We start from the raw sequence: 568270 nt of genomic DNA, 5'->3' as shown, positions 1-568270 counted from the left end.
ATGACTGCACAAAAGAGTGATAACTGATTTAATAAAAATTTACACACAAAATAGCAATGGTCAGCAACAAGTCAGCATGGTGTCCTGGTGGCCTCGGCAGGATTCTTCCTCTGTTGTTGTCTTAGTGTCTGTGAGCCTTGGCATTTTCCAGCTTTCCAGAGAGGAAACGAGCTCTGCTACACGCAGGGGCTTATCCAGGTTCAGCAGGTGAAGCCCGTCTGCATCCTGAGCTCTGTGGGGCCCCCGCAGTGTGCCCTGGGAGCTTTCCATTGCACCACAATCCCTTCTCCCGGGACACAGAGCAGGCCTCGGATGCCAGGAACCCGCTGGAACGGACGTTGATCAATAGCAACCTTGGAGGCCGCTGACCGCTGCTGACACTCAGCAGGTGGCCTCTTGGAAACAAAACTGGGGTTGGCAGCAGGTCAGATCCCGCAGGAAATGTCGAACCCAAACAGGAATAACTCTCTGTACTCCCTGGAGTTTGGAAGGACAGATGGGGCGTCCTTGCTCAGACCAGACAACTGTACTATTTCAAAATCCTGGCCAAGCGGCTGATCCAAGGGGACAGGACTGGGAGGATCCAGGGGGACAGAAGGTCTTCGCTTTCTCCAGGTCAAGGGCTGCTTGTGGAAGGTCATGTCTGGTGACTAAAGTGCTGGTGCTGGTATAAATCCAGGAGAGAAGCAGGGACAAAGGATACCACCAGGCAATGCACAAAAGGAAATATACAAAAGAGCAATTCACACCCGAAGAAATATTCAGCTTTGGCAGAAATAAAATAAATGAAAACAACAACAGGACACATTTGGGCCTTTTAAATTGTCAAACGTATTAAAACTTTATAATGCTCCAGATGAAAAGGGACTAAAAAGATGTAACACCTAAATGCAATGTGGGATCCTGCATTCGGATTGGGATGGGGGGAAGTAGAGAGGGCATAATTTGAAAATTTGGTAAAATTTGAATATGGATTGTGGATTAGAAAATAGTAGTAACTCCCAACCTCAAGTGATCCACCCGTCTCGGCCTCCCAAAGTGCTGGGATTAACATGGCGAAACCCCGTCTCTACTAAAAATACAAAATTAGCTGGGCATGGTGGTGGGCGCCTGTAATCCCATTTACTCAGGAGGCTGAGGCAGGGGAATTACTTGAACCTGGGAGGCGGAGGCTGCAGTGAGCCGAGATTGCGCCACTGCACTCCAGCCTGGGAGACAGAGTGAGACTGCCTCAAAAAAAAAAAAAGTAGTAATCGCATCAAGGTTGAATTTACTGATTTTTATAATTGTACAGTGTTTATGTAAGAGATTGTTAGGAAATGCACACTGAAATAATTAGGGATAAAGCATTGTGATGTTTGCAATGGTCTCTTAAGTGGTCCAGAAAGGAAAAGAAAGAGGATGGATGGGGTTGGGAGGGAGGCAGAAGGAGGAGGAGAGCAAATGGGGCAAATGTTGGCACTTGGTGAATCTAGGTAACAGGGGAGGTCTTTGTTCTCCTCTTGCAATCTTTCTGTAAATTTGAAATCATATCCAAAAGGTTTTTAAAAAGCTTATAGTGCTCAGTGCTGGCAGAAGTGCAGGGAAATGAAAACTTGTCCCTGGAGTGGAAGAAGAGGAAACTGGCACCTGTGTGCTAGAAGAGAATTAGGTAATGAATAGCAAAGCTTTTGACCCAGTCATTCCACTTCTAGGTATTTAGTCTGGAGAAATAAGTATACAGTGGATAAAGAAAATATGATCTATACATACAGTGGAATATTGTTCAGTCTTAGAGGAAGGAAGTTCTGACACGGGGTACAACATGGATGAAGCTTGAGGACATGATGCAGAGTGAAATAAGCCTGCCGCAAAAGGCCAAATGCAGTGCGATTCATTCCACTTACATGAGACATCCACAGTGGCCAAATTCATAGCGACGGAAAGTAGAATGGTGGCTGCCAGGTCCTGAGGGAGAGGGGAATGGGAGCTGCTGTTTGATGGGTGTACAGTTTCAGTTTTACAAGACGAAGAGTTCTGGTGATGGTTGTACAACATTATAAATATATTTAATACCCAGTGAAATGTCCAGTTAAAATGGTTAAGATGGTATATTTTATGTTATGTATATTTTACCACAATAACAAAATTGGAAAAAAAAAAAAAGAGAGAGAACGAACCATAGATGTGCACAAAGATCGAGCCACAAAGGTTTTCACCAAAGTACTAACTGTTCCACAATAGACTGGTGAAATAAATGATGATAGGTTCACAGAATGAAACACGGTGTAACCATTGAAATGATATTGTGACACAATATTTAATCACAGGGGAAAGTGTTCATAATATATTCAGTGGGGGGAAAAAAAGGTTCCAAGACATTATGTTCAGTACCAGTCAAAACTCAAAGCCAACTCCGTAAGTGAGTGTGTGTGTGTGTGTGTATGTGTGTGCATGTGTGTGGGTTGTTGCGGTGGGTCCATTTTAAGCTCCTTGAGGTCAGGAACCAAATCTTATTCATTATCATATTCTCAGTGCCTAGGACAGTGCCTAACACCCAGGGAGTGCTAATAAGTGTTGTTTAATCAACGAGCAAAGAGCCATAGAAAATAGGACCAGAGAACATACTTCAAAAAATCCACAGGCTGTATTTCTGAATGGTGTAATGCAGGTTATCTTAATTTTCCCCTTTGTGTTTATATGTAAGCTCTGACTGTCCTACATAGAACACTGATCAGTTTCACAGTGAATTATTTAAAACAATAAATGAAATTATTTAAGGCAGTCAGGAATTATTTAAAGCAATAAATGCAATTACTTAAAACAATAGTAAATTATTTAAAACAATAAATACAGAGCAGGAAAGTAGCCTTAATCTCAGTGCCCTTGGGTACAGGATCTCTCTGGCATAGGGTTCAAGGTCACCATAGATAGACCACTGGAAATTACTCCAGCCAATTGTCCAAGGGCATCAGTATTCCCAAAGCCCAGTCACCCTGGGTGGAAGGGGACAGTGACCTGAAGCAAGTCATTGGCTCTCTCCTCGGCCTCTGCTTTCTCCCCTGGAGCACCCAGGACAGGGCCTGTGCCATCAGCCCTTCCCTCCAAGTAGCCATGGGTCCAGGGAGATGTGGCAGGGGTGGGGAGAAAGAGTATTGTCTCCATTGGATAGATGCGGTGGCTGATGTCTTTAGGCTGAAAGCCCAGTGGAGCTGTGGGGTTGCAGGGTGCTGTGGCAGGTTTTCCTTCTATCTATGCCCCCATTCCCATGCCCGATATCCAAGAACCCCTCCCCATCCCTGCTGTCACACTGCCTGAACACAACCGCCTGAGAACTGACCTGCCCAGGAGGTGAGACTCACAAGTGTTCGCTGTCCTGTGAGCACTCCTGGAGAGCGCAGTTTCCTGCCAGGATGATAAACGGCTGCTCTCCAGTCCTGGCCCAGACCTGTCACTTCTCTGACCCAGGGAATGATCCATAGCTGACCCCACTCTCCCAGTGCAAGAGCGGGGCCAGATCCGCCGGGAAGACACACGGCCTGCGGAACGCTCATCACAGGACAGCTGTTGACACTACCCAGGGCTTGTTTTTAATGAAAAGCAAAATGAGGATTGAAACAAAAGTAATAGACTTTATATTTGGGGCAATTTTAGGTTTACATAAAAATTGAGCAGAAAATACTGAGTTCCCAGACACCCACTAACCATCCCCCACTTCCCTTGTTAACAGCTCCCATTGGTGTTATACATTTGCTACAGTTGATGAGCCAATATTGTTACATAATTATTACTTAAAGCCCATAGATTACCGATTTCTTGCTCTTCTTTTAATCATGGTAAAATATACGTAGCATAAATTTTTGCCATTATAACCATTTTTAATTGTACCATTCAGTGACATTAACTCACTGAATGGAGTGAGGGAAAAAACCAATCCTCTGTTATTCTACCTCTTAAAAAATAAAAGAAATTGCGATATTCCCTTGAGTGGGGATATCACAATTTCTTTTGTTTTTTAAGAGGTAGAAAAGACATAACTCAATTACGTCTTTATTAGCAGCATGAGAACGGACTAACACAATTTCTTTTTAGCGGTCAATAATATTTCATTGTCTGGATACACCACAGTTTGTTTATTTAAAAATGAGAAATTTTTCATGATAAAGAATTATGTTAAATTTTAGAAAATGAGAAAATCTGAGAAAGAAGGGAAAAAACATTCGCACTGTTGTGCAACCATCACCAGGATCCATCTTGCAGACTGAACTCTGTATCCATTAAACAAAAGTTCCCACAGGCTTCACTCTAGGTGTACATTCTGCGGGTTTGGACACATGCATAATGACTTGTAGCCACCATTACAGTATCATACAGAGTAGTTTCACTGCCTTAAAAATCCTCCTATTCATTCCTCCTTCCTCCTGCCCAAACCTCTAGCAACCTGATCTTTTTTTTTTTTTTTTTTTTTTTTTGAGACAGAGTCTTGCTCTGTCACCCGGGCTGGAGTGTAGTGAGGGGATCTCGGCTCACTGCAACTTCTGCCTCCTGGGTTTAAGCTATTCTCTTGTCTCAGCCTCCCAAGTAGCTGGGATTACAGGTGCCCGCCACTTATGCCTGGCTAATTTTTTGTATTTTTAGTAGAGATGGGGTTTGGCCATGTTGGCCAGGCTGGTCTCAAACTCCTGACTTCAGGTGATCCACCCGCCTCGGCCTCCCAAGCAACCTGATCTTTTCACTCTCTCTATAGTTTTGCCCTTTCCAGAATGTCATATAGTTGGAATCATACAATAGGCAGCCTGCTCAGGTTGGCTTCTTTCACTTAGCAATATGCACTTAAGTCTCCTTCATGTTGTTTCGTGGCTTGATAGGTACATTTCTGATATGGTTTGGCTGTGTCTCTGCACAGTTCTCACCCTGAATTGTAATAATCCCCACCTGTCAAGGGCAGGGCCAGGTGGAGATAATTGAATCGTGGGGCTGGGTTTTTCCCATGCTGTTCTCGGGGTAGTGAGTAAGTCTCACGAGATCCGATGGCTTTACAAACGGGAGTTCCCTTGCACAAGCTCTTTTTCCCGCCACCACGTAAGACATCTTTTGCTCTTCCTTCATCTTCTGCCATGATTGTGAGGCCTCCCCAGCCATGTGGAACAGTGAGTTCATTAAACCTCTTTCCTTTATAAATTACCCAGTCTCAGTTACGTCTTTATTAGCAGCATGAGAACGGACTAATACAATTTCTTTTTAGCGGTCAATAATATTTTATCGTCTGGATACACCACAGTTTGTTTATTCAAAAATGAGAAATTTTTCATGATAAAGAATTATGTTAATTTTTAGAAAATGAGAAAATCTAAGAAAGAAGGCAAAAAACATTCGCACTGCTGTGCAACCATCACCAGGATCCATCTCACAGACTGAACTCTGTATCCATGAAACAAAAGTTCCCACAGGCTTCACTTTAGATGTACATTCTGTGGGTTTGGACACATGCATAATGACTTGTAGCCACCACTACAGTATCATACAGAGTAGTTTCACTGTCTTAAAAATCCTCCTATTCATTCCTCCTTCCTCCTGCCCAAACCTCTGGCAACCTGATCTTTTTTTTTTTTTTTTTTTTTTGAGACAGAGTCTTGCTCCGTCACCCGGGCTGGAGTGTAGTGAGGGGATCTCGGCTCACTGCAACTTCTGCCTCCTGGGTTTAAGCTATTCTCTTGTCTCAGCCTCCCAAGTAGCTGGGATTACAGGTGCCCGCCACTTATGCCTGGCTAATTTTTTGTATTTTTAGTAGTGATGGGGTTTGGCCATGTTGGCCAGGCTGGTCTCAAACTCCTGACTTCAGGTGATCCACCCGCCTCGGCCTCCCAAGCAACCTGATCTTTTCACTCTCTCTATAGCTTTGCCCTTTCCAGAATGTCATATAGTTGGAATCATACAATAGGCAGCCTGCTCAGGTTGGCTTCTTTCACTTAGCAATATGCACTTAAGTCTCCTTCATGTTGTTTCGTGGCTTGATAGGTACATTTCTGATATGGTTTGGCTGTGTCTCCGCACAGTTCTCACCCTGAATTGTAATAATCCCCACCTGTCAAGGGCAGGGCCAGGTGGAGATAATTGAATCGTGGGGATGGGTTTTTCCCATGCTGTTCTCGGGGTAGTGGGTAAGTCTCACGAGATCCGATGGCTTTACAAACGGGAGTTCCCTTGCACAAGCTCTTTTTCCCGCCACCACGTAAGACATCTTTTGCTCTTCCTTCATCTTCTGCCGTGATTGTGAGGCCTCCCCAGCCATGTGGAACTGTGAGTTCATTAAACCTCTTTCCTTTATAAATTACCCAGTCTCAGTTACGTCTTTATTAGCAGCATGAGAACGGACTAATACAATTTCTTTTTAGCGTTCAATAATATTTTATCGTCTGGATACACCACAGTTTATTTATTCAAAAATGAGAAATTTTTCATGATAAAGAATTATGTTAATCTTTAGAAAATGAGGAAACCTAAGAAAGAAGGGAAAAAACCAATCCTCTGTCGTTCTACCTGTTAAAGACCATACTGTTAATACTCTGCTGTATTTCCTTCTAGTGTGTGTATGTGCATGCACACATGTGTATGCATGAATGTGTGGACATCATTTTGGCTTGACTTGTAGCTACAGTCACATGGTGCAGAAAATTTTTGATTCCTCTTTTTTCATTAATTATCACTTGAACTCCCTTTATATTGTAAATTCTTCATAAGCATTTTTTCTTGTGGTGTTTTTTTTTTGAGACATGCTCTTGTTGCCCAGGCTGGAGTACAATGGCATGATCTCGGCTCACCACAACCTGGGTTCAAGCGATTCTCCTGCCTCAGCCTCCCAAGTAGATGGGATTACAGGCATGTGCTACCATGCCCAGCTAAATTTTTTGTATTTTTAGTAGAAACAGGGGTTCTCCATGTTGGTCAGGCTGGTCTCGAACTCCTGACCTCAGGTGATCCGCCCACCTCGGCCTCCCAAAGTGCTGGGATTACAGGCGTGAGCCACTGCGCCTGGCGGATAGCACAATTTCTTAACCATGCCTCTGTTTCTGGACTTTGGGGCTGTTTTCAATTTTGTGCTAATATAAATAAGTTTATCCTGAGCTCTTGGTCCTTAACTAGTTGTATAGATCCCCTCCCTCCACGCTTCCACTTGCTAGGAAGTGGAGTAGCTGAGACAGAGAGCATGAACGTTTTTAAGACATCCCCAAGATTTCTTTCTTTTATAATACTTTTTTTTATTGTGGTGGAAAACACAAAACACAAAAGTTCCCATTGTAAACCATTTTTAAGGGTGCAGTTCAGTAGTGTTAAGTATATTTACATTGTCATGAAACAGATCTCCAGAACTTTTTCTTTTTTTTTTTTTTTTTTTTTTTTTTGAGACAGAGTCTTGCTCCGTCACCCAGGCTGGAGTGTAGTGAGGGGATCTCGGCTCACTGCAACTTCTGCCTCCTGGGTTTAAGCTATTCTCTTGTCTCAGCCTCCCGAGTAGCTGGGATTACAGGTGCCCGCCACTTATGCCTGGCTAATTTTTTGTATTTTTAGTAGTGATGGGGTTTGGCCATGTTGGCCAGGCTGGTCTCAAACTCCTGACTTCAGGTGATCCACCCGCCTCGGCCTCCCAAGCAACCTGATCTTTTCACTCTCTCTATAGCTTTGCCCTTTCCAGAATGTCATATAGTTAGAATCATACAATAGGCAGCCTGCTCAGGTTGGCTTCTTTCACTTAGCAATATGCACTTAAGTCTCCTTCATGTTGTTTCGTGGCTTGATAGGTACATTTCTGATATGGTTTGGCTGTGTCTCCGCACAGTTCTCACCCTGAATTGTAATAATCCCCACCTGTCAAGGGCAGGGCCAGGTGGAGATAATTGAATCATGGGGATGGGTTTTTCCCATGCTGTTCTCGGGGTAGTGAGTAAGTCTCACGAGATCCGATGGCTTTACAAACGGGAGTTCCCTTGCACAAGCTCTTTTTCCCGCCACCATGTAAGACATCTTTTGCTCTTCCTTCATCTTCTGCCGTGATTGTGAGGCCTCCCCAGCCATGTGGAACTGTGAGTTCATTAAACCTCTTTCCTTTATAAATTACCCAGTCTCCGTTACGTCTTTATTAGCAGCATGAGAACGGACTAATACAATTTCTTTTTAGCGTTCAATAATATTTTATCGTCTGGATACACCACAGTTTGTTTATTCAAAAATGAGAAATTTTTCATGTTAAAGAATTATGTTAATCTTTAGAAAATGAGGAAACCTAAGAAAGAAGGGAAAAAACCAATCCTGTCATTCTACCTGTTAAAGACCATACTGTTAATACTCTGCTGTATTTCCTTCTAGTGTGTGTATGTGCATGCACACATGTGTATGCATGAATGTGTGGACATCATTTTGGCTTGACTTGTAGCTACAGTCACATGGTGCAGAAAATTTTTGATTCCTCTTTTTTCATTAATTATCACTTGAACTCCCTTTATATTGTAAATTCTTCATAAGCATTTTTTCTTGTGTTTTTTTTTTTGTTGTTGTTGTTGTTTTGAGACATGCTCTTGTTGCCCAGGCTGGAGTACAATGGCACGATCTCGGCTCACCGCAACCTGGGTTCAAGCGATTCTCCTGCCTCAGCCTCCCAAGTAGATGGGATTACAGGCATGTGCTACCATGCCCAGCTAAATTTTTTGTATTTTTAGTAGAAACAGGGTTTCTCCATGTTGGTCAGGCTGGTCTCGAACTCCTGACCTCAGGTGATCCGCCCACCTCGGCCTCCCAAAGTGCTGGGATTACAGGCGTGAGCCACTATGCCCGGCCTTGTGCATTGTTTTAAATGTCTGCAGTGATTTCCCTTGAGTGGGGATATCACAATTTCTTTTTTTTTTTTTTGAGACAGAGTCTCGCTCTGTCGCCCAGGCTGGAGTGCAGTGGCGCGATCTCGGCTCACTGCAAGCTCCGCCTCCCGGGTTCACGCCATTCTCCTGCCTCAGCCTCCAGAGTAGCTGGGACTACAGGCGCCTGCCACCACGCCTGGCTGATTTTTTGTATTTTTAGTAGAGACGAGGTTTCACCGTGTTAGCCAGGATGATCTGGATCTCCTGACCTCGTGATCCACCCACCTCGGCCTCCCAAAGTGCTGGGATTACAGGCGTGAGCCACTGCGCCTGGCGGATAGCACAAGTTCTTAACCATGCCTCTGTTTCTGGACTTTGGGGCTGTTTTCAATTTTGTGCTAATATAAATAAGTTTATCCTGAGCTCTTGGTCCTTAACTAGTTGTATAGATCCCCTCCCTCCACGCTTCCACTTGCTAGGAAGTGGAGTAGCTGAGACAGAGAGCATGAACGTTTTTAAGACATCCCCAAGATTTCTTTCTTTTATAATACTTTTTTTTATTGTGGTGGAAAACACAAAACACAAAAGTTACCATCGTAAACCATTTTTAAGGGTGCAGTTCAGTAGTGTTAAGTATATTTACATTGTCATGAAACAGATCTCCAGAACTTTTTCTTTTTTTTTTTTTTTTGAGATGGAGTCTCACTCTGTTGCCCAGGCTTGAGTGCAGTGGTGCAATCTCGGCTCACTGCAACCTCTGCCTCCCGGGTTCATGCCTTTGTCCTGCCTCAGCCTCCCGAGTAGCTGGGACTACAGGCACCCACCACCACGCTCGGCTAATTTTTTGTATTTTCAGTAGAAACGGGGTTTTGCTGTGTTAGCCAGGATGGTCTCGATCTCCTGACCTCATGATCTGCCCACCTCAGCCTCCCAAAGTGTTGGGATTACAGGCGTGAGCCACCGCACCCGGCCTCCAGAACTTTTTCATCTCGCAAAACTGAAATTCCATATCCATTAAAACAGCAACTCCTCGGCTGGGTGCAGTGGCTCATGCCTGTAATCACAGCACTTTGGGAAGCTGAGGCAGGCGATCACGAGGTCAAGAGATTGAGACCATCCTGGCCAACATGGTGAAACCTCGTCTCTACTAAAAATAGAAAAATTATCTGGGCATGGTGGTGTGTGCCTGTAGTCCCAGCTACTCAGGAGGCTGAGGCAGGAGAATGGCGTAAATCTGGAAGGCGGAGATTGCAGTGAGCCAAGATCTTGCCACTGCACTCCAGCCTGGCAACAGAGCAAGACTCCATCTCAAAACAAGCAAGCAAACAAACAAAAAACAAAAATAAAGGAACCAAACCAGCAACTCCTCTTTTCCCCCAGCCCCTGGAAATCACCATTCTACTTTCTGTTTCTATGCATTTGACTATTCTAGGTACCTCATATAAGTGGAATCAGATTGCCTTCCACTTAGTGTTTGTTATTTTGTGACCGGCTTATTCCATTTAGCATAGTATCCTCAAAGTTCATCCATGTTGAAGTATGTGACAGGATTTCTTTGCTTTTAAAGGCTGAATAATATTTTTGCTGTGGTCTGAATATTTTGGTACATCCCACCTCTGCCAAACAAAAATTCATATGTTGACACCTGATCATGAATGTGATGGTATCAGGAAATGGAGCCCTGGGGAGGTGATTAGGACACGGGGGCAGAGCCCTCATGAATGGGAGAGTGTCCTTTATTAAAGAACCCCAGAGAGACTCCTCACGCCTTCCAACATGTGAGGATACAGCAGGAAGATGCCATCTATGAACCAGGAAGTGGACCATCATCAGACAGCTCTTTTGCCCACCACCATGCCGGCCCCTTGATCTTAGACTTCCCAGCCCCCAGAACTGTGATAAATAAACTTTTGTTGTTTAAAAGGCACAGAGAGCAGTTGGGCTACACCCCCCGCCCCGGGACTCCTGCCCCTGTACTGCCCGCGTGCAGCCTGCTGTGCCCAGGGGAGACCCAGCCCTCCATCTGCCGCCCCAGACAGGCAAGCTGCTCGCCCTCTTCCTGCCAACTGAGCATCCTAATTACACAATAAATACTAATTGTCTGTGACTAGGCTCTTCCACAGTTGCAGACATTAACCAAAGTCACACCTAACAAGGCTCACCATTAATTATCTGTGCTCACTACTCCAGAATTTAATTATACTTTGGCAGAAATAGCAATCCACGTAGGATGACTGAGGAAATAGAGCTTGCAAAAATGTCCTCTTCTCATCAGGTGGCCTGGCAAAGCTGCTCCAAGCCCCTGGGATTTTCCCAGTGCATAGAAGGAGATACTGGGGAAGGAAACAGACGCCAGTGCCTGCTGTACGCTGAGAAAAACGAGGCATTGTCAAATATATCATTTCATCAAATCCTTGCAACCACTGTGGGAGAAGGGTCCCCGCTTTACCGATGAGGAAAACTCAGAGAGACCCAGTGACTTGCTAAGCAATTGGCAGAGCCAGGCCTGTCTGAGTTGCAGGCCCCTCCATTTCCACTGCTTGTTGCTGGAGGGACAGTCTTCATGATGTTTTTTTCTGTAATCTTGAGCTTATGTAGTGCTTTTCTTTCTCTACAGCACTAACAAGAATTATTGCATCTTGGCCACATGTGTGTTTATTAAGAAAACAAAACACTGAAGTATCTGAAGCCTAGAAAGATTGTGACGTACACAGAGCCACACACCCAAGTTCACACTCTCAGTGTCATCGTCAGGAAGGCAGTGGAGTAGGTGGGTAAGAGACTGGCCCTGATGTTAGACTACCTGGTTCAAGTCCTGTCTTTATCATTGACCTGGCTTTATCAAGGCAGCTTCAGTCAGGTTACTTGCTCTCCTCACCAATGGCACCTAACTGTTTGGGTAGTTACAAAGATCAAATGATATATTTATAGGGTATGGCACCTGGGACTTTTCATAATTTCCCCAAGATTTCTTCCTCTGGAGCCATACCACACTGGCTTGTGGCCTTTATTTCAAAGTCACTTTGATAAATGTGGGGGAAAATGGCCCCAATGATTCATGATTCCCCTCCCTGCCTTTTTGTAAGATGGCTTTTCGGCTTCTTCCATTAAGAGGCAGAATCTGTTTCCTGACCTCTTGAAGCTGGGCTGGCCTTACACTTTGACCAACAGAATGAGACGGAAGTGACAATGTGCCAGTTCCAAGCCTGGTCTTGCAGTTTTCCTCACTCCCTTGGAGCCCTGCCACCCATGTGAACAAGCTCAAGCTAGCCTGCTGGATGGTGGGAGACACATAGCCCAGTTACCCCCATCAACTCCAGCCAATGGCCAGCCAACTCAGATGTATGAGTAAGGCCACTTAGACCAGTCAGTATCCAGCAGACCTGCCAGCTAACTGTAGACCATGAGTAAGCCCAGCTAAGATCAGCTGAGCCTGGTCCAGATGAACAGATTGTCCTACTGACTCATGAGCAATACCATTGTTTTACATCACTGAGTTTGGAGGGATTTTGTTACACAGCAGTAGCTAACCGATATTGCCATTTATGTAACTTATTCTCAGGCAAGAATGGTGGTGGGGCACAGTATGGTTCACATTTCACATTCCCTGCTGCTCAGGCTGGGGCAAAAGTAGATAGCCCAGAGCAATCTGAAGGTAGATCATGGGATTCATCCTTCTAATTCTCCCAGAATCTGGTATAACTCACTTCAAACAGCCATTTCTTTTTTAGGTCTGAAAAATGTCTTTATTTCATCCTTATTCTTAAAAGGTACTTTTGCTGAATATAGAATTCTAGACCGACAGTTTATGCTTTCTCAGACATGGAAGGTAATCATGCCCTGTCCTCTGACTTCCATTATTGCTCATGAGAAGTCAGCTGTTAGTCTCACTGAAAGCAGTCTCTCTTTCCTCCTTGGCTGCTTTAAAGATCTTCTCTTCCTGGTGCAGTGGCTCACACCTGTAATCTCAGAGCTTTGGGAGGCCAGGAGTTTAATAGCAGCCTGGGCAGCAAAGCAAGACTCCATATCCACAAAAATAACATTTAAAAAATTAGCCAACATGGTGGCACAGACCTGTGGTCCCAGCTACTTGGGAGGCTGGGGTGGGAGGATTGCTTGAGCCCAGGAGTATGAGGCTGCAGCGAGCTATGATCGTACCACCACACTCCAGCCTGAGTGACAGAGAAAGACCCTCTCACAAAAAAAAAGAAAGGAAGGAAGGAACGAAGGAGAAAGAGAGAGAGGAAGAAAGAAAGAAAAGACAAGAAAAAGAAAGGAAAGGAAGAAAGAAAGAAAGGGAAAGAAAGAAAGGGGAAAAAACTCGTTCTCTGTTTTTGTGCAATTTCATTATGATTTGTCTATGCGTGAATTGCTTTTTATTTATTGGACTTCTTAAATCTAAAGTTTGATTTCTGTGTTAGTTAAAATAAGTAATACTAGTTGCTGTAACAAACAACTTCCAAATCTCAATGACGTGGTAGAATAAGCTCATTGGGTGATCATTAGGTGGCCAACTATGCAACTGTCTTCTGAACAGGGGGCCTAGGGACCTAGGTGCCTTCCATCTAATGCAGGGGTTTTCAACCTAGAGTCTGCTGTTGGATCTGTGAGAAGCCCATAAATAGAATTTAGGGAGTCAGTTAACTTAAATGGAAAAATTACATTGTTACTTTCTTTACTCTCTAAAATTTAGCATTTGGCCTGGTGCAGTGGCTCACACCTGTAATCCCAGCACTTTGGGGTGCCAAGGCAGGTGGATCACCTGAGGTCAGGAGTTTGAGACCAGCCTAGCCAACATGGTGAAACCCCGTCTCTACTAGAAATACAAAAATTAGCCGGGTGTGGTGCAGGCGCCTGTAATCCCAGCTATTCGGGAGGCTGAGGCAGGAGAATCGCTTCAACTTGGGGGGCAGAGGTTGCAGTGAGCCGAGATCATGCCACTTCACTCCAGCCTGGGCGACAGAGCGAGACTCCGTCTCAAAAAAAAAAAAAAAAAAAAAAATTAAGTTAAATGAAATTAAATTTAGCATTTTATATAACTATGAATGTAGACAACAAACCACAATTTTATGCCTGTGAATTTGTTACCAGTGGAAATTGCAAATATCTTAAATTATTGTTTACATTTATTTACAACTTTGAAACGTAGTATTAAACCTACCGGGGAATTGCATGTAATCAAAGTCTTTCTGTCCATGGACGCCTAGTTCAAAGTAGCTAGCCCATTACTGAGCAACTCAATACTCAATAATCATTCATCCAAAAATGGTGGCATTGTGTCTTTCACATTGTTGAGTTAGTCCTCCACTGTGTCCAGTATCTTCTATCAATGATTGCTTATTGATCAGCACATGGAAAGGAAGAGAGTCAAGACCACTGTTTAATGTTATAAAAGCAAATTAAGAGCAGCCTTCGCCCTGAAATGTCTTTGAAAAATACTATTTAACTTTAACTTTACTACATTTAAATGAATGGTCTTGTTTTTTAATGTGTTAATAGAGATGTGTATATGGTTTTGTTTTTTGTTTTTTGTTTTTTTTTGGTCCTTTTATTCTCTTGGATGTCTGCTTCTTTTTCCACTGAATATCTCATTGCAGTTGTTATACCTTTTATCTCCAGAAGTTCCATTTGATTCTTTCCCTTTTTTTTGACCATTTCTTTAATAGACTTTAAAATTTCCTAAACATTGTTTCAAGCTCATATCCTGCTATAAACTAAATATTTGTGTCCTCCCCAAATTCATATGTCGAAGTCCTAGTCCCCGAAGTAATGGCATTTGGAGGTGGGGCCTTTGGGAGGTAATTAGGTTTAGATGAAACCTAATTAGGTGGATCCCCATGATGTTATTAGTGTCCTTATAAGAAGAGGAAGAGACAACAGAGCTCTTGCTCTGTCTTTGCCATGTGAGGACACCACAAGAAGGCAGTTAGCTATCTACAAGTCAGGAAGAAGAGCTTCACCAGACACCAAATCTGCCAGCATCTTGATCTTGGACTTCCTAGCCCCCCAAAATGTAAGAAATAAATGGTTAAGCCACCCAATGTATGATATTTTGTTACAGCAGCCTGAGCTAAGACATATCCCTAACACCAAGAATAATGCCTGGCAAATAACAGGTGCTCAATAAACAGGCGCTGGATGAAAGAACACCTGTTACATGGCATCACGTGTGCATGAAGGCGGGGGGGCCAATGGAGGGGAAAGTGCAGGCCCTCCCGTTGAGGACTCCACAGGACTGAGGCAGGTGCAGCCACACTCACTGCTTACCATCTGTGGTTTCCTCATGTATAAACAAGGGATAATAATTATGTTTCCTTCCAGACAGTAGTGGGGAAATTGATTATGAATCACAGCAAACATAACATTGCCTGGCAGAACTTACTAAGTGTATACTCATTAGTATACTATATATTGCTATAATACCAGTAACCATTTTATTTTTGTTGCAGTAATTGTTGTTATACACCAGGCCCTGCACTACACACACATCATCTTATTGAAACCCTTATAACTACCCAAAGCAATGGACATCATTAGCCACATTTAACATGAGGAAATGGAGGCTGTGAGAGGGTAGGTAACTTGCATTTGTTCAAAAAACAGTAGCTATAGTGATTATTATGTTCCTAAGTACTGTAAGAGTGAGACCAAGTTCTGTGAGGGGTGAGGATAAAAGGGTGGTTTTCCACAGGGGACCACATGTGATGCTGCCCCTCACACAGAGTTGCTTCATTATCCTCCCCTCTTAGCCTCCATTACCCTGTGGCCTGGGCAGCTTTGTCCTGCACAGATGGGGTCAGCACTGTTGAGTGACATGTCCAGGCCCCCAGGACAGTCAGAGCCCAGGTCTGTATGACAAGATGAGGCTCCCTCCCTGCCCAGGTGCCTTGGCATACTCAGCAGCAGAGACACCAGTGGCCTTTCAGAAACCAAACATGGCCTGGAGTGAGCCAAGGCAGGGTGTGGAGTGGGGTGGGGGTGAGAGAGATGAAGGCATGGGCAACCTTAGCAAAGCAAGCAGCAGGAGAGCTGGGGACAGTTCTGGGTAGGAGGGGCCCTGCCCAGGTGCTCTTGGGGAAGGAGACTGATATGGTTTGGCTGTGCCCCCATGCAAATCTCATCTTGAATTGTTACTCCCACAATTCCCACGCATTGTGGGAGGGACCTGGTGGGAGGTAATTGAATCATGGGGGAAAGTCTTTCCTGTGCTATTCTCACAATAGTGAATAAGCCTCATGAGATCTGATGGTTTTATAAAGAGGAGTTCCCTGGCACAAGTTCTTCCTCTTTGGCTGCCACCATCCATGCAAGACATGACTTGCTCCTCCTTGCTTTCCACCATGATCGTGAGGCCACCTCAGCTATGTGGAACTGTATGTCTATTAAACCTATTCTTCCCAGTCTTGGGTATGTCTTTATCAGAAGCATGAAAAAGGACTAATACAGAGACTCTGCCCTGGAGGTGCAGGCTGTGTAGAGGAAGTCAGGGAGAGGGATCTGAACCTTGCACCCAGCTCCCAGGCTGCAGAGCTCAGTGACCTTCTGGGCTGGAGCAGGCTTCTCCCATTTCTTTCAGGGTCTGTTGGGCCCCAGCTGAGTTTCCATGACCTCCAGCAACTCCAGTCTTGGTGTTTTTTGTTTTGTTTTAAGCAACTACAAAATGCTTCCCATATGTTGTTTCCAGTTTCCCCAGGAATGAATCTCAATTGGGCTTGGAAGCCACGGAAAAGGCGATCTTTACCTAATATGGCTGCGATTTCAAACTTCTTGTGGAGCATGAGACCAAAGTGCATCAGAGCAGGATTCTGCACACTTACAGATCATCCTTTGTCAGGCCGCAGAACCTCTGTGGTATACAGGGACAAAGGGTGAACGTTCCCAGAAATGTTCATGTCCCAGCATTCTGAAAGGTGCCTCCCTAAGCTTCTACTTCTCACCAATGCAGAGGTTGAAGCTCTTGGGTATTGAGAGGGTTCGTCCCCTGGTACCCAGCTGGTGGTGCTCGTGGGGGTGGGGGACAGTGTTGCTGCCTCTGAAAACTGAGTTTATTGAGCTCCATCCATCACTATGCCCTGGATGTGTGTCCCTGCTGGCCTTTGTCACCATTCATGTGATGGAAGGACCAGAAGCCAGGCACCCTGCAAGGTGCTGGGGACACAAAGATGATCACAATGCAGTTCCTGCCCTCAAAGAGCGCCCAAGTGGTGAGGGCTACAGCCAAGGAGATGCCTCCAACGTGGGTGATGGGAGTGGGGTGGAGGGTTATCTGCCTGGGTTAGTGGAGCCCACCGTGGTTTCTTGTTGCAGTCTTTACTTTTCCTTTCCAGCAGGCATCGCAACCCATGGCATTGAAAATTGCACATTTATCTGTTATTTAATTTGCCTCCTCCCCTTAGCTATGAGATCCCTGGAGGGAGCGACAGATTCTGTTTTGTGTGTGACTGTAGTCCTTGTGTCTAGCACATGCTTGGCACACGGCTAGTACGTGGTTGGCTTCCAGGACACTTTTGGATAATGAATGAATGAACAAAGCCGGGGGGATGGTGGGCATGGAACGAGTGTGTAGCCAGGAAGGGTTTGGGGGTGGCGATGGTGGTGACTGAGCTAGGATAAGACTGAGCCAGTGAGGAGGATGCTTTGCAGGTGCATGTGACATGTGGATGGGTGGGTATGGCATGAGAAGCTGGGGTGCTTGGGTGAGGCCGGCATGAGAACACTGGGGTGTTGCTTTCTCTTCGTAGAATGCTCTCATTTGCATTTCGACCCATCTATTTGAAATCTTTCTCCCTTTCAAAACCCAGGTTGAATGCTGTTCCTCCCGACAGCCATGTTAACCCTCAGAATGAAGTACTTGGGCTGAGGTGGGGGGATGGGGTCCCACCACCTGTGGCTTATGCAGCTATGGAATGGGAACCGGAGGCTTAAGTCTTGCCTTGGTCCCGTTCTCCCCTGTAGCTGTTTTGCCATGGGTAGGGGGACTACATGTTCCCCTGGGAGTCCTTGGGTCCTGAGAGAAGAGGCTGCAGCTGGTGCTGACTGGTGGTGGGGCTTTGGACCTTTGAGCCTTATTTGTTGGTGATGACTCCAGCAATGTGTCTGCCACAGAGCGGTCCATGCCTAGGAGTGACCATGTTGTCTTAATTTAGTCTTCCCACTCCTGGATCATGCTGTGCATATTATCCATACATTAGGAGAACATCAATAGTATTTGCTTAGTTCCTCTTTTGCTGAGTCTTCCCATTATGAAATAACCTGATTATATAAAACATGCTCAAATTATCAACAGGAAACATGATATTCAACCTGATTCATTAATCAAAGACATGAATATTCTCTAAGGAGAACCAAGCTCTCTATGGATATGGATTTGCAGAGCTGCCCCTTCCCCTCTCCTTTTCCGCCGCCCCCCCGCCACCAATTTTTAAATTATAATGCTACTGCCGGTAAGAGAGCACTAAGAATCTGATTCACTTCTGGTGGGTGGGCAGATTACAACAATCTTTCTGGAGGGCAACTAGGTGATTTGCAAAGAGAGTCTCAAAAGTGTCTCCACCCTTTAACCCAGTTATTCTCGAATGTATCCTAAGGCACTCATTCTTGATTCAAAACAAAATTTTATGCACACAGCCTTTTATCACAGTATTATTTTGAATAGTGAAAGATTCTTACTCTTCAGAATACCCATTATCACTAAAATAGTGAAGTTGTAGTCCAACCACTTCATGGAAATATTATGAAGCAATTTAAAATGGTGGTTAGCAACCTTAAAAATTGTATGGAAGTTTCTAAAGTGAGGTCCTTGGATTCTAAATACCATTCTTGGCTGGGTGCGGTGGCTCACGCCTGTAATCCCAGCACTTTGGGAGGCTGAAGTGGGCGGATCACTTGAGGTCAGGAGTTCAAGACCAGCCTGGGCAACATGGTGAAACCCCATGTCTACTAAAAATACAAAAATTAGCTGGGCGTGGTGGTACATGCCTGTAGTCCCAGCTACTTGGGAGGCTGAGGCACAAGAATCATTTGAACCCAGGAGGTGGAGGTTGCAGTGAGCCGAGATCACACCATGCCCTCCAGCCAAGGTGATAGAAGGAGACTCTGTCCCAAAAAATTATTAATAAATAAGTAAAATGGTGGTTAGCGACCTAAAAAATTGTATGGGAGATCCTAAAGTGAGGCCCTTGGGTTCTAAATAGCATTCTCTGCTAAAAGGAATCACAAGGCTTTCTGCAGAAATGGCTGATTCCAGGTCCAGATAAGGGAAGAACTAGATTAGACTGGAATATCTTGGCATGCAAAGAAGCAAAGTAAAGAAAGCAAAGAAGTGCTTGAAAACTAACGGGGAGAGGTCAGGCCACAGGTTGAAGGGGCTCCCACTGGCCAAATCTGGGACAATTTAAATATCAACAATGGCTGGTGCAGGGCTCACATCTGTAACCCCAATACTTTGGGAGGCAGAGGTGGGAGGATTACTTGAGCCCAGGAGTTCAAGACCAGCCTGGGAAACATAGTGAGACCCCATCTCTACCAAAAAAAAAAAATAGTTTGGTATGGGGGTGCATGCCTGTGATCCCAGCTCAGCTGGGGTGGGAGGATTGCGTGGGCCTGGGAGGTTAAGGCTGCAGTGAGCCGTTATCACACCACTGCACTCCAGCCTGGGCAACAGAGCAAGACCCTGTCTCAAAATAAATATATATATATAAGAATAATGAGGATAATGATTTTAACATATTTAATTTTTAAAAAAACAATCTGTAAGTACATAGTGATAGTATTTTTACTTTTTTATTTTTTTTATTATTATACTTTAAGTTTTAGGGTACATGTGCACAACGTGCAGGTTTGTCACATATGTATACATGTGCCATGTTGGTGTGCTGCACCCATTAACTCATCATTTAACATTAGGTGTATCTCCTAATGCTATCCCTCCCCCCTCCCCCCACCCTGCAACAGGCCCCAGTGTGTGATGTTCCCTTTCCTGTGTCCATGTGTTCTCATTGTTCAATTCCCACCTATGAGTGAGAACATGCGGTGTTTGGTTTTTTGTCCTTGCGATAGTTTGCTGAGAATGATGGTTTCCAGCTTCATCCATGTCCCTACAAAGGACATGAACTCATCATTTTTTATGGCTGCATAGTATTCCATGGTGTATATGTGCCACATTTTCTTAATCTAGTCTATCATTGTTGGACATTTGGCTTGGTTCCAAGTCTTTGCTATTGTGAATAGTGCCACAATAAGCATATGTGTGCATGTGTCTTTATAGCGGCATGATTTATAATCCTTTGGGTATATACCCAGTAATGGGATTGCTGGGTCAAATGGTATTTCTAGTTCAAGATCCCTGAGGAATCGCCACACTGACTTCCACAATGGTTGAACTAGTTTACAGTCCCACCAACAGTGTAAAATTGTTCCTATTTCTCCACATCCTCTCCAGCAGCTGTTGTTTCCTGACTTCTTAATGATCGCCATTCTAACTGGTGTGAGATGGTATCTCATTGTGGCTTTGATTTGCATTTCTCTGATGGCCAGTGACGATGAGCATTTTTTCATATGTCTTTCGGCTGCATAAATGTCTTCTTTTGAGAAGTGTCTGTTCATATCCTTTGTCCACTTTTTGATGGGGTTGTTTGTTTTTTTCTTGCAAATTTGTTTGAGTTCATTGTAGATTCTGGATATTAGCCCTTTGTCAGATGAGTAGATTGCAAAAATTTTCTCCGATTCTGTAGGTTGCCTGTTCACTCTGATGGTAATTTCTTTTGCTGTGCAGAAGCTCTTTAGTTTAATTAGATCCCATTTGTCAATTTTGGCTTTTGTTGCCATTGCTTTTGGTGTTTTAGACATGAAGTCCTTGCCCATGCCTATGTCCTGAATGGTATTGTCTAGGTTTTCTTCTAGGGTTTTTATGGTTTTCGGTCTAACATTTAAGTCTTTAATCCATCTTGAATTAATTTTTGTATGAGGTGTAAGGAAGGGATCCAGTTTCAGCTTTCTACATATGGCTAGCCAGTTTTCCCAGCACCATTTATTAATAGGGAATCCTTTCCCCATTGCTTGTTTTTGTCAGGTTTGTCAAAGATCAGATGGTTGTAGATATGTGGCATTATTTCTGAGGGCTCTGTTCTGTTCCGTTGGTCTATATCTCTGTTTTGGTACCAGTACCATGCTGTTTTGGTTACTGTAGCCTTGTAGCATAGTTTGAAGTCAAGTAGCGTGATGCCTCCATCTTTGTTCTTTTGGCTTAGGATTGACTTGGCAATGCAGGCTCTTTTTTGGTTCCATATGAACTTTAAAGTAGTTTTTTCCAATTCTGTGAAGAAAGTCATTGGTAGCTTGATGGGGATGGCATTGAATCTATAAATTACCTTGGGCAGTATGGCCATTTTCACGATATTGATTATTCCTACCCATGAGCATGGAATATTCTTCCATTTGTTTGTATCCTCTTTTATTTCATTGAGCAGTGGTTTGTAGTTCTCCTTGAAGAGGTCCTTCACGTCCCTTGTAAGTTGGATTCCTAGGTATTTTATTCTCTTTGAAGCAATTGTGAATGGGAGTTCACTCATGATTTGGCTCTCTGTTTGTCTGTTATTGGTGTATAAGAATGCTTGTGATTTTTGTACATTGATTTTGTATCCTGAGACTTTGCTGAAGTTGCTTATCAGCTTAAGGAGATTTTGGGCTGAGACGTTGGGGTTTTCTAGATACACAATCATGTCATCTGCAAACAGGGACAATTTAACTTCCTCTTTTCCTAATTGAATACCCTTTATTTCCTTCTCCTGCCTGATTGCCCTGACCAGAACTTCCAACACTATGTTGAATAGGAGTGGTGAGAGAGGGCATCCCTGTCTTGTGCCAGTTTTCAAAGGGAATGCTTCCAGTTTTTGCCCATTCAGTATGATATTGACTGTGGGTTTGTCATAGATAGCTCTTATTATTTTGAGATACGTCCCATCAATACCTAATTTATTGAGAGTTTTTAGCATGAAGGTTGTTGAATTTTATCAAAGGCCTTTTCTGCATCTATTGAGATAATCATCTGGTTTTTGTCATTGATTCCATTTATATGCTGGATTACGTTTATTGATTTGCGTATGTTGAACCAGCCTTGCATCCCAGGGATGAAGCCCACTTGATCATGGTGCATAAGCTTATTGATGTGCTGCTGGATTTGGTTTGCCAGTATTTTATTGAGGATTTTTGCATCGATGTTCATCAGGGATATTGGTCTAAAATTCTCTTTTTTTGTTGTGTCTCTGCCAGGCTTTGGTATCAGGATGATGCTGGCCTCATAAAATGAGTTAGGGAGGATTCCCTCTTTTTCTATTGATTAGAATAGTTTCAGAAGGAATGGTACCAGGTCCTCCTTGTACCTCTGGTAGAATTCGGCCTTGAATCCATCTGATCTTGGACTTTTTTTGGTTGGTAAGCTATTAATTATTGCCTCAATTTCAGAGCCTGTTATTGGTCTATTCAGAGATTCAACTTCTTCCTGGGTTAGTCTTGGGAGGGTGTATGTGTTGAGGAATTTATCCATTTCTTCTAGATTTTCTAGTTTATTTGCATAGAGGTGTTTATAGTATTCTCTGATGGTAGTTTGTATTTCTGTGGGATTGGTGATGATATCCCTTTTATCATTTTTTATTGCGTCCTTTTATCATTTTTTATTGCGTCTATTTGATTCTTCTCTCTTTTATTCTTTATTACTCTTGCTAGTGGTCTATCAATTTTGTTGATCTTTTCAAAAAACCAGCTCCTGGATTAATTGATTTTTTGGAGGGTTTTTTGTGTCTCTGTTTCCTTCAGTTCTGCTCTGATCTTAGTTATTTCTTGCCTTCTGCTAGCTTTTGAATGTGTTTGGTCTTGCTTCTCTAGTTCTTTTAATTGTGATGTTAGGGTGTCAATTTTAGATCTTTCCTGCTTTCTCTTGTGGTCATTTAGTGCTGTAAATTTCCCTCTACACACTGCTTTGAATGTGTCCCAGAGATTCTGGTATGTTGTGTCTTTGTTCTCTTTGGTTTCAAAGAACATCTTTATTTCCGCCTTCATTTCGTTATGTACCCAGTAGTCATTCAGGTGCAGGTTGTTCAGGTTCCATGTAGTTGAGCGGTTTTGAGTGAGTTTCTTAATCCTGAGTTCTAGTTTGATTGCACTGTGGTCTGAGAGACAGTTTGTTATAATTTCTGTTCTTTTACATTTGCTGAGGAGTGCTTTACTTCCAACTATGTGGTCAATTTTGGAATAAGTGTGGTGTGGTGCTGAGAAGAATGTATATTCTGTTGATTTGGGGTGGAGAGTTCTGTAGATGTCTATTAGGTCCGCTTGGTGCAGAGCTGAGTTCAATTCCTGGATATCTGTGTTAACTTTCTGTCTCGTTGATCTGTCTAATGTTGACAGTGGGGTGTTAAAGTCTCCCATTATTATTGTGTGGGAGTCTAAGTCTCTTTGTAGGTCTCTAAGGACTTGCTTTATGAATCTGGGTGCTCCTGTATTGGGTGCATATATATTTAGGATAGTTAGCTCTTCTTGTTGAATTGATCCCTTTACCATTATGTAATGGCCTTCTTTGTCCCTTTTGATCTTTGTTGGTTTAAAGTCTGTTTTATCAGCGACTAGGATTGCAACCCCTGCCTTTTTCTGTTTTCCATTTGCTTGGTAGATCTTCCTCCATCCCTTTATTTTGAGCCTATGTGTGTCTCTGCACGTGAGATGGGTTTCCTGAGTACAGCACACTGATGGGTCCTGATTCTTTATCCAATTTGCCAGTCTGTGTCTTTTAATTGGAGCATTTAGCCCATTTACATTTAAGGTTAATATTGTTATGTGTGAATTTGATCCTGTCATTATGATGTTAGCTGGTTATTTTGCTCGTTAGTTGATGCAGTTTCTTCCTAGCCTCGATGGTCTTTACAATTTGGCATGTTTTTGCAGTGGCTGGTACCGGTTGTTGCTTTCCATATTTAGTGCTTCCTTCAGGAGCTCTTTTAGGGCAGGCCTGGTGGTAACAAAATCTCTCAGCATTTGCTTGTCTGTAAAGTATTTTATTTCTCCTTCACTTATGAAGCTTAGTTTGGCTGGATATGAAATTCTGGGTTGAAAATTCTTTTCTTTAAGAATTTTGAATATTGACCCCCACTCTCTTCTGGCTTGTAGAGTTTCTGCCGAGAGATCAGCTGTTAGTCTGATGGGCTTCCCTTTGCAGGTAACCCGACCTTTGTCTCTGGCTGCCCTTAACATTTTTTCCTTCATTTCAACTTTGTGAATCTGACAACTATGTGTCTTGGAGTTGCTCTTCTCGAGGAGTATCTTTGTGGCGTTCTCTGTGTTTCCTGAATTTGAATGTTGGCCTGCCTTGCTAGATTGGGGAAGTTCTCCTGGATAATATCCTGCAGAGTGTTTTCCAACTTGGTTCCATTCTCCTGTCACTTTCAGGTACACCAATCAGACGTAGATTTGGTCTTTTCATGTAGTCCCATATTCTTGGAGGCTTTGTTCGTTTCTTTTTATTCTTTTTTCTCTAAACTTCTCTTCTCGCTTCATTTCATTCATTTCATCTTCCATCACTGATACCCTTTCTTCCAGTTGATTGAATCGGCTACTGAGGCTTGTGCATTCGTCAGGTAGTTCTCGTGCCTTGGTTTTCAGCTCCATCAGGTCCTTTAAGGATTTCTCTGCGTTCGTTATTCTAGTTAGCAGTTCGTCTAATTTTTTTTTCACAGTTTTTAACTTCTTTGCCATGGGTTCGAACTTCCTCCTTTAGCTCGGAGTAGTTTGATCATCTGAAGCCTTCTTCTCTCAACTCGTCAAAGTCATTCTCTGTCCAGCTTTGTTCCATTGCTGGTGAGGAGCTGTGGTCCTTTGGAGGAGGAGAGGTGCTCTGATTTTTAGCGTTTCCAGTTTTTTTGCTCTGTTTTTTCCCCATCTTTGTGGTTTTATCTGCCTTTGGTGTTTGATGATGGTGACGTACAGATGGGGTTTTGGTGTGGATGTCCTTTCTAACAGTCAGGACCCTCAGCTGCAGGTCTGTTGGAGTTTGCTGGAGGTCCACTCCAGACCCTGTTTGCCTGGGTATCAGCAGCTGAGGCTGCAGAACAGTGGATATTGATGAATAGCAAATGTTGCTGCCTGATTGTTCCTCTGGAAGTTTTGTCTCAGAGGAGTACCCGGTCGTGTGAGGTATCTGTCTGCCCCTACTGGGGGGTGCCTCCCAGTTAGGCTACTTGGGGGTCAGGGACCCACTTGAGGAGGCAGTCTGTCCGTTCTCAGATGTCCAGCTGCGTGCTGGGGGAGCCACTACTGTCTTCAAGGCTGTCAGACAGGGACATTTAAGTCTGCAGAGGATTCTGCTGCCTTTTGTTTGGCTGTGCCCTGCCCCCAGAGGTGGAGTCTACAGAGGTAGGCAGGCCTTCTTGAGCTGCGGTGGGCTCCACCCAGTTCCAGCTTCCTGGCTGCTTTGTTTACTTACTCAAGCCTCGGCAATGGCGGGCCCCCCTCCCCCAGCCTTGCTGCCACCTTGCAGTTTGATCTCAGACTGCTGTGCTAGCAATGAGCAGGGCTCCGTGGGTGTAGGACCCTTCGAGCCAGGCATGGGATATAATCTCCTGGTGTGCCATTTGCGAAGACCATTGGAAAAGCGCAGTATTAGGGTGGGAGTGACCCGATTTTCCAGGTGCAGTCTGTCACCCCTTTCTTTGACTAGGAAAGGGAATTCCCTGACCCCTTGCGCTTCCCGGGTGAGGTGATGCCTCACCCTGCTTCGACTCACGCTTGGTGTGCTGCACCCACTGTCTTGCACCCACTTTCCGACACTCCCCAGTGAGATGAACCCGGTCCTCAGTTGGAAATGCAGAAATCACCCGTCTTCCATGTCGCTCACGCTGGGAGCTGTAGACTGGAGCTGTTCCTATTCACCCATCTTGGCTCCGCCTATTTTTATTTTTTTTTGAGATAGAGTTTCACTCTTGTTGCCCAGGCTAGAGTGCAATGGTGCGATCTCGGTTCACTGCAACCTCTGCCTCCCGGGTTCAAGCGATTCTCCTGCCTCAGCCTCCTGAGTAGCTGGGATTACAGGCATGCACCACCATGCTGGCTAATTTTGTAGTTTTAGTAGAGATGGGGTTTCTCCATGTTGGTCAGGCTGGTTGCAAACTCCCGACCTCAGGTGATCTGCCCGCCTTGGCCTCCCAAAGTGCTGGGATTACAGGCATGAGCCACTGCGCCCGGCCGTGATAGTATTTTTAAAAAGGGGGAGTAGAGAGAGAGAGAAAATAGCCAACTAACAATAGAAGGAATGATGATAGAATTAGAAAATCACCATTTTGCATCTAAAATAATTCAGACAGGGATCACCAATGCATTCTAAAATTGCTGAAAGTTTGTTAGGGAATAGGAAATTTGCAAGGTCTCAAGGTGTCACACATTTATTGACAAAAAAGGGGAAAATACAACTTTATAATGGAGAGAACTAGAAGAAACCATTTTAACCAAATGATCAAAGTTAGCATCCCTGACATTGCCTGCCTCTTGAAGTGACATAGTGATTCAACATCACCTATATAGTATTCTTTCCAAAGTGTTGAACTTGAACCTAATCACAAAGAAATAAACAAATTCTTATGTTATAAGTGGCTCATACTCTTCAAAATATCAACACATAAAGGACCAAAAAAGGAAAGAAAGAGAGCTGTTCTAGATAAAGGAGACAGAAGAGAATGATAATCCAATGCAATCTTGGGTTGGATCTTGGATCAGAAAAAAAATTAAAAATAGCTCACAAAAACATTTTTTGGATTGTTAGAAAAATTTAAATATGGACCATATATAATATCATTGCACAATGTTAGATTTGTTGGATGTGTTAAAGATTTTGTTGTTATACAGGAGGCTACTTTTATTCTTAGGTCCAAGCTGGAATATCCTGAGATAAAGTGTCATGAGGTCTATAATTCATCTTAAGTTATTCAGAAAAAAAAAGAACAGCTGGGGCAAAATGTTAACAATGAAGTCTAAGTGAAGGGCATATAGATATTCATTATGTTATTTTTTCAACTTGTCTGTAATTTTTTTTTCTTTTGAGACAGAGTTTTGCTGTCACCCAAGCTGGAGTACAGTGATACAATCTCAGCTCATTGCAATGTCTGCCTCCCAGGCTCAAAGAATACTCCCACCTCAGCCTCCTGAGTAGCTGGTACTACAGATGTGTGCCACCATGCTCAGTTAATTTTTTAACTTTTTTTTTTTGTAGAGACAAGGTTTCAACATTTTGCCCAGGTTGGTCTTGAACTCCTGGGCTCAAGCGATCCACCTGCCTTGGTCTCCCAACGTGTTGGGATTGCAGGCCTGAGCCACTCCACCTGGGCTTCATGTTTACTTTCATAAACATGTTAGAAAGTTTATGGGAGGTGTTTACTGTAATACTGTTATATTGTTACATCAACAATGGATACATGGATATGTATCCAAATGAATATGCAATTCCATATTCCATTGTATGCAATATGAAGATACATATCCATGATCTGGATGGCTGCTGTTTTAATTCAGCTTCTGTTCCACCTTCTCCACCCGGCAGCACCCTTATTTTGTTTCTTCTTTTTTTTTTTGAGATGGAGTTTCGCTCTTGTTGCCCAGGCTGGAGAGCAGTGGCATGATCGCAGCTCACCGCAACCTCCACCTCCTGGGTTCAAGTGATTCTCCTGCCTCAGCCTCCTGAGTAACTGGGATTACAGGAATGCCCCACCACGCCTGGCTAATTTTTTTTTTTTGTATTTTTAGTAGAGACGGGGTTTCTCCATGTTGGTCAGGCTGGTCTCGAACTCCCAACCTCAGATGATCTGCCTGCCTCCACCTCCCAGAGTGCTTGGATAACAGGTGTGAGCCACTGCTCCCGGCCCCCTTATTTTCTTTTAGTGCTCAGCTCTCCCCTTTTTGGCTCATGAGGTCTAGATAGGGCATATGAACCACATCCACCTGTCCCCAGGGACTGGTAGGCACATGTCTTAAGTTAGTCCAACCAGAGCCAACAGACACCAAGCCCGGGGCTTTTTGCTGGACATACTGGGAAAAGGCAGCATACTTTTCCCCTGAGGCCACCAAGCTGACTGGATGTGAACTAAATGATGTGGTCATCTTTGGGAAGTAGCTGCCTGTGAATTAAGCTGACACAACAAAGAGCTAAAAGGAGAAAGTCTGCAGTGTTTGAGCCACTGAATGTAAACATACCTGAAGTTAGGTGAAACTGGGTTTCCTGCCAGTGTCAGTTGTGTATTTCCTACTTAAAACCTGAGGAGTCCTGACCACTGCAGGATGGAAATGCATAGAAAACGTAGTTTCCTCCCACCATGTAACAAATTACCTCAAGTTCAGCAGCTTTGCTTAAAACACCACACACTTATTATCTCACAATTGCTGTGGGTGAAGAATCTGGGCGTAGTTTAACTAGGTCCCTATTTTTGGTTTCACAAGGCCACAACTAAGATGTCAGCCAGGCCTGTGGTCTCATCTAGAGACTCAACTGGGGAAGAATCTGCTTCCAAGTTCATTCAGGTTGCTGGCAGAATTCCTTTCCTTGCACTTGTATTATTGAGGGCCCGGCTTTCTGCTGGCTGTCTGCTGGAGGCTGCCTAAGGTCCTACATGCTGCCCATAGTCTTTTGCCACATGGGCTCCCCGACACGACTGCTTACTTCATCAAGCCAACAGGAAGGGTCCAGCCAGGGAAGATGTAATCCTCTACAACATAATATAGCCATGAGCCTGACAGCTTATCACCTTTGCCGTAGAATGTAACCCAGTCTTAGGAGTGACATCCCCTCACATTTGCCATATTCTGTTGGTTAGAAGCAAGTCACAGGTCCCATGTGTACTCATAAGGAGGGAATTACATGAAGGCATGACCAGGAGGCAGGAGACTACTGGAGTTCAAGTAGGGGTCTGTTCACCACTGATGGGATGGGAAGAATCCACTTACCAACTGCCACACTTGCCCTTACCCACTGCTAAGCACTTACTTACTGAGTACTTGTGAGTACTAAGTAATGTACCCTGGTATTTATCCCCGTTTTTCCTAATTTAACGGTAGTTATCACTGGAAAATGGGAAGAAGGTGCAGTGCTGAAGAGCACTAGAACTTTCTGCTCTGCATATGGTATTGTTTGGGATCTTTGCAGTAAGCATGTATTCATGTGTTATGTAATTTAAAAATGCAATTGAAAATGAAAATCATATATTCAGTATGGCTTCAACTAAAAGCTGCTCTCCCTCCACTTCCAGACCTTCCTACATACATACACATTCACAATTGGAAAAAAAAAAAAAAAAAAAAAAAAAGACTGGAAGGAAACAGGCCAAATGGGACAACTTATTAGTCTGGAGTGTTGGGTCTATGGGTGAATATTTTCTTCTTTTCTGTATTTCCCACAATTAAGGAATATAATTCAAATAATCAGAAGAAAAAAAAACTCCAAGTGATTTGAAATGCTTTTTGGGTCCAATTTTATGGCCAAAAATAAAGAAAACCCTCTTGTTTACCTTCTGCAGAAAAGCAATTTCCTGCTTGGGTGGCTGATTAAGTGTCTGTTCCAAGATCTCAAAGAAATAAATCAGATGTCAGCGGGGAACACACACCTGCTTCCTCTCACGCTGATAAAGAACAATTAACTCTCATTAGAACGTATCTGGCTTTGTCCCAGAACTAAGCATTATTTGAAAAAATATGGCAGGTTTTCTCCCTGCCTAAAAGCTACTGGAGGGTCCTAGTCAAGATGAGAAATAGAAGATTCTGTGCCAGACAGATTTGATACACTGACATGTTTAGTAACCAAATAGGCCAAACCCGTGGCTATGTGAAAACAAACAAAACATATGCTTGATCTCATTTCTACTGCTAATTGGAGGACCTTGATGGGTCTTTGGATCTGTCTGCTTGTCTGTAAAATTATAGAACTGAATATGAGGAGCTTCTATCAGAGCTGACTGAAGACCACACTTGTAGTCAAATAAACAAAACAAAACTACCAAAATTAGGAATTAGGTTTATTAGACTTGCTGCAGCAAGGGAGACTGTGTACCCAAGAATATCTCAGTAACGGGAGATGATAGGGGTCTTTTTTTTTTTTTTCTTAAGAGATAGGGTCTCCCTCTGTTGCCCAGGTTGGAGTGCAGTGGCCATAGGTCACTGTAATCTCGAACTCCTGAGCTCAAGTGATCCTCCCACCTCAGCCTCCCAAGTAGCTAAGACTATAGGTGTGCACCACCACACTAGGCTAATTTTTAAATTTTTTGTAGAGACATGGTCTCACTGTATTGCCTAGGCTGGTCTGGAACTCCAGGACTCAAGTGATCCTCCTATCTCTGCCTCCCAAAGAGCTGGGATTATAGGCGTGAGCTGCTGAGCCCAGCTGACAGGGGTTTCTTAAAGGGTTTTGGCTTGTTTTGGAACATTGTGAGGGAGAATAAGTAATGGGGGCCAGTTCTGGGATGCATGTTGTCGAGAAGCAGGAGCAATTTCGTGACTGAGTATCTCAATCATTGCTATCTAGGAGGGTTAACATGGGGGCTTGAGTTGTTATTGGCAAAGCAGCAGCAGTTGTTCAGAAAGGGGCAATGCTTATTAGTAGAAGGGAATGTTTAGTAATTTTTGTGCTCCCAAGACTGGCCTTGTCAATGTCTTGTTCTGAGTATTGTTTATATTCTGCTGGACACATGGTTGATTGTCTAGCAGGGCCGTTTTTCACTATCTCAGCTTCATTTGACTTTATAAACATGCCATCCAATAAAACTCAAATTGGAATGCACTTTACAGCTTAGAAAATGCTCTTTTTCCCTGTGGGGGACTTCTTTGTGATGGTGGCATTTTCTCCATTTTTAACAACAAGGAAATTGAGGGTCAGAGACGGTAAGTGGCTTCTAAGGACCACAGCTACTTAAGCCATCAAGTCAGAAAATAGTAGCATTCAGCTCTAATTTAGTCCTGGTTTTGAAAATTGTTCATTTGACAAATCTGCACTGAGTACTTACTAAGTTCCTTGCACTATTCTGGGCTCTGAGGAGACAACTGTGATAGAGTTGAAATGTCAAGCTTGGAGTCCTGCTGGCAGGGTGGAAAGTGAAGAGGCAGCCCTGTGAAGCACAAGGACTGTGATGAGGGTGCTGTGGGAGCTCCTCACCAGGGAGGGATGCCACGCCCATATTGTACAGCTGCTGTAACAAATTACCACAAACTTAGTGGCTTAAAACAACACGAATTTATTATCTTGCAGTTCTAGAGAGCGTAAGTCTGGAGTGGGTCTCACTGGGCTAAAGTCAAGGTGTCGCAGGGCTGCATTTCGTGTGAAGGCTTTAGGGGAGAATCTGTTTCCTCATCTTTTTCAGCTTCTAGAGGCCTCCTGCAGTCTGCAGCTCAGAGCCCCTTCCTTCCTCCACCTTCAAAGCCAACAATGGCATTGCTGCAACCTCTGCTTCCCTTGTCACATCGTCTCTGATTCTTCTGCTTCCTTTTCCATCTTTTAAGGATCCCTGTGGGGTAATTCAGGATAATCTCCATATTTTGTGATCGTTAGCCGTATGGACAACACCCCCTTTGCCTTGTAAGATGACATATTTACAGGTTTCAGTGACGAGGGCAAAGAAGGGCACTCACATCTTTGTGGGGGAGCATCATTCTGCCTACGAACACCTAGGCTACTATTTTTTTTTCTTTTTGCAGGGAAAGATGGAGTTCTGATTTCACCAAGTGGCATCTATGCTGACATTAGGAGGGGACAAAAGCCAAGAAGGGAAGGTCTGGAGGCAGGGAGAAAACTTGGTTAGTGCACTGTTGGACACACTAGTCAGCTATTGTTAGCTATTCCTCCTAATTTCAGGAATCCACAAAAGCAAAGATTTACTTTTCATTCCAGCCACATGTCCACTGTGGACATGCTTCATTCCAGGGCCTAGGCTGAAGGACAGCCCCTATCTGGGACACGCTAAACTCATGGAGGAGGAACAAGTTAGGTGTCAAAGCCACAGATGACTCTTAAAGCTTCTGCTGAGGAAGGGAACTGTTCCACTAATATTTCACCACTAACATTTGGCTGGTGAGTCAAAGCAAGTCAGGTCATGTGGCCAAGGCTGATATCAGTGGGACAGGAAGTAAAATCCTCCCACAGTAAGAGGCAGTGAATAATCAGAACAGTAATAGACTAGCATAGTGGTCAGAGAGATGAGGGTAGAATGAGATGTGGGGAGTGGCTGGAAAGTCATGGGGTAGTGAGGGCCAGGTCATGCATGACTTTAAAAACCAGTTTCCTCTTCACAATGGCCAAAATATAGAATCAACTTAAGTGCCTATTTATGGATGAATGGATAAAGAAAATGTGGCATATACACACAATGGAATATTACTCAGCCATAAAAAGAATGAAATCCTGTCATTTGTAGCAACATGGATGGAACTGGAGGTCATTATGTTCAGTAAACTAAGCCAGGCACAGAAAGACAAATATTGCATGTACTGACTCGTATGTGGGAGGTAAAAAATTGGATCTCAGAAGATAGTGGACTGGCAGTTACCAGAGACCAGGAAAGGTAGTTTGGAGGAGGGAATGAAGAGAGGCGAATTAATGGATACAAACACACAGTTGATGGAGTAAGACTCACTGTTTGATAAATCCATAGGGTGACTATAGTTCACAATAATCTATTTTACATTTTAAAATGGCTAGAATATTTAGAATATTTCTAGCATAAAGACAAATAAGGTGATGAATATCCCAATGACACTAATTTAATCTTTACAAATTGTATGAATGTGTTAAATTGTCACTGTACCCCAAAAATATGTATGTTCTGATTTAAAAATTTAAAAAACAGTTCCATTTGTTAGAATGTAGGCTCCATGAGGGCAGGAAATAGGTCTCTGCCTTATCATTCTAGCCCAGTGTTTCTCAATACTTTTTTTCATTATTACTATCCCAATACAGTCTTTTTTATTTTTTTGAGACAGGATTTTGCTCTGCTGTCCAGGCTGGAGTGCAGTGGCATGATCACAGCTCACTACAGCCTCAACTTCCCAGGCTCAAGTAAACCTCCCACCTCAGCCTACTGAGTAGCTGGGACTACAGATGCATGCCACCACAACCGGCTTTAAATTTTTTTTTTTTTTTTTTGTAGAGATGGGGTTTCACCATGCTTCCCAGGCTGGTTGTGAACTCCTGAACTCAAGCAATCTGCTTATCCTGGCTTCCCAAAGTACTGGGATTATAGGCATGAGCCACTGTGCCCGGCCCACACATACAATCCTAATACCACAGATATACTGTTACATACCACATGCATATCTGGGCTCTTTATAGATAAAAACAGTAAGATATCTTTACCCTCCTAGGAAATTTAACCCCCTTGGGAGTGACATCACCTATGTTGAGAATGTGTGTTCTAGTCCTAATTAAGTTTTAATTCTTTGATTCAAGTGACTTGTGCCATGTTTATGAATTAAAGCAAATTGCTAGTAGTTAAGTTTATTTGAAGGTGGTGTCTTTGGAAGTGATTAGGTCCTGAGGATGGATTACGAATGGGATAAGTGCCCATAAAAGAGGCCCCAGACAGGAGAATGGTGTGAACCTGGGAGGCGGAGGTTGCAGTGAGCCGAGATTGCGCCACTGCACTCCAGCCTGGGTGACAGAGCGAGACTGTCTCAAAACAAAAACAAAAACAAACAACAAAAAAGAGAGGCCCCAGAGAGATCCTTCACCCCTTCTGCCATGTAAGGTTACAGTAAGAAGACTGTCTAAGAGGAAAAGGACCCTTGCTAGACACCAAATCTGCTGATGCCTTCATCTTGGACTTCCCAGTCTCCAGAACTGTGAGAAGTAAACCTGTGTTGTTGATAAGCCAGTCTATGTTCTTTTATTATAGCAGTCAAAACAGACTAACACAACTATGAACATCTATGGCCAGCAATATCTTCAGGCCATCTTCTGCTTTCAAATTCTTATGGCTTTTCCCGTTTTGGAGGAAGCCCTGCCAAGCTGCCCGATCTAAATCCACACTATTGTCAACGTACCTGGCCAGTTACAATTTCTCTTCTTTGCTATGGTTTTAGAAACCAGATGAGCTGTATAAATAGGATAGATGCTGAGTGAAGGTCTAGGAAGCTTAAAGACTCGTGCATGAGCTTAGTGCTTTGCTCGATTCAATGAGGTTCAATGAACATCAAGTGCAGGCCAGTTACGTGCCAGATACTGTTCTAGGCACTGGGGAATACAATAGTGGCTAAAAAAGTAATGTCATTCCTCTCAGGGGATCAGAAAGGTCTGAAGCCATTTCAGCTTATGAGTTCTGGCAGCACAAGAGCGGTGATGCCAGGCAGTGAGTCACACTAGGGTTGGTCAAAGGATGGAAGATGTTTGCCTTCAGACACGAAGGGCTCTACTCTTGATTTCATCTTTTGGTTTGTCCCTGATTTGAATAAAGATGAGTTGACTGTGAATGTGGAGACCAAAAGTTTTTGGGGAATCTACAAATTCACTGATTTGGTGTTCTTAGTACATAGCAAAGTACCTCCTCAGGTATAGCCTGTTCTCCACAAAATGAATTCTTACTATTCAGCATTGGCATGTGGAACAACTGTAGTCTGTAGATGCCCAAATGTAGATTTTTAAAGGTTTTCTCTGTTTAAAGAAGGTAGTGGTTCAGGGGCAGAGGGGGTTACCAAGCAGAAACAAAAAAGCGATTTTTAATACAAAGTCCTAACGCTGGCATACAGGTCCCTACAGGGTTGGCTCCACCCTCCTCTTCTCCTCCACTTGTCCCCTTCCAGCTACTCTGGCCTCCCTGCCAGTCTAGTTCTCGAACACACTAAGCACGCGCCCACTCAGAAGCTTTGGGCTTCTTGCTGAACCTACTGCACAGAAATCCCGCCCTGTATTTCCCATGGCCCACCACTTCATTCAGGCCCTGCCACTTCTGCAGAGACAACTTTGCTGGTCACCCTCCAACCTACTCTATACCTTCACCCCATTCTATTTTTCTTCATACACTTAACGCTGAGTGACGTGATGTGTATGTTTGTAGTCTTGTCTTTCCCACTTCAGTGAAAGCTCCGCAGAGGCAGGGACTTTGTTGTTGACCACTCTATCCCCAGTTCCAGTGGCCAGCACAAAGGGTCCTCATAATTCAAATTACTTTGCAGTCTTATAGTGGTTTAAAACAAAATTATTTCACTACCCACTTTTTTCCTTGAGACATCTTCTCTAAATAAGCCTTCCATATGTAGCATGTTTGTTGCTCAAGTGAGCTTATGAAAGAGTTTCACTTATTTTGAGTGTTTGTGTGTTTTTATTGTGTCTGGAAAGCAGATCACCGACTAGAAGTATGGAAGTTTGGGGCCGGGCGCGGTGGCTCATGCCTGTAATCCCAGGACTTTGGGAAGCCGAGGAGAGCAGATCACTTGAGGTCAGGAGTTTGAGACCAGCCTGGACAATATGGCAAAACCCCATCTCTACTAAAAATATACAAAAATTAGCCGGGCATGGTGGCAGACACCTGTAATCCCAGCTACTTAGGAGGCTGAGGCAGGGAGAATTGCTTGAACCCGGGAGGCAGAGGTTGTGGTGAGCTGAGATCGCGCCCCTGCACTCCAGACTGGGCGACAGAACAGGACTCTGTCCCTGGCCCACCAAAAAAAGAAGTATGTAAGTTCAGAATCATTTAATTCATGTTCTTCTCATTCAGGAAAGAATAGGAATACGGTAGCAGTCTCAATGTGTGCAGAACAGCCACTAAGACACCCTTCTCAGGTATTTCTTTTTTCTGGCCAATTAGAGCCTGAAGTCCCTTAGGTCTTTAGTCCTTAACTACCCCTTAGGCTTTACTAGTCCTTTCCTTCTACTTCCTACCAGACCAAGACACACATACCAGCCTTTTCCAACACTCAGCTGGCCTCTTGCACCAGGGAGCTGGAGTCCAGCAAGACATATTTAAGTAGCTTCCACCTCCCTGCCCCACAGGGTGAGATGGGTCTTAGTTTTAAGGTAAAGCTGAACTGCCCTGACCAGATATTCTATTACCTCATTTACAGAGCTAACAAGGAAAGCCTATTTCCACCATATTTTAATAAAATCCATGCTTTTTCTTTGAAGTTTTTGTTCCACAGCAATAAATATGGCATTTTCTTTTTATTTTTTTTTAAATATGTTACCCAGGCTGGTTTCAAATTCCTGAGCTCAAGCAATCCTCCCACCTCGGCCTCCCAAAGTGCTAGGATTACAAGTGTGAGCCAGCACACCTGGCCCAAAATGGTATTTTTCAGTAAGCACAAAGTCTAGAGAAAGGGAAATTTTAGAATAATCTTATTTTCCAATTGACACCTATAAATAAAAAGCAGTATAAGAGCTCTGATAACATGTACGTGTAAATATATGCATACAATTTACAATGTCTTTAAATAAATATATTGATTTGAGAAGGAAAAAAACTCCGCTCTCATGCAACCCCTTTAATTAGGTCAAGAAAGTTTTGTGTCATCTGAGGATAAGGAATGGTAGCGCTTTAAAAAACTGCCTAGTTTGTTAGTAGTCAAGGTTCCTGAAACTGAAACCCAATTAAATATTTAAGTAACTGCAGAAAAACAATCCCGGAAGCACACTGTCAAACTATTTTCAAAGCCAAGAATGTGTAAAGACTGAACAAAGGACTTAGAGACATCTCAACAAAAGCCAGGAGGACGTCCATGGAGATGGAAAGTCTGGCAACACCTGATGATGAAGCATGGGCTGTTCTCTGTTTGAAGTTTGTAACCTGGTTTTAATCATTTTCCAGAAATATTTCCAAATTAGAAGAGGGGGGGGGAAAAATCAAACCTTTAAAATATAATAACAAGGCCAGGCGTGGTGGCTCACTCCTGTAATCCCAGCACTTTTGGAGGCCGAGGTGGGCAGATGACCTGAGGCTAGGAGTTGGAGACCAGCCTGGACAACATGGTGAAACCCCATCTCTACTAAAAATACAAAAATTAGCTGAGCGTGGTAGCGCATGCCTGTAATCCCAGCTACTCAGGAGGCTGAGGCAGGAGAATTGCTTGAACCCAGGAGGTGGAAGGTGCAGTGAGCCAAGATCGTACCACTGCACTCCAGCCTGGATAGTGTGGGACTCTGTCTCAAAAATAAAATAAAATATATTCACAAGACTAAACTGTTACTTTATTCTGTTTGAGAGCAGCCCTGACTTAACAGCTTAGACAGTGATGGGCTATCACACCAGAGTAAGACTGTGCCATAAGTCCTAGACAAACTTAAGTCATGTGCCTCTACCTCCAATCCCAACATCTGCTCTCATACGATGGGGAACTTTCTGCATTTTTCACCCATGCCAAGTTGGGAAAAAAAGGCCCAAACACACCTAAGATGACCTTTAAAACTTCATTTTCCAATGAAAAATAAGAAACATACACATCTAATAGTGTACCAGAACTTCTGAAGAATTTATAGGGCTTCTATGTCAATTAAAGTCATGATGGAGACACATTTAAAGAGTAGAAACTTCAGTCAGACGTTCAGTGAGGCACCAAGCAGACTGCTTCCAAGATGTTCCCCTTGACAGGAAGGACTGTACCCTTGCACAGCCCAAGATCCACATATATTAATTACCTATGAAGAGAGTAGCCGGGTGACAGAACAACTTAATAATTCAGACATGCAGGGCCAGGTGCAGTGGCTTATGCCTGTAATTCCCACACCTTAGGCGGCTGAGGTGGGAGGACTGCTTGAGGCCAGGAGTTTGAGACCAATCTGGGTAACATAGTGAGACCCTGTCTCTACAAAAAAAAAAAAGAAAGAAAAAAAAATTAGCCAGGTGTGGTGGTGCATGCCTGTAGTCACAGTTCCTTGTGAGCCTGAGGTGGGAGGACTGCCTAAGCCCAGGAGTTTGGGGCTGCAGTGGGCTATGATGGTGCCCTTGCACTCTAGCCTGGGTGTCAGAGCAAGACCCCATTTCTAAAAATTAAAAAAAAAAGTTTAAATCAAGTTGGAGGGTTTATTGATATAAAAATTAACTCAACATGGATCGTAAACTTAAATGGAAAGCCTAAAAGTATAAAATTTCTAGATGAAATGATAGGAGAAAATCTTTGTAACCTTGGGTTAGGCAAAGGTTTCTTTGATAGGAACACAAAGTATGAACAAGAAAATTTAAAAACTGACAAATTGGACACCTCAAAATTTAAAACTGCTCTTCGCTGGGTGTGGTAGCTCAAGTCTGTAATCCCAGCTACTCGGAAGGCTAAGGCAGGAGGATCACTTGAGTCCAAGGGTTCGAGGCTGCAGCTAGCTACGACTGTGCCACTGAACTCCAGCCTTGGTGACAAGAGTAAGACCCTGTTTCTTTAAAAAACAAAAAAAAATGAAGATGAAAATGAAAGTCAAAACAGATAATACATTGGGCCCAATGTAAAAGAGACAATACAACGGACATTTTCAAAGAAAATGTCTCATTTCGAATAATATCTCTGCACTAGAGTACCTTAAAAAAGCATAGGTTGCTAAGGCAGGTTTGATTCCTAAACACTACAAGCAGGGGTTATGCATATCACGAGCTAACTCAACATATAGGCTGGAGAAAAGGAAGGCAATGAGTGAGTAAGAATCCAAGGAAGACAGCACAGGGAGCTGGAAAGGGGAAGACAGGAGCATCCATTGGGAAGAAGTGGCAAACACTAAGAATTACTTACAAGTGACTTCAGCTGCTTTCTGTCTGGCTCTACTCACTAAAGTCCGTCTGGAAAGGTCTTGTTTAATGGGGATGAAAAACCATTATTTTAGAAAAGAAAAATGCATATTTTTCTTTTATTTATGTATTTATAAAAAGATTTACACCAATCAAGCCTGTAACATGTACAAAGTAAATCTTTTTGCAAAGTTAAATATATGAAAATCCAAAAGCAGACTGAATTATAAAAAAAAACTTTTTATTTTTGTCACTAAATACAATTAGTTTCCCTGATTATAACCCATAATCAATGTCACCTAACATACAGATGGTCTGTACAGAGGTGAACAACCCCACCATCTTTCTCTACATATATATTAGGACCACTAAACTCAGATAAAGCAGAGCTGAGCTTGTTAAATTATTGTCTGTTTTAGAAACTCTTACCATTTAAAGGAAATTGGAAGATTTAGGTAGAATACTTGTACAATAACTTAAAAAGTTAAAAGCTTGTAGTGATAAAATAATCTTGTGCACTGTTCTCAGAAATTTTAGGCAATTGGCCTTCTTGCAGATCCCAAGTCTAGAAAAAGACAACCAATCACTGCAACAACTGGGCTTGGTTCATTTGCCATATGGTTGGTCGTGGTGCATTTCTGGTGTGTAAGTCAACAGAACAATCATGACCCAGAGGTGAAGCAAAGCCTAGAGAAAGAAAAAGCAATTTGTGGATTAGCCAATAAACCAATTTTTACCAAAGGCCCACTGTACACTGAGGGCAGGCACTGTGTCTTACCTGCCTCTGTATCCCCTATGGGACACATGAAGGAATGAATGAAACAACTAAATGAGCTCAGTGCAATGGAAGGTAATAAAGACTTGCTACTCCTACAGAATTCAGTTGAGAGGAGTCAGCTCTGAACTTCAACACATTCACAATATGCACGTGTATGCAAAATAATCAGTTGATTATAATGCAGAGTGATTAAAACTGCTAGATACACATGAAGTTGGTTAGAAAACACTTTTAGAACAGTTATAGTTGGTATTCTGAAAGAGAGTTTAACCAATGTTCGGTGAAGAAGAGATGGGAAAATATTCTAGACAGAAATAATGTGTCGTTTCAGAGGCTGATGTAGGGCCCAGAACACGATTCATAGTGACAAATTTAATTCCCTCATGGTAGTACCGAAATGATACGAGATTCCATCACTAAGTGCCTCACCACTTTGTCGTGTGCCAGAAATCACATCTCATGGGCACCATCTCATGACAGTGCCCGTGTTACTCATCATCACTAACACCTGGGAAATCAACCCCTCTGGGGCATATTCTGAATGCTTTCTGATGCCATTCAATTTTTTTTTGTACTCCCCACGCTTTCCTTCTTAAAAACTTGTTATTATGCCAGGTGCAGTGGCTCACACCTGTAATCCCAGCACTTTGGGAGGCCGAAGAGGGCGGATTACTCAAGGTCAGGAGTTTGAGACCAGCTTGGCCAACATAGTGAAAACCCATCTCCCAAACACAGAAAAATTCGCTAGGTGCAGTGGCGTGCGCCTGTAGCCCCAGGTACTCGGCAGGCTGAGGCAGGAGAATCGCTTGAACCTGGGAGGTGGAGAATGCAGTGAGCCAAGATCATGCCACTGCACTCCAGCCTGGGTGACAGAGCGAGACTCAGTCTCAGAAAAAAAAAACAACACAAAACCTGTATTTAAAGGAATAACTCTTCCCTCTAGTGGATCACAGAGAAATTTCTTTTTAAAGAAATTTCTTTTCAAGAAAACAGCCCATTTTCATTCAACCCAACTACTTTTAGACATACCCACTCCAAATAGTTAGCAGCCTTTTTAGGCACACGGTACATGCGAAATGGCATCCCAAACTACCGTAACCATTTTACTAGAGGTAAGAAATCTGGGAGAAAGTAAATCAATCTTGAGGCTCTTTTAGAAAATAAAGCAAAACACATGAAAACAATTAAAGCAACTTTACAACGTCAAGATAAAAAATTGTTTTGTATTCAAATTGTTTTTATCATTAGAAGGGCTTTAAAATGGAGGTAACTATTAGACTGCGTTTAATTTTATTTGTAGGAAAAGCCTTTGAGGAATTTATATTCTAGACATAATGAATTGTCAATTTATACTCTACCAAAAGAAATCTTAATTACTAAAACTGAGTTCTCTCTTTCCAAACTGTCTGCTGGCTGGGTGCGTTGGCGCATTCCTGAAATCCCAGCACTCTGAGAGGCCAAGGTGGGAGGATCACTCGAGCCCAGAAGTTTGAGACTATCCTGGGCAACATGGTGAAACCCTGTCTCTACAAAAAATACAAATATTAGCTGGGCATGGTGGTGCACGCCTGTAGTCCCAGCTACTTGGGAGGCAAAGGTGGGAGGATGGCTTGAGCCTGGGAGGTAGAGGCTGCAGTGAGCCAAGACTGCACCACTGAACTCCAGCCTCAGCAAAAGAGCCAGACCCTGTTTCAAAAAAAACAAAAAAAAATTGATTGATTGCTAAAATATCAATAAGATCTGTAGCCAAAACAAACAAACAAACAAAAAAAAAAACTAGTTAAAAATCAAGTGCATCATTGTTTTTTCAAATAAATTTACTTACCATATATATAATTACAAAAACTCGCGCTATGGGGTATCTTCGGAGAAAAATTCCCAGGCGAATACTGTGCAGACACAGGTGTGAGGGGGAGAGGAGAGAGAAGAGTCACAGTCAAAACAAATCTTCCTGTGGTAATATCTAATGATGCTGATAAATTTAACTCATTTAAACTATTTATGTGGCTACCACAGAAGAACAATTTTTATAGCAGACTGTTAAATGATTACTTGAAATAATAATATAAAAATGTCATAGAGGTAAATAAATGCTTTTATCATTATTTGGGGCTTGGCTGTTAAACTTCAGCACAGGTATTTCTCTTAATTCTACAGCCACAACTGTAGGAGGCAAACTTGATCCCTAATTTTTTTTTTTTTTGAGACGGAGTTTCTCTCCTGTCGCCCAGGCTGGAGTGCAATGGCGCGATCTCTGCCCACGGCAACCTCTGCTTCCTGGGTTCAAGCAATTCTCCAGCTTCAGCCTCCCGAGTAGCTGGGATTACAGGTGCGCCACTACCACCACGCCTGGCTAATTTTTTTGTATTTTTAGTAGAGACGGGGTTTCGCCATGTTGGCCAGGCTGATTTCAAACTCCTGACCTCAGGTGATCCGCCTGCCTCAGCCTCCCCAAAGTGCTGGGATTACAGGTGTGAGCCACCGTGCCCGGCCTAAATCTTTTTTTAGTGGAATTACAGAAGTTACGAAAGATTAGGTGGGTGTCAACTATGTGACTGGGGAAAAAAAGAGTCTGGTTGGCATTAACCTGCAAATAGCTAATCTAGAAGCTTTTGTATAGATACATGCTTCTAAAAGGTACAAAGCTATAAACTCATGCATTTGAATAAATAGTGTGGAAGCAATATGATGTCCAGATCTATTATGCCTCTGCAACATTTTTTTCCCTATCAAGACAGATACATGCAGAAGCAATACCCCTTTCTGCTTCTTTCATTGCCACTAGCACAATGTCTTGCACTTAGGTTCTCTAACAACTACGTATGTTGAATAAATGAATAGTTGAACTAGATGTGCTTAATTTGGACATAATGGCTATGGCATCCTAGTTCTGAGGCTTCAGTCATCTTGGTATATCATTCTTATTTTTAATACAATAGCTCAATTCTGACACAAAAAGGTACAAAAAGATTATTATGCCACAATTCATTAAAACTTTTCATTATAAACACTACAAAGAAAAAGGGTACAGTAGGTTATTTAGACAAGAACCTTATCAATGCTATATGTAAACTATTAAAATATTTTTTTGATAAGGCAGATGTCTGCTAATATAAAAAATTTACATATACATAAACATAAATTTTGTTATTTATATAAAATATATAATACAATGAGTGCTGTTCAGCTATATATAGTAGCATCTTTTATTCTAATAGCATGATAAAATTCTGGGATAAAACATTCAAATGGATACTTTTACATGAAGTAGAGGCTTTCTCAATAAAATTTAATGAAGTTTTTAAAAATAGAATTTATTATAGAAAAAAGAGATACAGTCAGGGTTAATCATCTTCAATAAAATGTAGGCATTGGCAGACCTCTTGACATAATTTCTGACATGATATTTCAAATATCATGAAAGAAGTCACTTCATGAAAGTGTAATATAACTGTGAAATAAATAAAAGTGTATATAAGTATAAAATATCTTGAAAGGAGTAAGTCACTTTAAATATAGACTCTGCCTGATGGGAGTCACTGTGATTGAAACCCTGAAAAACGTAAAAACAGCTGATGGTCCATCACTCATCCCTACTGGCATTGCTTACCTAAACTGATCAATTGAACTAGCAGCTTTGCGAACTTTTCCGTACATTCCTGCCAGATTAGTTTCTGTGTCATTAAAAAGAACAGGAACATTTCGCAGACGAGTGCCTGTTTAAATAAGAAAATAAATTAGTGTACTGACATAAAAATTAACTAAGACAATTATAATTGGAAATACACTGTATTACATGTGGAAGGAATTTTCAAGGGCAACTTTCTAAGCATCACCCCAAAGTAGATGAAACTATAAAGAAAGGACAGGTAAATTTGATGACATAAATATTTAAACATCCATATCCACAACAAGAAAAAAGTTTTAAATAAGAAAATGATTTTAGCAAAAATTAAGAAATTTACAAATACTAAGCGTTGACAAGAGTCAATATTAATGGGCCCTTTGTTCCTATGTGAGGAGGAGTGAGGCCGGGTGGTCTTTCTATGAAGCAGAGGACTCCCAAATGTGTACTCCAGCCCAGAGGCTTCATCCCCTGCCAGACTCATCCAACTGCCTATTCGCTTCCATCCAGATATCTAACGGGCACCCCAAAGCCTGCCTAACACTACAATTCAGAGTTCTTGTCCTCGCTGTCAACCTGCCTCAGCTGCCATTTCCCTGTCTCAGGACATCACAATTCCAATCCTTCCATCTGCTCAGGCCAAAACTCTTGACTTCTTTCTCTCAAACTCCGTATCTCATCTGCCAACATATTCTGTCAGCTTACCTTTAAAATAAATTCTCAGTCCACCTTCACAATCCCACTCAGTTCTAGACTACCATCTCTCACATGGATTAATGCAATGGCTACCCACCCACCTCCGGCCTCCTCTTGCCCTGTCTCCCTGCTTCCACTTTTAGCCCTGTGCAGTCTATTCTTGACATGGCAGTCAGAGGCAGCCTATTAAGGTGCAAGTCAGATCAGTCCCCCCTCTCAAGATCCTTCAATGGCTTCCTACCTCATTCAGAGTAAAAGTCCCCATACAGGCCTCAACGGCCTATTCTAAGCTCTCTGGATTCATCTTACACAAGTGTCTTCTTCACTCAGTCTACTCCAGAGGCCTTGGCCTCCTTGCTGTTCCTGAAATATGCCAGGAACATGCCTGCCTCAAGGCCTTTGTGCCTGCTCTTCTTTCTGCCTGGAACACTTTTTTTCTATGCCTCCTCATTGTTCACTATCTTACCTCCTTTGGGACTTTAAAGAAGTGACACTTTTCACCGTATGTTCTCACTCATAGGTGGGAATTGAACAATGAGAACACATGGACACAGGAAGGGGAACATCACACTCTGGGGACTGTTGTGGGGCTGGGGGAGGGGGGAGGAGGGATAGTATTAGGAGATAGACCTAATGCTAAATGACGAGTTAATGGGTGCAGCACACCAGCATGGCACATGTATACATATGTAACTAACCTGCACATTGTGCACATGTACCCTAAAACTTAAAGTATAATAATAATAAAAAAATAAAATAAAAAAAAAAAGGTGAAACCTAAAAGAAACTGAAAACCCTTAAAAAAATCACAGAAGTTATGGTCAGGAAAATTTTATTAATTTAAGCGAGGCACTTTTTATTTATGCCATTAAGGAGTATGATTTACTTATTTATAATTTCATTTTTACTTGTAATTAACAATTACAAATAAAATGATAATTATACATTAAAAAAAAAAAAGAAGTGACACTTTTCAACGAGGTCTTCCTGATCACCCTTTTTAAATTACAGTGCCATCCCCATACCTGGCACCCAGCGTCTCTTAAACAATTTTTTTTATTAAAAGAAATAATTTAAAGCCAAAGAACTGAGAAATTTGCTGAATGACAATTTGTAGACTTTACGAAGTTCCAAGATTAAAAATCTGATCTGTTGATGCTTATACTATCTTACACATTATTTTTTAATTACATATGTTGGGAATCTATAGATTTCTTTAGATATGGTTATGTGAACTATGTATTAGCTCTAATACCCGTAACTATTTACTGGAAGATTATTAAAGCAAATCTTGTTTCAAGTGTCCTGAAAGCTCCTCTCTACTGAATTCCTCGCCTTGTCAGCATCATCTTGTTAAGTGTCTCAGACATTACAATATAATTATCAATCCTCAGACTACTTTCCCCAAGTCTAATACTGGTGAGGAATATTAATTAGTCCATTATCCGGTTCACTAACAATACTAAACAGTACGTGGCCCAGGTCTCATATCAGAAAATTGAGTCCTTCACTGGATGAAGTTTCTTTCAAATAAAAATAGTCCTTCTATAACTTTTCAAAAGCATGTTTGAATGAAATGTTCTTTTGAGATTCCTTTTTTGATTACCTTCACCATTGTCAATTCCAGACATATTAATCGAAGACCCATTACTACTACTTCCAGAGGCGGAGTTCATCTGCTGTTCGAGGCGCTCCAGTTGAAAGACCAGGGAGTTCTTTTCTGTGCTGAGACTCTCCAGCATGGTCTGTTTCTGGATGAGAGTCTCTGTTAGCTGATGGAGTCGATTTTCTAACTCAGACTGACTGCTATTGCTTAAAGTTTTATTGGTAAGCTGAAAGAGAAAGTGTTCACAAAATTCTTACATAAAATGAAAGTCATACAATACAGAAATCACACTACTACATTTTCATAGGTAAATTGTGGCATTCATTGATTTCTCAAAACTCTATACTGACTCAATGTCTACAAAAGTGATTTTCAAAAACTGGGGTCATGAAATCAATTTGGTGGGTCAAAATCAGCATTTTAGAAAATGTAATAGAATGGGACATATTCTGATATTTATGTAACATATAGTATATATAAAAGTATAATTTTGTGAAACTCCTGTTTCAGTTTGGTACATGTAAGTGCATGTCAGTACTGAGACACGATGTAAACTGTTTTTCTCACTGAGGCGTCATGGTCAAAGTATTTCAAAGCATGGGTTTAGAGGACACAATCCACACTTTTCAACAGGGATTCAAAAGCCTCCGTCATTCAACAGTTACGGTGCAGTGCAAAGATCACACTCTGAGGTTTTCATCTCTGCTCTGCAATTTTCAAGCTATTTGACTTCAGGTTAATTGCTATACTTCTCTGAATCTGTTTCCTCATCTGTTAGTGAAGATGACAGCACCCGTTGCACATGGTATTTAGGGACAGTAAATGATAGTTGTCCTAGGAGACTCTGGCTGAAAGTTGATACTTAACGACTTCCTTCATTCCATCTTCCATCTGGTCTTATCTGTCTCCATCTCCCTCTACTCTCCTCCAGCCTCCGCTATGCCGGCCACGTTTCCTCTGTTTGGAAACTCAATCCCCTTCTCTTATCTAGGCTCCACCTGCCTTTCTTTCTTATAAATCCCTTACAGCACTCCCCACAAATTAAGTACACCACAACAAATAACTACCAGATGGAATTATATTGAACATAAACTAAGGTTTACTACTTAAAAAAGAATGCTCCATTTTAAGATTGCACTGTGATCCCCTAATCAACATACTTCATACTCTTTGTTGAAGTCTTCTCTAATCACTCTAGCCCAGGTTAATCTTAGCTTTCTTGGTAAATGTCTTGGTATTTATCAGTCACTCCGATAACGCTGTTTTATGGGAGTCAATTTTGCCTCCTCAATGACACTGTAAGTCAGCTTCATGAGGGCAAGAATCATTGTCTACATCAATACAGTATTGAAAAAAGTTTGATCTAAGTTTAAAACCCCAGCTCTGACATTTCCTAGCTACAGTATCTTGGGAAAGCTATTAAATCTGAGCCTGTTTCCTTGTTCATAGGATATGATGCTTACTTAAATTAACATATAAAACACCTAATATGGTACCTGTCATATGGTAGGCACTTAAAAAATTAGCTTCCTTTCTTATGAATCCTTTACAGCACTCCCCACAAATTAAGCACACCACAACAAATAACTACCAGATGGAATTTTATTGAGTATAAACTAAGGTTTACTATTTTTAAAAGAATGCTCAATTTTAAGATGGTACTATGATCCCCTAATCAACATACTTCAAGATTTTTTAATCAAGGTAAAATCTATATAGTGAAATACCCAGGTATTAAGCAAAAAACGAACTGTGACAAATGTTTGACGGTATAGTCAGCATCAAGATCAAAACAAACAATGTTTCCATCACCCTAGACAATCACTATTCTGATTTCTATTAGCAGAATTTAGTTTTGCCTATTCTTGAATTTCCTGAGTGGAATCACACAGTATGAATCCTTTTGCACATGGCTTTTAAAAAAAAAAATTCATCTGAGTTGTGTTAGTTTGACGAATGGTTTGCAATTTGTTTATCCATTACCTGCTGATGGACATTTGGGTTGTTTCCAATTTGGGCTATTTATGAACAAGCATGTTACAAATATTCATGTACAAGTCTTCTAGTGGTCATACATCTTCATTTACACTGGGTAAATATCTAAAGTCACAGGTTAGATGTACGTTAGCCTTATCAGAAACAGCCAGTTTTCCAAAGTGGTTGTGCTGCTGTGCACTTCCACCAGCAGTGGGTGAGAGTTCCAGCTGCACCACATCCTCACCAACACATGCTACTGCCAATCTTTTCCATTTCAGCCATTCTAGTGGGTGTGTGGTAGTATACCTTAGTGATGACTCTGAGCACCTATTCACATGCTTATTTAATCATTCATATACAGGCACACCTCAGAGATAATATGGGTTTGGTCCACTGGAATAAAGTGAATATTGCAATAAAGTCAGTCACACGAATTTTTTGGTTCCTCAGTGCATATAAAAGTTATATTTAGGCCAGGTGTGGTGACTCACGTGTGTAACTCCAGCACTTTGGGAGGTCAAGGTAGGAGGATTGCTGGAGCCCAGGAGTTCAAAACCAGCTTGGGCAACATAATAAGACCCCACCTCTACAAAAAATTTACAAATTAGCCGAGTGTGGTGGTGCATGCCTGTAGTCCCAGCCACTTGGGGGGCTGAGGTGGGAGGACCACTAGAGCCTGGGAGGTCAAGGCTGCAGTGAGCTGTGATCGCACCACTGCACTCCAGCCCGGGTGACAGAGCAAATATCCTGTCTCCCAAAAACAACAACAACAAAAAGCTGTATTTACAATATACTGTAGTCTATTAACAGTGCAGTAGCATGATGTCTAAAATAACAACGTGCATACTTTAAATCAGGGATGTCTAATCTTTTGGCTTTTCTGGGCCACACTAGAAGAATTATCTTGGGCCACACACAAAATACACTAACACTAATGATATCTGATAAGCTAAAAAAAAAAAATACCAGTCACAAAAAAAATCTCATAATGATTTAAGTTTACGAATTCTGTGTTGGGTTGACTATGGGTCGGACAAGCTTGCTTTTGTTTTTGAGACGGAGTTTTGCTCTGCCGCCCAGACTGGAGTGCAATGGTGTGATCTCACCTCACTGCAACCTCCGCCTCCCAGGTTCAAGCAATTCTCCTGCCTCAGCCTCCTGAATAGCTGGGATCACAGGTACCTGCAACCATGCTCGGCTAATTTTGTATTTTTAGTAGAGACGGGGTTTCACCATGTTGGTCAGGCTAGTCTCGAACTCCTGACCTCAGATGATCCACCTGCCTCGGCCTCCCAAAGTGGTGGGCTTACAGGCGTGAACCACCATGCCCGGCCCAAGCTTGCTTTAAATAAACATGCTAACCATCATTTGAGCCTTCAGTGAGTCCTAATCTTTTTGTTGGTGGAGAGTCTTGCCTTGATGTTGATGGCTGCTGACTGATCAGAATGGTGGCTGCTGAGGGCTGGGGTGGATGTGGCAATTTCTTAAAATAAGATAACAACAAAGTTTGTCACATCGATGGGTTCTTCCCTTCACGAAAGATTTCCCAGTAGCATGTAATGATGTTTGATAGCATTTTACTCACATCAGAACATCTTTCAAAACTGGAGTCAATCCTTTAACACCCTGCCAGTGCTTCATCAACTAAGTTAATGTAGTATTCTAAATTCTTTGTTGTCATTTCAACAATGTTCACAGCATCTTCACCAAAAGTGGATTCCATCTTAAGAAATCACTTTCTTAGCTCATCGGTAAGAAGCAACTCCTCATCTGTTTAAGTTTTATTATGAGATTGCAGCAATTTAGCCACATCTTCAGGCTCCATTTCTAATTCTAGTTCTCTCGCTATTTCTACCACATGTGCAATTACTTCTTTCAATGAAGTCTTGAACTCCTCAAAGCCATCCTTGAGGGCTGGAATCAGCTTCTTCCACACTCCTGTTAATGTTGATATTCTGGCCTCCTCCCATGAATCACAAATGTTCTTAATGGCATCTAGTATAGTGAATCTTTTCCAGAAGGTTCTCAATTGACTGTGCCTCAAGATCCAACTAAGGAATCTATGGCAGCAATAGCCTTATAAAAAGTATGTCTTAAGTGATAAGACTCGCCAGGCACAGTGGCTCACTCCTGTAATCTCAGCACTCTGGAAGGCTGAGAGGGGAGGATTACTTGAGCCTAGGAGTTTGAGACCAGCCTGGGGAACATAGTGAGACCTCATTTCTACAAAAAAACAAAAGTAGCCAGGCGTGGTAGCTTGCACTTGTAATCCCAGCCACTTGGGAAGCTGAAGTGGGAGGATCACTTGAGCCCAGGAGGTGGAGGTTGCAGTGAGCCAAAATCACACCACTGCACTCCAGCCTGGGTGACAGAGTGGGACCTTGTCTCAAAAATAAATTAACTGGCTAGGCGCAGTGGCTCATGCCTGTAATCTCAGCACTTGGGACGCTGACGCAGGTGGATTGGTTGAGGCCAGGAGTTAGAGACCAACCTGCCCAACATGGCAAAACCCCATCTCTACCAAAAATACAAAAATTAGCCCAGTGTGCTGGCATGCACCTGTAATCCCAGTTACTTGGGAGACCAAGGCACAAGAATTGCTTGAACCCAAGAGGCAGAGGTTGCAGTGAGCTGCGATCAGGCCACTGCACTCCAGTCTGGGCAACAGAATCAGGCTCTGTCTCAAAAAATAAAAATAAATAAATTAATTAATTTAATTAAATAATGAGACTTGAAGGTCAAAATTATACCTTGGGCTGCCAAATGGATATTGTATTGGCAGGTATGATTTCATAAACAATGGATGAAACAAAAATGTTTTCATAAACAACATTAATCTCCTTGTACAGCTCTATTAGAGTTCTTGGGTGACCAGGAATGTTGTCAATAAGCAGTAATATTTTAAAAGGAATCTTTTATTCTGAGCAATAGGTCTCAACAGTGAGCTTAAAATACTCAGTAAACCATGCTGTGAACAGATGTGCTGTCATCTAGGCTTTGTTGTTCCCTTTACAGAGCACAAGCAGCACAGATTTACCATCATTCTTAAGGGTCTTAGGATTTCCACAATTGTAAATGAGCACTGGCTTTAACTTAAAGTCACCAGCAGCATTAGCCCCTAACAAGAGAGTCAGCCCGTCCTTTGAAGCTTTGAATCCAGGCAGTGACTTCTCCTCTCCTGGAGAAGGAGCTATGAAAGTCCTAGATAGCATTTTCTTCCAATAGAAGGCTGTTTCATCTACATTGAAAATCTGTTGTTTAGTGCAGCCATTTTCATCAATGATCTTAGCTAGATCTCCCAGATAACTTGCAGCAGTTTCTCCATTAGCACTTGCTGCTTCACTTTGCATTTTTACATTTGGGAGATGGCTTCTTTCCTTACACCTCAAAACCAAACCTCTGCTAGCTTCAAACTTCTCTTCTGCAGCTTCCTCACCTCTCTTAGCCTTCACAGAATTGAAGAGAGTTAGGGCCTTGCTCTGGATTAGGCTTCGGCTTAAGGGAATGTTGTGGCTGGTTTGATCTATCCAGACCACTCAAACTTTCTCCTTGTCAGCAATAAGGCTGTTTGGCTTTCTTATCATTCGTATGTTCACTAGAGTAGCACTTTTAATTTCCTTCAAGAACTTTTCCTTTGCATTTAAAACTTGGCTGACTGGTGCCAATAGGCCTAGTTTTGGGCCTATCTTGCCTTTTGACATGCCTTCTTCACTAAGCTTAATCATCTCTAGCTTTTCACTTAATGTGAGAGACATCTGACTCTTCCTTTCACTTGAACACCTAGAGGCCATTGTAGGTTTATTAATTGGCCTAATTTCAATATTGCTGTGTCTTAAAGACTAGAAAGGCCTGAGGAGAGGTAAAGAGATGTGGGAATGGCCAGTTGATGGAGCTGTCAGAACACACACATTTATGGATTAAGTTCACTGTCTTATGTGGATGCAGTTTGTGTGCCCCCAAAACAATTACAATAGTTATATAAAAGGTCACTGATCACAGATCACCACAGATATAATTAAAAAATCAGAAATATTGTGAGAATTACCAAAATGTGACACAGACATGAAGTGAGCATATGCTGTTGGAAAAATGGTGTGGACAGACTTGCTTGATGCAGGGTTGCCATAAACTTTCAATTTGGTAAAAATGCAGTATCTGCAAACTGCAATAAAGAGAAATGCAATAAAACAAGGTGTGCTTTTTTCTTCTTTTTGGAAGGGTCTATTCAAGTCTTTTACCTATTTAAAAGAAATGGCTGTGCACCTTATTATTAAGAGTTCTTATCCTGGTTATAAATCCTTTATCAGATATATATATACAGAGAGAGAAAGTAAATATTATTTCCCAATCTGTGGCTTACCTGTTTTTATTTTTATAATCTCTTTTGATGAGAAGAAAATTTTAATTTTTATGAATAGCAATGTATCATTTTCTTCTACAGTTAGCGCTTTTTGTATCTTCTCTAAGAAATCTGTCAGCCTCAAAATTGCAAAAAGATTCTCCTACACGTTCTCCTAGAAGCTTTATAGCTTAGGCTTAGCGTCATCTCAAATTAATTTTTGGTAACTTTGCAAGTCTAATTAGGGGATAAAAATAAAGGTTCATTTTTTTTCTCTGTATGTTTTCATCTACTCCCATGCAATAATTTTCTTTTTTTTCTTTTTTTTTTTTTTGAGATAGAGTCTGGCTCTGTCTCCCAGACTGGAGTGCAGTGGCACAATCTTGGCTCACTGCAACCTCTGCCTTCTGGGTTCAAGTGATTCTCCTGTCTCAGCCTCTCAAGTAGCTGGTATTACAGGTCTGCACCACCATGCCCAGCTAATTTTTTTGTATTTTCAATAGAGACAGGGTTTTGCTATGTTGGCCTGGCTGGTCTTGAACTCCTGGCCTCAAGTGATCTGCCCACCTTGGCCTCCCAAAGTGCTGGGATTACAGGTGTGAAAAATGAAAAAACATTCAAACTGGCAACCTATTTTTTTAACCTACATGCAGAAAGCCCAAAAATAATAAGCATAATTCTTTATTGTTCATTCAGAATAAATCTTAACTCACTCCAATTGTGTGATTTTTTTTTTTTTTTGGCAATGTATTAAGATGCTGATCTCTTTTCAGATTGTACAAGTCAACTTAATTCTACGGGACAAAGGTTTTGCTCTCTTCTAATTTGATGAAAAACCTTTCAGAGAAATCCTCCTATGGTTAATTCTTTCTTTTTAAGAAACAAAGTCTCTCTCTGTTGCCCAACTAGAGTACAGCGGGGTGATCATAGCTCACTGCAGCCTTGAACTCCTAGGCTCATGTGATCCTTATGTCTTAGCCTCCCAAGTAGCTGGGACTTACAGGTACGTGCCACCATGCACCTAATTAAAAATATTTTTTTAGAGATGATGGTCTCGCTATGTTGCCCAGGCTGATCTTGAACTCCTGACCTCAAGTGATCTCCCTGCCTCAGCCTCCCAAGTAGTTAGGACTATAGGCATAAGCCACCCTATGGTTGTTTTTTCTTTTTTTTTTTGAGACAGGGTCTCACTCTGTCACTCAAGGTGGAGTGTAGAGGTGCACTGAGAGCTCACTGCAGCCTTGACCTCCCAGGCGCAAGTGATCCTCCCATATCAGCCTCTGAGTAGCTAGAACTACAGGTGTGTGCCACCACGCCTAATTTTTTGATTTTTTGTAGAGACAAGGTCTCACTATGTTGCCCAGGCTGGTCTCAAACTGCTGAGCTGAAGCGGTCCTCCTGCCTCGGTCTCCCAAAGTGTTGGGATTTCAAGCATGAACTACCTCACCTGGCCTAATTCTTGATTAACAAAAATGGTGCAATACTTCAGATACAGTAGGTACTCAATAAATATTTAGTAAATATAGAAAAAGGATTAAACCAATTGGTGGTTTTTGCTCCTTCTTTTGACTTTCTGCTAGCACATCACGTGACCATCTGTAAGTATTTCACAAAATAGGCAAGGGAAGAAGGGAATGCTCAAATCAGTGAGCTGTTCTCAACTCTTATAAAAATTAAGACAAAGTATTTCAAAACATTTAAAATTATGGACTACTATCAAGTCTGGAAACTTAAAAGACCAAAATTATTTGACTTTTCATAGTTCAAACTAAGCCATTAACTAAAAAATAAAGACTCAATCTTTATGTAAATTATTTAAATGATTATTAAGTCCATTAAATCAATTGTCTAAACCTAAGGAAGGAAAGGACAACTATGATTACAGGGAATGTGAACGTGTGACTCTATCAGCTAATGATAAAGGCTTTGGTAAGTCTGGGTGGTAGGCACATGAGTGTCATTATTTTCTGTACATTTTACATTTTCACGGTTAAAAAAATATCTTGGTGACTTTATGGAAGACTGATCAATCATTAATAGGAAGATGTATCATTAGATTTTTCTTAGGAAAATGAAATCACAATTATGAACCTGGCAATCAGCACAACCACACTGATGTCAAAGGTCTGAAATTTCGGGGTAATTCTCATCTACTTCGTGACTTTGGCTACAAGATACTTCTATAAGAAGCAAATCATAGAACAGAGCAAATGTAGACTCAAATGGCATTAGATGAATTTTCTATACCAGGTTGAAAAGAACTTTTGTCACCACTGTTACAAAAGAACTCAGGTGAAAACACGGGGAAAGTTCTTACTGTGTCCTTTTTAAAAAAATGTAGCTTTATCAGTGGCATCTTTTCACAAGTTGTGAATAGTGATTCATACCTGATTCCTGAGTTTTTGAATTTCTTCGTCTCGATCTTTAATTCTGCTTTGCAATGTGTTCTTTGTTCGATAAAGATCTTCTTCTATATAGTGGAACTCCTGCAAAGTGAGGCACAAACAAAACAGAAGCGAAATAAGTGTCCCCTATTCCATCCTCAGTACCTAAATCAGTGCCTGGCACATGGTAGACAATCAGTATGTGCTGAACATGTAACTCCGTATATAACTGAGTTTATAACAGAGTGTATTATATAATGAGTATATAATTAAGTGAATAACAGATGGGTCTGATGAAAAGCTGGCACTTCAGTATGTATTGTAAACAAAGATCCATAATAAATAATTATTAACAGTGTAAATAATCAGAAACAAAAAATGTTTATCTTGTAATGAGGAAGAATGGATAATCTCTTCAAGAATCTCAGTTATATAGCATTAATATGACAACTGGAAAAAATATTCATAAAATATATGATAAAGATCAATATAATGTTCATAAAATAGATTAAAAACACAAACCAGGAACATTTTAAAAATAGGCAAAGTACATGAGACAAAGAAAAACAATAATTCAGTAAGGTGGCAGAATATAAAACAATATATAAAAATCAATAGTTTTATATAAAGCAGTTAGAAGATATGAGAAAAAGGCCCCAAGAAATAATAGTAGCAAAAACAAATTTAACAACAGATGTGTGGAGTACATATAAAGAATACTTTAAAACATTTCTAAAGGGTACAAAAAATACTGGAACATATAAAAAGTCATATCATATTCTTAGGAATACAACATCATAAAGATGTCAGTTCTCCTCTAATTAATTCATAAGTCTGACATGATCTCAACAAAAACAAAAGCTGCTTTTTTTAAAAAAAACTATGTAAAGTTATTCTAGTATTCATATGGAAAACTGTAAGAAAGAAAAGCCAGGTTGGGCACGGTAGCTCACAACTGTAATTCTAGCACTTGGGGAGGCTGAAGTGGGTGAATTGCTTGAGTCCAGGAGTTCAAGACCAGCCTGAGCAACAGAGTGAGACCTCATCTCTACAAAATATAAAAAAATTAGCCAGGCTCGGTGGTGCGTGCCTGTAATCCCAGCTACTCAGGAGGTTGACGTGGGAGAATTACCTGAGCCTGAGGAGGTCGAGGCTGCAGTGAGCTGTGACCGCATCACTGCATTCTGGCCTGGGTGACAGAGTGAAACCATGGCTCAAAAAAAAAAGAAAAGAAAAAGAAAAGCCAGAAGCTCTGAAAAGGAGAACGGGTCATAAAGACATTAAAACATATAAAATCTCAGAAATTAAAAGCAATGTGGTACTGATGCATAAACAGACAAAGTGACTAATGGAAGAGAACAAAAGTCCAGAAGCAGATCTAGATACCTTGAGAATTTAGGACATGATAAAGGTGACATCTCAAATCAATAAACTATTTAAAAAAATGATACTAGGAAAAAAGTAGCCATATGGAAGAAAATTAGGTTGGATCTGTAGCTCACCTCACACATCAGAGTAAATTCCTAATAAATCAAAGATTTATATGCAAGAATCAAACCAAAAAAGTACTAGAAGAAAACTACAGAGGCAAATTTCTTTATAATTTCACAAAGAGGAACACGGTGACTGAAAATCCAGAAGCCTTGGTAGAAAAGAATGATAAAGTTGACTACATAAAAATCAACTTCTGGCCGGGTGCAGTGGCTCACAACTGTAATCCCAGCACTTTGGGAGGCTGAGGCAGGTGGATCACTTGAGGTCAGGAGTTTGAGACCAGCCCTTGGCCAACATGGTAAAACCCTGTCTCTACTAAAAATACAAAAATTAGCCAGCCATAGTGGTGAACGTCTGTAATCCCAGCTACTCGGGAGGCTGAGGCAGGAGAATTGCTTGAACTCAGGAGGCGGAGGTTGCAGTGAGCCGAGATCGCGCCACTGCACTCCAGCCTGGGCAACAGAGCGACACTCCGTCTCAAAAATCAACTTCTGCATGGCAACAAAACAAAATAAAAACCCTATGCAAACTAAAAGACAGATGACAAGCTGGGAAAAATTATTTGCAATTCATATTATAGACAAAAGGCTAATCTCCCCAAAAAGGCTAATACCTCTAAACTCATTAACAACTGCACTAATGCACTGCTCGTTTGTACAATGGATCACTCAGAGACAGCTCAGAATCTAAGAGTAAAGCACATGCCAATCCAAAAATGTGTCCAAATCACTGAAATACAACGTAGAACAGAGAAGGAGTAACTGGAGTTACTAAGTACTTTCAAAAGCTTTTCACTTAACAGTGAAGACAGTGAAGAGTACAGCAGCAGTTCGGGAGCTGTCTGAAAAAGTAAAGGTGATATGGCAGCACACTGCTAGAGACTCTGTTAAACATTTAGCTCAAGTTGTTCATCACACAAATGGAAAAAAATCAAGAGAGGTGAGAAAAGAGATTATGAGAAAGGTAATTAGGGTAGGAGAATCACACTTTACAAGGTTTGTCTGATTTCTTTTAAGCTCTAGGCAAGTACAAAACTTAAGGTTGGTGTTACTTAAATTAATAAGAAGCACTAAAGGACTCTTCAATTGCAAGATTAAACACTTTCCATTTGGAACATATACTAAATAAATAGCCCACAGCTACATTAAGCTCCATTTTCTTCTATTTAACTCCCTCATTTTAAAAAGGCACTGGGAAGAGGTACGGTAAAACCATCTGCCATAACAAAATGAAAATTATCTCATTAAGCATCAAGAACATTAAATTGTTGCCTTTTAATATATAATAGTGCCTTGAATAAATTAAAATGCAATTTCTGAAAGGACGCTAATCTCATAACTAAATTATCTAAAACTGCCTATGACATACCCTGCACGTTGTTACTTGGTGAGTTTTTCACTGAGTACTCAGGAAATAGAGTTGAATTACAACTTTTATAATAAAAAACATTTCTCTGAGAAAAGAACAAGTTTCAGAAGTAATAAATCCTAATGAAAAACGTCTTTAAAGAATTTAAATACACAAAGATGGAAATACTAACAGTAAAGCACTGAGAATTATAAGAATAGTTTTCTCTTCTGTAAAATAAAGAGAATAGTAGTGATTTACTTGTGAGTAGGAAATAAGATAATATGTACTAAATGCCTATAACAATGTTGTCACTTAGTAAATTAGTGATGTTATTAACATTAGATATAGAATCTTATTCTGAAAATGTGGCTATGTTTAACTCTGTTAATACTGAAACTATTATATGAGTACATTAAAGTAAAATAATTTGGCTTGGGAACATGCAACTGCTAATTGAACAATGAAATATAATTTTAAACATGATTTGTTAGAAGAGTCTGTATAAGACTTTTTTCTCAAGCAGAAAGAACAGTTAATATGGCACTAATATTGTATCTGTATTTTTATTAAATAATATTTACTGCTGTTCCTAGAAAGCACAAATGCAATAAACTATGAAAACCAACTGATGAATATAATATGTTTTGAAGTTTTCTATACTAGGAGATATAACAAAATACAGACAGGGTAATAGAAAGCATTCTGGGCTCAGAAACAGGAAACCTTGGTTCTATTCCATCTTTAATTAGTTGTACCAGGCAAGTGCCATCACCATTCTGTGCCTCCATTTCTCATCTGTTAAAAAACAAAAATCAAGGAGGATGGTGTAGGGAAAAGAAAGAGAGATCAGACTGTCACTGTGTCTATGTAGAAAAGGAAGACATAAGAAATTCCATTTTGACCTGTACCCTGAACAATTGCTTTGCCCTGAGATGCTGTTAATCTGTAACTTTGCCCCAACCTTGAGCTCACAAAAACATGTGTTGTATGGAATCAAGGTTTAAGGGATCTAGGGCTGTGCAGGATGTGCCTTGTTAACAAAATGTTTACAGGCAGTGTGCTTGGTAAAAGTCATCGCCATTCTCCAGTCTCGATAAACCAGGGGCACAATGCACTGCGGAAAGCTGCAGGGACCTCTGCCCTGGAAAGCCGGGTATTGTCCAAGGTTTCTCCCCATGTGATAGCCTGAGATATGGCCTCGTGGGATGGGAAAGACCTGACCGTCCCCCAGCCCGACACCTGTCAAGGGTCTGTACTGAGGAGGGTTAGTAAAAGAGGAAGGCCTCTTGCAGTTGAGATAAGAGGAAGGCCTCTTTCTCCTGCCTGCCCATGGGAACTGAATGTCTCAGGATAAAACCCGATTGTACATTTGTTCTATTCTGAGATAGGAGAAAAACCGCCCTGTGACTGGAGGCGAGACATGTTGGCAGCAATGCTGCTCTGTTAGTCTTTACTCCACTGAGATGTTTGGGTGGAGAGAAGCATAAATCTGGCCTACGTGCACATCCAGGCATAGTACCTTCCCTTGAACTTATTTGTGACACAGATTCCTTTGCTCACATGTTTTCTTGCTGACCTTCTCCCCACTATCGCCCTGCTCTCCTACTGCATTCCTCTTGCTGAGATAATGAAAACAGTGATCAATAAATACTGAGGGAACGCAGAGACCGGTGCCGGTGAAGGTCCTCCGTATGCTGAGCGCCGGTCTCCTGGGCCCACTGTTCTTTCTCTATACTTTGTCTCTGTGTCTTATTTCTTTTCTCAGTCTCTCATCCCACCTGATGAGATATACCCACAGGTGTGGAGGGGCAGGCCACCCCTTCAGATGAGATGGGAAGGCAGGAGGAACTTGTGGGGTAACCCTAAGCCCATACTCTAAAAATTTCAGTAAGCTGCTTTCCTGGGAGGTCTGCTCATATGACCGCTAGAGGACAGAGTCTCAGAAGTCATCAATCTCAAATCCTGACCTGCTTCAGTCGCTCCAGTTCTGTCTCTAGTTCTTGTTTGGATGCTTTCTGCCCAGCTATTTGGTCATGCAGATCCTGTAACTGTTCTCTTGCTGATTCTGCTTCATTAACTTGCTGTGCCTCCATATCCTAAAGAGAAAAAGCTTACATGTAAAAGCAATAATTAACATTCAGTTCAACATTTATTGAGCAATTTTTCTTTTTTAAGAATCAGAGTCTCACGTCACCCAGGCTGGAGTGCAGTGGCACAATCACAGTTCATGGCAGCCTCAAACTCCTGGGCTCAAGGGGATCCTCCCACATCAGCCTCCCGAGTAGCGGGACTACAGGCACATGCCACGAGGCCTGGCTTAAGTTTTTTTTTTTTTTTTTAAGAGATGGGATATGGCTTTATTGCACAGGCTGGTTGCAAAGTCCTGGCCTCAAACAATCCTCCCACAGCACTGGGATTACAGGTGTTGAGCCACACAACCTGTCTACCATGCAATTACTATGTGCTGGGCTCAGGAGGCACTGAGGAATAAAGGTGAATGAGACATGGTTTCAGCCTATAGGGAGCATATAACCTGACACCTTCATTGTCTACTATGGCTAACAGCAGAATGAATGGGGCGCTACAGCTGCTGCAGCACATAAGCCATGTGGTTTCACGAGTATCGGCAGAGGCTCACTGGGAGACTTATATCTTTACTCAAAAGCTAACAGTTTCAAAAAAAATCAGAAACATAATAGCACAAAGGACTTCACTGCATTAGTCCCCTGAAATTGCAGGTTATAATTAGTTTTGGTGTGCATCTGTTCCCCAGTAATCAACATATGATAAGAATATAACTTGTCTTGCATATCACCAGAAGTTGGCATATAATTTTCTTCTTTTAGCTTTATTACTTTATTACTATTATTGGTTTTTACATGTTCTTATGTTTCTTACTCTCATTTCTTTGAACTCACCTTCTGGATTTCCTGTCAAATCTCCTAGTAGCAAAAACATGGCTCTAGGTTTCTATATTTTCCCCAAATGGATTAAGCATGAGTCCATTCATATGGCACAACAGAAGATTAAAATCAGCATCTTATTTTTGCTTTTTTATCTGTTGGTACATTCTGTTTCATACTCATCACCACAAACCTTGGAACTTCACATGCTGTTTGAAAGAACTAAGACTAACAAGATGCCCAGATAATCACAGTGCAATCCTCTGAACTCACACAACTTTGTAGATTTAGAGGAAAAAGCAATAATGACAACTATTTTTCCCTACCTTTGAGTTTTCAGGTTAGCAGAAGGTAGATTAATCTTTGTCATCAATTTGACTACATCGGGCAAATTCTTGAGAGGCAGGCAGTATGCACAGTGGTCAAAAACATGTCCTGGAGTTAGACTAGGTTCTAATCCTGGCTCTGCCACTTTACTAGTCTTGCAGCAAGTTACTTTCCTTCTCCATGCCTAAATTTCTTCAACTATAAAATGAGAATATCATCATCTCCCTCACAGAGTTATGGTAAGGAATAAATGTAAGGATATATGTTAAGTGCTCTGTGCAGTATCTGGAACATACGTGCTCAGTAAACAATAGCTATTGTAATTATTTACAATTCTTTCATTTTGTTAGACCTAACACTTATTATACATTGCATAAATTTTGAGAAGGGTAAGAAAATGGGTCAATGTCATTAATGATGCTGATATATTAAATAAAACAAGTATTTTTCATAATCTCACCAAAAAGACATGAACAGATATGAGTAAGTTTAGCATCTACCCAATTTCTAAGTTTGCAGGACTGAATTCTTTGGAATTCAAATTCACAGATTAAAAAAAAAATCCTACTTTAATGAATAACAATAAACCCAGAAATAATAGCAGCTATTATTTAACTGAGGGTCTATTACATGTCAGAAACAATGCTAGGCTCTTCATATATTATCCTTTATTGTCAAGAGAACCTTTGTTTACCTGCATTCTATAGATGAGAAAATTAAAGCTCCGCAAGATGAAGTGCCTTGTGGAAGCAGCATCTGTTAAGTACCAAAGACAGAATCTATCCACGTCTGTCTGCTATTCAAGTCTATGCTCTAGACAAGGTATCCTATTCTCACAACTTTCACGCTTTCTTTTGTAGTTCACAAGTCTCACAATGTGCAGAGTTAATGCATGGATGAACATTCTCTACAAAAAGTTTCTTCCTTTTAAGAAAAGGAAGCTCGTTATGCTGCACTTTATCTTCTCTCACCTTCAGAGACTCCTTCCTACGATATTTATGTCAAAGACCCCGAAGTTTAAGCAAAATAAATGGCCCAACTTTACTTTTAAATATAGTAATTATACATAAACTATAAATTATAAGAATAAGGATAAAACTGTAATTAGAAGATCATCCCTGAGCCCATACTAATATTAGAAAACATCTCAGCTTCACATAGGAGCTCAAATCTGATTTGCTTTTAACCACTAGAATGTAAGATCTATAATTATGAAGACCCTGTTCTAATTCCAAACCTAGGCACATGGCAGGCACTTGGTAACTATTTGTTGAATGAATTGATCTGTTTTTTATCACCATAACTTTATGGTCAACTTATGGATTAGAAACCTGGTCGGGCATGGTGGCTCACGTCTCTAATCTCAGCACTTTGGGAGGCCGAGGTGGGCGGATCACTTGAGGTCAGGAGTTCAAGACCAGCCTGGGCAACATGGTGAAACCCCATCTCTACTAAGAATACAAAAATTAGCCAGGTGTGGTGGCGCACGTCTGTAATCCCAGCTACTCAAGAGGCTGAGGCAGGAGAATCCCTGGAACCTGGCAGGTGGAGTGGAGGTTGCAGTGAGCCGAGATCACGCCACTGCACTCCAGCCTGGGCAACAGACCGAGACTCCATCTCAAAAAAAAGAAGGAAAGAAAGGAAAGAAAGGAAGGAAAGAAAGGAGAGAAAGGAAAGAAAGGAAAGAAAGAAAGAAAGAAACCTACTGCTTTAGCCCAGCACGGGCTGCAACAGCCCTGCAATCCCAGCACTCTGGGAGGCTGAGGAGGGACAATCACTTGAGGCCAGGAGTTTGGGACCAGCTTGGACAACACAGGGATACCCTGTCTCTACAAAATATAAAAATTAGCTGGGCGTGATGGCATGTGCCTGTAGTTCCACCTACTTGGGAGCCTGAGGCGGGAAGACTGCTTGAGCCCAGGAGTTCGAGGCTGCAGTGAGCTATGATCACACCACTCCAGGCTGGGAGACAGAGCAAGATCCTGACTCCAAAAGAAGAGAAGAGGAAGAGGAGGAGGAAGAGAAGAGAAGCGAAGCGAAGCGAAGAGAAGCGAGAAACCTATCGCTTTAGTAATGCTGTTTCCCCACCTCTCAAACTGTTAACACCTGAGGGTAAATGGTGTCTACTAAGCTGAACCACCATGAATCTTACCTGTAATTCGGATCTGAGCTGATGTATCTGGCCCATCAGCTTCTGTATTTCCTCCCTCTGCATCTCTTTCTCATGCCGAAGTTCTTCCAGCTCCATGCTACTGGCAGTGCTGCTATCTAGGCCTTCAAAACCAGAGCCTTCTTTCAAGCTGTTAATCAATTTTTCCTTAGACTATTATAAAAGAAGAAATATGTTTAAGCAAAGCAGAGATTAGTTTGTATATTGAATATCATCTACTATACAGAAAATAACCCACTAAAAAAAATTCCATTATCTCCATCAAAGAAAGTCCACAGATTTTCTTAAATCCCTAAGGATAAAAAACACAACAGAGCCTTGCTGTATAATGTCCTTGGACTTTAGCCCCACAATCATGGTAAAGTTGAAAGCTTGTTATGAATAAGATTTTTTTTTTCCAGCTGGGTGCGGTGGCTCACGCCTGTAATCCCAGCACTTTGGGAGGCTGAGGCGGGCGGATCACGAGGTCAGGAGGTCGAGACCATCCTGGCTAATATGGTGAAACCCCGTCTCTACTAAAAATACAAAAAAAATTAGCCAGGCATGGTGGCAGGTGCCTGTAGTCCCAGCTACTAGGGAGGCTGAGGCAGAAGAATGGCGTGAACCCGGGAGGCGGAGCTTGCAGTGAGCCGAGATCGCGCCACCGCACTCCAGCCTGGGTGACAGAGCCAGACTCCGTCTAAAAAAAAAAAAAAAAAAAAAAAGATTAAAAAAAATTTGTGTTTATTTATTTGAGATACGGTCTTGCTATGTTGCCCAGGCCGGTCTTGAACTCCTGGCCTCCAGGAATTCTCCTGCCTCAGCCTCCCAAAGTGCTGGGATTGCAGGAGTGAGCCATCACACCTGGCCAAACAAGACTTTTCTCACATTTTCTTCTCATAGTTTTTATTTTCCAACACATTCTACCCAACAAGTAAATGGTGCTAAGTGTTCTGCGCAATAAAGATAATGTCTCTCTCTATAGATAGTACCCTCTGCCTTACAAACTAAAAGAGAAGTTACAAGTATCCAGCAGAAGGCAATCAACACAAGTAGAGAAAAGGATATGGTCAGATTACTTGCAGAGTTCTGAGAGGAAAAACCACTTCTGGGTAAGAGGAGACTTTAAGAGAGCATAAATGTTGGCCTTGAAATATGGGTAGACTTTTTTAAAGTGCAGAGAAAAACAGAGAGCAAAGCATAAAAATGCAAAAGCACACAAAGTCTGTAAGAAAATAATGTGAGATGCAGCTCAGATAGTATTTTAGCACCAATTTGGAGGGGCTCCTGATCTCAGGCTAAAATGTTTTAATATTATATGGCAGGCTAAAACAAATTACCAAAAAGTAGAGAGAGGAGTGACATGACTAGAGATGCATTTTAGGAGGCTAACCTGGCAGTGCTATGAAGAAGGTGCTCACAAATGATGGTCCGTGGGCCTGTTTTTGTACAGCCTGCAAGCTAAATTTTTTTTTTACATTTTAAAAGGATCATAAATAATAAAGACAAAGAATATGTGATGGAGACTACAGGTAGCCAACATAGCCTACAATATTTACTATTTGACCCTCTCAATGTTTTCTGACCCCTGAGATAAAAGATGAGTTTGAAGAAGAGATTTGACATGCAAAGACCAGTTTATAAAGTCCTAATTCTAGACTAGGAACAACAAGGACCAGCAGCTTTCACGTTAAATTAAAATATTTTAAAGTCATTCTCCTCCATCAAAAATAATTTTTCCTTTTCTGGGTGGTAGGATTATGGGTTATTTCCATTTCCTTCTTCAAACTTCTTTTGTATTCTTCAAATTTTCTATAATAAACATGATCATTTATAACATTTTAAGATTTTTTTTAATAAAAAACCAGAAACCTCCCAACCTCATTCCCCCATCTAGCTACTGTCCTCATGTCCATGGTCAAGTACCCTGCCTCCATGTCTTCAGCTCCCAGCGCACCCCGGAACTCTCTGTTGAGAGGTCCCCAGGGACCTCCTAGTTGCCAAGTCCAGGAATTTAGCTCGGGACTTGTCACATCAGAGCCGCGTGCTGTGGTTGGTGATCATGCACCACTTGAAACTCTCCCTCTGCTTGGCTTCATTGGATGGCATCAGTCTCCTCCTGGTTCTCTCCAATCTCTGACCACTCACCTTCTCAGTATTTTTCTTTTGCAGGCTATCCTTTTGCCCAATTTGTAAATGCTGATGTTTAAGACTGTGTTTTTAGACCTCAGCCTTTCTCCCCGTTAGGTTACACATCGCTCTTGCCTAAACTTACCTACTCTCCCAACTTACTTCTAATTACCTTTCTAACATTGTCACCTCAATGTTGCATCAATTTTGCATACTTACCATAATTCGTCATACTCTCCTTTAACCCTAACCTGTTCTCTTTCCTGTTTCCCCTTTTATTAACACAAGGAAACATCATTCATACACTTAAACCAAAAACCTGGAGTCATCCTGGATTCCATTTGCCTTTTTCCCCCATCCTTCCAGTTAAATCTCCACATGTCATATATTCTATCTCCCACATATCTCTTAGCTGTCCCCTGCCTGCCATCCTCACTGCCAAAAACTTTGATCAGGTCCTCATTATTTCTTATGATCACCTCTTCACCATCTACATGCCATTGATGCCACCCCTTATCACTTCCATGTTTTCAACAATGTACCGAATACCAGGCACTGTGCTGGGGATACAACGATGAACAAGACAGAGGCCCAAATCTCCCCTAACCTTTTCATCAGGCTGCCACAGTTCTCACACTCAAACCTGACCATGGCTTCTGCCTGCCGTTGAACTTTATGAGTCTTTTGCCTCCCATCTCTGAAGACGTTATGTTCCAGCAGTATGGAACTAGCTGCAGTCCCTTAAATATGCCATGTTCTCTCTGGCCCCCTTGCTCTGGCACAGGTTGTTCTCTCGGAAATCTCTTCCCTATCATGAGTCTTCCTATTCATCTTTCAAGTTTCTCTTTATACCACATCTCCTCAGTCCAGTGATCTTTGACAGCCTCAGGCAAGTTTTAAGGGATTCTTCTCTCAAGCTCCCATTGTACTGCATTAATAACCTTATTACGTCAATTATCTGTTTCTTTCCACTAAGATGAATGTTTTCTTAAAGGAAGAGGACACATCTTTTGAGCTTTGTATCCTCTGTGCCTAGTGAGTAGTTAGGTGCTCAATAAGTAACTTTTCAATGAATTAACAAATTAGGGTGATACAAAAAAGTACTTAGAAAGAAGAGTTTGAGGAGGAGATCAATATGATACTTCATGGAAGTAGCATTAAAAAAAGGTATTCATAGCCATTAGAAGTTTGAGACTAAAGAAAAAAGGTAAAGTCAAAAATGACCCTGAGGTTTCAAGCTTTACTGCCACATGGCAGTAACGTTGACCAGAACAGAAGAATGAGGGAGAAGTTGGTCTGGGAGCTGAACACTCCATGCCTGCACAGTAGGCAGCTGGGCACTGAGGTCAGGAGGTCAGGCTTGGAAACATGCTTGAAGTCATATGCAGGCGGCTATTAGAAGCAGAGGCAGCATACAGCAGTGCAAGGTAAGAAAGGACAATGAAAGAGGGTTCAGGACAGAGCTTAGGAGGACTCTGACTCTTTGGAGATTGGGAAGAGCGCCCAAGAGAGACAGAAACAGCAGTAGAAGAGGACAAAAAGAGAGCCAAGGAGATGTGAATAGCATAGAAGGCAGGAGTTCCAAGGAAGTGGGAGGGTTAACAGAGCCAAATGTTCTACCAAAATACAAGGTATGGAGACTAAGAAAAGGACAGAGAATATTTATTTAGGTCATCAAATATTTTTGAGAAGAAATTTCAGACATGTAGTAGGAAAAGAAGGAGATAAGAGTTAACAAGTTCTACAGAAATGAAGACAGCACGTACACAATTCTGGTAAGCATGACACTGAAAGAAAGGAAGATAGGGAAATAGTGCAAAGTGGTCACAAAGCTAAAAGAGACTGTTTTTCTCTTAGGCAGGAGTCCGAGATCTAGTCTTCATTTTTCCACTAAATAACCATGTGCTCTTGAGTAAGCTGAGCCAGAAGGCAGCAGCAGCAGAGAGGCACACACAGGAAGGAAGGGCATAGATCTATGGAGAAAGGGCTTACACATGAGATGGGAGATGGAATCAATGCACAGGCAGGAAAATGATCCTAGAAAAAAATGAAAGGACATGTTTTCCCTCTGAGGGACAAAGGAAAGAGAATTCAAAAACGACATTAGATGACTGTAGTCTTTCTTAGTAAAGTAGAGGGTAAGATCACCTTAGATCTGAAGGAGGGGAAAAAAAGCTGGGTGAGACAATTCTGAGAACTGGATGAGTCCTAAAGCAGTTGCTGCAAAAATTCAATAGGAGATCAACAAGGAAGAATAAACAGCTGCTCAACAACAAGCATTAATATCATCACAGTGAGTAAGGTGACAGGTTGAAGACCTGAACTAGGCAGTGGCAGAATGAATTTTTTTTTTAAAAGAAGTGGTAGGAACAAGAAACACTGCATCCTTTAATAAAATTTCTAAAGTAGAGTAAGGCACCTAAAGCTAGCCAATCAGACGAACATGAACAAAGCACCTCACACAGTATCTACACAGTCTCAAATTGCCTTTCAGTTAACTTGCACATCTTAACATCCAAAAGTGTACATTTCATGCTTACTTGCAGTATTCTAGTAGCTTTTTGCTTGTAGTCAATTAATTCCTGCTTAGAGGACTCCAAGTTCAACTTATACAGCTTGACTTGCTGCTGCAGTTCATCAACCCTCTTCTTCTCATCTGAGTATTTTCTTTCGGCCAGTGTAATTGCTTCTGCTAAATTCTGACGTTCCATTTCCACTTTATTAAGGCGTGCAGCAAACTCGCTCTGTGACAAATTTTTATATCATAATTAATGATATCATTTAGCTTTGAAACATATTTTACAACCATCCATTCGGATATCTTATGGGATTTATTAGCTCAGCCAAACAACATAGTAGGGATGGGAAAAAATTCTTAATTTGTTAGGAGCTAAAGTATAGGAAATGTAAAGTTGTAACTCCCAAACATGGCAATGCATTAAAATCAACCAGGAAGTTTGTTAAAAATATAGCCATCCAAGGCCTTTCCCAAGCTTACTAAACTGGAATTTTCAAGATGGGTCTGGGAATCTGTTTTTTAAGAAATTTCCCAGGTGAACCTGGTCACTTGGATACTAGGTCTGGTCTGATACTAGCTGATCAACTGTTTCCAATTTAATAAGTAAATAAATAGGTGTAAATTACACCATATTTTAAAGAACCAGTATTCAAAAAATAATGTAAAATATCTCATTAATAACTTTTAATATTGACTACATATTGAAATAATTAATACTTTGGATATATTGTGTTAAAATTAAGAGACACACACTACCTGATATTTACTTTCAGGACTGAATTACTTTCACCTGTTGAAAAGCTAGCCCAGACCAGTGGTTTGCAACCCTGACTGCTCATTAGATACACCTGTGAACCTTCTAAAACCAAAGTGTCAATACCTAGTCCCTACCTCATACAATGGAATGTGACTGCATATGGAGCTCAGACAGCACAAGGTATCACACAAGTGATTCCCACGTGTAGACAGGGCTGGGACTGAACTAAATGCAAATATTCATCTAAGAGTAAAACTCTTTACATATTACATACAATTTTCTCCTGAAATAAATGAGCCAGATTAATCTGGAATCAGAAAAACTTAAATTAATAAAAAACAAATACGATCCCCCAACCATTAGCATTTAATCAAATAATGACAATGATTGTTGCAAAAATTAAGTAAAAGATGTATATCTCTAATGCACATTAACTATTTTAATTGTCTCTCAACACATAAAATTAAATACATTTAGCAAGGATCAAGCTAAATTTTCAAATATCTGATTTTTGTCACAGAAACAGAATTTTCTGAAATGCATTGCAGAATTATATTAGACAGTTAATGTGCTATGAAACAGCATAAAGTCATTTTTTCCGTGTCCAAGTAACAATAGGAATCTGCTGTCTCTCATTCTAACCTGCATCTGTTTATAGCTCTCCTGCTCTCTCTTCAGAGTGGCATCCGCTTCATGCAGTCTCTCCTGAAAAGTCTGCAGAGCTTGATTCTGCAGGCTGTTACCTTCACTTTGATCCTGCATTATTCTAAAGGAAAATGCATCATGTGAAATAACTCATGTCTACAGTGTACAAGTGATAAGGCAGAATAATTTTTAGAGCGTCAGCTTTAGTCAAGCACAAAAAAGATAATTTGACTGAAATATTCTTAGATAAATCTTTCCTTTCTAATGGAACATAATCTACATTTTTAGGCATCCAAATATTAAGTACATACCGTATAATGAAAGATTAATGACACAACAAATGCTTTTAAATTCAGAATTTGCTAACAATGCATCTCAAGGTTCAAACAATGAATCCATTTTATGTTGTTGTTGTTGAGATGGAGTTTCGCTCTTTTTGCCCAGGCTGGAGTGCAATGGCACAATCTCAGCTCACTGCAACCTCCACCTCCTGGGTTCAAGTGATTCTGCTGCCTCGCCTCCTGAGTAGCTGGGATTACAGGCATGTGCCACCACCCCCGGCTAATTTTTTTTCTGTATTTTTAGTAGAGACGGGGTTTCTCCATGTTGGTCAGGCTGGTCTCGAACTCCCAACCTCAGGTGATCCACCTGCCTCGGCTTCCCAAAGTGCTAGGATTACAGGCTTGAGCCACCACGCCCAGCCAATGAATCCATTTTAATCATACACATTTCTAACACTACCAAAAGAAATATTCCCTCTTGTAAATTTCCAAGAAAGCTAAGTTTCATAAGTGGATACACTACAATGTTTACCATTACTTGCTCATTTTTTTCATTATTCATAGAATCACCTACCGTGATTTTTCACTCTGTAAGGCTTCTAATGCTTCTGTGCGAGTACTCAGTAGCTGGTCAGCTTCCTGGAGTCTCACTTTCAGTACAGCCAGCTGGGAATCCTTTGCAGCCACAGCTTCAGTCAGGTCATCTACTTGGGCTCGGAGTCCTCGAGTCATTCGATCACTCTTTGAATGGTCAGCATTCCACTTTTCAACTCTTGCTCTTGCTTTGTTTAATTCTATTAAAAAATTTAAATTTCTCTATACAAGCAAAACCAAACACATTTTTCTCAGAGCACGTACAGTTTCTACTTTGAGTGCCTTTAGTACTTTCCTTATTGACAAAATTGGGAACTTACACGTCTTCAATTTTCTTTGCCCCAAAGGGTCATCCACTTTTCAAGGGCAATATTCACAGCTAGATTATAGTTAATTGATTAGAAAGGGGCGTGAAGCTAGCTGCTCTTCTACAATGCTGTTTCTATATGATAAAGCATCTGGGAGCCGAAACTAGTATTAATAGATAGCAGAGTATATTTTGTAAAGTTCTGCTAGTGACAGGGAAAGGAATGCAAATCCAAATCAAAGGTACATCCTAGTAAGAACAAAACAAAACCTAAACACAGAAAAGAATCTATTGCTTTCAATTACTGTTGCAAAAAGATGTTATTCTTTTGACCTAGGAAATCAATGCAAAAAGAGCAAAGTAGTGCTCTATTTCAGAATACAATGGCATTTCCATACCCTCACATACCATATGTAATTGCAGTTAGCCACCACAACATTTTAAAAATACTGAATCAAACTTTATAGGGTCTCAAAGCTTTTTTTTTTTTTCCAGTGAGACACACCTTTCTTAAAGAAAAAAAAAAAAACCCAAAAACATGAGACAGAGCCTCACTCTGTTGCCCCGGCTGGAGTGCAGTGGCATGATCATGGCCCATGACTCACTGCAACCTCCAACTCCTGGGCTCAAGCAATCCTCCCACCTCAGTCTCCAAAGTAGCTCAGCCTACAGGTGTACACCACCATATTCAGCTAATTTAAAACAAAAAAAAATTGATTTTTGTAGCCCAGGGGTCTCACTCTGTTGCCCATGCTGTTATTGAACTCCTGGCTTCAGCAATTTTCCCATCTCAGCCTTCCAAAGCGCTGGGATTACAGGCGTGACTCACTGTGCCTGGCCAAACAGCTCTATTTCTATGTCTAAATTAGTGTGGGTAAAGTAAAGCTTTTTCTAAAGTCAGCCTGACTAGTGAGTACTTTGTTTTTGTTGTTGTTGTTGTTGTTGTTGAGACGAGTCTCGCTCTGTAGCTCAGGCTGGAATGCAGTGGCACGATCTCGGCTCACTGCAACCTCCACCTCCTGGGTCCTGGGTCTGGGTTCAGGCAATTCTCCTCCCTCAGCCTCCTGAGTAGCTGGAATAACAGGCACGCGCCACCATGCCCAGCTAATTTTTTTGTATTTTTAGTAGAGACGGGTTTCACCATGTTGGCCAGACTGGTCTTGAACTCCTGACCTTGTGATCCGCCCGCCTCGGCCTCCCAAAGTGTTGGGATTACAGGCGTGAGCCACCACGCCTAGCTTAGTGAGTCTTCAACTATCTTCCCTTTCCTCTCTTCTAGGCTCTATCCATGGCTTGGCAAAACTTTTCCCACCATCCCCTCACTCCTTTCTAATTAGCCCCAGGAACCAAGGCAGCAATTTTGTCACTCGTTTTCTTCTCAGCCACACTTACAATAACATTCACATCTTCCTCAGTCACTACCTCCATAATGAGATTATTTCCTTCTTAATTACCTATTTCTGAGGAACTTGAGGTTTTCTACTCCAGGGCCACCTCACTGCACAATTCCCAAGGGCACTGAACTGAATTCCATGTACCTTTTATATGCCCTAGAGCAGCAACACTGCAACTCTATTAGTGCCTACTACTTTGTTTAATGGAACAGCTTCCCTTGAAAGTTCAGAATAAATGAATGAACTAGACTACTACTAGTTTGTTCCTCTCAGTTCTTCAATTTCATGGTTCTTAAAGGATGACCAAAGAAGCGAATACTCTTATGTTTTGGGTTGGTGGGAGGATGACTGGTCCCATTTCCAAATCTGGGCAGTTTTTCTATGAAAATATCATTTTACAAGTCGCATCTAATTTCTCACAGTTTAAATGTAAATATTTCTAACAGTTTAAAGTTTTTAAGTTTATTATTTTATTTTATTTTTATTTATTTATTTTTGAGATAGAGTCTTGCTCTGCTGCCCAGACTAGAGTGCAGTAGTGCAATCTCGGTTCACTGCAACCTCCACCTCCCTGGTTCAAGCAACTCCCCTGCCTCAGCCTCCTGAGTGGCTGGGATTACAGGTGCCTGCAACCACATCTGACTAATTTTTTTGTATTTTTAGTAGACACAGGGTTTCACCATGTTGGCCAGACTGGTCTTGAACTCCTGACCTCAGGCAATCCGCCCGCCTCGGCCTCCCAAAGTGCTGGGATTACAGGCACGAGCCACTGCGTCCAGCCTTAAGTTTATTTTTAAAAGTTAAATTCCTAATCCTGAACAATTTAAGCCTCTACCTTCTTGAGTCTCTTTGGATCTTTGGAGTAACGAGGCCATTTCTTGATTTAAAGACTGAACTTCATTCCTCAGCAGCTGATTCTCCAGTCGAAGGTTAGACAGTTCATGTGATTTGCCATCATCATTAGGTGTTGGGGTGTGGTCAGGGCAGGCAGCATTTGATGACACATTTTCCTTTGAAGATTCCTCTTGACCTTCATGGCTAGAATCTGAGTTACTGGCAGCTTCTGTAAAAAAAAGAATACGTTTTTGTTACATTGGCGTGTTCATCACATATGCATTAACAACTTGCTTTGGTAGGATGCTCAAGTTGACTGCTACAGCTAAAACACCATAAAAAGTAAATTCTCAGCTAGGCGCGGTGGCTCATGCCTGTAATCCCAGCATTTTGGGAGGCCGAGGCAGGGAGATCACTTGAGGTCAGGAGTTTGAGACCAGCCTGACCAACACGGTGAAACCCCATCTCTACCAAAAATACAAAAATTAGCCAGGTGTGGTGGCACACACCTGTAGTGCCAGCTACTCAGGAGGCTGAGGCAGGAGAATCACTTGAGCCTGGGAGGCCAAAGGTGTTGCAGTGAGCCAAGATTGCACCACTGCACTCCAGCCTGGGCAACAGAGCGAGACTCCATCTCAAAAAAAATACATAAATAAACAAATTTTCAATAGTCTTCCCTCTGATTAAATTTCATTCTCATAAATGGGGCATATGGACCTCTAAGGATACTCAAGTCTGGATACACTGAATGAATGACAACAGACAGTACAACACCATTCTGGGGAGAACATCAGAGATCATGTGAGTGGTTGGGTTCAGGTAAAATGGGTTTGGATTTCCTTTTGTCTCCAAAATGCTTTTGGGAAAAAAAACCAGGAGAAGTCTCAAATACTGAAAAATTGGGAAGGCACAATAGAGTAGCTGCAGGTTTCAAGGCAAGAAGAGTAATAACAGGTCACTACAAGGTTTTTTGTTTTTTTTTTTTAATCAAACTGGAATCTAACATGTCTTACCCAAAGAGATAGAGACACATGAATTCAGATTAATCTTGTTTTTGTTACTAAATATAATGCAAGTATACTTTTAAATTACTCTAAAAATTATGTGATGAAAATGAACTATATATCTAAATAATAAAACTGACTAAAACAATCAGTATATGGGTAAAAGACTTGATACTTTATAAGGTTATATAAACAAATATCAATAATCAAATGAAAAAGTTCTGAACATGTTTAGTCATCAAGGAAATGCAAATTAAAATCACAATGAGAACCAACAGACACCCCCTAGAATGGCTAAAATTAAAAACACCAAATGTTGGTGACACTGCAGAGCAACTAGACCTCTCACTGCTGGTGGGACTATAAAATGGTACAATCACTGGGGGAAAAGGTTTTACAATTTCTTATGAAATTAAACATGCAGCTACCGTTTCACCCAGCAATTCCACTCCTAGGTATTTATACAAGAGAAATGAAAACATTTGCCCACAAAAAAGCAAGTACAAAAATGTTTATAGCAGTTTTATTCACAATAATCCAAAACTGGAAACAAACCCAATGTCCATAAAAGAGAATAGATAAACTGTGGTACAGCCGTATAATAGAGTACTACATAATAAAACAGAATAAAAAAAGAACAGTAACATGGATGAATCTCACTAACAGTTCAGTAAAAGAAGCCAGATTAGAAAGTATATATACTATATGATTCAATTTATATGAAGTTTTAGAACAAGCAAAACTAAGGAGAGAAAAATCAGAGCACTGGGTGCTTTCAGGGACGGGGTGAGGAGATTAAGTGGAAAGGAACATGAGGAACTTTCTGGGGCAAAGGAAATCTATAACACGGTAAAGGTGTGGGTTACACAGGTATTGCCATTCGTCATATAGCTAAGATTTGTGTGCATCTTAATATATGTACATTTTACCTAAAAGAAAAAATAACCACAAAAAGCTAATAATCAAGTGGGGTAGGGAATGGGCACCTAAGACGTGACTTAAAAATGGGAGTGTTGGCAGGGCGTGGTGGCTCACGCCTGTAATCCCAGCACTTTGGGAGGCTGAGGCAGGCGGATCACAAGGTCAGGAGTTTGAGACCAGCCTGGCCAACATAGTGAAACCCTGTTTCTACTAAAAATTAGCTGGGCATGGTGGCGGGTGCCTGTAATCTCAGCTACTTCGGAGGCTGAGGCAGGAGAATCGCTTGAACCTGGGAGGCAGAGGTTGCAATGAGCTGAGACTGCACCACTGCACTCCAGCCTGGGCAAAAGGTGAGACCCTGTCTCAAAAAAAAAAAAAAAAAAAGAAAGAAATTATTACATTTTTAAGGTGATAATGGTGTGAACATTTGCTTTTAGAGTATTTTTAGAGTAAGAAAATGAAATGTTTATAGAAAAAATGATATAAGATCTGTGATTTGCTTCAAATTAATTGTGCGGAGGGTGCAGGTGAAGAAAGTGATGGGAAATGGGAGGGTATAAATGAAACATGAATGGCCATGAGTGATTACTGTAGTTGGATAATAGGAGGTCATTACGTTCTATTTTGGTATGTTTGAAATTTCTAAAATAAAGATTTTAAAAAGAAATGAAGTAGGCCAGGCGTGGTGGCTCACGCCTGTAATCCCAGCACTTTGGGAGGCCGAGGAGAAAGGACTGCCTGAGTCCAGGAGTTGGAGACCAGCCCGGGCAATACAGTGAGAACTCGTCTCTACAAAAAATTTTTAAATAATATAAAAAATAAAATATTAAAATTCAAAAAATAAATTAAGTATATATCCAAATGTGGGATGATATCTAAGGCAGTATTCTGAAGGAAATTTATAGCCTTGGTTACATTAAAGATGAAAGGCAGGAAGGAAGAAAACTAATGAGTTGTATATCCATCTTAAAAACTATAAAAACAGCAGAACAAACCCAAAGAAAGCAAAAATTAACAAAAGAGGAAATAAACATACTAGAGAGGATCAGCATAACCAAAAGTGGTTCCCTGGGACAGATATAAACAACATTAGGCCATCAAATTTTAAAATGTACAAGATACTGAAATCTATCAATTGCACAATACTTATCGTGCAGTTTATTGCATGTGAATTATACTTCATTAAAGCTGTTTTAAAAAGCAGGCATTTAGTGCAGTGCCAGAAACAGGGTAAGGATTCAATATATGCCAGATACTGATATTCTTCACACAGTATGCATGATCAAGCATTGGTTTTTGCAGGGTTGGTATGAATAACTAATGTTTGGTTGCGTTGAAAGTTTCAGCTGTGACCCCTACATTATTTTCCTGAAATTAAATAAGTATAACCCCTCAAAATGTGTATGACATTGACAAATTCTTGGGGAAAAAAACGTAACTTACCAAAAACAGATTCAAGAAGAAATGAAAAGCCAACTGAATCAATAGTTAAAACCTTTCAGTAAGAATACCCCAGGTCCTGATGGTTTTAGCACAGAGTTCTAGCAAACGTTCAGGAAATAAATAATCTCAGTCTTACACCAATTAATTAACACAACAGAAAAAGAAGGAATACTTTCCAATTCATTTGATAAGGCTAATATAACTGTAATACTAAAACCTAACAATATCGCAGGCCGATTTCGCTTATAAAATAAATGCAAAAGGTTAGGTGTGGTGGCTCATGCCTGTAATCCTAGCACTTGGGAGGCCAACACAGGAGGATCCCTTCAGCTCAGGAGTTCAAGACTAGCCTGGCAATATAGTGAGACCTTGTCTCTACAAAAAATGAACAAAATTACCTACGCATGGCGGTGTGTGCCTGCAGTCTCAGTTACTATTGAGGCTGAGGTGGGAGGATTGCTTGAGCCTGGGAGATTGAGGCTGCAGTGAGCTGAGATCCCACCACTGCACTCCAACCTGGGCGACAGAGTGAGATCCTGTCTCAAAATAATAAAAATAATAATAAATAAAAATTAAATTAACTAAATAAATGCAAAAATCCTAAAGGGAATATTAGCAAACTGAAAGTTAAGTTTGGTTTTATATTTAAAAGTATCAACTGGAGCTGGAGCTAGGTGCAGTGGTGTGCACCTGCATCCCAGTGAGTTGGGAGGAGGAAGTGGGAGGATTACTTGAGCCAGGAGTTTGGGGCTGCAGTGCACTATGATCATACATGTGAATAGCCGCTACATTCCAGCCTGGGTAACACAGCAAGATCCCATCTCTATTAAAAATAAATAAATAAATTGATTTATTAAAAATAAATAAATTGATTTGTATACTATATTAATATTAAAGAAGAAAAACTATATTATCTCCAAGGGTAGAGGAAAAAACATTGCTAAAATTCAACATGATAAAACCTCAAACTAGACATTTATGGGAACTTCCTTAAACAAATAAAAAAACTATAAAAAACCTAATGTAAAATCATACTTAGTGAAACAAAGTATTCCCTCTAAGACAAAGAACAAGATACAAAACTGGTCGTTGAGTCCTAGCCAATGAAGAAAAGGATTTTTTAAAAGATAAAAGGGCTAAGAAGAAACAAACTGTCATTATACACAGATAATTGTGTTGTTGAAAATCTAAATTTATGTCCAGAAAAACATGAAGATTAAGAGCCATCTAGATTGCTATGTATGTACACACAAAAAAACAACAAAAAATACACCAGCAATAACAAAGCAAAACATTTTAAGGAATACCACATATAATTGTTTCAAAAAATATAAACTACTTAGGAATAAATCTAACATAAAGTATATAAGATCTTTATGGAGAAAACAATAAAATTTTAATGAAAGACACTACAAAATATGTTGAAATTATATCCCATTGGTGGATAAGAAAACTCAGTATAGCAAAAGTGCTGACTCTCACCAAACTGTCTATATAGAAGCAATTAATTCCCAATAAAAAGACCAACAGAGTTTCTGTGAAACTTGATGAGCAAATCCTAAAATGCATACAGGAGTGGAAAGGTCCATGAACAGCCAAAACATTTCTGAAGAAAGACCACAAGGTGGAAGAAGCTACCCTATCAGTTATCAAGACACATAAAACTACATTAATTAAAACAGGGTGGCACTGGCACAAGGATACACAAATAAACCAATAAAACAGAATTAAGTGGCCAGAAACACACTAATGAATACTTGATATATAAGACAGGTGGTACTGCAAATTGGTAGGGACAAGAGACTCTGTTCAATAAATGATGCTAGAATAGCTGATTTCCCTATGGCAAAAAAAAAAAAAAGAAAAAGGGAATTGAATGCCTATCGCACACTATAGAAGACAATACAGAAAAATATCTTTATGATCTCAGTGTAAGGAAAGATTTTCCAAGACACAAAAAACACAAGCCACATGCCATCTACATTAAGAACTTCTATTCATTGAGATGCCATAGACAGAGGGGAGGGGAAAAACCAAGGTAAAACTGGAGGAGGAAAAGAATTTAGAATTTAGAATATATAAAGAATGTCTATGAATCAAGAAGAAAAAAGACAAATAATCTAACAGAAAAAAGTTGATAAAAAAGACTTGACACTTCCAGAAAATGAAAGTTCAATAGTCAAATATCTGAAAAGATCTTCAACCACACTAGTAATGAAGGAAATAATATCAACGACAAATCTGATCAGCAAAAAGTAAAAAGTCAAATTGAAAATAAAAAATGTTGGTGAAAATGTGGAGCAAAAGAAGTTCTTAACCATAGCTGGTTAGAGTATAAATTGGCACAACCTCTGCAGAAAGCCACTTTGGCATTACTAGTGTAGCTGAACATTGTTAAACCCTACAGCTCAGCAATCCCATTTCTACACATTTCTAGGCATCTCAGGACATTGGTTCTCAACTGGGATGATTTTGCCCTGCAAGGGACATTTGGCAATTTGTGGAGACATTGTTGGTTGTCACAATTGGGGGTGCTACTACCACCTAATGGGCTAAGAGGCCAGAGATGCTGCTAAACATCCTACAAAGAACAGGAGGGCTTCCCACACTATTGAATTAATTTGGCCCAAAACACCAAGTCTCAAGGTTGAGAGGTCCTACCCAAGAGAAACAATTTTTATAACTCCTGTGTATTATAACCAGTTCTAATTCATTTCCCTGACAACGAGGTTCCCTTTAGGTCCATTCTTTCTAATTAAATGCAAGCTGCTTTCTTTAAAAGTACAAAAATAAGCTATGTCAACTCTTGACTTAAAGATCTCTACTAGCATCACACTGGCTATGGCAGCCACTTTCAACTTTTATTGGCTAAGAACCACCCACAGAACAACAACAACAAAATCAGATGCCCTGGCTCCATCCCCAGAAAATAACGATTCAGGAAGCCTGGGAAGGCACTCAATAATTCATTTTTAAATTAACAACACACAAGCGATTCTAAAGCCTGTTGTTCAGGAATCAATCTTTAACAATGATTATAGAAGTAATGGGTTTAATTGCATAAACAGTATGACACAAGGGCCTTCACAAACAGGTCCCAACTTTGTTTGCTAGCTACATTTTCTTCATCACCCTCCAACTCACTCAGTGTTTCCAACTTTGTTACAATGTTTTCTACTCTACTAGCCTCTTAGAGTCTGTTCTCTCTGCATGGAATGCTGTCTCTAACTTTTTACCTGGCAAACTCCTGTTCATTCTTTAAGACCCAGCTAAAAATACAGACCCTCTGTGAATCCTTTCTGAATACCCTAGGCAATTAGTTACTTCCTCCTTCATACTTCCACAACACTCTGACCATACTTAATTGCTACATTTACTAGACCACAAGTAAATTATCTGTTTACATGTCTAGCTCACCCACTGGACACTTCCATATCCTTGCACCTAGTAGGTTCTTTGTGTAATTAATTGAAAGATAGCTGAGAAGAAATTTTGGAATATGTGAACATATTAATCAACTGCTACTGCCTGATCCTATTTTCACAACCCAAAACGTCTTCTTCTATACAAGTTTTTGTCTTGAAAATACAAGAAAGATTTTATTCACTAACAGCCAAGACAATGAAAGAAGCTATAACATCCAAGAACATGACAATCTCCCATCAATAATCAACTCTATAAAGAATCCCTGGCCAGGTGTGGTGGCTCACGCCTGTAATCTCAGCACTTTGGGAGGCCAAGGTGGGCAGATGACTTGAGGTCCGGAGTTCAAGACCAGCCTGGCCAACGTGATGAAACCCTATCTCTACCAAAAAATACAAAAATTAGCCAAGGGTGGTGGTGCACACCTATAGTCCCAGCTACTCGGGAGGCTGAAATGGAGAATCGCTTGAACCCAGGAGGTGGAGGTTGCAGTGAGCTAAGATCGCGTCACTGCACTCCAGCCTGGGCGACAAAGCGAGACTCCGTCTCACAAAAAAATAAATAAATAAATAAATAAAAACATTAAAAAAGGCCAGGCACAGTGGCTCACGCCTGTAATCCCAGCACTTTGGGAGGCCGAGGCGGGCGGATCACAAGGTCAGGAGATCAAGAGCCTCCTGGCTAACAGTGAAACCCTGTCTCTACTAAAAATACAAAAAAAAAAAAAAAATTAGCCAGGCGTGATGGCAGGCGCCTGTAGTCCCAGCTACTTGGGAGGCTGAGGCAGGAGAATGGCATGAACCCAGGAGGTGGAGCTTGCAGTGAGCCAAGATCAGGCCACTGCACTCCAGCCTGGGTGACAGAGTGAGACTCCGTCTCAAAAAAGAAAAAAAAAAAAAAATCCCTATGGCCAGGCCACGGTAGATCATGCCCATAATCCCAATGCTGTGGGAGGTCAAAGTAGGAGGATCACTTGAGCTCAAGACCAGCCAGAGCAACACAGTGAGACACTGTTTCTATTAAAAATAATTTTTTAAAATTAGCTGGGCACAGTGGTGTGCACCTATAGTTCCAGCTACTCAGGAGGCTGAGGCAGGAGGATCGCTTGAGCCTGGGGAGGTCAAAGGTAGTGCGAGCTGTGATAGCATCACGGCACTTAAGCCTCGGCGATAGAGCAAGACCCTGTCTCAAAACAACAAAAGAATCCCTGCAAGAACCTACTATCAAGTTTTTTGCCTTTTTTCTATTTTTATCTTTGGAGACAGCGTCTCATTCTACGGCCCAGGCTGGAGTGTAGTGGTACAATCTCGGCTCACTGCAACCTCGACCTCCTGAGCTCAATCAATTCTCCCGCCTCAGCCTCCCAAGTAGCTGAGACTACAGGCATGCACCACTGTGCCTGGCTAATTTTTGTATTTTTTGTAGAGACAAAGTTTTGCTATGTTGTTTAGGCTGGTCTCAAACTCCTGGGCACGAGTGCTCTGCCTGCCTCAGCGTTCCAAAGTGCTCGGATTACAGGTGTAAGCCACCACGCCCAGCCTATAGCTATTTTAAAACAGTTAGTAGGTACTTGAATTAGCCACATTTACCACGTTAATCTCATTTCACAAGAAAGAAGGTGTACTTGTAGAGGTAATCTCAGAGGGAATTAAACAATTGAAAACAAGAGTTCTAAGCTCTTGCTTCACTACTAGGTCAATGCCTTCAACTCTTCAACTTGGATCAAAGTTCAGTCTCTCAGCTTTATTTGTGGAGGATGTGGGGGGAAAAACACACAAAAAACACAACCCAGAAAATACGTGAAGTACAGCCTCCTGTCATTTTTATAATCCTAGTAACAAAAAGATATCAACTGGGATAGTCCCCGATCCAAACTGACATGTTTTCTTTCAGATTTCAAAATTTTCTTTTTTTAATCTTAAAATGTCTTAGAGAAACAAATTTGAAATACTTTGTTAGATGCTGAGTGGGTGAAGTTGCCCTCCAGACAACATGAAGTCCCTGCTACAACTGTCTATTGACTAATAGTAGTCAATGATGTCTCCCTTGTTTACACCACACATTTGCAGAGAGTCTGCCCTTACACCAGTGGAGACAGATTCCATAACAGTAGATGAGAAACACCATCGGATCATATGATGACACATTCAATTTGCTTAACTCTAAAAGAAATAAGAGGACTGATTAACTACCGTGGGTTTGGCTCCCAAAAGAATTTTCTTCAATGGTTTTGATGGTGGTTACACTGGGGTTCACAGAACTGACACTTGATGTCTGAGAGCTCTGAAAGACAGGTGTCTTGCCTTTTTCCTTTCTGATTTCCACCCTCCCGGTAGGCTCCTTCTGTGAACTATTAAGAAAATCAAACAGCAGCTCATCATCAGGTTCTGACTTTTTTCTTCGCACAAAATGGGATGAAGGCCTAGGAACAGATGCATTTTCAACAGGATGAGAGGCCTCTACTGGTGTCCGAGATCCTACTTTCACATTTGCAGTGCCAGCTAAGATGGTGGCTTTTTGATTTCGAATGTTATCAGCTGCTGATGAAATATACGTAGATTTAGGTCCAGTCTGATATATCAAATCTGTATTTTGCTGGTGAAGTTCAGTATAGTCAGTATTTTTGCTATATATGTTGCTGGCATTGTCTTTCCTACTGAGAGCTGTTGCAGCCCCTTGATCAACTCGGTTTAAAAGATCTTCTGCCTTTCCAGCAAGATCAACAAACCAAGACATGATGGCAGCAGGATAATCCTATTGGCAAACCTGTAAAAAGGACATAAAATGATCAGTGTGGCATAGTGGCAGAGTATGATAAATGGTTAAGACCAGACTCTGGAGTCAGGCAATCCTGGGTTGAAATCCTAACCCTACCTTTTACTAGCTAGGTAACCTTGAGAAAACTACTTAAATGAGGCTGAGAAATCTTATCTAGAAAATGGGGGGGAAAGTGTACTTACCTTATAGGATGGTTTTATGATGAAATAATATATAAAAAACACTTTGCAAAATGCTTGGCACATAATAAGCACTCATTTTAGTGGCTGCTATTACCATTATTACAACTACCACTACTGTTTTTATTATTATTTCTATTTTTATTATTTATTATTACTATTTCAAAGTAATAATAAATTACTGTTTTTATTATTACTATTTCAAAGAAGGGCAAATCTTTTTTTTTTTTTTTTTTTTTTGAGACGGAGTCTCGCTCTGTCGCCCAGGCCGGACTGCGGACTGCAGTGGCGCAATCTCGGCTCACTGCAAGCTCCGCTTCCCGGGTTCACGCCACTCTCCTGCCTCAGCCTCCCGAGTAGCTGGGACTACAGGCACCCGCCACCGCGCCCGGCTAATTTTTTGTATTTCTAGTAGAGACGGGGTTTCACCTTGTTAGCCGGGATGGTCTCGATCTCCTGACCTCATGATCCACCCGCCTCGGCCTCCCAAAGTGCGGGGATTACAGGCGTGAGCCACCGCGCCCGGCCGGGCAAATCTTAATGTAGCAAAAGCATCTGTTATGGGCTGAACTGCATCCCTCCAAATTCCTTTATTTAAGTCCTAACCCCCAGACCTCAGAATGTGACTGTTTTTGGAGATAGGATCTCTAAAAGGATAATTAAAATGAGTCGTCAGGGTGGCCCCTAATCAAATATAATTGGCATGTCCTTCTAAGAGGAGGAAATTTCAACACAAACAGGCATACAGAAAGGACAGAGGGAGAAGGCAGACATCTGCAAGCAAAAGAAGTACGCCTCAGAAGAAACCAACTCTGCCAATACCTTGATCTTGGACTTCAAGTCTTCAGAACTGAGAGAAAATAAATTTCTGTTGGCCCAGCCAATCAATCTGTGGTACTTTGCTACAGCAGCAAATTAAAACAACATCCAAACAGCAAATAACCAATATGGCAAAACTCCAGTACAACCAAATAAAAATAAAATTCACTGAAGTTTGTTTTAAAGTGCTAAAACTTGAAAAAACGTTTCCGTTAAATACAAAAGCTATCTTAATGTTAAACTGCAGCACTATTACATATAATTTAGGTGTGCACATAATTTATCTAAAGTACATGTTCAATAATTCACATACTCAATACCTACCATGTGCACATTAAGCTAAGTCCAGAATAAAAACCAAAATTGCATAACCACTCATTCCATACATATATTTGAGTACTTATTGTGTGCCACAATACATCAAAGTAATGATGAAGATATAGATACAGAAGGGCTCTATAATAAAGTCCACAACCATTTCTAGAATGTGCACGTTGTTCCTTTTGCCAAGAACTCTTTCATGGTTAACTTTCTTGTTCTTGGTCTTCACTCAAATGTCATTTGCTTCAGAGTTCTCCTTTCCAGCTAAGTTAGGTCAATCATTATCTGTACATACCCTATTCTTTTGCTTCACAGTCCTTCATGTTTTATAATTACGTATTTTTTTAACATGCTTCTTGTTCTTGGGGAAAGTGGGGCAGTGGCTGGATAAAGATTATGTCTGTTTTGCTCACCAATGAATTCCCAGAGTCTAGCACACAGTAGGCACTCACAAATACTGCTGAGTGGAATTTTTATATGACTGATGCTGTACACAGGTACACATGTATCTTTTATCACATGTAATTTTCACAGCCACGTTATGTGGTAAACAGCAATATCCTTTTTTTAAAGCAAATGTGGAAAGGGTTTAGAAAGATCCCAGAGTTTAGACAGCAGCTCAGATACTCAAGTCTAAGTTACCCTAGTGCCAAACCTACTTTTAACCCTTGCCTCCCTATACCATACAGCTCAAAATCTAAAAAACCTCAAGAAGAAACTCATCCTTTAAATCTGTTCTTTACACATGTGACTATTAAATGCCTATGTATTTCGGAGTTTATAAAAAATCAAATGAAAATGGAGATGAAATGCTCTGTAACATACAGAACACCATACAGGCCAGGCACTGTGGCTCACGCCTGTAATCCCAACACACTGGGAGGCCGAGCGGGGAGGACCACTTGAGGCCAGGAGTTTGAGACCAGCCTGGGCAACATGGCAAGACCCTGTCTCTACAAAAAAAGTAATAAAAAATCAAAACACGCTCATTAATTCTTTATATCTTGCCTCCCATTTCAAAATTAATTGGGCTTTAAAACATACCATGCAACTGCTACTAATGTTGCAATTAATGTCGATTACCTAATTAAATACTTAGATGGGCCCTGGGCAAACATCTCAAAGACACGAAGGACTTCAGAGGCACCCGTCAATTCCCCAGACACTGCCCAGGGGCAGAGAGTGCGTGGGATGGGGATGGGTCTGCAAAGGGCTGCGGCAGGGCCTGCTTCGAAGGCCAGGCGTCAGCACAGAGGGAGGGAGGCTGGAGGTCAGTCGGTCAGGCCCAGTCCGTAGAGCCCTGGGGTCTGTCAGTTTGGGGAATCTCAGGTAAGCGAGCAGAGACCCCCACTCTGCTCCCCACCCATCTCGTTCCGTGCGGGAAGAACGGCCAGGCCAGGCAGGGGTCAGGAGAAAGGAAGACAGAGGAGGGCAGTAAACGACGTCGGCTGAAGCCCAAGGAGTCTCTCCAGTTACCCTCCTCAGCCCCTAACAGGGCGAAGATGAGCGCGACCCGAAAGAAAACGGAGAGACCAGGGTCTCCACTGAAGGGACTGCGCCCCCGCTCCTAGGACCGTTAACACCCCCGTCTCGTCCAGTGGGCCCTCGCCTCCGCCTCACCTGAGGACTCCGGAGAGGCTGCACTACGGCCTAGCCGCCGTCCTGGGCCGCGCCCCCTCGGCGGCTGGCCCGGAGGGGGCCCAAGCTGAGTAAACCTCCTCCCCGACCCGCCGGGGCCCTGCTACCGCTTCCGGGAGACGTGGAAGGGAAGCGAGGACCCCACAACAGAGTGGCTTTCGAGCTGCCTGCACGGCAGGGAGACGCGAACAGCCACCTGCAGGCGACTCAGGCGGTGGCGCTGGCGGCTACGGGGTCCTCGCGCATGGCCACGCCCCTTTTCCGCCCGCGGCGAGAACAGGCGCGGCGCATGGCCTGCGTGCGTGTGACGTGGCTCGCCGCCGGTGGACGGCCCGCACGCCGTGAAAGGCCACACCCACAAAGGGCGGGGCCTTACTGCGGGCCACGTGGGTGACCAAAGGCGGTGCCCAGCCTGGAAGGAACGCGAGGCCTGAGTTGGGCGGGGCTTGAGACCCGGGTGGACCGGCTAGACCTCGTGTTTCTCCCTTTCCTCACCATCTCCCCTAAGTTTTACAGACGAGAATGCCAGAGGTCCACGGCAGAAGGTGGAAATAAGAAAACATGATCCGGATTGCATGGCGCTTACTTTCTAGTGGCAGAGACAGATATTACGTAACAGTGAATGGACAAGACAATTTCAGGGCGTTACCAGAGTTGTAACGACAAGAAAACGGGGAAAAGTGACTGGAGGCACGGGAGGTACTTTAAATCAGGTGGTCAGGGAAGGTCTCTCTGAGAAGATGATATTTGAGCTGAGACCCAAAGGATGGAAAAGGCAGTATTGTGGTTATGTTATGCATACAGTTCATTGACTATCTGAAATAAGTCTAAAATCCACATTCACTAATTCAAATACTCAGCACCCACTATGTGTACAGGATTGGGCTAACTTGGCCCTAATGACAAGCCTACAACACAGTTCCAAGTCTCAAATCTTTGAATTGAGGAAAGTAAGGTTCAAACAGTTTAAATAACTTGTCTAAGATCATCTGTCCTAATAAGGAGTCCACATTACTCCAAAGCCTATTCCTCGTAGACTCAAAGCTTTATTGTCTCCAAATTAAATATTGGAAGTAATTACAGCTCCTGCTTTTATTGCTCTCAGGTGAGGTTTAGCCCAGTACGGTGAAGAGAAAAATTTTCAGCAGCACCAGGAGGTGGTAATCATAATAATGGCATCTAACATTTATCAAACCTTTTATTAAGTGTAGAATACTGTGTTAAGCATTGCATGTGCCTCACTTCATTTTAATCTCACATGCATAAGGAAGGTACTATTATTCTCTGGTAGGTGGTATTGTTGTTCCTAACTATTAAGTTGCTTTTCCAGTTAAGGATTACACATCATCGCCCGTTGCCATGCGACTGCAGTGCATCCTGTAGGAGGAGCATTCTTTCCAGCCTCACTGATGTCAGGCTTGATTGTATGATCTTCTTTTGGCAGGGGGTCTTTCTGAGCAGTAGTATTAACAGTTATTACGTATTTCAACCAGAGAAATTTTTCCTTTCATGAGAATAGTCTGTGTCAGATGGGGCTGCTCTTTCAGCCTTGGTCCTGGAAGAAAAAGGGGATGTGAAGCAGCTCACATTTGAGATGTCACATGAGTGACATATAAACTTTTGCTGTTATAAGTCACTGAGATTTAGGATTGTTTTTTACACAGCCCTACCTAATAAAATCATACTACTATTAATATATTAAACCATTTTACAGATGAAGACACTGAGATTCAGTGAGGTTTAGTTACTTGCCCATGGCCACATAGAAGCAAAAGTAGAACAACTGGGATTCAAACTTGGGACAGTGTGACTCTAGAAACAGTGTTTTAATTGTCGAAGGGATGAGAATGAAATAAGTTGAGGAGGAACCAGTCTTCCACTGTATTGGACGAAACCTGACCTGAGAGGAAGAAAAGCAGGAGCTGTAATTACTCCCAATATTTAATCTGGAGACAAAACTTTGAGTCTAAGGGCACAGGCTTCGGAGTAATGTGGACTCCTTGTTAGGACTGATGATCTTAGACAAATTACTTAACCTATTTTTTTGGGTTTTTTTTGTTTGTTTGTTTGGTTGGTTTTTTGAAATGGAGTCTTGCTCTGTCGCCCATCCTAGAGTGCAGTGGCGCGATCTCGGCTCACTGCAACCTCTGCCTTCCAGGTTCAAGTGTTTCTCCTGCCTCATCCCCCTGAGTAGCTGGGACTAGAGGCGTGTGCCATGATGCCTGGCTAATTTTTTGTATTTTTACTAGAGACGGGGTTTCACCATGTTGGCCAGGCTAGTCTCAAACTCCTGACCTCAAGTAATCTGCCTGATCAGCCACCCAAAGTGCTGAGGTTACAGGCATGAGCCACTGTGCCCAGCCCTTAACCTGTTTGAGTCTTACTTTCCTCAACTTGAAGATGAAGACTAGGGGCCATGTTGTAGGCTTGTCATTAGGGCCAAATTGGCCTGATCCTGTGCACATAGTGGGTCCTGAGTATTTGAATTATTGAATGTGGATTTTAGACTTAATTCAGATATTCCAAAAAATGGCAATGGGCAGGCCCCAAAAAAGAGTATTTCAAGAATTCCCACATATACCCCCTAAGAGGTCAGCATATAGATGCCTGCCATGCATACATTATTGGGGCCAGGGTGGATTAGCCAGAGAAACAGCACAACAGAGAGAGGCTACAACCTTGCCCAATGGGTCAGAAAATTTGCTCTTTTCTTCCCACCTCCTCCCTGCCCTAATGCCACCAGTGGAGCTAAAGCCTAGAAAAGAAAGGGGAAGAAGGAAGTCTCTAGAGCTGTAGGGCAACCAAGCTAGTCTGCTCCAGAGATCAGGGGAAAGAACTTTGAATAGAGCTTAAGGATGAAGTTTTAAACAAATGGGGCTATATTGTGACTTCTGGAATGGCAGAGTAAGGAATTCAGCAAATTCTCTTCCCCAAAAAACAATGATGAAATTGGACACAATTGTAAAAAACAACCATTTCAAATTCCTGGAAATCCACCACAGGTATAACATAAATTAAAATGCATTTATTCAAGAAAAACTATTAAACCTTGGGTAACAACAGTGAGAGTCTGTGACACGTTACCATGGGGAAATTCCCAATCCCTCTCCTCCAGTTCCATGGGAATAGTTCTGTCAGGGCTGCGTAAATGTGAAAACCAGCAGCTTTGCTGCCAGAGGGGGCTGACTTGGTAAGGAGTGGTGCCAGCAAAACCCCATGGCCAAGGAGAAAGGTTGATTGGGAATGCCAACATCACAATTACCTGGGCTGCAAGACTGGTTGAGCAAACAGCTGATTAGAAAGCCTGCTGGAAGTTTAGCAGTGAGATCCAGGGAATCAGATAGCCATAGTGGGCTTTGGCGATGCGCTTATGGTCTGGAAGGCTGTGTCAGTTCAGGAGAGTCTGGCAAAAGCCCCAGTCATCTACTCAACCCTGGCGGAACATGAAGCCTTGCACAGAGGCAGAGGAGACACAGGAAAACAAAAGCCAGAGAAGCCTTGCAGAGATGCAGAGGAGACACAAGAAAACCCAGCAAAACAAAAGTCAGAGCAGTCTTGTAAATTGCCTGAATTTTGAATGTTCTTCAACCCATTTAGATGACACAGGTCCATCAAGAAAGGGTAGAAGTCTTACTGGCTTGAGGTGTCTAATTACCACATCTGATCAATCATTGACTAAATTCTAAGCTATATTGACCTTGGTGAAAACCTTAGAAAACCAACCTTAGAAATAAACGTAAAAGAGAAAAAAATAAAACTGAGCAGAAACATCAATGTCAACACACTATGGAAGAGAAACTCTGCAGAATTAGTCCAGGCAAGTCACACAACAAATGTATAAACTAAGAAAAACAACAAAAAACACCCTCTGAGGGGCACACCAAAACACAGGAGTTGCTACACTATATTATCTAAATTGTCCAGTTTTCAATTAAAAAAAAGCAGACATGCAAATGAACAGAAAAATTGACCATACACAGAGGTGAAAATCAGTATAAATGTTGTGAGATGTTGGACTTAGCATATAAGGACTTCAAGGAAGTTACTCAACCATGAGATCAAGTCTCACACAGCACATCTACTCTATTTAAAAAAAAAAAGAAAAAAAATATGTCCAAAGAACTAAGTGAAAATATGGCAGCCAGCTGTGGCAGCTCACACCTGTAATCCCAGCACTTTGGGAGGCCAAGGCAGAAGGATTGCTTGAGCTCAGGAGTTTGAGACCAGCTTAGGGAACATAGTGAGACCCAGGCTCAAACAAACCAAAAACAAAAACAAAAAAATTACAACAATGCTTCATAAAATAGGGAATATCAGTAAAGAGATAGGGATTATTTTAAAAAGCAATGGAATTCTAGAATAAAAGTACAATAAGTAAAAAATAAAAAATTTCACTAGAGGAGTTCAATGCAAATTTGAGTGGGCTGAAGAGACAATTAGAAAACTTGAAGACAGATCAATAGAATTTGTCCAATCAGTATAAAGAAAAAAGAATAAAAAATGAGGTGATTCTCAAAGATCTGTGTGACATCATCAGATATACCAACATGTATGTAATGGGAATTTCAGAAGGAGAGAAGGATTGGGAGGAGGGGGGATATTTGAGGAAAAAAAATAGCCAAAAACTTTCCAAGTTTGATGAAAACATTAATCTGTACATCTAGGAAGCTCAATGATCTTCAAATAGGACAAACACAAGGACATTCAACCTGGCACATAACAGTCAAGCTGTTGAAAGACAAAGAAAATCTTAAAAGCTGTAAGAGGAAAATGACTCATCAAAGATAGAGGAACAAGAATAACAGCTGACTTCATATCATAAACAATGAAGGAAGAGGGCAGTAGGATAACATGTAAAATCCTAAAGGGGAAAAAAACTGTCAACCAAGAATTCTATTTCCAGCAAAACTATTCTTCAAAAATGAAGGCTAGATAGAGACATTCCCAGATAAACAGAGACTGAGAGAAGTTGTGGCTAGTCCTATAAGACTTGCCCTATAAGAAATAATAAAGAAAATCATTCAACCTGAAAGGAAGTGACACCAGGTGGTAATTCAAATCGAGCATAAAGAAATTAAATAGAGCAGAGTGTTAAATACTGAAACAAGTCTGTTCTAATTACTAAAAGTGGCTGAAAATTATGGAAGCAGGCAAGATGTCATCAAGGAAACTATGGCTCAGAGGAAAAAATGGGAATTGATATAAATATCTTTGAGAATTATTGGAAGAAATTAAACCATTTCCTGTCAGTGTCCCCAGTGAGTTGAGGCTACCTAATAAGCAATTAAACTAATATCTCAGAGTGTTTCCCTCCTCCAGCGGTGGAAACATAAGCTCCTTTTTGGGAGTAACTCCCCTTCTGAGTCTCCCATTTAACTGGCATCACAACCAATATACTCTTTCTTCTACTCTATACTTCTTCATAACATTTACACAATTGTAATTATATGAGGGAGGGCAGGGACAGTGTCTGTCCTGTCTATGGCTGTTTCAACAGAACCCAGCAAAGGACATGGCACAAGAAGATACTCCTACATACTGAATAATGAATGAATGATAATGTTCAGTAAATTGAGATAGCATGGAAAAGAGGCAGAAATCAGATGAACTGGTTTTTAAAAATGGCTGTTAATTATCCTCAAGTAACTTAATCTTTCTGACCCTCAATTTTATTATCAGGAAAAAAGACTGTACTCAACTAGAATATATCTAGGCTAGAAAGTAGGAAAACCTTGGTTCTAATTGTGATTCTCTAGTTTCTAGCTGTGGGAACTTGAGCAAACCCCTTCTCTTCCCAGGCATCATTTATTAAATGGAGATATTGAACTAGAATTAGGGATCACAAGTCTGCAGCCTCAATTAATTGCTTTCGTTTTGTTTGTTTTGTTTTAAATTAAATTTTGTTTTAATTTAAATTTTAAGTTAAAACAGCACAGTGTTTAATTTCATTCTGTTGCTCAGGCTGGAGTGCAGTAGTGCAGTCTTGGCTCACTGCAGCCTCAACCTCCTGGGCTCAAGTGATCCTCCCACCTCAGCCTCCCAAGTAGCTAGGACTACAGGCACATGCTGCCATGCCTGGCTAATTTTAATATTTTTTTGTAGAGACAGGGTTTCACCATATTAACCAGGCTGGTCTTGAACTACTGAGCTCAAGCAATCCACCCACCTTGGCCTCCCAAAATGCTGGGACTACAGTTGTGTGCCACAGTGCCTGGCCAAAATTAAGAATTTCTGTTCATAAAAATTGAATGAAAGGAAAGCCACAGATTGGGAGAAGGCATTTACAACACATGTATCTGACAAAGGACTCATATCTAGAATATAATGCACTCTTACAAATCAAAATTTTAAAAAAAATCCACCTAATAAGAATGAGCTAATAAACACTTTGCAAGAGAAAATATCCAAAAGCACATGAAAAGGTGTTAACATTATTAGTCATCAGAGAAATGCAAATTAAAATTATAATGAAATACATTTGCATACCCACCAGAATGGCTAAAATGTAAAAAGATGGAAAATTCCAGGTACTGATGAGGACATAAGGCCACTGGAACAGGCATACATTTCTGAGAGGAGTGTAAGTGATAGGACCACTTTGGAAAACATTGGGTATATCTGCTAAAATTAAACAGAGGCCTACTCTATGACCTAGCATAGATTTACCCTATGAGTCAGTAATTCTGCTCGGGAGAAATGAATACAAGTACCTACCCAAAGACATTTATTTACAAGGATGTTCAAAGCAGCTTTATTCATAATAACGCAAACTGGAAACAACTCAAATGGTAATAAACTGGTGAATGGATTACAAAATTGTGGTATAGCTCTACAACATGATACTTCACACCAGTGAAAAACAAGACACTGCAACACCATAGATGAAACTCATAGGTATAATTTTGCCTTAAAAAAGCCAGTCCAAAAAGACTATAATTCTATTTCTCTACAGGTCAAGAACAGGCAAAGCAAATTTGTGATTACAAAAGTTATAATAAGGCCAGGCATAGTAGCTCACGCCTGTGATCCCAACACTTTAGGAGGCTGAGGCAGGAGGATCACTTGAGCCTGGGAGTTCAAGACCAGCCTGGGCAATGCAGGAAGACCCCATCTCTACAAAAAAATTTTTTAATTAACCAGGCATGGTGGTATGTGCCTGTAGTCCCAGCTACTCAGGAGGTTGAGGTAGGAGGATTGCTCGAGCCCAGGAGTTTGAGGTTGCAGTCAGCCGTGATTGCGACACTGCACTCCAGCCTGGGTGATGGAGTGAGACTCTCTCTCAAAAAAATAAAATTAAAAAAAAGAAAAGAAAAGAAGAAGTTACAGCATCAGTTATCTCTTGGGAGGGCAGATATTGACTGGGAGTGGTCAAGGTGGAGGTGCTCATAGTGTTCTACATCTTAACATTGGTATTCATTATAGGTGTAGATACATATGTAAAAATCCATCCAACACTTTATTCAACAACAGTTGTTTACATATATCATGTTATACTTAAAACAATTTCAAAAAATACATACCTTTAAGAAGGCAGTTCCACTTTTAAGAAATTACCCTACAGATACACTCACATTATGCAAAATGACATATATGAAGTTATTAATTACAGTGTTGCTTATAACAGCAAATAAGAAGTTACATGTTCATTGCTTTAAAACTCTTGGTACATTCTTCCAGTGGAATATTATGTGGCTGTTTTTAAAAAGAAAAAGGATGTCTTATGCAAGGATACGAAAAAAGCTCTAAGATCTTAAGAATATATGTTAAATTAGAAAAAAACACAAAAGGAAAATAATGGTGTATATAGTGTGATTTTGTAATTGCCTGACAGGTTCTTCTTGCCCACTGCACAGATTTACTGAGACAGCAGTATTGCAGTAGAGAAAGAGTTTAATTAACACAAGGCTAGCCAAGTGGAAGATGGGAGCTTATTACTTGAAATCAGTCTCCCTGAAAATTTGGAGGTGAGGGTTTCTTAAAGATAGCTTGGTGGCCTGGGGTCTAGGGAATGAAGGATGTTGACTGGTTGGGTTGGGGATGAAATCATAGAGGGTCAAAGCTATCTTCTTGTGCTGAGTCATTTCCTGGTGGATCGCAAGACCAGATGAGCCAGTTTCTTGGTATGGGTTACAGGTCCAGGTGGCACTGAGAGGAGTTAGCCAGCTTGCCTTATGTAGACAGCAAGGGAAGGGTCCCCAGAGAGCCCCCAACCCACAGGGGATGACCTGTCTCATCCCCACATAACAGAAAAAGCAGCCTGGGAAAAAAATCAAGCTGCAAGCAACAACAAGGGAACTAGCACAGAGGGCTGTGCCTGGAGACATGCCCGAGGCTTCACAGATAGGAGAACCTCCAGCCCGTTCAGATAAAAACTTGCACAAACCTCCAGCTCACTCAGATAAGGGAACAAGGCCTGACATAGAAATGACTTTTTCTTTTCATAATCAGTGGGCTCCTGGGAAAAAGTTTCTTCTCCTTTTTAGGACATGAACACAGTGGGCTCTGGTGGGTTCTGGTGGGCACTTTTCCTTTCCTTTTTGGATTGTGAGACTAGCCTCTATGAATCATCACTTCAGCCCCTGATTGGTCCCAGGCTAAGGTCCTTGGGCCAAGCTGAGTCACTTTCTCCAAGACAGCCCACAGACTAAGCACATTCCTTCCCCTTCCCAGTTTATAAAATCCCTGAACCCCAGCCTCCTAGTGGGCAACCCATTCAGGCTTCCCTCTCTGCTGGAGGAGAGTTTTCGTCTTTCGCTTATTAAACTTTCGCTCCCACCTCACCCTTGTGTCTGTGCTCCTTAATCATCTTGGACATGAGATAAAGAACTCCGAGTGATACCTCACAAGAGAGATCACTACACTGTGGTGCGTTGGTGAGACTACAACAACACCAGCTGGTCCATCAGAATACGGGGTCTGAAAAATGCCATCAACACCAATCTCAGATTTTAACAATAGTGGTGGTGTCTACAGGAGCAAACGGGGAGGTTACAAATATTGTGACCTCCAGAACAATGGCTAGTTATAGTTTAACTACACTTATATCTTAGCAGGTGTAGGCCCCTCCCATAATACTAATCTTACGGCCTTTCATTCGCTTTTTTTTTTTTTTTTTTTTACTTTTTTTCAATTATTGTTGTTTTGTTTTGCTTTTTTGAGACAGGGTCTCGCTCTGTTGCTCAGGTGAATGCAGTGGTGCAATCTCCGCTCACTGCAACCTCTGCCTCCTGGGTTCAAACAATTCTCCTGCATCAGCCTCCTGAGTACCTGGGACTATAGGCACCCACTGCCACACCTGGCTAATTTTTGTATTTTTAGTAGAGATGGGTTTTTGCCAGGTTGCCCAGGCTAGTCTCCAACTCAGGCTTCAAGTGATATGCCCACTTCGGCCTCCCAGAGTGCTGGGATTACAGGTGTGAGCCACTGCGCCTAGCCAGCCTTTCGTTAGTTTTTAAAAGGTGGTTTTAGTCTCCAGAAAAGGAGGGGGTAGTTTGCGGAAGGGATACTATCATCCTTGCTTTAAGGTTAAATTATAAACTAAATTTCTCCAAGAGCCAGCTTGGCCTATGCTCAAGAATAAACAAGGATAGCTTGGAAGTTAGAAGCAAGATGGAATCAGCTATGTCAGATTTTTCTTACTGTCATAATCTTGCAAATGTGCTTTCACTGTCATTTGTGTAAAAATACTTTTTATAGGTAGAGTCTATGTCTTGAAGGACACCTTGTTTGCATCCAGAGAGGAGGGCTTAGCTAGGTAACAGGAGTGAGAGGAAGGTTTATCTATTTATTTATTTATTTTTGAGAGGGAGTCTCGCTCTGTCACCCAGGATGGAGTGCAGTGGTGTGATCTCGGCTCACTGCAGCCTCCACCTTCCAGGTTCAAGCGATTCTCCTGCCTCAGCCTCCCAAATAGCTGGGACTATAGGAGTGAGCCACCACGCCTGGCTAATTTTTGTATTTTTAATAGAGACGAGGTTTCGCCATGTTGGCCAGGCTGATCTTGAACTCCTGACCTCAGATGATCCACCCGCCTTGGCCTCCCAAAGTTCTGGGATTACAGGCATGAGCCACCATGCCCAATGGGTTTATTTTTTAATGTATCCTTTTTTGTAAGTACCCTTTGAACTCTGTACCATGAGAATCTTATTTTTGAAAGTAAATAACATTAAAAAATTATTTTAAACTTTGAATACCCCAGGAGATAGAATGTATTCTCTATGTCTTCACAGCCCTGCCTCTGTGAATCCTTATACCCCACATTTAAAGTATCTGTTCAGCCCCTGCAGGCTTCCTCCAGGGACTTTGTGACCCTCACTAGAAGATTCCTGTGTCTTTCAGCTCCTTAGCGCTGTGATTCTACTTTGCACAGATGTAGAGAATGAAATTGTGAGCCTTTTTGTGCATTTTTATCTTCCAGCAGCAGAGGGCACTTAGTACTTAAAAATATGTACCTTATGTTTGTATGTATGTTGTATATCTAGACTGACAAGTAACATAAGTATTGCTGTATCCTTTCTTTTATAGAGCACAGAGTGTAGTATTTTTATGAATTGACCTTGGATGACTCAAGGGGATTTTATATTCCTACACCTTTTTGGAAGTTCCCCAGATGTGACAGGCCAGTTCTCGTGTTTTCCATATTATCTGGGCTGCTAAACTGCTCCCAGGGATAAATCTCTTCACCCCTGAGCCCCTGATGAACCTCTTAGATCCCCCTCTCTCCCTATCCTCAGCTGTCCATGCCTTTGAAGAGCCCTCCAACCCCGATATGTCCCCATGTTGGTAGTGGGGCTGGGCGGAGAAAGTGCTTTACGTTGTCCTGGAAATAGCACAAGCCTGGGAGTAAACAAACTATGTTGTGCCTTGCTATGGCGTCATGGACAACTCTCTCAGGGCCTCAGTTGGTGGTTTATAAGGTGTATGTGGGTGATTGCTTCTTATGCCATAAAATTATTTCTTTTTCTTTTTCTTTTTTTTTGAGACGGAGTCCAGCTCTGTCGCCCAGGCTGGAGTGCAGTGGCGGGATCTTGGCTCGCCGCAACCTCCGCCTTCCGGGTTTAAGCGATTCTCCTGCCTCAGCCTCCCGAGGAGCTAAGATTACAGGCTCCTGCCACCACGCCCGGCTAATTTTTGTATTTTTAGTAGAGACTGGGTTTCACTATATTGGCCATGCTGGTCTCGAACTCCTGACCTTGTGATCCGCCTGCCTTGGCCTCCCAAAGTGCTGGGATTACAGGCGTGAGCTACTGCGCCCAGCCAAAATTATTTCTTTAAAGTGCTAAATTGAACTAAATTTGGCCTGAGGATGCCTCTATACTTGAGTTCTTACATAAGGAACTGCAACCTAACTTGGCACATAAACTGAAAGCCTAACTTAGGAGTATACTTTTGTAACAAAAGTCTCAGCCAATCATAGCAGCAGAGCTTCAGTCAGTTACAGGTGGGCAACTGATCAGACCTTGTCCAAATAAGGCCTTTCTCTCCAGCTCCATCTTAAACTGCTCTCCTCCTTACCCACATGCTCCAGCCATCCAGCCCTCAGGAACATTGGCCTTGCTATTCTCACTGCCTGGAAATTTACTCTCTGCACCCCTTATCTCCTACAGGGAGCAATCTAAGGGACCAATGAGGAAACCACAATGCCTTTTATAATCCAGCCTTGGAAGTCAGAAACCAACGTTTCCATCATATTGTACTAGTTTCACAGACCATCCCCAATTCACTGTGGGAGGAGAATACAGGAGGGCATGTGTACCAGGAGGTGAGGATCTGTAGGGGCCATCTTGGGGCCAACAATTACAGATTGTTGACAAGTAATGTCTGCGATTTGCTAGAAGATTATCTGGACTGGGGTTGGCGAGGGTACAAATCAGACAAGACTGCTCATCATTGATCAACACTGAGTTTGGCTGATCATTACATATGGTCCTTTACACTGTGCTGCCTACGCTACTACATATTTGAGATTTTTTGTAATAAAAAGTTAAAAACAAAAAAGACAATGTATATAGTGTGGGAGTTCACCTGTTCAGCCAGAGTGGAGCAACTGCTATTCCCAAACCCAAGTTCACCTTTTCACCAGGCCTTATAGAGTATCTGATACACACTTGCCTAGTTGGTCAGAATTAGCTAGAAGTGAACACAATTATTAAGAAAATAAGTTGCAGAAATACATGTATGATATAATAGCATTTATTTAAAACTTTTAAACCTATAAAATAATACTATATAATTTGTATAGATATTGAAATGCATATTAAGGGTAAAAAATTTACAGGAATAATAAACATTAATTTATTATAGTAGTTACTTCTGGATGGAGAAAGCAGGGACAGATGCCTTTAGAAATATGTTTATGATTTTTTAAGGGTAAGAAACAAAATATGGCATAATGTCATCACTTGATAAAGTTGGTGGTAGGTAAATGGGTGCTAGATATTCTATAGCTTTGTCTTTTTTTTTTTTTTTTTTTTTTGAGAGGGGGGTCTCACTGTCTCCCAGGCTGAAGTGCAGTGGCATGATCTCTGCTCACTGCAACCTCTGCCTCCCAGGTTCAAGTGATTCTCATGCCTCAGCCTCCTGAGTGGCTGGGACTACAGGTGCACACCACCACACCTGGCTAATTTTTTGTATTTTTAGTAGAGACAGGGTTTCTCCACGTTGGCCAGGCTGGTCTGGAACTCCTGACCTCAGGTGATCTGCCAACCTCAGCCTCCCAAAGTCCTGGGATTCCAGACATGAGCCACCGTCCCTGGCCTATCTTTCTATTACTGATGGAGATTTGGGTTGTTTCCAGATTTGGAGTAATACTGATGGGAATATGATTATTCATGTATCCTGATGCACATATGCATGAGTTTTCTTGGGTAAATGCCTGGGAATACAATTTCTGCATCTCAAGAAGAGTGCATTTTCAACTTGTCTTTGTAACGCAAAACCAGTTTCCAAATGGGTTGTCCCTCTTTATGTCCCCACCAACGTGTCTGCAAGTATCACTTGCTCCATAACCTCACCAACATCTGCTATTGTCAGACTTTTTACTTTTTGCCAATCTGGTAGGTTTATAATAGGCATCTTGTTTGGGGTCTTTAATCCACCTGAAATGGATTTTTTTGTATGTTGAATGAGGTATTTCTTCCCTTCCTTCGGTCTCTGCTCAAATGTCATTTTCTCAGAAAGGCTTCCCTGAATATTCTATATGATAAATTCCCCAGGGCTCCCATCTCTCATTCTCTATTCCCTTACCTGGTTTTATTTTTCATTAACTTCTGACATCATATTCTACATTTATTTCTCTTATGTCATATTTATGTGGTTGAGTTATTTTTATTCTCTTAACAGATAGCAGCTGTGGTCTAAAGGCTTTGCGCATATTCATTCTTTCAATTCACATTATAACCCTGTGAGGAACAGGCCTATGCGGTGAGTCCTATTATTAGCTCGATATTATAGATGAAGAAACCAAAGCCGGAGAGATTAACATGCTCAAAGTCACACAGCTGATAAGTGGCAGAGCCAGGCAATGGCACAGGGGCCGCTACTTATTTATTACCTTGTTCTCCATTAGAATATGAGCTCCAGAAGGATGAAAGCTTTGTCTGTTTTGCTTACCTCGTGCCCAGAACAGTGCCTGGCACACAGGAGGTGTTCAGTACATACTTGTTGAATAACCTTGGCAAGCCCCAGTCTTAGTTCTCTCTTAGAGCTGAATGCCACATCTGACACTGATCTGCAGAGATGTAACAGGAGATTATTAAACCTAGCTCTTTCTCCTTCCCTTGCAAATCATATTGCCTTACGATGCTTCCTCAGTAAAGGTTAAGTCTGGGTCACCCAACCTCAGCATGATTCACATTTTAGGCTGCATAATTCTTGGCTGTGGGACACTGTCCTGTTAGTGCATTGGAGGATGTTTAGCAGCATCCATGACCACTACCCACCAGACACTAGTAAGAAACCCCCTTCTCCCAGGTGTGACACTTAAAAATGTCTCCAGACATTGCCAGGTGACCCCTAGGGGACAAAATTATCCCCAGTTGAGAACCACTGAGCTAAACTTTGAAGTTTGTCTTTGAACATGGAGTGTGGGTGGGGGGAGTATCAAAATGTCACAGAGAGGCCGGGTGTGGTGGCTCACACCTGTAATCCTAGCACTTTGGGAGGCCAAGGCGGGCGGATCACCTGAGGTCAGGAGTCCAAGACCAGCCTGGCCAACATGGCGAAACCCCATCTCTACTAAAAATACAAAAATTAGCCGGGGTGGTGGCGTGCGCCTGTAATCCCAGCTACTCTGGAGACTGAGGCAGGAGAATCGCCTGAATCCAGAGGGCCGAGGTTGCAGTGAGTTGAGATCACGCCAAGGCACTCCAGCCAGGGTGATAGAGCTAGACTACGTCTCAAAAAGAAAAACCCACAGAGGAGGGAAAGAGGGACAATATGATCTGGAGATGCTTGCATCCAGCAAGAGAAATCTTCTTCGTCTCTCTGTGTTGGGATGGTGGGTGGGAAAGGGAGGTCAAAGTGCAAGGCCCTTCTTTCCTCCTCCCCACCCCCAAGTTCAACTGTGAAAGGGGGGGTTCCTAGGCTGCACATAGGTGCTTAGAGAAGTCCTAGTACATAGGATTTTCTCTCCACTTCTCAGCACACAGGCCAGGAATCTGCAAGCCCCCCATAACACAGGCCCACATTCAGGGGGTCGTTAAGAAATGGCAGAGGAACATGCCTAGGCAGGCGTGCAGGTGTGCTGGAGGGCAGCCGAGAGAGACCTACACACTCCAGAGTAGTTTGGAGAAGGTGGCTGAGGGTTTCTGGATCCTTGCAAAGCACAAAAGTTCAGAACAACTCTGTAGTGCAGCAGCATGGTGCCAGCAGCAAGTCCCAGTTCAGCACCTTGAAAACCCAAGTGGGACCAGCCAAGCAAGCACCAGGGCCCAGGAACTAGACCGGGCAAGTCTCAAGACATCAGAGACCAGTAAACCTAGAAGAACAGCATGTGACAAAGGGTCCTCTTCCCACTGCCACAAGGATACAGAAGCCCACCCTGTCTCCAGATGCCATCTTGGAAAAGAGAAGTGGGAACAGGAAGTGTATTAGTCAGAATGCAGAGTCAGCTACCATGACAGAGATCAAAGTGACAATGACATAAACAAGATAGAAGGTTTCTCTCTTGTGAAGCATCCAAGTATTAGCAGTCCAGAGCTAATGGAGAAGCTCTTTGGTGTTGGAGACTCAGGTTCGTTCTCCCTTGAGCTCTTCCATTCCTAGACTGTTGGCTTCATCTGGTCTAAGATGGCTCCACACCATGGCACTTTCCAGGCAGCAACATAGAGACTGTATGGATATTATCCTATTGGCCAGAACTGAGTCACATGGCTGTACCTGGCTTCAAGTGAGGCTGGGAAATGTAGTCTTTAATTGGGAAGCCATGGGCCTGGCTAAAGCTCAGGAGTTCTACCACTAAAGGAAGTAAGGGGGCTGCCAGGAAGACAGTCTGAAAGACGAATCCACTTTTCCAAAGGAATCTGAAGGAAAGTGATTTAAACCAGTGGAATCTGAGCTGTCTCTAAGTGGCAGCTTCAAGTCATCTCGTCCCTATGCCCTGCTCTTTCTCCCTACAATGGGGGCTCCAGATCCAGAGAGCAGTTAAAGGAAATAGTGAAACACAATATCTTTTGCAGAGCTGAGGGTTACTTCACATATTTTCAACCTTTTGGAGAAAAAAACAACAGAGAACTGGGTGAAGTTTGAATTGCAGCTCCTCTGTTTCAGAGCACTCAGGCAGGCTGGCAGCTCACTCTTGGGAGAAAGGGACTGGACAGGCCTCTGTCACCAGCATTAATGGTCATCCCACAGTAAGTCTAAGGAGAGGCACATCAGACTTCTAAGGAAGTCTCATGAGTATTCAACAAGTATCAGATGATGACAGAATAGGAGGAGGTTTAGGGTAGGTAGGAGACAAGCCTGAAGTCAAAGACCCCATGAGCCCAATATTATAATGATTATCCCTCTTTGGTATTAGAGGAATAATAAGTGCTCTTGTTTCATTCTTAATACTAGCTCAGAACCTACTAGCAGAGTACTATTTTATCAGCCAATCTTCATGAAAAATCTGTGAAGCAGGGACTATTGTTATTCCCATTTTACAGATGAGAAAACGGAACCTCAGAGAAATTAAACAAGAATGACCCAACATCTCTAAGAGAGGTGAGCCTGGAGAGCAGAGGAATTGAGCTGGGCTGGGGCTTTTCTTCCCTAAGGATCCTACGGAACATGTTGCATCACCATCAAACATGGTGGAGTATGTTTCTTAGAAAGATGGAGGAAGACATTCCTGGCAGGTCATGGTGGCTGATGCCTGTAATCCTAGCAGTTTTGGAAGCCAAGGCAAGAGAATTACTTGAGCCAGTACTTCCAGACCAGCCTGAGCAACACAGTGAGACCCTGCCTCTATAAAAACACAAAAAAATTAGCAGTGTGTGGTGGCACATGCCTGTGGTCCCAGCTACTCGGGAGGCTGAGGCCAGAGGATCACTGCACTGTAGCCTGGGCAGCAGAGCAAGACCCTGTCTCAAGAAAAAAGAGAAAGAAAAGAGGAAGAAATTCCTGACTGCTCTTAATACAGTTATTTTCCAAAAGGGAGACACTGAATTTATATGTGATACGTATAATGATCGTGTGTGTGTGTGTTGATAAATAGAAAGCTTATTGCAAAATCTGTGACCCACCCGAGGGAAGCCCACAGTTTTCAAACTCACTTCTAGCCACATTGTATGTCACCACCTCTGTTCTGTCTCCTTATACTTCACTTTTCTCCCCTAAATCATTCTTAATGCAGAAACTTGTTCTTAGGAGGAAAAGACTTGACTCTGTGGAGTCAGCGTCAAGTGCAGTGAGGTGTGTGCAGCTTTTAGCTGCACAAATGGAGAAAAACATTAACGATTTTTTGTGTCAAGCAACACTGAGGACAATGAATTCCATATCTTTGCTATGATGAACTTCCATATAATATCTTGCAAGACAAATCAGGATATATTAATACTAGGAAGACAGGGACAGGCCATAGGAACTGTCAGAGGCCACTTCTCTATGTGCAAAGCCTGCGATGTGTTGCAAGTGAGTTATGGAGGGCATGCTCTCAGGAGAAACCTAGAGGGGAGGGAGAGAAATGGAAGAGGGCAAAGGAAGATGCTCTGTAAAGACGAAGCTTCAGGAGGAGGTGGGCCCCAGCCTGATCCCACAGGGAGTTCTGGAGCATGGCTGGTACCATAGAGATAGATCCTTCTGCCCAGAGGCAAGAAGGCTGAGCTGTTACAACCTCCGCATCCATCAGTCGTTGGCCAATAAAGCAGGTATAACCTCCCAACCATCTGCTGTGGAGGACTGGGGGACAGCTTCCCACAACCAAGAGCAGAATGGAAACCAACCTGAGAGGGGTGCGGAGTGAGCTCATAGCAGCCAACACCACAGCAGGGAAGAGGCAGTGCACGGGCCCAGGACAGAGGACCTGGGCAGGCCACCAAGAGCATTTTCTACACTTGGAGTTATCACAACAGATGCATGATACTAAAGGCACAGATCTATGATAGGTTTTTCATTGCATTAACTATTCTATTTATTCATTTTTTAATGGACTTTATTTTCTAGAGCTGTTTGAGGTTCACAGCAAAATTGAGTGGAAAGTTCCATTTTTCTTAAACTCTGTGTTTAACACAGAGTTCCCATATTCCTTCCCCCACCCCAGCTTGTTTACAATCAACATCTCACATCTGAGTGGCACATTTACTGCAATCAATGCACCCGCACTGATACTTCATTATCATCCAAAGTCAGTAGTATATATGAAGGTTCACTCTTGGTGATGTATGTTTTACGGGTTTTGACAACCGTCCAATGACATGTGCCCACCATTGCAGTATCATAAAGAACAGTTTCACTGCCCAAAAATCCTCTGTGGTCTGCCTATTCATCTCTCCCAACCCCTGGCAACTGCTGATTTTTTTTGACTGTCTCTATCGTTTTGCCTTTTCCAGAATGTCATATAGTTGGAGTCATGTAGTATTAGCCTTTTCAGATTGGCTTCTTTCATTTAGTAATATGCATGGAAGCTTTCTCCATGACTCTTCCTGGCTTGACAGCTCATGTGTTTTTAGCACTGAACAATATAATATTTCATTTTCTGGATGTACTACATCTAATAAAGAACAATTTTTTTTTTTTTTTTGTGGTGCCAGAATGTTGCTCTGTTATCCAGGCTGGAGTGTAGTGGCACAATCTCAGCTCACTGCAACCTCTGCTTCCCTGGTCCAAGCAACTCTCCTGCCTCAGCCTCCCAAGTAGCTGGGATTACAGGCGCCTGACACCAGGCCCGGCTAATTTTTGTATTTTTAGTAGAGATGGAGTTTCACCATGTTGGTCAGGCTGGTCTTGAACTCCTGGCTTCAATTAATCTGCCCACCTTGGCCTCCCAAAGTGCTGGGATTACAGGCATGATCCACCGTGACTGGCCTCAATAAGGTTGTTATAAAAAAAAAAAAAAGAAAGAAAACTTTGGACTATAGAGCTAACAGGTATAAAAATTTAGTTGAATATTCTCTATGGACATTTTTAATAAAAACTTGGGCTTCAAGTCAGGAACATGTCTTCCATTTGTACATAACTTTAGTATCACTCTCTCTTTTAATTTATGCTTTTTTATTTTATGTATCCTTGAAAGCTGCCTTCAATCCATTCTGGAATAAATTGGGGGTAAATAAGTAAAGACACAAACACCTGTTTCATCTTTGTATTTCCCAAGTGCCTTTAGCCTTGAGAGTCTGGGCAGTTTTACAAGTGCCTTTGTGATATATTTTCAGTAGCAAGAGTGAAACTGAGATTGTGGTGACACGGTCCAATCCCAGAGGTAACAAGTTATGTGTTCCACTCTGCTGAGCCTTGGGGAAGTACCCTTAGATACCAAGATAAACAGTCAACATCTTTTCCTTTGGGCCAGTAAGCACTTTTTAGTCACGTGGTAAGTGCAATTCACAGACTTTGGCTGCCATATGATGGTGTAGGCTGGTCTAGGTCAGGTGATTTATCCAGATTAGTTCAGCTCAGTTGAGCTAAGCATTTCCCTGAGATCTGTGTCTTGGCAAAGGGCTTCTTAATGTTTTGAGCTGCCCAGAATGTCATTCCCTATAGTGTGCCGATAGGCAGGTTAATAAAGAGTTCTTAGATTCCTGGACTCAGAAGACACCTTGAGGTGAACAGTGACAGTGGAAACAACATGAACGCCCCAGAGACTGGCTGGGTGACCTTAGGCAGGTAGCAACACTATGGTGGGCCTGGGCCTCTTTCTCATCTTGAAGGTGAAAATGTTGAACTTGAGGATTTGTACGATCTCATCCAGCTCTTGCAGATCAGCTGGTCTAGCGCTTCGCAAACTCTTGGATTTTACAGATCAGTATAGTTTCATCAATTTTTAAGAACTGACACAAGGTGTTTACTTTTTACTTTCCTAGGAAGGACAATAAAAATCAACTACTACTGCCATTTTTTAATCACATCGTTTCCAGAAGGAAAGAGCGTATTAACATAACAAAAACCAAAAAAAAGTGGAAGGAAATAACCTCAGCACAAAAGATAGTGCTCGTTAGGGCAAGTGGGATGGAACTTTACTTCAACATACATGCTTGCTGTGCACCGGCTCTTTCTTCCTCCTTTTTTTTTTTTTTTGAGATGGGAGTCTCACCCTGTCGCCCAGGCTGGAATAGAGTGGTACCATCTCGACAGAGTTTCGCTTTTGTTGCCCAGGCTGGAGTCAATTGCCAATCTCTGCTCACTGTAACCTCCGCCTCCCAGAGTCAAGCCATTCTTCTGCCTCAGCCTCCCCAGTAGCTGGGATTACAGGCATGGGCCATCACACCAGGCTAATTTTGTATTTTTAGTAGAGATGGGTTTCTCCATGTTGGTCAGGCTGGTCTCGAACTCCCGACCTCAGGTGATCTGCCCACCTTGGCCTCCCAAAGTGCTGGGATTATAGGCATGAACCACCGCACCCGGCCCCATTCTTCCTTTTTAAAAAGTGCATTATTGAGGTGTTATCTACGTACCATACAATTCACTCACGTTAAGTGTGCAATTCAATAATTTGTAGTAAATTCATGGAGTGTGCAAGTACACTACAATCTAATTTTAGAACATTTCCACCATCCCCAAAAGATCCCTGCGGTCACTCCTTTTCCCATCCACCAGATCCAGGCAACCACGAATCTACTTTCTGTCTCTATAAATTCCGCCTTTTCTGGACATTTCATATAATGGTATTATGCATTATGTGGCATTTGTGTCTGGCTTCTTTCATTTAGCATAATGTTTTCAAGGTTCTTCCATGTTGTAGCATGCACCAGTGAGTGCTTCATTCCTTTTTTTTTTAAATGGGGTCTTGCTCTGTTACCCATGCTGGAGTGCAGTGGCACGATCATGGTTCACTGCAGTATCCTTGACCTCCAGGCTCAAGCAATCCTCCTCCTTCAGCCTTAGGAGTATCTGGAACAGGCGTGCACCACGATGCCTAATTTCTTTTTTTTTTCTTGTAGAGACAGAGTCTCACTATGTTGTCCAGGCTGATCTCAAACTCAAGTGATCCTCTAGTCTCAGCCTCCTAAAGTGCTGGGACTAAAGGGATGAGCCACTGCACCTGGTGCTTCATTTCTTTTTATGGCTCAAAAACATTTCATTGTAAGGATAGGCCACATTTTGTTTATCCACTCATCTATTGATGGACACTTGGTTGTGTATGGGCATTTGGGTTGTTTCCGCTTTTTGGCAATTATAAATATTGCTGCTGTGAACATTTGCATACAAGTTTTTGTGTGGACCATGTTTTCAATTCTCCTGGGTGCATACCTACGAGTGGAACTGATGGGTGTGGTAGGCAGAATAATGGCTCCCAACGATGTCTACATCCTCAAATCCTCAAAATCGGTGAGCATGTTACCTTATATGCAAAAGGGATTTTGCAGATGTGATTAAGGATCTTGATATGTGGAAATTATTTTGGATTATTGGGGTGGGCCCAATGTAATCACAAGGGTCATGATAAAGGAAAGAAGGGACAAAACAGGGAATGTGTGAGAGTGATGCAGCTTGAGAATGGCTCATGTGGCCATTGCTGGATCTGACGATGGAGGGAGGCCATGAGCTGAAGAATGGGGGGGCCTCTAGAAGCTGAAAAAGGCAAGGAAACAGGTGTCCCTGTAGCACTTCCAGGAGGAATGCAGCCCAGCCAACACCTTGAATTTAGACCTTGGGTGAGCCCCATTTTGGGTTTCCAAACTTTAGAATGGAAGATAATGAATTTGTGTTGTATGGAGACACCAAATTAGTGGTAATTTGTTTCCGCAGTCACAGGGTCATGTAGTAACCTCAACTTTACTTTTACATCACTAACAGACCCATTTAGGAAGGCATCATTGGTTGGGATGAAGGGCACGGTCTGCCAGTGTATAGATTCAAATTCCAGCTCCAATACCTACTGTATGGAGGTACTTGAGTAAGTTACTTAACTTTTCTGTGCCTCAGCTTCCCCAGCTAATAATAATAATACTCCCCTCACACCCTTGTGAGGATTCATGAGTTGGTATATGCTGAGTGGGGCTTAGAATAATATCTGGCATATGGGCAGCCCTATACAGAATCATGTGTGTGATCATTATTCACAGTCTTCCAAGAGCGAAGGAACAGCAATAGCATCCCCACAGATGAAACCAAAGCTCTGCTTCATCCTTTCAAAAGATGTTTTCTTCCATCATCTCCATTCATATCTCAAAGTTCTTAAAACCAGATTTCCCCTAGCGCTTAAGCTAAAGGTTTCAAGAAATTCCCCTCCCTGGAAAATTATCTGTGACAGCCCTTTGCCCAAGCTCCTAGCTGAGGAAGACTCAGCTCTGTCAAAATCTTTTTTCTTTCTTTTTTTTCTTTTTCTTTCTTTCTTTCTTTTTTATTTTTAATAGACTGTTGCCTATGCTGGTCTTGAACTTCTGGCTTCAAGAGATCCTTCTGCCTCCTGAGTAGCTGGGATCACAGGCACACACCACCATACCCCCAGCTAATTTTTTTCTTTTCTTTTCTTTTCTTTTTTTTTTAAAGAGACTGTTGCCTATACTGGTCTTGAACTCCTGGCTTCAAGAGATCCTCCTGCCTCCTGAGTAGCTGGGATTACAGGCACACACCACCATACCTGGCTAATTATTTTTTCTTTTCTTTTTCTCTTTTTTTTTTTTTTGGAGAGACGACAGTGTCTCACTATGCTGCCCAGGCTGGTCTACCACTCAAGTGATTCTCCTGCCTCGGCCTTTCGAAGTGCTGGGATTACAGGCGTGAGCTACCTCACCTGGCCAAAATCCTCTTGACAGATTTTTTTTTTGGTTCCCTCAACCACAACTTGCCCAGAAATCACTGCTTAGCCCATGGGCAAGAATCTGGCCTGTGTTTTTATCCCGTGTAAGCCAGCAGTCCCCAAACTTTTTGGCACCAGGGACAGGTTTCATGGAAGACAATTTTTCCACAGACCCACGGCAGGGAGGGGGATGGTTTGGGGATGATTCAAGCACATTACATTTATTGTGCACTTTGTTTCTATTATTATTACATTGTAATATATAATGAAATAATTATACAACTCACCATAATGTAGACTCAATGGGAGCCCTCAGCTTGTTTCCTTGCAACTAGACGGTCCCATCTGGGGGTGATGGGAGACAGTGACAGATCATCAGGCATTAGATTCTCATAAGCTCCCTTGCATGTGCAGTTCACAATAGGGTTTGTGCTCCTGTGAGACTGTCATGCCCCTGGTGATCTGACAGGAGGTGGAGCTCAGGTAGTAATGCCAATGATGGAGAGCGGCTGTAAATACAGATGAAGCTTTGCTTGCTCGCTCACTGATCACCTCCAGCTATATGGCTGGGTTCCTAACAGGCCACAGAACTGGTCCATATAGGTACTTGTACCAGTCTGTGGCCTGGCGGCTGGGGATCCCTGCTGTAAGCACTTAGCACATATTGACCAAATATTCAATGAATAAATGAGAGTTCACCAGAAGAGCCATTTTGCTCCAACTTTGCTCTTTGCTCCAACTTCTGGTGACTTTCTAGAAGAAATGAAGTCCCATTCTGACTTTTGGCTATAGAATTTGGAACTGAAATAACTTTGGAGATGGTATACCCAGGGACTCTGGTTTTGCAAATGAGGAAATTGAGGTACCGAAGGAGGTATGATACCTAAGATCACACAGCAAATTAGCCACAAAGCAGTGGCTCTGGTTTCCAGCCCAGCTACCTCTCTAGATGTTGCTATGGGTAAATGAGTCTAAGACTCTGGGCTGAATCCGGGCTGACCTTCAGACATCTCCTGAAAGTTACTGCTTATTTGTTGAGATAAGTTCCTTGTCTCATTTTCTTGTATTTCCTCTCCCAAATAAAACTTCTTTTTTGAATTTAGGGTTCAGTAAATCAAAGAAATACTATCGATATTATCTATTGTCTTATCTTCTACCTTCAGGCCCTAATAAGCATAAAAAGACATTGGTAAAAGTCACTATTATTTGTGTCTGGTATCTGGAACCCATGACTTCCCAAACCAGGGCTGACTTGCAACAAGAGTGAGACTGATTTGTCATGTTCAGCAAAAACACATACGCAAGAATTCACATTAGTTCAAAAATAAAAATAGTTAACATGAGAAAAACAGGATTCCTCTTTTTTCTTTTCTCTGTATGATAAGGCATTTGATTAAGAGTGAGATTGCTGACTGGAAATTTAAAAAGTCAAAACAGGAAGCAGTAAATGACTAGCAAAGCATTGTATTCAATAAAACTCTCCTAAACATCACGCTCTCATAAATGAGTGGCAGAACCTGAATCAACCAAAAAACTCTGTAGGGTGGATGAATAGATTCAAGAGCCATCCTCTTAGGGATGCTTTATGCTAACAAACTCCCAGAGTCCCTTATCGTCCCTTATATCCTTTAGGGAAGGAGCTCCTGTCTTCATACTATTCTTACTCTTGAACAAATGATCTCATGTTACCAAAAAAAAAAAAAAAAAAAGAAAATTCTCTTTACTCAAGTCCTCTAAAAGGTCTCTTATTTCAGGTACTGCAGCAGTATGCAGACCATTTGCCCACATTTAAAATACTTTAATTCTTTTTTTTTGTTTGTTTCATTACATTGGCTGGGATTTCTAGTACAGTATTGCGTGGCAATGGGTGTAGTGGCGTTTTTAGAAATAATTTACCTTGTTATCATAAAATATTTCAAACACACAACAAATGTATGAGTCTGGGCGCGGTGGCTCATGCCTGTAATCTCAGCACTTTGGGAGGCGAGGTGGGTGGGTCACTTGAGGTCAGGAGTTCAAGACCAGCCTGGCCAACATGGTGAAACTCCGTCTCTACTAAAAATACAAAAGCTAGCCTGGTGTGGTGGCACGCGCCTGTAATCCCAGCTACTCAGAAAGCTGAAGCAAGAGAATCACCTAAACCCTGGAGGTGGAGATTGCAGTGAGCTGAGATCACGCCATTGCACTCCAGCCTGGGCAACAAGAGCAAAACTCTGTCTTAAAAAAAAAAAAAAAAAAAAGGAGGAATGGTCCAGGTGCAGTGGCTCACGCCTGTAATCCCAGCACTTTGGGAGGCCGAGGTGGGCGGATCACCTGAGGTCAGGAGTTCAAGACCAGCCTGGCAAACATGGTGAAATCTCGTCGTGGTGGCACATGCCTGTAATCCCAGCTACTTGGGAGGCTGAGGCACAAGAATCGCTTGAACTCTGAAGGCAGAGGTTGCAGTGAGCTGAGATGGTGCCACTGTACTCCAGCCTGGGCGACAGGGCGAGACTCCTATCTCAAAAAAAAAAAAAAAATTGAAGAAGAAAGAGCCAGTGCACAGCAAGCATGTATGCTGAAGTAAAGTTGCCATCCCACTTGTCCTAGCAAGCACCGTCTTTTGTGCTGAAGTTATTTCCTTCCATTTTTTTTTTTTTTTTGGTTGTTGTCATTGTTAATATGATCTTTCCTTCTGGAAATGATGTGATACAAAATGGCAGTAGTAGTTGATTTTTATTGTCCTTCCTAGGAAAATAAAAAGTAAATACCTTGTGGCCGGGCATGGTGGCTCATGCCTGTAATCCCAGCACTTTGGGAGGCTGAGGCAGGTGGATCACCTGAAGTCAGGAGTTTGAGATCAGCCTGACCAACATGGTGAAACCCTGTCTCTAGTAAAATACAAAAAAATTAGCCCGGTGTGGTGGTGGGCGCCTATAATCCCAGCTACTGGGGAGGCTGAGGCAAAAGAATTGCTTGAACCTAGTGGGGTGGAGGTTGCAGTGAGCCAAGATCACGACACTACACTCCAGCCTGGGTGACAGAGTGAAACTCCCTCAGTGCACTCCAGCCTGGGGGACAGAATGAAACTCCCTCTCAAAAAAAAAAAAAAAGTGAACACCTTGCGTCAGTTCTTAAAAAAAACTATACTGATCTGTAAAATCCAAGAGTTTGCAAAGCGCTAGACCAGCTGATCTGCAAGAGCTGGATGAGATCCTATGAATCCTCAAGTTCAACCTTTTCACCTTCAAGATGAGAAAGAGGCCCAGGCCCACCATAGTGTTGCTACCTGTCCAGGGTTACCTAGCCAGTCTCTGGGGCGTTCATGTTGTTTCCACTGTCACTGTTCACCTCAAGGTGTCTTCTGAGTCCAGGAATCTAAGAACTCTTTGTTAACCTGCCTATCGGCACACTATAGGGAATGACATTCTGGGCAGCTCAAAACATTAAGAAGCCCTTTGCCAAGACACAGATCTCAGGGAAATGCTTAGCTCAACTGAGCTGAACTAATCTGGATAAATCACCTGACCTAGACCAGCCTACGCCATCATATGGCAGCCAAAGTCTGTGAATTGCACTTACCATGTGACTAAAAAGTGCTTACTGGCCCAAAGGAAAAGATGTTGACTATTGATCTTGGTATCTAAGGGTACTTCCCCAAGGCTCAGCAGAGTGGAACACATAACTTGTTACCTCTGGGGTTGGACCTTGTCACCACAATCTCAGTTTCACTCTTGCTACTGGATATATACCACAAATGCACTTGTAAAACTGCCCAGACTCTTAAAGCTGAAGGCACTTGGGGAATACAAAGATGAAACAGGTGTTGGTGTCTTTATCTATTTTTTTCCACCCAATCCTATTCCAGAATGGATTGAAGGCAGCTTTCAAGGATGCATAAAATAAAAAGCATAAATTAAAAGAGAAAGTGATACTAAAGTTATGTAGAAATGGAAGAAATGTTCCTGACTTGAAGCCCAAGTTTTTATTAAAAATATCTATAGAGAATATTCAACTAAAATTTTTATACCTGTTAGCTCTATAGTCCAAGGTTTTCTTTTCCTTTTTTTTTTAATCAACCTTATTAAGGTCAGGCATGGTGGCTCATGCCTGTAATCGCAGCACTTTGGGAGGCCAAGGTGAATGAATTACTTGAAGTCAGGAGTTCGAGATCAGCCTGGCCAACATGGTGAAATCCCATCTCTACTAAAAATAAAAAAATTAGCCAGGCCTGGTGGTGGGCGCCTGTAATCCCAGCTACTTGGGAGGCTGAGGGAGGAGAATCGTTTGGACCTGGGAGGCAGAGGCTGCAGTGAGCAGAGATTGTGCCACTGCACTCCAGCCTGGGCAACAGAGCAACACTCCAACTCAAAAAAAAAAAAAAAAAAAAAAGCTGGGGGCGGTGGCTCATGCCTGTAATCTCAGCACTTTGGGAGTCTGAGGTGGGCAGATCATGAGGTCAGGAGATCGAGACCATCCTGGCTAACATGGTGAAACCCCGTCTGTACTAAAAAAAAATACAAAAAAATTAGCCGGGCATGGTGGCTGGCACCTGTAGTCCCAGCTACTCGAGAAGCTGAGGCAGGAGAATGGCATGAACTCGGGAGGCTGAGCTTGCAGTGAGCTGAGATCCCATCACTGCACTCCAGCCTGGGAGACAGAGTGAGACTCCATCTCAAAAAAAAAAAAAAAAAAAAAAAGATGTTCTTTATTAGATGTAGTATATCCAGACAATGGAATATTATATTATTCAGTGCTAAAAACACATGAGCTAGGAAGCCAGGAAGAGTCATGGAGAAAGCTTCCATGCATATTACTAAATGAAAGAAGCCAATCTGAAAAGGCTGCATACTACATGACTCCAACTATATGACATTCTGGAAAAGGCAAAACGATAGAGACAGTCAAAAAAATCAGCAGTTGCCAGGGGTTGGGAGAGATGAATAGGCAGACCACAGAGGATTTTTGGGCAGTGAAACTGTTCTTTATGATACTGCAATGGTGGGCACATGTCATTGGACGGTTGTCAAAACCCGTAAAACATACATCACCAAGAGTGAACCTTCATATATACTACTGACTTTGGATGATAATGAAGTATCAGTGTGGGTGCATTGATTGAAGTAAATGTGCCACTCAGATGTGAGATGTTGATTGTAAACAAGCTGGGGGTGGGGGGAGGAATATGGGAACTCTGTGTTAAACACAGAGTTTAAGAAAAATGGAACTTTCCACTCAATTTTGCTGTGAACCTCAAACAGCTCTGGAAAATAAAGTCCTTTAAAAATGAATAAAAAGAATAGTTAATGCAACGAAAAATCTATCATAGATCTGTGCTTTTAGTATCATGCATCTGTTGTGATAACTCCAAGTGTAGAAAATGCTCTTGGTGGCCTGCCCAGGTCCCCTGTCCTGGGCCCGTGCACTGCCTCTTCCCTGCTGTGGTGTTGGCTGCTATAAGCACACTCTGCACCCCTCTCAGGCTGGTTCTCATTCTGCTCTTGGTTGTGGAAGCTGTCCCCCAGATCTCCACACAAGATGGTTGGGAGGCTACACCCGCCTTATTGGCCAACGACTGATGGATGCGGGGGTTGTAACAGCTCAAACTTCTTGCCTCTGGGCAGAAGGATCTATCTCTATGGTACCAGCAGCCATGCTCCAGAGCTCCCTGTGGGATCAGGCTGAGGCCCACCTCCTCTGGAAGCTTCGTCTTTACAGAGCATCTTCCTTTGCCCTCTTCCATTTCCCTCCCTTCCCTCTAGGTTTCTCCTGAGAGCATGCCCTCCATAACTCACTTGCAACACATCTCAGGCTTTGCATCTACGGAAGTGGCCTCTGACAGTTCCTATGGCCTGTCCCTGTCTTCCTAGTATTAATATATCCTGATTTGTCTTGCAAGATATTATATGGAAGTTCATCATAGCAAAGATAGGGAATTCATTGTCCTCAGTGTTGCTTGACACAAACAAAAAATCATTAATGTTTTTCTCCATTTGTGCAGCTAAAAGCTGCACACACCTCACTGCACTTGACGCTGACTCCACAGAGTCAAGTCTTTTCCTCCTAAGAACAAGTTTCTGCATTAAGAATGATTTAGGGGAGAAAAGTGGAAGTATAAGGAGACAGAACAGAGGTGGCGACATACAATGTGTCTAGAAGTGAGTCCCAAAACTGTGGGCTTCCCTTGGGTGGGTCACAGATTTTGCAATAAGCCGTCTATTTATCAACACACACACACACACACACACACACACACACACACACACACACACACATGATCATTATACATATCACCTATAAATTCAGTGTCTCCCTTTTGGAAAATAACTATATTAAGAGCAGTCAGGAATTTCTTCCTCTTTTCTTTTTCTTTTTTCTTTCTTCTTGAGACATGGTCTTGCTCTGCTTCCTAGGCTGGAGTGCAGTGGCTTGATCATGGCTCACTGCAGCTTTAACCTTCTGGGCTCAAGTGATCCTCTGGCCTCAGCCTCCCGAGTAGCTGGGACCACAGGCATGTGCCACCACATACTGCTAATTTTTTTGTGTTTTTATAGAGGCAGGGTCTCACCGTGTTGCTCAGGCTGGTCTGGAAGTACTGGCTCAAGTAATTCTCTTGCCTTGGCTTCCAAAACTGCTGGGATTGCAGGCATCAGCCACCATGACCTGCCAGGAATTTCTTCCTCCATCTTTCTAAGAAACATACTCCACCATGTTTGATGGTGATGCAACATGTTCCGTAGGATCCTTAGGGAAGAAAAGCCCCAGCCCAGCTCAATTCCTCTGCTCTCCAGGCTCACCTCCCTTAGAGATGTTGGGTCATTCTTGTTTAATTTCTCTGAGGTTCCATTTTCTCATCTGTAAAATGGGAATAGTAATAGTCCCTGCTTCACAGATTTTTCATGAAGATAGGCTGATAAAATAATACTCTGCTAGTAGGTTCTGAGCTGGTATTAAGAACAAAACAAGAGCACTTATTATTCCTCTAATACCAAAGGGGGAAAATCATTTTAATATTGGGCTCATGGGGTCTTTGACTTCAGGCCTGTCTCCTACCTACCCTAAACCTCCTCCTATTCTGTCATCATCTGATACTTGTTGAATACTCATGAGACTTCCTTAGAAGACTGATGTGCCTCTCCGTAGACCTACTGTGGGATGACCATTAATGCTGGTGACAGAGGCCTGTCCCCTCCTATTCTCCCAAGAGTGAGCTGCCAGCCTGCCTGAGTGCTCTGAAACAGAGGAGCTGCAATTCAAACTTCACCCAGTTCTCTGTTTTTTTCTCTCAAAAGGGTTGAAAATATGTGAAGTAACCCTCAGCTCTGCAAAAGATATTGTGTTTCACTATTTCCTTTAACTGCTCTCTGGATCTGGAACCCCATTGTAGGGAGAAAGAGCAGGGCATGGGGAAGAGGTGCCTTGAAGCTGCCACTTAGAGACAGCTCAGATTCCACTGGTTTAAATCACTTTCCTTCAGATTCCTTTGGAAAAGTGGATTCGTCTTTCAGGCTGTCTTCCTGGCAGCCCCCTTACTTCCTTTAGTGGTAGAACTCCTGAGCTTTAGCCAGGCCCATGGCTTCCCAATTAAAGGCTACATTTCCCAGCCTCACTTGAAGCCAGGTACAGCCATGTGACTCAGCTCTGGCCAATAGGATAATATCCATACAGTCTCTATGTTGCTGCCTGGAAAGTGCCATGGTGTGGAGCCATCTTAGACCAGATGAAGCCAACAGTCTAGGAATGGAAGAGCTCAAGGGAGAACGAACCTGAGTCTCCAACACCAAAGAGCTTCTCCATTAGCTCTGGACTGCTAATACTTGGATGCTTCACAAGAGAGAAACCTTCTATCTTGTTTATGTCACTGTCACTTTGGTCTCTGTCATGGTAGCTGACTCTGCATTCTGACTAATACACTTCCTGTTCCCACTTCTCTTTTCCAAGATGGCATCTGGAGACAGGGTGGGCTTCTGTAGCCTCGTGGCAGTGGGAAGAGGACCCTTTGTCACATGCTGTTCTTCTAGGTTTACTGGTCTCTGATGTCTTGAGACTTGCCCGGTCTAGTTCCTGGGCCCTGGTGCTTGCTTGGCTGGTCCCACTTGGGTTTTCAAGGTGCTGAACTGAGACTTGCTGCTGGCACCATGCTGCACACCACAGAGTTGTTCTGAGCTTTTGTGCTTTGCAAGGATCCAGAAACCCTTAGCCAGCTTCTCCAAACTACTCTGGAGTGTGTAGGTCTCTCTTGGCTTCCCTCCAGCACACCTGCATGCCTGCCTAGGCACATTCCTAAATTCTCTAAAAATAGCAATTAAGCATAATAGCTTTAAGGTAGGTGGCAGTGAATTTTTTGGCCAAGGTAGGAATAATGTTTTATTCCTACCTTTTGTTGCCATTTTCCCTCATACGAATGGACCCCCTGGCATTTAGCCAAGAGTCTATTATATTCACTTTTTCCAAAAGGTGTGAGTGGCATTTTGAATGGAGGAGTTGAATAGTCCTGTTTGCAGACCCTATATAGGAAAGATAATATGTACAGTAGTCCCTGTCTCCTGGAATAAGTTGGTGTTTGAGAGATCAGCTGGACACGATCGGCAGGGAGAGCACGCATGTTTTTATGAAGAATTATGCTGAGGTAGGTAACGAATGGGGAAGAAATTTGAGCTTTGGAGAGGGATGCCCGATATCCCTCAGAGAATAAATGTTGAAAAGTATCTTGCTGAGAAGATTCAAAGGAGGGGCTACAAAGTAGAAGGTATCAATATATTGAATAAGGTGAGAAGCAGAGGGGTGGAAAGAAAGTAAATCATGAGAAAGAGCTTGGCTGAAGTAATGAGGGCTGTCCCTGAAGGCTTGCAGTAGTATAGCCCAGGTAAGCTGCTGGGACTGATGGGTGTCAGGGTCAGTCCAGGTAAAAGCAAAGAGAGGCTGGGATGAGGGGTGCAGGGGAATAGTGAAAAAGGCATCTGTAAGATCAAGAACGGAATAGTGAGTTGTGGAGGAAGGTATTGAGGACAAAAGAGTGTATGGGTTGGGCACCACAGGGTGGATAGGCAAAACAATTTCCTTGATAAGTCACAGATCCTGAACTAACCTGTAAGACTTGTCCGGTTTTGGGGACAGGCAAAATGGGGGAATTGTAAAGAGAGTTTGTAGGCTATAGAAGCCCATGCTGTAGCAGGCGAGTGATAACAGGCTTCAGTCTTTTTAAAGTCTGCTGTCAGATGGATACTGGCACTGAGCTGGGTAAGGGTGATTAGGTTTTAATGGAATAGTAATGAGCGTGTGATTGGTTTCCAGGGAGGGAGTAGAAGGGTCCCATACTTGTGGGTTAAGGTCGGGGGATACAAGGGGAAGACGCGAAGGAGGCTTGGGTTGGGAAGAAGGACAGCAATGAGGTGTGGCTGTAGCCCAGGAATAGTCAGGGAAGCAGATAATTTGGTTAAAATGTCTCTGCCTAATAAGGGAACTGGGAAGGGGGATAACTAAAAAGGAGTGCATAAAAGAATGTTGTCCAAGTTGACACCAAAGTTGGGGAGTTTTAAGAGGTTTAGAAGCCTGGCCATCAATACCCACAACAGTTATGGGGGCAAGGGGAACAGGCCCTTGAAAAGAAGGTAATGTGGAATGGGTAGCCCCTGTATTGATTAAAAAGGGGACAGACTTACCCTCCACTGTGAGAGTTACCCAAAGCTCAGGGTCCATGATGGTCCAGGGGGCTTCCGAGGCGATCGGGCAGCGTCAGTCTTCAGCCACTAAGCCAAGCAGATCTGGGAAGGAGTCAGTCAGAGAGCCTTGGGCCAGAGCTTTAGGGGCTCTAGGACTGGCTGCTGGGTGAGCTGGGCAGTCTGATTTCCAGTGGGTCCCTGCACAGATGGGACACAGCTTGGGAGGAATCCTAGGCTGTGGGCATTCCTTGGGCCAGTGGCCAGATTTCTGGCACTTGAAGCAAGATCCTGAGGGAGGAGGTCCTGTAGGAATGCCTGACTGCTGTGGCTTCGGCGTTTTGAAGTTTTTTTTGGGCTGGAGGTGAGGCTGGGTTTTGTCTCACCGCAGAGGCAAGTAATTGTAACTCAGAACTATGTGTTGCCACTTGGCTGCCTCTTCCTTATTAGTGTACACCTTGAAGGCAAGATTGATTAATTCCTGTTGTGGCGTTTGAGGGCCAGATTCTAATTTTTGAAGCTTTTTTCTAACGTCAGGAGCTGACTGGGTGATAAAATGCATATTGAGAATAAGACAGCCTTCTGGCCCCTCTGGGTCTAGGGCTGTAAAGCGTCCCAGGGTTGCTGCCAAACGAGCCATGACCTGGGCTGGGTTTTCATCTTTACCTTGGGTAGTTTCCTTAAGTTTGTCATAATTAACAGCTTTGTAAGCTGCCTTTTAAAGCCCTTCAACTAGGCAGGAAATCATGTAATCTCACCTAGCTATACCTGGGGAATCTGCCTGATATTCCCGTCGGGGATCTTCTCAGGAAACTGCCCTGATGCCTTCTTGAAGGTCTGGCTCATGACGCTGGCAGGTGTCTGCATGGGACTGGACCAGAGAAAATACTCTTTCCCATTCATTTTGGGAGAGGGTAGAAGTTAGGATGATATTTAAGTCACTCCAGGTTAAATTGTAGGACTGAGTTAAATATTGGAATTCTTGTATATATTTGGTGGGGTCTGAGGGGGAAGGAGCCTAAGCATTGATTAACTTGGGAAAGGTCTGATAGAGAAAATGGCACATGCGCTCTGACAATGCCCTCAGCTCCAGCCACCTCTTGAAGAGGAAATCGCTGGGCAGGTGGAGGATTATTTGCCACAGAACGAAATTGTAACCCGGGCCGGGTGTGGGGAGGGGAGGTGACAGAAGGGTTATAAGGTGGAGGAGCGAAGGCTGAGGAAGAATTGGGACTTGATTCAGCCTGCCGAGGAGTGGCCTGGGGAGGGGGAGAGAGGTCAGAGGGGTCTGCAGAAAAGGAGGATTCAGAGGACTCTGAGGTTGGGGTAGAGACTGAAGAAACGGACGGGAGAGAAAGAAGAAAGATTTAGGATGAATCGCATCGGAAGCAAAGGCTAGGAAGGGACCAATGTGTAAAGAATGCCTGGATGTAAGGCACCTCAGACGATTTGCCCATTTTATGACAAAATTACCTAGATCTTGTAGGATGGACAAATTGAAAGTGCCATTTTCTGGCCATTTAGAGCCATTATCAAGTTTGTATTGGGGCCAAGTGGTGTTGCAAAAGAAAATAAGACACTTAGGTTTTAGGTCAGGTGAGAGTTGAAGAGGTTTTAAGTTTTTAAGAACACAGGCTAAGGGGGAAAAAGAAGGAATGGAGGGTGGAAGGTTGCCCAAAGTAAAAAGGTAAGTTCAGAGAAAAGAGGGGGTAGAGACAAGAAGAAAAGGGGGAGGGGTGGTACTTGCCACCCAGGAGTGGTAGTACTTGCCACCGAGGTGGAGGATCAAGGCAGGCGTCCCCGCAGTGATCGAACACCTCTGGAATGCTGGTGAATAATCAGGCAGGCGTCCCCACAGTGATTAGACACCAAGGGAAGACTGTCTTTCCGAGTCCGTGACCAGCGCTGGCGTTTTGGGTCCACGGATAAAACATGTCTCCGCTGTCTCTACCAGAAAGGGAAAGGAAATGAAGGGAGGGGAGAGAGAGAGTGAAGGGTGATGCCGAAATTGAAAGGAGAAAGAGGTTGAGAGAGAGCGAGAGAGGTTGGAGAAGAGAATAAAAAGAGGCCGCTCACCCGATTTAAAATTGGTGAGGTGTTTCTTGGGCTGGTCTGAGGACCCGAGGTCATAGGTGGATTCTCTCACAGAGCAAAGAGCAGGAGGACAGGGGATTGATCTCCCAAGGGAGGTCCCCTAATCTGAGTCACAGCACCAAATGTCAAGCACGTCGGTGTGAAGAAACCACCAAACAGGCTTTGTGTGAGCAATAAAGCTTTTAATTCACCTGGGTGCAGGTGGGCTGAGTCCAAAAAGACAGTCAGCAAAGGGAGATGGGGAAGGGGTTGCTTTATAGGAGTTGGGTAGGTAATGGATAATTACAGTAAAAGGTGGTTATCTATTGTTAGTGGAGGAGGGGGTCACAAGGTACATGGTGGGGAGATCATAAGACTTACTATCCAGAAGAAGAATGCCACAAAGTTGATTGATAGCTAAGGTAGGGCAGGGACAAGTCACAATGGTAAACTGTTGTAATTTTGGTTAATCAGTTAAGGCAGGATCTGGGTGTTTTACTTCTTTGTGGTTTTTTGGCTGCTTCAGACTTCTCGGCTCCTGCAGGCCACCTGGATGTGTATGTGCAGGTCACAGAGGTTATAATGGCTGAGCTTGGCTCAGAGACCTGACAGTCCTATCATTGATACAGGAGTTAAGAAGAAATTACATAGGCAGATAGTGAGGGTATGAAAGTCCTCAGTAAGGTTTTCCTTTTAATGAAAAGCAGCCCCAAATTATTTTCCTTTCTAACAAAGTGGGGCCTATAAAATCGAGCTGCAAACATAGATGCCAGCAGTTGTGCCAATCATGTTCAAAATAGTGGCTCCATCTTCCCTTTTTTGCCAGCCACGTGTACAGTAAGGAGCAGACAAGATGGCACTGGCCAAGGGGAAAGTTCTTGTGCATAATAAGACTGGGTGGGGGCGTGGCCAGCCTTCTCCACCCACTATGTAAATGTCATGCCTGATTGAAGCAATCTGTGAGCTCTATGTAAATCAGACACCGCCTCCTCAAGCCTGACTATAAAATCCAGTGCATTCACCACCTGCTAACCTTTTCCTCTGGGAAGTCTCCTCTCTCTCACTAAAGAGAGAGAGAGCTGTTCTCTGTGTCTCTTTCTTTCCCTTTCTCTTGCCTATTAAACCTCCTCTCCTAAACTCCTCGTGTGTGTCCATGTCCTAAATTTTCCTGGCATGAGATGATGAACCCCAGGTATTGATTTACCCCAGACAATGTAGCCACTTCATCATCGCATCTCCTTCTCTTAATCTGATCTTCCTCCTTTCTTTATAAGGGTCCTTGTGATTTCACTGGGCCTACACTAGGTAATCCAAGATAATCTCCCATCTCAAAGTCTTCATCACATTGGAAAATGCCTTTTGCCATGGAGGGTAATATATTCACAGATTCTGGGGATTAGGAAGTAGACAATTTTGGGAGGAGGCAATATATGGACTGAGTCCCAGGAACTCGCATTTCTAACAAGCCCCCAGGTGATGCTGGCTCAAGGACCACACTCTGAGAACCACTGGGGTAGACTAACTACTGTAACAAGTAGCCCCAAAATATATAATGGCTTAAACACAATATTGGTTTATTTCTTGTTCACATAACAGTCCTAGGTAGGTGAACATGTATTCCAAATAATCACACAGGAACTCAAGCTGAAGGAAGTTCTGCTAACTTAACACATGGCTTCCAGGGCCATTTCAGAAGAAGGAGTGTGGAAGAACACAGTGAGAAGAGTTTATGGGCCGGGCCTAAAAGTGGTTCCTGGTCTCATAGGAATTGAGATTCTTACATTTTATTGGCTGAAACTCAGTCACACGCCCACAGCCAACTGTGCCAATAGCCAAATGTGATCTAGCAATGTGCCCAGGAGGAAGAAGAGAACATAGATTATAATAAGAGATGGCAGTCTCTGTTCCAATGTCAAATACTGTACAAAATATAGAGGGCTCATTATCAACCTCAAGATTGCTCTTAAAAGATCACAATGCCAATCCAAATCTGAGTTTGTATTAGCCTGTTCTCACGCTGCTAATAAAGACATACTTGAGACTGGGTAATTTATAAAGGAAAGAGGTTTAATTGACTCACAGTTCAGTGTGGCTGGCGAGGCCTCAGGAAACTTACAATTATGGTGGAAGGGGAGGCAAACATGTCCTTCTCCATATGGCAGCATGGAGGAGAAGTATGAGTACCCAGGGAAGGGGGAAGCCCCTTATAAAACCATCAGATCAATAATAGAATTTAAAAAAAATCAGATCTCGTGAGAACTAACTCACTATCATGAGAACAGGATGGAGGAAACTGCCCCCATGATTCAGTTATCTCCACCTGCTCCCTCCCATGACACGTGGGGATTATGGGAACTACAATTCAAGATGAGATGGTGGGAACACAGCCATACTATATCAGAGTTTTACTTTTCAAATGGTTGAGGCACTTGTCTAAGAGTGGGAGGACATGTGGGCAGTGTCTGGGGAGGGGAACTGGTGGGGCCCATGGATCAGGGTGGTCCAGAGCTGCCTGGGGCTTCGAGAGGTGGGACACATGATGGGGAAATGCAGCTCCAAGGGTTCTTCCAGTGACAACAGAATACAGGAGCCAAATCTCATCCCCTTTGTATTTATTCAACCCCACTACAAGCTCTTTGAAATTCCCCATCGTGTGTGCATAGTGCTGACTGCACAGTAGGAGTTTGTATTAGTTTCCTATTGCGGTATAAGAAATAGCACAAGTTATTTGTCATTAAAACAACACCTATCTATTATCTCAGTTCTGTGGGTGAGAAGTTCAGAGGAATGCACCTGGGCTTTCTGATTAGGATCTCACAGGCCAAAATCAACAGATTGGGCAGGGACAAAGATTCTCTACTTGATCAAATTTTGGTCAGGCTCCTGAACCTTCTCCTAGGCCTGTCTATGCCCTTCCTTGTAAAATCCAGTTTTAGTAAGAACCCTGCTAAGTCAGTTTGGCAAGAACCCCTCATCCTCCATATCTGATCACCCTCGATAGCAGATCTATCTGATCGTGTTCCTCATCCTCCCTCATCTTCCAGGTGATGTCCAATAACTTAGTCTGTCTTCAGCAAAATTCCTGTTAGGTAGGTTTAGCCAGAATCCCCCTTAATCCTGATATTTCATCTTAGTAATTTTTTATCCACTGTCCCCCACCCTGCTTTTTGGTTATTGCTATGGTTTGAATGTCCCCTCCAAAATTCATGTTGAAATTTAATTGCTATTTTGATGATATTAAGAGATTGGGGCCCGGCGCTGTGGCTCAACGCCTGTAATCCCAGCACTCTGGGAGGCTGAGGCATGCAGATCATGAGGTCAGGAGATCAAGACCATCCTGGCCAACATGGTGAAACCCCGTCTCTACTAAAATACAAAAAATTAGCCAGGCCTGGTGGCATGCGCCTGTAGTCCCAGGTACTCAGGAGGCCGAGGCAGGGGAATTGCTTGAACCCGGGAGGCGGAGGTTGTGGTGAGCCGAGATCGCACCATTGCACTCCAGCCTGGGTGACAGCGCAAGACTCCATCTCAAAAAAAAAAAAAAAAGAGATTGGAAACTTTAAGAAGTGATTAGTCATGAGGGCTCTGCCTTCGTGAATGAATTAATGCCATTATTGCAGGAGTGAGTGAGTTCTTGTGGGAATGAGCTCCTGATAAAAGAAGGAAGTTTGGTCCACTTCTTTCTGTCTTTCATGCCCACTCACCACCATGTGATGCCTTCTACCATGTTATGTTGCAGCAAGAGAGCCCTCACCAGATGTGCCCTCAGTCTTGGACTTCCCAGCCTCCAGTATCATGAGCTAAATAAATCTCTTTTCTTTATGAATCACCCAGCATGTGGTATTCCGTTTTTTGTTTTTTGTTTGTTTGTTTGTTTGTTTTTTGTTTTTTTCCCGAGATGGAGTCTTGCTCTGTTGCCCAGGCTGGAGTGCAGTGGTGCAATCTCGGCTCACTGCAACCTCTGCCTCCCAGGTTCAAGTAATTCTCCTGCCTCAGCCTCCTGAGTAGCTGGGACTACAGGCATGCGCTACTATGCTTGGCTAACTTTTGTATTTTTAGTAGAGACAGGGTTTCACCATGTTGGCCAGGCTGGTCTCAAACTCCTGACCTTGTGATCCACCTGCCTTGGCCTCCCAAAGTGCTGGGATTACAGGCATGAGCCACCGTACCTGGCCAGGTATTCTGTCATAGCAACAGAAAACAGACTAAGGACAGCTGTAGAGTCCTACTTGCTGTATTTGGAGTTGAGTCCAATCTCTTTCTTTCCTACTGCAAAATCCCATTGCAGCAGTCCCTGTATCTCGAGGGTCCTGAATAAAGTCTTCTTTACTTTGTTTTAACAAGTATCATTGAAAAATGATTTCTTTGACACCATTCTGGGCTCTTCTCTGGAGGCTCTGGGGAAGAATCCACTTCCAGGCTCCTTCAGGTTGTTGGCTGAATTCCATTCCCTGCCATTGTAAAGCTGAGGGCCCCATTTCCTTGCTGGCTGTCAGTCAGGGGCTCTCTTAGCTCCTTAGGGCGGCCAATATGCCCGTGACCCCTGTAACTTCAAACCACCAGTGAACCTCTCTACTACCAGCAAGAGAAAACTCTCAGCTTTAAGGAGCTCATGTGATTAGAGTAGGCCTGCCTGCCCCGATAATCTCTCTTTTGCCAAAACATGACATAATCACCAGAGTGAGATGTCATCATATTCTGAGGTTTCACCCATTCTCAAAGGGGAGGAGATTATGCATAGATGAGTGTTATTGGGGCCACACTTAGAATACTGCCTACCACAGAGTTAATTAATGTGTATTGATTGACTGGAAATCCTTAAAAAACAATGAGGAAGAAATGGTGTCTCTTCTGTGCAGAGGAGCACAGCATACTTCCCTTCCATTCATCATAGCATGGAATTGAGTTGACATATATTCACTGGGCACTGACTATATGACAGGTATTATTTTGAGCATTGGGGGTATAAAAATAAATAAGATAGGCTGGGCCCCTGTTTTTAAACAGTTTAAATTTTAGTGGTGAGCCAGGAAATAAACAAGCAAGTGTACATAGTCAGGTAGTAAAGCAAGGTTGAAGGCTGAAGCGTGATGGAGGTTTGTAGCTGTTTTAGGTCCATGGCTCAGGACAGCCTAAGAGGGATGTGCCATTTGGATAGAAGCCAGCTGTGCAACTGGAAGGGGAAAGGCATTCTAGGAACTGGAAACTGCAAATACAAAGACAAGAAGGCCATTGTGGCTGGAGTGGAGCAGGTGAGGTAGCAGTAAATGAGGTCATGGGGCTAAGCAGAAATCAGGTGATATTAACTGGGCAGGATCTTATTTTAGGAAGGATGGAACAAATAAGCTGGAATTATGATGAAAACTTTTAGAAACAGTGGTGATGGCTGCACAACAATGTGGATTTAATTAATGCCACTGAACTACACACTTAAAAATTATTAAAATTACATATTTTATGTTATATATGCATTTACTACAATTAAAAAACTTAAAAAGAAAATTTTTAATAAAGAATAAATAGTGCTTGGTCAGAATTTTTTAAAAAAGGGAGCCGGGGACCAGAGGAAACAGCATAATTAAATACACAGGAGAAGTTAAAAAAAAAAATCCCCTGAAGGAGGCCCAAGGGAAACTTCTGGAGTGCTCCTAGGCTCAATTTTCTGAGTGTTGATTATCTGGGTGTTTCATTTTCTGAAATTTTATTTATTGAGCCATGCATTTATAGTTTGAGCATTTTCCCCTATATTTTATACTTCAATTGAAATATTCACATTTGACTCCATCTATGGTGGGGAGAATTGACTGTGGCAACCCTGAGAGAGGAGGCGAGTGGCTGATACTTATGCACTTGGTAAGCAGCTGACACATGGTTAGACCCTGTTCTTAGGTTTTTTTTTTTTTTTACATATACTAACTCATTTCATATTTGCAACAACCCAATGAAATAGAGCACTGTAACTATGATTTCCTATTTTATAAATGAAGAACCTGAAGCATAGACAGGTATAATAATTGTCCAAGGTAACACAGTCAGTAATTGCCAGAGCTGGAATATAAACCCACGCAATCTGGATCCAGAGCCCACACCTTTATTTTTTAAATTTTATTTTACTTTTTGGAGGCAAAGACTTGCTCTGTTGCCCAGGCTGGAGTGCAGTGGCGTGATCTCAGCTCATTGCAACCTCCGCCTCCTGGGCTCAAGCAATTCTCCTGCCTCAGCCTCTTGAGTAGCTGGGACTACAGGTGCACACCACCACACCCAGCTAGATTTTTGTATTTTTAGTAAAGATGGGGTTTCACCATGTTGCCCAGGCTGGTCTTGATCCTGAGCTCAAGTGATCTGCCCACCTCAGCCTTCCAAAGTGCTGGGATTACAGGCGTGAGCCACCGCGCCCAGCCCAGAGCCCTCACCTCTAATCATTACATCAAGTGAAATGAATGAATGAATATGTTAACTCCCTCTAGAAACCAGTGGTTCTCAACATGGGGGGTGTGGCGCACATTTTGCCCACCTCCAGGGTATTTTTGGGACTGTCTGAAGGCATTTTTGGTTCTAACAACTCGGAGGAGGGATGCTAGTATCGTCAGGTGGGCAGAGGCCAGGGATGCTACTAAACACTCTGCAATACACAGTACAGCTCCCCCGACAACCAAGAATCAACACCCCCCAAAACCAAACCAAACAGAAACCCACAAAAACAAAAGCAAAGAATTACCCACTCCCAAATGTCCATAGTGCTGAGGTAGTGTATTAGTTCTCACACTGCCATAAAGAAATACCCGAGACTGGGTAATTTATAAATAAAAGAGGTTTAATTGGCTCACGGTTCTGCAAGCTGTACAGGAAACACATTGACTTCTGCTTCTGGGGATTCCTCAGGAAGCTCCCAATCATGGCGGAAGGCAAAGGGGGAACCAGCACTTCACATGGCTGACGCAGGAGGAAGAGAGAGAGCAGGGAGGTGCCATGCACTTTTAAATGATCTGACCTCGGGAGAACTTACTATCTCCAGAACAGTACCAAGGAAGATGGTGCTAAACCATTCATGAGAAACCATCCCTATGATTCAGTCACCTCCCACCAGGCCCTACCTCCAACCTTGGGGATTACAATTCAACATGAGATTTGGTGGGGACACAGATCCAAACCATATCAGGTAGAGAAACTCTTCTCTAAACCTAACCAATACATTTCACACTCTCCAATTGTTGTTGCTTTATAATCTTAACCTCTCAATCTCCCATTATTAGATTTTTCTTTTTTGAGACAGGCTAGAGTGCAGTGGTGTGATTCAGCTCATTGCAACTTCTGCCTCCTGGGTTCAAGCAATTCTCCTGCCTCAGCCTCCCTAGTAGCTGGGATTACAGGCACGCGCCACCACGCGTGGCTAATTTTTTGTATTTTTAGTAGAGACGGGATTTCACCATGTTGGTCAGGCTGGTCTTGAACTCCTGACCTCAGGTGATCTGCCACCTCAGCCTCCCAAAGTGCTGAGATTACAGGTGTGAGCCACCGAGCCCAGCCTCATTATTAGATTTTTTTAAAAGATTCTTATTCTGAAATTACTCCTTGGTGCTATTGTCTCTGCTGATCAGTTATCTGCCACATTCTCATGATGTCACTTATTCATACCTGGCACCAGTCTCACTAACCTCTGGTTGCATGATATGGTAGCAAAAGTCCCAGACATGACTTTTCTTGTGAGAATTCTGCTGGGGGCATTTGATGGAGAGGTCCTCATGCCTATCTAAACACAGGGAACCTGCCACCTTCCTGCCACCTCCCCCTTCCTGCCACCCAGGGCTATTTCAGTGCCCACCTCTGCTCCTGGTGTTTCCTGTGAGCTCAGCACTTTCTACACTGTACTGTCATCCCATGAGCAGAAACAGGAGCACGGGCACTTCCCAAGGCCACAGATTCCTGCCTTGTTTTCCTCAGTGGAATTCTCAAGTTACAACCCAGCAGCCAAAGGGATCCTCTGAACCCAGGGAGTAGCTAATGAGTATGGGGCACTGACTTGGTCTAAGCACTGCGTGAACAAATTTAATCCACAGAGAGACCTTATGAAGTAGGTATTGTTTTTTCCATTTTACACTTGGGAAAAACCAGGCGCTGAGAAACTAAGTAACTTGCTCAGCTCACACAGCTTGTAAGTGGTAGAGTTGGGATTTGAATCCAGGTACCTTGATTGCAGAGCTCAACATATGCACCCGACCCCTACTCCAGGCCTCTCTCATCTCAGCCTCCTCCCTGCTGCTGGCCTAAGCCTCTTTTGGGGCTAGCCTGCACCATCACCGTGGCAACCTCCAGTAACCCCTCCCATTAGCCCACAACTTGCAGCCACCCTGTCTTGTTCACACTTTGAGCTCTCAGCCCACACTGTTGCTGAGGGGGACCAAGAGGGTTATCTCTTGTCCTGTGTTTGCTTAAACATGCCAGGCATCAGGCTACTGTTTTTATTTAGAGACATGGTCTCACCGTTGCCCAGGCTGGAGTGCAGTAGTACGATCATAGCTCACTGTAGCCTCTAGCTCCCAGGCTCAAGTAATGTTCCTGCCTCAGCCTCCTAATTAGTTGGGACTACAGGCGTGCACCATCACATGCGGCTGATTTTTTAAATTTTTGATAGAGACAAGGTCTCACTATATTGCCCAGACTGGTCTTGAATTCCTGGCCTCAAGCAATCCTCCTGTCTTAGCCTCCCAAAGTGATGGGATTACGGGAATTAGCCACTGCACCCAGCTGCAGGCTACTATTTTTATCCCAACTTCAACCGTTAAAGCCTTAATCAGGCAAAAGCCAGGATTTATTCTCAATTAGGGATTGGTTAAGGACACACTCTGCCTCACTTCCTAGACAGTGAATTCCTGAGGGGAAGGAACAAACTCCTTTTCATCTCAATGCTCAGCTGCACCTGGCATAAAACGTGCACCTACTAAATGTGCTGTGGAATAAACAGATGAATGAACTCCTGATGCTCCCCATTGCAGAAGACTGCGAAAGCATAGCACTCATGAGAGTTGGCAAAGGACTTGGGCAGACCTGGGCTTGAAGCCCAAGGTCACTTTGAAGCTATGATGCTGGACCATGTACTTAACCCAGGGCTTGGCAACTTCCCTTGTGTGAAGAGTCAGACAGCAGACATTTTCAGCTTTGTGGGCCATAAGGCTTCTCACATAGCTATTAATACTCAACTCTGTGTTATTTGTAAAAATAGCCAGAGATAATGTGTCCGGAATTGGTTCCTTCTGTGGGTTCTTGGTCTCGCTGTCTTCAAGAAAGAAGCTGCAGACCCTCACGGTGAGTGTTCCTCTAAAAACGAAACCAAACCAAGAAACTGAGTCTTGCTCTGTCGCCCAGACTGGAGTGCAGTGGCGCCATCTCGGCTCACTGCAAGCTCCACCTCCCAGGTTCACACCATTCTCCTGCCTCACCCTCCCCAGTAGCTGGGACTACAGGCGCCCGCCACCACGCCCAGCTATTTTTTTTTGTATTTTTAGTAGAGATGGGATTTCACCATGTTAGCCAGGATGGTCTCCTGACCTCATGATCCGCCCGTCTCAGCCTCCCAAAGTGCTGGGATCATAGGCATGAGCCACCGTGCCCGTGAGTTACAGTTCTTAAAGACGGTGTGTCTGGAGTTCGTTCCTTCAGATGTTCAGCTGTTTCCTGAGTTTCTTCCTTCTGGTGGGTTCGTGGTCTCACTGACTTCAGGAGTGAAGCCGCAGACCTTGGCAGTGAGTGTTACAGCTGTTAAAGGTGGCAGGTCCGGAGTTGTTTGTTCCTCCCGGTGGGCTTGTGGTCTCCCTGGCTTCAGGAGTGAAGCTGCAGACCTTCACAGTGAGTATTGCAGCTCATAAAGGTAGTGCAGACCCGAAGAGTGAGCAGCAGCAAGATTCACTGCAAAAACCAAAAGAACAAACATTCCACAGCACAGAACAGGACCCCAACAGGTTGCCGCTGCTGTCTCGGGTGGCCAGCTCTTATACTCTTATTTGGCCCCACCCACATCCTGCTGATTGGCCCATTTTACAGAGTACTGATTGGTCCGTTTTTACAGAGTGCTGATTGGTGCATTTATAAATCTTTAGCTAGACACAGCACTGATTGGTGTGTTTTTACAGAGTGCTGATTGGTGCATTTACAAACCTTTAGCTAGACACAGAGCACTGATTGGTGTGTTTACAATCCTTTAGCTAGACAGAAAAGTTCTCCAAGTCCCCACCTGACCCAGAAGCCCAGCTGGCTTCACCTCTCAATAATACCTAAGTCAATGGGTGTGGCTGTGTTCTTATAAGCTTTTATTTACAAAAATAGGTGACAGCAGTGTGCTGATCTATAACTTACTGTAAAAAAAAGATTGTAGAAGAAGACCACATGAGACAACCCATGAAGGTAGCCCGAACTCTTGTGCTGGAATGTCCTTGAGCAGGAGTGCACATACTACATCACATTAATTCCATTTAACTCAATTGACTGAGCCTCACTACATGGCACTCGAATGGATCGTAGTTTGTTTTTCTCTCAAGTTTCTTGGGAGGCAATGCCACCAAACATTTGAGAAGTAGCATTGTGAAGGAAGTAAGAGGTTGGGATTCTGGAACCATACTGCTTAGGTCATAGTTCTGGCTCTGACACTTAAGACATATGTGACCTTTGCAAAATTAACTTAACCTCCCTGACTTAACCTCCCTCAGTTGCCCTATCTGTAAAGCTTGGGTGACAATAACTGTCTTTCTCTCTCAAAGGGTTGTTATGGGGACTAAACGGGTCCAAATCACCTGAGGCTTTCTAAAGATTCCAAAACCCAGACCACATACAAACCAACAAAATCACAATTCCTGGGGGTAAGGCGGAGGTGTCAACCTAAAAGAAGAGTTTATTTAGGCGTAAAGTGTGAGGATGGACCACCCAGAAACACCAACTCCAAAGGAATGGATTTGGCATTCTAAAATAGGGAAGTTAAGGTTTCATTTATATAGGTAGAGATAGGAATTTTGAGCAGGATAACAGTATTCCTACAAGGTTGGCACACAGGTACAGCAATTTGATTGGTTATTGGTTTCTTTTTGGGAAGGGAACATTGAACATTTTTTACATAGGGTGTAATAATCATAGGTTTTATGTCTCTGGTCTAAGCAAAACAGGATAACAGAGGGAAGAAGTTATAATCTATAACAAGGTTCATTACTTAACAAGGCAGGAGCTTTTGTCCCTGAAGCCGTTTAATTCTTCCTAGACATCGTTCAATAAAAGAAAGCGAGAATATAATGTGGGAATAGAAGTTGTAAGCATACGTGACTGACATTACAGTCAGTTCAAGGCTTAAAATATTTTTTCGGTGGGGGGGTTCCAACAGCTTTTCAATTTTATTTTCACAGGGGCATCAGTATTTTTGAGGCTTTCCTAAGTGGCTCCAATGTGCGGACAGGTTTGCTCCAAGAGCTGGTATGATCTTTCGGTAGATGCTTCTGGAATCACCGCGCCCCCAGACCTCAAGTACCTCGGATTCCCCACCTCACTTCAGTGCGCAACTACTGCCCCTCCACCCCCGCGCCCAGCCCAGAAGCCCCTGCCCATGCACACTGGGATTTGTAGTCCCTTTGGCTCGCCGGCCTCGTCCTCTCCTCCCATTGGTTTTGGCAGATGCCACGCCCCATAGCTCCACCAGTCACCGCGGCACAGTGGCCCTTAAGCGAGGAGCGGCGGCGCCCGCAGCAATCACAGCAGTGCCGACGTCGTGGGTGTTTGGTGTGAGGCTGCGAGCCGCCGCGAGTTCTCACGGTCCCGCCGGCGCCACCACCGCGGTCACTCACCGCCGCCGCCGCCACCACTGCCACCACGGTCGCCTGCCACAGGTAACCGCGAGCCCCAGCACAGAACCGGGTTCAGTCCCCACGCCCGAGGCCAGGGCCTCCCGTCTGCTCTCTCAGGCTCTCGACCTCAGGGCTGGGATTTTCATTTTTCCCGTCCCTTTCTGAGTAATCAGTTTCTCACCGTGCGAGGGGGAATTTCAGGAAACAGTGAATCCCGAGGGAAGGGAAACCCTGTGGCCTCTGCTTGGTGGGGCTGGGGGTGGAGGTTTCTCGTTTCTCACGCGTGTTGTGGCTGGAAGGGCTCAGTGCTCTGGAGGGGGAAACTGAGGCGCGGGAGGAGACGGGATTTGCTGAGATCCCGCAGCCAAGGGCCCCTACTGGGACTGGGGCTTGGTTCCAGCCTTTACGACCTAGGAACAGTTCAGACTTTTGATGTTCTTAATGTGGAGGATTGCACCCGTGGGAAAGGGCTATTAACGACGACAACAGAAATACCCAAGCTTATAAAGACATCTATTTAGAGAAGTCAGGGAAGCTCTGGTTCTGGGAGGTTTGAGCTGGTGAGAGTTTCAGGACCACCCGCTTCAATCTTGGAAGTGAAAGTTAACTGGTTTCCTTTCCCGTCCCTATTTGATTTGAGGTTATACCTACGTGGAGTGTTCTATGCCAAGCATTATAGTATCTGGGGGCTGGAAGAAGAAACTTTGTGTCGCGTGCTTTGTTTTATAGATGAAAAGGAGTGCCCAGGGTAGTTGACTAGCCCTGTGGTATGTGGTGAATGGAGTAGCCCAGCTTTCTTTACTCTGGGACTTGCATAGCAAACATTTTCGAGCCTTACTAAGCTTTTTGAGCAGAGATTGTTTCATAAAGGGGAGAGACAATCTCTAGTGAACAGTTCCAGTGTTAAAGGGCTGGAGTATACACGTGTGTACAGGGGCAGCATCTAACCCTAACTTGTGGGAGAGGTTGAGACTTCGCAGAGGTGGGGAGGCTTGAGTGGAGTTTATGTGTTTTTCTGTTTGTTTGTTTTGTTTTGTTTTTGAGACGGAGTCTCGCTCCGTCGCCCAGGCTGGAGTGCAGTGGTGCGATCTCGGCTCACTGCAACCTCCACCTTTCCGGTTCAAGTGATTCTTCTGTCTCAGCCTCCCGAGTTCTGGGATTACAGGCACCTGCCACCATGCCCGGCTAATTTTTGTGTTTTTAGTAGAGACGAGGTTTCACCATGTTGGCCAGACTGGTCTCGAACTCCTGACAAGTGATCCGCCCGCCTCAGCCTCCCAAAGTGCTGGGATTACAGGCATGAGTCACCACGTCTCGCCTTGGAGTTTGAGGGCTGGGCAGAACCTAGTGAGATGAAGGAAGAGAAAAGTGTTTCATCTGGAAAACAGCATGATGAAGGCAGAGAAAGAGCAATGCTTTTTGCACTGGAGTCGTGGAGTCTGGTGCAGTAAAGGGATTTCATGTGGGTGGTAGATTTTTTTTTTTTTTTTTTTTTGAGACGGAGTCTCGCTCTGTCGCCCAGGCTGGAGTGCAGTGGCGCTATCTCGGCTCACTGCAAGCTCCGCCTCCCAGGTCCACGCCATTCTCCTGCCTCGGCCTCCCGAGTAGCTAGGACTACAGGCGCCCGCCACCACGCCCGGCTAATTTTTTGTATTTTTAGCAGAGACGGGGTTTCACCGTGTTAGCCAGGATGGTCTCGATCTGCTGACCTCATGATCCACCCCCCTCGGCCTCCCAAAGTGCTGAGATTACAGGCGTGAGCCACCGCGCCCGGCTGGTGGTGGGATTTTATGAGTGTGAGAATAGAGGGGTACATCTTCCAGGGCTTCCTGTGCTGCTGTGAGAGATTTGGAGTTTATCCTGAATGTCCAGGAAGCCACATTTACTGTAGATCTGTATCTCAGATACTCTGTAGTGTGGAAAAGTGTTGGAGAAAGGCCACACTAAGGATACGGAGGTCATTGCAGTAATCCCCAGGAGAATTACAAGGGTTTTAAAGACAGTTGCAGTGGGACGGGAGGAGAAAAGATTTGATAGCTCTAAGGAGGTAGAATACACCATACCACAGCATTAATCAGTAAGAAATATGTAGAAGTAAACTCTGTCTCTTGAGGTTTCCAGCCGATGACTATCTTTTGAAGAAATGTCCAGCATATTCTTTTTTTTTAACTGCACAAGTTGCTTTGCAGACCATAATTGGAATCCCAGTTTATCAGGGGGAAGTTGTCACATGTACTGAGGGTATCGAAATCTGAATGGTTAAATAATCATATGATAAGACTCAAATTTTCTTGTAATCCAGGAAATGCACATTGAAACTATAATTAGATCATTGTATGTTCATCAGATTAGGAATTGCAAAGTTTGACACTATCAAGAGATGATAAGCGTTTGAAGAAAATGAGATTCTCGCTGGGCGCGGTGGCTCGTGCCTGTAATCGCAGCACTTTGGGAGGCCGAGGCGGGCGGATCATGACGTCAGGAGATCAAGACCATCCTGGCCAACATGGTGAAACCCCGTATCTACTAAAAAATACAGAAATTAGCTAGGTGTGGTGGCACGTGCCTGTAATCCCAGCTACTCGGGAGGCTGAGGCAGGAGAATTGCTTGAACCAGGGAGCCGGAGGTTGCAGTGAGCCGAGATGGCGCCACTGCACTCCAGCCTGGCCAGAGAGGGACATGCCATCTCAAAAAAAAAAAGAAAATGAGATTCTCCTTCACTATGGGTTGCAAGTGTATCTTTGAGCAGTGTAGCCACTAGCAGATTGGATATATCTTAAGATCAGTGGTTCCACTTCTAGAAAATACTAAGAAGCCAGAGACATTTGTATACAAGGGGCAGGATATTAGGGTTGTTTGTGGCAACACTGTTTATAATGGTTTAAAAAATTGGAAACAGCCTAAATGTCCATTACTAGGGGAATGCTTGTAGAGTGGGTATGTATCTTTTTATAATAAATCGATTGGAAAGAAATGCTAATTTAGGATAGTGATAACTTTGCAGTGTGGGGAGGATGGGATGGGACAGAAGGAACAATTTCGTCTGTAATGTGGAAAAAAGATGAGTGGGTTTATAAAATAACAGAGAATGGTCTGGATGATAGGTAAGTGGTGTTTTATGTTATTCTTTGTACATTTCTATAGGTTAATGTCCACCCTTCAATTTCTTGAAGTAAAAGTTAAAGTAAAAATTTAACTTGAGTTAACATGTAGCTATAAAAAGTTAGGCTCAGTCATTTTGGGAAAAGGCTGCAAACTGCACTGGTCCCAGGTTTCAAAAATAGTAAGTTGGGTGAAAGAAAACTCAAATGCCAAATAAGCATTAAAAATTAAAATGTGGAGAAGTTATTAAGCATTGAGCGACATTTTTGGATTTTTAAATTTTTTTGTTTTTTGTAGAGACTGGGTCTCACTATCTTGCCCAGGCCAGTCTCAAACTCCTGGGCCCAAGTGACCCTCTGGCTTCGGCCTCCCAGAGTACTGGGATTACAGGCAGGAGACACTGTGCCCACCGTTGACCCAAATTTCCTTTCCTAGAAACCTAAGTTCTAACCATTAATAGATTAAAAACATTTTTTGACTGCTTCTTTTGAAATACGTGTTACTTGCTTATACTTTCCATAATACTAAAAGATAGGCCAGGCGCGGTGGCTCACACCTGTAATGCCAGCACTTTGGGAGGCTGAGCCGGGCGGATCACCTGAGGTCAGGAGTTCAAGACCAGCCTCAACATGGAGAAACCCCGTCTCTACTAAAAATACAAAAAATTAGCCGGGCGTGGTGGTGCATGCCTGTAATCCCAGCTACTTGGGAGGCTGAGGCAGGAGAATTGCTTGAACCTGGGAGGTGGAGGTTGTGGTGAGCCAAGATCGTGCCGTTGCACTCCAGCCTGGGCAACAAGAGCGAAACTCCGTCTCAAAAAAAAAAAAAAAAAACTAAAGGATAATTTCCTTAAAAAAAAGATAAAGTCATTACTCTGTAAAATGTAAAACTGAACATGTGTTAAGGATTTTATTTAACTCATTAATGAGGTATTGGAGACTGCAAAGTACAGCCAATTTGTAGATTAGAAATACTGAATTGAATTTGCAAATGAAAGACAAAACTGGCCTCTCTACAGAGGGGGAAGGAAGTCAAATGAACCTACATTTGGTAACATGCATTTGCCTGTCTAGACTAGAATTATTTGCATTGCTGTTACCCATAGTATGCAGAATTATAAAATAACTCCTATAAATTAGAATTAGATAACCGTGAAGAGTATGCTCTAATCTAGAAGCTAGTTTGCCAATGAATCATATTTTCTCTGTAGGAAAAAACAACAATAAACGAAGCTGAGTAAAATAGATTTTTCTTTTTCTTTTTTTTTTTCTTTTTGGAGACAGAGCTTACCCTGTCACCAGGCTGGAGTGCAGTGGCGCGATCTCGGCTCACTGCAACCTCTTCCTCCCGGGTTCAAGCGATTCTCCTTCCTCAGCCTCCCGAGTAGCTGGGATTACAGGCACATGCCACCACACCCAGCTGATTTTTGTATTTTTAGTAGAGACGGGGTTTCACCATGTTCGCCAGGATGGTATTGATCTCTTGACCTTGTAATCCGCCCACCTCAACCTTTCCAAGTGCTGGGATTACAGGCATGAGCCACTGCTCCTGGCCTAGATTTTTCATCTGAGTTAAGATCTAGTTGGATGATGATGATGATAACGATAATTTTTTTTTTTTTTTTTTGAGACAGAGTCTCCCTCTGCTGCCCAGCTTAGGAGTGCTGTGGTTTGATCTCGGCTCACTGCAACCTCTGCCTCCAGGACTCAAGCAGTTCTCATGTCTCAGCCTCCCGAGTAGCTGGGATTACAGGTGCATGCTACCATGCCTGGCTAATTTTTGTATTTTTAGTAGAGATGGGGTTTCGCATGTTGGCCAGGCTGGTCTTGAACTCCTGGCTTCAAGTGATCCACCCACCTTGGCCTCTCAAAGTGTTCGAATTACAGGCGCAAGCCACCACACCAGGCCTGGATTTTTTTTTTTTTGAGACGGAGTCTCGCTTTGTTGCCCAGGCTGGAGTGCAGTGGGGCAATCCTGGCTCACTGCAAGCTCCGCCTCCCGGGTGCACGCCATTCTCCTGCCTCAGCCTCCCGAGTAGGTGGGACTATCGGTGCCCGCCACCACGCCTGGCTAATTTTTTTTGTATTTTTAGTAGAGATGGAGTTTCACTGTGTTAGTCAGGATGGTCTCGATCTCCTGACCTCGTGATCCACCCGCCTTGGCCTCCCAAAGTGCTGGGATTACAGGCGTGAGCCACTGCCCGGCCCTGGATTTTGTTTTAATCCCATTCTTTAGCCAGAAAATCAAAGGATTTAAAGGACTGAATGACCCTTTAATAAGCTCTACCATCTCATTTCACAGATGGACTGTGAAGGCCCAGAGAGAGGAAGGGTCTCCCCTGAGTTAGTAGCTATATCTTTTGTTAAAGAAAAATTGCATCAGATGTTTTTTTTTTTTTTTTTTGAGACAGAGGACAGAGGTCTCGCTCTCTCACCCAGGCCGGATGGTTCACTATAGCCTTGACTTCCCGGGCTCAAGTGATCCTCCCCGCTCAGCCCCTTGAGTAGCTGGGACCACAGGTATGCACCATCATGCTGGCTGTATTTGCAGAGACAGAGTCTCCCTATGTTGCCCAGGCTGGTCTGGAACTACTGGGTTTGAGTGATCCTCCTTCCTTGGCCTCCCAAAGTGTTGAGATTACAGGCACGAGCCACCACGCCCAGCCTGTATCCAATGCTTCTTAAATTTTTTTCTGTTTGACACAGGATCTCATTGTGTTGCCCACGTTGGTCCCAAACTTCCAGGCTCTAGCAATCCTTCTACCTCAGCCTCCTAAGTAGCTGGGACTGCAGGCATATGCCAGTGTGCCACGCATGGGTATTTTTTAAAAACAGCAAGACAGGCTGGGTGCAGTGGCTCACATCTGTAATCCCAGCACTTTGGGAGGCTAAGGCAGGTGCATCACTTGAGGCCAGGAACTCGAGACCAGCCTGGCCAACATGGCAAAACCTAAAAATACAAAAATTAGCTGGCATGGTGGTGTATGCCTGTAATCTCAGCTACTCTGGAGGCTGACGCATGAGAATCGCTTGAGCCTGGGAGGTGGAGGTTGCAGTGAGCTGAGATCACTCCATTGCACTCCATTCTGGACGACAGAGTGAGACTCTGTCTCAAAAAAAAAGAAAAAAAAAAAAAGCAAAACAAAAAACAGCAAGACATTTTCTTTTAGCTACTGCAATAGGAGAGAGAGACTTCAGTATGGAATGGAGCTCAGCTCTAGGATGGCAAGGTCAGCTGGGGATTTATAGCCCATGGGCAAGGTGAGGGGGGGTTAGTGGAATTCCTTAAAATATTCAGTATACTAAGGTGCCATTTTTTGAGGTAGTGGGTCCTGAACCCCATCAATAGAATATTACTAAGAGGAACTTCATTAGATATCGAGGGTGAGAGATTCTCTTCTGGATTCTTGCTAAAACTGGACCTGGCAGACCAAGGCCTTGTGGAGAAGAGGGCTCAGTGGAGCCTGACTAAGGTTTGGTCAAGGAGACAGTTCTTGTCACCTGTCCTTATTTCTTCTGCACATTGTCAGCCGAAAAACCTTGCAGGATGATTTTATTCTTTTTATTAGGTGGAGTCTCACTCTGTTGCCCAGGCTGGAGTGCAGTGGCACAATCTCAGCTCACTGCAACCGCTGCTTCCCAGGTTCAAGCCATTCTCCTGCCTCAGCCTCCCGAGTAGCTGGGATTACAGGTGCCCACCACCACGCACAGGTAGCATGCCCAGGTAATTTTTGTATTTTTAGTAGAGACGGGGTTTCACCATGTTGGCCAGGCTGGTTTCAAACTCCTGACCTAAATGATCTGCCCGCCTCGGCCTCCTGAAGTGCTAAGATTACAGGTGTGAGCCCCCGTGCCTGGCCTTCAGGATGATTTTATTTTAAACCCCTAGAAAGCAGAGAGTAGGATCAAAACCTTTAGGTTTGGAAGGCTCTTTACAGATTTCATTGTCTAACTAGCTGCTTTGCTTGGCTTTGATGGTCTTCTGTGTCTAACCCAGAGCCAGTAGCTGGCACTGAGGGGTCACTCCTGATGGTGGTTAAGGTGTAGGCTTTGGTATCAGACCTGGATGTGAACTTGACTCTGCTACTTAGATGGCCCTGTGAACTTGACCTTATTACTTGCATTGTTGGTGATAATTTATCTGGAATGGGCACTGCATCCCAAACTTCTCAAATGGATTAAACCTGACTTGATGGTACATTTCTTGGATCCAAGTGAAGTCTTTTTTTTTTTTTTCTTTTCTTGACAGGGTCTTACTCTGTTGCCCAGGCTGGAGTGCAGTGGCACAATCTTGGCTCACTGCAACCTCTGCCTCCCGGGTTCAAGCAATTCTCCTGCCTCAGCCTCCCGAGTAGCTGGGATTACAGGTGTGTGCCACCATACTTGGCTAATTTTTGTATTTTTAGTAGAGATGGGGTTTCACCATGTTGGCCAGGCTGGTCTCGAACTCCTGGCGTCAAGTGATCAACCCGTCTCGGCCTCCCAAAATGCTGGGATTACAGGCATGAGCCACTGCACCCGGCCCCAAGTGAAGTCTTTTAAGTGAATTACTGACCTGGTATAGCCCTGTAACCTGAGCAGGGATGAAGTCCGAGTGGGAACAGCAGAGGACTTGTCATTGGAGGCTGGTGAAGTCTGTAAAGGCTTGTTCATTGACTTTGACTTTGTGTAGCTCAGATACTCCATTGATAGGCTCTTCTAAGACAAGAGCTGTTTATGCAGCAAGCCCACCAGTGCCTTAAAATAGTAGGGCACGAAAGAGCACCGTGGGTGTCCTACTGCCGGAGGAAACTGTGAGGGCCTGCTCTGTGCTCGGGCCCTGGGGTGCAGGGTGCAGTGCCTGTGGTTCCGGGGCCTCCCAGACTTTCACATAAGCAACTCTTTCTTTGTGTGACAAGCAGGTGATGTAGTGGAACAAACACAGTCTTTGCCGTCAGATCTGCGTGGTCCCAGCAGTGCCACTGACCACCAAGTTTCTCTACCTTTCTGAGCCTCAGTTTTCTCACCTGTCTGAAGGGAGTGGGGATCCTTGCTTACAGAGAACTGTTGTGAGGATGGTGTGAATAAAGTGTCTTGCACGTTGTGTGGTCCATAGTAGATAACCCACAAATGTGCCACTCTGTGCCACTCCGCAACACATCCCAGTCTCTGGGAGTCTTTCTTTCTTTCTTTCTTTTTTTGAGACGGAGTTTTGCTCTTGTTGCCCAGGCTGGAGTGCAATGGCGCGATCTCGCCTCACTGCAACCTCTGCCTCCCGGGTTCAAGTGATTCTCATGCTTCAGCCTCCCGAGTAGCTGGGATTACAGGCATGTACAACCACGCCCAGCTAATTTTGTATTTTTAGTAGAGACGGGGGTTTCTCCTTGGTCAGGCTGGTCTTGAACTCCCGACCTCAGGTGATCCTCCGAACTCGGCCTTCCAAAGTGCTGGGATTACAGGCGTGAGCCACCGTGCCCAGCTGGGAGTCTTTCTCTCTGATCTCCCCTGGCTGGGGCAACGACTGTCTGTGTTGTCTTCTCCCTGCACGTGGTTAGCAGACGATGCATGTGTCCCAACAGCGCCCCTGGGGGAGATCTTTCCAGTCTTGGCACGTTACGATCTGCCTTAGGTTCTTTTTAAAGCCTTCACAGTATCCCACCATAAGGCTGTACTGTAATTGATCCAGCTAGACATTTATGTTGCTTCCAGTGGTTTGCCCTAATATATGGTCTGGTGCCCTCACCTCCATAGTTTCTTCCCCTTTTACAAATGACACCTCCCACTCCTAGTGGGACTCCCTCCCTCTCCTGCCTTATTTTTGTCCATCACTGTCATCACTATCTGACAACCTATGTTTTTAAATGGTCTGTCTCTTCTCTCTGGAATGCCACCTCCACGAAGAGTTTTGTCTGTTTGGTTCACTGTTCAGTGCCTGTGAGCAGCTAGCAGGTGCTCAGTCCGTGTTTGTTGGATGGATTCGGGGTGGGGGTGAATGTAGGAGAGAGTAGATAGGAGGAGAGGAAGTTAAAGGAGAGGAGGTAGATGATGATGATGCCTCTGTGAGATGAGGCCTGTGTAATGGGGACCCTGGAGAGCCACAGCCAAAAACAGCAGAGTCACAAAGAATGAGTAGTTTAGCCGGCGTCGTTCACTTTTTTGTCAGTTTTTCACTTTGATAAACCAGGAATCATAGGGATGCTGCCAGATTATTGGTGACTTTGTTTTGATACCTTGACTTTGTCAAAAATCATACAATAAATGCCCATAGGAAATTAGCATGTAAGGTAGCTACTTTGAGGCATGTTCATTGCCAAGGGTAATGGAATGATTATTTTACTTTTGTGTCTCTCTTCACCCCAGGCCTTTCTATTTTTATGTGTTTCCCAAAATAGTGTTAGTGTATGTGGGGTTTTTTTTGTTTTTTTTTTTTTTGAGACAGAGTCTTGCTCTGTCACCAGGCTGGAGTGCAGTGGTGCGATCTTGGCTCACTGCAACCTCTGCCTCCCAGGTCCAAGCGATTCCCCTGCCTCAGCCTCCAGAGTAGCTGGGACTACAGGTACATACCACCACGCCCAGCTAATTTTTGTATTATTAGTAGAGACAGGGTTTCACCCTGTTGGCCAGGATGGTCTCAATCTCTTGACCTCACGATCTGCCCACCTCGGCCTCCCAAAGTGCTGGGATTACAGGCATGAGCCACTGTGCCCGGCCATGTATGTGGTTTTTAAAGTAGCATTTTCTATTCGGCAACGTAATGTGAGGCTTTTAATATAGCGTTGTAGTCAGGGAATCACGACTCTGTGTTTATAAGAAAAAAGAACGATGGAGCAGGACCATCACCAAGTAGAGACTATGAAAATGTCATTTTTTTTGGCTGGGCGCGGTGGCTCACGCCTGTAATCCCAGCACTTTGGGAGGCTGAGACAGGCAGATCATGAGGTCAGGAGATCGAGACCATCCTGGCTAACACGGTGAAACCCCATCTCTACTAAAAATACAAAAAAATTAGCCAGGCATGGTGGTGGCGCCTGTAGTCCCAGCTGCTCGGGAGGCTGAGGCAGGAGAATGGTGTGAACCTGCGAGGCAGAGCTTGCAGTGAGCCGAGATAGCGCCACTGCACTCCAGCCTGGGCAACCGAGCAAGACTCTGTCTCAAAAAAAAAAAAAAGAAAAAGAAAATGTCATTTTCTGTATCAGTAGGGCACTTTTCTCACAGAGGATTAGAAGAATGAAGGATTAACTCGATTTTGTAAAAATAACCAAGTGGTGCTTTTTTGGTGCCTGCTGTGTGTTTGCTAATTTAGGTGGATAAGTAGGTGGTGTCCGTTCTGTTGTTCACAGTCAGGTCAACCGTTTGTTTCTGGTATTTTATTTATTCATTTTTCTCCTAAATATGAGGGGGTAAAAGTCACACACCATTGCCCCCAGAGGAATGACGCTCTTTGAGACTATGTCATATGAACGAAACTCAGAATAAACAGGTGTGCAAACTAGGGAACCCATTTATTGCTGATAAAAGATGACAGTAACAGCCAGGCTGTGCCTGCCATGTGGTCTGGGGGCATCTTCTCACTCCCTCAGACAGGGTCAGCAACCTATGACCTATGGGCCAAACAAACCACCTATTTTATAGATAAAGTTTTATTGGAACATAACCTATTCTTTTGTTTATATATTGTCTCTGGCTGTAACTGGCTCATGGGTTAGTAATTCATCACTTCCAGAGTCCAATTAACAAGAGCAAGATCTGGTACAAAGAAAGTGATTTATTTCCAAGTTGCTTAGGGGAAGAAACACAGGCATCCCACCTTTAGATGTACTGCTTTGCTTTTGGAGCAGAAAGTGGGCACTTTTAAAAGGCAGGGGAGGAAGCAAGCAAGGTGGGGTGTCCACGTGTTAGCTTGGTGTCTTATCTACTGTGCTGTCTGTCGGTTGAGCTGGTGACTGCTGGCATCTTTGTGGGCAGGACTAGGCCAAAAACTCCCCAGGTGGGAGGGAGTAGCAGGCATGCTTTTTGACTAGTATCTCTCAAGGCAACCTCCTGGCAGGTGAGAGTTCTGTATTGGGCATGCTTTGGTCTGTAAATCAACTCTTAACTCTTGAGGAGTTAGGTGAACTTGCCCTGTAGGGAGTGTCTGGTGAAGGAGGGGCGGGTAAAAGGCTATATTTGTGTTTCTCAAGGGCTAAGCAGGAAGCGGGGAACCAGAGGAATGATAAAAGGAGAGACAAAAATAATTCAACCATCTCTTAGAAAAATGCAAGTACTTGGTGACTGGCTGCTTTCAAGATACAGTGGCAGAGTTGAATAGTTGTGAGAGAGATGGCCTGGCCTGCAAAGCCAAAAATATTTACTTTCTGGTCCTTTGCAGAGAAAGTTAGCCTACCCCTACCCTAGGGGAAGGCTTTCCAGGGAGGCTGCTGGGTGAGCTCCGAGTAGGTGAGAGCCGTTGGTTGGAACACCTTGGTAGTGACTGTCACACCTCTCTTGTGGGGTCACTGAAGAGCTTGGGGGACATGGATATTTTTGCTCCTTGACTCTCTCTCGCCTGTCCTCACTGTTGCTTCTTCACAAGTTTGTATAATTGCATCTTGTATTGGTTCCTTACCTTCGAGCTGCCAGGGGTGCTTGAACCAGAGTGACTCCATGATGAACAAGGGCTGGGTAAAATTTGGCTGAGACCTGCTGGGCTGCAGTCCCAGGAGGTTAGGTATTCCTAGTCACAGGATGTTTATGGTTAAGGGAACAGGTTAATGTTTACCAAACAGACCCAGGAAAGGTCCTGATGTCCCTATATCTTAAGAACAAAAGCATTTTTAGTTTAATAATAAGTTCACTTTATTTTATTTATTTATTTAAGACAGGGTCTCGCTCTGTCACCCACGCTGGAGTGCAGTGGCACAATCTTGGCTAACTGCAGCTTCTGCCTCCCGGGTTCAAGTGATTCTCGTGCCTCAGCCTCCTGAGTAGCTGGGATTACAGGTGTGCGCCACCACGCCCAGCTAAATTTTGTATTTTTAGTAGAGACAGGGTTTCACCTTGTTGCCCAGGCCGGTCTTGAAGTCCAGACCTCAAGTGATCCGCCTGCCTCAGCCTCCCAAAGTACTGGGATTACAGGTGTGAGCCACCGCACCTGGCCATAAGTTTCACCTTAAAGATAATAACATAGATTCTTGTGAAAGACAGCAGTTCTACAAAGATTAACGGTCCTCTGTCCGTTAATCTTGCCTTGTAGCAGGCACATCTCCCTGTGACTTTGTTTTGCTTTGTTGTCTTATGTCTAAACAAGCATTGCACCTAAGGTAGACATGGTCCTCCTCTTGCTTTTGGGAACACCCTGTTCTGTCTGTAGAGTAATGTGTTCTTTCACTGTTTCACTTGCTGAATAAGCTTGCTTGCACATTATTCTGTGGACTTGCCCCAAATTCTTTCTTGCATGAGGTCCAAGAACCCTCTGTTGAGGTCTGGATCAGGACCCCTTTCTGGAAACACAGCCCCACAGCGAGCCCTTGTCAGGTCGAGTGGACTTGTGGGGAGCCTCCTCAGGTGCACATGAACAGACCCGTGGTTCTAGCACTGGGGGTCCCCAGCACTCCACTGACCTATCTGTTATGTGCCATACTAGCCGCTACTCCAAGAAAAAAAAAAACCTGAAAAAAACAAATCTGGGAGCATCTTACTGTAGTTACCAGTTGCCCGTCCATTGACCTTGCAGTGGAGCTAAAGAAACCTACATTTAGCACGATTTCAGGCTTTCGGATTAAGAATTAAGTTCCTGTTAGGAGGCAGTGCTTGAGGGTGGAGCAGTGTAGTCTGTTGACCAGGATGCTGGGTTGAGGACAAGTGGACCAGAGGCTGGGGGATTTAATGCAGTTCTGCCACATCAAAGGTAATCTGAGGCTAGCAGCATAGTGTCACCTGACACTTGTTAGAAATGCAGTCTCATGGCCAGGTGCGGTGACTCACACCTGTAATCCCACCACTTTGGGAGGCCGAGATGGGCAGATCACCTAAAGTCAGGCGTTTGAGACCAGCCTGGGCAACATGGCGAAACCCTGTCTCCACTAAAAATACAAAAATTAGCTGGGCATGGTGGTGGGCACCTGTAATCTCAGCTACTCAGGAGGCTGAGGCAGGAGAATCGCTTGAACCTGGGAGGCGGAGGTTGCAGTGAGCTGAGATTGCCCCAGTGCACTCCAGCCTGAGCCACAGAGCAAGACACCGTCTCAAAAAAAGAAATGCAGTCTCAGGCCCTGCCCCAGGCCTACTGAATCAGAATCTGCCTCCTAGATCCCCAGGTGACCTAGGTGCATATTCAAGTGGGAGAATTACTTGTCTAAGACACTTTTCAAGACTCAGCACTTCCTATTTAGTTACTGGAGGAAATCCATCGCTTTGAGGGCTAGACTCAGAACATTGAAGATGGTTTCTTCAGCTTAGAGGTGGATCAGCCTTCATCTGGGTGCGTCCTCCATGAAGACACAGGCTTTGTTCTGTCCCTGTTGAGTTCCCAGCACCCAGCACCTTGTCTGGCAAAGTAGGTGTTGCAGAGACTCTGGCTGAGTGGCGAGTCAAGGAATGAATGAGCACCACCAGCCCTGCTTGTGGCATTGGGACAGAAGTCAGCCTCACACATCTGCCGCCCTGAGTCCCCACATCTCAGTGACTATATATTTTTCTTCTTATCGCGGAGGCACAGGCTTGGTGCTGTTTTCCGTTTATACTTTAACAATGTATTTAAGGGTTTGGAATTGAAGTATAAAAGAGAGCATGTACTTCCATAATAATAAAGTTTTTTTTTTTTTTCTTTTTTGAGACGGAGTCTTGCTCTGTTGCCCAGACTGGAGTGTAGTGCTATGATGCAGGCTCACTGTATCCTTCACCTCCCGGATTCAAGTGATTCTCCTGCTTCAGCCTCCTGAGTAGCTGGGATTACAGGCTCCTGCCACCACGCCTGGCTAATTTTTGTATTTTTAGTAGAGACAGGGTTTTGCCATGTTGGCCAGGGTTTTGCCATGTTGGACAGGGTGATCTTGGACTCCTGACCTCATGTGGTCCATCCGCCTCCGCTTTCCTAAGTGCTGGGATTGCAGGCGTGAGCCACCACGCCCGGCCTCAGTAATAATAAAGTCTTGCGATGGAGAGCCATATAGCAGAAAGAGTGCCGGACCAGCCGTTCAGAAGGCATGGTCCCAGCTCTGGCCAACGCTGACAGTCCATGGCTATTAGGCAGGTCATTGCTCTCAGACCCTAACCTCTCCTTTCTGTAAAACAAGGATGAAAATGTTTGCCCTGCATGTTGTACAGATGGTATGTCCATGCTCTGTAAGTGTGATGCAAAGACAACATGAATTAATGTTTGACTATAGCTCATCCAGATAGTTCACCTTATAAACTTAAATTGCCCATCAATGTTTTTATTAAACCTATACTGAATTTTTAGAAACTTTATTAAGTAATACACATTAACTGTATTAAAAGGAGACAAAAATGAGGAAGAAAATCACCCTTGATCCTGCCAACCACCTACCAATAACTACTGTTAACATTTTGTCTGTCTTCCATATTTTTCTGTGTAGTTTATTTTATTTATTTTTAAAATTTATTTTTTCTTATGTAGCTTTTTTTATTCTTATTTTTAGTTTTGAGCCAGAGTCTCACTCTGCCACCTAGGCTGGAGTGCAGTGGCCTGATCTTGGCTCACTGCAACCTCCACCTCCCGGTTTCAGGCAATTCTCCTGCCTCAGCCTCCCAAGTAGCTGAGACTACAGGTATGTGCCACCATGCCCAGCTAATTTTGTATTAGCAGAGCCAGGGTTTTACCTTGTTGGCCAGTCTGGTCTTGAACTCCTGACCTCAGGTAATACACCTGCTTCGGCCTCCCAAAGTGCTAGGATTACAGGCGTGAGCCACTGCACCCAGCCTGCACAGTTTATTTTACATGTATATTCTTTTCTTACAAATACTTCATAGTATGTGGTAGATATGTTTCCAATAGTGAATTTTGTTGATGAATTTTATCTGCTGTATTTTGAGTTACGTCAAAAACTTTAAAAAGTGCCCAGAGCCCTTTCTGGATATTCTTTTATTTTATATGCATGACTTGGACTTGTAGTGAAGATTGGGAGGTATGGACAGCCCCTTCTCCACGCACAGGCTGGAGCAATAGAGCTAAAAATAGAAACCCTCTCTGTTATCTTCAACATACTCTGGTGGTTAAATGACCTTATCTTTTTGACCCATTTACTATGATATTTTCTTAGGGGCTGACAATGTTTATCTGTTCTTTTTTTTTTTTTTTTTTGGAGACAGAGTCTGACTCTGTCACCCAGACTGGAGTATGGTTGCACAGTCTAGCTCACTGCAGTCTCTGTCTTCTGGGTTCAAGTGATTCTCCTTCCTCAGCCTCCCGAGTAGCTGGGATTATAGGTACGTGCTACCACGCCTAGCTAAGTTTTGTATTTTTAGTAGAGATGAGGTCTCTCCATGTTGGCCAAGCTGATCTCAAACTCCTGACCTCTTGATCCACCCTCCTCGGCCTCCCAAAGTGCTGGAATTACAGGTGTGAGCCACCGCGCCCAGCCAATGTTTATCAGTTCTTGTTGCTTTGTACTTGACTCTGTGTTTCCCTTCTCAGGTGTCTGCAATTGAACTCCAAGGTGCAGAATGGTTTGGAAAGTAGCTGTATTCCTCAGTGTGGCCCTGGGCATTGGTGCCGTTCCTATAGATGATCCTGAAGATGGAGGCAAGCACTGGGTGGTGATCGTGGCAGGTTCAAATGGCTGGTATAATTATAGGCACCAGGTAAGAAAATGACTAATCTTTTTTTTGTTAAGGACACTGGCATTCTGAAAACAATTCCAGACACTGTTAATATTAAATAGAAAAGACTTGAAAAGCCATTGACGGACCTGTTAGGCTGGCTGTAACATAGGTGTGTTAGCGAGGATGTGGGGAAATCAGAACCCTCATATGTTGCCAGGAGGATTATAAGATGGTGTAGCCATTTTGGAAAACAGTTTGGTCATTCCTCAGAAGTTTTGATAGGGCCATCTTAATCTGATGCAAGGTTTCTGAACCTTGGCACTGTTGATAGTTGGGGACCAGGTCATTCTTGGTTGTTGGGGGCCGTCTTGTGCATTTGAGGTTTAGCAGCGTCCATGACACCTACCCGTTAGATGATGGCAGCATCTCCTGCTCCACTGTAATAACGCAGAATTCTCCAGACGTCGCCCAGTGTCCCCAGGGAGCCAGATCACCCAGGCTGAGACCCACTTAGTTCAACATCTTCATTTTAGAGATAAGGAAACTGAGGCCTAGAGAGTGGAGGTGACTTGCTCAAGGTCACATGGCAAGTGGGGACCAGACAGGACTGAGGCCAGGACTCTGGTGACAGGACCCCCAGGCCTCTCTGCCCTACTGCTCTCTCTTCACACCCTCCTCCCCCATCTTTCCTGGATTTCCCCACATCAGCCTACCAGAAGGTAGAGAGAAGAAGAAAAGAAGCCACATCGGAGTGTCCATGAAAAGTCCAGCCTCCCTGTGGGATGTAAAATGGTGCAACCACCTTGGGAAAGAGTCTGGCAGTTCCTCAAAATTTAAACATCAAATTGAACATATGACCCAGCAATTCCGCTCCTAAGTATGTCCTTAAGAGAGGTGAAAACATGTGTCTACACATGAACATGTACATGACTGTTCATAGCAGTATTGTTCATAAGAGCCAAAAGGTGGAAACAAGCCAGATGTCCATCAAAGGTTGAATGGAGAAACACAATGTGATTTATTCATGTAAGAAGATATTATTTGACCGTAAGAAAGGAAGAAGTACTCACACATGCTTCAACATGGGTGAACCTTACAAACATGCTAAGGAGCTAGTCACAAAGACCACATATGTTATGATTCCATTTAAATGAAAGCCCAAATTTGGAAAATCTATAGAGATAGAAAGTAGGTTAGTAGTTGCCAAGGGCTGGGTGAAGGAGAGACTGGGGAGTAATTGCCGATGGACATGGGGTCTCTCTTTGCAGGAATGAGAATGCTCTAGAAGTAGTGGTGATGAGTACACAACTTGGTGAACATACTAGAAACCACTGAATCGTCTGTTTTAGAAGACTGACTTCTATGGTGCATGAACTCTATCTCAATACAGCTGTTATTTTTTTAAAAAGTCATTTAATCTTGTCAGTCTCAGAAACAAATGCTTAGACTTGCAGTATCTATATATTGGGCTCTCTTCTAAGAGCGCTTTACACAGAGTCCTTTAACTCCTGCAGTGGGGTTATGTGCCATTGGTCCAGTTCTTACTCCCTCTTTACGAATGATTGGACTGAGGCATAGGCAAGGTCAGTAGTTTGCCCAAAGCGGTACAGCTCACAAGTGGTGGGGCCAGTTTTCAAACCCAGGCCAACTGGCTCTGGAGCAGCCCTGTCTGGTAAAAGAGCCATGGTAAATGTTCTAGTAGCCACATTTAGAAGGTGAAATTAATTTTAATAACTTCTTTTTTTTTTTTTTTTGGTTGAGACAGAGTCTTGCTCTGTGTCCCAGGCTAGAGTGCAGTGGCGCGATCTCGGCTCACTGCAGCTTCCACCTCCCAAGTTCAAGCTATTCTCCTGCCTCAGCCTCCCGAGTAGCTGATATTACAGGTCCAGCTAATTTTTGTATTTTTAGCAGAGGCCGGGTTTCACCATGTTGGCCAGGCTGGTCTTAACTCCTGACCTCAGGTGATCTGCCTGCCTCAGCCTCCCAAAGTGCTGGGATTACAGGCGTGAGCCACCATGCCCGGCCTTAATATCTTCTTTAAACCAGTATTTCCAAACCATTATCATTTCAACATGTAATCAATATAAAAAATTAATAATAAGATACCAGCCAGCATGCTTGTAGTCCCAGCTACTCTGGAGGCTGAAGTGGGAGGATTGCTTGAGCCCAGGAATTTAAGGCTGCCGTGAGCTATTATCGCACCTGTGCATAGCCACTGCGCTCCAGCTTGGGTAGCAGAGCGAGACCTTGTTTAAAAAAAATGATAATAATGAGATATCATACATTCTTTGATTTTGTACTAAGTCATTGAAATCCAGTCTGTATTTACATTCACGGAATGAATGAATAACTCATTTCTCGAATCGTTTTTGTATGTTAGCCGAATAGGAAATTTGGCTTGATTAAAAAGTTGTTATCATGGCAAAATGATCCCTTCTCCCTTTAATACTTAACCACAGACCTGACCCATGTAAAGAGGAGCAGCCCGCGCACACAGCTGTTCAGCTCTCAGTTTTCTTCTCCCCCTCTAACCTCAAGTTGGAAAGATTAGTTGTGAAATACAGACCACAGAGAGTTAACACGATTACTCATCAACCACCGTGATTTTTATACAACCAGCTTTTAAGAAAATGTATTTATTAAACATTATTGAGTAGAGGTTATCCAATTACCTTTGCTCCCAGAAACCTTTTTGTTTTTTTAGTGTTGCTAATTTCCCTGAGTAAAATACTAACTATCAAAATAGAACAAAGGGAAACAAGGCCAAAGAAGTGGCCCAGACTGAAATATTCGTCCCCGAGTAAGAGAGGATGATGGCCTTAAGGCCGGTGGAGGTGAGATTTGTGCCGATTCACCCCTGCCTCAGCCCTCCCTGCCAAGGGGCTGCTTCTGTCCTCAGCCGGCTGCCATTTGCCTTCTTGACTTTGGAGGCTTATCATTAAAAGAGTGTTCAAAAGAACGGTCTCCACAGAACCTAGGCAGATTTTAAACTTACATTTTCATAGAGGTTTATATTTTCCTTGGATTAACACAACATTCATTTACCACAAATCTCTTGTTTAGGGAAGAGTGGCACACCAGGCACAAATAAATCATTGCTAAGTGCTTTCCTATGTGTTATACTTGTTAATTAAACCTTGTTTTGTCTTGACCAAATTGGATTTCTCACTTTTCCATTTTGGGCTGGGATTAAGTGTTTAACGGGGGCGGGGGGGGGGGGCGTGATCTGAGGTGATGTGGGCAGGACATTCTGCATTGTGTCCTGAGCATGGGGTGAGTAAGGAGGGCCCCTTTGGAAGTCGTGGAATCAGAGTAGAGTCTGGGGTGATCAGAGAGAGCTGGAAGAGTGAGGTGGGGGGTTGCATGGATAATGGGGAGAAGGGAGCAGCCAAGCATGAGTGCCAGAGAGGTGTGAGGGTGTGGCCAGCCTGGGAGGGAGTGGGGACAGAGGCAGACCTGGGAGAGGGGCCAGCAAGATGGGCCAGGATGGGCAGAGGTGCGCAGGCACCTGGGAAGTGTGGCGCAATCCCAGAACGAACAAAAAAAAAAAAAAAAAAAAAGAAAAGCTGAGCAGGTGGAAGTGGCCCAGGAGCAGAACTGACTGAAAATGGTACCTAGCTCATTCCTGCTGAGCACGTGTGAGTCAGATGCCGTTCAGGGTGCTGGCGATGCATGTCACCCCACCTGCTCTGCAGTGCTGACATACTGGTGGAAGAAGGCTGCCCTTGACTAAGCGCTTCCTGTGTGCAGGGCTCAGTTCCAAGCACTTGGCACGTGTTATCTCAATCCTCAGACAACCCAAGAGGATAGGTCCTATTAGATCTCCATTGTAAGATGTGGGGGTGGGGCTAAGGCACAGAAAGGCTGGGTAACTTATCTAAGGTCACACAGCCAGTAAGGGGTGGAGCTGAGATTTAACCCAGGCAGTCCATGCTCCACAGCCCATGCTTATAATCACTACTCTAGTCATGTGGCATGGGTATCTTGGCATTACTTTATCTTTTATTTTAAAATAGTTTCCTTTTTTTGTATTAAAAATTTAACATGTTAAGGTTTATTATAGAAAACTTACACAGCCAAAGGAAGCAGGTCATTTGTAATTAGTCATGCGCCGTATAACAAGTTTGTTCAGTGATGGACCGCATACACGACAAGTGGTCCTGTAAAGTATAGTAGCATATTTTTACTGTACTTTTCCTATGTTTAGATACACAAATACTTGCCATTGTGTTCCATTTGTCTGCAGTATTCATGACAGTAACGTGCAGTACAGGTGGATGGCCTAGGATTACCATCTGAGCGTTATAACAAACATTATCACCTTAGCTCCACCTCCTGTCAGGTCACCGATGCCAATTCTAATAGGAGCGTGAACCCTATCGTGATCTGCGTATATGAGGAATCCAGGCTGCGCACTCCTTGTGAGAATCTAACTAATGCCTAGTGATCTAAGCTGGAACAGTTTCATCCCGAAACCATTGCCCCTCACCCCTGTGTGTGGAAAAATTGTCTTCCACAAAACCAGTCCCTGGTGCCAAAAAGGTCGTGGACCGCTGGGCTAGACCATCTAGGGTTGTGTAAATACATTCTATGATACTCACAAAACGACAAAATCACCTCGTGAAGCATCTCTCAGAATGCATCCTTGTCTTTAAGCAATCACAACTGCTACATAGACTCAGTGTTGCTGGCATTGCATTCTGAAAGTGGCAAACACGGCAGAATTTTTCTGAGCATTAAAACAGACTTGATGTATTGGTCTGTTTAGTTTAATGTTTTTCACTTGAGGCCCATGGTTTGCAAGGGGTGTAGGGGAGGATTGTGGAGAATGGGGAGTCAGGGCCCTCTGATCAGGAGCCCCCAGCCTTTTAGGGTAGGTGTACAAATACCTGAACTCGAGGCTGAGAAAGAGCAGTCTCTACAGCAGCTCCAGTTGCCGGGTTTGGGTCCAGAAGTAGATGAGGTCCATCAGGAGAGGGATGGGAATGCAGCTTCTTGGAGGAGAGGCTTGACGTGGGTTTGAAGGATGACGGGATTTCCACAGAAGCTCTTTCCGCGTGGAGGGAAGAGCATCAGCTGGCAGTGGGAATATAAAATCACAGTGAGGGGCGTGGCCAGCACATCGGGTGCCTTCAAGTGCATGTACCAGAGCCCTCCCTGGTGGTTTGAAAGAGTGTGGAGACTCCAGGGTTGGCTAATTAAGCAGTTTAGCCTCTTTATCTCAAACCCAGGTCCTTTTTTTTTTTTTTTTTTTTTTTGTGAGGCAGTCTTGCTCTGCCACCCAGGCTGGAGTGTAGTGGTGCAATCTCGGCTCATTGCAACATCCACCTCCCGGGTTCAATCAATTCTCGTGCCTCAGCCTCTCGAGTAGCTGGGACTACAGGCGCCTGCCACCACGCCTGGCTAATTTTTATATTTTTAGTAGAGACGGGGTTTTGCCGTGTTGCCTAGGCTGGTCTTGAACTCCTGGCTTCAAGTGATCTGCCCGCCTCAGCTCCCAAAGTGCTGCGATTACAGGCGTGAGCCACTGTGCCCAGCCTCTTTTCATCTTGCTACTCTGTCATCATAGTTGTGACGAACTGTCCTCAAATACACTCTCCTCATAGTCACGAAATGGCTGCAGCAGCTCCAGGTGTCACATCCAAACAAAATCTCAAAGAAGAAAAAGAGGGCATCTATGTGTCTTGTCTGTTTGGCTTGCTCTTTATCAGATGCACATCTTTTCTTGGAGCCATGGGTGGACTTTGTCCCGAGTCTTCCTGGCCAGAATTGCATCACGTGCTCATGTTCAAGTCAGTCAGTTCCTGGTGAGGGGAAATGGATTTCCAGTTCACACTCAGGGAAGCTCCTGACCACTTGTGACCACTTGGAGCTGGGTAGGTCATCTGAGCAAAGCCAGGGCCCTGGTGGAAAGGAAGGTGGCCACAGGGCATGCAAGGACAGTGCATGGCCCAGGTAGATGGGGAGGAGGAAGCGAGGGAGAAGGAGACCGGCAAGGTAGGGTGAGGGCATGGTGAGGCGTGTTAGGAGGAGAAGGCCCAGTCAGCAACTCTCCCTTTCTTTCCCTTTGACAGAACCTCTCCACTCAGAAGTAGATAAAGGGTTGGACAGGCGCCATGTCACCAATGACAAGAACAGGGAGCTCCTCACTCTGTGTGCTCCTGGCAAGCCCCTTCCCCACCCCCACACACTCAGAGCCTCACCATTGCTGTCTGGCTCAAGACTGGGGCCTGCAGAGTTTTTTTCTATAAAGGGCCAGATAGTAGATATTTGAGGTTTTGTGGGCCAAGGGGCAAAAATCGAGGCTGGCGGGGCCAAAGACAGGCTGGGCAGACTGCAGTGACGGAGGCGAGAGGGAGTGGCCAGGGAGTGCAGGAAGGAGGTGGTGGTGACTCACAGTCTGTTTCTCACAAGCTATTTGTTTACTTATTTAATTTTTTTTTTTTTTTTGAGACAGAGCCTCAATCTTGTTGCCCAGCCTGGAGTGCAATGGCGTGATCTCAGCTCACTGCAGTCTCCGCCTCCTGGGTTTAAGCGATTCTCCTGTCTCAGCCTCCCGAATAGCTGGGATTACAGGCACCTGCCACCACGCCCGGCTAATTTTTGTATTTTTAGTAGAGACAGGGTTTTACCATGTTAGCCAGACTGGTCTCGATCTCCTGACCTCTGATGATCCACCTGCCTCAGCCTCCCAAAGTGCTGGGATTACAGGTATGAGCCACTGTGCCCGGTCAGATGAGCTCATAACTTATGGTGTTTTGAGATTAATCCATGTTGTTGCACAATATCACTTTTATATTTAAAAAAATCCGTGGCCAGGTGTGGTGGCTCACACCTGTAATTTCATCACTTTGGGAGACCAAGGTAGGTGGATCACCTGAGGTCAGGAGTTTGAGACCAGCCTGGCCAACATGGTGAAACCCCATCTCTACTAAAATACAAAAATTAGCCGGGCATGGTGGCATGCACCTGTAATCCCAGCTACTCAGGAGGCTGAGGCAGGAAAATAGCTTGAACCTGGGAGGCAGAGGTTGTGGTGAGCCAAGTTCGTGCCACTGCACTCCAGCCTGGGTGACAGAGTGAGACTCTGTCTCCAAAAAAAAAAGAAAAAGAAAAAAGAAATCCGCTTTTATTTTTATTTTCAGCAACAGGGTCTTATTCTGTCACTTAGGCTGGAGCTCGGTGGTGTGATCATAGCTCACTGCAACCTCAAACTCCTGGGCTCGAGGGATCCTCTTGAGTAGCTGGAACCGTGGGACCATAGGTGTGCCACCATGCCCAGCTAGTTAAAAATTTTTTTTTATAGAGATGAAGTCTTGCTATGTTTCCCAGGCTGGTCTCAAACTCCTGGGCTCAAGTGATCCTCTTTCCTCAGCCTCCCAAAGTGCTCAGATTACAGGCCACTGTGTCTGGCCTGAAATCTGCTTTTAAAGAGGGCATGGTGGGAAGAGATTAGGAGGGAGGACAGAGGGGACTGTGCAAGGGAATGCCAAGCATGTGGGATATGGGCTTGGGCCCATTCTTGCAGCAGGGCCGTCCTTGTAAATGCCAGAGGCAGCACAGGACCTTGGAAAGACCATGGCTCTGGATTTGCTCAGACCTCAGGTGTCATTCCTTCTCTCCAGTTATGTGCTGTGTAAGTTTGAACAAACTACATTGTCAGATTCTTTCTCTGGGGTTGGCAGTGGGCTCAGCGAGGCACACTGCAAAACCCCAGCCTGATGCCTCACCTCAGCACTGCTCAGCTGTGTGTCGGGAAGTGATCATATATGTATACTTGGCAGGTGAGCAGGGCTGGCTGGAGAGCGGACCCTTTACAGCAACTGTGACATGGGGCACGCCAATGTATTTAGACCTTGTTCGACTTGTCTTTGTTTAGCTGACAGCTGGCCAAGCTGGAGGCAGTACAAGCAGACAGAGTAGGGACAGTTGCCCTATCGGCAAATCACGGGAGGCATTAGGAAGACCAGCGGAACTCCCAGCACAAGCTATCAAACCAGCCAAGTCACAATCTCTGTTTGTCATTCCGGAGGGCTCTGCGCCTCTTAGAAGTCTTGCTCAATACCCTCCTCTCGAATATGACCTCATATGACTTTTCTGGGCTTATGCGGGGAAAATACAGTATAGGTCACACGGATTTAGGGGAAGTAATACAAGTAGTCAGTAACACCATTTTCACATTGTTTGAGTTGAACCCCACTTGTATCTCTTTTGAGTGCTAGTAAATATTTGACTTAATGGAAGAACCCCGCTGAGTTAACAAAGGTAGAGGCAACCAAGTGCCTCCAAGGCCCAGAAGAGAGTCACAGCCTGATGAGGAGGCAGTGAGTGTGGAAGATGGGGCATAAGGCACAGTTGGGGTCAGCCATGGCCCTTCCTGAGCTAGTCCCTGTCTGTAAGATGGGGATGAAAGCATTTACCTCTCAAGGGTGCTGGGGGTCCCAAACAGTGCAGGAGTAACAACACAAGGCACTCTGAACCTGCCCCTGCAGAAAATATATAACTTTATTGAGGCCTAGTTTAAGACATATCATCTTAATTCACACATTGAGTTTAATTAATCTAATTCAATGATTTTTTAGTAAATTTACCAAGTTGTGCAAACATCACTATAAATCAGTTTGATATTTCCATCATCCCAGTATGATCCTTTGGGCAGGCCGGGTGGTGGCTCACACCTATAATCCCAGCACTTTGGGAAGCCAAGGCGGATGGATCACTTGAGGCCACGAGTTTGAGACCAGCCTGGCCAACATGGTAAAACCCAATTTCTACTAAAAATACAAAAATTAGCTGGGCGTGGTGGCACATGCCTGTAATCCCAGCTACTTGGGAGGCTGAGTTTCAAGAATCGCTTGGACCCTGGAGGCAGAGGCTGCAGTGAGCCATGATCACACTGCTGCACTCCAGCCTGGGCAACAGAGCAAGACTGACTCAAAAAAAAAAAAGTTGTTTGGGCATATTTGCAGTTCCCACCTCTAGCCTCAGGCAACTGCTAATCATCTACTTTCTATCTCTATAGATTTGTTTATTCTGAACATTTCCTATCAGTGGAGCTAAACAGCGTGTGGTCTTTTGTGTCTGGCTTCCCCTAGTGTCATGTTTTTGAAGTTTGTTCACGTTGTAGCATGCATCAGTGCTTCACTCCTGTTTATTCCCAAATAGCATTCCATTGTATGGATAGACCACGTTTTGCCTGCCCATTTACCAGTTGATGGACATTTGGGTTGTTTCCAATTTTTAGTTATTATGAACAATGCTGCTGAGAACATTTGCATGCAAATCTTTGTGTGAATACATTTTTTTGTTTCTCTTGGGTAGGTACTTAAGAGTTGGAATTGCAGGACAGATGTGGTGGCTCACACCTGTAATCCCAGCACTTTGGGAGGCCAAGGCAGGTGTATCACGAGGTCAGGAGTTTGAGACCAGCCTGACCAACATGGTGAAACCCCATCTCTACTAAAAATATAAAAATTAGCCAGGTGTGGTGGTGCTCACCTGTAATCCCAGCTACTCAGGAGGCTGAGGCAGTAGCATCGCTTGCACCCGGGAGGCGGAGGTTGCAGTGAGCCGAGATCGCACCACTGCACTCCAGTCTGGGCGACAGAACAAGACTCTGTCTCAAAAAAAAAAAAAAATTTAGACTTGTTGGGTCACATGGTAAATTTATGTTTGACTCTTTGAGAAACTATAACGCTCGTTTCCAAAATCGCGGCTCCACTTTACATTACCATAGCAGTGTATGTATGGAGGCTCTTGGTTCCCCAGTTATTGTCCGTCTGTCTGTGAAGTGGCAGCTCAGTGTGGTTTTAATTTGCATTTCTTAATGATGGGTGATGTTGAACATCTTTTCATGTGCTGACTAACAATTTGTATATCTTCTTAGGTGAAATGTTTATTGAAATCTTTTGCCTATTTTTGGCTCAGTGATACAGGAGTGCTTTAGATGTTTCAGTACAAGCCCTTTATCCGATATATGTTTTGCAAATATTTTCTCATAGTCTGTTGCTTGTCTTTTCATTTTTTTAATAATGTCTTTGGAAGCACTAAAGGTTTTAATTTTGCTAAGCCAATTTATCAAAGTTTTGTTTTTGTTTTTGTTTTGAGACAGAGTCTTGCTCTGTCGCCCAGGCTGGAGTGCAGTGGTGTAATCTCGGCTCACTGCAACCTCTGCCTCCCGGGTTCAAGTGATTTCTCCTGCCTCAGCCTCCCGAGTAGCTGGGATTACAGGCATGCACCACCATGCCTGGCTAATTTCTTTGTATTTTTAGTAGAGATGGGGTTTTACCATATTGGCCAGCCTGGTCTCGAACTCCTGACCTCAAGTGATCCCAAAGTGCTGGGATCCCTGGCCTCCCAAAGTGCTAGAATTACAGGTGTGAGCCACTGCGCCTGGCCTGACTTCATTTTTAAATTAAATGGCAGACAAATAATGTCTGTATAACATGTGTACACCTTAAAGAATAATAAAATGAATACCTGTGTACCTTGCACCTTGCTAAAAAAAAAAAAATTATACTAGTACCTTGTCCCCTGTCTGATGGACTCTCCTTCCCTTCCCTTCAGAGACCAAGCTCCTGAATTTTTTGTCATTCATTCCTTTGCTTTATAGTTTTGCTGTATGTCTATTTAACTGTGAACAGCATAATGTTTACATTTGCCTGTTTTGACCTTTATGCAAATGTAATCATAGTGAAGGTATTTTTCTATGACTTGTTCTTTTTTTCACTATGTTCCCAAGAGTCATCTATTTTGAAACCCGGGTTGTACTTGTTTGCGTATTTTTAAAAGTTTTTATAGATTCAGGGGGTACATAGATACATTGCATAGTGGTGGGGTTTGCACTTCTTGGGTACCCATCACCTGAGTAGTGGGTTGTAGTTCGTTCATTTTCAGGTATTCCATTTATGTGAACTTATGACAATTTATTTTTCCAGCTGTTGACTATGATTGGAGTTATTTCTTGGCTTTTGCTGTTAAAGTGATGCTGTGAACACTTTCTGGTTATCTGTGGGAGATAGAGTTTTGCTAGGCTATATGGCTAGGAGTAGAATTGCTTGGTTGGAGGGTGTGTGGTTCAACCTCATTGATAATGTCAAGATGTTTTCCAGAGTGGAGTGCCAATTACACTATACTTCCATCATAGCTGTATTAGTTTACTATCACTGCTTAAACAGATTGCCACAGACTTCATGGCTTGAAACAATACAAATTTATTATCTTACAGTTCTGGAGGTAAGAAATGTGAAATGGCTGTCACTGGGTTAAATCACGGTGTTGCCTGGGCTGTGTTCCTTGGTGGCTGTAGTGGAGGCTCCACTTTCTCGTCTTTTCCAGCTTTTAGACACTGCCTGCAGCTGTTGGCTCATGGCCCCTTCTTCCATCCTCAATGCCAACAAGGGTCAGTTGAATCTTTCTTACACTGCATCACTTGGACACTGACTCCTGCCTCTGTCTCCACATACAAAAGCCTTTGTGATTACATTAGGCCCACTGAAGGCCAGGCGCCGTGGCTTGCATCTGTAATCCAAGCACTCTCTATCCAAGGTGGGAGGATCGCTTGAGCCCAGGAGTTCGAGACCAGCCAAAGCAACATAGCGAGACCCTGACTCTACAGAACATTTTAGAAATTAGCCAGGTGCAGTGTTGTGTGCCTGTAGTCCCAGCTACCTGGGAGGCTGAGGTGGGAGGATCACTTGAGCCCAGGAAGTCGAGGCTGCAGTGAGCTGAGATTGCACCTGTGCACTCCCGCCTGGGAGACAGCAAGACCCTGTCTCAAAAAAAAACAAAAACAAAAACAAAAAAATAAACAAAAATGACATTGGGCCACTGGAATAATCCAGGAAAACCTCCCTATTTTAAGACCAGCTGATTGGCAACCTTAAGTCCATCCGCTATCTTAATAACCCTTTGCTCTGTAATGTAATGTAATGTAGTGCAGGCTTCAGGGATTAGGATGTGGACATCCTTTGGGGGGCTGTTATTTTGCCTACCACAATTAGTGTTTGAGCATCTAACAATCGACAGAGTTTTGCTCTTGTTGCCCAGGCTGGCGTGCAATGGTGCTATCTCGGCTCACTGCAACCGCCGCCTCCCGCATTCAGGAGATTCTCCCACCTCAGCCTCCCAAGTAGCTAGGATTACACGCATGCACCACCATGCCTGGCTAATTTTGTATTTTTAGTAGAGACAGGGTTTCACCATGTTGGTCAGGCTGGTCTCGAACTCCAGACCTCAGGTGATCCGCCCGCCTCAGCCTCCCAAAGTGCTGGGATTACAGGCATGAGCCATTGTGCCTGGCCAGAATGCCTGGGATCTTTCACTTGAACTCTGTGTGACTTGGGCAGGTCACCTCACCTCCAAAGGCTGCGTTTTCCTTATCCATAATAAAATGGGGATCATTACCTTTATCATCAAGGGTTGCTGTGAGAATTAAACGAGATAAGGCCTACAAAGTCTTAGCACAGTGCTGGACAAATAGAAGCAAGTCAATAAAAATGTTTTCCTATTTATTGAGTCATCCATTCATCTAATCGCTCTTGAGTGCCAGGCCCTGGACCTCACCCATTCAGCCTTCAAAAGCTGTATACCAAGCACCCATCTTTGTCATAAAATAAGTCCATTTGTTTGGGACATCCACAGGCAAAGTGCCAGTCTGCATGTTTTATGAGCTTTAGTTTTATTGCTGTGCTCAGTGTTGTTTAGAGTGCACTGTGTGTACACCCAGTTGCTCAGGCTGTCTTCCTTGGGGAGACAAATCGCTGGGCACACGCCTCTCCTTATGCTTACTTATGTCTTTGTTCTAGGAATGACAAAATTAAATGTAAGCAGACAGGCAACATTTTTCCTTTCTGTCTTCAGATGATTTGCAAGGCATGAAGTGGTAGTATGTTTCACCTGAGATAAGGACGCAAGCCTGTCTTCACCCTTGCGTGGACAGGGAGTTGCATTAGGAACATTTTTCTCTTATTTATAATGTTGTCTTCCTTTGTATTCTTGTTATTTTTTAAAACTTAAGAGCAATTTCTCAATTCCTGAGTTGGACTTTTGAGTGTTCAGTCAGTTCTCTAAACAGTGTCTTTGGCAGACAAAGTACTTGGATCAGAAGAATCCTGTGGGAAATAGAACTAGCTCTGTTGATCATTCTGAGTCATTCTGTTTTTGAGACTAAAATCTATGCTTTCCAGAGACTATTATATAGTCTGAAAAATAAAAACAAGTTACTTAGGACTTTCAGAGGTCCTTCTTACCTATATATGTGGTGGCAGTGGTGGTAGTGGTGGCGGTGTTGGTGGCGGTGTTGGTGGCGGTGTTGGTGGTGGTGGTGGTGTTGGTGGTGGTGGCGGTGATGGCGGTGGCGGTGGCGGCGGCGGCGGTGGCGGCGGTGGCGGCGGCGGCGGCGGCGGCGGTGGCGGCGGCGGCGGTGGCGGTGGTGGTGGTGGCGGTGGTGGCGGTGGCGGTGGTGGTGTTGGTGGCGGTGGTGGTGTTGGTGGCGGTGGTGGTGATGGTGGTGGTGGTGGTGGTGGTGGCAGTGGCGGTGGTGGTGGCGGTGGCGGTGGTTGTGGTGGTGGGGTGTGTATGTGCACGTGTGCTCACATGTGCAATGTGTACGTAGCCCACGTGTGCACTAGTTTCCTGCTGAATAATACTTTGGATGGATGGGAGATCTTTTTAAATTGAGATAAAAAATATCAATGTATGTGTTTTAAAATAATAATTTAAATGCCTGACCGACGGGATGATTCACAGTAAGTCTTCCAGGAGACAGAACACATCACTCCTTAGAACTCCAAAATTGGCCTCCCAGGCAAGATCTAAAACTTCACCAAATCATTTCTCCCAGGCAGACGCGTGCCATGCCTACCAGATCATTCACCGCAATGGGATTCCTGACGAACAGATCGTTGTGATGATGTACGATGACATTGCTTACTCTGAAGAGTAAGTGGGGAACACTTGGAACTTGGTGGGGAAGGACTTCAGGGTATTTAAAAAAAGGTCACATAGACTCACAGGAATCCTAGTGGCCTAATGTTAAAATATATAAGAGACTCCCAGACAGAAGATCACAGGGATACCTCATGTTGAGCTTTTTTTTTTTTATTATTATTTATTTGAGACAGTCTTGCTCTGTTGCCCAGGCTGGAGTGCAGTGGTGCGATCTCGGCTCACTGCAACCTCCACTTCCTGGGTTCAAGTGATCCTCCCACCTCAGCCTCCCAAGAAGCTGGGACTGCAGGTGTGCACTGCCATGCCCAGCTAATTTTTGTATTTTTAGTAGAGACAGGATTTCACCATGTTGGCCAGGCTGGTCTTGAACTCCTGACCTCAAGTGATCCGGCTGCCTTGGCCTCCCAAAATGCTGGGATTACAGATGTGAGCCACCATGTCTGGCCCTCATGTTGAGCTTCGACCATAACTTGGGTGTGCCCTGGGAATGGCAAAGACATAGGAAGTGGGTGCTGGTCGCTGCTTTGAAAGGGTCTAAAGCCGAGTTCCTCCTCACCTTCGAGGACTTGTTGGATTCTATGGTGCTTGCTCCTAAGCTCCGAGCAGGCTGCAGCACAGGGGACCTGCACGTAGAATGTTTTTGTTTGTAGGTTAGATACTCCTACTACCTTCTTTCTATACTTATTTTATTACTTGCTGAGTTTAACTTCACAAATAGTTCCCTTGTGCCTGCTTATCTGATTTCTTGCAGAGATCAGAGGCAGCAAGTATGGGCATAAACTCAGCGAGTTCTAACCTCCTAGCTCCGTGGTCACCCTGCTGCGGTGAAGGACGCTACCCTTACTGTGGTCACATTCTCAGCTCATACATCACCCACTCTGACGCTTTAACGCCTAAGCTCTTGTATTAAAGTCTTGTTCTCTGTCCTGTCTCTTTCTGAAAGTAGTTTCACTCTGAGAGAGCTTTTGATGAGACCTTGCCCTCACGATGCTCTCTGGTTTCCAGCAGGCAGCCAGGCGCACCTATGCTTTGGTCCCTGCCCGAGGCTTTTCGGGCTCAGCTCCTCACTGCCTCTGCCAAGAGCTCTTGGGCTGTGGGACTGCTGAGATCCCCAAGCTGCTCAAACCACTCACACGTTGGCCACCCTGCAGGCCATAAGTTGTTTCTTTGACCAACATAGACGTTTACTATTTTTTCGCATAACATACATGTGTTTGAAGAGAGAGATTTCGGAGGCATGCCACATCTCGTTTAAATTGTGTCCTTTAATTTTCAGCAATCCCACTCCAGGAATTGTGATCAACAGGCCCAATGGCACAGATGTCTATCAGGGAGTCCCGAAGGACTACACTGGAGAGGTGAGTGGCTTCTACGGTTGGAGCCAGCTGGTTTAGTTTTCATTTTAGTGATGATTTTTCCCTCTTTCTTCTGTTTCTAGAATCAGAATCTCCCTAGACTGGCTTCTGGTCGGTGTTTCACATTCGTATTAGGATTTTTGCCTGAGGAGTAAATTATGAGAGTTTTGAAAGAAAGCAGAGGAAAAGAGAATGTTTAGAATAAGTTGCAATCCACTGATAGTTCCCAGTCTTCTCATACTTTAGGCCTGACCATGTAGTTTCATCCATATTAACCTTTCTTGAGATATCACCATTAATCTGATCATAGATTACCTGTGCTCTTTTATAAAAATCAGTTTTCTCAGTACCAGGCTTGGTGCAAAGTATCTCAGGATTTTTGCTGAGATAGTTTTTCATTTATTATTGTTATATAGTTTATTATATAGTGTATTATAGCTATAATAGTATATTACTTCCAAAAACTTTTCTGTTCCTCCTAGTTGATTGAGACTGTCTCAATTGACACATTTTTAAAATCGACCGTGATGCCTTCATTCACCTGGTTTTCATAGTCTGTTTTAAATATCGGATCTTTTAGGAATTAATTATCCTTTTGATAAGAAACTTTTATCTGATGTTTAACAATTCTTTGTTTCATTTTATTTTATTTTTCTTTTAAAGTCAAATACAATTAAATTTAACATATCATACAGGTAAAAAAGATGACCGTATTTAATGAAATTGTTTCTGTATAGTGTTTGTTTGTTTGAGATGGAGTCTTGCACTGTTACCCAGGCTGGAGTGCAGTGGCACAATCTTGGCTCACTGCAACCTCCGCTTCCCGGGTTCAAGTGATTCTCCTGCCTCAGCCTCCATAGTAGCTGGGATTACAGGCAGGTGCCATGATGCCTGGCTAATTTTTCTACTTTCAGTAGAGATGGGGTTTCACTGTGTTGGCCAGGCTAGCCTTGAACTCCTGACCTCAAGTGTTCCGCCCGCTTCGGCCTCCCAAAGTGCTAGGATTACAGGCGTGAGCCACGGCACCCGACCAAAAGTGTTTGCTGTTAAGCCATGAGCCTTGGAATGTGCAGGCTGGTGGCATGGGTCGGTTGCAGACTCAGCCAACTCTCTGGGTTGGAGCGACAGCTGCATCTGATTGTGGCTCCTAATTCTTTGTAGGATGTTACCCCACAAAATTTCCTTGCTGTGTTGAGAGGCGATGCAGAAGCAGTGAAGGGCATAGGATCCGGCAAAGTCCTGAAGAGGTAATGTCTGTTTACGGATACTACACTTCTCTCAATGGCTTGGGACCCCCGTATAGAGAATTGAAACAGGTGTTGTTCTGTGCCCCTAGCCTGTTTACCTGTGAGAAATTACAGAGTGGAGAGTTTTGTTCTGACTTAGGACAGGTGCTTAGGGCTGTTGTTTCAGTGGCTTCTCTTGGTGGCCCATTTCTGCACTGAATTCACCTTATGATCCAGGGCCCCTCATTATTAATAAAATGTTCCTATCACTTAAACTCCTCGTTCCTTGTCTGGGGATCATAGCACAGGGATGTCCCACTGCCAGCGGAGCCCCTGAGGCAGGTGTGAATCTGAATCCCTGTGCCCAGATTGCAGGGCCACCAGCCCTGTGCTCTGATCACAGATCAGCCCAGCGGGGAGAGGCACATTCGTAAGTCCCTTCATATTGGAGGAAGTGGACTTTCATATTGGGGAACACGAACCCCAGTGCTTACCCCCACTGGCTGTGGGCTAGAGATGTCTTGTTGTTTAGTAATTGCTCATGTGGCATTTTTATGTGATGCCAGAGATTCTAGTAGCATATTTCTTTTAAGCTGGAAGGGAGGCCTGGGCACAAGTAAGCTCGTGTGGATTAGTGCAGAGGCTGGGTACAGTGGCTCACGCCTGTAATCCCAGCACTTTGGGAGGCCAAGGTGGGCGGATCACTTGAGATCAGGAGTTGAAGACCAGCCTGGCCAACATGATGAAACCCCATCTCTACTAAAAATACAAAAATTAGCCAGGCGTGGTGGCATGCACCTGTAATCCCAGCTACTCTGGTGGCTGAAGGAGAATTGCTTGAATCCAGGAGGTGGAGGTTGCAGTGAGGCAAGATTGTGCCACTGTACTCCAGCCTGAGTGACAGAGTGAGACTCTGTCTCAAACACACACACACACACACACCCACCCTGACCAACAGTGTGAATCCCCGTCTCTACTAAAAATACAAAAATTAACCAGGCGTGGTGGCGTGTGCCTATAATCCCAGCTACTCGGGAGGCTGAGGCAGGAGAACTGCTTTAACCTGGGAGGCGGAAGTTACAGTGAGCTGAGATCATGCCATTGCACTCCAGCCTGGGCGACAGGGCAAGACTCCATCTCAAAAAAAAAAAAAAAAAAAAAATTAGTATGGAGATGGACATCTGTGAGGGTGAACCAAATTGGCTTCATGTAAGTTACTACATCTCTGCCACTTTGAAGCAGCGCCATCTGGTGGAAGCCCTGGTGAGGCAGGTAGGTGGGCATCCAGACTGTGGGCCACAGGAGGCCTGGAGGGGGGGAGGCTGCAGGCCTGTGTTGAGGTCATTTTGGGGAGATCTGGTTGGAGAGTGTGGCTGCCTGGGATGAGGCCCAATTGCCAAAGGACCCCACTATCCACCTCACACCAGGTCTGTCTGATGGGTTGCCCAGGAAAGGCCCCTCCTCCTTTCCAGCCGTAGTTCAGAATTTGGAGGCTCTAGGATCTATACTGTGGTTCAGAATCACACCAAGGGGAGTGGAGGGGACAGGCCAGACACCGGGCACCGGGCCCTTGTGTTCATCTTCAAACCTGGTTGGGCAACTCTACTCCCCAAACTTCTTAATTTTTTGATTAGGGCAGCTTTTCAGAGAAATAGAAGTAAAAACAGAAAAAGGAAATGATTGACCCCCGATTCCTTCTTGGCAGTGGCCCCCAGGATCACGTGTTCATTTACTTCACTGACCATGGATCTACTGGAATACTGGTTTTTCCCAATGAAGATGTGAGTTTTCTTAACGTTTTAAGGACAAACTAGCAGAACAGAAAAGCAAGCCTAGGTGTCGAGATTAAACCCATAGCGTGTATTTTCTAGTGTCCTGCCAGGGTTGGTTTGTACGTGTGGTGGGTGGGAGTGGGGGACAGGTTTAGCAGCTTGAAATCTATCCAAGGACATCTCTTCCAGACAGTTTTCCCTGCTTTTCTGTTCATGTCGCAGCGTCGGTAGCTGTCTCAGGATGTGGGTGTATCACACTAGACCTGAGAATAGACCAAAAGCTCCGGACAAAGTAATGGGTGAAGAGGTACATCCTCTTGCCCTTTTTAAATGCGTGCATAAAACATGTGACGACATTCTGGGGTTATGTTCTTCACCATGATTACTTCTAGGGATTGGTAGAAAAGAGTTTATGAAGGATCATCAGAACTTTACTAGTGGCTTATCCAGCAAATAGTTTCTCTTGATGTGTTGGTCTGACAATATTCTCACCTTTCAGCTTCATGTAAAGGACCTGAATGAGACCATCCATTACATGTACAAACACAAAATGTACCGAAAGGTAATTCAGCCCTTGGGGCAGCCTTGTGGGGGCGGGGGGTGTGAGGAAAGCCGTGAGTGCAGAGCCCACAGTCCCGTGACCGTCCTCCAACTGTGGGTGCTGTGTTTTCTAGAAAGGGGATCCTTCCAATCCCTGGTTTCCCAGGATGAGGCTTTCGGCTTTAGCTATTAGACTGGAATCATGGAGAGCTTGTTAAAACAGTGTGGGCCTCGCCCCCAGAGTTTGACCCAGTAGGTCTGCGGAGGGGGCCTGAGAATTTGCCTTGGGTTTCCATGTGATCCTGCTGCTGCTGGTCTTCGGCCCACACTTTGCAGACTCCTATTCCTAGGACTGTCCTCAATTTCGGGCAGCTGGGGAGGAAAATACCACTATCTTATTCTCACTTTGAGCCTTTCTCACCCCTATAGCACCCTTTATGGAAACTGTGCAGGGCCAGAGTTTTTGGCTGGGTGTGGTGGCTCACTCCTGTAGTCCCAGCACTTTAGGAGGCTGAGGCGGGAAGATCACTTGAGGCCAGGAGTTTAAGACCAGCCTGGGCAACATAGTGAGACCGTGTCTCTACTAAAAAAACAAAAAAACAAAACAAAAAAAAACCTGCATGGGTTGGGTGATACGTGACAGTAACGCAGAAAGATGGCCTGCTGCACTGTATGGTCTTTGAAACTCCTCCCTGCACTGGATGGTGGAACCGTTTTCCTTAGCATCCCATGGCTCCGTTTTCTCTGCATTATTTCAGCTACTAGACGATTTTATTCCATTAGCAATGAATAAATTTGTGTGGCAGCAGCTTCCATAGCTTCTGGCAGCAGCCTCTTTACAGCAGTAATGTCTCCAGAAGCAAGCCTGGAGGACTTGTTAGGAATGGGTAGAGAGAGTGGGCAGAGCTCCAGTAGCATGGCTGGAGGCCCGTACCTGGATGGGGTGAGCTCACCTGCCCCGTCTGCCTCACAGATGGTGTTCTACATTGAAGCCTGTGAGTCTGGGTCCATGATGAACCACCTGCCGGATAACATCAATGGTAGGTGGTTGGGGCGCCGGCCTCGACCTGGGCTGGCAAGCAGGTTGCTCAGACACCGCTGACATGGAACTGAGCATTCTCCGTAAGCAGGGGCTGCTGAGGGCAGCCTGGGCCATAGAAGTGGGGAGATACTTGCAGGTAGCTCTGGGCTTCCTCTGCTTCTGAAGCACTGGTAGTCAGGGAATAAAGAATCTGTATGTGAGCCTCACAGTGCTCTTCCAGGTTCTCGTAAAACTACTGAAGCTAAAACTACATGGGCTTTGGACTAGCCTCCATCCTTTGCAATGTGTTGGTTGCACTCTGACCTCAAAGCAGGTGACTGACTCTCTTTGACCCTCAGTTATCCCCATCTGTAAAATGGGGATAAAGATAGTGTGTGTCTGTTGGGAGACTTGTATTTTAAACACTAGCATTTGTCCAGCACAATTCTAAGCCCATGGTAGAGAGATAGTAAGTGGTAGCTTTTGTATAGGTTCAGTTAATCTAGATGTTTCTTCAATAAATGTCAGATCTCTCTGGAAACCAAAGTAAGCCCATATTGTTCAAGTTTCCTGTGCTGTGGAAATGTCAGCATTCTTCCAGAATAGCATGATGTCCTAAGCATGCCAATTTGCCAATTGCTGCAAAAAACATCCACCAGCTGGCTCCTCTTTCTTCCGCATTTAATTTTAGATGAGTTATTGTAATCGAATACACAAGTCTGGGTATAGTTACGTGTCCCTGCCCTCCTGTGTGGATCATAAGTAGCATGCTTCGATTTCACCGGGGGAGAAAGAAGGACTCAAGCTTCAAGCGTAATCCAAGGCAGGAATAAAATGCAACTAAAAGATCATCTTTAATTCCTCGTAGTTTATGCAACTACTGCTGCCAACCCCAGAGAGTCGTCCTACGCCTGTTACTATGATGAGAAGAGGTCCACGTACCTGGGGGACTGGTACAGCGTCAACTGGATGGAAGATTCGGACGTGGTGAGCCCTTTGGGGGCTGGCTGTTCAGCTGGGGTTTAACCGTCAGACTCTGATTGTCAAAGGTCTCTAATGGTCTCACTTTTTGCAGGAAGATCTGACTAAAGAGACCCTGCACAAGCAGTACCACCTGGTAAAATCGCACACCAACACCAGCCACGTCATGCAGTATGGAAACAAAGTGAGTCGGGAGCCTCGCGTGCTGGCCCTCTGTTCCTTGTGTCCTAGGTGGACTTGCCTGGAATATTGATCTCTTGCTAAAGAGACATGGGATCTGAGTGAGGAATGCTTGAGGCAGGGATGCCTCTGCCTCTCATGCCACTCCATCCTGGGGACCTGTGGGCTTTGGAATCAGACCTTTCTAGGTTCAAACTTGCAGAGTTGTGAGACTTTGGGCAAGTGATTTCACTTCTGTGAATTTGTTTTCTCATTGGTTGAAACCCAAGCGTACAAGGTAGCTAGGAGCATGCAAGAGGGCTATGCGTTACTTATGCTAAACACAGGCCTAGTGTGCAGCAAGGGATCACTGACTCAAAAGCTGCTGCTTTACGGTTTGTAGATTGTCCCACAGCCACTCTGCACCTTGGATTTTCTGGGGTCCTGCCCCTTTGCAAATGGCAGGTTGTTACCTTTACCCTTTGGCTATAAATTGGAGACATTTTATCCTCCTCCAAATATGTCCAGAAGGGACCTGTGTGGTTAAATGGTGTTGCAGTAAGTGGCTGCTAAAAGCTTGGGCCCTAAGTGAAGCTGCTGGGGCTAGCGTTTGGGATGTGCAAACACCGTAACAAATGTGCAGGGCCTCCCAATTGTTCACCATCCCCCAAGAAGCCCACCCCCAGCGGAGAGCTCGCCAGCTGAGATCTGTTCCTTGGGCACAAACGTTGGCCTTCTAGAAGAAACTGGAGTCAGTAAATCCAGCCATGGTTAGCCCTTCAGCAGGGCATGGGATGGGGGACATGAGACCTGCACCCAGGGCACAATGACCTGGTCAGGCTTTTGAGCAGGTGTAGGAGAGAGTTGGAGCAGAGGGACGGCCAGGGAAAGGTGACACGGAGAAGGCAGGGTCAGTGGTGGCATAGCCCTGGCCATGTGGGGGCCCCGCCTTGGGCTTTCCGTTCTCTTCACAGTGTCCTCATCATTGGCCATTTCTGATCTTGGTTGAGGAGTTGTGGTGGATCTTCTCCAAACTCTGTGTTTTTATATAGATTGGTGTGTGTGGTATTGCTGATTTTAGAACTGTTGTTAGATTATTGTTGCTTGCTTTAGGAAGAGAACGCTTGCAGCATTTTCCCTTCTGATTGGGAGCCAGTCTGTAGTGACCGCTACAGCCAAATCGAGCCTGGCCGCTGTGCCCATTTGGTAGCTCTTGATGCCAAGCATCAGCCTGGCCTCTCTGTGGCCTTAGCTCTGCCCTTCCCAGTGGACCCAGACTTCAGCTCTAACCTGGGCAGATGCTTTGTACCTTCCCACTACTGGTCCTTAGGGACTTGCAGGTGAGTGCGGGGGAGTGAGCACATACAGGTCACCCGCCTGGATAGGCGGCATCCTTTGCAGGTGACATTCTTTGCCTGGCATCCTTTGCAGCAGAACTGCTATTCTTTTACATATGAAGGGCACTGCTGATGCAGTCAGGCAGAGCTTGGACCAGAGCTGTCTGGTGAAAGAATAGCAGTTCTGCAAAGGATGCCAGGCATTTTGAGTCACTCACTGGTAGATTTCAGGGGCTCCCGTGCATTGCCTGCGTACTGCTGGGGTGACCATGCCTTTCAGACTGTGACTGTGGCCCTGTGGTCCTGAAAGCATGAGGAGTAAATGTGAGCCTCTGAGGGAGAGGCTGGACTTGGGGTATGTTGGGCACCTCTGCTCCTCCCACTCAAACCAGCTCTCTCTCTCCCTCTCTCTCTGGCCTTCTCTCACTCTCTCTCGCTTTCTCTCTCGCTCTCTCTTGCTGTCTGTCTCCCCAGACAATCTCCACCATGAAAGTGATGCAGTTTCAGGGTATGAAACGCAAAGCCAGTTCTCCCGTCCCCCTACCTCCAGTCACACACCTTGACCTCACCCCCAGCCCTGATGTGCCTCTCACCATCATGAAAAGGAAACTGATGAACACCAATGATCTGGAGGAGTCCAGGCAGCTCACGGAGGAGATCCAGCGGCATCTGGATGTGAGTAGTGGTGAAAGGAGCTGTGCCCAGGTGCTGTCCCCAGCCCAGGTGGGCAGCATGCATGAGCACGGCCCTGCCTCCTATGCTCCCTGCCACACAGGAGTATGGGGGGACAGAAGCCAGCCTTTGTCCTCCATGTAACGGAAGCGGGTGGGCGGAGCCGTGGTTGCCTCCCATCTTCATGAGTAAACTAACCTTGACCTCTTCGGTAGTAGGGAGCAGTGGAATGGGGGCCTATCTCCCCTGTATCGTACCAAGAAGCCATGTACATGGGTGTTTCCCTCTTTTATACCTTGTTGCTTAGAGGATATTTTTATTTTGTTGCTTATTAAGTTATTAGCTAATCATATTCATTTTAAAAATCCAGAGACAGGTACGGTGGCGTGCGCCTCTAGTCCCAGCTACTTAGGGGGCTGAGGCAGGAGGATTCCTTGAGTCTGGGACTTTGAGGTCAGCTTGGGCAACCTAGCAAAACCCCTTCTCTTAAAAAAAAAAAAAATCCAATCCACAAAAATTTCTGCTGTTCTCAGAAAAACATAGTCATGCCTAAAATTCTTTCTAAAATGCTTATGCCGTCCTTTCCAATCAGTGAGTCTGTTTTCAGTAGCTCATCAGTGTGTTTGGAGCTGGCAGAATTGCTATGTAAATTACAGCTGTGTGCTCACCGGAATGCTGGGCAGAGGGCTGCCTGTCCCTTCCCACAAAGCCAACTCTGTTAGCCCTTATCCCCATTGTCAGCACAGCACAGTGATGGATGTGCTGAAATATGGCCTGAGTTTTCTAGGCAAGATTTTTTTTTTTTTTTTTTTTTTTTTGAGACAAGAGTCTTGCTCTGTCGCCAGGCTGGAATGCAGTGGTGTGATCTCGGCTCACTGCAACCTCCGCCTCCTGGGTTTAAGAGATTCCCCTGCCTCAGCCTCCCAAGTAGCTGGGATTACAGGCATGTGCCACCATGCCCCAGTTAATTTTTGTATTTTTAGTAGAGATGGGGTTTCACCATGTTGGTCAGGCTGGTCTCGAACTCCTGACCTCAGGTGATCCACCCGTCTAGGCAAGATTCTTTTTTTAAATCAATGTGGTTTGTTTTAAATGCACATATCTAGTTATCTCCAAAATTGGTGCCCTGTGTGTGAAAAACGTATTAACCAGGACATATTTTTAGTTGGTGTCAAACGCAGTATAGCACAGTAGTGCTCAGACATTTTAGTCTTGGGCCTCTTTATTTATTAATTTTTTTGTAGAGCTGGGGTGTCACTATGTTGCCCAGGCTGGTCTCAAACTCCTGAGCTCAAGTGATCTTCCCACCTGGGCCCTGAAAGTGCTGGGATTACAGGAGTGGGCCACTGCACCCGGCCAAACCTCTTTATACTCTTTAAATTATTGATCCCAAAGAGCTTTTGTTCATGGTGGGTTATGTCTATTGATATTTATTGCATTAAATTAAGATGAGATGAAAGGACATTTTTGATAGTTCACAGAAAGTGAACCAGAGGTTTTTTGGTGATTTTTTTTTTTTTTTTGAGATGGAGTTCTGCTCTTGCTGCCCAGGCTGGAGTACAATGGCATGATCTCAGCTCACTGCAACCTCTGCCTCCCGGGTTCAAGCGATTCTCCTGCCTCAGCCTCCCGAGTAGCTGGGATTACAGGCACCCGTCACCACGCCTGGCTAATTTTGTATTTTTAGTAGAGACGGGGTTTCACCACGTTGGCCAGACTGGTCTCAAACTCCTGGCCTCAAGTGATCCACCTGCATCAGCCTCCCAAAGTTCTGGGATTACAGGCGTGAGGCACCGCACCTGGCTCAGAGTTTTCTTGTGTTTGCTTAAACAGCTGTGTAAATCATATAGGACTTCTTTGGTATCTGCTGCAAATTTGAAAACTATTTCCAAGACTGTTTAACTATTGCATAATTATACTTTTATGTAAAGTAAAAGATTATGAAAAAATTAAAACTAAGATTTAAAAATATTTAACTCATTTACAAATAACAATATTCTTAACAAATAACATTTTACACTAATATATTTTCTATGAGAAATAACCATTTTCCAAAACAAAAAGCATTGGGTGAGAAGAGTGGCATTGCTTTACATGTGGGAGTATCTCTTTTGTGTCCGGCATTGCTAGACGACAGCTGGATCCTTGAACTGGCTTCTGCTTTCGCCGTCGGGCGCTGTTCTTTCGGCTGAAGTGTAAGAAGAAAATCCAGCCTTGTAAAGATACAGAGTTGAGGAAGGGAAGACCTTCTGGAGCCTGAGAGCTCTTGGGGAGTCTGTGGTTCTGGACCACGCCTGGAGAACTGCTGGTCTAACACACAGTGGGTGGAGGGTCTTTGTGGAATTCAGATATGAAGCAAGCAAACCCTGGCTGGAGAGCGGGTAGGACAGAGCTTGCTTGTAGAGTGAAGGTTTTTTTTTTTTTTAGTTTTTTGATTTTTATTTTAATAGAGGCAGGGTCTTCCTGTGTTGCCCAGGCCGGTCTGGAACTGCTGGCCTCAAGTGATCCTCCTGCCTCGGCCTCCTAAAAGTACTGGGAGTACAGGCCTGAGCCACTGTGCCTGGCCAGAGTGAGGGTAGTGTAGAAGCATTTTCTTCTTTATGATGCTGTTTTTCATTGTCTGGAAAGAAAATAAAAGTCCCTCTGTGCCCTGCTGTGTAACCATTCAATAGTTTCCTGAATGGGCAGAGGTGCCCGTGGACACAGCACCCTCACGGCACAGTCGTCTGCTTTGGGGCACAGGTTCTGCCACCTCCTTTCTCCACAGCAAAGGTTGTTTTTTGATACAAATGTTTGCATCATGCCAGAAGATCCCCAAAAGGCAGGTCTTTCTGACCGTCGCACAAGTGGGCACAGACATCTCTCGCCTTTCTCGGAGCACATTGATTGTTATTTCCTCTAACCTGCGGGAGGCTGAGGGCTGTGTGGAGAGTAGCCTTTGAATGCACTTCTCACCGCACCTGGGTCCCTGAGAGACCGCATTCAGGGAGGCACATTCTGACAGGCCGCGTTTCTCCCCAGGCCAGGCACCTCATTGAGAAGTCAGTGCGTAAGATCGTCTCCTTGCTGGCAGCGTCCGAGGCTGAGGTGGAGCAGCTCCTGTCCGAGAGAGCCCCGCTCACGGGGCACAGCTGCTACCCAGAGGCCCTGCTGCACTTCCGGACCCACTGCTTCAACTGGCACTCCCCCACGGTGAGCCAGCAGGCTCTCCCCATGACCAGAATCCAGAAGCTGAATTCATATTGTCCCCTGGCAGTCACATTGGTTGTACGACCTTATAGAAGGTTCCATCCAGGCTGAGAAACAGTGGGCTCATTTCAGAGAGGAAGAAGGTTGTCCAAATTCACTAATTTTAAATCTTGGCCCCAGAACACTCTTCTTGTCCCAGTGGGTAGGAGAGTTTACCAGAGCCATAGATGACAGCTCTCACTTCTAGTTTGAAGAACAGTTACTTGTGTTCACACTTCTGCTGTCCCTGCCAAACCCCACCCTCGTCTCTACCCCTCACACGAGCCACACACATCTTCTCCCTTCTGAGTCTGTTCTGACCTCTTCCCAAGACAGTTGAAGTCAGGTGTGGCCCATGGAGAAGTACTGAGTTTCTGCAGATGTAGAATTGGAAGGCACCTGAAAAGCCTCCTGGTCAGTAGCATGTGGTGCTTCAATCCTTCTAGAGAAAGGTTGGCAAACTGGCCTACAGGTCTGTTTCTCCCCCATAACCTGTTTTTGTAAATAAAGTTTTATTGGGGCCGGGCATGGTGGCTCATGTCTGCAATCCCAGCACGTTGGGAGGCCAAGGTGGGTGGCTCACCTGAAGTCAGGAGTTCCAGACCAGCCTGGCCAACATGGTAAGACCTCATCTCTACTAAATATACCAAAATTAGCCAGACTTGGTGGTGCACGCCCGTAATCCCAACTACTCGGGAGGCTGAGGCAGGAGAATCGCTTGAACCAGGGAGGTGGAGGTTGCAATGAGCCGAGATTGTGCCACTATACTCCAGCCTGGGCGACAGAGTGAAACTCTGTCTCCAAAAAAAAGTTTTATTGGAACATAGCCACATCCTGCTCAGTTCCCTGTTGTCCCTGTCCCTGGCTTCTTTCACACTGGGGCAGAGTTAAGGTAGCTCGACTTTACCCCTCCAGTCTTGTTTTTTTTGTTTGTTTGTTTGTTTTAGACACAGTTTTGCTCTTGTTGCCCAGGCTAGAGTGCAGTGGTGTGATCTCAGCTCACTGCAACCTCTGCCTCCTGGGTTCAAGCAATTCTCCTGCCTCAGCCTCCCGAGTAGCTGGGATTACAGGCACGCGCCACCACACCTGGCTAATTTTCGTATTTTTAGTAGAGACAGGGTTTCACCATGTTGTCCAGGCTGGTCCTGAACTTCTGGCCTCAGGTGACCCACCTGCCTCGGCCTCCCACAGTGCTGGGATTACAAGCATGAGCCACCGCACCCGGCCCAGTCTTGGTCTTTTGACCTTTGGAGTCATGCACAGTGAACCTCTTCCTTTGTTCTCAGAGAGTTCTTGGGTTCCCCTGAAGTTTGTTTCAAGATAAACATCCCCGCTGCTTCACCCTTCCCTGGTGTGATCCAGCGTGGCTTTCACACGCCGTCCATCTCCCTCGCTGGCGTGTCCCTCCCAGAATCAAAAGGCAGACTTCCCGGGGAGATCCCAGGCCATGGCGGGGAGCAGAGCCATCGGGAGTTCCCTGTCAGGAGTCCTGCCCTCAGATTTGAGAGTGCAGAACCCCGCCAGCCCCCCAACTTGCATGCAAACCCTGGCATGTGTGCCTCTTTCCTGAGGGATCGTCCATAAATATCACCAGATTATCTAAAGGTTGGGAAAGGATCCATGAACCAAAATAGGGCAAGAGCCACTGGTCAAGATGCTTCCCCTCTGCAATTGCAAAAGTGGAGTGGATTGTGTGGTGAGATGAGGAAGTTTCATTCTTCTCGTTTGTTTTCTCCCAGTACGAGTATGCGTTGAGACATTTGTACGTGCTGGTCAACCTTTGTGAGAAGCCGTATCCGCTTCACAGGTAACTAATGCAGCGGTGACGCTTGAAAGGTCGATGTCATTCTGAAAGCAGAAGGGGCTGCCATCCTCTTCTGCAAGTGGGCATTTTCACTTCTGCCAGGAGCTCCCTCCAGCTTTCCTCTACAGCCATTTGTCAGCAGGGTCCAGAAGCCACGTTCTCAGTGACAGCTGCTGGGCGGGCCTGTCATAACTGCCTGCCTGCCGCATGTGGGTTTGCGTTTGTCTGCCTTTCTTCAGAGTTGACACGGTTCACCAAGTTCTCCTTCCTGTCTCTCGCAGGATAAAATTGTCCATGGACCACGTGTGCCTTGGTCACTACTGAAGAGCTGCCTCCTGGAAGCTTTTCCAAGTGTGAGCGCCCCACCGACTGTGTGCTGATCAGAGACTGGAGAGGTGGAGTGAGAAGTCTCCGCTGCTCGGGCCCTCCTGGGGAGCCCCCGCTCCAGGGCTCGCTCCAGGACCTTCTTCACAAGATGACTTGCTCGCTGTTACCTGCTTCCCCAGTCTTTTCTGAAAAACTACAAATTAGGGTGGGAAAAGCTCTGTATTGAGAAGGGTCATATTTGCTTTCTAGGAGGTTTGTTGTTTTGCCTGTTAGTTTTGAGGAGCAGGAAGCTCATGGGGGCTTCTGTAGCCCCTCTCAAAAGGAGTCTTTATTCTGAGAATTTGAAGCTGAAACCTCTTTAAATCTTCAGAATGATTTTATTGAAGAGGGCCGCAAGCCCCAAATGGAAAACTGTTTTTAGAAAATATGATGATTTTTGATTGCTTTTGTATTTAATTCTGCAGGTGTTCAAGTCTTAAAAAATAAAGATTTATAACAGAACCCAAATATTCACGTCCGACACTGACTTTGTGGTTGATGCTCCTGCACCTCCTAGCGGGGGCCTCCTCCGTCATCGTCTTTTCCAGCGTTATCGTCCCGAGTCTCCCCTCCCGCTGCTCTGCTGTTTTCTGCTCCTCTGCACTCCTTGGGCTCTGCAGCCTCCTGTGCCTTTGCTACTTGCTGTTCCTCCTGCCCTGGAACGCCTTTCCCATCTCCTCCACACACCCTCCAGGTGCAGTTTAAAGTAGCTTCTTTCCTCCAGCCTTCCTCACCTTCTCCCCACTCATCAAAAGTTGTTTTTGGCTGGGTGCGGTGGCTCATGCCTGTAATCCCAGCACTTTGGGAGGCCGAGGTGGGCAGATCACCTGAGGTCAGGAGTTCGAGACCAGCCTGGGCAACATGGTGAAACCCCGTCTCTACTAAACATACAAAAATTAGCTGGGCGTGGTGGCGCATGCCTGTAGTCCCATCTACTTGGGAGGCTGAGGCAGGAGAATCGCTTGAGCCCGGGAGGCAGAGGTTGCAGTGAGCCAAGATCACACCACTGCACTCCAGCCTGGGCGACAGAGTGAGACTCCGTCTCAAAAAAAAAGTTGTTTTCATTTAGAATCTTTAAAGTGAAGACCACCCCTTCCATGATTAGGGGATACACAAAATAGAAATAAAGATTTTATTACTTATAGGATCTGGGGTGTACGCAGCACATCTGGAGGCCACACACACACACACACACACACACACACACACACACACACACAGGTCAGGGAGTGCATGGAGAGAAAGAGGGACTCATGGACCACCACCTTTTTGGGTCCAGGGTGTTATTCAAACAGGTTTCCTGAGGGGAGCTCTAATTGGTGGTTTAGAGCTGGCTGGCATGAGTTCCAGGAGGTTGCACTGTAGCTAAGAGGTCACTGTGGCATATCTCCACAGTCCACGCAGGGTGCGAGGGTCAGGGGCCAGTCCTGCAGGCTGTATGTGGCTGGCCCATAGAGAGGTGGCCACCAGGAGGAAGTTGTATGTGGCAGAGATACTTGGATCAACCACATGGAGGAACTGGGAGGAGGTGGAGAACCGGAAACTGTCAAGGGTGGCTGAGCCCTGCTTGTGGCATGAGAAAGTCCAGCTAACTGTATGTTCAAAGTGGCTGCCAAAGCAACAAAGTTCTAAGAATCCACTGCAGAAGTACTGTCTCCTGTCCAGCTGCACTTTTGTCGCGTCTCTAATAGCACATGTCAGGTCTGCCCTACACCAGGCACTGGGGCAGGAAAGGGCGTCTCACTGCAGACCATGGGCCGCTCCAGAGGGGCTGCCTGACTTCTCTGTGTTCCCCTTGGTCCAGCGCCGCACACAGGGAGGTGTTCATGATGGATTTGTCAAAAACGTGTAAAAGTAACCCTGGCTACAGTAGTCTCCCCTTACCCCACAGGGGATACCTTAGACCCCCAGTGAATGCCCAAAACCGTGGAACCCTATACATAACGTGCACACATTTCTTTTTCCTTCACGATTTCACAGATGGGAGATTTGTTCTTAGCATAGATCTTAGCAACCTCAGCATACGATTTTTTTTCTAAGTCAAGAATGTTCACCTTTTCACTTTAAGAAAGCACTTCATGGCTTCTCTTTGGCATATCCCAATGGCATATTAATCATCACTACTCTTAAGCTTTGGGGCCATCACTAAGTAAAACAAGGGTGCCTTGAACACAAGCACTGAGATACCTTGACCACTGAGACTGCCTAAGTGACTAACGGGCGAGTAGCGTGGGCAGCCTGCAGCCCCCGGACAAAGGGAGGATTCATGTCCCAGGCAGCACAGAGTGGGATGGGTGCGCGATTCCGTCATGCTACTCAGAGCCACGTGCAACTGAAAACTTAAGAATTGTGTATTTCTGGAATTTTTCCATTTAATATTTTCAGGCCGCAGTTGACTTCAGGTAACTGAAGCCTCAGAAAGTAAAACTGGATCGATATAGGGGACTAGTGGATATCCATGCAATGGAGTATTGTGTAGCAATAAAGAGGACTGAAGTGCATGGGCATGACACATTAAGCCAACTGAAAGAGGCCAGCCACAAAAGACCACATAGGATTCCATTTTTACGAAATGTCCAGAATAGGCAAATCCTTAGAAATAGAAAATCCCTGGAATCCTTAGTTCCAGGAATGAGGGATAAGGGGAATGAGGAGTAGCTGCTAATGGGTATGAAGTTTCTTTGGGAAGTGATGAAAATGTTATAAAACTGATGGTGAGGGGCAGGTGCGGTGGCTCATGCCTGTAATCCTAGCACTTTGGGAGACCGAGGCGGGTGGATCACTTGAGGTCAGGAGTTCAAGACCAGCCTGGCCAACATGGTGAAATCCTGTCTGTACTAAAAATACAAAAATTAGCCGGAAATTGCTTGAACCCGGGAGGTGGAGTTTGCAGTGAACTGAGATCATGCCACTGCACTCCAGGCTGGGTAACAGAGCATCTCCAAAAAAAAAAAAAGAAAACCCAAAAAACAAAAAAACCTGATGGTGGTGATGGTTAGGTAACTCTGATCACACTAAAAGTTATCAAATTGTACACTTCTTTTGTTTTTTTGAAACAGAGTCTTGCTCTGTGGCCCAGGCTGTAGTGGCACGATCGTGGCTCACTGCAGCCTTGAGCTCCTGGCCTCAAGCGAGCCTCCCACCTTGGCCTTCCAAAGCGCTGGGATTACAGGAGTGATTGTACACTTTGAATGGAGGAATTATGTGGTATGAAGCTGTTTTTAAAAAAGCCATGTTAGCTAGATGGCTGTTTAGGTAGATAGGGAGAAAGCAAAGAAAAAAATAACCCTCACACACCCTGCCACTCCTGACCACCTGTCTTTAGGTGTACCTATCTTGTTTAGCAACGATTGACTCCTCTAACCTTTGGAGTTATGGCCTGGAAGGTGAGATACTGGCAGAGAGGGTTATGTCTGTGACAAATTCAAGGGTGAAATTCTTGTTTCTAACGGGCCCATTTCTTTTCAGTACAGATTATCCTTTCTCAATGAGGGCCTCATATGGCTAATCAAATGACTTTGGGATAAAGAACTTTTAATGTCCTACACATCTGGGGGAGCTCTGAGGTTTTAGGTAACAAGTACAAGAAACACACTGAATTTGCTGTTGCCAATGCTCAACAGTGGGCAAACCAGAGAGCAAATACTGAAAAGTAGAGTTTTTAAAGGGAGAATCTTTTTAAAAAAAAATAAGATAATTTTGTTTCATTTTAAAATTGACAAAAATTCTATGTATTTATTATGCACAGCATTTTATTTTTTCATTTCAATAAGTTTTTGGGGAACAGGTGGTGTTGGGTTACCACCTTCAGTGGTGCTTTCTGAGATGTTGGTACACCCATCACCCAAGCAGTGTACACTCTACCCAATCAATGTGTAGGCTTTTATCCCTCACCACCCCCTACACTTTCCCTCGAGTCCCCAAAGTCCAGTGTATCATTCTTATGCCTCTGCGTCCTCATAGCTTAGCTCCCACTTATAAGCAAGAACATACATTGTTTGGGTTTCCGTTCCTGAGTTACTTCACTTAGAATAATGGTCTCCAATTCCATCCTGTTGCTGCGAATGCAGCAATGGCTAAGTAGTATTCCACAATATATATACATTTTCTTTACCCACTCAATAATTGATGGGCATTTGGGCTAGTTTGATTTTTTTTTTTTTTTTTTTTTTTTGAGACAGAGTCTCACTCTGTCACCCAGGCTGGAGTGCAATGGGTTCAAGTGATTCTCTTGCCTCAGCCTTCCAAGTAGCTGGGATTACAGGCATGTGCCACCACGCCCAGCTAATTTTTGTATTTTTAGTAGAGACGGGGTTTCGCCATATTGGCCAGGCTGGTCTTGAACTCCTGACCTCAAGTGATCCACCTACCTCAGCCTCCCAAAGTGCTGGGATTACAGGCATGAGCCATCGCACCCGGCCCCATAGTTTTTCAATTGTGAATTGTGCTGCTATAAACATGCGTGTGCAAGTACCTTTTTTGTATAATGACTTTTTTTCCTCTGGATAGATACCCAGAAGTGGGGTTGCTGGATCAAATGGTAGATCTGCTTTTGGTTCTTTAGGCAATCTTCACACTGTTCTCCATAGTGGTTGTATTAGTTTACATCCCACCAGCAGTGTAAAAGTTTTCCCTTTTTAGTACATCCACACCAACATCCATTTTTTAAAATTTTTTTATTATGGCCATTCTTGCAGGAGTAAGGTGGTATCACATTGTGGTTTTGATTTGCATTTCCTAAAGGGAGAATCTTAAAAGGCCTTAAGATACAGGTAGTAAAAAATTTGTTCCTCTATCTTCTAGAACTGTTAACTACCATAATGACCCTGCTTCTCTCTGTTTGTGCCCCAAGTAGAATGAGAGTATACTTATTTAATAAATACAGAAGCTTGAATGTTCATGGTTCTAAAAGTTGAAAGCAGCTATGTTGCATTTCTCAAATAAATGACAGTTTCATAAGTCACAATGCCTTGGCCTTTTCCCTCCTCATATAGTTCATAGGCCCCCAGTAGAAACGGGCTCTCCATCCCTTGTATTAAGCCATTTTCTATAAGATTTCTGGCTGGGCGTGGTGGCTTATGCCTTTAATCCCAGCACTTTGGGAGGCCAAGGTGGGTAGATCACCTAAGGTCAGGAGTTCAGACCAGCCTGGCCAACACAGTGAAACCCCATCTCTACTAAAAATACAAAAATTAGCCGGGTGTGGTGGCACGCAACAATGATCCCAGCTACTTGGGAGGCAGAGGTACAAGAATTGCTTGAACCTGGGAGGCAGAGGTTGCAGTGAGCTGAGATCGCTCCATTGCCCTCCAGCCTGGGCGACAGAGCAAAACTCCTTCTCAAAAAAAAAAAAAAGAAAGAAAGAAAGAAAAAAGAAAACAATTTCTGTATTGGTCTGCTCAGGCTGTTATAATAAAATTCCTTTAAGCCAGGCAGCCTGTAAACAACAGAAATCTACTTTTCACAGTTCTGGAAGCTGAGAAGTCCAAAATCAAGCCACCATTCTGTATGGAGTCATGGATATTTATTTTACACTTTGAGTTGTAATCCAATACTTTATTGCTCAAATTATTCCATCTTTGGCTAATGGGAGCTCTTTCAATTGGCTGCTGTGTCCATTTGACATTTTCCCTGCACCCCACTTCAAGACAGCTATTCTTGTTTTTGTTTGAGGATGTCCTTAATTGTGTGCAGTACAGAATGCTTCAGGCTTATCTTGTATATTTCCTGCCACAGTCCTAGCATCAGCCATTTCTCCAAGAAGCCCTAGTTCCTTTTGTTGGAAGATTTATGTTATAAAGCAAGATCTGGGTACTAGATGTGTTTGTTGGTCCTGGGGTATTGTTGTTTCTAGTCCCTGTCAGCTGACAGAGCAAGAAAATATATATGTGTTTACTAACCCATGTGTATACGTACACATACCTATAAATATTTCTATTTAAAACCATATGTGAGTTCATACTAATGTCTCCAACTCTAATTCATTACTACATGGATCATTCTAGCCTCCTGCCCTTTCGTATCTGTAAACTCCCACTCCATCAGAGATAAATGTGACACCAACCATCCACCATCTATTTAATTAGTTGTTTGATTCTAGTATACATGCATGGCAACATCAGAATTGTTCCCCACTGGGGAACAACTTTGTCAGTTAGAGTACAATGCTTATATGCAGTTCTGTTTGCCTTTACGCTAACAGCCTCATTCCCAAAATTACTTGGGCAGTTTCTTTCCCCTATTCCCTTCAGTGGGGATGTTTCACACACTTATAATATAGTTAGATTGTATTGTAGTAGTCTGCGTTCCACCTTGGGATCCGCTAACTTCCTAAGTGATATTTTAAAATCTGCATACATCAAGGTTCACTCTTCGAACTATAAAGTTCTATCTATTTTGGCAAATGCATAATGTCCAATATTCCTTATGTTTTCATAGTTTCACTACCCTAAAAATCCTCTGTGTTTGATTCAACCATTGTGTGGACTTAGGTTTTCAATTTAGTTGTATGGATCGTATGGTAAGACTGTTCAGCGCTGTGAGAAATTGCCAAAGTGCCTTCCAAAGTGGATGCACTGTTCTGTATTCCTAGCAGCAACGAATGTGAGTTCCTCATGCCCTGCCTCCTCACCAGCATTTGTCAGTGTTTTGGATTTTGGCCATTCTAATAAGTGTGTAGTAATATCTCATTAATTCCTTAATGACAAGTCACATTGAGCATCTTTTCATATACTTATCTGCTCTCTGCATTTTCTTGGGTGATCTTATGCCAATTTTTTTTCTGGTGCCTAATTCCAGATTAATTTGCCCACTTTTTAGTTGGGTTGTTTTCTGGTGCCTAATTCCAGATTCATTTACCAATTTTTTAGTTGGGTTGTCTGTTTTCTGGTGTCTAATTCCAGATTCATTTGCCCATTTTTTAGTTGGGTGTTTGTTTTCTTACTGTTGAGGTTGAAGAGTTCTTTGTATTCTTTGGATGCAAGTCCTTTATCAGACATGTGTTTTGCAAATGTGTTCTTTCAGTTTGTGGCTTGTCTCTTCGTTTCCTTAACTGTGTCTTTTGCAGATCAGAAGTTTTTAATTTTAATAAAGCCCAATTTACCTTTTCCTTCATGGATCATGTTTTTGGTATCTTTGATTTCTTTTCTTTTCTTTTCCTTCCCTTTCTCCCTCCCTCCCTTCCTTTTTTTTTTTTTTTTTTTTTTTTTGAGACAGGATCTCACTCTGTCACCAGGCTGGAGTGCAGTGGCATGATCTCGGCTCACTGCAGCCTCCGCCTCCAGGGTTCAAGCGATTCTCCTGCCTCAGCCTCCCGAATAGCTAGGATTACAGGCACGTGCCACCACACCCGGCTAATTTTTGTATTTTAGTAGAGATGGGGTTTCACCATGTTGGCCAGGCTGGACTTGAACTCCTGACCTCAGCTGATCTGCTCACCTCTGCCTCCCAAAGTGCTGGGATTAAAGGCATGAGCCACCACGTCCAGCCCCTTCTTTCCTTCCTTCCTTCCTTCCCTCCTTCCCTCTTTCTCTTTCTTTCTTCTCCTCTCCTCTCCTCTTCTTTCTTTTCTTTTCTTCTTTTTTTATTAAAGAGACAGGCTCTCACTCTGTCACCCAGGCCTGGAGTGCAGTGGCACCATCACAGCTCACCGCAACCTCGAACTCCTGGGCTCAAGGGATCCTCCCCCCTCAGCCTTTCTAGTAGTTAGGATTACAAGCAAATGCCATCACACTTGGCTTCCATTTCCTCTTCTTCTTCTTCTTCTTTTTTTTTTTTTTGAGACAGAGTCTCACTCTGCAGCCCAGGCTGGAGTGCAGTGGTGCGATCTCAGCTCACTGTAACCTCCACCACCCAGGCTCAAGTGATTCTACTGCCTCAGCCTCCTGAGTAGACGGGATTACAGGCATGTGCCACCATGCCCGGCTAATTTTTGTATTTTTAGTAGAGATGGGGTTTTGTCATGTTGGCCAGGCTGGTCTCAAACTCCTGACCTCAGGTGATTTGTCTGCCTCAGCCTCCCAAAGTGCAAGGATTACAGGTGTGAGCCATGGTGCCTGGCCCTATTTCTTTTGTATTGAAAAATATTTTATCAGCCATCCTGGTGACTCACGTCTATGATCCCAGCTACTCACCTCCTATTAGGTGTATTACTTGAGGCCAGGAGTTCGAGACCTGTCTGGGCAACATAGTGAGACCTGCCAAAGAAAGAAAAAAAGAAAAGAAAAGAAAAAGAGAGAGAGAGAAGAAAGAAGAAAGAAGAAAGAAAGAAGAAAGAGAACGAGAAAGAGAAAGAAAGGAAGAGAGGGAAGGAAGGGAGGGAGGGAGGGAGGGAGAGAGGCAGGGAGCTTTGAAGGAAGGAAAGAAGGAAGGAAGGAAGGAAAAGAAAGAAAGAGAGAAAGAAAGAAAGAGAAACAGGGAGAGAGAGGGAGGGAGGCAGAGACAGAGAAAAAAAGAAGAAAGAAAGAAGAAAGACAGAGAAAGAAAGAGAAAGAAAAGAAAAAGAAAGGGAAAAAGAGAAAGAGAGAGGGAGGGAGGGAGAGACAAAGAGAAGAAAGAAAAAGAAGAAAGAAAGGAAAGAAGGAAGGAAGGAAGGAAGCAAAGAAAGGAATTCGCTTGGCATGGTGGTGCACACCTGTAGTCTGAGCTACTTGGGAGGCTAAGGCAGGAAGATCACTTGAGCCCAGGAGTTGGAGGCTGCAGTGGGCAACAGAGCAAGATCCTGTCTCTAAAAATATAAATAAACAAAAATAAGAAACTAAGAAAAAAAATCATCTTTTCCAAATAATGCGTTTTTAGTTGTGTTTTTATAATATTGTGTTCCTTCTCAGTTTTTATTTCTGAAATGATTCTTTTCTTTCTAATTTTTTCCTCAGTTCTATTATCTAAGTTCTAAGTTTTCCTAATTCCAATTTAGGTTATTTGTTCATGTCTTTAACGTTATTTATTTATTAGTTATTGAGATAGGGTCTTGTTATGTGGCCCAGGCTGGTCTTGAACTGGGCTCAGGCGATCCTCCTGCCTCAGACTCCCAAGTAGCTAGGATTACAGACACGCACCACTGCACCACACATCTTGTATCAATTTTTTTCATGTTTCTTAGCTCTTTTGGACATAGCAGATTGCATTTTTTTTTAGCTGTTTAGGGGCATCTTTGTAGTATGTTTTCATTGTCCCCAGGAGAACTGGTCACTGCATTTCACCCAGGACAAGTCATGAAGTCAGCTGCGGTGGCTGCAGCCTTTCATGGGAGACAGTCACCAGGCCAGCTAGGAGGACTGGAAGTGGGGCCCGGGTGCTTGCTATGAGACAGGAAAGGACTTCCTGGAGGCAGGAGCGCCCTCCCCTCTGCAGAATATTTGACCCTTAACAGGGACAGAGGCCCCTGTTGACCCCACATGGTGGTGTCCTGCGTGCCCCTCACACTCCACACACCCAAAGCTGATGCATTTTGTTTGCCCTCCAGCCTGCGTTCCCCGCTCGCTGAGCTGATAGCACCGCCCCTCATCACAGCATCCAAGCCAGAAATCTGGAAGTTTTCTCTAGGATCCTTTCTCTCCTTTCACACATTCCAGTCGGCCACCACATTCTGCTGATTTTCCATGTTCAGCATTTCCCAAACTTAACTCTGCCTCCCATCCCACACCCCTTTCCCTGTTCAGACCTCCCCTCCTGGCCAGAGTGCCAGGGCAGGATTCAGCAGAGCCTCTCCTGCCTCAACCCGCCCCTCCAATCCGGTTCCATGCGGGTGGAGGATTTCCAGACTCCGTCTGCTGCCAATCAAGACCATTCAGGGCCCGGTCCAGCCTGCTCACTCAGGCCCATCTCCCACTTCTCGTCTCAGGCTTTATGTTTAAGCCATCTTGAAGCGGCTGGTTCCCCTGCATACTGCATAGTCTTATTAATTTTTCCATGATTTTTCACTGTCTTCCTTCTTCATTGTCAAGAACTGTCAGGAGTCTGGGGTTTTACCCACTTGCAGGCTAGCAAGGCAGCCTGTGCAGTCTCATAGGTGCTGGCAGATATGAGACTCCAGTGTCAAAGGCAAAGGACTCTATGACTCACGGCGCAGCAGGGTGCATGAGCCTCATGTTTGCTTTGATGACTCCTACCTGTCAGGTCCGCTGAATGTTACACAGAGGTGGACCCGGGTGGATGCTGAGCACCCGTCACGGCTCAGAAATCTCAAGCTTGGGAAACAATCGTTTAGAGAAGGCTGCTAGCACTCCTGCCCGCGTTTTGCCCTGGAGGGAGACACTATTCTCCAAAGTGAGAGGTATGATTTTATTATCCTGGTCAGGAGGAAAAATCTGCTCTCTTTCCAGGAGGGAGAAACTATCTGGATCATCTGAGATACTCAAGTACTCTTAAAAAGACAGTCTGGAATAAAAGCTGTCAAAGACTTTTCACTATACATGCAGAAATGCAAGCGACCCATGGAGAATTGTCTTCAAATAGTCTAGAAGGGGTTCTTCTGTTCCTGTCTGCTCTGGCCAACCTGTTATCCTTCAAAACCTAGCGCAGGCACCCCTGTCTGCAGGACGCCCTCTTTCCTTGCTCCAGGCTGGTTACACGCCCTCCATTCTGCAGGACCTGTAAAGTACTGTGCCTTCTGCTGGTCACATTGAACTGGAAGTAGCCCCACGGCTCAGCAACCCCCAGGTTTGAGTCTTGTTCTCACTCTAGACCATAAAAATTCCTTCCTACAGATTTGGAAAAGATGTCCCTTCCTCTGAGTGGACGTGGGCCCAAGACAGGGTGTAGGCTCTGACAAGTGGCACATAGACTGAATTTCAGCTCCACTTGTCCCCTCAGCCATGCAACTTTGGCAGTGAACACCCTCTGTGCCCATATGGGCTAGCCTTGAATTGATTTACCTTTTCAAGAAGATCCGAGACTTCCCGTACCTGCCCCCACCCAGGAACTTGGAGGATCCCTGCAACAAACCTGGAAGGTTAGGATAGAATATGCATTCTCATTTTAAGAATGGGGAAACAGAGGCATGAAGCTATTAAGGACGTGCACAGGGTTTGCAGCTGGGCTGGAGCCCAGGTCTTCTGGCTCTAGTTCAGTTCTTCCCACTGTACTGCTGAGTAGGTTTTCTGACCCTGAAGACAAACATTTCAGTTTCCTGCTGGCTTAGGGCTGTGTGGGCTGCAAAGAGGAGGTTCTGGTACAGCTTTCCTGGAAGCCAGCATTTCCCAGCAAACTGGGGAGGAGAAAAGCTACCACTGGGAGGTGGCACTTTTCTCTCCAAAGCCCTTCTCCATGTGACCTTCCTGTGAAGGTAAGGCCTGCTGCCAGCCACAGCTGCTTCCTCTCCTCCACCAATGAGCCCTCTGAGCCCTGGATCCCAGCCAGCTGAGCGGGTACCTGGCAACCAGACTCGCAAATGTGTGCCCAGCTTTGCCCTGATGAGTGGGGAGGGCAGGCTCATCTGTGAGTGTATGTGGGGTGGGGGAAGGGGTGTCTATGCAGCACCCAGGGGACCCCCCCCACTGCTTCTCTGGCTGCCCCCTGCCCCTGGGTCTCTGTTCCTCTCTACCCACCTCACCTGTGGGTCTGACCCTGACAGAAGAAACTTGCTCATTCCTGGGGCGAAGGCAATACACCCCATTAAAGGATTGTGGGGCCATCCCAGGCCAGGCCTCTTCAGTGTCAGTTTGGGACATTTCATGGCAGGCAGGACATTGTGCCCAGCCACCTGGGAGGGCCAAGGGGATGGGGAGGCACAGGGCCAGGCACGCCTGGTCTCTCTCTGAAAACCCTGGGTGGCTTCTCCCAGCACCGCTGGCCCAGTCTCACCCAGAGGCTGTGCACTCTAAAAGTGCAGGAAGGAGGGAGCCAGCCGGCCATGGGGAGAGGGACAAATGCCAGGGAGGAGCCACAGACAGACCCCGCCATGCATGATGGCCTGTGGCCAGGTCACCCTTGGACACACACACGCCCAGCTGTGGACTCCTCAGCACTTGTTTGGGGCTGTGGGGATGCCCGGGCTCATTAGTTGCATCCTGGGCCCATCAGTCAGGTCACAATGGCCACTGCCTCAGGCAGGGTCCCCAAGAACTGGGATTTGACAGCCAAGGCTTGTCCGACTTTGGCTTTCTACAGATATATCACTTGGGATGCGGCATGGGGGCAGGCTAGAGAGCCGCAGGTTTAGGGTCAGACTCATTTTGTTCGCATGAAATGGGTAGGACAAGTCCCCCCTGCTATGGACTAAATAGTGTCCCTCCAAAAATGTGTATGTCGCAGCCCTAACCCCCAGCACCCCAGGGCGTGCATGTGTGTGTGCGCGTACGTGTGTGTGTGTGTGTGTGTGTGTGTGTGTGTGTGCCAGGCCCTCTGCCCTGAGGCTAATGCTGGGGTCCACCTGCCAGGAGAGGCCAGGGAGCCCTCGTGAGCCCCCAGAGAGCAAGAGAGGGGTTACCTGGAGCACTTTTCATCTGGATGCCTCTGCCCCCAGGGAGCTGTGACTGAGAAAATGGGAAGATGACTGCGTTTGGAGATAGAGCTTTTGAAGAGATGATTAAAGTTAGGCTGGGCGCGGTGGCTCATGCCCATAATCCCAGCACTTTGGGAGGCCGAGGCAATGGATCACTTGAGGTCAGGAGTCCGAGACCAGCCTGGCCAACATGGTGAAACTCTGTCTCTACTAAAAACACAAAAATTAGCTGGGCATGGTGGTGGGCACCTATAATCCCAGCTACTCGGGAGGCTGAGGCAGGAGAATAGCTTGAACCCGGGAGGCAAAGGTTACAGTGAGCCGAGATCGTGCCACTGCACTCCAGCCTGGCAACAGAGCGAGACTCTGTCTTAAAATAAAATAAAATAAAAATAAATAAATAAAGTTAAATAAGGCCATTCGGGTGGGCCCTAATCCAATACAACTGATGTCCTTATAAGAAGAGACACCAGGGATGTGTGAACAGGGAGGAGGCTGAGTGAGGGCCCTGAGAGAAGGTGGCCTCTGCCAGCCCAGGAGAGAGGTCTCCGGAAAAACCAACCCTGCGACACCTTGGTCTTGAAATTCCAGCCTTCAGAACTGTGAGAAAATGAGTGTCTGTTAAGCTCCCCATTCTGTGGCACTTTGCTATGGCAGCCCTAACAGACCAATACATCTTTCTTTGGGCCTTTATGACTTCATCCATAAATACCTCCCTCCAAGAGGCTGTTTTGTGGATTAAATAAAATGATGCAGAGTAATCGCTAACCAGGGCCAGGTACTCCTGAAGCTCACATTATGTTGTCTCCTGGCCTTGGGTCAGGCCCCCCAATTTTCCCAGTCGCAGCTCCCTGGGGGCAGAGGCATCCAGATGACAAGTGCTCCAGATAACCCCTCTCCTGCTCTCTGGGGGCTCACGAGGGCTCGCCGGCCTCTCCTGACAGGTGAATTCCAGCATTGGCCTCAGGATGGAGGGCCTGGCACACACGCGCAAACACACATTCACACATGCATGCACACATATAAACGTTCTTACAGCGGCTCCCTCAGTCCGGCCCACTGGCAAGCTCTGTCCCCTTCCTGGGAAGCAGGCATCAGAACCCAGAGCAGGGCAGGTGCCTCATTTACCCTCTGAACCCCAGCTCCACCCCAAGCCTGGGCCATACCTGGCCCACAGGGTGGTTGGGGAAACAAAATCCCCTAACCTTTCCCACCAGGCTTATGAGCCTGAAGATGGGTTTTGAAGAATGTATGGACATCTGCCAGCACCTGTGAGACTGCATAGGCCCAGCAGGTGGCAGGGTGCTGCTGGCCTGAGAGCTGGGGAATGAGGCTGTGTTGCCCAGGCCAGCCCAGGACCGACGGGAGCTTGGAAGCAGAGGAAGAGTGCTGTCTGCATTGGCAGGGATTGGGGTGAGGGTGGTGGGGGGCAATCTGGGATCATGGCTGGGTGTCCTCACCATCTGGGTATTTGCCTTTTATTCAACATTGGTGACGCCAACCTCCAGGACCAGGATGCATCTGGCACCACACCTTGCAGCTCCCATCGTGCTGGCCCAGGTCCAGAGTCTAACAGGTGTTTGTTGACTGGCTGAGTGAGCTGGTTGGTGCCCAGGAATTTAACTCAGCCCATTCCAGCTGCCATTACCTGGATGCCCAGCTCAGGGCCACTCATGCTGGTGCTCCACATGAGCTCTGCGCTGGTTCTCAGGGCCTCGCAAAGCGCTGACCTGTGGGAAGCACTCATGAGTACCTACTTCCAATCAATGCTGAGGACACAGACACAAATGGTGCAACTCTGGTGGAGAAAACAGAGGCCTCAGCTGGGTGCAGTGGCTCACACCTGTAATCCCAGCACTTTGGGAGGCCAAGGCAGCTGGATTACTTGAGGTCAGGAGTTTGAGACCAGCCTGGCCAATATGGCAAAACCCCGTCTCTACTGAAAATACAAAAATTAGCCAGGCGTGGTGGCGGGCGCCTGTAATCCCAGCTACTCGAGAAGCAGAGGCAGGAGAATTGCTTGAACCCGGGAGGCAGAGGTTGCACAGTGAGCTGAGATTGAGCCACTGCACTCCAGCCTGGGTGATAGAGCAAGACTCTGTCTCAAAAAAAAAAAAAAAAAAAAAAAAAAAAAAAAAAAAAAGGAAAGCAGAGGCATCGGTAGATAGTTACAATTTGATGGTCTCTCTCTTGTGAGACAGACAAGTCCAGGGGGCTGTGGGAGCATGGTTGGGCCAGACAGACCATGGGAGGACTGTCTGGCCCAACCTGGGGAATTAGGAAAGGCTTCCTACCAGCCTGGGCAACATGGTGAAACCCCATCTCTACAGAAAATACCAAAAATTAGCCAGGTGTGGTGGCACCAGCCTGTAGTCCCAGCTACTTGGGGGGCTGAGGTGGGAGGACTTCCTGAGCCCAGGAGATGGAGGCTGCAGTGAGCCCTGATCACACAACTGTACTCCCTCCAGGGCAGCAGAACAAGATGAGACCCCGTCTTAAAAAAAAAAAAAAAAAAAAAAAAAAAAGCTTCCTGGAGGAGGTTGGATAGGAGTTGACCAGGCAAATACTACAGGCAATGGTATCCCTGGGAGAGGTGACAGATGGTTCTGATCCTAAGCTGGGGATGACGGGAGCCAAGGATGGTGGGAGGCTGACGGGCCGACAGGGGCCAGGGTCCCAAGGGCTGAGGGTGCTGAGGGTGGCTGAGAGTATGCCACAGGTTCTGGCAGAGGACAGGATCCCCATGGCAAAGAGGGGGTCTTCTGAAGCCACCCGGGAAGGAGGTGAGGCTGTGAATGCGGGGCTGGCTGTGCAGAGCTCCAGCCCCTTCAGAAAAGATGTCATTTTCAAAAGGGCTTTTATTAAATTCTCCCCACACGATGGCTCCTGCAATCTGCCACAGCTCTGGGGCGTGTCCTGTAGGGAAAGGCCCTGTTTTCCCTGAGGCGGGGCTGGGCTTGTCCATGGGTCCGCGGAGCTGGCCGTGCTTGGCGCCCTGGCGTGTGTCTAGCTGCTTCTTGCCGGGCACAGAGCTGCGGGGTCTGGGGGCACCGGGAGCTAAGAGCAGGCTCTGGTGCAGGGGTGGAGGCCTGTCTCTTAACCGACACCCTGAGGTGCTCCTGAGATGCTGGGTCCACCCTGAGTGGCACGGGGAGCAGCTGTGGCCGGTGCTCCTTCCTAGGCCAGTCCTGGGGAAACTAAGCTCGGGCCCTTCTTTGCAAAGACCGAGGATGGGGTGGGTGTGGGGGACTCATGGGGAATGGCCTGAGGAGCTACGTGTGAAGAGGGCGCCGGTTTGTTGGCTGCAGCGGCCTGGAGCGCCTCTCTCCTGAGCCTCAGTTTCCCTTTCCGTCTAATGAAGAACATGCCGTCTCGGTGTCTCAGGGCTATTAGGACTTGCCCTCAGGAAGTGGCCTTGGACGAGCGTCATGTTATTTTCACAACTGTCCTGCGACGTTGGCCTGGGCACGTCATGGAATGGCCCATGTCCCTCTGCTGCGTGGACGTCGCGGTCGGGAGTGCGCAGCCAGAGGCGGGGCCAGACGTGCGCCTGGGGGTGAGGGGAGGCGCCCCGGGAGGGCCTCACAGGAAGTTGGGCTCCCGCACCACCAGGCAGGGCGGGCTCCCGCCGCCGCCGCCGCCACCACCGTCCAGGGGCCGGTAGACAAAGTGGAAGTCGCGCTTGGGCTCGCTGCGCAGCAGGTAGCCCTTGATGCAGTGCGGCAGCGCGTCGTCCGCCAGCTGGAAGCAGCGCCCGTCCACCAGCACGAACAGCCGGTGCGCCTGCGGCCGCTCCACCGCGAACTTCTCCGCGCACTGCGCGCACAGCGCCTGGGCCTGGGTGTCCGCCCGCGACGCCAGCGTCCGCGCCTGCTGCTCGGGCTCCAGGTACGACACGCAGATGAAGTCCTGCGGAGACGCGAGGGGCCTGTGGTCACGGCGGGGCCCTGTCTCCTCAGGCGCCCTCTCCCGGCCCAGGCCCCTCCCTGGATGGATAGCGGGTGGCGGGCGCCAAGCTGTCTGCGAGTCCGGCACCTGCGCCTTTCCCGTCTCTGCCGCGAGCCTGCGGGGGGCCCGTCCCCCTCCCTGCCTGGCTTCCCAGCTGGGCCGACAGTTCTGGGAGATGAATTAAGGCGCGTCTCGGAGTCCCTGCAAAGAGGAGCCGGCGCGTCCCCTGGCTGCTGGTCCACAGGCTCCCCATCATTCATTCATTCATTCATTCCCTCCCTCCCTCCCTCCAGGTGAGTTCCCTGCACCCCAGGCGCAATGCTGGGCACGGAGGGCAGCACAGATAAGAAGGGAGGTGCGAGCCCGCCCGGGCATCCCATAGTGCGGGCGGGCAACACAGTCCAGCCCCTTAGGGCTGCAAGAGCCCTGGGGCTCTGAGGAGCTGCGTGGGGCAGGGATTGGTAAAGCGGGAGGGGACCGGGTGAAGGAGGCTGGGCGCAGTCGGGTGGGGAAGGCCCGGCATGAGCAGGGCGGGCAAGGCGAGGCGACGCCTGCGGGCTGGGGCTGGGCACTCGCAGCACGAGCAGGGCGCCCGCCCGCCGTCCTCCACCCCTAGGGACCCAGCCCCACACCTGCCGGGCTTTGCCTTTGCTCCCACTGCCTGTGTGGCCTTGATTCGTCGAGCCCCGGCTGTAAAGTGGGGATAGCGCCCGCCTCCCATAAATGGGCGAGCAGGCGCTGGAAGCTCCGGCCCGGAGCGGCCTCGCCTTCCCCGGGGCTCAGGGCTGCAGGCAGAGAGGCTGCGCGCGGGGCTGCCCCCTTGTGGCCGGATTGGGAACAGCAGGCCTGCGCGGGAAGCGGCTGAGGATCCCGGCTCGGCGGAGACCGTGATGGCAACTGGTGGCTAGGGCTTAGGCGAGGCCGGGCTCCTGTCAAGAGCTTCACGGGGACCGCCCATTTCTTCCAGGAGGGGAAAAGCCCGGCCCACTCCCTCCGTCTTAGTGGCTGCCTCAGGGCTCCTTGTCCTCCATTAGGCCTCCCAGGGCACTATCCACCTGCTAGTGACTGTCCAGCTCTGGGCTTCCCCTCCCCAGGGAAGGGTGCCCACCCCCCAAGGCATGGTGTGCGGAGGAGGCACTGGGAGGGGGCAGAGGGTGGTGCCCTCCCCAGATCCCAGATGTGGTGCTGAGGGGACCCCCCTCCGAAGCTTCCGTCTCCCAAACAGTGGGTGGTCCGTTTCATCCATACTCTGCCTGGCTCAGCATCAGGAACCCCTAAGGTAGAAGCAGGAAGTACGGGATGCCTGGGCCAGGCTTGGACCAAGAGTGTCCATGTCCCTACAGTCTGTGGGAGTCCGGGGTGTTGGGAGGGGATGGGAACAGAGGTGTGCTGGAGCTGGCTCACACCCGCCAGGGAGAGCCGACTGCATACACTTCTTTCCAACTCCACATTCAGTGATGCCAAGTTGAAGTTGGCCATGGAGGACTCACACCATGGAAATGGACAGAAGCTAAAATCAGAGCTTTTGTTTTCTCCCCAGAGAGTCAGTTATTAAATTGATTAGCCATAGTCAGCCTGTGTGGGCAGGAAAACTGAGTCCCAGAGTGGGGCAGGGATTGCTGAGGGTCACACAGCAAGCTAGTACAGGGCTGGGGCCAGAACTCAAGCCTCCTGTCTCCCAGGCCTGGGCTCTGCTTATTATAGATGCACCATCTTGAAAGCCAGGAGTGTGGCTCAGGACTGGTCTGCTCTGGGTGTCAGAGGAGTGAGTCTGCATAGCTGCTCACAGCTCTGGATGTGCCTGGCTCACTAGTCCAACTCTCACCCTTTTTTACACACCCAGTCCTGCTCTGTCCCAGGCCCTGGGCTTGGCGCCCCTGAGGCATGTGAACCATGGGCTGTGCCCTCCCAGAGGTGACAGCTTCATATGCAGAGGATGATAGGATGTGATATGCACTGTAAAAGGGGAGGCCGCAGGAAGCCCAGAGGAGGGCACCCCACCCAGCCTGTGTGAAACGGTGTGTGTGTGTATCAGGGAAGGCTTCTCAGAGGAGGGGCTGTTGGAGAAACTGAGTCGTCTTAAAGGATGGGCAGTGACAGCCAGTGAAGAAGGGGAGATTGACCAGTGAGGGCAGCGGTTGAGCAGCCAGTGAACTGGGCTGGGCATGTTTGGGGAACTGGGGGCAGCTGGATTTGATGCAGCCTGGGGGTGGGTGGGGTGATGGAGTTGGGGAGGGGCGGGACTGGTTTGAATACTGAGTCTGTATAGAGAGAGGTATGGGGAGGGGTGGGCCACTGGGTTGGTGGGGGTTACGCAGACCCTTGGCAGCTGCTGCATTTGTCCAGGGACTAAGGAGCAAGGCTGTAGATGAGCCTGTGGGCTCCTTAAAGCAGGGACTGGGATGACAAGTCCCCATCTCCAGCCCCTGCAGGGTGCTGGGTCCTAGGAGGGGCTAAGGAATGATGGGTGTGTCTCATTCCTCCTGCACCCTTCCTGCTTGCCCAGGGAGAACACCAATGCCTGCTGATATGTTTCTAGACGCACCCAAGTCCTGGACACACACTGGCAGCAGGGGCTGGGGGCCCTTCCTCTGGTGTGGGGAGTCTCACTGCTCCCCTAAGGCAGGGCTGGGCGGCTGGAGCAGCCAGGTGATGTCACGGCTCCTTAGCCAGCAGGCAGCAGGGATGGTGTCTGGGACATGGCCCCACCGGGCCCCTCCCGCTCTCAGGCCTCACCTGTACGGAGGAGCGGGAGGCCCGGGCCTTGTTGAGAGTACGCCGGCGCTCCCAGCGGTGGATGGAGTCCTGCACCTCCACACTCAGCTGCCGGGTCACCGTGATCTTGTCGTAGCTCTTGATGTGCTCCAGGGCCCCGTAGGTGGTGGTCAGATAGTAGGAACCTGCGTGGACAAGGGTGTGGAATCTGAGCCAGGACCGCCTCCGCCCACCAGAGGCAAGGAGCTTGGCCTGCCCCACCCACCTCCTCCAAGCCCCGCCCACCACCTCTGCTTGAGGCACATCTGCAAACACCTGCTTCAACAGCTGAGCTCAACCCCACGCCCACCCTCCAGCCTCAGAAAGTTTCCTAGAGTCCAGCCCTGAGCTGTCTGGGCCCTGCTCAAAACTTTTCACTGGCTCCCCTTGGGGACGAAACTCTTGCTTATTTAAAAAATGATTTTTAAAACAATAAAAAATTTAAAGGATACACAAGAAACAGAAACCTCAGTGTGGGGAAAGGGGTGGCCAGGAGACAGGGTGGGCAGGAGACTTCTCACTGTGTGTGTATCACATATACACGGTCTCTGAGTTACTATGGTTCCATTTATGATTTTTTGACTTCATGATGGTGTGAAAGTGATACACATTCAGTAGAAACCATGCTTCCAGGACCCATATAACCAACCTGTTTTTTACTTTCAGTAAAGTATTCGATACATTACATGAGATATTCAACACTTTATTATAAAACATGCTTTGTGTGAGGTTTTTTTTTTTTTTTTTGTCTAAGTCTGGCTCTGTTGCTGTGTTGCCCAGGCTGGAGTGCAGTGGCGTGATCTCGGCTCACTGCAACCTGCACCTCCCACGTTCAAGCGATTCTCCTACCTCAGCCTCCTGAGTAGCTGGGATTAGAGGCGCATGCCACCACGCCTGGCTAATTTTTGTATTTTCAGTAGAGATGGGGTGTCGCCATGCTGGCCATGCTGGTCTTGAATGCCTGACCTCAGGTGATCCGCCCGCCTCAGCCTCCCAAAGTGCTGGGATTACTGACATGAACCACCATGGCTGGACTGTGTGATTGATTTTTGACACACACACAATAGGCTTTTTGATGCCTTTGCCCAACTGTAGGCTAATGTAAGTGTTCTGAGAACATTTAAGGTAGACTAGGCTATGATGTTCAGTAGGTTAGGTGGATTAAATGCATTTCAACTTAAGATATTTTCAATTTATGATGGGTTTATTAGGACACACCCTCATAAATTAAGGAACTTTGATATGCTTTAGAATTTTGAGCCATGTGAATGCATTATCTATTCTAAAAATAATTTTTAAGAAGAGAGGAAATTTTAATTATGGTTATACTATTACATGCAATTTTTAAAGATTTTAAATAAGTATAAAATTTGAATCATTTATGTATCCATTTCTTAAGTTAATTCACACATAGCTCACTGGAGCCTCCAACTCCTGGGCTCAAGCGATTGTAGGCTGATTTTTACATTTTCTATAGAGAAGGGGTCTAGCTATGTTGCCCATGTTGGTTTGAACTTCTGGCCTCAGGTGATCCTCCTGCCTTGGCCTCACACATATTCTTAATACACAATGTTTCCTAAAGTAATTTAAGCTTTGAGATACTTCAGACTGCAAAATTTTCATGAACTTTTAAGATAAAAGGCAATATTTTACACGATGCTTACAAATTCATTCTCCTGAGCTTGTTTGGGACTTTGGTTAAAAGGTTTGAGAAATACTAACTTTGGTAAGCTCCTCATTTTAGAGAGAGAAAACCGAGTCCCAGAGAGGGAAGGTGGCTTGGCCAAGGTCATAGAGAGATCAAGGGCCCAGAGGAGGGCAAGGAGACCCTGGAAACCCTGGTCTCTCGGGTCCCCAGCGCCGCCCACCTCCATGGTGCTTCCTTGGGCTTTCCCACCACTGCAAAGGCCTTTCTGCCCAGCCCTTCCAGTGCCAGGATGACGATTTTTTTCTTCTTTTTTTTTTTAGATGGAGTTTCGCTCTTGTTGCCCAGGCTGCAGTGCAATGGCGTGATCTAGGCACATTGCAACCTCCGCCTCCCAGGTTCAAGCTATTCTCCTGCCTCAGCCTCCTGAGTAGCTGGGATTATAGGCACGCACCACCACGCCTGGCTAACTTTTTGTATTTTTAGTAGAAACGCGGTTTCACCATGTTGGCCAGGCTGGTCTCGAACTCCTGAGCTCAAGTGATCCACCCGCCTTGGCCTCCCAAAGAGCTGGGATTACGGGTGTGAGCCACCATGCCTGGCCAGGATGATGATTTTTGACATGAGGCAGATTCTGCTAGTGCCCCACTCAAATCGCGTCTGCCCCTTCTACCTAATTGAACTGTGCTTTTATTTGGGGAAGTAACATCAACTGAAATGCTCACTTCCCTGACTCCCTTGCAGCTTGGGTAGAGGCAGGAGACTCTGCTGTGGCCCCTTAGATATAAGTGGAAGGCTGGGTGGGGCTTCCAGGAAAGCCTTTGAAAGAGACAGACTCAGTGGATGTATCCCTTTGGGTTTCTGCCTGTCACCCTTCCTTCTGCCTGGAACCCAGACGCATTACTGGGGGCACTGCAGCTGTCTTCTGATCACAGGTGACAGACACAAAGCCAAAGGCCCCACATGCTAAGAAAAGATGGAAAGAGCTGGGCCCATAGTTCCCTGGATGCAAAATGCCATCCTTACTAGGTGCTTCGCCTGGACTTCTTGATGCAAGAGACAAACCAATTCCTTGCTCTGACTTAAACCACTATTAGTTACTTTTGTGAGTTACGTGCAGCCCAAAGCATTCCTAGCTGTTACATTGGGTGAAGCTGGCCCACACATCTCCACCAGTTCTACAACCAATATGGGACAAGTTCACACCCTGGTCCAGTAGGTGGTGAGGCGGGGGTGGGTAAGATAAAAGGGTTTATGGCCACAGGATCACCCACCCTTTCATAGCAGTATAGAAAAGAGATGGCTGGGTGTGGTGGCTCACGCCTGTAATCTCAGCACTTTGGGAGGCTGAGACGGGTGGATCACTTGAGGTCAGGAGTTCAAGACCAGCCTGGCCAACATGACGAAATCCTGTCTCTACCAAAAATACAAACATTAGCTGGGCATGGTGGCACGTGCCTGTAATCCCAGCTACTCTGGAGGCTGAGACAGGAGAATCGCTTGAACCTGAGAGGCAGAGGTTGCAGTGAGCTGAGATCAGGCCACTGCACTGCAGCCTGGGTGACAGAGTGAGACTTCATCTCAAATTAAAAAAAAATAAAAATAAATAAGAGACATTTTTTGAAAAAACTAAATTAAAGCTACCACAGAGGTTGCCTTGGTGTCCCTAATAAGAGAAGAACCACTAAACCACTTACGTATCTCCATTTTAAGTTAGGTTTAAAGCCCCAGGCCAGGAAGTCGGCTCTGGTGCCCCCAGCCCTTGCTGCCCCAAGTCCACGTCCTCTACCTGGCATCCCTCAGTCGTCCTGTTTCCTGTCTGGCTTATGTCTTCCTGGCTGGGAATGGAAGAGGTGAGTGCAGTGTGCTGACTGCAAACCTTCAGTTTTGGAGTCAGAGAACAGGATCTAGGTCTTTGCTCCATAGCAGCCAGCCCTGTAATTCAGGTGAGCTAATGGCCTCTCTATGCCTCAGTTTCCTTATCTGCAAACATCATAAAGTTGTGAAAAGGAAATGAGTATGTGTAAAGTACAGGGCTTCGGAATGTGTGAATAACGCATGGTGGCTATGAGGCCTCAGGGAGGTGCTCTGGGGGTGTCTCACCCTCGCAGGTGAAAGGGGAGCAGCCACGCCCTACTGCTGCACTCTTGGTGCTGGAGTCTGACTTCTTCGTGAGGCCTCTCTCTCTGCCAGCCTTCCTCTTTGACTTGGGGCCATGAAATGCCTGCCAGGGCCACTAGGTGGCAGGCGGCCCTACCGTGAGTTCTGGAGCAGGCTTTTCTCTCTGGGGCGAATGCGTTGATTGGAAAAACCCACTGCCCCTGGAAAGACACCAGCCCGGCATGGCCAGCTGTCAGGCAGACTAGGGAAGGGACATGGGCAAAGGGGTCCAAGAGGGCACTTTTGGGACCAGCCTAGCCAGGATTTTAGCAGAGGTTAAGATTCTGGGCTGGCTCCAGCAAGGTGCCCAGCAGCTGCCTGGGTCACCTGTCTGTCCCATGACTTCACAGGGGCAGGGGGTGGGGGGAGTGGGAACACAAGAGAGAGGCTAGAAAGGGGGCGGGGGTCCCAGCAAGCTGGCACTCAGGCCCTTCCTTGCACAAGTCCCTGATGTCTCCTGCCCCACACGCCTGCTGCAAGGAAAGTAAGACCCCATGGCCCATCCTTTGCTAAACTGCAGCACGTGGAACAGGCTGAGAGAATTTGAAGGTCCCAAGGTGCACAGAATCCAACTTGCAGGCTTTCTGTCGAACACAGAATGGCTTGCTCACCTGAACTACGAAACACTGGAAGGCAGGGCCCAGCTCCATCTCTCATCCTGCCCCATGTGCTAAGGTCTGAATGTTCGGGTCCCCCTACCCCCAGATCCTATGTTGAAATCCTAACCTCCAATGTGATGGTGTTAGGAGGTGGGGCCTTTGGGAGGTCATTAGGTCATGAGGGTGGAGCCCTCATAAATGGGATTAGTGCCCTTACAGAAGAAGTGCCAGCTGGACATGGTGGCTCACACCTGTAATCCTAGCACTTTGGGAGGCTGAGGCAGGCAGATCACTTGAGATCAGGAGTTCGAGACCAGCCTGGCCAACATGTTGGAACCCTGTCTGTACTAAAAATACAAAAATTAGCCAGGTGTGATGGCGCAGGCCTGTAATCCCAGCTACTTGGGAGCCTGAGGCAGGTGAATTGCTTGAACCTGGGAGGCGGAGGTTGCAGTGGGCCAAGATCATAGCACTGCACTCCAGTCCGGGTGACAGACAGAGACTCTGTCTCAAAAAAAAAAAAAAAAAGTGCCAGAGAGCTGTCCTGTCCCTTCTGCCATGTGAAGATACAACAAGAACCCACCATCTATGAACCAGAAAGTGGGGTTCTCACCAGACACTGAGTCTGCTGGTGCCTTGATCTTGGACTTCCCAGCCTCCAGAACTGAGAGACATACATTTCCATGGTTCCAAAGTTATCCAGTTTATGGTATTTTATTAAGCATCCCAAACAAACTAACACCAAGCCACCACTGCAGAATACGAGAGCATCCAGACAGTTTGAAAACTGCCAATCTAACTTGATGTCTTCACTTCTGCAAGCCAGAGAGGTTAGGTGACTTGCCCAGGGTTTCCAGCCAGTCAGAGGCAGAACTGGGCCCCAAATCCAGCCTCCAAACTGCTCTTTTTACTCCACTTTGTGTTAGTTTTCTTAGATTCTAGCAACTTAAGTTCCCAAGAGTCTGGGGATTCTGGGAACCCCCACCTCCCACCCTAAGCATCTCTGAGCTCTGTCAGGGCTCAGTCTCCCTCCCCACCTGCACCACAGAGGTTGAGGTGATCAGGTACCTCTGCACCACCACCCCACTAAGCCAGGAGGGCTAAGCCAGAGAAACTCAGAAACACCACCTCACCCTTGCCCCTCTGCCCTGGGACCCAGATCCATTGAGATGAAGTGTCCAGGCTGTTGAAAGGTGGAAACCCCTGCCCTCGCTGGAGAGCCCCAAGGTCATCTAGATGCCAGAGGCAAACACCTGCAAGGCTGGCTGTCCTAGGTGCTGTGACCTCCCACACCCTGACTATTGAAGTAGGGCAGGGAGAGGTGCAGGGATGTGCCCGTGCCACCCACCCCCCTTGCTGGTGTGCACAGCGTGGTGTGGGTTTGTCCTCTGGCCCCTGGAGCTGCCATGGGCAAGGTGTGACACTGCCGTGGTCAGACAGGGCTGCCAGGAGGGACAGTGTGCCCTCTGCCCTCTCTATGGGGCCAGAGGTGGGCTGGGGGGCTCTGCCTACTCAAGTCTGACAAAAGGGCTGGATGCAGGCAGCCTTGGTCAGAATCTAGGAACTGTTTAGCGCCGTTATGAACTTTTTTTGTACTTTGGCTTGTCCTCCAAATACTTGAAGTAGCCCAGAATTGACATGCTCTCTGGCCTCGAGAACTTCTCTGTTTCTCACCCAAATCCCCTAGGCTTCTGGGAACAGGAAGAAGGATCCCAGGAGGCCATGGCAGGATTGGGGTGGGGGACGCAAGTCCATAGGAGAGGGCTGCTGGCCCAAGGATGTCCCTGCCCTTTTCCTGCTCAGCCACCGTGCCTGTGGTTCTTCTGTGTGCATGCTGAGAGCTTCCCTTCCTTGGGGAAACCAAGGAAGAAGGCCCACAAAGTCCTGATGAGGTAGAAGTCCCAAAATGTGGGATGCAGAATGAGGCATTCATTCATTCACACAAGGCTATCAGCCTTACTTGTCTTGTCCTACACCACAGCCCATGTGTTTGGCATGGATAAATGGGTGGGTGGATGAGTGGAAGGGTAGATGGGCGAGTGGATGAGTGGATGGGTGGACGGGTGGATGGATGGATGGTAGATGAATGGGTGTGTGATTGCGTAGGTGGGTGGATGGGTAGATGGATATGTGGATGGGTAGATGAATATGTGGAGGGTGGGCAAATATGTGGATGGGTGCATGAGTGAATATGTGGGTGGGTGGATGGGCGAATATGTGGATGGGTGGGTGGTGAATATGTGGGTGGGTGGGTGGGTGGATGGGTAGGTGGGTGGGTATATGGATATGTGGATGGGTGAATGAATATGTGGAGGGTGGGCGAATATGTGGATTGGTGGGTGAGTGAATAAGTGGATGGGTAGGGGGATGGGTAGATGGATATGTGGATGGGTGGATGAATATGTGGGTGTGTGGGTGAATATGTGGATGGGCAGGTGGGTGGACAGATGAGTGGACGGATGGATGGGTGGGTGGTTAGGTGGATGAGTGGATGCATGGATGGATGGGTGGGTGAATGGGTGGGTGGATGGATGGATGGATGGGTGAATGGGTGGGTGGATGGATGGATGGGTAGATGGTTATGTGGATGGCTGGGTGAATATGTGGATGGGTGGATGAGTGCATAGATGGATGGGTGAATGGATGGGTGGATGGGTTAATGGATGGATGAATGATGGATTGGTGGGTAGATGGATGGATAGGTGGATAGGTAGATGGAAATGTGGATGGGTAGCTGAATATGTGGATGGGTGGGTGGGTGAATACGTGGGTGGGTAGGTGGTTGGATGAGTAGATGGATGCATGGATGGATGACGGATGGGTGGGTGGACGTATAGATGGATAGATGGATAGGTGGGTGGATGGGTAGATGGGTGGGTGGATGGGTAGATGGGTGGGTAGGTGGATGAGTGGATGCATGGATGGATGGGTAGGTGAATGGGTGGATGGATGGCTATATGGATGGACAGATGAATAGATGGATGGATATATGGCTACACTGGGCAGCAGATAACCATTGCTGAAGAAACCTTGGCTTCTCTTGAATTCCTGGACTTCCTAGAAGACAACTTGTTCCCATTACAGGACATTTTTAACTACAGAGAAAAAAAAAAGGTAGATACAGAGGTCCCAGTGCCACTAGCCAAAGTTATATATGACAGCAAACGTCATGGCTTTAACACGCTCCCCTGAGCTGTCAACAACTCATGGAACTATCTCATCAAACTATCACCCCAGAGACTGGAACATGCAAAAAAAATGCGAACAGATACAAAGAGGGTCTGCTCATCTCAAGAACCACAAAGCCCAAGGGGAACCCTCAGGGCCTGGGAGGATGGTTCCCTCCTTTGAAGCTGATGTCTCAGAGGGGAAGTCAGGGCTCCCTCAGAGCTGATATCTGGACTGGCTGCCCCTCAGGAAATTCTTGGTGGATGGGTGGCTGAGGCTAAGTGGGTGGGAGGATGTGGTGGGAAGGAGGAAAGGGGAAGGGAAACTGAGCATGGGGTGGACCAAACCACACCTCTGCCTTCATCCTATTGGGGAGCACAGGGCTTCTTACTCATATCATTAACTTCCCACTGATGGAGGTCCTGACCCAGGGCTTATGAGCAAGGGGCCGAGAGTCCCTGGGGGTCACCCCTGTCTAAGAACTGATTGTCACTGTCTCTCAGACTCTTACTGTGAGCACTGCCTGCCACTTCAGCCCCTTCTTTTATACTACTACCTCCTGCTGTTCCCGCTACAAAGACTGCCTTTTCCCTTTTTTTTTTAATCAGCTGGCTCCTATTTATCCTTCATTGCTCAGCTCAGATGTCACCTCCTCCAGGAAGCCTTCCCTGACTGCACAGTCTGGGTAACATGCTCCTATGCCTTCTGGGATTCCAACTATTCCAGCACTTGTTACGTGGAGGTGGCACAGTCTCTTGACTGGCTCATCTCTCCCCCTAATCTGTGAGCTCCTGCAGGACAGGACCTGTGTAGGATTCACATTTGCATCCATGGGTCCAGAGCTCAGCCAGAGTCTGGCATCCAGGAGGTGCTTGTTGGGCCACCTAGAGTGCCCGTGGCGTGGCTGAGTTGGGGGTGTGCAATGCACCTGATGGGCAGGGGGTGGTGACTCACCCTCCCCCAGCTGCAGGGCGGGGTCCATGAGCTCCATCATGTACTCCACATTGAGAAGCATCTCCGTGAGGTTGCTGCGGGCCAGCACATACATGAGCACAGGCAGGAAGTCATCCGCCCCATAGGGCTTCCCTGGGAAGAAGAAGGAGGCAGAGGGAGATGAGTTCCAGGCTCTCCTTGTGAGATGCTCTCTGCCCAGGGTAGGGGACAGTGGTTTGCTGAGTGTGGATGGCGATCCCTGGAAGAGGAATGTTCCTGCTCTCTCATGACTCTCAGGACAGAGAGGACCCAGGGAGCAGCCTCCTCAGGAGGCCCGAGAAACAGTCCAAGTTTAGGAAGAAGGAACTGAGAAAGTGCCCTCGGCTGGGTGGAGCAAGACCCTGACCCCTTCCCCTTTCCTAGTCCTCCCTCTCCATGACCGCCCCCTGCTGCTTGCTTGACAGACAAATTCACATCATATTTATTCGTGGACCCACCCAGAAGCATTCATGGCTCCTGGCAAGGTTCCCTATCCCCACGAATCATACATCTCCCTCCCACCTGCGAAACAGAAACCTCTTCCTCACCCAGACACTACGAGACCTGAAATGTCACCATTCAGCCTTCTTCCTTTTTTTGGCGTAAACAGTGCCCTTTCCTAAGGCCTTCTTTTAAAACGTAAAGACCCCTCGAAGTATCATCTCATCACTACTGCCTTTGAGGGAGATGTTCACAGGGCTCAGAGCATCCTGACAGCAACAGACACTTTGCGTGGCAGATGGAGGGCGCTCTATAAAGGAACAGTGGCAGGAAGGAGGGTGGAAGGTGGGTCCGAAAGATACCTCCCCAGTGTGGCTCTTGGCTGGCCCTGAAGATTGCCCATTTGGCAACGCAAAGCCCAAGGCTGGAACTGTGGGTGGAGAATTCTGACCAGAATAGAATCTTCCTGCAGGCCCTTGGCTGGTCTTCTAGCCAGACTCTGCAAGTGCACTGGAGAAATGAAGCTTCGGTGAGCAGCTGTGCATGGTGGGAATGGCCACGCCTGGTCCCCAGCCCACCTTCTCACTTCCTCTAACCAAAGGGAGTCCAAGGCTCAGGCAAAGGTCTCCAGACTCAGCCGGGGGTTACCAGGTCTGGATGTGGACCGCAGAATAACCCATGCCAGTGCTGCTACCTTTGTGTTTTGGGTGAGATTAATAATCCATCCAAGCACATGCCAAGCAATGTATAGCTCTTGCAAAAAGTGTGTTTCTACTTGACATGTTTACAAAGGATTTAGGGACCATCAGGAAATACACCTGATAAAACAGTAACATCTAAATAAAAATTTGAAAACCATCAGTACCAATATAAATTACTAGAGGGATGATACTATAGGAAACATAAAAATGCAAATAAGCAGGAACCTACACAACTACTCTTTTACAGCAGCAAATTTGGCTTTGAGTTTCCTGCTGGCCAAAGCAAAAAGGAAAACAGTTACATTCTCACTGTCCATGAAGAAAAAATATACCTATTTCTTGGGGGAATCAAATTATTTTTCTAACTCTTAGCTCTAAAAGAAAATTTTCACATGTGGCTTCATTTGGGGACATAGAGAGACATGCCTGGCAAGTTCCTATCACACACATGGATGTTTGACTCATGATGGTCCTACCATTGTGTCAGGTGCAGCTCATGGCAAGCACTTCCAGGGGAGGGAGGAGGCAACTTTCTTTTCCCTTTTTTTTTTTTTTTTGAGACAGAGTTTTGCTCTTGTTGCCAAGGCTGGAGTGCAGTGGTGCCATCTCGGCTCACTGCAACCTCCGCCTCACGGGTTCAAGTGATTCTCCTGCCTCAGCCTCCTGAGTAGCTGGGATTACAGGCGTGCGCTGCCATACCCAGCTGATTTTTGTATTTTTAGTAGAGATGGGGTTTCACCATGTTGGCCAGGCTGGTCTTGAACTCCTGACCTCAAGTGATCCGCCCGTCTCAGCCTCCTAAAGTGCTGGGATTACAGGTGTGAGCCACAGCGCCCGGCCTTTGAGACAGGGTTTCACTCTGTCGCCCAGGCTGGAGTATGGTGGTTTAATCTCAGCTCACTTGCAACCTTGACTTCCTGGGCTCAAGCAATCTTTCCACCTCAGCCTCCTGAGTAGCTGGGACTACAGGCACATACCACCACACTCAGCTAATTTTTGTATGTGTATATTATTTGGTAGAGATGGGGTTTCGCCATGTTGCCCAGGTTGTCAAATTTCATAGTGAGCTCTGCACATTCACATCTGTCCTTGTAACAATGAGGCTGCTTCCTGCCTGAATAAAAGACTTCAGAGAGCTAAAGTGACCCTCCTGGGCAACTGCACGCTACACTGCTGAGAGGCGCGGTGTGAAGGCTGAGTCTCCAACCCCAGACCTGGGTTCAAATCCCAGCTCTACTACTCACCAGCTGTGGACCGTAGCAAGCTCCTTCCCTCCTCTCACCTCGGCAGGGAGGTTGGAGAACGAGGTGCCCGAGGATGTTTGAGGATTAATTGAAACGGCACAGGTGGTCAGAGCCATAGCAAAGCCTGAGGCAAAAGGAAAACTGCGTGCCCCATATGTGTTTATCAAAATAGCCTCTCATATTTTGAACCAGGTGGAAAAAGTTAACAAACGCACTACACTCAAGAAACAACGACTGTATCTAAAATCTGGTTGCCAATCTGTTTGCTTTCTACTGTCAGCCGTCACAAACGTATGTGGGCCTGGAAACTGCAGGCTGATTGGAAATGACTGCTCCTGTTGCACAGTAGTGCAGGATCATAAAACAGACAACAGCCTGACTTCACTGAAGATGTGGCGGCCGGGCGCGGTGGCTCATGTCTGTAATCCCAGCACTCTGGGAGGCCGACGCATGCGGATCACCTGAGGTCAGGAGTTCGAGATCGACCTGGCCAATGTGGGGAAGCCCCATCTCTGCTAAAAATACAAAAATTAGCCAGGAGTGGTGGCGTAAGCCTGTAATCCCAGCTACTTGGGAGGCTTAGGCACGAGAATCACTTGAACCTGGGAGGCAGAGGTTGCAGTGAGCCAAGATTGTGCCACTGCACTCCAGCCTGGGCGACAAAGTGAAACTCTGTCTCAAAAAAAAAAAAAAGTGGATATTTTGTTCATCATGGCTTTTCTTTGCATTAATTTTTATTTTTTAAAAAATACTGCATTAAAATAGTACTTATCTTGTCACATGAGCCCAAAGTTCCACTCTTAGTTATATATACACCTGAGAGAAACAACAATATATTTCCACACAGAGACCTGCACACAAATGTTCATGGCAGTATTGGTCATAATAGCTAAGAAGTGGAGATGGCTCCACTTGTCCATCACTTGTGGATACACAGGCAAAATGTGGTGCATGCACACCATGGAAAAGTCTTTGGGAATAAAAAGGAACAAGCTACTCATACATGCTGTGATATTGATATTTGTTCATTTTTTTGAGACCGGGTTATGAGACTGGCTATTTTTTTTTTCCTTTTTGTATTTTTGGTAGAGACAGGGTTTTGCCGTGTTGCCCAGGCTGGTCTCGAAGTCCTAGGCTCAATGATCCACCTGCCTCAGCCTCCCAAAGCGCTGGATTAAAGACGTGAGCCACCATGCCTGGCTGCTGTGATATTGATAGACCGTGATGATATTATGCTAAGTGAAAGAAGCCAGCCATGGAAGACCACATATTGTACGTATGATAGGACATAGGATTCCATCTATATGCAACGTCCAGAATAAGCAAACCCACAAACAGAAAGCAGATGAGTGGTTGCCTGGAGCTGGGCAGAAAAGAGAATGGGGAGTGATTGCTAATGGGTACCGAGTTTCTTTTTGGGGTGATAAAAATGATTTGGAATTGGAGTAGTTTTAGTTGTATGACCTTGCAAATATACTGAAAACCACTGAATCATTTTAAAAATTATGTGTATACACACACACACACACACACACACACACATGCACACACATATATATATAATTTATCTTTGTGGTTGAGTTTCTTGGGCATCCCCCTACATTTTGCCCCTAAGGCAAGTGTCTCCCCTCCCTGCCAGGGCTTGTGATTTCAGGGTCACATTCAGCCGACCAGGAGGTCTTGTGTTCCTTGCCTGCGCAGTCTGTTCTAGCCTGGTGTGAGTAACAGAGACTAGTGGTTGCTTTCCTTCCTCTTGCATTCTCCAGTCTCTATTTTCTTTTTCTTTTTTGTAGAAGGAGTCTTGCTCTTGTCGCCCAGGCTGGAGTGCAGTGGCACGATCTCGGCTCACCGCAACCTTCACCTCCCAGGTTCAGGCGATTCTCCTGTCTCAGCCTCCTGAGTAGCTGGCATTATAGGTGCTTGCCACCACGCCTGGCTAATTTTTGTATTTTTTTTTTTAGTAGAGATGGGATTTTGCCATGTCGGACAGGCTAGTCTCAAACTCCTGACCTCAAGTGATCCGCTCGCCTCAGCCTCCTAAAGTGCTGGATTTACAAGCGTAAGCCGCCGCACGCCCGGCCCCAGTCTCTATTTTCAAAGTAACAGCACTCCTGACTTTTAGCCAGGATAGGGCCACCCCAAATAAAGACTCCATTTCCCATCTTGCCTCATAGCCTGGGCGGCCTTGTCTCTAAGTCCTGGCTCCTGCAGTATAACACTGGCACCATGGATGCCTCCAGTCACTTTTGTCCAGTGAATGTGGATTCTGCTTATGGCCCGTCCTTGTTTAATTTTTTAGACAATGCGGCCCCTTGTGACCTGCCTTTCTGGCCACACTCAGTTTCTACATCTGCAAAATGGGCCAGCAACACTGGTGCTGATGACATCCTGGGATGCAGAGGACACCCCAAATGTCCACAGGGCCACGGGTGAGAAACCCTGCTTGAGGGAGTAATGACTTTTGGCCAAAGGATGGCCCAGATGGGGCCCTAGGTCTGAGGACTTCGGGGCCGGCCATGTGGGTATGAGGGGGCAGGAAGGGAGGGGGCCCAGGACTGTGGCTTTGTATCCCCTGGCTATGGAAGGTCCTTCACCTGCTCTTCTCCCCATGTTTTCCTTGAGGAATCTTGACCGACAATCCCACGTTCCTACTAATTTCACTCATCCTTCAAGATCTGCCTCCTCCAACTCCAAGAAGCCCTCCTGGGCTGCCCCAGGGTTACTGGTGCTTACTCTACTTTCCATCTTCCAACTTGAGATGACATTCTGCCTCCATCACCCTCCCACATAACATCCCACTGGGCTGCACCACGGCCCATTCCCTGAACTCTGAGTGCACTCTCCCCTCTCCAGGCCTTTGCACACGCAGTTCCCCCCCTCCTGGGACCCCCTCCCTACCTTCCCGTTATCAACTTCTTGTGCTCTCCCACATCCTCCAGCACAGCTGGACAGTTCCTGCTCTGGCTCCCATATGCCTTGACTGATTCAGAGCCTGCCCCCTTCTTCACATCGTGAGTGTGCTGAGGGCATGGATGGAGGCTGTGTGAGCCAGAGTGAGTCACTAACCCTCTCTGAGCCTCTCTCGCATCACTGCCTTTCCAGCCCCCAGCACAGGCTTGGGACGTAGGCTGCTGACAATGGACTGAACTATGTCCCATGTGTGTTCTTACTGGGTGCCACTCTGTCCTGCCAGGGGTAGGGTCATGGTCATAGACACTGGGATGTCCTGTGGGCCTTAGAAAGTGATGTGCTGGGAAATGCTTAACAACTGGCTCTCTGAAGGAAAAAAATCAACCTTGATTTGTAGCATTTGCCAATTTCCATGATCTAAATATTTCCACAATTTCCAACGTCAAGCTACCAACAAGAACACAGAGCTGGGAAGAGATAGATGCCCACAGCCAGCTCCCACGAGCTGGTGCGAGCTGACTCCAGCACACCATTGGCTTTAGTTTATCACGCCCAACCACACTGTGAGGAAATTGAGGCTCAGAGATGGGAGAAATTTGCTCAAAGCCCTGCAGCTGGTCAATAGCAGAGCTGGGACTAGAATCTGGGTCTCTGGCTGTTGACGTTGGTGAGAAAGTATCCACACAGGCATGATAGCTCCTCATGGACCAACACAAGCTTCAAGCATTGTTTAAACGCACTGGGTCCCAGCCCAACATTTTGGCAGTTAGGGCTGCCCTCTCCTTCCTGAGCAGCCTGGAACCCCAGGCTCAGGGCTAAGCCCTGAGCACATCGGAGCCTCAGGAAGTGCCACTGGGATGTTAGCTGCAAAATACTTCTCCTGTGAGCTGAACATCTGTCTTGGGTGGACCAGAGATCACGCCCATTTGGCTGTGCATTCAAATGCCCTGCTGGCGGCAGCCTCCACTTCCTGGTGATTTCTGCTTTCTTTTTTGCCAAGTCACATCTGTTTGCCATCTGTAGGTAGCTGATCACATTTCAAAAAGCTGGCTGGGGTTTTATGCATATTTCATCCACTGGGAGATTTTGGAGAAGGAAAGCTCTCTTTAAGATCAAAATGAGCTGAAGAGGTGCTCAGCTGGGTCACCCAGACAGTGAAGATTAGAAAGGCCCTAATTCCAGCCTGGGCAACATAGTGAGACTTTGTCTCTACTTAAAAAAAAAAAAAAATCAGCTGGGTCTGGTGGCATGCATCTGTAGTCCCTGCTACTCTGGAGGCTGAGGTAGGAGGACTGCTTGAGCTCAGGAGGTTGAGGCTGCAGTGAGCTATGATTGTGCCACTGCACTCCAGCCTGAGTGACAGGGTGAGGAAGCATTGTCTAAAAGAGGGGCTAGCAAATTTTTTTCTGTAAAAGGCCAGAAAGTAAATATTTTTAGTTTCAGGGGCCACAGGGTCTCTGGCCTAACTATTCAACTCAGCCCTTAGAACATAAGCAGCCCTAGATGCTGAGTATGGATATGGGTTGTGTTCCAATAAAACTATTTGCAAAATCAGGTGGTAGGCCAGAGTTGGCTGGGAGGGCCACAGTTTGCAGACGCTGATGGAGAGGAAAGGACTGAGCATCTTATCAAAACTACCCCCCACCTCACCCCCACCCAGGGCACCCATTTGTTGACTGGGCTCTTACTGAAAGCCAGTGGCTGATGCTGCAACACTGGGGCAGCAGGAGGCTCATGACTGTGCCCTGCCCTGGCCCTCGCTTTCCACCATGATTCCCATTTAGAGCCACTTTTTTCCTCCCAGAAGTCTTCCTTGAAGACCTCCTCAGCTAAGGCCAATGCCCTTGTAATGGCTCTCCCCAGTCCTGGCATTGCAGAATGGGAAAGTCAATATCACACGTTAACTCAGAGAGGCCTTCCCTGACCACCCAGTCCCAGGACAGCAAACTCCTCCAACACTCCTCAGACCCCCTACCCTGCTTTATCGACCCCAGTTGCACGTTTCACCTTGGAGGATATATTTTGCATTTCTGTTTACTTGTTATTGCCTATCTCCCCTCCTTGAATGAAAGTTTTACTCGGGCAGGTACCTTATCTTCTTCACTGTTTATATCTGACATCTCAGCGGTACCTGGTCTATAGTAGGTGTTTAATAAAAATATTTGCTAAAAGCATGAATGAATATCAGTTATCACACTGCAAGATGCTTGCTTATTTAATGCTTGTTTTTAGCTTGAATTGTGAACATCCTAAAAACATGGGCTGGGTCTTCTGGGTTTTGTTCTTAACATCTGCATTGTCAAAAAAAGTTTGTTGAACGGTTGAATGAATGAATTTATTTGATAAAAACGTATGACAGCAGGAAGTAGAGGCCATTTAGAACAGTAGACTTCAAATCTGTGTTTGCAATGGAAACCTTTAGTAATGGGTACCTTATGCACAGTTCAGCTTCTCTGGTTGACTCAGGGTGGGGCAGCAGAGCTGGCCTGCTCATCTCCTTTCAACTATGTCCCTCCACTGTTCCCATGGCGGCCCCCAGCTATGTCTGTGGCCCCTAGAGAGTTTCCTGGAAATAGTTTGAAAACTACTGATCTAGTCTGAACTGTCCGCTGCACAGATGAAAGAACTGAAGCCTCGGCAGAGAAATGCTTGGCTGGAGGTCACTTGTCAAGTCTGTGGCTGTCATGAGATTAGAACCCAGCCCCCTCTCTCCCACTGAGCTCCTTGAAGCTACCCTGTTTGGTTGCTTGCACTTTGCACAGATGCTGGTTAAGTCTCAGTTCTGCTCTGAGCTACACTGTGTCCCTGAGGAAAACACTCCAGCTCCCTGGGTTTCTCTTCAGAGAGCTCAGCCCACAAGCCAGTCAGCTACACAGGCTGTGGGCTCTGAGGTCTGAAGCCATGAAGTCCCACTCTGGCTTGAAAAGGCATGAGGTTGGAGGCACTGCAAAACTCAGCCATGACTTGTGTCTGTCTTTTCTGAGGTCATCTCTGACCTCAGGATGCCCTGGGGAGGCAGGCTGGAGAGGCCAGAGGGCCCTGGGTTTCAGCAAAGGACCCGGGTTCAAGTCTCAGGTCAACCACTCACCTGCTCATCAGGTGTGACCCTAAGCGTGCTACTTAACTTCACTGAGCCTTAGTTTCCTCAGCTGTAAAATGGGGATAATCACAGTGTCCACATCCCCTGGAGTGGTTGTGAGGATGACATGACAAGACAGATGGAAGGTGATTAGCATGGACTAGTAAATGCTAGACACAATTATTATGAAAGACAGGAGGGGATTTTGTCCTATAAGCCTCAGAACATGACATCTTAGGGGGCCTGCACTCCATTTGTGTTGTGGGGTAAAAAAGCGAGGTTGTGAGTTACAACCTTTTGGAGAAGGAAAGCTCTCTTTAGCTCTCTTTCAGATGCCCCCCCATTCCTGTCACCTGGATGTCAATCCCTAGGGAGACCTAGGAAGTCTTCCTATGCATGGATCCCTGAATGACCATATGGAGCATGGCCCTCCACCTCCAAACCTCCTCTATGCAATTGGACTTACATGAGTGAGAAGTACACTTCTATTGAGTTAGAGATGAGAGGGCTTATCCAGCATCAAATAGCAGCAAATGTTTATAGCAGCAAATGTTTCCTTAACCAATTATCTATTTACCTATCTGTAGTTATTTCAAAAAGACTAGAAAGAAATTCACCAACAGACTATTGATCAATTTGCAACAATAAACATGAGCGACTTTGATCATCAAAAATCAGTTTAATTTTTTTTTTTTTTGAGACGGAGTCTTGCTCTGTCACCCAGGCTGGAGTGCAATGGTGTGATCTTGGCTCACTGCAACCTCCGCCTCCTGGGTTCAAGCGATTCTCCTGCCTCAGCCTCCTGAGTAGCTGGGATTACAGGTGTGCGCCACCATGCCCAGATAATTTTTGTATTTTTGGTAGAGACGGAGTTTCACCATGTTGGTCAGGCTGGTCTTGGTCTTGAACTCCTGACCTCATGATCCGCCCGCCTTGGCCTCCCAAAATGCTGGGATTACAGGCGTGAGCCACCGTGCCTAGCCCAGTTTAATTTTTTTAAACACAGATTTAAAAAAATCAACAGCCTGACCTCCCTCCCTGTCCTCTCTACCCCGTCAATGTCACAAGGCCCATTATTCCATACCCCTGGGGTCCCCATCAAGAGCCCCCCTCCCATCCAATTCCTCTGCGGCTGCCCCTGCCTGAACCAGCTGTGGACTCTTGACTCTGTGGTCTCTGCCAGGGAAGTGGATGGCAGGGGACCTGGGAATCTATCACCACCCGGTTGGCCCCCACGTCCCACCACCTGGTCATTAGTGTGCTCCATCCCCCTGGGGTTAGGAGCCAGGCCCTGTTTCCAGAAGCTCACGTGGGTGGTATCAGGGTGTTTACATAGACTACTCAAGGAGCTGAAAAGGCAGCCTCTGGCCATCAGTACCCTCTGGGATGCCTCCTGCTCGGCATTCACATTAGAAGGTTCCCAAACTGCACCCCTACCGTCTTTCTCCCCCTCCCATCTTGAAGAGGTTTCTTGGGCTTGAGTCTGTTTCTCCCCAGCAGAGGACCAGCTCCGAATGACTAGTCTTAGACATCAAGGAGGTGGGAATGACTTCTTTGTCAAAGTAATAGAAGAGATGAATCTAGAAGTTCTGGCTGCTCTCACCAAGCCTCATGAAGTCCATGAAGAATCCCGGTCTGCTCCTGATTCCAGGATGGAGGGCCAGTTTATCCAAAGCCATTTGCTTCCGTGAACTCCCCAATTTGCCGAACCCAGGGCCCTAAACTTGTGACAGGAGAAGACACACTCGACCAGGATTCTGAAGCTTGGGGTCCATTCCCAGGCCGGCCACTGGCACCGTGATAGAAGCACAGGCTTTAGAGTGAGCTGATACTAGGTTTAATCCTGGCCCTATCTTTCTGGAGAAGATAGCATGGCCAGTTAACCCAGATCTTGTGTCTCCATGTTTACCCCTTTCCTCGCTGTTCCAACAGGTCTTGCTAGCGGCCCGCCCTATTTTATTCCCCTTTCAAGCGGGCCATGAAGGTACCACATCAAGCTACTGTTGCCTGCATCATAGCAATGAGGCAGGTGGGTGAGGCATCTTCCCTGGAGGTGAGGGGGCTGGGAAGACTAGAGGCAGGGCTAGGCAGGATGGAAGTCAGGAGTGGTGGACAGGGAGGGCTGTTTTCTGTTTAAAGCAGTCAGTGGTGGAGGAAGTAGGTCAGTGGTGGAGGTAGGCGGGACTCGGGCTGGAGTCTGCCTCTCTGTGGGGTCACTCACAGCTCCCAGGGCTCAACAAAGAGCTGCTGGGCTGCATACCACACCTCGGGTAGCAAGGCCATAGACTACACAGCTGCCCGGATCACCTGCCAGGGGAAGGTATGATTGAATGCTGGGACCTCGTTCTAAAATTGCTGAACGTCAAAGTCAGAATTGAAGTCAGTTGGGATCTGGCTAAGACTGCATAACCTCAATCTAATCATCAGGAAACATCTGACAAACACAAAATGAGGAACTTTCATTAAGAAAAGGTGGGGCTGGGGGAAAAAAAACAGTATCCTTCAGAAACATCAATATCATTAAAGACAAAGAGTCCAGGCGCGGTGGCTCACGCTTGTAATCCCAGCACTTTGAGAGGCCGAGGTGGGTGGATCATGAGGTCAGGAGATCAAGACCATCCTGGCTAACATGGTGAAACCCCATCTCTACTAAAAATACGAAAAAAAATTAGCCGGGCATGGTGGTGGGCACCTGTAGTCCCAGCTAATCAGGAGGCTGAGGCAAGAGAATAACGTGACCCCGGGAGGAGGAGCTTGCAGTGAGCCGAGATTGCGCCACTGCACTCCAGCCTGGGCGATAGAGCGAGACTCTGTCTCAAAAAAAAAAAAAAAAAAAAAAAAAAGAGACAAAGGCTGTGGAAATACAGTCACGCAACGCATAATGAACTTTTGGTCAATGATGGACCACGTATATGACGGTGGTTCCATGAGATCATAATGCCAGACTTTTACTGCACCTTTTCTACATTTAGATATGTTCAGATACACAAATAGTTGCCACTGAGCTACAACTGCCTACAGTTTTCAGTATAGTCACATGCTGTACAGGGTGGTAGCCTGGGGGCAATGGACCATACCATACAGCTCAGGTGTATAGTAGGCTGTGCCATCTAGGTTTGTGTGAGTACACTCTAAAATGTTTGCACAACAATGAAATTGTCTAATGACGCACTCCTCAGATTCTATTTCCATCATTCAGCCACAGATATGAGATATTCCAAATTAAAGGAGGTTAAAAACATATGACAAGCACACGGAATATCTAACCCTTCATCAGATCCTGAACATGAGGGGGAAATTCTAAAAAGGACCTTATTAGGTCAAGTGACAACCTGAAAGTTTAGACAAAAATGCTGTATTAACATAAATTTATGCAACGGACAACTCCACCGTGGCTATGTAAGAGTTATGTAATGTTACATACATACATGCCACAAAATACCTAGGAAAGCGTTTGGGGTAAAGGACACAGGTGTATGTAAGTTACCCTTACGCTATTCAGACAAAACATTATGTATGCAGAGAGAGAAAGAAAATGATGAATGGCCGGGCTCAGTGGCTCACTGCTGTAATCCCAGCACTTTGGGAGGCCGAGGCGGGCAGAACACGAGGTCAGGAGATCGAGACCATCCTGGGCAACACGGTGAAACCCCGTTTCTACTAAAAATACAAAAAAAAAATAGCTGGGCATGGTGGCAGCCACCTGTAGTCCCAGCTACTTGGGAGGCTGGGGCAGGAGAATGGCGTGAACCCGGGAGGCGGAGTTTGCAGTGAGCCGAGATCGCGCCACTGCACTCCAGCCTGGGCGACAGAGTGAGACTCCATCTCAAAAAAAAAAAAAAAAAAAAAGAAAGAAAGAAAGAAAATGATGAAGCGGAGGGGGTTGAATGTTAACAATTCACAAAGGGTCTGCAGGTGTCCTGTTTCCATTCTTAGAGTTTTTGAAGTTTGAAATTATTTCCAAATGAAATGTTAAAAAAATAGAACTCTTTATTTGAAACAAAATCCCATGCAGAACCCCATGTGTAAAACAGGTACAAGCAGCGTTGTCTGGGGTGGAGCTGGCTTGGGGACCAGCTTGTCTTTTGACCCTTTGGTGGCCCCTGGGGTGCCTTGGGGAATCCATCTTGAAAACCACTGAGTTCAGCTTCTGTATTGTTGGGAACGTGGCTGGGAGGCAGCTGTTCCTGTATCCTAACATCTAGACGCTCATTCATAAACTTTGACCCTCACAATAGCCCAGAGAGAGGCGTTCCTAGCCCCATTTAAAGAGTGGGAAAACCGAGGCTCAGGAAGTAACTCCTTGAGCACTTAGGCTGTCCCATGTGCTGTCCCAGCCCCTGCATCGCAACATGACAAGTGTATCACCCTCATTTTGTACACAAACAAAGGTCCAGGGAGATTAATGTCCAAGGCTATAGCACCGAAGCTGGGATTCAAAACCAGGACCGTGGATGAACCCCAAATCCTCTGCTCTTTGGATTTGGGGTTGACAAATCCCAAACCGATTTGAGCAGAACCTAATTCCGCCCAGGTGAAGATGCTGAGGCTCTGACTGGAGCAGCCCTGGCCTGCCCGGTTCAGAGATGAAATTGGGAGTCACGGTGCTCCCAGTCCAGTGCTCAACCAGTGGTGGGAGGGAAACATTCTTTCTGTTCCTTGATAAGAAACCCACTGGTTTCTGGGGGAGACCCTGGCCTGACCTTCACGTCTCAGAGTCTCCCCGACTGGGTCTGGCTTCTGGATCTGCAGAGATTCCGGCCTCCCTCCCTCTTGCCTGCTGAGGATAGAAAGCAGCAAGCACCTGGTTCTGTTCCATTCAACCACATGCGGCACCAGCCATGCCCTTTCCAGCAGCTGCCTTTCTTGCTCCTCCTCCCTACTCAAAATGAGCCATTCCTTCCTCGAATCCCTGCTCTCTGGTAAGTTTTTAGGAAGCGAATTCATTGTTAGCAAAAATCACGGTGTTTGACTTTCACCACAAGGACGATAACTATGTGAGATGACGCTAGCTTTAGTCATTCCACAATGTAGATATACTTGAAAGCATCATGTTGTACACAATAAATACATACAATTTTATCTGTCAATTTACAAAAGTCAGGCTGGGTGTGGTGGCTCACACCTGTAATCTCAGCACTTTGGGAGGCCAAGGCGGGCAAATTGCTTGAGCTCAGGAGTTCGAGACCAGCCTGGGCAACATGGTGAAACCCCGTCTTTACAAAAAATACAAAAATTAGCTGGGTGTGGTGGCACATACCTGTAGTCCCAGCTACTCAGGAGGCTGAGGTGGGAGAATTGCCTGAGCCTGGGGGGTGGTGCCACTGTACTTAAGCCTGAGTGACAGAAAGAGACCCCGTGTTAAAAAAAAAAAAAATCATGCTGTTTGAATGTTGCTGCTCAGTCATGGGGTTTTAAAAAGAATTCCAGGAAGCTAGGGGTTTCTGGATAAACTGGGACTCATTGAGAATGGAATTGCCCCTTCCAGCGCAAAGCTGTCTCCCTCATCATGTCTCAGCGTCTGTAAAACCCTTGGCTCTGACTTTGCCACCAAGCCTAGCAAACCCAGGGGAAACGATTTCCCTAATTAGAAATTCAGCACTGAAACCAATCAACAGCTATTGTGACTAAGTGCCAACTGCTGGGCCACATGCAAACTTCAGACTCCTCGAAGCTTCAAGACAGGCCTGCAAGGTGGTTGTGGCTGTGCCTATTGAACACAAGAGGAAACTGAGGCTGAGCACCTAAGTCATCTGAACACAGCCACAAGCCGAGAAGCGGCAGAGCCGGCAAGGAAGCCTGGACCTTGCTCTTCCATGATCCCCCCCAGGGTCCCAGGGCCAGCCTGCCTGCTCTCCCCGAGGCTGTTCCCAGCAAAGGGTCCCCCGGGGCTCTGTCTCCTTTCTGCCTTGATCCAGTCTGACTGCTGCTTCCCTGTAGGACACCTCTGAGCTTGCCTCCCTCCCCGACCCCTGCTGCTGCAGAGACAGCCAGGACTGCCTCTCTCTGAGAAGGCTTGAGAAGGCCCCGCTCATTCTCGGACACCCTTTGCCAGGCCATGAGGGGGTCTTAACCCTCCGCCTCATGTCGCCTGGCAGGGCATACTCGACTCTTTCCCTGGGTCCCAGCCCTCTGGGGCTGACCAGGTCAAACTCGCCAAGAGCTCTGGGCTCTGCAGGCTGTCCGCTGTCCCCCATGTACTTCTTTGGGGATTTTTCCTGGAGGTTACTCAGTTGCAGAGTTTACATCCTGGGCCTGTTCTCTGGGTTCTAGGCTGCACAAGACACCCGACCTCCGAGCCTAATGTCCACTCTGTGAAAACAAACCCTTCACTACATCCTGCTTCTACTACAACCCTCTCTCTTCCCATCATATCTCCAACATCAGGATAAAGTGTTAATATGGAGTTCGCCTTGGCGTGGTGTCTCCTTTTGGGGAGCACAATTCTATTTTTTGTGTGTGTGTGTGTGTGTGTGTGTGTGTGTGTGTGACAGAGTCTCACTCTGTCACCACCCAGGCTGGAATGCTGTGGCATGATCTTGGCTCACTGCAACGTCTGCCTCCCGGGTTCAAGTGATTCTCCTGCTCCAGCCTCCTGAGTAGCTGGGATCACAGGCGCCCGCCAACACACTCGGCTAATTTTTGTATTTTTAGTAGAGATGGGGTTTCACCATGTTGGCCAGGCTGGTCTCAAACTCCTGACCTCGTGATCCGCCCACCTCAGCCTCCCAAAGTGCTGGGATTGCAGGCATGAGCCACCGCACCTGGCCTGGGGAGCACAATTCTAACACATGGTCGCAGGACACAAATCAGTTTACCACAAAAATGTGACTCCAACCTGGAATTGTGTCCTGTACCAGATCTGAGAGGAAAGGTTTCTTGGGTGAGGGGATCTGGCACCATACCCCAATCATACCCACAATTGCTTTCTGTTGGTCTATGGCCAAACTGGCCTGCCCTTCTCCAGGGGAGATGAAGAGAATCCCTCTTTTAACACAGCCACATTTGTTGAGCCTGCCAGGTGCTGTGCATGGAGGCCACCATTTTACATACATTGTTTCTAATACTCACAAGTGACTGAGTATGGCTTCTGAACCATTAGCGGTCTTAGGGTCTTTTATCCTCTCTGTAAAGCAGCTTCCTCAGGCGAGGAAATTGGGCTCTAAGGAGTTAAGTAAATCATTCAAGGTTAAATAGGTAGTAAGTGACAGACCAGGAGTTCGAACCCACGTCTGTGAGTCTACAGAGGTGGCTATCCATCCACTCTCTGTTGCCATGGCAGCCGTGTCCAGGTACACAGTCTGCTCACTGCACAAGGGCACCAGCTGAAGGGATGAATCCTGCCAGCATTCTCTTCATTGAGCTGTGCTCCATCGTGCAGTGATGCCTGTTCTTGTCTGCCTGGAGGACTGCAGTCAAATGATTACAAATAGTCCCACTGATTCCCCTCCCACATCCACACCCTTTACAATGTGCCTTTGTACTCTTTCCATCAAGAGGGGAAATGTTCCTCACTCCTTGAGTCTGGGATGGTCTCTTGTGCCTAAACAAGTCAATGAAAGGCATCAGAGTGACATCATGCCAGTTCAGGGCCAGGCCTCGATGGGCCTTGCAGGCTTTGCTTCTTCTCTTGGGCCCCAGCTACTGCCATGGACACATGCCTGTGCTAACCTGCTGGAGGATGAGAAACTCGTGGCTCAGTCATCCCCATCCCAGACCAGCCAACGGCTCATCAACCACTCAGCACGTGAGCAAGGCCATCCTAGACCAGCCAACAGCCAACCAACCACTCAGCAAGTGGGCAAGGCCATCCCAGAGCAGCCAACAGCCAACCAACCACCCAGCATGTGGGCAAGGCCGTCCCAGAGCAGCCAACAGCCAACCACCCACCCAGCATGTGAGCAACGCCATCCCAGACTATCTGGCCTCCAACTGGCCCACCTCTGACCACAGATCCATGAATAAGCCCACGCAAGCTCAGGCACGCCTGATCCAGATCAGATACTTGTCCATGCCCCATGGACTTACACGTCAAATCAATGCTAATTGTTTAAGGCACCTGTTAGGGGTTGAATTTTGTCCCCTCAAAATTTGTATGTTGAAGTCTTAACCCTTAACCTTATTTGGAAATAGGGTTGTTGCAGTTGTGATTAGCTGAGATGAAGTCACACTGGAGTGGGGTGGGCCCCTAATCCAGTCTGACTGGCGTTCTTACAAAAAGAGGAAATTGGGACACAGACATGCACACAGGAAGCACACCATGTGAAGATCAGAGTTCTGTGGCCACAAGCCAAGGAGCTACCAGAAGCTCGGAAGGAACAGAACCTTCCCTGGTGTCTTTAGAGGGAGCACAGCCATGCCCACACCTTCATCTTGAACCTTCCAGCCTCCAAAACTGTGAGACAATATGTTTCTGCTGGCTAAGCCACTCAGCTTGTGGTATCGTTTCAGCAGCCCTAGCAAACTAACACAGTGCTTTTCCTCATTCACACAAAGTTAAGGTGTGGGCTGGCTTCCTTGCTTGCCTCCAGGGCAACAGCCGATCATGGCTCTCCTCCCAGTCCCCAGGTAACTCCAAGAGGGCCCAGGAATTACACCCCACCCACACTCAGTTCCTCCCCAAGGGGGCTCTGAATCTGGAAAGTCTGGGGCCTTCCAAGGGCTCTGGAGTCCTGGTCAGGGTGGGGTCATGGACCCATACAAAGAGAGCTCCTCACCCAGACCCCTCCCGGCTGCCCACTGACCTGGGTTGCCGAGGGCCATGGAGTCGTAGATGAGTTTGCAGGTCTTGAGCAGGATGGAGATCTTCTTCTCAGGTGAGTAGGCCTTGTGCATGCTGGTGAACTTCTGCAGGATCTTCTCCATCATGGGCACCTCCGGCACGCTGGTGGTCACACCTAGGTCAGTGGTGGTGGTGGCCAGGATCACTAACTGGTTCTCCTTGAGCTGCTGCAGCGAACCATCCTTGCTGTGGATCTGATGCAGGCATGAGTTGATGGCTTCCTTCAGGGGCTTCAGGACACATTTGTACAAGGCAGACTCTACAATTGCTTCTGCAGGTAAACAAGAGAGCGAGGGTGAGGAAACCAGATGCAGGGATCCTGCCACCTGGTTCTGTTGCCCAACAGCACAGCCATCCCCATCCCCTGGCCCCTGGAAGGACACTCACAGCCCCAGCAGTTATACCCTGTGGTTCTGACACATGAGAGAGCACAGTTTATTCAAGAGAAAGCCACACTGGAAAGGCACTGGCACAGGAGCCCCTGGGAACTAATGCTAACTGGTCATTGTATCCTGATGCTTTTCACAGGGCCTGGCAGAGAGCAAACTTTCACAAGGCTGCCTATGAGTACATAACTTCAGAGGGTGTTACTCACACTGGAGTTGTACAGTGTACAACCTGGGCAGCTGTATGCTGATGGCCTGAATGCCCAGTAAATGACTGGTGGAATTATTCTTGATATCTCCCTTCCAATTCCCACACCCACTTGACTCTAGTCTCAAAAATACAGTACATCCAGAACCTTACTTTTTTATCACTTCTGTGGCTACTACCTTGACCTGGGTTGGTCAGGCTACCACCATCATCTCTTGCCCAGGTTATGTCAGTCAGCTTTTGCCCTGGCCCTTATAGTCTCTTGTCAACACAGCAGCTGGTGTTGTCCTGTTATGACATCTTTGATCGTAACATGCTTCTGTTTGGAAACCTCCAACGGCCCCCATCTCCCATGCAATCAAATCAAAGCCAAAGACTCCTCATGGCCTAAGAGGCCCCGCTGTGATCGGGCCCTGTGACCTCTCACTCATTGCTTTGCTTGCTCCCCATGCTCAGGCTGCTCTGCCAACTGCCAGGCCTGCTCCTGCCCCGGGGCCTTTGCTCCTGCGGTTCCCTTTGTGTGGTGCAGTCGCCTCGCAGTCGTCCACATGGCTGGTTCCTTCACTGTTCGAATGTCGTCCTATCTGAGAGGCATTCCCGATCAGCTCTTGGAGCAGGAGTTGGCGCTCTGATCTTGTAACTGCTCTGAGGCATATGTGCTCTGATGCCCACTCTGAGGATGGACCAGCTTAGGCTCTCATGGAGTGGGTTGGGGGTTGAACAAGGACTTGAACTCATGTCTACTTGATACCAAGGGGATGTCCAGTTGCTTTGGGTGACTGTAGAAACATATTCTTAGGAAGTTGTTTTGGCCCTCCTCTGTCTCCAGGGGATGGGTCTTGGTTACGGGCTGAGTAAGGGGAGGTCCCAAGCCCTGTTCCTGTAAGGAGACACCTGTGCTGCCCTAGCCCTGAGAGAGGAGGGAGGGACTCATGCTCCCACGGGGCTGGGTCTCAACAGAGGCCCGGACAGCCCTTCCCTGCCACTCAGGCCTGGAGCTGGCCCATGGCCATCCTGGGTCCCTTGCTGCTGCCTCCCTCTTCCCCTTCAGCAGAACACAGGGCTGCCCTCACTTCCCTCACCCCGTTCCTGACCCTCCTTCCACGCCCACCTCCCGACCTCACTGGAGCCTCCGCAGGCAGAGATGGGCGCAGATGGGGGTTGACCTGGGAGCAGGGACTTGAACTTCCCCACTGTCCTGGGCTTCTGCATGACCTCGGCCATGTCTCTTCCCCTCCCAGGGCCTGTTTCCTGAACTGCAAAATGAGAGGGCTGTGCCCACGCCCTCCCGGCCCCTTCACATCTAAGAGCCGCAGGATCTCTTCCTGGCACCTCCTCTCTGGTCTGGGGCCCTCAGCAGCCTCACGTCAGGACTGTTTTGTATCCAGTTGCTCCTTGTGACTTGTCTCCCTAATCAAACCAGAAGCACCCTAAGCATGGAGTTCTGTTGGCCTTTTTTTTTTCTTTTTTGTTTTTTGAGACAGAATCTTGTTCTGTTGCCCAGGCTGGAGTGCAGTAGTGTGATCTTGGCTCACTGCAACCTCCACTTCCCGGGTTTCAAGCAATTCTCCTGCCTCAGCCTCCTGAGTAGCTGGGATTACAGGTACCCACCACCATGCCTGGCTAATTTTTGCATTGTTTGTAGAGAGGGGGGTTTCACCATGTTGGCCAGGCTGGTCTTGAACTCCTGATCTCAAGTGATCTGCCCTCCTCGGCCTCCCAAAGTGCTGGGATTACAGGTGTGAGCCACCACACCCCGCCCTGTCTGGCCTTTTTATGTGGTTTAAGTTCCTTCACCATCTGACTGGCCACACACATGGGCAGAGCTTGGAAGGGAGAGGCAGAGGCAGAGACTCAGCTCATGGAAAGGGCTGGGCTGCCTGGGTCTGAAGCCCAGCTCTACTACCAGCTCTGTCCTCATGGCCAGGTCACCAAACCTCTCTGAGCTGTGGCTTCTTGGGCATGACAATAGCCAAGCCCATCTGGTCTGGTTTGTAGTCATGAGGCTGACACATGCAGTGTCTGGAATGGCACCATTGCTGTGGATGCTGACCCTGTTCCCAAAGGCTGAAGGGCCCTTCTCTCCATCTCTGTAGCTCCAGCCCTTCCCATCCTTGGTGGCTCAGCTCAGCTGCCACCTCTCACTGCCTGGAAACCTCTCTGCCCCACACATTCGTGCCCACGGCAGGCTCTGGTGACACTTTGCCATATCACCTGCCAGGACAAACTCCAAGTCTAGCACCTCTTGACATCTTGGTGCCCGAAGCAGATTTGGCCTTAACAGGACCCATGGTGTGTCTGCATCCTGCCAGCCAGCTGCCCCAAGGCTGAAGTCATTCCTGCTGTTTCCAGCAGAGGTCCAGCTTGTGCTCCACCTCCTTTGCTCTGCTGAAGGCCACCGGGTACTGGCCTTGCCCCGCCGCAGCCTCCTGAGCCGTCCCCCTGTCTTGTCCCCTCTCCTCTGCCCTCCACACACACCCTTCAGGGGCTCCATCACCTCTGGGCTAAATCCTCAGGCTGACTTTCACTGCCTGTGTGAATGGCCCGTGATCCTCCAGCCTCGTTCCCCACCTCTCGGCCTTTGTCCACGCTGTCATCCCTTTCCGGAAGGAAAGTCCTTCCACTACCCTTTCCACGGCTTAGCATCCCTGACTCCTCCTTTGGGCCTCAGCTCTTACACTCCCCCAACTCTGGAAGGCAGGGCTGACCACAGTTTCCTCTGGGCCACTTGGAGTTTTCCATGTCCTTCCACGTCCTCCCATGCCCTTCTGTGTCCTCCTGGTCTGCACGGTGCCTGTGGCTCAGTCCTCAGACCCGGATGATCTCATCCAGTCTCATGGCTCCTTTTGTGCTGACAGTTCCCAGACATCTCTCTTTAGCCCCAGAACTGCAGACTCAGCCCTCCATGGCCCGCTCGACCTCCCCACCTGGTATCTAATAAGCATCTCCAGTGTCATGTCCCAAACTGAACTCCTCAACTCCTCCCCAGTGCCTGCCCCAGGATGGACGCTGTGTCCTCCCAGGGACGCCAATGCTCGTCCACATCCTACCTCCCCTCTACCACTCCTGCATCTGGCCTCCAGCCAGTCCTGTGGCTCCAGCTTCACAACAGGCAGAATCCAATCATGTCTCCCCATCTGTGCTGCCTCCGTCCTGGTCTCAGCCACCTTCACTGCTCACCTTGGCTCTGACAGTAGCCTCACACTGAGTCTGAGTCTCTCTGCTCCCACTAGGTGTGACGGCCAGAGTGACGTTGTTCACATGTGAGTGAGGTCACTCACCCTTGGACGTGAACCCTGCACGACCCCATCTCACATACAGGAAAAGTCAGGTTGATAGAGAGGCTCACAAGGTCCTTGGGGTCCTGCCCCCCAACAGCCTCCTGACCTCACTTCCATCCACATGCACTCACTAATGTGTCTCCTTACACTATACTTTACTCTCTCTCTCTCTCCCTTTGTCTCTCTGTCTCTCTGTCTCTTTCCTTCTTGAGACAGAGTCTCGCTCTGTTGCCCAGGCTGGAGTGCAGTGGCACAATCTCGGCTCACTGCAATCTCCGCCTCCTGGATTCAAGCAATTCTTGTGCCTCAGCCACCTGAGTAACTGGGACTACAGGCACATGCCACCATGCCCAGTTAATTTTTCTATTTTTTTTTTTAACTTTTATTTTTTTGAGACAAAGTCTCACTCTGTTGCCCAGGCTGGAGTGCAGTGGCACAATCTGGGCTCACTGCAACCTCTGCCTCCCTGGTTCAAGCAATTCTCCTGCCTCAGCCTCCCGAGTAGCTGGGATTACAGGTGCGCGCCACCACACCTGGCTAATTTTTGTATTTTTAGTAGAGATGGGGTTTCACCATGTTGGCCAGGCTGGTCTCAAACTCCTGACCTTAGGTGATCCACCTGCCCCCCAACGTGCTGGGATTACAGGCATGAGCCACTGCACCCGGCCCTACTCATCCTTCTTGCTGATTGCCTGTCACCTCTGATAGACCGTAAGCTCCCCGCAGGCAGAAACTTTTGAGTGCTTTGCTCACCTCTGTCTCTATATCTGAGCCAGCACCTGATGCGGAGTTGGGTGCCCAATAACTCTTTGTCGACTCTCTGCTTACAGGGCCCTGTGCAGACGCACACACAGCACTGGCCTCAGATCTCAATCCCATCACCCCTCACCACACCTGAAACGCCATCATGAATCCTGTGGCCTGGCAAACCTATTCGTTTTCAGGAGTCTGCTAGCAAAATCCAGTAGCCCTGGGAAAGGAACACCTGAAGCTCCTTTTCTAAGAAACATTCGCTACGAAGCTACTGTGTTCAGAGGCCCACGTGTCCTTTACCGTACCCAGCACTGACTCTTTCATTATTGGGTGGGGAAGGAGAGGCTTAGGGACGCCAGGGGACGGCTGGGGCAGTAACTATTTACAAACTAGCTCAGAAGCAGCTCAATGTTTAGCAACCACTTTTTGGCTACGGCAGTGCGAACTGACAGAATGTATTTTTTTTCTTTTCTTTTCTTTTTTTTTTTTTAGACAGAGTTTTGCTCTTGTCGCCCAGGCTGGAGTGCAGTGGCACAATCTCGGCTCACTGCAACCTCTGCCTCCCAGGTTCAAGCAATTCTTCTGCCTCAGCCTCCCGAGTAGCTGGGATTATAGGCATGCGCCACCACACCTGGCTAATTTTTGTATTTTTAGTAGAGATGGGGTTTCACCATGTTGGCCAGGCTGGTCTCGAACTCTTGACCTCAAGTGATCCCCCCACCTCAGCCTCCCAAAGTGCTGAGATTACAGGCATGAGCCACCACGCCCAGCTATTTTTTTCTTTTTGAGACAGGGTTTCGCTCTGTCACCCAGACTGGAGTACAGTGGCAGGATGTTGGTTCTTTGCAGCCTTGGCCTTCAGGGCTCAAGCAATCCTCCTGCCTCAGCCTCCCAAATAGATGAGACTACAGGTGCGTGCCTCCATGCCTGGCTAATTTTTGTATTTTTTGTAGAGACGGGGTTTTGCCATGTTGCCCAGGCTGGTCTTGAACTCCTGGGCTCAAGCGATCCTCCTGCCTTGGCCTCCCAGAGTGCTGGGATTATAGGCTTGAGCCAGTGCGCCTGGCCTGAATATTTTTAATATACGTAGGCGTGTGGTTGTTCACAAGTACTTTTCACCGTGAACCACAATCGGAAAAGCTTTGATAATTATTGGATTCGAGGCTGGTGAGGGTGGGGAAGGCTAGGGGCTACTTTAGAAGGGGTGGTCAGAGGAGTGAGCTGTTTGGGGCTGGTTCCCTGAAAGCAGAGCGTGAAAGAGGGATCTGGGTGCATATGATTTCACTGCGGAGACTCTCAGAAGACAGAGAGTGAGCGCAGTGGGAAGCCGCAGAGCGAGCTTGAGCAAGGATGAACTCAGCCTCAGCCAGATCTCGCCGGGCCCTGGAGCATAAACTGCACCACACAGTGGTCCTGCTTGAGGCGAAGGGGCCAGTCTTTGTCCCCCATGGCAGGGAGTAATTGGCAGTGGGCCCCTGATGGTGGAAGAGAGGGTGCAGATAATACAGATCCTATACAGTCAAGGTCAATTCTCTAGGGAAGGGGGGGAGCCGGGCACCATTAGCAGCCTACCTTGCAGCAGCCAGAGAAAGTTCCTGGTGCCCAGGAAGGGATAGGGGGTGGGCACCAACAGCGTCCACTGCATAGGCCTCTTTTGTCCTAAGGGGTTCCTGAGTCTGTGAGCCCCACCGCCCTCTCCTCCCTGCCACCTCCTCCCAGGGCACTGACCGAGCTCCTCCTCGGAGTGCAGGGCGGGGTCCACCAGGGCCTTGAGCTCGGTGCTCTGCAGCAGGTAGCTCTTGAGCTGGGTCATCATGGTGCGAATCTCCTGCAGCATCTCCGTGCTGGAGGTCTGGCGCGCCATCATCTCCAGGCTGTACACCTTGTAGTCCTGCACCAGGCTGCCAAAGTACGAGCCCTTGTCCTGCGCCAGCTCCACCACCTTCTTGTACAGCTTGCGGTTGTTGGAGAGGAAAGCGTGGAACATGCTGCTGAAACTGGCAAAGCTCAGCCGGTGCCGAGCCTTGCCCAGGATCATGGAGGGCTTCTTCTTCACGCTGGGGCTGCTGAACTGCTCCAGCTCCTCCTCCGTGCTGCTGGTGGAGTAGGAGTCCTGGTCGGTGGCCATGACAGACACCCCCAAGCTGTCTGAGAGGGAGGCCAGGGAGCCCTTGAACTCTGGAGAGCTCTGGGAATGGGCAGTGGCCTGGGCAGGAGGGTGCTGAGTCCCAGCCTGAGAAGCAGGGCTTTGGCCCTCTCTGGGTGGACCCGGCGTGGGTGTCTCCAAGGCCATCGCCTGTGTGCAGAGCTCAGCGTTCTCTAAGGGAGCTGGGAGGGTCGAGGCCAGTTGTCGAGAGATCCGTTTTTTCCTGGGGGGCGGGACTGGGGGTTGTTTGGCTGTCCTGGGCAGCTCTGGCATGCTGTGAGGATCGCTGGCTTTCACCTCTGTGTCCTGGCCTTGCTCCGTGCTCTCCCGGGGCGTGTCCTCAGGGCCGTCTGAGGTCCCTTGGGGAGGCAGGCTGAGCTGGTCCCCCTCTGCCGCCATCCCCGGACTTTGGTCTTCTAAGGACACCCTCTCGGAAACGCGGCGTCTGGGAGGGGCAGTGGGAAGGTTCTTCTTCGCAGGCAGTGGCGGGGCGGGGACCTGCTGCAAGGGACTGGAGGCTGCCCCTGGCTTCATCGCTTCCTCCCTGAGGGGGCCCAGGCCTGCAGTGGGGCATGGGAGTCTCTCGCAGGTCATCATGGGCGGCTGGTTCGGATGGTCTGGGGGACCTGGGGCATGGGGTGTGACGTGGGGGGCAGGCACTGGGGGAGAGGTGGGCAAAGGACAGGCAGGGGCGGGGGCAAGAGCAGGGAGCACAGGGGGCTGGGCTGGGCTGCAGGGCTGCAGGGGCAGCACTGGGGGAGGGGGTGGTGGGCGGCGTGGGGCCCACCTGGAGGTGGGTGAGGTGGCATCAGAGGTGGGCGGCAAAGGGCGTGCAGGGCAATTTCCAAGAGGTGGCTGGTCGGTGGGCAGGGCGCTGCTGCAGTCCTCGATGAAAATAGGATTCACAAACCACAGGCGGTCATTTCCTACCGACAGCTCGATTTCACAGGCACAGTTTGCGTCATGGGCTGTGGGCCTGAGGCTGGAGACTAGGGGGAATCCGGGGGCCCGGTCTCTTGGGGGCTCTGCTGGCTTCCCTCTTTCTTGTGGAGGATTCAGCGAGGAGTCCCAGAAACCTGTGGAAGCAAGAGAGGGGCAGGGGGTCAGTCTGTGCCAGGGACTAGGTGTTGCTGTGCTGGGCGGGGTCTGTGGGCGGGGTCCACGGGTGGGAGGGCTGTTCAAGGCATTTGCTTCACTACTCCGAGGTTGAGGTTGTTTTCCCCTCTTGGACGCTTTCAAACCTCTCCCACCACTTCCTGCCTCGAGAGGGGAAGCCCCACTCAGTCCTCCCCAGCAGTGTAGGGTGAGGCCGGGGGTGATGTGATAAGCTCAGCTTCAGTTCTCTTCCTTGGTGTGAGAGCCCACATTGGAGGGCATTGATGACACAGGGTGGGGGGTGACAACACTGTGCTCTGGAGCCGTGGGGAAGGCATGGTGAGAGCACAGGGGACGGAAGGCCTGGAATTCCTGCGGCCAACCAGCTGGGTGCTCTGGGGCAGGTGGTTTGACCTTCCTAGGCCTCAGTCTAGTCATCCCTAAAATGGGGTCACAACAGTACACACATCACAGGCACACGAGGAGGAAGGAACATTGGGCCTGTTTTGGCCTCCATGGTTATTATATGTGGGAAGGACGAACCTATGGATTGTGGCCAGCGAGATCAGACCCGGCTGTCCAAGCGGGGAGCAGCCACCCACCACAAAGTGATTCTGACTCCAGTCAACCTCGAGCTTAAAATAAGAAGCTGGTCGTCTGCCCCAGTCAGGGGAAGCCAAGGCTCCTGCACCGTGGAGCTGAGTTCCAGTGCGTGCCTCTCTACCGACCCAGTCCCCAGGGGCTCAGTCATGGCTGTGGCCACCAAAGCAGGCTAGGGACAGGCAATCTTGATCTGTGGGGACCACACTCTGCCAAGCATCTGACGGAGGCTCAGGACCCTCCAAAGAGCACACAGGGATGCTACATCTTGGGAACAATTGCAGTCAGTGCATAGGCCACCCTGCGTTCACTCAAGCTTCCTCCTGGAGAGAAACAAGGGTCCCAGGTCTTGTTCAGCCTGCTAGGTTTGGAGCTGGACAGAGGATGACCCAGGCAGATGCAGAGTTCCTTGTGAATTGGTGCAGCCAGCCTTTCACCCAGGGCTCTTCACTCCTGGGAGGAATTCACCCTTAAGAAAACTATGGAAAATAACATCAAGGATAATCAGAGGAGCAAACATCCATGGCGTTCTTGCTGCGCGTGAGCCCACGGGCTCCTTGCTTTACCTGGGTTATCTTGCCGACCCCTGATCATAGGCCTTGCCCCCAGTTCACAGATGAGGGTAAGAGGCTCAGAAACATGAAAGCACTCGCCCTGTGTCACCGGATTGGGGAGTGAGACGCTGGGATTTGACCAGGTCGGGCTGGTTCTACAGCCTGTGTGTTTAGCCTCCGTGTTAGGCGGCCTTCCTTCATAGGAACTTGCGACACTTCCCATATTTTGGTTGCTCTCCCGGCATCGGTGAGTAGCAGGGTGGCTTGCAGCCCAGAACTCAGGATGTGGCAACAACACAACAGGCTCTTGATGTTGAAAGGAGACCTCACAAGATGGCCTGGAGCAGCCAAGCGTGTGCTCGCTCTAAGAGGTGGGCACTATCAGGGATGTAGGCATTTGCCATCTTGCTGGCTGGGGTCACCAACGCAATCAGGGTAAGCAGGTGCCTTTCCAGGACAAAGGGACTGAAGAAACAGACCGGAAGTGAACTGCGACCCACCAGCTGTGTGCACCCCTCTGAGGTGCACCCCCCAGCCCTGTCCTGGGCAGATACCCTGTGTCTGGCTGCCTGAATATCACAGCCAGTGGAGAGAGACCAGGTCTCATCACACTAACAAGCATGACAACCTTTCCTGTGACTCTTTCCAATGTGCAAAGCTCTGTGCCCATCACAGTCACCGAGGACATGGTATCCAGAGCGGCCTCTCCCAGGGCCTGGACGAGCTGCTCTTTGTGACTGCCAGGGCCCTTTGCTTTCTTGGGCAGCGCATGGCTCCTCCATGTATGCCTCACTCTCCCAGGCACCTTGCCTCGAGTACATACATGTTCTGGCCCCTGCAGTGAGTGTTTGAAGCACTGTGCCCATGTCTACACAGGCCCCTGGAGTGAGTGAGTGAAGCACTGTGCCCATGTCTACACAGGACCCTGGAGTGAGTGTTTGAAGCACTGTGCCCATGTCTACACAGGCCCCTGGAGTGAGTGTTTGAAGCACTGTGCCCATGTCTACACAGGCCCAACAAAGTTGCCTCCTTGGGAGTTTTCCTAGCAAGGAGAAGCAGGCAGCCAGACTGATCCCAGGGTAACTGGGCAGCAGCCCCACATGTGAGCTGAGACCCCCGGTGCCCACCTCCAGACTCTTCCTGTGGGTGAAGGTGGTGTCATGGGGGTAGATAACATATAGAACTGCCCACTGGTGCCGGGACACCCCATGACTGCTCACCCAGATCACGGCTGTAGCCGCCCCCTCTACTCCATTCTCCTCCTGGGGTCCTCGGCTGGGCATACGGCAGGCCCTTGGTGGTTCTCTGTAGAGAATCGCTTTCAACCCTTTAGCCTGGCATTCCAGTCTGCAGGAACTGGCCCCTGCACATCTTCTCTGGCATCATCTACCGAGTCTTCACTCCACTCTATCTGCCGTTCACTCCTTCCTCCACGTGCCATGCGCTGCCCCACCAGCAGGTCTTGGCTAATGCTATTCCCTCAGTGTGGAATCCTTTTCCCACCCTCTCCACCTGGCAAATGCTTACTCATCCTTCAGGGCTCAGGTCAAATGCGACCTGTCTGGTAGCGCCTCCCTGATGTGCTCAGGCCTTGCCCACCCCGCCTGTGTTCCTGCAGCTCTGATATGCCTGTGACAGCAGTGACCATCACTGGGACTGTAATTCTCTGTTTTTTGCCTGACTTTCCCACCAGACTCAGAGTTTCCAGAAGGCAGTCAAATCTTTCAGCTGTCTGAGTATTCCCAGCACCTGAGACAGTGCTTGGCCCAGAGCAGGGGCCCAGTGTCAGCCCCTTGGCACCCATGAGTGGATTAGCTTAGCCGGAGTGGAGAGTCAGGCCTCTGAGGAAGGGGACACAGGCAAGGTTAGTTTCAAGGGCAAGATGGGGACAACCTGAACCATGGGAGGATGTGTAAATACAAGACAGTGAGAGGAGGCAGGAAGGAGGGCACAGGAGCCCCGTAAACGGATGGGCCACCAGCCGGGCAGCCTGCCACGGGACAGGATGGCTCCATTAGGCACAGAACAGAAGACAACATTTCCCATTGCTCAGGTGTGGATTTTGGCAGGAACAGAGCAGACACGGGTTCAGGCAAATAGGCTCTCGGCCTGGGTACCTGGGACACAGCTTCCCTGCCCCAAGACAGGCCTGGGGTTTGCACCCTGGCAAACCCTGGCAGGGCAAAGTTCTCAAAGCCAATGTGACTCCAAGGAGTGGGGGAAGCCAGGAGCTAATGGGCTGCATCCTGGGGTCTTGGGACCTGTTAGGGAACCACAGTGGCATTGCAGGGCTTTATGCTCCAAAAAAAAAAAAAAAAGGGAAATGAGTAACTTTCTCTGCAGCCTGAGAACGCCAAGGCCAGGGGAGAAACAGAACCCTGTGTCATGCAATCCTAGTGGTTTGGTTGGCAAAGCTGTGGGGTCCAGTCCCCAAAGGCACCATACTGAGCCTTGGCTCTGCTGCGAGAGTTCCCCTAAAGAAGGGCCCATCCTTGCCCTGGCCTCAGACTGAGGCCACGATTTTGCTGGCCCCAAGGCCTGTTGAGCGTTGGCTGGGGACACCTCTTGCCAGATGCCCACTCTTTCTACCCTCAGAGAACCTGGGCCACATCACAGGCTGGGCTGTAGGTCCTGAGGGCAAACTCAGACTCTACCCCTGGGGAGCTTGGGGCTGGTGGCAGGACAGGAAGGGGATGAGTAAAGGCAAAGTGTTCCAGATGCCACGGAAACACTAAAAAATCCAACAAGGCCAGTGAATAAATATTCATGTGGCATCCCAAAGACAGAGGCTGTTACACAGTCAGTCAAAGTCAAGTTTTCAATGAATTATTAATAACTAGGAAAATGCTCATCATCTGATGTAAAGGAAAAAGCAAGTTACAAGCAAACTTGGAAGAGCCACAGAACAGATGCCTTTCCTAAACATATTTTTGAAGTATTAAACACATACACACTGTAACATGTTTGAAAACCACTGCGAGTAATCCCTATTCTCTAAATTCCTTGGACGCTTGTAATCAACTGCTGAATATAGTTGAGGGCTGAATTGCTCCTCCTTATGTTAGTTTTCTGGCCTTGACTAACTGGTAAGCTCTTAAAGTCCAAGATTACACCTTATATAGCCTGCACTTTCGAACGCTGGCTTTTCCAAGTCCGAATTTGGACTTTCTTACGTCGGCTCATGAAGGCACACTGTGAGCCATCACATGGCACTCAGCCTGCAAGTCAATAGCTGAGTTTCAGCAACATCATCCCTATCTCAAAAGCAGGCCTGGTGCAACTCTTTGGACATTTGTTGCATTCTTCTCATAGGAAAATGAGTGGCATGCCAAACAAATAAAACTGATGACACTAATGATAAGAAACATATATGCCTCATGAACTTCCTGTAACTACAAGATCATCCAGCGGACTGGAAACCCAGTAAATCTTTAGCCTTAACTAGACATTCCTTGGCTCTGGGCTCTAGGGAAAAAACTGAAAGTCACAAATATATTCGCACAAAATCAGAAGGCAAGAAACCAAAACTGTATTTTCAGTTGCGTCTAGGTGTATTAAGGAAAAGAAACTGGAAGGAAACACACCCTGAACTTGCAGCAGGGGTGAGATTATATGTGGTTTTCATCCTCAGCCTTTTCTGGTCTTGTCAGTTAAAAACAAACACACATGGCCGGGAGCTGTGGCTCACGCCTGTAATCCCAGCACTTTGGGAGGCCGAGGCGGGCCGGATCACCTGAGGTCAGGAGTTCAAGACCAGCCTGGTCAACATGGTGAAACTCCATCTCTACTAAAAATACAAAAATTAGTCAGGCGTGGTGGCAGGTGCCTGCAATCCCAGCTACTCTACTCCAGAGGCTGAGGCAGGAGAATCGCTTAAACCTGGGAGGCAGAGGTAGCAGTGAGCTGAGATCGTGCCACTGCACTCCAGCCTGGGCAAAAAGAGTGAGACTCCATCTCAAACAACAAACAAACAAACACAACATGCTTGACTTTTATTATAAGATGAAAAAGTGTCATAAGAAAAAGCAGCACATGGCGGGCATGTGGAGGGCATGGTGCAGAGGGTGGGGCCCACTACCCTGCCTATCCCAATGCCAAATCCAGGCTTCCTTGGCAAAAGGGCGCCATGCTGTTTTCCACTGCAGGCACGGCAAGCGGAGGAAAGGGCCGAGGGGCGGGAAGTGGTGAGCAAGGCTGAGAATCAGGGCATAGCGCAGGCAGAGCACGGGGTTCAAACTCAGCAAGCCCTGAGTATGAATTCAGCTTTTGTTTACATCCCAAAATGAGGAAAGCCCTTTAGTCGATCTCTCTTTCTCTCTCTGGATAATAGCTTTATTGAGATACCACTCCCATACCACAGAGTTCACTCATTTAAAAAACATGCTCATGTTTTTCAGTGTATTCACTGAGTTGTGCAACTCTCACCGCAATCAATTTTAGAGCTTTTTTTTTTTTTTGAGAGAGAGTCTCGTTCTGTCACCCAGGCTGGAGTGCAATGGCACGATCTTGGCTCACTGCAATCTCCACTTCCCGAGTTCAAGTGATTCTCCTGCCTCAACCTCCTGAGGTTGGGATTATAGGCATGTGACATCACGCCTGGCTAATTTTTGAATTTTCAGTAAAGATGGGGTTTCACCATGTTGTCCAGGCCAATCTTGAACTCCTGACCTCATGATCCGCCCGCCTTGGCCTCCCACAGTTCTGGGATTACAGGCGTGAGCCACTGCGCCCGGCCTTTAGGGCATTTTTTATCACCCCAAAAGAAAGCCCGTGCCTATTTAGCAGTCACTCTCCATCCCCCTTTCTATGCAGCCCCTGGCAATCGCCAATCTGCTTTCTGTCTCTATGGATTTGCCTATTCTAGACATTTTATTCAAATGGAACTGTAGCATATGTGGTCTTTTGTATCAGCTCCCTTCACTTAGCATGTTTTCCAGGTTATTCCATGCTGCACCACGTGTCAGTCCCTGCACTTCATTCCTTTTTATAGCTGAATAAACCCTTTAGACTCTTTAACTTTCCATTTCCTTATCTGTAAAACGGGCTTTTACATAAATAAATGAGATAATGTATGTGTGGGCATGTGGCAATGAATTTGCCTCCCATTGTCCTTTTGGTCTTCCCTGAAATGCTGACTATACAAGGTAACCCCTGGCTCACAGGGCCTCATCACTAGGCTGGCCAGGGATCATCTGGTTCTCCTTGGACAATCTGAATGAAGAACAGTGGTCAGGTGGGGCTGCGAGCTGAGTCAGAGCCCCGCTAGTCGGGGGAGCAGGGGAGTAGGAACCTGAGTCAGCAAGGAGGCCATGTGCAGGGAGCAAGGGGCTGGCACGTGTGACCGAGCAGCTGCAATGGCCCACAAAGCCCAGCTAACCCTCCGTCTCCATTTCTCAGAGGGTCCCTGGCGTCCTTTCTCTAAGTCTCTTTTTGATGCTAGTTTGAGTGAGTTTCACTTCTTTGCCACCAAAGTCCCTTCCTAGAACAATGTGTGACATGCCAGGCACAATGCCTGGTGTGTCAGGGCCCTTGACAAACGCTGCTCTTTCCATATTTATTATCACTATTTCACATGAAGGTTGGCAGGGCCCAAGCCTGCCCATGCCAGGGCCAAGGTCTCTGGCCTTTGATAGGATGTGCTCCTTGCGCCCTGGGTCTCCAGCCATTCAGATGACTGTAAAGTGAACCTTTCCTTGGCTCCAGGGGAAAATGATTGTGGTGAGCCTGGCTTTATGTCTTTCAGCACTCGGGGACACCAGGTCTGCACGGATCCCTTCAGCTCCTAAGCTGCAACACACTCAGCTTCCATTTAAATCCTGTTCTCTAGGAAGTAAGTGCTGATAGATGAATCTGAACTGCTGTTGGCTTCCCAAATGGAAACCTCCCTTCTCCACTTCCTCCTCGTGCCTGAGATCAAACTCTCCCAGGAGAGAAGGTCTTGTCTGTGCCAGAAAGGAATGCAGTTCTTCCAGGAGGAACATCGCCTTTAAAAAAAAAAAAAAAGCATGTTCCTAGGTCTTAGGAGAAGCTGTGCTCTTGCAGGTGAGAGGAATCTGTAGGGAGTCTCCCGGCAGTTAGTCCTAGGGATGACTAAACCCCATAGCGGGGTCAAGAGGTGCAGCAATGTGTCATAGACTGAGGCCATGCATCTCACTTACTCTACCAACATGGCCTGCAAACTGGCCATTGACTGCTCGTTGCAAAAACAACAGAGAAGGTGGGGAGGTGCAGCTGAGGAGCAGTAGAAAGGCTGTCCTCAGAGGCAGAAAGCCCTCAGTGCAAATCTTGTCTGGGGCACTTTACAGGTGTGAGCCACCAGGCCCAGCCCTGAGGATTTCTTCAGGGAAAAGGAGAGCATGTTTCACATAGCTGCTCAAGAACCGCTGAGGACAGAAAGCCTTTGGTGCAAATCTTGTCTGGGGCACTTTACACAAGGTTCCCAGCGGAGCTAAAACTTGATCTTCTAATTTTTTTTTTTTTTGAGGCAGAGTCTCAGTCTGTTGCCCACGCTGGAGTGCAGTGGGGCAATCTCAGCTCACTGCAATCTCCGCCTCCCAGGTTCAAGCAATTCTCCTGCCTCAGCCTCCGGAGTAGCTGGGATTACAGGCACATGCCATTATGCCCACTTAATTTTTATATTTTTAGTAGAGACGAGATTTCACCATATTGGCCAGGCTGGTCTTGAACTCCTGACTTCAGGTTATCTGCCCGCCTCGGCCTCCCAAAGTGCTGAGATTATAGGCATGAGCCACTGTGTCCAGCCAGTGTTCTATCTTTAAAATGCACAAAAATGACATAAGACAATGCCAAGTGCTCTGCAATGGTCGGTGTCATCGAACCCCTAGGGGGAGGTCATCTGCACCTTACAAAAGTGCAAATTACAAAACTGTCACCTGTCCCACATCCAAGATCCTGGGAGGGTTGGAGCCCAACAACTAACATTCTGGGAAGCAAAGTTTAATAGCAAGTTGATTCCCAAAAGCAACTGAAAACTTGCCCTTAGGGTTATAACTGGGTAAATTAGACCTAGAAGAATTTGGATAAAGAGCTAAGAGGCGGCCGGGTGTGGTGGCTCACGCCTGTAATCCCAGCACTTTGGGAGGCCGAGGTGGGTGGATCATGAGGTCAGGAGTTCAAGACCAGCCTGACCAATATGGTGAAACCCTGTCTCTACTAAAAATACAAAAATTAGCCAGGTGTGGTGGCATGCGCCTGTAGTCCCAGCTACTCGGGAGGCTGAGGCAGAAGAATCGCTTGAACCTGGGAGGTGGAGGTTGCAGTGAGCCAAGATCGCACCACTGCACTCCAGCCTGGGTGACAGAGTGAGACTCCATCTCAAAAAAAAAAGAGTTAAGAGGCACCATGAGACGATGGCAGGTGTGGGAGCTAAACGGCCTGGGTTCATCCAAGCTCTGCCATGTGCTGTGTGAAACTGGACATGACTTAACCTCTTGTGCCTCAGTTTCCTCTGCCATAGAAGGGGAATTATAATAATAGTACTTGCTTTATAGGATTGTTTGAAGCTGCGACGAGCCAATGGCAGCTAAAGAGGTTAGAACGCAGTCAGTGCTCATGGAGCGCTAACACCCAAGGACCAGAACTCCTCCTACTTCCTGGCCCCTGACCATGGCTGCCTGGTGGTGTCTCTTGCATTGCTGCCCCTGATGGGCCCCTCTGAGTGGTGAACAGTGGCCTGGCTTGGGAACCAAGGGGTGTCTTCTTTGATCCCAGGTCTGCCCCTCACTTCCTCTGTGATCTGGTTCTGCCCTCTGGGTCACTGTTTCTTCCATTCCATCAACACTGGTGAACAAGGCACCAATGTTCTGGGCACTGTGCTCAGCCCCATGGAGCACAGTGTCCTATGTATGGCTGAGTTTTACTAAAGACTTGTTGATGAACTGCTTTGTTCATAAATGTGACCTGGCGGCCCCAGGTTATGAGGCTCTGGGGCCTACAACGGCTCCTGAGCAGCTGCGTGAAACACTCTCCCTTTCCCTGTAAGAAATTCTCAGGGCCGGGCGCAGTGGCTCACACCTGTAATTCCAGCACTTTGGGAAGCCAAGGTGGGAGGATCGCTTGAGGCCAGGAGTTTGAGACCAGCCTGGGCAACATGGAGAGACCATGTTAAAATATACGAAATTAACCAGGCATGGTGGTGTGCGCCTATAGTCCCAGCTACTCAGGAGGTGGAGGTGGGAGGATCACCTGAGCCTGGGAAGTTGGGGCTGGGGTAAGCCATGATCATGCCCTGCACTCCAACCTGGGCAACAGAGTGAGACCCTGTTTCAAAAAAAAAAGAAAGAAAGAAAAGAAAAAGAAAAAAAAAATTCTCTGCTCCCAACACACACTGAAAGAGGCAGGTGGCCTGGCCTCTCAGCAGCTACAGACTTGGCATGCTTGGGCTTCCTGAGGGCCAGCAAGGTGAGGCCCTAATTCTAGGTAGGCACCTGCTGATTGCCTCCTTGTAGGGCACTTGGCATCGCCCATACATGGGAAGAGCCCACTAAACGTGAGTTCTTTCTATAATTATGTGAAAGTGCTGGGGTCAGACACACCCTGCCCTCCCTCCCCTTCTTCTTTTCCTCTCCCCTCTTTACCCCTCAGGAACTCGGAAGGGTGGGGTAGGGTGTGCTTAGGGTCAGTTGTTTGGGCACAGGACAGGACCCGCAAGGGCCACACTCAAGTTCATGGTCACATTCATGCTGCTTTTCCATCCGATGAGGGGCCAGGGCTGTGGTGGCTGCCAGGCCCAGCTCTCTGGCTCCCACTCAGAAGGGCCCTGGGGTAAAGCTCGGCTTCTCCCAGGACCACACCAGCCTCTCTGGTCCTGACCAGGCCCTGCTCCCTTAGACCAAACGTGGCTGGGCCTCAGGGCGTCCTGGGCAGCTGATAGAGGCGACTCTTTAGAAACTGGACAATCTCTCTATCACGTGGCTCAGCAGCCTGAGGCAGGGGTGTGGGTGGTCCCATGGGAGCTGGGACTCAGGCTGTCCCTCTGCACAGGCGGCCCCTGGGGCAGTCCTAGGGCCCCAGTTCCTAACGCCCCACCAGCTCCCCTAACCCCTCGGAGAAGACTCACCCAGACCCAGGTTGGCGATGGTCTCAAGGTCCGTGAAGCTGCTGGCCTCAAGGATGGCCTGGGGTAGCCGCAGTGTGAAGGGCAGTAAGTCTCTGTGAAGACACGAGGGGCAGAAGTCATGTCTGGGTCCACCGTGTCCATTCCCAGCCTCCACAAAGGAAGAGCCCTGGCAATCTCTGCTGGCTGCCAGGGTCTCCATACAGCCTGGAAGCTTCCCTGGAGCTGAGGGGCAGACTCTGAGGCAGAAGGAGCATCAAGTCAACTCTAGGTCCTGAGCCAGCACCAGGGACCCAGAGAGGTGGAGATCCTACTCAGGAGTGGCGGGGCGGGGTCACTGCTTCTCCTTGGTTTTCCTGGACTGCTGAGCCCAGGCCAGCTCCTCTAAAGGCATTCTTTAGGGTAAAGTGAGTGGCCCACCCCTCCCTGCCCTCTGACCCTTGCTGGTGCACACTGAGATGTGCAGTGAGCACACAGTCAGGCATCTCCCAGCAAATGCAGTCAGGCAGCCCCCGACGAACACACAGTCAGGCATCTCCCAGCAAATGCAGTCAGGCAGCCCCCGATGAACACACAGTCAGGCATCTCCCAGCAAACGCACAGTCAGGCAGCCTCTGACGAGCACACAGTCAGGCATCTCCCAGCAAACGCACAGTCAGGCAGCCCCCGATGAACACACAGTCAGGCATCTCCCAGCAAACGCACAGTCAGGCAGCCCCCGATGAACACACAGTCAGGCATCTCCCAGCAAACGCACAGTCAGGCAGCCCCCGATGAACACACAGTCAGGCATCTCCCAGCAAACGCACAGTCAGGCAGCCCCCGATGAACACACAGTCAGGCATCTCCCAGCAAACGCACAGTCAGGCAGCCCCCGATGAACACACAGTCAGGCATCTCCCAGCAAATGCACAGTCAGGCAGCCCCCGATGAACACACAGTCAGGCATCTCCCAGCAAACGCACAGTCAGGCAGCCCCCGATGAACACACAGTCAGGCATCTCCCAGCAAACACACAGGCAGCCCCCGATGAACACACAGTCAGGCATCTCCCAGCAAACACACAGTCAGGCAGCCCCCGACGAACACACAGTCAGGCATCTCCCAGCAAACGCACAGTCAGGCAGCCCCCGATGAACACACAGTCAGGCATCTCCCAGCAAACACACAGGCAGCCCCCGATGAACACACAGTCAGGCATCTCCCAGCAAACGCAGTCAGGCAGCCCTCGACGAACACACAGTCAGGCATCTCCCAGCAAACGCAGTCAGGCAGCCCCCGACGAACACACAGTCAGGCAGCCCTCGACGAACACACAGTCAGGCATCTCCCAGCAAACGCACAGTCAGGCAGCCCCCGACGAACACACAGTCAGGCATCTCCCAGCAAACGCACAGTCAGGCAGCCCCCGACGAACGCACAGTCAGGCAGCCTCTGACGAGCACACAGTCAGGCATCTCCCAGCAAACGCACAGTCAGGCAGCCTCTGACGAGCACACAGTCAGGCATCTCCCAGCAAACGCACAGTCAGGCAGGTCCATCTGATGACTTTGGTCACAACAGGCAACTGTTCAGGGTTCCCTCCAGAGATCTCCCAGAAGGAGTTCGGACTAATGGGGAAACAGGGGCCCGGAAAGGAAAAGGGGTGGCCAGCCCACATGGTAGTTGAAGACACTGTGTGCTGAGGCCAGGGCTCCTGACTTTTGGCCTAGGGCTGTTTCACACGCTCAGGAAGGGGAATGTGGCACTGCCAGGGCCCCAGGATGGGTGGTCCCGATTCTGTGTTTCTTCCTAGTGTTTAAGGCCTGGGGACCCCCTTTCCAGCCATGTCTCCCGCTCCTTCCTCATTATCCCACCTGCCCTGTTCTCTGAAGCCATTTCCTCCTCTGTGAAGACAGGAATGGATGAGAGGGTGCCCAGCAGTGGTTATCAAGACCTGGCAGCCACCACTATTTTCTTCACAACCTGTTCTACCCTCCCTTGCTCACACTTCGTCCACCTTCTCCCCAAATCCTGATGCCAGTCACTGAAATCCCATCATCCATCATCTGCTGAGCCTCTCACCATGGCCTCGGCCAGAGCTACCTCCTCCCTGGGGTCTTCATGGCTTTGCTGTCTGCACCTCATCTTCCTGGTGACATGAGGCTGGGAGCCCTGGGTGCTCCTGGAACGGGTCTGGGCTGCCTTCCAGGTCTCCAAAGCCCCGCAGTGCTTAGCACTCACCACGAGGCTCCAAGGCTATTTGCTGAATGGACCCTGCCAAACTCAGGAGCTGAACTGGAGGCATAGCAGAGCAGAGACCGCCTGGGATGGGGCTGGCCCCTGCCAGGGAACCTCTGCTCAGCGATGTTGGCTTCTGTGGCCTCCCAGGTGCCCCCATGGCCCCTTGGGAAGTGCTTCGATGGAGCTGGGACACTTGTGTTTATGGAAGAGTTGGACAGGGCAGGCTGTGGCACAGGTTCTGGGCCCTTTCTCAGGTCTCGGGAGTGGCCTTGGGCTTCTCCACTGTCAAATGGTCTGGGGACCGGCCAGCTGACGTTGGCATCTTCTGTCATTGTTGTGTGATTCTGCTGCATCCTGAGGTCTTCTGATGGCCGGACTGGATGGGCCCTCAGTGCTGCACTCCCATCTCAGGCCCTGCCCCACCACCACTAACCCCAGCTCTAATTTTGAAGGGTGGCAACATTCATCCCAAGTTGCCTCAGTTTACTTCAGTTACGTGGTGGCCTGTCAGTGGGGTTTCCAATGGTTCCTCCGTCGCCGTGTGTATCACAATAGCCAGCAGAGGCTGCTCAGCTCATCTGTGCCCACCCCCTGACTGCCAGGACAGCCTCCTGCCACCTTGTCACTTTACTCAGTCTGCTGCAGTTGCAGCTGCAGTCACACCCCAGACTCGAACCCCAGCATCCAGGGCCTCCCCTGGTCTGGCCTTGCTCTGCCTTTCCGGCTTGCCCCCCCAACATCCGCCCTCCACAGTCCCTTCCCCACACTCGGGGGACTCCTGCTGGCTCCCAAATGATCACGCTTATCTTCCTCTAGTGGGTGTGCCCCACTCATTTCCCACCTCTGAGTTTACGCATAGAGGGAATAGCCCCTCATCCCCAGCACCTACATCTACTTAGATTCTATACATCCTTCGAGGCCACACCATGGACTCTTCTTCCTCCATGACCTGGGGTGCAAGGGTCTCATGCGTCTCTGCTTCTCCACATCCCATCCAATTCACCACTGCACCTCTTCCGTCCAGAGGAAAGCACACACAGGACGTGGGTGTTTGCTGAGCATCTACTATGTGTCAGGTGTGGGGCTAGGTGTTTTGGAGGCTTTAAGTGATATTCTTACTAAATCACAGGCACCTTGAGGGCAGGCATCAGTACCTCTGTTTTACAGAGGACACAGAGGCTCAGGGAGGTTAAGGGACTCACCCAAGACCCCCAGCCAGTAGTAAGTTTCTGACAGAAACACTGAAACATTTAAAAATCTATACCAATATAAAATTTGATTCTCTACAAGGCAAAACTTTCAATCAGTATCACAAACCACTTACTACATTTTTTTTAAGGAAAAGGAGCTATCACTTGTTAAGCCTTATCAGTCACTCACCAAGAGCTTTCCCTGTTATCCCACTTAACCCTTGAAGCAATCCTGTGATCTAAGTGCTATTGTCAACATTTGTTAAAATGTTGGATTTTTTTTAATTAGAAAAGAAACAGATTTACTGTAGCCAAAGTCATACAATACAAAAGTGCTTAAAATGTGCAGGTCCTCCCTTCTCCAGAGGGTCCTGCTGTCTACCCCAGGGGTCCCCAACCCCTGGGCTACAAACTGGTATTAGGCCATGGCCTGTCAGGAACCGAGCTGCACAGCAGGAGGTGAGCAGCGGGCGAGTGAGCAAAGCTTCATCTGTCTTGACAGCTGCTCCCCATCGCTCGCATACAGCCTGAGCTCCGCCTCCTGTCAGATCAGCAGCAGCGTTCCATTCTCATAGAAGCATGAACCCTGCTGTGAACTATGTGAGTGAGGGGTCTAGGTTTTGTGCTTCTTCTGAGACTCTAATGCCTGATGATCTGTCACTGTCTCCCATCACCCCCAGATGGGACCATCTAGTTGCAGGAAAACAAGCTCAGGGCTCCCATTGGTACTACATGATGGTGAGTTGCATAATTATTTCATTATATATTTCAATGTAATAGTGAAAGAAATAAGGTGCACAATAAACGTAATGCGCTTGAATCATCCCGAAACCATCCCCACCCCACCCCTGGCCCGTGGAAAAATTGTCTTCCACGAAAGTGGTCCCTGGTGCCAAAAAGGTTGGGGACTGCTGGTCTACACTCTGGAGAGTAAACTTGCTGGCCCTTCTTTAATGTACACATACGCGTGCCCAAGCACACACGCACACACACCATTTATTTTACTATTTTTTTATATATTTTTAATTTTTTTGAAGAGACAGGGTCACATTAAATTGTCCAGGCCTGTCTTGAACTCCCAGCCTCAAGTGATCCTCCTGCCTCCTTCTCCCAAAGTGCTGGGATTACAGGCATGAGCCACCATGCCTGGCCCACATCATGTATTTTAAAAGTGAAAATGGCATTATGTTCCATCAATTGCTCTGCAGCTTGCTTTCTCTACTGAACAGTAAAGTGATCTATATAGTGAGCAAGTCCATACATGTATACTGGCTTCCTTTTCTGTGCTGCAGAGTATTCCATGGGATAACTGTCATTTATTTTATTTTATTTTTTTGAGATGGAGTCTTGCTCTGTCACCCAGGCTGGAGTACAATGACATGATCTGGGCTCACTGCAACCTCCACCTCCCAGGTCCAAGCAGTTCTCCTGCCTCAGCCACCCAAGTAGCTGGGATTACAGGCGTGTGCCACCACGCCTGGCTAATTTTTGTATTTTTAGTAGAGATGGGTTTTCACCATGTTGACCAGGCTGGTCTTAAACTCCTGACTTCAGGTGATCCACACAGTGGCCTCCCAAAGTGTTGGGATTACAGGCGTGAGCCGCTGTGCCCAGCTACTATTTTTCTTCTTTTGATGGTCATCCAAGCTTTCTTTCTTTCTCTCTCTCTTTCCCTCCCTCTCTCTTTCTTTCTGTCTTCCTCTCTCTCCTCTTTCATCAATGCTAACCATTACAGAGCTTACTAAGTGTCCAGGAGCAGTTTTAAGCACTTTACGTATATTAGCTCTTTAAATCCTCTTACCAGCTCCACAAAGCAGGTACTTTCCTTACACTCATCTCGCAGCTCCGAAGACTGGGGCACAGAGGGACTAAATGGCTTGCCCCATCCCACAGCTTGTAAGTGACAATGCCTGCATCTGAATGGAGGGTTCAGGCTTGTAACTCCTAGACTACTTGTTTTTAGCAAAAAATTATTTCCTAATTGCCACTGGATCCAATTGTGCTGCAAAGAACGAATTGAGCACATCATCTTTCTGCCCTCAAACTAGTATTCCTTTTTTCTTTTTTGAGACAGACTCGCCCTCTATTGCCCAGGCTGGAGTGCAGTGGTGTGATCTCAGCTCACTGCAACCTCCGCCTCCTGGGTTCAAGCGATTCTCCTGCCTCAGTCTCCCGAGTAGCTGGGACTACAGGTGTGCACCACCATGCCCAGCTGATTTTTGTATTTTTTAGTAGAGATGGGCTTTCTCTATGTTGGCCAGGCTGGTCTCAAACTCCTAACCTCAAGTGATCTGCCTGCCTCAGCCTCCCGAAGTGCTGGGATTACAGGTGTGAGCCGCCACGCCCAGCCTCAAGCTAGTATTTCTATTGAATACATTCCTAGATGTGAGTCTGCCGGGCCACAAGGTAGATATATTTGGAGAAATGACAGAATTTACCAAACTGATCCCCTTTTCCGCAGCTTGCTCCTATTTACACTCCATCAATGCCTATGATGGGCTGAGAAGTAAATGGTCCCAAGCTAATGGAGCAGCCTGTACTGGTTCCTCCCAATTCCGTAATAAAAGACAGTAAACACCCCAGTCCTCCAACCTCAGCTTCATTATGTCCTCATGGTGCCCTCCTGCTCTGTGACAAAGGTGGAGCCTGGGCAAATTGCCCAGTTTGGGGTCTGGAGGGCAAATCAGTTTCATGCCTCAGTAAACATTAGCAGGGTGTGAAGATGGGGAAGGCAGGTGTCTGAAACTGGTGCTGCCATGCACGGCTTATTCATCTCCAAATGCCGAGTCCTTAGTTCTTGGAAAATGCCAAGAAAAACCTCCAGATAGGGTGCTGGAGTGGTGGGGCCTCCGCCTGAACACTCACTGACAACAAAAAACCAAAGGGAACTAGACACTTGTGAGGGACTCCACTGGGGCCACCATACCCATTTATACTCTGCAGACTGCCTGGATCAGAATCCTCTAGGGAGCTGCTAGAAATGCAGACTGCTAGGTTTCCAACCAAGAGTCCCTAGCATCAGGTCTGGGGTAGGCTGAGAATCCACCTTTTTTTTTTTTTTTTAGATAGAGTCTCGTTCTGGCACCCAGGCTGGAGTGCAGTGGTGTGATCTCGGCTCACTGCAACCTCTGCCTCCTGGGTTCAAGCAATTCTCCTGCTTCAACCTCCCAAGCAGCTGGAATTACAGGTGACTGCAACCACCCCCAGCTAAAGTTTGTATTTTTAGTAGAGACTGGGGTTTCACCATGTTGTCCAGGCTGGTCTTGAACTCCTGACCTTCAGTGATTCGGCCTCCCAAAGTGCTGGGATTACAGGCGTGAGCCACCACGCCCAGCTGAGAATCCACATTTTTAAACAGCTCCTGAGGGGATCCTGGTGCATGCAGCCTTCGGTGAGAATCACAGGCCCCCAAGGTCAGGGCTATTAAAAAAATATTAAGATTAAGCAACCTTCCTGATGTGTGTGTGTTTCCTTATAAACTATGAAATCCACTAAAAAGCATTCACAAAAATGGGAATTTTTAAAATTGGATTTTTAGCTGGCTGGGTGCAGTGGCTCATGCCTGTAATCTCAGCACTTTGGGAGGCTGAGGTGGGTGGATCACCTGAAGGTCAGGAGTTTGAGACCAGCCTGGCCAACATGGTGAAACCTCAGTCTTTACTAAAAATATAAAAAAAATTAGCAGGGCATGGTGGCAGGTGCCTGTAATCCCAGCTATGTGGGAGGCTGAGGCAGGAGAATTGCTTGAACCCAGGAGGCGGAGGTTGCAGTGAGCCAAGATCATACCATTGCACTCCAGCCTGGGCAACAATAGTGAAACTTCATCTCAAAAAAAAAAAAAAAAAAAAAAAGGGATTTTTAGAATAAATATTCTGACATTTCCCCCACACTCTGGAGGGTCAGCTTGTGAACTTCCCAGGGAGCCAGCACCTCTCTCTGGAGGTCTCTGTTTTAGCTGGTGCTTTCCAAACCTCTGTAACCAGAGAGAAATACTTTTGACATCATGACACAGCATATGTGCATGCACACACACATACAAACACACACACACACACACACACACCACTAAAACAAAAGTTTAGCAAAATGAGACTTATTCCAGCTACATGAGATTCTGATAGTTTCTAGTCCAGTTTACTTTTTCATTAAAAAGAAAAAAGTCATGACCCACTAAACTGATTTGATAACCCCCTCTGAAGTGTTTTCCAACACTAGCAATCAATTCTCCAATTCTCCAGACACCAACTGGGTATACAACAATTCAGCTCAATTCTGACACTAATTACCTGGATGTAGAGTTAGACTCTGCAGACTTAAGGCTTCAGTCCCCCAAGACTGCCCCCACTTCAGATGCAGTTGTCTCAGGCCACCAGCCGGCTTCTGACTGGCCGGCTATATATCAGAGCTTTCCAGGCACAGTGACGAGATTTCTCCTAGGGCAAGGATGCCCAGCCAGCCGTCCCCTCCTCTTGCCATCTCCTCCTCTGGGACAGGAGGGTGGCGGCTTAGTCACAACACTGGGCACATCCTAGGGTGGGGCAGGCCTGAGAGGCTCTTCTCTTCCTTCCTCATTTTGGGTAATGGTGCCCACTTCTTGAGGCTAATGACTGCAGTGCCCAGGGCTGTGCCAGGGATCAGGCCCCATGATCCTTGCAAGGTGCTGAGCACAGCACCTTGGCACCAAGTAAATACTCAGGAAACCATCATGCATGTTCGTCTTCCTGTCGTCAAGGATGGAAACCCCGGCATCTCCACAGTCTCCCCCTGCTCCCTCCCTCAGGGGCTGCCCTCACCCCTCTGGTTCCCCTAGCCATTGCCTGGGGCAGTCACCTCCGCATAGGGCCAGGATGGCTGCAGCAGCCCCTTGCTGGTCTCTGCTCTCCCCTTCCTCCAATCCCACCACCTGCTATGGCCAGGTTGCTCGCTGAAGAGCAGTCTGATATCAGCAACAGGCTCACAGCACCTGCGGAAGGAAGTCCCTGCAATCCCTAGGCACGGCGTTCAAGGCTTTCCAAGCATTTTTACCTCCCACCCATTATGCGGTTCTGCCCATGAAGCCACTCCTGAGGCTGCCCATAGCTTTCCCACTGCCAGGCGTTTGCCCATGCTGTCTCCTCTGCCTTAAGTTCCCTTCCCGCCCTTCCTTGCCTGGCTCGCAACATCACTCTTCCACAAAGAGAGCCACAAGTCTCCCATATGTGGAGGGAGCGGCTGGAGTGGGGGCAGCACAGGGCATCCTCCCAGCCACGGGCCTGGTAGTCAGTCTCCTGGGCAGAAGCAGCTGGGGCTTGCGGGTCACACACACTTGGGTTCCAATTGGCTCAGAACTTGGCTGTGACACCAAGGCAGGTCACACCCCCAGCCTCAGTTTCTTTATCTATAACAGCAATAAGAACATGCTTGATCGTTTTTTGAGCCCTTACTTCATGCCAGGCGCTCTGCTAAACCCCTTCCAAGGATCAGGGAGTCTGATCCTCAGCACAGCCCTGGGGGCTGGCATCACTGAAGCGGTAATACCTTCCCTAAAGCTGTTATTGCTGTAGCGGTTAGAGGGAGCTCTGTGGGCAGTCGCAGCCCAAAGGCTCACTCCACACAGATGCCCCATCAGCAGGAGCCAGTCACGAAATCACTGCTGACACCCCACCCACCCTGATGGCTTTACCAGCTCTACACACCCGTCCCCTAGCCTCAGTGGGGTTTGCCTTAAGTGCTGGCCCTTGGGACCATCAGGGATTGTCCTGGTGCTGGAGCCTCACACATGCCTAGGAGTGGCCCCAGGTTTACTTTATGCTCCAGAGCTGCCGACAGGACCAGACTGAGGTTGGGGTCACCCTGCAGTCGCACCCTCACTGGGCTTCTCCCACTCCCAGTCCTGCTTCCCTACTCCCTCCTGCTTTCTCCTCGAGGGCAAGTCCTGAATCACCCCTTGTATATGAATCTTGTCCCAAAGTCTGCCCCTAGGAGACCCCCAGGTAAGCAACTGGTATCATTCACCTGGAAGAAGTTCTCAAACCCCGGTCTGAGACAGGCTTATTATAAACGCAGATTCCTACTTTGGGAGGCTGAGGTGGGCAGAACATTTGAGGTCAGGAGTTCAAGACCAGCCTGACCAACATGGTGAAACCCTGACTCTACTAAAAATACAAAAAAAATTAGCTGGGGGTAGTGGTGTGTGCCTGTAGTCTCAGCTACTCGGGAGGCTGAGGCGGGAGAATCGCTTGAACTCGGGAGGTGGAGGATGCAGTGAGCCCAGATCACACCACTGCACTCCAGCCTGGTGACAGAGTGAGACTCCAACCCCCACTCCCGCCGCCGCCAAAAAAAAATGCAGATTCCTGTGTCCCACCCCAGACCCACTGAGTCAGGATCTCCTGGGAGGAGTCTGTAGTTTTAACCAGCTATTCGGTGACTGTGGGACCCAGCCAGGTCTGGAAACCCTCTCTAGAGCCCTTACGCCAGTCCACCTAGGCTTTGCATTAGTTTGGAGTGAGCATCTTGAAGCAGAACCTGTCTTTTTTTTATTTCTGGGGGCAGAGGCTGCAGACAGAGCACAGAATGTGCTTCCTGAGTGCTGGATTGAGAGGGATGGGGGCGTCCTGCTCTGGGGAATCTTCACTGTGCAGCTTGGCCCTCTGGGGGCTGCCATGCTGTCATGGGGAATAAGCTCCAGGAACAGGCTCCCAGCCCAGCCCCCCGGGCCCCAAGTGCTCACTGACAAGAGGCTCTGGGAAGGGGAAGGGGCCTGGGTAGGCTTGCTCAGGACCAGGCCTGTGGTTCAGCATGGTGCTGGGGACACATGTCTAACTAAACGCCAGGGCTGACAAGCATCCACTGTAACACCCCTCTGTGCCATGTCCTGGAGGTGACACAAGGCACATGATATGCCTCTGGGACATCACCTGCTGCCTCCAGGACTTAGGCTCTGGAGGAGTCTGTAGGGCAGGATCTTAGAATTGCACAACCACAGAGCTCTAGATCTTTGATGTTCCATCTTGGCTAACATCCCCTTGATGGGGGAGGCAACTGGGGGCCAGGAGAGGTCAGGTGACTTGCCCAGGGTCACAAGCTTCTAAGTGATGGGTCTCCAACTCCCAGCCTGGGACTATCCCTCCCACAGCATCTCACTTCTGAGCTACTCACAAACTCAGGCCTGGGAGCTGACATCCCTCAAAATACAGTGATGCCAGGCTCTGTGCCCTGTGGCCTCCTTAAGGGTACCCTGGGAGTTTGAGGGTAGGCCCAGGGGCACCTGCTTTTCTGGAACATGGAGGAAAGGTTGAACAGTGACAGCAGTGAGCTTGGTGACCATGGCTCCAGAGCTCCCTGGACATAGAGGAAGTCGCTGCTCCAGCAAACCCCTATGGCCCAATTCATGGAAGTAGAACAAGGGCACTGACTGGGTGTGGGGGCAGGGTGCTGTTTCTTTTTTAGACAGGGTCCTGCTTTGTTGCTCAGGCTGGAGTGCAGTGGCACAGTCTCAATTCACTGCAACCTCTGCCTCCTGGGTTCAAGCCGTTCTCCTGCCTCAGCCTCCTGAGTAGCTGGGATTACAGGCATGTGCCACGACACCCGGCTAATTTTTCCATTTTTAGTAGAGTGCGGTTTTACCAAGTTGCCCAGGCTGGTCTTGAGAACTCCTGACGTCAAGTGATCCACCCGCCTCGGCCTCCTAAAGTGCTGGGATTACAGGTGTGAGCCACTGCGCTGGGTCGGTGCTGTCTCTTTACATGTGTTTCTTATTCCCTCCTTCAGCACCAATATAACGATATTATCATTCCCATTTAACAGAAGAGGAAGTTGAGGCTCAGAGAGATTAAATAACAAGCTCAAGTTCTGGGCTTTGCAACTATGCCATCATTTGTTCATTCACAGCACCTAACATGTGCCAAACACTGTTAGGCTTCTTCCACTATGGTTAGGAGCTTGGAACCTGCCTCTCTGAGAGCCTAACGTGTCATAACATACCAAGGGCCAGGAGGCCTCTGATGTTTTGCCTTGTGGGCCTACAGGCATCAGAATTACTGCAGGATGCACACAGTGAGGCCTCTGGAGCAGACAGTGTGGACTTTGGAGATGCGTCTGGTTTGAAACCCTGCCCTGCCATTTATCAGCTGGGCAAGTGACTTCTCTCAGTCTCCGTTTCCTCATCTGTAGAATGGGGATAACAAGAGCATTTACCTCCTGAAATTGTTCGCAAAATTTAAAAAGAGAATGGCTATAAAAGCCCTTAGCACAGTGCCAGGTACCTGGTGTGTCCTTAAGAGGCAGCAGCTGTTAGCATCAACTATTACTGGGGCAGGAAAATAGGGTCTGGAGGCAGGGAACGTAAGGCCAGTTCGCACTTCAGCTATGACAGGAAATATCCTCTCCATAGGGCGCAGGCCAAGTAAATGACTTTGTATCTTTACTTCATACTCTTCATTTACATAGGGTGTACCCCAAGTAACCAATGGAATCCTCTAGAGGGTATTTAAACTCCCCCAGATTCTGTAACGGTGCCCTTGAGGCCCTATGCTTGGGCCTGCTCCCACACTGTGGAGTGTACTTTCATTTTCAGTAAACCCCTTCATTCCTTCCTTGTTTTGCTCGTGCGTTTTGTCTAATTCTTTGTTCAAGATGCCAAGAACCTGGACACCCTCCACTGGTGACATATTTTGGCGAGCCAGCGGGGAGGAAGAGGTAAGTCCAAAGTTTGGGATTCCTTTTTCTCCTTTCTCTTTTTCCTTTCTGCTCCATACAGGGGAATCAATCAATCAATCAATCAATCTCTCTCTCTCTCTCTCTCTCTCTCTCTCTCTCTCTTTTCCTTTCCGACTCAGGACCCTTGGTGGGCAGCGCCTAAATACGAAAGCAACTGCAGGTTTCTGGCCGTGGCCAGTGAAACTAAGGCGTTTCCATGTGGAGAAGCCTAAATGCCACTGCCTGGTTCACTTAAGGGACCAGGGTCTTTTTCATTTTTTTTTCTCTCTCTTTCTTTTTCTGTCTTTCAGTGGCTGTTTCCCAGTAGCTCCTTGGAAGTTGAGGATAATTGGCTGGGGTCACTCCCCAGTGTTGCCTGAAGGCCTAGGAATGAATGGGAATAATTGCCCTGTCCAGAATGGGAAGGGATTCTTTTTTTTAAAAAAAATATTTTCTGAGTGTGGTCCCTGATCCCTACATGTGGCACAGCTCAGAGCAAACTCGCATGTTTCAGGACTTAAACCTTCTTTTCTTATGCTAAATTCTTCCCTTCTCCTATTCAACTGGCTAAGGGCAAAAGAAACCCACCCAGCCTCCAGTTCCTATCATTAAAGTTCACGGAACAGGAAGCATGGGAAAGCGTGGCCTTATCAAATTACAAGGATGCTAAAAGTCAGGGATTACACCCAGGTACCAAAGGAAAGCTCATAGCAGGCTCTGGAGGGAACACATGGAAAGTGGCGCCAGTGCCCACCTAAGGTCAGAGACATCTGACACTCTAAGATTGGAGCCCACAGGAGGATGCTCTGGGGGATCCTGCAGACCTCAACCTCCCCAAAGGGGATGCTCTTGGCAGAGGTTATGAGGTCTAGTACTAAGCCCTCCTTAGAATTTTCTCTTGCAGTTGCAATGCTGCTTGACCCCCAAATTGTTTAGAATCTGGAGTTTACTCTCTACTGGGAAAGTGGGATGGCATTGCATGGATCCCACTTGTGCTGCCGTTGTTAAGAACAAATAGTTCCTCTTCAAAGGGTTTTGGTTCCTGGTTCTTTGTTCTATTCTAAAAGGTAATCTTACCCATTCATCTATTAGCCCTCCCTATCTCCACTGTGCCTAAACACACCCAAGATATACTGTACCTGTTCTCCCTGTCAAACGCCCACCCTCGCCTCCTTTGATGATGTCAACAGTAGCCAATCGGAATTAGCCTAGATTGTGTGGTCCGACCCCAGCCCACAGGGGGAGGACACAGGAACAGGGTCTGCTTCAGGGATAAAAACTCCTGGTCTCCTTTGTTTTGCAAGCTCTCCCTTGCCTCTGCTTTGCATGCAGGAAGCGCCCTTCTATAGAAGTAAATTGCCTTGCTGAGAAAACTTTTGCCTGAATGCTGGGTTTCACTTCACAGCACTGACAATTTGTTTCTAACAATCTGGGGCCTTGCCCAGGATTCCCATTCTCCTCTGGGGAAGGGGTCTCTGGTCATCTCCCAGGGGGAGACGTGACCCACTGCCTTGCTGACGTGGCCTCAAGGGCTAGAGATTGGGACCCCACCCACTGTGACGAATAAACCTGGACTCTCGGCAACGTTGGAAGGAAAGACTTGCCTACAAATACCGTGGCGACCAGGTAACTTTGCGCACAAGACCAAAGTAAGAAAAGCTGTGGGGGCGGTGAAGTATTTCATTGGTGGTCGGGATATCCTGGAGGTTGAAAGTGTGTGTGAATGATCATAGGCACCACTGCTTGCGGTGCTGCTTGTGTGAATGGTGATAGGCATTACTGCTGTCCGGGGTGAGTGGGTCCTGTCTGTGGTTCTGTGGTTCTGTGGTCACCTCATCTTCATATGGCTTAGGGCAGATCCTGCCATGGGGCTTATACCTGCATGCCAATGCTAAGAGGGACCTAATTTCCTGTGAAGGAAGTGGCCAGATAGGATGAAGTGAATGGAAAGGAGTGCAAGAAACCTCCATTAATGGGGGTTGAGCCTCTAGAGAAAAGGGAAGGCAAGAGAACTCTAGTAAGAGAGATTGGGCCACACACACAGTCAAGGGGGCATCCAAAACTTCCAAGATGGGAAACACTCCTAGTACAACAGGGAAAGGTAAGGACGGGGATAGTCAGATCCCCTCTGATAGTCCTCTAGGTCTCATGCTGAAATATTAGAAGGAGAATGAGAGGAATAGGCACAAGAAAAAGCAACAGATGATAAAATATTGTTGTTTCATTTGGGCCAAGGAACCCATCCGCAAACCTGCCATCTTCTTGCCAAAATATGGATCAGATGAGGATTGGGTCTGTTAACTTTTAACTCAGTATGTGAATGACAAAAGTCTGGTCTTGCGGGAAGAGACTATGCCCTCTTCTGGAGAAAACAACCTGTTCTCCTCTTTCCCCTAAAGAATACAGGGGAAGGCGTAGTAAAACCAACCCCTAGGCAGAGGGATCCCAACTCCTGGAACCCTCTAAACCACCTTTCCCCATTTAATTCCCCCCAACTTGACCTGTCCCCTCCACAGGCAGCTGCTGCTACCCTGGACTCGGTCCCAGATCCTTCTGCTACTCCTATTATTCCTCCCCCTTATACTCTGACTCTTGGGAATTACCACCACCCCATGAGTCTGTTCCTTGTCAGCCTAAGTATCCTTCCCTAAAGGGACTACCATGTAAGAAGGATATTCAAAATCTTCCTTTCCCCTCTGCCTCTAAGGAATCAGCTCCAACTCTCTTCCCTTTGAGAGAGGTGTCCCAGGCAGGAGGAGCTACTGGCTTTGTAAATGCTCCCTTGACTAGTTCAGAGGTTCAAGGTTTAAAGAAAGAACTTAAGCCACTGCTAGATGACCCATATGGGGTAGCAGATCAATTCCTAGGCCCCCAGTTATATACCTGGGTCGAATTAATGTCCATCCTGGGTATCCTCTTCTCAGGGGAAGAAAGGGGGATGATTCACAGGGCTGCTATGACAATTTGGGAATGTGAACATTCTCCTGGCCAAAATGTTCCTGCAGCAGACCAGAAATTCCCAGCCCAAGATCCTCAATGGGATAATAACAATGCAGTCTGCTGGGAAAATATGAAAGATCTTAGGGAAATGATAATTAAAGGAATTCGGGAGTCAGTGCCCCATGCTCAGAATCTTTCCCGAACATTTGACATACAACAGGAAAAAGATGAAGGGCCCATGAAATTTCTAGAAAGACTAAGGGAACAAATAAGGAAATATGCAGATTTGGATCCAGAAGACCCTCTTGGGCAAGGAATATTAAAGCTACATTTTGTCACAAATAGCTGGCCAGATATAGCAAAGAAGTTGCAGAAACTAGAAAAACAAAAAACCGGTCCAGAGAGGAACCCCTAGGAGAAGCCCAAAAAGTATATGTGAGGAGAGATTAAGAAAAGCAAAAACAAAAAATGAAACTTATGCTATCCACCTTCCAACAGACGGCTTCAAGCCATATGCTTCTAAACAGAGACTCCAGGGGACCAGGAATTATAAAGGGTCCAAACCCAAGCCTCCAACTAGCGGACCCAGACCCTCAGCTACCAGGCCCTCTAAAGAGTATGGGGGAGCAAGGTCAAATAATCCTGGAAATGAGAGAGTGGGAGGACAGGATAGGTGCTTCAAATATGGAAGAGCAGGCCACTTCAAAAGAGAATGCCCTGAGTTGGGGAAGGAAAAAGAAACTGTCCTGCTCATGGCATAATAGTAGACCACCTCACCCATTGAGTTGAAGCCATTCCCCTCCCCGCAACAGCTAATAATGTGGTTAAAGTATTACTAGAGAAGATAATACCTCAGTTCGGGCCAGTAGAAAACACTGACTCAGACAACAGGAATCACTTTACCGCAAATATCATTAAAGGGCTTACTCAAACTTTAGGAATCAAATGGGAGTATCATGACCCCTGGCATCCATCCTCATCAGGAAGAATAGAAAGGATGAATCAGACTTTAAAAAATCATCTAAGTTAATTTCAGAAAGTCCATTACCCTGGACTAAGTGTCTCCCCATCGCTCTACTCAGGATCCGAACTGCCCCTCAAACAGATGTTGGCCTATCCCCTTATGAAATGCTCTATAGGTTACCATACTTAAGTTCCACTAGTGACAGTCCCACTTTTGAGACCAAAGATCAGTTCCTTAGGAATTATATACTTGGTCTGTCTTCTACCTTATCTTCCCTTAGGACTAAAGGTCTCTTAGCGCAAACGCTGCCTCTTGAGTTTCCAGTCCATCAGCACCGGCCCGGAGACTACGGCCTCAATAAGAGCTGGAAAGAAGAGAAACTTGAACCGTCCTGGGAGGGACCATATCTAGTGCTCCTAACAACTGAAACTGCAGTCTGAACTGCCGAGAAAGGATGGACCCATCACACCCGAGTCAAGAAAGCACCGCCCCCTCCAGCGTCATGGGCCATAGTCCCAGGGGAAAATCCTACCAAACTAAAGCTAAGGAAAGTTTAATTCTCTTTCATCTATTCTGTTACTCCTTCTTCTTTCCTTGTGCTCTTGCTAGCCACCTCATTATTAACGTAACTAGATCAGACTCACCCCAGACCATTACCTTCGATGCTTGTTTAGTTATACCTTGTGGGGATCTCCAAAGCCAGAGACAGCTTGCAGCAGCAGAGAAATATCTCTGCCCCTCCGAAGCAGATGCTTCTACCTTGTTTAGCTTTCCGTTTTGTCATACTTGGGAATATGTCGTTTGGACCACTCAACGTCAAGATTGGGTCCCCTCACAGGATTTCCCGCTAGCGGTTCTAAAGCCCTATATCCATTTTACTAAAGGAATTGCCCCTCCCAATTGTCGATATAACCAATGTAACCCGGTGCAAATTTCCATCACCATCCCAACTCTCCAAGATTCCTCCCCCACCCTAAACCGTTTCTATGGTATGGGAGCAGATGTAAGAGGGAAAGACCCCATAGGATTCTTCGAGTTGCACCTCAGTACATCTCCATCCCTCATATCTCCACGTCTATCCTCTTCTACACCTGCTAACCAGACCATTGTCTCTTCATCTAATGACAAAAGCAAAGTAGCTATTGTAGAGGTTAAAAATTTAAAACAAACACTGACAATTGAAACAGGATACAAAGAAACAAATGCCTGGATGGAATGGATTGAATATTCCGTTCGCAGTCTAAACAAAAGCGACTGTTACGCTTGTGCGCAAGGTAGGCCAGAGGCCCAAGTCGTCCCCTTTCCACTTGGATGGTCTTCTGACCAACCGGGCATGGGCTGCATGGTGGCTCTTTTCCAACACCCTACAGCCTGGGATAGTGAATTCTGTCGAACTCTCTCTGTGCTATTCCCTGAAACTCAACACCTTGAGGGTGAGCCCCCGAGGGCCATCCAGCCTCCATCTCCAGATGCCAAGTTTACTTCCTGTCTCTCACGACAGGGAAAAAATTTGGAGTTTCTTGGGGACCTAAAGGGATGCAGTGAGCTTAAGTCTTTCCAAGAGCTTACCAATCAGTCTGCACTTGTTCATGCCCGAGCTGATGTATGGTGGTATTGTGGTGGTCACCTGCTAGACACTCTGCCAAGTAACTGGAGTGGTACTTGTGCTCTAATTCAATTGGCCATCCCTTTCACCCTGGCATTTCAACAACCAGAAAAAAAGAAACCACAACGCCGTAAAACAAGAGAGGCCCCTCAAGGATCTTTCGACTCTCATGTCTATGTAGATGAAATTGGAGTCCCACAGGGGGTACCTGATAGATTCAAAGCCCGAGACCCAGTAGCTGCAGGATTTGAATCATTATTTCCAATGGTAGCTATTAATAAAAATGTAGCTTGGATAAATTACATCTATTATAACCAGCAGCGATTTATTAATTACACTAGGGATGCTATCCAAGGAATAGCTGAACAATTAGGGCCTACTAGCCAAATGGCTTGGGAAAACAGAATGGCCTTAGATATGATATTAGCAGAAAAAGGTGGAGTTTGTGTTATGATAGGAACCCAATGCTGCACCTACATTCCCAACAATACAGCTCCTGATGGAACAATTACAAAAGCTTTACAAGGTCTTACCTCCTTATCAGATGAATTAGCCACAAATTCTGGGATAACTGACCCTTTCACAGGATGGTTAGGGCAATGGTTTGGTAAATGGAAAGGACTCATGGCCTCTATTGTTACCTCTCTCGCAATCGCAATAGCTGTGCTTATTCTTGTTGGATGCTGCATCATGCCCTGCATTCGTGGACTAGTCCAAAGACTTATAGAGACAGCTAGTAACAAAACCTTCCCTAGTTCTTCCCAATCCTATAGTAACAAATTCTTCCCCGTGAACGAACACGAAATCCGAATCATATTAGATAGGTTTAAAGCAGAACATGTATAAATTCAAGAGGAGGAAATTGTTGTTGACCACAAATAGTTCCTCTTCAAAGAGTTTCTGTGCCTGGTTCTTTGTTCTATTCTAAAAGGTAATCATACCCATTCATCTATCAGCCCTCCCTCTCTCTGCTGTGCCCAAACACCCCAAAATGTACTATACCTGTGCTTCCTGTCAAAGGCCCACCCTTGCCTCCTTTGATGATGTCAACTGTAGACAATCGGAATTAGCCTAGATTGTGCGGTCTGACCCCAGCCCACAGGGGGAAGACACAGGAACAGGGTCTGCGTTAGGGATAAGAAAATCCTGTTCTCCTTTGTTTTGCATGCTCCCCCTTGCCTCTGCCTTGCATGCAGGAAGCGCCCTTCTACAGAAGTAAATTGCCTTGCTGAGAAAACTTTTGCCTGAGTGCTGGGTTCACTTTGTGGCACTGAAAATTTGTTTCTAACAGAACAGGAAGGATGGGAAGGCATGGCCTTATCAAATTATAAGGATGCTAAAAGTCAGGGATTACACCCAGGTACCAAAGGAAAGCTCATAGCAGGCTCTGGAGGGAACACATGCAAAGTGGTGCCAGTGCCCACCTAAGGTCAGAGACATCTGACACTCTAAGATTGGAGCCCACAGGAGGATGCTCTGGGGGATCCTGTAGACCTCAACCTCCCCAAAGTGGATGCTCTTGGCAGAGGTTATGAGGTCTAGTACTAAGCCCTCCTTAGAATTTTCTCTTGCAGTTGCAATGGCTGCTTGGCCCCCATATTGTTTAGAATCTGGAGTTTACTGTCTACTGGGAAAGTGGGATGGTGTTGCATGGATCCCACTTGTGCTGCTGTTCTGAGCAAGGAGCCTGGTTAATGTGTGATGCCCTCCTTTGGTACTGTTTGGCTCCAGCACTCTTTGGAGTCTGGGGAGGTCTGGCCTTTAACAACCAAACTGCTTTACCCGAAATTTTGGTTCATAGCCTTCATTGGCTTATCTATTGGGGTAAAGTAAAACCAGTAAGCTTGTATTGCTATCTCATGGCTAAGGTTCCGAGCTACTGGATTTTCATTTATGTGTGTGTATACACGTCTAGATGTGTTTATTTGTATGTACACTTACTGTTATATGTTGTCTACCAAAACTGGCAGAAAGTCTAGCACCTTTTAAAGGGTCTCAATAGGAAACATTTGTTTTCGATTGTTTCTAAGGGCAGCCACTATGAGACTTCAAAAGAACCTTGGTTTTTCACAATCTTTTATGAACATTTCCTTTCTATTGATCCCAGGTCCTTAGACAAAAACTCAATCAATTGTCAACCATAAAATGTTTAAATTTACCTATAGCCTGGAACACTGCTCCCCACCCCCAACAGTTTTCAAGTTGTCCCACCTTTCTGAAACAAACCAATGTATTCATGTATTCCTTAATTGTATTTGACTGATGTCTCATGCCTCCCTAAAATCTATAAAACCAAGCTGCACCCCAACCACCTTGGGCACATGTTCTCAGGACCTCCTGAGGGCTGGGTCATGGGCCATGGTCACTCATATTTGGTTCAGAATAAATCTCTTAAAATATTTTACAGAGTTTGACTCTTCATCGACAGTAAAACAAGAAGTATTGTAAAAAAATGCATCAGAAGTTTGGTAATTCTTTTTTTTTTTTTTTTTTTTGAGACGGAGTCTCGCTCTGTCACCCAGGCTGGAGTGCAGTGGCGTAATCTTGGCTCACTGCAAGCTCCGCCTTCCGGGTTCACGCCATTCTCCTGCCTCAGCCTCCTGAGTAGCTGGGACGGGGTTTCACCATGTTAACCAGGATGGTCTCCATCTCCTGACCTGGTGATCCACCTGCCTTGGTCTCCCAAAGTGCTGGGATTACAGGCATGAGCAACCGTGCCCGGCCCAGCAATTCTTTTTTAAATATAGTTAAGCATGAAGCTGGATTTAGTGCAAAGCCAAATCTCACATACATGCTTGCATTGCTTCACACTATGTTTACTCTTTTGCATGGATAGTGCTGGAGTACTTATTGGCCATGTGCCTAAAGTCAATTTCTTAATTGCACAGGCTGTATGAAAATATTGGCGAACTTAAGGATACTGAATTACGTGTCAGGATTAAAATATTCATTATGTGGGTTTTTGGGGGCCCTAGGTAACACTGTAGCCTCCAGGGTAAATTGAGTAGGAAAACTTAGGGTTGGTTTCCTGTTTATTTGTTTTTGACTTCTAGTTTTCATTCACTTGCTGTTTATTCTCCTCTGGCTTTGCTTGTGTATCCATATGTATAAAACTATGATTTTTTTTAGTTCCTAGTGGAAGGCTTTCATTTGGTTCTGTGAATAGTTATTTTGTTTCCCATGTATTTCTAGCAAATCATCATTCATTCCATTTATCTGGAATTCCAAAGCTACCTTTGTCGGGCCCAGAGGAATTAATGGAGCACACCAACTTTCTACCTTTAAACAAACTTTTTGGATTTTAGGCTTCCTGATAATTTAAGTGTTCTGCGTATACTCTTGTAAATAGAATTTGAGTCATATTTCTCTCTCTCTGCCTAACGTCTCCACAATTTGTAAACTGTTTGTGAATATTCTTAATTCATGGCAATGTGTTTGTTTGCATATGGTCAGGCAGGGTCGCTAGGGCCACTCAGAGAGAGAACCCAGAAACCTGGCATGCCAGCAAAAGGGTAAGAGTTTCTTACTAGTCAGTCTCTGGCTTCTTTCTCTCTGTGCAAACTGGTTAAATATAAAGGAAAAGTCACTGTTTGTCTCCTCTGTAAAGTTTTACATTAATTGGTTTAATAATAATAAAAGCTTAAGTCAAATATTTTGTCGGAAAAGTGAAAAATGTAATGCCTTTTATTTAGTTCATGTGACTTGAGTAATCTTTGGGAAATAAAGACAGTTTTATTGGTAAAACACAAATGTCTTCAAAATGTAAACATGTGGTCCAAATTATGTTCAAATATTGGGCTTGCTAAATGCTTGAAGGTCATAAGTTGCTTCTTTGCCTTTCGAAAATTGTTTAACTTGCCTGCTTTCCAGCTAGGTAAGGCCTGGGGACATGCGGAGTTGGCCACGCTTCTAGCTATGCTGGAAACAGTCAAACTTTATCAGAACATAACTTACCAGGTTTTACTTTAAAATTCGCCATTATAACATGCAGTTAAGACTACTAGAGGCCGGGCGTGGTGGCTCAGGCCTGTAATCCAGCACTTTGGCAGGCCGAGGTGGGCAGATCACGAGGTCAGGAGATTGAGACCATCCTGGCTAACATGATGAAACCCCGTCTCTACTAAAAATACAAAAAATTAGCCAGGCGCTTGTAGTCCCAGCTGCTCGGGAGGCTGAGGCAGGAGAATGGTGTGAACCTGGGAGGCAGAGATTGCAGTGAGCTGAGATTGCGCCACTGCACTCCAGCCTGGGCAACAGAGTGAGACTCCATCCCAAAAAAAAAAAAAAAAAAAAAAGACTACTAGAAACAGTTTTACATGCAAGGTATATAAGAACAGTAGAATGTGTGTGTGTTTTTTTTTGTAAAAGGTTATAAAAGGTTTCTACTTCTTTAAAATTTCTGAGTCATTTTGGCAAAATAAATAATTTATGGTACTCTGGAATTCCAAAATCAAACTTCAGTTTCAAAATTGTCTTTCCTGATGCCTGATTTTTTGGATGGATCAGAGGGCCCCTGAAAACATCCAGAAAGGAGGTAAACAGGATTATTTGACATGTTTAGGTACATGAGATTGCCAAAATGATGTTCGATCTTCCTTAGGTTATATTTTTGTGAATAATACTAATATGTGTTACAAAATTGTATGGGATTTCTAAAATGTTAATGTCTAAGTATATGCTATCAATTATAATTATGATTATTATGCTAAGTGATTATAAACCACACACAAAAAACAAATTTTCTTCTCAGTGCTATGTACCTAATTTGGAAAAACAACTAGTATCCAAGATAATATAAGTCTAATGTTAATTAAGCATGGCCTCATGGAGAACCAGGATGGCCACCTTGTCCTTCCTGAGTCCTTAAAGCTTTTATTATTAAGAGTTCTGCATTCCATGACTCAACATGGAAAAAATAAAATGATCCAAATTGAATACATTGATGTAGTGGCTTACAAATTACTGAAATTGTTTATAACCAATGTTTGATCCCATATTCCTGGGAAAACAATTAAAGCTTCAGGTACAATTGGTCACCTGGAGGCCACTTAAACATTTTACAAAGGGATTTCATTCAATTGGTATTTTCAGTGCATGTGTTCTGGTTGTATAAAAGCTTTCCCATGCAAGAGGGCTGATGTTATAACAGTAGATTATTATGCTATAGTGTATTTTCACCAGGTAAAAAAGCTTTTATAGTTTAGATCTTCTGAGAACATCAGAGAAAGACTGTCCTTGCCATCCACATTGCAACAAAACTTCGGGACCTGGAACTTTGGGTTCATAATCTCAAAACTGTGAAGGGTCCCTCCATACTCTTGGAACTGTATACCCATTGGAACCCTTGGGGTAAGGCTAACCAGGGGTGTTTCTCCCCAGAAGACGATGGCATCCTTGATGTGAACAGCTTTTCCCAAGTTCACAGATTAAGGCCTCCACTATCATGAAACTCTTATCTTTGAATATTTTCCCTTGCTTATGCCTCTGTGAACAATAGAAGTGGAAAAGGGGTCTGTTTTGTGCACTTATGGGGTGTACTTTTATTCGTGCAGGAGTTTGCAGCCAGCCTTATACATGAAGAACCTTATACTTTGATGGATAAAGGATAAAGGCCCAATGCAGGTTAAAAAAAACTTTAATGGTACCTCATTATGGCTGCCTCACAATCAGTCAGAAACGAAACATTGGTTCATTTCTCTTAACCCACATCACAGGTTAAAGATATCATTGCCAGGAGGCCTTCACTCTTCTAGAAGGGCATAATTTATTAGGTCCTTTTTCCATGGTTTAAAGTAAAAGAAGCAATGATTAGCAATATATCCCTTATGACAGGCTCTACAGCAAATTCTACTGTAAAGGCTACAGTTACACAACAGACTTTAAATTTTCTTGTGAAAGTTATGATAGAATTGGCTGAACAAAGACATATCTGTGCAGCTGCTGGCACATGTGGCCTATGGAGAAATACAGCAAATGAAGATTATAGAAATTCAGTGCTAGGGGATTAACAAAGAAACTGCTTAGTTAAGTCATTCTTTGGTCTCTTTGATTTTAGGAGGTTTGGCTTGTGGGGACCTTGGGTAAGGAGCATACTCCAATTTCTTACTATTATCCTCCCAATAGTCATAGTGATAGTTTCCCTGTTGGGCTGTATTCTCTCAAAGGTTTTAAATGCTTGCATGCAGCCATCTCTAGAATGTCATATGGTCTCTCTCCAACTGGAATAACAGGAGCTGAAAGAAATATGTGACCATGAGGACACCGTAACCTATGAATGATGGGCTAAGTAAGACCAGAAACCCAAAATGATGGTAACAGAGAGTGGCACTAAGGCCCTAAGTTTTGGTCACGTTCTCACCTAAGTGACCAAAGTGAGAACGTGACCAAAAAGGGGGGAATTTTTAAATTTATTTATTTTGGTTTTTTTTTTGAGATGGAGTTTTGCTCTTGTTGCCCATGCTGGGGTGCAATGGTACGATCTTGGTTCACTGCAACCTCTGCCTCCCAGGTTCAAGCAATTCTCCTGTTTCAGCCTCCTGAGTAGCTAGGATTACAGGCGCCCGCCACTACGCCCAGCTAATTTTTGGTATTTTTAGTAGAGACGGGGTTTCACCATGTTGGCCAGGCTGGTCTCGAACTCCTGACCTCAAGTGATCCACCGGCCTCGGCCTCCCAAAGTGCTGGGATCACAGGTGTGGGCCACCGTGCCTGGCCAGGAATTTGTTAAACAAAATTCTGGCAGGCTGTTGTTTTGGACTAAGCTCATGCACTAGGCCCCAACAAACCAAACCAAAATGGTATCATTTGTGCTAAGACTTTAAGGAAACACATAGGTTTTAGAACAGACCAGGTTTTCTTCTTTTCTCCTGCAAATCTCTGTAACAAACATTCTTGACAGCATAGGTATCCACCCCCTGAAGTTCCCATTAAATCTTTTAACCAATTTCATTTCCTCTCGCATAGAGACCATCAAGCTTCAGATGAACAGCAACAAAGGTTCCAGCCATTTGCAGGTGAATACACCAACCCTGCCCATCAAGAAGCTATCCTGCCTCCACTATACAGAGCAGGGTGAGAGTTCCTTGATCCCCAATAGGTAGGGACTACACCCCAAGCCAGCATGAAGCAGTTACAGAAAAAAAAAGATCATTGGTCCCTCTGCCTCCTATAAAGATTTATGGGGATCACCTCTCTCAGGGAAGATATGAGGCAGGAAAAATAGGGTCTGGAGGCAGGGAACATAAGGCTGATTCACACTTCAGTTATAACAGGAAATATCCTCTCCATACAGTGTAGGCCAAGTAAAAGACTTTGTAACTTTACGTCATCCTCTTCATTTACATAGGGTGTACCCCAAGTAACCAGTGGACTCCTCTAGAGGGTATTTAATATTCCCAAAATTCTGTAACGGTGCCCTTGAGGCCCTATGCTTGGGCCCGCTCCCACCGTGTGGAGTGTACTTTCATTTTCAATAAACCCCTTCATTCCTTCCTTGCTTTGTGCATTTTGTCCAATTCTCTGTTCAAGACACCAAGAACCCGGACACCCTCCACCGGTGACATTATCAGCCTCATTTTTCCTGCCCATCTGGACTCAGGAGGGTCCTGGTAGGTGGGGAGGGGGTGCTCTAGGTTGAGCATGGTTTTCTTCAGAGGCAGCAGGGGTTGTGGGCCTGGAGCCCACTGCTGGACCCCAACACATACCACCCCATTTTAAACCAGCCCTTGTCAAGGTCCCGTAGCTTAAGTCATTGACTTATGGCACCAAAGTGTATTTTTAAATTCTTACTGACCCAAAACCAGTTCTGAATAAACAGGCAGTTCTCAGGGTGGTTAGCAGACACCCGCTCCACCCAGCAGCTGCTTAGTAATCACAAGCTACCTCCCATGAAGGGGGATCAGCCCCTGTTGCTGCCCCTACAGGAAGTTTCTTCTAGAACCCCTGCAATGGGAGGCCTGGTCCACGCAGGACTCCAGGCTGTCCTTGAAGCTGATGATACAGGAAGCTGAGAGACAGGCCGTGAGCCAGAGGGGCAGGTGTGGAAGGGAGGGGCTCTTATCAGATAGTGTGAGAAAGCCTCAGAGCCAACACATCCTCTGTGGTTCCCAGAGGGGCCTGTGCCCTCTCTCTGCATCCTCTGGGCCACACCCCTCCCTCTGGGGCTTCCCTGTGAAGTCCCCTGCACCCACCCAGGGTTGCATGTGATGTTTGCTACAACCAGATAACCTCCTGCAGGGCCGGGTCTACTCACCTACTGACACAGTAGAACGCAATCAATCTGAAGATGTCCTCAAACACAAGAGCCGAGCCTTCCAGGTACAATACTGGGGAGACACAAGAAGGGCCCTGGGTGAGGTGAGTATCCTGCCAAGGAAAATGGGGGAAGGAGGTGGCAAGGATGGGGTCGGGGGGCGTGTCTGCTGCACACATTCTGGGTCCCATGCTGGGCTGCATGCGGCCCCCATACACATCAGCTGCCAGCTGGACCTTAGGTAAGTGAGAAATGGAATTCCTTGTCAATCCATTGAGATTTCAGGAGATTACCTGTTTGTATTAGTCCATTTTCGAGCTGCTGATAAAGACATACCCGGGCCGGGTACAGTGGCTCATGCTTGTAATCCCAGCACTTTGGGAGGCTGAGATGGGCGAATCACAAGGTCAGGAGTTCAAGACCAGCCTGGCCAACATGGTGAAACCTGTCTCTACTAAAAATACAAAAAATTAGCCGGTGTGGTGGCAGGCACCTGTAATCCCAGCTACTTGGGAGGCTGAGGCAGGAGAATCACTTGAACCCGGGAGGCGGAGGTTGCAGAGAGCCGAGACTGCACCACAGCATTTCGCCTGGGCAACAGAGTGAGACTCTGTCTCAAAAAAAAAAAAAAAAAAGACATACCAGAGACTGGATAATTTATATATATATATATATATATAAAGAGGTTTAATGGACTCACAGTTCTATGTGGCTGGTGAGGCCTCATAATTACGGTGGAAGGCGAAAGGCACGTCTTAATGATGGCAGACAGAGAATGACAGACAAGCGAAAGGGGTTTCCCCTTATAAAGCCATCAGATCTCGTGAGCCTTATTCACTACCAGGAGAACAGTATGGGGGAAACCGCCCCCATGATTCAATTATCTCCCACCAGGTCCCTCCCACAACTCGTGGGAATTATGGGAGCTATAATTCAAGGTGAGATTTGGGTGAGGACACAGCCAAACCATATCACTATTAGGATAGCTGGTGTTAATATACACTCATCATTTTTGACAAAATAACACAGAAGTTTCTAGACTGTAAATGCAGAATTAAACATTTAATAGATCACAGTCATCCCAAGCAACAGTCTTAGAACTTGGCAATTCTGAGGCCCAGTAGAGGCCAGGAGGAAGGGTGTTGCCCAGTTCTGCCTCAGCCTCCAGGAGGAACATGGGTCTGGGGCACTGAAGTGGGGCCACTGGCCTGTCACCCAGATCTCCAGGGCCTCTCAGAACCTGAATGGCTGCACAGCTCACCCAAGGGCGAGGGCTACCCTGATGTTTTACAGCTCTGGCAAGGAAGAGGGATCAAAGCATTTGTTCAAAATCCATGCCAAGGTGGATGGGGCTCCTCGGAGGGGCAGGGTGCCAGGATGCCACCGTCAGTGCCTGCAGCTGGGGCCAGACTGACCAGTGGAGAACACGGCACCATGCTCTGCCCTGCTTGGGAAAGCCAGGGCGAAGGGCCCAGAGAGGCTCAGCAGGTTGTTGGAGGTCCCACTGTTCATCAGTGCCCCACAGGCACCTGCCCCACAACTCCTGACTCATCCTCACACTCAAATGGTCATGCTCCCTGCACGTGAGAGCCCCACATGAGCGCTCTCTGGCTCCAGAGGGGCCAGGAAACATGTGCATGTCCCACTGTGGTCCTGGTCTCCCGAGGTTCTAGTTTCCATGTGATGGAGAGGGAAGGCAGGACCCGGCTTCCAGGTCTGGCTCTGAGCCTGGAACAGACAATGAGGCTTAGAGCGTGCCCTTTCCCCCCTCAGTGCCTCTGTCCTTCCACCTGTAAAGGGAAAGGAGCTCTTCCCTAAAGCCACACGCACATAGGTGACATCAGTTTGCGGACCTGTTTTCAAAGCCCAGGACTGCACTCCACAGCATTAGAGGTCTGTGAGATGCTTATAGTGATACGCGAACCAACATGTTGTGTTCAATTAGCTTCATTTTTATATTTGCCTTCTTTCTGCATATCAAACACTGTTCTTAACAGTTCACATAATTAAAAAAATTATATTTGTCTATGGCAAGGAGATAGAGACAAAATTTTAAAAGAGAATTTAAATAAAATATTAACTAGATGGTGGTACAGGAGGTATTTGGAGGATGCCTACAAATGACTTAAGTCTGAAAGACCCTAGCTGGTGGTGTTGGAATTCACAGGATGCCCCGAGCGTCCCAGTGCCACCTAGTGCCCGCATCTGGTGCATTGCCGACTCCTTCCACAAGGGGCAGCACAGGTGTGGCCAAGGGAGGCTGGGGTCAAAAGACTTCCGGCAGCAGAGAGGGGAGACAGAGGTTCCATCTGTAAGATGGGAAGGGAAGGAAGGACCTTCCTCAGGAATGCCTGGAGTGGGTTAGTGGCAATGCACACAAAAAGCCCAGCCTACATACCAGGCATACTCAACAATCAGCGGCTTTCCTTCCCATTGAGGCACGGCCTGATCTTTGCAGAACACAGATAAACTTTGAAGACGAAGTCAGTCACACCCCCTTCTGTGCCCCCTGGCACTTTACACAAAGCCCTGGACTCCCTTCCTGAAACAGCATCCTTACAAGGCTTTGGTATCTAGTCCCCTTGCTGGGTTAGCTGCTACTGCAGGAACTAGGGCTTATTCGCTTTGGCAGCCAGGGCCCAACACGACGCTAGACGCAGAGGCCCAAATACTGTTTTACTGTTAAAACCCCAGATTTGTAAAATCATAAGTAATGCTTAAGGCTCATGCTTGTTTCTTTGCAATTAAACCTCTCCCCTGGCCCCAGCCCCTGCCCTTTCTGCCACCTTTCCATTCCTGACTATGCAAACAGCATCTCTTCACACGAAGGCAACACACGGGGAGACCCTGCATGCTGGGGCAGGGTTTGGTCCATCTTTGAGTCTCCCTTAGCATCCAGCACAGTGCATGGGAGACTGATGAATGTTTACTAAAAGTCTGTCTGGGAAAGACACCCTAGAGGGGTAAAGGCCACAGGGGCATCACGGACAGGGTCTTGGACCTCTTACCACGTGGCTGATGGCCCTTCCCTCTAGGGCCCCAAAGGGACACCTTGGACTTGAGGAAGTCCCAACAAACAGCCTCGCACCTTTCTAGAACAAAGGTGAGTGCAGATTGGTACAAGACAAACAATCCTTTGTTCTGATGGGTGGTGGGCTTAGCTTCTAGACTGCCCCCTGTCCTGTACTGCACCGGCCGGGTGTCTTGCCTGTGGGTTCCTAGGCCACACCACCTGCCCGTGAGCATGTGCCGAGGTTGTTGCTTCTCTCTGTGCCTCAGTTTCTTCACCTATAAAACAGGTGATATGGTTTGGATCTGTGTCCCCACCCAAATCTCATGTGCAATTGTAATCCCCAGTGTTGGAGGTGGGGCCTGGTGGGAGGTGATGGGATCATGGGGGTGGGTCCTTCATGAATGGGTTAGCACCATCCCCTCGGTGCTGTTCTCTGATAGAGTTCTCACGAGATTTGCTTGTTTAAAAGTGTCTGGCCCCTGCCCCCCACCTTGCTCTGCTCCCACCACGTGAGACACCTTGTTCCCCCTTTCCTTTAAACCGTGATTGTAAGTTTCCTGAGGCCTCCTCAGAAGCTGAGCAGATACCAGCATCATGCTTCCTGTACAGCCTGCAGAACTACAGTCAATTAAACTTCTTTTCTTACAAATTACCCAGTCTCTTTCTTTATAGCAATGCAACAACAGACGAACACAACAGGGGTAGTAAAGTACCCACCTGTTGAGGATTGACTTGTGTTCCTGCAAAAGATATGTGAATGTGATACATGTGAATACGTGTGAATCTCTAACACACGTGAATATGACCTTATTTGGAAATAGATTCTTTGTAGATGTAACCAAGCTGACCTCATACTGCATTAGAGTGGGCCCTAAATCCAACGGTTGGTGTCCTCATAAGAAGGCCATGTGATGGGCTGGCTGCGATGGCTCACACGTGTAATCCAAGCACTTTGGGAGGCCGAGGCGGGTGGATCACCTGAGTCTGAGACCAGACTGGCCAACATGGTCAAACCTGTCTCTACTAGAAATAAAAAAAATTAGCCAGGAGTGGTAGCAGGTGCCTCGGGGGGCTGAGGCATGAGAATCGCTTGAACCTGGGAGGCAGAGGTGAGATCGTGCCACTGCACTCCAGCCTGGGGGATAGAGCGAGACTCTGTCTCCAAAAAAAAAGAAGGTCATGTGAGGGCATGGGACACAGACCCAGCGAAGGGAATGCCATGGGAAGCTGGAGATGGAGATTGCAGTGATGCAAGGAATGCCAGCCAAGGAATGCCAAAGATTGGCAGCAACCACCGGAATACAGGAGGGAGGCATGGAACAGATGCTTCCGCAGTCTCCAGAAGGAACCAAGCCTGTCCACGCCTTGATTTCCGATTTCTGGCCTCCAGAACTGTGAGAGAATGAGTTTATGTTGCTCTAAGGCTCCTAGTTTGTGTAATTTGCAGTGGCAGCCATAAGAAGCGACTACACCACCTCATAAACATCACTGTGAGCATGAAATAAATTATGCCATGGGAGTGGCTTGGAACAGTGCCCGTGTGTTCAGTCAATGGGGATATTACTAAACTGTCATTTTACACATGCAAGGCAATGTGGTGTGAGGCAGGGGTGCAGGGAAAGGGTTTTGTGGACCCACTGGGTCTCATTTCCTATTGCTCCTCAACAGAAATCCTGTCTGTTGGCTGGGCATTTTCTTCCCTATCTCCTGTTCCTACAGTCCTCACTCCCACCTCCTTGCCTCTGCTCATGCTGTTTGTCCTGCACAGAGAATCCCTGCAGCTCCAGAGTCCAGCTCTAGATCCACCTTCTACACCAAAGTCTTTGTTTCCCAGGGATTCCACCCTCTCCCATCAGAAAGCCACACACAGGGTGCACTGCCCAAAATGCCCATCAGGGAAATGCCGCCCATGTGTTTTACTGTGAGAGGCAGGGGCTGTTGGACTACAGCCGGGGCAGGAGCAGGTCTCACTTTTCCCTGTCCCCTGCCCTGAGCCCAACACCATGCCTGCCACACAGTGAGGACCCGTAAAGAACAGTTGGGCGAAAGGGGCCTTCAGGTGTTAAGATCCAGAATGGGCCAAATAAACAGAGACAGAAAGGATATCAGCGGTTGCTTAGGGCTGGGGGTAGGGGGAGATAGGGGGATGCTAGCTAAATGGTATGGGCTTCATTCATTCTCTTTTTTTCTTTCTTTTTATAATGGTAAACTATAAATAATACACAATTTAGCATTTTAACCATTTTTAAGTGTACAGTTCAGTGGCATTGAGTACATTCACGCTGCTACACAACACAAGGTGTCTTTTCTGAGGTGATGAAATGTTCTTAACTGACTGTGATGATGGTTGCACAACTCTGTGATACACTAAAAGCCATCGAATTGTATACTTTAAATTGCTGAATTGTATGATATTTAATACTTAAAATTTTTTTTTCTGCCAGCGCCTTGATCTTGGAAGATATTGAATACATTAAATAAACACGTCTGAATAAAGCTGTTATCTAGTAGAAAGATATTGATACATTAAATAAACACATCTGAATAAAGCTGTTATTAAAACCAGAAACACACATACATACACACACACACACACACACACACACACACACACACACACACAGACTGAATTTCACTTCCTGCATTCTGTTTTCCTGCGATTTTTTATAATGAGCATATACAACTTCTGTAAGCGGAGACAGTCAAGATTTTTCTCTAAAGCCCATTGGTTTCCAGTGTCCTCTCAGTTCACTCTGCTTTCAGTAGCAGATCAAAACCCTACTAGTACAGCTGAAAAGCCCCCGTGCCACCTACTGCCCAGGAGACCACATCACCCATGAACCTGCCAAGACAGCTCTGATAGAGCCTCAGGCCGTCCAGCACCCGCTTCTGCCCTGGGCAGGGAGCCGGCCAGCCTACTCCTCCCAACAAAATTGCCAGCTCCAGCAGTTCCTGAGACTTGTCACGCTGAGTACATTCTCCCATATCCCTCAGCAAAAGCCTCAGGGGAAACATACCAGACCCTGTCCAAACCGTCTCAAGAGGTGAGGTGTGAGAACAGGCACCAGGCAGCCGAACCCAATGCACTCCAAGGTGACAGCAGGTGACAACAGACTCTGCCCTGGCTCAGAAGAAAGGAAGCCTTTCACCAGTGACTCACCCTCAAGGCTGTGTCAGGGGCAGGTAGAGATGCTGGGTACACACATGCCAGCCCAGCCCCTGGCACTCACAATCTCAACATCAAAATGGAACATCCATGAAGAACTGAAAGCGATTAGGTGTTTTTGTTTTTAAAGAGGTTCAGTTTTTCAGGAATGGAAAAACTATATATCATATGTTCTTACTTATAAGTGGGAGTTAAGCTATGAGATCGCAAAGGCATAAGAGTGATAGAACGGACTTTGGGGAGTTGGGTGGGAAAGCTGCATGTGGGGTGAGGGATAAAAGACTACATGTTGAGTAGAGTGTACACTGCTCAGGTGATAGGTGCACCAAAATCTCAGAAATCATCACTAAAGAGCTTATCCATGTAAACAAAACCCACTTGTACCCCCAAATTAAAATAAATAAATTTTTTAAATGCAAGTTTTTTGTATAATTTAATAAACAACTTAAAAATGCTAAGAGAGAGAGGCTGGGCACGGTGGCTCACACCTGTAATCCCAGCACTTTGGGAGGCTGAGGCAAGCAGATCAGTTGAGGTCAGGAGTTCGAGACCAGCCTGGCCAGCATGGTGAAACCCTGTCTCTATCAAAAATACAAAAATTAGCTGGGCATTGTGGCAGGTGCCTGTAATCCCAGCTACTCAAGAGGCTGATGCAGGAGGATCATTTGAACCCAGGAGACAGAGGTTGTAGTGAGCCAAGATCGTGCCACTGCACTCCAGCCTGGGCAACAGAGTGAGACTCTGTCTCAAAAAAAAAAATGCTAAAAAAGAGAGAGAGAAATTCAGTTTTATCATTCAGCAATGCAAACGAACTGTCAAGAGCAGAGACTGTGTGTGCATCTTCTGTTTTGCACAGAACCCCCAGCATATACCATGGTGGTTGGTACATTGCCAGTTCTCAAATATTTATTTAATTGCATTAATAAAATAAATAACTGTATTCATAAAATGGTTTATTTTGGAATGCTTATAGATTCACGAGAAGTTGCAAATAAATGAATAGGGAAGTCCTGTGTACCCTTCACCCAGTTCCCCCCAGTGGTAACATCGGTCATAATTAGAGCACAATGTCAAAACCCGGAAATTGACCTCAATGCAATCCCCAGATGCCATTCAGATGTCAGCAGTTTTATATGCACTCATTTGTGTGTGTGTGTGTTTGTATAGTATTAGGCAATTTTATCACATAGGTAGCTTCGCACAGTCACCACAATCAAGATATTTAGCTCATCCAACACCACAGAGCTCCCTTGTGCTATCCCTTCATAGCCACATCTACCCCCTCCCCATCACTAGCCCTGACAACTAATCTGTTCCAGTCTCTATGATCACATTATTTCACAAACATCATATAAGTTGAATCACAAAGTATATATCTTTTGAAGACTGGCTTTTTTCAGTGTAACTTCCTTGAGGTTCATCCAAGTTGTTCCGTGAATCAACAGTTCATTGCCTTTTACTGCTGAGTAATATTCTGTAGTAAGGATGTACCATGGGTTTGTTTAGGCATTCATCCACTGAAGGACATTTGGATGGTTTCCAGTTTTTAGTTACTATGCATGAAACTGCTGTAAACATTGGCATGTAAGTTTCTGTGTGAAAAATGTGTTTTCATTTCTCTGGGATATATGCCCAAGAGTGAAATTGCTGGGTCATGTGGTAAGGCCATCTGTAGTTTCCCATCCTTTTTTGGGGAAGGGGTCTCACTCTGTTGCCCAGGCTGGAGTGCAGTAGTGCCATCACGGCTCACTGCAACCTCAACCTCCCAGGCTCAAGTGATCCTCAGCCTCCTGAGTACCTGGAACCACAGGCATGCACCACCACACCCAGCTAATTTTTAAATTTTTTGTAGAGATGGGTAACTCCTAGCCTTAAGCAATCCTCCCACCTTGGTCTCCCAAAACGCTGGAATTACCGGCATGAGCTGCCATGTCCAGCCTCTACTTTTCAAAGGAACTGCCAAACTCCTTTCCAGAGAGGCCACACCATTTGACATTCCCACCAATGCAGGGGTGATTCAGTTTCTTCCCATCCTCACCAGCCTTTAATGTTATCCCTACTTTTTATTTTAACCATTCCAATAGGTGAAGAGTGATATCTCATTGTGGTTTTAATTTGCATTTCTCAAATAATTAATGATGTTGAACATCCTTTCATGTGATTGTTTGCCATCTGTATATCCTGTTTGGTGAAATGTCTGTTCATGTGTTTTGCCCATTTTCTAATTGAATATTTTTCTTTATGGCTGAATAATATTTTACTGTATGGATATATCACATTGTATTTTTCCACTCATCAGTTGATGGACATTTGGATAGTTTCCACATTTTGGCTACTACAAGTAATGCTGCTGTGAACATTTGTGTACACGTTTTTGTGTGGATGTTTTTACTTCTCTTGGGTATATAGCTAGAAGTGGAATTGCTCAGTCATATGGCAATTCTGTATGTTTAAGAAACTGTCAAACTGTTTTCCAAAGTGACAGCACCATTTTATATTCCCACCGTGAGGATTCTAATTTCTCCATGCCCTTGTCAACACTTGTTATTGTCCATCTTTTTTATGATAGTCACCCTAGTGGGTGTGAAGTGTATCTCATGGTGGTTTTTTGATTTGCATGTCTGATGATTAGTGCTGTTGAGAGTCTTTTCATGTGTTTATTGGTTATTTCCATATATTCTTGGCAAAAATGTCTTCTCAGATCCTTTGCCCATTTTTGATTGGGTTACTTGTCTTTATTTATTTATTTATTTTTTGAGACAGGGTCCTGCTCCGTTACCCAGACTAGAATGCAGTGGTGTGATCATGGCTCACTGTAGCCTGAACATCCTGGGTTTAAGCAATCCTCTCAGCTAAGCCTCCCAAGTAGCTGGAACTACAGGCATGCACCACCATGCCCAGCTAATTTTTGTTGTTATTGTTGTTGTAGATATGGGGTCTCAATATGTTGCCCAGGCTGGTCTTGAACTCCTGGGCTCAAGCAATCCTTCCACCTTGTCTTCCCAAAGTGTTGGGATTACAGGTATAAGCCACTGCACCTGGCAGAGAGTTCTTTATATATTCTAGATGCACATTTTTTGTCAGATATGTGATTTGCAAATGTTTTCTCCCATTCTGTAGTTTGTCTTTTTGTCCTCTTTTTTTTTTTTTTTTTTGAGACTGGCTCTGGGGTTCCCTCTGCTTCCCAGGCTGGTGCTGAACTCTAGGGCTCAAGGGATGCTCTCACTGCAGCCTCCCAAGTAGCTTATATTACAGGTGCATGCCACTGCATCTGACCTTGTCTTTTCATCCTCTTAATAGGGTCTTTCCAATATTTAAGAATAAAATAGTGCTATCCAAGCTTGTCTGGAAAATAGTAGGCACATAATGGGTGTTACATAAATGATTCAATAGGGCCATTCCCAATCTGCTTTAATTAACGGTCAATTCTTCTCTCTATTGATATCATTAATGAATTGTGGGCCTTTAACCAGTTATTATCCTTATCTAGGCCAAAGTCCTCTCTGTAATTTTATTGACACTATTATTTCCCTTCCTAGATGCTTTCTTCACAGATGGTGCAAAGGTAAATTTCAGATATGCCCAGTTTTAATTACTGCAAGTTCCCAGTGATTGAGGCTAATGTATTCAACAAATGAAAACTTAAACTTATCCTTCATCACACTGACTCTAGGGAAAGAATGTCTATTGACACATGCCTTCATTACAGTCTCATTTATCTTTGCTAACATATGAAGTGTGAGCGTTTGTTAATCCAAGCCTGATCCTTGCTTTGAGAAGGAACAGATCATGATATGAAAGCATGGAACGAGGATGTACCTTGCCAAGGATCATTATTTTTGAAGCATACACATACTTGTGAAACACAAACCCAATCTTTCATTTTAGCAGACAGCTTTGTTAACCCCAGAGATCCCACTTCTAACACATTTTGATCGACAATAGTCGTTGTTAATAAAATTTCCAGTTCTGACCCCCATTTGAAGGGCTTGGTCAGAGTTTCTCTTTGACTAGGGCATTTTTCATTATGTATTTACTCATCAACAAGGACTTATTGTGCTCATAGTATGTAGAAATAAAGAGTAAATGGGGCGGGGAGTGGTGGCTCGCGCCTGTAATCCTAGCACTTTGGGAGGCCAAGGTGGGTGGATCCCTTGAACTCAGGTATTTGAGACCAGCCTAGGCAACATGGTGAAACACCATCTCTACCAAAAATACAAAAATTAGCCAGCCATGGTGGCCCACATCTGCAGTCCCAGCTACCTTGGGAGGCTAAGGCAGGAGGATCATTTGAGCCTAGGAGGTGGAAGTTGCAATGAGGTCCAGCCTGCGTGACAGAGGGAGACTCCCTCCATCTCAAAAAAAAAAAAAAAAAAAAAAAAAAAAAAAAAGAGGAAAATGGATAAGGAAATTGACAGGAAGCCTCAACAGAAGGGTAACAGGGAATCTGCCGGTATATGGGCCCTGGGACCTACCTGTAATTCTTTCTTGGTGGGGAGGGGTGGGTAGAGATTCAAAAATAATCAGCTCATTCTCTTTTGATGATTGAACATTTGGTTGGTAGGGCGAGAGAGATGTTGATTGATTTTACCTAAGGAAAATCTTGCATGCAGAAGGCCTCAATATGCATGCTTATGGAATGAGCACTGGATGGATTACAATGGAGAGATTAGGATTGCCCCAGGAGGAAATTGTTATCGGGGACACAAGGAAGGCTTGGACACCACCCCTACAGGAGACAGGAGTTTCTGACCTTTCGGAGGGCTCAATGCTTGGAGAAAAAAATGCCCTTACACCTGGCTAGGAGGGGACCTTTGGGTGGACCCTGGAAGTAGCTTTCACCCCAGGTCCTTATGTAACACTACTGAGCCAACCTATTCCAAATCCACCTATTACCCAGATGGGTGAGAGAATTCAATCCTAATGGATTCTGATCCTCTTTCCTAAAAGGGGCACTACATCTTTGAGCTGGGTCCCTGACAGGAAAGGCCAGGGGCGCAGACCCTGAGGATAAAAAGTCAAAGTGACAAGGGGCTGGGGACTGGTTCCCAGCTGGGGAGTGGGAGGGGGGGCGCCTGCAGGGCCCCATGGGCTGGGGATGGGGAAGTGAGGCCCTTCAGGGCCATGCCCACTCTTCCATGGACCCCCACCCACCTTGGCCAGCCTGTGGGCCATCCTACAGGCCCCTGAAAGGGGCAGGCGCCTTCCCCATTTTGAAGGACATAGTTACATTTTGGCCAGGGTCCACGGCTGCCCAGCAACACCGCAGTTGCCATGGGAACCACCACTTGGCCAGTTTGTGGCTGAGGTGGAGAAAGGAATGTTTGCTACCGTCACAGGGCTTACTATCCAAAGGCACGATTTTCTGAAACAGATGGAAATTGCTTTGTGTTCCTGGGGTAGAAGTGGGGAAGATAGCGATTTCTTTGGAGTCCCAGGGACCCGCTGGTTCCAGGCCCAGCCCTGGCACCCACTGGCTTTGAGGTGATGTTGGAGAACCACCCTTTCCTGCCTGAGGAAAAGGTGCTGCCAGACCAGGGCTGCCAGCACTGCTGGTACCAGCAGAGGGTAGCAGCTGCCAAAAGTGAGAAGAGCAGACAACCCCATGCCAGCCTGAGTGGCTCCTGTGTTCTCTGAGATTCGCTACCATGTAAGGACCGCAACACGGCACAGGCAAGCTCTTGTTTTTGCTCCAGGCAGAGCCCAAAGCTGGACAGCACAGACCGGGCACAGGCCCCTGGGTCCACCAACCACATACCATGAGACTCTTGAGACTTGCTTTCTCTAAGTGCCAGGTGAGGAGAAGAGTAACTGAGCCCCTCCCACACCCTCTGGGTCGTTGCACAAAAGCTGAAGGCCTCCCCGACAGAGGATCTGACTGCAAGATAGCAGCTGCTCCACAAAAGACAGCACAGAGATCTCCAAGACCTGGGCAGGGGGCTGAAGGGTGGGGAGGGCAAAGGGTGAGTTAGGGTTCAGGGAGCTGGAAGAGGATGCCGATTGGGAAAATGTGCTGAAAAAAAGCATCCTTTCTCTTTTGCTGGCTGTTACTGATGATCTGGGGTGGCACCTTTGCCTCTGGAGCTGGCCCTGGAGTTTGTATGTTTCCAGCCTGCCTGAGTCTCCCTCTGTAAGGCTCCAACACCTGTCCAGTCCGCAGCTCTCAGTGTAAGATCATCCCTCCTTAGCCCTGGTCTCCACCCACCAGGGCCCTGGGCCGAGTGCGATGCAGGCTTGCAGTGCAGAGTAGGGCATAGTGAGTTTGCCTGAGTTGGCCTTTTGCTGGAGGCCAACGGGAAAGTGATGGGGAGCACTCAGCAGCCATGGTCAAGCAAGGCTGCTTCCAAATGCCCCAGGTTGCAGCCCTGGACAGGGAACCACTGAAAGCCAGAATGGAAGGGTTCTAAGGGATAGCTCTGCACCCTCCCCATGGCACAGATGGGGAAACTGAGGTCCAGAGGTGGCACATCATCAGCTTGAGAGAGGGGATCAGCCCGAGTGCTTTCCAGAGTTACATTCTAGAGCTCTCTGGAATCCAGATTCTGATTCAATGGCAACTGTCATTGTTTGCCTCCTTCTCCCAAATTCCCAGCACTGGGCTTTGCGTAAATTCGAGCCTCCTGAGGAGTCATGGAGGGTTACAGTTTTCAAAGTTTTAATAATAATAATAATAATGTCATCTTCCATTTAATAAGTGCTCACTGTGCCAGGCTCTGTACTTCTAATCAAAATGACAACTCCATTATCTACCTTTAATAGGTGAGGAAACTGAGGCTCAGGAAGGCTAAGTGACTGGCCCAAGGCTGTGGCCAAGTTGTGACCATGGCCCGCCAGCCAGTATAGCAGGTGCCTTTTGTTGAGAGAGGAGGTGCAGGCTGGAGGAAGGGTGTCCCAGTGCCTCCTACAGGAATGCAATCGGCGTGTCCCTGCCTCACTGTCGGCAGTGATGCCTTTCCTGTGGGCCACCATCTCCCCTGTCATCGGGCAGTCCCCAGGTGATCCCTTGGTGAGGCCTTCTTGGGCAGAACTTCTGGCCCCTCCCACTGGCCTGGGCACTGGGCACACAGCTGACTTTACAGCTGATTACAGCACATCATGATTTATTTACAGGCCCAGCTCTGGCCCTGGACGAAGCTTCCAGAGAGCAGGGCCCAGACCTCATTTCTTTTCACCATCCTGGGTCCAGGACCTTGCCTGGACCATCTCGCATGCTTCACAGGGCTCGTCGTTGCTGCAAGCAGCATGTTACCCTGAGGTGACTCCCCACTACACTGTTCATGCTGTAATAAAAGATTCCTTTTCTTGGAAGCTGCTCTTCGTATTGAGCAAGTGCGTAGATGAGGCTTTCTAAAAGTCTGAGAAAAGGAATACAGTGCAAGCATACAAACTGTCACAATGCAGCCAGGACTTTGTCTGGGAGCTATTTATAGGTTCAGATGCCAAAACAGAAGGGGAGACATTGGACAGATTTGCAAATTGCCAAGTGTCAGGGAAGGCTAAAGAGAAACCAGGCTGGGGAGATTTTTAGGGGAAGGGGAGGTGGAAGGAGTCAGGGGAGATGCTGGGTAAAGGTGCCACCCTGGAAAGAGGTGCATGTTGGGGAAAGCAATCCCACCTGCTTCCTGCTCACGCCGCAGGGCCGGGGAGATGTCTTTGACTGGACCCATTGAGAAAAAACACTTTGTTCTCTCTGGGAGCAGAGGGGACGGGGAGAAGGGAGGTGGGTAACACCTTGGTAGTGACAACAGCCCTGAGTGCCACAGAAGGATCTCCAAGACTGTCCAGAAAATACCACCTTCAACATCAGAATCTTACAAAGTTCACCATTTCCCCTGCAAGCTTGGGAACTTTGATCTGAGGTCTTGGAGAAAGTGACCGCCACTGTGAGACCCAGAGAAGCTCAGTAGCTCACTGAAGGTCACAGAGCTAGGAAGCGGTGAGGCTAGGACGTGGCCTTGGGCGGTTCTGACACTGCAGTCCGTGCCCTCACCTACCACATGGGGCTGGTGAGGCTCTAGACCCAAGAGAAAGAGAATGTGAGCCATGTGTGCAACATCAATTTTCTCATAGCCACATTAGAAATAGTAAACAGAAATGGGTAAAATTAATCCCAATACTGTATTTTATTTAACCCAATATATCCAAAATATTGTCATTTTAAGATACCATAAATATATTAAAAATTACTAATAGGACATTTCATATTTTTTTCCTATTAAGTGCTCAAAGTCCAGTGTGTATATTACACTCACAGCTCATCTCAAGATACTTGAGCCACATCTCAGGTGCTCACTAGCCACATGTGGCCCCTGGCTACCATACTGGGTGGCACAGCCCTAGAGCCGTGGTTCTCAACCAGGAGCAAACTGATCCCCCAGGGGGACATTTGGTGATATGTAAAGATACTTTTGATTGTTACAACTCAGAGGGTGATGCTACTGGCATCTAGTGGACAGAGCCCGGGGATACTGCTAACATTCTCCAATGCCCAAGACAGTCCACACGACAAGGAATGACCCGGCTCCAAATGCCAACAATGCCGTGTTTCAGACACCCTGCTCGAGAGAGAGAACCAGTTTGTGCTCCTTGAGTGAACCGGCAGGAGCCCAGGAGTGCCATGGACGCCAACACCTAGTGTGCTGCCTGGCACACAGTGGGTACCCGAAATCAGTGCTCAGAACTGAATTCAATGGAAGACGGCCCATGACTCAGTCTCAGAGGAATCACGCTCCATCCTCTTCACCAGCAGTGCAGAGACACCAAGAGCCAGGAAATGAGTTGTGAAATCAAGAACAAGGGATCAGTCTCAGTGCAACTGACAGTTCACTTGCTTCGAGATGCTACTGATTCATGCTTGTAAATAGCCAGCCTGCTGGGGTCAGGGTGCAGCTTTCTTCCCACCCCCCTTAGGCATCCTGGGGCAGCCCCAGCTCTTGGGACGGGGAAGCCTGCAGCTCCGGGGAGCAGAGTCAAAGAGGGTGCGTGTTAGGGCACTGGATTGTGCCCTAACTGCATCCCACAACTACATCCCCTTCTAACTGTGAGGCTTCCTCTCAATTTCCTTATTCATTTTCCTTTTTATCATGTGCCTGCACTGCATCCTTCAGCTCAGCCCATTGCTAAGAAAGCTGACACTGATCTGCATCTTCCTCATCTTTGTCTATTTCCTCACTGGTTCTGAGCGCAGGTGGTGAAGCAAGGGGTGTTATTTAGAGCACTGCTCCTATCCCTAAATCCACCACAGGCATAGAACTGGAGGGTCTCTGAATCACTATAAATGCCCCAGGTCAGGGATGGTGACATCACTGTGGCTGCAAAGAGAAGTCTCTCAGTTGGCATGCGGATGTTCCTTGTGACTGCCTGGGGTCAGGGCTCAAAGCTCCCAGGCAATTATATCCACAGAGTCATAGATTTCTCTAGCTGGTCATCTAACTCAAATCCCATTTTAGCGACAAGATGGGAGTTGTATAGCCCTATAGGAACAGAGTAGCCTTGTCTCTAAGAACAGAGGTGGAAACAGGTCTCTTCAGTCCAAAGGTCAAGAACACAATGGAAGGATGTGGTGTAGTTTAGCATCTCACCGCTCCAGCTGCCCTTGTGCTGGTGACGCTCAAATCTCTACCTTGCACTCTTCCTTCCCTCCAGAGAACCAGACCCAGGGGTCCATTTGATCTTTCTTGTCAAGTATTTGCTGAGCTCCCACTCCATCACAGGCACCAGGGGGTTGCTCTCTTTCTCCCAGGCACCGACGCTCACTGCGTCCCTTGCTGTTACCCTCTAACTGCTCTTCCCTGGGCCTGGGGTGATGCTGTCCCACAGTCCCTGACACCAGGTACCCCTGAGGCACCACTGGCTCCTCTTCCTTCATCATGCCATTTCTGCCAACCAGGCCCAAGAGTCCTCCTCCTAAATATGTCTGGGGCATGTCCCCTCCCCTCCATGTCTGCCATAACTGCCTGGTCTGGCCCCACCATGCTGTCACCAGACTGCTGCCATGGAGCTTCCTCTGGTCTTCATCCTCGGCAACCTCCCCTGAACTCCAGTCTTCACACCCCCAAGGGCGGGGGGCTTCTGTTTAGCAGGCACATCGGATCGTGCCCCCACACTTAATGTCCTTCGCTGGGGTTCCCCAGGGCCATTTAGACAGAGGCTGAGCTTCAAGGCCTGGATGCACATTGCCCTGCGAGTGGCTCCAGCTGATGCTCCTGTTCTCGGCTTTCCCTCCCTTTCACACCAGCCACACTGGACTCTCCCTGGATGCACCCCACCATTCTGCCATTCTGTGCACTTGCGTGGACTATCTTGCCACCTCGTGTGCTCTTCCAAACAGGACACTTCTATTCATCCTTCAGGACACAACTCAAATGTCCTCACCCCTCAGAGTTGTTACCCTGGGGTCTCACTCACCAGTCAGTGTTGTGGGGTGGTGGGGGTCCTTCCTCTGACTGCAGTAAAATCCTAACATCATTTTAATATAAATCTGTCCTTAAAGTGAATAAATGAATGTCTTCTATAATTCTCTATTTCTGCCTTAACTGCTATTTCTGTAGCATGAGTGATTCTTGCATCCCAAAGTAAACAGAAGTCTCCTTGCAAGCAGAGACATGTTTTCAACTCAAGAGCAGTACAACACAGTGTTAACAACTCATGTTGGGAACCGGGTTTCTGGGGTTTAAATCCTGTTCCCACCACTTGCTAATTAATGTGTGATCTTAATTAAGCCACTTCAACTCTCTGTGCCTCCGTTTCTTCATCTGTAAAAGGAGGGTGAGCATGGTTCCAGTTATCTATTGCTTTGTAACAAATCATTTGCAAAATTTAGTGGCTTAGAATAATAGCTATCTTATTGTAGCTCACAATTTGTGGGTCAGGAATTTGGCAAGGCTCAGCTGGGTGATTCTCCTGCTCTTTTTGGCACTGACTAGGGCACTTAGTGGTATTCAGCTGCAGGCTGGTCTGATCTGGAGGGTCCAAGGCACTTTTGCTTATGCCTGGTGCCTTAGCAGGAATAGCTGGAAGGCTGGATTCACCCAGGCCTGTCTTCCTCTTGGGCCTCTCTCCCTCCTTATATAGTGTCCAGGCCTCTCCACATGGTCTCTCCAGTATGGTGGTGTCAGTCGTCAGATTTCTTACATGACAACTCAGAGCTCCCAGAGTCCAGGCAGAAGCTGTCAGTTCTCTTAAAAGCTACATCTGCGACTGGCATAGTGTCACTTCTGCTTTATTGTATTGATTGGTCAAAGAAGTAACAGGCTAGCCCAGATCCAAGGAGAGAGGCAATAGAATCTTGATGGGAGAATTGTCAAAGAGTGCATGACCATCTTTATTCTGCCACACTGTACTGTTTATATCCCAGGGATGATATGCAGATTAAATTAATTCATATAGAATGCTTAACAAGTGACTGCTATTATGATTCTACTTCCTTAAGGCCTGAGCACCCAGCAAAGTCTCAGTAAATATTTTGCGTCATAACTCAGTAGGAGAAGAGGCACATAGAGAACATTCTAGGTCGGGCTACACAGAGCGGGCTTCTTGTACCAATCGGGAGCCACATTCTGCAAACTAGGGATCCAGCTGGAGTCCTAAGACCATGATATAAGAACGGAATTCTGAGGAAGCCCAGGAGAGAGAACAGAACTAACAGAAATCCAGTAGAATCTACCCCACTCCAAGGGTCTCCCAAAACTCTATTTGGGAGGTACCATATTTTACAGATGAGGAAACTGAGATTGAAGAGGCTCAGGAATTTGCCCAAGTTCAACCAGCTAGTAAGTGAAAAAGCAGGTTTCAAATCTAGGTCTGCCTGTCTGTTGGCTTCTTTCACCACAGCCACTGCCACTGGCGTTCCTCAAAGAAAACCATGGAAAACACTTGACCGATCCTCTCAATGAATGACAGGGTTTTGGTCCTCAGGACCCTGGAGCCAATGAGAAGAAGCCCCTCAGGCTTGATGATTTCAAAGGTCATCCCATGATCAGCTAATAGTCTCACATTATGCATCTGATTTCTCTGGGAATCTATGCTACACGTGTCCTATCATGCCCTGATTGAAATTTATTTCCTGTTTCTACAAAGATACAGCCAAAAAAAGACACAGCTTTTCATGTAAGAATTATAAAAAATAATATATATAAACACACATCATCCTATTGACCCACACACACATCATGCTTTTCGCAAAATGCTCACATACGTGACACCTCCCCATGGTTCTGTGAGATGGGTATTACCATCCGCATTTTCTAGATGAGGAAATTGAGCAGTAGTGTGCTGGTAATTGCTTAAATCCAGCTCTCCAGGAGGGAAAAAAAACAAACAAACCCTGATTTATAGCATTTGCCAGTTTCCATAAGGTACTTACCACCAAGTTGGGAAGAGATTCACACAATCAGCTGTCACCAGCTGACATGAGTCGGCTCCAGCATGCCACCAAAAACACAGCTCAGGCACAAACCCACCTCCACTCAGTTGTTACGAGGGAGAGTCAGACCTGGAAGTTGAGTGACCCTTCCTCACCATGGCTGTCCTTGCTGAAGCCATCTAGTCCCAGCCTGCCCCCTTTCTGCACAACTCTGGTACTTCGCAATGAACATAAAGCACGTTAATATACTCTTAGCTTAGGCTTCAGACTCCAAGGGTAATTCCAATGTTCTTTGTTAAATAAATCCCCTGCTAAAAGAGGAACGGATAAGATACAACCACACAAAGAGTATAAAGGATTGATTATTAACTCCTCTACTTCCTCTCTGGAGTCCTCCACTTCCCTTGTCTTGGAGAGTCATTTGGATAAGGAATATGGGAGATAAGACAGGAAACAACCTGGCTCAGGTGAAAGAGCTTGCACGTGGCATCTACAGACCCAGGTTTAATCCCAGTTACATCCGGGGGCACACTTCAGCTGCAGACTAGAGATCCTACCACCTGTTTCATAGCGTTATGAAGACAGACGGGCCAATGTCTATGAATACCCACATGGTACCTGGTAGACAGCAACTCCCCAATAACTGGGGCTGAAGGCTGAAGAAAAGTAAGATTTCATGACCTAGTTATTGGGGAATTGGTCTCACCTGGGGGATCCTACTTTTGTAGGTATAAAGGGCAGCCTTGCACTGGGAACTACATTAAAGGAACATTCCAGCAGGGGAAATTCCTCTGGGGCAAGTTCCCTAAAAGTTTCCAATGTGAAAACTAAGACTGAGACAACAATAAGCACAATAAAACATGTAACAGGATCAGGACTGATGACAAAAGCAGTGCAAACTACTCATTGATCCTGGGCAGATAAGGGGAGATGGACACAAAGAGACACAGAAAACATCAGTTTATTTCTATAGAACTTTCCAGAAGGTCTCATGTCTGACTGCTTCCTTAAATAGTTTAGGCAGAAAGAAGCTGGTGAGACAGGCATCAGAATGTGGCTTCCTCTGGACCAGGTGGGCTGCCTGGACACTGAGCAACATGTATTTTCCTTTACCATCCAGGTGCTTGGGACATCTGGGGTTAGGCAAAAGAAGAACGGCGCCTTCTGTCTGTGTGGGGCTTTATCTTTCCAAGGCATTTTGTATCTGTCTCTTGCCAGGTGAGGTCAGCCTCAGAGATGTTGAGTGACTTGCTTAAGGCCACATAGCAAGTTACTGGGGAAGCCTGATTAGAACCCAGGTTACTGACACACTCCCATGGCTTTGCACAAGCTCACCTTGGCTCTAACACTGCTCACACTTCCTAGAGATGAGGCCGCCTAGGAACTCCCAGAGCAAAGCAAATCTGGGAGGTGGGTTCAGAGGCGCTCAGAGGTAATAATCAACTTTCTCTTTTGGGAAAACCCCCTCAAAGCCAAGTTCCCCTAGAAACATCTCTTTAGAAGTCCTCTATATGATGTGATCTGCCCAGGGCAAGCTGAGCGTCCACACAGAATGCTGTGAGAACAATAAAGCACTTGCAAAGGCTCTTTGTCTTGTTTCTTCCACTCTTGCCCCAATCCACTCAGCTACCCAAGTGATCCTTTTGAGAGCAGAAGCTGGTCCACCTTCATCCCATTGCCTGCAATGCCATTCCTGCAACCCTCTCTTTTTTCCTTCTCCCTTGGCTCATTTTGATCACAAGAGCCCTGATTACACTGTGTTGCAATTGACAACTCTGCCTCCTTGACTAGATTTGAGCTCCTTGAGGACACAGACACCGCCTTAACATGATCCAGGGTTCAGTAGATGCTAGTTACCTATATGCATGAATATGTTATCAATGAATGCAGCAGTATGCAGCTCATTCTTGGATTTCTGTCAGATTTTAGGTATGTTCACATATATTTTCTTGTCTGTTCCTCATAACAACAATATAATCCCAAGCACCTGGATTATAAAGGAAAACACATGTTGCTCAGTGTCCAGGCAGCCCACCTGCCCCAGAGGAAGCCACATTCTTATGCCTGTCTCACCAACTTCTTTCTGCCTAAACTATTTATGGAAGCAGTCAGACATGAGACCCCATCATGTGGTTGGTGAAAATGAGGATCAGAAGTCAAATAACTTGCTTTAGTTCACAGAGCTAGTTAAGTGAGAGAAGTAAATATAAAACCAGGTTTTCTTCTTTTGTAATATATGCATTCAATGCTATGAATTTTCCTCTAAGCACTGTTTTCACTGCATCCTACAAAGCTCGGTAAGTTGTGTTTTCATTTTCATTTACGTCAAAGTATTTTTAAATTTCTTTTGAGATTCCTTCTTTGTATGTTGGTTAGAAGTGTGTTGTTAAATCTCCAAGTACTTTTGGATTTTCCAGCTATCTTTATGTTATTGATTTCTAGTTTAATTCCCTTGTGGTTTGAGAGAAGACATTGTATGATTACAATTTTTTTTTTTTTTTTTTGAGACAGAGTTTCGCTCTTGTTGCCCAGGCTGGAGTGCAATGGCATGATCTTGGCTCACTGCAACCTCTGCCTCCCAGGTTCAGGTGATTCTCCTGCCTCAGCCTCCTGAGTAGCTGGGATTACAGGCATGCGCCACCATGCCCAGCTAATTTTGTATTTTTAGTAGAGATGGGGTTTCTCCATATTAGTCAGGGTGGTCTCAAACTCCCGACCTCAGGTGATCTGCCCGCCTTGGCCTCCCAAAGTGCTGGGATTACAGGTGTGAGCCACCATGCCTGGCCTGATTGCAAGCCTTTTAAATTTTTTTTAAGGTGTGTATTACGGCCCAGGATGTGGTCTATCTTGGTGAATGTTCCAGGTGGGCTTCAAAAGAATGTGCATTCTGTTATTGTTGGATAAAATAGTCTATAGATGTCCACCATATCCAGTTGATTATGGTGCTGCTGAATTCAACTATGTTCTTACTGATTTTCCACCCGCTATATCTGCCTATGTCTGATGGAGGGGTGCTGAAGTCTCCAACTATGATAGTAGATTAATCTATTTCTCCTTGTAGTTCCATCAGCTTTTGCCTTAAGTATTTTGATGTTCTGTTGTTAGGCACACACACATAAAGGACTGTTAGATCTTCTTGGAGTACTGCTCCATTTTAATGCCTCTCTTTATCCCTTACTTTACTCAGTCTGAAGTCTACCCTGACTGAAATTAATAAAGTTACCTCAGCTTTTTATTATTATTATTATTATACTTTAAGTTCTAGGGTACATGTGCACAACGTGCAGGTTTGTTACATATGTATAAATGTGCCATGTTGGTGTGCTGCACCCATTAACTCATCATTTACATTACGTACATCTCCTAATGCAACCCCTCCCCCTTCCCCCCACCCCACAATAGGCCCTGGTGTGTGATGTTCCCCTTCCTGTGTCCAATTTAGTGTTAGCATGGTATACCTTTCTCCATCCATTTACTGTTAATCTATATGTGTCTTTATATTTAAAGTGGGTTTCTTGTAGACAGCATATAGTGGGTCTTGTTTCTTGATCTACTCTGACAACCTCTCTCTTTTAATTAGTGCATTTGGACCATTAAAATTCAAAGTGATATTGATATTGCTGGATTGACATCTACCATATTTGTTACTGTTTTCTATTTGTTGTCCTTGTTCTTTGGTCCCACTTTTGTCTTCCACTCTTTTTCTGCCTTTTGTAGTTTTAATTGGCATTTTATATGATTCTATTTTCTCTCCTTTATTATACTTCTTTTTAAATTATTTTTTTTAGTGGTTGTCCTAGAGTTTGCAACATACATTTACAACCAATCCAAGTCCATTTTCAAATAACGCTATACTGCTTCACACGTTGTGAGGACAGTTGGCCCTCCATATCTGCAGCTTTCACACATGTAGATTCAACCAACCATGGATTGAAAATATTCAGGAAAAAAAAAACAAATTTTGGCTGGGTATGGTGGCTCATGCCTGTAATCCCAGCACTTTGGGAGGCCGAGGCAGGTGGATCATCTGAGGTCAGGAGTTCGAGACCAGCCTGGCCAACATGGCGAAACCCCATCTCTAAAAACACAAAAAATTAGCTGGGCATGGTGGTGCAGCCTTGTCATCTCAGCTACTCAGGAAGCTGAGGTAGGAGAATCTCTTCAACCCAGGAGGCAGAGGTTGCAGTGAGCCAAGATCACACCACTGCACTCCAGCCTGGGCGACAGAGTAAGACTCTGTCTCACAATAATAATAATAATAATAATAATAATAATAATAATAATAATAATAATACAAAATTTAAAAGCAATACAGTATAACAACTATTTACATAGTACTTACATTGTATTGGGTATTACAAGCAGTCTGGAGGTGATTTAAAGTATACAGGAGGGTGTGCATAGGTTATATGCTAACACTACACCATTTTTTATCAGAGACTCAAGTACCTACTGATTTTGGAATTGTGAAGGTGGTCCTGGAATCAATCCCCCACAGACACCAAGGAACAACTGTACCTTTTTTTTTTTTTTTTTGAGACAGAGTCTCACTCTGTCGCCCAGGCTGGAGTGCAATGGCCTGATCTCGGCTCACTGCAACCTCTGCTTCCTGGGTTCAAGCAATTCTCTTGTCTCAGCCTCTCGAGTAGCTGGGATTACAGGCAAACCACCAGGCCCAGCTAATTTTTTGTATTTTTAGTAGAAACGTGGTTTCACCATGTTGGCCAGGCTGGTCTCAAACTCCTGACCTCAGGTGATCCACCTGCCTCGGCCTCCCAAAGTGTTGGGATTACAGGTGTGAGCCACTGCACCTGATCAACTGTACCTTCTAATAACAAAACAATCTTAATTTCTTCCTCCCATTCCTTGTATTATTGTTGGGCCATCATTTTGCTTATATATAGATACACATACACACATAAGCATAAGTAATAGAATATACTATTGCCATTATTTCCAACAAACTGTTATCTGTTAGGTCAATTAAGAATAAGAAAAGTAAACATTTTTCTTTTGCCTTCACTTATTCCTTCTCTGATGCTCTTCCTTTCTTTATGTGGAACTGAGTTTCTGACCTTTATCATTTTCTTTCTCTCTAAAGAAATTTTAACATTTGCAAGGCAGGTCTAATAGCAACAAATCCCCTGACTGTTTGTTTGTTCGAGAAAGTCTTTATTTTTCCTTCACTTTTGAAGGAACAATTTCACAAGGTACAGAAATCTTGGTTGGTGTTTTTTTTCTCTCAATACTAAATATTTCACTCCACTATCTTCTTGCTTGCATGATTTCTGAGAAGTCAGATGTAATTCTTATCTTTGTTCCTCTATAGGCAAGGTGTTTTTCTCCCCCCTCTGGCTTTTTTTCAAGACTTTTTCTTTGAATTTCTGTAGTTTGAAAATGGTATGCCTAGGTTAGTTGTTTTGGCATTGATCTTGCTCAGTGTTTTCTGACCTTCCTAGCCTGTGGTTAGGTGTCTGATATTAATTTGAGGAAGTTCTCAGTCATTATTGTTTCAAATATTTTTTCTGTGCCTTTCTTTTTTCTCCTTCTGGAATTCCCATTATATGTCTGTTACACCTTTTGTAGTTGTCCCACAGTTCTTAGATACTCCGTTCTGTGTTTTTGTTCAGTCTTTTTTCTCTTTGCTTTTTCAGTTTTGGTGGTTTCTATCAAGATATTATCATGCTCAGAGATTCCTTTCTCAGCCATGTACAGTCTATTAAGAAGCCTATCTAAGGCATTCTGCATTTCTGTTACAGTGTTTTTGGTCTCTAGCATTTTTTTGGTTCTTTCTTGGAACTTCCATCTCTCCGCTTACATTCCCCATTTGTCCTTGCATGCTGTCATCTACTTTAGCCATTAGAGTCCTTAGCACCTTAATCATAGTTGCTTTAAATTATTGGTCTGACCATTCCAACCTCTCTACCATATGTGAGTCTGTTCTCATGCTTGCCATACCTCTTCAAACAGTGTTTAATGCCTTTTAATATGTCTTGTAAGTTTCTCTTGATGGCCAAATGTAATGTACTAGATAAAAGGAACTGCTATAAACAGGCCTTTAGTGATATGATGAGAAGGTATTGGGGAGGGGGAGAGTTCTAAATCCTATGGGTAAGTCTCAGTCTTTCACTGAGCCTGTGCCTCTGGACTGTTAACTTCAAAAGTATGTCTCAGTTTTTTCCTCCTTTAAGTTGGGCAGGATGGCTAAAATGGGCTGGAGTTGGGTATTTCCCTTTCCCAGGCAGGTTAGGCTCTGGTATTAGGCCATTCTTGCATTGCTATAAAGAAATATCTGAGACTGGGTAATTTATAATGAAAAGAGGTTTAACTGGCTCATGGTTCTGCAGGCTTTACAGGAAGCACGGTGCTCGTATCAGCTCAGCTTCTGGTGAAACCTTGGGGAGCTTTCAATTATGGTGGAAGGTGAAGTGGGAGCAGGCACTTCACATGTAAAGCAGGAGCAAGTTAGGTTGAGCAGGAGGGTGCCATACACTTTTAAACAGCCAGATCTCACCAGAACTCATTACTGGGAAGATAGCATCAAGCCATGAGGGATCCACCCCTGTGACCCAAACACCTCCCACCAGGCCCCACCTCCAGCATTGGGGATTGCAATTCAACATGCAATTTGAGCAGAGACAGATCCAAACTGTATCAGCTCTGAAAGCATACCTTATTGAGAAGAACAGACTGCTCTGGCATATTTCCAAAATGTTCCTTTTGCCTTCTTCCTGCAGGATGCATGAGATCTTTGATATTCACTGCAGGAACCTGGTCAAGCTACTGGTGGTAAAACTCACAAAAGTGTGGAGGCCCCTAGATGACTGGCTTCCCTGGAGTTTTAACTCAGGCCTGTCCACAGTGAACATCCACTAGTTCATCAGTTACACATTGGGTTTCCCTAGCTCAGCACTGGTTCCCATGGGAGTTTTGCCTGTGGGTTTCTGCTCTGGCAAGCTGCAGTTCTCTGCATTTGCCTATTAGTCTCTCCAATTTTGGGGGCAGTGACTTGACCTGTGACCCCACCTTTATGACAGATCCAAGAAGAGTTGTTGACTTTTCAGTTTGGTCAGGGTTTTACTTATTAGGACCAAGTGATGACTTCAACTTTCTAACATGCCAGACCGGACAGAAGCCAGGTTTTCTAATCCTGAACACCCACGTCACATGGGAAGGGGGGCAATCAGGAATGGAGGAGAGACAACTAACTTTTTATGAGCACCTACTGTGTGCCAGGCACTATTATTGCACAAAGTTTCAGTTAATCACCACTATGATTATGAGCCCATTTCACAGTTGAGAAAGCCAAGGCTTAGTGAGATAGAGGTTTGAGTGGCATTGTTAAGATCTCACAACTGATGAAAGCAAAGGGGTGGGATTTTAATTTGGATCCACTGGGTTCCAAAGCCCACCCTCTCAGTCCATCCAGATCAGGCTGTCTCCCTGCACAGGTGTGAGCTGTTATTAGCCAGTCGACCAGTATTTGCTGAACACTTGCAACAGGCTCTGCCCTCTGCTGGACAATGGAACACAGATGTTGTATGCGACATAAAGCTTCCAGCCCAGCTGGGGAAAGAAGATGCGACAATATGAAACAGACAATGAAGGATAGGGAACATCTGATGAGCTGAGAGGAGTGGGGAGACCAACCCAAGCAGAGGAAATGGCACAAGCAAAGGCTCAGAGGTGGGAGTGAACACAATACATGCAAAAGAGAGGAGAGAAATGAAGTAGGGTGGTCCTGGAGGAGGCTGTAGGGACTGCTACTCTTCCAGGGGGCTTTGCACTGTGACAACCTGGAGAAATCACTCTGAACAGGCAAGAACAGGCAAGAAACCAAGAAACTTCACTGTGCACCTAAGTAGCCTTGCAGGGAAGTCAGAGGGTCTGGGTGAATGTGGGCATGGGGAGGATGCTGTCAGTCAGAAAGAGCCTTACATAGAACAGGTTCCCGCTCCTCTGCTATTTCAGGATGGCCAGGACAAACTAACTCCTACACTTCATGGGCTAATGACTGACATTCCGTGATAACACCAATACGAGAGCTTTTATTCCTGCTAAGATGCACACTGCCCTGGCAGAGAGTGCTGCTTTATGGTGGTGTTAGTCTTGCACGTGCTAGTACTAGTATGGTTACTGAGTAGAGAATTTCCAGAGAGGTTTTCAGGGAGGGTGGGAGAGGGAGGCAGACACAACCTGAAAGAAAGGTGATTGCCCAGATGTTGCCTCCTTTCATGCTGCTATGATCTGAATACTGGTGTCCCCCCAAATTCCTATGATGAAACCTAACTCCTGATGCAAGAGTATTAAGGGGTAGGGTCTTTAGGATACTGATTAAGTCATGAGGGTGGAATCATGAGGGATCCACCCTCATGAATGGGATTAGTGCCCTTATAAAAGAGTGCTATGGCAGCTGGGCATGGTGGCTCACACCTGTAATCCCAGCACTTTGGGAGGCCGAGGCAGGCGGATCACCTGAGGTTGGGAATTCAAGACCAGCCTGATCAACATGGAGAAACACTGTCCCTACTAAAAATGCAAAATTGCCAGGGGCGGCGGCACATGCCTGTAATCCCAGCTACTTGGGAGACTGAGACAGGAGAATTGCTTGAACCCAGGAGGCGGAAGTTGCAGTGAGCAGAGATCGCGCCACTGCACTCCCGCCTGGGCAACAAGAGCGAAACTCCATCTCAAAAAAAAAAAAAAAAAAAAAAAAAAAAAAGAGTGCTATGGCTTGAATGGGTCCCCTCCGAAATTCACGTGTTGAAACTTAATGGCCAACATGATGGTATGAGGAGTTGGGGCCTTTAAAATGTGATTAGGCCATGAGAGCTCCTCCCTCGTGGATGGGATTAAGACTCTGATAAAAGAGACTTCACACAGTATTCAGCTCTCTTGCCCTTCTGCCTTTGGCCAAGTGAGGACATAGCATCCCTCGTCTCCAGAGAACACAGCTTCAAGGAGCCATCTTGGATCAGACAGCAGCCCTCACTAGACAAGAGAACCTGCTGGTGTCCTGATCTTGGACTTCCCAGTCTTGCAAATTGTGAGAAATAAATTTCCATTCTTTATAAATTACCCAGTCTTGGTATTTTGTTAAAGCAGCACAAATAGACTAAGACATGCTGAGCCAAGATTATCCAAACCCGGTGCTCTCCTGTGACAGGAAGCCCAGGAAGCACTGTGGCCTGGGCTCTGACCCCTGACCCCACTTGCAGTCACTTCCAAAAGAGGGGTGTCTGTGCAGTGGTTTCTGGACCCCCGAGACAGTTGAGGTGGGCTGCTTTCCCAACTTAGATGTACTTTCTAAAGCTGCAAGGCCCCTGAAGGTGGCAGCCCATGTACACTCAGGCTTGGCCACCCACAATACTAACCCATTTCCCTCATCTCTCCCTTTTCTCTTGCCTCTGAGGCCATGTGTTCTAGATCTTTCTCCATCTCTGTCAAAACTTCTTCCTGTGTCCAGTTCTCTCCTTGCAAAACAAACTCCTCCACTGTCCCTATGTTCCCGTTTCCTAGAGGGGCATTACTGTACTGCAGCCCCTCACAGGCCCCAACCCACTGAAAGGGCTTCCCTTCTTGTGGGTAATGGCTGCCCCAGGGCCTGCCCCTTATCTTAGCTCCCCAGTCCCAGTTCCTAGGCAGCCAGGAAGGCCATTACCTGAGACAGGTGTCTCAAGCACCTTCCTCCTCTTCCTCTGTCCTGGCAGAGTAACTGTCTTGTTCAGCTCCCACACAGTCAAGCTCTACTCTGAAGCACCAATCTCATAGGGCTACTTCCTGCTCAAAACCTTTGCGTGGCTTCCGATAACACTACAAACCAAATCTCTAACACCCTCGGGTGGTTGTCAAGGTCTTTCGTGACCTGGCCGAATCCCACCTTCTAGCCTCAACTTTGATTCTACTTCCAATCTACCTCTCCCCCAACAGAGTTCTACCCTTTCCTGATTTTCTTTTTCCTGCCTCTGAGCCCTGATGCAGGCTGTGGACTCAGCTTAACACATCTGTTCCTCAATTTCTCTTTTTCACAAATATTTTCCATCGTCCAAGGCCCAAAGTAGGCCTGGGTGGATTTCCCTGAGTGTCATTGGTTTTGATGACCCAGAGTACATGCTTACATTCTAACATTTAGGACAGTTCGAACGACTTGTATTTCTGGTTATGTATGCATGAGCCTGTCTCTCCCACTGGTTCAATGCCAAGAACCCTGTCTTCAAGCCTGTCATACTGTCTTCCTTCAGAAGCCATCCAACACATATTTAATTGGTTGCAAAGTCTTTGAAATGTTCAATAACACAGAGAAAGCTCATAATAAAATGTCTAAGTGAAAAAAAAAGGAGGCTAAGAATACACCACTATGATTCAAGATCTATTTTTTTTAAAAGAAATTCACCACTGAAGTTTTACAATAAAGTTCTTGGAGTTAAATTATCTCATGATGTATTTTTTTCCTGGCCCAACTCCAGTGTTGGAGGCTGAAAAGGGGAATGCTGAAAACAGAAAGAAATAAACTGTGGTTATTTTAGCCAAAACCTCTATGAGTAATAACCAATGTGAGATAAGAAGAACGAATCAACATCTTACAGGAGTTCTCCAAGAGCAAAGTGTTGCAGGAAACGATGGGTTTTGTGGTATGAACTGCATGCTGCTCAAACTCCATAGCTAATTATAGCTGCTAGTATTTATGGTGTGCTTACTACACACAGGCTTTTTCCCATAAATGTCCCCATTTCATCCAGGAGACAAAGTTGTGGAGCGCGTCCCATGTGCCAGGCAACACGGTCCCAAGCCCCTATGAGTAGTCACCGATTGATGTGCTCATCATTCCTCCCAGTAGCTGTGTTGCAGAGTTCCCATGTTGCAGATGAGGAAAGTGAAGCAGAGAAATTAAGTAACATGTCTGATGTCACAAGGTGACAGAGAATTAAAACCCAGAACTGCCAGCCTTTCTAAAGCTTAAGCTCTCAAAAGAAGTTTGCATTAACAAGAGTGCAAGATTACCACGATGCCATCAGTACTTCCTCACTGCTGAAATATCAAGAGGCTGCCTTCTCGACACCAATCCCTCTTTTAATAATAATCACTCCTTACTTTTTATGGACTGAAACTGCACAACATGATGAAACCCTGTCTCTACAGAAAATACAAAAATTAGCCAGGCACAGCGGCGTGTACCTGTAGTCCCAGCAACTTGGGGAGGATCGCTTGAGCCCAGGAGGTTGAGGCTGCAGTGAGCTGTGATCACACTACTGCACTCCAGAGCCTGATAGAGTGAGACCGTGAAAACAAACAACAAACAAACAAACAAAAAAACCTGCTGGACTAGCTCAGGTAGGATTGCTTCTTGCACCAAACAAGTCTCCCACTCTAAGGCATGTGCTTTTAGGTTAAGTAGTTGAAGCTGACACATCTGTCCCTGGGAAGGGAGCCCATGTCATGGGCAAATGTAGTGAACCCTTGTGCTAACTGGCATTGGTGGTTATCACCACTGGACTATGGGGACGTTTTAAATTCAGGAAAGGAGAAATGCTAGATGAGTCCTCCTGGGCAGTGGAGATCCATGTGCACGGGTGTCAGCGTCACCCACAATGCCTTTGAGTTCTGCTCTTAAGTTTGACCCTTTCACCAGCTGACCCATTATCCTAGAAAGAGATTTGACCTGGATTTAAATCAAAATGTAAATCCAGCACTTTGGGAGGCCAGTTTGAGACCAGCCCGGACAACACAGAGACCCCATCTCTACAAAAAATAAAAAAATTACCCAGGCACAGTGGCACACACCTGTCATCCCAGCTACTTGGGCGGCTAAGGCAGGAGGATCGCTTGAGCCCAGGGAGTTGCAGCTGCGGTTGCAGTGAGCTATGATTGCGCCACCGCACTGTAGCCTGGGCAACAGAACAAGACTCTGTCTCTATAAATAAATAAATAAATAAAGCAAGCCAGGGGAATAGGCAGGAAATGAAGAGGGGCTACCTGGGAAACATGGGGTAAATGGCTCAGATGGTGAGTGCTGGGCAGCTCACTTCCTGTATGGGCATTTGTCACTGTCTCATGGTTCCTATTCTGGAGATGGGGCCAAGTGGCCTTCTTTTTAGAGCAGCCAGCAGAAAGACGCCATCACCTGAATCTGTCACTGTCACCATCTTCAAAGCCCATCAATGAAAAAGTAGCTAGTGTCCTCCTGGCCAGGTGGCTCACTTCAGCCATAAACGGGCAGGCTGCAGCTCAGCAGCTGTGCTAGCCTCCCTTCCATCTTGAGTCTCGGCCCTTCATCCCATACATCCCCTGCCCCCATGCCTCTTCTGCTGGTCCCCTCTCTCTCCACACACATCGGGCCTCTGAGGGTCCCCAGTGAGGCCAAGTGGTGACCAAGACATCTCTTGTTCCCTTTGTGCAGCAGAGAGGAGGACTGGGGATGCAGGAGATGGTTGTTCACATAATGCTTGTTCAAAATGGTGGCTACCCTGCCCTGTGGGTCACATGCTTGCCGGAGGATTAGACTTCCCATCCTACTGGAGGCTGGCCTGGCCATGTGACCTGTTTCAGCCAATGAGATGTGAAGGGAAGTGACACCTGCCTTCTCTGAGTGGAACCTTTGGGAAACAGTCATGGATTCTGCTTTCTCTTCCCGCCTGAATGCCCCAGATGGGTGCTGCTCCTTCAGCCTGCATTGCAATATACACAAGTTGTTGCAAAGAGCCTCAGATGGCATGTCACCTGAGTGAGAAATACAATTGTCCCTTGGTATCTGTGGGGGGTTGGTTTCAAGACCCCCCCACCCCCTCAGAAACCGAAATCTGAGGATGCTCAAGTCCTTGATATGAAATGGCATAGTATCTGCCTATAACGTATGCACGTCCTCCTGTATACTTTAAATGAGGGGTCCCCAACTCCTGGGCCAGGGAACTGGTAGGAACCGGGGCGCACAGCAGGGGGTAAGCATTGGGAGGGCGAGCTTCACCACTGGAGCTCTGCCTCCTGCCAGATCAGTGGCAGCATTAGATTCTCATAGGAGCAAGAACCCTATTGTGAACTGTGCATGGAAGGGATCCCGGTTGCAGGCTCCTTATGAGAATCTAATGCCTGATGATCTGAAGTGGAACAGTTTCACCCAGAAACCATCCCCCATCCCATCTGTGGAAAAATACAGTGCATATACACCATGGAATACTATGCAGCCATTAAAATGAATGAGATCATGTTCTTTGCAGGGACATGGATGAAGCTGGTGCCAAAAACGTTGGGGAGCTCTGCTTTAAATCATTTCTAGGTTACTTCTAATACCTAATACAATGTAAATGCTATATACACAGTTGTTATACTATATTTTAATTTACATTATTTTTTATTGTTGTGTTGTTATTTTTCATCTTTTTTTCTTTGAATATTTTTGATCCATGTTTGATTAAATCCGTGGATGTGGAAACCACAGGTTGGAGGGCCAGCTGCACACTCATTTTACTTTGTGTACACACCCATGTGTGTGCAAGCAACTGGGGTTAGGGTTGTTTGTTACCACAGCAAGACTAGCCCAAGCTGACTGCTTCAGAGAGTTTCAAGGAAACACTTAACAAGAAACTAGAGGACAATCCAGGCACATGGAAACGGAAGTGGTCAGAGCGAGTGTTTCTTCTTCAAACAGAGCAGAGTCACAGATCAAGCTGGCTACCCCTTTTGGGGTATCCCCACGTCTCTTTCCCTTGCCTCAGCTCTGTGTGGGGAACCCCAACAAAAGGCCCCAGTTCCAGGCCTGGGCCTTTCCCTTGACCACTTCCCCCTCAGATCACCCCCTACTGCAGTCACCGTGGCCACAGTGTCTAAAGTCCTAAGCAGTGTAGACACACGAACCCTTTCCAGTGCCCTGTGATGGCGGCACCATCATTATCCCCATCTTACAGGCAAGGCAACTGAGGCCTGGAGAGGTAAAGTAACTTGCACAAGGTCACACAGGCAGGAGAAAACAGCGGGATTCAAAAAGCTGTGTGGCTTCCATGGTCTGTCTCAACTGCTGTGTCAAGGAGGAGGGCATCAAACAGGAAGAGAGCAAAGAGGCAGGAGCGGCACATTAACTCGGCAAAGAAACAAGTTACCTGCTGCTTTCTTAATGTTGTCTGGGTGCATGCTAGTGGCTGACCTCAGGGGAGTGAGGTTTGGAGAGCAATGGAGTAATACAAGGACACGGCAGGCCAGGCGGGGTGGCTCACGCCTGTAATCCCAACACTTTGGGAGGCTCAGGCAGGCAGATTACCTGAGGTCAGGAGTTCGAGACCAGCCTGGCCAACATGGTGAAACCTGGTTTCCACTAAATACACAAAAATTAGCCGGACGTGATGGCGCATGCCTGTAGTCCCAGCTACTCAGGAGGCTGAGGCTGGAGACTTGCTTGAACTCGGGAGGCAGAGGTTGCAGTAAGCCAAGATCATACCACACCACTGCACTCCGGCCTGGGCGATAGAGCAAGACTCCATCTCAGGGAAAAAAAAAAAAAAAAAAAGTAAAAAAGGAAACAGCAAAACCACACACACACAAACTTACGGATGACACCTGTGTATTTATAGTGAATGCACATGAACGATGATGGAAGTGTTAGGTTACAAGAAAGATTTTTGGTTTTCATCATATTTTCAGCAAATTGAGCACTGAATTTTTAAAAGTTTAAAAATGGAAAGTGAGATTCGGCCACACGGCCCTGGGAGGAAGAAAGAACCCATAGAAGTAGGCTGGCCGTCTCTGTCTCTGAGTGACCCAATTTGTCCCTCAGGCTTGAAAAAATTCTTCGCTTGACCAAACTTTAGTCAGGCTCCTGAACCTTCTCCTAGGCCCATCTGTGCCTCCTAAAATCCAGTTTTAGCAAGAATCCTGCTTCACTGGTTTAGAAAAACACCTCCCCCTTGATATCTGATCACTGTCAATATCTGATCAGTTTCCTCGTCCTCCACCATCCCCCGGGTGCTGTCTGATCACCCTGCCTGCCTTCAGCAAGAATCCTGTTGGGTCAGTTTCGCCAGAATCCTCCCTGCCCCTGATGTTTCCCCTTAGTGATTTTCCATCCACTGCCTCCCACCCTGCTCCTTGGCTATAACCCCCACTTGCCCATGCTGTATTTGGAGTTGAGCCCAGTTCTATACCGAGGTCTCTGTCTTTATTGCAATAGTTTTGAGCAAATCCTGTTTTTACTGCTTTAACGACCATCCAGCTCTGGTTTTTCATTGGTGCCTAATGGAAAATGAGACATGAAACCAGATACAATGTCCTGGTTTCCAGGGGTGTGGGGTGTCACTGGGTTGGAGAGACAGCAGAGTGGTGACCCTGGAGGCTGGGCGGGGAGGTGGGGAAGGAGTATGGCGCAAAGGACGTGGGCAGAACGTTCAGACAGTCTGCTGGTCCAGCCTGATGTGCCTTTCCTCCAAGAAGCCTTCCTGTCCACCCTGGCCGTGAACAGCACTCCCAACTCAGGCTCCTAGAGCACTGGCTGATAAGCTCAGCTCATCATAACCTCCAACCTCAGCTACTTTCCCAATGTTGCTGTGGAAATTCAAGAGCACAGCTGGCTCTTGGGTTTCCGAAAGTTGTAGGTAACTGGCAGGTGGCAGCCGAGTCTCTGAAAGCCTGGTTGCTCTTAGTAAGAGACAGGTCTGTACCCTCCTGGTCTCTATTATCTACTAATAGATAGGTGATGGTCCTCTCTATCTCCCAGGAGACCATAAGCACAGCCGGGGGCTGTGTGACCCCAGGAGCACCCGCTAAGAAGGCCTGGCCCTGGCCAAATGAGAAGAGACTCTGGTTCTTGGAGAACAGTGGATGCCCCAAACAGCCCTACCTCTTCTGCTGTCATCAGAGGGTGCTGCATACTTGGTCTGGGAAAACCATAACACTCTCTTCCTTCTTTGAGAACCTCACACTTTCTTCCCCGCTGGACTTCACAAGACGGAGAGGTCAATCAAGTTTTCTATATAAATGATTTGCCCCAACCCTACACTCGCTATCCTTACTACCCATGGATCAGGCTTCTAGCAGTTCAAAACCCAGATGCTGTTCTTTTTCCAGGGCACATGGCTAGACCCAGTTTCCCTTGCAGTTAGGTGTGATCTTGTGACCAAGTTCTAGCCAATGGAATGCGGCACAGGTGACACACCCACTCCTAGGCCTTGGCAGGAAGACGGGACCACAAGCCTTCTCCATGCTCTTTCCCCCTTCCAGCCTACTGGCTTGGAGTCAGTCCTAGGAAACTGGAGGCTGCACGCTGAAGGTGGCAGAGCCTCTTCTTCCATTGGGGTCCCTGTTCCTTCCCCACTGGGCAGGAATCTTGCCTGTGAGTGGGAAACCAGCTTCTGGCTTTAAGCCATCATGCTGGTTCTTGCAGTAGCTAGCTAATTATCCATGTTCACACATTCCTCATAGCACACCTCTCCATCTGCCAGTCATCCTGGATGGTTACTTGCTTATCATCCCCTCCCTCCATCTGAAGTGAGCTCTGAGAGGCAGTGAACAGTGCCTGGCACAGAGTGGGCACTCCATAACTCTCTGCTGAACACATGAATGTGTGGGTTGTGTTTTGTTTTTGTTGTTGTTGAGACGGAGTCTCACTCTGTTGCCAGGCTGGAGTGCAGTGGTGCAATCTCAGCTCACTGCAACCTCTGCCTCCCAGGTTCAAGTAATTCTGCCTCAGCCTCCCAAGTAGCTGGAACTACAGGTGCATGCCACCACACCCAGCTAATTTTTGTATTTTTAGTGGAGACAGGGTTTCACCATGTTGGCCAGGTCAATCTCTTGACTTCGTGATCCGCCTGCCTCGGCCTCCCGAAGTGCTGGGATTACAGGCTTGAGCCACTGTGCCCAGCGAGTTGTGTTTTATCCATTCTGTGGGGCTCTGGGTCTCTGCGGAAAGACCTCCTTATAGCAGGAAAGGTAACCTGCTTCTGCATTCCCTTCCTAGTCTACTTCTAGGGCTAGAAGATTAACCTTCAATTGAACTAATATACTCACCTTCAGGACCCAGCCTGAGGCTTCTTCCTCTTTGACACCCTCCTGAATCCTTCCCACAGTGACCTGTATCCTCCATGTCCCCAGCCAGAGGTCCCTTTGCAGTAATGCAAATGCAGTAATGCTATACTGCACAGCAAGTGATGTCTGTTTCCCATACCAGTGTGTCCCCACCCTCCAACCAGACTTGGAGGCCCCTGAGGCCAGGAACTCTGTTTTCTTCATCTTTGCATCTTCCCAGTGCCAGGCACACATGTTTCTTGAGAAACAAACACTTGAGAATATTTAATGAATCTTAACTGTTGTCACTCTGCTGCTAGCTGAGGGTGAAAGGCTTCCATTTACAAGAGATGGATCCATTTACAAGAGATGTAAACCAGTGCTTGGAATATTCTATAGATTCTTCTAACAGGCTGTTTGGATCTGAATGCCTGGCATGTATACACATAGCCATTGAAACTGCTTTTGCAAAAATTATGACGAGGAAATGATGACAGTGAAAGAGATCTGACTCAACCAATTCCATCTTGCCATTAACCTCCAAACTGCCCTTGTTCATTCCTGGGCATAGGCTGAACTAACTCTGGGAGGAATTTAGTTTATTGTTTAACTTTGAAACAAAGATGGTAACAGCCTCTCCCTGAAACAAACCTCCTCCTTGCCTGGAGACCAGGCCGCCTTTGTAAAACTAACAAATTAGCCACAAGATTAGAAATTATGGCTCAGGGCCGGGCACGGTGGCTCACGCCTGTAATCCCAGCACTTAGGGAGGCTGAGGCAGGCGGATCACCTGAGGTGGGGGGTTCGAGACCAGCCTGACCAACATGGAGAAACTCCGTCTCTACTAAAAATACAAAAATTAGCCGGGTGTGGTGGCACATGCCTGTAATCCCAGCTACTCGGGAGGCTGAGGCAGGAGAATCGCTTGAACCCGGGAGGCGGAGGTTGCAGTGAGCCAAGATCACGCCATTGTACTCCAACCTGGGCAACAAGAGCGAAACTCCATCTCAAAAAAAAAAAGAAAAGAAAAGAATAAAAGAAATTATGGCTCAGGAGTCACGTAGCCAGAGGCCACAAGATCACTAATGTCCCCAATTGCTCCTGTAGATAATGTTACTATTATAAAACCTAAGATTGGTGTTTGAGGTCTGCATTCTTTCTTATGGATCAGCTGATGCCAGCCACCCAGACCAGTAAACTGGCTCATTTGGTCTTGTGGCCCTCGCCCAGGAACTGACTCAGTGCAAGAAGACAGATTCAACTCCCTGTGATTCCATCCCTGACCCAACCAATCAGCATTCCCCCTCCATACCCCTCCTACCCGCCAAACTGTCTTTAAAAAACCCTAGCCTCCAAATTTTCAGGGAGGCTGATTTGAGTAATAATAAAACTCCATCTCCTGTTTAGTTGGCTTTATGTACATCAAACTCTTTCTCTGTTGCAATTCCCGTCTTGATAAATTGGGTCTATCTGGGCAGAGGGGGAGAAGTACCCACTGAGCGGTTATACCATGCGAGGAGGAGAAAGCTGGCACAGATGGGTGCCCAGCAGTCCACAAGGGCCCCAAACCCGGTGACATTGTACTACCAGAACAAACCCGCCCTAGAGAGGGGGTCCCCAAACATTTTCCCACTGAAGCCCATGCCCACTTCCAGTAGCACTATGCACACACAGGATTTTTGTCCTTCTTTTTTCTTTTTTTTCTTTTTTTTTTTTTTTAGGCCAGATCTCCCTCTGTCACCCAGGATGGAATGCAGTAGCACAATCATAGCTCACTGCAGCCTCACTCTCCCTGGCTCAAGCCAATCTTCCACCTCAGCCTCCCAAGTAGCTGGGACCACAGGTGCATGCCACCACACCTGGCTTATTTATTTTTTGTAGAGAGGGGGTCTTTCTATGTTGCCCAGGCTAGTCTCCAGATCCTGGGCTCAAGAAATCCTCTGCCCTCTGCCTTCTGAAGTGTTGGAATTATAGGCGTGAGCCATCAAGCCTGGCCCAGATTTTTGTCTTTCAAAGTGTTTGTCCCTTTGACCCTCACAAAAGCTCTGTGACTATTATGTCCACTTGACAGAAGAGAAAACTGAGGCTCAGAAAGATTAAGTGACTTGTCTGCAATCATGGATTGAGTGTGTGCTGAGCTGACACTAGGACTCAAGGGTGCAGACATGTCTTCTCCTTTTCTTCCCTTTCTCCAGCGTCCCTGCATTGAGCTAACAAGAAGAAACTTCAATGTGGCCATGAGAATGCAAAGCCACCCAGCTGCGACGAGGGTGAGTGGAAATTCACACTGACTTTGGATGATGAACTGAGTTCAAAACAAGTCTGGCTAAGTAACTTCAGTGACTGAAAGCTTTTCCTCCTTCTAATTTTAAACACCATCAGTGCATACAGGGGAGTCTGTGGTTAGAAGGTGCAGCCTCTCTGCTGCTGCTGCTGCCGCGTGGTCAAAGTGAAAACAGAGAAGATGGGTACTTACTCGACTTTTCTTCCTTAATGGTGTATTCGAGCACCTCGGCCGAGCTTTCGTTCAGAGAAGGAAAGTGGACACAGAGCACCAGCTGCTTCGAGCTGCTGTCCCGGCGAACCAGGAACATCTGAAACCAAAGAAGGGGATGCAGCTCCGTGAATTAAAGATTTGGGTGAAGGTGAGGAGGACAACCACGAGATGGAAGTCATCTGGAAGGTTCCTGAAATGATGAGGCAGGCTAGGGAGATCAAGGATGCCTCAGGGACACTGGGGGTTCTGCCCCAAGAGCCTTGCGCCACCTGGCCCACATCCACATTGAGGATCCTGCATGCTCAGTTTCTCATTTGCCCACTGACGGGTTCAATGAAGTCAATGTTTCTATAAGGGTATTGGAGGCACAGAGTCCATGGTGGGGGGAGGTCTTAAAATTCCTATGCCCCCACCCACTGAGACACTGATTCTGTAAGTGGGGCTGGAATTGGCTGGCTCTTATGTGAGCAGTGCTGAGTCTACACTCAGAAAAGCTCTAATGTACAGGAGTCAGGTTGAATTTCAACTCTCACCCCAGCACGTACACTCTGGGGGAGGCTGCTGGAAACAATCACAGATATTAGTCAATTCACACCATTTTTTCCCCTGAAAAAATAAAAATAGCTAATACTTAATATAGAGCTCTCGCTGAGACAGGAGCTGTGATGACACTCCACATAGAGTAACTTGCTCTATCCTCTCCATCACCCCATGAGTTTTATTATTATCCCCATCTTACAGATGAAGGAACTGAGGTACTCTCTGATTATAACAGGACGTCCCCTCCTCCAGCTGGTGTGATGACTGACTGAGTTAATACCTGTTAGGGCTTGGCCCACAGGACACGCTCTGGAAGGTGATCCTGGCCAAGATCTCACAGCTATAAGGGAAGAACTGGATTCGGCCCCCGGACACTGGTGTCAACGCTTGGGACCTCCATGCCATGAGGCCTCTGCATGCAGATCCCAAGTCCTGAGCAGGAAGACTTGCTTCTGCTGTAGGTTTACTCTCTTCTGATAAAACCATGGCTCTAGGCTGTGAGGACGCAGCTGTGCTCTAGAAACCAAATACTAACCGAGGTCTCACCCAGAGCCAGCATGTTGACGGACACTCGCTTCTCCTTCTCACGCTCTAAGCAATGGTTCTGCTCCAGTGAGGGTCCCGAAGGCAAGCATGGGGAGCGGGATTCTGCTGCCTTTCACAAACTCTGCTGTTTTAAAATGTCCTTTGAGTCTTGGCAGGTCTCAGCAAGCTCATCCCTCCTTGGCAGGTGACACCTTCTGGAATCTCCCCAGCCTCCTGTGGCACAGCTTCCCCAGGAAGGGGGAGGGGGCATCCCTCCATAGGGGAAGGACTTGGTCCATGTCTTCCCCTCCCTGCTCCTGTCTTGACCCCACCCCTGGAGCTTAAGCCTCTCCCACTCCAGCCCCAAGCTTCTGGGTTAGCGTTTGGAAAACTAGGTGTCTGGCCAAGGTTGCTGAAGAAAGGCTGTGGAGCAGGGACACTGGGATATCTGAGTGTCCGTCTGAACCAGAGTGACCCCCATCTTGAATAGGGGTTGGGTAAAATAAGGCTGAGACCCCGCTGGGCTGCATTCCCAGGAGGTTAGGGCATTCTAAGTCACAGGATAAGATAGGAGGTGGGCACAAGATACAGGTTACAAAGACCCTGCTGACAAAACAGGACGTGGTAAAGAAGCCGGCCCAAACCCACCAAAACCAAGATGGTGACCAAAGTGACCTCTGGTCGTCCTCACTGCTCATTATGTGCTAATTATAATGCATCTGCTTGCTAAAAGACACTCCCACCAGCGCCATGACAGTTTACAGATGTCATGGCAACGTCAGGAAATTAGCCTATGTCTAAAAAGGGGAGGGACCCTTAGTTCTGGGAATTGCCCACCCCTTTCCTGGAACACTCATGAATAATCTACCCCTTGTTCAGTAAATAATCAAGAAATAACCATAAGCATAATCAGTCGAGCATGAGTATGAGACAGTGTACCAGGATAGAGCACCCATTCTTTTGCTTCTTTACTTCTCTAATAAACTTGCTTTCACCTTATTCTTTGGACTCACCCCAAATTCTTTCTTGTGTCAGATCCAAGAACCTTCTCTTGGGGTCTGGATCGGGAGCCCTTTCTGGTAACGTGAGGATACGGCCCCAAGCACAGGAGGCTCCTGAGGAGCCCTCTGTCCTGACCTTGCTCTGGTGATATCCCAATTCTGCTGCCATTGTATTGATTACTAATATTACTATATTGCTGTATCATCATAATCATTGTTATTCTATAGTTGTTATATATAATTGTTAATAAAATACTATAACCATATTAATATTATTAATTAATGGCCTCCCTAGTCTGGCCCAAACCCAAATACTAGTGCATTAGATTCTATGATCTCACTTAATTCTCCTCTTAAACCTATGGGGGAAACACTATAGTTATCCCCATTTTATAGATGAGGACACTGAGGCAGAGAGAGGCAAGTAATGCTCAGGATCACAGGGTTGTAGGTGGTGGAGCTGAGACCTGAAACTCAGGACCTTCAACTCTAGATCCTGAGTGCTCAATTTTGCCTCCACTTGGCTTACAGAGGGTGGCCCTGAGGCTTAAGATCCTGGTCTCCGTGAGTGTATGGCCCTTCCAGAGCAGCAGCACAATGAATCATTAGTCACCAAACCAAGGCTGGAAATGAGTTTTTAGCAGCCCCTCTCCTCCAGCAGAGCAGGATGAAGAGAGAATTAGAAGCAGGAGCAATAGGGGGCGATGGAAGGGGTACTCCTGGTGATACAGGAGCTAAAAAGAAATTATTTAGGCAGATAGTGAGGGTAACAGAGTCCTCTGCTGAGCTTCCCTTTTAACAAAAAGCAGCCCCCAAATCATTTCTTTTTTAACAAAGAACAGCCTGAAAACTCAAGCGGCAAACATAGACAAGCAAGCTGGAAGCTTGCATGGGTGAATGCCGGCAGCTGTGCCAACAGAAAAGGGCTACCTGGAAGCCAGGTATGTTTAACATGGAGGCTTCATCTTCCCTTTTCTTTGTCACCATGTGTACAGTAGAAAAGCAGGCAACATAGCCAGGTAGAGAATCCATCTACGTAATAAAAGATTAGGGTGGGGCTGCCAGCTTCTTTGCATGCAATGCAAATGGCACACCTGTCCAGCCAATCTCTGGTACTCTATGTAAATCAGATACTGCCTCCTCAAGCTCATCTATAAAACCTCCTGCACTTCACCATGGACCGAAGACCTGTTCAGGACCCCCTCTCTCTGCAGGAGAGTGCTTTTCTTGTTCTTACACCTTTTAAACCTCCACTCTTAACCTCATTTCTTGTGTGTCCGTGTCCTTTATTTCCTTGGTGTGAGGAAACAAACCTCAGGTATTACCCCAAACGACACTGCTTCATGGCAGGGGTGGGGGTGGTGCCTGCCTGGAAGGTGTTCCTGCTTGACATTGGCTTACATCTAGATGCCTCCGCCAGGCCTGGCTCTCCGCTCAGAGGCTCAGAGACAAGCCTCGGCTCCTGCCAAATTGTCACCCTACTTGGAGCTGCAGCATCCATGAACTAGTGCATTCACCTGAAATTGAACTAACACCAGGACATGGTGTATTTCAAAGAAATGAGGTTGCTTTGCCTCTATGGAGGTTCAAGGTGGAGCTGCCTCCTTGGCCACCAGGCCCATGGGAACCAGCAGTGTGTGAGGGAATGTGAGTGTGTGGTATATAGTAAGACAGAAACACATAGCCAGTCTTTGTACCCAATCCTGGCACAGAGCTTCAAAAACCCATGGAATTTCCTGAGAGATGAGAGTGTCTTTTATTATTCATAATGAGCCCCTTTTGATCTTACCTGAGTTTCTGCTACTAAACAGGGACTCCTGGTGGGACCTTAGATTCAAGGGAGGTGCTGGCCACAGAAAGACTAAGCACCTGCTTAGAGGGTTGGAACTTCGGCCCCCCGTGTGACCAACAGAAGGGGACTGGAGACTTGAGTTCAATCACATGGCCAATGATTTAATCAATCATGCCTCTGAAATAAAACCTCTGGACTTTCTGGCTGGTGAACACACTGATGTGCTGGGAGGAAGATGCACCCAGCTTCTAGGAGTGTTAGCTACCTGGGTGTGTCACCAACCTTGGGATTTTTTGGAGCTGTCCTCACCCCCTTATTTTGTTTTGACAGTCTTCTAAATCTAATAACCTGATTTGTCTCCAGCTGATCCTCAGTGAGAGATGTCATCCCCTCAATATTCAAAAAAGTCACCCTTTTGGCCGGGCACGGTGGCTCATGCCTGTAATCCCAGCACTTTGGGAGGCTGAGGCAGGGGGATCACTTGAGGTCAGGAGTTCGAGACCAGCCTGACCAACATGGTGAAACCCCATTTCTACTAACAATACAAAAATTAGTCAGGTATAGTGGTGCATGCCTGTAATCCCAACTACCCAGGAGGCTGAGGCAGAAGAATAGCTTCAATCTGGGAGGCAGAGGTTGCAGTGAGCCAAGATTGCACTACTGTACTCCAGCCTGGGCAACAAAGCAAGACTGCATCTCAAAAAAAAAAAAAAAAAAAAAAGCAAAAAAAAGAGTCACCCTTCTACAGGAGACCACCAGACTTCCCATCAGTGGGTCATGGCAGAGGCAAAGTTCTGCCTATCTCCCTTGGACCTGGCTGGATACTGCTTTCACCAACCCACGGAGCCACACTGCCCGGACAGCTAGCAGAGGCCAAGACCCACAGAACAACCACCACCGCCCCTCTCTATAACTGCAGGAAGCAGTTACGAAAGACTGACCATCCATTTTCCCCAAGGAATTGGGGTCTTAGACTCTTGAGGGGAAAATGTTACAGTAGGTAGTCAGGTATCAGCAGGGCAGGAGAGTCCCCTCCCTGACCAGGAATGTCAGGCGACCATCAGATGATGGGCAGGCGGTTATTAACTGTCTCTCTAATAATTGGTTGCAGCTGTCACCCCAGGGAAACACAGTCTCCCAAGAGATAGAAAAAAACCTGAAAACTGGTGATCAGCATCTTCTCGATTACATCTCACAAACTGTGCCCGTGGGCTCAAGCATGAGCACTAAGAGGCAAAATGGCGGAGTGTAACTTGTATAGGACCTTCTTCTAGAAACACCGGACTGGTAAGGGAAGAAGGCCTCAAATGAGTATGCGCACAACTCCAGTAAACACACTGCGCATGCGGCCCCTCCCAAGTGCTGGCGGACCACTGCGCATGCAGACAGCCCACCCCAGGGGAAGAAGCCCACTCTGAGACTCAGGGGAGAAGGGACGGACACAAGACCCTGGAAGCATGCTAACACAGAAAACCCTAAGTCAAAGGTCAAACCATGCACTTGATCTCTCAAGTCACCCACCTGACCCTCTTCCAAGTGTACTTTCCTTCCTTTTGTTCCTGCTGTAAAGCTTTATTAATAAACTTTCACTCCTGCTCTAAAACTTGCCTCGGTCTCTCACTCTGCCTTATGCCCCCTTGGTCAAATTCTTTCTTCTGAGGAGGCAAGAACTGAGGATGCTGCAGACCCATCTGGACTCCCCCTGCGAATAGGAGGAGAGGTGATGGGGACTCTGTGGCTGCCCCGCCCCAGACCTCGCCCTATGTGCCTTTTCCATTTGGTGGTTCCTGTGCTGTATCTTTTATACAAAACTGTAATTGGAAGTATAACACTTTGTGAGTCTTTGAGTTGTCCTATCGGATTATCAAACCTGAATGGAGATCATGGGAACTCCTGAATTTGAAGCCAAATTGGACAGAAGTGCAGTTGCCTGGGAAGCCCACTTGTGGCTGGCATCTGAAGGAGGAGCAGCCCGTGGAGTCTGCACTAACTCTGGGTAGTGTCCAAATTATTGGACACCCAGCCGGTGTCAGAAAATTGTGAGTGAGTGTGTGTGTGTGAGTATGGGTGAGTGTTGTGAAATTAAATTCAAACTTAAAATAATTGGGACTTAAAGCTATTGGAACTTCAAATTATCTAGAGCCTTGAGAGGAATGTGGCTTTGTAGCCTGAGCAACACTGCCTGCAACTGCAACTTCTGCAGCTGATTTCCTGTAAATATTGAAGACCAAACAGCAGCAGAGATAAGACCCCCTCAGAACACTCCCCTTCTTCTGGAGTATTAAAAGAAAAACCTTAGACCAATTAATTTCACAGAATTTAATTGAGCAAAGAATGATTCACAAATCGGGCAACTCCTGAACCAGAATAGGTTCAGAGAGACTCCAATATAGCCATGTAGTGGAAGATTTATGGACAGTAAAAGGAAAGTAATGGACAAAAACTGGAAGTGAGGTACAGAAACAGCTGGATTGGTTACAGCTCGGCATTTGCCTTATTTGAACACCGTTGGACCAGTTGGCCACCTTTGACCGGCCAAGACTCAGTGATTGCCACAAGAGTATTTTACAGTCTGTTTACACCTCCAGTTAGGTTACAGTTCACTATGTCCAGAAAAACCTTTAGACAGAACTTCAAATATGTAAAGAGGCAGCGTTAGGCTAAACTTAATTTAACAGGAGTAATAAAGTAATCTTCCTAGGTTGTAGCAATCTGTAACCAATCAAATCACTGGGGCATGCAGTGGTCTCATATGGAAAATGTCATCCTGCTAAAACTTCTCTGTCTCTGCCTGTATAAGTAAAACCTTAACTTCACCTTCAATGCTGGCCTTGTTCATTTGGAGTCGGTGTCTCCCAGGTGGCTACCCTCAAGCTTTGTGGTAGAATAAACTCCATAATTAATCACATTTTCTGAATGTCACTTCTTTTTTTTTTTTTGAGACAGTCTCACTTTGTCGCTGAGGCTGGAGTGCAATGGCGTGATCTCAGCTCACTGCAACCTTTGCCTCCAGAGTTCAAGTGATTCTCCTGCCTCAGCCTTCCAAGTAGCTGGGATTACAGGCACGCACTACCATGCCTGGCTAATTTTTATATTTTTGTGGAGATGGGGCTTCATCATATTGGCCAGGCTGGTCTCCAGCTCCTGATCTCAAGTGATCAGCCCACCTTGGCCTCCCAAAGTGCTGGGATTACAGGCGTGAGCCACCGCGCCTGGCCTGAATGTCATTAGTTAAAGTGGACAGTGTGTGTGAGTGTGTGTGTGTGTGTGTGTGTGTATCTGCCACGAGGGAACTCTGGGGTGCCCCCAGGGCCTTCCTGCTGAGCAGGACGTGGAAAGAAAGGCAGAGCAGGAGCCAGTGGTGCCCCTGGGAAGGCAAACTTTGACCCCTGGCCCTGAGCCAGGGTGGGAGCTGAGGCTGGAGCCCTCCTAAATTGCAACCAAACTGCAGATTTCTGTCCACACTGGGAAAGTGCTCTCTTTGTGTTGCACGTGCAGGGGACACACACCCAGGTCACTGGTTAGAAGCACAGCCACATGGCAGGGCTGCCCCATCTTTAGGTATCAGGGATGGCACAGGAAGGAAGGGCAGTGTTTTTCAGACTGCACGTCATGACCCATTACTGCGAATGCCACCCAAAATTTCTTTTTCCAGAATGAAACAGAAGAAAATAAAATAGAAGACCCTTGCCTATAGTAAGGGTAGACTTCTTGTTGGAGGGTGCAGGTCTACGCGGGTCAGGGCCACAGTACAACATATATATTTTTACTCTACTGATAGTTACTTTCTCCCCTTACTATTTTGATGCCCCTAGCCCCCACTGATCTCTGCCTAGGGTGACTGGCATGAAACATCCTGGTTGCTGGCTTCAACTAGGCTGTCCTTCGATGCTTCTCTGCATTGAATCAGCTCTTTCACACCTAGCCCATAGCTATTTCTAGGTTTTCTCACTTTGTTCGGACATGGACCCTGTTCTCCATCCTCACATTCCAAGAGAGAAAGAAAAAAAAAAAAGGCAGGAGCTCTCAGAGGGAGATCCTCCAGCTGGGGACAGGCTCACAAACTGTATTTCTTTCTGGGCCCTCAGACGGCCCTGAGCAGCCAGTTACTAGCCCTGGGACCCTGGGTGATTGTATGGTTTCTCTGAGCCTCCGTGTTCTTGTCCATAAATGGGGGTGGCAACACCTGCCACCACCCAGCAGAAACAAAAAATGAAACCAAGGCCCTGCCTCTCTGGTTGTAAGATGTATGGAGAAGCTGCAGAGGAAAGCACCCAACAGGACGCTCACTGAGGACCACGCTCCACTCACCCCACCCGCAGCTGGTTTTGTGCTTCTGTCTCCTGGTCTCAGGCTCCACCTAGACCTGGGAGTCTGTCCACCATGTGTGTTTACTGTGAAAGAGAATCAGAAGGGATTGCCTGACCCCAGAAGAGATGAAACTTACAGATCCAGGGCAAGAGGAGGCGAATGCAAGATTATAAACTAAAGAGAGAGTGGTTCAAGTCCACAGTACGGAGGCAGAAGTTAAAACGGCAGCTGGCGTGTGCACACTGGGCCAGGTGCCTTACAGGCACCAGGACTGGTATCACTCAGTCCTCCCCAGAGCCACACAGCTGGCAACTGCCAGAGCAGGACTAGGGCCAGGCATCCCCACCACATGGTGAAGCATCTCGCTCCCCTCTCGCTGTTGGGCTGTGTTATCTACACAGCTTGTCGACAGGGCTGGAAAGTCCCCAAGGTTGGACTCTGCCAGCTCCCCAGCTCCGAACCCATCACCCACCCTTTCAGCATGGCCACAGGGCTCTCATGTGGCTCTTGTCTTCTGACTAAAAACCATGATAAGGCGCTGGCCTGGGGCAGAGGAGGCTGGAGGCTGTGAGTTCACGATGGAGAGTGGGGCAGGGACGGACTCTGAGTTTGGCATGGCTCCAGGAGTCCTCTGACGTTTCCTGCCCAGGTGGCCATGGGTGAGGGTGACACTGACAGGTACGTGCTGTGGGCAGAGCCCAGGTCTGTGGTCTGCCTTGGCCAACTGGAATCAGAGGGTCTGTTCTGTTCCTCTCTGGGGAGGTTTAGCTGCTGAGCTAGTCATGGAGACTCTTCTAGAAGGTATTCACAGACAGCACCTCAAAAACAGCATCACTGTGCCGCAGTGATGCCTGAAGAACATTTTAGATTATGGTGAATTATCTCAGCTTAAATCTGGCAGATTTTGGCCCAAGTCAGTGTCAGGCAGCAGCCATCTTCATGAGTTGTTTATATCTACATTGCCTCCCTGCCCACTCGCTGATCGAGTGTCCCCAGGTCATACTCCAAGGGGATGTTGCCCATGATGGCTGTTACAAGTGAGTACATGGTGGGATGGGGAGCCGAAGGACCACCCAGAGCCCTTTCTCCAACACCTTTGGGGTTTCCATGTGAAAAGTCTCAAAGCCCACCTTACTTCTCCCTTTCTGCCCCCCTGCAGCCAGCTATTTAGAGACACAGTGAAACACAAATACTACCTCTGCCCCTCACCAGCCGTGGGCAAGTTACTTTTACTTCTTGGGGTCTCAATGTCCTCATCTAAACATGAGGACAATAATATCCATCATTCAGGGTTGCTGTGAGAATTGCTGATCATGTATATAAAATGCCTGGCACAGAAAATGTACTTAATAACTTATAATCCTAATTATTAATTATTATTATAGATTGCTCTCATTTACTGATCCAAATCACATGCTATGATTTTAAGTGCCTAATATCATTAGACAAATAAATGACAACTATTAATAGGATTATTACTATGCTTGCAGCTGAACCAAAGAGACAGGACAAAGGACTCAAAGAGCATTCACCTCCACAGTAGATTAAAAAGAGCCACAAAGTCTTTGCTGCTCCCCCTATCAAGAGATGGAGTCTATTTTCACCTCCTGGTGAAAACAGCATGGCCTTGGCACTGGCATTGACCAAAAAAAAAAAAAAAAAATGCAGCAGAAGAGACACTGTGGAGTTCAGAGCTTGGGCTTCAAGAGGCATGCAGCTTCCATGTCACCCTTTGGACTATGCTGTCATGTAAAGAAGCCTGAGCTAGCCAGCTGGAGTTGTGTGGCCCAGCCAACAGCCAGCACCCAACACAAGACACATGAGTGAGGCCATCATAGACCATCCCCCTCTAGTCAAGTTGCTAGATGATTGCAGCTGCATGACTGACCCCAGAAAAGACCAACAGAAGAACCACTCAGCTGAACCCAGCCCAAATTGCTGAGCCATAGAATTGTGAGCAAATATAAAATAGTGACTGTTGAAAGCCACTGAATGTTGGTTTGTTATGTAAAGTAGGTAATGGTATAGCCATGAGGTATACGGACATGTGGCCTCCACCTTTGGGTATCCCCCTACTCTCTTCCATCAGGCATTGCTGACGAATACACATAGCTCAGTGGGAAAGTTTCAAAGCTAGTGATGTGGTCCAGCCCCTCACTCTACAGCCAAAGAAACCCAGAGAAGTAAAATGACCTCCTGAGGTCACATCACTTATTAGTGTCAGAGCCAGAACAAGAATGCAAGACACGTGACCTCCAGGCCACGTTTGTGACCACTACAATACATAACCTCTAGCCCAACCAACCCACTGGTGTTAAATAAGCATATACTCCATGGCAGGCACCAGGCTAGGGATTTTAGATACCTGCAACAGCTCCTTCCCTGAGGCTCTGAATATCACACCCTCCATGCAGATGAGAAAATAGTGTGAGGTGCAGGTTGGTAAGGAGACGGGAAAGGGGATGGGCATTCAAGCGGCAGGTCCAGAGTGTTGGGCCTTGAACCCTTTCATGTAAGACCTTCTGCCCGCATGCTCTGGAGCCAAACCTTCCAAGTTTAGTCCTTAGTTAGCCACTTGGAGCTATCTGAGCTTTCTGGGCGGCTTCTTTTTCTGTGAAATGGGGTCATAATAGTCCCTGCCTATGATACTTACTGAGTTAGCTCCCCAGGAACCAGTCCCCTCTCCCCCTCCTTGCTAACAGACCCTGATTCTGGCTCTGGCGGCAATGTGCCCTGACTCAGGAGATGTATCACATTTGGTCAGAGCCGATCTTGACCATCCTGCTCTCCTTGGCCATTCACCCCCTTTCCTAGCCTTCATCACATCACGGGTGGTCAATAAAGCATTTGGAACAATATGTGTTCCCTAACAATAATGCAGAGCCTAGGAGGAGAAAGCCATTTGCCTGTGACCTCTTGCCTTCGAATGGGTGAGGTGTCTGGAGCTGCAGCTGCCATTTTGCAACCATGAGGTGAGAAACCTGAGGACAAAAAGCCAACCACTTGAAGATGGAGGAATAGAAGGGTAGAGAGAAGCCCAGGTGGAGTAGTGAGGGAACACAGTGGGAACTGAAGGCATCAAAGAGCTGCTAAACTAGCCCTGGACCCCAACTTCCAGACTTCCCACTAGACGAACAATAGCATCCTTATGGCTGAAGCTACCATAGCCGGGCTTGCTGTTACTTGAAGTTTAAAGCATTCACCACCAACCCAGTGCCTCAAAGGATCATTGAAAAGGCTGCACAGGTGGTATTAGCAGAGTGCCTGCTACATAGTAAGCAGTCAATATGTCATACTTCTGTCAGAGGTGATCCATCTTGACTTTCTTACAGCTCCAGAGCAACTTTCTTACAGCTCAAGAGCAGCTCCATCTTAAATAGGGGCTGGGGCAGCTGAGACCGGCTGGGCTGCATTCCCAGGAGGTTAGGCATTCTTAGTCACAGGATAAGACAGGAGGTCAGCACAAGATACAGGTCACAAAGACCCTGCTGATAAAACAAGATGTGGTAAAGAAGCCGGCCCAAACCCACCAAAACCAAGATGGCAATGAAAGTGGCCTCTGGTCATCCTCACTGCTCATTATGTGCTAATTATAATGCATTAGTAAGCTAAAAGACACTCCCACCAGCGCCAAGACAGTTTACAAATGCCATGGCAGTAAAGAAGTTACCCTATATAGTCTAAAAAGCGGGGAAACCCTTAGCTCCAGGAAATGCCTACCCCTTTCCCAGAAAACTCATGAATAATCCACCCCTTGTTTGATCAAGAAATAACTCTAAGTATATTCATTCGAGCAGCCCATGCTGCTGCTCTGCCCATGGAGTAGCTATTCTTTATCCCCTTACTTTCCTAATAAACTTGCTTTCACTTTACTTTGTGGACTTGCCCCTGTTTCTTTCTTGCCTGAGGTCCAAGAACCCTTCCCTAGGGTCTGGCTTGGGACCCCTTTCTGGTAACACTTCCTTCCCCAGACCCCCTCTACCTGCCTCCTGGCCCTGAGAACGAATGTCACAAAGCTCCTAGCATTCCTGATGTCAGTGTTCATGGATGGCTCCATGAATCAAAAGGGCAATAGGGCAGGACATGGGGCACCCTGGACAGGGAAAGGCATCCTGATGGGCAGCTCCAGACTTCAGAGCTCAACCTCGATGGGAAGATAAGCCAGGCAGAGCAGATGAGCCAGGTGGAGCAGTGAGGGAACACAGGGAGACAAGTGCCAGTGCCGGGGCCACCTTTGTCCACCTCCAGGACACTCACAGGGGGCTGCCTGGGTTTCCTACAAACAGAACAGTTCACATTCATGCCCACGGTAGGGCCCTCCATCTGCCACTGCTCCTGAAAGCCTTCCCTGATTAGCCACTAACAAAGCTTCCTAGGCCCAGTGTCCTTACTCAACCTCTCTCCTCTCTGGGAACAAGCCTGGTCTGGGGCCTTGCTGAGTCAGCTGTTCCTGCGCGCGCGCGTGTGTGTGCGCGTTTCCTCCATTTTTCATCCCTCACTGCATTGCATTAGGGACCCTCAGAAAGCAGAAAAATCCTCTTCCATCAATTGTACAAACTGCTGGGCTCTTGCCACTGTGAGAGTTCGATTTTCTTTGATGATTTAGGATTCCCCCATGCAAGCCCCCACCAAAAAAACAGCGGGCAATGGTAAGAGCAACGGGCTGAGGGTCAGACACTTGTGTCCTTCCTAGTTCTGACATTGGTTTGCTCTGTGTCCTTAAGCAAGTCACTTCCCCTTTCTGAGCTGGCTTTTTCCAGTCTATAGCAAGGGAGGTAGGCTGAACAATTCCAAGACTCCTTTCTTCTAGAAGATACTCTTGTAGCATCAGTGCCCTGGGGGTCTTTCCCAGTCCCTAAGAGGCTTGCAAGAGGGTGAGTTTCATGGTAAATTAACGCAATCCAGGAAATGGTACCGCCAGTCTGCAGACCCTCTTCCTGTCTATCTTCAGCCAAGGTGAGTTTTGGAAAGACCAACTTATTTCACTAACAGCTGGGACAGAATATGCTTAGGGAGAGAATTATGCAGCCACCACGCTCCCCTCTTCCTCTCCAAATAAATACATTTGGATTTTTATCCAAAGCTAAATGCACCATAAGGGGTTTTGTTTTTACTATTCATTTTTGGCCTGGACAATTCAGAGCTATCTGCTTTTCCACTTCTGTTATTTTAGGATTATTTTCCAGCTGCTTGGGGAAAATTTCCAATCATGCCCATTAGGGCAGAAATAGAAGTGTCTGGCTCTTCTGAGAGGCTATGTCCACAGGGGTTGTGCCTGCAGAGGTTGACAGTCCAGTGGCTGGGGCCCATCCTGGACAAAGGTCCTCATATCCTCAGTCCTGACTCTGACAGAGCTTAGGGGTATGTGTGTGTGTGTTTGTGTGTGTACAGAGATGTAAGAAAGTCAAGCCACAAATCCTCAGAACCACTGAGGACTGGAAATGGAATAAAGGGACATATTGCCCAATATCTTTATTTTACATATGGGGAAACTGAGGCCCACCTTTCCCATTAGCATAGCACAGAGCAGCAATTCTCAACTCTGGCTACATAGCAGAATTACCCAGGAAGCTTTTAAAACATGCTGATGGCTGAGGCCCACTCCAAAAGAAAAAGAGAAGCACTTCTGAGGGTGAGGCCAAGACACTGTTTTTTTTAAAGCTTTTGGAGACAGTCAGTTGTGGGTTTAAATCAAGTTCCACAACTTGGTAGCCATATGACTCAGGCTGGTTTCTTACCGTCTCAGAGCTGAGTTTCCTCCCTTATAGAATAGAGATCACACCCCTGTTTTGCAGGGTTGTTGGAAAAATGAGAGATGGTGCTTAGTCCAAAGTAATCCTGCAATAATTGATGATTGTGCCTTTTTCCCTGGTCTCACAACAGAGGGGCTTCACTGAAGTTTGTTGTTTGTTTGTTTGTTTGTTTTGAGACAGAGTTTTGCTCTTGTTGCCCAGGCTGGAGTGCAGTGGTGCGATCTTTTCTCACTGCAACTTCTGCCTCCCGGGTTCAAGCGATTCTCCTGCCTCAGCCTCCCAAGTAGCTGGGATTACAGGCGCCTGCCACTACTCCTGGCTATTTTTTTCTATTTTTAGCAGATATGAGGTTTTACCATGTTGGCCAGGCTAGTCTTGAACTCCTGACCTCAGGTGATCCACCCACCTCGGCCTCCCAAAGTGCTGGGATTCCAGGCAGGAGTCACTGCACCTGGCCCACTGAAGGTTTTTACCAAACTAATACTCAACAGAATCGGTACTCCTTGGGCTCACACCTAGGGAGGGTGCCTTGAACCATCTAGATGGCTGGTCTATATCACAACTCAGGTTACTACAACTTTTGACCCAACCTTTCACCTCCTTCATCACCAAAAGCAACCTTAAAAGAGGTTTCTTTTATTAAAAACCACCTTGGCCTAGAAGCAACTGACACTCCAGTAGCAACAAACACCTGTGGTCCCCAGATCTTGGTTTCTAATATCATTCCCTATAAAAGGAACGACGGCTTCTTGGAGAAATGGCTGATTCTAGGACTGGGGCAGAAAATATATAAGATGAGCATGGAGTATCTTATATTGCCAGGAAATAACGACATGTTCCAAAAAACAAAACACACACCCACATGCACAGTGAGGGCAGTGTGTCAAAGGCATACAGGAGCCAACTGAAGGACTCGAGGGGCCAAAGTTGGAAAACTTTGAGCAACAAAATAATTAAAGTAGTATTGGATTATAGTCCAAAGTATAAAAGTGCCCCTGATTCCACAATGATATAAGTAAATGGCTTAACAAATAGATGGGAGAGAAGAGGCAAATCTCTTGTACAGACAAATTCCAAATAATTTATTAGATACCAAATCAAGGAGGTGGAGCATAATTCCCCATTCCTTAAAGGTGGGCTGAGCACACCGACTGCCTTCCAAAAAGTACAGTCTAGAGAGGCAGTGGGGGAAAGAGTGACTTTGAAGTACAGAAACCCTAAGAACACAACCCCAGCAATTGATCAAGGTCAACATCACCAGTGGTTAAGTCATTCCGAGAGTCTGTTGCCTTCATATGATGTGATTAGATTATTTTACCAGTGTGGTCTTCCTCCCCAAACCCCTAACCCCAGTCTAACCATCAGACAAGTCCTAGTGGAGGAACATTCTACAAAATACCTGATCACTGTTCCTCAAAACTGCCAAGGTCATCAAAAACAAAGGAAGTCTGAGCAAATGTCACAGCCAAGAAAAGCCTAAGGAGACAAGATGACTAAATGTAACATGGGATGGGATCCCGGAGCAGAGAAAAGACGCTAGGTAAAAGCTGACCAGGCATGGTGGCTCACGCCTGTAATCCCAGTGGTATGGGAGGCCGAGGTGGGAGGATTGCTTGAGCCCAGGAGCTCAAGACCAGCCTGGGCAACATAGGGAGACCTCGTCTCTACAAAAAGTAAAAAATTAATTAGCTGGGCATGGTAGTGTGTGCCTGTAATCCCAGCTACTCAGGAAGCTGAGGCAGGAGAATCACTTGAGCCTAGGAGGTAGGCTGCAGTGAGCCATGATCGCGCCACTGCACTCCAGATTGGGTGACAGAGCAAGACCTGTCTCAAAACCAAACAAAACTCAGGAAATCTGAATAAAGTACGGGCTTTAGTTAATACTAATGTATCAAGATCAGTTTCTTAATTGTGGCGAATGTACCACACTAATGCTAGATGTTAACAATGGGGGAAACTGGTGTGGAGTATATGGGAACTCCCTGTACCGTCTTTGAAACTTTTCTGTAAATCTAAAACTATTCTAAAATAAAAAAAAAAATCAGCCTGAATGCAGAATAAATAAAGGTGGCTATTTGGTTGCCTTGCTTCTGGATACACACAAATGAACAAATGGGCCAATATGTTCCCAAAACCTTATCAGAGAAGCAGGCTGCAGGGAGGGAGGTGGATAGTGGGGAAGGGGTGAGATGTGGTCAAGGTCATACAGATATTTGGAACAAAGGGCCTGAATCCCTAGCCTGAGCACCAGCGCTAGACACAATGAAGCACTGTCTTTCATCGGTGCCAGCAGGGGTAGACCCAGGTGGTCTCTGAAGACCTTTTGAGTTCCCACAGCCTGGGGACCACCCATGGTGTCGGTATATATATATATAAATATATATATAAAAATATATATAAATATAAATATATATAAATATATATAAATATGGCATATATATGGCAGATATATATATATTTATGGCATATATATGGCAGATATATATATATTTTTTTTTTTTTTTTTTTTTTTTTAGACAGAGTTTCGCTCTTGTTGCCCAGGCTGGAGTGCAGTGGTGCGATCTCGGCTCACTGCAACCTCTGCCTTCCCAGGTTCAAGTGATTCTCCTGCCTCAGCCTCCTGAGTAGCTGGGATTACAGGCGCCCACCACCAAGCCTGGCTAATTTTTTGTATTTTTAGTAGAGACGTGGTTTCATCATGTTGACCAGGCTGGTCTTGAACTCCTGACCTCAGGTGATCCACCCGCCTTGGCCTCCCAAAGGGCTGGGATTATAGACATGAGCCACCGCATCCGGCCCGGTGTCTGTATCTTTAGAAACAATGACATCATCGCCTGGATGCCAGCTCTGTGGGACCGCTGTTGTGAAGCAAAGCGCCTTGCCAGCTGAAGATCACACCACACAGACTCTGCTTTCACCAGCTGTGTGACTTCAGGCAAGTGAGTTGACTTCTCTGTGCCTCTGTTTCCTCATCTGAAAATGGGAACACACTAATGCCTACCTGACAGAAATCGCTGAGGATCAAGTAAGATCATGCATATAGCAACTCTGGGTAAAAGCTGCCAATCTTCGTAACAGCACATGCACTCAGGCCCTTCCTTATGCTTGAAAATATAGAGGTGCACGGGGAGGAGTGGGGCGTAAAGGCAGAGAGCAGGGAAGGCAACAGATGACACAGCTCCTCCACTCTGTTGTTCTCAGGGCTGGCCCAGCTGCTACGCCCTCAGAAGGGGGTGGTGAGTGGGTGGCAGTGGGAAGGGAATGGTTGACTCCTTTAATGCAGTCACCTGTGGTCTCAACATCTTCTATACTCAGCACCTGGATTGTAGCAGAGTTCTCTGGGCCTCGGCAGCCTGGGTGCCTCCCCTGCTGGGGCTGAAGGAGTGTCCAGCCTTCTCGCACCACTGAAGCTGGGATTAAGGCCTAAGGCCTTGCTTTAACTTGTGCTCACCTTGAAAATGAACTAAGCCCCGTGGCCTTTGCCTCTTGCCACAGGCCCCGAGCAACCTAGCCTGGCTTTGTCAGTTTGGAAGAAGCAGACCTGCACACCTGCTGTCCTCATTCATTTGTCCCAGTGAACAATCAGAGCCAGGCTCACTCTGTGCTCCCAGACCCGAATCAGTCAATGGTGTCACTGGTAGATGAATGCAACATGGTCCTGCTCTCCAGGGTTCCGGTAGGCTCTATTCCCTCCACTCTCTTTCATCCCCAAGGGCCCCAGCAAGGCTCACATCCACCTCTGGGCCTTGGCCCTTGCTGTTATGTCACCTGCTACTCTCCAGCAGACTCTGTCAGCTCCCCCATCCCAACCTGCCCATCCATTCTTCATGGCCCAGCTTGGTGTCTGCCTCCTCCAGGAAGTCTGCCCAGATCACCCCACCTGGATGTGCTCTCTTCCTGCTCCAGGTAACTCGCTGCCCTGCCTTTCACAGAGCACTTAGCTAACCCCACCTGGTGCCTTTACGGTTCATATTGGTGCATGGAGTCCCCACCAGACCCTCGGAGAGGACAGTGGTAAGATTGTATCTCACCCATCTTTATAAACATGGCTCATATCCAAACCCATCCAGCACTGGTTGATCTCAGAAAATTACTTTTATGTCTCTCCTGCTACTCACTTCTGGAGGGATGGGCTTGAGCCTAGCCAGGCCTGGGTTCAAACCTCAGCCCTGTACCTCACTAGCTGTGTGATCTTTGGGAAAGTTAGCCCACTCTAGTGGTAGGTGTGGCTGGTGTCCCACCCATCCCTGTGGAGACTTATCTTTTTAGTGGACTCCAGCCCTCCTTCCACTAGCCATCTCTGCATCTCTTCACCCAAGGACTGTTTCTGGCAAGAGTCAGATCTTACAGTCAAGGAAGAGAGAAGGGGGCCGGGCACGGTGGCTCACACCTGTAATGCCAGCACTTTGGAAGGCCGAGGTGGGAGGATCACCTGAGGTCAGGAGTCTGAGACCAGCCTGGCCAACATGGTGAAACCCTGTCTCTGCTAAAAATACAAAAATTAGCCAGGCGTGGTGGCACACGCCTGTAGTCCCAGCTACTTGGGAGGCTGAGGCAGGAGAATCGCTTGAACCCAGGAGGTGGAGGTTGCAGTGAGCTGAGATTGCGCCACTGCAAGACTCTGTCTCACCAAAAAAAAAAAAAAAAGAAAAGAAAAGAAAAAACAAAAGGAAGAGAGAAGGTGCTGGAAGATGCATCCTCCTCACACCCCACAGCCTTTGACCCACGACTATCAGGAGTTGGTGAATAATACACAGCTCCCTCACCCTTCCGGTGGGATAACCACGAGATGTGTGTTCCACGCTGGCTCCCAGAGTTCCCCAGGAGGATTCAGCTCCAGCTGCCCCCAAGAGTAACTCTCATGACAATGTACCTTTTATTGGCATCAGTCCCTTCCCCTGGCTTGGTTCCCCTACTGGTGCTTCCTGGGGTTACTACCCAAATAATCCACTTGCACTCAAATCCTTGTCTCAGGGTCTGCTTCTGGGGAAACCCAAACTAAAGCACTCCTCTTAGCCTCGGTTTCATTATCTGTGAAATGGGTATAATGGCAGAGTTGACCTCACAGGATGATTGCAAGATGATATCTGCAAAGCACAGAGCCTGGAATTACTAAGCATTCTCCAAAAGGAACCACTACAGTTATTTTTAGTTGTGCTTATTTTAAACTTTTTAATCATTTTTTTTGGACAGAGTCTCACTCCATCACCTGGGCTGGAGTACAGTGGCGTGATCTAGGCACACTGCAACTTCCACCTCCCCGGTTCAAGTAATTCTCCCACCTCAGCCTCCCGAATAGCTGGGATTACAAGTGCACACTTCCGTGCCTGGCTAATTTTTGTATTTTTTGTAGAGACGGGGTCTCGCCATGTTGCCCAGGCTGGTCTTGAACTCCTGGGCTCAAGGAATCCCCCTGCCGTGGCCTCCCAAAGTGCTGGGATTATAGGCATGAGCCACCGCGCCCAGGCTAATTTTCTGAAGAGAGAACTGAATCTTTTGACAGAGCAGTCATGACTATGTCCCATCCAGCTTGCTCTGGAGAGCCAGCACCTTCTCCTGGGACCATCCCCCACTGTCTGGTAATTCCCATCCACACACCTGCCCTGCACATGTCCTTCTTGATGACCAAGAAAAATCCAGAACATGGCCATCCCCTGGCATCAAAAATTTTCCCCTTGGGCTGGTTTCGAGCTGCATCCTCCCAGCAAGGGTGGGAAGCTCATTCCTGAGAACCTACCAGGGGAACTGGGGACCACAGAGGGTGCTGGCTGAACACCCACTGGCAGGAGACCCTGGTTTTATTTTCTACCCAGGCCTTGCCAGGCCAGCGGTCCCCCTGGTCTTGGCAGGACACTGCTGTGCTTCCAGGCCACCACAGTGCCCACTCCCTGTGACAGGGGCCTCTGTAGCAAGAGGAGGTCAGGACTTTGCAGAAGGCCCCATAAGTTCTAGTAATTCCGATTTTCAGGTACAACTGGCGACTTGATGCATTTTACCTCGTCCGAGGTGAACGAGTCCATTCGCCATCTGAGCCCTGTACTTATACGTCTGGACTCTTCCTGGGAGGCAGACAAGCGCTGCAACCACAGCAGGGGAGAGACCATCAAAAGTGCACGGTGGCTGGGGGACAAAAGTCCAGCTAAGCCAAATAAAACGTGTGTGCTCAACATAGCACAGGGCACCCAGACTGCCTGGGTCCAGATTCCCACTCTGCTATTTACTCACTGTGTCCCCTGGGGGAGGGCACTCAATGCCTTTGCATCGCAGTTGCCTCATCTATACAATGGGCAAGGTGGCAACACCTACCTCCTAGGGCTGCTGTGAGGTTAAATGGGCAGATTCACATGAAGAACTTGCAAGACTGCCTGGAGCAAAGCAAGTACTCAGGGAATGCTTGCCGCTACGTGAATATGCATGAATATGCATGGAAAATGTGCAGACAGACGTACCGCATGCAACGTGACTTCGGAGGCAGATTGGTGGTTACGGGGCTGCAGGAGGGGAGAAGGGGGAGGGAGTGTAGGGCTTTGTTTTGAATGATGAGATGTTTTGGAACTAGATAGATAGAGGTGGTGGTTGTACCACATTGTGTCTGTACTAAATGCCACTGAACTGTATACTTTTAAATGGCTAATTTTATATTATGTGAATTTCATCTCAATTAAAAAAAGAAAACACTTCTGGGGAGTGAGTTTGGTTACAGTAGGTGGAAAAGATCTTTACTTTTTACATGTCTGTCCAGCTTGGGTTTCTGTTAAATAATGAACACATATGTGTATCACTTTGGTAATTAAACAAATTCAAGTTGTTTTTAAAAGGAAGCAGCGTATAGGAGAAAATGTGTGTGGGAGGTGAAAGGAACATATGATGAGCTCTGACTCATATTTCATCATCTATCACCCACTTATCTGTTGTCTGTCTGTATGTCCATACGTCCATCCATCTATCTATCCATCTGTCTGTCTGTCCATCCATCTGTCCATTCATCCATCCATCATCTATCTTCCCATGCAATAGGAATAAGAGCCTCGGGGGTGGTGTGAATGCCCCTATTTCAAAGCAACAAAAGTGAGGCTTAGAAAATTTAAGCCGTGTGCCCAGCTCACAGAGCCTGACCTCCAAAACATCTTTTGACTCCATCACACAGCCCCTTATTTGCATATGTAAAACAGGGAGCATAAAGCCATTTTTTTTTTACCCTGGCTCTGATTGACACTCTCTGGACCCTGGATGCCTGGCTGAGCCCCCAAAGTCAGAGCAGGCCAGCATGGTCCTCCTGACTGCATCAGTCCTGCCTCTCAGGTGCCCAAATGCCCTGAGAGCCTGCAAGCCACCCACTACCTGCTCTCCAGTCACAAACACCTGCTCCCCAAAGAAGAAACCAGGCCTCTCACCAGCCCCCCATGCCTGTGTTCTGGGAGAAAATTGTGGTCAAAAGCTGACAAATGTAGGAAAGGGAAATAAACATGCAGTCATCTGCATGGTAGCTGCTTCCCTGTGGGAGCCAGGGCAGGTGTGGAGCACGCCTGAGTTCCTCACAGGTGTGTGTGCCTACCAAGTGGGAGACGCCCCCACTCACCCCAGCCACCACCCGGTGCAGGATCCTGGCCACCTCTGCCTGGCCCAGACTCAGCTGCAGCCACACCGGGCATGTTTTGATGAGCTTCTCCAGGATGCTGATGCCCCGGCGGTGAGGAAGGCAGTTTTTCGGGTTGGCTGGCAGACAAAGCCGCATGCCATCTTCCTCTTCCTCTTCCTCTCCTTTGCCAACAACTGGAACCGGACTGAAAAACAGAATTCAATGATCAGCTATCCTGCAGCCAGCCCAGAGAAGGTTTATAACACCTGGGGATTCCATTCAGCCACGCTTACTTATTCAGCATGAGGTAGTCAGTGGCCCTTTGGGGAATTAAAAAAAAATCAACAAACCATGGTCTTCATCTTAGGGTGCTTGTAGGAAACACACGTCAGCCCACCCGACCCAGGATGTGAGGCTCCGAGATGTTGTTCCTCCTTTTCTGGAATCAAAACCAGCCTGTGTGTGTTGGGATGGGGTAGGCAAATGTGAGGGTCTTGGGGAGGGTCTGGGATCTCTTAAACCGGACAGAACTGTCAACAGTAGGCAGTGCCCATTTCCCAGTGGAGCCCTCAGTTTGATCTCACTGTTTCTTGGGTCTGTGAGACCCAAGACTTGAGTCTGTGAGGAAATGGCGAGACACAGCTATGGTACAAGTATAAATGTAACAGAAGCACAGTTCAACAGAAGCAGCTCACTGCAACCCGGGATGGGTTCAGGAAAACGAGTGGCATTTGAGCAGAGCCTTGAAGAGGCTTTTTAAAAACTTTTAAAGAGTAACACACACAGTGAAATGCACACATCTTGAGTGTACAGCTAGCCACATTTTTACATATGTCTACACCTGTGTAACTACCACCCAAATCAAGATAGAGAGATCTGTGCTGCCGTAGCCACTAGCCAGAAGTGGCTTGTCTGAACTGACAAGTGCTGTAAGCACAAAATATACACAGGATTTCAAACTTACTGTGATAAAAAGAATATAAAATAGCTTATTAATATTTTTATTGTTTACAAGTTAGTATAATTTTTTTTTGAGACAGATTCTTGCTCTGTCGCCCAGGCTGGAATGCAGTGGCGTGATCTCAGCTTACTGCAGCCTCCGCCTCCTGGGTTCAAGCAATTCTCCTGCTTCAGCCTCCCGAGTAGCTGGGATTACAGGCGTGCACCACCATGCCCGGCTAATTTTTGTATTTTTTTAGTAGAGACAGGGTTTCACCATGTTAGCCAGACTGGTCTCAAACTCCTGACCTCAAGTGACCCACCCACCTCGGCCTCCCGAAGTACTGGGATTACAGGTGTGAACCATCGTGCCCAGCAAGATAATATTTTAAATGTGTCAGGTTAAATAAAATATTATTAAAATTACTTTGCCTGTTTTAATATGGCTGCCAGAATATATAAAATGACATATGTGGCTTGCATTAGATTTCCATTGGATGGTGCTGATATAGGACAGTTCTAGAAAGTTCCTTCTTACCCCTTCCCAGTCAACAGTGCCTGAGCCCCCAGAATGAGGATGAGTCAACACAGCACGGTGGGGGAAGGAGGATCACAGACCCAAGAAACAGCAAAGTCAAACTGAGGGCTTCGCTGGGAAATGAGCACTGCCTACTGTTCACAGTTCTGTCCGGTTTAAGGGATCCCAGACCCTCCCCAAGACCCTCATGTTTGCCTTCCCCATCCCAACACACACAGGCTGGTTTTGATTCCAGAAAAGGAGGAACAACATCTCGGAGCCTCGCATCCTGAGTTGGGTGGGCCAGAAGGTCTGTGTGCATTCTACCTAAGGCACCAAGTCTCTCAAGGTACCTGCAGGGGTGAAAACCTTAATCACACAGACAAGGGTACCCAGAAAGCCATGAAGCTGTGGATGGTGCCTTCCATCTTGCCCTGTGTCTCTGTGATGTTGCCCAGGGGTACCAGGGATCAAGGTTGGCATTGGTTCCAGAAGCATCCAGGGCATGTGCTGTAAGGAGCCCCTTGGGGAAGGCAGGGGACGAGGCCAGGGTAAGCCCTGTAAAAGGGCACAGGAAAGTGGAACCACCCCTGAAGGCAGGGCTGTAGGGGTCCTGGGGGTTCTCAGGGTGGTGGAGGGGTCAGGCAGCGCTGTATTAAACAGGGGCAGCAGTGTTGTGAATTTTGAGCAGTGGTTTTCGAGAGAACTGACTGGGACTGCCTGTCATGAGGAGGGGTGTGTCAAGGTCAGTGTGAAGTCTGTACCCGGGGAGAAAATTCCCTCCCACATCCTCCGGGGGGCCCTGACTCTCACGAATGTTGTGTGTGCTCCCGGCTGCCTGTGGATTTCCCCTTTCGGTCCACAGCCTTCAGCCTACCTAGAAGAAGGAGCCAGGTCACCAGGAAAATATGAGTGTCCCGGGGAATGGCAGGAATCCTGGGGCTGGTGGGGGCGGGGTAGGATGGCTCTGTGGAAGTCCACAGGCTGTGGAATTGAGGCCGAACAATCTCATTTGGAGCTCAAGGCCAGGGCGGCCTGGCTGATACTGATGCAACCACTTCCCAGGCCCTGAGTGTGGTCCCAGCATCTCGTCTGGGAAAAGTTAAAATGATGGAGGTCTGAATTTCCCAGAAAAGAAAAGAAACCCCTGGGCTGCAGGCTCCTCTAACCCCACTTGGAAACACAAAGATATGTTCTGGCACCAAAAGACGCTATAATCATCCTTAAACATCCCTGCTTGGGCCCCAGCCTCCCCCGGGCCAGTTAGGACTTTCAATAGCAGGGATTGAGGGCAATCAGCTTCATTTCTTCTTTGCCACGAACTATGGCTTAGCACTTGGCCAAGTCCTTTCCCCCTCAAGGTCTGTTTCCTCATCTGTGCAATGGGGACTGGGAGAAGGAAGCTTCTCCATTTGCTGGGTGGCCCTAGGTGTGACCTGGGCTCATCCCCATTTTTTTTTTTTTTTTTTTTTTACCTGCAGAACCAAAGCTGCGATCAAACAGAGAGGTTCTGGGAGTAATGAGGGAGTGGGCCTCTCATTCACTCGGGCTGTGCTTAGTTTCTGTGGACCTGCCAATGTCAAATGCTGTTCCAGGCACAGGTTAGAGCAGTGAACAAAACAGTTAAAAAAAACCCAAAACCTTCACGGTATTTACATTCTAGGGGAAGAGGCGGGCAATAAACAAGGCAAATAGGTGACTAGAGGATGTTAGATGGTAATACTGCCAAAGAGGAAGAGGAAAGGGTCCCAGGGATGGGGGACAGTTCCAAACTGGGTGGCCAGGGAAGACACCCGGAAAAGGTGACTGTGGAATAAGTGCCTGGCTGCAGGTATCTGGGGAAGAGATGTCCAGGCAGAAGGAAGAGCAAACTCCCAAGCCTGCAATTCCTGCTCCTGGAGCAAGTGCAAGGAGGGACAATGAGAGAAGGGTGAGAGTGGCAGGAGGTGAGAGCAGAGGGGGTAGGGGGAGGGCCCCATGAGCATCTGGAGCCACAGGGAGCATTGGCCCTAAATCCACATGTACAAGCACTCCCCAGGGCTGGGCTTCCAGCTAGCTACATGCCTAGCCCTGTGCTCAGGCTTCCTTGGCAAGAATAAATGGGCCCATGAAGATCTGGGGGGACCTGGGTGGTCTCAGGGCCCAGGAGGGTCTGCAGGAATCCACAGAGATAAACCTGCTTCCCAGCCCGGCAGCCCCACCTGCATCCTGAAGCACGAGGCTGCTGCTCTCAGGGTGACTGACTGAGTGGAAACTCTGCCCCAGGCTCCAACATCACGAGGACTGTACATCTCACTGTCTTGTGATCACATCCCTTCCTGCTCTAAAACTTGCAATGGATTCCACTGCCTAAAGAATCCGGTCCAGTCCCTTCATGTTTAAGGCATTCCCTTTCTGGGCCTCTGCCCCTCAACCCCAGACACCCCCTACAAAGGGCTCCACTCCATCACCCAACAGAACATGCACTTCTCCACCTGGAGCCCACGCTCATGCTGCTCTGTCCACCTGCACCTCCTTCAGGGTCTATTTCTTCCTCCCAAGATTATTTCCAACTGGCAGGCAAAAGCATTAGACCAGACACAGAAAGCAATGATCATAAAAGAAAAAATAGATAAAGTTAGACTGCATCACAATTTAAAACTTCTGCCCATCAGGCTGGGGGAAAAATATCTGCAAAACATATATCCAACAGAGACCAAGCAAATCAATTTTTAAAATGGGCAAGAGATTTGAACAGATACTTCAAAGAAGAAGACATACAAATGGACAATAAGCAGGTGAAAAAATGCTCAAAGTCATTAGTCATTAGGGAAATGCAAATTAAAACCACAATGCGATACCACGGCACAACCACTAGAATGGCTAAAATTAAAATGACTGACAACATCACATAGTGGTGAGAATGGGAAGTAATCAGAATGCTAGTGTACTCTTGGGGAGAACGAACATTGGAACGAGCACTTTAGACAAAGATATGGCACTTTTTAATAAACCTAAACATATACCTACCCTATGGCCCAGCGATTCCACTCCTAGGTATACACCCGAGGGAAATGACAGTATACGTCCAGAAAGACCTGCATACGAATGTCAAAGCAGCTCTCCTCCTAATAGCTCAATACCACCTGGTTCCAGTGTCCATCAGCGGCAGAATGGATAAACAAACGGTGGCATGTCCACACAACGGGTCAGTAGTCAGCAATAAAAAGGAATTAACCACACGCACAACCACATGAACGAATCTCAGAAGCATTATGCTGAGTCAAGGAAGCCAAATGCAAAAAAGTACATATGGCATGAATCCATCTATATGAAGTTCAAACAGGACACTTAGATGTGTGCATTCACTTTTACCACATGCAAATTTTATACCAAAACTATAAAAGATAATCCTAACTAAACACTGAACTCTAGTTAACTCTAGTCATGATAACATTCAGGGGGTGGTCTGCAAATTCCTATGAAATACATTAAAAAGTAAGGTGCATTCATGGATATGTAAAGATATGTAACAAAACAGATAGAGAAAAACATTGAGGGTTACTTGTGGGTGTATGGGTGTTTACTGCAAAGTTCTTTCAAGTCTTCTGTATCTTTTAAATTTTTAATAGTGAACTACTGGCATAACAGTTCTCCCCATCCCTTAAGGCCCCTTCAGATGAAGCCTGCCTGCTGTATTAGAAGTCTTGGGTTTGGATGCAGGCTGTATGACCTCTGGCCAGTTATTAATACTTTACCTCTCTGGGCTTCAGTTTAATCACCTGTGAAAACATAATAAGCTGGGCGCTGTGGCTCACGCCTGTAATCCAAACATTTTGGGATTAAGGCTAAGGCAGGAAGGTTGTTTGAGCCCAGGAGTTTGAGACCAGCCTGGGAAATATAGTGAGACCACATCTCTACAAAAAACTTTCGAAAAATTAGCCAGGCATGATGGCGTGTGCCCCATGTAGTCCCAGATACTCAGGAGGCTAAGGTAGGAGGATTGCTTGAGCCTGGAGGTGGAGGCTGCAGTGAGCTGAGATCGCCTCATTGCATTCCAGCCTGGGTAACAGAACAAGACCCTGTCTCAAAATGAATGAATAAATAAATAAAACTAAACAAAAATAAAAATAAGTAAAAACAACGTAATTGTCTTTATTTAAGAGGGTTACTGGGAAAATTTCATGAGCTGTCAACTACTTAGCACAGTGCCTGACACACTATTCAGTAAATGTTACAGTTTTTCCAACCCTCCAACCCCCGAGTTATAACGCTTCTCTTCCTCTTCCTGCTACAGTTCTCTCACTTTAAAACCTTGATTTTGGGACTAGGCACATTTGATTGAAGTGACTTGTGGCAAGATGGCAAAGATGGAAGTGCCCAGAGTGGGTGACACGCAGGCTTTGTTTTACAGCTGTGATGACACTTATCAACTGGCCTGGCCACAGCAGCTCCAACTGCCAGGAACCGTCGCTAAGCCCAACCAGCATCAGATCAGCCATCTGTTGGCAGAGCCGGCCACTCTGACACCCACGCCCTCCCTCTCACCAGCTGAACTCCCACTCCGCTAAGGACCCTGCAAAGGCAGAACCGGGGACCTTGGATAATGAAAGGTGTTGTTAGAGCCTTGGAAGCTTTGGAGCAGCTCCACCAGAAAGAGAAATTGCTCCACAACGGGTTGTTCTCCCACTCATGGGGAATAGAGCAATGAGCTCAGAGCAGCAGGCCCACAGGCTTCTGATCCTATGGCTGCCGCCGGACACCCACCCAGAACGCCCTGCCAGACGCAGTGCCAGCAGACACTCAGGAAAACCCAGTCCCTGGGCTGCAGGACTCAACCTCTCAGCTTCTATGGGGATTTTCTCACCAGTTCCCTAAAGGAGGGCGGGAATTGGCCTTGAGTGTGCCCAGCTCCTGGGCATGGTGCCTGTTGTCTACATTCAGGCCTATTCAGCCTGGGGAGTAGAAGAGGGAAGCTCCACTCCAGCGTGGATAGCTAGCCCAAGGAGCTGACCAAATGTGGGGACAGAGTGGTGAGCATGGCAGCTTGGGGTGTGTGGCCCTGGCTAGATGCTGCCTATTAGGGGTAGGGGGAAGGCGCAGAAGTTTCCCAGCTTCACAGGGTTCCGGCTTTGGGCTGCCTATGTCAGCCCCAGGAAGCAGCTCAGAGAGTTCCAATGCAGCCTCACGGTGGGAACCGAGGCCTTCCTGTATAGACTTGGCCAGAACACGCCAGGGGGCGGGAGGTGGGAGTGTGTGACGGAAAGGGAGAACCGGAAAAGGCCGTCACTACCCCACCTACCAACCTGACCCAAGGCAGCGTGGCCTCCCAGCTTCAACAAGACAAAGGGGGTCTACAGGAATGGAGAGGCCTGGTCCCTGGCCTTAGAGGGCTTTTGGGCCAGTAGAAGCCAGTGTGGCTCTGGTGATAAATGTTACAGGATGGCACAGTCCCTCCAGACAAAGCACCATGAGTACACAGAGGGAGTGCAGGGGCCGGCGTGGGAGGGAGGGAGCCCTGGTGATGCCAGCCAGGGCAGCAACTTGCCTGTTTCATGTATTCATAGTCCACACCATACGGTGCCCACTGTGGGCCCCCAAATCCTGTTAATTCAGTCATCCTCATACCTGCCTGATTCAACCTCAGAGGTTGAATTGTGTCCCCCGAGAAGATATGTGCAAATCCTAACCCCAGTACTTGTACATGTGACCTTATTTGGAAAAAGGATCTTTTTCTTTGCAGATATAATTTAGGGCTACTGAGATGAGATCATCCTAAGTTTAGAGTGGGCCCTAACTCCAATGAGAGGTGTCCCTATAAGAAGGAAAGGCACAGAGAGACACAGATGAGGTCCGTGTGAAGGCAGAGGTAGAGAATGGAGTTATGATGCCCCAAGCCAAGGAGTGCCAGAGGTAGACAGCCACTACCAGGAGCTCGGGGAGAGGCATGGGACGGATCCTCCCTTAGAGCCTCCAGATGGAACCTGCCCAGCTGAAACCTTGGTTTTGGATTTCTGGCCTTGAGAACCACAAGAAAATAAATTTCTGCTGCTTTAAGCTGCAAAGTTAGTGGTAACCTGCTACTGCAGCCCTAGGAACCGAATATACCTACCCTACCCCTAGTGGTCTCATGTAAAGGTGAAGACACAGAGGCACAGAGAGGTTAAATAATTCACCAAAGGTCACATGCCAATAAGTGGCAGAACTGGGATTCAAACCCTGGCAATCTGGCTCCAGAGTCTACGCTTCTAACCACTCTACTCTTCCAGCTCTTGAAAGTTTAAAAAAAAAATTTCATGTTTACGTATCCTGGCAAAGAAAGGGTATTCAATAATGTTCATTATTCCACTTGGGAATACACACAAACACACACAGTGACATAGAAATATACATAGAAATAATTTCCAGAAGGCTATGTAAGATGTCATTAGAGTTATTTCAGAGACGTTAAGGGGGTTTGTTTCAAATTTTTATAATAATTATGCATTGCTAACATGATTTAAAATCATCTTAAATAGGCCAGGTGCGGTGACTCATGCCTGTAATCCCAGCACTTTGGTAGGCCAAGGCGGGCAGATCACCTGAGGTCAGGAGTTTGAGACCAGCCTGGCCAACATGGTGAAACCCCATCTCTACTAAAAATAAAAAAATTAGCTGGGTATGGCTGCACATGCCTGTAATCCCAGCTACTTGGAAGGCTGAGGCAGGAGAAACGCTTGAACCAGGGATGCAGAGGTTGCAGTGAGCTGAGATGGTGCCACTGCACTCCAGCCTGGGTGACACAGCGAGACTCTGTCTCAAAAAAGAAAACAATCATCTTAAATAGGCCAGGCACAGTGATTCACACCTGCAATCTCAGCACTTTGAGAGGCTAAGGTGGGAGGACTGCTACAGTTGAGGAGTTTGAGACCAGCTTGGGCAACGTGGTGAGACACTATCTCTACAAAAAATTAAAAGAATCAGCTGGGCACAGTGGTGTGCACCTATGGTCCCAGCTACTCAGAAGGCTGAGGCAGGAGGATCGCTTGAGCCTAGGAGGTTAAGGCTGCAGTGAGCTGTGTTCACACCACTGCACTCCAGCCTGGGTGACAGAGCAAGACCCTGTCTCAATAATAATAAAATAATAAAATAAAATAATAATAAAATAAAGATAATTTATTTTATAATAATAAAGATAATTTATTTTATAATAATAAAATAAAGATAATTTATTTTATAATAATAAAATAAAGATAATTTATTTTATAATAATAAAATAAAGATAATTTATTTTATAATAATAAAATAAAGATAATTTATTTTATAATAATAAAATAAAGATAATTTATTTTATAATAATAAAATAAAGATAATTTATTTTATAATAATAAAATAAAGATAATTTACTTTATAATAATAATAAAATAAAGATAATTTATTTAATTATAATATAATATAATATAATATAAAATAAAATATAATTTATTTTATTATAATAAAATAAAATAAAATAATAATTATATTAATAATAAAATAAAATAATAATAATAAAATAAAAATAATTTTAAATAAACAGTTTCTTATTTGTACAATGGAGCTGGTAATACCTGGCCCATGTTAACACTTTTAGTAGGTCACATTTTTCTGGATGTAGCAACCACACATGTGGTCATGCCCTATCTCTCCCAGGGACACCTGTTGCTTTGGGGACACTGGCCAACCTAGTCCACCAGGGACATCTCATTCCCCCAAACAGGCCCTACTCACCCCAACTGCTTCTCACTTGTTACAGCAGGAGGAATGGTCTGAGGCTGGGGGCGGGGGGCAAAGCTCCCCAGAGAATGAAAACAGTTACGCCCACTATCATAACAATCTATCAAAATTTAAAAGAGAAGAAATGCTGGAGCCCAGATTCCAGCAGCCCCATTCCCTGAACACCCGCGTTTACATGTTTACAGATGGCCACTGCTGCTGCAGCATTTACTACATGGAGAAAATGGGGAAAGCCAATGGCGCCACAGGCGAATGGATAAATAAAGCTGTGACTCAGTCCACCCTGGACAATGACACAGCTGTTAAAAGGCAGGAAATGCAGTAAATCAGTGGAGTGGCTATAGTAAACATTAATCTATTATATACTTCAAAACAGCAAGTAGAGAATAGTTCGAATGTTCCCAGCAAAAAGATAAATATTTAAGGTGATGGATATCCCAATCCCCCGATTTGATTCTGATACATTACATGAATGTGTCAGAAGATCACATGCACCCCCAAAATATGTACACCTATTATTTATCAATAAAAGAAAAGGGCCAGGGGCCAGGCACAGTGGCTCAAGCCTGTAATCCCAGCCCTTTGGGAAGCCGAGGTAGGTGGATCATTTGAGGTCACGAGTTCAAGACCAGCCTGGCCAACACGGTGAAACCCTGTCTCTACTAAAAATACAAAAATTACCAGATGTGGTGGCGGGTGCCTGTAATCCCAGCTACTAGGGAGGCTGAGGCAGGAGAATCGCTTAAACCCGGGAAGCAGAGGTTGCAGTGAGCCGAGATCATGCCACTGCACTCCGGCCTGGGGGACAAAGCAAGACTACGTCTCAAAAAAAAACAAAGAAAAGAAAAGAAAAGGGCCAGAATCAATGCTACACAGATGGTTAAATCTCAAAATTCTGTTTATTGCATGAATGTTAATTTCCTGATTTTGATCCTTGTCCTTGAGAAATACCCACTGAAGTATGTGGGGTAAAGAGATAAAATGTCTGCAACTTACTCTCAAATCATTTAGAAAAAATTAGAAGCTAGGTGTGGTGCTGCATGCCTGTAGTCCCAGCTACTCAGGAGGCTGAGGTGGGAGGATCACCTGAGCCCGGGGAGATTGAGGCTGCAGTGAGCACTGATCGCACCACTGCACTCCAGCCTCAGTGACAGAGTAAGACCCCATCTCAAAAAAAAAAAAAAAAGAAAAAGAAAAAAGAAAAAAAATAGAGAGGGAGAAAGAAAGAGTGCAAACGAGCAAATGTGACAAAATGTTAATAATTGATGAATCTGGCGAAAGGAGTGTACCAACAAGAATTCACTGTACTATTCCTGTAACTCTTCTGCCAGTCTGAAATCACGTCAAAACAGAAAGTTAGGCCGGGCGCGGTGGCTCCTGCCTGTAATCCCAGCACTTTGGGAGGCCGAGGCAGGTGGATCACGAGGTCAGGAGATCAAGACCATCCTGGCTCACACGGTGAAACCCCGTCTCTATTAAAAATACAAAAAAATTAGCCAGGCGTGGTGGCAGGTGCCTGTAGTCCCACCTACTTTGGAGGCTGAGGCAGGAGAATGGCATGAACCCGGGAGGCGGAGCTTGCAGTGAGTGGAGACTGTGCCACTGCACTCCAGCCTGGGGGACAGAGCAAGACTCCGTCTCAAAAAAAAAAAAAAAAAAAAACACCAGAAAGTTAAAAGAAAACGTTTTAAAAAGCAATCAAACAAACAAAAAAATCAACCCTAATGAGTGAAATAAGCAAATTACGGAAGGAATGAAAACATTTATGTAAAGTATAAAAAAACACGCACCACAGTTCTATACCTGTTTGTGGATACATGCACACACCAAACTCAGGAAGATGGCTGCCCTTGAACTGAGGAGAAAAATAGGATCAGGGAGGGGTGCGAAGGAGGTTTCAACCAGTTCTGCAATGATTTATTTATTAAACCAAACAAAAAGATCTGAAGCAAACATGGCAAAGTGATAGGAATTAACAAAGCTGAATTATGGGTGCATAGGGCATTGCAATGTTGTTCTCTAGACTTCTCTAAACTTGATATTTAATTTAAAAAAAAAAGCTCTCATGTATAAACACACATACCCCCGGGTCCCAGAGCATGCCACAAGTCGAGGAAATGTGGAGTGGAGCAGAGCCCAGGCACCCTGGCCTGTTCCTTCTGCCAGTGCCCTGTCCCCATGACCACTCCAGCTGTTTTTTCTTGGCATTTTAAAGTCAGTTCAGAAGTCAGAGAGTCCCATGTTGGAAGGTCATCAAGATGAGTCTAGCCCCGGGAATAGATTCAACTGGCCATCCAAAGAATCAGCCCCAGGGGACTTTTTGGGACCCCCGCCCCCACCCCCCCCCCCCCCCCACAGCTGTCACAAGCCACCAGAGCAGAAGCCAGAGAAGGTCATTGGAGACAAAGAACAGCTGATGCCAGAGGACATCTAACTCTGAATTTCCTGGTTCCAGGTGTAGATGTAGGCGGGAAGAGTGCGGTGTGGCCTGCAGGCATTTGGGGCTGGGAGAACTCCCCACTCCTCATTCCATAGTGTGGTGAACAGGTACAGGCTTCAGGCTAGATAGGGCCTGTGATCCTCCTGAGCTCCTCTACCTCTTTGAGCCTCAGAGTCCTCTTGTGTAAAGCAGGGAGACTCTGCCACTCAGCTCAAGGACTGCATGAGGGTTGAATGGGACAGTGTAACTAAAGAACCCAGCCCACAGCTGACTTTTAGCAAATGGTAACTACTAAATGAGATGGGGGGGTGGGGAGGCTTCACGAACAGTTCATGGAGGAAGCTAGGGCTGAATTAGACATGGGACAGAGTGGAGAAGGAATTCCCACAGGGCAGGGAGGTGGATCTGAGACTGTTAGGAGGCAGGTGAGCATGCAGAGATACCTGTTGGAGTATCTGGTTTGGATCAGAGATGTGCCAATAAAACACCCGTCTAGGACAATGAATAAGTAAATGAAGAGCAAAAGCCTTCCAGCCTGGCCAACATAGTGAAATCCCGTCTCTACTAAAAATTAAAAAATTAGCCGGGTGTGGTGGCGGGCACCTGTAATCCCAGCTACTTGAGAGGCTGAGGGAGAAAAATCTCTTGAACCCCAGAAGCGGAGGTTGCAGTGAGCCAAGATTTAAAAAAAAAAAAAAAAAAAAAAAAAAGCAAAAGCCTTGATGTGTAGCAATTGCCAGTTTCCAGGGTGTGGGGTGTAAATGCTCCCACCATTGCTGAGGTCAAGCTCTCTAAAGGTTTGCACCTGGCTAGCAAAATTTCTGGATAGTTAACAATAGGCTTTTGAGAGCCTAACCCTAACACTTCAGTTCCCTCTCTACCATCCCTAGCAAGCAGCAGTTGTATCTGTTTGAAGACCTTTAATCACATGAGCTAGCTACCTCACCAGGCAACCCATTCCGAGAAGCAATTCTCAATTTCTATTGAGATGAAATCCGTTCCCCTGAAGTGTTTCCTCTTGTTGCTTTTTCTACATTTTATAGGGCCATGAGGACTACTCCCCCCACCCCCCATAAAGCCTCTAAACTATGTGAACATGGCTTGTGCATCTACCGCCCTAGAGTCTTCTGTTTTCCGGCTGGAACAGCCCCAGGCTTCCACACAGCAACCCAGAGGGAAGGTTTGTCAACTGCGGTTGACGCTGAGCTGGGTGTCTCCAAGAATTTCCAGATAGGGTGGTTCGTTTTTTAACAGCATTTAAATAATCCAATTCAGTGGTTTTTAACATGGTCACAGAGCTGTGCAACCACCACCACAATCAATTTTAGTACATATTCATCACCCCACAAAGAAACCCCTTACTCATGAGCAGTCACTCCTCCCCAGCCCTGCCCCCTTCCCTCTAGCCCGAGGCAACCACTCATCTTTCTGTCTTTATAGATTTGCCTATTCTGGACATTTCCTACAAACAGAGGCATACACTATGTGGTCCTTTGTGTCTGGCTTTCACTTGGCATCATGTTTTCAAGGTTCATCCATGTAGTAGCAGCTAGTGGAATTTATCAGTACTTCTATATCAATGTTTCACTTCTTTTTATTGCCAAGCAATATCCCATTGTATGGAGATGCCACATTTGACTTGTCCATTCATCAGCTAACATTTGAGTAGTTTCCAATTTGGGGATATTACAAATAATGCTGCTAATATTCATGTGCAAGTTTTTGTATGGAACCTATGTTTTCAGTTCTCTTGGGTGTATATCTAGGTGTGGAATTGCTGGATTATATGGTAATTCTGTGTTTAGTATTTTGAGGAGCTACCAGACTGTGTTCCAAAGTGGCTACACCATTTTACATTCCCACCAGCAGCATATGAGGGTTCTAATTTCTCCAGCACCTTTCCAACACTTGTTATATTGTCTGTCTTTTTTATTACAGCCACCCTATTGGTTGTGAAGTAGTTTCTCATTGCGGTTTTGATTTGCAGTTCTACGGTGGCTATTGATATTGAGCATCTGTTCATTTTTGGCCTTTTTTTTTTGAGACAGGGTCTCGCTCTGTCAACTAGGCTGGAATGCAGTGGTGTGATCATGGCTCACTACAGCCTCAACCTCCCAGGCTCAAGTGATCCTCCCACCTTAGCCTCCCAAGTAGCTGGGATCACAGGCATGTGCCACCACACCTGGCTAATTTTTTATTTTTTGTACAGACAGGGTCTATGTTGCCCAGGCTGGTCTCAAACTCCTCGACTCAAGCAATCCTCCTGCCTCAGCTTTCCAAAATGTTGGGATTACAGGCATGGGCCACCACGCCTGACCCATTATTGGCCATTTGTATATCTTCCCCAGAGAAATGTTTATTCAGATCCTTTACCTATTTTTGAATTGGGTCTTCTATTACTGAGTTGTAAATTTTTAATATATTCTGGATATAAGCCCCTTATCAGATATATGATTTGCAAATATTTTCTCCCATTCTATGGACTGCACTTCTACTTTCTTGAGGGTGTCCTTTGAAACATAAAAGTTATAATCTAAGAAGTCCAATTTGTCCAGGTTTTCTTTTGTTGCTTGTGGTTTTGGTGTCATACCTAAGAAACCATTACCTAGTCTTAGATCATGAAAATTTGCCCATCATTTCAGTTCTTACATTTAGGTCTTTGTCCTATTTTGAGTTAGTTTTTATGTATGGCATGAGGTAGGGGTCTGACTTTATTCTTTTGCATGTGGATATCCCACATTGTTCCAGCACCATTTGTTGAAAGATGATTCTTTCTCCATTGAATTGTTTTGGCAGCCTTGTCAAAAATCAATTGACCATAAAATATGGAGTGGTTCTGAGCCTCCTCATCATACTGCTTTTATCCGAGTATAATGAGTATCCTTCTTTCTTTGCACTTCTGAAATGTGGAGTCCCAAATGGAAACAATACCCAGGTGTGCCCTGAGCAGCACAGAAAGAAGTGTGACCATCACCTCTCTACAGCTAGATACTCTACTTGTATTAACATGACCTAACCAGTTTTTCTGTAGCTCCACAATGCTTTTGGGAAATTAATTTGGATCTGGAGGGTGGAATCACATTGTGGAGATGAATGGAGATAACAAGGGTTTATGAGATGGGTAGTAACATGGCAAATGCTGTAACCATTACAAGAATGGATATGATATAAAGGAAATGACACTGTCTGGTTCTGTTGTTTACTACGTGACTTTGGGCAACTCACTTTCCTTCTCCAGGTTCAGCAGCCTCTTAATACAAATAGTAGGTTGGATCAGATCTGGGATGGCAAGTAGGTTGAACTTCCCATGTGAACCCCAGTTGACTGACAGCAGCTGCCTAGACTGTTATGTTGAAGGCTCGACTGAAAGAATGCAGGAATCTGCTAGTGATGTCTGCCAGGGGCTCTGCCTGGGAGAGCAGCAGCAGCTGTGCTAGGTATTTCCTGAGCATGGATCGGACCAAGGACTAAGGTTCCTTCCAGCATTATGAATTCTGCAATTCTGTGACTCAACCGACCCTTGGCTAGCTGCCACCTGAAGGCTTCTCTTCCAAGCCAGGCTGGCCCTGCCCCAGTGAACAGCCTGGGAGAAGGCAGGCGGCCAGGCTGGCTTCTCCATGGCTTTGTGTCTGCCAGATCCTTCTTCCTAGACGTGTGTGAAGCTGAGCCACAGCTGCTTCCTAGTTCTACCTCTGGCCCAGGCTTTGGTGCATACAGAAACAAAAACACAGTTCCAGGCTGACCATGGAGGTCCCGTGGGGATGGAAGAGAAGTAGCAGTTTCAGAACTAGGATCTCTCACACATGCACAAAGCACAAACACTCAACAAATGCCTCCAGCCTATTTCCAGGGGCTAAATAACTGTACAAGGCCCTGGCAGTTTCTCACAGATGCTTGTGGCTCCAAGAAGTGTCTGGAAAATCTTGTGAGAAAGTTCCCTGGGTTTCTCCTCCCTTGGGAAACCAAAAGACCTTCCATTAGGAGGTGGGGAATAGAGTGCAGCCTAAGACCCCCGACCCTCGGTGGGTCAGTCCCAGGAACAGGGGACAGGCTCTATGGGCCCCTGCCCACAGCCTCTAGCAGGGGAAGTCAGTTTAGGCAGGTCTTCCGGACCTCGGAAGCGCTGACAGCAGGCCAGACTGCCTCAGCTCACACGTCACAGCCCACATCAAGGGGTCTGGCAGGTCAAAGGCCTTCAAACTTTCCACATCTGTGTGCGCTGCAGGCCTTCTGTCACTTAGTGTGCGTCCAGCACTCTCCAGCTACCAGTCTTGCCTTCCTGACTCCAGCTAGGTGCCCCGCTGTCCCTACTGGGCTCCACCTGCCCACACTGACCCCAACGTGTGGAGGCCTGGTGGTGCCGGCAGAGGCAGCCAGCTTCAGCCGCAGGCCCTTCTGGTGGTGGCTCCCACCACGCCAGACCCACCCCAGGCCCCCGCTCAGCCACTGTGGTTGAAGGCTCATGGCTTTGCTCTGTTGGGCCTCTAGTCCCAGCTGCTCTGCCTTCTCCTTGGGCTCTGCTCTTGCAAACCCTGTACACCCCCAGCATCCTAGGAACCTGGACTGAGTTCCTCCACCCTCCCTCCCTCTGGAATCTTCTCTGGTTCAAAGGTCCTAGCCACTTTGCCTATCTGGGTCATCCAGGACTAAACTGACTCAGCCTGCCTGTCCTGCTGACCCCACCACCTGTCCTGGGCAGGTCTGTCCACTCCCACCAGGCCCAAGCTTACAGGTGACGGTACCAATCCTGTCCCCGGTACTGCATGCAATTTGGCCTTCAGTCATCAACCAGAGCTATGCAGCCTCATGGTTTAAGCATGGGCTTGAGAACCAGGCAGCCTGGGTTAGAATCCCAGGTCCGTGGCTTCACAAGTGACTCAGGCTCTCTTTGCCTCAATTTGCCTATATTTAAAATGGGAAAGATAAGCATGACTACCTGATGAGTTTGCTATGAAGAGTTCAGGATAGTGCCCAGAGTCCAGCAAGCATTCAGTGATGTTAGTATCCACCATTTATTCACCCAGTAAGTATTTATTCGCCCAGTAAGTATTTATTCAGCACTTAGTATGGGCCCAGACCCCACTCTGGGCTTAACGTAATAATAATTACAACAGTCATATGAAAGAGCAGCTGACATCCCCCCCACCCCAAGATCCCCAGAAACTTCACTGAACATGGAGATAGTTACTGGAGAAGACAGGATTTAGGGGCCAAGCTGGAGGGACTGAAGCTGGAGGCAGCAAGGACAAAAGACCCAGGTCACCAAGAGCAACGGGCAGGCCCTGAGCACACCTGTCACATATATTGGGATGAGCTGAGGCCATCTCTGCAAGGACAGACCCCTGGGAGGGGGCCTGGGAGGCTGGGGGACAGGGTGGGAAGGGGGTCCTCCCCTGTACAGGGGAGCATTGTCTGTAATGGAGAAAAGAAGAAACCGAGACATAGTCACTAGGGCTACAGAATTAGCAAGTGGCAGAGCTGGGATATGAACCCTTTTGTACCTTTGGAATTTGAACCGTGTGACTATATCGCCTACTCAGAAAACAATTAAAACAACTTGAAACTTTGAAAAATAAAGTTTCCCTTAAGAGCATTCATATGTGGCATTGAGCTGGGCTGTGTGCAGGTGTATTTAGAGAACTCTGCACTCTTGTTCTGGCTAAGACCGCACAGTGTAGGCCATTTCCCTTCTAGAATAGATCTCAAAGAGATACTTTTAAAATGCAAATGAAGCTTAACAGACAAAGATGTTCACTGCCACGTGACTTGCAGTTGTGGAAAACTAGAAACAATCAAACAATACTGCCTGTAACATGCTGGTCTCCCCCAAACTCAAGCTTTGTGTTCCAGTGTCTGGCCCATCTACCACAGTGTGCCCAAGCCCGGCATAGAATAAGGGTTCAAGAAAAAGTGTTCAACAATGGAGTGGTTAAGGAAATATTAGTACCATATGAAACTGGCAACATCCAACCATTTTTTACCTATAAAGAAAGCAATTTGGGATGTTCAGCCTCATACAAACAATGGAATAATATATAGCCATTAAAAATCGTCCCTAAGGGCCAGGCATGGTGGCTCACGCCTGTAATCCCAGCACTTTGGGAGGTCAAGGCAGGCAGATCACCTAGGTCAGGAGTTTGAGACCAGCCTGGCCAAACTGGCAAAACCCTGTCTCTACTAAAAATACAAAAATTAGCCAGGTGTGGCCGGGTGTGGTGGCTCAAGCCTGTAATCCCAGCACTTTGGGAGGCCGAGGCAGGTGGATCACAAGGTCAAGAGATTGAGACCATCCTGGCCAACATGGTGAAACCCCGTCTCTACTAAAAATACAAAAAAGCCAGGCGGGCGCCTGTAGTCCCAGCTACTTGGGGGGCTGAGGCAGAGGAATCACTTGAACCCAGGAGTCAGAGGCTGCAGTGGTCCAAGGTCGCACCACTGTGCTCCAGCCTGGGTGACAGAGCAAGACTCCGTCTCAAAAAAAAAAAAATAAATAAAATAAAATAAATAAAATTAGCCAGGCGTGGTGGCGTGCACCTGTAATCCCAGCTACCCAGGAGGCTGAGGCAGGAGAATCGCTGGAACCTGGTGGCGGGGGGGCAGAGGCTGCAGTGAGCCAAGATTGTGCCACTGCACTACAGCCTGGGCGACAGAGCAAGACTCTGTCTCCAAAAAAAAAAAAAAAAAAAAAAAAAAAGTCCCTAAGGCACTCACTTATAGCTGGTGGAAGCATAAGTTAGTACAGCCTTCATGGAGGGCAATTCAGTAACTTCTATCACAATTGCAAACACATAAACACATAGGCCCCTTGACCCAGCAATCGTGGGAACTTATACGTACAGTTGCATGTATGCAAAATGACGCACAGACAAAAGTGCTCACTGGATTCAGGGGAGCATTGTCTGTAATGGAGAAAAGACTGGAAACAACCTAAATGTCCATCAATAAGGGACCAGGGAAATGAATGGAATACTATACAACTGTAAGAAGAATCATGAGAATACCTTCTGTGTACTGACATGGAAAGATTCCTAGGGTGGGTGGGTGGCTGAAGGACAAAAGCAATGTAGGAAATATTAGTACCATATGAAACAACCCAGTCACTAAGTGGTTAAGGAGATATTAACCACTTACATACATATAAACCAGTATGTATACTGTACTCCCTTGTTGGAAAGAAAAAGAATAATTATTTGTATTTGCATAAAGAAACTCTGGAAGAAGATGCAGGAAGCTAGTGTCAGGAAGGGGTATAAACAGGGACATGAAGGGACCAGGTGGGAAAACTTCTTCACTGTACATCTTTTTCATTATATATATATATATTTTTAAATCCTATGAGCATATTACCTACTCGGAAATAAATTATGTTTCCAGAGTTTACCATTTACTGTGTGCCATGCATTGCTGTTGCTGGTTAACATACATGAACCAATTTAATCCTTTAAAAGAATGCTATAAGGTTACTCGGTTATCATTCCCATTTTAGAGAGGAAGAAACCAAGACATAGTCAGTAGGGCTACAGAATTAGCAACTGGCAGAGCTGGGATATGAACCCCGGCAGTTTCTTTTTTTTTTTTTTTTTTTTCTGAGACGGAGTCTTGCTCTGTCACCAGGCTGGAGTGCAGTGGCGCGATCTCAGCTCACAGCAACCTCCACCTCCCGGGTTCAAGTGATTCTCCTGCTTCAGCCTCCTGAGTAGCTGGGACTACAGGCGCCCACCACCATGCCTAGCTAATTTTTATAGTTTTAGTAGAGACAGGGTTTCACCATGTTGGCCAGGATGATCTCGATCTCCTGACCTCGTGATCTGCCCAACTCGGCCTCCCAAAGTGCTGGGATTACAGATGTGAGTCACTGCTCCCGGCTGAACCCTGGCAGTTTTTTGAGTCAATAGTCTATGTTTCTAATCACTGCCAAATTCCTACTGATGAGTGCTTATGATATAAACATTACACATCACAGACACACAATAGGCGAATGGAGAGATAGAAGGACAGATCTTGTCCATGGCGTGGAAGACAATACTGTCAAGCTATCAATTCTACACAAACGGTCTACAGCATCAGTGCAATCCCAGTTAGAATCCCAAAGGTGTTGTGTGAAAAGGCAGAGGGAGATGAAAGGGGCTGAGAAGATCCAGGCTGCACTTGAAGAGGGGGTATTAGTTGTTCTGCAGGATATCAAGGCTTATGATAAAGCCGAAGTGATTAAGATGGTGTGACATTACTGCAGGGACAGACACACAGGTCAGTGGAACAGAAAAGTCCAGAAATAGAGCCGCACATTTACAGTCACCTGATTTCTGCACAGCCGCAATAGTAGCACATGAGGAAAGGACAGTCTTGTCAATAAAGGGTGTTGAACAACTGGGTATCCAACTGAGGGAAAAATGAAGCCTGGTCCCTTCTTCACAACTTAAAAAATCAGTTCCAGCCTGACCAACATGGTGAAACCCAGTCTCTACTAAAAAATACAAAAAAAAAAAAGTAGCCAGGCGTGGTGGCACATGCCTATAATCCCAGCTACTCAGGAGGCTGAGGCAGGAGAATCGCTTGAACCCGGGAGACGGAGGTTGCAGTGAGCCAAGGTCACGCCACTGAAATCCAGCCTAGGCGACAGAGCAAGACTCTGTCTAAAAAAAAAAAAAAAAAAAAAAAAGTCTGTTCCAGGTAGACTGTGTCCTAATTTAAAAGGTGGAAGGTAAAACAAAAAAGCTTCTAGAAGAAAGTAAAGAATGTCTTCGTAATCTGATGGTCGAGAGACTTCTTAAACAGTATGCACGTGCGTGCACGCACACACCCACACCCGCCAATCTTAAAAGAAAGGACTGATAAAATTGAATGCAGTAAAACAAAGACTTCCTGTTCATCAAGACATCATTAGGAGAATGAAAGCTCGCCCGGGAGGTGGAGGCTGCAGTGAGCCAAGATCACACCACTGCACTCCAGTCTGGGCGACAGAGCGAGAACCTGCCTCAAAAAAAAAAAAAAAAAGAAAGAAAGAAAAGAAAAAAAAGAATGAAAGCACAAGCCCTGAGTGGGAGAAGATATTTTTACACACACACCCAACAAAGGGCTCATAAGCACAGTGTACACACCGATAAGGAAAAGACCAGACAATGAATAGGGAAATAAGCAAGAAGCTTGACCTGGCGCTTCTTACTGTGGATCTCCACATGGCTGTGAGCATGTGAAAAGATTCTCAACAGCGTGAGGATCGGGGAATCGTAAATTGAACAGTGAGAGCCCATCCCCATGGGTGTCACGATGGAGGCTGACACTACCAAGGCCTGGGGAGGATGAGGAAGAACCGGAGCTCTCCTATTCTGCAGGTGTGAGTGGAAACTGAAACAACTGTGGCAATTCATCCTGAGATGAAGTGATTTCTTTCTCCTTCTTTGCACTTTTCTGTACACTCCAAATTTTACAATAAATGTGTATTATAATGACAATAAAAAAAGTAACAGGTGAACACTTCAGGGGGAACAATAAAAATGGGAGAATAGACACCCAGGCATGAATCTTCCCAGATCAATGTGCTTGTCAGAGCCTCTCACATACAAGATAGTGGAAGGTGTAGGGATTTGAGAAGACCAGCAGAGACCCCCTGCCTGGCTGCCCCTCAGCTGCCCTGGACAAACTCAGGGGAAGGACCTCTGTCCCTAAGGAACAAACTCATTCCAACCTCTCCACACTTGTCCATATACTTTCTTTCTTTCTTTCTTTTTGTTTTTTTTTTTTGAGATGGAGTCTCACTCTGTCACCCAGGCTGGAGTGCAGTGGCACGATCTTGGCTCACTGCAACACTGCAACCTCTGCCTCCCAGGTTCAAGCGATTCTCCTGCCTCAGCCTCCTGAGTAGCCGGGATTACAGGTGCCTGACACCATGCCCAGCTAATTTTTGTATTTTTAGTAGAGACGGGGTTTCACCGTGATGGCCAGGCTGGTTTCGAACTCCTGACCTCAAGTGATCCGCCCACCTCAGCCTCCCAAAGTTTTAGGATTATAGGCGTGAGCCACCACGCCCAGCCCCATTTACTTTCTATGAGCCTAAGTTTCCCCATCTGTAAAAAAAAAAAAAAAAAAAAATGACATGACTCAAAGGATATTTTTTTTTAATGGGGAACATCAGTCTCATACCCATAGGGCTGAGATGCTGGGCAGATCAGATATAATCATTTTGTGGAGGGGTTTTATAAACTCAAGAAGGCTATCTCTATGGATGGCCACACATATATAAATATATATAAAAGAAGTCCAAAGAACCAAACTGATTCCAAACAGTATTTTTGGCTGGTGGGGTTTTCCTAGCTTCTGGTCTAGCCAGTGCTATCCAATAGAATTTTGTCATTGCTGGAAATTCTCTTTACCTGTATCATCCAGTATGGTCACCACAAGCCATATGTGGTTATTAAACACTTGAAATGAGGCTACTGCCACATTTTAAAACAAAATTTTTATTTCCGTAAGTTTTTGGGGAACAAGTGGTATTTGGTTACCTGAGTAAGTTATTTAGTGGTGATTTCTGAGATTTTGGTACACCCATCACCTGAGCAGTATACGCTGTACCCAATTTGTAGCCTTTTATTCCTCACTCCCCTCCCACCCTTTCCCCTAAGTCCCCAGAGTCCATTGTATTATTCTTATGCCTTTGCATCCTCATAGCTTAGTTCCCACTTAGGAGTGAGAACATATGATGTTTGGTTTTCCATCCCTGAGTTACTTCACTTAGAATAATGGTCTCCAGTTCCATCCAGGTTGCTGCGAATGCCATTAATTCACTCCTTTTTATTGCTGAGTAGTATTTCATCATATATATAGAGAGAGACCACAATTTCTTTATCTACTTATTGACTGATGGGCATTTGGGCTGGTTCCATATTTTTGCAATTGTGAATTTTGCTGCCATAAACATGCGTGTGCAAGTATCTTTTTTGTATAATGACTTCTCTTCCTCTGGGTAGATACTCAGTAGTGGAACTGCTGGATCAAATGGTAGTTCTACTTTTAGTTCTTTAAGGAATCTGCACACTGTTTTCCATAATGGTTGTGCTACTGACACATTTTAATTAATTTAACTTGTAAAATAGCTACATGTGACTAGTGGCTATCACACTGGACAATGCTGATCTAGACTTTTCTAAAGTTTACATCTTTTCAGTGTATATGTGAATTCGTGTGTTATTTGTGGGATTTGTTTTCAAATAGAAGGAAAAAAGAAATAAAGAGGAAAACTATATGCATGTTGAGTGTTGTTAGTACCTTTGGCCACCACCCTGTTTGGAAAGTTCTTCTGGAAAGCAAATCCAGTCCTGTGCCATCTGTTGCAGTGTTTGCCGGCCCCTCCTCCTGGGAGCTTCCACGGGAGGCTGGTACATGTCAAGGCCACTTCCTGGACCAGGTCTTTGCCTGAGATGAGCCTCCTGAGTCTCGTCCCCTCCAAGCTCCCCGGCTTTCAAGAGCCTCCCAACTCCCATGCCCACTTCCCTTTGGCTGCCTTCTCCTACCCAGGGATGGACCAGGCTGGGAAAATGAGCAAGAGGGCAGGAATCTCAGACGGCTCTGAGGAGACCACCCTTCCTCTAAGAGTACCTGCAACCTGTGGCAGCCCATACATTCCACCGTGGCCCCGTGACCCCCGCCTCTGTCCTGCCTGCTGCTTACTCAGCAGTTCCTCATCATCTGGGGTTGAGTGGGGGACGTTAGGGAGGAGATGGCAGCCTCCCCCTCCCCTGCTGAGGCTGAGAAGGGAGAGGGAGAGGGGAGGAGTTGCACCATGGTAAATAACTTCCCCCAGAAGGGGAGACAAGGAGCCTGGGTGCCCTGCCTTCCACTCTGAGGCTGGCCTTTCAGTGTCTAAAATGAGATGACCCCATGGGATTAGTTGTGAGGACCAGAAGGACTAAGGCATCTAGAGCTTAACAATGGCTCAATAAAGAGTGGCTGTGGACATTACTCATCCTGGGCAGCTCTGGGTGGTGCAGAAAACCCTGTATCCTGGAAAGTTATCTGGGGTCTATTCTAGCCTGTTGCTGTTAGCTTGCTGTGTGACCTTAAGCAAGTCTCCCTCCCTCTTTAAGCCTAGGTTCTCCTAGCAGTAAGATAAGAGAAGGGAGTCACGCCTGTAATCCCAGCACTTTGGGAGGCCAAAGCAGGTGGACCACTTGAGGTCAAGAGTTCAAGAATAGCCCGGCCAACATGGTGAAACCTCATCTCTACTAAAAATACAAAAATGAGCCTGGCATGCTGGCATGCGCCTGTAGTCCCAGCTACTCAGGAGGCCGAGGCAGGAGAATCGCTTGAACCCAGGAGGCGGAGGTTGCAGCGAGCCGAGATCACACCACTGCACTCCAGCCTGGGCTACAGAGTGAGACTCAGTCTCAAAAAAAAAAAAAAGATAAGAGATGGGAGACTTGCCTCCACTTACTTCATGGGCTTACTGGGGGGAGGGGTTTAAAATAACTAGGGGGGCGAGAGTTGTGCTTTGGCAGAGTGAACCACTGTTTCTACGCTAGGGAGGAGGTCAGAACGCACTGCAGGTTCTCCATAGCTGCCCTTCCACGGGCACTGCCAGTGTCGTGAGGGTGCAGGCCAAGGATAGCAGCCCTGACACGCCCATTGCAGGAAACTACACAGCGTCACATTGCTCCCACCCCCTGGTGACACTGAGTCACCCTGCAACCCACCTAACAGTTGCTGTGACCACATTTCCTCTGCTGGGGAATAAGCGTATCATGTGCCCACCCCAGGCCGACTACAGTCCTGACGCTTCTTGACAGGGGCCGCCTGCCAGGCCCAGGTGCCCTTGCAAAGCCAAGTGGATTCCGCACCCCCAGCTAGAAATTCTACCACCAGGTTTTTGTTCCCTGTTAACATTTATGTCCACCTGCCCCCATCAGATTTTAAAGCATGCAAAGTCCCTTGTGCTAAGGCATGAAGTCGCTGTGGGTGAGTTTTCAAGAGTGAGAGGTTAGAGGAAGCTGAGGACACTGGCTGTCATAGACTGAATGTTTGTGTGCCCTGAGAGGATTGGATTTCAACACATACATTTTGTGGGGACACAGACATTCCATCTATGACAGGGTTTGGTGTCTAGTGACTGGACCCCGCCAGACACAGAATCTGCTGCTGCCTTCATCTTGGACTTCCCAGCCTCCAGAGCCACTGTTTGTAAGCCACCCCATCGGTGCTATTTTGTTACAGTAGCCCAAGCTGACGAAGACACTGGTGAATTTACTTTGGGGACAATAGGGAGAAAATGAGGAGGTAAGATGCTGTAAGGAGGAGTCCTGAGGCATGACAGGCACACCCATCCCACCCAGGTTACAATGACCCCCAAAGACTCCGAAGACAGTGACTGTAGGGTGGGACTTTGCCAGCAGATGACAAGACAGAGATTGGTGGGTGGGGCTGGATGCACCTTTCTGTGCCTCCCAGGTTCTTCACCTGGGTTGTCCACATAGAACCAACTTGGGGAGAAGATAGGGAGGTCATCCCCTCAGTGGGGCTTGGAAGGTTGCAGAGGTTCCAGCAGCATCCCTTCCAGGATCCAGGCACACGTGGATGTAGAAAAGGCAGTAGGGCCCCAGAACCTTGGGATAAAGCACGGAGATGCAGGGAGTTCAGGGGCTAGGGCAGAGGCTCTGGACTCAGAGAAACCTGGGTTCAGGTGGCTGAATCCACCGAGAAGTGGCCACAGCTCTGCTATTGCTAAGAGCTTTGATCAAGTGATTTGCTGTGCCTCAGTTTCCTCGCCTGTAAACTGGGCAATGCAGTCTCAGCCTCAGGGGGCTATGACTATTAACTGATAAACAAAACAAAACAACAAAAACTCGACCCTGAGTAAATGCTCCAGACATAATCGCTGCAATTAGTAGTGTCAAATCTGTGAAAGTGAAAAATCCCTGCTTTTTATTTGCCTTGATTGATACACTACTCCCTACAAGAGTCTTTCTGTTAGAAGCACAGAAAATAAAATATTAGCATTGACCACTACCTTTCTTGGAAACTGTCCTTTCGAACACTTCAATGTCACTGAAGGTGAGAGGGGACCAAGGCCCCAAGACTGGAGGGATAGTGCATATCCCAAGGATTTGTGCATTTTCAGGAAACACCATAGCTAAGACTGGGCACTTCTTAACCCAGAGGCATGAGCTGCTGATGGTAGAAGTGTGCACAGTGCAGGGGAGAGGTTAGGGGAAGATTTATCTACACGAGGAAGATATAGTTGATTCTCATCATTCATTGTGGTTTTGTTTTGTAAAGTCACCATGAACACTGAGCGAATACTGAATCATTGCTCCTAGGGGAAATACAAAGATAGGTTCCTGCAAGCGTCTGGTCACAACATTTTTATCAACCAATCAATACATAACCTTGTTTTATGTGTGTCTCTGTTGAAGGGCACCGAATTAAATATATAATCTTGATTCATTGACACTGAACTCACAGCAACAGAACTAACTCATGCCTGAATAAGGCTTATCTAACACACATATTTTCTCTGTAAGGCACATCACAGCCTTCTTGCACTTAGGAACACGAGGCAGCCCTCGAACACTACGCTTCGGATCCTAAAAAGTGAAACCACCAAAAAAAGCATGAAAATGAGAAAACATGACACAAAATCGACCTCGACAAGGACACTTGTTTGCAGCACAGGAGCTGAAGGGAAACAGAGTGTCGCCCTGTTCAACCTCAGCTGGGAATGTGCCCGCCGGACAACTGGAATATTTCATCACTCTGCCTATGTCCTTGAATGACTTCAAAAGTGTTGATCTGGGCTGGGTGCGGTGGCTCACGCCTGTAATCCCAGCACTTTGGGAGGCCGAGGTGGGCGGATCACGAGGTCAGGAGTTCAAGACCAGTCTGGCCAACATAGTGAAACCCCGTCTCTACTAAAAATACAAAAAATTAGCCGGGCGTGGTGGCACGCGCCTGTAATCCCAGCTACTTGGGAGGCTGAGGCAGGAGAATCGTGTGAAATGGGGAGGTGGAGGTTGCAGTGAGCCGAGATCACACCACTGCACTCCAGCCCAGGTGACAGTGCGAGACTCCATCTCAAAAAAAAAAAAAGAAAAAAAAAGGTTGATCTGGGGCTTACAAATGCATTTTAGCAAGTAAGCTGATTTGCAAACACAGAATCTGTGAACAATGAGAATTGACTGTAAGTATCCCTTTGTTAGGCTGGTATCAATCATAGCCAACCTGGATATGAACCCTATCTCAGAGCAGGGGGGTCTCCACCAGCCGGCCTGGATTCTGGGGGCTGCTGTAGCATTTGAACCAGGACCCACTAAACCTCCCTCCTTGGAGCCCAGGCCAGGCACCAGCTTACCATGGGCCGTGTAGCTCAGAGGCTGCTGGGCCATCACCTCTGTCAGCTTCCATCAGAGGCAGAGGACAAATTTTGGAGGAAAAGGGGCTACTTGTGGCAGCTGCATGGGGAGCCTCTGCCAGCCCCAGAACTGGAGTGTGTCCCGCGAACCGCTCACTGAGGCCTCTCCCCATCATGTCATGCACACATCATGAAGCCGCACATTTTCATGCCTGCTGCGAAGTGCCTACTGTGCGGGGCTGCTGTGCTACACACTGCTCACACTCCACCCGGGACACAGTGCAGCCCTGTATCTCCACACTGCATGAATGGAAGAAGCAATGATCGGAGAGGTCTCACAGTAAGCAAGGGCAGACCTGGCGCTGGGGACCTGCCCCCCATTTCCCAGATGATCATGCCGTCCACACCCCCACGGGGTCACAAGAGGCAGTGCAAACTGTGAGTGGAGTGGACAAGGGGGTGTGGAACCAGGGCCCTTCAGAAGACCATGGAAACAACGCCTACTACGTTCTTGACTCTGTTCTAGGTCCTTACATACGTCCACTCATGTAATACACAGCAACTCTGAATTAGAGGCTGTCATTTTACAGATAAGGAAACTGAGGCAGAGAGTGGAACGTCAACCCCAGCAGTTTACTCCAGGGCTCACAGCCCTGACCACCACACCGTACTGTTCTACCACTCAATGTCCACATGTCCAGACAGCTACACTCAGCCACGATGGCCATCTCCCTAGGAGGGAGGCGGTGGGAGGGAATAAAGGCGGCCTCCCCGCCCCCACGGGGCACACCCATCTCCTGCCAGGCTCCATTCACTCAGCCTCCTCAATACACTCCAGTGAGCCCTCCTGTCCCTGAGCCCACCTTTCCCCTCCTTGATGCCGAGGCCTTAGTCCAGGCACCAGCCCTTGCCAGGACCCCCCAGCAGCCCCCTTCCACGCCCCCCTCCCTGAGCTGCCCCCACATCCTTCTTCACATAGCAGCCCAAATGCAAGCCTGCCCGCGTGGCTCCACTATGAAACAATCTACATGCAAACGTTTGTTAGTGCCTGTATTTGTCATCGCCCCAAACTGGAAACCACCCAAACAGGCCTGAGCGGGGAAGGGATAAACACACTGGTAGATCCACACAACGAAATATTCTCAGCGACAAAGAGGAATGGACTCTCGAGTCACACGACAACCCAGGCAGACCTCAAATGCATGTGGCTGAGAAAAAGCCAGGCACATGGTGACACACTGTGATTCCATTCACAGGACGTTCTCGAAACGGCAGAACGTAGGGACGAAGCAGAAACGCGGGGGTCTGCGGAGGAAGAGGTCCTGACTACAAAAGGGCCCAGGGGGCTTTTGGAGGGTGATGGAATTTTCTGTCTTGACTGCAGTGGCAGTTGCATGGCTGTCTGTTTGTCAAAACGTGCAGAAACGTACACTAAAGAGAGTGACTTTTACTCCGTGTAAATTACAGTTTGTTACAGGTCCCATCACATCCCCCCAAAAGATGTAGTCCTATAGCGCCCCAGAAAGTGACCTTATTTGGAAATAGGTTTGTTGCAGATGTAATGCTAAGATGAGGTCCTACTGGAGTAAGCTGGGCCCTAAATCCAAAGCGACTGATGTCCTTATAAGAAAGGGAGAAATGGCCAGGTGCAGTGGCTCACGCCTGTAATCCCAGCACTTTGGGAGGCTGAGACGGGTGGATCATGAGGTCAGGAGATCGAGACCATTGTGGCTAACACGGTGAAACCCCGTCTCTACTAAAAATACAAAAAAAATTAGCCGGGCGTGGTGGCGGGCGCCTGTAGTCCCAGCTACTCAGAAGGCTAAGGCAGGAGAATGGCGTGAACCCAGGAGGCGGAGCTTGCAGTGAGCTGAGATCGTGCCACTGCACTCCAGCCTGGGGGACAGAGCGAGACTCTGTCTCAAAAAAAAAAAAAAAAAAAAAAGATGGGGAGAAACACAGACAGACACAGAGAGAACACAGCCAAGTGACAATGGAGTCCGAGAATGGAGAGGTACAGCCACGAGCCAAGGGACCCCAGGCATTGCCTGGGCCACCAGAAGCTTGAAGGATCCTCCCAGAAGGCCTTTGGAGGGAGAATGGCTGTAACTTGATTTCAGACTTCTGGCCTCCAAGGCTTTGAGAGAATACATTTATATTGTTTTAAGCCACCCAGTTTGTGGCACTTTGTTATGGTAGTCCCAGGACACTGAGACACAGCTCAGTTTTTATTTATTTATGAGACAGAGTCTTGCTCTGTCACCAGCCTGGAGTGCAGTGGCACGATCTTGGCTCACTGCAACCTCTGCCTCCCAGGTTCAAGCGATTTTCCTGCCTCAGCCTCCTGAGTAGCTGGAACTACAGGCACACGCCACCACGCCCAGCTAATTTTTGTATTTTTAGTAGAGACAGGGTTTCACCATGTTGGCCAGGATGGTCTCCATCTCTTGACCTCAAGATCCATCCGTCTTGGCCTCCCAAAGTGCTAGAATTATAGGCTTGAGCCACTGCGCCCGGCCCATTTATTTTTTTTAAGACAGGGTCTCACTCTGTCACTCAGGCTGGAGTGCAGTGGTGTGATCTCAGCTCACTGCAACCTCTGCCTCCCGAGCTCAACTGATCCTGCCGCATCAGCCTCCCAAGTAGCTGGGACTACAGGCATGCACCACCACGCCCAGCTAATTTTAAAAAATTTTTTAGTAGAGACGGGGTTTCGCCATGTTGCCCAGGCTGGTCTCGAACTCCTGAGCTCAAGTGATCCACCTGCCTCGGCCTCCCAAAGTGCTGGGATTACAGGCGTGAACCACCTCGCCCGGGCAATAGCTCAGTTTTTTAAATGGGGTAAAAATTCCTGCCTATAGTCTCCATTGCCTTCAGGATACAGCCCAAGAGCCTCTGCTATCTGGTCACCTCTCCTGTCCGTCCAGAAGATTGTCAATGACAGGCACACGGAGCCTGCAGCAGCCCCTCCACCCCCACCACGAGTTTACCTGGGAAACTCCCAGGCATGGCTTTGTGTGGCTCTCATGCCGCAGGAAAAGTTTCCCCAGATGCCACCCCAGTCTGAGCAGGATGCCCTTCAGCCAGCCAGGGACCCCCGGCACTCCATAGGACCATCCTGCACCCTGTGGCCACAGCACTGCCTATCACTCCTGCGTCCCCACAAGACTGAGGGTCCCTGGGACAAGGATGGGTGATCACATTCTGGCTGGTGCAGTGCCATGCAGGCCACAGCGGGGCTCCAGGGCCTGACGCTGCCTGAGAGTCTATGGCTGAGGGGAATTGGGGGCTTTGGCACCTCCCCAACACTGTGGCCGACCCTGCACTGTTCCTGTGGCTGGACCCTCTCCCTTGGCGGCCCACCCTGTTTCTCAGATGTTCACAGCTCACAGTCCCCTCCACCCTGGCAGGCCTCCTAGTGGGCCCCATTCCCTCTCCCAGAGGCCCTCTGTCCTGGGCACTTCCCTTTCACCCCCCTCTTTGGCATCAACACACCATATATTAACTCAGCAAACACTTACCGAGCCCTGCACTAGATCCTCCTTCCCTCCCCTCAATCTCTCGCTCAGCACCAGTGTTCTTGGTGGAGCATTCTGTGCCCTTTATGGTGCTGACCTGGCAATACCATCCCCCCACACCCTGCCAGGAAGAGCCACTGTCCCTGCTGGTGGGAGCTTACAGTCTAGTGGGGCTACACACAGAATGAGCTGCCACAGGCATCAGGGGCGAGCGCCCATTGTGCTGCCGGCTCTTCTGTGGCTGGGGTCCTTGGTAGCCTGTAGGGTGCCTCTGCATAAATTAGAAGAGGGTGCTCCTTGCTGCCCATGGGTGCAGGCCAACCCCCACCCCACCCCCATACACACCTACCATGACACAAGGCTTGGCAAGAGAATGAAAGTTCAGCCCCTACCCAGCTTTGCCTCAGCCAGGAACACGTGAGCAGTAAACAACCTGCGCAACGGTGTACAGCGGCCCTGCAGGCCTCACACAGCCTGGGAGGCTTCTTGCAAGAGGTAGAGGTGGGACACTTGCACTTAGGCCCAGAGGCAGGAAAGAGCTCAGCCCCTTCCAGAGGCTAGAGAGGGAGGCAGCTAGTGAAGGCAGATGTGCCCACATTCCATCTCTGGGGCCTCGTGCCATGGAGCGGCCTGGGTGCTGCACAAGCCTTGGAGACAGCCTTGGTTGGAGACAGCCCACAGGTCCGGAGACCCTGGGGAAACCACTTCCCCTCTCTGAGCCACCAATTCATCTGCAAGCAGGGGCTGGATGAAGAGTTTCCAGAGTGGCACGAAGCTCTGACGCCTGAGGACTGCAGAGCTAGGGCTGGGGAAGCCTTGCCCAGTGGAAACAAGACCCTCACTGTCCTTCAGGCCACTTCAACGGGCTCTGGCCCAGCTCCTCCAGACAGCCCACCCAGCTAAATCCCAGGCCATTCTTGGGGCCTCTTATGCCCCAGGAGTGGTCTTAGGCTGTTGTTGAGCAGCTCCAGGCAGGCTCTTACAGGCTCAGAACAGGCCTGTGCTGTCCCTGGAAAGGGGAATTCAAGTCCAGCAGTTTCAGGACAAACCTTTCCCAAGGCTAGGCAAAGAGGTGAAGTGGCCACTGAAGACTCCCAGTGGCCAGTGGTCAGCATAAAACAAGCTTGACACTCAGCAAGTGCCAAGATACGGCCCAAGAGACCCCAAGACTGTTTCAACGAAGAGACAGTGAATGAATGAGTGACGGCAGCATCCGGCAAGAACACAGGCATTGTTGAAACTGGGCCCCGGGTCTTTATTTTCGTTTAGTTTTTTGGATACAGACAGGATCTCACTCTGTCACCCAGGCCGAAGTGCAGTGGTGTGATCACAGCTCACTGTAACCTTGAACTCCAGGGCTCGAGAGATCCCCCTGCCTCAGCCTCCCGAGTAGCTGTGACTACAAGTGCACACCACCATGCCCAGCTCATTTATAAAATTTTTTGTAGAGACGGGGTCTTGCTGTGTTGCCCAGTCTGGTCTTGAATTCCTGGCCTCAAGAGATCCTCCCACCTCAGCCTCCCAAAGCACTGGGATTACAGGCATGAGCCACTGCACCCGGTCTCCAGGCCTTTCTTGTGCTGGTGTGGCGGGGACACCAACTCTCAGGAGGAGCTGGAGAACACTGGCATGGGGAGGGTTAACCTAGGCGAGTTCTCAGCCTAAAGCACAGAACTGAGGCTGGGGGAAGAGGCATGGCTGCCTTGAGCAGCAAACCTAGCCCTGTCAAAGCACAAGGATTTGAGAGTCAGAATAAACAGTTCAAAGCTTCTGGCAAAATCTAAAACTCATAAACACTTAATATGAAAAAAAAATGTTTGCAATCTAGTCCTTGAAACAAGAGCCTTAGTGGATGCAAAGCTGCCTCTTCTCTCTCCCCTCTCTTCCTCCTTCTTGCCTCCACTAGGAAATGGGGACTTGCAGGTCGCCCTGCAAAGCAGCTGAGTACTTCGGGCATATAATCTGGTGCTATGTGACAGAGATAGAAAGCTCTCTGTGTTCATTAGAACTAAGCTTGTAAGTGATAGAAAATCTAAAATAAGAAATTAAAACAAGATAGTATGGCTAGGCACGGTGGCTCACGCCTGTAATCCCAGCACTTTGGGAGGCCAGGATGGGTGGATCACCTGAGGACAGGAGTTCAAGACCAGCCTGGCCAACATGGTGAAACCCCCGTCTCTACTAAAAATACAAAAACTAGCCAAGAGTGGTGGCAGGCACCTGTAATCCCAGCTACTCGGAAGGCTGAGGCAGGAGAATTGCTTGAACCCAGGAGGCAGAGGTTGCAGTGAGCCAAGATCGCCACTGCACTCCAGCCTGGGTGACAAGAGCAAAACTACATCTCAAAAATAAAATAAAATAAAACAAACAAACAAGATAGTATGTATTCCTCTCATAAAAAACTGGTAAGCAGTCTGTAGCTGGGATGATGGTCTGACATGTTTGGGACCCTTACTATAATATATTGTTGTTCTATCCTGCATAGCTTCTATGCTTAAGTTTGTCTCAGAGTCCAAGATGGCCACTTCAACTCCAGCCATCACATCTGTATTTCAGGCAACAGGAGAGAGGAAAGGAGAGAAGGACACCCCCATTAAGGGGTTCTCCAAGCAAATTATACTCCCCACTTATATCTCACTGTCCTGAACTTAGTCATATGGCCACACCTAGCTGCAAGAAAATTGGGAAATGTTCAGCTAAAACTTACACCCAGCAAAAATTCAGGGGCCAATCAGCAGGCTCTGCTTCACTCTTGGACTCAAAGGCTCCAGGATGGTGACAGATCTCAAGGAAATGGTCCCTAAACCCTAGATCCACAGAAGTTTTCAGGAGTTTCATTTAAAACAGAGGGGACTTGGAAAGAAGTCAAGATAGACACATGAAATAACTCTGACCATTAAAATGATCATAATATGATGACACCATCGAAGATGGCAGGTAGGCAACATAGGTCCACAACACAGCACACAGGAATGTGTACCAGAGGTAACACTCAGTGAAAAAAGAATACAAGGTAACACGTACTTGCACCGGGTGATAAAAATGTTTGATGCTTTAAATTTCCCTGTTTTGGGTGTGTCTGTGTATGAACTTTTAAAGTCTATAATACATTTTTTGGAAAATCAATAGCACATGCACACACACACACACACACCACATACATACAGGTGAGAGCCCCCCACCGGTCTCACAACCCAAAGAGACAAGAACATCATCATCTCAGGTAACCCTGGCAACAACAGTGGGCTATAGAGATTGACTTTTACCTAACAGAGGAGGGGGAAGAAGGTGCTCTGGCAGGTTCTGTTTCAGTGTCTTGCCCGGAAGAACAGAACTGTGGTCTTCACCACCATGGTAAAAGTCAAACTTGCCCACCCATAGCCAAGGGGGCCCCAACCACCTTTCCAGGCCCATCACACATGGAATCTTCTCTCTGCCCCCACCCCAGATTCTTAGGGCTCCCACACACAACTTGTCCTTTCCCACTCGGTGCGTTTCTCCTATCTGCAATACGCTTCTCTGCATATGCTTGATTTCAGTGGTTAAAATCCTACGTATCTTTCAAGATCCAATTCACATGCCAGCTCTGTCAAGGAGTCCTCCCTACTCACTCTGCACAGCCAACTGTAACAGAAGTTCGGCAGCTTTTTATACAGTACCCTGTGCTTTAAATACGCACATATTTCTCTTATTTTCTGTGTTGGTCCATTTTGCCTCACTATAAAGGAATACCTGAGGCTGGGTAATTTACAAAGAAAAGAGGTTTATTTTGGCTCATGGTTCTGCAGGCTGTATGAGAAGTATGGTGCCAGCATCTACTCCTGGTGAGGCTCAGGAAGCCTCCAATCATGGTGGAAGGGGAAGGGGGAGCAGGTATGTCACATGGCGAGAAAGGCAGCAAGAGGGAGAGAGCAGGGAGGTGCCAGGCTCTTGTAAACAACCAGATCTCATGTGAACTGAGAACTCACTCATTACTGTGAGGATGGCACCAAGTCATTCATGATGGATCTGCCCCCATGACCCTAACACCTCCCACCAGGCCCTACCTCCAACACTGGGGATCACATTTCAACATGAGATTTGGAGGGGACAAACATCCAAATCAAATCATTTTCCTTAGTAGATAAACTGGAAACTCCTAGGTGTTCAGGTGCTCAGTAAATAGATGGATTGATAGATGGAAGGATGGAAGGGTAGGTGAGTGGATGGATGGATGGATGCATGGATGGATAGATAAATGGATGGATAGAAGCGTGGGAGGGTGGATAGGTCGATGGGTGGATAGGTGGATGGATGGATGAAGGGTGGGTTGATGGGTGGATGTATGGATGGATGGGTGGATAAGTAGATGGCTAGATGGATGGATGGTGAATAGAATGGACAGGTGGATGTCTGGATGATGATTAGGAGGATGGGTGAAGATAAATGAGAAGATATCCATTGCGAGAAGAGTCCTTGAGTATAGTTTAGATGGATGCTCCGTCAAAAATGTCAAGAACAGAAAGAAGCAACGATAATAAATGCTGTCACCAGATGCCATCGGTAGAGAGATAAGTCCTTGCTTTGAACTGCAACATCCCTAGAGAAATTTACATTATCAATCTCTGACATTGACTGAGATTAAGGAAGCTGGGAACATGGAGGTTAGGGGAAAAGGTCCCCGGTGACTCTTTCTTGACAGCTTGTTCCCTGTAGCCAGAGATCATCAGATTGTGAATTTCAGATGCAAAGCCCTTTATTTCTTCAGTCCGTGAAGATGGGTGAAGAAGCACACTTACTGACTCACAGAACAATTTAGCTCTGGGAAACTTTGGAGGAGGGGAAGGCTTCTCTGCTACTGTTGGGGTGCCCTCTGTCCACCCCTCTCTCCAGCTTATCTTTCAGAGAACAGGCTTTCGCATCAGTGCCTGACACCCCGTGTTAAATGTCAGTCGGGAGGTAGGGTGGCGCATCTCTTAACTAGGGAATAAAAAGTTCTCAGCTTTGCTAAACGTCCCAGAGTCAGTAGCAAAATGGAGGCCACCTTCACAGGGGAGTATCCTCTAGGAGAGCCCCCCTAGGGCAGCCCCTCGAGGATGGGCTCAAAGGCCCCACTCCCACCCCCCTCTACTGGAATCCTTGCTTCCCCATGGCTCCAGGCCTGTGTGTAGAGCCAGGCTCTGGGGCTCTCTCAGTTCCAGAAGGTGGGGATGCAAGCACCATTACCCCATAGGATGTGGCCTGAGTGTGTGCCGTCACGTCACTTACAGACAACAGGCCTTGACCACAACCACGGCCTAGGCCATTTCTGCTAAAAAGAGAACCGACATTTCATTGCAGGCTCGTTCATTCCATTAAACATGTACTGGTTGAGGTGGGGGCACCCCTGGGTATTACTGAGGTCAAATTGGGGCAGGGGGTTCTGCAGCCATGTTCAAAGCTTCTGACTATCAGCACTGTTTCTGCTTTGGGGGCAGTCCCTCCAACCCCTACCCCTGTGGAGAGGAAACATGCCAAGGCTGCACAGAGGCCCTACTGGCAGGAGAGTAGAGGAGAGGACACAGTGGTGGCTTCCAGACTCTTGTATAAACGCTGACACCACACAGATAGTAATGCCTTCCCACTGCCCTGTGGACGCCAGGCTGAGGGAAGGCCTCCCATGTACCCGTCACTCCTCTCTTCTCCATCAAGGCCACGCTGGCAGGAGGGACGGACTGGCTTCGCTGTACTACACTGTGCGTGGGGAGGGAGGCACACAGCGTCACTGCCGCCCCCACCTGCACAGGGACGCGTTGGCTATCTCTGGGCAGCCCTGGGCAGGGAGACCGAGGCCTGGCAGAGAGCGCCATCCCTCAGCCTGGACACCTGTCTCATCCTCTGTTGGTAGGGCCGCCCCTCAGACTCCAACCCTGACAGGGGCAGGCTTCACAGACGGTCTCTAAACAGCCAGGCCCCGTATCCCCGGCTGTCTGCGATCTCCTCAGCACCTCCACAGCTCCCACAGCTGATGGCCAGGCAGGCTCCACCTTACCAGCCCAGCCACCCTCGAGAGGCTACTCCAGCCACACCAGGGCTCCCCGCCTGAGAAACCTTCCCAGCTCACTGTCCACTTGGCAAGGAGCCATGGGTCCTGCCCCAAAGTGGGCTCCCAAAACCAAATGTACTTTTTTCAAGACTAGGTTTTTCAAAATAAAACCACAGCAATAACAAAAAGAAAAAGAAAAACCATTTCCTTCCAGGTAGCTTGGTCAGGGTAATGAGCCAAAAGTCTCCTGGATGGGTCTTTGTTTCTTGTGAAAGTGCCTGCATGTTCTAGACTGTTCCATGGGCCACTTCAGCTCCAATGGGCACTTTGATCCCCTGAATGCTATTACTCTAGGACACCAGCTTCCGTTGCCTGCTAGCTGGTAACTCAGGGAGCCGACTGTCAGAGCGAGCAGGGACCTTGAGAACATGGAGCTCTTTTCTCAGATGGGAAAATGAGGTCCAGAGGGAAGGGAGCAGCTTCCTAGAATAAAATCCTAAAATACTAGAGGAGACAGGACCCCAGATTCTCTAGCCCTACTGATGACCTACAACATGCAAACACCCACGCCTCTTCCAAACCAGCAAAGGACAGTTCTGCCTAAGAAAAGACACGTTGGCAGCCATGGCTGACACTGATGCTGACACACACACACACACACACACACACACACACACACAGGCCACCCTTATTTTCCCAGTTTCTCAGTGGTCCAGAGACCCGCATTTGGGACCCACTGATGCCCCAGGGCTCCCCCAAGTCTGTACACCAAGCTATTCTCCATTCTTCCGGCTGAGACACAGTATCCAGGGCTGGCCTCTCCTTCCCCCATCCTTTCTCCCTGACAAGTATCAGGAGCACAGCTGGGGAGGATAAAATTAGGGGAGTTGGGGCCAAGCAGGGTCCCTACTCAATTGCCTGGGTGGCCTCTGCTTTCCAGACTTGGAGAGGAGTGTGGTAGCCTTGTGGTGGGGGTCACCAGCTGCTGCGGAATGGAGTTGGGCTCCTAGCCCCCCAAGCCCTGGGTCTCCCCCTACTTAGCCCCGCCCTGTGATCTAGGCCACCTTGTAAACACCTCCAGAAATTCAGGGGCTCCAGGGACACAAAAGAAAAGGCTGTGCAGCCTTCAATCAGCGTATCATTGGCCTCAAGCATTTATGGAGTGCCAAGTGCATGTAGGACACAAGGATATGGAACTAAAAGACCTGACCCCTTTCTTTGGAAGTTTGTAACTGAAGTAGGAAGTCATGATATTAAAGAGGTTTTGGCTTCTTTCAAATTGCTAGGCAAACAAGCGGTTCATGTGAAAAAGGCTATGAATATTCAAAAAGGAGGAATCTCTGTGAGCTGGCATGGATAGAAGGCTACATGGAAGAGGTGAGCCCTGTAAAAAGGGCAGAAAGAACCTCATGGGCAAAGGTACAAGACCACAGACAAGCTCTGCACGTTGGAGAGGACAGAAGATGTGAAGCTGTACACTGGCTTCCAGCAGGGCTGGGCTGGGGTACAGAGGGCAGGACTTTCTTGAGGGACCTTTTAAATAGGACAGCATGTCACCTGAGGGCAATTAGGGAGCTGTTGGGGGACACACCACTTTCCCTGCCTGGCCTGAGAGTCCCTCTAGCTTGATTGGCAACAACCAAACCACCAGAAGGGCCCACTGTGGGGTAGGACGGAGGGGAGATCCAGTTTGGAAGTCATTAAAGTTGTGATTTTCATCTTTGGCTCCAATCTTGGGGGAAAACATCCATGTTTCAGACACTCCTGGTGGGCAGGAGAAATTCGACTTCCTGGTTCTCAGAATAAATGCTGGTTCGGGGCAATAGTTGTATCAACAGGACATTCTGGAGTTGGCCATCAGAGCAGCACCAATCAATTACCCAATAACAAGATGATAACGCATGGCCCCCCACTCTCTTCTAAAGGTTACTCCCTAATAGGATCAGATAGCTGGGGGCCAACAGGAAGTTAAGGGGCCTTGGGTGTCATTTACCCCATGTTAAGGCTCTTTCTGAACACACAGATGCCCCCAATCCCCTAGGTGACCCAGGCCCCAAGGATGGGGTTCTGTGGGCAGCCCCCTTTATACTTTTGCCCCTCTTCTGTAATTCTCTCCCCAGACAAAATTTGTCTTCCGTTTCCTCAACCCCTGTTATCTGATAACAGTCGCTTTGTAAAGCAATGTGTGTCATGTACCTCTGGGTTTTGAAGGGTGCACTCCCTGCCCCACAAGCCCCTCCACCACACTTTCCCACCTCCCGAACCTTTGCTCAGGCACTCCCCTCCTCCGAGCTGCCCACCCAATGGTGCTCACTCATCACTGCCTAGATGACACAGCTTGCCATGTCTTGCCATGACAGGTGGAATCTTCCAGGGGGTTACAGAGACAGAGTTTGTGGCCATCTGTCACCCATTCTTTCCGTCTCTGCTCTGGCAAGGGACTGGGAGGCACCACAGACCACCTCAGACTCCTGTCTCCAAAATGGAGCTCCAGGGAGGCCTAAGGGGATGGTGAAGGGTCTGGGTGTCCTCCTTCAAATATCATGCCTCTCTCTGCTTCCAGCTGAGATCAATTCCTGGTAGGTTTCCAGTTTTGATTTCTGTATCTCCTGGGTTAAAATGCGGGTGCCCTGTGGCATTTCAAGCTTTTCACACTTGCAGCTTCAGTGAAGATCACAGATCAGGGACCCAGGGCCAGGATAGAGGGGCACCAAGGGGGTAGGGGAGATGAGGAGGGCCTCAGGGATAAATGTGCTGCGACTCCTTCAACCCAAGGGGACCCTGCACCCCCAGCCCCTTGCACTCCCAGCTGCTTCTCAGAGGATGTACTGGGGCTTCTCGGGGTGGGGGGGCAGGAGAGCAGACTTGAGATGGTGAGGTGACCCTTTGCTCCTGTGCATCAGAGCCTCTGTTAGGATCTGGAAAGGGCTAGGTCTCCTAGCTAAGTGCCAGTCAGGACCTCCAGGGAACATTAGCTCCTTGAATCCAGGAAGCCAAGGTCAAGGGACAGAGCTGGAGCTACGAGCTCACACCCTGAATCCATCACTGGCCCTGCTGTAGGTGGGCCCCACCCAGAAGAGCCCCCTGTCTCAGCCTGGAGTGGTTAAGGGGCTCCTCTTCAGGGCTCCAGCAGGACCCCTGTATTAGATCAGGCCAAGGCTCAGGAGACATGAGTTCCACCACCACCTCCCCCAATACCAGGGAACCCATTTCCCCTTTCTGGGTTTCTGGTTCCTCATTGTTAAATTAGGGGATTGATTAGGTCAATGACAGCCACATTTTTTCCAGCAGTGGAATCCTTTTCCAAATGAAATCTTAAGCAGACCTTTAATATAGCAAAAATGTGAAAAGGTGACTGGTCTAGTTGCTATGGTGGGGCTGCATGGGGGTGCCTGCTAGGTCTCTCCCTACCCCCTGAAAGCTACTGGCCTGAGTGGACTCTGAGAACCCACTCTCAGCAGACTCCGCACAGTTCGGCATCTGTCCCTGATGCACTGGACCCTGGGCAGACAGAGCCCAACCAGAGTCATCCTCCACTCCTCTCTCCCTCCAATCCATCAGCAAATCCTCTACCCTTCAAAGTCCTTCCAACCCAAAAGGTCCTCCAAAACAAAGCCATGTTTTAGCAACAAACCAATATTCATACAGTGCTAGAATGTACCAAGCACAGTTCTAAGCAGGCCTGAACGGATGTTTCCCCTAAGCTGCCTGGGGGCAGCTACTTAGCTATGAACTCAGCCAATCCACGAAACAATTCTATGTGGTGTGTGTTGCTAGCACCCCCAGTTTACAGGTGAGGCAGGGGCCGGGTCATTTGTCTAAGGTTACACATTTGGCAAATGGAGGGATCATACCCAACAAATGATAATAATGGTGATAATTATGATTAAGGGTTTACCATATAGTCTAATGTATTCAACTCTGTGTATTTAGTCCTCAAAACAACTCTAAGGGGTAGTTACTATTATTTATCATTTTATTGATAAGTGAACTGAGATACAGAGAGTTTAAATAACCGACCCAGTAATGAACAAAAAAAGACAAGAGGAAGTGGATCACACTAGGTCATCTCTGGGGAAAATGAGAAGCCGGTGAGGCCAGCGCCCTGGCCCCTCACCTCCCCTTCCTCCCTGAGAAACTCCTCTCCGGCTTCACCCTGCCATCTTGGGTGTGGCAGATACTTGCAAGTGGGTGTGAGGGTTGGGGGGCTCTTCCCCAACGGATTCCCAGTTCTTCCCACCGGATGGTATTTGTCTTTGCAGAGGTCGCTTTCGAGAGAAAGAAACCAGCATCCAGAATTTCCGGGCTGGCAGGATGGAGGGAGAAGAAGGGAAGGGAGACGTTCAGATCTAGATGAGCTTAAGGCCCCCTCCCAGTCCCTCCCAGCTGAGTGAGAGCCAGTCACCTCCAGCTGTCCCCCAGTTCAGGACTGCACAAGATGGGCCCAACTCTCCTGTTTCACAGAGCAGAGAACTGAGGGCCTGGGAGATGAGGTCCCACTGCCAAGCCAGGGAGCGGCAGGGTGTCCATCAGAGAAGTAGGCCCGGGACTTTTAAACCAAAAAGCTGGGAATGGCCTCCCCAGACGCGCTCCTGGGTACCCAGAAATAGGCTTTCCCCGGGAATCCGCCTCCGACCGGGCGTCTCTACAACACCTGAAGCTTCTCAGGACGCCCTCTGAGCTGGGCAAGGCGAGAGGACTTTCTCCCAGAGCCCAGCCCCGAGCAATGCCCGAGCTCGCGAGGTGGGGCTGGGGGCGACAAGGAGGCGGAGCGGGGACTTAGCCACCGGGGACTCCTCTCCAAGTCAGTTCCCAAACCATTCGGCGTCATGCATCCACAGCCCGCGCGCAGCCCGTGCGCCCTGGACCCTACCCAAGCACTAGGCTCGACCAGGGCCGGTCCGAAGGTCACCGTCTACGGCCAGGGCAGAGGGGCGGCGGGAAAAGGGCCCAGTGGACCCTCGGTCCAGGAGGGCCGGTCAGCTGTTGGGCCGCGGGCACCCAAAGTTGCGGGGGTCCGGGTCTCCGACCCCACGCCCAGCGGGGCTCTAGTACCCGAGGGCGCGCGCTGCGACTCGCAGAGCAGCGGGTGCAGCAGGCTGGCGGGGCTGGGACCGCGAGTTTTGTTTGCAAAGTTCAGGCGGGGCAGACGCCAGGGAGGGGGCCGCGTCCACGCGGGCAGCCCCGGCGCTGACAGGTAGCGACGCACTCCCTCGTAATCCGTCCACCAGCAGCCTAAAGTGTGCACTGGGTTCCCAGTGAAATGCCTGGCCTTGAAAGTTTAGCCAACATCGGGTCCAGCGGAGTCACCAGGGCCGCCCCCTGCCCCGCAGAACCAGGTTCTGGCCTCGGCCACGGTGGGGGTCCCGTATCAGCCCGACAACCCCGAGGTCACGCGCCCGAAGGACTCTCTGGGACAAGAAGTGGAGTGGGGCGGCCAGGACGCGGGCCGTGGGGATCGCGAGGGAGGAGGGGGCGGCCGCCCGGACTTACCCCGTGGGGTCCCCGCGCGCGGGCGCCCCGGCGTGTCGGATCATGCCGCCGGCAGCTCCGGGACGGGGAACGGAGGCGCTCAGGCGCCGGGCCGCGCGGAACGCGGAGTCCCGGGCGCCCGCATGTCCCTGGCTCTGGCCCTCTGGAAGGGCCAGGCCGCCGCTGCCGCCGCGCTCTGGGGCTCTCGCTCCCTTCTACTTCCTGTATCGGAGCGAGCGGGGCTTTCAGGAAGAGGCTGGCCTTGGTGGTCAAGGGTTTTTTTGTCAAAAGCCATTCGGCAGCGGCTCGCGGCCCGGAGCCCCCTGGGGCACACGGAGGCCCGGGCGGCCGCGCCCCCGGGGCCGGGCCTCGGGGCGGGGGGTGCTGGGGCCAAGGCGCCGCACGGGCGCCCAACCTCGGGGTGCCGCCTCCACAGGCTGTGGCTGGGGCTGGGGCGCGGGAGGCCCGCGGGGCTTCGGAGAGGGAAACTTAGAGAAAAGTCTTCCACTTGGCTTGGGGCCGCAGGGGAAGGAAGACGCCCTCCGCCTGTGCCGGCGCCGACCGCGGGCCGGCAGGTGGGGAGGCCCAGAGCTGGCGGGGAGTTCGTCCCACTCGGAGCCACAGCCTTGCCCGAGGGAGCCTCGAAATCGTTCAAGGGCAACCTCAGACCAGAGCCAGGGCGCCTCCTCCACATTCCTGACAGATGTGCACGCCGCCTCCTCTTGGATGCTTCCCGTGACAAGGAGCTCACTCCTCAACAAGGCGGACTGCTCGTCCATCAAGCCTGGCATCTAATTCACCTGTGCCGGGTACCGCAGATGGAGAACGCCAGACAGCTGACACAAATGCAAGACCCACAGCAACCCCAGGTGGGACCGTGAGGCCTCTTCTAAGTGCCTGGGTGTTCAAAAATGCCTCCCGAGCCCAGTGTTTTCCCAGAGCATTTCCCAGAGTGACTGAGCAGGACTGGACCCTATTAGGTCACCTCAGTCTCATGCAGGATTTCTTTACCTGGCCGCTACTGCCATTTGGGGCCGGCTAATGCTTTGTTATTGGGGCTAATGCTTTGTTATTGGGGCCAGCTAATGCTTTGTTATTAAACCTCCTTCAAAACTGCAGGAGGTTTAACGGTATCCATGGCCTCTCCATGATTCATAAAATACCCATAGCATCAGCCTCTCTCTGTAACGACCAGAAATGTCTCTAGATATCACAAGTGTCCTCCGGGGGCAAAATCGTCGAGGTCTAATACCATCATTTTAGAGATAAGGAAACTGAGGCCTAGAGAGTGGAGGTGACTTGCTCAAGGCCATATGGCAAGTGAGGACCAGACAGGACTGAGCCCAGGGCTCTGGTGAAAGGATCCCCAGGCCTCTCTGCCCTGCTGCTCTCTCCTCACACCCTCCTCCTCCATCTTCCCTGGATTTCCACCAAATCAGCCTGCCTTCTAGAAGTTAGAAAGAAAAGAATTCACATCTGAGCATACACGAAAAGTCCAGCCTTCCCCCTGGGATGTAAAATGGTGCAGCCACTTTGGAAAAGAGTCTAGCAGTTCCTCAAAAAGTTAAACGTCAAGTTAAGCATATGGCCCAGTAATTGCATTCCTAGTTATGTAGCCAAGAAAAATGAAAACATGTTCATGCAAAAACTTATACATGAGTGTTCATGTATAAGTTTATAATAGTATATACTATATATATAGTATATAATACTACTATAAAGAGTAGTATTGTTCATACTAGCCAAAAGGTGGAAACAATCTAATGTCATCAGTTGACAAATGGATAAACACAATGTGATACATCCATACAGTGGAATATTATTAGGCCATGAAAAGGAATGAAGTACTGGCACATGCTACACCATGCATAAACCTCAAAAGCATTATGCTCAGTGAAAGAAGCTAGTCACGAAGGACCACATTCCATTTATATGAAGTGTCCAGTATAGGCAAGTCCAGAGAGACAGAAAATACTCTAGTGATTGTCAGAATCCTGGGGAAGAGAAGAAAATGAGGAATGACTGCTAAGAGTTATGGGGTGATGAAAATGTTCTAAAATTCATTGTAGTGATGGTTGCACAACTCTGGCTACAGTAAAAACCATTGAATTGTATGCTGTAAGTGGGTGAATTGTACAGTATACAAATTATACCTCAATAAAGCTGTTATTTTTTTTTAAGGGGGGGAAAAAGTACAGCCTCCAGGAGGCCACCCTGACTACTCCAGCTCACACCCCTTCCCCCTCTGCCCAGATTCCTACAGGTTCCCTTCGTTAGGTCATAACCACCCCCCACTGACTTTTCCTCTCCTCCAGAGGCTGAATTATTTCCTCCTGGATGGGAATGAGTCATCTCCTCCGCCGTCTCCCTCAACAGGGCTGTAACATGTTTCCAAGGGTTTCAAAGCCCTGTTTGAAAACATGGGCTTTGCGGACAGACCCATGTTCAACTTCAACCCCAGCGGCTTCTGGGTGGGTGGCCTTGAGCAAGTCTCTTCCCAAAGGCTCATCTTGCTCATCTATAAACACAGTGAGTACAAATGAGATGGACAAGAAGACCCCTGCCTCCAGGGCCCCATTATTATTCCTTAGTTGTTTCTAAAACAAGTCTGCAGGCCACTCTCAGGCCTCCCTGGACCCCAGGGAAGCGGTCTATATAACTACTGCACCTAGAACAGTCCTTCAGCCCCCTCCCAGGCTGATCTGAAAGGTTTCCTTCAGCTCCCTGGATCACTGCTGAGAAACACAGGACAAGTCTCTTAAAGCCTGGCTTCCATGGGCCTAGCCCCAATGCTCACCTGCTCTGAGAAGCCAGAATTCCTCAGGTGGACACCAGATGGAGCCCCGCCATGACCCTGTTGCTGATAAATGACCATAGAGGAGACAGTCACAATTCCAAGAATCTGAGCAGCCCCTTTTGGTTGTGGCCCATGGTGCACCTTGGCCAAGCTTGCCCTCTGCTCTCTTCCTGGGTCCTCTTTTCATTCCCAAGTCCTCATGCTCTGAATTCCTGACCAATAAAATGGTTGCTGTTTGGGATATTTTGTTTGGCAAAAGTAGATCATCAGAAAACAGCTCATCTTGCGAGGGTTCCATCTTCTTCTGACCCCCAACAAGGTTTTACATGTCCATTTCCTCCATTTTAAAGATTTGGAGAAATCTTTAAAAGAGAGGCGGACAGAGACAAGCTCTGTTTTTGCAAAATCAATCAGTGTCCTCAGGACAGATGGAAATAAAACTGCACCGACGGGGTAGGGTTGGGGTCAACTGGGAACCAGGCAAAAGGGACAGCCTCTTCTCCGTTCTCACCAACAGCTGTCCAACAGGAATGAGGGCCTGAGCACCCTAGCCCTTACAGTTTAAAAAATGCTGAAAATCTGGCATTTTTAATGGAAAGTTTCCGATTTCTAAACTTTTTTTTTTTTTTTGAGACGGAGTTTCACTCTGTTGCCCAGGCTGGAGTACAGTGGCACCATCTCGGCTCACTGAACCTCTGCCTCCCAGGTTCAAGTGATTCTCCTGCCTCAGCCTCCCCAGTAGCCAGGATTACAGGCACCTGCCACCAGGCCCAGCTAATTTTTGTATTTTTAGTAGAGACGGGGTTTCACTATCTTGGCTAGGATGGTCTCAAACTCCTGACCTCAGGTGATCGACCTGCCTCTGCCTCCCAAAGTGCTGGGATTACAGATGTGAGCCACTGCGCCACTGTGCCTGGCCCTAATTTCTAAACATTGTACTGGCTAAAGAAGCACCTCTGAGAGCCGAGTTGCCCCACAGGGGCTGGCCTGGCATCTGCCTGGATCTCTTACCTCTGCCTGTTCTGAGATTCTGTGTGGCAGGAAGGTGAATCTGACACAGGTATAGGTGTGCCTTGTGGTCCCCATGGGTGGTCAGGGATTCCCCCAGTTCTGGAAGGGAGGGGGCCCAGATAGACATGCTGGGGATCTCTCCCATGGGACAATAGAGACCTTCTTCAGCGTGGCTCTCTGGGATTCTGCCTCATTGTCCCCCCTCTGCAGGTCCTAGACCTCTTTCCCTCCTCTACTGAGAGATCATCCTGCAACTCCCAAGAGTACATGTCTCTATTGCAGCTATACTGAAACTGATCAGCACCTCACAGTCCCAGTTCCCGCTTCTCAGGAGGAGTAATCTCATGGACCCATCTTGGCTGTGAGGGGTGGGCAAACTCAGAGAGAGGGTACTAAGTTGCTGAGAAGACAAACAGCTTTCCAAGCAGCCCCCAAACTGTATTATTGGGGAAGCTTCTTATCTGGTGGAAGCTACTTCAGGGAACACACAAATGATAAGAAAGAAAAACAGTCTTATTGCTAAGTTGGAAAAAGTTTGAGTGGTCTGGATAGAAGAACAAACCAGCCATAACAGTCCCTTCAGCCAAAGCCTAGTCAGAGCAAGGTCTTAACTCTCTTCTATTCTCTGAAGCCTGAGAGAGGTGAGGAAGCTGCAGAAGAGAAGTTTGATGCTAGCAGAGGTTAGTTCATGAGGTTTAAGAAAAGAAGTCATCCTATAACATAAAAGTACAAGGTGTGCAGATCACCAAGGGGTATTTAAAAAAATAAAAATAAAAAATAAAGTACAAGGTGAAGGAGCACGTGCTGATACAGAAGTTGCAGCAAGTTATCCAGAAGATCTAGCTAAGATCACTGAGGAAGGCGGCTACACTAAACAACAGATTTTCAGTGGAGACACAACAGCTTTCTAGTGGAAGAAAATGCTACCTACGGCTTTCACAGCTGGAGAGGAGGAGTCAATACCTGGTTTCTAAGCTTCAGAGGACAGGCTGAACTCTCTTGTTAAGGGCTAATGCAACTGGTGACTTTAAGTTGAAGCCAATGCTCATTTACCATTTTGAAAATCCTCAGGCTCTTAAGAATCATGCTAAATCAACTCTTCCTATAAATGAAATAACATTTCACTATTTCTATAAATGAAATAACATTTCACTATTTCTATAAATGAAATAACATTTCATTATTTCTATAAATGAAATAACAAGGCTTGAATGACAGCACATCTGTTTACTGGTTTACAGTAAAGAGCACATCTGGTTTACTGAAAATTTAAACCCACTGTTGAGACCTACTGCAGAGAAAAAATGATTCTTCTCAAAATATGACTGCTCAATGACAATGCACCTGATCACCTATGAGCTCTGATGAAGATGTACAAGGAGATTAACATTGTTTTCATGCCTGCTAACACCAACATTCATTCTGCAGCCCATGGGCCAAGGAATAATTTAGACTTTCAAGTCTTATAATTTAAGAAATACATTTTCTAAGGCTATTGCTGCCACATATAGTGATTCCTCTGATGGATCTGGGCAAAGTAAATTGAAAACCTTCTGGAAAGGACTCACCATTCTAGATGCCATTAAGAACATTTGTGATTCATGGGAGAAGGTCAAAATATCAGTACTAACAGGAGTATGAAAGAAGTTGATACCAACCCTAGTAGATGACTTTGAGGGGTTCAGGACTTCAGTGGAGGAAGTCATTGCAGATGTGGGAATAGCAAGAGAACTAGAATTCCATGGGCATCCTGAGGATGTGACCGAATTGCTGCAATCTCATAAAATGAATGGATGAGGAGTTGCTTCTTATGGATGAGCAAAGAAAGTGGTTTCTTGAGATAGAATCTACTCCCGGTGAAGACACTGTAAACATTGTTGAAATGACAACAAAAGATTTGTAATATTCCGTAAACTTAGTTGATAAAGCAGCAGCTGGGTTTGAGAGAATGGACTCTAATTTTGACACAAGTTCTACAGTGGGTAAAATGCTATCAAGCAGCATTGCACGCTACAGAGAAATCTTTTACGAAAGGAAGAGTCCTTCGATGCAGCAAACGTTATTCTTGTCTCATTTTAGGAAATTGCCATAGCCGTTCTGACCTTTAGCAACCACCACCCTGATCTATTAGCAGCCATCAACATCAAGGCAAGACCCTCTACCAGCAAAAAGGCTCAGAGGATTTTCAGCATTTTTTGGCAATAAAGCATATTTTAATTTAGGTATGCACATTGGTTTCTCATAATAGATATACTGCTATTGCACACTTAGTAGACTACAGTATAAATATAACTTTTATATGTACTGGGAAACCAAAAAAATACATATGACTTGCACAATAAAGTGATATTCGCTGTATTGAATTGGTCTGGAACTGAACCACCAACGAACCTGCAATGTCTCCGAGGTATGCCTGCACCGCCTAGGAAAACTTAAGTGCCCACTATTGAGAGGTGCTGCAATTGCTAATCATTGCTAATCCTGCTCGCCTGTCTTTTGCTTGGAGGACCAGGACTGCCTCTGACACTTCCTTGTATAGTGTGCTTAGCAAAAAAGATGTTCCATAACTACTTGGGGGTAAGGATGTGATTTGTTTTTGTTTCGCTTCTCCTTTTTGGGGATATTTACTTCCTCTGAAAATCAAATGTGTTCTCAAGTGTGTTTCAGTGTAATAAACCAGGGTGGTTCATTTGAAATTATGGTGTGGCAACAAGCCAGTCAGTTTGAGGGGAAATCTGATCCCACACTGGTCTTCTCAGCCACAGTCCCAGCCTGGGCTTCTGCTGTCATCCCAGGTGGCAGTCTGCAGACAGGTGTGCACTCAGCAGGAGGCTTCTGGGACTTCAGGTAAGAACACTCCCAAATGGGGACTCGCTTCCTTAAAGAGCTGTTGAGGTTGGCTGGGTGCCGGGGTGGGGCAGGGAGGGGCAGAAGCTCTGGCTGCTTTGGAACCACAAGCCCAGGTTCCTGTCTCAGCCCCACTTGCTGGCTGTGTGACCTTAGGCAAGTTTCTTCTTACCCTCTCTGGGCCCAAGTGTTCTCTTCTGGAAGATGGGTAGAGGTATACCTACTCCATGGCTGCTTGTGAGGAGTATATGGAAAGTGGCTAACAGTGTCTGTCACATTGTAAGTTCATGACACATGTCAGTTTCCCTTTACTGATTTATTTTTAATTTTTTTCCTTTATTGATTTTTATAAGAGTAGAACAGATGTCTAGTTGGGTGGGCTCTTCAGTGACTTCTGCCTGGTGCCCTACCCCTGACAGGGGTGCCAAGAGGCATGGTTGGAGAAGTTTGGGTTCAATTCAGCTGCCGCTAATTAGTGAAGCCTTGGACAAGGACCAGATAGGGAGACTCAATGTCCCCACTGCCCAAGGGTCTCGTTGACAGAAGCTGCAGATTCTGACATGCAGGGTGTGGTCCTCATGGGTGACCTTGGCCTATGGGAAGATGTGCTACGAAATGTTTGGGACCCGGTGCAAAATAAAAACACTCACCCCCTCCTGAAAAAAAAGGTACAGATTTCAAGAATTACAGACTGCAACAGCAGAGCATTAAGCCTAGTGCAGGACACTTCTAAGTGTGGGCCCCCTCTAAGCACAAGCTCTGTGCAACTGCATGGGTAACATCCCCAAGAAGACGGCCCTGGCCTGGGATGACTGACTATTTTAGTTTGCTCCAGCCTGAGGGGTTGCACAAGAAGTCCAGTCCCAGCTTGGTCACAGCCCAGTGGCTGCACTGTGTCAGCTCAGCCTCCAGCAACTCACTGGACCCGAAGACCCCTCTGCCACATCCAGCTCTCTGGCCCAGAAGGCCCAAGTCAGCCCCTGCTTGCAGGTCAGCAGCACCACACATGGGAAGCTGGCTCCCTGCATGCCCGGCCATGCTGCCCTCCCTTGGACTCTGTGGGCCAGCCCAGCTGGCTTTGACCACCATGCCCAGTGCTTCTTCCAGAGGCCCAAGGGGGAGCATGGCAAGAGCTCTAGGCCCCCTTTGCTTCCCACAGCTTTTCTCTCACACACTCTTCCTTCCACAGCTGAAATCCCGGAGAAGGCAGTTTGAGAGGCTCCCATCCCATCTCCTCTTCCATCCCCAAGCCCCAGGGCCAAGCCTCAAGGTGGGCAGCTGTCTCCCACATTGTAGGAGAAACCTTCATCCCAGGCGCCCAGGCTTGAGGCACTCACGAGGCTCCAGAATCCCCTTCACGCCCAAGCCCAGTGTTCAAATTTTAAGAGGTCCAGATCATGCCCTCCTTCACCCTGGGGAGACCAGCCTTCTGGAGAGAAGGCAGCAAGGGAACAAGAGTGGAAGCTTTGAGGGGAGCAGTTCCTCTTTGTTGCACGGTGTCTGTGTTCTGCCTGCCATCGTGGCGGCCATGCATAGGTGTTGGCTAAGTTGGAGGCACCAGGCCAGGTGACAGGGACGCATTATCTCATATAATGGGCTCAACAACCCTTTGCAGGAGGTTCACCATCCTAGTTTTGCAGGGGATGAGATGAGGGTCTCTGAGAGGCCAAATCACGCAGCCCAAATCCCAAAGACTTGCCAGATGCCACGTTTCCAAATGGGACTCATCATCTCCCATGCCCCAAACCTGCTCCTCCCCTGGGCTTCCCTGTCAGAGGGCTGGGAGCTTTGCTCTCCTCCTCTCTCCCCCTTCTCTCAATAATCAGTTCCCAAATTCTGTGGGTGACAGCACCTCCACATGCACCTACAAGTCACCCTGCAAACACTGACCATCTGCCCTGAGACGACCTCTCCTCTCCGCAAACGGCCTCACCTCATTTCTGAGCTCCTGGCTGATGGCTGTTGTTCTGGTCTTGTTACCATTCCCTCATCCCAGCCATCCTCCACCCTGAATCGGGTGGCCCTTCAGAAACTGGAATCCAGAGCAGCTGCTGCTCTGGGAAGCCGCCTTCAGTGGCTCCCCACTAGCTGCCCCTCAAGGCCCTCCCACTCTCAGACATACCCTCACCTGCATCTCTCTCTTCCCGCTCTCACTCCTGGGCCCTGTGCTATGTCCTATGGCTGATCTAACAATCACCATAAATTTAGTGGCTTAAAACATCACACATTTATAATCTTACAGCTCGGAAGGTCAAAAATCCAAAATTGGGTTTCCCTGGGCTAAAATCAAGGTGTCAGCAGGGGTGCTTTCCTTCTGGAGACTTGGAGAGAATCCATTTTCTGCCTTTCCCAGCTTCTAGAAGCTTCCTGCATTCCTTGGCTCATGGACCCCACATTATTCTGACCTCTGCTTCCATCAGCTCATCTCCTCTCTCTGACCCTCCTGGCCACCTCTTATAAGCACCGTGTGATGACCTTGAACCTACCCATATAATCCAAAATTATCTCCCCATCTCAACATCCTTCACTTAATCGCACCTGCAAATTCCCTTCTGCCATGTAAGAAAACATAGTCACAGCTTCTGAGGATTAGGATGTGGACATTTCTGGGGCGCGTTATTCAGCCCACCGTAGCCCCCATGAAGTTTCCGGTTTGAGCTACTTGGAATTCTTTCATAATCTCTATATCATACTTTTTCCTAGTTATTCATTGCCTCCTTTTAAATCACAAAATGTTTGCTGTGATTTAAATGTATGTCTGTGTGCGTGACTCCCCTTCATCACCCTTGACACCCTTCATTCTTTAAGGCTTGGCTTGAGTCCATGTCTTCCTTGACTGCTGAGATGGTTGGGTGCCCCTTCTCTGGGCTCCTGCAGCCCCCGAGTTCACCTCCTCCCAGAATTGGGGGACACTTAGCTCCCTCTATCTCTGCAGCCAGCCCTTGGCATGATGCTTGGGACAGAGTAGGCCCTCAGTACATGTTTGTTGAATGAATCAGTGTGTGAAAAAAAACCTTTGTGTTGCTTCTAGGTTTCAAAGGCCAGTATGAGAGATGAGTTTAGACATCCCCAGATTGGTACCCATGTTTGGTGGGGGCCACAGGTGAGAATATTTCAGATTGAGTTTGTTCAAGAACATTCCAAATGAATGATTACCAAATAACAATAGAAGCAAGCTTACAAACAAAAGATCATAAAAACCAGAGGCAGGTGATTCATTCTGGCCTGCGGGTCTGGGAAGGCCTTGAAGGAAGTATGGGCTCTCCTCTGCAAGACAGAGAACTGGGGAAGTTGTTTGAAGCAGAGGGAGTAGCAGGAGGACAGGCACAGAGTCATGCAAGATAAAGAGGGAGAAGGGACATTCCTGTGTGATGATGTTAGAAATATGAGACAGGTCACCTCAGGTCACCCAGTGAGGCCATCGGAAGTCAACAAATGTTTCTGTGTCTGTGTGTTTTCAAGTCCAGAGATGACTCCAGTGGACAGCCAGCATGGAGAACCACTGGGCAAGAGAAAGAGGCTCCAGGTTGGAATGCAGGGAAACACTTTCACGTAAGGAGCAGGTGGAGGAGAAGCCAGGTGAGGAGATGAGAAATGATGAAGCAAAGGAGGCTGGGCACCGTGGCTTACTCCTGTAATCCTAGCACTTTGGGAGGCCAAGGCAGGCAGATCTCTTGAGCCCAGGGGTTTGAGACCAGCCTGGGCAACACGGCAAAACCCCATCTCTACAAAATAATACAAAAATTAGTCAGGCTTGGTGGTATGCGCCTGTAGTCCCAACTACTCAAGAGGCTGAGATAGGAGGATCACTTGAGCCTGGGAGGTCAAGGCTGCAGTGAGCTATGATCGTGCCACTGCATTCCAGCCTGGGTGATACAGCAAGAACCTGTCTCAAAAAAAAAAAAAAAAAAAAAAAAAAAAAAAAAAAGCAGCAGAAGCAGAGGAGAATCAGAAGAGAGAATTTGTTTATTCAGGAGGACACTATCTACAGTATTAAAACCTGCAGAATGGCCAAGGAGAGCAAAAGCCCAGGGTTACCATGATCTGACATTCAAGGCAGAGGACAGGATGTTCAGACCTCACAGGCAGTGAGTGGAGACTGAGTCGTGGAAGAGAGTCCATTGGTGGGGACAGAGAGAGGTCAGAACCCACTCCCATGTCTCCTCCCCACTCTACGACTTTGCTCTTCCTGGTGGACACCAGCCAGCAAATGCAGGTGACAGAAGCCTGGGAGAGGCCTGCTCCTGGAACCAGAGAACCAGCAGACCACCTGCACCAGGAGCTGTGTGAACTTGCAATTGCCTGGAGCAACTTTTAGGAAACATCAAAAACAACCTGAGAAAGCCTGGTGTGGTAGCCCAGGCCTGTCATCCTAGGTCCTTGGGAGGCTGAGACAGGAGGATCCCTTGAGCCCAGGAGTTCAAGTCTAGCCTGGGCAACACAGCAAGACCCTGTCTCTGAAACAAACAAGCAAACAAACAGAAAATCCAAAACAAAAAGCAAAGAAACCAAGCTGATAGAGACAGCTGTGGCTGTGAAGGCAGCTGAGGGGACGAGCTCCCAGGCAGATCAGATTCAGCCGAACCGCTGCTCCCTCGTCTGTTCCGGGCAGCCCTGGGCAATGGAAGAGGCCGTGGCTTCTCAGGCTGGTTCTCACAGTCACTAGCCTAGAGACCCCTTTGTAAAGGGGGGAGGACACCCATTCTGTTTCATTGGCTTTGTAAGCGATTAAGTGCCAGATAGCATGAGGGACACTGGGATGCCCAGAGCCTTGAGTACAAGGCCTGCAGAATCCACAAAGCCCACACACTAAAATGACCAAGACAGGGTCCTTCCTACTTCGTAATTGACTTCCTATCTCGTAGATGAACTGGAATGAGTTAAAATGAAAGGTGTTTCTAGCCCATCTAAAGTAGAACTTCTTGAAATATCTGTGGGCAAGATTCAAACAATATTTTAAAACAATTTTAATCCATTGTGGACTGATATTTTTGTAATGCAATATAAAGAAATTACTGGAAAGATGCAATAAAAAACCAGATTCCAACAGAATTACTCATCACATTTCCATCAATGTTCATATTCTCTCTTGATTTCTGTACTCATCTTGCTGCAGACCGATAAGAAGCCCCGTCTGTGAGCAGGCTTGGGTGTGAGTAGGGTTGATCTATCTTCTCACTGCTCAATGTCAACAGGTGGCATGGACATCACCTGGGAACTTGCTAGAACTCTAGCCTCTTGGGCCTCATCCCATTTCTGCTAAACCAGAATCTGCTTTTTTGACAAGATGCCCAACTGATTCGTGTGCATGTTAAAGTTTGTGGTGACACCCATGGCAGCTAAGACTCAGGAATGTTTTGCAGAATGAAGGAATTAACCAAAACCTCTACTCCCGAACCTCAATTTCCCATGACGTAAGAGCTAGTGACACAGACCTTCTTTCTGATGAGCAGGACCAGCTATGTAATTTGCAGAGCCCACTGCAAAAGGAAAAGGTGGGGGCTCCTTTTAAAAAAATCTTTGAGGGTTTCTAAGGTGGCGACAACCAAGCTGGGTCCTTCCAATGTGGGGCCACCTACAGGTCCCACCCTAGGAAGCTGCTGAGGTAAGACTGGGTCATTCTGGAGCCACTCATGCTAGCCAAGGAAAGTGATGAGAATTCTGCTCTGTTTCCATCTATTACCGACCATTGTCATTAAAAAGCTGCGACCCTTATCCTTTTTGAAGTTTATTTTTTCTTAATATGCAAATAGAAATGGCTTAAAATGGCTGTTATTCCAGTGTATAGAATTCTTTCAAAAATACAAATATGTGTGTGTCTATTAAAACGTGAATAGAAGCTCTATTTAGGGAAAGACAACTTGTGCTCATTTATTTTATTGACAGTGTACAGATTTTGATATATTGCATTACAATACTGACTGCTAGATTTCTTAGAAAGGTTTAGTTTAGATTGCTGTAGATTTTTTTCTTCACAATAAAAATAAACTCATGCCAGTGTTCAGTAACCAATAATATCAATTCATTCAAATTTAATGACAGTTTTATTAAACTAAGAATCTCATGTCACAGAGCATTCACAGTGCAGGAGGTCACAGTTATTGAAAAAATAAATAGCGGGATAAATATCCTCATTATTTACAACTTTTCAACTCGATGATCCTGCTTTGCCCATTAGAGAGAGAATGAACAAAGATGGTGGTGTTCAGCTCAGCGTGCCAGAACGATCTTGGGGTGACTTGAACAATGTGTGAACAGCCCCAGAAGTTCTTCGTTTTAGTTGTTTTTAAGGAGGTTCTTTCAGGACACAAGAGTCCTCTGATTCCATCTACCTGCTATTTGGTAGGTTCCCTCAGAAACCACACCCAGCCTGCATCCCCTTGGGCTTTGTGGATCTGCCTGGCCTCTCCTGGCTCGGCCCCTTCCTTAGCAACTCCTGTATCTACCCCTGGGCCTGGCTGCATCTGGCTGACAGCCTTTTTCCTCTCTAGGTAATCAAAGCTCTCTTTGTGCTCAGACACCAGCAACTATTCCCTGCTGGCGGCTGCTGGGCAGGAGACACAGGCAGAGGCGCCCTGCCAGGGAGTGTGTGCTCTGAAATGGAGACTCAGCCTCACAGACCAGCAACCCCCACTGTGGAGCTCCCCAAGAGTTGGCCACAGTGGCTCAGCCACAGTTCTGTCCGCAGGGTCTCCAGGTCCCCCAGGTCCAAGCCTCGTGCGGGAAGCTCAAGGAAGCAGACAGTGTGGTCATGGGGTCTGCAGCTTAGAGGGCAGGGATGAAAAGTGAGGGCAGAGATGCCCAGTGGCCAGAAAAAACTCACAAGAACAACTTATTTAGAAAAACAGAGCTGCCTTGTTCACACTCCAGTCATTTTTCAGGAGGGGAAAAGTCCTCTCTTCTTCCATTGAAAGAGGACTGCGCGTCTGTCCTGAATGGACTTGGGAAATTCTGTGTAGAGAATTCTGGAGTGACAGCAAAGAAGGCTCTGTTGTTTGGGACATTCCCTTTAGGCACAAAGGTAGATCACACCAAACCATGCATCTAGAAACCAAAAGCTGCACATTCCCTCTCTTGATAGCTTAAAACATTTGTTTTCCAGTGATGGGGTGATGAGGGTACTGACTCTCTGCAGGATTAAGAATTTTATTGGCCTGGCCCGTGGACAAGTCCCAACCAACATGTTGCATAAGAAGCAACTGCTTGGCGGGGCGCGGTGGCTCACGCTTGTAATCCAGCACTTTGGGAGGCCGGGGTGGGCGGATCACGAGATCAGGAGATCAAGACCATCCTGGCTAACACGGTGAAACCCTGTCTGTACCAAAAATACAAAAAATTAGCTGGGTGTGGTGGCAGGCGCCTGTAGTCCCAGCTACTCGGGAGGCTGAGGCAGGAGAATGGCATGAACCCGGGAGGCGGAGCTTGCAGTGAGTGGAGATCGCGCCACTGCACTCCAGCCTGGGCAACAGAGTGAGGCTCCATCTCAAAAAAAAAAAAAAAGAGAAAAAAAGAAGCAACTGCTTGGGCCGGGTGCAGGGGCTCACGCTTGTAATCCAGCACTTTGGGAGGTCAAGGCAGGAGGATCACTTGAGGCCAGGAGTTCAAGACCTACCTGGGGAACACAGCGAGATCCTGTCTCTAAAAAAAAAAAAAATGAAAACAAATTAGCTGTATGTGGTGGCATGTGCCTGTAGTCCTACCTACTTTTCAGGAGGATCACTTGAGCCTAGGAGTTTGAGGCTTTCGTGAGCTGTGATCAAGCCACTGCACTCCAGCCTGGGCAACAGAGTGAGGCCCTTTCTCAAAAAGAAAAAAAAAAAGCAACTGTTTGAATTCTAGCAACAGTGGGAACAGGTGTGGCTTAAGCCAGCATTTGTCACTGGGGTTATAACTAAGAAGCAGCCAATTCCCAGACCTGTAAATCCAAGGGATAGAAAAGCCACACAGCCAAGGGCTTGGCTTTCCCACAGGCACTCTGTGGATTTTCAGCTCTCAGAGATGCCACCCGTGGCCCTCAAATCCTGGTACCAGGGTATCCCAGCAGCAGACATGTTCCTAGACTAGACGAGAGTATACTGTCAGCCCTGTTTAGAAGCAGGAGGAAGATTCATAACTTTGACAACTGGACACTGACACCGTGAGATTGAATAAAGAGCCTTAGAAACATGCAGGTGAAAGACAACCCGTGCCCCTGGCAGTGTGTGCTTGTGAATGTTTGAGGATTTAACAGAGACTATGGCACCTGGGAGCCATTTGTCATTGAAAAGTTAGGAGGTTTAAAACCCCCATAAAATAACCAAAGCCCTAAAACCTCTCAGCTGGCTTCCCTGGAAAGATAGCTCCACCCTGGTTGCAGAACAGGAGGGAAAAGCCTCTTCTCCTGATTCCAGGTGGGCACCCATTTCCTTGCGCTGGGAGCACAGTGACAGGCTGGACATCCTCCCATTAGCTACCCGGCCTAAAGCTGAGCACAAAACTAGTGTCCCGATTGAGTTTTCTTTATCAACAAGCAAACACAGCAACCTAAATCAAAATGCCTTTTTTTGGCCAGGTGCGGTGGCTCACGCCTGTAATCTCAGCACTCTGGGAGGCCCAGGCGGGCGGATCACTTGAGGTCAGGAGTTCGAAACCAGCCTGGTCAGCATGGTGAAACTCCTTCTCTACTAAAAATCCAAAAATTAGCTGGGCATGGTGGCGCGTGCCTGTAGTCCCAGCTACCAGAGAGGCTGAGGTGGGAGAATCACTTGAACCCAGGAGGTGGAGGTTGCAACCAGCCAACATGGCGCCACTGCACTGAGTCTAGGCGACAGAGCGAGACCCTGTCTCAAAAAAAAAAAAAAAAGCCTTTTTAAAACCTGTACCCTGTGGATATGCCCTTTGGGGAACAGCTCTTTGCAGCAAGGCGAAGGGGCCCCCCACACAAGCCGGGCTGGTAAAGGCTGTGGCTCAAAGCGAACAGCAGAATCCCGTGTTCTCTGTCCTGTGGCACAGGCCTAGAGAAAGACCCCATCACTCTTGTTCCCATATAACTGACACAGTGGGGAAGATTTTCCCAAAGGACAGGAAGGGCCCCTCTCCATGCTTTGAGAAGCCCCAAGGGAGGCTTCATGCTTGAGGGGCTCACAGGATCAGCTACAGAGACCAGGAAATCCTTCGGGTGCACACACATAAAGAGAGCAAGCGCAGCGCTTCAGGCCCGGGGTAGATGGGGGTTGATGGACTTACTGCCACCCAAGAGCTGCCCACAGAGCATTTTCAGAAATTTCTAGAAGTTTCTATGGGCACGGTGTGCTGAAAGGAGGACCACCTCACGTGCCCCACGTACTCCTGCTAACTGCCCCCAGGGGAGGATGGTTCCCATGGAAATCACGTCTTGAGGGCATTAGAGAGACCATGAATATTTAGAGCATGGCATTTGGGTACAATCTCCTGAGGATTTTCACTCTAACAGGTAAGTTCTTTGTTTATTTGAGCCACACGCATTTGCTGAGAGTGGATCACAGGGACAGCACAGCCACCTTTTTCCAGCCAGGGAGGAGCATGGCCCAGAAGGAAAGGAAAGATGGGGATGCGAGACAAAAGACCAACCCCTCCCCCAAGGACCCATTCACCCAGGGCAGAAAGGTCTCTGCTTCTCAACTGCTGAATCCCAGGGGGAAAGTTCCAAAGTGTGGTAACAGAACCTTCCCTGTTCCAGTTTCCTAAGCCCCACTCACCCGTCGCCCATGGAGGGAAGGCACGGAAGGCAGCCTCAGCCGCTGGCGCTGGGATTCATTCGCTCTTGCTCTTTCCCAGGGGGGATGAACTCTGATCCTCTCCTGTCCCTCTGTCCACTCCAGCTTTAAGGAGGGAGAGGGGCCCCAGGATTCAGAGAGGAGAAAGGACAGGCAGAAAGACGGGTATCCAGCAATGACACCCCCCACACCCTTCCCAAAATCCCAGTCTGCTTGGGGAGTCCGGGTTCTCTGAGAGATGGGCTCCTGCTGATGCAATTAGGCTTGCAAATCCCCATAAACAGGGAAGAGCAGGTGGAAGAAACCTGGACCTTGGGCCGCCCAGGAACGGCCTTTGGTCAGGGTCTGTAGGACTGCCCTTGGGTGATAGACACACCCCACCTGGTCAGGGAAGCTTGGTGCATTATCAGCTGCTTAGGTCTGTTAAGGCAGGGGACCGACAGGGGCAAAAGCAAGAAACAGTCCTAACAGGTGAGGGGTAAGGAGCAGGTGAAAATTCACAAGGGCAGGCTGGGCGTGGTGGCTCACACCTGTAATCCCAGCACTTTGGGAAACCGAGGTGGGTGGATCACCTGAGGTCAGGAGTTTGAGACCAGCCTGGCCAACATGGTGAAAACCCGTCTCTACTAAAAATACAAAAATTAGCTGGGTGTGGTGGCGCACGCCTGTAATCCTCAGGAGGCTGAGGCACAAGAATTGCTTGAACCTGGGAGGCGGAGGTTGCAGTGAGCCAAGATGGCACCACTGCACTCCAGCCTGGGTGACACAGCAAGACGCTGTCTCAAAAAAAAAAGAAAAGAAAATTCATAAAGGCAGGCAGCTCTGTGCATAAGGAGGAGACACAAGTGACAAGGGGAAGAGGCATGGAGGCCAGCAGACTGTGGGTAACAGGAAGGATGGGGTGGGTAAGGCGAGGACTGTGTCCTGCCCACGGTGCCCTTAATCACCAGTCTCTCATTGCAGCTGACCCAGAACCTTCCTCCAGGGCCAGGTTTTCAAGATACTGGACACCTTCCACCCTAACCACGCTTGACCTGGTGAGGCAAAATTCCAAACCAGAAGTCCACAGGAACCACCTGCTCCTGTGTCTATAGGCATTTTCCATCTGAGTGCAATGGTTTTTTTTTTCTTTTCTGCCCCCAATGAGAAGAGCTAAATTCATTTTTTTAAATTGCCTATTTCTGTAGCAGAGTAATTATCCCATGCTAATGAGCTTTGGGAATAAAATAAAGTAATCCTGCGTAGTGATGAAAGCGTAATTTAAAAATGAAAGCCTAATTAATCATGCAATTCTTTAAATTTGTGATGGAAAAATATTTAGTTAAAAAAGAGAATTTTCCACCTACAGTGTACATATAGTTTTCCAGATTTAATAAATGCATAGATCCTTTAAAGGAAGTTACATTGGCACATTAAAGTCAAAAGAAAATTAGCCAAGAGGAGCATATTACATATTAAAAAACATTATTTTAGTTTCTAACTGCAACTTTAGAGACTAAGAGTATTCATTTAGAATCTCAAATGGGTTCTGCTGAGGAAGAGGAGGGTAATTAGGATACGTGTGCTCTGAAAGCTACACAAGGCTTCAGAGAATTGAAAACCAGCAGGGACGCCATCAGGGGCCATGTGGCCTGTGCCTTGCCATAGCTAAAAATAATTTTTGGTCCTTTTTTCAAGATAAAATAGAGGCATTGGATAGGGACAGATATTAGGAAATGACCTGAGGAACCCAGGAGTCAATGATATATTGATGAGGTTTTGACTCAAACAGTAAGAACCAACCAGGAGGGTAAAGTCATACCCACACTCACTCCCCAAGTGTGGCCAACTTACAGAGGCTGGCCTGGGAGGGGTGATGGACTGGTGCTTGGCCTCCCTTCTGCTATGACTGGCCATTGAACTAGAGACCCTTGACCTCTCCAAGACACTACTTTCTGTTAAGTGGGGAGAATAATCCCTACATACATCACAGAGCAGTTTGGAGAATCAAAACAGAGACAGAAGCACTTTGGAACCTGGATGAGCCTGTAAGATCGGAGGAACCAGGAGAACTTGGCTATTAAGGTGACAGAGTGGTCCCGAGGGCTCTGGAATCCCTGCAGCTGAAGTTTATACTGGTGAATCTACAGGGGCCCTGCCTTCCCTCTTTGCTGATTTCTTAGGAAAATCACCCTCGTCCTCAAGTTGAAGACCACTGAGCCCAATTTCTAGGTAAAAAAACAAAAAGAGAAGCCTGAACTTGGTGTAGCTACGATACTAATACTGATGTGAATCCCAAATAGAAGCCTGGTGGTGGGGGTGAGGTCCTGTCGCAGGCTCATGCAACAGGGAACTTCAGGGACACAAGCACGAACACTTCCTCCTTTTGAAACTCAGGAGGCCCTAAAGGGCACAGTCAGAAATTCCAACCAGCGTCACGATCTTTGAGTCTCAGGAAGGGATTAGCTACTGGATTTAAACTCATCACCAAGTTTAAAGTGATGTCTGGTGAATCACAAAAAAATGTTCTTTCCTCTTACATCATCATGGGTAGTTCCCATACATTCATCCGTGCAAAATATCTCAATATTCAAAGTGCATCAAATCGGATAGACTTTTGCAATAGAAATATTAAAAAAATAAAAAACCTCTCTATAAAATTAATTGTGCTTTCTTTTTAGAAATCATAAACCATAAATGGTTTGTATTCATAAATCTTTTAAATATATATTTGAGAGCTATCAAGTGGTCGAAGATTATTTTATATTTTTCTATCTAGTTTTGAGTCAGCCTCCCATTCTTGGCCTGCCACGTGTAGAAACTACGTGGTTCCAGAAGCTTAGCTCTAAATATTCTAAATTCTGATTTTCACACTTGCCTTCAGCTAACCAGAAAGCAGTTTGTTGTTTTTCAGGCAATCTCTTCTCGTCATTAACCAGCACTTCTGACACACTCAGTTCAGTTCAGCAGGCTATGAAATTTGTTGGGCATATAAATAACTGGAACTTTCAACAGGGTGGTTTTGAAACTAGAGCATTAACCAATAAATGACAAACCCACAAGGACAGTGCATTGTGTCACATAGAAGATCTGGAAAGTACAGCTGTAAACTATAATCTCCAGTCTCTGAGTTAGCACCTTTCCACGTTAGTCTCTTACCTTTTTCCCTATTCCAAACCAAACACCTCAGTGCCAATGCAAGATGGCATACAGAGGATTTGTGTCTTTACGATCATTACTTTTTTGGTGTGTATCATGATCCTTTCATATGGAATGATAATTTTCAAGTATGATGACCTATATGATGTTTCATTTTTTAATATTTCATTGCTTATTCTCTGAATGCATCAATAAAAGTGAGAAGAATATTCACTCATTTTCTCTCTTCCACAGAAAAAAATTATTTTCATTCTTCCAGTTTTTCCAGGAAAAGGGGTAGAATGTCTGCCATCATGGGCCCTAAACCCCAACAGGTTGAGGTCTTGCCCCTTCCAAACTGTGGCTGCTTCCAGCAAAAGTCAGAGGCTCCCAGGAGCACATGCTGCCTAAGGAACCACCTCTGGGCTGGAGGTGACACTTGAGAACAACATTCCTATTTTGCACCTGCCCTATGAGATCTTGTGCTCACAAATGACCTCAATTCTGAAGCTGCCTGCAGAACAGAAAGACAAACTGCATGCAGAAGTCCTTCTGACTAAAGTGTGCAGGAGAGATGAGATGCTTGGCACATCTCCGTGGTTGGCAGCTCAGGGGTCTTTGAAGCTGCTCAGATAATGGCCCCCAAATCCAGCCTTGCAGGGGCGGAACTCCAAGGAGGAGGAGGATGCCCAGCAGCCTGGCCTGTGGCCAGACAAAGACCACGATGGCTCTTCCTTCCAGTGTGTGAAAGAACGGACAGTGGCTGCCTATGCAGGAGAGACCTGTGGTGGGGGAAGGAGGGGAGAGGAGAACGCCAGTGTCACAGGGTGTCCAGATCAGCTCCCAGGGGCCGCGACTCAGCGCTAATCGTCTTCCCGGCACATCGGCAAGTTGACGAAGGTAAAGACGTTAAACTCTATCATTATGGAGAAGCACAAGAAGATGGCGTAGAGAACCAGCACGTAGACACCCAGCTTCCGGTCCAGTCGCCACTTGTTTAGGTGGATGCCGAGGACCTGGGAGGACAGAGTGTGGGAACTGGGCTTGCAGGGCAAAGAAATACAAGAGGCATTTCTACTGGAAAGCGACACCTATGTGGGGAAACCTAGAACATTCTGCAGAATGTGGGCAAGTGTAGCGGGGTGCTGCAGTCTGATCCTCAGTTTGACCAGAATAAGCCCTAGAGGGCTTAGACTTGCCCCATGAAAGGGCGAGTCTCTGTCCTAGCCGCATTGACTCAGGGATACACAGCAGCCGCCCTCATGGGACCGGCCCTCCCCAGGCAGGCACGTCACTTCCTCCCGGCTGGTCGTAGGCATGTGGTCCTCCTTGCCCAGGCCTTCTCTAGAGACAAATGGGGGCTTTAGCTGGATGACCCCTGTGCTTCAGAGCGTGGAACCATGGTCTTTTCCCTTGTCTCCTTAGCACAATTTCCAAGGCTCCTATGGACCCCTGGCTGGGCAAATCTTTCTCTGTGTGTGTGTGTGTGTGTGTGTGTGTGTGTGTGTGTGTGTGTGTGTGTGTGTGTGTGTTTGGGGTAGAGGGTTAAAGCACGGAATTATCTTACATTCCTCCCTGATCCTTCTATCTTTCCTTCCACTGCCTTCCTCCTTGTCCCTCGATCAAGGCTTCCTGGGGCTGGATCCCAGGAACCTCACTGGAGCACTGCGAGTAAAAAGTCAGAGTTCCCTAAGGACAGACCAACCTGGGTTCAAATCCTAGCTTTGCCATTGCCCAATTCTGTGACCTTGGGAAAGTTAACCCCTGAGCCCCGATTTCTTCTGCAATGGGAATGATAGCACCTCCCTCATCAGGTGGTTGTAAGGATAGAATAAAGTGACGCTGAAGTCAAGTGCTCAGCACAGACCTGGACATGTAGGGTAGGGAGGCCTCAATTATTCCGACGTGCCATCCTGAGGGATGTCATGCCTCCCATTTGTCAGCTCAGATGCGCAGGGGAGGATCTCTCTCCTACTGGCACTAGAGAGGAACTGGACCAGGCAGCAAGAAAGGAAATGCAATTCGCTTCCTCTGGGGACTTCTTATGTACTCAGCAAAAGCACAGCGAGAGTGCCAATGCTCTTGGCAAAGACTGGACTTGGGTGTGTCTATGAACGTCTACATTTTCTTGCCTTTATCCTTCACTACCAAGGGAAGTGACAGGGGTGTACAGAGTCACGTAAGTGACGAGGCGGAATCAGATGAAATCAAGTATGCATGAGGCATCTGTTTTGGAATTGTAAAGACTCACGGTGAGAGCGACAGAGCCCAGCAACAGGACCACGGAATAGACCAGCCCCCGGCTGTTGATCTTCACCTGGAAAATCAAACACACGTGCCCTGAGTCTCTTGACTGCTCAGAGCCAATCCATCCAGAAATCCCAGCATGCCTGGGCCCAATGCATTCCCTCATCAGGAAAACACAGGTGTTTACAGGTGACCACATGGTCGTGGAGGGTCAGGAAAATACGGATTCAAGTCACGACCCTGCTCATCTGAGGAGACAGCCTGGGATGGGGAGAGGCACGCCAGCGGGCTGAGGTGAGGAGTGGAAGTGTAGACATCCCTAAGGTGCTCTAGAAGCCGCCATGGAAAATGGGTGTCTGAGTGCCAAGGAGAGGAGGAGGTCGTCTCCTAGAGCCTCTGGCTGGAACTGGGCCAACACCACTAGCCTTCTGGGTAAAACACATCTGTTAAAGGTGAGAGGAACTTACTGTTGATCCATAATTAACAACCATGGTCTGCAGGCCCCACGGTACACCAAGTCCTACCAGGATGTCAAACACGTTGCTTCCTATGGTGTTGGAGACTGCCATGTCCCCAAGGCCTGCAGGGGACAACAACACATTTATTTTATAAGAGCAGGTCACCAGAAGCCTGTATTCTTTCTCCTAACTGTTCTATCAGTGCCATTCCTTGGAAAGCAATTCCTTCTGCAAGGACCTTACATTTCTAAACCTTTTCATAAGGCCTCAGATCCATGCCCTTCCTGAAGCCTAAAGGGGACTATTATGGGTTGACTGTGACCCTCCAAATTCATATGTTGAAGTTCTAACCCTCAGTACCTAAGAATGTGGCTTTATTTGGAGATAGGGTCTTTATAGAAGTAACAGGTTAAAATGAGGTCGTTAGGGTCTTAATCCAATATGACTGGATTTTTTCTTCACAATAAAAATAAACTCATGCCAGTGTTCAGTAACCAATAATATCAATTCATTCAAATTTAATGACAGTTTTATTAAACTAAGAATCTCATGTCACAGAGCATTCACAGTGCAGGAGGTCACAGTTATTGAAAAAATAAATAGCGGGATAAATATACTCATTATTTACAACTTTTCAACTCGATGATCCTGCTTTGCCCATTAGAGAGAGAATGAACAAAGATGGTGGTGTTCAGCTCAGCATGCCAGAACGATCTTGGGGTGACTCGAACAATGTGTGAACAGCCCCAGAAGTTCTTGGTTTTAGTTGTTTTTAAGGAGGTTCTTTCAGGACACAAGAATCCTTATAAAAAGGAGAAAACTGGACATGCAGGGAGAACCTGGGCAAAGATGAAGACAGCCAAGGGCAGAGAGGCAAGAGGGGCCTGGGACAGACTCTCCTTCAGGCTTCTGGCCTCCGGAACCACAAGACAATACACTTCCGTTGTTTACGGCACCCCGTTTGTGGGAACGAAGCCTAGCAGATGCATGCGGGCCCTTCATGATCTCTCCTGCCAGGCTTGTCAGCTGATGTTCTATGAGGACTCCCGGCCACTGCGCCTCACTTCATGTTCCCAGCTACCCTGGGCTGGAGGCCGGAGTGGGGCATAACCTCGCGTGACAGAAGATGAAACTGAGGCTTGGGATGTGCCCAAGGGCACAGTTTGCAGGCGGCCCAAGGTCCCCTGGTACAGCATCCTTTTTACCAAGCCTTGAAGCATATTTGGGACCCAGGCAACAGCACCCACGACCCTGCCTGGGAATCACAGGATATCGGATTGTATGCTCTGGTAGTTTCTGAAGGGTGAGCTCTCTTTCCCCAACCAGGCTAGAAGCACATCAGAGGCTGGGGCCCATGTCCTCGTCCTTCCCCTTCCTGTCCAGCTGTCCAGTATCCAGCTAGCCACACAATCAGGAAGTTAGTAACTGGAGAGGCATATAATTAAGAAAGCAAACTTTTGTAAGTAAGACTCGTACTGGCTGGAATCTGCCCTAACCCGGCCACTGAGCCATACTTCCACACCACTGTCCTAACCTGGCACACATACACATGTTTTTGGAATGAACAAACCTGAAACGCACATGCCTAGAACCACAACATTGCTTTGGTAGCTGGCACATACGGCAGGCAACTCAGATCGGCACCCACACAGGTGGCCCATCTCTGTTCGACTGCCAGCCCGCCCATGTTGCATAGCTAGGTCACCTCCTCCTCCCCTGCTTGTTGCTGTCATCTGTTGGCCCCTTACACTCCTCCTCCCAGCCTGCCCCAGGCACTTTTCTGAGTGACTTCAAAATCTCTTAGCTTAGTCCTGTTAGGAGTGGCGTCTCTGGGAACCTGGACTTCTGGTCTGTCAGTGTCCGGTAAGATGCGGGAACATGCAGCAACTGTTGTGGCCCAGTTAGTTGCACCTGGTGAAGAGGCAGGCACTCCGGCAGGTCAGGAGGGTAGGAAGGTGCCTGAGTTTGCAGAGGAGGGGATGAGCGGGTCTCAGGTTTGGTGGACTTCCCGCTCTGCACAAACGGGGCTGCCGGCAGCTGTGTGAGCCTTTGAGGACTTCTAGGGCAGTGCGACTCAAATTTTAGTGAGAACAGGAATCACCTGGGGGTCTTGTGAAAATGCAGATTCTGATTCAGTGGGTCTGGGGCACAGCTTGGGAGTCTGCATTTCTCATCAGCTCCCAGGTCAAGCCGATGCTCGGGGCTAGGACCATGCTATGTGCTGCGGGCCTGGAGGGAGGCCAGGATATGGTGCCTCGGGTTAGAGCACGTGCTGCACAGCCTCCTGGTTTGTACAGCAGGCTCTGAACAGGGGTTCCTGGATCTTTTGTCATCAGGAAGCTATTTTTTTTTTCTTTTTGAGACGAAGTCTCCCTCTGTCGCCTAGGCTGGAGTGCAGTGGTTCACTGTAACATCTGCCTCCTGGGTTCAAGCAATTCTCCTGCCTCAGCCTCCCGAGTAGCTGCAATTACAGGTGTGCACCACCACGCCTGGCTAATTTTTTTTATTTTTAGTAGAGACGGGGTTTCACCATGTTGGCCAGGCTGGTCTCAAACTCCTGACCTCAGGTGATCCGCCCACCTCGACCTCCCAAAGTGCTGGGATTACAGGTATGACCCACCGCGCCCAGCCAGGAAGCTATTTTTAACCATGTTTGTTGGAGTCCCTGTCAATCATATCAATGTTACCCTGAGGACTATTACGCAACCCCCGCCCCTGGCCTCACCCTTCCTCAGTTTCTGTACTTCCACATTTCGCTGTAGCCACTCTGAGATGATGTGCTGCTTCAGAGCCCCATCTGTCCCTTGGTCCTAACAGAGACCCTTTGTTGATCTTACTGGGACACTCCCCACTCCTGCAAGCCCTTAAACTTCCAGCATCCTAACACCCCTCCCTAGCCTGAACTCCAGGGCCAGTTGTTTAAACTGCACATTTCCTTGTCCCTTGACCTTCCACTGTGTCCACCCAGCTGACTCTGGCTAGGGATGAACTTGTCATCTGTGCACCGCTGGCGCTGGCATGACTGAATCCCACCAAGTTCATGTCGCTGAACATCGGCCAGGGCCCCGGTGCTCACCAGCTTTCCTTGTACTCACTGTACTGGGCTGAGTACCCTGCCCCCATTCATGTCCATCTGGAACCTGTGAATGTGACTTTATTTGGAAATAGGGTCTCTGAGGATGTACTCAAATTAAGGTAAGGTCATACTAAATTAGACCCGGTGCTCACCAGCTTTCCTTGTACTCACTGTACTGGGCTGAGTACCCTGCCCCCATTCATGTCCATCTGGAACCTGTGAATGTGACTTTATTTGGAAATAGGGTCTCTGAGGATGTACTCAAATTAAGGTAAGGTCATACTAAATTAGAGTGAGTTCTAATCTGATGACTGGTCTCCTTATAGGAAGGAGGAAGTCTGCTGGGTGCAGTGGCTCATGCTGGTAATCCCAGCACTTTGGGAGGCTGAGACAGGTGGATCACTTGAGGTCAGGAGTTTGAGACTAGCCTGGCCAACATGGTGAAACCTTGTCTCTACTAAAAATACAAAAATTAGCTGGGTGTGGTGGCATGTGCCCGTAGTCCTGGCTACTCGGAAGGGTGAGGCAGGAGAACCGCTTGAACCCAGGGGGCAGAGGCTGCAGTAAGCCGAGATCACGCCATTGTACTCCAGCCTGGGTGACAGAGTGAGACTCCATCACAAAAAAAAAAAAAAAGAGGAAGAAGGAGGAGGAGGAGGAGAAGGATGGAAGGAAGGAAGGAAGGGGAGGAGGAGGAAAAGGAGGAGGAGCGAGAGGAGGAGGAGGAGGAGGAGCAGGAGGAGGAAGTCGACACAGACATACCAAGGGAAGAATGCGGTGTGAAGGCAGAGGCAGAGATTGGAGTGATGCAGCTACAAGCCAGGGAGACCCAAGGATTGCGTGACCACTGGAAGCTAGGAAGGGGCAAGGAAGGTTCCTCCCCTAGAGCCTTCAAGGGACCATGGCCCTGCTGACACCTGACTTTCAGACTTTTAGCTGCCAGAGCTGTGAGACAATGAACTTCTGTCATTTTAAGGCACCCCATTGTGGCACTTTGTTATGACTCCCCTAGGAAACTAACACGCTCACATCAAAGATCACTCAGTTAAATTCCATTCCTCCCTCAGCTGCTGTCCCTAACTGTCCCCATTCGCTGTCAGGGCCCTGCCGACCAGCAAACGTACTTCCACTCTTCCTTTCCCCTCATCTCGTGGTTTCTCAGGCTCAACTCACTAACCAACCAATCAACCCTTTATCTTGGAGGAATAACACGTCCTGTCTCTCTTCCCAAAGCCAACCTCTCTCTTTGGGCACTGTTCTCTTCTGTCTCCTGTGAGATTTTACGCCATTATTCACCCATCCCCATCCCTATACTTTCAAACTCTGTGCTGTGAGGAAGATCTGTGGATGTCCATGCTGGGATGCTACCTGGCTAGCAGAAAAGAAGTCAGTAAAACCTGCACTTGTTACAGCTCTTTTGTTCCACCATCAAAGCTCATACACTCACTCCTTGTGTTGCTCAGCCCATGCCACGTAGTAAGCCCAAAACGAAAACCACCAAACAAACCAAAACATTATACACGTTCTAGAGGTCAGAAGAAGAATGGGGGAGTTGGATGTATAGGATGCCAGTGCTTTGCCTTTCTGGGACCAGAATGTTTCTTGTTATTAGCTCATTTGCTGTATAAAGTCTGGGCTTGGCCTCTGTTCAATCTCACATTGACTGCTGACCTCAGAACATTTTTGTTTTTATACAACCACACTAGCAAAAGCTTCTAGATAGAGGTCTGGAGGAGTTCATCTTGGTAGCATTCTCTCTGTGGATGGAATCTAATAAATGATGCTTTCTAGATGTCGCAGTTTTTCTCCACAGCAGGACTTGACAACTGCCAGTCATAAGAGCCACAACTTGGTCAACTGTAAGTCAGGCAGGGACGAGGACACAGTGGCCTGCACTGCATGACTATGAGGGCTGGGGCATAATCCATACCTTGTCTCGCCACAATTAGGCTGGCCATGCAGTCTGGAACACTTGTCCCTGCTGCCAGGAAAGTAATGCCCATGATGACATCCGGGATCCCAAGTGTGTATCCGATAATAGTCACCTGCAGAATGTGGGGTGGAGACATGAACTCTCAACCAACAGTGTGTGGACTAAAGAAATATTCCTAGTATTAGAGACACTGTAAGCGTAGGAAACAGTTATTTTAGAATTACTGGGGCTGCCTCTTTTAAAACAAAACAAAACAAAACAAAAAAAACCCCCACTGAACTACGAGGCTAAGAAGCCAAAGGATGGAAGGATGGAAGGAAGGTCTTGAGTGTGCACATACCATCCAGAGTGCTCAGGACCAGGGATGCCACATGAACCCTGCTTTACCCTGGACTCCATGCCCAGGCCCTCTGAGCCCTCCAACACTCAGGCTTCAGACCAGGAAGCAGATTCAAGTCCAGGACCCTGGCGGCTGGTCTTGGCTCTGCCCTGCCTGTCTGTGTGACTTTACAGAAGTCATTTCTTCTCTTTGGTCCTCAGTTTCCCCAACTGCACAAGTGTTCTGGGGAAATGGACAATCCATTTCCAAGGCCTCTCCCTTTTGACACTGATATTCAAGAATCATTCTTCCAAAGCCTTGGGGGTGAGAGATGTATTAATAAAAGGTGGAGGTACAGGGGATGGACAGGTGGGGCTTCACTGCTTGCTGGAGCCTCACCAGGACATAGTGAAAGTAAGCGCAGGGTGCTGAGGTGGGCACATCTTGCATAGGCAGAGATCAAGGCTAACGTGGACACTGCCTTCTTTATAGACTTTTACTGTCAAGGCCATTCTACTCCCCCAGAATGAGGCTATTTGAAGTTCAAACCCATAGGTAAGAGTGCCCCAGTAAAGTGGTTCCTGTGACCCCATGACCCTGGTTTAAGAAACAAGGGTGGGGTTTATACCTCAAGGTGGTGGGGGTTGGAGTATCCTGTCTCACTGAAAATTAGCAGAACTGATTTAATCATATGGTTATTTTCTGTAACTAGAGAAGAATTTCACATATTCATTAATTTGATCTTCCTGATTCTCTCACCCACTCAAATGTCATGAAATACTTTTTTTTTTTACTTGTAATGTTGTTTTGGAAATACACTTCAGTAAGAGAAATCGCTGGATCCTTTCTTTAAAATGTAAGATGAACTGGCCTTTAATTTTATTCAGAAAAATTAAAAATTGCAAATCCAATTCACTTAAGGCACAGTTTTCTTTATCTCTGATTGTCATCTTTTTCTAGGGAGTTTTTTTTTTTCTTTTCTTTTTTCTGAGACAGGATCTTGCTCTGCTCCATAGCCCAGGCTGGAGTGCAGTGGATTGACCATGGCTCACTGTGGCCTCAACCTCTCGGGTTTAAGCAATCCTCCCACTTCAGCCTCCTGAGTAGCTGCAACTACAGGTGCATGCCACCACACCTGGCTAATTTTTTTAATTTTTTGTAGACACAGGGTCTCACTATGTTGCCCAGGCTGGTCTTGAACTCCTGGGCTCAAGTGATCCTCCTGCCTTGGCCTCCCGAAGTGCTGGGATTACAGGTGTGAGCCACCACACCCAGTCTCTAGGGAGTTTAGATAGTAACTAATTCCAAATCTTCTTCCCCATCCCCCATATGGAGTGGGCTGTGGGGACTTTAATCTTCATCATGGAAGCATGGAAACAGCACTGCTGCATCTCATGGTGAAAATGGCTAATATTTACTGTCATGAGCAACCAACCATGCTGCAAACTCAAATCACAATGCTTGAACAAGATGAAGTAAGATTAGGTTGAAATTGGGTATAATGTACACAACACTAACTCGACACAAGAAGGGCACTATAAGAAATCACACTACTCAGTGGCCAAACTGTGTATTATTCAGCAACGCTCATGATCATCTGACTGTTACCAGGTAATCACCCTTAATTGGCTGTTGGTTTCAATAAGCGGCTAACGACTGGATGCTTCTGACACAGTCTAACCAAACTGTTTTGGGCTGGGAGTAGGGTGTGAAAGGGAGTGGTCAGGAGGGACATGAATGAGGTTCTGGGGGACTTGAATGTTCAAGTGTCCCCATGTCCCCCATTTAGCTGAACCAAGGCCAGGGTGTTCCAAGTGTGAGTGCCTGGGGCTGGGGCAGATGCTGGGGTCCTGGAGGCTTGGAGTGGTTCTGCCTCTCCTGAGTTACATGACTTGTTTCATTCACTAAAACACAATCACAGAGTCCATCCTGAGCTTCTTTTTGGGATACAGAGCTCTAAGCCGGTACCAGGAGTCACAGAGTCCGTCCTGAGCTTCCTTTTGGGATACAGAGCTCTAAGCAGGTACCAGAAGAAAGGGAGAAAGGGAACAGGCTGGGGGCAGCACCTTCCACCAGCTGGTGTCTTGGGGAGGCTCTGCCACAGGGACAGGAGGGCTGCTGCATGAGTAAGGACACTCACAGAGGTTGCGGCAGGTCTCTGATCAGCCTGAGGAAGCATCTGAGGTGAGGGAGCCGGCCAAAGGGTGGGATTTCAGGAAAGCATAGGCAAAATGGCTCCCATACACTGTTTAGAATTCCAGTAATGCTCTGGGAGAGATGGGGGAAGGCGTGATTGGGTTGGGGGGAGGGAAGAGACAGGATTGGCCAAGTGCCTAGAATGTGCTGGGCTCTCTTTTCATTCTCCCAATGGCCTTGTAAGAGAGTGATGATCACCCCCACTTCATAGAGGGAGTCACCAGCTTCTGTGGTTTGCAAGAGGTAGGACTAGGATTCAGCGCTGTTCTCATGTGATCCAGGATCCTTTGTTCCCCACCAAACGACACGGTTTCTCTGGAGTTAAGGGAAAGGTGGCCCCTGGGCCAGCATGGAACGTTTACTGGCCCTGCTGTCTCTCATGTCAAGATCGCTTGCCTTCTCTGCTGCTGGTGTCAGGCATTAGGAGGAGAATAAAGGGACTCGATGTTAACCACTAGGGTGTAAGGGGCTGAGAGTGAGTTTCACAATCAACAGAACTGCAGCCATGCTGGAACTGCTTCCCCTCTCTTTGCTCCTGGGAATGAGGAGGAGAAGAAGGGACCCCATTAGGTGGTATACAGAGAGTGGGGAAGGAGGCTCCTGTGTGGCCTGACCCAGCCCAGCCCAGCCGATGAAAGGTTTACATGGGGACTTGTCCTGTATGGCCATAGGAGCTTATGAGGAGCTACACCAATGCCTCTCTGCCTGCAAAACTCCCATCCAACGAAATCTGAAAAGTCCAGTAGCAAACTGAGAGGCAGCTTATGGTAGTAGTTGAGATCATGGGCTTAGGAGATCAATACCTGGGTCCTAATCCTAACTCTGGCACTCACTAACTGTGTAACCTTGGGGAAATTACTCAATTTCTCTATGCCTCGATTTCCCCCATTCGTTAGATGGAGATAATAGCACCCATCCCATGGGGCTGTTATGAGGATAAGAAAGAGTTTATATGAAGGGCTTAAACCAGCACCAGCACATCAGTGGGGGGAGGAGCATTCCTGGGCAGGAGCAAGGAACAAGCTGCCTTGTGTTCAACCTCATCTCCCTTGACTCCAGTCTCCTTCCTTCACATTCCCTTGGGACCCTGGAAACCAAGGGGGCTTGGTGATCATCCACCTGTCATATTGCTCTGCCTGTAACACCAGAACAGTGTGATTTAGGCTGCCTGTGCAAAGGTTGGTCCCCTTCCCTCACACTCGAAGGCAGGCACTGTGCTGTGTCTCTGCATTCCGGGTACCTGACACAGAGTCATGCACCTCATTCAAACCCTTTTCTACTGAGAAATACGCTGTGGTCAGTGAGGCCAGTGACTCGCCCAAAGGTGGCACAGCAGTACCTGTGGTTAGCCTTGAACCCAGCTCTCCACCTCTCCCTGGCTGTGCACACAGTCCACCCCCTGCTCCCCCCACTCACCAGCCACACCATGATGTAGGAGAACACAGCGATCCACAGCGTGGCGGTGATGAAGGTGACCATGAAGAACTTCTCCCAGCGGGGCTTGCTGCAGTTGGGAATGGTGACGCACAGGAGGAAGATGAGGGGCCAGGTGAACACCCACTTGACCTTGTCCCCTCTGGCCTCTGCAGGGTGAAGGGGCAGAGTGAGAAAGGAGGGGGAGAGAAAGACACTGGGTAACACACCTGCCAGTCTACCTGTCGATTTAGTCTTCAAGCTAAATAAGAGAATGCCACCGATGTGACTCTAGGCAACTGACCTTGCAGAATCACAGAACTCCATAATGTCACCCTGGAAGTGGCAAGACAATTCAGTAAGTGTTTGTTGCTTGAATAACTTAAGTCATTCCAAATCCTTCATTTGACAGGATAAGGAAAGTGAGGCTGAGGGGGAACAGACTCACCCAGAGGAGCTGGAATGGGGATGTGAGTTATGGTTGGGCTTTGAAGACAGACAGCCCTGGGCTGGAAGTCAAAGGACCTTGAGAATCCCAACTCTACTTCCTCCTCTGACAATAATAACTTAGATGTAACAACAACAGGGCAGCAATAATCAACACATCCAGCATTTGCCATGTGCTGCAGGCACAGTGCTAAGTGCTTTGCATCTTATTGGTTTCCTCATCTGTTAAATGAGAAAGGTATCTCCTTCTTGGTTGTTGCAAGAATGATATGACAGAGTGTACATAAAACACCCAGCACACGGGGCCTGGCACACAGCAGGTGCTTTGGAAATCTCAGCTCCTTTGTCCCAAGGTCATGTAGTCAAGACTGGTGCAAGACTAAATGTGTGCCCTGGCTGCAGTCCAGATCTCACTGGCCCCTACCAAGGGAATCCAGAAACAATTCAATGGAGGAAAAGAGGCCTCATAAGCCATTGAGTGTAAGCATAGTTTCCTTAATAAGCCACTGAAGATAGGTGTGCACAAGCAGGTTAAAAACTGGCCTGCTCATCAATGAAATGGTGGAGGAAGGACTTCTGCAATTTTTATTTTTTGTAGAAGCATTGAGAACAACAGCAAAAAATTGTCAGAATCAACGTTTTCAGAGCTCCAGAATTAACCTAAGGTTTGCAGCAATCCAGGGAATATCTATTTAAAAAAATCAGTTGGACCTTAGTAAGAACAGTGAACTCTGTGGAGTTTTAACTTTCCCTATTTTTATTCCTTCTTGTCAGGTCTGGAGTAGTTTTGAAATCCAGCAGCATGCAACCACATTGAAAAACAGCAGGCTAGCAGCCACAAGAGGGGGCAGAACAAGGTTGGAGGACCTCCCAAGTTCATTCCCACAGAATTGTTATTATTTGACCTGTCTGGTGGTTTCTTAGAAGACTCCACTTTCAAGGCTGTCTTTATTTTACCAGAATCTGAGCTTACCCAGTGTGAATAGCTTTTTACTTGGAGGTGTTTGTCAAAAACAATTAGAGGCAATTATTAAATCATGTTGCTGGAAGTGGCAGATGACAGCTGGGACAAACAATAGGTTAACCAAAAAGCATAAAAGGAAAAGCTGGGGAATGAGACATCCACAGTGGGCTTTGAAAAGCTCCTAGATATCTCTGGGAATCTAACAGACCATGAGCATGCACAGGGCTGTGCCCAGGGTTCTACACATGCTCAGGAAAGACTCGAGACTGCTGTAAGCTTTCATCTCTGCCTAACTTTGAGGCTCTGTGCAAATAAGAAGGAAAGGCTACTATAGAGTTGTGAACTACCCGCCTGAGTGTTGGAGGCATGCCCCAAAACACATACAGAGTCCCTTGGCAAAGACTGGGAGAACGATTGGATCCAGGAACCTAGGGAATTTTCTGTCTAATCATTAGCTGACCTCTAGGCTAACCTAGCAGAGACTTCAGTGGCCACACACAACAAAGAATATGAATTTTACAGAATTAGTTTAGAAAAGTCACTAAACAAGCAACAATAATAAAGAGTAACAACCACAAACCCTAGAACAGGAGATAATCTCCTGTTCTCCAACCACAATGGAACAGAATTAGAAACCAATAACAGAAGGAAAACTGGAAAATTCACGAATACATGGGAAATGAAATAACATACTCCTAAATAAAGGGTCAAAGAAGAAAGCACAAAAAAATTAGAAAATACTTTGAGATGAATCAAAAAAATGTAACACACTAAAGCTTATGGGATATAGTGAAAACAGTACTTAGGAATGCATAGCCGTAAAATACCTATATTAAAAAAGGGAAAGGCCGGGCGTGGTGGCTCACGCCTGTAATCCCAGCACTTTGGGAGGCCGAGGCGGGTGGATCATGAGGTCAGGAGATCGAGACCATCCTGGCTAACAAGGTGAAACCCCGTCTCTACTAAAAATACAAAAAATTAGCCGGGCGTGGTGGCGGGCGCCTGTAGTCCCAGCTACTCGGGAGGCTGAGGCAGGAGAATGGCGTGAACCCGGGAAGTGGAGCTTGCAGTGAGCTGAGATTGTGCCACTGCAGTCCGCAGTTCGGCCTGGGCGACAGAGCAAGACTCCATCTCAAAAAAAAAAAAAAAAAAGGGAAAGATCTCAAATCAATGTCCAAACCTTTCTCCTTAAGAAAAATAAAAGAAGAAAAGAAAATGAAGTCCAAAGAAAGCAGAAGGAAGGAAAAGAATCAAGGTTAGAGTGAAAATAAATGAAATAGAAAATAAAAAAAAATACAAAGAATCAAAGAAATTGAAAGTTGCCTCTTTGAAAAGATCAATAAAATTGACAAACCTTTAGCTAGACTGACCAAGAAAAAAAGAGAGAAGATTCAAATTACTAAAATCAGGAATAAAACAGGGACATCACTATGAACATTACAAAAATAAAACAAACTATTAGGGAATACTACGAAGAATCCTAACAGACAAAATTCTGCAAAGGTACAAACTACCAAAACTGACTCAGAAAGGAACAGAAAATCTGAATAGATTTAAAACAAGATTGAAACAGCAATTTAAAATTTTCCCTTAAAGTAAAGCCAGGACCAGATGGCTTCATGGTGACTTCTACCAAATGTTTAAAGAAGAATTAACATGACTCCTTCTCAAACTCTTTCAAAAAATAGAACAGTAGGGAGCACTTCCCAATTTATTCTATGAAGCCAGTATTACTTCGATACCAAACGCAGACAAAGACATCAAGAGTAAAGAAAATTACAGACCAATATCCCTTCTGAATATTGATGCAAAAATCATTAACAAAATTCTAGCAAACTGGAATCCAGTAACATATAGATAGGATTATACACCACCACCAAGTGGGATTTATCCCAGGAATGAAAGCTTGATTTAACATATACAATTCAATCAATGTAAAACATTACATTAATAGAATAAAGGATAAAACTACACAATCCTCTAAACTGCCACGGAAAAGACATTTGACAAAATTCAACACTCTTTCTTGATGGAAACACTCAACAAACTAGGAACTGAGGGAACCTTCTCAACTGGATAAAGGGCATCTATGGAAAACCCACAGCTAGCACTTATACTTAACGATTAAGATTGAAAGCTATTGCAACCCTCCCCTCCCCACCTCACTGCAAAATCAGAAACAAGATGAAGATGTCTGCTCTTACTCCTTCAACACTGAACTAGAGATTATAGCCAAGAAAATTAGGCAAGAAAAATAAATAAAAGTGATTCAGATTGGAAAGGAAGAAGTAAAACTATCCCTATTTGTAGATGACATGATCTTGTATATAGAAAACTCTAAGGAACCCATAAAAACCTATTAGAACTAATAAACAAGTTCAGCCAATTTGTAAGATATGTAATAAATTTACAAAATTCAGTTGTGTTTTTCTACATTAACAATTCAAAAATAAAATTAAGAAAACAATTCCATGTACAATGCCATCAAAAAATTTAAAAACCTAACATTTATGCAACAAAAGTAGTAGAGAATTTGTATGCTGAAAACTACCAAACATCATTGGAAGAAATTAAAGAAGACCTAAATAAATGAGAAGAAATCCTGTTTATGAATCGGAAGGCTTAAAATGGTTAAGACGGTAATATTCCCCAAACTTACGTATACATTCAATGCAATCCCTATCAAAATCCCAGGTAGCTGAGCAGAAACTGACAAGCTGAGCCTAAAATTCATATGAAAATATAAGGAACCCCCAAATAGCCAAAACAGTCTTGGAAAAAAAAACAAAACAAAGCTGGGAAATTTACACACTGTGATTTTAAAACTTAGGACAAAGCTACAGTAATCAGGAGAGACTGCTACTGGAAGAATGGAATAAAATTATGAGTCCAGAAATAAACCCAGATATTTAAGGGTTTATTTATGGACTCGACATTTACTGGCATAAGAATGGAATAAAATTTTGAGTCCAGAAATAAACCCAGGCATTTAATATCTTGATATTTGACAAGAGTATCAAGACAATTCAATAGGAAAACAATAATCTTTTCAACAAATGGTGCAGAGACAGCTGGATACCCATAGGCAAAAGAATGAAACTGGTGCTCTGTCTTATACCATACACAAAAATTGAATTAAAAAATGATTAAGACCTAAATATAAGAGCTACAACTATAAAATAACATGAGCACAACTCTTTATGACCTTGGATTGGGCAATGATTTCTTAAATGACACCAAAATCACAAGCAACAAAAGAATAAGTAAATTATGTTTTATCACAATTAAAAACTTTTGTGATTCATAGAATACTATTAAGAAAGTGAGGCTGGGGCTGGGCACAGCAGCTCATGCCTGTAATCTCAGCACTTTGGAAGGCCAAGATGGGCAGATCACCTGAGGTTGGGAGTTCAAGACCAGCCTGGCCAACGTGGTGAAACCCTGTCTCTACTAAAAATACAAAAATTAGCCGGGTGTGGTGGTGCATGCCTGTAATCCCAGCTACTTGGGAGGCTGAGGCTGGGATGGAATGGAATGGAATGGAATGAGGATCACTTGAACCCAGAAGGCAGAGGTTGCAGTGAGCTAAGATCACACCACTGCACTCCAGCCTGGGAGACAAAGCAAGGCTCTGTCTCAAAAAAAAAAAAAAAAGAGAAAAGAAAAAAGAAAAAAAGGAAAGAAAGGCTGGGCACAGTGTCTCATGCCTACGATCCTGCACTTTGGGAGGCCAAGGTGGGAGGACTGGTTGAGGCCAGGAGTTCAAGACCAGCCTGGGCAACATAGTGAGACCTCATCTCTACAAAAAATACAAAAACTAGCTGGGCATGGTGGCCTTTTAGTCTCAACTACTTGGGAGGTTGAGGTGGGAGGATTGCTCTAGCCTAGGAGTTAGAGGCTGCAGTGAGCTATGATTGCCATTGCACTGGGCAACAGAGTGAGGTCTTGTCTGGAAAAACAAAACAACAACAACAAAAACAACAACAAAAAAAGGAAAAGATAGACCATGAAAATACTACCTATTGAATGGAAAAAAATCATTTTGCAAATAATATATCTGATAAGGGTCTATTGTCCAAAATATGTAAAGAACTCTTACTACTCAACAATTTTAAAAACCCAATTTTCTTAAAAAAGGCAAAGTGTTTGAATAGACAGTTCTCCAAAGAAAATGGTCATTAGGAAAATGTAATTCAAGGCGATTTCACAGCCACAAGTATTACTAGAATAAAAAAGATAAATAACAAGTATTGGTGAGGGTGTGGGAAAATAGGAACCGTCATACATTGCTGATAGGAATGTAAAGTGGTACACCTGCTTTGGAAAACAGTCTGACAGTTTCTCAAAGAGTTTGACCCAGAAATTCTACACCTAGTTTTACCCAAAAAGAATAAAAATATATGTCCATACCAAAACTTTTACTCAAATGTTCACAGCAGCATTATTTATAATAGCAAAAAATGAAAACAACCCAAATATTAACCAAGTGATGAATGGATAAACAAAATGTGGCATATAAATACAAAGGAATATTATTCAGCCATAAAAAGGAATGAAGTACTGATACATGGTACCACATGGACAAATCTTGTAAACATTACACAAAGTGAAAGAAGTCAGACACAAAAGGCCATATATTGATAGATTCTATTTATATAAATGTCAAGAATAGGAAATTCATAGAGACGGAAAGTAGATTAGTGGTTGCCAGGGGATGGAAGAGAAGAGGAATGGGCAGTCATGCTCATGGGACTATGAAAAGTGGGATAATAAAAATATTCTAGAATTATATATTGGTGATGGCTGCGCAGCTCTGTGAATATAGCAAAAACCACGAATTAGTTTATGAGGGCGAATTTTATGGCATATAAATTACATCTCAATTTTAAAAATTGCAAAGTAGACTGGCACTAGCTGTGTTTGCTCTGTAATATTTGTGCTAGAATCTTCCTAAATCATTAAAAGTATTTTTACTAAAAAAAAAAAATCAGCTGCTTATAATAATTAGCCAAGAGAATATGGTTAGCTTGAAATAAGCAAATCCATCCATCTCTTTCTAGATCTTTCTCTATATACACCTTTCTGTAGCTTGTAGTCCCTGTACAAATGGCCAAAAGTTTTCCTGCCTTGATTGGTTTGTCCAAAATTCCACGTTCTTCTCTGGTGAGTCCACATCCCAACTCATCTAGGTTGCTGAGGAAGGCCTAGTGTATTTCTAGAATTGACAGAAAACTCCGTATGTAGAGGAAGAATTCGCTTTAGGGAATTGTAACCCTGGATGCTTAAATGCCCAGGAACGTCTTTGCGGGTATATACAAACGCCACAGTAGAAGGATAATTTTCATATGTTCCCAGACACCAAACTGCATGAGGTGTTTGCCTTTTTCTTGCCTGCTATGGGTTTTGCATCCGGTTTCAACATCCACCCCCATCTGGCCCCACCCACGTGGCCAGTGTCACGGCCCACCATTGTTTCCTAAGAAACAGTGCTTCAACCGACCCGTTCCATTGCTATGTTTTTCAACTGTTGGATGAGATCCAGGAGAGGATGGTGAAATCAATTTAGTGAAGGGCAACCAGCATTTTCTTTTTTAAAAAAGTAGAAAATAGAGTTCCTGTACATAGTGAGAGTTCAGTATTACTCCAGGAAACTGGTTTCCTTTTTATATTTCCAGGTATGTGTATAAAATATTCCTGTAGGTCATGGTCACGGTGTGGAAACCTTCCATGGTGCTCGTGCTGGTCTCTGTTCGATTAGGCAATGACTTCTTAAATGACACCATTGCTAGTGCTGTGCAACCCTCTCAACTCCCAGCCTTCCATCTATCTGGCCTCTCTTCAGCCTCCCCAGTGTTCTGACTCTTCTGAAAAGCCGTTAACCCCGCCAGCCCATGGTGATCTCTCCCTTCTGTAACTGCTTTGGTTTTGAAGAATTTATGAATTATTGAAACTCTACCCAAGTTGACCCATAGCCTTACTACTTGAATCCACCATCTCTACCTCTCCTGACTGGGTTGCAAACACAGCTGGTAACAGCTCCTGGTGCCTTCTGCACCAGTGTGGACCATACAATTAGCAGGTGGTGGTACATAGTCTTATTCTAACAGCCTGCTCTGCATAATTGGGCATTTTGTTTACTGCCTTGTTACCTAATTGCTCTGCATTTTGAAGCGCAGTGCCCAAAGGTCAAAGACAAGGTAAGCAACATTAAAGGTCTGGCATCTGACCTGGTTCAAATCCAGTTTACTAGCTCATCAGCTGTGGGTCACTGGGGGAGCAGTCCTCATGAGCCTTATTTCCTTACTGTAAAATGGGGGTGACAACAGTACACTGGGGACTTGGGAACATGATACTATTTGTCAATAGAAGAGTCTCAGTAAATGGCACATCTCACCATTACTACCAGGACCGTATATCAATAAAGACACAGGTTCAAATATAGGCCGGGCACGGTGGCTCACGCCTGTAATCCCAGTGCTTTGGGAGGCCAAGGTGGGTGGATCACTTGAGGTCAGGAGTTCGAGACCAGCCTGGCCAACATGGTGAAACCCTGTGTCTACTAAAAAAAAAAAAAATATATATATATATATATATACACACACACACACATATATATGTATATATATGTATATATGTATATATATACACACACACATATATATACACACATATATACGTATATACACACACGTATATATACGTATATATACGTGTGTGTATATATATATACACACACGTATATATACATATATATGTGTATATATATATATACACACACACACAAAAATTAGCTGGGCGTTGTGGTGGGTGCCTATAAACCCAGCTACTTGGGAGGCTGAGGCAGGAGAATCGCTTGAATCCGGGATGTGGAGGTTGCAGTGAGCAGAGATCACACCATTGCACTCCAGCCTGGGCAATAAAGCAAGACTCCATCTCAAAAGAAAACAACAACAACAACAAAACAAATGTGGCATGGAGCTGTCAGCCCAAAGCTCTCAATGTCTGGCTTGGAAGAAAGTCACTTGTATGAGTTCTGAAGCTAGACTGGAAGCCCCTCGCAGGCAGGGGCCTGCTGGATTCTTGCATGGCTCTGGAAGAGAGCAGAGCTCCCAGCCCCGCCCCTGACTCATGGCAGAACTCAACACATATTAAATGTATGGGAGGCTACAAGTGCCCGCTCAGAATCAGGAAAAGATAATCTGAACATAACATGTTTTTAAAATCCCACATAATGAATGTGATCATCACCATCTAAAAGCTCATTAGCAGCAAAGAAGCCCCACATATTATGCTGATGAAGTTAGATATTTCCTGAACTTATGCCAAGAGACCAGATCACCAGGAAACATTACTGGAATGGAAAAGTTAGAGAACCCAGTTGCACTTGATCAAGCTAAAGAGGCTTGGGCAGCCTTGAAAAGTGTCCCAGGTTTTGATGCTGCCTACAGAGGTGCCTGGGTACAGGAGTTCTGATTCAGTAAGAATCCCGGGACACCTCTGGCAGAACCAGCCCAGCTCCCCTGATGAGATGGGATCATTTCTCCCAGGCACATTTGTGCTCCTGCCTGTGACTAGCCCAAGGATAGTTCTAATCAGACTGAGTCAATCAGAGCCTGTCCCTGAGGATGCTGAAATTGGAACCGATTTCGGCGTGCATGTGGCTAAAATTGTGAAATCAGGAGAGGAGAGGCAGAAGCAGCAGGTCTGAAGGTCAGGAGATGAATCAGGGACAGAGACGAGCATGGGGAGATAGGGGCTGCCCGATCATGTTTCCTGGTTCCAGCTGTCCTGAGACTCATCCGCACCTCTGCCCTGGCTCCAGGAAACACCTCTGTATCTTTCTCATAAAGTCCCCTTTCCTGCTGAAACCAAGATCTAGCTAGTTTTGATACTTGTAACCACAGAATCCTAAGCAATAGAGTTACGAAGACAGAAACAGCAGGGAGGAGCTTTTCAATCCATGCTAGCCAAGAGTATCTCGCTCCTTGGTTTAATTCTGAGCTCATCATGCAATCTCCTGCCCCAGGATTTGGTCTCCCAAGCAGACTTGCCCACCAGGCTGGGCCTTGGCCTCCTCATCCTCCAAATGAGAGACTGAGACTAAACCAGTTGTTCTCAAAACCAACTGAACAGCCACATTACCTGGGGGGCTTGTTCACACACAGATTTCTGAGTCCTAGCAATATCCTGAAGGTTCTGCTTTCAAGTCCTTGAGTCCTAAGTTCATGCTCAAATGCATACTGTTTGCCAAACCCACATCAAATGTGTTTTTAAATGTAGCCAGAATTTGTTTTAATCAGGTGTGGTAAGACACAGAGGTATAGAAATGATGGTCATGAAAAAAAGGTTTTTTGTACTCACAAAAACTAGAAACAGGAGGCAGGGTGTGCCGCATGGGGCCACATGAGGAAGCACCAGTGCTGGTGAGGAGGAACAAGGAGTGAGAGGCAAGTGTGGGCAAAAGCCTTTATTGTGGCTTTCATGGGGCAAGGGAGGGTGAGTATGCAGCCTTAGAACTGAGTAACTTCTACAGGCTGGTGGGAATGTCAACTAGGACAACCACTATGGAAAACAGTGTGGAGATTCCTTAAAGAACTAAAGGTAGATCTACCATTTAATCCAGCAATCCCACTCCTGGGTATCTACCCAGAGGAAAAGAACTCATTATGTGAAAAAGTTACTTGCATACACATGTTTATGGCAGTACAATTCGCAATTGCAAAAATGTGGAACCAGCCCAAATGCTCATCAATCAATGAGTGGATAAAGAAACTGTGGTGTGTACATATATGCACATATATGTTCACAGATATGTGCACATATATATGATGGAATACTACTCAGCTATAAAAAGGAATGAATTAATGGCATTTGCAGCAACCTGGATGGGATTGGGGACTATTATTCTATGTGAAGTAACTCAGGAACGGAAAACCAAACATCGTATGTTCTCACTCATAAGTGGGAGCTAAGCTATGAGGATCCAAAGGCATAAGAATGATACAGTGGACTTTGGGGACTCGGGGGAAAGGGTGGGAAGGGGTGAGGGATAAAAGATGACAAATTGGGTTCAGTATGTACTGCTTGGGTGATGCGTGCACGAAAATCTCACAAATCACCACTAAAGAACTTTCTCATGTAACCAAATACCACCTGTTCCCCCAAAACTTATGGAAATGAAAAATTTAAAAAAAGAGAACTGAATAACTTCAGGGAGCTCTGGGGCTGAATCTGGTTGTCTGTACCTTGCCCTGGGATGACTAAGGCAGAGAGGAATGTTGCCTCCTGGAGTATAAGAGCCAGATGGAGGAAGCAGTTCAGAGTAGGGCTTTGGATTGATTGCTTTGCACATGAAAGTCATGCTCCCAGCAGGCAGCTGTTTGCTATCTATGAGAACTGAAGGGCCCTGGGAAGGGCAGTTTCTCCCCAGGCAGGGAGGCCTCAGATGCCAGAGCATCAAGAATACAGAAAATAAGAACATAGACCTAATACACACTGTTAACTTCAGAAAGTGACTTTCACTTTTTGCTAATGTGAATTGGTCTCTCCAGATTTTGGGCAATTCTAGGTTGTAGAGGGCATTCATTGTTCTCATCTGGCTAGCATCTACTCCCCTTTAATGGTAACAGCATGCCAATTTTCCTTTAGGGAACCAACCCTCTATTCCACATTAAATTCATGTAGTTTAGACAGGGGCTGACTCCTTTCCTTGACGTCTGGGTGGGTATGAGAGTCAAGCTTGGCTAATCATGTATTCCATAATATTTAGTGTGTTCATTCCCCATGCTAGGAACTATTCTAGGTACTGGGAATCCAACACAGGACTCCTAGACCTCCTGGTATTATGGGGTTACATAGGCCCTGGGTTGGGTGTATAATATAACAAGGGTCAACCTTGGGAATTCTGCCAAGAATCACTGCCTCTAATACCCATTGCCCTTTCCTCCTTACTAACAGAACTCTCTTTTCCTTGAGACAGTAGGTTCCCAGCTAAAAATCTTAATTTCCTAGGCTTCCTTGCAGGTAGGGGTGGCTATGGACAGGTCTGGACCACAACATGCAAATTAAAGTCTATTTGGTGGAGCTTCCAGGAAAGTCATTCTCTTCTGGATAAGGAGAAGGAGACTCCGTAGTATGAGCCTTCTGCCCTTTGTCCTCCTTGTCCCTGCTAGGAGTAGGGAGTCACTGGAGTTGCAGAGGCCAGTGGGCAACCTTGAGGACAAAAGCCACCAGCTGAGTATGGACAACAGTAATGGGATACTGATGCTAGAGCTTCAGGATTCCCTACTTTCAGGACTTCTTGTTACATGAGAAAAATAAAATCCTTGACTTTAAGGCTCTGTCACTTGAGTTTTCTGTTACATGCAGCTGAATGCAATCCTTAAGAGACAGAGGCACCATCTGTGCATGGGGCTAACCCAAAGGGATGTAAGCTTAGGTGGAGGAAAGCCAACACAGGGATAAAACCAACCCAGGGGAAAGCAATGCTGAGAGATGGATGGTGTCTTGTTGTTTCCTCTGAACCCTGGGTCTAGCCTTGTCAGAAGGCAGCCTTTCTCAGGGAACCTGCCACCATGTGAACTTTTTGGCTTAAACCGGCCTGAATAGGGGTTCTTTAACATTAGGAGTCTGGACTAATTCATGTGTGAAATAATAGAGTTTTGGGGGCTGCAGAGGTGATGGGACAATGCCTATACTGATGGACATTCTCCCCTACACTATTGGGAACCCCTCCTGGCCCCCCACTTCCATCTCGTTGGGTGCAATATTGGAGTGGAATGTTCATCACGGACTCCGATTGACACGCAAACATCAACAAGAGAACGGAGGGCTGCCGTCATTCCTTTCACTAAGCTCTCAGATTTCTCTTTTGAAGTAGAAAATTACAATTTAATTATGTGAAAAAAAAGTCTTGAAAATGAACTGTAACAAAACAGATGGCTAATCAGACTGGAGAAAAAAATTAAGAACAGATGCAGTTGCTGATGAAAAACCTCAAGCAAATTAATGTGGACAGTGAATGAATTCCACATTCCAATTAAGGGAGTGGTTAACCTGTGGTTTGCAGGGATGCATGCATCACTGGATGATGCAGAGTAGATTTGCATGGACCTGGGAGCTCAGAGCACTTATATGACCTGGAGAGCACAGATTCTGAAGCAGTGGTTCTCAAATTTGAGTGTAAGTCGGAATCCCTGGAAAGCCTGTTAGATCACCACACTCACAATGATTTGGCAGGACTAGAGGAGAAGGGAGTTGCAAGAATTTGTGTTTCTAACAAGTTCCCAGGTGCTGCTGATGCTGACAGTCCTAGGACCACACTTTGAGGACCACCACTCTAGAATAACTCCAGTTAAAAGCAATTGAGATATAATTAACGTATCATAAAATTCACCCATTTAGAATGTGCAAGCAGGCAGGTTTTACCATATTTGAAAGTTGTGTAACTATGACCACTATATAATTCCAGAAGATTTTCATCGCCCCAGTGGAAACCCCTAGCCATTAGCGGTCATTCCCATTCCTCATTTCCTCCAGCCTCTGGTAACCACTAATTAATTTTCTGTCTCTATAGATTTGACTATTCTGGGCGTTCCATATAAATGGAATTGTAACATGGGGGCTTTTGTGTCTGGCTTTCACTGAGCATATATTTCCTAGGCTCATCCATATTGTAGCATCTATCAGTAAGCCATTCCTTTTTAGGGCTGACTAATATTCTATTATATGGATATACCACATTTCGTTTATCCATTCTTCACTTTATGGATATTTGAATTGTTCTACTTTTTGGCAATTATGAATAATGCTGCTATGAACTCTTGTGTATAAGTTTGCATGTGGACATATATTTTCATCCCTCTTAAATACAGAACTAAGAGGGGAATTGTTGGGTCATATGGTGACTCTATGTTTAACCTTTTTTTTTTTGAGATGGAGTCTCACTCCGTGCCCAGGCTGGAGTGCAGTGGCGCGATCTCGGCTCACTGCGAGCTCTGCCTCCCGGGTTCATGCCATTCTCCTGCCTCAGCCTCCTGAGTAGCTGGGACTACAGGTGCCCACCACCACACCTGGCTAATTTTTTCATATTTTTAGTTGAGACAGGGTTTCACCATGTTAGCCAGGATAGTCTCGATCTCCTGACCTCGTGATCTGCCCACCTCGGTCTCCCAAAGTGCTGGGATTACAGGTGTGAGCCACCGCGCCTGGCCTATGTTTACTATTTACATTTCCACCAGCAATGTATGAGGGCTCCAATTTTCCCATCCCCTCACCAGTACTTGTTATTGTCTACCTTTTCTGGATTATACCCATTCTAGTGGGTGTGAAATGGCATCTCATCATGATATCTCATTTAGATTTGCATTTCTCTAATGACTAATGATGTGAGCATCTTTGCATACCCTTATTAGCCATTTGTATAATCTGCTTTGGAGAAATGTCTGTTCAAATCTTTTGTCCATTTTCAAATTGGATTGTCTTTTATTGTTGAGTTTTAAGTGACACACACACACACACACACACACACACACACACACACACACAGATACATGATTTGCAAATGTTTTCTCCCATTCTGTGGTTAGAAACTGTTGGCTAACACAAGGTCACAAATATGTATACCTATGTTTTCCTCTAAGAGTTTTATATTTTTAGCTATTATATTTAGGTTTTTGTTTCATATTGAGTTAACTTTTGTATATGGTGAGCAGTAGGGATCAGACTTCTTTTCAATGTGGTTATCCAGTTGTCCTAGCACCATTTGTTGAAAAGAGTATTATTTCCCCTAGTGAGTTGTCATTACCCTTGTCAAAAGCTAATTGGCCTGAAATGTAAAGGTGCATTTCAGGACTTCCAATTGTATTTCATTAATCTATATGTCTATCCTTATGCCAGTGCCAGACAATCTTGATTACTCTATCTTTGTAGTAAGTTTTGCAGGCAGAAGTTTGAGTTCTCCAACTTTGTTCTTTTTAAAGACTGTTTTGGCTATTCTGGGTCCCCTGCATTTCCATATGAATTTTAGGATCAGCTTGTCGGTTTCTGCAAAAAAGTCAGCTGGGGTTTTGATAAGGATTGCATTAAATCTGATCAATCTGAGGACTATTATCATTTTTAAAACGTTAAGTCTTCTAACCCTTGAACACAGGACATCTTTCCATTTATTTGATTGTCTTTAATTTCTTTCTACAATGTTTTGTAATTCAGCATACAAGTCTTGTACTGCTTTTGCTAAATTTACTCCTAAGTATTTTATTCTTTTAAATCCTATTGTAAATGGGAATGTTTAATATCATTTTCAGATTGTTAATGACTAAGGTGTTAAAATACAACTGAATTGTATATATTGATCTTGTATGCTGCATGTTTATTAAATCTAATAGTGTTATTTTTGTGTGGGTTCCTTAGGATTTTCTACACACAAGATTATGTCATCCATGAATTCAGAAAGTTTTACTGCTTCCTCTCTCATCTGGGTGCCTATTTGCCCTGGCTAGAGCCCTCAGCATAATGTGGAATAGAAGTGGCGAGGCACTACGTCCAGCAGGGCTGGGGGATGCTGAGTTTTGCTGCAGCATCAGCACACCCCTGTAAACTTATTCTTAAAAGCCCCCCTTGTAGCATAAGGCAGCTCGTGTGGGCTTCTGTGCTGGCCTATGAAGATCTGTTGGGTGGGCTTCTGTCACTGGTATTCTGTTCAGGACCCTGATACATGGTCCTAGGCAGGCCTTTACCTCCTACTTTTCCTCCCAGCACATGCTACACTGGCCTGGCTGGAGGGCAACATGGAGTGAATTTCTAGGGCAAGTGGCCTGGATGGTTCTGTTTGGTCGACAGTGTCCCTTGGGCAAGCCACCTCCCCTCTCTGTCCCTCAGCTTCCCACCTTAGAATATAAGAAAACTAGTCTAAAAATTCCCAAGACCCACTTTTAACTCTTGTTTTGCTCTTGATCTTAGGGGAAAGCTTTTAGTCTTTCACCATTAAGTATGATGTTAGCTTTGGGGTTTTTGTTGAGGCCATTAGTCAGGTTGATGAAGTTTCCTTCTATTCCTAAATTTGTGAGTGTGTCTTCATCAAGAAAATGTGTTGGATTTTGTCAAGTGCTTTTTCTGTGTCTATTGGGATGATCATCTGGTTTTATCCTTTACTCTAATAATGTGGTATATATCACATTGATTGGTCTTTGTATGTTGAACCAACCTTGCATTCTTGGAATAAATCCCACTTGGTGAACTCCATTTTATAAAGAGGAAAACCAAGTCCCATGAAGGTTAATGAACTACCCAAAATCTCACATAAGATTAGTGGCAGAGCCACAAACAGACCCTGCTTCCTCAGTCAGTGGCCTCTGTGCTGGCCTTTGTGGGGAGGGAGAGAGATGCAGGTGGATGTTGGAGTACCATCAAGGCTGGATTATGAATGACCACCTCACCATTGACCAATATTTGTGTTGTGCCTCACACCTCAGAGGTTGTTTTCACAAATACTCTCTTTGTTCCTCATATGAGCATTGGGGAGTATTTTTCCTGTTTCACAGGTAAATAAACTGAAGTTTGGTGAAATTCAGTGACTGACTGAAGCATCATAGACAATGGGAGATAGTACCAGGTCTCGAATGCAGGTCTTCAGAGTCTAAATCCTGGTCCTATGTACTGTACAGCTTGCCTGCCCTCTGAATCCTATTATTTCAGGGCCCATGGAAGTCCCTCTGCTACTTACCAGTGGGCAGGTGTCAACTGTCAGATTAGAGCCCCATACTTTTAGCTCATAGATTCGATCTAAACAGAAAAATCCTCCTATGTTTATGTGAAGCACTGAAGTTTTCCCAGTCTCTTCTTCCCTGGGGTGAATAAGCTTTAGAATCTAATTTTTGGTATTTTTATTATTTTTTTGTACCATTAAATTTAGACTTATTAAATTGATTGCCTGAGGGGTACTGCAGCTTTGTGGTAAACAGTAAGCTAGGTATCCAGGTTCAAATCCCAGCTCTGACATATGCCAGCATTAGGATGCTTAGGAAAGCATTTAGCCTCTCTGTATCTCAGTTTTCTCATCTATAAAATGGGGATAACAAGAATCTCCACCCCACTGTGCTACTGTGAGACTGAAAATGAGCCAACAAACATGACGTGTTTAGAACAGTGCTTGGTGCAGAGTCAGCACTCTAATTCCAGCTACTGCTGATATTAACCATGTTAACTTCCGCTTGCTGAGTAGCTACTATTGTCAGCACTGGGTTGGGTTGTTTTACAGAGACTAGAACAAGCTCAGAGAGGTCAGGTAACTTGTCCAAGCTCACACAGCTAGAAGTGGCAGACTCAGGACTCAATTCCATGGGTGTCCAATGCTAAGGCCTCTTAGCGACACTGTCCTACCTCCTGCAGGGCGGGTTTTGATGACCCTCAGGGCATTAGAGGGGCAAAGAGAAGCCCAATAGAAAGCAGAAGAGGTCAAGACCTGCTGTTGAACTGAGCTGTCACACTGAGGTTTGTGGGGAAGAGGAAGAATGAAAGGGATGATGTGAGGAAAAACATCAGGTATCAGCAAAGTCAGAGGCAGGCCCAGCTGAGTGCCACACACAGGTGTAGGTTGTCTGGGCTGGGGGTGGTGCAGAGAGACCAAAGGCCCAGGAAGAGACGCCTCCCTGGCAGCACCACATAAAGGCCTGGAGAGCTCTCGGGGGTCGGGAGGGGGCCTTCCTAGGGGAGGCAGCCTTGGCTTGGTCTCCTTCTCACACAGGCACAGTCGAGTGACACAGGGATCCTGTGTATGCTTCCTCGCTGAAGCAGCTGCCCTCGTGGGGAGGGAAGGAGCGGAGCTGCAGACCAGGCTCTGTCAGTCAAGGGAGAAGCCGGGCCCAGAGCTCCCTCGGCTGGTGCCGATCCCAGGAACCCCATTCCAGGGACCACTGGCCCAGCACTGCAGACACTCCCACAGCCCCCACCCTGAAGCTCTGTGGCTGCTCTGCAACTGGATGTAAATGGGTCCCAGAGCTGGAAGGATGTCAGGGTTGAAGCACCAGCTCCCTCATTCTAAAGATGACCTGAAGTTAAGGCCCGCTTTGCATCTCACCGCAGGGATCTCAAGGCTTCTGACAAAGTTGTCCTGTCCCATTACTCTTGATGGTGTGGCACTAGGGGGGCCATTAATCTCTCTGGGCCTCCATGTCCTCACCCGTGAGACAGTGATAACTGTCCCGGCCCACCCACTTCAAGGACCCCTGGGCAGATGAAAGAAATGCAAAAAGCACCAAGCATATTGCCCTGCCTCTGAAGGCCTCACCTTGAATTTGGAGGCCCTGGGGAGCATTAAATCGAGGCTGCATCAGAGAGACACCAACAGAATCAGGGAACACGTTGTTCTCATCTGGGAAATGGGGATACCATAAATACCAGCTACCCAGCAGGGCTGCCATGGACACTCTAAGTACTGAATAGAAGATGTCAGGCACGGTGCTGGGGCCAGAGCAGGTGCCTGCTGGAGGACACTCTGCTGTGTAGTTGTTGGCTGGGGCCTTGCCCTCCTTCGCCTCCCCCAGGATGCTCTAAAAGCTGCACAGGTTTCTTGGCGGCCCTTGGGTCTGGTCCATGTGAAGACACTGTTAAGATGGCTTCACTGCTTTTCTTCAGCTTCACTACAACGCCCGTGTAAGGGGACGTATGAAGCGTGACATCCTCGGCAGCCCCCATATTCCAGCCTCCTTCCAGTGTATCTGCAGAGGCTGGAAAGCTAACGGTGACATCTCCCAGAAGTTAAAGTTCTGGATTCAAATTAGGTCTCTGATTTGAAAAGCAGAATTGCGGTGAGGCTGGACCGACCACCTTCCTGCTACTGTCCAGCAGGGCTGGGGGATGCTGGGTTTTGCTATAGCATCAGCACACCCCTGTAAACTTATTTTTAAAAATCCCTCTTTTAGCATAAGGAGGCTTGTGTGGGCTTCTTGTTGCTGGCATGCGAAGATCTGTTGGGTGGGCTTTCGTTGCTGGCATTCTTGTTCAGGACCCTGACACGTGGTCCCGGGCAGGTCTTTATCTCCCCACTCCCAGCATGTACTATATTGGCCTGGCTGGAGGGGTGGCACAGAGTGGATTTCCAGGGCAGGTGGCCTGGATGCCTGGTTCTGTCTGGTCAAGACTGTCCCTTGGGCAAGCCGCTGGTCCTCTCCGGTTCTCAGTTTCCCACTTTGGAATATAAGAAGGCCACTCTAAAAATTCCCAAGATCCCTCTAGTATTCAGAGACTGTTTACTGCTAACCACAGAAAACTTAAAAGAATATTGCTTTCATTTCGATAAAAAATACTGAGTTTTCTTTTCTACGATGCTCTATTTGGTCTCTTAAAAAACCCACTCATAGCCTAAAAGTAGAAACCACTCAAATGCCTATCAACTGATGAATGGATAAAATGTGGCATTCATGATCCATCCAATGGAATATTCAGCCATAAAAAGGAATAAAGTACCAACACATAGTACAGCGTGGATGGACCTTGAAAACATCATGTTAGGTAAAGGAAGCCAGTCACAAAAGGCCACAAATTGCGTGATCCTCTTTATATGAAATATTCAGAATCGATAAGTCCAAAGACATAAGAAGTCGGTTAGTGGTTGCTAGGGGGTCGGGGGAGGAGGGAAGGGCAGTTATGGGTGAGGGGTGCCTTTTGGGGTGTTGGAAATGTTCAGAAACTGATGTTGATGACGATTCCACAATTTTGTGACTATATTAAAAGCCACTGAATTGTACACTTAAAGGAATGAATATTATGATAAGTGAAAAAGACCTGTTATATGAAAAAATAAGGACGCTCAGCCAGGTTTTGTTCTAATTTGTCTGAGAACTGATACCTCTGCGCACACAGAGTGACTGAAAAGGAAGCTCCTTTAAAATTCTGACCTTGACTTATGAGACAGTCAACCGAATGTGCAATTTCTCTGGTGGCTTCCGAGACCAAGGTAAGAACAAAATCATTTTCACTACAAAGTGCTGTGTGTCTCTGGGGGCCTGGAACAGACGAGAACTGTGTATGGAACTGCACATGTAAATGAGCCCACAGCATCCCCATTTCCTGCACTGCTGTCACCAACGTGCCGAGACGCTAAGAGGAAAGGACAGGAAGGCGGAGTGTTAAGAGAGTTCCATTTCTGCAGTGCCGCCTTCTGAGCTTAAAAGGACCACAAAGACCTCTCTCCTCCCCACCGGTAGAGCCCTCTCAAGAGCTATTTAAAACTGAAGAAGATGGGGGTGGATGGGGAGAAAAGCTCTAAAAGCTTCCCGAAATCTTCCGATTGCCTGTTCCGGGTTTTGCTATAATAACAGAAGAGAAGGCTGGGTGGTACCATCCAAGCCCTGAAGACAGCATGTGAGATTCCAAAGGCCCTTAATTCAACCCAATTCAACACAGTTTACTCAACACACACACAAATTATTTAGCACCCTGCACACACACTAGAAGACTAGCATCCCAGACGGAGGAAACCAATTCCCTTACGAGCTCCCAAGAAAAGAAGAGCAAAGAGTCCTTTGGTTGGGTGGTAGTGTTGTCCCCTAAGCACATCTGGGGTCTGGGGTCAGAGGCCATTGTGTAAATCCTAGCTCTGTCCCTTCCTCCTGTATGACCCTGGGCAACTCAGCCTCTCTGTGCCTCAGTTTCTTCACCTGTGAAATGGGAACAATAACATTATCCACCTCCCTAGGGTTTTAATGGGTTTAATGACTTAATGTGTATAAAGCACCCTGTCTCGGCTGGGCATGGTGGCTCATGCCTATAATCCCAGCACTTTGGGAGGCCGAGGTGGGTGGATCACTTGAGGTCAGGAGTTCGAGACCAGCCTGGTCAACATGATGAAACCTTGTCCCTACTACAAATACAAAAATTAGCCAGGCGTGATGGTATGTGTCTGTACTCCCAGCTACTCGGGAGGCTGAGGCAGGAGAATCTCTTGAACCCGGGAAGCGGAGGTTGCAGTCAGCGGAGATCATGCCACTACACTCCAGCCTGGAAGACAGGGTGAGAGTCTGTCTCAAAAAATAAATAAATAAACAAAAATAAAATAAAGCACCCTGTCTGGCCCAGAGTAAGTACTTAGTGCGTTTTACCTCCTGTTACTGTTCTAAGAACTTCCAAGGGCCTGGACTTTTGTGAAACACACACTTATCCCATCGTTTCTTCACTGAGAGGAGCCAAATTGCATTGCAGGCTGAGGGTACATACCTAAGGCCATGTGCTGGCTTCATGACAGCTCTGGGCTGGTGCTTTGGGACTCTGCTCCCGGCTGGACCAGATCTTGAGGGTATTCACAGCTTGGGAAGCACAGAGTGGAAAAGTGACTCCCTACCCAATGGCTGTGTGACTCGGGGAGCCCCGCAGCCTCTCTGAGCCTGTTTCCGCCTCTATAAATGAGGATAATATTCCTCCCTCACAAAGCAGCTGTGAAGATTAAATGAAAGTGCCTGGAATGAAGAGGCAGTACTCAGAGGATAGTGTCTGGTGCTCGGGGTGGAAACCCGGCTCATTGCACCTGCAGAGCTGCTGGGTGACCATGGGCAATCACTTACCTCTCTGTGCTTCCCCTTCCTTCTCTGTAAAGTGGAGATAATAAGCATTCCTACCTCGTTCTGTGGCAAGGCATGAATGAGGGGATACATGTAAAGCTCTTAGAAAAGGGCATGGGGCACAGATGCCCCGTGAGATCCTGCCATGAACTGAATTATTCCTCCCCCTACCCGCCTCCAAATTCATATGTTGCAGTCCTAACCCCCAATGTAACTGTATTTGGAGATAGAGCTTTTAGGAGGTAATTAAGGTACTAAGAGTGGGGTCCTAATTCAATAGTGGCCTCAGAAGAAGAGGAAGAGAAAGATCTCTCTCCACATGCATGCACCAAACAAACAAACAAACAAGGCCACGTGAACAAAAAGGCAGCTGTCTACAAGTCAGGAAGAGGGACACAGAACCCAACCATGCTGGCACCCTGATCTCAGACTTGCAGCCTCTAGAAATGTGAGAAAATACATTTCCGTTGTTTAAGCTGCTTCGTCGGTGACATTCTGTTAGGACGGCCTGAGCTGACTAATATAAGAATTACAGAGCAATAGAAGAATTCCCCATTTCCTGCTTAGTGCCTGACATATGGCAAGTCCCCAGTAGCTGTTTGTTGGCTGCTATAATAAAAGTGGCCACGAAGGCCAGCGTCCTGGTAAGAACAATGTGATTTCCTTACCGTTACGGGCGCAGGAGAGAGTCCTGTTGGCGGGCCAGGGAGCAGCCTCAGCAGGCTCACAAGATTCCCCAGACTATGCGCCACAACAAGCAAACAAGCTGCACCAGGAGACTTTCCCAGCTGGGCTGCGGCTCAGGGTCATTGCCGACCGTTTCAGGGCGGTGCCAGCACTGCAGACCATGGTTTCCACGGGCGAAAGCGCCTCTTCCTCTTTTTCCCCCTACCCACACCCACTCCTGGGAGGCCTAATTACCAGCCTCTGCAGTCTAAAGTGGGAAGAGTTTGCCTGTATTGGGTGTCCACCTGTAAATCCACCATCAGGCCAGGTGGGCACCGAAGCTGGGTCCTGCTGATGCTGCCGGGCTCCACCCCGGCAATCCCAGCGACCCGTCATCTGGGGTCAGCGAGGAGGGAGCAGGCTGTGGCCTCCCACCTCCCCACTTATCAGCTGTATGCTAGGGGTGGGAGACAGTGTATAAAGAACATTGTGTGGTCATCTGCTCAGATTTGCTCTGCAAGCCCAGAAGCTCCCAGAGGGCAGGGACCATGGCTGTCCTGTTCCTACCTGATCCACAAAGCCCAGAACAGAGCCTGGGCCCTAACTGTTTACTGACTGAGAGGATCATCTTGTCTGCTAAGTGCCTGAAGCCCAGACCTGGCACATAACAGGTGCCTGGTACACGATAATTCCCTCTCCTTGAGCCCTGGAATGACAGATCGTCCCAGGCCCCCAGGGATTCTGGAACCTACGATCTTTCTAGAACACTGTAGTCCCAAAAGGAGAGGATAACAGAAGCCACATGGTTAAAGCACACTAGGATTCACACTAACATTTGCTGAGCACCTACTGTGTGCCAGACACAGTGCACAGACCTCGACTAAAGTATCTGATTTGCTACTCAGATCAATCCTGGGAGGTAGGTGCCGTCACCCGCCACTTTGTGGATGAGGAATGGAGGTTTAGGAAGGTGAAGGAGCTTGCCCAGACTCACCCTGCTGGTGAGTGGCAGAACTGAGATTTGAACCCAGGATTCCTGCACTCCAGAGCCGGCCTCCCAGCTTGTCCTTCACAACACACGATATCTGCACATTGGCACGGGGCTAGACTCATTCCTTGACACCCGAAGCTATGCTGGTTCCGAGCTCACCAGCAGGGTGGCTTCCCCCTCTTCCCGCGGCCCCTGGCCCTGTGATTCCTCCCCTGGTCCTGTGATTCCTTCCAGCGCCCCAGCTTTGGAAAACGCTAGCTGCATCCACCCCTAAGAAACACCCTCAAAGCCATCCTGCAGCCCCAGGCCACTGTGAAACCTGAACAAGGGGTGGGTGGGGTGAGGTGGGTGGTGGCAGGGCCAGGAGCTGGATACAGGGTATTTCTGTCGGGGGCGGAGTCTCACTGACTTGTTCCAATTTCCTGTTAACCTCTGCCTACCCCGGGCCTCAATTTTCCTAGGCAGCTGTACACACCTAAACGAGAAGCAGCTGTACAACTCCGTTCCCACCGCCTGCTCCTCACAGGGGAAAGGGAGGAAGAAGAAAAGGAAGCCATTCGTGGTTTCCAGGGACAACACCTGGAAACACATCCGCAGACGCACAAAGGAGGTTTCCCCTGGGATGCAGGAAGCTGAGGCCTATTCCTGAGGGCAGGGAGGACACTCGCACAGAGGAAACGTGTGGAACTTGGCTCAGGCATGCACTGAGCCCAGGGGAACAGCCTAGAGCCTCTGGCTTGAGGAAGAAGGTGGGCCCCTATCTAGCAGGAAGTCCTGCCCCCAAGCAAGGGCAGAGCCCCTCAGAGGAGGACTCAGGGGTGCAGAGAACCTGGACCCAGGAGCCATCTGGTTCCAGCCCTTGCAAGACAGCTGCATTCTAAGCCTCTGACCCTGGGAAGTGACCTGTCCAGAGGCCGCACAGCCACTTCTCTATGGAACAGCAGCTCCCAGTACAAGGACAAGGCGAAGGCGTGGCTGGTCCGGGGTCCTCCCTGCACAATCCTGTCAAACTCTGGGCTTAAGGAATGGGAAGATGAGGCATCCTCACCTATGGCTGACTTGCTTAGGTAAGGATGACCAAAACGGGCACATCCCTTCCCCTGGTTTTCCTGCAGCGCCTGGACAGTGGACAGCCTTGATACCAGGATTCAGGTGAAGTGGCCAGTGCGGGGCAGTGGTAGCTCTGGCCCCCTCAGGCCCCACATCTGCAAAATGGGGATTCTGCCACCCACTTCAAGGGGTGGAGAAGGGGCACATAGAACTCTCCAGACAGCAAGTCGCTCCTCCTCGCCCCACCCCTCATAAGCTCGGCTGTTTCCTGGACTGTGGTTGCATCTCCCTCAATGCAGCCTGCTCTGGCACTCTGGCCCTCCCTGGCATCTGGTCTCCAGGACCCAAAGAACCGAAATTCCTTTGGTGACTGCAGCTCTGACCTTTCCCCAGCCCCACGTGGACACAGGAGGGAAAGTGAGCTGGGGGTGCGATAACTTGGGGCTGTAAGGGGTGGCCAGGGCTCGAATCACGGCCTGTGCCTGGACCTTCTGTGAATACAGGGCCCGTCCTGGTTCATCACCGTGAGCTGGTTCTCTGGGTGGACACACTGCCCTCCCAGCGCCCTGCCATGTAGAAATCTTCCCTCACTTGGTGAATCCAAACAGGTAATCTGGGAAGGGGACCTGGAATCTGGAGACCACCCCTCCTGCTCTTCATGTCCCACACACAGCCCTGGTGGCTGAGTTGACCCAAGCATGGCGTGACCTCTCTCCCCACCAGCCAGACTGGCTGAGCAGGGCCCCTGTTCCCCACAGAGCAGGTGGGCAGGTGTGCGGGCATGCCAGGGAAGCGTTTGAGACGGGCCGAGACACCAATCCCCTCGGCCTTCTGGTCAGCAGAGGAGGCCTGGGAGGCCTGAACCCCTGGGCTGGGCTCCTCTGTGACCCCAGTCAGGGAACACATTTCATTTTCTGAGTCTGCTCTTAATGTGAAGAAAGCCTGGGAGGTGTTGGCCAGCAATTCTGAACCCAGCCAGCTCCCAGGAAGCAAAGGGAGAGGGTTTGAAAATGCAGATCCCCAGGCCCTGCTCCAGGCTCTGGAATGTTCAGGTTCAGAACCAGGCCTGGCATTTTGGGAAGAGCCCCTGGATAGCTGCGACGAGCATGCCCTGGAATCTCTAACCCAGAGAATCTCTCTAACCCAGAAACTCCAGGGAAGCTCCGTGATCCTAAATGAAACCTGCATCTTCATGCGGAAGCATGAAAGCAGGGGGCAGGGCACCCCAGCCTGCCAGGCCCACGCCACCTACCGCAGGCAGGTGTTCCCATCAAGATGGGACAAGAGGCAGGACAGCCTCTGGCCCTCCAGAGTCACCTCCCAAGTCAGGTGCTCAGTGAGCCTGATGTTAAACACAGAATTCTTTTCAGAAAACATCAAGTTCTGGACTTGAAAGTTCTGGAATCTTGCCTCCTTTCAGGATGGTGGACATCAGAAAAAACGCCTCCAAGAATGGGGCCAAACAGCTTAGCTCGGGCCTTTGTTTCCCACTGAGGACTCCAGAGGACCTCACGGAAGGCTTAGTTAAAGACGAAGGCAGGCGGGGTGGGTCCTGGGATCCTCTCACACACGAACGCCTGGATTCATTTGACGGATACCTACCAAGCCCCTACTATGTGGCCAGTCCTGGGTACTGGGGATGCAGATAAATGCAGTAGACAAAAGTACCTGCTTTGTGGAGCTGACAGTTTAAGCAGGGCAAGAGACACAAGAAAAAGATAAAATATTTTAAATGCGGTAGTCAGGGAAGGTCACAGTGAAAAGGTGACATTTAAGCAGAGACCTGAAGAAGGTGAGGAAGTGGGCATGTGGATACCTGGGGAAACTGCATTCCAGCAAAAGGCAGGTGCAAAGGTCCTGGGGCAGGTGCGCAGTTCTAGGAATGACAGTGTGTTCTAGGAATGACAGTGAGGAGGCCGCTGTGGCTGCAGCAGGGGCCAGGAGAGGCAGAAGAACAGAAGCTGAGGTCAGCAGGAGTCGGCAGTCAGATGACATGGGGCCTCGCAGGTCAGACTCCAAGTGAGATGGGAGGACCCTGGAGGGCTGGCTGCAGAGCCTCAGTCTGATTGGACTTATTTATAGGTAGGAGATATCTTCAAACACACAAGGTATGACTGTCTAAGGATCATTTGTGGCCTTAGAATCTCCTGTCCCAGCAAATAAAGAGATGCATAGGCAAAATGGCCTGCTGCAAGGGCCAAGAGAGTGCAAGAATGTCCCTAAAAATAACACTGTGGACTGCTTTTCCTTGGCACAAAAGATCGACTGCACTGAACATTTAAGTGTGGTCACTAGGGGTCACTGGTGTTCTCCAGGCCTCCAGCCGCCCTGCTCTCTGGCCCGAGGCTCTTGCTGCACTTGGTGGTGCCCGCACCCCACTGCAGCTCTAACCCACAGTTCAGTACTGAGGACAGATTCGCCTCCTAAGCATTCCAGTGACCTAATATCGACCCTTTGCACCAGCCCTCTGCCGCCCTTACAAGTCCATGCCTCCATCCTGAAGACCTGGGCTTGGTCCTAATGGAGCCCCCAAAAATGTAGCCCGAGAGTCCAGTACCCCCAGAACTCACCCGGCACGGAGAAGGGGGACAGGAAGTCAGCCTCCACCGGCTCTGGCTCTGGCGGTGGTGGCTGTGGCGGCGGCTGCTGCTCCTGATTCTGCTGAGGGTCTTCGGGGTTTTCCACAGGAACATTCCCGTTCTCAATGTTCTCGTGCCTCCCGTTTTGAAGCGGCTTACTGCTCACACCATTGGCCGAGTTGATCAGTCTCTGCCGCTGTGTGGACAGGAGGCAACATGGACACCAAGGCATGTGATAAAGCATCATGCTATTGCTATACGCTGGGTCCCTCACACGCACCCTGCTCTTACAGGTGCCTAGAACAACAACCCTGGGGACAGGTTTGCCTGAGAATCAGCCCCAGGACCTTGGAATCCTTCTATGTTTGGTCACTTACATTTGCATGGTTACCAGGAAAACTTTGAGGATTTATCAGAGGGCCTGGGCCACCCCTTCCTACTGCCAGCTCGACAACCCAGCCCACGGCCCTGGTGACAGCCATCATTCGGGGCTCTCCCTGGTGACGTTCACAGCTGCCTGAAGATGGCCACAGGAAAGGCCCTGCGTGCATTTTGTAATTTTTAATTTTTTAGGTACATTATACAAAATGTACACTCACTGCCGGGCACGGTGGCTCATGCTTGTAATCCCAGCACTTTGGGAGGCCGAGGTGGGTGGATCACTTGAGGTCAGGAGTTCAAGATCAGCCTGGCCAACATGGTGAAACCCTGTCTCTACTAAAAATACAAAAACTAGCCAGCCGTGGTGGTAGGCCCCCGTAATCCCAGCTACTTAGGAGGCTGAGGCAGGAGAATCGCTTGAACCCGGGAGGCAGAGGTTGCAGTGAGCTGAGATAATGCCTGGGCAACAAAAGCAAGACTCTGTCCTAAAAAAAAAAAGTACACTTACACTAAGTGCACAGATTAATGATGTTTTACATCAAGATGTATAACATTTCCAGCCCCTTCAAAGACTCGCCTCAGGCACTTTCCTAGTCTACATACCCCTACTCCAGAGGTAACCAAGGCAACCACTTTGCTGACTTTTGTAAACATTGATTAGTTTTTCCTGAACTTGAACTTCATATAAATGGATTCAAGTATTAATGTATATTTTATGACTGGCTTCTTTCAGGCAACCAATAGCCATGAGATTCACCCAGCTTGTTGCATGAGTCAGCAGTTTGTTATTTTTCATGGCTGTGTAGTATTCTATTATATTGAATAACCCACGATATGGCTTTGCCTATTGATGGGCATTCAGATAGTTTCCCCTTTTTGGTTGTTATGAAGACTGCAGCTATGCACATTTGTGTACATGTCTTTTGTGGACATACAGCCTTTCGGTGTGTGTCACTGAAATTTTTAGAGCTGAAAGCATCCTGTTCAATACCCTCACATTAAGTGGGCTAGCGGCTGATGTGAGATTGAAGCTCAGAATTCCTTCCTTCTGGACCCGGCTTCTCCAGCTCTCCATGCTGCCTTCCAGGTAGTTCAATCACAACATGGTGGAAGATAAAGTCTTCCCAGTAGCTTAGAACATTTAGGGCATAATAACCAGTATCTCAGCAACTTACCAAAACCTATTCCTTTCCCGGCTATATATGCCATGAAAAAGATACTATAAATCCCAATCTCTAAATCCTTAAAAGTTATTCAACCCTCCCCACCCTCTCAGCACCCAGTGGGTACAATTAATGCATGCATGAAAGACGGCCTGGATTCGGTCAAATTTCATTGATTCAAATTTTACCGAATTGGACCGAAATGATTCACAATGATTCAAAACTTTGGAAAGGTGTTTCCTTTTCTTAATATACTTTCTACAGAGAGGGCACAGTACACATTAAATCAAAGAGAAATGTTTACAATATGAACCCGTAGGCACTGTGAAATATCGTTCTTGCATACAATCTATGTGTTAACTACTAATTATCAGCGATCACAGTTTGAAGTCTACCAACCCATCTGCTTCTCAGAGTAAGGACTTAAAATTCCAAAATGCACACATGCAACAAAGACTGGAAAAGTTGGTGAGCAATGAACCTATCTTTGCTATACTGTTTATACATTAAATAATATTAAAATCATTATCTCTGCAAGTGAGAAATAAAAGCACCCCATTTAAACACAGCAAGAGTGAAAATGAAGCCCCAGAGGTCACTGCTGCTCATTAGTGTCTTAGATTTCCTTCTGGAGTTGTTCTGTCCACAGAGAACAGGTGTGAACTCATCTTTTTTGTTTTGCCCTAAACAACATTTTAAAGAAATAATCCATACTTCAGGCTGGCCTTTCTCCAATTAGTTCTACTCTAGTGCCTGACAAAATACTTAGTGAAATATCTCAGGCAAGGTATTCGATTGCTGCAGGCTTTAAAATATCTCTTCAAAGGATAATTTGCTGCCTGTGGCTGATGGGCAGGCTTCTGGAGGCCCCAGGGCATCCTTCCTTAAACAGGTGCAGTGATCAATGGCACCAGGAAGAGCCCTAACAAGCCAAGGCCTCCTGCATCCAAGGCTGCTCACTTTTATGGTCCTTCAAGCAAACTCACCTCATTAATGATGATCCTGCTGGCCATCCGTAGTCGGGTCCTGGGTCCAAACTTATTGGTGATCATGATTCGTAAGCCTGCTTCAGGGAAGGTGAACTTGGGAGGGCTGGAGCTCATAATCTCGTCCACCATCACCACGGGGTTCTTGCCATACTGTGGCTTCTCCTTCACTGTTGAGCGCAACACCGTGATTAGTGCTGATCTCTCTGAGGACAACACCCAAGTGCTGGGGCCACTGACTTCCCCTCACCTTGTGAGCTGCCCTAGGCTGTGGTCCTGGCAGCTGGCAGCCACCGGGAAGTCTGGATGCCTGGCTTCAACTCCTCATGTCAGGCAAAGTGGGTCACTAGCTTTGAAACACCTGCTGACCTAGTGTGTGAAGCCCAGTGTGTCCCCTTGCTCCAGGACCACTCGTGGGCAATTGATGCTCTTTTCGCCTCTCTTCTGGGGCCCAGTCTTGGCTAATTACAAGGGTCTTTCAGTTCGTTATCTAAGCCTTACCAGGGCAGCCAACCTACAATACACACGGGGGCCTACCACTTTTCACCCATGACTATGAGGGGACCTTTCTTTCCCCCACGTACAGAGGCTCAGATGAAATTTTGCAAATTGACAAGGGTCCCCGGGGTGGAAAATGTTGCAGAGCAGTGGGCACTGGCTCTGAACTTCCTACGAGGCCACCTGCTCTGTCTGCAGGACAGAATGCTTGTAACTTTGTTCTTTATAAGGGCAAGTAGTGAGGTCAAAGATTTAGATCATGGGACCTAGACAGGCAACTAAGACCCAGGAGAGGAGCCTGCTTGTTTGAGGGTGCACGGTGAGCCGCTGGCTGAGCCCAGTGACTATAAACCCTGACACCCTCCGGAGGGAGGCTGGTCTCTCTGACCCTTTCCTTCCCCTCACAATGGGGAGGAACAAAACTCCCTGTCCCCAGACCTCTTTCTTGCCATCTTCATAAACCTGCACTGGGCCGGTATCCTTGGGAATTTCACATTTGACTCCAGATCCCTAGGAGGGTCTAGTTACAAAACTGCTCATGAACACAGCATGCAGAAGCAGGCAGAGTGTTCCCCTCCAAAGGGCTATAAAAATGGATAGGACTGTCCCTCTGCACTGGTTACCAGCTCCTGGTGTGTCCTTTACGGGTTTTAGGGTAACCAGCGAATAGGTCCGGAGAGCAAACCCGTGTAAGAGTTAATAGCACAAAAGCACACCAGACACACACACTCCTCACCAAACAGGCAGCAAGGCTCAGCAGACAGGAGGCGTGTGGGTTAGAAAACAAAGCCAGGAGAACATGCATTTGTCAGAGATGGACGCTAACCTCTAACGAGGCGCGCAGTGCGTTGGTGGGCTGGGCTTGTGGTTGGCTGTTTTGCTTGAAATGCACGTGTTATCGCGTGGATGAAAGCTGACTACTTACAATTTAGAAGAGGAGGAGAGTTAAGGAGACAAAGGCCAACAGAAACTGCCAGAGATGATTAGCGTGCGGTGGGTGCCGAGAGTCTGGGGCAGCACTCTTGGTGGTGGCGAAGATGCCAGGGGTTATGTGCTGGAGAGTGTTATTAGCGGGCTCCTTCTATGGGGAGCATCAACACTTGGGGCCTCTGGCCTTTGGGATGACTCCTGTCCTGGCTGATTCGATGGCTCTGCTTCCACTCTGAGGAGCAGGAGCCCCCTCCACAGCTCATGCCCTCAGCCCCTCACTGCTGCATGAAAGCTCAAATCCCTCCCTGCTCAGAAGCCTCCATCCCAGAGGAAGACGGAACCCACAGAAAACGCAGCTTCAGGCTCCATCCTACAGAACCAACCCCATGCCAGGTACTGCTGGAGGAACAACTGGGCTCAGAAGGAGAGAGCCTGGAGTCTGTGAGACAAGAGCCAGGCCTCCCCCTTCTCTAATTCCAGGAGTACAGGCCTGCACCCCCACTTCCTTCCACACTCTCTAGGTAGTATTCTCTCTTGGCCCTTATCTAAATGCATTCACTCTGATAAAAGCTACAGGAAGATGGAATTCTCCTTCCTTCCCCAGGATGCCTGCCTCCCGGGACAGCTTGTCCTGGTGTCCCCTGACCAATGACAGAACAAGGGTGTGTGCCCATGCCCGGAGTGGCTGCCGGGAAAAGAACTCAATGACAGCACATTCTCCCAGCAGTCCAGCCCCAGGCCAGGCATCACCCCCAACTCTCCCCACTCCAAACCAAGGCTGTGCCCAGGGCCAGGGCAGCCTGGAAGGGTCCACAGTGTGCCTCCTGGGCGAGGCCGGCAGGCAAGTGGCCCAGGCTGTGTTCAAGGCCACCTGAGAAGCACCAGGAGGCTGCTTTGGTGAGCCAAGCCACACAGCCTTTAAGAACGTTTCAGTACTCAAACGCCTTTTATCAGTGTGGTGGGGAAAAGGCTTTCTGCCCACTTTTCCTGTCAAGAAGCTGGAAGATAAAACTTTGGGTTTTCTATGGGAAACCCAAAAACTGAGAACAGCTCGATCGGGCCTGAGAGTGTGTGCTCTTGAAGAATCTCCCAGCCAGCAACCCGTGCATTCCTTTGGGTGGGGTGGCCACACAGCGACCTGCTTGGAGCTGGGCACAGGGAAAGAAACCCCAATGTCATCTCCAGCCAAAAGATTCCATGGCACCGCCCTTAGGAAAGGAAAAGCCCCAAAGCCCTGGCCTCCCCAGTCCCACCCAGGGTGTTACCGGGGGCTCCTTCCTCCTGCTTCAGTCGAGTCTACGCAGGGGACAGTGCAGAACAGTGACTCACACATGGCCCTCTGGGAGCCTCTTATGATAGGGGCAGTAAAAGTGGGGTGAAGAAATCCCCACGTCTGCCTCTCCAGGTCTCCCCTTTCTCCAATTCCAGGCGTCCAGGCCTGTACCCCACTTCCCTCCACACTTTCTGAGGACTGTTTTCTCCCTTGGCCCTTATCTAAATGCATTCCCTCTGATAAAAGCTGCAGGAAGATGGGATTCTCCCTCCTTCCCCAGTGCTTGGGGGCAGTCCTGTGTCCAGTCTTCCAGTTTTCCAGAAAATGTCCTGGACTTAAAGAGATTTGGGAGAAAATAAACTTGCAAGGAAGTGCTACTGTCACAGGCACAGAGTGATGGAGACAGTCACAGCAGTGCCAGAAAAGGCACTGTGTAGGCGGGGGCCTCTGGGAGCCTGGGTTGCTCTGGGAAGGTGAGGAGCTGAGGCCCCCATGCTGTGAATGAGGAATGTTTCCTGCAGGGTCCTGGGAGGTCTCCTGGGTTGGCACAGGTGGTGGGTGGCTCTTGGATGGGCATCTGCCACTGGCCTGAGTGACTCAGCACACAATACTTCTCTTCTTCACCATGAAGGCCCAGAGGACCCAGAAGCACCATATATACGACAGGGCAGCAACCAGCCTCTGTCCTGCCAGCCTGTGTGTGGGGACCAGGCTGTGTGTGGGGACCGTCTCGGGGCCACTGCGTCCATAGAGCTAAAATCCGACACAGCCGCCCTCATGGCTCCTTCCCCTTCTGAGGTTGTCCTGGAAACGGGCTTCCCCTGGGGTAGTCTGCTCAGCATTTATGAAACACGACACACGAATCAAACTCCATGCCCATCAGCTCCTCAGCTCTGTCCTTTGTGGGTGGGCCTCAGCAGCCAGGCTGTGGCCTGGACCGCACCCCGCCACCCTGGCAGGTTTCCTCCTTCTATACGGAGAGACTCCTCCCTCTTGGGGGTTACCTGAGACAGGGCAGAACAGACTCCCAAAATGCACATGGGAGGAAGCCCCTGCCTTCATCGGCTCCAGGATGATGACTGGAGAGGGGGCCCAGAAATACAGATTCTGCACCCCAGATGTCCCAGACACATCTGAGACCACTCCATCCCACCAGTGACATCACAAAAGAGTTCACCTAAAAGAGGAGGTGATTAGCCCCAGGCCATGGAGAAAGCGGGGGAAAGAGCCCCCAGACACCAGTGCAAGGCGCTCACCTGGTGAAGGCCTTGCCCAACACTGTGGGTGGAGGTCAGACCTGTTTTTCCATACCAATTGCAAGAACCAGCCCCTGCTCTCCTACTGGTCTGGGCTAGAGTGAACGCTCTCTCCTTCCCGGCAGCTGCCCCAACAAAGGGAGCCGCCTGGTCATTGGTCTTGGATTATTCAGGTTTCCAAGGAAGCCATCGGTCAGGCCCAGATGATTCAGAGAATTCAGTAAGACACGACAGCAGATGGCTCTGGAGGCCCAGACCCCCAGTTCCCGGACAAGGGGGCCAAAGAGCCGCTGGGGAGACGAGGCTGCTGCCCCAGGGGAAGGGGCTCCCCGGCGGGGCTGTCTGAGGCTGGCCTGGGGATGCCTGCTCAGCTTCATGTCTGCCTTTCCTGGCCTTGTTCTTCCTCCGGGCAACAGTTCCCAGCCCGAGAACCCATGCTTTGTCCAGAGCCGTTCTCCATCCAGGACTGGGTCTGGCATTTGAGAAACCGCAGGGAGGCCCAGGCTGGCTCTGCTGCCCCAGCTCCTCAGCTGCCTGTCGTGGGCCCTTACAGGGGTCAGGGATACCACTGCATTCTGAAGAGCCAAGCAGGCCTTACGCCTTTCCCAGAAGGCATGGGAAAGCGCCCAGAAACGTGGCTGTGGTTTTTCTCTTTCCTGGTGTAGTTTCCCTCCACCCCTGCCCCACCTAAGCAAACCCCATCTCCCATACTGACTCTCCCTCCTCTCTTAGGGCACCTGTGGTCAAAGGTAAGAGAGTGACAATTTAGAGGGGGGACATTGTGAGAGGGTGTGTGTGTGTGTGTGTGTGTGTGTGTGTGTGTGTGTGTGTACACAAAAGAGGAGAGAGTGGCTTCCAGGACACATTTCTGCCCACTCCTGTCTGCTCAGCCTTACCTTGCCCCAGCAATGGCACGGAAGGGTCATCATAGCTACCGTCATAGAAATCATTACCAGCCTCCAGCTCACTGTTGACCGGGTTACCGTTTGCAATGCTCTTTTGTTTGACTGTGAAAAAGGCTTGCATCTTCACATTGTACCTGGAAGCGAGGGGAGGCAGGAGGTCAGGGCAATGGAAAGGAGTCCCACCAACTGGGCAGCGGGTGGATCACACCCCATCCCTGCACGCAGTCAGCACAGCCCAGGAGTGGTGGGTGGCAGGGGAGGTGTGGAGCCTCAGCTTTTCAACTGGGCTGACAGTTTCCTGACAGGGACCTGGGAGCATTGTGTTGTCTGGTGGCACCTGCTCCTATTGAGCTGGTGGTGGACTTCCTGGAGGCATGAGAGAACTTTCACCTAAGAAAATGACTGAGGCCTACTTACTGGAGCCTGTCCTAATAAAGGAAGCTCGGCCTCGCCTCTGGGCAGGCTCGCAGGGGGCATTACCAGGCCTGTCCCCTCTCCCCCAGCAGCAGATCTTGCTCCCAGGATGCTCACGGGCACCTCCTGCACACTCACAGCCAGCACTGCCATCACCCCTGAGGGAAGAGTCTCTCCATCTCAAAGAACCTCAGGCGGGCTCTCGCTGAAAGGCACTCAGAGTGGAGATCATTTAAGGACAATGCTCTTGCAGTCTGATAGTTTATCACCCATCTTTATAAAACATTATAAATGTTTTATATAAATGTGGGATTTATATCCTCATAAAACCCAGAGTGTTGTCTTTTTAATTACGTATCGCGGTATGAGGAGGAAGATGAACCTGAACATGGCTCAGCTCATGAGTAGGGATTTGTGTGTGTGTGTGTGTGTGTGTGTGTGTGTGTGTATGTAGTGGGAAAAAAATATATGTCATAACATTAACCATTCTAACTACTTTCCCTTTTTAAGGGCACAAAACAGTGGCATTAATTACATTCACATTGTTCTACAACCATCAGCACGGTTCCCAAACCATTTGTATCATCCCAAACAACACTATTCCCACTAATCATTAATTCCTCCTTCTTTGCTCCCCAGCCGCCTGCACTGACCTCTGGTCCACCTCTATGAATCTGGCTCTTCTAGATCCCTCATGTAAGTGCAATCAGACAATAGTTGTCCTTTTGTGACTGGCTTCTTCCACTTAGCATAATGTTTTCCAGGTTCATCCATGTGGTAGACTGTCAGAACGTTATTCCTTTTTCTGGCTGCATAGTATTCCTCATGGGTAGTTTTGAGATGGTTCTGACCTGGGTAGCTTCTCGAGGGGCTCAAGGTGGCATAGCCTGAGTTTGCATCCTCAGTACTATCAGTGGTGCTGCAGTTGTACCAAGCACTGGCCCTGAGAAGTGGCATTTTATGAAGCCTGGGGCAGACCTGCCTGGCTTTTTGAAAAGAGTGGTATTAAATTATCAGAAGGCTTCTAGAGACAGCACAAGTGAGTGGTTACCCTGGGGCATGGAGAAGCTGCCCAGAGCAGGGCGGGAAAGAGGCCCTTGCATGCTACTTGTCTGGAGAGCAGCCTTGTGGTCCACACATCAGCCACCAGCGTGACTCCCCTGGCCTCAGTGTGGACGGCACCCCCGGAACAGCATCTGACACCCCTCCCCTACTCCAGCTGTCCCCCAGCAGGGTGTCTACCAGAGAGCTGGGGCTGGCCTAAAAGGACAAAGATCTGACAGATGTTTTTCTCCCTGCTGTCACAAAAGGCTGTAGCAGGCAGTGGGGCAAGGCGTCGGCAGCCCCGGGGAGGAGAAAGGGCACTTACTTCATGATCAGAATATAAAACACATACAAGATGATGAGCACCAGGCCTTCCCACCTCAAAGAGAGAAAGGAGATTGCGGTTAGAGCTCGGGGCCCGGGGCAGGTGAAGGCTGGGAATGAGGGGTCCAGAAGTGGGGAAGGGCGGGATGTCTTTACCTCCCCCGCCCCTAGTGCCGGGCCCAGAACCCAGGCATGTGAGAGAGATCCCCCAGCCTGTGGCTGTCTTGCCACCAGCAGCCCTCTTGATGTTCAAGCGAGAAAAGCTGAGGGGTCTCTTCTCAACTATAGAGGTCTGCAGGACAGAGGTGGGGTTCCCTCAGCTTCCTAGAAAAAGGAGGGACTAGGGCCACCATGTCCCAGTATTCACGGAGGCTAGTGGCGTGGCCTGAAGTCACACAAACTCGACCCTGAGAGACCCTGTGATCACCCAAGATTCTGGGCAGGAGCCAGAGAAGCTGTGGGTGTGGGAGGAAAGGGGCCCCAGTCCCGGAAGTAGGGCCTGAGAGCTGACTGAATATGCGGCAGGTGGCACAGGAGCCTCCCAGGCCTTATGCTGCCCATGGAAGGCTGGGGTCTTCCTGGGATGCAACCATTACTACCCTCTGGTGCATCCCACCCAATCCCATTAGCAGTGGGGATTTCTGTAGCTCTGACCACAAGCCCCTGGAGCAGCACACAAGCTTTAGCTTGTTCATTCACTTGACACATATAAACCAAAGCCCACTATGTGTCCAGCATGGGCTACAGTTGTTTTGGGAGCTCTTCCTTTGCTAACCTCCAGATCATGGAACCACTGCCATCTCAACCCTGTCTACAGATGACGAAAATGAAACCCAAGAGTTCAGAGGCTTTCCTGGGGCCACACAGCAGATTGGGGGCCAGGAGAGGACCAGAACCAGGTTTCTGGGGGCCCATAGCACACAGCTGCTCAGGGCAGGTGGCTGATGTCCTCGGCCTGATTGTCTGACTCTCTTTCCATAAATAATCATACAGGACACAGCCTGTAATCCAGACACTTTGGGAGGCCAAGGCAGGTGGATCACTTGAGCCCAGGAGTTCGAGACCAGCCTGGCCAACATGGTGAAACCCCATCTCTACAAAAAATTAAAAAATTAGACAGGTGTGGTGGCATGCACCTGTAGTCCCAGCTACTTGGGAGGCTGAGGCACATGAATCACTTGAGCCGAGATGGCACCACTGCACTCTAGCCTGGGCGACAGAGTAAGACCGGGTCTCAAAAAAAAAAAAACATAGAATGCACGCAGATTCTGAATCGTTGGCAATCAAAAGAAAATTTTTATGAGTTACAAATGTAAGATGCATTCCCATGCTATCAAATAGAGTGGAAACATCAACCTGTTCCTCAGAAGTTTGTGATTTATGTATCTGTTTTGGGGGACGGGGTCTCACTATGTTGCTCAGGCTGGTCTCAAACTCCTGGGCGCAAGCCATTCTCCCACCTCAGCCTCCTTAGTAGCTGAAATTACAGGTGTGAGCCACCATGCCTGGCTATGTATCTTAATTAGGAAATCAATTCCTACCTCAGTGTCTTAAAGATGAGTCTCTATATTTTCTTTGACATTTTCTAAAAAGTCTCAGTTTTACAGTAATATCTTTAAATCACCTGGAGTTTACCCTTGTATAAGGTGTGAGGTAGGGATCTGATGTTGTGTTGTTCTGTGTGGATTCCCAGTTGTCCCTGCAGCATTCAAGACTCTATTCCTAACTCACTGCCTTATTATGACATCTCTGCAATGTCCCCCATTCCAGAAATAGGCCCATTACTGCATTCCATATTGGCCTATGCATATCCCTTTGCAAAATACCATACTGTTTTCAGAATTTTTGCTTTATAATATATCCTGATACCTAGCAGGCTGGGACTATTAAGGGAAACAATTTTTCTCACTTTGACAGGATAAAGAAAGGCATGACTGCTTAGAATATCTTTTTTTCACTTTCACAAGTTAATAAGCTTAAGTTTATAAAAATAATTTTTAAAACGATTCAGGGAACCCAACAAATAAGGATACTGGAAACAACAACAAAAAAGAACAATGAAAACTACACTTGAAAAACTTACCACACAATTTGTTCATCATATATGAACTGTAAGGCAAAAGAAACAGAGTTGAGGTGGGTGGGACATATTTATTTCCAAACAAGAACAAGCACGGACACCCAGGCACCCAGAGCCAATTTATACTGGCCTTGTTATATGTGTTATGGGTCCATTTCTGAGCTGCTCACCTACGGGCCTTTCCTTAGTGTAGCCTAGGCCAGCAGTGTACTGTATCACAAGGCCCCAGCTTAGCATGGCCACCCCCAGAGATACGTCCTGTGCTTTATAACAGTCCAAGTAGCTGCTGGGGGCTAACCTGGCAGAAGCCTCCCCTTATTCATGGAGTAGAGTTGCTACAATCAAGAAATCTCAAAGACTGAAAGATAGCTAAGTGTGTGTGTGTGTGTGTGTGTGTGTGTGTGTGTGTGTGTATGTGTGTGTATATAGGGTGTGTGTGTGTATATATGGTGTGCAAGTGTTGTTGGAGGGTGTATCATTTTTTTGTTTTTGAGACGTAGTCTTGCTCTGTCTCCCAGGCTGAAGTGCAGCAGTGCGATTTTGGCTCACTGCAACCTCCGTCTCCCAGGTTCAAGCAATTCTCCTGCCTCAGGCTCCCAAGTAGTTGGAATTACAGGCATGCACCACCAAACCCGGCTAATTTTTATACTTTTAGTAGAGACAAGGTTTCACCATGTTGGCCAGGCTGGTCTCAAACTCTTGACCTCAAGTGATCAGCCCGCCTCGGCCTTCCAAAGTGCTAGGATTACAGGCGTGAGCCACCGCGCCCAGCCTTCACTTCATTTTATAAATCAAAGAGTTTTTACATCGTTTTAGTGAATCCTTAATTTTCTAGTAAGGTAACTGTCATGCAAATTAAGGAATGATTATACTTTGCTCTGTTTGGAATTTTATCAGCAGTCATTCATTATTGTGGAAAATCACATCATCAACATCGGCACCACCCACGGGGCTTAGGTGCCAGCCCATAACTTGGGCATCAGTTTGCATTTGTACTAGACGGTCTCAGAGATTGTTTTTGTGTGGGAGGGAACCAATCCCTTCATTGGATCTCCTGGCATATCCGTGCCAAAACATTTACATACTGAAATATGTATTCTTTTATTATAGATTATATTTCTCCTTTGTATTATAGTTAGGGCATATGTTGACCTTTTTGAAATCATGTATCCGTAGATTGTTTTATCTGTAGAATCATCGCAGACATCTATTTTTTGGGGGGTGTGGTAGGCAGCCTGTAGGGGGGTCCCCATGCTCCCACTGCGTGACATTCATGCTTCCCTAGCATGTGGGCTGCACCTGGTGACTTGCTTCCAACAAACAGAATACGGCATACACGGCAGGTATCACTCCCAAGAGCAGGTTAGGAAAAGGCTGTGGCTTCCACCTTGGTGCCTCTGGCCCTCGCTCTGAGGGAAGCCCGCCACCCAGCTGAGAGCTGCCCTGTGGAACAGCCAGTAGCCCAAGCCCTGCCCACAGCCACATGAGTGACCCTGCAAGCGCAGCCCTGCCCGCCAAGCTCTGCGATGATTCTACCCTGGCTAAGGCCTTAACTACAGCCCAGCAGAGGACCTGGCCTACAGGACCCAGCTGTACCATTTCTGACTGGTTTCTCAGCAGTTTGAGACAAAGATTTATTCTCTCCTGCTTTCTGTGGGAGAGGTTTTGGGTCTGAGGTTTTGGGGAAAGGGAGGCACAGTGCTGGGGGTCGGGGCGCTGGTCACTGTGACCGCAGTGAGTGGCTGGCACACCCCACTATTGTGTGCTGTGAGTCCTCTCTGGTCACAGTGCCAGGGGCAGAGATGGGCAGGGGTCCTGTGCCTTCGCAGGGTCCCAGCCAACCTGACCTTGGGGGCAGAGGGGCAACTCACCACGATGAGCACGATGACAGAGATGGTGTAGTACACGGAGTCTCGGCACACGGCCCACCACGTCAGACGGACCACCTGCCAGCAGAGCCCCGTCGTTGGCTGCTATGAGCGCAGAAGCGGGGAGGGGGTGCAGCTGCCCAGGCCTCCTCCCCCCGCAGTGCAGGGCATGCCCACAGAGCTCCACCTCCTAACTCCAGGCCACGCTTGTTCTTTGTTATAATTTGGGGAACAGAATGAAACCAAGTAATGTTCTCAAGCCATGGCAAAGCTGCCCTCTATTCCTCTGAGGTCAGAACAGTGTGTGTTTCACAGCAGAGGCCAGAGGCTCTCGCTCTCCACCGGACCCTGGCACTTTCAGGCACAGTCGGCTGCCCACTTCCATCTCCCTCTGCAAGGCAGGGCCTCACTCATGAGCCCGCCTCTCTGAGGTCAAGTCCAACATTCCCCCTGGGGCTCTGAGGATATCTAATGGGGTATCAATGACAATCCAGCTTCATGCTCCCTGTTGGAGAGGCCAAAACCAGGCCCCAAATGTATCCAGAATCCAGCTCAGCTGTCCTGTGGGCGTCCCCACTGCTACCCCAACCTCTTGTCATTAGAGGCTCATCCCCCACGCTTCAGGGCATGCATCTGCCGGGCCCAGGGAGAAACCACTGACCTGGCCAGCAAACAGTCCGCACACTCCAATTATGCACAGGATGTTGAACACAGCAGAGCCCACGATGGTGCCCACCCCGACGTCCCCATGGGTGATGAACACCCCTGGAAAGGAAACACACAGACCCTGGGCCTCAGCCACACGTCCCCAGCCTGCCCCTTCCTCAGTGTCCCCCTTTCACAGGAAAGTGGGTTGCTTTACTAACAAACAGAGCACCCGTGAAGCGGAAGAGAATGGCAGAAGCAGTGGCAGAACCAGGGAGGTGGAAATGCCACCAGGGACCAGCTACTCCAATCTTCCCTTTTTCTCTGAGCAGCTTTACTCAGATATAATGTGCATGCTATAAAATTTACCCATTTAAATATACAATTCGGTGGTTTTAGTATATTCACAGAATTGTGCAACCAAAACCACAATCTAATTTTAGAATATTTTTATCACCTTAAAAAGAACATTTTTATCACCCCTCAGCACCCTACTCTACCACATGCCCCAAGAAACCACCAGTCTACTTACTGCCTCTCCAATTCTCCCATTTTACAGATGAGAAAACTGAGGCTCAGAGCTGACAAATGCCCCCACTGCTCTGGGCACCAAATGGACTCTCTAGATCCTGTGTCTCAGGCTGGAGGGGATTTCTTACCAATAACAGACGCAAACAGCTCTGGCGTTGAGCTTCCTGCAGCCATGAAGGTGGCTCCAGCCACATCTTCGCTCAGATGGAGTCTCTGAAACGGAAGTGACCACAGACCCTCAGGGTGTGACGTGGGGGTACTGGACATCACTGGACGCTCTACAGCCAAGGAGCATGCAGGAGAGCAGTGCTGCAGCCAGAGGCAAACTCGTCTGCCTGCAGCCTCTCACCCCTGGGCACATGCTGTGTGCCCTCTGCCATCTGCCCTCCAGCCTCCACCAGGCATTCCACTCAGAGCCCCTTCCCCACCCCCAACTATCTCCTTTCTGTTTGTCCTCCAAGCCCGTGACCAAATAATGTCTCCCTGATGAAGTCTTCCTAGGCATCCACTCAGAGCTAGCCACTTCCCTCAGATACACGATGTGTTTTATCTGCTGTTACTGAAACGTGAATTTCACATGAGGGTTTGTGGTCCACACGCTTGCCTTCCCTCACCGGATGATGAGGGCAGCAACTGGTCTTTCCCAACTTTGCATCCCTGGTGCCTAGAACAGGGTCTGGCACAGAGTGGTGCTCCACAGGCACACACTAGTCTAGTGACCATCCCCTCCCATGCCGGTTTTGGGTACTGGGGGCCTCAATGAGAATGTCAGCATTGTGGATCTGGAGGCCTCTGGCCTGCAGCTGGGCCTTGCATTCTGGAAGGCCTTCTCCACGGCAGGCCTGACATCCAGTGGCTCACAAAGACCCAGAGGTACTGGTTCCAGGGTTAAGCTGGCACGGGACAGGACGGGAACTCATGGTTGGGGCCTGTTCTGCCTGTCCGGGTCATGTCTGGCCACAGAGCCCATCCTCTGATCCGAAATGCAGCGCTGGAGGCTTTGGATGTTTGGAGAAACCGTGGAGACTGAGGGTCTGCCTGAAAACCAATCTGGAGGCGCCCACTCTGCGGTTCTCAGAAGGCCTCTCAGGACAGGGCTCACCTCCACCAGCCCCAACTCCCAAAGTATCCCTGAGCAGCCCTGGGTTCTGGGGCCACCAAGGAACCCACTGGTCAGCTAAGCCTTAGAGGGGTCCTCAGAAGGGTTAGAGCTCTGGGCTTGACGGAGTCTGGGGTGGGGGCACAGCATCGATCTCCAGGGCAGAAGCCGGCCACCTTAACCCTGCCAAAAAGCACGGTTCCACAGAAGAGGCTCTGCCACCAAAGGATCTCCAAAACTCTCAGCAGAACCCAAACCATGCTGCCTCCTGTCCTCCCTCCTCCCTGCCTTTGCCTGGGCCATTCCTTCCGCCTGGGATGCCCTTCCCTTCCCTTCCCTTCCCTTCCCTCTCTGCTTGCTAAACTCCTTCCCACTTCTGAAACCTGGACCCAATGCCACCTCCTCCATGAAGCCTTCCCAGATTTCTCCCCCAAGAGAGATGCTCCCCCTCTCCCTTTGGCTCCCCTGTCCTTTAATGTCTCTCACTAAGCCCTTGACATTGGTCTTACCTACAGAGCTAAGACCACCACCCTTGCTCACCTCTATCCTTAGGGATACAGGTAACCCTACGGGGTGCATGCACCTCCACTGTATGTGGCCCTACACTGTAGTCACCCACCTTTCACCTTCCATAGGCTCCCATCAACCCCATTGCTATGGCCTCCCCAAGCTCTCAGCCTAGCGGGTGGGTCCTAGGTGTGTATTCAGTAAGGATCAGCTGACTGTATCCTTCCCAAGGGCCCCCTCTGGAAGGCAGAAGCAACAACACTTAATAACCGCCATCGCTGCAGCGCACACTCCACAGGGGCCCTGGGTGGACCCTCCCACACGATCATCCCAGTGGGCATTTCTGGACTCTGTTCCTCACCCTCCTCCCCTGGCTTCATTCCCTCACTGACAAGCGTCTGGATGGAGGCGAGCACATGGCTCCATCTGAGGGGATGTGGGGTAAGGGGAGGCCTTTGCACACGTTTGCCAGGTCACCGCTTGGGGGGCCCAGGTCCAAAGCAGCCAGTCCCAATTCTGCAAGGACACTGAGCTCCCCAAGCTGGGCCCAGCAGGGGGAAAGTCACGGGGAAGCACCTGCCCTGAACAACCCACCCTCCCAGCTGCAAATGTCACCATGAAGACATGGTCTCAAACACGCGGGAGATTTCACAGGGATGAAGGGTGGTAAAGCCCTGGGCACTCCACACACAGGAGGTGCTGCAAACGGAAGTCAATTTCCTTCCTTGACTAGAAGCCAAGAATAAGGTGGAGCAATGAGATACACTGGGATCTTGTGTATGAGGAGAAATAAGGAAAGAAAGTCAAAAACTAACAAAATAGTTGTGGGGAGAAAACACCAGCCTGCAAAGGTCAGGACAGAGGGGAATTCCCTGCTGCTGCAGCTTGGCGTCCCCCTGGCGGGGTGGGGGTGGGCCCACCTGTCACCTGCCACTTGCAGCTGGTGACAGGCAATGCTCCACTGCAGCTGGCAGGCCTGCCTGGGCTTTGTACTTAGCCAGGTTGGACACAAGTGCCAACAGCCTGCTGTGGACCCAGTGGTTCTGGGTAGTGATCTCACACTGGGAGTGTTTTTTTCTGCCAAGTTCTGGGAGAGGCTGCCATCCACCAAGACCAATTTGAGGGTTTCTGGCGAGGCTTCGCCATGGGGCAGACACTAAGTGCTCGGTGTGACAGTCTTTGCCACCAGCATGCTCCCCACGCCAGCCCTGGCCTTCTTGGCTTGGCATTTATGTCCCACATGTCTTCAAGGCTTCACCAAGGTGTCCCAAGTCCCTTCCACATACCTCACAGATCTTCTCTAGAGACGGAACAAAGAAGTCATCGCACACTATGGCCAAGGCATAGAACATATACAGAGCCTGCAAAGGAGAGAGGAGACAGGCAGGGTCGGTGAGGGTCCCTGCTGCAGCTGCAAAGGGCCCACCACACCCCAAACCAGGCTGCCAGGGCAGAGGCCAGGCGGACAGAGCGGGGCACACAGGAAAACTCCAGCACCATAGATTTCGTTCCCTCAATCCCCTTATTGGCAAATGGGGAAACTGAGGCCCAGAGAGGAGATAACATGCTGAGCAGTAGAGGGGATGAAAACTCAGGCCACTGCGGCTCATTCCTCTTGTGATCTAATAAGAAACATATATTTGGTCTCTGCCCTTGGTTTCTGGCACACAATTCTCGAAACCCCCCGGAACCTCGGGCATAATAGGAATATCTTCTACAGGTTAATGAGGTGACTGGTGGCTGGGGGCACCTCGGTAGCTTCAGGATGGGGGCAGGTCACCAGAAAGACCAAGGCAGGATGAGCGGGTTGGGACTTTAAGCCCCAGCCCCCAACCTCCAGGGAGGAGAGAGGGGCTGGAGGTTGAATTGATCACCAGTGGCCAATGATGTAATCAGTCACGCCTATGTAATGAAGCCTCCATAGAAACCCTAAAGGATAGAGCTTAAGGAGTTTCCCTGATAGCTGAACACATGGAGGCTCCTGGAGGGTCGTATGCTTAGGGAAGGCGTGGAAGCGCTGCACCCCTTCCCCCGATACCTCGCCCTACACATCCCTTCATCTGTATCCTTTTTTGTTTGAGACAGGGTCTCACTCTGCCACCCAGGCTGGAGTGCAGTGGTGCCATCTTGGCTCACTGTGGCCTCTACCTCGTGGGCTCATCATCCTCCCACCTCAGCCTCCCAAGTAGCTGGGACTACAGGTGCACACCACCACACCCAGCTAATTCTGTTTATTATTATTATTTTTGTAGAGATGGCGGGGGGAGTCTCACTATGTTTTCCAGGCTGGTTTTGAACTCCTGGACTCAAGTGCTCCTCTGACCTCAGCCTCCCAAAGTGCTGGGATTACAGGAGTGAGCCAAAGCACCTGGCCCTGTATCCTTGGTAATATCCTTTATAATAAATTGGTAAATGGAAGTCAAACTGTTTCCCTGAATTCTGCGAGCCGCTCTAGCAAATTAATTGAGCGCAAAGAGCGGGTCATCGGAATCCTGATTTATAGCAGGTTGTTCAGAAGCACAGGTAAAACAACTTGAGGTTTGCAACTGCCGTCTAAAGAAGCAGTCTTGTGGGACTGAGCCCTTGGTGGGTGGGAGCTGCCGCTGTCTCTAGGTACGGTGTCAGAACTGAATTGAGTTAGAGGACACCCAGCTGGTGTCTGCTGAATTCTTGGCATGTGGGGAAAAAACCCACACGCATTTTGTTGTGTGTTTGTTGAAGCAGAATGTGGTGAGCAAATTTGAGAGCAGGAAAAACACTTTTTTTTCTACTCTCTCAAGCATCTCTTCTTAAAGCAGCAGCTCTCTGTCCTAGCACCAGCGTCTGCCCTCAACAGGCAAGATCTAACCCTAACAGCCAAGAAGGAAAGCACTCAGAACCGTCATTTTAAGAATTTAAAATAATAATAACAATCCTGATTTGCTCCCTTTAATTTTAGGGAAGGCACTAAAGTGACGAACTGCCCATCCACTGCCAAAACAAATGGCAACTTGAGATCCAGCATTTCTTGGGATGCTACTTAATAATGCTGGCACCATTAAAACGCACAGGTCATTGACATTCAGAGGTTCATGGAGTAAAGAACCCAGATTCTAAGGCTGGTTCTGGAACTGACTTGCCATGTGACTTTGGATAAGAAACTTTTCTAGGTTTTGGTTTCAGCATCTGTCTCATGACGAAGTAAGAACAGATCAGCAGTTTTAAAATGGTTTTCTATCTGGAGCCTCTCTCTGGCCCATCCCTCTGTTCAGCAGCCAGCACGGCTTCACTGAGCTCATCCTGTGTGCCAGGAACTACCGAGGGGATCAGAGATACAGTGGTGAGGAAGCCAGGAAAACCCTCGCCTATAACTTACCTTAATGGGGAACAAAGAAGCAAATTGGCCAGTAAAATATCTACCAGGAAACAGCAGTGCAAAGGCCCTGAGGTAGGAGTGTGTTTGATGCCTTTGAGGAACAACAGGTAGAATAGAGAGAGTGGAAAACAGAGAATATGAGGTTGGAGGGAGAGGCAAGGATCAGGACCCACGGAAAAAGAGATGGGTTTTGCTCTAAGCACTGGGGGAAGCCATTTCTTTCTTCAAAGAAAAAGTGCTATGGATGTCCTGTTTGCAACAGAGAAAGGCTGGGCTACTTCAGCTAAAACAGTGATACTCATCAATTTCACCATTCATTCATTGGGATTAATAAAGTAGAAGATACATTAGCTGCATCCAGGGCATCTGAGGCAGGTATCTACTGGATTTGACTCATCGTCAACATTTTGGGGAAGAGAAGTAAAAAGAAACAAATAGCAGGGGTGTGGGTAAAGGGGAGAAGGCAGGTGGGGGAGACCCTGCTACGAAGCTTAGGATTCTGACTTGAATTCACACTCACAGCAATCCCCACCAACATCACCTCCCGAGAGGCCAAAAGGCCTCTCTCTCTTCTGAGCCCTGAGAAACAATGAGGAGAGAAGATGAGCCAAGATGGCGCCCCGATTTCCATCTCCTGGGTCACGGAGCACTGCAGGCAAAACTGGCCCCTAAGCTAGGTTCTTTTTGTGCTCTAAAGAAGAGGTCAGCATTCATCTACCCATTCAAATCAAAAAAAGAAAAAACGAGAGGTCAGCAAATTTTTTCTGTAAAGGGTTAGATAGTAATATTTTAGGCTTTGCTGGCCAAATAGTCACTTCCACAACTATTCTGCTGTTGTGAAACAAAAACGAGCCATAGAATGGGTGTTGCAGTGTTCCAATAAAACTTTATTTATAAAAACAGTTGGTGGTATGGGGGTGATAATATTTTAGGCTTTGCTGGCCAAATAGTCACTTCCACAACTATTCTGCTGTTGTGAAACAAAAACGAGCCATAGAATGGGTGTGGCAGTGCTCCAATAAAACTTTATTTATAAAAACCATTGGCGGTATAGGGGTGATTTTCCCATGCTGTTCTCGTGATAGTGAGTGAATTCTCACGAGATCTGATGGTTTTATAAGGCAGTTTTCCCTGCTCTTGCATGATCTCTCTTCCCTGCCACCGTGTAAAATGTGCCTCCTCCCCTTCTACCATAATTGTAAATTTCCTGAGGCCTCCCCATCCCCATCCATGAGGAACTGTGAGTCAGTTAAACCTCTTTTCTTTATTTAAAAAAACAAACAAACAAACAGTTGGTGAGCTGGATTTGGCTCTCCAGCCATAGCTTGGTAACCCCTCCTCTAAAGGGTTCCTGTGAAATTCCCACGGTGCACTCAGGTTCAGCAGAAACCTGAGGTTTGATTTCAGCTATGCCAAGACTTTCACGAGGCAGGACCACAGAACTGTGGGACCAATTAGCCACATCCACAGTCCCTTAGTGAAAGGGGAGGAGTGTAAAGCCAGAGAAACTAGAAAGATAATAACTCTGTTATAGAAATAATAAACAGGTCTGTCGTTCAAAATGTGCCAACAACCCTCATTCTAGTCTTCATTTTCATTAATGGCTTACCCTGTTAATTAAAACTTCACCCATTCTTTATTTTCTGGTTGTTACTACCTATGTGGGAATACCAGATTTCACTTTCTTAATGATCTCTTGCAAAGAGTTAATACTGGGTTGGGCTTAAATATACAAGCAGATGGTGCTGGATGGTCAGGGAAGCTGATCAGGAGGAAAATTTGCTGTGGTTGATCCAAAGCAGAGAAGCAAACCTTGACCAGCTACATTTCTCCACACCACACAATAGAGTCAGCAAACCTTTTCTGTAAAGGGGCAGATAATAAATATGTTTGGCTTTCTGGGCCAGGCAGTCTCTGATGCATGGACTCAGCTCTGCCTCTGAAGTGAAAAAATAGATATTACAGAAATGAATAGGAGTGTCTGTGTTCCAATAAAACTTTATTTACAAAAATAGGCATTGAGCCAGACTTGGCTAGGGTTGTAGTTTGCCTATTCCAGCACAGAGAGTGACTTGTAACTTAGGTTTGAACCCTTATTTCTTTTCAAATTACTACCTGACCCCCCTTCCACCATTTGTCATCAAGGTCCATCTGAATAGGGAGGGAAGTTTGAGAAGTACAACAAAGTTTTAAACTACAGATGCTCCTAGACTTACAATGAGGTTATAGCTTGATAAGCCCATTTTAAGTTTAAAATACTTTAAGTGGGCCGGGGACGGTGGCTCACACCTGTAGTCCCAGCACTTTGGGAGGCCGAGGCAGGTGGATCACCTGAGGTCAGGAGTTCGAGACCAGCCTGGCCAACATGGTTAAACCCCGTCTCTACTAAAAATACAAAAATTAACTGGGTGTGGCAGCACATGCCTGTAATACCAGCTACTTGGGAGGCTGAGGCAGGAGAATCTTTTGAACCCAGGAGGCAGAGGTTGCAGTGAGCCAAGATCGCGCCACTGTACTCCAGCCTGGGCGACAGAGCGAGACTCCATCTCAAAAATAAATAAATAAATAAAATACTTTAAGTGGAAAATGCATTTAACCCAATTAACTACTGAACATCATCCCTTAGCCTAGCCTACCTTAAACGTGCTTCAGAATACTTAATTAGCCTACAGCTAGGCAAATTCATCTGGCAACACAGTACCCTGTGAAGTATTGGTTGGTTGTTTATGCTCATGCCCACGTGACTGACTGGGAGCTGCAATTGGTGCTACTGCCCAGCATGAGGAGAGAGTATCACTGGCCCAGAAAAAGATAAAACTTCAAAATTCACAGTATAGTTTCTTTATACTTCCAGAACAGTGATACTGAATATGTCTCACTTTTGTAACATCATAACACTGAAAAATAGTAAGTGGAACCATCCTAACTTGGGGACCATCTACATAGTGATGTAAAGGTATTAAAATTTAGGGGTAGTCATGGGAATCAGGACAGCAGGCATTTGTAGGAGTTATCATGTGCCACGCAACACTGATGCCCTTGACCCATATTCACTCATATTCACACTCTGTAATAGGTACCATCATCCCTGTTTTACAAAAGCAGAAAATGGGGTACAGGAAAGACTTGCATTCCTGTGTTGGTCCTGGGGCCACTAGCTGTGTGACACTGGGTAAGTCTCCTAACACGTTTAAGACATCCTTTCTGTGTGGGTAAAACATGCCCAGTCTCCGCTCTCCTCACTGGGCTGTTACAAGAATAAAAGATCTCAGACACGCCACGGCTCTGCCCCGCTGTGCAGAGAGGCTTCATGTGCCAGAAGTTTTGTGACCACTCTGGGAGGACGACTTACACCAAGGATGTGCAGCAGGACGGCTCCGTGCTGTCGCTCCTTATTGGAGAACAGATCTGTGGGGAACTCGTGAATCGCTGGAAGACAGGAAGAGATGGCAGAGTGTTAGTTATCTATGGGCCTCCCGACAAACCTCACTTGACTTCTGAGAGTTCACTAAGGAACTGCAGAGCCCACCTCGCTTTGGACTGATCAGAGAGAAGGCCAGCCATTTCTCAGTCCAGGGGCAGACCAGTGCTCTCAGGAAATAGTTGCTGGATACTGGATTATGCAAAGATATTCCAGCCCCTTAGAGTGATGATGTTTTAGATATGTCTTGCATTTTAAAAAACAGTATGAAACACTTCCCACATAATAGGATGGCTAGAACCCAGAACAGATAGTAGTAAGTGTTGACAAGGATACGGAGGTACTGGAATTTCAAACACTGCTGGTGGAAATGTAAAATGGTACAGCCCTGGGAGGCAGTCTGGCAGTTCCTCAAAAGATTAAGCATAGACCATATGACCCAGCAATTCCACTCGCAAGTATAGACCCAAGAGAAATGCAAGCAAATGTCCACACTAAAACTTACACATCAATGTTCATAGCCATATTGCTCATAACAGCCAAGATGTGGAAATAATCTAAATCAAATGCTTGGGGTTTGAGTATCATTCCTGCAACCCCAGGCAGCTCTGAGCAACTCATCTGCTCAGTAATAGAGGAATAATCCCTTCTCACCTGCCACTGCCACATTCAAAATCATCAGCAGATAAGCACGCTCATGAACGGAGGTATACACGAATGAATTCCATTGTCACAGATCCTGTTTAGGGCACTCTCAGATCTCCACCCACCCTCACCACACCAGCTAAACTGGAAGCTTCTGGAAGGCAAGGATCCACACTTCCCTGGTCACCATTGCATCCTCAGTACCTAGGCCAGGCCTGGTACACAGTAGGTTCTCAATCAACCTTAGTAATTGACTGAATAAACAAAGGTTAAAATATTAACAAAAATAACAATATGTATCGTCTCATCTTATTAGAATACTTTTATTACCCTTGTAAACCCCTTAAACACAGGGAATGACACCTAGTTCATTGTGGGTGCTTGATAAATGCTTGTTAAATAAACTTCCAGGACAGAAATCCCTTCTCTGCAAATATAATTGGGCCCTAAGCTCTGAAAATGATGCTTTCTCCCTTATATGGAAATTTTTCTGATTTTTCAGATCTGATTCTCTCGGCAAGCCACAGAAAACACCAGCTCCCCAGACACCCAGAAAATGTTCCCACTTTGAAACAAGCAGCATTTAACGAAAAATAGATTCTTTCGCTTCCCTCACATCTCTCTCTTTTTTTGTAATCAAACTTCTTTAATAGAGTTGCTGCTGTCGGTTCAAGGGCATGGATTGGCTTCAAGGTTTGTCAGCTCAGAGATGGAGAATTACATAGGGAGAGACTCGGCATTGTTGAGGCCAAGATCTTACTTCCAGGAGAAATGCAGCTGCTGGGATATTTCAGTGCAGATCAATAGACATTTCTGTCATGAAAATTCGAGACATTTCCTGATTCTCCAAACCAGGGTTTTGAGAGCTGACTGATTTATCCAATCCTGGGAATTAGAATAACATCTTTAAAAATTTTTGAAAAATGAGAAGTTTTGAAAATTAGAACAATGTCATGTCATCTTTCTGCTGCTGGGGACATATCACCTGACCTCCAGCAGGGAAGGGGCGTTGGTTCTAAATGGCTTTGCCCTTGGTAGGAACAGACTTCTACTCAGCCTCACACCTTGCTCTGCACACCCATGTGTATCCTGGAGGGCTGTGGAGGAGAATGAATGGCATCTATGGCCTTAATTTTGCCAGCAAAGACAGTGGTCACTGGCAGAGTTCCCGGCTGCCTGTGCCCCACCATCCTCCGTACCCATCCACACCTTCCTGGTACATCTTGAACCCACAAGGCAGGCACTAGAGCCATCAACGTTCCTGTTTTCAGGTGAGGCTCCGAGAGGGAAGTTAGCAGCTCAGAGCACCCAGGCATCTACGCCAGCACTCACAGTGGGACCTGATGTTCCTCGTCCAAGGTTAAGCCCCACCTCTAACACTGAGACGGTCTGGCCAAGTGGAAATCACGCCACACTGTCGACTGGAGTCCTAGCTCGACTACGCATGAGCTTGTGCGAACCTGGTCACATCATGAAACTTCTCTGATCCTCTGTCTCCTCAGTGGCAATTTGCTGCTACTTCTACTTGTTCAGCCTCACGCCTTGCTTTGCACCCCTGTGTGCATGCTGGGGGGCTATGGAGGAGAACGAATGGCTTCTACGGTGACGAATCAGTCATCCTTATTATGTGCGGCATGCCCTGGCATGGACATCAAAGGCTGCGAGCAGGCAGATATCCACCCCACCCTTCCCAGTTGGCTGCTGATAGCCGGGATCAGTCTGCTCCACAGTTCAGGATTAAAATCCTCTAGACACTGGCATGGTGAAGGGGGTGGGTATAGACCAGGACCCTGTGGCCTCCCACCCTTGTCACTGACAGCAACAACTTGGAACTGCAGATGTCCCACACAGCTGTTCCGTGCACTGTCTCTAGCAGCCGATGGACTTAGATTTCAGGAAGTACCTCTGCTCCTAATGACCTGTGGGACCTGGGCAAGCTGCCTGACACCTCGGGGCCTGTTCCCTCACCTACGAATGGAGATCACAGCAGAACCTGGGCCGTAAGAAGTGATACTACTGAGCTCAGCCAGGCTGCCAGTCACTCAGCATCATTAACTTACAGACTCATTCCTTGACATCCATTCTGTCCCCACAACTCCACAGAACACACAGCCTTGGTGTATGAAAGCTAAAGAGAAGACAAAGCCTTCTTGGAGAAAGAGAGAAAGAGCAAGACAATGAGAAAGTAAGAGATGATTTGGGCTACATGAGAATCTGAAGCCTGGAGCAGTGTAATCCCAGGTTCCTGAGAAAGCCTTCCTTCTCCTCCCATGGGCTTCCTGGGATCAGGAGCCACTGGGCCATGTTCAAGGGCGGGATGCTTGCGTGTCTGAGGGGGCTGAGCCTGCTCTGTCTGCTCAAATCCCCACCAGGGAGGAGGGAGGGATCAGCAGGGAACATACACACGGCTTTTGAGGTCATCCTTAAGCCTTTAAGCTGCAGAAATCTGAAGGTGGAGGGAGGAGGGAAGGGAGAGATGTATCTGCAGGTGGAGCTGGGCTCAAGGAACCAGGGATGATCCCAGCCCCCACCCCTGCCCTGGGGACATGGAGTGAAGGGAAAGGAGGGACAGGAGGGAAGCCAGCTGCTCCCCACTCCCCTTTGGACCTTGGTGCCCAGAAGTGGCTTCCATCACTCTTGGTCCTGGACACACCCAGGTGTCCTCACACCCCAGGCATCTGCCTCCCTCCCGTGCACCCATCCTCGACTGTGAGCAGGGCCCAGGGAAGCTGGAGGAGGTCCTTCCTGCCAGTTGCCTTCCTGAACATTGGATGGGAAACTCCAAAATCCTTGGGGACAGAAGCACCTCCAGTGCCCTCAGCACCCTACAATCTGCCATTCGGAGGCCTCCAGGCACACCTGAGCTGTTTTCTTTACACACAAAAAGCTCCACGGTGACGCTCTGAATTAGTGCTGCCCGTTCAGGGATCCAAACTTTCACCAACATTGCTCCTGCTTCTCAAAATGGATGGATTTATTCAACAGCATGTACAGAGCACCCACTTGGTAGCCACTGGACTGTCTAGGAATGGCTGGATGAGACCCTGACGGACCCTGAGCGCCCTCAGATATGGCAGCTCTTCCTCTCAGAGGGTGGCTTGACTTTTGGGGAAAGGCAAAGTTACTCAGAAGGTGGAAGGTTATTGAGGTGGGAAATCCCCTGATCCAGAAAGAATGTGAATCGATGCATGTTTCTTGAGCAGTTACTATGTGCCAGGCACTGGATTAGGCACAGAGCGTCACGGACGTGCCTGGTCTGTAGGACAAGTAAACAGACGACCAAGAGACAGTGAGAAGCTTATTGCGATGGTGTGGAGTAGAATAAGTTAGGGGTCACTGACCTGGGAGAGTTGTTGGGGAACATGCAGCCAGCCCCAGGAGAGGGTGATGCCCACATCAAGCCTTGAAGCCTGCTCCCAGTCAATTCTGAGAACCTCATTATTCTCATCTTATTGAGAGGAAGTGGAGGCTCTGAGAGACTAAAGTCACCTACAGTCACACAAACACAGTCTGGCACAGATAAGAGAAGAACCCAGCTTGGAAGCCCAACTAATACCAGGCTCTCTTTATTGGAGCATGTTACCCCCAGCAGATGCACATCTCAGGACTAAGGTCTCCTCCATCCAGGAGCAGGCCCTCTGTTCTTGTAAGCTCTAAGGGCCATGCCAAGAGGCCACGCTCTGAAACATACATTGGATTTTGTAGGTCAATTCTGCCTGCAACCCAGAATTCACCCATACAGAGGTCTAGGCCATTATTAAATGGATCCAGAGAAAACCTGTCACTTACATTCCTTGATCTTGAAACATTTAATACAAGTGACTGCTTCCTATTTGTATATGAATGAACGTATGTGTATATAAATGAACAGATCAATCTACTTATCTATCTCACATACTTATCTATCTCACATACACTAAAACTCATTCTTCGTGGTTTGAAGTTCAATGGGTTTTGAGAAACACCTACAGTCGTGTATCTACCACCATACCTCAGACAGAATAGTTCCATCACCCCTAAAATTCCCTTGTGCTGCCTTTTTGTAATCACCCCTCCCTGCACCCCTACTCCTGGTTGTTTAAGCTGCCCAGTTTACCATAGTTTGTTATAGGAGCCTGAATGCACCGAGACACGTGGGAAATGGAATAATCAAATCCAATAACATCTTGTGCAGAAATAAGAAAGTGGGCACGATTGCCAGGACAGCCTCTCGACACTTAGGTCTCTATAACCTCGACTGCCAGTGGAAACACATCCCTATCTGGTGTGCCATACCACTGACGTTTCCTTTCCCCATATTTGCCTTTTCCAGAGCACCATATCAATGGAATCATGTAATATGTAGCCTTCTTAGTCTGGCTTCTTTCACTTAACAAAATGGTTTAAGATTCGTCCATATTGTCGGGTGATCCCACTTTTGGAAACATTCTTGCTTAGCTTCTTTGGCCTCCCATCTCCTTACTCAACTCAGTCTCCTCTAGGGGGTCCCCTCCCCCCAAGGGACTCTGAACTGAATGCTGGTGGTCTAGGGGCTTCACCCTGGGCCCTCTTCTGCCCATGTGACCATTCCCTGGCTTTGACTTTTTAATCTCCACATCCAGCTCCCAAATTTCAATCTTCTCTGAGCTCAAGACCTAACATGTCCGGCAGACAACTGAACATCATTCCTCAGCCGTCCTATAAACACCTTCAACTTGCCCTCATTGCATGGCCTCCCATCCATCCAGGTCTGCATAAAACAAATCCTGACATTGTCCTTGATACGGCCTCCTTCCTCATATGTTGTGACAGGTAGACAGGCCAATAGGCACTCAATGTCCTTCTCTATTTCCTCCCATGAACCTCCCCCTCAGGGACCCTAGATATGGGTGCGCAGGCTGTGCACTGCAGGGTCATACAGCCCAGTCCTACTTCTCATTTGGAGGAGCTTGGCCCCCTTGCAGCTAGGGTTCTGCATGTGAAGTAGGTTCTGCCAACCTAGGGGACTCAGAGGGCAGAAAAGAGGCAGTGTGTTCTTCCTGCTGCCATTTCCACTGGCAACCAAGGTTACACAGACCTAAGCGTCAAGAGGCTCTCCTGGCAATCATGTCCCCTTCCTTATTCCTGCACAGGATGTTACTGAACACTTGATCATTCCGTTTCCCACTTGTCTCAGTTCATTCAGGCTGCTATAACAAAATATCATAAACTGGGGTAGCTTAAAAACAACAGAAATTTATTTCTCACAGTTCTGGAGGCCGGAGGGTCCAAGACGAAGGCACTGGCAGATTCGGTGTCTGGTGAGGGCCAGTGTCCTGGTTCATACATGGTGCCTTATCTCTGCATCCTCACACAGTGGAAGGGACCAGGTAGCTCTCTGGGGTCTCTTTTATAAGGGCGCTAAGCCCAACCATGAAGACTCCACCTCTATGACCCAGTCACCTCCAAAGGCCCCGCCTCCTAATACATCACCTTGGAAATTAGGTTTCTATGTAATGCTGGGGACATACAAACATGCAGACCGTAGCGCTGCTCCTTCGGCCTTCCCTGTAATTTTGTAAGCATCTCATTCCCTGAATTAAATTCCTTTCTGTTGAAAATATTAAACATGGATTCTATTTCCTGCAGGGAACACTCACTGATACACCCACCTCCTTTTCAGCCAATCCTGCACAAGCCCTGGCAATCCTACTGCTGATCTGCTCTTGAGTCCCTCTGCCGCCATCCTCTCTTGCTGGACCACTGCACTGACCCGTAACTGGTGTCCCCAGGTCCTCTCTCAATCTGCTCCTTCCTGTTTTCCACAGGGCAGCCAGACAAGCTTTTCAACAAACACTTAGGATAAATGCCAAAGACTGCATTTTGGCCTTCAAGGCCCTGCACGGTCTGGCCCTGCCAACCCTTCCAGCCTCACTCATGCCACCTTCCCCATGGTGCCCACTCTACTCTGGCCACACTGGTCATGCCTGTGCTGCCAGGTCCTGGCACAAACCTGGCACGAAGTAGGTGTTCATGAAATGCCTATGGAGTGAATGTACTTCGGGCTCCTCCCTTCTGACACAAACTCAGGAGCCCCCAGTGTGACCTCTGCCTGGATGGCTCCCCAGGAGATGGTGCACTGGCCCTGCCTCCTCAGCCCCTGTCTTCCCAAACTGCTTCTTGGATGCTGCACACCAAGTCTTACCAGGCAGAACATTTTTGACAGAGATGTGCTTTCTGTGAGCTGCTCGTTGTTCTTAAACCTTTCAATTAGTCAATTCTCTTTGGGGAATGTAAACTGTGAATTGAATTTTTTTAAAGGAAAGAAAAACTGCCTCAAAACATGCCACTCTCTCTTTGCTTTCTACCCTTGTTAAAAATAACCCCACCTTCTAAGCCTTGACGTTTATTCTGAAACGATGAAAACCAGACTGGAAGGCTGGGAAGTAATTTAAATAGCCTCAAATTTTTATTGTTTCAACTTATATAAGGTATATGTTTTAGAAACCATCCCAGTGCCAGAAACCGAAAGAAGAAAATTGTCATTCCCCCCCGCCCCACCAATTGTACAGTTTAAAATAACTTTGCTAAGAATTTTATGCCTTTCATGGGCAACAGTTGGAACATCTAGGATTTTCTACCATCACCCTTGTGTCCCAAACAGGAGTAAAAATAATTAGATTAAGTCACTGACTTAACTAGCATGAGAAGGAGTTTAAAATCCTATCTTTCTTTCAGTACATTCCAAAAGAGATTCAGTGCCATGAAAAAGAAAATATGCCTGGAAGACTCAGCAACAGGAATGTTCTTTCCAGGAGCAACCACTATAGAATTTCTACAGCTGGACAAGGGCCCAGGTACTATGTGGTTCAGCTGTTCTCCACCCAGGAAGGGAAGTGGACTTGTTAATGTCACAGGGCAATGTTTCCTCAGGTGGTTTTCAAAAGCGCCTGGTACTTCTCCCCGTCTCTCTTGCTTCCTCTCTCACCATGTGATCTCCACACACGCTGGCTCTTCACCTTCCACCGTGAGTGAAAGCAGCCTGAGGTCTCATCAGATGCAAATACCTACTCCTGAACTTTTCCAGACATCAGAATCATGAGCCATATAAACCTTCTTTATTTATTACCCAGCCTCAGGTATTCCTTTTTAGTAACACTAAACAGACTGAGACACAAATCCTGTTTGATTTAGGGCCCCATATTTATGACCTCATCCTTGCCAACCCCACCTCTCTCCCTGCCCTGATGCTGAAGATCCTGTCCCACCTCACTGAGAGTCACTTAACCCTCCATTTATATTGATTGATTGATTGACTGATTGATTGATTGATTGAAACAGGGTCTCACTCTGTCACCCAGGCTGGAGTGCAGTGGTGCAATCACAGCTCACTGCGGCCTCAACCTCCCAGGCTCAGGTGATCCCCCACATCACATCCTCCCAAGCAGCTGGGACTACAGGTGTGCACTATCATACCCAGCTAATTATTGTATTTTTTTGGTAGAGACTGGGTATCACTATGTTTCCCAAGCTGGTCTTGAACTCCTGGGCTCAAGTGATCTGCCTGACTCAGCCTCCCAAAGGTGCTGGGATTACAGGTGTGAGCCACTGCATATAGGTGTAACCCCTCCATTTTAAAGAGGAGAACCCTGAAGTCCAGAGAGGTCAAGTGCTTTGTTCAGCATCACAGCTAGTTAACAACAGAATTGCCAGAGCCCGAATTAATACGAACAGACAATGGCTGGTCCATACAGGACAACAGGACTGTGACCCACAGCTCCAAAGCAACTAGCCTGGGATGTCAGACCACAGCCTCTGCAGCAATTGGCCCAAAATGGTCATGTTTTGCCAATGACAGCCACCTTCTCTACTGTTTTCTCCTGCTTCCAACTCAAGAACAACAAGAGAAAAACAAATAGGCTCCCTGTAGTGAGGTGAATAGTGTCCCTCCAATAACTCATGTCCACTGGAATCCTTAGCATTGACCTTATTTGGAAATAAGATGTATTAGTCAGCAGGGGCTGTCATAACAAAATACCATGGCCTAGATGTCATCAACAATGGAAATTTACTTTCTCCCAGTTCTGGAGGCTGGAAGATCAAAGTGCCTGCAGGGTTGGTTTCTGGTGAAGATTCTCTTCCTAGCTTGTAGATAGCCACCTTCTGCCTGTGTCTTCACACAGCCTCTTCTCTGCACATACACTGCTGGTGTCTCTTCCTCCTCTTATAAGACATCAATTGCTATAGTTTGATGTTTGTTCCCTCCGGATCTCATGTTGACTGTGATCCCCAATCTTGGAGCTAGTGCCTAATGGGAGGTGTTTGGGTCATGGGGGCAGGTCCCTCAGGAATAGATTAATGCCCTGGGCGCAAGTGGTGAGTGACTTCTCATTCTATTAGTTCCCGCAAGAGCTGGGTTTTGTTTTTGTTTTTTTGAGACGGAGTCTTGCTCTGTCGCCCAGGCTGGAGTGCAGTGACATAATCATAGTTCTCTGCAGCCTTGACCTCCTAGGCTCAAACGATCCTCCTGCCTAATCTTCCTGAGTAACTGGAACTACAAGCATGTGCCACCATACCCACATCCAGCTTATATATATTTTTGGTATTTTTTTTTTTTGGTAGAGATAGGGTCTCACTATTATGCCCAGGCTGGTCTCAAACTCCTGGCCTCAAGCAACCCTCCCACCTTGGCCTTCCAAAGTGCTAGGATTATAAACATCAGCCACCATGCCCATCCAGAGCTGATTGTTAAACAGAGCATCTCTCTTCTCCCGCTCTTTTGCTTCCTCTCTCACCATGTGATCTCTGCACAGGTTGGCTCCCTTTCACCTTCTGCCATCAGTGAGAACAGCCTGAAGCCCTCACCAGAGGCAGATACCCACTCTTGAACTTTCCCAGACATCAGAATCATTAGCTAAAGAAACCTTTTTTCTTCATACATTATGCAGCCTCAGGTGTTACTTTATAGCAACACTAAAAGGACTAAGACTCCAGTCCTATTTGATTAGGGCCCTACTTTTATGACCTTATTTAACCCTTATTACCTCTCTAAAGGCACTATCTCCAAATACCATCACTTCACACGAACTTAGAGAGACACAATTCAGTCTTTAACATAAGGTCTTTGCAGAGGTAGGTAGTTAAGTTGAAATGTGGTCACACTGCATTACAGGGGACCCCGAATCCAATGATTGGTGGTCTTAGAAGAAGAGGAGGAGACACACAGAGATACCGAGAACAAGGCATGGGATGACGAAGGCAGAGGTTGGAGTGGTATGTCTGCAAGCCAAGGAGTGCTGGCAGCCAGGAGAGAGGCCTGGAACAGATTTTCTCAGAGACTCCAGGAGGAATCAATCCTGCTGATACCTTGATATCAGACTTTTGGCCTCCTGAACTGTGGGAGAATAAATTTCTGTTGTTTTAGGTCACCCAGTGTGTTCTACTTTGTTATGGCAGCCCTGGGAAGGCAAAACATTCCCTAAACCAATGCACACAATGCCCTGCTTCCAGTTGGCTGCCTCATGCCAACAGCCTCCACCCAGGGCACACCTGAAGCCTGCCCTTTCTTCCCTGCTGTGAAGCCTCCCGGCTCCCTTGCCTGACTTTGAGTCTTTACCAAACGCAAGTGATGACAGCTGACTCCCTTGCTATAGTAAACTCTGAGTAAATATTTTGGGTTGTTTTCATTTGTGTGGTCTTTGTTTATTTCCACAGCTAGCAGCAATCTTTAGTTGTGTCTCTACTCTCTTTCTCCTGCACTAGGTTAAGTGTTCTCAGAGTGCTGTGGTGAAAATTTGTTCCTGTACTGTCTTTACCTCTACTAGACAAGGCATATACTTAATATCTAAAGTAAATTAGGCTGGGCGTGGTAGCTCACACCTGTAATCCCAGCACTTTAGGAGGCCGCACTTTGAAAGGCCGAGGCAGGCAGATTGCTTGAGTCCAGGAGTTTGAGACCAGCCTGGCCAACATGGCAAAACCCCGTCTCTACTAAAAATACAAAAATTAGCCAGGCATGGTCGCGCGTGCCTGTAATCCCAGCTACTCAGGAGGCTGAGACAGGAGAATTGCTTGAACCCGGGAGGCGGAGATTGCAGTGAGCCGAGATCGTGCCACTGCACTCCAGCCTGGGCAACAGAGCAAGTGAGACTCTGTCTCAAAAAAAAATGAAATGAAATAAAATTAAATTAAATAAAGTAAATTAGGGGCTGGGTGCGGCAGCTCACACCTGTAAGCCTAGTACTTTGGGAGGCTGAGGTGGGAGGATTGCTTGAGTCCAGGAGTTCAAGACCAGACTGGACAACATGGCAAAAGCCTGTCTCTTAAAAAAATACAAAAATTATCTGGGCATGGTGGTGCATGCCTGTGAGCTAAACTCAGGACACTGAGGTGGGAGGATCACTTGAGCCCAGGAAGTCAAGGCTGCAGTGAGCAGTGATGGCACCAATGCACTCCAGCCTGGATGACAGTGAGACCCTGTCGCAATAAATGAATACATAAAATAAAAGTAAATTCGGAACCTAGGTTTCTACGTACTGCACAACCAAACTCTGAGCTAGTCACCAGTTGGCAACACAAGTACCACTGAGTTTATCAAAAGGACAGGCATCATTAAGGGAACCCATTTCTTTTTGGAAAAATAGCTTCCATTTTTTAGCATGATATAATGTTCTACATATGAAACATACATAGCAATACACATACAATGCTTACTACATGTCAAGTACTTTCTACATTTCAAGGTCACAATGAGCCCAGGAAACACTGTCATTAGCCCCATTTCAAACATGGGCAAACTGGAGCACAGAAAGGTTAAGTAATTTGCCCAAGGTGCAGCCAGTAAGTGGCAGAGCCAAAACTCAAATCTGGATAATCCAGCTCTCAACAGCACTTGACTGTCTAACAAAAGCCAAAAATATGTTTCTTCCCTTTGACATAACAGTTTCTCATGTGAAATTTCTTCTAAGGGTGACATTCAAAATATCAGGGTGAAAGTCATATGTGTGAAGATGCTTGTTACCTCCACTAGCGAGGCACTGGAAGCCACTGACGGCCCAGGAATAGGATAATGGTTATGGAGTTGGACACTTTCCTGTAGTCTTCCCACAAATATTTACTGTTACCCATCAGGTCCCAGCACTGTTCTAGATTCTGAAAATACATCTGTGAACAAGACAGGCAAAAGTGCCTGCCCTTACAGGGCATTTTAGATAGAGTACTACCCAGAAGGATAGTTAAAGACACTGGATGTGGAAAAAATTTTATCATAAATGAAAAAAGCAACACACGAAATCACTCGTGGTTTGTTTGCAGCTACACGCAAATCAGCAAATGAAAAGAACTGGATGGAAGTATGCCAAAACCATTATAGTGGTTATGGCGGGTGGAGGAATTCTAAACGGCTGCCCTTTCCAGGGCCCCTTTCCAAATGCTTTATCGTAAAAATGTTTTAGTCAATTTGCTATGCTTTATTTTTTTTAAAAAAATGAAGTTTTAAAACATGGTGTATGGGCCTGGCACAGTGGCTCATGTCTGTAATTCTACCACTTTGGGAGGCAGAGGCAGGCAGGTCACCTAGGTCAGGAGTTCGAGACCACCCTGGGCAACATGGTGAAACCTTGTCTCTACTAAAAATATAAAAATTAGCCGGGCATGATGGTGGGTGCCTGCAGTCCTAGCTACTTGGGAGGCTAAAGCATGAGAATCACTTGAACCTGGGAGGCGGGGGTTTCAGTGAGCCAATATCACGCCACTGCACTCCAGCCTGGGCGACAGAGTAAAACTGTGTCTCAAAAAAACAAAAACAAAAAAATCGTGGTGTATGAAAGAATCCAGCACAGAAGAGTACCAATGGTATGATCTCATTTATATGGTGCCCAAGCACAGTCAAAACCAAGGTCAGTGACAGAAATCAGAACCACTGGGGGTAGGGAAGGGACTAATTGGCAAAGGGCACAAGGAACTTTCTAGGGTGATGAAAATGCCCTAGATCTTGATTGGAGTGGTAGTTACACTTAAAAAGCTGTGTATTTTATTGTACTCAAGTTATACTTCATTGAAGAGAGACCTACTGAATGTCTGACACACTCTAGGAAAAGGAAAGCATATTATCACTGAAAAACTTTAAGAGCTCCCCACTGTTTTTCTCGTTGTTGTACTGTTCATGGCAAGGATGAACAAGTAACAAGCCCCTTGGTTCATGCACCTGAACACAGCACACATCAGCCATCACCGTGCCTCCCCTGGAGGAAATTTTGGGATGAGGCCAGATCTGGTTCCTGCCACTGCTTGAAGGTGAGCTCATCTCCAGAGGCTGGAGTTCAACCACAGAAGCCCGAGGAGCAGTGAGGGCTCTGATGCCAGGACCCATTCTCAGGTAGGTTCATGACAACAGGCACTCGGCATCCCAGGAAACAAGACCACAGTATCACCTGACCCAGCTCACTGTTGCCAATGACAAGAACAGAAACCAATTTACTCAGGGACAGGCCCCCCCCGTGAAAAAATGCCCATGCCCACCGTGGGTATTCTCAGCTGGTAGAGGTGGACTCTAGACTTAATTTGAGCTGCAAGTACATTTGACTTGTTTGATACAACTGCAGAAACAATTCTTCATTGTCTAACTAGACCGTATGGCCAGTAGCCTGTGAAAGGTCCCTGGGACGCACCTTGACATTGTGAGAATGAGCTGCTACTGCTGTTGATCATGATGTACCTCCAACACCCAGATCAAAGCCTGGCACATAGTAGGTACTTATATTGAAGCTTTTACAATAGAGTTTCTTAGGACTGTCTTAACAAAGTAGTATATACTTAAAACAACAGATTTTTTTTTTTTTGAGACAGAGTCTCGCTCTGTCGCCAGGCTGGAGTGCAGTGGCACGATCTTGGCTCACTGCAACCTCTGCCCCCAGGTTCAAGCAATTCTTCTGCCTCAACCTGCCGAGTAGCTGGGACTATAGGCACATGCCACTGTGCCCGGCTAATTTTTGTATTTTTAGTAGAGACAGGGTTTCACCATATTGGCCAGGCTAGTGTCTAGCTCCTGACCTCATGATCCACCTGCCTTGGCCTCCCAAAGCGCTAGGATTACAGGTGTGAACCACCGTGCCCAGCCCAGAAATGTATTTTATCACAGTTCTGTAGGCTGGAAATTCAATATCAAAGTGTCGACAGGGTTGGTTCCTTCTGGAGACTTAGGGGCAATCAGCTCCACATCTTCCTCCCGGCGTCTGTGACAGCTGGCAGTCCCTGGCATTCCTTGGTTTGTGGGCCCAGATCACCCCAATGTCTGCCCCTGTCTTTATCTGGCCTTCCCCTCTTTGTCCCTGTGTCTTCACGTGGACTTTTTATAAGGACACCAGTGACTGAATTTAGAGCTCACCTTCATCCAGCATAACCTCTTCTCGACCAAGTACATCTGCAGAGACCCTATTTCCAATGAAGGTCACATTTACAAATACCAGGTTAGGACTTCACCATATCTTTTGGGGAAAAACAACTCAGCCCTCATTATGTGTTGACTTGATTGACCCTTTATTCATGAAACACAAGCATGAAAACAACTCCTGTATGAATGAACTCTTAGGAATAACAGAGCAGTTGTCATTATTGGATCTTTTATATCCTCTGGTTTCTCTAGGACAGTCCTGATTCACATCTGCTGTCCAGTCTAATGAATAGTAACCCCTTCTATCAAAAGTGTCACAGTTTGGATGATAAATTTCATGTTCACTCTCCTCATTAGGAGTACAAGGACCTGGAATAAAAATGAACACCAATTAGCCAGGAGATGTCAAAGTAGCCCACGGCAACATTCCAGGAGAGACTTCCATCATTGCCAACATGGACACCAGGTACTTCCTCATTCTAGACAGCCTCAAGTTCAATGAGAGAACATCTGCGGGAAGGTAGCTGCTACAGCATGGTGCCTGGATTCAGAAGCACCTCCACCCAAACCCAAAGGAGGGTGGATGATTTGCCAGAGTGAGTGGTTGCTGCTTGCCACTAACTGGGAAGGGACCTGGAGGAAGGCTGGAATGACACCTCCCTTCACCTCTGGCACGCTCTAGCTCTGAGGTCAGGTCGGGTTGCCAGCCACGTGTGATGGTGAGTTCTATGCCCAACTTGGCTGGGCAGTAGTAGTCATACTCAGTTATTTAATCAAACATAAATCCAGGGGTTGCTGTGAAGGTATTTTATAGATGTGGTTAACATCTACAATCAATGGACTTTAAGTGAAGATTACCCTCAATAATGTGGGTGTGAATTCAACTCCACCCCAATCAGTTGAAGGCCTAAAGAACACAAAAATTGGCCGGGTGCGGTGGCTCATGCCTGTAATCCCAGCACTTTGGGAGGCCAAGGTGGGTGGATCACCTGAGGTCAGGAGTGTGAGACCAGTCTGGCCAACATGGCAAAACCCTGCCTCTACTAAAAATACAAAAATTAGCCAGGCGTGGTGGCAGGTGCCTATAATCCCAGCTACTCAGGAGGCTGATGCATGAGAATCACTTGAACCCAGGAGGCAGAGGTTGCAGTGAGCCGAGATCACGCCACTGCACTCCAGCCTGGGGGATAGAGTGAGACTCTGTCTCAAAACAAAACAAAAAACAAAACAAATCAAAAACAAAAACAAACAACAAAACAACAACAACTGAGGTTTCTTGGGGAAGAAGAAATTTGTCCTCAAGAGCATTAGCTCTTGCCTGGGAGTTTCGAATCTGCTGGCCTGGCATACAGATTTTGGACTTGCCAGCCCCTATAATCATATGAATTAATTCTTTAAAATAAATCTCTTTATGAACACACACAACACACACACATATAGGATAGATACAGGACATGTTTGTGTATGTGTGCACCTCCATGGGCTCTGCTTCTCTGGAGAACCCTGACCAGTGCACTGGACTATGGTGAATTGGGGTTGGGATGGGAAGAGTGAGGAGCCACAGCTGCCCCAAGATGGGCAGAACCAGGAGGCCAGCCTGGCAGCAGGACGAGCACGTAGAGTTCAAGGAGGAGCCTCACAGCCGTGAGCCAGGGACCCCCTCAGCACTCTTGGCTCCTGCCCTGTCTCCCACCCCTGCTCCCAGGCTTCCCTGTCTGTTGAGCAGTCTTTCTCCTTGGCATAATCCTTCCTCTCTTCCTAGACCAAATCCCTGCTATTCCCTGAGTAGCCTCAAGGCAAGAAGTCTCAGGCCAGGATTTAGTGCTAGGGCCTGAGTCCATTCATTATATTTGGGAGGACACAGGGTGATCTCCCTGGAAAGGAAGGAACAGCTTCTCCTTCTGTAAAGTAGCTTGCACACAGCAGACAGTTCCTCAGTGGGTGCTGGTTGAGCAACTGTAGTCGTGTGTTACTTAATGATGGGTATACATTCTGAGAAATGTGGTGTTAGGCAGTTTCACTGCTGCACGAGCATCCTAGAGTACACTTACACAATCCTAGATGGTCTAGCCTACAACACACCTAAGCTATCCCATAAAGCCTGCTGCTCCAAAGCCACACACCTGTGCAGCATTTAACTGTACTGAATACCGCAGGTAGTTGAAACACAGTGGTAAGCATTTGTGTATCTAAACACAGAAAAGCTACAGAAAAAATATGGTTTAAAAGATAAAAAATGGTACACTTGTTTAGGGCACTTACCACAAATGGAGCTTGCAGGACTGGATGTTGCTCTGGGTGAGCAAGTGAGTGCGTGGTTAGTGAATGGGAAGGCCCAGGATGTTACTGTTCACTACTGTAGACAAAAGTCTATCAATACTGGACACTTAGGCTACACTAATTTTAAAAATATGCTTCATCAATAATAACCTTCGCTTACTGTAACTTTTTTCTTTATAAACTTTTAAATTTTTTAAGCTTTTTGACTCTTTTAATAGCACTTAGTTTAAAACACAAGACCATTCTACAGCCCTGCAAAAATATTTTATGTTCTTATTCTATAAGCTATTTTTCTTTTTTAAATGTTTTTAACTTTTTAAATTTTTAAATCAAAAATAAAGACATGAGCACACACATTAGCCTAGACCTACAGAGGGTCAGGACTAGCAAGACGTCACTAGGTGATAGGGACTCTTCAGCTCCCTATCTGTATAATCTTATGGGGCCATGTAGAATATGCAGTTTGTTGTTGAAATGAATGTTGTTATATGGTGCATGACTGTACATGGTCCTTGTAAATATTTACAATTCTAACAAGCCCATCCAAGCACTATAGTTCAAGCAATAGGATGAAGAAAGACTATAGGTAGAAAAGAAGAAACTGACAGGCTTAATGTATTTCCAGGTCTTACATATAAGTGCTTAATATGTGTAGAATGACTGACAGTTGTAACTTGGACATATGACCTCTTTTTCCAAGTCTTACATATAAGTGCTTAATATGTGTAGAATGACTGACAGTTGTAACTTGGACATATGACCTCTTTTTCCTCAAATCTCAGAACAAGAAAAGTCTGCCTCATTCCTTCTAGGCTTGGTGCTTATTCTTATCCTTGGCTCTGTCAGAAACATTTCCACTAAAGAGTCACCAGGGTCTGGATTTTATTCTTGGCTTTCCTTTGTGAGCTTGTGGAAAATTACATCGTTCCTTAGTTTCCACAAAAGCACCGTGAGGTTTGAGGAGGTTCTTAGCCTGTTACAAACCAGAGCTTCATCAGGATCACAGAACAAAATAGCAGCTGAGCCAGATGAGTTCACTGAACCTCCAGCCTGTGGCCTTTTCCTTCCTTAGGCATCTCTTTGGACCCATCACCTCTCTTCAAAAACACCAACAAAATGAATGAGACAGTAAAGAATCTGACAATGTGCACTGGATTAAAAGTCTGGAAAGTTCAGTTCTGCCATTGTTATTTTGGCAGTGCTGGCCTCAGTTTCCTCCTCAGGAAGAGGACAGCATAAAGTGACCCAAAGCCACCTGATCACCATTTCCTTTGGTGCCACCAGCTCAATTTCCTTTGCACCGAGTCCCCTTGGGGTAGAGCACACAGAGCGTGGCAGGAAAGACCCTGATCGCCAACACAGAGAAACGCATCTCTGCTTCCCACCAGCCTCTCCCTCACTCTGCTTACCTATAGTGGATTCTTCACCCGGCACGTTAGGCCTCACATCTAAGCTGAAGGCTAGAAACGCTGACACCACAAAAGTCACTGGCCGACACACACACACACACACACACACACACACCACACACACAAATACACACACTTTCCTTTCCTGGAATGGGTGGTGGGGATGTCTCTACATCTCCACAGAGTTTACAGCTTAGAATTTAAAACCCATGCATTGGAAAACCAAACATCGTATGTTTTCACTTACAAGTGGGAGTTAAACTATGAGGTTGCAAAGGCATAAGGATGACTTTGGGGACTCGGGGAAAAAGTGGGAAAGGAGTGAGGGATAAAAGGTTACAAATCGGGTTCAGTGTGTACTGCTTGGGTGATGGGTGCACCCAAACCTCACAAATCACCACTAAAGAACTTACTTGCATAACCAAATACCACCTGTTCCCCAAAACCCTATGGAAATTAAAAAAAAAATAAAAACATAGAGGCCGGGCGCAGTGGTTCATGCCTGTAATCCCAGCACTTTGGGAGGCCAAGGTGGGTGGATCACCTGAGGTTAGGAGTTAGAGACCAGCCTGGCCAATATGGTGAAACCCCATCTCTACTAAAAATACAAAAATTAGCTGGATGTGGTTGTGGGCGCTTACAATCCCAGCTACTCTGGAGACTGAGGCAGGAGAATCACTTGAACACAGGAGGCAGAGGTTGCAGTGAGCTGAGATCATGCCATTGCACTCCAGCCTGGGTGACAAGAGTGAAACTCCGTCTCGAAAATAAATAAATAATAAATAAATAAAAATAAAAACATAAAAAATAAAATCCATGCATTCTTCCTGGTGCATTTCCCACCATTTGTGAGTCTATTCCGGCTCATGACCAAAGGCAAGGCCCCAGGACCAAAGGCAAGAGGTCAAACTTCCCACGCTGACCACCCACCGTGGAGAAGCCTCGGAACATCATCCATCCTGTTTCCTAGGAGAGCCTGGCCGAGGAATGCACTGGCAGGAGGCCTGACCTCCAGCTTTGGAAAATGATCAGGGAGTGACACAACTCATGAGAAGATCAATGGAAAAGAACAAGTCCAGCCCTTCCACAGGAGAATTCTCAACAAGGCCAGGCCTCCATGGAGGTGCATCAAAGAGTGGCCATCAAACACCTGCCAGCACGAGGTGAACCGTCGCCTTTCAACCATGAGTCCAACACCATCCCCCCATCTGCAGGTGCACACCCAAGGGAAAGGCCACTGGACCAAGACAATGCACCACGCATCGTGGCAAGGGCCTCACAGCGACACAATTCCAGAGCACATGGTGACCTCCACCCACACAGAGAATGTTCTCTAACATGATTCTGGGTCTAGGGCTGTGATAAAGTGTGGCCTGTGAACTCTCTATCACCCACTCATGACAGAACAGGAACAGAGAGTGAGAATGGGCATCCAAACACTTGTGAAGCAATTTGAGATTGTGGCAACCACGTGATTGTTTTCCTTTTTTCTGTTTTTGAGACAGATTCTTGCTCTGTCACCCAAGCTGAAGTGTGGTGGTGCGATCACAGCTCACTGCAGCCTCAACCTCCCGGGATCAAGCAATCCTCCCACCTCAGCCTCCCAAGAAGCTGGGACTACAGGCATGCATCTTCATGCCCAGCTAATTTTGTTTGTTTGTTTTTGTAGAGCTGGGGTCTCACTGTGTCACCCAGGCTGGTCTCGTACTCCGGGACTTAACGGATCCTCCCACTTTGGCCTCCCAATATACTGGGATTACAGGAGTGAGCCACCATGCCAGTTTTTTCTAGGGATTTCTTTTTCTAGTATTTGACAATCATATTGGTCAAATAAAGTTAACAAGTCTTTCACCACAGGTAGTGTGAGAAGCCCTCATGTGGGGAAGCAGTGCTCAGCCAGGGGTGATTGTCCCCCTCACCCCCTACCCCTACCTATGACACTGGTGACATTTTTGGTTGTCACAACCGGGGGAGGGGTGCTACTGGCATTTAGTGGGTAGAGCCAGAGATGTAGCTAAACATCCTTCAAAGCACAGGACAGCCCCCTACAACAAAGAATTATCCAGCCCCCGATGCCAATAGTGTCCAGGTAATAAACTGTAGTCTATGGTTAAAATGATGGCTGCTGTCTTTGCCCACTGAACACTGATGCCTGCCTGCTTGTAATGAAGCCATTCACACTCTCCCTTCACACACCATTTATCTACTGGTCCATATGCTGTCAAAGCACATGTTCTCCTCTCTCAAAGAACTCTCTATCAAAACTGGGTGGCTGGGAACATGCAAGAAAATTATCTGATTCTCACCCCTTCTCCTCTGTCCCTACCTCTCCTTAAAGTCTCATTCAGTCGATTCAAATACACCACTTCCAACAATGACACATCTTTTGCCTATCTCTACCCACAAACTACAGGATGACAGCAAATCCCTGTTCGTTCTGCCTTAGTTTAATATTTGTCTTCCACCAGCTGTGGTTCTGCAGTGCTGTGTTCCTATACAACCAGCAGGTCTGTCCCCGGAACGGAAGGAAGCTGCTCCCAGCCCAGATTTTGACTTTCAATCTTTCCAACAAGCACTGAGCGTGTGGCATCTACTGGGAGGATTTGTGCTGAGGGCTGCAAGGGAATATGGATAAATCAGGCAACGTTTGCAACCTACGGAGGAGGGGGAAACAGATGTGCAGCTAATGGTGACTGTAACAAGACACATGCCGTGGGGAGAGGTTTAAATGGAGCTTTAGTGGAACGCAGAAGAGGGAACAATTAATTTCTAACTCAGCAAAGATGATTCAGGGAAGAGCTGGGAGATGGGAGAGTTGGGCTCAGGATTTCCTGGGAGACATCCAGGTGGAAAGAGAGACACTTTCTAGGCAAAGGAATGAACTGGATGCTAAGGCAGGGGGGCGGGAGGGAGCCCAGGAGACTGGGAATTCTGGGCAGGTGTTCTGGGAGGTGGGAAGGCCGCAATGGGAAGACTGGAACATGGGATTGGAAGGATCAGAGGACACCAAGTTTCAGGATAAGGACTCTCCTTATTGGAGAGCAGCAGCAGATCGCTGAGCAAAGCAACGACAGGATGAGAGTATCTTAAACCAACAGTTGGCAAACGTCTTCCTGGAAAGAACCAGACAGACAGTAAATATTTCAGGCTTTGCGGGCCATATGGTCTCTGCCGCAACTATTCAACGCTGCCGCTGTGGCATGAAAGCAGCCGCAGATGAGACATAAACAAATCGGCATGGCTGTGTTCCAATAAAACTTTATTTATGTTCACTAAAATCTGAATTCTCTGTCATTCTCATGTGTCATAAAATAGTATTCCTTTTTAACTTTGTCCAATCATTGAAAAACGTAGAAACCATTTTTGGCTTGCAGGACGTATTCCAAACAGGTGGAGAGCTGAATTTGACCCGCAGGCTGTAGTTGATTGGCCCTTACTTTAGAAACATCAGGCAGGGTGGTGAGGCGGTGGGAAGGAGCAGGACAGAAGCCTCAGGTAGAAGCTGTTGAAGTAACATGGAAACAGAGAGGAGGGGATGATGTAGAGATGCTGCGGCCCCCTGACCCGCAGGATGGAGGATGGGCGTGGTGTGGAGGGAGAAACCTGTGGTCTCCAGCGAGGGGGATGAGGGCATGGTGACACCATGAACTGAGATGGGGACAGGACATTAGAGGGGACAGGAGGGCTGTGGGCTGTGGCCACACACCCTGTGCCCAGGAGGACAGAAGCGTCCCACCAAATGCAGATCAGAGCCAGATCACACCAGTAGGCTACTCAGAGTGCGGGGCGTTGACAGGGTTAACATCAATACCTACTGTTTTTGCCTGTCTGGCACCCTAAAACCCTGGTTCTCCTGGGGGGAACTGCCCTTCCCCTGTTCTCATCCATATGATTTGGGTGGGGCTGGTCCCACACAAACAACCAAGACAGTTCCAGCTGAGAGACAGCAGGCTCTTGGGGCCACCAACTATAGATGCGTTTCGGGTAAGAGCCTGGGTGCCTGGCCCCAGGTTCAGCCACAGACAAATGGTCCAATGTGAGTCAATCCCAGGAATTTTGCTAGACCTTTTTGAACACGTGAGGCTTTCTTCCTGCCAAACCCCAAAGTGGTAAAGTGCAGGCTTGTACATCTCAAGGCCCCTCTGTAGAGGGAGACTGGCTGGGGAGGAAGCCAGCATGGAAGAGAGATGAGCCGATCCTGATCCCGCCATGCCCACAGCGGGCCCCGGACTTCTCAGTTCAGGAGCTGATCACCTCTCATCTTTTGCTCAGTCCAGGGTTTTTTTGTTTTGTTTTGTTTTTTGGTCACTTGCAACCAGAAGTCCAAACACACTCAGCAACTGTTAGAACATGCCCCAGAGGGCAGAGGTCTTAACCTTGGAATCATGTGTGACCCAGTTCCTACCTTAGAAGATTATTTGACAGTCTTGTCCAAAGCATTTGCATCTGCCTTATTTATCTCTAGACAGTGCCCCTTATATAGAGTATGTGCTCAATCATTGCTGGTGTGGGAAGGAAGGCACATAATCCTAGGGAGCCTCACACACTGAGCTACAGGAAATTCTAAAAAGAAACTTCAGGAGACAATATGGATTTCTCCTCCTCCTCCACCGGCCAAGGGGTCAGGGAAACCATGAACTACAGGGACTTGGTTCTGTCTCATACAAACAACCAAGACAGCTCTGGCCGAGAGACAGCGGGCTCTTGGGGCCACCAACTATAGACGTGTTTCAGTAAGAACCTAAATGAAAGAAGGGAATTACCTGGTCTCAGAGATGGTTAGGAAAGGGGCAGGTCTCACACTGGGCATGGAAAAATGTTTGCTATTAGCAGTAACTCACTGGGAGAGAGAGAAAATGAGCACTGGAGCTCTGGCTGGGCTTCTCAACCCTGATCATGGGGTGGGTGGGAGGATCTGGGGAAGTAGATAGACAGCTTGGGATTCCAGGCCAGTGTCCTCAACAGAGGCTCCAGGATATTCAACTCAACGGTGAGTTTCCATGCACTATGAGCACAGAGATGCTGATTAATGGGCGGCTTGCTGGCAGAGTGAAGGGAGCACTGCATGGGAAGTCAACACGGGGGATCTGAGTCCCAGCCCCCATCCTCACCAAATGCCTGTACTCCCTCTCTGGGACCTGATTTCCTCATTTGTAACTGAGAGGGCTGGGCCAGAGGCGTGATTGTCAGTCTGAGGGGAGAGCTCAGAGTGTGTCCAAGAGGTGCTCAAATCCATGCTAATGGAAAGAACATGACATGAACACACTTCCCACGGGTATATGCATCAGGCAGGTGTAGAAACTTGTCTTTGGATGAATTTCTATGTTATCAATCCAATACCAAACTTGCAATAACGCTTGGTTATTCTGCTTTATCTATGTGCAATTCACCACATCCAGATGAGAGGCACTCCACACCTTCATCCAGAGACCGCAGAGGCAAGGCAGACCTTCCCTGCCTGGGTTCAAATTCTTGCTCTACACTTACTGGTGGTCTGGCCTTGGGCAAGGTTTTTCACTGTGCCATGTCTGTTTTCTCTTTGTAAAACAGGCATTGTATTAGCATCTACCTCTTAGAATTGTTCAGAAGATGAGGTGAGCGGATTATGTAAAGGGTGTGGGAGAGGGCCTGGCACACAGTGAGGGCTCAGTACAGGTTTGCTATTCCATGTGATCAATGATACCAAAACTATGACACTCTCTCATGGGCATCCATGGTAATTTTTGCTTTTAAAAGGTACCTTACAAAACTAGGCTCTGGCAAAGTATGGTGGTTCATGCCTGTAAACCCAGTGCTTTGGGAGGCCAAGGTGAGAGGATCGCCTGAAGCCAGAAAATTGAGACCAACCTGGGCAACATAAGAAGACTCCGTCTCTACAAAAAATTTAAAAATTAGTCAGGCATGGTGGCACACCTGTAGTCCCAGTTACTCAGGAGGCTGAGGCAGGAGGATCACTTGAGCCCAGGAGTTTGAAGCTGCAGTGAGCTATGATTGTACCACCGCACTCCAGCCTGGGTGACAGAGTGAGACCTCATCTCTCTTTTTTTAAACATTTATTTTAGGTTTGGGGGTATGTGTGAAGCTTTGTTACACAGGTAAACTTGCGTCACAGGGATTTGTTGTACAGACTATTTCATCACCCAGGTATTAAGCCTAGTACCCAATAGTTACCTTTTCTGCTCCTCCCACCTTCCCCCCTCAAATAGACACCAGTGTCTGTTCCTTTCTTTGTGTTCATGAGTTCTCATCATTTAGCTCTCACTTATAAGTGAAAACGTGGTATTTGGTTTTCTGTTCCTGCGTTAGTTTATTAAGGATAATGGCCTCCAGCTCCATCCATGTTCCCACAAAAGACATGATCTCTTTATTTTTTCATAGACATGGCTGCATAGTATTCCATGGTGTATGTGTTCCACATTTTCTTTATCCAGACTGTCACTGATGGACATTTAGGTTGATTGCATGTCTTTGCTATTGTGAATAGCGCTGCAATAAAGACTTGTGTGCATATGAGACCTCATCTCTTAAAAAAAAACCAAACAATCCCAAAACTAGTCTGTGTTGTCACCAGTCAGGAGAGTGGTTGCCCTATCCTGGGGAGCATGTTAGGGAAGACTGGGGATACTCCCAGTCTGGTAATATTTTGTTTCTTGACCTGGATGCTGGTGACATGGGCACGTCCACTTTGTGAAAATGTACTGTGTTCTTTCCCATAGGTATGTTATCCTTCAATAAAAAGCTCTAAGAACAAAGGAACTCTTGAACACAAAAGACAGAACATCATCAGCAGCTGCACAGCTCCAAATGGAAATAACACTGAATGCGCTGCCTTTTCCATCCCTCGCTCCCAGGCAGCTCCACCGTCACTACGCTTCAGAAACTCAAACAGCCTCCAGCTTTGCTCAGCTTTGCAGGAAGCATGGTCATTGGGACTTGGCTCTGACACTCCCCTCCACACCTCCTTCCCTAGGTCCATTCTCCATCCAGTTGCTCAATATCTCTTCCTCTCTGGAGTTGTGACATCAACTTCCTGGACCCCTTCCTGGCCTCGGAGACCCAGAGCAACTGGAATGACTGAGCTTGGAAAGGTCTGAGGAGACTGAACTTGACTCCATGTTGGCTGAGGAGCTATTTTCCACAGGCCGTCCTGACCCAGTCCCACCTCTTTCTATAGAAACCCCAGCCAAAGCCCAGCTCAACATATATGGCTCCCTCCCTTCATCCTGCAGACTCAGCCAGGCAGTCCTCAGGCCAGATTTCCTTTCCCACACCTTTTCTCTTTCAGAAAACTCCAGCTTCTAGGATGTTCTATGTAGTCTGGACAATCATAACTTGTAATTCACAGATACTGAAATGAAAGTTCCCCACAACCACTGAGGAAAGGATATTCATAAATAAATCTGCCCTACTTCAACTTTCCACCAGGGAAACTTCCTGTTGGGGGAACAAGTATAGATTAATTTGCTTCAGAACAATGGAGAAAGTAAAACAAATACTGGTGAACTCCAGTAGAGAAATAAAAAAAATCCACATTTGTAAGTCATTATCTTATTTAATCCTAATTACTACCTAGAGGGTAGATCTCATTATGTCTATTTTGCAAATGAGAAAACTGAGGCTGAAAAAAGCTAAGTGACTTGCCTGAGGCTATTCAGCCTGTAAACAGGACAGCCAGAACCCATCCCCAAGCCACACAGACCTGGCTCCAATCCACGGGAGGTTTTCTACCTTGGCTCACTCCTCACAGCCATCATTAAAACAATCAGCCCACCTATGAAGGCTTCCAAGGTAAAATAAACTCACATGTTTGCAGAGATAGGAGAGCTTTAGCTGCAGTTGCCAACACACAGGCACTTATTGCTTGCTATTCTGGGATGGTCAAGTAAATAATGAAGTAAGCCATTTCCTTAAACAGATAGGCCCAGAAGACTCAATTTAGCCACAACAAACACAATAACAGATTCAAATTCCAGGTCAATTTAGTCATCCCCTTTTTTCCCTTCTATCCTGACTTATTCCCCCTTGTGGATGTGAAACACACACACACACACACACACACACACACACACACTGCTGTAGCAACAAGCATACATATAACCATATGAACATCCCATGACAATTCAGCACTTTCAGTTATTGGAAATAATTTCTATCTGAATCCACACTGGAAACACACCTGGCCAAAAAATAAATACACACACACTCACACACACACTGCTGTAGCAACAAGCATACATATAACCATATGAACATCCCATGACAATTCAACACTTTCGGTTATTGGAAATAATTTCTATCTGAATCCACACTGGAAACACACCTGGCCAAAAAATAAATACACACACACACACACACACACACACACACACACACACACACAATATCACTCTGTAGGCAGTGTATCTGATCACCCTGTGATATGGTTTGGATTTGTATCCCTGCCCAAATCTCATGCCGAATTGGAGGAAGGGGCTTGGTGGGAGGTGACTGGATCACAGGGGCAGATTTCCCCCTTGCTGTTCTCATGATAGTGAGTGAGTTCTCATGAAATCTGATCATTTGAAAGTCTGTGGAACCTCCCCCTTCTCTCTCTCTCTCTCTCCTGCTCCACCATGGTAAGAGGTACTTGCTTCCCCTTTGCCTTCTGCCATGATTGTAAGTTTCTTCAGGCCCCCTAGTCATGCTTCCTGTTAAGCCACAGAACTGTGAGTCAATTAAATCTCTTTTCTTCATAAATTACCCAGTCTCAGGTGGTTCTTTATAGCTGTATAAGGATGGATTAATACAGAAAATTGGCATCAAGAGTGGGGTACTGCTATAAAGATGCCTGAAAATGTGGAAGCAAGTTTGGAATTGGGTAATGGGCAGACGTTGGAACAGTTTGGAGGGCTTAGAAAAAGACAAGAAGATGTGGAAAAGTTTGGAACTTCCAAGAGACTTGTTGAATGGTTTTGACCAAAATGCTGACAGTGACATGCACAATGAAGTTCAGGCTGAGGTAGTCTCAGATGGAGATGAGGAACTTACTGGGAACTGGAGTAAAATTCACTCTTGCTATGCTTTAGTAAAGAGACTGGCAGCATTTTGCCCTTACTCTAGGGATCTGTGGAATTTTGAACTTGAGATAGATGATTTAGGGTATCTAGCAAAAGAAAGTCCTAAGAGCAAAGTGTTCAAGATGTGGCCTGGCTGTCCCTAAGAGCATACAGTCATATGTGTTCACAAAGAGATTATCTGAAATTGGAACTTATGTTTAAAAGGGAAGCAGAGCATAAAAGTTTGGAAAATTTGCAGCCTGACCATGTGGTAGAAAAGAAAAACCCATTTTCTCAGGAGAAGTTTAAGCCAGCTGCGGAAATCTGCATAGTAAAGAGGAGCTGAATGTTAATAGCCAAGACAATGGGGAAAATGTCTCCAGGGCATTTCAGAGACCCCCCCATCACAAGCCTGGAGGCCTAGGAGGGAAAAGTGGTTTCATAGGCAGGGCCCAGAGCTCCCACTGCTCTGTGCAGCCTCAGGACATGGCACCCAGAGTCCCAGCAGCTCCAGCTCCAGCTGTGGCTAAAAGGGGCCAAGGCACAGCTCAAGCCCCTGTTTCAGAGGATGTAATCCCCCAGTCTTGGCAGCTTCCACATGGTGTTGGGCCTGTAGGTGTGCAGAAGACAAGAGTTGAGATTTTGGAGCCTCCGCTAGATTTTAGAGGATGTATGGAAATGCCTGGATGTCCAGGCAGAAGTCGGCTGCAGGGGTAGAGCCCTCATGGAGAACCTCTACTAGGGCCATGCAGAGGAGAAACATTGGGTTGGAGCCCCCATACAGAGTCCAAACTGGAGCACTACCTAGTGGAGCTGTGAGAAGAGGGTCACCATCCTCCAGACCCCAGAATGGCAGATTCACAGAGAGTGTGCACCGTGCACCTGGAAAAGCCACAGGCATTCAACACCAGCCGTGAAAACTGCCACAGGGGCTGTACCCTGCAAAGCCAGAGGGACAGAGCTGCCCAAGGCCATGGGAGCCCACCCCTTGCATTAGTATGCCCTAGATGTGAGACATAGAGTCAAAGGAGATTATTTTGGAGCTTTAAGATTTAATGACTGCCCTACTGAGTTTTGGACATGCATGGAGTCTGTAGCCCCTTTGTTTTGGCCAATTCCTCCCTTTTGGAATGGGAACATTTACCCAATGGCTGTACCCCCACTGTATCTTGGAAATAACTAACTTGTTTTTTATTTTACAGGCTCATAGGCAGAAGGGACTTACCTTGTTTCAGATGAGACTTTGGACTTGGACTTTTCCATTAATACTGAAATGAGTTAAGACTTTGGGGGACTGTTGGGAAGGCATGATTGGTTTTGAAATGTGAGAAAGACATGAGATTTGGGAGGGGTCAAGGGTGGGATGATATGGTTTGGATTTGTGTCCATGCCCAAATCTCATGTCAAATTGGAGGAGGGGCCTGGTAGGAGGTGATTACATCATGGAGGCAGATTTCCCCCTTACTGTTCTCATGATGGTTCTCATGAGATCTGATCGTTTAAAACTGTGTGGAAGCTCCCCCTTCTCTCTCTCTCTCCTGCTCTACCATGGTGAGATGTGCTTCCTTCTCCTTCACCTTCTGCCATGATTGTAAGTTTCCTTAGGCCTCCCAGTCATGCTTCCTGTTAAGCCTGTGGAACTGTGTGTCAACTAAACCTCTTTTCTTCAAAAATTACCCAGTCTCAGGTGGTTCATTATAGCAGTGTGAGAATAGACTAATACACCCTGCAAACTAGTTCTAATGCTATAATCAACCTTTGCTACTGTATGCCACTACTGGAGTGAGGCTCATACCAGGTAACCCCTGCCTTGCTATCCTAATGACCCAGAGTCAGGAGCTAATGGAAGAGTTTCTACTTGATTGTTCAGTTTTACCTCTTTTTTACAAACACAAACAGCTCCTATGGCCTGTTCTTAAATTTACCCATCATTTCTCTGGTGGAGATAGACTCCCAGTTGGAGGGCTAACCGATCAACCTGGTCTGCCTGGCTGGGCAGACACCACTCCTGGGACAGTGAAGAAAGGTCTGCAATAGATGAGTCAAGGGCACAGAGAGGTTAGGTAACTTACCCAAAGTTGCACAGCAAGTAGCAAAGTTGGGGTTTGTACCCAGGCAGTCAGCAAGTACTTCATCACTACACTGTGTGGCCTCTCTTTTCAGGGAGGCAGATATGTACCCGCCTATAACACCAGGAATAGTATTTTTTTAAAATCTATTTCTTTTTTATTTTCATTTAAATGTATAAGACTTATTCTTTTCTTTTCTTTTTATTTTCACCTAGTAGGTATTTACTGAGGACCTATTATGTGCCAGGACTAGATGATAGGAATAAAGGAGAGGACAAGAGAGATGTGATCCCTGCTGTTACAAAAATTACATAATGAAGTAAGGGGTGGGAGTGGAGAGAACGTACAAATATTTAAGATCCATTCTGATAGTTTCCAGAGCTTATGAAAAAAGTAAAGTTGGCATTGAGATACATATGTGTGGCAGAAGAGTGAAGGGGAGTGAAGGGATGCATGCTTTAGATGGGGGTGGTTAGGAAGTGCCTCACTAGGAGGTGTTATTTGCACAGGGACCTGAATGACCAGAAAAAGAAATCCATGCAGAAGTCTGTAGGTGGAGGATATCAGGGACAAGGAACAGCCAGGGCTGACATGCTGCTGTGTTGGAGAAAAGGAAGAGGCCCAGCAGTCTACATCTCCTGCCAGTGTGCTGGAGCACTGTGATGGATGGGGACTGGGGGCTCAGGGAGGCAGGAGAGGTAGACTGCTGGGCCTTCATACATGGGGGATGGTTAGTCACAAAGAGGAGTTTGAAATTTTGTTCTATTTGCACTATAAAAGGTCTGGACAGTTTAAGCAAAAAAAGTTGTGTGATTTGATTCCTCTTTTAGAAAGATCACTCTGGCTGTCATAAGAAGAGGCTATAGTGAGGGAAGAGCAAAAGAAAGCAAGACCAGCTGGGCTATGCAATAGTCCAGCCAGAGACGATGGTAGCATTAGATCATAGCGACAGATGCCAGTGAGACTTAGGGTAGATGCGGAGTCAGAGCCGTAGCTTCTTAGCAGCAGGGAGGTGAGGTTATGTATGCCACTGTTAATTCAGTAAGACTTACTCTTTTCTAACACAGTCTGTAAATTGAGGCTCTGGCAAGCCCAGAGTGAAGCCTGTTCAAAAATCTTCTCTAAAAATGCAATTCTTCTCAGAGAAAAAGAGCTGTCAATCAATTACAGATGAGTATAAACTAGCCCCATCCGCTTTACCTCTTAACACTGGGCATCAGCAGCACTGAAGTGAGTGACTGGGCTGAAGAGATGTAAAACATGTAATGTAGGAAAACAGCATATGTGCCAGGGTGGGGGGGAGGGGCAGTGCCCAAGGAGAGGGTTTAAGCAGAATCTGTAGGGAAGCGCATTAGAAAGATGTACAAGAAAGAATAAACAGATGAGAGATGCCTACTTTGAAATATGGTTAAAGGCTGGCCCTAACTGTATCTAGAAGGGGGGAAGGCAATTCTCCCTGATTTCTGAGGTCCGGGTTACAGACCTCAAGCCTCAGCCAGTCCTCTCAGAGCTTTTTTTTTTTTTTTTAGATGGAGTCTCGCTCTGTCACCCAGGCTGGAGTGCAGTGGTGCAATCTCGGCTCACTGCAACCTCCACCTCCTGGGTTCACACAATTCTCCTGCCTCAGCCTCCTGAGTAGCTGGGATTACAGGTGCCTGCCACCATGCCCAACTAATTTTTTTGTATTTTTAGTAGAGACGGGGTTTCACCATGTTAGCCAGGATGGTCTCAATCTTCTGACCTCGTGATCCACCCACCTCAGCCTCCCAAAGTGCTGGGATTACAGGCATGAACCACCACGCCTGGCCAGTCCTCTCAGAGCTTTAAGTCTGTCATCTTGAACTAATTCTGTGTGCGGGGATGCATGACTGTATCATGGCCAAGAAGGTAGGCTGTTCCCCAAAGATTCACGCTGCCCTTCCTCACTTACTGCTGAGAAGAGGCTGCTCACCCAGAGGACTTCGTCAACCAGATCACAAGTGCCATGCATCACCTCTGCCTCAGTGCTTCAGAAGCAGGTGTGTCTTCTCAACTCCCTGTCCCCTTCTGCAGGACCTGAAAGCCACCTGTTGAAGATGGCAGAGCCCCAAGACAGAAGAAGCATGGGTCCTTGGGTCCCTGGTCCCCACCTGGGAGGATCTCTGCTAAACATGCAAGCTGGATGGCTGTGGGAGTGAAAAATAAACTCCTACTGGGTGAAGCTACTGAGATTTCAGGGTTTCTCTGCTTCTGTTGGGATGTGATATGGTTTGGCTGTGTCTCCACCCAAATCTCATCTCGAATTCCCAGGTGTTGTAGGAGGGACCCAGTGGGAGGTGATTGAATTACAGGGGTGGGTCTTTCCTGCACTGTCCTCATGATTGTGAATAATTCTCACAAGATCTGATGGCTTTATAAGGTGGAGTTTCCCTCCCCAAGCTCTGTCTTTGCCTGCTGCCATCCATGTAAGAAGTGCCTTGCTCCTCCTTGTCTTCTGCCATGATTATGAGGCTTCCCCAGCCATGTGGAACTGTAAGTCCAATTAAACCTCTTTTCTTTGTAAATTGCCCAGTCTTGGGTATGTCTTTATCAGCACCATGAAAATTGACTAATATAGAATGGTTACTCTAACTCATCTCCAAAGGAATAACATTTTCTGATTTTTCAAGCTCTCAGAATGGTCTTGAAGCAGCTGCCTATATTACCTGGCTGGAAGTTTTGATCATAGTATGTGGACCACTCTAGGTCACTTGAAAGAGCTGGGACAATCTCCATGGCTGTCACCAAAAATATATACCCGAGAAGAGGAAAAACTTTAGGCTATTGATATATAAATCAATGTATTTCAGGACAATCACAATTAGAAAGTGGATGGCTTTCCTAAATTAAGTTGTAATCCCACTTAGCACTCAATAATCCTGCCTGCCTCACGGAGGTATTTTTAGAAGCCACGGGAACCAAGTTTATGTCTTGCTTTTGACATGAGGCTTACTTCTTCCAGCAAATATTAATATTGTTCAGCTTTGCCCTGGTACTTGAAACAAGAGTAGAAGTTGATAAATGTTATCTGAGGACTGCAATCAGCAAGCTCGAAAGTGCAAACTAATATATTCCATCACTTTTATGAGCCCATCATCGAGGAAATCAGGTAAAGGGCTTAGATACATTTGAATATGTTTGTCTCGTATTTCTTTTACTCTTACTGACATTGGTGTTCAGAGGAAAACAAAGAATGAATTTTGCTATTGGTGGGTTTATTTGGTCTTTGTCTGGTCTGGACACCAAGAAAAGGCTGGAGCATTTGGTAGGGGAGGGCAGTGAGTGTATTAGGACTGAGATGCCTCCCTGCCCCCAACACTACATTCCTAAACTACAGCCTGGCTGGGCAGACACACCTCAGGGCACTGCGGAAACAGCAGCAACTCATGTAGGGGACAGAGAGGTTAGATAACTCGCCCAAGGTCACATGTGAAGGAGCACATTAGCGATTTGAACCCAGGCAGTCTGGGTGTAAAACACAATCTCATTGCCACTCCACAACACTGCCTCTCTCTGCTCAGGGGAATAGTCTTCCAAAGAGGGGCCCTTTGTGAACCACTGCATGACTCTTAGGCACATGGAGGGTTCCTTCTAAGTCCTTCTGTGCTTTGCACACACATGCACTCTGGCCATTATCATGATGTACTATGGTTGTTTCTCTGTTCATCTCCACATTTAGGCCATACTAGCCCACAGGATGCCAAGAAATAGAAAAAGTCTTCCTCAAGACATTTTGCTTCCATTTGCTGGAATATTATCATACTAAAGAGACAAATAAACAATGTCTATGGTTTGAACAGCACCTTCTAGGATTGTGCAGTGCACAACCTGCACGGTTTTTCCATTTGGTGCCCTCCCCTATCTACCAGCACAGCAGCAGGCACACAATGGGGCGCAAAAAATTCTTATCGACTTGATTTGCAAGTGTTGCTGGCTAAGTCAACTCTAAGAGGCAGGGGTTTTCAGACTCTTCCTTATGAGACAGGGGGATGAGCTGTAGTCTTTTCTCTTTATTGTGTCCTCCTGCCTTGCTGGTGGAGAAGCAAGGACTGCCAGATACTGGGTGCCTTGTGTGTATTCCCCCCTCTCCATGAAATGAAGACACTTTCAGAAGAATCTCTTTCACTTCAGCTTTCACTCTCATTTCCTGATTTTTCCTCTCAAGCAAAAGCACATGTTGAAATTTATCTTCTGCCTTTCGTCAGTAACTCTTCAAACATGCTTGTTTACACCAGGCATCAACAGTGTTGACAAAAGCTCTTTCTATCTTGCATATGCAAAGTATGCATCTCCCACAAAACACCAATGCTTACAGAAATAAACAAGAAAAGGCAAAGATAACAGGGGACCCACGTGCTTAGGCTAGTTTCAGACCTGTCAGAGGGAACCAAATGAATTAACTTCCTATCATTGCAGCTAATTACGACATGGTCTCATCTGAAAGAGGATTACATTCTCAGTTATAATTACTCAATACTTTCCCAGAGAGGGATGGGCATGCCTAACTGGGGTTCAAAGTCAAGGGTAAAAAGAACCGTAGTCCTGCATGCCCCAAAGAAGGCGACTGTGTCCAGAGCTTCTTAGTCAATCCCTTATAGATCTTCTCTCCCTCATTTCACTGCACTCCGGCTGTGTGTATGTATTTTTCCCCCAACTCTTTTTTTTTTTTTTTTTTTTTGAGATGGAGTCTCGCTCTGTCGCCAGGCTGGAGTGCAGTGGCACGATCTCGGCTCACTGCAACCTCTGCCTCCCATGTTGAAGCAATTCTCCTGCCTCAGCCTCCCGAGTAGCTGGGACTACAGGCGCATGCCACCATGCCCAGCTAGTTTTTGTATTTTTAGTAGAGACGGGGTTTCACCATGTTGGCCTGGATGTTCTCGATCTCCTGACCTCGTGATCTGCCCGCCTTGGCCTCCCAAAGTGCTGGGATTACAGGCGTGAGCCACCACGCTCGGCCTCCAACTCTGATTTTTTCCAGTTTATCAAGGTGCTGTAATTACAGATGATTAACAGAACACCACCAATTCTAACATACTGGTACTTTATTTAAAACTGTGCCCTGGCTAGGCACAGTTGCTCACGCCTGTAATCTCAGCACTTTGGGAGGCTGAGGTGGGAGGATTGCCTGAGTCCAGAAAGTCGAGGCTGCTGTGAGCTATGAGCATTCCAGCCTGGATGACAGAGTAAAACTCTGTCTCAAAAAACCCCCCAAGAAACAAAAACTGTATCCCACCTGCCATCGACTCCTCCCTAACCCCACCCTCCAATGCTCAAACAAGGTAAGTTCTCCTTCTATGCAAAGGTCATATTCAACTCTCTTCTCTAACTACCTTTGCAATTAATACATTTCACTGCAATTGTCTTAATTATCCAATCTGACAAAAACTCTCATTGGGACAATGCGCTGGTTACCAGAGAAGTAAATGATCAGCCCCTTCATAGCGCAAAACCAGCTGAAGTTCAGCCCCAGTAAATCACCAGTGTGAAGGCAGATAGAAGACACTTCAAGATTTCACAGCCATAACCAGAAAGCAATAAAGTAGCTTTTTATCAAACCTTGGGACAACATTTAATTTAGAAGTCAACACCAGGAAATACGGATTTCTCCCTTAGGTAACATCTTGCATATGGAAAGTAACAGTGATATGATGTTATTTCCTATCCAAGTTTGGTGAAAATCCAACAGCTTTTCCTCATTTCTTCTAGATATATTTGACTCACCCCTTACTGGAAAAAAAGAAAAATCTGATCTTGGAGCTGCTAATCTGAACTGTTTCCATGCATCATGCCAAATGGAAAATCTTTATCCCTACGTAGTAGGTGCCAAAATCAAGGTGAGACTCGGCCGCATAAGCAAGTTTATAGCAATTCAGACCCCACAGAGTGACATTTTTAACTCGGTGTGCATGAAATTAACAACATGTTCTTTTCTGAGAACCCAGGGTCCAGAGAACTCTATATCCTACTGAAAATGCATTTTAAGATCAATTGAGGCCTGAATAAATTAGCAGGGCTCTCCCCAGGTACTGCTTGAGAGTGCTGGCATTTAAATGTTGTCTAACAAGACTTAATAGGATTAAGCTGTTAAGATTGTTAATTAAGTTCCTAAATCTCGCTAGAATCCCCCTGAAGTAGGATACTTGATCATCCTCAAATACTGGAGAGTTACAGAGTGTGTCATCAGATTTAAACCAACACGGTCCTTGTCCTTGAAGATCCAATCCTGGGAAAGAAGCAGGCATTGAGTTGACGATTTAAGGAAGGGTGCCACCCCAAAGGGAAGACGAATGTCCCTTCTGTAGAGACTCCATCTAGTGCAGCCATCTCTCCGGGGTTTCCACTGAGGGCAGGAGGTGTTTGAGAGGACATGCTGGTAATTTCCTGGCCTGTGCAGCCCAGTGTGTCCAAGCAACTACAGTAACCCCCCTTCTCGCTTTGGCTAACACGAGGAAGGGGTATGTTCTGAGCCATGCCAGGTGGGACAGATGTGAAGGAGCCTGTCCCAGCAGCCCTGGCCAGGTGTGGTCCTGGGAGCAAGGGGCTGAGGCTAACAGGCTTTTTCTTAGGGCACAGAAAACTTCAGGAAAGAGAAGGAGATGTCAATAACATCAGACGTTGGAGGCTGCCCTGTTCTGTACTCTTTCCCTTCTCTCTTTCCCACCTCCAATAGTCTTACCCATTCTTCCTCTCAAACGGTTCTCCCATGCCCACTTCTCCAACACTCTGTGTGGATGCTTGCTCCGCCCACCAGCCTGCTGCCAGCCTCCTCCCTTTCTAACCCTGCTGCAGTTCTGCCAGGCCATCCCTCAGAAGCCCTCGGTGACCTCTACTGCTCCGAAGATAAGGGCATCCTTAGTCTAGCACTCAACTGTCCTGTTGCTAAATGGCTTCTGACTACCAATTTACCAACCATGAGGGCATGTTTCAACCAACTTAGGCATGCACACACCAGGCATATCTTAAAAATGAAAACAAAGCCTCTTTTGGTGTGTGGACCTAAAGGGATGGCAGCCACGGCCCCAGATCCTCACTGCCCAATGGCCAGGCAGAGGATAAAGGGCTATGACAGAGAAGGTCACATGTGCGCAGGGCCTGGCATAGGGGAGAGTCTCGTTATTGGTTGCGTGGCTTGTGCTCAGTGAGGACACTGGGAGGGGTCAGGCTAGGCTCCTGCGGACCCATGTAATTCAGGACTGATTTGAAGCCAAATCCTGCTTATTCTATGAATGCTAAATATCAGTATGTCATTTGCTTCTATTTTTAGAGTGAGAAAAATAATATTGGTAGGAAAAGCCCCTCTGCCAGGTGGGCTCTTACTTTACTTTTATTAATTCTCAACTTGCAGCACTAGATAATGACAAACAGAACTTGCAGAAATCTTATTCGTTCCTTCCAAAACTTGGCTATGGCCAGCAATTCCAACCTTGTCTGTCACTCTCTTCCAGAGCTGCTCTCACACTGGCCACATCACCAGCCCACACACCATCTCTGTCCACTCTGACCTCTACACAGTTGCACCCACTGCCCCTCCCGCTGTGTGCCAATTTAAATCTCCCTGGAACCCAGACAGGATGCCCCCTCCTCCAGGATGCTTTGGCAACTATTTTCATGCAAAAAGCTCCTTCCTCCTTCTGTAACAGGGGAAAGAGCACTGGGCTAGGAGTTAAGAAAGCTGCACTTGGCTCATCACAGATTCATTTTCAAGCCAAAGACATAAACCCAAATAACTCAAGGCTGTGATCATTCAATTAGTCACAGATGGTCGCTCCACATGGTGACTCAGGGACTCCTCCCAGTGCTGCCCAGCCAGATGCCAAGCCGGAGCAGAAGGAGCTGGGGACAGAAGGAGGCTAATTTTCCGTGGGATCCTGAGAACAGATACTTCTGCATTCCAAATGCAAATTTCGGATTATCCACCGTGATAGATTTCACACCACCCTCCAACGTCAGAGCAACTGAGAACCAATTACATGAATTACCACAGCCAAAGGGGTGAAGCTTTTTCTCTTCTACACAATGCTTCTTTATACTAAGACTTTATAAGCAGTCAAAACCCAGAAATAAATAGAAGAAAATGTACACTTTCTATCTTACAAAGTTACTTGCCAGATTAAGAGAAAATGCTGTCAGTGCTTTGAAGGCAGGAACCAAAGTGTTGTCCATATCAGAATCTCCAGGGTAGCACTGTGTCCAGTATAGAAGTGGTGCCCTATAATCCCATATGTATAGCAAGTCTTGTGGGAGGGAGTGCAGCGTGCAGAGCAGGTGACAAGGAGCTTCAATTAGCTCTGTCAACATGACATCGCCACTCAACAGACGGCCACACAAACACAAAAAGGATGCGGACTACCAAAGAGATACAGAAAAGAAGAGAGTAGATAAATGGAAAAGTAGAGTATAAAATTGGGCACGCTGGGCATCAAACCTACCCAATCCCAGATAATAGGGCTACAGATGCTCTAGAAGTAAACTGTTGCGGCAAAGCAGCAGCAGGTGTGTTTTGAAATATGGTATGAAGTTGTGGGTGATGCAGAAAGTCACATTCGTAGGTTCCATCCCCATTCCCTTTCATGCTGATTCCCACGCTCTGGTCTTTGATCAGAAACAAGGGTTCCCAAACCTTTTATATATTTTTAAAATTTATCTTTTTACACTGTGGTCCACAAAGGAGGAACAACAGCACCTTGGGCTCACCCAACCTCATCTGTTTCTACTTCCCAGGTATCAAAGGAGTCCATGATGAAAAGAAGCATCACTCCACAGCAAATTGAAGGGAGTAGGGGCAGGACAGGACTGTGATTTACTGAAATTAAAATATACACAAGCCTCAGTCTATTTTCTAGCAAAATGATAAGCCTAAATATGCAAATATGGCTCGCTTTACCCTGTGATGCAAACAACCCACACCAAACTAGACTGGCAATGCAGCTAAACTATTCGTGATTTGCTTATAAGTGAAAGGCAAGAAGAGCAGCAATTAAAAACCATGACTGGTGAGGCGCGATGGCTCACGCCTATAATCCCAGCATTCTGGGAGGCCTAGGCAGGTGGATCACAAGGTCAGGAGTTCAAGACCAGCCTGGCCAACAGGGTGAAACCCTGTTTCTACTAAAAATACAAAAATTAGCTGAGTGTGGTGGCACCCGTCTATAATCCCAGCTACTCGGGAGGCTGAGGCAGGAGAATCACTTGAACCCAGCAGGCGGAAGTTGCCATCAGCTGAGATTGTGCCACTGCACTCCAGCCTGGGCGACAAAGCAAGACTCTGTCTCAAAAATAAATAAATAAATAAATAATAAATATGAAAACCATAACCATCTCATGACAAAAACCAGAAGGTATACACCCCTAAAGCATGCTTCCTCCAAGTCAAGCAAATTCCAGCTCTCTGCATGGGCACATGTGCGGTTGGAACTGGGCAGTGTTGTCCTTGACTGAGTGCAGGCCAGGCTTCTTATGGAATCCTGAATTAGGGCCCTCACACTCTAGAAACTCCCTGATTTTAGTTTACAAGTAAAAAGTATTAGCAAAGCAGCTCTTATTGCTTAGTCTTTAGGAACTCTTGATTGTTTTTGCAAATGAAGTTTTTGGAGCTAGCCTTAGGTACATAATTTGCCCATAAAACTAGAGGAGCTTGGGGGATAGTTTCGTGTGTGTGTGTGTGTGTGTGTGTGTGTGTGTGTTTTGTTTTGTTTTGTTTTGAATCATCCCTGGCCTGTAAGGAGGCTCCTTAAGGCTTCTGATTAAGCCCCAGACACTGCTCTGAGAATGGCTGCTAGAGAGGCTTTCTGTAACACTGCAGTGCTCCAGGCAACGGGGCTAGGGAGCTTGGCTTCCACACACCAAGTGTGGGTGCATCCCAGATTAACTCTTAACCTGAGGCACCTGAGCCCCTACTGTGGGTCAGGCAGAAAGGCTGGATGTAAAAGTCAGGCAAAAGGATGGTCCCAGGCTGACTTACCACTTCTAAAGAAAATAAGATGACAATTTACAAACCTCTCTGGGGTCACATTCCGAGCCAAGTCCCTTATCCGTCCAGAGGCCACTCCGACCCTTTCCTATCTCCCTGAATCCCCTTGTTTTCCTGCTCCCATGCCACTCACACCATCCAGTCACATTCCACTCTGGCTGGTGAGTTATCCAACAGCCGGGGTCTCACTGCATCCTTAACTGGTGTCCTTTGGTTGGAGGAAGGTGGGAAACGTGCTGGGAAGCAGAAGAGCCAGGGCTGATTAAATATCATTTACTTCCTCTCCTGCTCTACACACCATTAAGAATTAAACATTGACAGAGAACGCACAAATGATACTGCTGATATCCCATAGGATGTGTAGTTTTAAAAGTCATTTCAGAGTAGTTTCCAAAGTTATTTGGAGAATAACCTGAGTTTCTGCTGAAATAATAGAACCCAGTCCTAGGCTCCTTTTTGGTTGTTTTGGACAAAATTTTATGTAAGATTAAGTATTATAGTACAAACAGTAATATGACAATTTCAGAAATTTCCCATCTGGATTGCCATTTAACAGCTGGCAGAAGTCTACATATATATTTTTGAGTTGGGGGTCTCACTCTGTTGTCCAGGCTATAACCATAGCTCATTGCAGTCTCAAACTCTCCTGCGTGGCTGGGACTATGGGTGGATACCACCACACCCAGCTAATTTTTTTAACTTTTAATTTTTTTTTAGAGATGGGGTCTTGCTATGTTGCCCAGGCTGGTCTTCAACTCTTGGCCTCAAGTAATCCTCCTGCCTCAGCCTCCCAAAGCACTAGGATTATAGGCATAAGCCATCATGCCTGGCCTGTATTTCTTCTGCATTTTAAAAACATTACAAATGAATGTGATTTCCCCAAACCAAGAAAAGCATTCTAATTTATAAGGAGAGAGAAAAAAATGATAAAAACAAAACTGTGAGAATAAAAGATGAGGGAAAAATCAGAGGTCACAACACTGTTCCTATTAACAGTATGTCATCTGGAATGGTGGGTCACACCTGTAATCCCAGCATTTTGGGAGGCAGAGGTGGGAGGATCACTTGAGCCCAGGAGTTCAAGACCAGCCTGGGCAACATAGCAAAACCTCATTCTATAATTTTTTTTTCTTCTGGGACCAAATCTCGCTCTTTCACACAGGATGGAGTGCAGTGGTGCAATCTTAGCTCACTGCAACCTCCACCTCCTGGGTTCAAGTGATTCTCCTGCCTCAGCCTCCCAAGTAGCTGGGATTACAGGTGCCTGCCACCATACCTGGCTAATTTTTGTATTTTTAGTAGAGACAGGGTTTCACCAGGCTGGCCAGGCTGGTCTCAAAGCCCTGACCTCAGGTGATCTGCCCACCTTGGCATCCTAAAGTGCTGGGATTACAGGTGTGAGCCACCATGCCCAGCCTTAAAAAATTCTTTTTAATTAGCTGTACATGATGGCATGTGCCTATAGTCCCAGCTACTCAGAAGGCAGAGGTGGGAGGATCACTTGAGTCTGGGAGATTGAGGCTGCAGTGAGCTGTGATCACCACCATACTCCATCCTGGGCGACAGAGCGAGACTCCGTAAAAAAAAAAAAAAAAAAAAAGAGTGTGTCTTCTTGGATGGAACTGGAAACCATGGCCATTTCCTTGGATGTGCGACCAGACCTGTTCAGGCGGCCGCCATCCACTCACAGCCAGCTCCCCTGCACCGTTCATGCTGCGGGAGACAGCTGGTAACCACGCTAAGGACAATGAAGGGAACTCCCAGGACCTCCACGCAGCAACTGTGCCTTAGAAACCTCCAGAAGAGGAGCTGCTCACTGATAGCTTGGATTCTACAAATGAAGGAAAGTCAATCCAACCTGACCGTTTTGTGATTCCATCACTGAGGTATGTCTGGTCTGTTCCCACTGCTTTAACCAAATACCTTAGGCTGGGTGATTTACAAACAGAAATTTGTTGTTCACGGTTCTGAAGGTGGGGAAGTCTAAGATCGAAGCCCCAGCAGATTCGATGGCTGGTGAGAGTGTATTCCTCATAGATGACGCCTCCTATGTGATCTCACACAGTGGAAGAGGTGTCCCTCATAGATGGCGCCTCCCACGTGACCTCACACAGTGGAAGAGGTGTCCCTCATAGATGGCGCCTCCCACGTGACCTCACACAGTGGAACAGGTGTCCCTCATAGATGGTGCCTCCCATGTGACCTCACACAGAGGAAGAGATGTTCCTCATAGATGATGCCTCCTATGTGACCTCACACAGTGGAACAGGTGTTCCTCATAGATGGCGCCTCCCATGTGACCTCACACAGAGGAAGAGGTATTCCTCACAGATGGCGCCTCCCATGTGACCTCACACAGTGGAAGAGGCAAACGGGCTTCCTCGGGGCTTCTTTTATAAGAGCACTAATCCCTCACTTCCTCAAAGGCCCCACTCTCAACACTGTCACACTGGAGATAAAGATTCAACATTTGGATTTGGGGGACACCAACATTCAGACCATAGCAAGGCATCTGGATGCCCGCCCCACACTCCAAGACCCCCTTGGCAGAGCATTTCTTAAAATAAACATGCATAGCAATCGACTGGCCGCTACCGCCCTCATCAGAAACAAGGCTGATTCTAGCCGCCACGATGCAGAGATGAGAAGCTGTCACCCCGATACATACCTCGAGGAGAACAGCCCCAGAATACAACAGAGCAATCAGGGCCTGGACCTCCACGAGGCAAGTGACAGGTAGAGAGGACACCAGATAAAAACCCCGAGGCTCCCACCAGGCTGAAACCAAGTAAGACTGACAAAATCCGGGGACCCAGGAGAAAAGAAAACACATTTTTTGCTATCGTCTTTTCTTTCAATGATTCTAAAATGATAAATGAGAAGATAACCACCCAATATGCTTTTCAGCTCAGGACATACTAGATTTCTCCACACTAACCTTTAAATCCAGAAGTCCTGCCTTACCCCAGACACCTATAGTCTACAAAGAGTTTCCGATAATGTGGAAAGACATGGGTCAGTAACATCAATAGGGCCCCGGGAAGGAGGAAGGAGTTGTTTGAGAAAGATGTCTCCTGGAGTGTCCTTAAGCAACCAGGGCTGGTGGTGATGTTGCTGCCTGGGCTGGTGGCTCCAAGGGAAGTGGTGGGGGGAGGAGGGAGAACGTAGAGCTGGGGTCAGGAAGCGTGGTTCTCACTTGGAGTCTCTCACGCAGCTGCAGTCAGGTGCTGGCTGAGGTCGCCATCATCTGAACGCCCACCATGGCACACTCACATGGCCGGCAGCTGGTGCTGGCGGTGGGCTGGGAACCCAGCTGGGGCTGCAGAGCAGGACACCGCCACATGACCTGGGCTGCTCAGAGCATGGCCGCTGGGTTCCCAGGGGGAGAGTCCCCAAGACACAGATGACAGCTGCAAAGCTTCTCATGATCTATTCGCAAAAGTCCAGAATGTCTCTTCTGCCACATTCTACTAACCAAGAAAGTCACTAAGAGCAGCCCAGGCAGGGACTCAATGGGGGAGTGGCAAGGTCACACTGCAGAAGAGCATGTGGGATGGGACATACTATGTTTTCCAAGCATGACCACTGCAATCAACTGCACCTACCCTGTAGCAAACACTACTTTAGGCACATGGGGTAAGGGAGTGTGGACGGTGGCAAGTAAGACAGGTTGTTTTCCTGGAGCTTACCTCCCAATAGCAATGCATGATGGGTGCTGGAGCAGACTTTAGGGAAACCCAGTGTTTAGCGTGGTAACAACCCACCCTGGAGACCCTGGGGTTGGCACAAGGGTTGGGCTGGGACACACAAAACCTGGAGATCCAATCCAAGGAAAGATGCTGAGCGGAAGGTCAGAGCTCAATGAAATGGCCAGTATCTCTTCCACTCGCACCTTCCCTGCACTCCACGCCCACAGATGGCAGGTGTAGCTAGCTGCCCTCCAGGATCTGTGGCTCTCTCTTCCCATGGAGAGTGGTGGCTGAGGAATTACTGACTAGCCAGGGGCATTTCCCAGGCCCCCTTGCATGTAGGTGGGGCCCGTGACCAGCTCTCACCGGTGGAAGCGACATGTTCCCTTGCAGACCCTGGGAGCCCAGCAGCAGGTGCCTTTATTCCACCTCTTTCTCTCCATCCATTGGATGCATGTCCAAGACCCTGGGCCTGAGAGGAGACAAGCTGCAAGATGGAAAGAGCCTGGATCCCTGAATGACCACATGGAAGACCAGGAACACATGCTGCAGTGTTGCATAAATGAGGCGTAAACCTTTATTGTGCTAAGACCCTGAACCAAGAGGGCCTACTGCACCAGCTGGCATTATCCGGTTCAATACTACACCATCGTCCTGGTCACATTCAACTCAAGATTCCTAAAATAGGAATCGGAATGTTCCCTGGTAGGCCTGGTGCCCGTGCCACTTTGGTAAAATGCTGCCAGCCGGCCTGTTTGGTGACAAGTAAGTTCAATAGCATAGAAAGGCACCAGAAGGCTTACAGGGTTGGTGGAGGAGCCCCCGCCCATTCTGGGGCAGGGGACAGAGTACAGTCACAGAGGATGTTTCCCCATTCTTGTGACTACTCTCATTTCAAATTCAGGGCTTTGAAGGAATAAAATTTCAGAAAGCATTTTAATAAAATATATTGTCAGATCTTAACTCGGGGAATAATTAACTGGAAGGAGAGCCATGCTTTAACTAGGGGAGGGGTTAAAATTGTGGCAAAAGTGTTCAGAGTGTTTAAAAATATCTTAAATATAACAAGGGCTGACAGGCTGATGAAACCAAGTGGGAGGCAGGGAATTCGGGTCCTGTTGGGGAGTAGCTGTGCCCTCTGCTTGGGGGAAGGCTCGATGCAGGCGAGATGGCGTGGGTATGCCTCATTGTGATGGACAGAAATGTTCTCCCTTTGCGAGGGAGAAAGAAAACCATCAGCCCTGGCGGGGAGACACCAGGAGACAGCAGCAGCAGGGACGACTGGGCTCTGGAGGGGACACAGGCCTGGGGACTGCAGGGATGACCCGGACTGGGAAGCCGGGCCCAGGGGTAGCCGGGAAGACCTGAGATAAGGAAGGAGAGAAGGGGCAGGAGTGATGTGAGGCAGGGTTTCTACAAAGCAGATGGGGGAAGAGAAAACACTGCTGTCCTGCAGAGGGACCGGCTGGCATCAGAACTGAGCAGAAGAGGCGCAAGTCAAGAAACCAAACAAGACGGAAGAGAACAAGCTGCAGAGGATGCTTGGGAATAAGACTTGGCAGGGAACGCAGGCGCCCAGGGGTGGGAGAAGGTCTGAGCTGCAAAGTGTAGGAGCCCAGAGAAGACACAGGAAATGAGACCTGCTAATGAGGCCAGGCGGGCCCCTGGGGCTTGGGGGCAGGGACAAGGCCAGGCTTCTGGGGAGACAGAAAGGGTGGAGAATGGGGGAAAGTGCACTGGCTTAGCACAGGGGATGTGGCTTTGCCACCGAGGAGCCAGGTGACTTGGGCCAAGTATCAGACCCTTCAACCTAGGCCTGTGTCCCCTTCCATATAACGATTGCTAGGTCCTTGCGGGCAGGACTTCATGGGGGACAGGAAAGGGAGAACAGCAAAGCCCCAGGGAGAGGTTCAGGACCTCCCTCCATTCCTCAGAAAGGGCTGGGTTTCCAGGGGCTGCACCCTGGCCCAGGCTGCACAGACCCCTGGCTGACAAGGCAGGGCTTGGAGAATCTGTTCATGGGGAAGAACGGTGGTTTGGGAATCAGATCTGGTTCATTTTCCAGCTAAGCTAATTTCTAGCAGAAATGTCAATGAGCCTCAGTTTACTCACCTGTGAAATGGGGATAACAACACCCACTGCATGTGTGTTGTGAGCACTTAGTAAGAAAACAGAGGGGAGGCACCCACACACAAGAGGTAGATTCAGGAAAGATTCACTTCCTTCCAAGAGTGGGGTGGAGAGGAAGGCTTTTAAAAGGGAGAATGTCAAACATACATAGGAATAGACACAGCACACATTGAACTTCCATGCATCCATCATCCAAGTTCAACAATCATCAGCCCTAGGCTGATGGGGTTCATCCTCACTCACTTACCTGCCAGCCCTGCTGCCTCCCCACCCAGTTTACTCTGAAGAAAATCCCAGTTGTCATATTAGTTCTGCCTTAAGTGGTCTAGTGCACATACCCAAAGTGAGTTTGTTTGTTTGTTTGTTTGTTTTTAGAGCAAACTCAACGCAAAGTCTGGACTGGGGTTCTAGGGCCCCAGAGGCCCTCTCTGCTCCGCATGCAGGCTGCCCAGAGGCAGGAGCAAGATGTCTCCTGGGCCCCAGTTTTGGTCTGGGGGCCACTCTGGGGTCTGAAGCCCTTGCCTCAAATACCTGCATACCTGCTAGTCTCAACATCCCTCAGGGTTGATAAAGCAAGTCCTGCGGTCATGACCTAGAACTGGTACCACCTGCCCTGAACAAACAGATGGGTGAGGACATCTCTGACGTCCCCTTCCCTCCTACTCATTTGGTACTCAGAGGGGAACAGGAGGCACGGCCTCCTGCCCCACAACTATACAAATGCACAGCTGCAGAGTCCACCCCAACAGAGACAGCGAGAGCCAGGAGGGAGAGGCGAACCAGGCCGTGGGCAGCTAAGTCCAGACCCAAGGAGGCTGTCAACGCCTGTGGGTCTTCATTAACCAAAAAGAAGATCGAGAGTCGGCCACTGGGAGCTTTGGAGAACCACAGAGGACGTGGCAAGGAACCCAGACTGAGCACCGGCAGCCACAGAACCACAGACCTCACTCCCAGGTCCTGGGGAAGACCCACCCTGAGTCCCACCACTGGGAATCCGTCTCGAGGTGCGAAGGGACACCCCTTGGGCATCTCCTTTATGCGTCACACCTTAAATCTCACACACAGGTCCTTGTGTGGTCTCTCAGGCTTTAACGGGCCTTAAGAGAGGAAAACAGTACAAGGCAGATGCCAAGGGGAGGCTGGGAGTGTCCACCCCAGGTTCAGACAATAAAGGGGTACGCTGTGTTTCAAGAGTTTAAAAACAGTATGGAGGTTCCACAAAAAATTAAATACAGAATTACCATGTGATCTAGCAATTTTATTTCTCAGCATATGCCCCAAAGAACCACAAGCAGCGACCTGAGCAGACATCTGCACACTCACATTCATAGCAATTATTCACAATTGCCAAAAGGTGGAAACAGTGTGAATGTCCATGGATGGATGAATGGATCCACAGAATGTGGTACACATATACAGTGGAATTATTCAGCCTTTAAAAGGTAGGACATTCTAACACAGGCTACAACATGGGTGACTCATGCTAAGTGAAATACGCTGGTCACAAAAGAACAAATATTGTCTGAGTCCACTTCTTTGAGGTACCTGGAGCAGCCAAGTTCTTAGAGACAGAAAGCAGACTGGGGATTGCCAGGGGCTGGATTGAGGAAGGAATGTGGAGTTAGTGCTCATGGGTACAGAGGTTCAGCTTGGGATGGTGAGAAAGTTCTGGAGACCAATGGTGGTGATGGTTGCACAACCATGTGAATGTACTTAATGCTGCTGAACTGCACATTTACAGTGATTAAAATGATGCATTTTATGTTATATATATCTTACCACAATAAAAGTAGATGACGTATGGTCACCATTGGCCAGCAATTTTAAACATCAGTGATAAAAATACTCCTGGCCGGGCATGGTGGCTCATGCCTGTAATCCCAGCATTTGGGGAGGCCGAGGTGGGCAAATCACAGGAAGCCAAGAGTTCGAGGTCAGCCTAGTCAACATGGCAAAACCCCGTCTCTACTAAAAATACTAAAATTAGCCGGGCGTGGTGGTGGGTGCCTGTAATCCCAGCTACTTGGGAGGCTGAGGCAGGAGAATCGCTTGAACCTGGGAGGTGGAGGCTGCAGTGAGCCGAGATCTCGCCACTGCTCTCCAGCCTGGGTGACACAGCGAGACTCCATCTCAAAAAAAAAAAAATACTTCTCTCCAGGGTCAGGCCACCCCCTCTGTACCCCCTGCCCAGTTGCCCCCTTGGAACCCCCACCCCACCCCTACTGTACTGTTTCCTTTCTTTAGGGGAGTGGAGGGCTGGTGGAGGTGGGTCTACAGGACTGAAGACAGATTCTCACGGAAGCCAGGGTGCAGAGCTACAAGGGGTGAGGGTGAGAGCAGGGCACCCTGCTGGGGCCTCTGGAAGGTCAAGGTTGAAGTGCATTTGTGCATGAACCAGCCTCGAGAACACATTTCCACAGCTATAGGAGCCTCCTCCCTTGACCGGAAATTTCACCACCTGCAATTTCAACACAAAGAATGAACCCCGCCTCAAGGTTAGCGTCACAGGCCAGCAGCCCAGGCCACAGCCGGGCAAATCATCCTGCACAAAATCCTAGTTCTGCTCAGATAATCTGCTTACACATTAAACACGGATTAGCAGAAACGTCAAACAAACCCCTTTAGCAGGATGGGCTCAAGTCGTGAACTACATGCTTCTCTGATTTTTGCTGGTTTAACTGCCTTTTAGGGTGAGAGGAGAGAATGAGGTTGGCTTTAAATAATAATTCTGGTTAATAGCAGGTACAGTTTATCATTTGAGAACTTATCATGTGTCAGGCACTGTGATAATGCCCCATCACCCAGAAGAAAGGAGACTCCACAGGGCAGGGTCTTTCTTGCTCCTGGCTGGATCCCCCGGCACCCCGCAGATTGTAGGCACTCCAGGGAAAATGGAGAATGCAGGAATGTCAAGTACTTTATGTGCATTCTAATAAGTTGATCTGCACTGTGACCTCAGAAGGTAGGTCTGTTATGGTCCCATTTTACAGCTGAGAAAACTGAGGCACAGAGAATGTGGGTGACTTGCTCAGGGTTGCAGGAGTCAAAAGCCCAGGCCCCCCTCTTACCAACATCACTCCCACGCTTGTCACAATATTCTATGCCACAAACTACCCTCCCAAAGCATCCCCTCCCACCGAGCTAGAACCACCTATCGAAAGGGGAAAAAAACGAAACCATGAAGGGAAACACACCCAATAAACTCCTAAGAATGGGGTCTTGGAGTCTGAAAATCGTGCCTCTGAGGGATCTCACAGTTGCTTTGGATGGCCCTCCAAACAGGGACAGGACCCAGCTCCCTGCCAGGGGCAAGCTGCCTTGAAGCCCCCAGAACCTGCGATCGAGCCATCCATCCGGAAACTCTTCCTCCTCCATAACTGCTGGCCTGGCCTGCCGCAGAGGCAGACATGGTGCCGCCCACTCACCTTACCTCTCCCCTCGCATCCCAGGAGGTGCGACATCAAATTCAAGAAGAGCATTAAGGTCTGGGATGGGGGAGCTGGGAGGAAGGATCGTGGAAGGAGCAGATGCTGTCCTTGCGACACCCAGCTCAGCCTCATGGGACAAGGGCTCATCACTCTTCCCAGGCAGCTGGGGGAGATAGCCGGTGCGCAGAAGCCCCAGAGTGCATCCAAATGGGGCCCCGCAGCTGTGCGATCTTGACCATGCCACCTCCTGCTGAGCCTGCCTCTCCTCTTCAGCAATAGGAACTACCTGACAGCCCCTCTCCCGGGTATGTTATGAATAATAATGGGTGAAATGGTCTCTGGGTGACATGTTAGATCTTTGTACGTAATTAAAAATAACATTGCATGATTTTTTTTTTTTTTAAAGACGGAGTCTCGCTCTGTCGCCAGGCTGGAGTGCAGTGGTACAGTCTAGGCTCATTGCAACCTCCAACTCCCTGGTTCAAGCGATTCTCCTGCCTCAGCCTCCCGAGCAGCTGAGATTACACGCACACGCCCAGTTAATTTTTGTATTTTTAGTAGGGACAGGGTTTCACCATGTTGGCCAGGATGGTATCGATCTCCTGGCCTCGTGATCCGCCCACCTCAGCCTCCCGAAGTGCTGGGATTACAGGCATGAGCCACCGCGCCTGGCCGGCATGATTTTTGCAAAAAGATAATCTACAGAAGGCATGGGTAGGCACTGTGTCTTAGCAGAGGTGCTAAGAGTTAAGGCGAGATCCAAACTGGGCAAGATCAATCAGCTGGTAACTGCGGCAACTGTAGCAGCAACAGATGCTTGTTAAGCGCTTGCTGTTTGTCAGGCATAGTTCTAGTTCTTATATGTTGCCCAATTTATTCCTCAGAACTCCCTTCTCTCTTAGGTAACCTTATCCCCCTTCATTACAGATACAGGAATGGGGGCTCAGAGAGGTTAAGTCACTCATCTGAAATCACACAGCTAGTGTGAGCAAGGGCCAGAATTCAGATTCAGGTAGTATGCCTCACAGAGCTCCATTTCTTAAATCTTATGCTCTGCTTAGCAGTGGCCAGCCTGAGCAAGGCTTTAAGTCAGGGGAAGAGGAGGAGGGCAGTAGAGAGAAGCCAGATCCCTCCTTTCTTTGCATCCTGCCAGTAGGTCACTTAGTAACCCTTACAAACAGCCTCCTGACAGCTCCACTGTAATGCTCATTTAAAGCCTCAGTATCTTCCAAGTCCTGCTTAAAATGCCACCTCCATGAAGCCAGCCAGGATTGACCTGTTGGGGCTCTGAACTTGCCGCCTTTTCCTAGAGCCGTGAGACATTTCTACCTGTCCCTACACCGAATGTATATCTACCTGCTTGAGGGCAGCCTTCTTAGCCAATTCAACTTCAAATCCCCCACCCCACCCCCCATCTCAAGCACAGGCCCAGAGCAGGCCCCCATGCACACACTGATAATGTTTCTAGAAATCAGAATTGATCTTAAACCCCTGCTCCATTAAACATCCCTGAAAAAAACATCAGGGCATTACATAAATCATAAAATATGATTTATGCTGTAATGCGCAACACTCCCTCCCCTTCAGTCTTGATCAACACAGCCTGAAATTTAAAGTAAGTTTTAATTACAGAAGAGAGGCTAAAACCTCTGCCTGAGGAGGCCTGTCATTTTCCTTTCTTATGCTGATAATTTCCAACATTACTTTACCCCAAAGACCCTGTTTGCCACGCTCTTCTGAGGAGCTGTGGAGTGTATTTCATGCTTGAGCTGGGGGGAAAACAACCACCAGGCAAGGCAGACAGAAATATTCACAATGCCCAAGCGGTAATCAAAAATTCATTTCGCTCAGTGTTTACTCGGTTCATATCTCATTTGAGTCAAGCTGGAGTCATTAAGTGGTTTGCTCCAGACTAATTCTGTCTTACATTTCAGACCCGCTCTGCTCCGCTGAAAGCATGCTGTCCCGCCACGGCGAGTGTGGTCCAGCCAGGCATGGCTTGGGACCCGCTGAAGATCTTCCCGCGGAAATGCTGGGTCCTGGGGGTGGATAAGAAGGTGCAACTGTAGCTAGAGGCCCCAGGGGGTGTACAGGGGCTCAGAGGAGGAGGCTGACGAGGGCGTGTAGATGTCTGGGAAGCATCTCTCATCTTCTGCATGAACATTCATACGCTCACGGTCAAGCCCATTCGGTGCCGGTCACCTTGCTGGGGTAGGGAGGGCCACTCGGAGGGTTGATACAGTCTCTCTCTGCCCTCAGCAAGTTACCGGTCTAGCAAGAGAGGCCGCATGGGAAGCAAGCACGTTGGCACTAGCTTGAGCTGCAGCCAGGGGGGATTTAAGTGCAGTGGTCACAATGCTGCCTGGTGTGCAGACAGGCAATATTCCAAAGGAGGGGAGGTCCCGCTGCACCTCACAGGCTAGGCAGCTAGGCATCTTGAGGCAGAGAGAGGAAGGGCACTCCAGGCAGGGGCGCAGCACATGCAAAGCCTCTGTGACATTCAGGTGTTTTGTCTTCCATCTGTGAGCGCTTGTGTGGCCTGTCAATTCCACATTTGAACCTCCTGCCTCCCGGCCCCCTCCAGGGTCCACACAGAGGGGTGTGCAGGAGGGGAGGGCACAGAATGAGGATAGACTGCAGAGTGGGGGGTGCCCCATATCTTACTTCCAGCTGTGGCTAGACTTGAATAAACATCAGGTCTCCTTCTCTGCCATGAGGACCCCGGGGTCTTTAGACGTGACTGTGAGAAGAACGCATCTGCTCTTATGAAGACGAATGTGAAGCCATAGAAATGATGGGCTGGGGAGTCAAGCGAGCAGGCAGCCGGCCAACTACTCAGGGGTCCACACGTGGCCAGTGGGGGCCTGGCCCAAGGCAGGGGCATCAGGAACTGAAGCTGAGAGATACTAGCTAGCCAACAGCCTCACTGCTGGAGAGGGAAGAGGCAGGTCCCGTGGTGCAGGTTTTCTGACTGTAAATCCAGGTCTCTTTATACCACAATAAGAACTCCATGGCCTAGAAGAGCTGCATTCCTGTGCCTGCCACTGGAGGGCAGGGTGCCCAGGGCAGCACCTGGCAGAACCCCAGCAGCAAAAAACAGTCCTGGTCCACTTTTCCTGGCAATTTTCTCCAAGAATTTCTCTAGGATGGATTTCTAGGACTGATCAATTCCTTTGTTTCCAGGTAGGGTTAGGTGGCCAAGGCATGACCTACGGAGGGGGCAGCTTGGACATAGGTTCCAGTTCCTGCTCTGATGACCACCAATGGCAAGTGACCTTTCTTCCTTTCGCTTCTGCTTCTACCGACCTCATAGGGTGTGGGCATTAAATGATTAAGGAAGATACAGTAACCAAAAGAGCCTAACCTGGTACCTTTGTTAGTACTAAAAAGATCTGCTGACAGGAACTGAGCACTTACTATGTGTAAGGCACTGTTCTAACAGCCTTACGCGTACTAAACACATTTAATCCTCACAGTAACTATGAGACAGAGACTACCATTATCCCCATGGAACAGATGGGAAAACTGAGGCTCACAGAGGTGAACTGATTTGCCTAAGGCAGAGATGGAAGTTGTGGAGCAAGGCTGTTCTGACTTCAGAGCCAGAGAAACATATATATATGTTTGATAATTGATAATTATCAAATGATAATGATAATTTCCAACATTATTTTTCCCCAAAGGCCAACATTAACCCAGGCGCATGTATACATATGTATATATGTATTGATATATATGTGTATATATGTATATACACACACTTATGTATAGATTTATGTGTGTGTGTGTGTATGTTTATATATATATACAGGAATGCAGATTGTCACTAGGGAGTTGACCAACATTTTAAATAGCAGGAAAGATGGTGGGTTTGAATCGCTACAATAAGACAAAATTTATTTTAAGAACTTACATCCATTTTTAAAATAACCTATCTTAGGTTTCCTACAGATTTCTGAAAGGTGGTGAATTAAAGAACATACATGACCGCCTAAAACAGGGCTCTCCGCCTTACAATCACATGGGGAGCTTTAAACAATCCTGGTGTCTAGGCCACACCCCAAGTGTGGGTGTCAAGTGACTATCAATAATGGGAGAGGAGGGGGACCTGACAGCTTTTACCGTATTTTTTTTTAAAGCTCTGCAGGTGATTCCAATGTGCAGGCATGGCTGAGAATAACCAGCCTAAAAGGATACAAACAAAGCAAAATATCACTCAATAATTGAAGAACTTAAAACTACTGTGCAAAGGCAATGGAAAATTCTTTTTTTCTCCTTAATTTTTTTTTAAATTGTACTTTAAGTTCTAGGATACATAGAACTGAATGTGCTGAATATGCAGGTTTGTTACGTAGGTATACATGTGCCATGGTGGTTTGCTGCACCTATCAACCCATCATCTAGGCTTTAAGCCCCGCATGCATTAGGTATTTGTCCTAATGCTCTCCCTCCCCTTTCCCCACCGTCCTGACAGGCCCCAGGGTATGATGTTCCCCTCCCCGTGTCCATGTGTTCTCATTGTTCAGCTCCCACTTATGAGTGAGAACATGCAGTGTTTGGTTTTCTGTTTCCGTGTTAGTTTGCTGAGGATGATGGCTTCCAGCTTCATCCATGTCCCTGCAAAGGACATGAACTCACCCCTTTTTATGGCTGCATAGTATTCCATGGTGTATATGTGCCACGTTTTCTTTATCCAGCCTATCATTGATGGACATTTGGGTTGGTTCCAAGTCTTTGCTATTGTAAATAGTGCTGCAATAAACATATGTGTGCATGTGTCTTTATAGCAGAATGATTTATAATCCTTTTGGCATATACCTAGTAATGGGATTGCTGGGTCAGATGGTATTTCTGGTTCTAGATCAGTGTTGTGTGGCCCAGTGGGCATCTCTGCTATCCCACCTCTCACTATGTGCACACCCTCCCAGGGCTGTTCACTCCTGAACCCTCACAGCAGGCCCAAAAGGAAGAGTACATTCCCTTCTACACAAGATGCCACTGGGACTCACGGCAGTCACCTCCCTGGTCCACGGTCACTCAGCTCATGAGCGGCAGCACCTTGAGTCCAGCCTGAGCCGCTTGCACCTCCAGAGCCTCTGCCCTGCCCCCTGAGCCTCCCCACGCAGCCTGGCACCCTCCATGCCATGGGGCACAGAGGAACAGCCCTTGCTTGCACACTGAGAGTCCTGGTGCTGGCTGGCCCAGTGTTGTGTGACCCTGGGCGGGAGCCGCAAGTTCCTTCCTGGAGTCGATAAATTACACCTGCCTCAAAAGCAGGGTCCCATGAAGGCAGTGATGCCACAGTTGTTGCCGGGAAGGTCTAGGTTTTCAGGAATGCATCACCTCTTTCTCTGGCCATTGAGAGATGTCCCATTTAGTGCGGGCTGAGGCACCGAAACCAAATCACAGATTCTCACTAGATGAGCAGCCATCTTGTACTACTGAGCCCAGTATGGATCTAAGGGGGCAAAAACTGGCCTTTTTCAAGCAGGATCCTGCCTGAAGCCAGGAATGCGGCCACGTGCCAGCCCCTCCTTCCTAACTGACCAAACCCCAGGGATTATGAGGGATCAGGAAGGAAGGCTGGCCACCTCCTAGGAGACTCAACCTGCTCCTTAGAGCTTAACATTCCCCTCGTGGTTCTCTGTTTAATGAGGACAGAGGGCTCCAAGGGAACGTGGGTGCTCTACCTCTGGCCCTTGGATCTGCTCTCGGTCACTGCCAGCCTGTTCTGCCTTCGGATGCAGAGCACCCCGTTTTTGCTTCGAGCGCCATGTCCTCCTGCCTTCAGTGTCTGTGGCCCTCCCCTATGCCAGGTGCAGCAGGCACAGGCACGCAGGCAGTGAATGAGTGAAACCCTGCCCTGGAGGATTGGCTGTGCTGGTGGGAGGGAGGGGGACACTACCCCAGTACCCCAATGATACCATGTGACACAACGTCAGGGAGTACTGAGTGCCACGAAGACAACACGGCAGGTGAGGGTGGAGAGGGGAGAGGGAGGCCTGGATGACGGAGAGTCTGGGGAAGACTCTTCAGCCCCAGGCGTGGTAGGAAGTATGGGTGTGCTGGCGGGGCAGAAAGGTCAGTGTGCGATGGGGAGGCAGTGGGAGAGCAGGGTGAGCAGGAGGCACGTGAGTTTCAAGCATGACTGTTGGCCCTCGTGGGAACAAGCTCCGAGCTCCATCAGACTGGGCACCACTCAAGATGGCACAAATGGAATCCAGGCCAGTCAGTGTCCCGGAAGTCACCTCTCTCCAGCACTCCCATGCCCTTCAGGCAAGGGCTCACCAGTCCTTGAATGGGGAGGGATAGGAAAGGGGAGACGCCAGAGAGGAGGAGGGGGCAGGGGCGCTTCCTGCCATGCCCCTGGTGCCATGGTTCCCCCCAACAAACTCGGGCTGAAGCCGGGTCCTTCCCCTCCTAGATTATTCCAGCAGCCCCTGCCAGGCCTGTCTCAGACCCACCCCTGCAACCAGGGAGGAGCAGGGATTGGGGCCTTTGAGTTCTGAGCAGAACCACTGAGAATGCCAACATCCCTCTTCAGAGCTTTCTCACCTTGGTGAACTCAGGGGATCCTGTGGATGCCCTGAGAATTTGGGCAGAAAGCACCTTCCTTTCACAGACAGAGAACTGGGGACCTGCCCAATAAACAGAAGATCCAAGACTCAAGATCGATTTCCAGGTCATCCCCCACCTCTCACTAAACCAGAGAGATTTCCTTCATTCCCTTAAAAAGCACACTAGCCAAAGAACTGGGCTTCCAAGACACCTCTCTCGCATTCCAAGGTATCATTTTGCTATCTATCTAGCTAGCTAGCTAGCTATTTATTGATTTTAGAGGCAGGGTCTCCCACTGTTGTCCAGACTGGAGTGCAGTGGTCCTACCACAGCTCATTGCAGCCTTGAACTCCTGGGCTCAAGCGATTCTCCCATCTCAGCCTCCCAAGTAGCTGAGACTACAGGTATGCACCACCACACTCAGCTCATTTTTTACTTTTACTTTTGTTTTTATTTAGAGTCAGGGTCTCACTACGTTGCCCAGGCTGGCCTCAAACTCCTGGCCTCAAGTGATCCTCCTACCTCAGTCTCCTGAGTAGCTAGGACTACAGGTGCGTGCCACCGTGCCTGGCTCATTTTGTTTCACTTTTAATAAAAACATCTGCTTCATTGCTGTTATCATTAACTTTAATACATTGATTGAAAACTTTCATTCAAAAGATATCAGTAAGAGAGTGAAAATGAAATGCACAGTGGATAAGGAGACACTGTCAGTCCACATATCTGACAAAGGACTTAGATACAAATCAATCAGAAAAAGACAATCTAACAGAAAGCTGGACAAAGACTTGGACACATTACGGAGGTGGAGAAGATGTTAAGCAGCCCCAAAACACACAAAGATGCTCAGAGCCATTATTATCCAAGGAAATGCCTATTAAAACCACAAGAGACAACAACAGAAATGTTGGTCAGGATGCAAAGTGATGAGAACCCCATACATTCTGGTGGGAGTGTAAAGTGGTCCACTTTGGAAAACCATTTGGCCCTGTCTATGAAATATGGCAGGCATGTGTCCGCAACCCAGCAATTCTATTCTCATGAACCCAACAAAAATAATGCACATGGCCCTCAGAAGGCACGGACAAGGATGCTCACAGCAGCATTATTCATAATAGCTGCAAACAACCTCAACGTTCAATAGTTGAGCTGACAAGCCAATCACATGTGTATTTGTGCCATGGAATTCTACAGAGCAAAAGAAAAGAGTGAACTATTGCCACCCGCAACAAAATGGATGACTCCCATGATAAGAGAAGGCAGCCGACTGCAAGCAGACCCATTTCCTGAGGTCAGAACCAATCCCGTGCTAGACAAACCCTCCTGCTTGTCCCACAGGCAGCTCAGACTCCAAGCCTCATCTCTCCTCCCACCCCCAGACCTTCATCGTCCCCCCTTTCTGTTAGGTATCAACACCCTGCTTCCCCAAGCTGGTGGCCAGAGTCAGCCCCAGCCCTTCTTCCTCACCTTCATTCAGCAAACCAGTCACCGAGTCCTGCCTGTTTCATCTGCTGCCTCTTCCACAGATCTATCCCTTTCTCCATCCCTGTTGCTTCAGCCATTGGACCCTCATCATCTCACTTTTGCCCAAGGCCTCCTGACAGCCTAGCCCACTGGCACATTCAGATCCGTCTTCCACACAGCAGCCAGCATATCTGATCTAGAATGTACCCTGACCCTGTCGCTCTCCATCTCACCCTCAAGATAAGGCCCAAGACCTTCTGCAAGGCATATGAGGTCCCTCTGAGTGGACCCTCCCTGGCATTGCAGCCACGGCTGTCTCCTCCTGCCTCCTGTTCCTGCTGTTCCATGTTCTTAGAAAACCCTTCCCACCTCTCTCCTACATGGGTACTGCACCTCATCTTCAACACTCAGCTCAGGTGTCATCTCCTTAGTTTGGGCAAACAGCTCTCCCTCCAGCTTTTAGTCTTTGGCATAGTATATTTCATCTACCTGCTCAAGGTCTGCTTCCCTCATGCTCTAGGCACTTTATGAACAAGGACCATGCCACACGGCTCTCAGGCAACAGGAACTGGGTAAATGTGGGTTCATCTAAATAAAACACATCTTCTACCATTTGGTCTTCATAAGGTGGCCTTGACATGTATAATTCTCCCTGTTTAACTGACTGGTAATTAGGGAAACAGGCTCTCCAGTGAGGCAGATCCAAGTTCGAAACCCAGCTCTGCCATGAGGCAGCTGGGGGTCCCTGGAGAGGTTACTCATCCCTCCTGGGTCTCACCTTTCTCATCCATGAGGTGGGGAGACACCCACCAGGCTACTGGGATAACTGGTGAGATGCATATGGTACCGGCAGTGATGAGCCCCTCACGAGGAGCTTCCAGGGCAACAGGTTCACTCAGACGAGTGTTCCCAGCCTCAGCACTGCTGACATTTTGGGCCAGATAGTTCTTGGTCCTGGGGTGTGGCCTGTGCATTGTGGGATGTTTAAAAGACTCCTTGGCCTCTACCCACTAGATACTCTACCCACTAGCAACCCCCCTGCCTTGCCCCAGGTTGTGACAACCAAAAATGTCTCCAGACATTGCCAATTGTTCTCAGTGAGGTGACTGAGAACCAATCACTGCCTTGGAGTTTGATTCCAGGAACCTAAAAACCCCAGGCACCTGAGCTAAACGAGGTTTAAGCAGCTGACCTTGGAGCTGGGAGGATAATCCCTGCATGGAAAAACCTGTCTGCCCCAGCTGGGCTCAGAGCACACTTGCCGCCTCTCAGCAGGGGCTGGACAGGTATGGGCCAGCCAGTCAGCTGGTGAAGACCCTCAGGGGCCCTGGCCAGCCCCAGCCCAGACTTCTGTATGCAAAATACCATGGACGGATCACAGAGGAAAGAAAAGCCAGTCGTCTCCCACGCTGCCCCCAGCTGCCCCGACGTGGCCTGGGAACATGCGTGGGCTTGGAGTACATTCCTGTCCATTAGCTCCTGCACCCATGTGACCAAGGGGGCACCAGGCAGGGGCTCCACTCTTCCTTTTGCAGAAGAGGCTACTAGAGTTGACCCAGGCTGACAGCCTGAATCCATTCATGGCTGACCTTAAGAGCTTTGTCTCCTCACCAACCCTGTGAGGTAGGTTCTATCGGCAGCTCCATTTGAGAGGCCAAGTAACTTGCCCAGCATCACAAAGCTTGCCAGGATTTGAACCCTCGTCTGCCTTGCTCCAGAGCTCATTCTGCCACTGCACCATATGGCCGTTGGAACACGCACTTGCAGATCCTCCCCAACTCATTTATTTGGCCTCACAGCAAACAGAAGAAATAGTAAGTGTGTTATGAGATTCCAAATGGTCTCTCTTTTTGATTGAGGTGAAATTTACATAACATGAAATTAGTCATTTTATAGTGTCCAATTCAGTAGCATTTTGTACAGTCACAATGTCATGCAACCAGCAGCACCATTTTTTTTTAAGCACACACCACCTTTGGGAAGAACCATCTTGTTGCAAATATTTTCCTCATCACAAAATAAAACTCTGTATCCATTAACCAGTTACTCCCCAACTATAGCCCTGCACCCCTCCCCCACAGCCCTTGACAACCACCAATCTGCTTTCTGTCAGCGTGGATTTGCCTATTCTGGGCATTTCATAGAAATTAAATCATACGGTATGCGGCCTTTGTCCTCTGGCTTCTTTCACTTAGCGTAATGTGTTCCAAGTTCATCCATGTTGTGGCATGTAGCAGTACTTCCTTCCTTTTAAGGCTGAATAATATTCCATTATATGGACATAGCACATTTTATTTATCCATTCATCAGCTGATAGACATTTGGACATTGTTTCTACCTTTTGGTTTTAGGAATAATCCTGCAATGAATATTTGTTTACAAGTTTTTGTTTAAGCACCTGTTTTCAATTCTTTGTGGTAGATACTTATGAGTGGAATTGCTGGGTCATATGGTAATTCCATGTTTAGCTTATTAAGGAACCTCCAAACTGTTCTCCACAGGAGCGCCATTTTACATTCTCAACAGCACTGTCCGAGGGTCTTAATTTCTCCACATCCTTCCCAACACTTGTTATTTTCCTTTGTTGTTGTTGCTGTTTTTTAAGTCAAGGCCATTCTAGTGGATATGAATGGTATCTTCCAAACTGTCTCTTAATAAAACACTCAATGAACTTCATTCTAAGAGGTCCTTAGCTTACTCATGGGAGTAAAGGGTTGAACTATACTTCATCCTAGCAGGCTCAATCCCCAGAGAACTGGGTAAAAAGTTGGAACTGTTTGAGGGGAATCTAGTCTTTGGTTTAATTTATCATGTTTCTCTGGTCTTGCTATCAGAAGTTCCGGAGTGAAGACAGAGGGCATAGCCTCGTTTCTAACCAGATCTAGGTTATTGTTATAATTTTGCAGGCCGCCAGGCAATGAAAAAATGGCCTCTTTAATCTGTTGACATTTTGTTACCCAGAGGACTCAAAAACACATATGCATTTCAAAATTTAATAAAACCAAAAGATAGGAGTAAATGTTTAAAGAGAATTAAAGATCTATTAACAAAAATAGGTCAAGTGAGCAAATTGCAAAATATTGCACCCAACATTTAAAGGTCCCCTAACTTTATAGTTCTGTAATAGGATGCTGAAACATTCTATTTTTTAAGCCTTAGTATACTAAGGGCACAAATATAAAATTCAGACTCCGATCTCCAATGCGGAGCATCATGAGAAAATGCAGCAAGAACTGGTGGTGCTGAGAGTTAAGGAAGGGAACGTGGAGTGGGAGTGGTTGCAAGAGACTTTTCTGGAATCCCTGAGACCTCTGCAAATCGTGGAGGAGGTGCTCAGCCCCCGTCTGACAGGCACCCAGCTCTGGGAGTAACATGGACATGGAAGAGCAACCTCAGAGAAGCTTCCATTTACAATCAGCTTTGTGACTTTACTCCGCCTTCCAAGAGACTGACTGTTCGCATACCATTGACCAGAGAGCTGGGTCCTTCAAGATGACGTTGGATTGGCTCTGGTCTTGTCCCTCACTGCCTGGAGGACCTAGGGACAAGTCGCTTCTTGGTCTGAGCCTTGGTCTTCTCGAATGAGTGGGAACCACACCACCTCTTCTGGCTGATGGAGAAAGCCACCATGGGGGCCTACCTCAGGAACGGTGAGGTAACAGTCACAAAAATCATGCAGTGCCAAAATCATTCCTAATGGTCCCCAGAACCATGCTTCGATCTCTAGGACCTGGACACAAAGAAGCACAAAAGCAAAGAACTTTCTGGGGTTCTCTGCATTTTGGCTGGGGCCTCCCTTGCCAAGGTAAACGGGTGCAATAATAGTATGCAATATGGTGGTTATATCATTTGAAAAAGAGTCTCTTAGAGATATGCACTGACTGATATATTTATGAATAAAATATGATATATGATATTTGCTTCAAAATAATAATATGAGAAGGGGGTGAGTAGATGGGGCATTGATAAAAGAGGACTGGCCACAAGTTGACAATTGTCAAAACTGGGTGATTGCTAGACTGTGGGGAGGGGCATTACATTATTACCTCTAATTTTATACTTGTTTGGAATTATCCATAATAAAATGTGGTTTTTCAACAAACAGTAAGAAAAGGCTAAAATGATTAAGCACACACACAACTAAGTGAAGAGTGTTCTTTCTCATTAGAAAAGTCTGATGTGCGGTCGTCGAAACCCACAGGGTTCACCGTCCCCTGTCCTCAGAGTCCACTGGGTATGGAGACAGATCATTTCCAAAACTTTCCCCTCAGTCCTGAGTTGTTCGGATGTGTAAAAGAAAGGAATGTCATTATCTCAGAGTCTAAAAATGCTCACACTCAGAGGACATTTCATAAAATTCTTCTGGGTGAATGAGGCACAGTAGGGGCCGTAGCCCATCACAAGGAGGGGGTCAGACACTGGCTGGACCCTGATGCCTTAGGTGCCTGTCTCAGCTCACTCTAACTTGGGCTGGACCTGGCCAAAGCTATTCTCCTTCCGGGGCCTCCATTTTTCTTAGAAATGACAGCAGCTGGCCAGGCGTGGTGGCTCACGCCTGTAATCCCAGCAGTTTGGGAGGCTGAGGCGGGTGGATCACTTGAGGCCAGGAGTTCGAGACCAGCCTGGCCAACATGGTGAAACCCCGTTTCTACTAAATATATATATGTGTGTGTGTGTGTGTGCGTGTGTGTGTGTGTGTGTGTGTATAAATTAGCTGGGCATGGTGGTGGGCACCTGTAATCCCAGCTACTCTGGAGGCTGAGGCAGGAATTGCTTGACCCAGGAGGTGGAGGTTGCAGTGAGCCAAGATCGCATCACTGCACTCTAGCCTGGGCAACAGAGCAAGACTCCATCTCGAAAGAAAGAAAGAAAGAAAGAAGAGAGAGAGAGGGAGAGGGAGGGGGGGAGAGAGAGAGAGGGAGAGAGAGAGAGAGAGAAAAAGAAAGAAAGAGAAAGAAAGGAAGGAAGGAAGGAAGGAAGGAAGGAAGGAAGGAAGGAAGGAAGGAAGGGACAGTGACCCTTTCTGTTCTAGAGGCCTAGCAAGGTGCAAATGTAATGTGATGTACAATGTCCTACCCACGTCTTCAAAACCTGGAGGTCAACATCATCTCCACTTGACACATGAGGGACAAGTTCAGCAAGGCTGAGGGGCTTGATGAAGGCCCAGGGGAGAGAGCTGAGGGGCCAAACTCGAGCTAGATCCTCCGATTCTGGAAACGCAGGCACATTTTGCTAGAAAACATGGACCTGGATTATGTGATGCTGTTCCATCCCAGCTCTGCAACCCATACTCCCTGAGAGAGTCAGGTATGTGCTCAGGCCCTAACACACCAGTACATACAGGATAATTGATGGGAGAAGTCCCTACCCATTCTCTGCCTGCCTCTCAGACACCCCAGGGGCTGAGCACACACCCACCACACCCAGCCCAGGGACCACTCATGCATGCTCCTCTCTCCTGGGTCAGGCTCAGGCCACCAGCTGCAAATGTCTGTGGGCAGCAGCTGGTCAACATCAGAGCTGGCCACGCCATGGACTCCCACACCCTCCTGTTCCCATTTATTCAGTATGGGACAGGGAGGTGGCGTGGAAGATGAGTCTGTCTGGTGAGACTCAAGTGCTCTGAGACCCAGGTCCCAGGGGCTGGGAGAAAACCTAAACACATTGGAACCCCCAACTCTGACCTCAGTCTGGTTCATGCCTCCCTGCATTTGAGCAGGCTGGCTCCTCTCCCAACAACCCCTTCAAAATGCAGGCCAGAGATCCAAGAGTTTTTCGTTGCTGCAGCTGGCTGGAATCACATCATCACCTGTGTTTCCCTCTATCCCACATCCATACTAGGTCAGGAGTCCCCCAAGGGGAGGAACCAGAGCCCAGCACAGGGTGGTGGTCAGTAAGTGTCTGATGAATGGCACAGACAAGAGAGAGGCCATTGGGAGAGAAGATGGGAGGCTGCACCCAGGCTCCCAGCCATGGCCCCTGCCTTGGTGCTTGAGAAAGGGCCAGCACTGTCATAGAAGCTTAGCCCCAAGGCCACCCATGGAACAGACCTAATGAGTGTTTGCTATGCTCAAAATGTCTTTATTCTGCCATCATACTGAAGTGGTTTCATTGTCTGGGGTGACATTTAAGGTTCTTTGTCTCATGGCCATGGAGATCAAGGATGTGGACACACAACGGGTGAGGTTAGAGTAGAAGTTTAATAGGTGAAAGAAAAGAAACAGTTCTGTGTTGTAGAGAGGGGTCCCGAATGGGGTGGCAAAATGTAGCAAAATGTAAGGGTTTTTATAAATGAGTTAGTGGAGAGGGGATATCTTATTTATATACAGTGTGAAAAACTGATTAGGACCAGGTGTGCCATCTGTATAGAGTGGAATCTCTGGCCATCTATACTCCACTTTTTTATTATGTAGGTGGGTTTTAGCCTGAGTTATTTTATGTTGTTTATCTCTCTCCTGCCATGTATGTGTTGAAAAGGGGAGGGGGAGTTTCCACAATGGACGTGTCTGGTCCCAGGTATCTTTTTGTAGTTGTAGGTATCCCCACTGCTCTGTGTATTTAGTTTCTTTATTTTACTGTGTGTATAAAAGGAAAGGGATGTGTTTATTAAGGCCCACTGTTTTTATTGGGACCCACCGTATGTATGTGAAATTTGGTTATCCAGGAAGCTCTCTTTCTGTGTCGGAGCCGTTTATGTTTACAGTCCAATTTTTTTAGGCTGTTCTTTTTCAGAAGAGAAGTGATTTCTTTGAGTTGCTTGTGATCAGAAAGGAAGTAATTTCTCGAGCTGCTTTTTATTAGAAGGAAAGTTTTGCCGGGAACTTTTTGTCCTTACTATCTGTCTAAATAATTTCTTTCTATCTCTTGTATCAATACTTGATTGGAGGTTCAGCTGGACAGGGAATTCCAGGCTGGAACACCTAATTTTGAGGAATTCCAGGGAGTCACCACAGCCTCTTAGCATCCAGCACTGCTGCTGAGAAGTCTGGTGCCGCTCCGGTTCTAGATCCTTTGTATGTGACCTCTTTCTACCCACTCAGAAAACTTCTAGACACTTTTTTAAACATTGGGGAAACTCTCACAAGAGGCCTTAATGAGGCCTATTTTCATCCAATTTGCTGAGGACTTAATGGGCTTGTCACTTGGAAAGCCAGTTCTAAGAAGTGTTCTTGAATTTTTTTTATGACTGCCCCCTCTAGTTTTTCCTGTCTTCTCTTTCTAGAATATTCTTATTATGCTTATTTTGAACCTTCCTATCTCACCCTCGAATTTTCTCATCCTTTCTCTCCTTCTTTTGTTTTAATAAAAGCATGTTTAATTTATATACATATTTTTAAATAATGTTTCTCAAATGAGTAAATGAATGAGTGAGTGAATAAATGCAGTTAGTTGACAAGTACATGAACACCATTCACAGAAAGCAGGTATCTCCCAAGAGTCAGCGAAATGCAATAATAATAATAATAGCAATGCCTTTTACATCTGTTTGGGAATCAGAACAGAAATTATGATCTCCATCTTCCCAACAAAGAAAGTGAAATCCACAGAGGCCAGACTCGAAAGTCACACAGTTCATGTGTGGCAGGTTCAGGCATCTCCTGTTCCTAAATCTTTGTCTTTTTGCTCTACGTTCTGGAAGACTTTCTCTATTTTATCTCAATCCTTTTTTGGGTTCTTCAACTGTGTTTAAATTCTATGGGCTCTCTTTTGCAATTTTTTAAAAGCTATCTCTTACCAGAAGGATACAATTTTTTAGTATCAACTTATTTTGAGACTTCTCAATCCTAAAGAAGACTTTAAAGAATACAATGAATACCCTTTGCCTAGGCTCATCAATTAATACTTACCATAGTTACTTTCTCTATATTACACATTTCTTTTGTGAAACCATTTTGAAAGTAAATTGCTGACATTATGTAATTCAACCCTAAATCCATCAGTATCTTTTCCTCCTTAGGACAAGAATATTCTCCTCTGTACCAATGAGTCAACCAAGGACAAATGTGCAACCCCTTCTCCCAAAGGAGACATTTGACAATGTGTGGAGATATTTTTACTCGAGACTTCGGGGTGAGTGGGTGAGTATGCTATTGGCATCTAGCAGGTAGGAGCCAGGGATACTGCTAAAAATCCTATAATGTACAGGACAGCCCCCACCATGAAGAATGACCCAGCCTAAACTGTCAGTGGCGCCCAAGTCAAGAAACTGTGCTTGTACCTTATAGTCACACTATTATGACTGTCGACGAATTTATTCTTGATTCAACATTATCTAACGTACAGCACATATTAAGATTTCTCCAATTATTCCAAAAATACGTTTTACAAACACATTATTTTTTCCGGTTCTGGATCTAACCATTACATTTGGTGGTCCTGTCTCCACAGTCTCCTTTCTTCTAGAGTCGATCCAACCTTTTTCTTCTTCTCATTGATATCTTTGAAGTCTCCAGGCCAGTTTCTTGTAGATCGCCCCACATATGGATTCATCTGCTGATGTCCTCATGGTTACATCCATACTGAACACCTTGGCATGAATACTACATAAATAATGCAAATTCTACTTTCATGCTGGGAATCATGACTGCCCCCTACATTTCACCTCCCTCCCTGTACAGTCAGTTGCCTCCCAGTTGCTTTCCTTCAGATTGTCTTGTACTCACCAAGTCAGACCTTTCCTGGGACGTCTGCCTGTCTGCCTGGGGAGTTTTGACCACTTGGTTTCAAATAAGAGGCAGGAAGAGCTGCCTGGGCACTGTGGGCATGTGGGTGGGCCTAGGGCTGACGGCCTCATTGTGGGGTGATCAGGCTGTTTCAGGGGGCACCTCTGGAGGCAGGGTCTTTAGAGTCCTCCCTCAGGATGATGGGGCTCCCTAGAGAAGAACATTCTGGTCTCCTTGTATATGGGTCCAGTACTGGCTGCCAGCTCTTCTGCCTTAGGAGTGGGTAGGGAGCTGAGCAGGGGGAGGGAGCTGGAATGGGTGCACTTGCCGTTAATCCCCTCTTCCACAGACCCTCAGTTTCCTTCTCTCCAGGGTAAACCCTCTTTTTCTGCCAAAGTTGGGTGAGGCAGGGTATTCTGGTTGTGCTGCCTAGACGAGGGGAAGGAGACCTCAACCTCGACGTTCTACCAGCCCTCCTGTTTTTGGCTCCCCCTGCCCCACCCTCAGAGCCCCTGCAGCAGCTGTCTCCGGGTGACTTACTGCCCATACTTCTGCTTTCCAGCTTCCAAAATTCTTGATATTTTATCTTCCTTGTCTTTCTGGATTTTAGCTTTCCAAAAAAATCCTTTCACTGTTCCTGTAATGGGCTTCTGAGAAGGAATGAAGATGAGGGTGAATTTCAATCCATTACCTTCAGCAGTGAGCCTGTGTTCTTCGATGTTTAAATAACAGCTAGGGCCCCAATCCCATTTACTATAGGAAATTCAGAGGGAACCCTCCTTCCAGATGTCTCCAAAGACTGATAGGAAAAAAAAAATTATCCAAATCTCCTAAATGAGGCAGATGGATGTCTCCTATCCTTTCAACGTCATACTGGAGCCCCCGTCTTATAAACCCAGTGAAGGGTCATGAAGCTTTCCTGGGAACGTAGCTGTGATGATTTTTTCCTGATAGTGACTCAGACTGTGTAAATTCAGGCATTAACTTGTTGGAAATTAATGAATTGCCCATTGTTTCTGTCTGGAGGGATAAAAGATAATCCCAAAGGTTATGGTTTCATTGCCCTAGGATGTGAGGATCTTAGCGATTTTGTATCAAACGTAGGAATCTCACTCCAACATTTTTTCACTAATAAGATATGTCTGCTTCCCGTATCTTTCCTAGAACCAGCTTTGTCATCCTGCTGCTTCCCTCATTAATGAGTTAAATAAGCCTTTGACACATGCTCACTATTTGTATAAGAATTGTGTTTAACTTTTTAAAAAATATGCTTTGACAATTCTCCAAGTGCTTCTGTTTCTCCACGTTGCCTCTCTTGAATGCTCATTCTCCACTCTGCAACTCACAGGCAGCAAATACTGGCTTCTCCCTTTCTCTGCTATGCCCTCCATGCTGTGATGTCGCCTCCTCTGTTTTTCATCCCTCCAAAGCACTCCAACCCACAAAGCCCCTCACGGGCAGACAGTGACTGAGGGTTTGGAGTCGTTACGGCATATGGGCACCACCTGAATCCAGACATCAACCAGCCATGCTGAGCCACCCCGATCCTTTCCTGTAGGAAGGGTAGCCTCTCTCCTTGAGAGGCTTGCTACTCTCTTTTTCCAGCTCTGTTTCTTGTATGGAGGGCCAACTCCTCCCTCTTGATACCCCTTCACTTCTCAGGCAGAGCATGTCAGCTCACGACCTCAAATCTCATCTTCCCAGGTAGGCCGGAGACCAACCTTGGGATAAACAAAACTTGACTCCATGGCTCTGCCAACTGTGTGGGATAACATATGTGAGCTGGAACAAGCTCTGCAGCTTACTAACCAGGCAACCCTGGCCTCCCTCTGCCTTGGTTTGCTTGTCATGTCATTTCATATCGGTCAACTTAGCATGAGTTAAGTGAGTTAATACACAGTTATACACACAGTTAGGATAGAAGCTGGCACCCAGTGCTCAAGAACTACTGGATGCATAAGCCCCGGTCTCTAGCCTCGAACAGCGCAGAGCTCAGGCCGGCATGTTGGACACACTCTGGTTTTAGGTGATCAATATTAAAGGACATTTCCCAGCCTCTGAACGGGCAAGGCACTTTTTCCTGTCTGCCTGCTGCACCAGAAGGTGGTAAAGTGATGAATGAGGACTCCAAGAATTGCTGGATGGTACCCGGGGTGTCCACCTGCTCCCTCACTCCGCTTCTGGAACGTCCCACCCCAAAGCTGTGCAGAAAGCACGCTCCTCAACCTGAGCCAGGAGGGCCAGGAAGGCACTGACCCCAGAACAAGACACCCCGTTCTAGTCCTGGCACGCCCTTACTAGTTGTATGACCTTGGGCAAGTCACTCTAGCTCTCTGAGCCATGAGCTGAAAAGAAATGGACGTAATCACCCCTTCCCCGCCTATTCCAGGGTTGTTTTAAAAATCTAAAAAGAAAACACTTGCGAAAACCCACAGAAAAACATGAAGTGAGAATTATCCCCATGCTCCTCATTATCCAGCCGACAGAAGGTTAGGCCATATCGGTGTGGATTTTGTCATCCAAGCAATTCCTGAAGACATTCCAAAGTGGTTCTGGCCCCATTGTTTTATTTCTGGGCTCCAAACCTCAGCGGAGGATATTCAAAGCGAAGGGTATTATTTCAGGGCAGGGAGATTCCACCCTCAGCAATGAACTGGCAGGGTAGCCCTGTGCATGACACTCCAGTAAAACCTGACACCAATCAATATCTTCTCTTCTGCTGCAGGACGCAAGGTCATCCCTGTTTCCAACAACCAGTCAGCCACCTGCAAACCCGCCTGGCTGAACGAGGCTACCGTGACCTTGTCCCTCTGGCCGGGGACCAGAGCTGTTTATCCCAAGCATCTGGCTGTCACATTCCTCTGCCCGAGGGGATGGACTCCAACCCCGTCACCTCAGGACCATCTGCCCACCAGAGGGGTCTTGGTACACCAGCAGGACCACGCCCCCTGAAAACGCTGCCTCACCATTTTCCCAGAGGCTTGGCCTTTGGTTCGGGTGCTCCCAGGGGAAGGGCCAGGGTGTCCAGCACCCAGGCAGCACATCCAGCAGGAAAAGCAGCATCCCTTCCCACTCCAGCCAGGCTTTGTCACAATGACTTGGCTTCCCGGCACCACAATTTTCTCATCTGAAAAATGGAAATATAATGGTGCCTATGCCACAAAAGGCTGTGCAGATTAACCCAGTTTACACGCATGAAGGATTTGTAACCGTGCCTGCCACATGGTAAGCTCTCAACTCTAAGATATTGCTCTCATCACCTGGAATATGGCAGATGCTTAGTACACGCAGCATGGAGTGGTGTTTGAAGGCGGGCTCTGGGGCCAGACAGCCTAGTTCGAATCTTGCCTCTGCTACTTACACCATGCGACCTTGGGCAACTACATTACTCTCTCACTCTCTGCCTCAGTCTTCTCAAGTCTTGTAAGAATTCATAGTTAGCATACAGGAAATTCCAAGAACAGCAGCCGACACACACAGTAGGTCAAAAATGAACATAAGTGGCCAATATAGTCACCTGCTTGGGGGCCTCAGTGTCCCAGCACACACACCCCAAGTGACTCGCAGGCCCTGGGGAAAAGCCTGGCTGGTTGTCACCAACATGTCACACTGTAAGATAAGCCACCATGGGTCCCCACAGAGGGGAAGGGTCTGAGGGAAGGCGGCACAGACCAGCACCCGGGGCTCCTCCTGGTCTTCCTTGTAAATACAAGGGCTCAGGCAGCAGAGACCTTGAGGTCGGTCCCCGGGGATTGGGGTGTCCACCTAAGCCCTCCTGGGCTGGCCCCACCAGATATAAAGGCCTGTATGTGACCCAAAGGGCCCATCCAGAAGGCTCTGCTCTAAAACAAGGACCAGGACCATGGCAAGGCTTGGAATGGCCGTGTTTTAAGAGCACCAGCTGCTCTGCAGACCCAGTCTCACCAATGCTCCAATCGCCTGGTGAGGTGAATTCAGGTTTAACTCAAACCCTTCCCCAGTGAATGCCAGTGTGTGCCAGGCAATATAAGCCAACGACGGCACACAGTCCTTGCCCTCCGGGCGCTCTGGAGACAGGCCTGAGGAAGCCGGGCAGTGGGAGCTGGGCAGACTTTAAGGATGGCGGTGCCAGTGGCCTGAATGTGCCAAGGGAGGAGAGCCCGCTTCAGGCCAGGGGTAGCCAGGAGGGCTTCAAGGGTGGAGGGCACCACATAAGTTCATCTGGAAGGATAGGGAGGGAGAAGTCCTGGGCAGTGGAAAGGGCAGGGGCAAGGCAGGAGGAAGGGGCTCTCACGGCACCTTTGGGACCACAAGCAGGTTGCTGGGGTGCAGGGAGGAGGGCAAGTGACGAGCTTCCTTTAGCAAACACTAATGAGGCACCCAGTCTGTGCCAGACATGCTTGAGATTCCGTTGGCTATGATGGAGCAGGAGCCACCTGCCTTGGTCACCCAATCAGTTTGTCATCCAGAAGTGACTGATAGAGAGGCTCTGAGATCCTCTGGGTGATCAGAGAGGTGAGGCCTGAAGGAAGAAGAGGGGCCAGCCATGCACAGATGAGGGATGAGTGCAGCAGGCAGAGGGACAGAGGCTGTGCCTCCCTCCCACCCACCACGGGGCTCTCAGGTTGAAGGAAAGGCCATTTTCCACTGGGCTGTGTGTTCCAAAGTCACCCCTGGTCCCCACAGTCACCATCCTCCTGTCTCCTCCCTCTGCCCTGCATAGCTGCTGCTGACTGTGAATACACCTGTTTCATCTGGTGTGTTTATGAGTAACTATCTGTACCTTCTCTGCCTCTTCCTTTTCATGGCCCTCAAGGACAGTCATCCCACCTCCCTTCCCTCTGTGGCTTTCAGCTGCCCTGCTTCCTCCTGTCTTTCCCACCCTGCTCTGCCCCCAGGAGTCTAGCAGAGAGGATGGGGGTCACCCAAAGAGGTAGCCATGATCCCATTCGAACCATTCTATAAAGGTTTGCAACCATCCCATGCCAGCTACTGGCTGGGTGGTGAGCTGAGGCACTCACAGTGTGTCTGGAAAGACAGCTAATTATGATAAGTTAATTATACAACACACTAATAATGATAATCTAATTATGTCACGAAAGCAGTAGTAGAAAAACAGAATAACTAACTGCCTGAGAGTGGGGGGAATGCTTCTGGTGGGGAGCTGCCATGTACCCTGCGAGCAGAAGAAGGAGCAAGAGTCACCTACAGAGGATACCAGGACAGACGAGATGGCCAATCCTGCAAGCATCTGGAGGTGCCACAGTCAGGAGGCATTGTGTGGGTCGGCGTGGCCGGGACGTCCGAGGGCAGAGTGATGGGGGCCAGGCAGCAGGGACCAGGCGAGGGGCAGTACAGATGCCAGGCTGAGATTGTTTTCTTTTTCTTTTCTTTTCTTTTTTTTTTTAGACGGAGTCTCACTCTGTCACCAGGCTGGAGTACAGTGGCGCGATCTCAGCTCACTGCAACCTGCACCTCCCGGGTTCAAGTGATTCTCCTGCCTCAGCCTCCCAAGTAGCTGAGACCACAGATGCGTGCCACCATGCCCCACTAATTTTTGTATTTTTAGTAGAGACAAGGTTTCACCATGTTGGCCAGGATGGTCTTGATCTCTTGACCTTGGGATCTGCCTGCCTCAGCCTCCCAAAATGCTGGGATTACAGGCGTGAGCCTGTAAAAGGAGGGACGTGGAAAGCAAGACCTTTCAGAAGGTCAATCTGGAGGCTACATGCAACGCTTGGCAAATCCCTGGCTGCTGTTCACCTGGACTGTTAACATGGTGTGAAATCGTCAAGTGCCTTAAAGGTCTGAGGCTTGCCAGGCAAGGAGCAGCCATTGGCCATCTGCTGGTAGCCAGTGGACCATGGCACACAGGCTGGCCTGGGACGGCATGGGGGTGAATTCACTTCTGGCTGCAGGTGGGTACCCCGCACAGTATTAGCCCCAACTGTACCCCGATTCCTTGTCCAGCCCCAAGCTGACCTGGTTGGTCTTCATGTCCTAAAAGTGTAACCTCTGTGACTTGGTGCAAAAGGCTGGTCCTCGAGGCACGGGCTGGAAGCAAGCAGTCGGTCTGAGTCATGCTCTCCATGTCACAGTGTGGCACCCACCCAAGAGGGAAGCAGTCAAATGACTGGAAAGTGTAAGGAATTTTCCCTTCCTCTTGGTCATTAGTTTTTAAAACCCACTGGCGTGCTCCAAGCTTCATTAACTAGAGCTTGGCACAAGCAGGGAGGAGGCAAGCTGAGAGAAGTCGGGCAGGCTGAGCGCCTCGTCTTCTCGGGTGCTCCCTGCAGCATGCCACCTGCCGGCATGGCGTCTGCATCCAGCAGGCATCCAGCACTGGCTGACTGAGTTTGAAGAGCATGCCTGATCCCGCCCGGAGCTGCCGCCTCTCTCTGCGCATTCATTCTGCAAAACTTTTTGAGCAAAATGTGTTGACCCAGCACAAGCCCAGGCACCAGAAAAGCACTGTAGACATTCAGAGAGGAGGAGCGCATGGTGACACAGGAGACTTGGGACGCAGCACACTGGTGCCGCCTCGGGGGGATCACTGTGACGGGGTGAGTGGACTTCAGAAAACACATCCCTTGTTTTTAGCCAAAATGTCCATCCCCCGGCAGCTCCTAAGCTAGAAGCCATCTCTTCCATGACCCTCCAAATCCCTTCTATGGATGCCCATCTGTGTCAGCTGCCAAGCAGACATATTAGCTCAATGGCTTGATATGAATCTCAGGGTTCAGTTCAACCCACACCTGCCCAACCGGTCCATCTACCCAGCTCCCAGCCCACTGGAGAGTGGCAAGAGGTGAACATTGGGGGGACTGACAGGAGAGGAACTGGAGAGATGGGAAGGGCGGGGTGAGAGAGGGAGCAGCACAGAGGTTAGAGCAACAAGAAGGGGCCAGAAGGCTGCAGGTGCCAAGGTTCCTCCATTCAGGCATCTTGGAAATGGAGCTCCGAGGCTCTCCAGAGACCCCAAAGAGCCGGGGAGGAAAAGGCTGGACAGGGACAGGGACCTGAGAGGCCCCTGAGGTCAGCAAGGATTCAGGCCGGGGTTAGACAGAGAAGCTGGGGTCCGGGGTTTGCATTTTAGTGCAGCCAAGCACGAAAGGAAAATTCCAGTACTCATCCCCAAGACGCTCAGTCATGGGACCGCACCTATTCTGACCTCCCTGTGCTCCAGACCACCATCAGCGTTCATTATTTCAACAAATACTTCTCAAGCACCACCTGGGAGCCAGGAATCACTCAAGGGTCCTCCTCTGGGCACCAGAATAGGGTGTTTCCCAAGGTGCTGTCTTTGCCTCCCCTTTGAGATGCCATATCCAGGTTCCGTTCCTCTGATGTCCTCAGCTCCATTTCCAACCACCAGCTGGACACATGTTCCTCTCTGGAGGATTCATGGAGACCTCAAAATCAACACCATTCAAGCCAAGTGCATCATCGGACCCCACACCAGCGCCCACCATCCTGCCCCACCCAAACACCCCACTCAAAGTCGAGACATCGCACCTCTCTGTTCCCGACACTCTGTAATTATCACCCTGCTTTGTTTGTCCCACCAAACAGTACGCTTGTGCACTATTTCTCTCCTGTAACACCACGAGGGCAAGGACTCTGTTTTACGTTATTGCTGTCTCCAGCATCTAGCAAAAGTCAAATTTTAATGTGTTGGTGGAACAAATCTAGTCAGGCTGTCCTTGCCCTAAATCTCTTCATTTTTTTTTTTCCTTTCCATTTCAAACTTCAGTTGCTTTATTTTCACAAGGTGACTTAGGTGGCAACCAGAAATTCATGTCACTGAGACCTTATGGTTCAAAGTAGTTCATCAAGCTGCCCCCTCCTTTGCACTTTCCCAAGCCCCTCCCTTCCCAACCTTGCTTCTCTACCCCCAGAACACTTTCCAAGGAGAATACCTGAGTCCAAGATTATTCAAAAAAAAAAAAAATAGTTGTTAGCTAGGACAGGGAACATTTTTGCATTTTCAAATGCTATCTTCAGCAAAAAAAAAAAAGTTCTGTTACATAATCGGTCAACATCCTCGAGATGAGAAACATGTGGGGAATGATGCCAACTGCAGGAAAGCCTTCTGCAATGCTCCACAACCATGGGCACAGTTGGCAGAGTTTAGCCCTGAAGATCCTCCTGTTGTCTACCTGAAAGCAGAGGCTCCGGGTGCTCGCTGAGAGGATGGCAACACCCTCTCCTTTTTAAAGATTAAACTGTTCCCTTTCATTTCAAACGTGCATTTAAAAGGCTTGACTGCTTATTCTAATTACTTCTGCACATGGAGTGTCTTGTCCTCTGAAATGCAAGGATAAACGCTGTGCAGCCAAATTAGGCATTCAAGATTTCGGTTTCGTAGAAACCCTGAGAGGAGCCTCCGTGGTAACGTGGCTGTGTGGTGGGTAGAAAGGGAGACAGCAGATCCAGGGACCGAGTTTGTCGCTTACTAGCTGGGCCAACCTGGCAAATGACTCCAACCAGATGGAGGATGTGCAATGCGTCATTAAGCCTCTCTTCTTTGTGCAATTAAGAGGGAATGTAAATTGATACAAATGTTTGGAAAACTGATTGGCAGTATGATCGGGCAATTCTATTTCTAGGTATCACCCAACACAAATGGACGCATGTATACAGGCAACATGTACACAGGATGTTTGTAAGAGCATTATTGGTATCAGCCCCAGAGAGGACATAAACCAAATATCTAACTGCAAATGGATAAATAGTACAGTATCCCACTGTATGAAATAATCACAGTGAATATGAACTATAGCTACAATGAAAACTGGACAAAACTAATAGTGCTGAGTAGAGAAAACACACAGGGCTAGGCACAGTGGCACATGCCTGTAATCCCAGCACTTTGGGAGGCTGAGGAGGGAGGATTGCTTGAGCCTAGGAGTTGGAGGCCACAATGAGCTACGATGGTGCACTGTACTTCAGCCTGGGTGACAGAATGAGACCCTGTCCCTAAAATAATAATGATTTTAAAAACTAAAACACAGGCTAGGCGCAGTGGCTCATGCCTGTAATCTCAGCACTTTGGGAGGCCAAGGTGGGCAGATTATGAGGTCAAGAGATCAAGACCATCATGGCCAATATGGTGAACTGATAAATAGCCTCTGCTAAAAATACAAAACATAGCCAGGCATGGTGGTGCACACCTATAATCTTAGCTACTTGGGAGGCTGAGGCAGGAGAATTGCTTGAACCTGGGAGGCGGAGGTTGCAGTGAGCCAAGATCGCACCACTGCACTCCAGCCTGGTGACACAGTGAGACTCCGTCTCAAAAAATAAATAAAACACAAAAACGTAAGTGTGTGTGTGTTACTATAACTCCATTTACATAAAGAGTTTTTCTTAAGGCAAAATTAAAATGGTTATACCTAGTTTAGGAAATGCAAGGCAGAGATGACATCTAGGTCAGGACGGTATTACTGGGGGAAGCGGAGGGGTGTGATTTGCAGGATGCCTGCAGGAAAGCTCCTGGGGGCCTGGCAATGCTCTGCTTCTTGACTTGAGTGATCATGACATGAGTTTTTACTTTATAATTACTTGTTATACTTAACGTTTATGTTTTATGTATGTTTCTGCATGTGTGGTAATGCTTGATCTTTTTTTTTTCTTTTGAAATGAAGTCTCACAGTCCCCCGGGTGGGAGTGTAATGGTGCGATCTTGGCTCACTGTAACCTCCGCCTCCCAGGTTCACGCGATTCTCCTGCCTCAGCCTCCCGAGTAGCTGGGATTACAGGTGCACACCACCACACCCGGCTAATTCTTTTTTCATTATTTTTATTTCTATTTTTTATTTTTAGTAGAGATAGGGTTTCACCATGTTGGCCAGACTGGTCTTGAACTCCTGACCTCATGATCCGCCTGCCTTGGCCTCCCAAAGTGCTGGGATTATAGGCGTGAGCCACTGTGCCCGGACTTGATCATTTTTAAAAAGGTCTTAACAAGTCATCCTGGCTGTGTTAAGAGTGGATTGGGGTTGGGGGAGAGGAAAACAGGGAGCTCACAAAGATGCTCTTCAACTAGACTAGGTAAGCCTGCTAGGCTAGGCTGGAGAAGACCAGACAAGCCCCCTGGGCTAGGCTAGGATAGAGGACTTCCTTAGACTAGACTGGCCTCCTAGACTAGATTTTAGCCACGCTGACTAGATGATCACCCTAGAATCCGTTAGAAATGATGGTGGCTGGGCCTGGAGACCTGATAATGGAGATAGAAAAGAGTAGATTTGGCCGGGCGTGGTGGCTCACACCTGTAATCCCAGTACTTTGGGAGGCCGAGGTGAGTGGATCACTTGAGGTCAGGAGTTCAAGACCAGCCTGGCCAACATGGTGAAATCCTATCTCTACTAAAAAAACACAAAAATTAAATGACGTGGTGGTGAGCACCTGTAATCCCAGCCACTTGGGATGCTGAGGCAGGGGAATCACTTGAACCTGGGAGGCAGACGTTGCAGTGAGCACTGCATTCCAGCCTAGGTGACAGAGCGAGACTCCATCTCAAAAAAAAAAAAAAAAAAAGAGTAGATGTGGGATCTGTCCCAGCAGTAGATGAGTCAGATAGGTGGTGAAGAAAAGAAGATGGCAGGTATGGAGAGGGGTGCAGGAAGACATCGAGGGTTCCTCAATGATCATGTTAAGTTGGGGGTGCCTCCTGGATTCCCAGGAGGAGGTGTCTGGGAGGCCAGCGGATATTTGAGCCTGGAGTTCACCACATTATGATGAGTACGGACAAGCGGAGTGAGCGGTCATCACCCAGTAGCCCTGCCAGCACCCCAGCACCTACAGATGGCGTGTAGTTCAGCAAATAATAGATTATTCGATGTAATGGGATTTCCACTTGTGCTCTCTAACAGCCAAACCTACACGCATGACATCTATCACTGCCCAGGGTCAACGTAATTAAAATAAACATTTTTCAAAATGGGTCACCATTTGCTCTTTAGATGGATGGAGAAGAAGGACCTATCCCAGTTGCATGCATTTAACTGGCCTATCTGAACAGCCCAGCTTTTTCTTTTCCAATTCCCTACACGGTATTTCCACTTTGTGTCCCCTCTAGGTAGAACTGAAGCAAGCAATTTTAGGAAGAAAAGAATTTTGGAGTAGAAAAGAACCAACTTTAATTTCCCTGTCTGCTCCATAATTTATGACAAAGCAGACAGTGAGCCTGCCAGCAGCACTTTCTCAGAAGTTAACTTATTGAAAACAAACATTCACTCAGACCAAGTTTTGTGCTTCAAGGAGTTCTGTCTGCAAGACTTCCATCTTTTTCATCCCACCAAAGGCAGTCTAAGACAAACTTCCTTCACTTGTCACAATTTTGAAATGCAATATATTTTAAGTTGCAGACATTGTGGTGAAATACACATAAGATTTACCATTGTAACCATTTTTAAGTATACAGTTCAGAGGCCGTAAGTGCATTCACATTGTTGTGCAACCATCACCCCCGTCCAGCGCCAGAACTCTTTCCATCTTCCCAAACCGAAACTCTGTGCCCATTAAACGATAACTCCCCCATCGCCCCAGTCCCTGGCAACCACCATTCTACTTTCTGACTCTCAGAATTTGACTGCTCTAGGTACCTCATATCAGTGGAGTCATACACTATTTGTCCTTTTGTGACTGGCTTAGTTCACTTAACATAATGTCTTCAAGGTTCATCCACATTGTAGCATGTGTCAGAATTTCCTTCCTTTTTCAGGCTGAATAACATTCCATTGCATGTATATTCCACATTTTATGTAGCCATTCATCCACTGACAGACACATAAGCTGTTTCTACCTCTTGGCTGTTGTGAATAATGCTGCCATGTGCCTGGGTGTACAAATATCTCAAGTCCCAAAATGCAACATATATTCTTCCTAGTTACGTTTCCTGAGTTAAATTTAATCAAGCTGATCAATTTCTGTTTTTACACCAGGAGATCTGATTCTTTCTGGCAATCAGCCTTTCTGTCTGGGTCTGTACTGACTTTGGAAGTTGTTCTCCCTGAATCTGAATTGTGCCAGTCGGCCACAGATGACCCTAATCCTAATCCTCCAAGGAAGAATGAAACATCAAGTTGCCCCTCGTTGGTGACACAGCTCGAGTAAGTCTCAAGAAACGGGGAAATAAGGTTCCAATCCTGGGGGGAATAATGTAATAATCCAACTGATACTCATTAAAGCTAGAAATGTGATTGAGTCAAACACAGAGGAAGCTACTCCACTCAGTCCCAACATAAGCCAGTGCCCCACCTGTAACTATCTGAGAAATCTGCTATACTGAGATCATTTGCATAAGATTCATTCAGCGTTTAAAGCACATCCTCTGTCCTGCACGTGCCATGAGGGGGTCTGGCTTAGTGTTAGATCCTCAGGGACAGGAAGCTGTCACATGTGTGTGAGGGTGACCAGCACGTGGATAACAGGGGCCAGACCCCAGAGAGAACTGAATGGTGTCCTACTGCAGAATCTGGACATCACTGTGTGTCCATAGGGGCCCACTGAAGCTTTGTCCAGGAGAAAGACAAGGTCTATACCATGCCAATGTATCGAGCACGTGCTCTGTTCCAGCCACTGCGCCATGTGACTTACATGTATTAATTCCTCTAATCCTTACAACAACCTAGGCATTGTCATCACCATCTCCATTTTACAGTTGGAGAAACTAAGGCACAGAAAGGTCAAATGACTTGCCCAAGGTCACACAGCTAATGACTGATAGATCCAGGGTTCAAATTCAGGAGTTCTGGCTTCAGAGCTTAAGGTCGTACCACAAAGTGGTACCACCTTGCCACAGTCCTCATGGTGGCACGCTCATTCTAGTTTTCAAGAAAGAAAAACATTTCACAAGGAAAATGTCACATTAATTTAATCAGAATGTCATGTTTCCTGGCTGGACTAGAGATGTGGAAGCCAAGTATAGATGCTCTTCAACTTACGATGGGGTCACATCTCGATAAATACACTGTAAATGGAAACTACTGTAAATCAACAATGCATTGAATCTACCCAATCTACGGAACATCCTAGCTTAGCCTTGCCCATCTTAAGCATGCTCAGAACACCTACACTACCCTATGATTGGACAAAATCCTCTTACACAAAGTCTATTCTATCATAAAATGTTGACTCTCTCATGTGATTCATTGAATAATACTATACTGAAAGTGAAAAACAGAATAGTTGATGGGTTCTCAAAGTATGGTTTCTACTGAATGCAAATTGCTTTCATGCCATCGTAAAGTCAAAAAAATCCTAAGTCAAACCATTGTAAGTCAGGAACTGTCTGTTCAGCTCAGCCCTCAGACCTTCCAGTGGTATAAACACACCCACAAACAAATCAACACACGATGTCAGAAAGCAACAAGGGAGAGCACGAGCTCTAACAGGAACCCACTTGCCGAGCTACCACGCTCAGGGTACCTCACCTGGCCGACTCTCAGGGCCAGTGTCACTGATGACAGCTTTATGTCACCTCCAGCTACAGAATGCAGGCAGATCCTCCAAGGTATGATAACAGGGTCTCAGCCAGATTCTCCTGAAACTGGAGCAGGCAGCACCCCAGGCCCGGCAAACCCAAGCTTTGCCTTTCTGTCCTTTGCTCGTCCCCAGACAAATATTGGCTTCTAGTATTTAGGCAAAGAGGTATTTCAAAGCACCAGATCCATGTCTGCACGAACTGAAAAAGTTCCTACACTCAGAATCTTCAAGTGAAAACCTAGGGTCCAAGGACTTGGGTTTGAGAGCTAGCTTTTGAACTTTTGGGTAAGTCAGCTCGTCCTTCTAGCCTTGGCGTCTACCTGAGAGTGAGACCTCACTGGGCTGTTGTCAGTATCCATACAGTGTCCACGTGTGTCTCCATGACCTGCAGACCCTGTGCCACCATCTGCCCTCTTCCCAATCTCTATAGGCTACTCTCCTACTGCCCCCACCCCGCTCCAGCCACACTCACCTCCTTGTCCCCACGTCTACAGGCCCACCTTGTCACCTCCTTCACATCTTGGCTCACATACCACCTCTCAGCGAATTGAGGCCTCTGCAGGACAGCCTAGATGATATTTCAACCACCCCACCCCAACAAGTACTCTAGGGCCCCTGGCCCCATTGCATCTAACATTTGTGTTGTTGTTGTTGTTGTTTGTTTTGTTTTGTTGAGATAGAGTCTTTCTCTGTCACACAGGTTGGAGTGCAATGGCCCCATCTCAGCTCACTCCAACCTCTGCCTCCTGGGTTCAAGCGATTCTCCTGCCTCAGCCTCTCAAGTAGCTGAGATCACAGATGTGCACCACCATCCGTGGCCAATTTTTGTATTTTTAGTAGAGATGGGGTTTCGCCATGTTGGCCGGGCTGGTCTCGAACTCTTGGCCTCATTCAATCCGCCCACCTCGGCCTCCCAAAGTGCTGGGATTACAGGCATGAGCCACCATGCCTAGCCAGCATCTAACATTTTTTAGGGCCCTGGTACTCCAAGTGTGCTCTGGGAGCCAAAATAATCAGTCTCACCTGGGAGCTTGTTAGAAGTGCAGAATCTCAGGCCCCACCCCAGATCTACTGAATCAGAATCTGCATTTTCACAAGATTCCCCAAGTGATTTGTGTGCACATTAATTCTATTCTATTAAAAATGTAAATAATGAGCCAGAAATTCTATTCTAGCACATCAGATACTTTGCCTACTTGCTGTTTCCTCTCCATGAGACTGTAAACTACATAACGGCAAGCGTTTGTCCATTCTAATCTTCACTGTGGTCCCAAAACTATAAAAGTAGCTGCTACAGGCCAGGCATGGTGGCTCACACCTGTAATCCCAGCACTTTGGGAAGTCGAGGCGGGCAGATCACGAGGTCAGGAGATCAAGACCATCCTGACTAATACAGTGAAACCCCGTCTCTACTGAAAATACAAAAAAAATAGCCGGGCATGGTGGCAGGTGCCTGTAGTCCCAGCTACTTGGGTGGGTAAGGCAGGAGAATGGCGTGAACCCGGGAGGCGGAGATCGCGCCACTGCACTCCAGCCTGGGCGACAGAGTGAGACTCCATCTCAAAAAAAAAAAAAAAAGTAGTCAGTAAAATAATATGGTGTACGATCACCTGGCAAGGCTTGCCAGGAGGCTAAACACGCCTTCCTCAGGAGCAGGTGAGCTCACCAAGGGCCCAGACCTGGCTCCAGGTTTCCACCGGCAGTTCTCTTTGGCCACCCTCATGGGAGGGACACAAAACCGGAGGCAATTTAGCTTAATTTCTCTTAGCAAGTGACTGCGAGGTGACTCCAGCACGGGGTCAGCCCATCAACTCTCCTGCTCTCTGGGCCGGCCGTGTGGGAAGCTCACTTGGGATGGCGGCACAGGCAGCTGGGACAGGGGAGCTGAAGTTATGCTCTGCTACAGGTTTACAGCTGCTTCAGGGAACTGAACACTCAAGATGCCTCCCCTGGCCATGCTAGATTTATCTCTGGGGAACCTGACCACGACAATCCCTTTTCTGACAACACAGCCCAAGTAGGGTACAGCTGATTAAATGCCTACACAGAAAAGGACACGAAGAGCAAGCAGAAAGGGAACACAAATGACTCTAATAGGAAAAATGCTCAACCTCACTCATGACTGAAACAAACTGAGATACCATGATTCACCCTCCAGATTGGCAAACTCAACAGGTCTGATAACACCATGGGGTGGGGAGAACCGGCCCTCTCATCCATGTCTGGTGGGACAAAGGCTGCCAATGGGTACAGACTTGATGGAGGACCCTCTGGCACCATCTGTCAAAATGACAAATTCACCCACCCTCTGACCCAGCAATTTACTTCTAAGCCACTCATGGCAACAATGCTTTTTGCCCTCTTGCGCTACAACAATAAACTAAATGCATATACATCATTAGGGAATGAGTTAAATAGATCATAGCACATCCGCACAATAGAATACTATGTAGATGATTAAAGGATGGGAAAAGAAACATTTAATTATTAATGACTTGGGTTAGCCTTCAATATTGAGCAAAGATAGGTACGGATCAAAGAGTATGTCATGCTCCTGATGACAGCTTGAAATATTTGAGCCATCACATAGGCCCATATTCTATGCATGCACAAACTGCTAAAGGGTTGCCTTTGAGGAGGGGGTTTGGGCAGCTGTGGGACAGAGATAGGAGACAGAGGTTTTATTTTATCATCTCCAGTGCTTTTTGAATTTTGAATCATATGAAAACATTATCTATTCAAAGACTTTAAGTTTTTAAATGCCCCGTACTGAACTGCACAGTTACTCTCCAGGGGCATCTTCTGAAAAGCAGAATGTTGGGGGTTCCCAACTAGAATGACATTCTCAGACAACTGGACTTATTCCATAGATGGATGATGGCATTTCCTGTTTGATTAACTCAGAAACAACCTCAATTCCTTTCCTGAATGTCCTCAAGGGGGCGCCCTGCTCTCACCCCGATATAAGTACCCCTGCAACTCTAACTTGCTCTAATTTAAGCTGGACCAAACCTCCGACATCAGCCACCACCCTCACTTTTGGCAGATGGAGAAACAAGGGCCAGAGAATAAATGAGTCTGGGGGCCACCTCTGGCTTCCGATGTATTTCGGGGCCCTGGGCTTTGACTCCTCAGCAGCAAAATGAGGAGGATGTCACACATCTAACAGTCATAGTCTGAAAACAGAACCTAATCTAATGGCAATGCAAAACCACAGAAGGGGAGTGCTCACTATCGAAGCTCATATCCAACCCTTTGCCTGTAAGGTCCTTCTCAGCACAGCTCCTACAACCTTATGGCCTCATCTCCCAGCTCATTCCTCCTGTCATTTTAGTCCAAACATTCTAAATTCACCTGTACGGCTATACCATATTCATAACCTTCCCTGCCTCAGGGCCTTTGCACCTGCCAGTCCCCTCATCCATCTCTCTCTCTGCTTAGGTAGCTCCTACTTGTCTAATGTATCTCAAGTTAAACATCCTTCCTTTGGGGTGGCTCTCTCTCACTAGGTCAAACCTCCATTCTATGCTGATTGCCTCCCACACCTGTTCACGGTGCCTCTCATTCATAGCTCCTTGTTCAAGGTCTCTCTTCCCTGGCAAACCCCCTACTTTTCCCTAGTGGTCAGGACCCTTTTTCATTGCCACCTACAACAGTATTGATGGAACAGCAGGGGCTCAAATGGGAGTTCCCTTCCTCATTTCTGTTTACTACCAACAGCTCCCATTATTACTCCCATCTCCCTCACTAAAACTAAGCCTTCACCTACCTTTCTTTCTCTCTTACTCTTTCTCCTTCCTTTCTTTTCCTTTCCTTTCCTTTCCTTTCCTTCCTTTCCTTCCTTCCTTTCCTTCCTTCCTTCTTTCCTTTTTTCTTTCTTTTTTAGACAAGATCTCACCCTGTCACCCAGGCTGGAGTACAGTGGTGCAGTCTCGGCTCACTGCAACCTCTGCTTCCTGGGTTAAAGCAATTCTCATGCCTCAGCCTCCTGAGTAGCTGGAATTACAGGTGGGCGCCATCACACCTGGGTAATTTTTTTTTTCAGTATTTTTAGTAGAGATGGGGTTTCACCATGTCGGCCAGGCTGGTCTCAAACTCCTGGCTTCAAGTGATCCACCCGCCTCGGCCTCCCGAAGTTCTGGGATTACATGCATGAGCCACAGCCCCCGGCCTGCCTGCACCTTTCAAGTAAGAGAAGAAACACTTAAGAATAGCTCTAATAGGCATGTGTCTTGCTCATTTAGTGGAGGCAGAAGAAAGTTTAGAAATATTTTTTTTCATGTAACAATAGCTGCTAATTTTTGTTGAGTTCTATTCACAAGCCTTGAGGGTTTTTTATGGATGTGAAAATAGCAGTTTTAAAAAAACAATCCCAGGGTCCCATAGCTTGTGTTAGAGATGGCATTCTGAAGCCCAGCCTGTCCTGCTAACCACCTTTAGGACGCCTATAATTTATTGAGTTTTCGGCATAGGCAGTATTGGGTGTTTTGTGTGTGTGTGTGTGTGTGTGCGTGTATGTGTGTGTGTGAAAGAGAGAGAGAGGGAGATTTCAGCTAAGCCCAAGTGACCACTGGGTGCCCTAATTAGGAATCTGTACCCAAGGGTTATGTCTTAGTTTGGGCTGCTGTAACAAAGTACCATAGATTGAGTGGCTTATGAACAACAGAAATTTATTTTCCACAATTCTGGAGGCTTAGAAGTCCAAGGTCAACTTGCCAATATAGTTGGGTTCTGGTAAGGACCCTCTCTTCCAGGTTGCAGATTGCTAACTTCTTACTGTATCCTCACAAGGCAGAAAGAGAGGAAGCTAGCTCCTGGGTCTCTTTTAATAAGGGCACTAATCCCATTCATGAGGTCTCCCACTTTCATGACCCAATCACCTCCTGCCTCCTAACACCATCAAATAGGGGCTTAGGATTTCAACATATGAATTTTGGGGGAACACAAGCATTCAGTCCATTGCAGGTGGCAAGTGAGCATATCTGGCCAAGCTCCAAAGTCCTGCAGCTATATCTATTTCCCATTAACATCAGGTACTCTGCTAATCTCCATAATGAATTGAGTTTACTGGTAACTTAGTGACTTGGTCATTAACATGCTGGATGTTAGAAATGGACTCTCATGGATTAAATCAATGGCGTTTGAGATGTGTGGATAGACTGAGAGAGTTTGGAGATCATCCCCACCCTCAGATGATTAGGGAGGGGATCCTGTATCCTGGGGTCCTTAGGGATGGTACCCAAGGCCTGATCCCAAATGGTCCTCAGTCCGGCCAACAATTTGGGAGGGTCCTGTTTGCTTGATCTTGACTATAAGTTTAACTGAATCCTGACACTTGAATATTATTGCTTCTACCTGGAGTCACTCTTTCCTGCAAATGTAGTCAGAAATACCTGAAAGGACAGAGTGTTAGGTTATCATCTATCTTACTGAGGGTTGTACATCTGTATAGGATTTGACTGGCTACTTACTTTCTTTATAACCTGGTGGCAAGGTTGCTGAGGGGCAGCTGGCTCTAACCCACCGTGCTTAGCAGCTCCCAAAAAAAGAACTTAACCGCACATGACCCAATTGGCATAGGTCAGTTTGCAACAAGAAGTACTCTGCATTGTCTTTCTAGACAGAGAGACTTCAACAGGGCTCAACACATTCATAACCCTGTAGTTATTGAGCACAAGTGCCTTCTTCTGGGCTCTGGCAAGTTTGCCCAAAGTAACAAGACTTCCATGGTCAGCCCCAAATGATTCCTTCTGGTGAAATATCTGCCAGGTAGGCGGTGAGTGTCTGCCCCACAATGCCAGTGAGGCGGCACATCCCCAAACCCATAGGAATGGCCTCTTAGGAAAACAAACAACCACAAAGCTCCTTTATCCATACTTCAAAAAGGAGACATCTGCTATTGGAAACAACACTCTCAGCCACAGACAGGATTTGAAAAAGCAAGTCATTAAAACAACTGAACCACACTGCTGGCATGCCCTCCTATTGGAATCCCCTAAAATTCAGAGCTTATATTATAAAGAGCTTATATTTTAAAATGCCTACAGCAACGTGAGGGGTCCTTGAGGTGTTGGGAAACTTGTATATCTTGACTGTATCAATGTCAGTATCCTTGTTGTGATATTGCACTATAGTTTCTCAAATATTATGACTGGGGAAAGAAAACAAGGTGAAGGGCATATAAAATCTGTCTGTGTTATTTCTGACAACTTCATGCCAATCTACAATCATCTCAAAAACTGTAGTCTAAAAACGGAAATGTCCTAACACTTAAGAAACATCTTCTAGGCTGGGCACGGTGGCTCACGCCTGTAATCCCAGCACTTTGGGAGGCCAAGGCGGGCGGATCACTTGAGCTCAGGAATTTGAGACCAGCCTGGTGAACATGGCGAAACCCTGTCTCTATTGAAAATACAAAAATTACCCGGGTGTGGTGGTGTGCACCTGTAATCCCAGCTACTCAGGAGGCTGAGGCAGGGTAATTGCTTGAACTCAAGAGGTGGAGTTTGCAGTGAGCCGAGATCGCGCCACTGCACTCCAGCCTTGGCGACAGAGCAAGACTGTATCAAAAAAAAAAAAAAATCTTCCAGTCACTTTTATTATTGAAGACATTGGAAATCTGGGGAGAAATTCAACAGCAATCCTTACACAGGCCTTTTTTTTTTTACCTGGAAGAGGGGGGTTATCCCATTTTCCCCTTTTTGTTTGTGAAGGTTTATCTTATGAGATTCCCAGAGCCTGCAGCGTGACTTGGTGCCTCCCTGCGAGCTGGTAACTCCAGATTACAAGCCATGGTCAGTGGTTAAACCTTAGGCAAATTGGAGTTTCCCTCCTGAGTTTAGGCTTTCTCTCCTGTTAACATTCTGAGTAATCAATGCTCCAACATGTATGAGAGCCTGGCTCTACCCCTTGGTGGCCATAGGCTCCAAAAAACCTTCACCGAAGGGGACTCCTTAGAACGCTTTGCTTCAAAGGGATTTTCCCCATGCACATCAGAAGATTAGGCACAGAGAAAAACCATGAGCATACTGATTCTGTTTCAGATTTCTCAAGTGGCAATCTTGTCTTAGTATGAATCTTAGAAAAAAAAAATTATCCCAGAAAATGAATCAATGGACAGAGTAAGAGTAATTACTGTGTGTCCCCATTTCTGATGGTGGGCAGTGTGGATTCAGTGGAAGGGGCCCCAGGGACTGGGAATCAGGAAACCACCAACCAACTTTGTGACCTAGAACAGGATCAGCAGACTATGGCCCAGGGTTGACAAAGTTTTATCGCAACACATTCATTGTCGGAGTCACCCTGCATCGGCAGAGTGGAGCAGTTGCTATAGAAACTGTATGATCCGCAAAGCCTAAAATGTTTACTATCTGGCTCTTTACACAAAGAGTTTGTTGACCTCTGACTTAGAACAACTGTCATGATAAAAATACTACTGTGTCAATGTTTAAGTCCCAGGCACCATGCCAAGTGCTTTAGATGCCTTCGCTCATCCAATCCACACAATGAACCTGCAAAGCTCAGATCATCACCATCTCATAAACAGGGAAATGAGATTTAAGGAAGTTAAAACCTGCTGAGTTCACACACTCAGTAAATGGAGCACCTTAGTAACTCTCTCACCTCCTGAGAACGTCCTTCTTCTCCCTGGGCCTGGGTCATCATCTGTGGGGATGTCAGGGTTGCCAAAGAAGCTCTAACATCTCAACTGTTCTTTTGAATATGATGAGAACAACCTTTTTCCAATCAAATATCTAGGCACAAGGCACAAGTATTTTCTTTAAAAGTTTTTTGTTTGTTTGTTTTTGTTTTTTGTTTTTTTAGATGGAGTCTCGCTCTGTCACCCAGGCTGGAGTGCAGTGGCATGATCTTGGCTCACTGCAACCTCTCCTTCCAGGGTTCAAGCAATTCTCTGCCTCAGCCTCCTGAGTAGCTGGGATTACAGATGCCCACCACCAAGCCTGGCTAATTTTTGTATTTTTAGGAGAGACGGAGTTTCACCATCTTGGCCAGGCTGGGCTTGAACTCCTGACCTCGTGATTCACCCACCTCGCCCTCCCAAAGTGCTGGGATTACAGGCGTGAGCCACCTCACCCGGCCTTGAAAGTATTTTTATAACCCAAATACTTCCAAAAAGCCTTGAGATCAGAGTAAAAGGTTGAAAGCCAAGTAACAATGTTAGGAAGTAACAGTAAGATGGGAATGGATTTTGCAAACATTTTAAGGGAATCTAAAGCAATTGAGCATAAAACACGTTTAAGCTTCCTGGCAGCCAAAGCAATAAGAGAAACAATGTGAAAATGAGAATCTCACTACCTAATAAAATGCATCATCCCTTCCTCACTGTTATTTTGCCTTGAATCTTCAGTGTCTTCGACTCTGCCCTTGGTCATTAGTAAGGTCTTATATCACGAATGGACACACCAGTCTCCTAATGCCTTTGGCTCCTTGAAAAGTTCAGCACATCCTAGTACAAAGTGAAATAAGCCAATGTGGGACACTGAATGGGATCAAGATTGTATTACACCAATTCCTTTGACCACACTGGCTAAGGCGTATCACTAACTCCCCAGGAGGAAGAAATAGGAGATTGACATCAGAACCCGCTGAAGGGCCTCTACTTTTAAAATAAGAATATAGAGTCGATTGTAAAGCATTCCTATGTTTTATGACACTTTTTTAGAAGGTTAAAGATAAAGTTATGTTTGGTGGCATAAATGAGCCATACTAGAAGTGGGGGCTATAAAGGAGGTAGCTCAGCCGAACCCTGACTCTTGGGGTCATTCTTACCCCAGCCCCATAGCACAGGGGTAGTGATCATGGACCCTGGCATACACAGAATCTTTGAGAGCAAGAGAGGCCACATCCCCACCCAACCCAGCTCAGTGCTTTTTAAGCATGGCCACACATTTGATCACCGGGGGAAATGTAAAAACCACTGCAGACCAGGTCCACCCACAGATTACAATTTAATCTGTCTGGGTCACAGCCTCAGTATCAGCATTTTTAAAAGTTGCCCAGGTCACCCTAATGAGCAGCCAAAGTTGAGAACCGCAGCCCTAGTTCAAAACACTGATTTGCAGACATCATCATCATTTTCCCTTTTCACAAGTACAACTACCACTGCAAGCAGCTATTACTGCAATATAAATAACAGCTTGAACATAAGGCCTTTTTAATTTGTTTAAGTAGATGGTTACAACAATGATCTATCCCTCGCTTATGACCTCAGATCTCATCCCAACGTGTTATATTGGAGAGATGCTTCCATCCTTGACCTCAGGTCACTCTCTCCCAAGACTTATGGTAATTAGTGGTTACTGAATGCCTCCTGCGTAAGAGACTGAGGACAGGTGACCTCATGCCTTCTCCATGGCCATCCTGAGAGGTAGGGAAGAGCACTTCCAGTTTACAGACGGAAAAACTGAGGCTCCAAAACAATGCAGAGTCTGAGAGTGACAGGCTTTCATATTCCTGCACTGCTTCCTATAGCACTGCATCTGCTATCAAATCTGAACTTGTCATGAAAGCAGAGTGGGTCAATTTCCTTAAAAAGAAAAGGAAATGTTTCAATGAGTTCAGTCTGTATCAGTCACACCAGCCTCCTTGCTGTTCACAGGACAGACAAACACGTGCCCTCCTCAGGGCCCCGGCGCTTCCTGCCCCCTTAGCTGGAAATGCTCCTTCCACATCCCCTTTCCCTTACCTTTCCCCTGAGTGGTCCTGTCCACTCAGAGACCTCCCCAAACACCTGATTTTAGGTCCCCAAGCCCATCCCAGTCACTATCTCCTGATCACTATTTATTTTCCTCACAATACTTATCACCTGACATTATACATGTGCTCATTTACAAATTTACTTTCTGTCTGCTCCACTAAACCGTAAGCTCCACCAGGGCAGGGCCCTTCTGTTCACTGCTGTCTCCCAGTGCCTGGCATACAGGGGGTGGGTGCCCTATGAACATCCCCCTTTCACCCTCTCAGAACACCAGCCCTCATTCTCAGCAAATCCTGCTGTAAATGCTATGCAACTTTTTTTTTTTTCTAGATGGAGGCTTGCTCTGTCACCCAGGCCGCAGTGCAGTGGCACCATCTCGGCTCACTGCAACCTCTGCCTCCCAGGTTCAAGTGATTCTCCTGCCTCAGCCTCTTGAGTAGCTGGGATAAAAGGTACATGCCACCATGCCTGGCTAATTTTTTGTATTTTTAGTAGACATATAGTTTCACCATATTGACCAGGCTGGTCTCGAACTCCTGACCTCAAGTGATCCGCCCGCCTTGGCCTCCCAAAGTGCTGGGATTACAGGCATGAGCCACTACACCTGGCCTGTAAGTGCTATGCTTTTGTTAATGCATTTAACCCTAAGACAACCCACCTCAGTGCTGTCATCACCATGCTACAGACAGTGAAACAGAGGCGCAGAAGGGTTCATAAGTAACTTGCTCCAGGTTGCTGCCAGTAAGCAGCAAAGCCAGGATTCAGGCTCCACAGTCCAACTTCAGAGCTTACACTCTTAACCACTTTGTTGAATGAATGATGAATGAATGGTGGATGCCACTCCACTGGTTGATGTGCAAGGCAGGCCAAATGTAGCCCTCACCCAACTAAAGATCCTGCAACTCGGGGGTTGTCCTGAATTTTGCATTAGGGCACAAAGCACCCTAATTGGGCCCACCCTGCACTCTATCTGCCCCTCAGCCAGGCCCCTGATACCTTCACACTTCAACAATTTGTACAGTGGCAGAATTTCAGGAGGCTTCAAAGCAGAGAGAGAATCTGAAGTCTACCCAAACCTGGCGTGTCTCTCCAGACATCTTACATTTACACAGTAAAATGCAGCATTTTGGAAACAGGTAGTGCTTAGACACTTGGCAAGCTGGCTAGATGGAGCACACTGGCTCCATCCCGCCCTCCCTGTTTGTGGAGGGCCCAACAGAACAAAGCTCCCTCCCTGGAAAGAAAGTGGCCCCTCTCCCTCACTCATCTTCAGGCAGTTGTCATGTCTTCACAAATCTGATCAAAACCCAGTCTCTGAAATGAAATCCTCTCTCCACTTTCACTGTCTCAGCCCTCCTCCCTCATCCCTGGACATCCTAAACAGCCTCAAACACCTCCCCAGGACTAGTTCCATTCTCGGTCCTAAGATTGGAGTCATATTCCCAAAGCACACTCCTCAGCATATCGATCCTTGGCTCAGAAACTCTCCCCAACTCCAACTGCCTCGATAAAAAATGCAAACTCCCTAGCTATCATCTGATTCAAGATGAACTCCCTTTTAAATGTCCCCCTCACTTAACACTACACATTAATCCACTACTGAGAAACTGTATCAGTCAGCTTTCACTAGGTTATGTTGCATAACAAACAATCCCCCAAATATCAGTGGCGTATAACACACATTGTTTCTCATTTGCATCACTAGTTGGCAATGAAGGGACGGCTTCTCTTGTCTTCCATTCTAGAATCCAGGCAGAAGGAGAAGTGCCGTCTAGAACACACCATCCTCATGGGAAAAGGAAAACGGCAAGAGCTGGCAGAAACACACAGCTTTTAAAGCTTCTGCTCAGACATCACGTAAGTGGTGTCTGCTCACATCCATTGGCCAAAGCAAGTCACATGTCCATGTCTGAAGTCAATGGATTGAATATCCTATAATGCAAGTCACATCCCCATCTATACAGGAAGATCTGGAAGTAAGTAAATGCAAACAATAACATAAGCCATCACAAAAAAGTCCTGCCTTGGTTGGGCGTGGTGGCTCACACCTGTAATACCAGCACTTTGGGAGGCCAAAGCAGGTGGATCATTTGAAGTCAGGAGTTCAAGACCAGCCTGGCCAACATGGTGAAACCTCACCTGCACTAAAAATACAAAAATTAGCTGGGTGTAGTGGTGCACACCTGTAGTCCCAGCTACTCAGGAGACTGAGACAGGAGAATCCCTTGAACCTGGGAGGCGGAGGATGCAGTGAGCCAAGATCGTGCCACTGCACTCCAGTCTGGGTGACAGAGTGAGACTCTGTCTCAAAAAAAGAAAGAAAGAAAGGAAGGAAGGAAGGAAGGAAGGAAGGAAGGAAGGAAGGAAGGAAGGAAAGAAGGAAAGAGAGAAAGAAAGAAAGAAAGAAAGAAAGAAAGAAAGAAAGAAAGAAAGAAAGAAAGAAAGAAAACAGTAATTAATGAGTGAGCAGCTTGTCTGAGCAGACTTCAACCCCAGAGGCAGCAGAAGAGGAACAAATGGAGAACCCAATCGGTCTGGGAGGCAGAGAGAAGCTGGCTGGAAAAATCTGGCTTTAAGGATTGGCTAAACTCAAAAGTAACCATGACTGAGTCATGTGGAGGGTGATGGGGAATCTCTGGTACGTCTGCAAACTGCTTCTTCCTTTGTCTGCCAGCTACTCCTGAAAGGGACATCGGGGTACTATAATTTTACAACACAGGTTACATCCAAAAGGCAACTCTTAGGATATGATTACAGAAGAGGAAAAGGAGGCGAATGAACAGAGGATCTGCAGCAAAACCCTATCAAGCAAACAATGGGGAATTGGGTCTGCTATGTCATTTCAGGGTTGCATCTGTCACTTGTTGCTAATATTGACATTGTCATATATAAAAACAGGGAAGAAGTGGAAGGGGCAGCTGCAGAGTTCCCAGGCAGCTGTCTCGGACAGGCGGCTGCACAGCCAAAGGTGCAAGCTGCGCAGGGATGTGTGTGATGGGGCAACAGCTTGCAGAGATCCATCTCCAATGCCTACAGCTCTACACAGGCCAGAGGCCCATTCGCCCTTGTGGGACCCTGAACTGACTCACCCAGATCCAGACTGGAAAACACCCTTGTTCATGGCCCACTCTTTATGACAGATTTTTACACCCAGTTCAAGGGAATGTTTCCAAGAAGATGGGCACAGAGGAGCCAGATCCAAAAAGTGGGAGGAGCAGCCTTTATCCTCTGCCTGCATAGCAGGTGGAGTCCAAGGGCACTAAAAAGCCATGGAAATTCTTCAAATGGGGGATGTGATCAAGAATCAAAATTGTTATCCTTGCTGTTGTTTAATCATTACCTCCGGGCAGGGCATGCGGTGGTGCACGCCTGTAATCTCAGCACTTGGGAGGCCGAGGCGGGTGGATCACCTGAGGTCGGGAGTTCGAGACCAGCCTGGCCAACATGGCAAAACTCCATCTCTACTAAAAATACAAAATTAGCCGGGCGTGGTGGCGCATGCCTGTAATCCCAGCTACTCGGGAGGCTGAGGCAGGAGAATCACTTGAACCCGGGAGGCAGAGGTTGCAGTGAGCTGGGATCGCGCCATTGCACTCCAGCCTGGGCGACAAGAGCAAAAGTCCATCTCAAAATAAATAAATAAATAAATAAATAAATAAATAAATGGGGAAAAAAAGAAGAATCTGGGAGCATGTCAGAAATGGAGACCCCCCCCCCACAGCCCCACCCCAGACCTCCTGTATCTGCATTTTAACTAGGTCCCCAGGTGACCATGTGCACATAAAAGATGGGGAGGCACGGCTCTGAGCTACAATACACACTGGTTTCCTTCAGGATCTCCTCCGTGATCTCTTGGATCCCTTCTGAGACCCCTCTGACTTCATTGTGTGATTCTCGGTATTGGTGATGAGCTTGGGGCTCGGGGACTGTGGAAGAGGCAGCAACATCCTCCCAGTGTGTGTGGTCTGCAAATTAGGTACCAACTTCCCCACCTTTCCTTTCTTCCTCCTACACATATGGGTCACCCAAAGCCCACAAGTCACTGAGTCACTTTTCACACACGGCTATATCGGAATCTTAGCTGGCTAAGGAAAAAACAAGCAAGGTTTAAATGATCAAAGGGATTTCAAAGCAATTCTTTCAAGGGCTTGCCACCTCTGAGGCCCAGAGAAGAATCACTCAGAAATTAGAGAACGAAAAGATGCAACCACACAGCTATTCTGTTCTGCTGCCAGCACGGAATCATCTCTAATAAACCCTCCAGCACGTGGCCCCATCTAACTGAAACATCCCAGAGGATGGAATTTCCCCCCATTTTCCTGGGGAGACTGTTTGAGGCAAAGGTTTCCTTTAAGAAGCACTTTAGGGGAGGCAAGCTGCCCGTCGACGGTTCTTCTCCCAGGTCTGACAATGCCCCAGGTGGAGGCCCTGCAGCCAGGTGAGTCGCTGCAACACCATCTCAAGTGCTCTTGTTCACACAGCTCTCTTTGCCGATGCTTAGCTAATAAGCCAGAACCACTTAGCTGCTCCGATCTTTGTTTATAAGTCATTCTATCTACTCCATTAATCGCCTTTATCGACACTCCTGCAGGTCTCTGGGGAGTTTCCACCTCTTTCTGGGCACCGGGCTTCTCCAGGCTGAAGGCCTTTCGGGGCAGTGACCCTCATGTCCTGTTCTCAATCACCACTGGCCAATAAGCATGTCCTGCCTTCCCTGAGCATCCTCTCAGAGTATTGTTCACGTCCCCAGGGTCAGGCAAGGTCAGCAACCTTCATGAGGACAGCTTATTCAGCAACCAGAGGGCATTTCACAGAAGGCGCCAGTGGCCCCTCCCTCCCAGGTGTTCATCTACACATGAAGCAAGACACAAAGGCCACCAGGCCACCAAAGAAGGCAGGGCCGCTGCCACTTTGCCTGCTGCTTGTGTGGTGTGATGCATCCTCTTTCGGGATGAGCACTAGCCGGCCTCCCTGCATACTCATCTGAGGAGGCGCAGAGAGACAGAAAAGGAAACCAGGATGACTCTAAGAACTGGTTGTCCACCTGAGAAAGGCCCCGACTCTTCCCTTTTGCATGTTACATGCAGTGCCCTACATTTTATCAGCTCTCCCCTATTATTTTGTTTACATGCCTCCAATGTTGCTTAGAACAAATGCATCTGCTCTGGGGCCTCGGTAAAATCCTGCTGGGATTAAGCCCTACTGATCTAAAAAATGTAATAAACTGGGTGTCCTGACATGTGAGGCCATGTGTGGAGGGAGCGCAGAATTAGGGGGATCCGTGCCCCCTCTCGGTTGTGCTTCTGATGGTGAATATCACACTCTTGCCATCCCTTGGCTCCAGATGCCCAGAGGTGAAAAGGTAAGCAGTTCCTAGGGTGGGGAAAGGAATCTTTCCCACTCTTAAATCCTCACGTGAGACACAGGAAAGCCCAGCCCCCTGCAGGTTTGGCATGATGCAGCCTCGGAAGCCACCACACCCAAGGACCTGAACCCTGCAAGGCCAGCTGAACACATCTCCCTTGCCCCTGATTTGGTCAAGTTCTCTCTCACCACCCTATTACTGCAATCACCAAGTCCACTGCCAGCAACGTCCCACCCTCCCCATCTGTCCAGCAAATACCCTCTTGCGTCAAAGCACAGCTCAAATGCTGCATGCTCTGTGAAGGCTTCCAGCCATGCCGGGCATGTGAGTGTGTCACCCCAGGTCACATGCAGTGATTACGAGTTTACCTCATTCTCTAACCTGTGGGCTCACTGAGGACTGGGATTTCTCTCCTTTGTCCCAGCCTCATTAGTACCCCACCCACGGGTACCCAGTAAGTGCCTGCTGGGTGCATACTTTGGAACACAGAATATACAATATAAGCCAGCCACTGTATTTACACTACATGGCTCTTCTTGAACTAGTATCCTGTAGAGGGGTCTAAATGAAAGGAAGGAAAAGTGCTTTTCATGCTCCCATCTTGGAAAATGGGGATGCCATTTATCTGCATCTGCAAACAGGGTTGATGACCCCCACCTGCCATCTTGCACCTCTAGCATCTGCTAAGACCTACAGATCCTGCCTCTCTCAACCTATTCCTTGACACCCCAAGTAAGACAATCACTTCTGCCTAAGACTCTTTGCAATAACTTCTCATTATTCTCCCTATCTTCATTCTCTTTTGCCCTAAAAAGCTAATTAAGCATAATGCTAAGGACTTTCACATATTATTTCAATTTCAGTTACTCTCCACGTTGCCAGCAGATCTAACCTCCTAAAACCCAGAATTGCTCAGAAACCGTCCCTGGCTCCCAAAGCCTGCAAAAGAGCTCAAAGGTCTTTGGGTGTTTAAGACTGTTTGGTTCCAACGTACATTACAGGATGACTCGCCACCCATACCCACCCGCGCCCACCGTTCCCTCAGCCAGGGGGACCCTCCGCCTACCCCGGCAAAGCCTCCGGAGCCAGGCTGCCCAAGTTCAGATCCCCACACTGCCAATTCCGAGCTGGGAGACCTTGAGCAAGTTATTGAACCTCTCTGTGCCTTACTCACATCTTTCGTATAATGGGGATGATAATAACAGACCACCACCATCTACCCTCAGGACTGTCACAAAGATCAAGGAAGTGATGTGTGCAAAGCACTTAGGACACTGCTACCCAAGTGTCTACTCCATTGTTAGCTTACAGCAGCCACACTTTCCCATCTTCAATGCCATCTTTGCTGGGACGCCCTCTTTGATTTTGACATCGGGGACTTAACTCAACCCTCCTCTACTTACCACCAGGATCGCAGCCCTGTGTACTCCCCCTCGTCTTACAGGTTAGTGTTGTGGATTCCTATCCTGTCAACTCAAATGGAAGCTCCCCGGAGGCCGGGTCCGCATCTAGGACGGGACCACCAGATAGGGTTGCTCCATCAACATGCATCCAGCACCTCGATCTTTGAGCTCTAACACTTAACTCCTTCCGGGTGTCCTGATCTTCCCCAAGGCACCGACAGGCTAGAGGGGCCAGCCAGGGAGAGAGTAGCCACTTTTGTGGGGGCACAGCTCCCTGAGGGGTGCAATGAGGGACTCTGTCCATCCAGTCATCATTCGCTATAAGCAGAGTCTATGTCCGACTCCTGTCTCACTTCCAAGCCAACGACAAAGAGGACATAGTCCCTGCCCTCAAGGAGCTCAAAAGCAAGAAGGGAAAGAATGGCAAATACCTGCATTCTTACCACTGCAATCTGCCATGAGCTAAACCCAAGGATGGCTTTCCACCTGAGGTCAGGGAGACTGCCCCCAATAGGCCTCCTAAGTAGGGTGATTTTTTTCATAAATGCATTTATTTTAGTAAACAGATATCTTAGGTACAGAGCTGAACAAGCTGCCGTGCGATCTGCCCAGCCATCCCTGAACTTGGCATGTACAATGGAATCCAAAGTCAGACATTTGTAGTGTGAAATGAGATAAACCAACAGCGGGGTCATACAAGTTGGTATGTTGGCGGGGTGGTGTGAATGGTCTTTCTCTTTCTATTCTAGGCAGGCACTGCATCAACCACATTAGCCAAGCACCATGCTTTCACCAAATCCTGTTCATGATTTTATAGATCAATTCTGAAAAGCCCCAAATAACTGATGTCTTCTATTTCACAAAGGTGAGATGTCTTCAAAGGGTTAAGCATCTATTACAGTCAGGCAAACAGTAGTAATCATATTTGCACAGCACTTTGCACTTAATCCTTAAAAGCCTGTAGGGCAAACCACATCATCACTACACCCATTTCACAGACAGGAATTAAGGCTCAGATAGGCAGAATAACTTGGACAAAATCAGGTTGTGTCAGGGCCAGAATGCAAGCTCTCCAAATTCCAGCTCTCATTCATCAGGTCCCACATCACTAACAGAAAGGACTTTATCTGGAACAATCACAGTGAGTACCTCTGTGCCCCATGTGATCTGGGTCATCTCTTGGTGTCAGCCATGTGAAGGGTCAACAGATTCTTGTCCTCAAAGAATTAATAACAAGCAAATGGAAGCTCTGATATTCATTTTGAACTTTAACTCAAAATGAAGCAGGTGCTGCACTTATAAAATTCAGCCTCCAGCCTTTATCAGAGGGCAGCTCCGAAAATTTGTACTGTGAAGTTATACTTCAGTTTAAGTTCTCTTTAAGAGGTAATTGCAGCTGCAAAAAAAAACTTGTATAGTGCTTACTCTCATGCCAGGCACTCCTGTAAGCACCTTACGGAGATTAACACAAGTCAGCGCTCAGAACCCTGAGATAATGGTGCTGTCTGACTTCCAGGAGCACATATGTGTGTACAAGCACTCCCATGCACACACACTCTTATTGAGTGGCAGGCAGATACATCAGTGAATGAAACACACCCTGCCCCTTTCCTTGGGTTAAAAGGCAAGATCACTAGTTCAAGGCCACAGAAATACAGCAAGGGCAGGAGCAGGATTGGAAACCAGATAGTTTGGCTCCAGGATCCATGTTCTTTGAGCTCTAACACTTAACTCCTTCTGGGTGTCCTGATCTTCCCCAAGGCACCGACAGGCTAGAGGGGTCAGCCAGGGAGAGAGGTGTCACTTTTGTGGAAGCACAGCTTCTCAATGGGTACGATGAGGGACTCTGTCCATCCAGTCACCATTCGCTGTAAGCTGAGTCTATGCCTGACTCTGGTCTCACCTCTAGAGCCAAGGACAAAGAGGACATAGTCCTTGCCCTCAAGGAGCTCAAAGGCAAGAAGGGAAAGAATGGCAAATACCTACATTCTTATCATCGCAATCTGCCATGAGCTAATACTGAGCCAAGCACAGCCTGCTAATTGGGGAGACCGCCCCAACTGTGGATTACTGAGAACCAGTTTGCCAACTTCCCCCTGGGCCAGCACAGGTAGCTGGCATCTCCCAGGCATCACTGCCACCCCCTCCCCATGTTTTTAAAAAAAAAAATCCAAGTAATCTGATCCAGCCCTAGCCCTAGTTGAGCACTGGCTCCTAGATAAATCCCCAAAGCCTAATTACTTACTATTGTACCTGGTAATCTTAGGAGGTGTTTATTTTCTCTTTCCCCTTGGACAGCCAATGAGCAAGACACAGTGGTTGCTAGCAAGCGTTCCTCCAGGTACGGGAGGTGATGCTGCGATTTCTCAGGGGGCAGTTTCAGGTGCACACTGCTGTCTGCGTAAATGCCCTTCCACAGCCTCCACCTACCCTTTGAGGCCAGGCTCAGACGTGGTCTGCTCCAGGGAGGGCACTCTTGCCCTGAACCACCACACTCTTTCCTCTGTGGCACCCTCCCTAGGAAGATCCCCCACCGTGGTATTTGCGGCAGGTGGCTTGGTCTGGTTTTTGAGCCCTGGCCTGTCTTCCCCATGCTCACTGACAGCAGGGACTGGGTGCCTTCCAGCTTCAGAGCCTAGTACAGTACAGGGTGTGTGGACATTTAAGAAGTATACATTGAATTTAATTTCTTGCGCAATTACTAGGAGACTCAGGGCTGGAGCCACACACTGTGCTGAATTAGCAAAGGAAGCTGTAGGTCCAGAAACCAGGCGGCCATGCGTTCCCACCTCCAACCGGAAGACCCCTGGGCAGGGAGTGCTTTTGTTTCTCAGCCACACAGTGACCTCTGTTCCTTTCCCAAGGAGGACATCCACTGCTTTTTCAGAAGGAGCAGTAAATTATTCCGGCACTTTTATTTTTATTCCTTTTTAGTAAAATGCCATGTTCTAAAGGCCTCTTCAATAATGGACAATGTTAAATTTTAAAAATCCATTTTCAAGTATTCAACTTTTCTGTTACGTCCAACGGCTGGATCTCTTTCACCCAAGGCAACAAATGGCAATGCTTTATAATTTCCATTTTTAACTCAGGAAGGAACGTTCCTCAGGGTTCAAGAGGAAGCCGAGTGGGCGCTCTCTGGATTGTGGTAGGCCACGCTGCATCAAGAGCGGAGAATCTACAAGTTGGGGGTAGCAGATGGCCCAGCAAAGAGAAGAGATGGCAAGCAGATAGCCCCGATCATTTGGATGAGGCCAAAAAAACTTCCGATTGCAAACAAATTGGTATTAGAAACCTACCAAGAAGCACGGCCCACATAGGTGTTTGCTGCTCCCGTGGACAGGGCATTCTCTGTTTCTCAGATGGGCACTCAGACAGTGACAGGCTGGAATCTGCTACAGAAGTTCCCATCTCTAGTTTGTCTTTTTCTACCCCACTTATTAATAGTTATGAGTAAGGAATATAGGAATCACAATTCAGACCACCTGAATTAAAAGTCTTGCTCCACAGAAGATTTTGGGGGTGGTGAAACTATTCTGTACGATACCATAATGGTAGATAGGGGACATCACACATCTATCAAAACCCATGGCATGAGGGCTGGGCGCAGTGGCTCACGCCTGTAATCCCAGCACTTTGGGAGGCCAAGGCAGGTGGATCACCTGAGGTCAGGAGTTCGAGACCAGCCTGACTAACATGGTGAAACCCCATCTCTACTTAAAAAAAAAAAATACAAAAATTAGCTGGGCGTGGTGGCACATGCCTGTAATCCCAGCTATTTGGGAGGCTGAGGGAGGAGAATTGCTTGAACCCGGGAGGCAGAGGTTGCAGTGAGCTGAGATCCTGCCATTGCACTCCAACCTGGGCAACAAGAGTGAAACTTTGTCTCAAAAACAAAAACAAAAACAAAAACAAAAACAAAAAAACATGGCATGTGTCACACAAAGAGGAAGCCCTAATGTAAAAGGTGGACATTAGTTAATAACAATGTATCAATATTGACTCATCATTGTAACAAATACACCCACTAATACAAAGTATCAATAATAGGGGAAACTGTGAGGATGGAGGGGTAACAGAGGAACTCTGTATTTTCTGCTCAGTTTTTCTGTAAACCCACAACTGCTCTAAAAATAAAGCGATTAATTAAAAACACATAAACCACTGACTCTGCTTTTTGTTGGCCGCGTGACTTGGACTAGTTTGGGTTTCTTTCACTTCATCGGCAAACTGAGGACAGCACCTGCCTTCAGAGTTGTTACGAGAAGCAAGTAACCCCTGAAAAGTGCTTAGAATAGCGCCCAACATAGGGTACCCTGGACTTCACCTCGATGACGATGATGATGATGACGATGATGATGATGATGATGACGATGATGATGATGATGATGATGGCAGCTACCACGGGCTCCGTATGGTTCAAATACTTCCATACAGCATGTGGTGTCACACAGCAGCACTGTGAGACAGGTAAGAAGAGCTGCTATCCTCATTTTACAAAAGAGAAATCCTGATGCTTAGCAAGATTATGTAACTTGTCCAGGGTCACACGGCCAGTAAGGGGTGAGCTGGGACTCAAACCCTCACGTCTGCCTTCACCATGTCCAACTACCATCTTCAAGACAGACAGACAGACGGGAAGGAGCCTTTTCTGGCTGCTGAAAATCTTTGTACTTATCCAGTGCAACTTCCTTTTGTTAAGAAAGAGAGAGAGGGAGGGAGAATAGCCACTAAATGCCAGCAGGCAGGATCCGGGCACAACTGATACTAGAACGCAGACCTTCAGCTCCCAATCCACTGATCCACTATAACCATCCCACTCCACCCCTGAAACAGGCATGAGTGGGCACAGTGATGCCGGGTGCCATCTTCCTCAGCCTTTGTTTGTAATCACATTGGTGGCTGTGCCAGCCTATGGCTGTCCAGTATGGTTGGTGACAGTTTCCCCAAGAAGCTGCCTGGCCCTCCGGAGGCTGCCCTTCTCAGGAAAGGCCCTCTCCAGGCTGGACATCCTGCCCCTGCTGTCTGGGAAAGGAATAGAACTGTGATTTCCCTGCCCATAGTAGTAAATCCAATTCTTGCTTTTCTAACTCAAAATTTGCTTTTACATAACGACTTTAAAATTTGGATGTGTGACTTGTCTCCCAAGTCCACTGAGGCATCATTCCAACAGACGTTTGTTCAGAATCCAGACACTTCTTGCCACCAGTGCCATTGCACCTCCTCACCCACTTGTCCTGATGTCCTTTTTGCAGCTCTAGGCCCCTTGTCCTTCTCTTGATTTCTCGTGCTTTCTCCACCTCTGCTCCCCGCACAGGGGAGTCTACAGAGGCCCACCCCTGAGGGCACCTGCTTGGTGATCTCATCTCCTCCTAGCCCAGCCACAGTGTCAGCTCCCGTGCCCAGGGTCCCACCCCCACCAGACTCTACCACCCTCTCCCCCCGCACCCCACAACCGCCCTTACACTGGCATGGTACAGAATAAAAAGTAAGGGTGGATCAGAAGCAAGCTGATCACAGAAGATTCTCCATCTAGCGCTTGCATCCATCTCCTCTGCTCCCCTGAAATGCTACGAAGCACCTTTCTCTGCAGACCCTCCTTAGCAGCCTGCATCAGCCCGCTTCTCCCAGCCTTTCTTCTGTGGACACACAGCTCAGGCATCTCAGAAGATGTATTTGGAAGAAGGAAAACCACACACAATAAAGCAAATTCTAAAGGAGGACTTAAATCCCTCCCACAACAACAAGGGGAAATCAAGCCCCGCTCCGTCCTTCTTTTTTAACATGGGGCACAGGACATTGGAAACCCAAACCAAAAGGGGTCACATAGTGGAGAATGAAAAAAAACATTCAATCTCAGAAGTGGGGCCGGGCACAGTGGCTCATGCCTGTAATCCCAGCACTTTGGGAGGCAGAGGCAGGTGGATCGCTTGAGGCCAGGAGTTCGAGACCAGGCTGGCCAACATGGCAAAACCCCCCTCTCTACTAAAAATACAAAAATTAGCCAGGTATGGTGGTGGGCGCCTGTAATCCCAGCTACTTGGGAGGCTGAGGCAGGAAAATCGCTTGAACCTGGGAGGCAGAGGTTGCAGTGAGCCGAGATCGCACCAGCGCACTCTAACCTGGGTGAGGGGGTGAGACTCTGTCCAAAAAAAATTTTTTAAACCCAGAAGTTGGGGATAAAGGCAGTGTTAGAGAGGGGGAAATCATGCCTATCCCAGTTATGCAGGCAAACGTAAAATAATGCCGGTCAAGACACAAGAAAGTTCTTCTATTTAGAAGCACGTTCTACAAGGTAGGCCATCCTCCAGCATCCTAAATTCTTCAAAGATGAATTAAATTAAACAAATTTGTTTCCAGAAGAGAAAAGAATAAATGTGTGGCAAGATGTTTACTTGTTAACTTGCCCTCAGAAAATTCAACTGACAAATTGTTTTTCTGTACTTACCACACACAGGCATTATATCATCTTTGGGTTGAGCATATTAAAAAGTGATAATAAAGAGAGAAGCTAGTGTCTGAGCATGTATTCTAGGCCAAACACTGTTTTAAGTGCTGATGGGTATTTAGATTCATTTCATTCCAACAATCCTCTGAGGTGGAGGTACCTTTGACCCTTGAATAAATCAGGCATTAGTGGTACCAATCCCCCACTCAGCTGAAAATCTATTAATATGTATAACTTTTAGACAGGATCTCACTCTGTTGCTCAGGATCTCAAGTGCTCCCCACAATGCCCAGCTAATTTTTTAATTATTTGAGAGACAGGGTCTCCCTCTGTTGCTCTGGGCTGAAGCAATCCTCCTGCCTTAGCCTCCCAAAGTGCTGGGATCACAGGCATGAGTCACTGTGCCTGGCCTGCATATAACTTTTGACTCCCCAATAACTTCACTACCAATACCCTACTGTTGACCAGAAGCCTTACTGATTACATAAACTGTCGATTAACACATATTGGTTTTTTGTTTTTTGTTTTTTTGAGATGGAGTCTCACTCTGTCACCCAGGCTGGAGTGCAGTGGTGCGATCTCGGCTCACTGCAACCTCCACTTCCTGGGTTCAAGTAATTCACCTGCCTCAGCCTCCTGAGTAGCTGGGATTACAGGTGTGCCCCATGATGCCTGGCTAATTTTTTTGTATTTTTAGTAGAGAGGGGGGTTTCAGCATGTTGGCCAGGCTGTTCTCGAACTCCTGACCTCAAGTGATCTGCCTGCCTCAGCCTCTCAAAGTGCTAGGATTACAAGCGTGAGCCACCACACCTGGCCTGTTTAACACATATTATATATGTCACATGTATTATACACTGTATCACTGTATTCTTACATAGAGTAAGCTAGAGGAAAAATTTTATTAAGAAAATCATAAGGAAGAGAAAATATATTTATTCAGTAAGTGGAAGCAGATCATCTAATGGTCTTCATCCTCATGATCTTCACATTGAGAGGAGAAAGAGAAGGGGTTGGTCTTTCTGTTTCAGGAGTGGCAGAGGCAGAAAAAAATCCACATAGAAGTGACCCATGCAGGTTTGTTCAAGAGTTAACTGTAATTATCACCTTCATTTTACAGATGGAAAAAGTGAAGCACGTATTATGGTTTTAAAATGCAAACAAGGCTTTCACCTTTTATAGTCTAGTTAGGGGAGGCAGATAATACAGTAATGGATAGAATTAGTGCCTGCAGGCCAGGTGTGGTGGCTCATGCCTGTAATCCCAGCACTTTGGGAGGCCAAGGCAGACAGAGCGCTGGAGCTTAGGAGTTTGAAAACAGCCTGGGTAACATGGTGAAACCCTGTCTCTACTAAAAATACAAAAATTAGCCAGGCATGGTGGCATGTGCCTATAGTCCCAGTTATTCAGGAGGCTGAGGTGGGCGATGGCTTGAGCCTGGAAGGTCGAGACTGCAGTAAGCTGAGATCATACCACTGCATTCCAGCCTGGGTGACACAGTGAGACCCTGTCTCATTTTTTAAAAATAAATAAATAAAATTAAGAATTAGCACCTGCAAGGAGCTAAAAACAAGATGCCATGACAGCCAGGGACTCAGAGGGCTACTTTGAACTGGGTTACCAGGGAAAGCCTGTGAAGGTGGCGATGACAAGCAGGAGCCCATCCTGGAAGATCTGGACAGAAACAGTATGGTTCCCAGATACTCCAAAAGTCAGTCACAGAATGCAACTGTTACTGCTTCTGGTTTCACAGGTCAGGGCTGGGCCCAGGAATCTGTCTTTTTCAAGTCCCCCTGGTGTCTCTCATTTACAGGCCAAGGTTGAGAAGCACCAGGTTCCATTCTCAGCTGTCTTCAAATACCCCAGGAGATGTGTGGAAACTCGCTGGTTCCTTATACAGACTGAATGTTTGAGTCCCCTGCAAATTCACAGTTTGAAGCCTGAACTCACAATGTGATGGTATTTGGAGGCAGGGCTTTTGGGAGGTAATTAAGGTTAGACAAGTGCATGAGGGTATGGCCCCCATGATGGAATGAGCCCCCTTATAAGAGGAGAAAGAGAGACTGTGTGCTGTCTCTCTCTGCCACTCTGAGCACACAGCAAGAAGGTGGCCATCTGCAAGCCAAGTAGAGAGCCCTCACCAGTCACCTTGATCTTGGATTTGCCAGCCTCCACAACCATGAGAAAGAAATGTCTGCTGTTTGAGCTATCCTGTCTATGATATTTTGCTAAAGCAGCCTGAGCTCAGATAGTTCTCTAGGGACTCAGAGTCACTGCCACTCATTCCTACATCATACATGTGGCATGGAGAGACCTGCTTCCCATTTTCAGTGCTTGCTCTGTACAGGCCATGAAAATAAACATCTAAGGCCTAGAGGCCCATGTTTTGCCTTCAGATCTCTAGGGAAAAATTAATTATAAATTTTCCATAGACATCATTGAGCAAAAATAAAGCAGATTTTTTTAAAGCTTTCCTACATTTAAAAACATGTTTTTTAGGAAAATGGCTCTATTAAATAAGTGTTAACATTCAAATTTTTGTTTGCATTGCTTTTGTTCAACATTCAAATATTTATTGAACACCTACCAAGTGTCCAGCAGTGCTCTAGCCCAGAGAGCCACCTAGGCATCTCTTCAGGATGCCAATTCTGATTGGGGGGCCTGAGACTCTGCATTCCTGACATGCTCCCAGGTGATGCTCCCAGGCTGAGCACTAGGTCTCCAGCCCAGCGAGCACCACCTCTGACTTCATTCTGAAATTGCCTGGGAGCTCTTAAAAAGTATTGACTCCTGGGCCCTACCCCAAACCAGTGAAATCAGACACTCTGGGAGTGGGGCCTGGGCATTTCAAAAGATTCCTATAAAGCTCTTGAGGTGATCTTAATATGCAGCCAGGATTAAGAACAGCTCTTCTGGCCACAAAAGAGGTAGCCCTCAAGGGTAGACACCCAACAATGAAGTGAGTAATGTTAGTGACATATGTCATAAAAACATAAAAACAACATAGGGAGGAGGGCACGGTGGCCCACGCCTGTAATCCTGGCACTTTGGGAGGCCGAGGCAGAAGGATTGCTTGAGCCTAGGAGTTTGAGGCCACCCTGGGCCACATGGCAAAACCCTGCCTCTACAGAACAAATAGAAAAAAATAGCCTGTGGTCCCAGCTACTCGGGAGGCTGAAGCAGGATAATCACTTGAGCCAGGGTGGTAGAGGCTGCCATGAGACATAATCACACCACTGCATTCCAGTCTGGGTGACAGAGTGACAAAACAAAACAAAAACAAACAAACAAAAAACACAGAGTAATAAAGGGGGAAGGGAAGGGAGGGGTGGTGGCTGGTACTTAGGCTGAAACTCAGATAATGAGATCAAAACGCTAACACCAAGATCTGGGGTTACAACCCAGGCAGAGCCCGTTTTCCATGCAGAATCTTCAGGAAAGACTAGAGCAGGGTCCCATTCATGTTTTTGGAAAATAAAGTTCTTCCTCTCACAGGTAAAGATGAGCATGAGAAGGCACAGGCAATAAAGACACACACCGGAGGTTCTTAAGGAGATGTGGGCTCACGTTTGTGGGACACCCACTCCAAGTGGTGCCTTAGCACAGGAGGGAGCTCTTAAAGCTCCATCTTCTGACGTCCCTGAAAGGCCTCATCCAGCAGAGCTGGACAAGGCACCCTCTAATTCATGGGGGCAAGCTTAAAGCAGAAGCCTGAAGAGGAGGCAAGATAGCCTGCAATTCTTTATGAGGAAACCCCACCAACTGTGCAGAAGGGAGGCAGCCATCAGATGGCAGCGTCTGTCACACCCCTGAAACTCTCACTTGAAACTCTAATCCAGCCTTCCTTATCACAGAAAGCCCCAGGATGGGAGCCCAGGGTGAAGAGGTGTAAGAATTGAGTGTTTGCTCTCCAGGTGCCCAACCTCGCCGATTCCCAGGTAGAGTTCTGGTGGTAGGCGTGGCAGCTTCAGTCCCCTCCCTCCGGAGGTGGAACCTATGACCAAGGTCTAAGCCAGTCCTGGGCCCAGCACTCCCTTGGCCAGATCAATCTGCAAGGGTGGTCATGCGGCCCAAGCCAACCCAGCCCAACAGAACTTCCTGGCTTCTGCAGAAGCTGCTCAGCCTCAGCATATTTGAGTCTGGGAGGACATAAGGTTGGGCCGGTGGTAACCACCTTCCCGTGCTAGAAGATAAGTGAGCCCAGAGATGGAGAAACAGAGCCATGGACACCTCGTAACCTTTGATCTCACACTGCCAGTTACTGAGCCACTAAATTTCTATTTCTGCTAAACCCAGTTCTGTCATGGCAACTCTAAATGGCCCTGCCTCATCTAGTCCCCCAGGCTACACAGAAGGACACCGGGCCAGCGCATCCTCCTCTGTGCACCTGCAGTGCCTCCTGCGGGGCTGCTCACTGGGGAGCCGCTGGAGTCCCTCAATGTCACCTAGCTTTCCCTGTGTTGAGATCTTGTCCTCTCTACTCTAGTATAAGCTACTCAATGACAGCGGCTTGCATCTTATACTCCCCACTACCTGTCCACAATAGAGCTGGACACACACGAGCAGGTGCTTGCTACACAGACTTGTGAAATGAAAAGGGGGCAGAGATTCTCATAGGCCAGGGAGGAAGATGCTGGAAGGGAAGGCTGGCCACAGACCCCACCTGGCCTGAGAGCCGGGGGCTGTGCAGTACAAGGGAGAGGCCTGGCACCTGGATCCAGGTGACCCCAGTATGTTTCCAGCTGCCCAAGAGATCTTAGGAAGCCACTAAACTTCTGAACTTCGTGTATCTTGTCTTGGCAAAAACGTGATAAGGATTAAAATGTGAGATACATCAAAATGCACTTTCATTCCATCATTCGACCCATATCTATGCAGTCCTTTCTATGGGCCAGGCTGTATTCTGGAAACAGTCAATACAAAGCATAATGCAAAAGTTAACTATTTTTAAAGATATTATCAAGTTCCCTCCACTTCCCTTTCCACAAAAGGGACAAGGTGAGGCCTTCCTGTCGAATAGAACAGACGCTTTATATGTTAATTGAATGATTTTTAATCAGACAGCTGAAGACAGACACAGAGCCCACAGCGGGGCAAAGGAGAACTCTATCATAAGAAAGGGATCCCCGTCTAAGCCAACATACTCAGGCTATGTACGACAGAAGTCACAGAGGAGGGCATGGCCAGCCCAAGATGAGGGCACCAGCAAGCTTGAAACCACCCAAACATTCCTGAACCCTGATTCTTTATCCAGAGTAGCAAAGTGTTCCCATGGGGATGGTGCCAATTCCAGCATTTCTGGTCCCTGGAATGGGTGGGAACGGCCCCCAGCATTAACCATCCTTGGCCTCACGCATGTTTTTCCGTGTGGAGCCAATGACCCTTGCCATATATCAGTCGGCCCACATGTCCACCAGCCTGGCTGATGAGAGGAGACACCCTGGGGGAGGGAATGACAGGATGAGCACCCCGCCTGCTGGGCCACCAGGACAGGAGGAACCACCCAGGTGACAAGTGAATCCCAGCACTTCTCTGCAAGCCTGAGCTTGTCCACCACCACGTCCCTCCCGGTGGACTTCTCAGAAGGCATCTGAGGGCAGGGAAGCTGATAGCATAAAAACAGTATGAAAACTTTGACAGAAGGTCACCCCCACCTAAGCACAGGGAACCAACCAAAGGTTTTAGTTTCACAGGCCTAGGTTCTCAAACCAGCGTCACCACTTACGAGTTCTGTGACTTTGAGCAACTTGTGCCTTCTCCCCAGATCTTTCCTGACCTGTAAAATGGGGAAGAGACTTGCCTCACAGAGTATGACAATTTAACACGTGGGGACTGCCATCCAACCCTGCTCCTTTGTCCTGGAGCTCCGTCTCCTTTTATACCCAGTCCCCAACACAGCCTTCCCAGTTTCTCCCAACAACCCTACAACAGGCAACTATTCTGCCCATTTACAGGTGAGAAAACAGAGATCCAAAAAGATGATGTGATCTGCCCAGGAACTTAGTGGCAAAGCCATCTATATTAAAACCCCACAGTTCCCTAAGGGCTTGTGAATGTATCATCCCCCCAGATCCTCCTCACAAAGACCTTAAGGGTTACAGCCAGAGCTCAAGCATAGAAGTGCTCAGCCTGCGATCTGGGCAGTGGCTGTGAGTTCTGCTCTCTGCCAATACGCTGTCTTCTCCTGATAATCTTCTTCACTCATTTAAGCAAAGCCTGTCTGTGGCAGGAGAACAGACAAGATGTCACCTCTGGGTCTCTACTGCCTCAAACCCCCAAGAAAAATCTGAAGAAGAACATCAAAACGGGGCAAGCAGAATCAGTCTCCAGGGCTGAATGACACCGTGCCGACTCCCATTTGAGAGAAACAGCCGCAGCACCCCAGAGTGTCCCACCCCTGCAGCTGCCCGGTCATGCTGAGACCCTGGTGGGCCACCTCAAAGCACCATTGCCACAGCAGCTGGATCTGCCACCGTGAGAGCTCCAGTAATGGATACAGTGAGCAAAAGGGAAGAAAACAAAGACACCCCGAGCCGCAAACATCAAGAGAGCAGGGAAAATACTTAGCCTTCAGGAACATTGTGAGAACAAAAAGTAACATTTTTAAACTCTTGACTGTGACCTTTTCAGTTGCTGGATAAAGAAAGCACTTGAGTTGCTTAGCAGCACCATTGACGAATGTCTTTATGTTACCTTTCAATACCTCATGGCCACCCTTTCCCACTCAAGTCCATAAACCACCTTTCTCAGCTCTGGCTGTAACCACCCACATAAGCGCCATCTCCAGGCCAGGCCAAACATCTTAGTAGACTGAGTGGAGAAGAATTGATTTCTTACCAGGATCTGTGCAGTTCTTGGCTGTCTGTGTCCCATTCACTGGGGCCATCAACTTTCTATTTCTCCACGTGTCTGGCAGGACACGTTTGCTAGCAGAAGCTGTTTTGTGCCCTGGATTGGAAAATAAGTCACAGATACCATTAGGTCAGTGTGATGGCTGCGTTTCCAAAATGACCTTACATTTGTGTGTCTATGTCAGCAACAGCCCTGTTTGCCTATTCAGAGCCATCTTTAGGGACTGATAGGATGATTGGAAGTATAATATCACCTGCTTACATACAATGGCCTGTTTCCTGGATCTAGTTCACTGTTTCCAGTCCCAGATGGGTCAGCATGTGACCTGACCTTGGCCAAGACTGAGGTGGTCTCAGCACCTCATAGGTGCAACAAACGGTTTAGATAGGTGACCTTTTAAGTGTTCTTCCAGTAAAGGACACTCTCAGAGGGCCCCTGCCCTGGAGGAACTTCACGAATGAATAGCAAGTCAGCAAGCAGGTGGGCAAGGCTGATGCGGTCTGGCCCAGTGCTCCTCACACTTGAATGTGCACACAGATCACCTGGGGATCTTGTTAGAATTCAGATTCTGACTCAGCAGGTCTGGGGTGGGACCTGGGATTCTGCACTAACAAGCTCCCAGGTGGTGCTGATTCTGCTGGTCCAGGGGCCATACTGGGCAAGAGAGAATTTGCGGAGGCCCGCAACCAAGCACACTTAAACTCCTAAAGGTAATTCCTGATCCAGCAAATAAAAATGATTCTCACTTTAAGACCTTCAGAGTATTCATTTACCTCTCCTGATGCGCACTGCTTCAGCTGGGTAATAATACCTCTTCTATAATGCTGATGTCTAAGAGCCTCTAGGTATGTTGTTATTTCTGGTGTGTAATTGAGGGGGGAAAAAAATCCAAACACTGACTTGCCCAATTGCAAAGCACCAGGTACTAAGATATTCAAAATAATCTTCCTGGGTCTCACTGCAAAGAGCCACTTTTTAACCCTGCATCCTCAAATCACAAAGTTTAGGTTTCGAAAGGCAGTTATTTTGAAAACTTTAATCAAGTTCCACTGGATTTTTACCTATCAGTGTACACCTCTCTAAATGGTCTCTGGATGTTGACGGCCTTTCTAACTGCTCAAGAAGGTACTACCCGCTTTACCTTCCATGTCTTGGTGTTTAAATCACCAGCATTTCTTTTGTCTTTTTACATTTAAAAAAATAATGAAATTAAAAGGTTCACAGCATCCAACTCAAAATGAGACGATTAGGGAAGTGAATGTCTCCTGAGTTAGGGAAGTGAATGCCTCCTGAAGGTTACACATGGGGTCACATCCCCCTAAACACACTTCTTTGGTTAGTTCCTTCTCTCTTCCCGCTCCACCTGAAATTTGCATAGCCTAAGCTACTCCCAAATCCCTCTTCTTGGAGGAGGGGGCATGGGTCGAGGCTCCACACACCCGCCTTCTCCCTCCGTGGGAGTTAAGGGGAGTTGAGAGACGCGATGCTGAAACATGGCAGCTACCCCCCGCGGCAGACTGCCCCAACGCCTTTAGGGTTTGGGAAGAACAAACACCTCAGGGCACCCAGGGGACCCCTTTGAACCAGGGCAGGGGCGAGACGCAGTGGCGGTTCCTGCGGCTCTGCAGAATAGGAAAGCGGGCCACTCAGTTTCGCCCACCCCAGACCAAGAGAATCCTGCCTGCACCCCGCAGTTGCGCTGCCCATTCCGGGCGCACTCCCGGGACGGAAGCGGTTCTTGCTTTCGTCTTAGTAACACACACCTGCAGCCGCGTCCTGAGCCCCCCCAGGGGCCGCTCGTAGCTCAGGGGAACCGGCGCCACAGCCCAGAGCGTCCATCAGCTCTTCTGGGCGCGCTCTACCTGCCCGGCGGGGAGGGGACTGGATGAACCCTTGGGACCAACCTGATGAGGAAGGAGGGGAAAACATCTCGCAGCCGCCCCGAGACTCCCCAGCCAAAGCCCCCAACTCCCCAGGAAGAGGGGACCCGTACCAGCACCCACCCAAGCTGCCGAAGAGGCCGGACGCACAGCACACCAGGGCCAGCACCGCGCACACGAAGCCGACTTGCTGCGGCAGCATCTCTCGCCTCCTGCGAACTTTGAGCGGCCGGAGGGTCCCGCGGAGCGCCATCCCGGAGCGCCTGGGTGCCGTCTCTGGGAGAGGATGGGGAGCTTCAGCGGCCAGAGTGCAATCAGTGGCCGAGCGGCGCTGGGGCTGGAGCAGGCGGTGCGCGACTCAGAGGCGAGGAGCTCCGGGCCAAAGCCTCATGGCCCGAGGGCGAGGTCGGCGGGGGAGCCCCTTGGGAAGGTGGGGACGCGCGACGCGGCCGGAGCTCAGAGTCCCGCGCGCCGCGTGCGCGCTGCGCGCACCATGGCTCCGTGGCGAGGAGGCGACGCCGGCACGGTGGCGCTGGCGGCCCGGGCTCGCAGGGCTGGCGCAGTCCCGGCGCTAGAGCCGCTACCTGCCCGCTCCGCTTCGGCCGGCTCGCCCGGCCACAGCCCTGGCAGCAGCGCCGTAGGGAGCACTCAGTGCGCCCCCGCGCCCCGCGCCGCCGCGCCCACTCGCAGCATCCTCCTCCTCCAAGTTTGGCGGCGGCCGCCCCGGCTGCCAGCCGGCGATGTTCCCCTGCTTCCCGACGAGCCGAGCCCGGGCGGCCGAGTGCGCGCCGCGGGAAGGCTGGCTGGACGCGCGGTACCTGAGACCCTCGCGGCGAGCAGGCTCGACGTCGGCCCTCCCAGGGGCGAGCTCTCCCCGGGAACTTTCTCTCTGGCTTCTCGGCTGCGGGCGCCAGCGTCTGAGAGGCCGTGGCGCCTCCCGCCCGCTGCTCTCGCCTCCCTACTCCTCCCCTCCTGCCCGCCTCTCACCCCCCGCCCTTCCCAGCACGTGTACTCGTCCCGTAGGGCGCACTCCCCCGTGCACTCTTCTCTTCAGTAGTTGGACCTCTACTGACCAATATAATCCCCTTCCTTCTCCCTTTTTCTCTCCTTTCTTCCATATGGAGCTGCAACGAGCCCTTCCTTTACCCTCTGAGGCTGCTGCAGAGAGAAACAGGTTATGGCACCGCTGGGGACTCTTAGAAAAAGGGTTTCTGCAGTGTAGTCGCTCCTGTCCGGGCTCTCCGACCCCCGAGCCGACCCGAGGCCCCGCCACACACCCCCTCCCCACCCCGCCACCCACCACGGGGGGAAGATGCAGGAGAAAATTAATTGGTCGTGCAGAGCTAACAAACAGGCTTGCACCAAGCCAACACGAGCTTGGACCCGCTGGGACCAGCTCCTTCAGGGCTCTCGGGGCTGTTGGGGATCTGCGAGGCCGCGACACCGACCTGCAAAAAAGCTGGAGACGGGGCAGAGAGGGGAACCAGAGAGATCTGCGGGCCCCACAACCGACGGTTGAGCTTTCCATGTTCCTAAGCCTACCGCTTCCCAGGGCTTGCTGGTTTGGTTTTGTATCTCTCCTTTCTGGTCGGCTCTCTGGTGTAAACCGCTTTAAAAATGGGGCAGGAGGGAAAATTTCAGAACAGCAGCTGAGGGGTGATACAGGTGCAGGCAGGTGGAGGGGACCCCAGCCCAGGGGGTCTGTGACTACCCCTAGGACCGACTTCCTTCCCGGCCAATTCATCGCCACCTGTTCAGTGCCGCTAGGGGTTAAAATCCTTCTTGGAACAGGCCAACTCTTTAATTAAATAAATACATACCCACCGTGTGCAGGCCCTGTGCCAACCGGAGAACAAAACAATAACAAATGTATGAGACCCAGTCTCTGCTTTCAAGGAACTCTAAATCAAAAGGGAGCAAGGCCCTTAGATAAATGCCCCATTAAGGAGGGTCCTGAAAGTCACTGTTGTGCAGAATGTGCGTTGTTCCCTCACAGCTCACTACACTACCGTGTGGTCCTCAGCAGCATGAGAATTGCCTAAGAGCTTATGCGACACACAGACTCTTAAGATTCCACCCCAGACCTACTGAGTCAGAATGTACATTTTTAACGAGATCCCTTGGAAATTTGTGTGCACCTTCACGTGTGAGAAGTGCTCCCTTTTCAAGCCCGCTCCAATGCCTCTAGCCAGTCACCACCCACACGGTTCCCTCTGGACTGAGTAAGCAGGGGTCATTTTGCTTGTGTTAGCCTGGAATAGTGACACAGGTTAGAGGTGCCAGAGGGCCAGGAAGGGAGAAACCTCACTGATTATTTTCAGCAGCTCTGTTTCAATACCAACAAAGAGAGTGAAGGCATGAACACAAAACTAATTGCAGTGGAAACCCCTAGAGGAAATGAAATGGAAAAGGCCAGGGTTCTGTTTTTGTCTGCAGAGATGCCTTAACACTGAGGCTCACTCTCCGTACTGGTGACCTCAACCAAGCATGCCTGCCTGTGACAGAAAAGACACTTTTCATACGTTTGCAGAATTTTCTTCTGCAAACATTGACTAGACTGTACAAGGATGCATTCAAATAGAAGACTATAAAACATTGTTAAATATGACACTTAGAGAGCTAGCCAAGGGCCCTTGGCATCAAATTTAAGCCAAAGGAAAAAGTTAAAGTGATAATATGCTGTTGTCCTGTCCCTAAAACAGTGTCAGGGTCACATTGGTTAAGGCGATGCCGATGGACAAAATGGCATCTTGCTACTAGCATTTAATATTTTCTTAAAACTTTTGTCCACGGAGCTCACCTGGGGCTGGTGAAAATACATGTTTTTGAATCCAAAACAGGTCAAAGGAGTCATTAGGTGTCTGTCTTTAGACATTTAGTCAGCTCTTTAGTAGGACGTTTTCTTTGACATTTTTCACCTGCTTTCAGTTAATAGTTAGAACCCTTGGAATAATTTCTCATGCACAAATGGATTCCTTTTATTTGACAGTTTAAAAAGCAATTCATTTGAAATTGTACTTTTCACTTTATTTAAATAGTGCCCATTACCAAATAGCCTCAGCTCCAGCTCTAATGACTCATTCTGCAGAAGAGAGAATTGGGTTTTCTGTACCTTTGGGATTCAAGGCATTCAGGAGCATTTTGTAAACCAGCAAAGGCCGTGGGACAAAGCGAAAATGCGTTGCCGGGTTTATCCTGGTCCTGGCTTCAGTGCCTTTGGATTCGGAATATCTCCTCTGCAATTGTGTCTTCTGATATGACACTGCAGGGAACTGTCTACATGGCCAGAGTTTAGGCCATTTTGTTCAGCAGTCTCAGCCCAGGGGAGGTGGGTACCATGGTATTTTTCCTTAACAATCCCTTCCTGTGACATGATGGGCCTCACCATTTAATTTGTATCTTACTTCATTTTAAAAAGTTTTCTTTGCTAGAATGACCTTCTCCATGACTTGTAACTTCCACTTTGCCTTGAAGATGACTATCCATCAGCCCTGGATAGGCAGCGGTTCTCAAACTTCAACATGCTTCGGAATCCCCTGGAGTTTGTTAAAACTCAGGTTGCTGGACCGCCCCCTCCCCAACCCCACAGAGTTTCTGCTTCAGTAAATTCAGATTCAGAGTAGGGCCTGAGAATGTACATTTCCAACAAGTTCCCAAGTGAAGCTGATGGCTGCTGGTCCAGGGGCCACACTTTGAGGAGCACTGGGCCAAGGGATGCTATGATGACAGTCACAGCACTAAAGCAGCAGAAATTTGTTTCCGGCTCGGGCTTCTGGTCTACCAAGAGGTGCGTGTCTTGAGGAGGGGTCAGTCAGGTACCTGAAAGCAGCCACAGTCTCAACATTGGCTGTTTGCAGTGCCTGAAGGACCTCTGGCGCCTCCTGTGCTGACCGTTAGATGCTCTGGCAGGAACATGACTGCTCTCACCTCTACTCACCACTCTTGGCCCCAGGCTGGTCACATGGCCCCACCAATCCATGAGGAGGTCCAGAAGTACCATTCTTCCACTGCAGGCTAAGATCTGAACTCTACAATGGGCGGCCTTCATGATGACCACATCAGTGCAAACCTTGTCCCTCTTCCTTGCTTTCTAAGACCTTCCTTGCCTGCCCCTTCCTCTTCTCTGGTAGAGTTGATTCTGCTACGTCCTAAAGCCCGTGAACTACATCTCCATTCTAGCTTTTTTTTTTTTCTTTTGGAGACAGAGTCTTGCTCTGTCGCCCAGGCTGGAGTGCAGTGATGCAATCTCAGCTCACTGCAATCTCCACCTCCCGAGCTCAAGCAATTCTCATGCCTCAGCCTCCTGAGTAGCTGGGACTACAGGCATGTGCCACCATGCCTGCTAATTGTTTGCATTTTAGTAGAGACAGGGTTTCACCATCTTGCCCAGACTGATCTCGAACTCCTGAGCTCAGGCAATCCACCTGCCTCGGCCTCCCAAAGTGCTGGGATTACAGGCATGAGCCACCGCACCCAGCCTCATTCTAGCATTTATATCTCATCGTTTTGTGATGTGGGCGAGATTATCTGTCTCCTTTTAGTGGGTGAAGGCCTCCGGAGTTGGCATCTTATCCACAGCTCTGAACACAGCACCCTGTTTCATGTATAAAGTATTTACTGAATGAGCAAACAAATAGATAAAGAATAGTTGCCCCTGTTAGATGGTATCTGCTCTTACCACCACTTCAGCCCCGCCCCAGGCACTGACCCCATCTTCCCTGCCAAGGTTACCAGTGGCCTGTGAATACATCTCCCAGAATTTGACCCTCTTACACATGTTGACTCTTACTAGCCACCATTCTTTATGTTCTTGACAATGTGCGCTTCTGGTCTTTCTCTTCCTTCTCTGACCAGCTCTTCTTGGTCCCTTTGGGGCGCAGCTCTCCCTGGTCCTCTGGGGTTCCGTTCCAGTCCCTCTTTTCTTCTCACCATTTACCCCTCTTCCTGGGAGAGTGCATTGGTTCTCTCTGCTGCTGACTCACAAGTCTGTTTCTCTAGCTGGAAACTTCTTGGTCATTTCAACCTGCATGTTCAAGGAATGACCTTTGTCTCCCCACATCTCCCACATCTTTCCTCGCAGCCCATCATCAACCAGGCCTCAGATCTGTCCACTTCTTGCCATCCCTGTTGACAGCTCTGGGTCCATTTCCCACCTGGATCACTGCAGCAGCCTCCTTAACCAGCTTCTCTAAGCCTAGTCTTTCTGTCTCATTCCCTTCTTCACCCAGCATCTGGAGAAAGAAAAATCTGATTACAACCCTTCCTTCCATAAAACCATCAGAGGCTTTCTGGATAAACTTCCATCTCTTTCACTTGGCTTTTAAGATCCCGCATGGTCTAAGCAGTACTTCCAACACTGGCTGCACATTTGAATCACCTGGGGAACTTCTCAACCACCAGAGGTGGAGGTGACTTGAGCATCAGTATTTTCTCCAAGCTGCAGCCGGGGTGGAGAACCCCCGCTCCAGACCCTTCTGGCCCCTCCAGCCCAATCTGTCATCATTCCCCTCCTTCAACTCCAAGTTCTAGCCATTCTAAGCCTCTTTGTGGCTCTTTCTTGTTCTTCAAGGGTGACCCTTATCTCATTTGCCTAGAACATGCTTCCCACCTCCAAAGCCCCCTTAACCTGGATAACTCTTCCTTTGCTTCCTATCTTGGAGGAGAGATCATTTCCTCTGAAAAGCATTCCAGGAGCCCTGAAGCCTGAGTTAGGAGCCCTCTTCTGTATATTTATGGTGCCTTGCATTTCTATTGATAATTCATCATGCTGTATGGTAATTGCCTACTTCCTTGTATAATATATAGTTTCCACCAGACTCTAAGCTCTGTGAGGACAGGAACTACCATGCTCACTATGTGACTTAGTAGGTGCTCAATAAATATTCATGGAAGAAAGAGACAAGCACACCCAGCCCACACTCAGCAAATGTGACTTGACTTGTCATGTTTCTCCCATTGGCATCTGTCATATGCAGTGTTTTCACCATTGTTGGATCTCTTGAGCGTGTCTCATAGCCCTAGGGAATAGGCAGAGCCAGAATTAGCATCCCCATTTTACAGACACTCAGGAAGCCAAGGTCCTTCACAATTAAGTGGCCTGCTCCAATTTGCATGAGGAGTCAGAGACACAGCTGGATTTGAACCCAGTCTTCTGCCCTTTAAACACCCTCCACCTACTACCCCATGCCACAGATGCTCACCCTGACAGGCAAGCTGATTAGCTTGTGGGATAAGTTAGTTCCTGTAGAGACAGAAGGCTGTGTGCCACGGCTGTCTCCTGCGTGGGTCATCTCATGGTCACTGACTCATGGTAGGAACGTCCAGCCAAGGGGGAAAGTGCTTAAACAGACAAGGCCTGGGGTTCCCTGCAGTCACCATGTGTAGCTGCTACATATGTTGTAAGGCTGCTTCTCAGATTCTTGGGATTTACTATTTTTGCTCAGGCTGGTCTCAAACTCTTGGGCTTAAGCAATCATCTCGCCTCCATCTCTTGAGTAGCTGGGATTACAGGCATGAGCAACCATGCCCAGCAGATTCTCGGAATTTAAACATGGAAATAACCAGTCCCTTCACTCACCACTCATTCAGAAAGCATTTATGGAGCACCTAACTGTATAGCTCTTTACAATTCTCTATCTTACCACACCATAACCCTGTAGGAACATACGAGTTAGAAAAGGCTAACATACCCTGTCAAAGAAACCCAGCACTGGAGTGACTTGAAGAACAAAGCAATTTCTTTTTTGTATGCAATAGTCTTATAGAGCAGTCCAGGTGTGGAAGGCAGCTCTGCTTCTCATCATCACTTAGGGACCCAGGTTTCTTCCACCTTGTGGCTCTGCCATCCCCTGGAGCATTATCGTCATTCCTGTGGTCAAAGCTGATTCACCACCACACCTGGGCTGCAGCTAACAGGAAGTGGGAGGAGAGCATGGAGGAGGCGTGCTCAATGTCACAAGTCGTAGACCTGGAGATGGCCAGCGTCACTTCTCCTTGTATTCCATTGATGGAAACTTAGTCACATGACCACACCTAAACAAGGAAGTCTGGGAAATGTTTGGGCAGTATGTGCCCAGTGAGAATGCCGTTACTGTGGGAGCCAGAAGGGACGTAAGTGGACAATGATCAGCCTCCACCAGAGTAGTAGAAGTGTCATTAAATGACTAGTCCAAGCTCTCCCAGGTAATAAGTCACAGATCCAAGCCTTCACCTCGAGCTGCAAACCAGAGAGCACCCCCTACCCACTGCCCTCTGCTCACTTGGCTCTTGTCAGTCTGAGAGTGGAAATAAGGCAGGTTGGGATAACCACAGGGGACAACAGGAAGAGCTATTTGGCAAGGGCTCAAAAGGGGCCTCCAATTCAGACCCTTCCTAATTTTCTGCTGTTGGATTGGCCTCTCCTTGCTCCGTATAAGCTGTGGCATTACACAAAAGCCAGATTTCCCTTTATGACCAGTGCACTGCATAGCCCAAGGCTAGAGCAGCTTGGGTTTTTGTTTTTCTGTGACCATGCTCTCTCTTGCTTTTGCATTTCTTCATTTCTTGCTAATGGTTCAGGCCTCAAAAGCTGTGGCCTCTGCATCTCTGGAAGGGCCTTACATACATGGGGAGAAATGACAATAGTGCCAGGAGAAAAATGACAAGTGCTAGGAGAGTGAAACAGACAACATTGGAGGAGATTTTCATCAAAGGGAGATTCTGCCACAAGGGGAGTTGCTAAATGCAGCTAGGACTGCTGGGACAGACACGTCTCCAACTCAGGTGCACGTTTGCCAAATCAGTCCCCAAGGGAAACCAGTACACGTGATGAGCATCTTTCAGTCCTGTGTTTTGTCAGGAAGTGTATTTTGCTTTGAGTTTTTGTTTTGCTTTGTTTTTGTTTCGCTTTGTTTTTGTTTTGTTTTGTTTTGTTTTGTTTGAGACGGAGTCTTGCTCTGTCACCCAGGCTGGAGTGCAATGGCACAGTCTCGGCTCACTGCAACCTCCACCTCCCGGGTTCAAGCGATTCTCCTCCCTCAGCCTCCTGAGTAGCTGGGATTACAGGCGCGCACTACCATGCCCGGCTGATTTTTTTTGTGTTGTTGGTAGAGACGGGGTTTCACCATGTCAGTCAAGCTGGTCTCAAACTCCTGACCTCGTGATCTGCCTGCCTTGGCCTCCCAAAGTGCTGGGATTACAGGCATGAGCCACCGTGCCCGGCCTGCTTTGAGTTTTAATGAGGAAAATTTTTACTCTGCCCACTTTGGAGGCTCCTATACGAACATTCCTGCTAATTCCCACTCAAAAGATGGCCAAGGCTGGGAAGACAGAAATGGACAAAGCTCTGAGGACTGAGATCATGTATTTTGAACATGGGCTACTGCCTGGGTAACCTGAGTAGCTCCCTGTGGCATCTGGGTGGAAATGATGCCCCATTGTCCAGAATGCAGGGGCAGTAAGCCCAGGCGGCCAGCTCGGGCAGCTGTCTGCAGGAAGCTTGCCAGAGACCAGGCCAGCGCTTGCTAGATGTACGAGCTCTTGTCCCCAACTGGAGAACTCGGTGTCCTTTGGTCATTACCCAGATAACATCAGAAACTGCGAGTCAAGCAATCGGGCCATTGCAAATAGGTTCAGTCCCTCAGACTCGGTACCCAGCCTAGCACTTCGCTGTAGTAACTCTAGCTGTCCCCAAATCTCATGAGCTTAGCACTTTTGAGTTTATTTCTCACTCACATGAAGTCCAAAAATGGATGTATTGGCAGGTGGCTCTTCTCCAAGTGCTTATTCAGAGCTCCTGGTCCCTTGCATCTTGTGGCTGTGCCATCTTCCACACATGGCCTCTGGGGGTGCCAAGCTCATCTGCACTGAAACAACAGAGGGGTGAGGACATGGAGAATCCCACGTGGAAGGTTTTTATGGGTCAAACCTGGACGTGGTGACTTTGTATCCACCCACATTTCACAGGTTAGAACTCAGCCACATGACCATGGACTCCAGGAAGGCTGGGACATGGGGTGAAGGAGGAGAGGAAATGGCTTAGTGAGCAGTCATCTTGCTAGGGCCTCAGCAAGAACAATCATAATAGATTCTATTTCTCTATCCCTGCTCTGGGCCGGGCAGCGTTCAAAGATCTTTCTTTCGCTGACCCATTTAATCCTTCCGACACCTCTGCAAGGTAACTACCATTGTGATCGACAAATGTAAGAGCCCAAGCCTCTGAATCTTTAAGTAACTTGCCCAAACTCAACACACAGCGAGTAACTGACCAAGCTGGGATTCAAAGCCAGGTGGTCTGGGTCCCAAATGTCTGCTCTTAACCATCCTGCCTCAAGAATGAGCCTTCCTGCCCAAGTCCTCCTTTTATAGATGGGGAAATTGACACCCAGAAAGACAAAACCAGATGGAAACTCAGATCTCTTCTAGGTTCAGCCTCACTCTCCTGCACATATAAGCTGTCAGTAAACACTTGTTAAGTGAGTGAACTGGTGGTTCTGCCTTTGCATATGATTGGAAGTGAAATATAAAGCACCTCTTTAATGCTAGGTGCCAACTTGTGCATGGCTCACCATCCTTGCACGGAGGCAAAAAGCTGAATAGGAGGCTGGGATGAACACAGACTCAGCTCATTCAAAAATAAATTAGTAAACTGCAACTCTTGTTGGGAATTTTGAAAAAAGGCCCAGAGGAGATTTACTACTGGGTTGCATAATCAAGTGCCCCCAAAGTAATACTAATACTTTAATGGCTGTTATGCAATGTTGATGGGCCTGTATGACTCAGTGTTCTAAATTAATTTAAGGGATTTCTGATGAACATTTTTAGTTAGCTTTGGGGGACTCTCCTCCCCACCCCCAACCCTTTTTTAACCAGGTTCTGAAAGCAGATTCTCTAGCAAATTCTTACTATAGGATGAAGATATTTCAGGTAGGAAAATGCAGATATTTTAGAAGACTATGAAAGGAAAGAAAGGAGCTCTTTTGTCATCAAAACACACAATTACGTTTTCCCCTCTGCCAAAGGCTAAAACCGTCCTCCTCTGGGTCATGCATGTGAGCAGTCATAGGGTCATTCAAGCCGAGAGAATTCTAATCCCTCAGGCTGCTGGTAAATAATAATGTATAAACTTATTATTAGTATTCTGTTTCAAAGGCCAGTGATCAAAAGACGGTTAGCAGATGGCCAGAACGGTGAGCTTTAGAACTCAAATTGAACTGCTTTTGAATTCACACTTCACAATGGCCCTCTGTGGATCTGGACTTCCCATCTTGCATTCTTGGCTCTGCAAAAACCTTCTAGAACCTTCTCTCAGTCCTCTTACAAATGCCCCCACTGCCTCGGGACACATCTGTACGTGCAGGCTGCGCTTTATAATGGGAGGCAGGAGGAGTTTCCTGCAACCATTTCTCAGAGTCTCAGCCTTGCTCTGCCGGAAGAGAGCCTGAAGTGGAAACCCTGGTGTCTTTGAACAGAAAGTGTCTGGCCTTGAGACACATACATTTGGGACATTTGTGCCCTTGAGCAAAACTTAATATGTGGAGCCCCAGTGACCTGTAAGAGAAGAAGCCTTTCTGATACAGCAATAATTTTCTCCTTGCCACAAAGCATTAATATTCAGTAGCTGAGTTTTATAACGAAGAACCATATGATGATTTTTAGAAGCATTCACCTGGAACCAAGGAAGAAACTGGGGGTGACATGGCCTGCCCAAGATGGAGCTGCTACTGGTCCCTCTCATTTTCCCATTGTCTGCCCTCTTTGCCATAGTTTCTGTCCCACATTCCCCTACCTCCTATCAAGATACCAAAATCTCATCTCATATAGTTTCACATCCAAATTTCTATAAAATCAAACTTCATTTCATAAGTATTAGCTGGTAAGAATTTAAATCAGTGGCCCACCATTTTGAAGATCATGGAGGCCTTTGAAAATCCAATTAATCCTATAGACCTTTGTCTATATTATCATATATGGTTTGTATACTTTCCTAAAGTGTACAAACCATATACACAAGACCTTGAATATAATTTCTGGAGTGGAACCCTTTCCCCAAAGCCATCTTCTAAGGACTTTCAAGAACCTCTGGTTTAAGGTGGATCTTTACTATACCTCTGAGACGTCACTCAGGACTATATTTTAGAAATAAACTAAAAGACCAAATAGCCTCAGAGACTTAAATAAGCAAAGGCCAATTTCTTGTTGCTTCTCCAAGGAAAGCAAGAGAATTCCAATGCTGATACTGGAAGAGTTTAGAGGCCCTGTGGTTAAATACATTTTGGAAATATTGTATGCTATAATCCCCTTTCGGAGGCCTGCAAGGCATATTATTGGCTCTGGGAAGATACACAATGCAACATCTATTATTTTGTGGAATTCAGCATTTCTGGAACTTATTTCACCCTGGAATACTTTTTGCTCCCATCACCAGTTAATATCCCCATAGAACTGGTGTTTTGAGAAATATTGATATAGCCTAATCCCTGCATTTTGCATATGGGGAAACTGAGGCCAAGAAAAGGGGCTTGACTTTCCCACGGTCCCAGTGAGTTAGTGATAGAGCCAGACCTGAAAGCCTGGTCTTCTGGCTCATAGCTCTATCTGGCAAAATTGCCTCAGTAAAAGCATCTTCTTTGGGGATGGGGGGCAATCTGGAGAACAGAAGACAGAAATAGCTATGTCTGATTCACTTAGGGTGGGGGCATTGTCAGTGGTCCCGGTTTAATACTCAACACCCTCATCAGCTCATCAGAGCCCTGATGTGCCTGTGGATTTTGTCCCACGGGTAATACTCTGAGGGCCTGGGGTGCTCATGATGAAGGCCCAGCAGGACCAGCCCAGCATGGGTTATAGAATGGGAGCTGGAGTCTAGACCTGGCTCTCAGGGACACTCTTACGTTTCTGGTGATCTTACCTGGCATCAGTGGGGAGACCCAATGGGCCATGCCTAGGAGGACACACAGTAGGCACACACCTTTGTGACCAACCCAAACCAAATGAATAGGAGCAGAAAGGGCTCTGATGGGTGTGAGTGCAATACACACTGAGTCCCCAGGATATCGGCAGAGAGATAGAAGCTCTGCCCCCATTGTATTAGGGATACACTGTGCTCAAAAGCTGTCTGTTTAAAATCTTCAAAGGATGGACTCCATCCTCCCTCACTCCAAAGCCCAGTCAGCAGCTAAACGGATATCCCCTCCCCAGCACCTCCCAACAGCCCATCCCCATAGGGCACCTGCTGGTCGCATTTTCTCAAACACTCTCTGAGTCTCTTTTTAACTTCCCTAGGTCATGAGTGTCCTTTGGCTCATTGCTAAAGACACAGCAACCATATGATTGTTTGCTCAGAAGTCAAAGGATGCTAAGGATTGCTAAGAAGTTAAAAGGAAATCGTCTGAGGTTTTCCTATTAAAAAAAAAACAACAAAAACAAAGCAACAATCTCCTTGCTTTGCTTATAACCATGTGGAAATTGCATGCATTACTCTGTGTGGGGAGACACTGGAAATAAAAATAGTTCCTTTGATAAAAAGAAAATAATGATGCCTTTAGTGGGGGTCTGGAGCTGCTCCCAGGACAGTAAGCTGAGTCCCTGCTTTCCTTAGTAGAGATACCAGGGCCCATGGAGCTGCCTGCATGCAGGCCCAGTTGAGGCCCTTGCAGCCAGTCAGTGGTGTCCATATGGGCTGACAGATGTTGTGTTGAAATTGAGAAGTATGATTCAGTCTCTAGACTCAATGGGAAGGAATACCCATGACCATGGGGTGGGAGGTGGGGGTGCTGGGTGGGGATGCTCAGGAGCACACACTGGGTGAGCATTTGTAGTGCCTGGACAAGCCCTCGTTCTGGTCTTGGCTCCATCACAAACCTGTGTGACAATGGGAAAGTCACTTCACTTCTTGGAGCTTGAAGCTCCTCATCTCTAAGTGATCGGGGAGCCCCTCCCAGTTCTATAAGTCACTCCAAGCCCCTCCTGTACTAAATGCCCCCTAAAGAAAAAGCAGAATACTCAGGGAGTGACCTTTTGCCCTCCAGCCCAGGCTGGCTCTGGCAGTCCTTGCTGTGAGTTCCGCCAGCCTCCCGCTTCTCAGCAGCTTCCGAACGGCAGGCCTGCTGACTTGGGCTCCAAACCCCTAAATTGGGAAATGTTCAACTGCAGATTGTTTACATTGTGTATTCAGAGTATGAAGTGGTGTTTGAGAAGTGTTGCCATGGAAACAGTGAAGTGAGGAGGCAGCTAACTATGAGGGGAAATAATCCAATATTAACATTCACAAGCTATGCTCCTTTACTGCTGTAAATGAAATATCACATTATTGGACAGCCCCTCAAGGCAGCCACTGCCCATGTACTGGGCCATAGTCTTAAAAATTGGAGGAAACTACCTCCAGCTGATTAAAGAAACTGTAGCACATTCAGAGGCTCCTTGACGTTGGGTCTGGGGCTTCTCCCAGCTCTGAGAGTTGCTGCCTCTAAGCCAATGGCTCTCAAACTTTGTTGATGGGTAACCCACTGGAGCAGGACAAAAGACCTCATGGTCTACTGCCTCATCCAGTCCCAATTTTCCATGGAAAAGGTACTGTGTGATAATAGGAAATGCTGCCATAAAGCAAATTTGGGGAAGCCAGAGGTGCATGCATGCATCCGCCTTTGCAGCCAGCACGTGGAGGTTCCCATGGGAATCATAGTATCTATGACACTAGAGTCTAGTCATTGGAAAATTATAGACTCCCCAGATGGTTGATGCAAAATGGGCATCACTACACACTGCAGAGTTAACCAAACAACCCCCG

The 568270-nt window shown here is 47.0% G+C and overlaps 4 protein-coding genes and 3 long non-coding RNA genes across 28 annotated transcripts in view, besides 56 other annotated features; 2 read left to right on the top strand and 5 right to left on the bottom strand.

Moving 5' to 3' along the window:
• Positions 31147-32346: an enhancer, noted in NCBI's record as "P300/CBP strongly-dependent group 1 enhancer chr14:93312588-93313787 (GRCh37/hg19 assembly coordinates)". NCBI's record gives its function as "activates an origin of replication core promoter dependent on BRD2, BRD4, P300/CBP, MED14 and CDK7 cofactors, with strong dependence on P300/CBP, by STARR-seq in HCT116 cells {active_cell/tissue: HCT116}" and the evidence as "EXISTENCE:reporter gene assay evidence [ECO:0000049][PMID:35650434]".
• Positions 31870-31919: an enhancer, noted in NCBI's record as "active region_8946". NCBI's record gives its function as "activates an Ori minimal core promoter by ATAC-STARR-seq in GM12878 lymphoblastoid cells {active_cell/tissue: GM12878}" and the evidence as "EXISTENCE:reporter gene assay evidence [ECO:0000049][PMID:35858748]".
• GOLGA5 (golgin A5) lies at positions 38642-84284 on the bottom strand. Of its 3 annotated transcripts, none has more exons than XM_047432021.1 (13): positions 83596-84284; positions 80608-81181; positions 71626-71853; positions 69070-69289; positions 68212-68335; positions 66835-67038; positions 62168-62338; positions 58753-58881; positions 53945-54043; positions 45242-45467; positions 42925-43030; positions 41140-41203; positions 38642-39223 (listed from the first exon to the last, which is right to left on the bottom strand). In XM_047432021.1, exons 2-13 carry the CDS (start codon positions 81149-81151, stop codon positions 39143-39145), a joined length of 2196 nt encoding a protein of 731 aa, XP_047287977.1. In that variant the 5' UTR covers positions 81152-81181; positions 83596-84284; the 3' UTR covers positions 38642-39142. The 3 variants fall into 3 exon arrangements, with proteins under 3 accessions (XP_047287977.1, NP_005104.4, XP_011535722.1); NM_005113.4 differs by having other exon boundaries at positions 84133-84284; XM_011537420.4 differs by lacking the exon at positions 41140-41203 and having other exon boundaries at positions 84133-84284.
• Positions 83345-83888: an enhancer, noted in NCBI's record as "NANOG-H3K27ac-H3K4me1 hESC enhancer chr14:93261046-93261589 (GRCh37/hg19 assembly coordinates)". NCBI's record gives its function as "activates a minimal SCP1, AML or CMV promoter by ChIP-STARR-seq in primed H9 embryonic stem cells {active_cell/tissue: H9 hESC(primed)}" and the evidence as "EXISTENCE:reporter gene assay evidence [ECO:0000049][PMID:30033119]".
• Positions 83889-84433: an enhancer, noted in NCBI's record as "NANOG-H3K27ac-H3K4me1 hESC enhancer chr14:93260501-93261045 (GRCh37/hg19 assembly coordinates)". NCBI's record gives its function as "activates a minimal SCP1, AML or CMV promoter by ChIP-STARR-seq in primed H9 embryonic stem cells {active_cell/tissue: H9 hESC(primed)}" and the evidence as "EXISTENCE:reporter gene assay evidence [ECO:0000049][PMID:30033119]".
• Positions 84091-84160: a silencer, noted in NCBI's record as "silent region_6040". NCBI's record gives its function as "represses an Ori minimal core promoter by ATAC-STARR-seq in GM12878 lymphoblastoid cells {active_cell/tissue: GM12878}" and the evidence as "EXISTENCE:reporter gene assay evidence [ECO:0000049][PMID:35858748]".
• Positions 84231-84420: an enhancer, noted in NCBI's record as "active region_8945". NCBI's record gives its function as "activates an Ori minimal core promoter by ATAC-STARR-seq in GM12878 lymphoblastoid cells {active_cell/tissue: GM12878}" and the evidence as "EXISTENCE:reporter gene assay evidence [ECO:0000049][PMID:35858748]".
• Positions 84456-84603: a silencer, noted in NCBI's record as "fragment chr14:93260331-93260478 (GRCh37/hg19 assembly coordinates)". NCBI's record gives its function as "represses an EF-1alpha promoter that drives an FKBP-Casp9 reporter gene in an ReSE screen in K562 erythroleukemia cells {active_cell/tissue: K562}" and the evidence as "EXISTENCE:reporter gene assay evidence [ECO:0000049][PMID:32094911]".
• Positions 99477-99576: a silencer, noted in NCBI's record as "silent region_6039". NCBI's record gives its function as "represses an Ori minimal core promoter by ATAC-STARR-seq in GM12878 lymphoblastoid cells {active_cell/tissue: GM12878}" and the evidence as "EXISTENCE:reporter gene assay evidence [ECO:0000049][PMID:35858748]".
• Positions 110179-110379: a silencer, noted in NCBI's record as "peak2238 fragment used in MPRA reporter construct". NCBI's record gives its function as "represses an SCP1 promoter by STARR-seq MPRAs in K562 erythroleukemia cells {active_cell/tissue: K562}" and the evidence as "EXISTENCE:reporter gene assay evidence [ECO:0000049][PMID:32103011]".
• Positions 123291-123585: a silencer, noted in NCBI's record as "tiled region #3328; HepG2 Repressive DNase matched - State 9:DNaseU". NCBI's record gives its function as "represses a minimal TATA promoter and a strong SV40 promoter by Sharpr-MPRA in HepG2 cells {active_cell/tissue: HepG2}" and the evidence as "EXISTENCE:reporter gene assay evidence [ECO:0000049][PMID:27701403]".
• On the top strand, positions 129962-174780 carry LGMN (legumain). 11 transcript variants are annotated; one of them, NM_001008530.3, is made up of 15 exons: positions 129962-130100; positions 137410-137527; positions 145774-145940; positions 159745-159842; positions 161128-161209; positions 162368-162453; positions 164138-164213; positions 164704-164766; positions 165718-165784; positions 166634-166752; positions 166841-166930; positions 168717-168917; positions 171936-172106; positions 173882-173949; positions 174228-174780. In NM_001008530.3, exons 3-15 carry the CDS (start codon positions 145803-145805, stop codon positions 174268-174270), a joined length of 1302 nt encoding a protein of 433 aa, NP_001008530.1. In that variant the 5' UTR covers positions 129962-130100; positions 137410-137527; positions 145774-145802; the 3' UTR covers positions 174271-174780. The 11 variants fall into 11 exon arrangements, with proteins under 11 accessions (NP_001008530.1, NP_005597.3, NP_001350625.1 ...); NM_005606.7 differs by lacking the exon at positions 137410-137527; NM_001363696.2 differs by lacking the exon at positions 171936-172106.
• Positions 168332-168956: an enhancer, noted in NCBI's record as "H3K27ac-H3K4me1 hESC enhancer chr14:93175978-93176602 (GRCh37/hg19 assembly coordinates)". NCBI's record gives its function as "activates a minimal SCP1, AML or CMV promoter by ChIP-STARR-seq in primed H9 embryonic stem cells {active_cell/tissue: H9 hESC(primed)}" and the evidence as "EXISTENCE:reporter gene assay evidence [ECO:0000049][PMID:30033119]".
• Positions 168957-169582: an enhancer, noted in NCBI's record as "H3K27ac-H3K4me1 hESC enhancer chr14:93175352-93175977 (GRCh37/hg19 assembly coordinates)". NCBI's record gives its function as "activates a minimal SCP1, AML or CMV promoter by ChIP-STARR-seq in primed H9 embryonic stem cells {active_cell/tissue: H9 hESC(primed)}" and the evidence as "EXISTENCE:reporter gene assay evidence [ECO:0000049][PMID:30033119]".
• Positions 173908-174087: an enhancer, noted in NCBI's record as "active region_8944". NCBI's record gives its function as "activates an Ori minimal core promoter by ATAC-STARR-seq in GM12878 lymphoblastoid cells {active_cell/tissue: GM12878}" and the evidence as "EXISTENCE:reporter gene assay evidence [ECO:0000049][PMID:35858748]".
• Positions 174248-174427: an enhancer, noted in NCBI's record as "active region_8943". NCBI's record gives its function as "activates an Ori minimal core promoter by ATAC-STARR-seq in GM12878 lymphoblastoid cells {active_cell/tissue: GM12878}" and the evidence as "EXISTENCE:reporter gene assay evidence [ECO:0000049][PMID:35858748]".
• Positions 187771-188065: a silencer, noted in NCBI's record as "tiled region #11533; HepG2 Repressive DNase matched - State 13:Ctcf, and K562 Repressive non-DNase unmatched - State 13:Ctcf". NCBI's record gives its function as "represses a minimal TATA promoter and a strong SV40 promoter by Sharpr-MPRA in HepG2 and K562 cells {active_cell/tissue: HepG2 | K562}" and the evidence as "EXISTENCE:reporter gene assay evidence [ECO:0000049][PMID:27701403]".
• Positions 188079-188138: a silencer, noted in NCBI's record as "silent region_6038". NCBI's record gives its function as "represses an Ori minimal core promoter by ATAC-STARR-seq in GM12878 lymphoblastoid cells {active_cell/tissue: GM12878}" and the evidence as "EXISTENCE:reporter gene assay evidence [ECO:0000049][PMID:35858748]".
• On the bottom strand, positions 189595-364808 carry RIN3 (Ras and Rab interactor 3). Of its 2 annotated transcripts, NM_024832.5 has the most exons (10): positions 364613-364808; positions 322634-322838; positions 301112-301229; positions 263110-263182; positions 237260-237351; positions 225514-227007; positions 219120-219428; positions 201983-202114; positions 193439-193602; positions 189595-190663 (listed from the first exon to the last, which is right to left on the bottom strand). In NM_024832.5, exons 1-10 carry the CDS (start codon positions 364654-364656, stop codon positions 190337-190339), a joined length of 2958 nt encoding a protein of 985 aa, NP_079108.3. In that variant the 5' UTR covers positions 364657-364808; the 3' UTR covers positions 189595-190336. The 2 variants fall into 2 exon arrangements, with proteins under 2 accessions (NP_079108.3, NP_001306916.1); NM_001319987.2 differs by lacking the exons at positions 322634-322838; positions 364613-364808 and adding an exon at positions 302208-302355.
• Positions 190431-190725: a silencer, noted in NCBI's record as "tiled region #13986; HepG2 Repressive non-DNase unmatched - State 23:Low". NCBI's record gives its function as "represses a minimal TATA promoter and a strong SV40 promoter by Sharpr-MPRA in HepG2 cells {active_cell/tissue: HepG2}" and the evidence as "EXISTENCE:reporter gene assay evidence [ECO:0000049][PMID:27701403]".
• Positions 191681-192308: an enhancer, noted in NCBI's record as "H3K4me1 hESC enhancer chr14:93152626-93153253 (GRCh37/hg19 assembly coordinates)". NCBI's record gives its function as "activates a minimal SCP1, AML or CMV promoter by ChIP-STARR-seq in naive H9 embryonic stem cells {active_cell/tissue: H9 hESC(naive)}" and the evidence as "EXISTENCE:reporter gene assay evidence [ECO:0000049][PMID:30033119]".
• Positions 205482-209478, top strand: LOC124903364 (uncharacterized). The gene is made up of 2 exons (XR_007064309.1): positions 205482-205658; positions 206686-209478. It is a non-coding gene; the product is annotated as an uncharacterized LOC124903364 (long non-coding RNA).
• Positions 212945-213122: a silencer, noted in NCBI's record as "fragment chr14:93131812-93131989 (GRCh37/hg19 assembly coordinates)". NCBI's record gives its function as "represses an EF-1alpha promoter that drives an FKBP-Casp9 reporter gene in an ReSE screen in HepG2 liver carcinoma cells {active_cell/tissue: HepG2}" and the evidence as "EXISTENCE:reporter gene assay evidence [ECO:0000049][PMID:32094911]".
• Positions 216284-216785: an enhancer, noted in NCBI's record as "H3K4me1 hESC enhancer chr14:93128149-93128650 (GRCh37/hg19 assembly coordinates)". NCBI's record gives its function as "activates a minimal SCP1, AML or CMV promoter by ChIP-STARR-seq in naive H9 embryonic stem cells {active_cell/tissue: H9 hESC(naive)}" and the evidence as "EXISTENCE:reporter gene assay evidence [ECO:0000049][PMID:30033119]".
• Positions 222064-222565: an enhancer, noted in NCBI's record as "H3K4me1 hESC enhancer chr14:93122369-93122870 (GRCh37/hg19 assembly coordinates)". NCBI's record gives its function as "activates a minimal SCP1, AML or CMV promoter by ChIP-STARR-seq in naive H9 embryonic stem cells {active_cell/tissue: H9 hESC(naive)}" and the evidence as "EXISTENCE:reporter gene assay evidence [ECO:0000049][PMID:30033119]".
• Positions 225175-225364: an enhancer, noted in NCBI's record as "active region_8942". NCBI's record gives its function as "activates an Ori minimal core promoter by ATAC-STARR-seq in GM12878 lymphoblastoid cells {active_cell/tissue: GM12878}" and the evidence as "EXISTENCE:reporter gene assay evidence [ECO:0000049][PMID:35858748]".
• Positions 225575-225674: an enhancer, noted in NCBI's record as "active region_8941". NCBI's record gives its function as "activates an Ori minimal core promoter by ATAC-STARR-seq in GM12878 lymphoblastoid cells {active_cell/tissue: GM12878}" and the evidence as "EXISTENCE:reporter gene assay evidence [ECO:0000049][PMID:35858748]".
• Positions 227275-227664: an enhancer, noted in NCBI's record as "active region_8940". NCBI's record gives its function as "activates an Ori minimal core promoter by ATAC-STARR-seq in GM12878 lymphoblastoid cells {active_cell/tissue: GM12878}" and the evidence as "EXISTENCE:reporter gene assay evidence [ECO:0000049][PMID:35858748]".
• Positions 227785-227844: an enhancer, noted in NCBI's record as "active region_8939". NCBI's record gives its function as "activates an Ori minimal core promoter by ATAC-STARR-seq in GM12878 lymphoblastoid cells {active_cell/tissue: GM12878}" and the evidence as "EXISTENCE:reporter gene assay evidence [ECO:0000049][PMID:35858748]".
• Positions 231744-231793: a silencer, noted in NCBI's record as "silent region_6037". NCBI's record gives its function as "represses an Ori minimal core promoter by ATAC-STARR-seq in GM12878 lymphoblastoid cells {active_cell/tissue: GM12878}" and the evidence as "EXISTENCE:reporter gene assay evidence [ECO:0000049][PMID:35858748]".
• Positions 253033-254232: an enhancer, noted in NCBI's record as "MED14-independent group 3 enhancer chr14:93090702-93091901 (GRCh37/hg19 assembly coordinates)". NCBI's record gives its function as "activates an origin of replication core promoter dependent on BRD2, BRD4, P300/CBP and CDK7 cofactors, and independent of MED14, by STARR-seq in HCT116 cells {active_cell/tissue: HCT116}" and the evidence as "EXISTENCE:reporter gene assay evidence [ECO:0000049][PMID:35650434]".
• Positions 267291-267585: a silencer, noted in NCBI's record as "tiled region #14383; HepG2 Repressive non-DNase unmatched - State 23:Low". NCBI's record gives its function as "represses a minimal TATA promoter and a strong SV40 promoter by Sharpr-MPRA in HepG2 cells {active_cell/tissue: HepG2}" and the evidence as "EXISTENCE:reporter gene assay evidence [ECO:0000049][PMID:27701403]".
• Positions 292241-292390: an enhancer, noted in NCBI's record as "active region_8938". NCBI's record gives its function as "activates an Ori minimal core promoter by ATAC-STARR-seq in GM12878 lymphoblastoid cells {active_cell/tissue: GM12878}" and the evidence as "EXISTENCE:reporter gene assay evidence [ECO:0000049][PMID:35858748]".
• Positions 295147-295306: an enhancer, noted in NCBI's record as "active region_8937". NCBI's record gives its function as "activates an Ori minimal core promoter by ATAC-STARR-seq in GM12878 lymphoblastoid cells {active_cell/tissue: GM12878}" and the evidence as "EXISTENCE:reporter gene assay evidence [ECO:0000049][PMID:35858748]".
• Positions 296287-296356: an enhancer, noted in NCBI's record as "active region_8936". NCBI's record gives its function as "activates an Ori minimal core promoter by ATAC-STARR-seq in GM12878 lymphoblastoid cells {active_cell/tissue: GM12878}" and the evidence as "EXISTENCE:reporter gene assay evidence [ECO:0000049][PMID:35858748]".
• Positions 301138-301327: an enhancer, noted in NCBI's record as "active region_8935". NCBI's record gives its function as "activates an Ori minimal core promoter by ATAC-STARR-seq in GM12878 lymphoblastoid cells {active_cell/tissue: GM12878}" and the evidence as "EXISTENCE:reporter gene assay evidence [ECO:0000049][PMID:35858748]".
• Positions 301358-301437: an enhancer, noted in NCBI's record as "active region_8934". NCBI's record gives its function as "activates an Ori minimal core promoter by ATAC-STARR-seq in GM12878 lymphoblastoid cells {active_cell/tissue: GM12878}" and the evidence as "EXISTENCE:reporter gene assay evidence [ECO:0000049][PMID:35858748]".
• Positions 304707-305208: an enhancer, noted in NCBI's record as "NANOG hESC enhancer chr14:93039726-93040227 (GRCh37/hg19 assembly coordinates)". NCBI's record gives its function as "activates a minimal SCP1, AML or CMV promoter by ChIP-STARR-seq in primed H9 embryonic stem cells {active_cell/tissue: H9 hESC(primed)}" and the evidence as "EXISTENCE:reporter gene assay evidence [ECO:0000049][PMID:30033119]".
• Positions 308920-309029: an enhancer, noted in NCBI's record as "active region_8933". NCBI's record gives its function as "activates an Ori minimal core promoter by ATAC-STARR-seq in GM12878 lymphoblastoid cells {active_cell/tissue: GM12878}" and the evidence as "EXISTENCE:reporter gene assay evidence [ECO:0000049][PMID:35858748]".
• Positions 309110-309499: an enhancer, noted in NCBI's record as "active region_8932". NCBI's record gives its function as "activates an Ori minimal core promoter by ATAC-STARR-seq in GM12878 lymphoblastoid cells {active_cell/tissue: GM12878}" and the evidence as "EXISTENCE:reporter gene assay evidence [ECO:0000049][PMID:35858748]".
• Positions 326243-326332: an enhancer, noted in NCBI's record as "active region_8931". NCBI's record gives its function as "activates an Ori minimal core promoter by ATAC-STARR-seq in GM12878 lymphoblastoid cells {active_cell/tissue: GM12878}" and the evidence as "EXISTENCE:reporter gene assay evidence [ECO:0000049][PMID:35858748]".
• Positions 343258-343458: a silencer, noted in NCBI's record as "peak2237 fragment used in MPRA reporter construct". NCBI's record gives its function as "represses an SCP1 promoter by STARR-seq MPRAs in K562 erythroleukemia cells {active_cell/tissue: K562}" and the evidence as "EXISTENCE:reporter gene assay evidence [ECO:0000049][PMID:32103011]".
• Positions 346448-346948: an enhancer, noted in NCBI's record as "H3K4me1 hESC enhancer chr14:92997985-92998485 (GRCh37/hg19 assembly coordinates)". NCBI's record gives its function as "activates a minimal SCP1, AML or CMV promoter by ChIP-STARR-seq in primed H9 embryonic stem cells {active_cell/tissue: H9 hESC(primed)}" and the evidence as "EXISTENCE:reporter gene assay evidence [ECO:0000049][PMID:30033119]".
• Positions 346949-347449: an enhancer, noted in NCBI's record as "H3K4me1 hESC enhancer chr14:92997484-92997984 (GRCh37/hg19 assembly coordinates)". NCBI's record gives its function as "activates a minimal SCP1, AML or CMV promoter by ChIP-STARR-seq in primed H9 embryonic stem cells {active_cell/tissue: H9 hESC(primed)}" and the evidence as "EXISTENCE:reporter gene assay evidence [ECO:0000049][PMID:30033119]".
• Positions 349375-350131: an enhancer, noted in NCBI's record as "H3K4me1 hESC enhancer chr14:92994802-92995558 (GRCh37/hg19 assembly coordinates)". NCBI's record gives its function as "activates a minimal SCP1, AML or CMV promoter by ChIP-STARR-seq in naive H9 embryonic stem cells {active_cell/tissue: H9 hESC(naive)}" and the evidence as "EXISTENCE:reporter gene assay evidence [ECO:0000049][PMID:30033119]".
• Positions 350132-350889: an enhancer, noted in NCBI's record as "H3K4me1 hESC enhancer chr14:92994044-92994801 (GRCh37/hg19 assembly coordinates)". NCBI's record gives its function as "activates a minimal SCP1, AML or CMV promoter by ChIP-STARR-seq in primed H9 embryonic stem cells {active_cell/tissue: H9 hESC(primed)}" and the evidence as "EXISTENCE:reporter gene assay evidence [ECO:0000049][PMID:30033119]".
• Positions 353125-353948: an enhancer, noted in NCBI's record as "H3K27ac-H3K4me1 hESC enhancer chr14:92990985-92991808 (GRCh37/hg19 assembly coordinates)". NCBI's record gives its function as "activates a minimal SCP1, AML or CMV promoter by ChIP-STARR-seq in primed H9 embryonic stem cells {active_cell/tissue: H9 hESC(primed)}" and the evidence as "EXISTENCE:reporter gene assay evidence [ECO:0000049][PMID:30033119]".
• Positions 363078-364215, bottom strand: LOC124903365 (uncharacterized). Its single transcript, XR_007064310.1, has 2 exons — positions 363993-364215; positions 363078-363425 (listed from the first exon to the last, which is right to left on the bottom strand). It is a non-coding gene; the product is annotated as an uncharacterized LOC124903365 (long non-coding RNA).
• Positions 363759-364262: an enhancer, noted in NCBI's record as "H3K27ac-H3K4me1 hESC enhancer chr14:92980671-92981174 (GRCh37/hg19 assembly coordinates)". NCBI's record gives its function as "activates a minimal SCP1, AML or CMV promoter by ChIP-STARR-seq in naive H9 embryonic stem cells {active_cell/tissue: H9 hESC(naive)}" and the evidence as "EXISTENCE:reporter gene assay evidence [ECO:0000049][PMID:30033119]".
• Positions 363759-364264: a biological region, named in NCBI's record as "H3K27ac-H3K4me1 hESC enhancer GRCh37_chr14:92980671-92981174".
• Positions 364215-364264: a silencer, noted in NCBI's record as "silent region_6036". NCBI's record gives its function as "represses an Ori minimal core promoter by ATAC-STARR-seq in GM12878 lymphoblastoid cells {active_cell/tissue: GM12878}" and the evidence as "EXISTENCE:reporter gene assay evidence [ECO:0000049][PMID:35858748]".
• Positions 364295-364344: a silencer, noted in NCBI's record as "silent region_6035". NCBI's record gives its function as "represses an Ori minimal core promoter by ATAC-STARR-seq in GM12878 lymphoblastoid cells {active_cell/tissue: GM12878}" and the evidence as "EXISTENCE:reporter gene assay evidence [ECO:0000049][PMID:35858748]".
• Positions 364885-365204: a silencer, noted in NCBI's record as "silent region_6034". NCBI's record gives its function as "represses an Ori minimal core promoter by ATAC-STARR-seq in GM12878 lymphoblastoid cells {active_cell/tissue: GM12878}" and the evidence as "EXISTENCE:reporter gene assay evidence [ECO:0000049][PMID:35858748]".
• SLC24A4 (solute carrier family 24 member 4) lies at positions 377108-556008 on the bottom strand. 9 transcript variants are annotated; one of them, XM_011536436.3, is made up of 18 exons: positions 554629-555424; positions 554389-554529; positions 552611-552721; positions 444601-444677; positions 439180-439254; positions 436416-436500; positions 435773-435876; positions 435115-435189; positions 433247-433272; positions 431165-431218; positions 429373-429515; positions 424520-424689; positions 421981-422185; positions 395743-395909; positions 391809-391923; positions 386812-386924; positions 386349-386414; positions 377108-385113 (listed from the first exon to the last, which is right to left on the bottom strand). In XM_011536436.3, exons 1-18 carry the CDS (start codon positions 554756-554758, stop codon positions 384961-384963), a joined length of 2010 nt encoding a protein of 669 aa, XP_011534738.1. In that variant the 5' UTR covers positions 554759-555424; the 3' UTR covers positions 377108-384960. The 9 variants fall into 9 exon arrangements, with proteins under 9 accessions (XP_011534738.1, XP_011534739.1, NP_001365549.1 ...); XM_011536437.3 differs by having other exon boundaries at positions 429430-429515; NM_001378620.1 differs by lacking the exon at positions 554389-554529 and having other exon boundaries at positions 554629-554781; positions 555324-555424.
• Positions 377329-377828: an enhancer, noted in NCBI's record as "H3K4me1 hESC enhancer chr14:92967105-92967604 (GRCh37/hg19 assembly coordinates)". NCBI's record gives its function as "activates a minimal SCP1, AML or CMV promoter by ChIP-STARR-seq in primed H9 embryonic stem cells {active_cell/tissue: H9 hESC(primed)}" and the evidence as "EXISTENCE:reporter gene assay evidence [ECO:0000049][PMID:30033119]".
• Positions 377829-378330: an enhancer, noted in NCBI's record as "H3K4me1 hESC enhancer chr14:92966603-92967104 (GRCh37/hg19 assembly coordinates)". NCBI's record gives its function as "activates a minimal SCP1, AML or CMV promoter by ChIP-STARR-seq in primed H9 embryonic stem cells {active_cell/tissue: H9 hESC(primed)}" and the evidence as "EXISTENCE:reporter gene assay evidence [ECO:0000049][PMID:30033119]".
• Positions 407067-407931: an enhancer, noted in NCBI's record as "H3K27ac-H3K4me1 hESC enhancer chr14:92937002-92937866 (GRCh37/hg19 assembly coordinates)". NCBI's record gives its function as "activates a minimal SCP1, AML or CMV promoter by ChIP-STARR-seq in primed H9 embryonic stem cells {active_cell/tissue: H9 hESC(primed)}" and the evidence as "EXISTENCE:reporter gene assay evidence [ECO:0000049][PMID:30033119]".
• Positions 417419-417488: an enhancer, noted in NCBI's record as "active region_8930". NCBI's record gives its function as "activates an Ori minimal core promoter by ATAC-STARR-seq in GM12878 lymphoblastoid cells {active_cell/tissue: GM12878}" and the evidence as "EXISTENCE:reporter gene assay evidence [ECO:0000049][PMID:35858748]".
• Positions 421807-421856: a silencer, noted in NCBI's record as "silent region_6033". NCBI's record gives its function as "represses an Ori minimal core promoter by ATAC-STARR-seq in GM12878 lymphoblastoid cells {active_cell/tissue: GM12878}" and the evidence as "EXISTENCE:reporter gene assay evidence [ECO:0000049][PMID:35858748]".
• Positions 428332-428832: an enhancer, noted in NCBI's record as "H3K4me1 hESC enhancer chr14:92916101-92916601 (GRCh37/hg19 assembly coordinates)". NCBI's record gives its function as "activates a minimal SCP1, AML or CMV promoter by ChIP-STARR-seq in primed H9 embryonic stem cells {active_cell/tissue: H9 hESC(primed)}" and the evidence as "EXISTENCE:reporter gene assay evidence [ECO:0000049][PMID:30033119]".
• Positions 512269-512770: an enhancer, noted in NCBI's record as "H3K4me1 hESC enhancer chr14:92832163-92832664 (GRCh37/hg19 assembly coordinates)". NCBI's record gives its function as "activates a minimal SCP1, AML or CMV promoter by ChIP-STARR-seq in naive H9 embryonic stem cells {active_cell/tissue: H9 hESC(naive)}" and the evidence as "EXISTENCE:reporter gene assay evidence [ECO:0000049][PMID:30033119]".
• Positions 554311-554890: an enhancer, noted in NCBI's record as "H3K4me1 hESC enhancer chr14:92790043-92790622 (GRCh37/hg19 assembly coordinates)". NCBI's record gives its function as "activates a minimal SCP1, AML or CMV promoter by ChIP-STARR-seq in naive H9 embryonic stem cells {active_cell/tissue: H9 hESC(naive)}" and the evidence as "EXISTENCE:reporter gene assay evidence [ECO:0000049][PMID:30033119]".
• The window catches only part of LOC105370627 (uncharacterized), a 15237-nt gene continuing 5905 nt past the window's right edge, over positions 558939-568270 (bottom strand). Inside the window, exons 2-3 of the long non-coding RNA XR_944153.1 lie at positions 563218-563343; positions 558939-559736 (exon numbers count right to left, since the gene is read on the bottom strand). This is a non-coding gene — a long non-coding RNA (uncharacterized LOC105370627). The remainder of the gene's footprint in view (positions 559737-563217; positions 563344-568270) is intronic.

This window comes from Homo sapiens, chromosome 14, assembly GCF_000001405.40.
Source record: "Homo sapiens chromosome 14, GRCh38.p14 Primary Assembly".
NCBI classification, from domain to species: domain Eukaryota; kingdom Metazoa; phylum Chordata; class Mammalia; order Primates; family Hominidae; genus Homo; species Homo sapiens.
This window is presented reverse-complemented; position numbering and strand designations above follow the sequence as displayed.

Bases quoted from the DNA above. Each gene is read 5' to 3' on its own strand.
- GOLGA5 (XM_047432021.1), bottom strand. From the start codon at position 81,151: ATGTCTTGGTTTGTTGATCTTGCTGGAAAGGCAGAAGATCTTTTAAAC. The intron at 68,336-69,069 runs GTAGGTGATTCT...ATTTTCCTTTAG, and splicing joins TTACAGAGTGAAAAATCACG to AATAATGCAGGATCAAAGTG. The intron at 45,468-53,944 runs GTATGAATCACT...TTTCTCTTTCAG, and splicing joins TTCAAAAACTCAGGAATCAG to CTTACCAATAAAACTTTAAG.
- LGMN (NM_005606.7), top strand. From the start codon at position 145,803: ATGGTTTGGAAAGTAGCTGTATTCCTCAGTGTGGCCCTGGGCATTGGT. The intron at 165,785-166,633 runs GTAGGTGGTTGG...AATTCCTCGTAG, and splicing joins CCTGCCGGATAACATCAATG to TTTATGCAACTACTGCTGCC. The intron at 173,950-174,227 runs GTAACTAATGCA...TGTCTCTCGCAG, and splicing joins AAGCCGTATCCGCTTCACAG to GATAAAATTGTCCATGGACC.
- RIN3 (NM_024832.5), bottom strand. From the start codon at position 364,656: ATGATCCGACACGCCGGGGCGCCCGCGCGCGGGGACCCCACGGG. The intron at 322,839-364,612 runs GTAAGTCCGGGC...TCTGTTTTTCAG, and splicing joins GCGCGCGGGGACCCCACGGG to TCCGGTTCCAGTTGTTGGCA. The intron at 237,352-263,109 runs GTGAGTAGACCC...GTGTCTTCACAG, and splicing joins GCGTTCTACTGTGTCAGTAG to AGACTTACTGCCCTTCACAC.
- SLC24A4 (XM_011536436.3), bottom strand. From the start codon at position 554,758: ATGGCGCTCCGCGGGACCCTCCGGCCGCTCAAAGTTCGCAGGAGGCGA. The intron at 436,501-439,179 runs GTATGTGGAAGG...CTTCCGTTTCAG, and splicing joins CTCTAGAGAAGATCTGTGAG to AGACTCCATCTGAGCGAAGA. The intron at 433,273-435,114 runs GTGAGTTGCCCC...TTTGCCTTACAG, and splicing joins CTGTCATCGTGCTCATCGTG to TTCATATATGATGAACAAAT.